This window comes from Coloeus monedula (assembly GCF_965178545.1).
Source record: "Coloeus monedula genome assembly, chromosome: 23".
NCBI lineage: Eukaryota > Metazoa > Chordata > Aves > Passeriformes > Corvidae > Coloeus > Coloeus monedula.
The window spans coordinates 560321-1110920 of record NC_138803.1 but is presented as its reverse complement, the minus strand read 5'-3'; the positions used below and the strand labels follow the sequence as shown (position 1 = coordinate 1110920).

The window sequence follows — 550600 nt, the reverse complement described above, 5'->3', positions numbered from 1 at the left end:
ATCAGACATATGAGAGACTCCACTGGAAACCCACCAAACACTGCGTCCAAGCTGACCTGAGCACATCAGATTCCAATTCTAATTTCATCCCAAATTAGCAGGTGGTTATTGGTTGTCTCAAAATGGCATTTGTCAGGAATGAAAATTCTTTGCCAAAATAAGCCATTCAGTGTTATTTATGACATAGACAAATTCTGTTACTCTCCCATGGGGTATTATCCTCAAACACTGTTGACTCAGCCAGCCCTGGCCCTCTCCCCTTTTATATCTGAACACAGCCATTAAATTGTCTTCTAGAAGTTGCACTGAGGGCACAAAACCCCCTCACTTCTCCAACAAATGAGGACAAAACACAGAAATGACCCGTTTGTGCGTGAAGTCTGAGAACTCTGAGCCTTTGCTGTGACAGACTGACCACAAATCCCCTCTGTGCTCTTCTCAAGCTTCATGCTCAGTGTGGAGTCCCAAAGAAGCGGCCATGGACACCAGAGGCAGCTGCACACATTGTCACAATTGTCACATCCCAGCCAGCCTTCTGAGCCCCAGCATACTGTGTTGACAGGAGTGTCCTACACTGAGACACCACAGCACTGTTTGAGATCCAAGCACAAACTCCACACCAACCCAGGATGCAGCTGGTGGCAGAGCACCTCTCTGAGGTGACAAAGATCTATTTTTGATGACATTTGCCACTCCTCAAGCAGCCATCCAGTGTGACACATCACAGTCCCTTCGGACACCTGAGCCTGTACAATTCACTGTCGCCTTTAAAGGCCACACTCCTGCTGGGAGTACTGGAAGTCTTGGCTGTGGAGAGGCTGATCCTGTGGAGAACCAGCCCATCAGCTGAGTGACCTGTCCATGGCCAGGAGCTCAGCACACACCTGGACATGAAGTGAAAGACACTGAAATACAGAAACTTTACCAGGGAAAGTGCAGGGGATCCATCTCCTTCATTACCCACTCCCAGGGAAGAAAGCTGAACTCCCCTCCCAGCTGTCCTACAGCCTTGGACCAAAGGGCTGGGAGCACCTGAGGGGCAGAGAAGTTACTGCAGCATCCCAAAGCACTGGGAGCCTTCCACAGGGTTCAGCTGCAAACAGGGTCATTGTCACCAGAGCTTCTTTATCAACTATTGTCCCTTTCCCCCACCCTTAGCCATCCACTCCCAGCAGATCAATAATCACACCTTCTGAATAGCAGCAGGGGCACATGGGAATGCTCCAAAAATTCAGTCACTTAAAGATGAACCAATACTTAAGCAGCAGGGATAGCCAAACTGGGATAGCCAAATCGGGACAGCCAAACTGGGATAGCCAAACTGGGACAACCAAACTGGGTTTCTGATTTCCCTCTTCCAGGCTCCTTCAGGTGGAAAGGAGATGTCCTAAGCACACCTGAGCCAGTCCCAGAGCCAGAGAGGAGCCTGCCCTTGTGAGCCCTGACTGCTCTTGGGGCAACCTGACCTCCCACCCCAGCACGAACCAGCCCAGACAACGCCCAGCAGTGCCCAGCCTACAAGTGCTGCCTTGGGCCCTGGCCCAGGGCAGGTCTGGCATCACCCTGTCACTCTGGCTTAGCTGGCACTTGCAGGGTCCCTGATGGTCTTGTGAGGGCTTTGACCATGTCATGAAGGCAGCTGAGCATTTTGTCCCCACACAGCCCACGGCAGCCAGGTGTGACCTGTTCTGCCATGTGACAGGGACCCAGTGTGAGCAGTTACTGCTTGCTCCAGGCCAGGAACCTCAGCGTCCCTGTAAGAGCTGGGTGTTGGGGAGCCGTTCCCTGGTGGAAGGGGCAGCCCCAGCAGAGGCAGGACAGGGACCTTACTGATCTGATAAGCTCAACCCAGCACCTGAAGTGGGTGAGCAGAGAGGGGATGGTGACAGGCTCCTTCAAGTGTCCCCATCAACAGTCCTGTGATCATCAAAGGCCAGGGAAGAAGTCAGGTCCAAGGTCAACCTGGGAAGGCCAAACAACAATTCAGGAAAACCTGAAAACTGATGCAACTGCAGCAAAGCACAGGAAGGGGGTGAAGGCTCAGGCCTGAGTTTAAGTAGAGCCCCTTGGCCATGGGCAGAGGTGTAGGAAGGGATTCCCAAGTGCGGTTGCTCAGGGCAGTTAGGCCCTAATTAGTGCCCTCACAGCCCTATCCTTGGATTCCAAGAGAACATTTCTGTGACACATCAGCTCACCCAAGTTCTTGCACAACTGGGGCTTTTAGCACCACACTTCAAACTCAGCTCCCTCCCTTCCCGCTCTGCCTTCTGTAAACCCTCCTGCCCCTGCGGTGGTTCTGCTCTCCTGCTGGTTTCCAGACCTGGATGGTCTCTCTATCCCCTCTGCCAGTCTGTGCCCTCAGGAACACCTGTGTGCCCATGTGCCCCTCCTGTTCCTGGCTGGAGGGAAGGGCAGGAGCAGAGCCCTGGGAAGAGGCAGGGAGCAGGCAGGCAGGGCACCCAGCAATGGACAGTCAAGCAAAGAGGGATTTACCTCCCTCTTCTCTCACTCCCCAGCATGTGACAGGAAAAGTTGTACCATTTAAGGAATGTGCCATTCCCTACTTTGGAACCGAAGAGGAAAGTCCATTTTTGTTGGGAGTTTCTGTTGTTCTGAGATATCCAAACCGAGATGTTTCTCCCTTCCATGCTCTCTCAGTCTCTAAAAAGAATCTATGAGATCCCACTGTCTTAACTTTCAAAACCATTGCAAGACTTCTCCCAAGGAATTTCATTTGATTCCTGTGCACATGCAGTGGATTGATCAATGCTCTCCAGCACAAAAGTACTCATCCAGGTTCATCCCTGCAGGTGCAGCTACTGCCCTGCTTTCACACTAATGCTGACTTCATAAAGTGGCACAGGCAGCAATCCTTCTGTTTAGGATCAAAGCTGCAGCAAGGAAGATCTCAGAAGTCTCTGCCAAAGTGGTTCCTTGCTAGGGCTGTGCTGTGAAGGTGAACCAGCTGTGAACCCAACCATGGGAGTCTCATTTTTCCAGTTATTTCTCTGCCCCAGGGATGAGCCAAGCCCAGAACTGGAGATGCCCAGGAAGACCATGGTCAGATGGCCACGCGGGCTGGACCAGGCAGTGGGAGAAGATGAAGCCACTTCAAGGCTCCTGAAGATGCAAAACTTCATTTTTCAAGTCACCTCAGTTTGAAGCATCCAGACCTAAGACGTACCGAGTACCTGGAGCCTTTCCTGACATCACTGGGATCACCTGGATGCACAATTCTTGGTGCCTGCATGCTGGGAAAACCACTGGGATACATCTTGGTGCTAAGGGGTACCTGTATTTGATCCTGAGTGAATGAAAACATTCTGTGTTCAAATAAATCACCTTCCCCTCCTTTGACGTCTCCCACCGACTTTTGTCACCTCGTTGCAACTTAATTCCCTTCAACACAGCTGAGTTTGCAACTGCCTGGGAAAAGCAGAGCCTCTGAATAGGAACAGGCTGATGATCCCGTGTCCGCAGCCCAGTTCACAAACTGTCTCTGGCAGTTTCCAGGAGTTGGTTTTCCTGGATTGCTTTGGTGACCCACAGCACGCTCTGTGTTTTCCACCTCCAGGCACGTCCTGCTGTTCCTGGCCAGACGGACAGGCAGGCTCTGGGCTGGGGAGGGACACAGTGAGCAGGTCACTTTTCAGGGAGATGGATGGATGGGGGATGGATGGGTGGATGGATGGATCACTGGAAGGAGCAGGATAATGTCAGGGGTGCTCATCCATCCTGGTCAGACTGGGAGAAGGGAGGAAAGGAGGGGTGGGTGTCAGAGAGGGATCCTGTGTCAGAACTGTGATGGATGAGGGAGATCCATGTTCTGGGAAGGGTGGCTGGGGCAGACAATGCCAGTGCCAGGAGCTGAGCAGGAGGAAACCAGACCCACGCAAAGGGTCTGATTAACCCTGCATTGAGACAGACCTGGGCTGCTGCTCTGGGGCAAACTGAAGGGCAAGCAAATTGCTCATAGTTTGGGCATTTCCAAATCCAGCATGTCCTTGTCAATGTCTTGTCTCTCAAACTGACAGACTGAACATCCCAGGTGGTTCAGAGCTGTGTGTGACCATGACAGTGGATGGGTCATGCTCTCATTCATGTGCTCTTCAGCTTCATTCAGCTTATTTTTCAGGCATCTCTCATTTTACACTCACCACTCACTCCTCTCTTTGCACCCAGTGAGTTCCAGTTTGAAGGGGTAACCACAGCAAAGTTTCTTTCCCCACAGTGACCCCAGAGGAGCTGAGCTGTCTGGGCAGCCCTCAGTGGAGAGGAGAAGGGGAGAAGCTTCACATGTTTATCACCCAAACCAGCTGACCTGTACTCCTCAGTTCCACGACCAGTCTGGACTCCCTCTGGCTCCTCAGGCCAGCTGGGTCATGCTGACAGTTTCCCAATCCTTGCTGGGAGCAGGGGTGCACTGGTGAGATGCTCTCCTGGCCATCCTTCCCACCTTTTCATGGCAGTATTGGGGGACTAGGATCACATTCAAACTGGCAGCAGAGCAGAGAGGGAGCTGCTGCTGCAGGAGGGTCAATCCAGCACAGAGAACAAGATTCTCAGCAACCCAGAGGAAAGCTCTAAAGAGCTCTAAAAAGTAGGGAGCAATCCAATAAACCATTAACTGCTGCTGCTCACCTTCTGCAAGTATATGAAAACAAAATTTCTGGGCTTTGTGCATGTCTTCCAAAAAACAATTTTAGTTCTCTGTCCCACACATTTACACTAAAAATCCAGCTTTCTCTTCCTGGTGTAGTATTTTCCAATCTATCCATCATCTTCTAAGTGGCTGTCTGATACTCCAGGTGCCTTTCTTGTCCCTGTTCTCCCTCTTTATTTATTCTGCTGGACAATTTGTACCTTATGAACATACACCTCATTGATAAGGGCATTGAGATCTGCAGTTTGTCTTCTCTGGAAGGGTTCTGGCCTCCTTCCTGACTCTCTAGGTATGCCTGCAAAAATAGCACAAGTGCATCACTCACTGCTGACCACAGCCTTGAGAAATAAACTTCCTTAAACAACAAGCCACAGCCGTCTGCGGCAGAAGCCAAGACTCACTGGCCTTGCCACATGCCACAAAGGTCACCAGCCCCAAACAGCCCCAGCAGACAGGACAGAATGCCAGAAGCAAAGGACATATAAATCTAATGACTGTCAGCTTAACTATGTCAGCTGATTGCTGAGCTCAACCAGAGGAGGAAAGGAGAAGATTGGCCCCAGTTTAACTTTATAAGTCTCAATGAACTGGGACCCCTTTCAACACAAGTGGTTTTAGCAATTCCTTAAACATTTCACCCAGGAAATGTTCTTTAACCCTCAGCTCTGTGGTGTAGCAGGCAAACCATCCACAGGTCCCAGAGCTGGTCAGAAGGTGGCAGGAAAGCCAGGAGTCTCCACAGAGCAGCTGAGGCCTGTAGGATTTATTTATCTGCTGTAATTCTTGAAAAGGGTTTATTATTTGCCACTTTACATTGCCCTAAGCATTGTTTCCAGAAATGCAAGGGTAGAGCACTCCTACAAGGCTCAGGGTCAAGCAAAGTCACACAGTCACAGAATTATGGAGTCATTGAGGTTGGAAAAGCCCTCAAAGGTCATTGAGTCCAACATTCCCCCAGCACTGCCATGTTCACCACTAGACCCTGCCCCCAAGTGCCCACATGTTTCTTAAACACTTCCAGGGATGGTGACTCCACCACTGCCCTGGGCAGGCTGTTCAGGCCTGGTGAACCTGAAAGACACCTGGCCTGGCCAGTGACAGAGAGATGCAGCTGGGTCACCGACAGTCACTGAACCACAGAGGTGGCAGTGAAGGGGGGCTCTGGAGGTCCCCAGTCCATCCTCCCACTCAGGGCAGGACTGTCTGGAACAAACACCAGATTGGAGCAGCCAAGGCTTTTCCACTGAGTCCCAGCAAACACCCCGAACTCTCACAAGGATGGAGATTCCCCCACGCTGATGACCTGTCCCAGACCTGCACCAGCTTCCTGGAGAGGCCCTTTCCTAGTGCCCAACCTTAACCTCCTGAGATGGAACTTGTGGCCACTGCCTGTCGTAATTTGGAAGCACAAAGAAGAGTTTGTCCCTCTGACACCTCTGTGACCACCCTTGCTCTGCCGGCCACATCTCTGGATTTAACCCAGGGTGCAGAGCTTTATGATGGGCACACAGAGATGTGTTCATCTTCAAGCTGGCACCCACCCAAGAACATCTCCTTTCCAGGTGGAATGGTTGTACTAACTTTGAGCAGGGAACGTGAGATGATAGTGAAGTTTCTGTGTACATGTACCAGGGCAGAACTGCAGAAACTTGCTTCGTTAAATGTGTGGAAATGGATAAAGGGTTAAAAGGAGGCAACAAAAATTAATACAAGAGAGCTCAAGGTGAAGGTGGAGTGACAGTGCCTGTCAGCAAAGGCATGACATGAAGAAGGGCAAACACTGCAGAAAGGAGAACTCCTGAGCTGAAAACCATCCTGACAAATCATCTCCCATAAGGCAGTTTGGAGGTGGAAGCTTCCAAACCTCAGCATGCCAGAGTCAGGGATTTAGGATTCCTGGCAACATTTCTCTTCTAATGATTTTGCTTACCAGAAAGTCTGTCATTACAGCTCTGTGAGGAATTGCTGCCATGCTGCAGTCTGATATCATCTATTATTAATAACTGAGGAATCCTGGCTTATGAAAGGAGTACATTTGGGTGTACTCAGAGAAGATCCACGTTGTTTCATCTGCCTTCAGTGAGGAGGAAACTGTGAGTGATCAGGTTCTTTTGACCTTGTACAGGTGCTATGAAGATGCCATTCCTGACAGGGAATTGGATCTATTGCTACACTCAGGGGCCTGACTCTGATCCTCAAGTTTTTGTCACAGTACGGAGTCAATTTTAAGACCACAGTTCAGCTGTTTCATCCCTGCACTGGGGCAGATTTTCATCTATCTGGTCCTTGAAATCTGCTGATTTCCTTCATTTCTATGTTACATAGCTTCCTGAGGCGTCAGTCTGAGACTGACTTAAGTGGAGCCACTCACAAATGAGAGACCCAAGTGTAGGGACCTCCACACCAAACACAGATGGGAAAAAAATAGGGTTTTTTTCCTACTATGACCTTGATTCCCCAAGGTACTCCCTTCACATCCTCCTCCCACCTACAGATTCTGTCAGGTTTCTTGTCCTGATGAGTCTGAGAAGGGGTGTTTTGCCAGTTTTTATGTCTTTTCCAACCAGGTCTGATTGCAAAGCCCGGTTAAGTGATTAAGTAAGAATTGACAAATATCAACCTAGGTAGGACAGTACAAATTCCTTAAGACAAGCAGTGAAAAAGTCTAGACCAAAAAAAGAAGATGAAATGGGTTGACTCTGCAGTGCTGAGAGGGTGAGAATATGTGAAGCCTTTGTTTTAAATCATAATGATGGCAAAATGGGTGATGACAAAGCTGACTGGAGAACAGAGGACACAGGAATGGAAATCACCATGAGAGTGTGGATGGAAAACTCCAGGTGCAATTCCAGCACAAGCTCGTAAGTATTGCTATTAGGGAAATATCAGTGCCAGCTTTTGATCCAAATTGTTGAGGCCTCCACCACAATCCAGGGAACATGGCTGCTTGTCCATGTTGAAAACCAATTTTCTCAAGCAGGAGGATGTGTGGAGGTGGTACCATGGGCTGTTCAGGTAGTGGAGGGCAAGTTGTATTAAAATAGAGTGAGTAAGGTGACTTTGTTCAGCCCAACAAAAGAGAGATGGGTGATAAAAATATTAAATATCTTACAAAGGTAAATACCAAAAAGGGGAGACAAGGACAAAGAAAATAGCTGTCCATAAAGAGGAATATCAGGAGACTTTTAACCAGCAGATGTGGTTAGCCCAGCCTCCTGGCTGGAATAACAAGGTGGAGTGTCTGACAGAGTTAACATAGATTTATTTTCTAATGAGAACTCAGTGTCACAGCTTTCTGCCACTCAAATTCAGAGGCCTTTTCTAAGGTCAGGAGATCTGGGAGGACAAATGGCCAGGAGACACTGAGCTCAGAAACTCTTGGCTGCAGTAAATGCCAGTTGGGAGTGACTTGCCATACAGATATTTTGGCAATTTATTGTCCTGACCCTTGAACATTCTCTTTCAATTGCCAGCCTACAGTGAACTGTGTGCACAGCACGATGGCCCCTGTGGCCCAGCCCAGCAGCAGGGCCAGGGGGAGAGCTCTGGGTACTCCAGGTCACTCATTTGGCTGAACAAGGCAGTGTCACAGCAGCTTTACAGGCTGCCAACACCCTGCCAGAGAAGCCCCTGGAACAGGAGGTCCCAATTCTTACCCACTGCAAGACCTCCACATCCTTTAGACAGAAATCCCAGATGGGTGTTTCATCCAAACAGAAATACCCCTTTTGTGTGTGTCTGTTCTCTGCTGTGATGGTTCTTCCATCGCTCGTGTGCGGGTGCCTCTGACAGCATTTCATGGGACCTGCTGGGGCCTCAGAATCACCACAGTTTCCTGGGGTTCATGGCTCTGCTGACTTGTGATGGAGAATGTGGGAAGCTGTGACCAAAGTGTGTCCCCTCCTCCCCCTGTACACCCAGCTGACAGCAGAGCTGACAGCAGAGCTCCTGCCCCAGCACCCTGCACCCAGGGGCTGTGTCCCTGCTGCAGACCATAAATTACCCACAGCCAGCTTTAACACCTCTGCAGAGTTATGCCCCAAAGCTTTCAGTCCCAGTGGCTCTGGAAGGGGTCAGTGCCTCTGCCTGTCCAAGCAGGTGTTGATAATAAGGAAATGCCCCCCCGTGGTGAGAGGAATTTTAGAAGCTGTGAGGAGAGGTTGCAGGCACAGGGCCTGCACCCACTGACTGCCCTGGGTACGTGGCCTCAAGGACAGAGCTCTCCCTGCAGACAGATCCCTGGCAGAGCCTGTGCCAAACACAACTGCTACAACAGCCCTCAGGCCATGCCTTATGGTTAGGAACATTCTGCTGCAGCAGGAATCCCTGGACTTTCCTGAGGAGGTGGGAAACGCAGTGCTCTTGCATGGTTTAACTTGAGAAATGAGCATTCCTGAAGCAACAGCTAGAAAAATCTTTCTCCAGATTTCAGAACAAAACACACAAGACACAACCATTCTACAGTCCACAGTCCCTTTTGGAGCTGCAGAGAGCATGCAGAAGCTCTCAGTCATTTCCCCATGTTTGGTGAGATGCACTGAGTAATTTGGTTGTGAATCAAAGAAATTTCAGTGCCACCATTCAGAAAGGAAATTCAGCATGGAAACAGCAGGAAGCAAAGTCAAATAAAAGTCTCTTCATACATATAAATGATGTTTTCTCACACTCCATCATTCTCCAGAGGTGAGGAATTGCCTTGCTTTGATTACTCTGGATGAAGTGGGTGAAGGGGACCCAGGGTGAGGTGCTGAGACCACAGCTGTGCTAACGCAGCTCTGGCACAGCCCCATCACCACCTGCAGTGCTTGGCTGTTTGTGCTGACTCCCTGTGAGTACTTGAGGTAACCCCTGAGCTCCCAGCACACACATTCCAAATGAAATGAACCAGCAGAGCCTCTACTCCAGCCGGTGCCAGAACCTGCCTCCCCTTCATGCCCCATTCCCCTCACAGGGCTGAAGGAAGGGAGCTGGCTAGGGCCCGCTCAAATTGAATACTAGGAAAAATTTCTTCACTGAGAGGCTGATCAAGCCCTGGCACAGCTGCCCAGGGCAGTGGTGGAGCCACCATCCCTGGAAGTATCCAGGAAACACGTGGATGTGGAGCTTAGGGACGTGGGTTGGTGGTGGCTTGTGCAGTGCTGGGTTCATGGTTGGACTGGATGATCTTGGGGGTCTTTTTGGCATAAATGGTTCTGCGATTCTGTGGCTCATGGTCAGGGCTGCTGGGGGTCACAGGACCTCCAGCCTGAGCCGTGCTGGTCCTGAGAAGATGCCACTCCTGCTCCTGGCTTTTTGTTTGCGCTGACATGGCCATACTGTGCTCTCCAGGTGTCCCATTTCCAACGGTGTAGGAGAGTGGAACTCCGTATTAAAGCTAAATATTGACACCATAGAGGAAGCCCTGGAACTGGGAAGGTGTGGTTCCATCCCAGTCTCCCAGAACATCCATTGAAACAGATCTCTGTTCCTCTGCCCTACAGTCTGTGTGAGGAGGGCGTCCCCTGAACCATCAGTTACAGCACACAATTAGTTCCACTGAGCCAGAGTCTCCCAGCACAGTCCTGGCAAACTGCCCTTCCTCCCACTTCTCCCTCATTAGGCTGCTCCTCCCTTGCTTGGTCTTTAATTATCTTGTCATCAGCAACTTGGCCTGGACTGAATACCCTGCATTGTCCCAAATGAAACTCTGTAAGACAGATGGGACACCAAAGCAGCAAGACAGGAGGGCAAGAAGACTTGCAAAGCCATCAATACATTTCTGACTGCAGGAACAGGCCTGCCAGGGGCAGCAGTAAGATTTCATCTGGCTTGGGCAAGCTGGGGTTGTTCAAACTGTAGATTGGCTGAGACCCAGCAACTTCATTTCAGGAAACCCAACATAAGTCCAGCACAGGGAGAGACAAACCCCAGCAAAACCAGTGGCCTTGAGGAGTGAAGCTGTTTATTGTGGCATTGAAACCTACCCACGGCTCCAGCCATGCTCAACCTACCCACTCGGCCTGGAGCAGCTTCACAAGGAAACGTTGTCACACCCCTGACTCCCTTTTCTCCCCGGTTCAGAAGCCAACCAGTGGCCTCAGATCCCCTTTTTCCTGCATCCTGCAGCAGGTTTATTCCCTGTGTGCCCCCACGGAGCTCACAGACACTCCTGGCGCCGCTTCAGAGCCTGGAGCCAGCACACAGGAGGGGATAGGGCAGCAGCAATGCTGGAGGGGAGGGCAGCCCAGCAAACTGGCACCTGTTGTCAGGCAGAAGCCAAGGCTTGTGTCAGCCTGCTGAAAATGTTTCCCCTTCGACCTTGGCGACCTTTCCCATCACACTTTTTGAGGCAGACTGCTCACATTAAGTGCCACTTGATCCTCTGCTAATGCAGCAGTTATGAAAGGCCCATAGCACTTGTCACTGGGATAAACACCTTCGGAGTGGGAGAAGCTGCGGGGAAGGGGCACACACACCCTCCCCTCTGCTCCCTCACGTCCCTTCCCTGTCTGTCCATCACCACTGTCACAGGCTCTGGGTTGGAGCAGGAAAGCTGAGTCTGGCTGCAGCACTGCCCTGCCTCTGCTGCCAGGGTCTGAACGAGCACACAGAGAGGGGCTGCTTGGGTCAGTCAAACATTGCCCTGCAAGAGAGGGATTCAGGACACAACACTGGGTGTGCACTGTCCCTTCAACCCTGCAGATCACACAAGCTCAACCAGCTGCAATGGGGATAGGTCCTGCTGCAGCCAGCCCTGTCCAGTCAGAGCTCAGAACCCTCTGCAGCTTTAGCGTACTCAGGAAAATGGGCTCAAGGTGTGCCAGGGAAGGTTGGACATTAGGAGGAATTTCTTCACAGAAAGGGTGACTAAAGGGGCTGCCAAGGGAGCTCTGGAGTCCCCAGCCCTGGAGGTATCCAAGTGATATGCGGGTAAGACTCTACAGCTCAAAAGTTGTAAAGTAGGTACGTTTATTGCAGCGCCGGACACATGGGGAGTAACCCCCAAAAACCACGCGTGCCAACTGTGATACTCAGCCTGAAATAAATCTGGTTACAAATTGCACATGCACCAGGTTACACAATAGGCCTGTACGTATTCATAATCTGTCTCTGCTCTGTATTACAATTAACTTGGCATCCTATTACGCCTATTGGTCATGGGCCGGGGTCTCTGGGATGAAGTAAAGTCATCCTCTGATGAAGTAAACACTCTACCTCAGACCTGAACTTTTCACCTTGCTTCCTTGCGCATGCTCTCTGAGGTCCTGGTCCAAGCCCAAACCCCAAAGCTGGTTCAGGCCGGTTCCAAGGTCCAAAAGCAGGAATTCTGGTCATGGTTTCTTCTTCTTATCAATGGTTTGGCATCCTATCCTTATTCTCCCATACGTGCTTCCCCTTTGCCTGGCTGGTATAGCAAATGTTCAGCAAACAGTACATTGTTTAGCAAGCACCTGGAAAGTTTTGCAGTACTAGCAGTACCCACAGCACTTAACCCCTAAAATCTAAGCCCCTTGTATCACAAGGAACAAGTGGATGCGGCACTCAGTGCTCTGGGCTGGGTGACAAGGTGGGGGTCAGGCATAGCTTGGACTCAATGACCTCAAAGGTCTTTTCCAACCTAAATGATTTCATGATTCAGTCTCAGGGGAAGCATAAACCCACCTTCCCTGCTGGAATGCTCCTTGGCACTGCCCTCAGCCTTCACAGGTGTGGCTCGGCTGTTTGGGTGGCACACGGAGGGTGACCTGAGCAGGATCTCCAAGGGGCTGGCACTAATGGGAGGTAGGTGGGCACTACTGCCCTGCAGGACTTGCCCAAAGGAAAAGAAGAGCTTGAGGGCCAGGACAGCTTGCTCAGAGTACAAACAAGCTGCCATTAATGTCCTGCCAGCTGGCCCCTTCCAGCTCCTTGTCATGCTCATGAGTGACCAGCACCAAGGTATTTTGTCAGCCCTTTGAGGAGGGTGCCAAAATTAATTCTTCTACCCCAGAACAGGACTGGACACACAGAGAATGTGGCTCATCAGCCCTGTGGAGAGACCCCCAAAAAAGGGACTGACTTTGGAAGAAATAGCATACATGGGCAAATTTTAGTGAATTGAAAGGTTTTCAGCATCTGCACTAAAATATTTGCCAAAGGAGAAGAAAAAGCAATCAAACAAAGTCCCTTTCTTTTCCAGCAGCTCTGGTGCTCCAGCCCTGGCTCTCTGAACTGTACCAGAGTCCTCCTGGGTCTTGGGGAGCAAGAGAACCTTCAGCCAGCAGAAGTATCTGAGGCGTTTTCAGCAGCTATGATGGATGGTAACGGTAGCAGCACTGTTTGGGCTGTGGGTTACCTGGGTGGGGAGTGCTTGAGGTGTGCACATCTGCCTTGTCCATGTCTGTCTGCATGGGCTGAGATTGTTTTGGGGCAAACAGGAGGTGAGTCTGCAGAGACACTTAAGTATTATCTGCCCTGGGTTTGAAATAAATCCCTTCTGGACCAGACATCTACAGAGTGGGGGTCTGCTTGTCACTAATCCCTGTGCAATGCCTTGAATCGTGACTGTGTCATAAAACAGAATCACAGAAGGGAAGGAACTTTAGAAGTCTCTAATCCAAGCCCAAACTGTTCAAGAGCTCTACCTGCTCAGGTATTTCTGGCTCTTGTGGGAGCAAACATTAAAAATGGCAGTGGTTTGTAGGATCACAGCTCTCTGCACCAGTTAGAGCTGAATATTGTGAACACAATGATGATCCCTGCTCCTGGGATACCCTGCAGGACTGGGATCACTCCTAGGGACTATCTGGTCATCCCTGTATTACCCATCATGAGCATTCCCCGAGAAGGAAAGCCTAGGAAGAGGCTTTGAAATCTGCCTGTTGCAGCAAAATCAATTTTCAGGAGAATTTCCCCAATTATCTAGCAGGAATGGGGGCACTAAAACAGACACTCTCCATTGTCTTTAAATCTTTCCACTGGAGACATTTCTGACCTGTGGCTGAGTGGCTCCCACCCCGCCCCTCCCTCCCCCCAGCTTGCCCTGTGTGCATGGGAAAGATAAATTACACAGCTCTGGGACATCAGACTGGTGAAGTAAAAAGGGAGTGAAGTCATCTTAGCCCTCAGGAGAAATGTTCTGACGTGTGACTGCCCTCCATGTGGTGATAACGGGGTATAATTTATTTGGTAGAAATCCCTCCTCCCACTCTAACAACATTTTGTTTGCTTTGTCCTGAGTAATGAGCCCACTCGTGCCCTGGAAATGATGGTTCAGAACACATGTGCAGAGTTCCTAACCCTGGGCAATGACAAGAAGTTTCATCAGCTCAAATAAATATCGCTGCCTCGCCAGGTCAGGCCCTCGTGCTTCAAATGTCTCACTTCTCCTACCTGCCAACATTGGAACTCCATAAATAGGGCCAGCTGGGAGGGTAGCTGGGATGTGCACTGCCACCCACGAGATACCTGTGAGGCCAGGACAGACACTGGAAAGCACAGCACCAAGCAGGAGAGGTCTGTCCCCAAGGCTGGGGCAGCCTGGTGGATCACTGAGCAATCCAGAGCTCCCTCTGGAGCAGGCATTTCTCTGCTCTCACAGCACCTCTGCACTGCTCCAACCCCTGCAGCGAGGCTCCAGTGGAGACTCCACATCCCTGCAGCAGACTACGGTTCAGGACATGCTCAGAGCAACCAGTGCGGTGCTTGCTGACCTTGGTGTCAGGCTTTCCATCCCTGCCAGGACATTCCGAAGCAGGACACGACCAACTCCTGCTACCACCTTCCCATAACCTACCAGTGTCTTCCAGTGCTGCACCGACACCTGCTGGCACAGCAGCTCCCACCCCCTCTCCCGGCACAAAGGCTGCTCTCAGAGGTTTGTGATTCCCAGCACTGTAGGTCCCCTGTGTTTCCACAGAAAGGGCAAGCACAGTCCTCCAGAGATGTTCTTCACTCCTACAGCCATGGGCTGAATCTTGCTCTGCATTACACACCCCTGCCAGCCCTCTGTCACTGAGCCCAGAACAGCAATGGAGGGAAACAGGACTTCTGGCTCACTCCCACTGCTCCTGAGCCTGTCTGTTCCACAAGCCAGAAGTCCAGAACCATCCAGCACCGTGTCAGTGATGTGGAAGCACTCACTGGTGATGTGTCACATTCATACAGGTCATTCCTGACAAAAAAAACACCACTTGGAACCTAATAATCCTGCCCAGAGAGAAAGCCAGCACAGCAGAAATGCAGAGCAGGTTCCGTGTCCAGGCCCTCCTTTGTCTTCCCTTCCAAGGAGAAGGTTCTTTGACAAGTAGGGAATAACCTGTACCCAATCAGGGCCTACAAGCTGGAGAAGCTGTTAATTGCCTCTTGTAGTCTTCTGTCAGCAACATTATCTCCTCCTGCCCTGCCCAGACTGGCTAGGGATTGTCCTGGTCAGTGGCTGAAGCGGGACATAGAGAAGGGGAAGGTGAAATATGAGATGAGAAATAAAACCTATGGCAGCAAGCAATGCTAATCAAAAAATCGTGAGGGAAGCAACATTCCAAGGAGGGGGGAATGCTGGGGGAGGAAAAGCATGGACCTCTTTTGACAAAGGTCCAGGTCATTTTAAAAGGGCCCAAGAAATTCTGTTTTAATGTCTATTTTTAATACAACCTACACGGGTGCTGAGAGCACTGCCTGCCACACCGCTATCTTGTTACTTCCCAAATTAGCAGCAAAAAGATTAATTTAGACAGGAGGGAATAATTTTTAACAGAAGTGTCAGTGCCCTCTGGGGAGGACATCTGACCTAAAAAGATCATGTCCAGGGAAACCCCACACCAAAGACAATTGCTCAGTGCTAGGAGTCCCACAGCTGGAAACACAACAGTTTGGGGTACTTCAGCACAGCTGGGTGACTGAGGATGATGTCAGATGAGTGTAACACATCACTTCAACTGAACATAAATATATGTTTGTCAGTACAGCTGACAATAAAAGGTGTGGACATAAAAATGTCCAGTGTATTACTGGGAGCCTTTGGCAGCTTCCCACCTGCATAAAGTGTTTGCTTTTCTGGTTTACATTTTAATTCCTCCAAGCAATACAGAAATAGAAGGCCTGTGCTCACTCCCTGTCTGTTTTCCAAGGGCTGCAAAAGCCCCTGACAAACCCCGAGCCGTCTCTGAGCTGAACCCTACAGGAGACAACCAGTTACTGTAGCTGGAGCTTCCCTGGCTCTCCTCCTCCTCGAGGTCAGCCCTGCAGGGAGAGGCAAAACCCCCACCCATACTGCTGGATCCACAGGGATGGCCCATCCGGGGCCCCCAAAATAAAGGCTGATGGCAGAGCTGAGAAAGCACAACACTTGGTTGTACTGAGGGAACCTGCCCACCTATTAACATTTCGTGTTCTCTTCTGTGCCAGAGGAAATGAGCACATACTTTATTTGCACTGAAATCACCTCCTCCAAACACAACTGAGTCACTTCTCCAAGTCTCTGTTAAGGTTTCTGGAGAGCATTCTGCTCCAAGGAGGGCAAATACAGGTGGGATTCTATAACCACAGTGCCCTCCCAGTCCCACCAGAGAAATTCATCTTGCCCAGGGGCCTCCCCAGAAATTCTTTCATCCTTTCCAAAACAGAGCAGCTGTTTAGCAGCAACTCAGCATGGCAGGTCAGAAGATGATGAATTCTGTATCCACTTGGGAACTTTTAGGGAAACAAAAACCTGACTGTGTAAATGGGAAGAAGGCTGAGACATGTGATCCAATACTGCACTGAGCAACCCTTCCAAACCATGGGGTCTTGGCTATAAAATGCCCCCAAGGCAGTGACCTCTATTAGCAAAGTCTTCCTTGGTCTCACGGAGAGAATTTCCCCCGTTCCTGCTGTTGGGACATGTGAATGAATCCCTTGTTTTTACTTTGTTTGGGTGCATGGCTTTTGCTTTACTTATTAAACGGATTTATCTCAACCCACAAGATGTCTCGCTTTCACTCCTCTGACTCTGCGCCCATCACGCTGTGGAGGAGTGAGTGAGTGTGGGGCTGACTTGGCAGCTGGGTTAAACCAGGACACCCACTGGGAGGCAGGAGGGGTCCCTGACCATCAGCCCAGCCCACCAGCTGGCCAGGTTTAAGGAGCAGTCACAGCATGAGGTGTGTTGGGGTGACTGCAGCCCTCCTGCACAACCTTAGAAGGCAAAACCCAGGCCTTAGAAGGCCTGATGCCAAAAATACACTTAAGCATAATTGTTCATGAAATTCCATCAAAAGTCTTGGAGAAACTTATTTTTGGCTGAATCAGGTGTTACAGAAAAGGGTGCCAATGGCAGTGATTCTGTGCCAAGTAAGGAGGAGCCAGACTTCCCGGGACACCCACGCGGAACAGGAATGGGTGCAGAGCAGAGGAGTCTCCAGAGGCTGCAGCCACTCAGCCTCACAAACAGGATCCATCCCAGCCATCCTGATTCTGTTCCTTCCTCTCTTCCCTCACATCACACATGTGGCAGGGGGAAGACAGCAGGAAGGGTGGCACTGGAGCTTCACAGACATCTCTACACCCAAGGAGCTGGAAGTGCCCCCGCTGTGGGCAGTGCTCTATGCCCCTGGCTTGGAAGATGAAAATATTTTGGGTCTGGCTTTGCCAAGTCTCCACCTGCCTCAGTTCCATCAGAGCATGGTTCCCTGCCCCTTCCCATGCCAGCTCCCTCCCAGGAGGCTCAAGCTCTTGTTTGGTTCACAGCAAGGCTGCACCACCTCACAGGATCCCAGGCTCCAGAACAGCGCATCAGTTGTTGAAAAATATCTCTGGCCACAGAGAATTCCCTTCTCCCTCTGTTCTTCCACAGAGGCTTCCTCTGTGGGCCAGAGCACTGCTCTGGGGTGCAGCCACTCTCTCCTTTAGTCTCAGCACTGCAGGAGGCTTGGCTGAACCTGGAGGAGGCCCTGCTCCTCAGCCATCCTGTTCCACAGAATCACAGAACCACACAATCACCAAGGCTGGAAAAGACCTCTGAGATCATTGAGTCTAACCTGTGACTGACCTCCACCTTGTCAGCCAGACCATGGCACTGAGTGTTACTCCAGGCTTTCCTGAAACACCTCCAGGCACGGTGACTCCACCACCTCCCTGGGCACCCCATTCCAGTATCTAATCACCCTTTCTGTGAAGAAATTCTTTCTAATGTCCAGCCTGAGCCTTCCCTGGCACATGGTTTGTGACTGGCAGTGGTCTCCTGTGTAGGGGCAGAAATGATTAAACACAGCATAGGTGGAGAAGCAGGAGTCCCCCCTTTGGGAATCAGCCATGTGTGGGTTGGTTCCCCCTCACTGCCCCAGAGCCATCCTATCACCAACACTGTGAGTGTCCTCCCCATCACACCTTCATGGCTGCACAGCTGTGACCCATGAGAACCAGCCCCAAATTCCACAGTCCACAGTTATCCTTCATGGCTGGACATTAATGGCTGCTCTCTCCCTGTCCATGCCATGGGAGGTCATGCCGGACAGAGGGCCCTGCACAACCCCAGCCTATGTGTGCATGGCCCAAGGGCACACAGTGACACTCTATCTCCTGGGTTATCAGAGCCCAGCCTGCTGGGCAGCCACATTTTCTGTCAGCTCCCACGCACACAGCAGCTGCTCCTGCCTGGGACTGACACTGTTTGTTCATTAACGTGTGCTCACAAATCTCCACGAGGCTTTTTAAGACCATCAGGTCTTTCAGGGTGAGAGAAGCCCTCAAGAACTGACCCTCACACGCAGCTCTCATGACCCTCATGAGCTCTTCAGCCACCCTCACAGAACCTCTCCCAGTGCTATGGTACCATTTGACTGAGGAAACTGAGGCACGGCACCACAAACCACTTCCTGGGAGTTGGAAGGGAGCCGAAAGCATAAAGAGAAGGGGAATTGCCATCATTTGGTCTAACCACCCATCCTGCACGAGGAAGAGAGCCCCGGAGGCTGGCCCAATGCCCAGGCACGCTTGGAGTCTTCTTTTGTCAGCTTACAATTCCCAAAGCATTTCATCTCATAGGCAACAGAAAGACCAGATCGTCTTGTTGCAGGTGAAGAATGAAATGTCTTCCCCCTGATTTATAGGATGCTTTTTATAATGGCAGGATGTATTTCTAAAATATTTACAAGTCAATGTGTCTGTTCACAATTTAAAATAAAATGTCCTCTAAATATGTGCCAGCTGCTGTGACCCCGGCGCTGGGCCGGAAGGAGGTTTGCAGTGTTGTTACCAACACCTATGTCCAGAGAGAACAAGGACAAGCTGTGTGTCTCAGTCCCTGCTCTTGTTAACAAAAATGCCACCTGTCCTTCAGATTGACACCACGAGTGCCAGCAAGGCCCAATTACGTGGGTAAGGGGAGAGGAACAGGGCAGGTCATTAACACCTGATGCATTTCCCCTCTTTTACACGCCTGTGTTTCTCTGTTTCCCATCTCCCATTCCCCTCTCCCTCTGTGCCAGCAAAGTGGGAGGCAGAAATCAGGAATGAACAGCCCCATGGTGTCACTGCTAATCCCGAGCTCTCCAAAGCCTCTTCCCACACCTCTGTGCGAGTCACAGATGCCTGCAGGGTGGTGTCAGTGGCTAAAATCAACCCAAATTACTGGGAATTCAGGGCAAGATCTCTAAGGGTTCAGTACCCACTACTGGAGAGATTTTTGAAGGGACCTGCATTCAGCACACACAGAAATTCAGGAAACATGACCACATCTGTTGGGTGTGTCCAGTGGTGCACTTAGGAATGAGGACAAGGCTGAGCAACAGGTAGGAAGAAACAAAGCAGCAAATCCTGCTCCCTCCAGGCAAACTCTCACTTTTCCCGCTGCTGCTGGGCTTTAAACACAGCAACAGGGATGGCATCCAGGAGGTAACTGAGCCTGCTGCATCCCAGTTATCTGGGACAGACAAAAAGGCAGCTTTGCCAGGGGGAAAGTCAACAAGGAAGGGAACAGGAAACAGTCTCCTGGAGGTATGTGTAAGATCTCCCATTCATCACTGCAGGAACTGTACACACAACTCACTCTCCCATCCAAGGATTCTGAAACGAGCCACTCAGAAAAGGGACTTGAACTGAAATGCAACTTTCAAACTCATCCTGTATTGGGTAAGTCTGTTTTTGAGGCACTCACCTAAAAAACCTCATCCCTGGATGTGGTCTCTCAACCTCCTGGGCCATTCCTTTACTTCCTCCAAGGGCATTTCCAGTGTCTTGTCACCAGTCCAGGCTGCTTCCTCCAAGTGCCAATGCAGCCTTCTGCAGCCCCACAAGAAGCAGTGGTATGGACCTTTGGGCTGCAAAAAACACAGAAGAACAGACTGCTGTGACAACAGGCATGTCAGAGATAAAAACACCTCCTCACCATCCTGATGAAAGTCAGTCACAGAAAATCCCTGTGGCCATGAGCTTTTAAACCTGAACAAACTCAGCCATGCCACAGCACTGAGTGTCCCGTGGGCAGGGCCAGGGTTCTGCTCTGAAGGGAGAGCTCTAATTTAGCACCAAAGAGCTTCTTCCGCTCAGCAACACTAGAGTAGGAGGAAGGAATTAGAAGATCTTTCTGCATCTAATACCCAGGATTATTCTCATGGAATATTTCCTCGGATCAGTCCAGCTGACTTAGACCATTATCCTGAACAGACTCCAGTGAGTGAGGGGGAAAACGCAGCCGTGTCAGGGCCAGGATTTTAAACATTACAGCAATGGGGTGAGAAAACGCTTTAGAATATTATTTACAAGACTATGTACAATAATATGCAATGACAGGACAAGGGGAATGGCTTCAAACTGAAAGAGAGTACGTTTAGATTAAGTATTAGGAAAAAATTCTTCCCTGTGAGGGTGGGGAGGCCCTGGCACAGGTTGCCCAGAGAAGCTGTGGCTGCCCCATCCCTGAAAGTGTCCAAGGTCAGGCTGGATGGGGCTTGGAGCACCCTGGGATAGTGGAAGGTGTTCCTGCCCATGGCAAAGGGTAGAATGGGATGAGCTTTGAGGTCCCTCCTGATCAAAACCACCACATGACTTTATGACTCTATGAAAACACTTTTACATCAGTAATTCCAATGCCAGGGGCACGGAGCAGTGTGGGACATTTTAAAACCTGGCAGTCTCCACAACCTATACATTCTACAAGCCCTAAAACAAGCAGTCTCAATTATTTACTCATTTCTAAAAAGTTAAAACTATCAGAGTGAATCGCCCCAAACCGGGCCAAGAGACACTTCAGAGACAGAGTCAGAGAAGTGGGTATTTGCTTTATTCAGAGCCAGGTGTGTGGGGGATCTCTCCTCCAAACACACACACAGCACTTCTACAACACAATATAATGGATAAAATTCATGAATAGTCATCACATTCCTTGGGATAGGAGTGGTTATACAAATTAGTTCTCAGAAGTCATTAATACCATTAGCATACGTGTCACATGTGTGGTGTGTCCTGGTGGTCTCACTGAGGAAGGCTCCTCTTCTTCCTTGGGGGTCTCTCTGATGAAGATCAGTAGTCTTCGTCACAATGCACTTTTCACCTTTCTTTCTGAGCAGTCCTTTGTAGAGTGATTCAGCGGTTTCTGTGTTAGTCGCAAGTAAATTGTTGTTCCTCTTATCTTGACAAGATTAAGGTGAATCCTGCTTCTTAGGTTTTGTGATCAACATTTGCTGTCTCCCAATAGTTAATTATTGATCAGTCTTATCGAGAGACAGAACTATCTGCCAAACAGACGTTTCCCCTCTGATCTATACCTATTTCTGTCTGTATCTCACCTTACGCTTTTCATTTTTATTTTCATAGGAAAGGCAAACTCTATCAGAACTGGAAACACCCTCCCACGAGGTGTCCATGGCAGGTGAGTTTAGGAAGGACACTGAGGGGCTGGAGAGAGTCCAGAGTTGGGAACGGAGCTGGGAATGGAGCTGGGGAAGGTGCTGGAGCCCCAGGAGCAGCTGAGGGAGCTGGAAAGGGGCTCAGCCTGGAGCAAAGGAGGCTCAGGGGGGACCTTGTGGCTCTGCACAAGTCCCTGACAGGAGGGGGCAGCCGGGGGGGTCGGGCTCTGCTGCCAGGGGACAGGGACAGGAGGAGAGGGAACGGCCTCAGGCTGGGCCAGGGGAGGTTCAGGTTGGACATCAGGAGGAATTTCTCCATGGAAAGGGTGGTCAGGCTTTGGAAGGGGCTGCCCAGGGAGGTGGTGGAGTCTCCATTCCTGGAGGTGTCCAAGGAATGCCCAGACATGGCCCTGAGTGCTCTGGACTGGATGACAAGGTGAGGGTCAGGCACAGGTTGGACTCGATGATCTCAGAGGTCTTTTCCAACCTATTTGATTCTGTGGTTCTATTTCTAGAAGTTAAACCAGGGATTTAGGTCTCTTTCCCATCAAGGGTTTTTTTACCTGAAAAAAATTAGGTCCTGACTTTACCCAGCAGCACAGACCAGGTAAATCTGCACCAGGTAAAGCAGCAAAGTGCCAGAGAAGCAGATAAGCCCCTTGAGAGGAAAGCTAATGTCTTTACAAAGAATTTGACGGGTGAAGGTATGGGAGTTAACGTCTTTGAAATGGGTCTTAATGTCTCTACTAACTTTAGGCAGCAGGTTTGTTGCAGAGCCCAGACAGTTTGATTCCTGAAACAGACGAGTGAGTCTGCAGAAGCCTGAGTTTCTGAACTTCGGGGTAAAATAACAAGAGGGGTTATGGGGTAGGCGGTTCGGGAAGGCTGTACCTTCCTAGTACCTCCGCCGATGGCGAAAGGAAGAGGGCAATGTGTGCCCGGGAGCTTGGGATAAAAGGAGGTTACGTCCTCCGAAACCTCGAGATAAAATCCCGCGGGCGTGTGGACAGTGGACAGTGAATAAAGTTGCAGGACTCCTCTATCTCCTTTTTGGACATAAACCTCTGACATTTGCAGAATTTTCCTGACACCCTCAATCCCTCCAGCTGTGAATGGAGCCTCCTGGGAGCTGCCACCGGAGCAAAGCCAAGGCTGGGGGTATTTGCACACCTGAAGGGTGCAGACACAGAAAGCGGGGCAAACCCGAGGTACTACAAGAACCCCATCTCAGGAATGTTCTCTGGGCAAACACGAGACTCTGTGGCCTTGGAAAGGCACAATGTTCCTCTTGGCACAAGGACGAGGCCTTTAAAATGAGTCAAAAGTTTTAAATACAAGAGGTTCATGGCAAGACCAAAGCCTTTGAACCTGAAGGATCACTTATATCACCTACAACCATAAATCAACCAAAAACAGAAGCAAGGGCACCACTGCGGCCCGGGCTTTCCCCTCTGACAAGACACAGCAGCACCGCCCTCGTGAGGGGAGAGCAGGGCCATGAGAGGAGAGCGGGGTGTGAGGGAAGAAGGGAGACTGTGAGGGGGGAACGGAGACAGTGAGAGAAGAGAGGGACTATGACGGGAGAGCGGGGTGTGAGGGGCGAACGTGGTCTGTGAGGGAACAGAGGAGCCACGAAGGGGGCGTGGGACCGTGAGGGGAGAACGGAGGTGTGAGGGGAGAAGGGGCTGAGAAGGAGCGGGACTATCACGCGGCTCAGCCCCAGGACGGAGCAGCACTGCCCCGCGCCGGGAGCCAGGCGGGAGCTGCCCGGGACATGTCCGCCGAAGGCCGCCGGCTACGGCGACGCCGCCCGAGCGCTCCCGCGGCGGATGAGAGCACCCGCGCCGCCGCCACCGCGTCCCCTCAGCCCGGCCAGGCTGCCTGCGTTCCGATTGGCCAGCGGTGCTGTCTGTCACCGAGCGTCACGCCCCGTAGCCAATGGGCGTGCGGGGAGGGCCGGGGCGGGGCCTGCAGGGCGGGGCCGCGCTCGGGCCGGAGCGAGGGGCAGGTAAGGGGCAGATACCGGGTAGGTACGGCCGGGGGGCCTGAGGGGGCCGGGCCCTGCTCCTGCTCCTGCTCCTGCTCCTGCTCCTGCTCCTGCTCCGCTCCCCGCACCCGGGGCGGGGCTGTGCGGGAGCCGGGGCTCGGGGGGCGGCGGCGGCCTGCACTGCCGGAGGCATCCCGGGAGGCCGGGCGGGAGCGGGAGGTGGAAGCCCCTGGAGGGACGAGGGAGCATCCAGACCTCCGGCGGGAATCGAGGGGTCCGGCCCTGCCCTGGGCCCGGGTCGGTGTCGGGGGTGGTTCGAGCACAGATCCGCGATGGGAAACGGGCCGAAGTCTTAGAAGGGCTCCAGGTGATGTTCACAGAATCATCCTAGAATGGTTTGGGTGGGAAGGGACCATAAAGCTCATCCAGTCCCAAACCCTGCCACGGGCAGGGACACCTTCCACGAGACCAGGCTGCTCCAAGCCCCGTGCAGCCTGGCCTTGGACACTTCCAGGGATGGGGAGGTTAAAGATGTGATTATTGGGCGCTCTCAGGGAGAAGGAGCACGGTGGGTGCAGCTGTGCTCTGGGCAGCCTTTTTTGTGGGGCTTCATCCTGAGAGCTGCCACACTCACTCACAGCACCCGAGAACTTCACCTTAACCACATACCCTCCACTGTGCTTACTGCGCTGACAGATTTTGGTCCAGATGCTGCTGCTGTTGGCCACATGGCTGGTGCGGGCTGGGTCTGGAAAAAATAGCTCTAAGGCATGTGTGCACATGTCCCTTTGCTGTCAAACTTGGAGATAAATATGCCGTAATTATCCTTTGTGTGGCTGAGGGTGTTCTGCAGTTCATGGTGCGTGAACTCTGCCCAGGTTCCAAGTTTTTGTTTATGGAATAATAGATCACGTGCTTTCCCCTACTATTATTAAAAGTGACATTCACGAGTTGTTCAGATATTTTGAACTTGGCTGAGAGGCTAAAACTGAATTCCAGGTACATACCCTATTGTTGTGATAAAAATTCAAACGAAAGTCCAGACCCACTTAATATGGGGAACGTGCATTGGGCAGCTCAGATCAGTCCTGTTCCCCAAATCTGTGATGAAGATCTGAGCCCCTGATGTCCAGGGGAATCTTCCTGGAAAGGACCATTGTTTGCGGAGATTTTTGAAACTGTGGTGCAAAACCTTACTAAGTCCTGGTACAAGGTGATGGGACTGGGACGCATTTTGAAAGTCTGGCAGTTTGTTAGAAGTCGCTGGTGTTTTGTTTAGATAAAGAAGAAAGGAACTTGGTGTTTGTAATCCATTATGTGAACTTAAGGTGCTGACATAAGATAAAGCAAAGGGTGACGGAATATTGCAGTGATTTAAATCCCAATGGAATCAGGTCAGGTGATGGAGTACAAGTACCTGGAGTGAGCTGTGGGATTACCTGGGAGCTGATTAATGATGGTGTAAATTCCCTTCCCCTTCCTCTGCTGAAGCAGCTCTTCTGTGCTGTCCCAAGGTCCCCAACACCTGCTCCACCTTTTTTCTCCGAGGGTGAACACCAGCCTGGCCAAGGCCAACTTGCCTTTTGTGGCACAGGGAATAAATTCATATCCTAACGGATTTGTGGAAGCACACGTCTCTGGAACAACTTTATCCACACACATGGGGGTTGGAAGGAGATGAGCTTTAGGGTCCCTTCCAGCCCAAACCATTCTTTGATATGTAGCAAAAGGTATTAATGAATTCACCAAGCTACCAGCTTGCAGTAATTTTAAAATCAGGATTTACTGAACAGGTATCTTGGGATAAAGGAGGTTTAGGAATTGGTTTGAAATACTTAGAAATATTCCATGCCTTTCCCATAGCTCGTGACAGGAAAATACATCATTCCCTTCAGCAGCAAGACTTCAAGTGTCACAAGATGAATGATTTACCATTCATGACCCTGCAGCAGGAAGGCCCCAGTGTACTGCTTTAGGTCACTCTTGCTCCATGCTTTTCCTGGTTCTGTGTCTTTTACTGAGCAAAACTGTCAGCACCAAAATATCTGTATCTGGGCTCTGGGGTAGTAAGAGAGGAACAGGAGGTTTTGTGCAAGTCCAGTTGTAGGGAAATCAGCAATATTTTTGCAGGATTGGGGTAGTTTGCACGTGTGGTTATACATGGTGGAAGCTCTTCTGACAGGAGTGTTCTTGGGATCTGTGTTAAATGTTTCCAAGAGTTTCTGGCTGTCATCAGCCATGATTCAGGAACAAATTTCTTCTTCCTGGGCAAAACAGAGGCAAGTGGGCCAAAATAAATCTCTTGACTACCTCGTTGTGGCTGCTTTCAGCTGAGATGCTCTATCCTGGATGTGAGTTTTGTTCTCTCAGGCTCCCAGGATGTTTGCCCAGAGCTCCCGGAACTCTGCGAGCCCCGTGCTGCTGCTGGTGCTGCTGGGCTGTGTCCTGTGTCCCCCAGCACAGGCCAGCAAGGTGGGTGACACCGAGCCGTGCGTGGAGCACAGCAGAGGTGGGGTGTGAGGGGACAGAGCTGTGTCCCCTCCTTCACATAGCTCCTGTGCCCTGCAGAGCTCCGAGGACATTCGCTGCAAGTGCATCTGCCCCCCGTACCGCAACATCAGCGGGCACATCTACAACAAGAATGTGTCCCAGAAGGACTGGTGAGTGAGTGGGAGCAGCCTCGGGGGTTGGTCCATGACAGCCAAGCTCTGGAGTTCCCAGCTAGTGCCGAGGAAGGGATTCCCTGCTTGTATGTTTGCAGAGGGAGCTGCTTTGGTGCGTGATGTTCAGCCCAGGCCAGGGGCATGTGTTAAACAGAAATTGAGGAATCTGGGATGATATGTTGACCCACTGCTCTTGGCAGATGTAGGGTGTGCCCTCCAATCCCCTCTACCTGGACTGGATCCCTGCAAAAGGTGCTGGGACAGTCTACCCCAGGGACTTTGGGCCAGCTAGGCTGTGAGGGGAGCTCTTAACACCAGATCAGTGTTATCAGCCTGACAGGAAAGCTGGGACACAGACAAAGTCACCCCAGTGTTCTTGCACAGAGTGCTGGTTTCACCTCGTGCTGCTGCTGATTGTGGTTTGTTTGTGCTGCAGCAACTGCCTGCACGTGGTGGAGCCCATGCCAGTGCCTGGGAATGATGTGGAGGCCTATTGCCTGCTCTGCGAGTGCAAGTACGAGGAGCGCAGCACCACCACCATCAAGGTACCTGAGCTCAGTCCCCTGCTGTGCCACACCAGCCATGGGGAACTGCAGTCACTGCCTGTGCCCTGCTCCCTGCCATGCCACAGCAGCCTAGGCACTGCCACACTGGTAGGTTCCGGGAGAAGAGCCCAGAAAGAGAAAACTGTCACAGCGAGTACATGGTGGCAGTGCCAGGGGCTCACTCTACAACTCTCTGAAAGGAGGCTGTAGCCAGGTGGGGGTTGGCCTCTTCTCCCAGGCAGCCAGTGATAGGACAAGAGGACATGGTCTTAAGCTGCACCAGGGGAGGTTTAGGTTGGACATTAGGAAGAATTTCTTCACAAAAAGGGTGTTGGATGCTGGAAGGGGCTGCCCAGGGAGGTGGTGGAGTCCCTGGAGGTGTTTAAGGAACAACTGGATGTGGCACTGAGTGCTCTGAGTGGGGTGTCAAGGTGGGGATTGGTCACACTTCTCCAACCTCAGTGATTCAGGGATTCTGTGACTTCTATGATTTCTGTGTCTGAACCAGGGGCACTCCTGGCAGTGAGGAGCTGTGTGGGAGCCCACTCCTCTTGCTGGGGACATGTGACAGTGCCAAGCATCTCTGACCAGGGCCCCATATGTGCAGAACACACCCTCAGTTGGCACAGTGAGAGCATCAGCACAGTTTGTGCAGTGATGGCACAACCTCGGCCTCCTGGCAAGAGCAAGAGACTCTTGTGAGCAAAATGAGAACCAGAGATCACACATCAGAGGCAGCTGAAAAGGACCTTCGTGACCTCTGTGGTGCTTATGTACGCTGCTGATCCTTTCCCCCTGTGCTGTCCTGAACTGCAGGTGATCATCATCATCTACCTGTCAGTGGTGGGGGCCCTGCTGCTGTACATGGCGTTCCTGGTGCTCGTGGACCCCCTGATCCGCAAGCCAGACCCCTACACCCAGCCCCTGCACAATGAGGAGGACAGCGAGGTGAGGGGGCAGGGGGTGCAGACAGGGGGGCAGGAGAATGGGGGACAGGAAAAGAGTGACCTCCTGCTTGTGTCCTCTGATCCAGTGAGGGACCAGCACTACTGCTTTGGGGGCACTTATACAGGTGAACATTTAGACTCAGATCTCTGCAGGTCATGCAGAAGCACAAGGAATATTTGAAGTTCTGTGTAACGAGCCCAAGGCAAGCCCTGCCCTCAGAGGCTGAGGGGGCTTTGTACCAACTGGCCTGAATTTGGTTTGTTCATCTAGAGGGAACCAAAAGTCAAACAGATCCTGTTTGTGCAGTGTTCCAGGTGGAGTTTTGTGGTTCTGAGCTTCCAAGGAAGGATGAGCTTCAGTGTTGGCCAAAACATCTTCTAGACACTTAAAACACCAGTCTCTGAGGTGCTCTTTGATCCTGCTCTGGGGCTGGGCCCTGAGTTGTATCCAGGCTGTTGTTCCTTGTGCTTCTCCCAGACTGCAATTCCATTCAGACCCCATCTTTTTGTGGGACACTGGCAAACAAATCATGGGCAAATGATTGGGACCCAGCAGCAAAGAGCGAGCCCCTCTCTCCCTCTTTCTCTCTTTGTCACACACCAATTTTTGGGGAGGACATATTTCTTGCTGCATAAAATTCATGCACTTGCAGCACTGGGTTGGACTGTCCTGTTTGCAGTTTGTTGTGAGTATAAACTATTTGGCTCAATTCTTTCATACTCTGATGTAAGTGAGGAGCAGCTGCTCCAGTGTTCACAGTCCAATCCATTGCCTCCCTCTGCTGAAAAAGGAGGTCCTGCCAGAGGAGATGAATTGTATCCCTAAGTCGTGGGTTTGCACCCTGCTCTGCAGCAATAATGCAGATCCAGATCCAGGTGCACATGGTAAATGCCTGGTGTTAGGTGAGGTTTATCTCACTCCAGGATGCTGGACTGTAAATCCTCTGGGATAGGCCTTGCTCCTGTGCCATGATGGATCTCCACCCCTCGTCAGCCTGGTTTTGGCAGGGGGATGTGGTTCACTTCAGCACTGTGGCTCCTTGCAGACTCCAGGAGTGGATTTCCAGCAGAGCTCTACACTTAGTGCAGTTCCTCTCCTGGGGACTTTTATATGGAGTCATGGGTGATCCCCAAGAGCAAGGACTTGGGGGCTGGTGTTGAGGAGCTCTGAAAAGGAGGTTCTTCATCAGAACAACTCAAACCTTGAATTGCTCTTTCAGGTGCAGTTTCTCCCCAAGTCAGCTGCCTCCCTCTGTGCGGGGCTGGGCACTGCCTGGTCTCCAGCCCCATTCCTTTCCTTGCAGGACACTCGCTCCCTGGCCGCAGTGCCCACCCCGGCTGGCGCCAGGGCCAACACGGTGCTGGAGCGGGTGGAGGGGGCGCAGCAGCGCTGGAAGCGGCAGGTGCAGGAGCAGAGGAAGACGGTGTTCGACCGGCACAAGATGCTGAGCTAGGCCCTGCTGGGCTCTGCCGCATCGGGACACCCTGGTGTTGGAACGGAACCTCCAGCCCTCCCTGATTCACCATCTCCACAGGGAGCCCCGAAGGCTTCTCTGGTCCCGTCCCCTGCCCTTCCCCTGCCCGGCCGTGCTGGCCCCTGGGCTACTGGCTGCCGTGTGGAGCTCGGCTGGACACGGGGCTCCATCAGCCCACCCCCAGCAGGGACAGAGGCTGGGAACAGAGGGCTGGGAGCTGGCTGAGTCTTCCTGGGATAAAAATAGTGGGAGAATTTTGATGTGGGATAAATTATGTGATGTTTCTTCAGGATGCAGCAGCCACCCACTCCTCCAGTATGCACTGATGCTCCCTGGGCATTGTGGTGCTGAGCCACATGTGCAGCACAGGAACAAAGGGGAGGGAGTTTCTGCCAGTGGGCACTGCTGCTTCCACTTATTCTGATGTAAATGGAGAGATTTCCATACCTCTGGAGTCTGTCCAGATTTACACCAGTGTAACTGAGACTCCAGCTTGTTTCTGGGCAGGTGACTATCACAAAACCTGTTAGCACCTACACCAGTAAGAGTCCAACAGGTAAAAGGCTGATTTACGTTTCTATCTTTTTGTGCTTTACCGTGGATAAAAACCTGCTGGCGTGAAACCTTTCCATTTGTACCCACACTGGTGACCCTTGGTGCTCTCCCAGGGTGGGCAGCAGCATTTGTGTCCAAGAGAACTGGGGCAAAGGCTCTCCTGGAGCACTGGAAACACCTGTCAGGGCCCTGGGAAGGGGACAGTTGTGCCACTCAGAACACTCCAAGAGCTCTGACCGGATTTGGGCTGTGTGGTGGAAGCTGGAGTGGTTCTGCCATGTGTACATTGATCCCACTGAGAACATTTGGAATGTTGGGGAGGTACCTCCATATAAAATGCAAACAAATATCTACTACCTGGATGGCTTTTTTTCAGGGGAAAAATCCCATCATGCCAGGTCTGGGGCTCTCCATCTGCCTGCCAGTGCCCAGCAGGTGAGCTGACGCCACCTCAAGCCAGAGCTGTGGTTATGGCACTGCAGGAGTGTCCCTGGCACTGCTCCCTGCTGACAGCAACTGTCCTGCTCCAGGAGAGCCAGGCTGGGAACATGGGCAGACCAGAGTCCTGCTTGGCACAGGTTAGTGACTTAACTTCTCCGGGCTATCCCATCGGAAAGCCGAGCAGATTGGAATTCTTCTTTTGCAGGAAGCTGAGAAGTGGTTGCTAAAAGCCTAACTGGGAGACATGCCAGTCACTGCCCTGTGTGCTGGGGCCAGCAGCTGCTAGTGGAGCACCCAGACCTCGAAGCTGACCCTGCCACACAAACCCAAACAGCAGCCTTTGGAATGTGTGTACCCCAGTTACCCTTCAGCACCTCACTGGGCTAAAAAGGACCCAGAGCTTTACATTATACCAGTCACATTTTCCTTGGCCCATCTTTGGTCCCTGGCGCTCAATTCTGGGTCTTTCTCCCCTTTGTAGAAGAAGCCCCATCTTGCCTGTCCTTCCCTCTCTCTGTGAATCCCGCATGGACACGAGCTGTGGTCCCTGGGAACTGATTTTTTCCGTTCGAGGGCGGGAACAAGCAGCGCTGGTGGGAGGTGCTGCCGGGGCCGGGCCGATGGGTCCAGCTGGTGGCCGTCGCCCCTCATCGGCACCGGGACATGGGCGGGCACCAGCGGGGGCTTCCTGCTGCCATGAAGCTGCTGAGCCTGCAGGGTGAGGGGTTTGGTGAGCAGCACACCCAGACCTGCCCCTGACCCCTCCAGGAACAGCTAGGAAATGGGATCAGAGAGGGGGAAAAAAATACAGTTAGAAATCCAAGAGTTTTGGAAAAAGTTAGAAAACTTACAGAAGGTAAGGTGTGGATAGACTGCAAAAAATGCCACTGCCTGATTAATTACTTGGTTTGTTAATTAGCTGATCAGCTTTCTCCTGTACATCATCCTCCCCGGAGGAAAGGTTTTCTACTGCCCAGCCTGGAATTCCCAAGCCCCTTCCCTTCCTGTGCCCCCTCCCTGGCTCACTGGGGCATCCTCCAGCAGGCACATTCTGATGGGCCCTCCTCCCAGACCCATCCACAGCTCACAGTAGTGGTTCCCCATCCCTCCAGACATGGGGCAGTGGGAGTCAATAATTTAATTTCTTATCCAAAAAGGGAATGAGAAAAATAAAGGACCTCTTAGAAACAAATGCAGCTGCTTTGACATCCTGCCACACCCATGCTCAAGTGCCTGCTGTGGTCCAGATGTCGATGCTCTGGATGATGAGCCACTCGCTCTGGTCCTGGGTCACCCGGATCCTCACACACTCCACGGGCCCGGGCAGGACCCTCTCCAGGCCCCGCTGCTCCAGCATCCCCTTCTCAAAGGAGCCCACGGGGATGTAGAAGGAGCAGTGCTGGCTGCGGTCCCGGCGCTGGCCCAGCTCCAGCAGCCCTGCACGCAGGAAATCGCCCGGGCGCTCCTTGGAGCCCGTGCGCACCCGGACACGGCTCACTCGGGCCGGCTGCTGGAACACGATGGAAAAGGTACTGCCAGCTGCTGGGTCTTTGCCCCAAAAGTACCCCTGTGCCGAGCTGTAGGCCTTGAGGGGCTCATAGTTCTCAAAGACAGACATGCTGGTATACAGGGATGCTGGCGGGTTGTCCGGGAGGTCCAAGGCATCGGCCTGGAAATCCTCGTCCTCCAGCCGGTTGACGGTGCCCTGGAAGGAGGAGTAGAGGCCCATGTGCTGGAAGAGGGATGGCTTGAAGCGAATCACGTCCTTCTGGGCGAGCAGTTGGCGAAAGTGAACCAGCAGCCAGTCACAGGGCATTTCCTGGTAGAAGAGGAGGAGGAAGTGAGCCAGGCGAGGAAGGTCACTGGAGCGGTAGAGCTTTCCGATGTAGCCCAGCTTGGAGAACTCGAGGGTGGCCCAGTTCGAGCTCTCCTGGGAAGCCAGTGCCCTGCGGATGGCCGTCAGGAAGGACCTGGCACTCCACACGTCGTCCTCGATCATCAAGTAGTAGGAGGAGAGGTTGGCAGCAAAGGCGAGCAGGAAGGCGTAGTCCACGTTCTGCTTGGAGCGGAACCTCACCCGCTCCTCCGCGTCGTTGAAGTTCCTCTTGAGGCCTTCCAGGGTGGGGTAGAACTCAAGGGGAGCGTGAATGAGCAGGAGCCGGCCCAGGAGGATGTGGCGAGTGAACTTCTGGGCAATGGTGGCGGCAACGCGCACGTTCCAGCTGGGATCAGTGTCAGCCAGGTGCACCACCACCACCATCTCCTGCAGCTCCTCCTCCGTGGACTGGCTGAAGAGGGACTGGAGCGTGGCCAGGAGGTAGAAACCACGCGGCCTCTGCACGGATGCCAGTCCCACTGCCAGGAATCCTGCAAGGCAAGGGAAAGCCATGAACAGGTAGAGGGGTGACCTGGGATCACCATGGTGATGTTCTTCTCTGCAAGATGTAATGAGAGGGCTCCAAAAACCTCTTCCCATGGCCAGCCCACAGGGTCAGTGCTGTTTGTAACCCCATGTCTAAGGCTGGTGGGTCCTTCCTGAAGCTGAAGCCTCCAGCATCCCAGAAGGGGCCCAAAATTAGCCCAAATGGCAGCAAGAGGCAGGCTGAGGAAGCAGAGGCTCCTCTGAAGAAATATTCCAGAAAAACACCTTAAAAAAGCCAAATGCAGGCAAGTAACAGTGCAGAGAGGGTCTATAGGGCAGGAATAGCTTATTGGTATGGCTGCACATCCTGGAAGCGTTCCCCACTCCACACCCACACGGGGATCAGGCACCTTCTGCCCTCCCCATGGCCCAGCAGTGGCTCCTTGGTTCAGCTTCTCTTGCTGCTCGTCTGGACAGCGCCATCCATGTGCTGGTTTCAGCCTCACGTGCCTCACAGGGTTGCCCTGAGCTCCTTCCCATGGGGTTTGCATGGGAATTGCTTCTTGTGCACCTGTCCAAGAGCTTGGCCCACTTCTCCCACATGGTGGGGTTGTCCCAGTGGTCCAGCTCACCATCTCCACTGGAACCTCAACCCCAGGGAGATGGTATCCCAGCAACCCTCCCCACAGAGGTCTGCGAAGCCCAAAACACCTGTGGTCACCCCAGTCCCAAGGTGCAGAAATTTGGACCCTGCTTGGAGCACGTGGAGCTTCTCCAACTCCTCCATCCCAGAGCAAGCAGTGAAGGCTGTGGAGGTTTTGGAGGAGGTTGTGGGCAAGTCCCCGTGCAAAAAGGCTGGACACAGCCCCTCCCTGCCCCAGCAGCAGTGAGAGGGCATGTCCATGCTGGGATGTGCAGCTGTGCACACCCAGATGTGCACACCCAGAGGGTCCAGGACCACTCACTTTTTCGGGGAGCTGGGGAGCCAGCGAGGAGCTGGTAGGAGACGTTGTGGAGTGCAGAGAGCTTGGCTGTGTCCCTGAGGATGCGCTGGGCTCCCTCCGGCTGCAGCAGCTGCAGGATCATGTTGGGGGCCAGGCCCCGGAGCTCCACCTGCATGGGAGCCACAGGAAGCCAGGTCACACCCCAGAGCACCATGCAGCAAGGGGTGATGACAACAGGGGCACCCAGAAGCAAATAGGAGTCCCTGTCCTGCCCTCCCAACTCCTGGGTTCAGGGGGGTCCAGCTGCCCAGGGTACCCCCAGGGAGAGGAGAAGGCAGAGCTGGGGGTTGGGGGTGACATGGGGCAGGGAAGAGACCAGAGCTGAGGTCAGGGTCCATGTGGGGCAGGAAGGGATAGAGGATGCTCCAGTGGCCTCTCCAGTGGGACATCACTGGCTGGGGACTCACCTCCAGGGGATCCTGTTCCTGCCAGCTGCCCCCATGGAGGAGGAGGAGGAGGAGGAGGAGGAGGAAGGAGGCAGCGAGCAGAGCCATGAGGGAGCGTTTCAGGGAGCATCGCATGGCCCCCGCTGGCTGAAGCCTGGGGAGAGGGGACATGTCAGGGCACTGCCTGGATGGGACAGTGGGACAGCACCTGGATACACCCCTGGGACTGCCCCCCTGCCCCAAGCACCCACGGGTGCACACCCAGGGGCAGCCATGGGGCATCAGGGGACACTTGTGCACTGTCCCGTTTGGGCAGGCAGGGGCAGGGAGACCCCAGTCTGACCAGGACAAAATCAGCCAGGTACAAAATCCCCCCAAACCAGCCCCAGGACACCTTGGCTGCCCTGGAACACCCCAAGCAGCACCCCAGAGCCGGGGGCAAAAGAAATGCAGGTGACAGTGCCTCAGGAAAGGCTTTTGGGTTGCGGGAACATCCCAGGACCAGTTACCAACACCCCAGGACTTGGCACCAAGCCCTGGGAAACACTCAAGTCTCAAATGGGCTCAGGCTGCTCTTCCAGCACTGTGAGGTGCTCCCCACCTTCCTCCAGGCAGGCACCAGCTTGCCCTGTCCCAGCCCCATCCTCTGCTTGATAGGCAAGAAAGGAGTCCCTGAGGGGACAGTGTCATTTTCAAGGAAGTTGCAGTGCTCTTGAGATATTTTACCTTTACTAGCAGAGGTGTGGCAGGAGGCTAAAAGGCTCCTATGTTTGCCTGGGGTTTTTTCCATTATAAATATGACAGTGCTGCCCTGGAATAGGAGCAGCTGAGTCCAGGCGAGTGCCCAGCCCGACAGGGCAAACACCCTGGGCCCCATCCAAACTGCTCACAGTGCCTTGGGCTTGGCTTGGTCAAAGCAGCTTTGAATGCAAACGTGGAGGAAAAACCCTCCTAAGCCTTCCCAAACGAAGGCTGGGCCTCCCAGGACTGCCCCATCCACCGCCGTGAAGGGGATGCTCTGAGCCCACCCACGGGCCCCAGACACAGACGGGAGCACAGCACCTCTGGGGCCGCTGCCGTGGAGCGTGTGCTGGGCTTATTTTAAGGAGAACCCTCCAGTTTTTGTGCCCAGGAGTCCTTTGGAGGGGTTGTCAGCTCCTCAAGAGGCTGGCGCCGAGCAGGTGCCCCCGATCCGCAGCCACTCCGTCCTTGGAGCGCTGACCCCGCCCAGGGACACGGCTCGTTCCTTGGAGGTAAACACTTGGAGCCAGAGAGCCGCGCTCCCAGGCGGGGTAGGACTGACCCCCGGCAGGGACAACAAGCTCCTGCAGCTGCTCAAAATCTCTGTCCAGGTCCCAGCAGAGAGTGGGGCCTCCCCACCCCTTACAGCTCTGGAGACATGGGGACCTCACCACCTCAGGGGGGAGCAGCATTAGGGATCCGTCCGAGCCACGGGGACATCACACCCTGACGCCACCCTGGAGTTGGATTTCCAAGCCTGGACCTCCAGGATCTGTAGCCAGGGCCACAGGGTGAGCTGGGAAGGGCGAGGCTTGGCCACATACCAGGCTGGGCATTTGGCCACTCTGGGTGGCCAAAGGTTTTTCTGGCTGCTGGGGAATGTCTGGCTGCCAGCGGCCCACCCTGCATGGAAAACAAGATGCTGCTCAGCACCCGCAGCTCTCACAAGGCAGCAGCTTCACCCAAGGAGCAGGGAGCCCATGGGGAACAGGGATCACAGGCACAGAACAGAAGGAAGCGCAGCCCCATAATAAGCCCCCTAACTGGCCTCTGGATTTCTGTCTCTGTGGAGGAACAAAGCAACCCCAGGTAAGTGGGCACAACCAGGGGTGCAGCGAGCTCCTGCTCCAGCTGAAGGTGCCTCTGCAGAGTATCCCTGTCCCTACACTCTGCTCCAGCACCTCATGCACCTTCCCCACAGCTCAGCACCCCACTGCAGATGTCCCCAAAAACCACCCCACTGTGGGGACATTGGCCAGGAGGAGCTGAGAGCCACTTGCTTGGAGCCAGACTCCTCCCCAGCCTCAGTCCAGGACAGAAGGAAGGAACAATCCATTCCCAGCCTCAGTCCCACGAGGCTCCGAGGAAGCTCCCAGCGTGCAGGCAGCTCCAGCTGCTTCCGCCGGCACTGGGGAGAGCAGGGCTGGTTGCACAAGGAGGGGGGAACAGCCAGGGCTCCTTCCCACTGCCAGGAGTGCTCTTCCACGCTGGGGGAAACTGAGGCACGGACAAAGGCTGTGTCACCCAGCGGGGTAAACATCAGCTCTCCTGCGGCACAGCTCAGGGCCCCGCCCTGGGGGTCCCCGGGATGGAAAGCGATGGGGTGGAACCCAGCACCAGAAATGGGTGGGGAACACTGGAAATTGTGGCAGCACAACGTCCCCCATGGGCAAATTGTGGCCATTCGGGGCTGTGTGGGATGGGGGATCCTGGGCCCCCTGGGAGCCAGCCCAGGGTCTGGCCCCACCGTCCATGGGTGTCTCTGCTCTAGGGGCTGTCCCACGGGGACGAAGGAGGGGAAATGCCCTGTTCCAGTAGCGCAGGGCTCCGGGAGCCAAAGCTTTCGGTCAGCCCAGGTGTCCCACAGCACAGGGGGGTCCCTGCAAGGAGCTTGGCAAGGGGACACTTACACCGATCCTGTCCCCACCCCTGACAGCCGGGGGACCCCCAGCCCAGCCCCCTGCCCTCACCCCCGGCTCCCCAGGCACCCCTCCCCGCGGCAGCAGGAGATGGCTCCTGGCCAGCCCCGCTCTGGACGCGCCCGCCGAGGGCAGAGACTCACGGGTGGGCGGCAGCCTCGCCTCTCCGGGGTGCTCGGCCCTGGCAACTTCCCCGGGCTGGCCGGATTCTGGATTCTCGCTCGGCAAAGCCCCACCCCGAGTCCTTGCCTGCCTCCCGCAGAGGAGGAGCGTCCACCGGCGACCTTCTACCCCAGGAGCCTGGGGGAACCGGCCAGGCCGGCGGGAACCCCCGTGGGACCGGCCACGGGCCCCCAGCCCACCGCGGGAACTGCGGCAGCCTCACGGACGGGCATCCCAGGACGGCACCGGCTGTGTGCCACCCAGCCCATCCCTGCTGGCAGCTCCAGTCCCCCGGGCAGCACCAACCCCCACTGGGGGCTCTTGCCAAGCCCCAGCATCCCAAACTCTGGCACGAACCTGCCCCTTCACCGAGCCAGGAGCTGGTGACATGGAGCTGGCACAGCTTTTTTCCCCATTTATTTTCCAGCTCTTGTGCTGAGGTGGCAAAAGCCTCTGAGGCTGCAGAGCCAGAATGGCACCCCTGGCAGCCCAGGCCAGGGCAGAACCTGGATCCCACCCAGGATGTACCCCCAGGACACCACGGCTTCCCCACACACTCCAGCTCCTCACTGGAGCATTGGACATCGCAGCTGGGCTGGGAATGAAGCCCCTTCTAATCCCAGTGAACCAATGTGGGCCACATGGGTCCCTTCCATGGCCCGGTTTGTTCCCAGCTCCTCCACCCTCCAAGCCTTTTCTCCCACTGCTTCCCTCCTTCAGACCCAGAGTAGGAACATGGCTCTGGACCACCTGCGAGCCACCAATGGCATCGCTTGTCCCCAGCTCCCAACCAGACCAGCTCCTTCCCACATGGCAACTCACCCACAGCATCCCAATGGAGAGGAAGCCCCTTCCCTTCCCCTCCATTCCACCCAATTTATTCACACAGAAGCGTGGATCCCACTTCCCTTCTCTCCTTGCTGGCCTGGACCTCTCCTACCTCCAGCAAGGCCTCACGTCTCTTGCCAGGCTCCGTGTTCTACAAATCCCCTGTGACGACCTCCAGCCCCGGCTGCTTCCCTTGGGAGCACATGGAGCCTGGGACACCTCTGTGAGAGAGATAAGACAGGGCAGGAAGCAGGTGATGGTGCTGGGCAGGAGGAAGAGACGCCCCCAGGCTCCTGGATCTGCTGGCTTTCATTTTTCCTACACTGTTTGGTTTCAAATCCTTACATTCCTATGGTGGGATGGCAGTGGCTCTGTCCCACTGGGGTCCCAGGGGCTCAGTGGGGACACCCCACCTGCACTGGAGCAGAGACAGTCTGGGATTCCCACCTGGGCAGGGGCTGGAGGACACCAGGAGGGCCAAGGGAGCCGGGTGCAAGCCCAGCAGAGCTTTGCAGCTCAGTGGCCATGGGGCTCAGCGGCAGCAGCACGAGGGGGAGGGCTTTTCTCACCACAGCTGCCCCTGACCTGCACAGGAAGGAAACCTGGTCCTTCCTGCCCCCACAGAAAGGAAGAGGGGGAGGGCTGCAACACCCAGCACAGCCCTGGGATCCCCAGCACAGCACTGGGTCCCCAACGCTCAGGGTGCAACAGCCCTGCCATAGGAACAGCCAGCACTGCCCAGGGGAGCAGCAGAGCCACCAAATCCCCCATTGGTCCCCACAGGCTGCTTCAGGGTGCAGTGCTAGGGCAGGATTTGATCCTCTCCAGGCACATCCATGAGCCTGCCTGGAGCAGGAAAGGAATCCACAGCCAGGACACAGCTCCTGGTGCCCAGGCAAACATCCTGGGTTCTCTTGCTCTCAAAGCAGGTGCCACAAGCCCAGCCTGACCCAGTTCATCCAGCCATCCCCTCGTGCTATGGAGCAAGTCCCAAATGGTGTTTGGGGTGCTGGAAAAAGGTCCTTCCACCTGCCCCCCTGTGAGGGCCACGGCAGAGTCACAGTGCCCAGGAACCAACCAGGGCCTGGCAGCCGTAGCTGCTCTCACACCTCCCTCTGGCTCCAAACCCAAACACACTCTGCTCACCGAAATATTTGACCATGGGAAACAGGGAAATGAGGCTGAAATGAGGCTAAAAGGCACATTTTTGCTTGCTTTTGGAATAAGCTGAAGTAGAAAGAGAAGCCCCAAGTGCAAAGGCTGCTCTGAGAGGGGCCCGTGGCTGCACAGGCACACCCAGTTCAGGGGGCCGGGGAGGACCAGTTCCCCCAGTTGAGGCCAGAGCAGAGGACTGGAGTGAGACAGGCACAAGGGCCACAGCAGGGCCCAGCCCCCTTCCCCAAGCCTCACCTTACCCAGGTCAGCTCCTGTTGGACACCAGATCCCTGACAAGGACAGGCGGAGGGTGAGGGTGGTGGCCAAGCCTTCCTGTCTCCCCTAGGAAACCAGAGAGCCAGGCAGGATCTGTTTACAGTCCTTCCATTATTCAGGAGCAGGACAAAGCAGAGGTAGAATGGGGCCTCACACAGCAGGGAGAGCACAGGGAGAGCCACCGTGATGCTGACCTGGGGCTCCATTCCCACCCTCTGAGCCGTGTCCTACAGAAACGGGTGACACCAAACCACGGCCACTCCTGCTGGTGCACTCACTGCATCCCACCCTGGAGGACACCAAAGAGGACTTTTTTAGCAATCAGGCTTCAAGAGAGGCTGGGCTTGGGGGCCAAGGTGGAAATCCCCTGCTCGGGGCTGAGCTCTGGTGTCACCCTCCCTCAGCAAACCTCAGCACAGGGTTCAGGGTCTGGTGCTCTGGGTAAGGACCAAGGGGAACACCTGCAGCTGCAGCTCTACACAGAGGCAGAGTCCCCCCTCCACAGCATCTCTGCCACTCCCCAGCCTCCCCACATGTATCAAAACAGGTCCCCAATCCCTGCCAGCACTGCTGATCCCAGCTCTAGCACTGAGATCACCAGGAGCTTTGTAAAGGAAAAGACTGAGAATTGTACATTTTATACATTTCAGCCTAGAAAAGGCCTGGCCTGGGAGGGGCACCTCTGGCTTAGGGGCATCTGTCTGTATCTAAATATCCATATTTGAATCCAGCAAGTCTGTTGGTAGCAGGAAACATCCCGTCCATGTGCTTCCTGCTGCCACACCCTGTGCCGCCCCTCCGCCCGCTCCAGCTGCACCACCCGGGATCAGTCAGGGAATTCTGGGACCTGCCAAGCACCTCTGCCCCCTGGAATTGCCATATGCCTGATCAGAAGGTATTCCTGCTTTGCCAGATAGCAGGAACACACAACGCTAGGAGCTGTCCTGTAGCTCTGCGCAGGAGCCAGAGCAGGGCCCAGGCTGCCGTTCCCAGCCAGAGCAGCTCCCCGCAGGTAAGGGCACAGCCTCACACAGACACCAGCCTGCTCCATGCTCCTGCCATCAGCCTGCACCAGGAACCAAAGCCCTCTGCTCCCACCCTCCAGACCCTGCATAAGCAGCAATCACCAGGCACATAGCCCTGGCATCATCCTGCAAGAGGGAGCTTTCAGGGAGTGTAGCAGGAGACAGCCCGAAGTTCAGCTGGAACCAGGCTCTGAGAAAGCAGCCACCTCTCCCCGAGAAAACAGGAAACTGCAGCCTGACCATGCTTCACTGCCTGACCTTCACCACCTGTCCCCGAGCTCAGTGGTGTTTAACCCCACAGCAGAAGGAAGATTGTTGTCCCCCACTGCCCTGGAGCAGCTTCCTTTGGGATGGAGCCCCTGCAGCCCTCGCACACAGCTCCAGGCCCAACCCTGCCTCTCCTGCACCACAACCACAACACAGCCCAGGCTCTGCTGTCATGGCACTCCCAGGATCACAGGGACAGAACATTTTTCTTGCCCTGTATCTCTACTAAACCAATTTAACTTCAAAACTTACCTGCTGGAATCAACAGAAGCTCAGCAGTGGTGGAAGAGCTTCACTGAACATTCCACACGGACAAGTGCTGTTCCTCCTGCTTGGGACCAGATGTGATGTGCAGTAGGACTGAGGAGCTGGTATCTGATAGGCAACAAAGCTCAGTCCAGGGTCTGTATCTGCACAGCTGCTGCCCTGCCATGCAGCACCTCCTCTGCACCTCCCCAGGGAGCCACGTGTTCCATTAAACCTCCAGCCAGGTTCATTCCGGTCAGACCACACTCCTGACAGGCCCAGCCCCTGCACCCCTCACTTCTCAGTCAGCCGAGAGCCAGAGGAAGTTTCAGGGTAGCTTCTTCCTCACAGAAATCAATTTGTTTAGTCAAAAGTGAGATCTGTGGTTGCTTGGGGGGTTTCAACAGGAAAGATTTCCACACCGCTCTTAGAAAAGACACAGAGTTGAGTCCTTCATCGCTGCTTCAGTTATTTTAGTTTATCCCCTCCAGCTCCTCTCCCTCCCTATGTTCTCTGAAAAGCACCTTCTGGTTTTAGAAGTTTAGATCTCCTTTTCAAAGACAAACACCAGCGTGAGAACTTGAGTACCTTTACATTCAAGTGAGACTTTTGCCTTACAACTCTTTGAAGTAATTCCTTTGCTTGATCATTTATGCCTTTTTCTTTCCTTAAACTCGGATCTGCTGGGCTGGGAATTAAGCTTATTGTTGATCGCTGCTGTCTTGCTCACTGCTTCTCAGACACTGAAATATCACACCGTGCATGAACACAATCCTGCTGCAGTAAAACAAACATGGATTTTGTTTGTAAATTGTTCCTGGAAAGCAAAAAGGAAAGTTCTTGGAAAGCAAAACCTCCTGCTTCTTACCCAACAAGAGAACACAGGACCACTTTGATTAGCACCAAAAGGATTTTAAATGAACAATTCCAGGGAGCTCCTTTCAAATCATAAAATGTCAATTTTACATAAAAGTGTGTTTACAAATAGTTTTTGCTTTACACTCAGCTCTGCTCATTACTGACCAGAAGTTATATACATACAAACTAGCTCAGCAGCTTCAACCACTTGCAAGGAGACTGCAGAATTTATTTCAGAAATAAAAATAGGATTTCCTGGTTCCTAGAAATTCTCTTCAGCCTGCCAGATTCAGTCCCCTGGCTCCCCCTGCGGCCTCAGGAGAGCACTAAGCCTTTGGGGAGAAGGGGTACTGTGGGTGCCACCAATCCAAGAGCCTGACACTGTGCACGGGATCCAGCACCACCTGCACCCCCTGCTCCACGCGCGGCTTCTTCCCGTTGCGCACAGGCGTGTCCTGGAACACCAGGCGCACACGGTGGTGCCGCATGTCTGTGCTCACCGAGATGGAGAACTGCAAGAGAGGAGACCAGAGCTGCTTCAGAAAGTCGCAGTGACCGAGAGAACTCTCAACACAACACTTCTAGACTTTAAAAATCCCTCTGAATTGTACAAGTCTAAGGTGTTCCACACAGTGGCACTCTCAAGTCTACAGCACAGGATCCAAACAGTCTCTCTCTGGCTGCCAGTCCCAAATAATCATGCTGGAAGCTAAAAGGGTTGTAAAAGGGTTGTAAAAGGGTTGTAAAAGGGTTGTAAAAGGGTTGTAAAAGGGTTGTAAAACACTGGAACTGCCTGGGGCAGGGGTGGAGTCACGAGTCACCATCCCTTGCAGGGTTCAAAAGGCCTGCAGATGTGGCACTTGGGATATGGGTTAGGGGGGAACTTAGTGCTGGGACTTGATCTTTAAAGGTCCCTTTCAACCTAAGTAATTTTATGAGTCTGATGCTAAGTGAACCTGCAAGCAAGTGGCTGTCAGAAGTCTGGAGTTCACTGCCCAACTCCTCAGTGAGGCCAGACTGAACTCCTGAGCACTGGCCACTTCGGAAACCCTGACTCCCAACCAGGGACCAAACGCACATTCGGAGAGTTTGCTCATGTGGGATTTTCCTCTCAGAATTCATTGCCATAAAGAGATATTTTCCTGTGAGAGGCAGACCTCCACTTGTGCTGCTCCCTGTCTCTTGCACCTGCTGCAGTTCTGGTAACTGACCTGCCCCCAAACACTGCACAACCACAGCTCCTGGCAGATTCTCTACATCCTCTCTATTTACTGCATCAAACAGGGAGGAACCAACGGAAATGGGGAAATTAAACTGAGATCCTGAGCATTTCCTCTCTTCATTAACCATACGATTCCCAGAACTGGTTTGCTGATAGAGCAGGAGGATTTACACAGCCCAGAAGAGGCACTGGGTGGAATTCTTGGGCCTGTCCTGTGCAGGGCCAGGAGTTGGGCTCAATGATCCCTGTGGGTCCCTTCCAACCCCAGAGATGCCAGGTGCCCTCTTCATGTCCTTACAGAAACCTCATCTGCAAAGCCTGGCAGCTCTCCCCCACTCACCAAGGTGAAGGTCATGCCCATGACAATTGGCACAAAGATGAAGTTGAAGGTGGTGATCTGCAGCAGGCAGCAATCCTGATCTGGGTTTGTGTGCACTTCCTCATACTGGATTGGGGGCTGGAGACCTTTGCAACACTTGCTTTTAAATCTGGGAGACTTGAAAGAAAGAGAGGCTGATTTAGCAAAGCAGGAACCTCTGCTGGGTTTGGCTGCTCCGCCCCAGCGTGGCCTGGCAGGGTCTCTCCTCCTCCCCAGGTGTTAGAGCAAAATGTCACATTAACAACAAAATGCCATCACTCAGGATGGGCAATTTTCAGGACCATTTCTTTAGAGGGGAAGGCTGCACAATTCCCAAGGTTGCCAGAAATGACTGGCTTCTCCCAAGACCCACTACTGGAGGCTTTCCCTGGCAGTGCTGGCTGTTTTCACTTCTCTGAGAAATCCTGGCAATGGCAAAACAGTAAGTTTCAGATTTGGGTCAACATTTTGACCACTGCAGTCAGACAGTCTGGGTTTTGGTAACAATCAGTAGTAATGACCCAAAGGTGAGATTAATGGTGTAAAAAATGATCCACATCTTAGGGCAGGGAAAGGATACCAAAGGAGGAAATAACAATGTGGGATTCTAAATGTCTTGGTAACACAGACTGAAAACTGAGTGTAGTTCCACAATGTGCTTTAGTTTACCATGGGAATCAGTTTGCATTTATTGTCTGCACAAAAAGTTTCCAACTTCCCTTCTATCCCCCAGAAAAATAATTTCTGCTTCAAACAAAAGTCACAGCTGATCTGGTTCTTCTTTCATACCTGCTTTTTGAACTTGAAGTTGAATTCCCACATTGCTTCTTGTCTGTTCCCTACAATCTTTTTGCACCAGAAAAGCAGACACTGAGGTGGAAAAAAGAAACACAGAATTATGAAACCTTTAGAAGCACCACTTTAAATAAGTTTTAACAGATCATAAAGGCTTCCAATTGCAAACACAACACAGGAACAATTAGGAGCCATTTATTCAAATTAATTATGTTCAAAGAACCCTCTCAGCAGTGTAGATCTCCCAGTTTCAAGCTGGACAACTCCTCATGCAACACATAGCCACTGATGTGCCAAACAGCAAAATCCTGTTGTTCCATCTGTGCCTTTCCTAGAGCAGGGATGAGTGGTGCAGATTCACCCATGCCCTCCACCCACCAGCAACTCCCATTAAACTGGGTTCCAAACAAGGTTAAAGTGAGGAGCAACGGAGAACAGAATAAGGATTGAGAAGGAAAGGATCCAGAGGGAAATGCAAAGACCAGTACATGAGCTATGAGATGATGGATGAAGAAGTTCCTAAGGCACTGTGGTTTCAAATGGAGACCTTGACCTTGCCATCCCCAGCACTGTCATCATTTGGAGTTCAAAACCACTGCCAGGACAGCACAGTCTGACCAACCTCCTGTCTCTTTTCAAAAGAAAATGGGAAACCAACCTCAAACAGCCTCAGAGGTCACCAGCACTGCCCTCCCATGCAGACACATACCAGGACTGTTCCAGCTTCACCTGGTTATCAGTGTGTGGCCACAGGCTCCAGCCCAGGCACTTGTCCTAGAGCAGGAGGCTCAGGAGAACTCCTGCAGAAGGGAAATCCCTGCCTACCAGTCAGTACAAGCAACCAGCCTTCAACAGCCAAGGAAAGAACCTGGCAAGTCAGTCCAGCTATCTCTCAAAGCTTTTCCACACCACAGATGCCAGCCCACCACAGCTGGTCTTATCTTTCATCAGTCAGCAGGAAAAGGAGGGATCATGTGGGTAAAGAGAACTCCCTGTGATCCATACACAGTCTCTCCTGAAGAGAGAAGGCCTGACTGGGTTGCAGGGCAAAGCACACATTTAACTTCACTCCAGGATGGAGTGATCCTAATAAAACAAAGCCAGAGCCAGCCTCCACGACAGGGGCTCTGAAGAGACCAAAGGGGATGTAAGACCCTCTACTTCAACTCTGAGTCATACCCATAAACAAGACTCCTTAAAGGACCTTTATCTCCACAATCTTCATGAGGTGAACAACAAAGCTCTGTGGAGTAAAGCTCAGAAACATGCATGGAATAATCTCCACCTGGGAGGAAGCAGCCCTCAGGTTTTTTTCCAATAAAAACATTCTCGAGATCTTTTTCAACTCGGATGAGCAGCAGATGCTGCTGAGTTTAACTCCACCATTGGTGGTATTTGTAGTTCACCTGCAAAGACAGCCTGGTCTAGCAACCTGTTTGGTCATGGCAAGTAGTGAAGCACAAAAGGTCAGTACCTCCTAAGGGGCAGAGGATGTCGTCCTCGGGTCAGCCGTCCTGCCCTTCAGACGCGCCGTGCGGCTGCCGCTCCGCCCAAAATAATGGGGTGTCTTTAAAGGGCAAACACCTCTGCTGACACCATAACGGCTCCAGTGTCCCACACAAGCTAGGCTAGGGAAAGAAAAAAGGAAATTAAAGAGGAAAAGCTAGGTTGGATCACACCCAGGGCTCGGCTCTCCTCTAGCCACATGCAGTTTAGGTAGGCGTTGCCGTTAGTGTCAGCAACCCACAAAGGTACAACCAAAGCCCAGGAAAGCCAGAACATGGGGAGGCAGTGCCAGGTTCTCCTCCAAACCCTCTGTACTGAGGAGTTTCTGTGCATAGTCACACAAGTGGAGCTCAGAGTCCTGCAGTGCAGTAGTACAGCAAGACCAGACTCAGGGTGGCTCTTTCATGCTGCAAGGGGTTAGGTCAAACCTCTACTGCTCTGACAAAGTTTAATTTCCATTTCATTTCCATTTAATTTCCTTTTTTAAAAGCTGAACAATGAAAGACTGCACTTAAAGGATCCTCCTCCAACCGTTAGTACAGGAGAAGCACTAGCAGTGGGCACCAAAGCCGTTATGATGTCACCAGGAATCCTCCCAAAATGCTGACCCTGCCAGCATTGCCTTGGGGTTCCGGCTCCTACAGCCATGAGCAGTGGGAGCTTGGGCTCAGGACTACAGTTAAGCTGCAATTTCCTCAAAATGTCTTGCTTTTTCAGTTGGTAAGAATGAAGATCCCCAGCCTGGAGACTCAGGAAGAGACCAAGGAGCTCTGGATGCAGAGATAAGACCGCACACAGAGCTATGTGCTTATCCCTGTGCTGCAGCACCACCTCCTGTGTGCTGCTGGATGCTCCCTGAGCCTATGACAGCCTGTGACAGAGAGAGGAAGGAAGAAGGGGGGGATGTCGCATATGGATAGATGAGGTTCCTCTATTTTGAGTAGAAAAGAAAGAACAACTCCTCAATGAAACCCACTTCAGTTTGGCTCCAAAAACCTCATTTGACAGGTTTTTGACCTTGGATTTGGAGGGTGGAGAATTCACATTGTTGCTTAAGCTGCTCACAGAGTACTGGCCAGTTGCGAGTTAAAACCAAACAAGAGACACAAAAGCATTTCAGAGTTAATGGTCAATAGCAATTAAAGAGGAATGATACGCAGGTGGTCCAAGCTGGGACAGCACAGGGAATCACCTGCCCACACCAAAGACAAACCCTTCACAGTCCAACACAAGTGCAGCCCAGTCCCAAAGCAGACACTGGCTCTGCACATTTGCCATGCTCACCCCAGCGTCACCACCCCGCCTCACCCAGACACCAGACCATGGACGACCTGCAGGAAAGCAGGGTGACACATCTCCTGGCATCAGTGTCACTCCTGAGCTCTCCAGAGGCCTGTTACAGAGAGAAGTTGTGCTCTGGCAGACAGCGTCAGAATAAAGCAAAACATATAAAAGCTGATCCTATGGAGCCTCGTTCAGAGTAGGGGAGAGCTGCAAACATCCCTGGCAGTTCTGACACCCAGTGAAACCAGGGCTCTTTTGCTGCTTACAAGGGTGTTGTGTAGGACTTAGGCAGAAGTTACTCCACAGAGTAACTACAGATATAAGTAACCAGTACGCTTTTACAAATTCCACTGAGAATACCCAGTTAGTGACCATTCTACACTTCAGCCTCACTGCTGACCATCTCCACATCATCTGTTTTTCTTCTAGAAAGAATAAAACAAACCAAACAGTAACAGCAACAACTCAGACAAATCCCAGTTCCTGAGTGATGCCACTTACTCTGGAATTTTTTAAAGTGCTGGGAGTACTGTCTGGGATGGCGGGGTTCCTGGAGAGGCGGGCGGCGAAGGGCTCGTACATGTGGAACAGGGAGCGGATGACGCAGGCGCGCAGGCAGTGCAGCTTCTCCATGGACTCCGGGCGCAGGCGCAGGGGCAGGTACGCGTCCAGGCTGTAGTGCCTGCACAACCAGGAACCGTGTCAGCTCCAGGGCACAGCCAGATGGGGCAGGGACCCCCCAGGGACACATCCATGTCAGGGGAAAACTCCACATCTGACTGACCACAGGACTCTGGTCAACCCGGAGGGCTGTGAGGGGGTTGTGCTGCTGACAGACACCACATGGCAGCCCCAAAGGCCTGACCTGCACCAGGCAGGCTTCCAGCCCACACATCCTGCTACAATTCCCAATAATTCCTAGTTTGCCCAGAGACCAGCCGGGGATGTGGCTGCAGGCTGCACAAAGGGCTGCAGGTTGTTGCAGGTTCCCAGGGACTCCTAGCTGAGCTGACTGCAGCTCTCAGCATTGCCTGAGCAGCCTGAACGCCTGCACTCAAGGGCCATTCCTTGGTCACATACCAAAAGAGCCTTTGCTAGGGAATGTCACACTTAAAACCAGGGCTGAGGATGACCACAGCTGCTCTCTACTCTGTGCCCCTGCTGCTTGTGCCTCCTGGGCAGCAGGTAGAGCTGTGTAAAGAAAATGTTCTGTCCTGAAGGAATATCCCAGTGGCATGCACTGGGACAGAAGGATTTGTATCAAGTGTTGACCGCCCCTCTGCCCTCCTTGCTTTCACTTACTCCTGCCACTTTACACCTCCAAAATGCCCCAATTACAGGGAGGTGGCCGTGATCAGAGCTTGAGGCAGGGCAAGCTGTCCATCAGTAATGTTTGTCTTTCAGCACTGACCGTGCCATACGCACTTGGAGAGGTTGACATCCACAAGTGTTGGGCCATGGCAAGCAGAAAAGGACACAACACTCTGAGATTTTATAGGGAACATACAGAAATACACCACAAAGATCCATTTCCAGATGTGATATTCAAATCCTAGAATGGTTTGGGTTAGAAGGGACCTTAAAGCTCAGCTCATTCCACTCCCTGCCATGGGCAGGGACACCTTCCACTATCCCAGGCTGTTCCAACCTGGCCTTGGACACTTGAAGGGATGGGGCAGCCACAGCTGCTCTGGGCAATGTGCGTCAGGACCTCACTGCCTTCACAGCCAAGAATTTCTTCCTAACATCCAATCTAACCCTGCCCTCAGTTTAAAACCACTGCCCCTTGTCCTGTCACCACCCATCCATTTAAGAAGTCTCTCTGCCTCCCTTTTATAAGCCTCCCTTAAGCTACTGGAAGGCCACAGGGAGGTCTTCCCCAAGCCTTCTCTCCTCCAGGCTGAATAACCCCAGCTGTCCCAGCCTGTCTTTGTGGGAGAAGAATATTCCACAACCCACTGCCAAATGAGGCCCACAGCACTTCACCAAAGTGAAAACACAGGGCCCAGGCCCCACGGGAATTATTCCCTTATTTCCTGCTCTGCAGAGAACTGCTCGCTACTGAAACCTCCCACAACCAGTTTAAAAACCCTCTAGAGCCTCACCTTCTGTAGAGCCTGGTCCAAAAGGCAGCAGTGCAAGTGACAGTCCAGGCTTTCTTGCAGATCAGAGAGAACCGGACGATGTCCTCAGGGCGGATGTAGGAAGCCAGGAGCAGCCAGATGTCGATGGGATATTCCTCTCCTCCTCCCGCTTCGGTGTCTTCTAAAGGCAACGAGGGTGTGTTAGTGCAGAACATCACATCTGCACCGATTCCCACCTAGAGACACGTGCTGCACACCTGGCAGCACAGGTGGGCAGCTGAATTATACACACAGAGTCAGCCTGAGCCCCAGTCTGCACAACCTCAGTGGCCCTGCTCCCCGTTCCCATCAGTGTCCACGCAGCCATGACACCTCCCCTGTGCTGGACACCTGCCACTGCTATCCCTGCTGCACAAGTGGGCAAAGTGGCAGATTCGTAAAGGAATTCAGGCTGAAAGGGTTCTCTGGAGGTTTCTAACCCAGCAGCCCAGCTCAAAGCACACAGAGTTAGGTCATTTTGTTCAGCATCTTGTCCAAGTCAGTTCTGTGTGCAAGGACGGAAACTACAAAGCCTTTCTGGACCCTGTTTCAATGCCTGACCCTTTCACAGCTGAAATACCACATTGAAGTTGAGAAATAAAAATTGGATGGCAAATAAAGAGGCAACTTTATGTAAAGGAGGGCCAAACCCCTGCATTTTTAATCAAAAGTGCACATTTAACAGGTCAGCAAAACTGCTTCATAATTGAAGACTCTGAGCATTGATACTGCCAGGCTTGTCAATTCTTTGTTCCAGTGGTCACAATATTTTTGCAGGAGCTCTGTCAAGGACGGGAATTCTGTTCTGCAAGTGGCAATCAGCTGTTTTTCTTAAATCTCTTAATTTCATTAAAGCTTCTTGGATGGGAACTTCTAATGCAATTCAGATGGAGAGAATGGCCTGTTCTTCCTCTCAGAGGTGTCAGAACTGCTCAGCCAGAACTGAGGGCTCACACTCCTTTCATTCCTGCAGTGTTTTGTAGTTTACACCACACGTAATATAAGTAGGTGAACAATACTGAGCACTAGGAAGGTTAAGAACAGAGAAGGAAAATACAATGTGTGCACAGTGCTAATAGGAAATGCTGCTGCGAGGTCTGTGGCCTAGGAGGGGTGTTTGGGAACTTGAGGGTGCCAGATCTGACCCTGAGACAGCAGGTTAACACAAACAGCAGTTCTTTATCCTGATGTGATAATTGCCAAAGAAAGCTCTGGATGGGATCACTTCCCCACAGCACTTCAGATTTATGGTAGGCACACCCACAACAGGCTGCTACACCCACTCTGCTGGGTCAGCTCTGGCTCAAGAAGCCATCAGACTCCACACTGCTGAACTCAGAGGGCAGCCAGAAGCATCACTGTTCTACCACCAATTTTTCCTCCCTAAACATGTAGCAGAAACAAGAGAAGGCTGTGGTAGAAAAGAATATTGTCTTCCCAGACTCATAGCTCCAGCCACTCAGACATTATTTTGCCAGGATTCTGAAGACACCTCTTTTAACTCCCTTCCTAGAGCAAGTGCTGTCCACCTTCAGTCTGTGGTGGACATGCTACATAAATCAGTATCAAGCTCAAGAAAACTGGTTAAAATTTGCTTCTCAACCTGAAAGCAACCTGTTACCAGAAACTTCTGCAGGGTTCCCCAGTGCAGGAGAGCTGTTTGCTGCTTACACTGCGTTGCTGATGGATTTCTATGGAGTTGCACAAAGTGTAAAGGCTGAAGGATACATCTCCCTTGAATTAATGTATTATGATACCACTAGGATCAAATGCATTTCCTTGCTGGGAAAAGAGCCCTTTAAACCCTTTTGTAACAAACCAGTCTTGGAAACACGCTGAAAACAGAGCTTGTATTTTGCCAACAACTGCATCATGGACAGCAGCACTTCAACCCCAAAGGAAACCTGCTGCCACCACCCCATATTCAGTGAAGCAACACAGCCAGTGGCAAAGTTTCACAACTCTGGAATAGCAGTGTTTGTTTTCCAAGGTTGAGGGATATTTGCTAAAAGCAAGGAGCTCTCAGGCTTTGATTTCATGCCCCAGGCTCTGCCTTTGTGCAAATACAGCTCCTGTGACCAAGTGCCAGCAGATTTACAAGTGACTAAACCCTTGGCATTTCTTCATGCACACACAAATTCCAGAATACCCCAAGAGCCCCGTGACCATCCTGTAAATCCCCAGCATGAGCATCCCCCATGCAGGACCAGCCCGCAGAGCCCCAGGAGGGCAGGTGACCACACCTTTGTGCCTTTTGCTCTTCTTTTTCCTCGAGGCAGCCCTCCCGTTGATGCTCTCCTTGGTATCCATCTCATCACTGCTGTCACAGGACTCTCCCGACACGGAGAGAACTTCCTCAGTAGGGACACAGGAAGCTTCCAAACCACACAGGGATTTTACTGGAATGACAAACGACAGTAAGTACAACAGCAGAGAGGAAAAGGCTATCCAAGTTCAGGAGATGCTTCAGTGGAACCACTGCCTTAAAGCTTTCTGGTGAGTGACACAAGCAAATCCTGAGCTCAAGGATTACCTTGTCAGGGAAAGATTAGCAGGGGTGAGTGAATTGGAAACTAATTACTCAGCTGCTTGTTTTAAAGAATGAACAACAAGGATGATTACCAGCACAGTATGCAGATACCAATGGTTTAGCTGAAGCTATTTACAACTCCAAATAAAACAACAGGCCAGGGGTAATGGGTTTCCCTGAACAGCAGAGCTGCCCTGCATGGCCACGTTCAGCCTGGAGCCAGCACCTGCTCTGCAACTGTTTTATGAGCACAGAGAAGACTCACTCCCTTCGAAGCAGGACAAACATCCTGCAGCCGATGACACAATCCAACAGGGATGGAACTCAGTGTCAAGCACACAGGAGCTCCACTCACCCTGGAATTTAGTGAATGGAAAGACTCTGGCCTAGCAAGGAAAACAGCAAGCTGAGTCAGCTGGAGTTTGGGGTTGGTTTTTTTCTGCGTCTGGGGACATGTTTAGACATATCCATGTTTGAAAATATTATTTTAAAAACTTGATCTGTAAACTGAGGACTCATTAGGGCAGAAAAATCCACATGTGAGTCAGTAATGACAGTCTTGGAAAAAGAAAGGTGTGGTCCTACATTACAGCTGTGTGAGGCACTGCCACACAGACCAGCACTGCCACAGCAGCACAAAAGCTTTGCATTCAAGAGCTGAATTTCAACCCAACAGGCTGGGTGAAGAATAGAACATGACCATGAGGTCAGAGAAGGCTTATAGTGTTCAAGCCTTTCTACCCAACACAAACTGAATCCCAGGAAGGTTTTATACATCCCAGTTCCAGTCACTGCAGTCACCAGAGCTACTGAAGAGCAAAATGTGCTGCTTGAATCACAGGGACAGAGCATCAGAAAAACAAACAACAACAACAAAAAAATAAGAAACTGAACATAAATAAACTCAGGTGAAAAATATTCTCATTTCTAATCACCAAACAAGGTTTTAAGATGAAAAGACAGCAGATGGAAAGACAGAGCTTGACTGTACCCACTGACCAGACACACCTCAGTGCTTTGCTAAACCAGTTCTACCTCACTTTGCAGTTTGTTCTGTGAACTGCATGCTTTCCTGGAACGTGGATGCATTCAAGGCACCTGGATGCATTCACAGCAGCTGTTTCCCCCACCGCCAAATCGTACTGCCCTCTCTACATGACCTTTTATAGGCAAAAAGAGAATGAAATATGTGGCAACACAAATGACAGTGAGTTATGACATCAAATACAGCCAACCAAGAGAGGACAAAACTGACAGGGATTCAGAAGGAGGTTTAGAAGAAGAGCCCACCCCACTCTGCAAAGGAAAAATCAACCTCTGAGTCAACAGCACAAGTCCGCTGAACAGTGAATGGCTGCACTGCAATCCTGCTGAGGCACCCTCTCTTCACCTCACTGTTGTAAATCCTCCCATCCTAGGCATTAGAATGGGGAGGAAAAAAGCCCAGGAAAATTCCTCCTGCCTCTGGCTCCCGGGCCGGTGAAGCTCCCATGGGATGCTCCCTGTGGGAAGCTCCCCACCCGCTGCAGTCACACCCAGCACGGGGTTTACTCTGAGCCCAGCTCCAGGAGGGCAGCAAGGCCAAAGACTGGAGCTGGGGCAGAGGCTCCTGTCCCCGTGGCACCGCACACTGCTCAGATAAGGCTGGGCCAGATAAGGCTGCAGCACGGTCATGGCTGCACCAGATAAGGCTGGAGCACAGCCCTGGGGCTCGGGAGGAGATCCCGAGGATGCCCAAATCCAGAGGGGAAACCCCCTGAGACTGCACTGCAAAGGGGTGGGCAGGGAACTGCTGTGACCTGGAGTCCCCAGGATGAGGTGGGAGTGAACCAGAAACACAGAAGGAAAGGAGATAAACTGGATAAAGCAGGTGATGCTGGGGGCAGGGAGCACGGAACACCAGCAGTTTGCCAGCACGATGCTGAAGTGCAGGACTTTGCCTGAAGGAGACAGAACACAAATGGGTGAGCAGGAGCAGGAACGGAGGAGGGAAGCCCCAAACAAAGGAGGCCACGTAAGAGGGAGGTGCCCTGATGTTAAAAGCTTGAGAAGCAGCAGCTGAAGAGAATATTCATGAGCACCACTGCCCCAACAGGCACTCATGCCAAGAGCATACTGTGTCCAAAAATGCAAGATTTCAGTAGCAAACCAAGTTTCCCTTTATGAAAAGTTCAGTCATCACTGTCAGCACAACATCCACCTCCAACATGTGTGACCAGCTACATTTATAAGGCCTAAACATCATCCCTTCTCAAGCAAGTGGGGTGTGTTAGTCCAGAAAGCTCCCAGACAAGGAGGAAGTAAATACCAAAATACTGCACTCCCCTTCCAGGAAAACTCCTTGTTTACAAGAGTTCACCAAAGAAACAGCAACACCCTCCCAAGACTTCCTTGTAACGTGTTTGACAGAACTATCACAACCTTATTCCCCCTGCAAAGAACTTTACCTGCTAATAAACTTATCTACAGTTTTGTATGTGGTAATAAAGTAATAAAGACTTTCATCACGCTATGTTTTGCTTCAAGCAGGAGATGACATGCAAGCCTTTCCATTTCAGGCACTAACAAAGACTCAGCAATTTTTACTGGGCTTGCAGCAGGCTTTCTGCAAAACCTCCTGTCTAAGTCCTTAACATCTGATTCTACAGTGCAGCATGGGCTTATTTTCAGCACTAAAGGACACACATTTTCTCAGTTTAACGAAGATGAGTTTCACACGTCATGCAGAGGCCAGCAAAACGTGGAGGCAGCATGGGGAAGGCAGGGGCCCCAGGGCAGACTCACCTTCCTGCTGCACTGCATTGGCCACAGCTTTCTTCACCCGTCCAGACTTCACGACAGCTGGGTCTGAGTTAGCATAATCTGCCACCGTCACTGCAGAGGGGGAAACAGGGGTCAGAGGGATTAGGGATTATGGGGAGGGGACAGAAGGGCTAAGAGTCACGATGCCTAAAGGGAACAGTTCCCAGAGGAGCAGAGGCTCGAGGAGGAGATGCACAAGCAGGAAAATGAGCCTCAGCAGAGAGATGGAGACCAGGAGTCCCCAGCAAGTCTCTGCTCCAGACCACCGGTCTAACAGGCTCAGGGGACCCACCCCCTGCCCAACCCAGTGCAATTCTCATTCTCCCACCACCTCAGCCAACGATAATCCCATTCCCCCTCACACAGCCCAACTCGAGCCTGGCTGATCCTCTGATCCCAGGCTCCTCCTCCACAGGCAAATAGGTCTCATTCCCACACATCCGTCCAGATCCCTGCTGAGGCATCCCTCCTGGACGTAGCTCTCTGCCTGCACAAACCCGAGAGGGCCCAGCTCACTCCTAGGTGAGACTGGACCATCCTCCTTCCTCTCACCCAGGCCAAGGCCAGACCCTTCAACTACCTCCTCCCTCAGGCGCTAACGCAGGCCCAGGCCTCCTCTCCGGCCGGCACCAGCAGGGCCGAGCTCGGCCCAGCTCCCCTCAGGCCCCGCTCCCCTCATCAGGCGCCGTTCCCCTCACCAGCCCCGGCCCTCCTCAGCCGCGGCCCAGGCCCGGCCCCGCTGCCCCGGCCCGGCTCTGCTCTCACCCCGCTCGGAGCACACATCGTCGGCGCGAAACTTGAGGCGTTTGCGGGCGCCCCTGCGGGGCATGGTGGCGGCGGCGGCGGGGCGGCCGCGCGGGGCCATGTCCGGCCGGGCCCCGCGGGGACAGCGGGGACAGCGCCACAGCGCCCGCCCCGCGCCGCGTCAGCCCCGCGACACCGCGCGGCGCTCTGGCGTCACCGGGGCGGCGGGAGGGAGGGGCGGCTGTGACAGAACCTCCCAGTGCTGAGGGGATTTCCTCCGCAGCGCTCCCAGTAACGGGGAGCCGTGAGGTGATCCCCCCTCCCAGTTCTCCCAGTGCTGAGGGGATTTCCTCCGCAGCGTTCCAGTAACGGGGAGCCGTGAGGTGATCCTCCTCCCAGTTCTCCCAGTAATGAGAGGGTTCTCCCCCGCAGTGCTCCCAGTAACGGGGAGCCGTGAGGTGATCCTCCTCCCAGTGCTCCTAGTAATGAGAGGGTTCTCCCCCGCAGTGCTCCCAGTAACGGGGAGCCGTGAGGTGATCCCCCCTCCCAGTTCTCCCAGTAATGAGAGGGTTCTCCCCCGCAGTGCTCCCAGTAACGAAGGTCCCTGAGGTGATCCCCCCTCCCAGTTCTCCCAGTAACGAGGGGATCCCCCCCGCAGTGCTCCCAGTAACGGGGAGCCGTGAGGTGATCCCCCCTCCCAGTTCTCCCAGTAATGAGAGGGTTCTCCCCCGCAGTGCTCCCAGTAACGAAGGTCCCTGAGGTGATCCCCCCTCCCAGTTCTCCCAGTGCTGAGGGGATCCCCGCCGCAGTGCTCCCAGTAACGGGAACCCCTGAGGTGGTCCCCCCTCCCAGTTCTCCCAGTAATGAGAGGATCCCCCCGCAGTGCTCCCAATAACGGGGACCCCTGAGGTGATTCCCCCGCCCAGTTCTCCCAGTACTGAGGGTCCCTGAGGTGTTTCTCCCTCCCCCCACAGTCTTCTCAGTAGCAAGAGCACTTCAGGAGATTCCCCCCGCTCAAGTCCTCCCAGTAAGGAGGATCTCTGAGGAGATCCCTCCTAGTAATGAAGATCTCTGAAGTAATTGCCCCCTCCCAGTAATGGGGATGTTTGAGGGACTGCTCTCTCCCGGTTCTCCCATGCACAGAGGCCCTGAGGGGGCTTCCCCCCTGCCCCAGTCCTCCCAGTAATGGGGGATCCTAAGGGGATCCCCTCCAGTACTGAGGGTCTGTGAGGTAACTGCCCCCTCCCAGTCACCAGGGCGCTTGAGGGGATACCCCGCACACACCAGTCCTCCCAGTACTGAGGGTCCCTGAGGTAAACAGCACCCCTGTCCTCCCAGTCACAAGGGCCTTTAAGGATGCTGACTCCCCAGTGCTTCCAGTAACGAGGGCCCCTGAGAGGACCCCCAATACTGAGGGTCCCTGAGGTAAGTGTTCCCCCAGGTCCTTCCAGTCCCAAAGGCCTCTAGGGATGCTGGCTCCCTGGTGCTCCCAGTAGCGAGGGCCTCTGAGTAAGTGGGTCCCCAGTTCTCCCAGGAACATGGATCTCTGAGGGAATTGCCCCCCCGTCCTCCCTGGAACGAGGGCCCCTGAGGTAACTGTGCCCCCCTTCACCCTCTGGTCCTGCCAGTAATGAGGGGTTCTGAGACAACTGCCCTTCCCAGTCATCCCAGTAAGGAGGGGCTCTGAGGGGATTTCCCCCATCGTCCCAGTAGGGAGGGTCTCTGAGGCAACTGGCCCCCCAGTAAAATGGGTTCTGGGGTGATTGCAGGCCCCCCCAGTGCTCCCAGTAGGGAGAAACTCTGAGGTAATTGTCCTGATTGCACCCCCCTGTTGGAAACAATAGAACTTTTGAATGATAATTTTAGTTAATGGTTTTAATTAGCTTTTAAATTAATTGCTTTAATTAATTATCACCTATATATAAAAATTATAAATAGTGTGTTATTCCTAAATTACTCTTCACCAGCATTTAGCAAAGTTGTCATGAGCCACTTCCATAGGAACACAGATTGGGAAAAGTACTGAGACTTGAAGTTTTGATAAACTAAGTCTGATACACTTCAGTGAACAAAGCCTGAGAGAGAAGGATGTATTGGTGTGTTTGGACACCTGGAATGTAGAATTTATGAATCACAAGGACATTTTGCAGAAACCTGAAGATAAAGAAGAGGCGAACAAAAACTCCATCTATGTGTTGGAAGTTCCTACTTTGCAAAGATACTAAAAAGACTAAAAAGATGGACTAATTAACATACAAAGTGAGAAATCAATAACCAATAGAGGATAGAACAGTAATAAATGAAAGAGAATTATGTAATTTAGAACAAATGAACTTGTTTTTATTTGCTAAAAATGTCTAAACAGGTGAAAAAGTTTTGTATTTGTGTTTCTGTGGAGGCTGGAACTCTGTTGGCCACAGAGACCCTGGCCAAGGATAAAGTAATGCCACTGACACTAAAAAGACAGTGTTGGAGGGGGTTTATCCTGATGATTTCAGACGGTTTGGAACACTCCCAGGAGACACCCCCTGAGCAATGCCCAGGCACAGCCGACACCAGGGATTCCCAGTGCTACCCACACCTCTGTGGTGGGAGCAGCAATGGGTGGCCACCAGCTGTAAACTGTATTTGCTAATTTTTGTGCTGAAATGGGTGCTTGGAGCTTGCTGAAGGAGTGGTGCCACCCCATGGGGGAGGAGTTGGTTCCAGGGTATCTGCAAAGGGAAATCGTGACTGGCAGCCCAAGGTCTGATGGTGATTTTGGGGTATGTGTCCCCCCAAGCGCTTGTGCCCTGCTCACATGGGGATCTGGGCACTGCCAGGAGCTGGCTGGGAGTCCTGCCCAGTCCTGGATGGCTAAACTGGGAGGCTGGTGGAATCCTGCTCCCCTCCTTTGGGATTTACACAGTGACCGAAGAGCCCAGCCCTGTCCGATTCTCCCTCAACGGCTCCGAACACCCCAGAGCGCTGCATTCCCAGTTGTGCCCCTTTCCTACGAAACCTCAAGAGAGGATTGGAATGACAGTGAGATGCTTTCACAGCTGTGGTGTCAGATCTTGGGCCTCTCCAGAGCAGGATAAAGCACAAAATGTGGAGAAATCCAAGAAATCCACATTCCTTCTGCTTCCCTGGCATGGCCAGGAGCTGATATGTCCATAGCCTCCCTTCCTGACCCTATTTCTCTCAGTGTTTCTTAAATACACAAAGAGCATTTTATCAGCAAGGAAAGCATTTGATTGAGAAAACTTCTGATCATCCCAGGCAGGAAAGGCCACTCCTCGACAGAAACACTATTCCTAATGCATCTGTTCTTAAGGCAATGGATACGAATTAATGTGAATGGCAGTCAATAAACCAGATCCTGGTGCTTGCTGGCTGCACCCACCTCTTTACTTGGAAACGTTTTCCTTGGACTATCCTATTCATCACTGGTATTTGAGAACTGTATCACAGTATTATTTTTAAAAAGTAAAGCTTATCTTGGCTTAGAAAACTCTGGCATGTGGAAAACAGATGAAATGTTCTTGGGATTGAAGGGAGTTGTTCCTGAGTCTGGCTGGCGGGTGGATCCAGCAGGCTCCCTCCTCCCGTGGGTTGGAGGCATTTATGTGAGACCTCCCCAAGGTCCTCCAGCAAAAATCCTGAGGATGAGCTCGATGTCCTTCCTGGAGAGAGGAAGATGCTGCTCTGTGATGATGCTACAGAAACCAGTTGTTCCCAGTGGGGTCACAGAAAGGAGCTCCTTGTTGGTAGGTTAGGTGAGGGCTGCTGAGGGATCCCAACAGCTGTGCCAGGGGCTGTGCTTCCAAGGCCCCCAAATTAATTGTTTGTTAAGGATGCCCCTGGGCAGGGCAGGGTGATGGAGCAGGTTGGACTTTTGGCTGCTCCCGCTGCAGTTCATGTCCCAAATCCCATTTATGATGCTGAAGACTCCTTGAGGGGAGCCTGGGGTGATGGTCCAGCCTCACACATCCTGAAATTAGGAGGGCTGACATATCTTGTCCCCCCGGCATTCAGAACTGAGCCTTGCAGGGTGAGGAGGGGGCTGTGGCAGTCTGGGGGTCACTGCCTGGCCCCATCGCTGCTCCTCCCCACATGGTGAGGGGGGGATGGGGCACCCAGGGCTTGGGACACCCCACAGCCCAGATCTCCTGCCTCCCTCCCTCCGGGGCTGGACAAGACCCCTGGGGAGTCCTGCCCCTAAGGAGGCTTTCAAACCCCGAAGAGGTTCCTGTTCCCCAGGAGAGTCCTCTGCCCATTCCAGGGGAGTTCTTGTGCCCTCAAGAGAGTTTCCTGCTTCCACAGGGGCATTTCTGCCCCACCTCAGAGTTTTCTGTCCTCCCGGGGGGATTCCTGCCTCCCTAGGAGATTTCTGCCCTCAAGGAGAGCTCCCTGGGGGGATTCCTGTCTTTCGGGAGAGTCTTTCAGTCCCCAAAGGGGAGCTCCTCTCCTTCCCAGGGGCATCCTACCCCAGGGAGGCTCCTGTCCCCGGGAGGACCCCCGGCCCCGGGTCCCGCCCTGACCCCCGGCCCCCCGCCCGCCCCCTCCCCTGGGGGCGTGGCCGCTCGGGGGCGTGGCCAGGCGGGGACGGTGACGCAGTGGGCGGGGCAGGGCGGGGCGGCAGCGGCGGCAGCGGCGGCTTCCAGCGACTTCGGCGGGCGGTGAGTGCGGGCGGGGCCGCGCTGCCCACGGGGGATGCTCGGCGCCGCGCGGGGCCGCCCGGGGGAGCTCTGCCCCCATGACCCCCGTGGGGCTGCCCGGGGGGTGCTCAGCCCGCCCCCCCCCGGGGCCGGACCCGGAGGGCTCTACCCGTACTGCCTCCCCCGGGGATGCTCTGCTGCCCCCCGAGAGGATGCTCGGCCCCCCCGTGGGGATGCTCAGTACCTCCGGTGGGGCTGGCCTCGGGGGGCTCTGCCGTTTTTGCCTCCCCCCAGGGATGCTCTCCTCCCCCCCCCCCCCCCGGGGATGCTCCCCTTTGCCCCCGGGCGGGGCTGCACTGGGGATGCTCGGCCCTGCCGTTCCCCGGGGGATGCTCTGCTCCCCCCGGAAGGGTCTGACTCACTCCGGGGGGGCTTCATCTTCCACCCCGTTCCCCCTTGGAGGGGGTGTCTGAGCTCCCCCATTTCCCTTGGGTTGAGTCTGAGCTGGGGGGTGTCATCCTCACCCCGAGGTGGGTTGGAGGGGGGGGACTTGCTGTGCCCCGGCCTTACCCCCAGACCGAGGGTTTGAGCCAGGGTTGCTCCCTCCCGTCCGCTGGCCCCAGACCGGGGGCAGAGCCGGGGAGATGTGCTGCCCCATCCCCGCTGGGTGTGCACACAGCCGGGTGAAGGGTGGGCACATCCCCCCGAGGCTGCATGGTAAGGGGGGCAGGGAGGGGGCAGTGATTTCTCAACCCAGGAGAGGAGAGAGGAGGCCTTGATTTTCAGCTGCTCTCTGCCCCTGGCAGCCCCCCAAATGCTCCCAAGCTGTCCCTTTGCATCCCCTCCCGCCAGGTTCCACCTTACGCTGAGGGGAAGGCAGGAGTGCTGGTGAGCCTGGTCCTACTGTGGCCTTCTCCTGCTCCTCATTCTGATTTCCCAGTGCTGTCTCCTCCTGCCTTCCTCAGTGCTGCCTCCAGCCCTGGAGCATCCACCCAGTGCTGAGCTCTGTGTCAGCCCCACTGAGCATCTGCCTGGCTCCGAGCGCTGGGCTGGACCGGCTCGTGGGGTTGCTACCACACAGATGCTGCTGGAGCTCAATACCAGGTAAATGCCTGCCAAGCTGGGCCAGCTTGGAACTGGGAAGATGCTCACGGAGCTGGTCCAGCCTGAACATGGGTCCATGTGCTTGGGGCTGAACCAGCAGAGCATCTGGCCAGCCTGGCTAGCTCCAGCTGTGCCCACATTGGTTCCCAGCCTCTGTTAGCTGGTGTCATCACAGCTGCTGCAAGCTGCCTTCAGACAGCACGATTTGCTCCTGAATAACCAGCCTTGAAGGGCTTGTTTATCCCCTAAATTGCATCATTAGAGCAGCAATTGGCTTAGGGAGCTGGGTTTTGTTAAAGCTGTGCAAACCCTTCTGGGGATGCCCTGGTTTTGGCCAAGTCAGGGTTGGCAAAGTGTTCATTTTAGCTTGTTTGCCACCATCTACTGGATGCTGGAATGAGGTTCTCCTGGTGGGTTTGATACCACCAAGCCACTGTGTGAGCAGGAGCTGGTCCAGAGGCAAGTGTGAACTAGAGTTTGGGATGTGGATGAATGTGCCTGTGTCGTTTGGGACTTTCTTGGCTGTGGTGCTGCCCAGGCAGCAGGGGATGGAAAGTTGGTGTCTTTGTGTCTCTGATGGTCTGGGAGTCTCAGGTACGTGTGCTCTTGGGGACATCCCAGTGTGCTGCTCCCTGCGTGTGCTGGTTGGGGAACAGGACTGATCTCTAGGGACTTCCCTGGAGATTTGTCACGGAGCCATCAGCATAGGTCCCTGCTGCTGTCTCCCTGGCACCCCGTGGTGCACAGGTGCCTTCCCAGCTTCACTGCTTGCTCCTCCTGCAGCTCTTTCCCAGAGTCAGACCAGAGGTTGTCTGGGACCAGTGTCACCAGTGGCAGGGCAGGGGAGCCTCTGAACTGGCAGGTTCCTGAGACAGCAGTGGTGGGACTGATGGGCAGATCCAGCTTTCTCGAGTGGCCAGCTCAGCTGTGGCTTGGCAGATGTGGGATTAAACATCTCATCCCTGTGCAGCCTTGTGGCTTCATGGTGAGCGGGTCTTGCTCCACACCAGTGGCTTGGTCCAGCTGCGCTTGCCAGCAGCTCCAGTGCAGATGCTGAGGGACTGGACCTGCTGGAGATTTGGGTTCCTGCCTGTCTCAGCTGTCTCAGAAGACACCAGGGGTAAAGCCCCTGCTGAAACCCTTCTCATCTGCATCTTTGGAGGGACGTTTTTGCAAGCCTTGTCCTTTGGGGCATCTCGCACTGGGGGCTGGAAGTGAGGACAGGGATGAGGAGGAGGCTGAGTGAGTGTGAGTTGGTAGGTTGTGCTGTGCTGGGTGAGGCTGTGGAGGCCCTGAGTACTGGGAAAGAGCCTGACACTGGGATGGAGCTGGAAGTTCACACTGGAGCTGGGAGAGGCATCCTTGAAGCCTCAGAGGGAGCTTAACCCAAACTGGGGCCCAACTGCAAATGCCTCTGGAGGGCTCCACTCTGTGCAGATGGAGAGATGTTGACATGAGTGTCCATCCTCTGCCTGGGGAGTGCCATTTCAGGGTTTCCAGCAAAGCAGAAAGACACTGTATTCTTTATCTAACCTTGAAACCTTAATTCACAAATAATTTCCTCCTGAAGAATGCTTTGGTGAGCCAGAGGTTTCCCAGATGGCTCCCAAAAGTGAGCTGTGAGGTCTCTGGAGTATTAACTGGAAGAGAAGGCTGTTGAATCTGGTGCCCAGCTTCCCTCCCAGAGAGGTGTGAATGACAACCCCCTTCTTACAGATGATTTCTGGGATGTGCCAAGCACCAGGTGTGGGGTGACAGACCAGGCTGAGGGCTCTGCTGTGGGCTCTGTAGGTGGGTCCAAGCCTTGGCCAGGCTCCTGAGGGATGTGGTTGGGAGTTTTCAGTGCTTAAAGGCCTCCTGTGTGAGCAGATGAAAGGCTTGGAGGTGGGTGCCCGAGTGGGTGTGCTCACACGGGCTGGCATTTGGGAGGGAGGAGGGAAAATATCACATGAAACAACTGCAGTGTTGGGGGACAGGTCTGCGCTTGGGCCCATCTGGAGCAGAAGTTGTGGAAAATGATTCAAGGCTCTTTGCTAAAAAAAGTTGTGCTGGTATAATTGGATTTTATTTCTGTTTGTGCTGTGGTCAAGCAGGTTAAAACCCTTGTGGGGACAGGGTAAAAGCCTTGAGTTCATTTGTAGGGTGAGGATGTCCTGAGGAATCAGGCTGAGAAAGCTGGGGCAGTTCAGCCTGGGGAAGAGGAGGTTGTGTGGAGACCACACAGCATCTTGCAGGGTGTGAAGGGGCTACAAGGAAGCTGGGGAGGGACTCTGCGTAACTGGAGTGACAGGACAAGAGGGTACACACTGAAAGAGAAGAGATTTAGATTAGATATTGGGAATGAATTCTTCCCTGTGAGGGTGGGGAGGCCCTGGCACAGGGTGTCCAGAGAAGCTGGGTCTGCCCCGTCCCTGGCAGTGTCCAGGGCCAGGTTGGATGGGGCTTGGAGCAGCCGGGGATCTTGCAAGGTGTCCCCCATGGCAGGGGGTGGAATGAGCTGAGCTTTAAGGTCCCTTCCAGTCCAAACCATGCTGTGATTCTGTGGTTTTATGAATGAAGCGGGTGCTCATCTCTCTCTCATTTTTGTGCAAAGCTGTGCCTGGAGCAGCCCTGCTGCCCCTCAGCCCTGGGCAGCACTGGCAGGGCAGTGATTCCCATCCCACAGGAGCATCTGGGAGCTGGGTATCAGACCTTCTCCAAAAGCCACTGGCCAGGAGGAGACTGACCCTGTGTCCTCCACGTTGCCCTTCCCTTTGCTGAATCTTCACCCTGGTGTTTTAAGCAGCTCGTGAGTCGCTCAGCTCTGTAATCCTGCAGGACTGACAAGGCTGGAATTTATCTGAAATGCAGATTATTTTTTTTCTGCTCCTGGTTTTCAGTTCCTGCCACGCTTCTCTTAGCAAGCGCGAGGAGGTGCCGGCTGGGTGGCTGCCTTTAATTGCATCCAAAAATTAAAAAAAGAAGAAAACAAGTGGCAGATGAGAGCTCGTTTCCCCATCCTCCTGTCCGTGGCGAGCAGCTTCCAGGAGAGGGCAGTTCCCAGGGATTTTTGCTGCATGGTGCCTCTTCCCTGCAGCCCCAGCCGTGCCGAGCCCCTCGTGGCGGTGGTCTTGGAGGCAGAGCCGTGCCGGGACCGCGGGGACCCGGGGCCAGCTCCGCCGTGGGCAGGTGAGGCATTGTCAGCGCGGCCGAGTGCTTTCAAATAGCGGCCGCGGGGATGTGCAGCAGGGAGGGAAGGAAGGATGGAGCCTCTTCCTGCCTGGACTCCACGTCCCTCCTTCCAGAGAGGGCAGCATCCCTCGCCAGGGCAGGGTGGCACGGCAGGGAAGGGGCCCCCTCCCGGAATTGCTGCCCATGCGGCAGGTGCATGCATTTAAACTTCTCATTTCCACCCTTTCCTGGTGGAAATGAATTTTCTCCGCAGTTCCAGATTTCCTCCTGGCCACATCGTGTTGTGATGTGAGGGGACAGGACAAACACTCTGCAGCCGTGGGGTGCCCAGGGGGTCCATAGCCCAGAGGAAGGAGCTGGGCTGAACAAGGGATGGCTGGAGCCTGGGAGAAGGGGATGTCTGGCCCCCAACTCCCACCTTTCCAGAGTCTCATTAGTGCAGAGCATCCTCACATGGATTTTCTCCTGCCAAAGCCTGGCCTTTCTGGTTGCAGAATTGGGAAGGTGCTCATACCCTCGCTGTGGCATTAACACAGGTGTCATAAACCTGATCTCAGGCCCTTGATCATGAGTTAAATAGGCTTGATGGTGGTGCCTAGAACTGCTCCCCATGCAGACATTCCCAGTGCCAGGGGCTGTGGGCACAGAGGGGAAAGATGGGCTTGTACAAAATCCATAATCCACTTAATCTGCCCTGTAATTCAGTGTCTGGCAGCTGTAACTAAGTAGATCTGGGCTTCTTTCAAGCATCTCCCCCAAACTGTTTTGCAGGAAGGAGTCAAAAAATGTCCAGAGGTTATTTTTGGCTGTGGCTGATTTACTCACACACCAATCAGCCAGGAGAGGAGTTATTCTGGTCCCACACTGCCCCACATAACACCAAGTGCCGTGTGCGGGTGTGATTTCCCTGGGAGACATTCGGAGATGATGCTCCTGTTTGCGGATGGGGCTCTCAGGAGCCACCTTGGAGGCTCCATGTCCTGTGAGCCCACTCAGGTCCTCAAATGAGACCAGAGCCAGGGGACATGGGCTCTGTGCCCTCCTGTCCTCTGTCCCTGGGGATAGACCTGAGCCCTGTGTCCTGGGGTGGTGGAAAGCTCTGAGCCCTGCAATTCCTGCTCCATCCCTGGGTGAGCCTGAATTTGGAGAGTGCAGGGAGCTGTTTCAGGGCTTGTTTGGGCATGGCATCGTTTTGAGGCTCGGGCAGGGCCGTGGTGTCTGGGATGGTTTCTCTGCAGGATGTAGTGGCTCTGGTACTCCTGGATTTTTCCTCCCTGTGTTTGCTTTCCCTGGCATGCTGTGAAGCTGAGCTCCTACTCTTGGGAAGGGGTGGTGGGAACGAAGTGTGAGGGTGGCACAGCCAAATCGTGCTTTTCTCCTGTATCTGCACAAGGGAGTGTTTCCCTGGGGCATTCCAGTGTGGCCACAGCTGTTTTCTGGCTGTGGATTGGGATCTGCCGGGTGGGAATCACTGGGAGGTGGCACTGCCGGTGCCTTTGCCATCCCACTGTGCTGGTGACGTGTTTCCCATCCGGCTGAGGATGGAATCACTGTCGGCTGTGTCCCTGTGCAGAGATGCCGGCAGCAGCAGAGATCCCGTCCTTCCTGGTTGCTGTGGGACTGGAGCATCAGTGTCCAGCCTGGATGCAAAGGGGATGGGCAAAGGGGACCCCATCCTCACATCTCCTGCAGCCAGGGCTGTATCTGCCAGCAATTTGGGCTAAGACAGGCTGGGGAGGGTTGAGGAGGCCGTGTAGGGGTAGAGGAGCAGCAAACCGAAGCCTCTGAACGATGCATGGGGATGTTGACCAACCCAAATTTTCAAGCTTTGCTGCTTGGAAAACCTGGCTGTGCTAGAAAGTGGATGAGTGGAAGTTCTGTGGAGAGCTGCTGTCCATGCTCCTCCCCAGCATTGCAGCACCTGGAAGCAGATGTGCCTTTACTGGACATGGGATGGAGTCTCGGGTCACTGCCAGCATCCCTTGGAGAGCCTCCTCCCAGAACCTTTCCGGTGGCTTGGGCTCTTCATGCACCACGTGCTCAATAACGTGGCTTTACTCATTTTAACCCATCAGGTTTTAGTTAGAGCCAGAAGGCTCGTCTCTCCTGACCTGAGCTGTCTTTCCTTTGATGCCAGATCCAGAAAGGATTTGCTTTGCTGCTGTTACCTGTCTGACATCCAGATGTGCCACCCAGAGAGCAGCTTGCGTTTGATGGAGAGAGAAGATTCTCTCTCCTTCTCTGCAGCATCAAAACCTGGATGGTAATAACTCAATTACAGCCAACACTTTGGGCTGCAATATTAAAAAAAGAGCATTTTTTCCTGCTTTTGATCATCTGCTTCTAGTTAGTTTAGTTAGCAGACTTTCACAGTGGCCATTTTTGGAGTTGGCAGCCAGAGCATCCCTGCAAGCAGAAATGGCTTTTGTTACGTGTGTCCTTCGTGTTTTCAGGTTTATGGAGAAATTTTGTCTCCTAAACTGAGGGTGCCATGAGCCCCAGCACTGCTGATCAGTGCCTGGCTCTCCGGGAGCGCCAGTGTCGCTTTCAAATCACACGTTGACGATAAATCTCATTCCGAGTGCCCTGCAGCAAATGGCATCAGCCTGCACGGGGAGAGCTCTCCCACACGTCCTCCTGCTGCCTAAAAATACCAGTGCTTGAATTCTCCAGTGACTTGGCTATTGCCCAGCCTCCATTCCTTCCTGAGATACTGCTCATGGCTCGGTGCAGGACATCTGCTGCACTCCCGAGGGTCACACTCTGTCCTCCAGATTTGGCCTTTAGGTAATGCAGCAGCTGCGTCAATTTGGGGGTAAATGAACATTTATTACCTTTACTCTCTGTGCTGTGAGGTGTGTTCATAGTCAGGGGTGTGGGGTGCAGGAGGGAAACAATGGCCTCTGGTGGCCACTGAGGGCCCATCTCATTGAGGAAAGGATGAGATTTGGGGACTTCATGTAGCATCAAGCAAAATACCCTCAAAACCCTTTGTTAACTCTGTGTGTGTGTCCTGGAAGTCTGTTCCATCCTTTGTAAATGCACAATTTGCCTTTCCACATCTGGCTTTGAGACACGGGATACAGAAAAGGTAGCCAACTGCTTTGCTTTGAGAGCCAAGTCTCTGTTCAGTGGGTGAATGCAGAGGGCTTGCTGGTGTTTCCAGTTCACACAGGGCACTGGGCAGGCTGGTGCGCAAGCAGCAGGCTCTTGTCTCCGGCAGCCTCCAGCCTCTTGACCCCGCTGGCTTGTGGTAGAGCAGGGAGAGCTCATCACTTGAACTATGAATGAAGCCAAGGGCTGATGTCACGTGCTGTGATCTTGGGGGGGAGTGACAAACTGGCTTTGTGGCACCGACAGGGATTCGGGAGTAGAGCTGGGTGTGATGGATGTGCAAACTGAAGTTCAGCACAGCTGGGAGGCGCTGAGCTGTAAAACAGGGGTGATGCTCTAAAGGGATGTGTTTCTTTAGGAGAACTTGGATTGAAGGTATTTGGATTTTCCTGTCTCCATCTCCATGTGGTTGCCCCGTATGCTGCTGGGAAGTTCATTAGGGGGCTGGAATGCAGCAGTGGAGGAGCAGGAGCTTGAGAGCATTCACAGGGCTGGCTGATCTCTGGGAGCCCTATACCCTGCTGCAGCGTGGTCAGGCCATGGACACAAGCACTGATATTTTCCCCAGTCTTGCCAAGAAAACAATGTTTATTTTCGAGGCTGGAGAACAGTCACCAGCCCCACCAGCTGGCAGACACTGGTTGCCTGATTTCCTCCCTTCTCCACTGCAGCTCGAAGGAAATCCAACCACTGGATGCCAGGGAGGGGCTGTCACTGCCCCGGGCTGGGGACAAATGGAGTCACCCATCAGGAAGAGCCACCCTGGTCTGTCAGACCAAGGCGTGTCAGGTCCTCCACCACTCCGTGCCTGGGCTTTCTCCTTCCAAGGACTCTTGGCTCCTCATGGGCTGCCCTGGGTTGCCTCAAATTGCCAAAGCCCTGGTGTGGGGAAGGAAGCAGAAGGATCTTCCCATGCTGCTGCCTGAACCTGGAGCTCTCTCCATTTTCTCTCGGTGCAGATGGGGAGTGCACACCAGGAGAGCGACATTGGTCAGCTCCTGTGTGGTCACTTGTGGGCTGGACATTTGTCTGAGTGTGTTCTCCCAAAAGTGTGAGAATTTGCAGGATTTATCCCCAAATCATAGAATCAAAGACTCATAGAATCATTTAGGTTGGAAAAGACTTCCAAGATCATCATGTCGAACTTTTAACTTAATACTACCATGGCCACTAAACCGTGATCAGAAGCTGCTTGTGAGCACCCAGTTTAACCAGTCCCTGGGGCAGCTGGGGCCTTCATGGTTTCCTTTTGCCCCTGTCCATCCTGCCTGGCTTGAATTCAGGCTGATCACGCTGAGGCAGCTGCTGAGTGCACTTGGCGGTACCCAAAACTTCTGTAAATATGAGAGGACTCCTGGGCCCAGAACAGGTGCCGATGACACCAGTAACCAGAGCTGGCTGGCAGGGGAGAGCTGGTCCAGACTGGTGGTGGGAGGAGGACGCTGAAGGTGATGGTGGCCACTGGGATGGCTTTACTGCCTCTGTTTTTTCCTCTGAAGGTGACGGTCTGGGTTTGGAAAGGTCCAACCTCTGTGCAGGCACAGCTCCCAGCTCCCTGCTGCCCTCGACCTTACTTCGGCAGGAAATGTGTGAGGTTTGACTCTCACTTCTTCTTGCTTCCCAAAAAGTGAATCTTATCAAATTCGAAGGGCTGTGGCCACACCGTGGGTGTGAATGTGGGGCAGAGCAAGGCTGGGCTGGAGAAGCCGGGGCCGTGCCCGGGGTTCTGCCGGGCGGGAGGTGGAGCCGTGTGTCCCCAAACGCAGCTCCTGGGAGGCGCTGGAGGGAGATGCCAAGAGAGGAGGATGCTGCCGGGAATGCGAGCGGCTCCTGCTGCAGAATTGCTGTCGCGGCAGCTGGGGCGATGCCGGAGGGATCAGCGGCAATGGAGCAGGGACGGGCTTTGTGTCGGCGCTGGGAGAGCGGGGCCAGCGCGGCTCCGGCCCGGCCTCCCGGCGGGGATGGAGCTGCCTGGGCTGGGAGCGGGCGGTCCCGCAGTGCTGCGTGACAGCGGCAGCGACACAGCCCCGACACTCCCCTCGCTCCTGTGCTCAGCCCCTCTGCGGGCGGCTGGTCCCTGGCGGCTCCCGGGGCTGGGTGTTCCCTCCTGGTGATGCCGGCTGCTTTCCCACTCGCCGTTCTGGCGGCTGCGGTCCCGGCTGTGCTGCTGGCGCTGCAGGTGCCCAGGGGAAGCGGGAGCGTCCCTGTCCCTGTCCTCGAGCGGGCACAGCAGGGGTGGCGTGGAAGGGGTGACTGGAGAGGAGGATCAGCGTCTCTGGAAGGATGGTTCAAGATCCAGAGGGATTTAACTGCATCTCTTCGGGACTCGTCTGGGGTGGGGGATATCCCGGGGCTGCTGTCACCTGCAGTGCTGTCACCCTCCTGACAGTCACAGCCTCTCAGGACCCCAAATTCCTCACAGGTCACCCCAGGCACAGCTCCGGAGGTCAGCCTGCTCCTGTGGTCACCAGGGTGGCTTTCAGAGCCATTCTCGGGTGGTTGCTCCCCCACTTGTTCTCTGTCTGTTCAGCTTTCCCCGTCATACCCCTGTTCTCATCACTCATTATTTCTCTTCAGGTGAAGGCATTTTAATAACAGCTGACATTTCAGCCATTTTTCAGTAATTTCCTTTCTTCTACTTCAATTTTCTTCATCTTCTTCATAACTAGGAAGCCTTTCTTTGTCCTTGGCCAGAGGGGAGGTGTCTGTTATTGCCTCTGTTATCATATTCCAGGAGGTTTGATCGGGTTAATGAAAATCCTTCTGCTTTTCTTGTGGTGCTTCCACTCCCATCTTCTTTAGCCTGGTTTCTTAAGGAAATTAAACCGAAGGCCTTGTTGCATTGTGGCCTTTTCTCTCCCCCTGCTTGCTCTTGAGTGTGTTGGTCTCTGATGGGGGGGAGAGCTCGGAATGCTCAAAGGTTTGTGATGGCTGTTGGAGAGGACAGAGCCAGGGGAGACCCCAGAGGGACGTGGGGCACGGAGCCAGTGGTGCAGGGTGAGGCTCACTGCTCAGAGAACAGGGCTGTGAATTCCACCAGGAATGTGAGGGACAGCAGGGCTGTATCCCCCAGCCCATGAGCTGGGATAACAGGCCACATCACCGGGCTATTTGTGCTGTGCAGCTGCTTTTCCTGAGCCCAGGAAGGGATCCAGAGGAGGATCCAGGCTCACAAATGCGGGGTTGGCCTGGGATTTGGGAGCCCTGGGCTGTGTTTGCAGGTGCAGACTCGTGTGTGGCTGTGCTCGAGGGCTTTTCCTGCAGCAGCAGGAGCTGCAGCTGCTTTAAGCTGATCTCCTGGAGTGTGAACTGCAGTGACAGGGGAGCCAGAGGAGATTTTCTGCTCCTGCCCATGCTACAGCAGGGAGAAGCAGTAGAGCTTTCCCAGTGGCTGCTGCAAAATCTGGTTTCTCTGGTAGTAATGTGGGGATTGTAGCAGTGCTGGTGAGGGAAATCTTGGGGATCCCAGGAGAAGCACGATGTGGAGTCAGGAACTCAAGTGTGTCGGTGGAAAAGGACCAAGGTGCTTCATGGGGTGTCCTTGGAGCTTGTTGCCCTTTGTAGCAAGGGATGGGGCACCTCTTGGGTGTGTCCCCTCCTGTCCCAGCCCAGCCTGGGGACAGGGATTGCCCCTTCCAGCTCAGAATGTTCTGTGGGTCTGTGCCAGTTGGGGAGGAGGGTTTGCTGGGAATTCGTGCAGCCTGGAGATGCTCTGCCCACACCTCGCAGTGAGGGAGCAACGTGTCTGCCTGGCAGTTCAGCTGGGGACTTCTCTCCTGTGCAGGTGAGTTCCTGCTCCTTGGCACCAAATCTGCTGTAGAGCTGCACTCTGAAGGTTTCCCCTTTCCTTCACTTTGCATTTACCTCTGGTGTTTATTTTAGCAGCCTGTTCTGCTGATTTCTCTTCAACCAGCATCCCTCAGGCCCAAGGCCTGGCTGAGCCCCAGGCCCCTGCCCAGTCCCACTGCTGGAGGAGATTGCACTTGCCATTCCCATCTCCTGGTCCCTGTTCCCTGCCTGATCCCACCTCCCTTGTGGTCCCTCCCAAGGTTAGGGGCTTCGTGGGTGACACCCAGCGCAAGGGCGCTTGCAGTGGGTCCTCACCAGGTCCTCCCAGGGTCCCTTCTGCTGGGAGATCCCCAAACTTGTGATCCCATTAGAGGGGGATGCACAGAGGTGGCTCCATGTCCCAGCTCATCCCACATCCTTTTCACCTTGCTTGTGCTCTGCTGAGTACGAAGGCCTGGTGGGAAGGCAGGGCCCTGGTCACACATGATGCAGCTCTTTGGGTGTGCTTTGGAGCGAGGTTTCCTGTCCAGCTGTGAGAGAGACCTGCCTGGATCAACGGAGGAGAAGGGCTTGGCAGGGGCCCCTGCTTGTATGGGTGCTTGCGTGGTTCCTATTTCCAGGAAGGATTTCGGGCTCCCTTTGTTCTCTCCAGCCTCTCTTGTGATGGTGGTGAGTTGGGCTCTGTAATTCAGGAGATCTGAATAATCCACAGAGGAAGCTGCTAATTCGAAGACATGTCTGTAATAATTAAATCATTATCTGGAGGGAAGAGAGAGCAGATACCAAAACGGGGCTAATTAAAATCCAAACCCAGGATGACTTGGGCTCTGGGCCAGAGCAGAGCAGAGTCTGTTGGGGATGTCTTCATGTGTAATTGCTTTTCAGAACATCAGTCCCCACCAGAAAACCCATCTGTTTCCCCTCAGGAGACTAGGATTGACCCAGAAACCCTCTTGCTTTGCCCTGTCCCGTGTTCCCCAGACCAGACACAGCTGGAGGAGGCCACATACTTTGCAAAGGGCAGAGGAGATGGTGAGAGCCAGTTTGAGAGGGTGTTTGGTTCTTGAGCCTCAGGAACAAGATTCCACCTTATCTCTGGAACATTTAAGCCATTATCTCATTTCAGCCCTCAGTATTGGCTGATGCTCTTCAGAAATCCCTGACAGCGAGGAGCAAGGTGGGCTCGGATCCATCCCTGCTCCAGGCATGGAAGGATTTGGACATGCCGAAGTGCCAAAGGGACCCAGTGCCTGGGAGGAAGGTGGCTTTGGCTGTAGGGAGAGATGAATCCTGTTCAGGTTCCCTCCCCATCCGGGGTGGGAGCACCCTGGGAGAGGCAGAGCACTGCTGGATGTGAGGCCAGCCCTGGAGCTCCCTGTCAGTTCTGAGCAAGTCCAGGCAGGTGGAGGTGGCTCTGCTGAGCTGAAATGTGGTGACCAACAGCTGTGGTTGTGGTGTTAGAGGGGAGAAAGGGCCTTTGGACAGCTCCTCATGCCGTGCCGTGAGGGTGGGAGATCTGCAGGGTGGGTGTTACTGTGCATTCCCAGAGCTTCTGGGAATGCTTTGCCTGTCAAGCCCAGAGTCCATGACGTTTTCAGAGTCCACCATGTTCTTCAGCAGGGCCAAGCACTTTGCAAAGGGCAAGGCAAAAAAATCCCACCTCCAGTTACATCCCAGTTGGATGCAGGGTAAATTCCATCCTTCTGAGTGCCTCACTGGGTGCATCCCTGCACCAGGGAGGTGTTGCTGCTGTATCTGGAAGGGCTGAAGGTCCTCTCGTGGTGGTGACAAGGTGGAACCCAGCAGCAATCATCACTCGGGTGAGCTGGCCTGGAATTGCTGTATTTCGGCAGGGAAGGGATTGTAGCTGTCCAAACCAGGTTCCTTCCAGAGCTGCTGAAGATAAATTGGTGCATTTACCCGGAGGAGACAAGGTCAGGGAGCTCTGTCTATCAGGTGTTCACATGTGAGCATCACTCAGCGAATGTCCCCATATCGGCACAACAGGTGAAGGTCATCTCAGGTGGGCTGGTGCCTGCAGGCAGCTCTGAACGTGGGGAGGTGGGAGGAGGGCACAGGAGGCTGGGCAGGGAGCCACTTCTGCTCGGGTGAGCATCCCGCCAGTGCTGACACATGCTGGGTTTTCTGCCTGGGCTGCCCAGGAGGGGCTGCAGCTCTGCAGCAGCACAGCCTGGCACTGCTGAGTGCTGGGGCTCAGGGATGGCCTGAACCCCCCCAGCCAGTGCTGCTGGAGCTGGGCTCTGCCTGCTCAGCATCAGCAGGAAGAGGCACTGGGGGGTGCCCAGGGTCCAGCACTGTGTTGTAAAAGAGCCAGAAATGTAAAGCTGTCTGCAGAAATGGTCACTAAACACTCTGGAAAGTGTTGGCTCAGCTGCTGTGCTTGAGTTGTGTGTGGAGAGAGACTCCCAGCCCCACGTGTGTCCTTTTGCCTTGTGAGCTCTGATGTGCTCTTGGCTTTTAACAGAGAGCACACAATATCTTCAGCTCAGGCAGCAGATGTTTTCCAAGGCATTGAGACATCCCCTTTCCTTCATTCCCCACCCCAAGGGAGTTTAAGGTGTCCTGGCCAGCACGTTTTTGAGTGCCCACAGGAGCAAACAGTGGGACCAGGTTGGAAACGACCCCACCTGCAGCTCTTCCCACCAGTGGTGCACCAGTGTAATTACCCACACTTCATTCCTTTAAAAGCCTGCTGAGCTGAAAAGGTGTTCCTCCTCTCCTGGTGATGTCTCATGGATTGGCCAAATCCTGCTCTCACCTCCTGGAGTGGGTCAGGGGATTGTTCCTGGTGCTGGGTTGGACGGGGCTTGGAGCAACCTGGGGTAGTGGAAGGTGTCCCTTGGCAGGGGGTGGAACAGGATGGGCTTAAAGGTGTCTTCCAACCCAAACCAGTCTCGGATCCTGTGAACTCAGCATGTGCAGGAGCCCCCAAAGTACTGGGGGTGGCAAAGTGCTGTGCCCAGGGGCTTGGGGTGAAAGGGTTCAGTGCTTTTTGGGGGTGGTGGATGGAAGCAGGGGTCAGGCTCGGTGATGCCATGGTTGGGCTCCCCCTTGGGTGAGCTGGGATGGCTGTGTGAGCCCGTGGGAAGCACAGTGAGGACAAGGGCAGAGCTCCTGGGGCTCCCGTGCCAGGCAGGGCGGTGCCTGGGGACACGAGGACCCTGCATTAGCTGGGCTCCACGGAGCTGACGTTTTGAGAGAGAACAAGTTAGAAATTGAGTTGAACTAATGCCCAGTGCTGGATTTTGAGATGATACGTGCCCAGATGAGAGCTCTGCTGCCATGGGGGAGAGCTGCCACCCCTCTGCAAACCACCACACTCCCCACACTTTCCGGAGCAATTTGGTGTTGGTTCCCTCAATCTGAAGCTTTCTCTGTTTTCTCCAATGCCCAAACAACGGGAGCAGTGGTGGGACATGGTGTTTCCTTTGGTCCCTCTCTCTGCTCATCCCATGCTGGGTGAAGCCCTCAGGGGCTCTGTTTAGAGCTCCCTGCTGGATCCAACCCAGCTTGTCACATTCATGCAAACCTTGATTTATTCTTCCTGATCTTTTCCAGTACTTGGGATTTCTGGAGGGAACTGGACTTTTATATTCCTTGTATCTTTCTTGTGGCCTATATCTGGGAGGAATGAGCTCCAGATGGAGTTTTTCCATGGCAGGCTATTTTTGAGGTGCTTTCTGTGATTCTTCTGATGCTTACTAAGGGCTGAGCTAATCCCACCACTCTCCTAAAGAGGAACAACTTGGATTTTCCTTCTAAAGCACAGCGTCTCCAGGCCCTCCGCCTCGCTGGTGCGGTGAGTGGGCACATCCTCCCCTGCGTCAGGAGTTGGGATGTGCAGGGCAGAGACTCCACCAGAAGGTCCCTCTTGCATGAAACAAGGCTTAAAATGCCAGACAGGAGTAGGATGAATCCTTCCTGCAGCACTGTGGCTTTGGCTATGCCGGGTGTGCCGGGTGTGCCAGGCGGGCTTCGGCTGGGGCTCATTTCGGGGGCTCACTTTGCACCTACAGGGTGTGGGTTGAAGATGTGACCCTGCTTGATGTGGATTTAGACAGAGCAGACAGAGCTCCAGTGCCTGAGCCTTGTCCCCTGTAATGTCACTGTCACTGTCCTCAGATGTCCCCGCTCGGCTGCTCCTGCCGCGTCCTGTCGCTGTCAGGGGTGAGGTGTCGGGGGCTGACCCCGCCCTGGGCCCTCACCGGCACGGGCACCGTGGGGACGGCAGCGGGGTCATTCCAGCCTGGCCTGGGGGTGGACGGGGCTGTTTGTCTCAATCTCTGCCTGCTCCTTGCTGGGATTCATCCACCCCTTCCAAACCAGCCAAGGTGCTGAAGGAGCCCGGCTTGGCAAGGGAGGGCTGTAGTTATCCCTGGTGTGAGGGTCCTTGGGAGGAAGAGCAGGTTTCAGTCAGGCAGGGGTTTAACCCCACGGTCCTGCCTTGTCCTGCGTGGAGCTGAGCAACCCCAGCTCTGAGATCCCATCCGCCCACGTGTCCCAGTACGGGTGGAGATGCTTGTGGCGAATCCTGCGAGGTTTCCCTGCCAGACGTTGCAGAGCTGTCCTGGTGCTGGATCTGCTCCTCCTCAAAGCCTGAGTGTCCAGAACTGAGAATCCCACTGATATCCCACTGCCCACCACTGCAGCTGGGCAAAAGCTCTTTAGGAATTAGCTGTGCCATCAGCAAAGGGATTAAGTAATTGTTAAAGTCCCTTAGCACAGGGAAGGGACAACAGAAGGGATGAAAACAAGGGGGAATCTTCCCCACCCCCCATCACCTGAGTTACTGAAACCATCCCAGTCACCTCTGGTTGGGGTCCCCCAGTGCCCAAGCCATGATGTCACCACTCTTCTGGAACAGGAAGGACTGAAACCTGCCGTGCTTTGGGAGGATGGAGGAAAGGGGAGCCCTACCTGGATTGTCTGCAGGTGGGATGGGGAGCACAAGGGGGGCTTGGGGCACAGTCTCTCCGCTGTTGTCTCTGTGTGCTGGGGTGATTGGCAGTGAATTGCTCTGGAGCTCTGGAGGCCTCCCCAGAACACTGCTGGTGTTCCCTTGCAGGTTGTGGTGCCTGCAGAACTCCAAAGTGTGATGCAGGGATGTGTTCCTGAGCCTGCTGTGGTCCAGCCTGGAGCCAGCAGCACTGGACACATCCCTGCTCTGTCCACTGTGGCTCTGAACACCCTCTAACACTTCCCAAATTTCACTGAAAGCCCCACTGCCTCTTCTCTGACTCCAGACTTCCTCCCTGGGCTCTTCCTCAACCTCACTCATAATTTGGAGTCTAGTGAAGGATGGTTGGCCAGGCTGGATGGGGCTTGGAGCATCCTGGTCTCATGGAAGGTGTCCCTGCCCATGGCAGGGGTGGAACTGGTTGAGCTTTCGAGGTCCCTTCCAAAGCAAACCATTCCATGATTCTGTGTGGCAAAATTCTGGAGACCTGCCCGAGCAGGGCAGGGATTTCACTCTGGGCCCCGGGGAGGTCACTGAGCCACTTTCCCTTTCCACCAGTCATGGAGTTGGGGGCTGGATTTTACACTGGGAGCTGGACAGATGTGCAGCTGATGTGTGGGAGTGGTTATCACTGCTGAGGCTCATGGCAGGCAGGGCCTGCTGAGGGTGTTGGAAGAGATTCCAACAGGATGGGTGGTGCGGGGGAAACCCTGGATCTTGGGCATGGAAGCTCCTGAGGGTGCAGGTTGGGTTTGCCCCGGGGTTTGTCTCCAAGCAGCAGCCTCCCCTGTGCCCTGGGCTGGGTGTGGGTGCCAGGGCAGGGTGAGGAGCAAAGAGGCACCTCTGCAGCATTGCATCTGTGTACCCGTGGCACAGATTTCCTCAGCCCCCCTCGGAGCTGGTGACTCTTCCCCCATCACTGAATAAATTAGCACCTCAAGTGCTCACGGGGTGTGACTAAAACAGGGCAGGGGCTGGTTTGGCAGCGAGGGGGAGGCCCCCGGCTCCAGCCCGGCAGGCTCCCTGATGAGATAACTCCTCAGCAGAAGTGTCATGGGGGCGGGAGGGACGTACCCGTGGCAAAACCTCTGGTGAAATCATGGAAAATCACCAGCCATCCCTCTGTGTCTTAGCAAGGATGGAAGCTGTGCCCTGCTCGTGGGGAAACTGAGGCACAAAGCCTCACTTTCCCAAAGGTAAGGGGGCTTTGCAATGATGCCGCCTCTGTGACAAGCACAGGATTTTCTTCCCGTGGTTGTGGATCACTTCCCTGTGCCTTGTTCCCTGTCAAAGGAGTTGGGCTGGAAACCACCCTGACTGCTGGGATGGATCCCAGTGCTGCCTTCCCTGGCAGTCACCAGGGCCTGGATCACCTCGATGTGCTGCTTCTAGAAGCGCTGCAGGGATTGCATTTCCTTCTGCTGCCGTTCAAAGTAACCTTCAGTGAGGGAGAAATCAGACTCTCAGCAGCTCATCATGAGGAAGAACGTCTTTCCGTGGAGGGGGGCAGAGCCCTGAACAGCTGCCTGGGGAGGGTGTGGAGTGTCCCTCCTTGGAGACATTCCAAACCCACCTGGATGTGTCCCTGTGTCACCTGCTTGGGGTTTGACCCTGCCTTGAGAGGGCGTTGGACTAGATGATCTTCAGGGGTCCCTTCCAACCCCAGCTATTCTGAGCTTCTGGGATTCTGTGACTTTGGCCTAAGAGAGCAAAGGACAGGGGGTTTGGTTGCAAAGTTATGGAAGAAAAGGATGGATGAGCCATGTGTACACACAGCAGAGCAACAGCTGGAAAAGGAAATGGTTTTAACCGGAATTGTGGCTTTTTTGTGTCGGGTTGGTGGCTGCTGAAACCCCTCCTTGTCCCTGTGGATGGATCTGAGTGCAGACCACATCCTGGAAGAGGGATGTGAGTTTGGTCTCATGGATCAGGTGCATCCTTCTCCTCCCTTCCAGGGCACATGGTGGTTTCCCAACCTCTCGCCCACCAAAGGAACCAGGGTTTCTCCAGGATTTCCACAGTCCTGTCTTTCAGCGATGCTGCTGGGTGCAGGTGACTGGAGTGGGGTGTGTTTACAGGATTTGGGGGATTTGGTTTGTGTTTCTGCCTGGTTTGGGGGAACCCCTCATGCCAGCTAGGGCAGCTGTGCCACAGGGTGAAATCCAGCTCGTGTTCCAGCAACCACATTCCCGTGCTCCTCCAGAACACTCCCTGTGCTTCCACACAGGCTCCTGGGATCCTTAAGGCTTCAGCAGCATCCTCAGACCTGTGGTCCTCTCTCCTTCAGCCGTGTCTTTGGCTGCTGCAAAGCCAGGGGTGAAGTCTCAAGGTGAGCCTGGGCTTGCTGAGTCTCTTGGCCAGGCTTGGAGATCCCACTTGTCAGAGGGATCATCCAGGCCCATTTCCGTCTGTCACATCATCCCAAAGTGCAGGGGTGGGAGGTTGGTGTGGCTTTACCCCGGCAGTTCTGCCCTGCCAGATTCCTCCTGGGAATACACCGAGATCCCGCCTTTCTCCGGGGTCAGGGCAGGACACGCGGCCCACTTTGGAAACAGGGAAACTGAGTCAGGACCCCCTACAGGGCCCCACAGCACCTCCCCGGGTGACAGAGCCCTGTAGATGTGTGTGTGACCGCATTTGGGTGCCAGCCCCGGGGGCTTCAGCCCCCTCCTCCCCCCCAGGGCCCGGCGCAGATTGCGGCTCTCGTCTGACGAGGTTTTGCTGGGGAACAATTGTGTCTCTGCACAATGAGGAGCAGGTGGCTGTCTGAAAATACCCTCTGGAAGTGGTGTGTAATGCCTCCCCTCCCACTGGGAAGTATAAATACCAGTGCAGTGCTAACATTTACTGCTCCCTGCAAAGAAACTGTCAGAGCTGGACATTTTTCCTCACAGTTTCTCCTCTGGTTTAGCAACTTGGAGTGAGCAAGGGTTGAGGTGGGAGCTGCTTTATGGGTTTGGAGCAAGTCTGGGGCAGAAGTGTGTCCTTTAAGGTAAGATATTGGGAGTAGCTGCCTTTTATTGCTTGCAGTGTCCCCTGCTCCCACCCTTTAGGGGCACCCGGGGCTTCCCAACACAGCTCCAAATCCTGGAGACGCTGCCCAAATGTCCTGTTCTGCCACTGCTGCCTCTCCAGCAAGGGACAAGTTGGAGATTGTCTCCTTGGGGGCAAAGGACACACTGCTGCAGGTGTGGGGACCCCAGGAGACCTCCCAGACCTGGATGGGAGAGGAGGCACCGCTGCGTCTTTTCTCAGGTCTCCACCACACTCCCAGCCCTGATCTTGGCAAATCCATCTCACCCTTTGGAACAGGAATCCAATCCTCTGCTGCTAAAAACTGGCACCTTATTTCCAGCCAGAATGCCTCATTTCCCTTGTTATCCCTGGGTGTCCTGGCCACAGGCTGCCCCTGGCACCAGCCAGGGACCATCTGTTCGGCTCCCTGCTGGCCGCGGGGCTGCGGGAGGGAATGTGGGAGCACCGGCACCATACGGGCCCCACGGAAAACTGGACCTTCCTTGTCCTTCTCAGGGGACTGGAGGTCCTGAGAGGCCACAGTGTATCCCAGGAGTAAATGAGGGGACTTGGGAAAAACGCTGGGATGAAGCTGTATCTGCTGGTTGGTTTTCCTTGTGAAAAGCAGCTTTTTCCCCAGGGATCACCCAGGATGGAGAAGTCAGGATGCTTCATCTCACAGCAGGACTGCTCCAGTCCAGGCTTGTAAAACTCTAAGAGACCTGTGGAGTGTGTGGGAAGGGATGTGTGCCTGGGCACAGCGATAGAGGGAGGGAAGGAAGGATGGAGAGGGGCCCTTGGGGGCTGTGGGGCTGTCCAGAGGGATCTGAGTAGCTCCTGACACACGTGGAACTCAGCTGGTGTCTCCTTTGGACACTGTGGCATGAACAGCATGTCTCCTGAGGGCACCTGGGAAGGGAACTCCAAGCCCGTGACCCACAGGAGCATGTGGCAAAGGCTGCTCCAAGCCTGGCTGCAGGGGAACATTTCCAGGTCCTACTCTTGAATTGGTGATTTCTACTGTCAAGCCAGGGCTCTTCAGCATTGCCTTTGTCTTGTGTGCAGAATCAACTCCCTTTTCCCAACCTCTAATTACCACATCTCTCACTGAGGGTAGATGGGAAATGGGCTCTGTGGCTTGGTAGAGGTGGGGAGGATGTTCCCACTCTGCCATCCCAGTGCTCAGCGGGTCACTACTGACCTTCCCTGGGGTAGGCAAGGGGGCACTGGTGGCTCAGCATGTCCTGGCTGCTCCCAAGTGGGGTCTGAGTTCAGTGAGGGTGGGCAGGACTTGTGCTGGGACGTGGCTCTGTCTGCAGCGCCAGTGTTTGGGGTGAGCTTGCTGGGAATGGCAGGATATGACACTCACAGCCTGTCCTGGGATCACGTTTAATGCAGTGTCACAAGGAAGGGGTGAAAAAAGAGGTCCTGAAAGGTAAAACTAACAGCATCAGACTCTTATCCCTCCTGGACCTGGCAGGGAGGGGTCAGTGTGGGAGGTCCGTGTGGGTGCTGGACCCCGAGTTTGGCCGGTTGTGTGGAGGGGAGGCTGTTCCTGTGCCAGGCAGCTGCGAGTGAGGGCCGCTGCTGTGGGCTCTGCCACCCCAGCTCTGCACTGCCGAGGCCAGGCCGGGCAGCTGAGAAGGATTTTCCAGGAGCAGAAAAGATCAGAGTGACGTTTTTATGGGATGATCAATCTCTGTGAGCTTGTTGCCTCCAAGGAGTGCGTTAAAGCCTCTCTGCCAGCTGCCTGCTGGGTGATGGTCCTGCTGACAGAGCCACCGAGGCTTTTCTCTTCCTCTTGTCAGGGCTGGGATGGGAGGGGAGCTGTTCAGAGAGGAAACACGAGGCTGTCTCTATCCTCCGTGTGTGGGTAAAGCTGTGGGTGCTTCTCGCCCTCGTTGGGAAGGGAAAGCCAGGGTGCTCCCTGGGACCCAGCATCCCACGGGCAGCCTGACTCACAGCTGAGCTGTGCTGAGCAAATCATCAGCTCCAGGGCAAAAACCCCTTCTGCTCCCCATCAGCTGCTCCGCCCTGGGCACCACCGTGGTGAAATGGCCCCTCCAAGCAGGCAGCACGTGACTGTGCTGTTTTCCATCCCAAAAAGAGGGGAAAGCATCGTTTTGGGATGCAGGGGGGAGGGATAGTAAAGCAAGCATGTTTTCCCTGGCAAGAAACCTGCTCCCAGCAAGCCTGTGCCTGGCAGCCCCGTGGGACTAAAAATACCCAGCAAGGGCTGGAGCTGTGCAGTGTCTGTTTGCTCAGCTCCCAGCTGTCTCCTCGCAGCCTCACGGCTCTACCCGATGATTATCCCAGCACTTAAGGCCCTCTAAAGCCAGGCAGGAGCATTTAGGGAGTTCTCCCAGAGACCGATGAAAGGTCTCTGGGAGAACAGGCACTAATTGGGATTTACAGGCACTAATTGGGAGCGAGCTCAGGCCCCTCTGACCTCCAGCAGCAAAGAGCTGTTCTGGGTGTGCCTTCGCTGCTGCTGCAGTCACAGCAGAGTGTGGGGGTGTCTGGGTTGTCACCCACACTGATGTCCCCAAGGTCCTTCAAAGTGACCGCTGGCACGTGTGGGTTTGCCTGGGAACTGCTGAGCTTTGCTGGGGGGGGACAGACCCTGCGTGTGCCCCCTCCAGCTGTGCCTGGGAACGGGGGAGATTCTCTTGCTTTTGGAGAATGGAGAAAACCCCAAGGTTTGAAGTGGGACAGAAAGGAGGGGAGCTGACCCTGGGAAGGAACTTCCTGCACGTTCCTGCTCGTGTGCACATCCCTGGCTGCACAGACGTTGCTGTATCCCTGTCCCTGTATGCACATCCCTGCACGTTCACCTGTGCCTGTTGCTTACTGAACTTACTTCCAGCTCCACAGGCCTAGAAGGCAGCAGGGATCAAACCCAGCCTGGTCCTGCCTCCCTCTCGTGCCATCCCAAATAAACCCTTTGCAGCTGCCCTGACTCCGGCTGTTGGCCCTTCCCAGTCCTGGGCTGCTCCTGGGGCTCGTGGTGTTGCAGTGAAAGCTGCAGTGGTTGAATCCAGAAATGATCACTCACAAGTCAGTGGGGTGGGAGAGTTCCCGTGGTTGTTGGAGGAAGGGATCCATGATGGGGATGCTGGAGGCAGCCCAGTGTCTGTCAATGGATGTGAACGGTCCCACTGCAGTGCAGGGAATTTTCCACTCTTGGGCTCTGCCAGGATGGGCACACAGGGCTGGGTTGTGTCCAGAGCCATGCTCGGAGGTGGCAGAGAATCCCCCTGGATGTCCCTGCCAGGGATTCTCAGGGTGCAGCGGTGCCCTGTCCCCTCTGCACAGAGCCCCGAGAGCCCTGGGCTGGCTGTCCCCACCTGCCTGGGGCTTTGGCTGCTCTCTGTGGTGGTGGGAGGTCTCGCTCTGCTCATAGGGCTGCTCCAGCTGCAGGGGTTGTAGCAGCTCCTGCCTTATACCTCAGCGTGTGTCCTTGGTGGCCCGGGATGAGGGGGGAATGTGACCTCCCTCAGTGGAGACACCCCCAAACCCTGGGCACGGGGGAGCTTTGAGTCACCGATGTTGCCCTGTCCAGGACAGTTTTGTGCTTCACTGAGCATCCTCAGGGACAGGGCACAGAGGCTTTTGGGGACCAGTGGAATGGGATGAGTCCATCCTGGACCAGCATCGGTGCTGTGTAAGATCACTGTGCTTCTGTGATCACCCTCGCCAGGCTGAGGGGCCGGCTGTGCTCATCTCCCCATCTCCCTGCACGAGCACACAGGAATAACAGGATGTGACTGTGGGAAGGAGCAGGTTTGCTGTGAAGCAGCCCCCCACCAGAGCCACCCGTGCATGAGCTCAACCATGGGGGAAGCAGGAAGAAAATCTGTGGCTGTAAATCTGTGCCTCCTCCTGCACCGTGTGGGTCCAGCCCCTTGGATGAGCTCCATGGGGTGCGGGAAGCCACCACGGCCCTGCTGGAGCTGGCATCTGCAGAGTCTCCTCATGGTAAGGAGGTCTCTCCTTTGCAGCTGGGATAAATTTCCATCCCGTCATCTCTCTGGTCAGATTTATGTCTTGGTCATTCCCTGCAGCATTTCCCTTCCCTGAGGGCTTGCAGGGCTCTTCCCTCCGTGCCTTGATTAATATCTCTTAATTCATCTGCTAATTTCTTCCAATTCCCCCGCAGCAGCTGGGCGGGGCCGTGCCCCTGTGGCTCATTTTGCCATTCAAGTCGTGCTCGGGAGCTGCCAGACTTTCCCCAGCCTGGATGTTCCTTCTCCATGCTCATCCCTCAAGCAGAGGCACAGCACAGGAGAGGGCATGAAAGTCACCTCATTAGGGTTTGCACCCAAATTAACAGCGCTTAGCCCTGGCGTAGGACTGGTTTCTGCTCTTCTTGGCCCTCGATCTCCCTGGAGTCTGGGACATCTTACCCCCAGGAAAGCCGGCAGGGAGCCACGTGTGGGAACCCCTGGGGCTGCCCACCAGGGGCAGAACTGGAAAGCATTTTCCCTGCTTAATTACAGGAATGGGGCTCGTGTCCAACTCAACCCGAGGAGAGCCAGGGCTGGAACAGTCCCTCACTCCGTGCCTTTTCCTCCAGCAGCCTCGTTTTTGTGGATGCTGCAGGGATGGGGTGCCCTCAGTGCAGTTATCCCATGAATCTGCAGTTAATCCCAGACATCCACGTCCCAACAGCCAGGATGGAGTGTGAACAACCCTCAAGGCTTCAGGACAGTGTTACATGTCCACAACAGGTTTTATCCCACTTGAGGATCCAATCTGTGAAAGGAGGGGAGGTCACCACCTGTGGGACAGCCCTGTCCTATGTCCCTGTGTGCTGGAGCCGGCTCTCAGCATCACACACAGGATGCACAGTGAGGGGCTGCTGCTTTTGCCAGAGCTTCTCTATTTTTAGAGAGTTTTTTGTGTCAAACTTCCCCTCAGCTGATGAGCCAATGTCATCGCAAGAGCAGAGTTCTGATTCCCCCACCCTGGCAGTGTCTGGGTGTGACAAAGGCACCTCCTCACAAGGGTCACCTTTGATCCGGGCCTCTGTGGTCCCCACTGTGCCATAGAGCTGTTGGACACACAAGTTTTCATCCCAGCCCAAAGTACCAGAACAGGCTGCCCTGGCCCAGGTCTGTGTGCAGGTCCTTTTTATCCATCTGTGGGGGGGGGGGGGGGGGAGGTTTGAAAGGGAAGTGACACAGAATCACAGCTGGCTTGGGCTGGAAGGGACCTTAAAGCTCATCCAGTCCCACCCCCTACCCCCCTACCATGGGCAGGGACACCTTCCACTATCCCAAGTTGCTCCAAGCCCTGTCCAACCTGGCCTTGGACACTGCCAGGGATCCAGGGGCAGCCACAGCCTCAGATGCATCCTCAGACTCAGCGTATTCAGACCTGTCCTTGTGCGTTTCACCTGGAAAGTTTAAAACTGAAGGGGGGCCTGCCCTGGAAGCAGCACTCGACCAGCTCTCCTCACCCTGGGCCTGCCACGTTGTGTCTTGCTGCTCAGCTGCCCATGGTTTGTCCCCTGGCACAGATGGTGGCCGGGGTGGGCAAGTCCCCAGGGTGGCTGGGGTGGCAGTGTCACACTCACCCTCGCTGCTGGGTACCCTCACCCAGCTGCCGAGGGCTGAAGTTCCCCCACAGGACTGTGACAGTGGAAATCCCCACCTGGCACCTTGTCTGAGATGGTTTGGGGCTGCAAAAGGGGAGGTGGGGCTGTGGGTTCCAGCATCACCCCAGGGCTGGGTCCTCAGGTCCAGCCATGCTTTAATCCAGCCTAAACACTGTCCGAATGTCAGCTCTGCCTCTCCCCTCCAGCCCCTCATCCCTGGTGCCTGTGCTTGTGCAGGAATTCAGAGATGCTGCTGCCTCCATCCCCTGGGACAGGTTTGACCAAGGGAGGAGGTGCTGGAGTTCATTTGTCACTGAACAGCTGGGCCCAGCACATCTGTCTAGAGGAGGGGGGGAACATGAATCCAGTCATTCAACTCATTTACTCCTGTGACTTCCCACCAGGTTTGGGCCAAACTCAGGTTAGAGCCTGATTTTCTGCAAATTCCCTGAGGCTGGAGAACGCTGGGGCTGCAGAGGCCCTGGGCAGCCAGGAGTTCCACAGGGGGGATGGGATCCTGGCCCAGGACATGTGAATGCCAGACAGTTGCAGGGTTTTGGGTGCCAGGGTTGCTGTTTCCTGCAGCTTGATACCATCCTGGATTTGGTGTAGTGGGAGCAGGAGGTACAAGCTGGCACAGCCCATTCCTGTGGGTGCTGAGCCCACCTGGTGCAGCTCTCAGGGGTTTGATGGGGGGCAGAGGGGGCTGGGCAGGTTCCTGGACATTTTGGGGGCAGCAGAAGGGATCTGATCTCTGTCCCCTCTCCCGTAGGTCACTGCTGGGTGTTTGAAGAACTGTGATGCCCAACGGAGACATGTTTCCACATTGGCAGTGACGCCTCATCCAGCTTTAGGGACAACAGCCCATCCTCACCAGAGCCTCCCTCAGTATGCCCAGGCAGCCCAAACATTCCCTGGACTCTCCCTGTGCTGCTCTTGGCCTGGGCTCTCTGTTGGGACAAATCCTCAAGGGTCATTTTGCCCCCCTCTGAACACCCCGTGGGTCACGGATGCTGCAGCCCCTCCGAAAGGCATCAGGGAGGTGACACACGGGACCCCGGAGAGGTGACACACGGGAGCCTGGAGAGGTGACACACGGGAGCCTGGAGAGGTGACACACAGGACCCCGGAGAGGTGACACACAGGACTCCGGAGAGGTGACACACAGAACCCTGGAGAGGTGACACACAGGACCCCGGAGAGGTGACACACAGGAGCCAGCAGCGAGCGGGGCACTGGTGACTGCGAGGACCTTGTTGGTGCTCAGGACGTCCCTGCACCCTGCTGGAGTGATGCCAGCTGCTGCTTAGCACCCAGGAGGAAGGGATGGGGAGTCCCCCTCCTTGAGCACCCCACTGTCCCCTCCCATGCTGGCTCCCCTGGCCCCCGGGAGCCCGCAGTGATGTGACCTGTGCTCAGCACAGCCTCAGCCCCTTCGGGAGCCTCCCCCCGCCAGCCCAGCCATGATGTGCGAGGTGATGCCCACCATCAGCGAGGGGGACCCGCTGGGGCCCCCTCAGGGCTCGGAGGCGGACGCTGACTTCGAGCAGCTGATGGTGAACATGCTGGACGAGAGGGACAAGCTGCTGGACACGCTGCGGGAGACACGCGAGACGCTCGCTGTCACCCAGAGCCGCCTGCAGGAGACGCTCCGGGAGCGGGACCAGCTCCAGAGGCAGCTGAACTCGGCACTCCCGCAGGTGAGGACCTGCCCCTGGCATGAGCAGAGCCTGCCCTGAGGCACACGAGGGGCATTGGACGTGGGGTTTAGCTCACGGCTCTGCGAGGGTTGGCTCGGTGTGACAGAGGTGATGCTGCCACGTGGGTTGCTCCTCATGTCAACAGTAAATCCTGTCGGTTCTCTCAGGCCAAGCCACAACCAGACAGCTTCCTTCTCCTCTGTACTGTGGGGAGGGCTGGGAGTGCAATCCCCCTGTGCACAGGGGAACGGATTTGGAGAAGGGGCAAAACGTCCCCAAGGACACCCCAGGGTGACAGCAAGGCAGATGCAGAGCCTCTGCTTCCCATGGGGACAGTCAGTCCATTGGGGGACAGCACCTGGGGAGCAGATAGCACATTTCGGGCAGCGGGTCTGGCTTGCTGCCTCCAGGCAGCTTCTTGGGATGTCAGGAAGTGCTGAGCCCACACTGGCACTTCAGATGGGGGCAGTAACCATTAACAATTAACCACTCACCGTTCACCATTGACCATCCATCACTCTCCTCCCCGCTGTGCAGAGCAGCCCCACTGCTGCCCCTTCCCTCACCAGGAGGGCTCCTTTCCATCAGCCCCATTCCCCAGTGGGGCAATGGGACTTCTGTGTCTCCATCTTGGTCCTGAGAGGGGACACTGGAGGTGGAGCTGGTGCAGGGTGGAGACTGGGACACTCAGGGAGCAGAGCGGCAGAGGACAGCGAGGCTGCCAGAGGTCTGTGCTCAGTGAGCAGCCCAGGGCTTGGGGAATCAGGGCTTGCCTTGGGGCTTCTGCTGGTGCTCTGCTCCTGGTTCCTCCACCTGCAGGACCACCTCCAGGTACTCCAGAGGCCTGGACTTGATCTCCACAAAGATGTTCATGTCAGAAGAGGATGAGGTGGATGAGCCCAGTGTCACAGGGCTGTGCAGGATGAGTCTGAGCTGCCCACCATCCCTGTGGGTTCTTGTGGGACAGCACAGTGCCCCAGGGCTCAGACTTGGGGGAACAGGGATTTTGGGGAACTGCTGCTCTGCTCCACGGTGGGTGTGGTGTGGGAGGAGCCCAACACCGAAGGGAAGCAGGAGGCTTCAAATGTTTGTATCTGTTCTGCAGTGCTGAGACCTGAGATCCTCCTTGCCTGGGTGTTGGGGTTTGGAGCACCTTGGAGAGACGGGGAATGGGTCAAAACTGGTGGCACAAGCTAGGACAGAGCTTGGGCTGTTGGCTGGCCAGCTCTCTGCATCCCTGCATTCTCTGGATGGAGGAAAGCAGCTTGGGAAGAGCTGCTCCGTACACAGAGCAGGGCTGGTCCTGCCTCTGCCCAAGCGGCTGAGAGCAGAACACCCAACAGTGCTTGCCAGGAGTTCCTGGGGTCCCTATGGATGAGTTTCTCCCTTCCTGAGAGAGGTGCTGAGATGTACCCGGGTGTTGGGTGCATCCAGTGCCACCACCACCCCCTGTGCTGGGGGCTCGGTCCCTCTGCTCCCCGCTCCGGAGAGAGCAAGCCAGGTCACCCTGACGCTCTGCCCGCCCCGCCGCAGCCTCCCGGATTAAGGGATGCGCGGATTTAGCCTCCGCTCCCGCTCCGGGGACGGACCCTTGGAGCCTCGGGGTGTGCTCGGAGCAATCTGGGTCAGCACACAGGGACCCGCTGGGTGCCTGGCCGGGGCCGCCTCCGGCCCTGGGATGTGACTGGGGGCATCCCATGGGGAATTTCCCGGAGCTCCCGCTGCCTCCTGTGGTCCCTGTGCGGGCAGGGGGCTCTGCGCCCGGGCACGGTGGCCCCCGGTGCCCCCCGTGCTCGCCTCCGGACATGAGGGCTCGGCATGAACACGGGAAGCAAATCCAAAGGTGCTCACCTGCCCAATGGGATTAATCCCAGCATGTGCATGTACCAGGTAAGTGGGACTGGGACGTGTGGGCCCCTCCCCAGGGCACTGTGTGGGGGCATCCCATGGGTCTGTCCCATCCTCTTCCTCCTTCTCCGTGAGCTCTTTTGCCCAGGAGCTTCCTGCAATCTCAGACCCCATTGGGATGGGACGCAAGCTGGATTTCTGGGAGAACCCCTTCTTTGAGGGCAGGATTGGGCACCCAGGCTCATCAGTAGTGTCCCCTGGGTGCAGCCAGGCGGGGGGATGCACTGCCTGGTGAGGCTGGGATGGGTGGCAGCTGGGGAGGTGGCACTCTGCACCCTCTCAGGACACAATGGCAGCTGGATGCTGCTGTGTCGGCACGGGATCCAAAGGGACAGGCTGGGAATGTGCGTCTGGTGCAGATCCAGGCGTGGGGCAGGCAGGGGATGTGCCTGCCCAGGGCAAACCCCTTGGCAGGGATGCTCCAGGGATGCTCCTGCCTGTAGCTCCCATTCCCCCTTGCCCGTGCTGCAGGCTGAGCCATCCCACCCCCAGCCCATGGGGGCATCCCTCAGCCCCCAAAAGGCAGAACTCCAGGGCGATTTTCTGGGGAGACTAAGCTGCCTTAATGCTTCTTACATGATTTATTTATTCATGTGGGAGTGCTGAATGCGAATTAATCGGGCTGAAAGCTCCAGCTCCAGCCCCCCTGCCCTCCCTGTTCTGCAGGGGATTCCTGGCCGAGGACCAAGCCCTGAGCATGCTCTGGGTGCTCTCAGCAGCCCCCCGAGGCCCTGGCTTTGCTCCCTCCTGCCCAGCCCCCCAGCTCAGTTTCTCCTGGGTGCAGGTGGCACCAGGGGATGCGGCACTCAGGGCTCCGGGTGTATCCAGATGTGTTCCCAGTGCAGGGTCCTGTGTGGGATGGCTTGGGGGTTTGGCAGGAGTCCCTGTCCCAGCTGTGTCAGGGGGAGAACAGGCTCCCAGATTTCACAGGGCTGAGGGTGAGGGCTGCAGGCTGCCACTGGCCACAGGAACCTCCTGCAGTTTCTCCTTCTGTGAAGCTCTGCTGCGCCTTCGCTGCCTCTTGGGGCTGCCTGGAGAGCTGAGATCGGGCCTTTTTGGGGTGAGCAGACCCCCTAAGATTCCCCAAACTCCCTGGAAGTCACCCAGGAGCTGGAGAAGGTCCTGACATCAAACAGTCAAAGTATATCTTGAGTTAACTTGCAAAGACCAGCAGCTAAATGGGAACCTCAGCAGCCCCAGCTGGGGGAAAACACCCACTGGAATGGGGAAGGATGGAGGGATCTGGCAGCTGTGTGGAAAACTGTTGGAGCTGGTTGTGCTCCCACAAGACTGGGATGCTGAGGTGTTTGATTCCTGCTCTCCTGGCTGCACAGTGCTCCTCCCTGAGCAATCCCAGGTGGAAATACACATCCTGTGAAGGGAGGACACCGATTCCCCATGGATGGTCTCGCAGAGCCCCAGTGTTGTACCCAGGAGGCCTGGGAGGTGCTGGTGCCCAGCACTGGGGGTGGGTGATGGTCGAAGCCCTGGGTTTACCCAGCAGGATTTAATCTGTGTAATCCCATGCTACAACTGCCAGGGTTGTGTTTATCCCCTCGTCTCTGATTTGGGGCTTTCTCCTCGTTCTGCTCCACTCCTGGGACACAAGGAGAAGTGGGGTGACGGGGCTGCCAGCACGAGCAGACGATGGATGGGGCTCTGTCCCTCGCGTGCCGAGTCAGCAGCGCTGATTTCCCGGCACGGGCATCCTTCCCACACATCCCCCGCCGCTCCCGTCAGGAGCAATCACTCCAATTAGGGGCTTTAAAATGCCATTAATCCTACAGCTGGAGCCGGTTTGTCCCCAGGCTCGGGTGCGTTGGAGCAGCAGCCACGCTCCTGCCACAAACAGGGAATTTTGCTGGCTGTGGTGTGATCCTGCTGCATCCCTGTCTGTGCTGCGGACAGCACCGGGGAACACCAGGGGGCCCTGGGCCGAGGGCTTCGGCATTTCAGCTTTGCCGTGCTGCAGGCCTTGGAGCCTTCCTAAACCTCTCCTTGCTCTTCCAGCCATCTCCATGCTGCTGGTTCATGGCCTCCCTCCAGCTCTTCCCTGTGCCTTCCCCACTGATGCAGGCAAGGAGGAAAACCCCAAACCCCCAACATGCCTGGTTCTGACTGAAGATCCAAGTCCCAGTCCACAACATCCCACTTCAATACCTTGTGTGGTGCTCCAGATCTCCCTCCCTGCTCTGACAGTGTAAACAGAATCGCTCCATCCTGCTCCATCCCTCCATCCTTCCCTCCATCCTGCTCCATCCCTCCATCCTTCCCTCCATCCTGCTCCATCCCTCCATCCTTCTCCATCCCTCCATCCTTCCCTCCATCCTGCTCCTTCCCTCCATCCTTCTCCTTCCCTCCATCCTTCTCCATCCCTCCATCCTGCTCCTTCCCTCCATCCTTCTCCTTCCTTCCATCCTTCTCCATCCCTCCATCCTTCTCCATCCCTCCAGCCTGCTCCATCCCTCCAGCCTGCTCCCTCTCATCCCAGGTCTCAGGGCCGAGCCCAGTCAGTCGCACCGTGGAGGTTTGGTTTTAATCCAGACTGGCCCCTTCCTGGACTGCTGGGCTTCCTGCACGGCTCCTGGGGACTCCCAGGCTGTGTCTCACTGTCCACCCTTTGATTGGAGATCAGGCACCTCTCCTTCACTTTCTAATCTGTTTATAGGTGTCCCTGCTTAGTCCCACAGCTTATCAGAGCTGGGCAGGCGCCTCTGCCTTGCCTGGGAGACTCCCAGCCATGGCCAGGGCAGAGGAAAATCGTCTGGATCCTCTTTATCTCCACTTTGCTGGGATGGAGGGCCATGGCACATGTGTGGATGGGGGTGGAGGCTGCACTCCACAGTGTGCCACTGCAGCCAGGAGCTGGGGACAGCTTGTCATGGTCCCCAACTCGCCTGGTGCCCACCAGTGACCCAGAGCAAGGTGGCAGCACTGGCATCTGGCTGAGGGAGGTGGCTGCAGGCGGGTGCTGGAGTGTTTTATTCCTATTTTTTATTCTGAAGGCATCACACTCAGGCCGTGTACTCGGCTGACCTCGCTGCTGGCCTGGCTCGCTGCAGGGCTGTTGCTATTTTTGATGTAAATGTTCATTTTTGCAGCCTTTCCCTGAGGGGGGACAGTTTCTGAGGGCTCTTAGATTTGCCATGGGATGCTGCAGGCCTGGCACGGGATGTGGGGCACAGAGCACAGGATGCAGCCAGCATTCCTGTCGGGATGGACGGCTCGGAGAGGAGCTGCCCTGGGGGAGGGCTGGCGGGAGCTCTGTGCTGTGCCCACCCCTGGCTGTGACCTGCTGACCGCGTGTGCGCCGGGCTGGCCACAGCCAGGGCTGCCTCTCTCTGCAGAGGATTTGCTCCCTTTTAATCCCCTCTTTCAGCATGAAATCCTGATTGCAGGGGCGTCTGTACGGCCTGGCCAGCACAGCGAGGGGATGCGGGGAGAGGAGGCTGAGTGCTGGCGATCTCTGTCCCCAGCACTGGCGATCTCTGTCCCCAGCACTGGCGATCTCTGTCCCCAGCACTGGTGGTCACTGTCCCCAGCACTGGCGATCTCTGTCCCCAGCGCTGGCCATCGCTGTCCTCTCGCTGCCTCCAATGCCTCGTCCCACCCATCCCACGCTGCCCTGCGCTGTTCACTCCAGTGGGAAGAACATCCATGTCCACATCCATGCTCCCTGCCAGCCACGGGGCAGAGCCAGAGGTTTCCACCTGTGCAGATCCAGAGGCTTTGGATCCGCAGGGTCCTGCCCTGGTGCTGGAAGAGCCCAGAGCCGATGCGTCCCCCACATTTACAGCTCGAGCTGCTGGAAGACGTTCCCGGGGCCATCCCGGCTGCCAGGATGCTTTTCCCGAGCTCCTGGAGCCCTGCCGCCTGTCTGTTGGCGTATTGAGGGATTGGGGGAGTGACAGATCCCTGAATCTGAGGCGATGCACAGGCACCTCTCTGGCACATCTCCCTGCCGCTCTCTGCCCGCCGGTATTCCCAGCCCGGCTCTAATCCGCAGGGATGCTCGGGAGCTGCTGGCAGCGCTTGCATAACCCGCGGAGCGCGCACGTGTGTGCGGCCGGGCTGTGCCGAGCCCCAGCCCGATCCCGATCCCGATCCCGATCCCAATCCCGATCCCGTCGGGATCCCACCCCGATCCCGGCTCCGGGAAGGGCTGCTCTGGCACGGCGGGGCCCCGGTGCGGCTGGACCTGCCGAGGGTTCCCTGTGCTCTGGGGGCTGTGGGATGTGGCATGGCAGAGATTGGTGACGAGGCTTGGGGTGTTGTGACAGATTTGGGGGAAAACTGGTGGGGAGAAGGGTGATCCCAGGGTTGGAGGGATCCCTGAGGAATGGATGGGGACAGGAGTGGTCCCTAAGAAGGGGTGGGAAGAGGGATAGCTGCAGGGCTGGAGTGGTCTCTGGGGAATGGATGGGGCAGGAGTGGGTCTGGGAAGGAATTGGGGACCTCAGGCCCTGGGGCAATGCCAGAGCAGGGATTTTGGAGCAGGGATGTGGAGCAGGGGTGTGGGGTGGCAGCGGCCTGAGGCAGGTGAGAGGCAGGAAAGCAGCTGCTTATGGGGACAGCGGCTCTTTCCCTTCCCCCTCACTGCGACCTGCACGGCTCCTGTCCCACTGTGGGGTCTCAACTGCACCAGTGCCACCACAGTCCCCACCAATCCCAGGCTACAAACCCCACCAGTGAGACAGGTTTGATGTGGGAAGGGAGAGGGAAAACCTGGCTGGGGCAGACGGATGCAAAAGCTCCGGATTTCTCGGAGCTTCAGCTGTTGCAGGAGGTTTCACTCAGAGCTGAGCAGAGCATTTGGTTCTGCCTAAGCCTCAATGCTTTGCTTCGGTTTGAAGGGGTTTTATTTGCTAAACCTGAAAATTAAAGTGAAAAAGAATTTCATGCTGTAAAACAGCTCTCAGCCCCCTCTTGAAATTTGGTTTGTTAATGCTCCATCAAATCCTTCTCAGCTTCTTCTGAAATCCTTTGGCTTTTAAAATTCTTCCCAACAACACTGAACCTGGTGTGAATTCATGGCGCGTTCCCACATTTGCATTTCACACCCTAAGAAAACCTCGCTTGGGCCTGGCACCACTGAAGAGCAACTGGGAGCAACGGGAGGTGCTCCTGGGCTCACCCAGGTGCCTGGGTTTAATTTTCTAAGGGAAAGTGAACCATCCTTCATCTGAGGGACTTCAAAGCAAGTTTCCCTTCCCCTCCAACACAGCCACAAGTGTGATTGTGGTTTTCATCCTGTCCTGAGGGATGTGCTGGGTGTGCAGCATTCCTTTGGCATTGCTCTGGGCATGGCTCTTCCTTGCTGGCTGTCACATCCCTGGAGGGAGCGGTGGCAGCAGCAAGAGCTGGTGGCACCTGGCACATCTCCTGCTGTGCCCCATCCCTCTCAGCTGGGATTTGGGACCTGGGGGTGCCCCGTAGGCAGCTCACTGGGGCTCCACATGCTGGATTAGGGCAGCAACCTCTTTCTTTTGGAAGGAAGTTTTGGATTATTCCAGGTCCTGAGGTCATGGCAGAGGCTGTCTGAGGGCCAGGGGACTCATCCTAGCTGGCTGTGGCTTTGTGGTGAGTTTTAGCCTGATAGGAGGCTCCAAGGTGGGAGCTGCATCCAGGGGACAGTGGGAATGGGAACGTGCTGGTGGCCTTGACTGGGATGCTTTAAATGCCATCGAGCACCTCTGCAGCTGTAGAGCAGTTCCTTGTGTCCTTGGACATCAAACCAAGTGGGATCAATCTTGAGATGCTGTGTTCTCCTTGTCCAAAGCATGAGGGAAGCCAGGAATAAATCCCCTCCTGACCTGGCTGTGCCTCTCCACCAGTTTCTCCACGTTCCCCTCGGCGTTACCGTGTCTCCCTGGTTGGGTTTGGATGGGAAATGCTGTGCTGGAGGTCCGGCAGTGGGGCTGGGATGCTGGCTCCATCCCAGCCCTGTCCCCGCTCACGGCCCGCCCTGCTCTCTGCAGGAGTTTGCGACGCTGACGCGGGAGCTCAGCGCCTGCCGGGAGCAGCTCCTGGAGAGGGAGGAGGAGATCTCGGAGCTCAAAGCCGAGCGCAACAACACCCGGGTAAGCCTGCAGACCCTGCTGGCAGGCCCTCGCTCCTGGGACTGTGGGACACCAGGGGCTGCTGGCCCGTCCTGCCAGTGACAGCCCCTGTCTCGCCCCCCTGCAGCTCCTGCTGGAGCACCTGGAGTGCCTGGTGTCACGGCATGAGCGCTCCCTCAGGATGACGGTGGTCAAGCGCCAGGCCCAGTCGCCATCCGGGGTGTCCAGTGAGGTCGAGGTGCTCAAGGCACTCAAGTCACTCTTTGAGCATCACAAGGCGCTGGATGAAAAGGTGGGAAAGCTGCTGGGACCTCTCCTTCTCCCAACCCTCCTCTCCCTGCCTGCCACTTTATGTTGTTAAGGTGACATGGGGGCCCTCAGCAGGAGTGTCTTGGATATCCCAAAGCTGCATTGAGGAGCTGCTGGGGCTGCCCAGTGCATGCTCTGGGTTTGAGACTGTCAGGAGAGGGAACTCCCCCAGGTCACTCTCGGCGTGGTGGCATTTGGCACCCTGGCTCAGTCTTTGCTGTGCCTCCTCATTCATTCGCCTCAAGCATCTCCTTCCCCTGCTAGGAGACCTCCCCAGGCTATCCTGGCAATAGATCTCCAAGAATTGGCCCAGGCTGTTGTCTCCAACACAGTTTCACTCTCGGCTGTGATGGGCTAGATGATCCTGGACCTGTGAATCCACCTGAGCCTGGCTGTCAGCCCAACAAACAGGCCTGGGAGCGTGCCTAAATCCTGGACACCCTCATCCCAGATAAATAACAGCCTTTCCCGTTGTTTCACCCACCCACAGGTGAGGGAACGCCTTCGAGCAGCCCTGGAGCGAGTGGCCACCTTGGAGGAGCAGCTGGTGGATGCCCATCGGCAGGTAAGGGAACCTGCTGGGCTGGGAATGCTCCCCACTACCTTTGGGAATTCATGTGGTATTTGCATCTGGTCGGGTTTGATGTAAGGCTTTTGTTCTAAAATTGCTGTTTACTTGAAGGTTTGTCTGTATTTAAGGAAACCTTGTAAAGATTCTGAAAACCTTTTGTCTCGCAGGTGACATTTCCCTGCTGTTTGCTGTTTGAAATTCGTGTCACTGACAAAAACAATCTGAATCTGAATCATCCCAGGGGGATGAGGGTGACTTGGGACTTGCCCTGATTTGGCAGAGACCCAAACCACACTGCTTCAAGCACCTCATCCTGCATCCCCCATCTCCTTCCCTGCTGGAGTCCTGGGGTTGGAATTTCGCTGTCTTCAACCTCCAGCCATGGTCATCTCAGAATCCCAGAATCCCAGAATCCCAGACTCATTTGGGTTTAAAGGGACCTTAAAGCTCATCCATTCCCACCCCCTGCCATGGGCAGGGACACCTTCCAGTATCCAAGGGTGCCCCAAGCTCTGTCCAACCTGGCCTTGGACACTTCCAGGGATAAGTGTTCTTGAACAGACATGAACTCTGTTTTCCTTCCTGGAGTTTGTGCCCAGCCACTACTCCCAAAAGGAAAGAGCCATTCCTACAGCCTCTGCCAGCCAACTTTTGCTCCTCTTTCCAGTTCCCAGGATAAGTCTCATGGTATTTCCCAGGCTCCCAGGCCCCTCTCCTTGCGGGGACCATTCCCCATCCTCCCCTATCAGAGCAGGACACGGTGCCAGGGTTTATGCCCTGCTCCTGCTGCACTGGGTTTGGGATCTGTCTGGCTGTAAACCAGTGAAATGAACTGGGAGGGAGCCCTGGGGTCCAGGGCTCACCAGGAAAACCTCCCTCAGTGCTGATCCTTCCCAGCATCTCTGACTTGCTTTCTCTTAGAATCATGGAATCATTAAGGCTGGAAATGCCCCCTTTGACCAAACACCCTCAGGCCCACTGAACAATATCGTGAAGTTCCACGTCTGCTTGTTTTTTGAACACTTCCATGGATGGTGACTCCACCACTGCCCTGGGAAGCTGTGCCAGGGCCTGACCACCCTTTCAGGGAAAAATTTTTTCCTGATTTCCAACCTGAACCTCCCTTGGCCCAGCCTGAGGCCATTTCCTCTCCTCCTGTCCCTGTTCCCTGGGAGCAGAGCTCGACCCCCCCCGGCTGCCCCCTCCTGTCAGGGACTTGTGCAGAGCCACAAGGTCCCCCCTGAGCCTCCTTTGCTCCAGCCTGAGCCCCTTTCCAGCTCCCTCAGCCACTCCTGGTGCTCCAGCCCCTTCCCCAGCTCCGTTCCCTGCCCTGGACACGCTCCAGCCCCTCAATGTCCTTCCTGAACTGAGGTGCCCAGAGCTGTCCCCAGGATTCCAGGTGTGACCCCAGCAGTGCCAGCTCTGGGCTGTTCCTCCCCTGCTCCCTGCGGTGCCCCTGACCACAAGCAGGGCTCTGGCAGGAGCCGCTGCAGCCCTGGGTGCAGCAGGACTGGCCTCAGCTGTGGCTGGCCCGGGTGTCTCCTGCTGTGTCCCACTGCTGTGTCCCTGTGCCCGTGCAGGTGGCAGCTCTGCAGCAAGGCTCTGCCCGCGAGCCCGCCGTGGGCGAGCGCGATGAGAGGGAGCCCAAGGAGCCGGCACCGAAGCTTCCCTGGAAGGTGAGAGCCCTGCAAAGCCCTGCTCTGACCCTGCTCAGTGAGGCTGTCATTTCTCCCACCTCCTTATTGCTGGCTCCGGGGTGCTGAAAACCTTTTTCCCTCTCCCCTGGGTCCGGCCCCGTGGGAAATGCCCCTCCTGGTGGATACAGGCCATTTCTGAGCGGGGGGAATTCGTGCTCGGGTGCTCCAAGGAGTTCTGCTTCCCAGAGACCACAGAATGGTTTGTATGGGAAGAGAGGCTATTTTAAAGGCTATTTTCTTCCAAGCCCCACCAGGGGCAGGGACACCTTCCACCAGATGCTCTGGGAAGCCCTCAGCCATCCCTATTCCATCATTCCTGTAAGAAGCCCCATCCCTGGCTTGTGGAGGCTGTTGATGGAGGTCCCAGAGCACCCCGTCTCCACTTCCACCCCCTCACTGAGTCCCTGCAGGGCCACATTCTCACTTTGAGTGGCTGCAGGCAATGCCACAACCCAGGAGCTTTGGAGCATCCTGACATCCACCTCCCTCTCTGGTGCCTTGCAGCGTCTCTCCAATGGCTCCGTGCACCCGGATGATGAGGCCGGGCGGGTGGTGGAGCTGCAGGAGCTCCTGGAGAAGCAGAATTTTGAAGTGGTTCAGGCCAAGGAGCGAATCTCTGCCTTGGCTGCCAGCGTGGCTGAGCTGGAGGAGGATCTGGGCACCGCCAGGAAGGATCTGATCAAATCTGAAGAGATGAGCAGCAAGTACCAGAGGGACCTCCGAGAGGTGAGTCCCTGTCCCCCTGCACTGCCCAGCCTGGGGCAGGACCTCACAGCAGCTTGCACCGGGCTGGGAAGGGATTGGAACTCCTGTTGTGTGCAGGGTGTTCCCTAAAAGAGGCCACTGCCTTTGGGAAACTGTCCCCAAGTCCACCAGCAGGGCTTCCCTGAGGTTACAGACAGGCTCTCAGGTGTGCTGACACCTGGGGCAGTGACCTGTGTCCTCTCTGGGTTTTCCTGTAATAGTTTGACTCTCCCTTTATCACTGCACCATTCTGCTGTCCCTCATCCCCGTGTCGGGGGGGTTTCACACTCCATGGCCTCGGGGTGTCCCAGGCTTGAAGGAGCTGGGTGGCCCTGCTGTTCCCAAAATGCTGTCACAGAGCAGGGTGTGACAGCCCCATGGCTCCCCCAGGCCCTGGCACAGAAGGAGGACATGGAGGAGAGGATCACCACGCTGGAGAAACGGTACCTGGCAGCCCAGCGAGAGGCCACCTCCATCCATGACCTCAACGACAAACTGGAGAATGAGTTGGCCAACAAGGAGTCCCTGCACCGCCAGGTACCGAAGCTGGGCCCAAAGTGTCCCCCTGCCTCAGGAGCTGGGGGCAGAAGGGGGTGCTGGGGGTGGGAGGTGCCGAGCACCCACCCTGCTGTCCCGCAGTGCGAGGAGAAGGCCCGGCACCTGCAGGAGCTGCTGGAGCTGGCGGAGCAGAAGCTGCAGCAGACAATGAGAAAGGCAGAGACACTGCCTGAGGTGGAAGCAGAGCTGGCCCAGCGCATTGCTGCGCTCACCAAGGCAAGTGGCAGGGGTGGGAGCTGGAGGGGACATCAGAGACCAGAGGGGAGGGGAGGGAAGGGACTGGAGAAGGAGGGCAGGGATGGGAGCCGGAGGAGGATCTGGGTCTTGCCACCCCCTGCAGTGATGGAGGCCCTGGCAGCACAAGGCATCCCACTGTCCTTCCCAGCTGCTGCCTCTGTCCCTGCCATCCCCACTGCTGCAGGGACAAGGCACCACCTTTAAAGCTCTCGCTGTGTCCTGCACGTGTGGGGTTTGCTCCCTTCCCTTGGCCCCTTTCTCCAAGGCAGGGATGGCCCTGTCGGTGTGGGTGCCCTTTGGCTTGTGTGAGCCCACTCCAGGATGAGGAGAGAAGGAAGCACCAGGCTGGATGTAGGAGGGTGCAGGCCTGGAGGGAGGGATGGATGCGGCCATCCCTGCCCTTCCTGGGTTCTGGAATGGTGTTTAGTCCCTTACAGAGCACCTCCAGCTCCTGTCACTGTGCCAGCCAGGGCTAGTTTGGGCTCACAGAGAGCCCTGGCAGGGATGCAGGCAGTGGGAGAGAGCCCTGCATCCCAGGAAGGACTGAGATGCAGAGATGGACACAGGGATGGAGCAGGGCCCTCATGGTTTTGGGAGCATCATCCAAGAAGGCTGCTCTGCTTTTCCCAGGCAGAAGAGAGGCACGGGAGCATCGAGGAGCACCTCCGGCAGCTGGAGACTCAGCTGGAGGAGAAGAACCAGGAGCTGGCCAGGGTGAGTCCTGATCCTTGCCTTGGTGCCTGGGTACCTGGGCACACCTGGGCTGCTGTTCAGGAGCAGGATGGGAGAACAGCCTGGTTAATCCTTTCCCATCCAGGATCACTTAAACTTGAGCCACGCAGGAGCTCATGGCACCCTGCTGTGGTTTCTCCTTTCCCAGGCATCCAAGACTTGCTGTTAATGTTCCACACCCACTCCTCTCCCAGCATCACCCCCTGGGGCAAGCTGGGACCCCAAATGCAGGGTGGAAGGAGAGGCTCCAGCAGCTCTTCCCCCGAGCCTGGATCAGCAGGATGAAAAGGGCAAGGAAGCTGAGCCGCTGTGGCCTGGGCTGTACAGTCCCTTCTGTGCTTCTCAGCCAGGGGCTGGGCTGTCCCTGCAGGAGCCCATTTCTCGGGTCACCCAGGTGACATTATGGATGTGCCCCTGGGGAAGCCCCCAGAGGTTTTTCCCTAGGACAGATATTTGAAAATCCAGAGGTTCCGTATCCATTGGGGTCTGGAAGGTGCCCCCGGTGTGGATATTCCTGGCAGATACACAGGAGGATCTGTGTTGAGGGGCAGGCATGCATGATCTCCCTAAATCCTGTCCCCTCCTGTTCATCCCTGGCTGGGAGGTGGCAGAGATCAGCAGAGCCACCACAGAGGGTCCAACCAGTGCTGCAAGAGGTGGATTTGTCCCCAAAAGCTGGGCCTGGTGGGCCAGCTCTGACAGCACAGCAGGCACAGGATGGCAGGAGGGCACTGAGCCCCTGTGGATGTGACACGGATGTCACTGTGTCTGTCCCAGGCCCGCCAGCGGGAGAAGATGAACGAGGAGCACAACAAGCGGCTCTCGGACACCGTGGATCGGCTGCTGAGCGAATCCAATGAGCGGCTGCAGCTGCACCTCAAGGAGAGGATGGCAGCCTTGGAGGAGAAGGTAGTGCCTGGGGAGGGGTCCTCTGGGGGTTGAGGGGTCTGCAGCCCCTCCGTGCCTCCTCCAGCCACGGCCCAGGGCTGGAAGTGCCTGTGCAGGGCTGGAGAAATGGTAACATGCAGGACATGGCTGTGCTGGGGCTGGTGGAGCACAGGGACCTGCTCCGGTCGCCTGGACCAGAGAGTCCCCCTCCCCACCACCTCCCACAGCAGCAGGATTTGTCCTGCTCCGTTCCCTCACCTCCCTGTGTCTCTGCCAGTGCAGCCCCGATGCCACCTGTGCCCAGCATCCCGACTGCATTTTGCAGGAAAAAATGCAGTGTTCATCCTGTCCCAGTGCCCATCCCTCCACGTGCTGCCTTAAAACCTTCCTGCCCCCAGGTCCAGACTGATTTCCCTTCTCCGAGCCAGGGCAGTGTCCATGAGCAGCTCCCACCTGACTCCTGGGGAGCTGGGTTTCCCTGGAGGAGCCGCCTGGAGCTGTGGCTGCCTCGGTGTGAATGGAATTAACTGGGAGCAGCTGGTTCCCAGCGAGGATCCACCCGCAGTGCCCGTGGGAGGTCAGGCCTTGGTGATTCAGCTCTCTCGGGGTTCCTGCCCTCAGCTGCTGCCTCCAGGGCTGGCTCTGGCCCCCACTGCTCTGCTCCTCCTGTCCCCAGCCAAATGTGGCTGTGCCAGCGTGTCCAGTCATTCAGCACATCAGTCTGGATAAAGAGCAGGACCCAACCTGCCAGGATGAGTCCAAATCCCACCCCAGCAAGCAGCAGTGATCACAGTGGTGATGCCTTGTGAAGGGCATTGCCTGCTCCCCAGTTTTGTGCTGGCACTGGCCCACCCTGAGAGTTTCTCCAGGTCTTTCACGCAAAAATGATCCTGTTTGGCTGCCAGCACTTCCCAAAAATGAGTACTAGTTCAGGCAGTTACAAACTCTCCAGGGGAGGTTTATATTAGGTATTAGGAAAAAAAATTCAAGGAAAGAATTATAGCATTAGAATAGTCTGCCCAGGACAGTGGTGGAGTCACCATCCCTGGAAGTGTTCCAAAAACATGGATGTGACACTTGGGGTCATGGTTTAGCTGTGAACACAGCAGTGCTGGGGGGAATGTTTGGGCTCAGTCTTAGAGGGCTTTTCCAATCTTAACAATCCCGTGATTCTGTGATTCTATCAGCACATCTCCTTTCCCTCCTGCCTGCTCCCTAGCTTAGATATAAGGGACCTTTTTCCCCTTGATCCAGCTCCTCGAGGAGGTTTCTCCTCTCAGACATATTTCCTAACCTTCAAGCCCTGTCCATGAAATCCCTCATTGCCCTCCACGGCCATGCCCGGCCCTGGAGTCGGCAGGGGTTGAGCTGTGACCACCCTGCTCGAGAAGCAGGAGCTTTGCAGAGGAGACCTGTGCACAGGCAGGTGAGGAATAGCCCAGGGAGCCTCTTCCAGGTGTTCACCACACGGGAATTCCACACTGGCCATTCCTGGGAGGCCGCACAGCTGTTTCCTAAACGGTCTCTCTTTTTCTTTCCCGTTTTTGTTCCCTTTTATTTTCTTTGGTTTTTCTTAAAGAATACGTTGTTACAAGAGCTGGAAAATACCCAAAAGCAGATAGAGGAACACCAGCATGACAAGGTAAATGTGGCTGCAGGGACCTGCCCCAGTGACAGCGCTGCCTCACTCCCAGCCCCCAGCCAGGGGCACTCGCTTCTCCTAAAATGCCCCAGTTTGGGAGGAGCTGGGATCCCAGAGCACCTGGCAGCAGGAGGCCACACACTCACCCACGCAGTAGCTGGATGGAAGCTGCCACGCCCCTCCCCAGAGAGCCCCAGCTCAGTTCCCCACCAGGCATGTTGGGTCCCAGCTCCCTGTTCCTGTCACACTCAGCCATCCCTGAGCCCACCGGGGACAGCGGCGAGGCCGGGGTGGCTTCTCCCGTGCCTAGAGAAGGGCTCAGGCAGCCACGTTCCCTTGGCCCCTGAGGCTTCCTCAGAGGGGGGGAGATCTGCCCCATGCCCAGCTTGCAGAGGCTCCATAGGCCTTCACAGCCTGCTCTCAGATAAAGCATCTCAGGAGGGTCTGCATGAACCCCTGGTGGCCTTGCTGAAAGCTGGAGGGACACGGCTTTGTGGAGCAACGGGAGCTTTTGGGATGTGCCCCTTTTGGGATGTGCCCCGTGTCTCACGCATGGTTTGGGGGATCAGGGGCTGCTTTCCCATTTGCCTGTGGGGAGGATGTGTGCTTATTCCTTGTGCTTCCCAGCCTGGCTGCTCAGGCCTGGGCAGGGCAGAGCTCAGGGACTCGCATGACACTGCTGGCGCTTTGCCCAGCCTGGCTCAGCCTATTTGTCCCCCAGACTGGACCCTGCTGTGCCCAGGAGATCCCTTCTCCCCTCCCTCCCTCCCTGTCCATCCGCAGCCTCCCCCTGGCATCTCCCAGCACTGGGTGCAGGCACAGCTTCCCCGTGGGGATGGGGCTGGGAGCAGGAGGGACAGGGCCAGCAGCAAGTTTGGCTGGGGGGTCCCTCACAGCCGGTCCCTTGCCAAGGGAACACACACGTGCAGTCTGGAGCAGAACCAGAGCACCCACGTGGCACCTGTTTTCCTTTGTCTCCCAAAGCAGCTTTCCTTGAGCACCTGTGTCTGTCTGTCCTGACCCCCCCTCCCCAGCACCCTCACTCCCTGTGCCTGCATGAGCTGTTTCTTTACTGATGTGGCCAAGATGCTTTAACCTGGGCTGGGGATCTGAAAAGGGAATGTAAACGTGGGAATAGCCAAGGATGTGGATTGCCCCAAACCTGGCAGCTCTCCAGAGCAAACCCAAGCCCTGCCTGTCTCATCCCCCAAACAGCGGCGTTTGTCCGACGAGATCGACAAGCTGAGGCTGGAGGTGGATCAGCTCAAGACCAGGAGTGGGACGTTTGTGGAGAGTGTGCACAGCAGGTAAGAGCTGGGGCACCCCTGCCTTTGGGGGCAGTTTGCTTTGCAGACCCCAGAGTGCTGTTGGCATTGGGTGTTTCTGGTGCCCCCAAGCTTCAGTGCTGGGCTGCAGTGTCCTCACAGCACGGTCAGTTCCTGGACCTGTCCTGGGGTGGGACACAGACTCTGAGAATAGCCCAGCCCAACTGAATGGCCCCAGATTTCTTAGGGTGAGAAACCACTGGGCATTGTTTCTTTTTCTGCACAAGGAGCTTAGGACTTACTTTGCTTTGAAAGCTGGATGTTCACCAAAGGACTTTTCCCCTGTGGAGTGCAGGGGATGGGCTGGTGCAGAAGGAGGAATTGCTTTGGAGCTGTTGCAGGCAAAGGAGAATGAAGCCCCTCTTTCCCCAATGCAATGGTCCTCCCACACCCTTTCATTTAAAGTCAGCTGGGACATGGGGACATCCCAGCCCAGGGCACCAGGAGCAGAGATGAGTCCATTGGGATACCAGAGCTGCTCCAGGAAAATGGGGGTGGAAAAGGAGGGTGACAGCACAACAACCCCACTGTGCAGCTGCAGCCACCTGGGACACCAACCCTGCCCTGAGCACTTCCAGTGTGGGTTCAAGGCAGCAAGGGGTCAATGGGAGCAACCAGTGAAGAAAATTCCCCCCTCAGCAAGGCTGGAAAAGGCAGGGAGGAGCTGGTGTAACCAACTTTGGATCTGTCAGCAGAGAGGAGAAGGCCTGGAGACCTCGTGTCTGTCATGGAGAGAAGAAATGGGGAGGGTGAGGATGAAGGTGTGAGGATGAAGGAAAGCTGAGTGCTGGAGCAGAGTCTGGAGCATGTGTGGGCCCTCTTTGCATGGGTCCATAAGAGCAGGAGGGACAATTTTGTGATTTTTTGTATTTCTCAGAGGAAAAATCAGCAGAAATCTTGAGTTGCAGAATGATCCCCCAGCTGAAATGTCAGCTTTTGTCTAAGGTGTTTTTATCTGGTTGTAGCTGGGGAGCAGCATGTCAGCAGCTCTGCAATCCCTGGAACTTGGCTGTGCCTTTGTCTGGCACACCAGGCTGGCCCAGCCATGCTGCTCATGGTGCTGGTTTTATCTCCAGACCCGTATCTGCACTGCAAACCAGGCCCACGATGGTGGAAAACCATGATCTGCCTTGGGCTGCTGCTTTTGTCATCTTAAATTCAGCTTAAACTAAACAAACCTCGTGTCTCCAATGGCACTGTGTGTGGGGAGTAACCACCCTGTGCCCTGGGAAGGTGCCTTGCTCAGCCCTGTGGTTGGGTCTTCAGGGCCAAGAGGATCAACCAGGCAAAGTGGAGAGATGGAATGAGCACCATGGGTGGCTCGAAGTGTCCTCGTGTGCAGCTGCTGCCTTGCTCTGCCTGGTCTGAGACTCACCAGGTCCTGGTCCCAAGCACCAGCCCTGGCAAGGAAGAGGAGGGTGAAGAAGTTCCAGCTGGTTCCTGCTGGGAGATCCCAACAATGCTCATGTCCTCACACCTGGAAGATGTTTCAAGTGGAATTTTATTTGCTGGAATCACAGAATCATTAAGGTTGGAAAAGTCCTCCAAGGTCATCAAGTCCTTCACCCAAATACCAATATTCCCACTAAATCGCATCCCAAAGTGCCACCTCTGCCATTTTTGGAACACTTCCAGGGATGGGAACTCCACCACCACCCTGGGCAGCTGTGCCAGGGCCTGACCACCCTTTCTGATAAGAAATTTTTCCGAACATCCAGCCTGACCCTCCCCTTGAGGCCATTTCCCCTCATCCTGTCTCTCATTGCCTGGGAGAAGAGCCCGACTCCCATCAGGGTATTTTCTCATGAAAATGTTAGAATAAACATGAAAAGGAGAAGAGCTCCCTGGCTGGCTCCTGCTGGGTACGTGGGGATGGAGAAGACACAAGTTGTGTTGAGATCTCTGGAGAGGGAAGGGCAGGGGGGGCCTGTTCAGCCCGGGCTCCACAGCAGCCCCCAGTGCAGGGGTTTTGGGCAGAGCTGGCTGGATGCCCTGGTCAGTGCACAGAAAAGGGGGAGGGAGCAGCAGGGGAGGGCCCAGGGCTGAACTTCCAACAGTCCAGGAAAGTCAAGAGTCTCCTGAGGTCAGAGCTCACCAGAGGCTGCAGATTCCTCAGACAGGACAGCTCCAATCTCTGCTCTCTGTGAGCAGGGACAGGAGCCAGGGAAGGGCTGGAGCTGTGTCGGGAGAGGGTCAGGCTGGAGGGCAGGGAAAGGTTCTTCCCCCAGAGGGTGCTGGGCACTGCCCAGGCTCCCCAGGGAATGAATGGGCACAGCCCCGAGGCTGCCAGAGCTCCAGGAGCGTTTGGCCAAGGCTCTCTGGGATGCCCAGGGTGGGATTGTTGGGGTGTCTGTGCAGGGCCAGGGGCTGGATGTGATCCTTGTGGGTCAGTTCCAGCTCAGGATATTCTGTGATTCAATGACTCTGTGAGTGATCCTGTGAGTGCATTTCCAGGTCCAGTGTGGGGGGGAATGGGGCACCTTTTCCCAGAGCCTGGTTTTGCATCCTTTCATGCAGGCAGACATCGCTGGGATGGGCATCCTGCAGTGGTCTCCTCCTCCTGCTCCTCCTCCTCTGTCCCAAGCAGCCTGGGCTGCAAGGGGAGCAGCCTGAGGGTGAGGGTGTCCTGCACAGAGCAATGTTCCCCACAGGGCTCTTTCTTCCCAGGTCCCACATGGGCAGTGCCACCGACCTGCGCTTCCCGCTGGGAGCTGTGGTCCACGCCCCGGCCGAGCCCTTCGGAGCGGCCCCGGGGCTGCCCCGGGCACAGAAGGGACGATTCGGTGCCCGGAGGGAGGAGCCAGCCAAGGTAACCCCGGTGCACCCCAGCGCTGGGGTCTGCTCCTGCCCTGCATCCTGGCATTAGGGTCAGATCTGGAGACACGGGGCAGTTTCCTTCTGCTGGTGCATTGATGGGAGAACATCAGAAGGGTTTCCCCTTGGGGTCACACTGAGATGGAATTCCTGCATGGGGGTCACCAGTTTGGCTTTTGGAGACATGGGAATGCTGTGTAGGACAGTGGCCCTTGTTCCCCCAGGACTGGGAGCAGGCCCAGGCAGGTGGGGTCCTGGCCACGGGGTCTCACGCCTTCGACAGCGACCCCGACATCTCCGACGTGGACGAGGATGACCGCGAGACGCTGTTCAGCTCCATGGATGTGCTCTCTCCTGGTGGGCACTCAGATGCACAGACGTTGGCCATGATGCTTCAGGAGCAGCTGGATGCCATCAACGAGGAGATCAGGTATGACCATGGCCAAAACCCACCACTGCCTTCTGCTGAAATGGCTCCAGGGGGACAACAAACGACCAGGAGGCTTTGCTGGCCTAAAATTGGGGCCTTGGTGTGTCTTCAGCCAGGGAAATGGCTCGAGGACATCCAGCCACAGGGCTTGGTCCTTCCTGCCATGCCTCCCTGTCCCTCAGCTGCAGCAGTGCTGGCTCACAGGGTCGTTATTTCAAATGATCATTATTTTATAAAAAGTCCTCCATGAACATTAAAAGGAATCGGGGTGTGTCTCAGCTCTGGTTTTTATGGATCCTGATGGATCTTGCTGCCGTTCCTGGAGATCGGGGGTTGAGGCACAGCACCAAGGGGCATTTCCCCGGGATAGAGGTCCTGTGTCCCTGGGAAGGTGGGAAGCCAGGAGCCCTGAGCCCCGCTGCTCCCCCAGGATGATCCAGGAGGAGAAGGAGTCCACAGAGCTCCGTGCAGAGGAGCTGGAGACGCGGGTCACAAGCGGCAGCATGGAGGGCCTGAACCTCACCCAGCTGTGCAAGAGGGCCTCCATCCCCACCTCGCTGACGGCGCTGTCCCTGGCCAGCTCGTCCCCCCCGCTCAGCGGCCGCTCCACGCCCAAGCTCAGCTCCCGCAGCGCCGCGCAGGACCTGGACCGCATGGGGATCATGACGTTGGTGAGGAGCCGGGAGGGGCCAGGGCTGGCGGGGTCCGGCTGTGAGGTGGGAGTGATGCCCGATGTCCACACGGGCCTGTGGGGGGTGTGGGACAACGGGGTGCCCGTGTTTGCTGTCTCTGGCCTGGCAGCCTGGCCCCGGGACTGCTCTGGGGGGGTGCTCCATTAACTGCCCCCCTTTCTGTGTCTCTCTCGCTTTCCCCCTTGCAATCAGCCCAGCGACTTGAGGAAGCACCGGAGGAAACTGCTAGTGAGTGGCTCCCATCCCGTTGGTTTTTGTCCAAGCCCTTTTTCCAGCCTGCTCCTGGCTTTGTCCATACCAGGTCAGGGTGCAGCAGGCGCGGGATGGAGCTGGGGACCCCAGGGATTCAGCAGGAGGATCATGGGGATCCCGAAAGGTGCTTGGACATGTTCCCGCCGGCAGCCTGGGGGGTCTGGCAGGACATGGGGAGGTTCAGAAAGCCACTGGGTCCTCAAACATTGTGTCCCCTCTGGCGACAGGGTGTCCTTGGGACATTCCCATCTGTGCTCCTCAGAGCCCTCTGATGAGGGCCAGCAGCTTCTGTCCCCACACCCTGACCTGGACCATGGGGCTGCATCCTCTCACCTCCCCATTCCCAGGATCTCAGCCATACGGCCACATCCTCCCCATCCGCTTGGGCATCTGGAACCATTGCCAGAGCTCTCATTCAGGCCATTCCTGGAGCGTGGCAAAGCCCCAGGGCTCTGGTGGCTCTTTTGGCCATGTCTCCATGGAGCAAGAGAGAGGCAGGCAGCAGGGCAAGGATGGAGCTGGGCTCTGGCCTCCCGCCCTCACGGCCTCTCTGCTTGTTCAGTCGCCCGCAGCTCGGGATGAGAGCCGGGAGGACAAAACCACCATCAAGTGTGAGACGTCCCCACCGTCCTCACCCAGGACACTGCGGCTGGAGAAGCTGGGCCACCCTGCCCTGAGCCAGGAGGATGGCAAGAGGTATGTGGAGATCCTTGGGGTCTCTGTTGGTTTGAGGATATACCTGGGGCACTCGTGGGATGTGGGGTGGGCTGGGCTTTGCCATGGCTTGTGCCCTGCTCGGGAATAACCTAAAGGCTTTGCTCTTCCTCTTCCTCCCCATCCCCAGCTCACTGGAGGACCAGGCCAGCAATCCCAGCAGCAGCCAGGACTCCTTGCACAAGGGCTCCAAGAGGAAGGGGATCAAATCCTCCATTGGGCGCCTGTTTGGGAAGAAGGAGAAGGGTCGCTTGATCCAGCTGAGCAGAGAAGGGGCCACGGGGCAGGGTCCGTGAGCAGCCCTGTCCCTGCCTGTGCCAGGCTCTCCACACCCTCTGGCTCTGTCTGCTCTTGGGGTGCTCTTGGGGTGACAGGGAGGGCAGGGACACTCCTGCTGGCTTGGGCATGTTGGGGCCATGGCAGCTTCAGGGAAGTTGGAGCTTGGTGTTTTCTCCCCTTGGCCTCTCTGTCCTGAGCATGGTGCCACCTTAATGCTCTGTCAGGGATGTGGGTAGTGACCCCCTGTCACTGTATCTCATCTTTAATGTCCCCAAATCGACTTCCCTCCCCATGGGACCTTCTGGATTTTGCAGAGCCCTTTGGTAGGAGCTGTTTTTCCACTCCTAAATCCTTTACTGCTTCTATGTTGAGCATTGTTGGACTCAATGATCTTTCTGGGTCCCTTCCAGAAGGGACTGTTCTGTGACTTTGGAATTTGGAAATAGGAGGGATGGCAGGAGGGGATCCGCTTGGGCTTCCCAGGGATGCAGGGGGGCCATGGGGGTGGGTTGCAAAGGGACACTGTCACCTCCCGTGCTGTCACTGTGTGTCCCCCTGGCATGGGGATGGTCACAATGCCCACACGGGCCCTGGGGGAGGCCACACTGACTCGGGGACATCACGCTGACCTGAGGGTGTCTTGCTTGCCCAACAGTGCTGCTGACTGACATGGAGGGGGGCATCCAGGACCCCCTGGGACTGGGCAAGCTGGGGGCTCAGGCCGAGAAGGATCGGCGCCTGCGGAAGAAGTGAGTGAACTTCCTTCCCTACCCCAGCAAGAAGCTGATCTGCTGGGGGGCCATGGCACGGGACTAGGAATTGCTGGGAAATCTTCTCATCTTCACCCTCCCTTGGGCCTTGTTACCTCCTTCACTGCTTTGTCTCCAGCTGCTTCCTGCTGCCCGGGGTCTGTTCCCTTCCAAGAACTCTCCCTTCCCCACAAGCCCCCCATAAATCACTCTTCTGCTTCTGTTCCTGCCAGGCACGAACTCCTGGAAGAGGCTCGGAGGAAAGGATTGCCCTTTGCCCACTGGGACGGCCCCACTGTTGTGTCCTGGCTGGAGGTGAGGCGGAGCATGCCCGGGGATTGTCCCTGTGCTGTCCCCACAGGTCTGTGTGTGCCACCATGTCCCACCATGCCTGCTCCATGCACATGACTCAGGGGTCTGCAAATCCTGGGAGAGCACAGGAGATCCCTGGATCCCTCACAGAGCCTGTGGAGTTGTGGTTTGAGTAGAGCTTTGGGTTTGAGCACAAGTCTGATGAGGAGTGGCTGAGGGAGCTGGGAAAGGGGCTCAGCCTGGAGCAAAGGAGGCTCAGGGGGGACCTTGTGGCTCTGCACAAGTCCCTGACAGGAGGGGGCAGCCGGGGGGGTCGGGCTCTGCTGCCAGGGAACAGGGACAGGAGGAGAGGGAACAGCTTCAAGTTGTTCCAGGGGAGGTTCAGGTTGGATATGGGGAAAAATTTCTTTATGGAAAGGGTGGTCAGGCCCTGGCACAGCCACCCAGGGCAGTGGTGGAGTCACCATCCCTGGAAGTGTTCAAAAGATGTGTGGATGTGGCACGTGGGGGCATGGCTTAGTGGTGAACATGGCAGTGCTGGGGGAATGGTTGGAGCTGATCACAGAGGGCTTTTCCAACCTTCATGATTCTGTGAAAAGCTCCGTGGGTGCTCCTCCCATGTGCTGTGCCCATCAGGCACAGGGATGCTGGGCCGCCCACAGGCCACAAGGTACAATCAAACCCAGAATCCCATGTGGACATCCAGCTTTGTTATTGGGCTCTAGAGAGGGTGGCCTTGCCCCTGGCAGGGGAGCCAGGGTGGCAGTGCCAGGCAGTCACTGCTGTCCCTGTCCCCAGCTCTGGGTGGGGATGCCAGCCTGGTACGTGGCCGCGTGCCGGGCCAACGTCAAGAGCGGGGCCATCATGTCGGCCCTGTCGGACACCGAGATCCAGCGGGAGATCGGCATCAGCAACGCCCTGCACCGCCTCAAGCTGCGCCTGGCCATCCAGGAGATGGTGTCCCTCACCAGCCCCTCGGCACCGCCCACGTCCCGCACGGTGAGTGCTCCCTGCCCCCCCCGAAGCCTCCACAGGCTCCTCGCCCTCCTTTCCCTTGCGACCACTGTGGCCAGCGTGGCCATGGATGAGGTGATGTCAAACCACCGGCCACTCATCCTCCAGCACAAAGGTCATTCCCAGCTGGAAGCATGGAGCTCTTCCAGTTTCAAGGCTCCTGCCCCTCACCTGGGGTTGTCAGCAGGAGGCCAGCCCTGCAAAGAGCAGAGCTCAGGGCCTGGCTGCCCTGGAGAGGATAAAGCTCCATCCGAAGAGCAGAATCCAGACGTTCCTGATGTACAGGGCCAGCTCGGCTCCACACAGCCTCCCTCCCAATCATTTCAGCACAAGCCTTTCCATCTGAAATTCCTGGGGCAGCTCAGATCAACTGCAGGTCTCTGCCCTTGCTAGGATGGAGGGATTGTGTCTTTTGCTGGTCCCCAAAGGCCTGGAGGGGTTAGTGGTGGCCCAGTAATGCCAAGACAGATCCGTAGATGTGCAGCTGGCAGAAGGGAAGCTGCTATGTCCCCCTCAGATGGCTGTGTGTGGGATCACAGCTGATGGGGACAGGCCTGCAGGCTCCTTGAGCATCACACTGAAGTGGAAAGGGAGATAAATGCTCTGCTCTCCTTACTCTGCTCTCTGTGGCTGCATGGACAGCCCAGGGTCACCTCGGGCAGTGGGGTGTCACCAGGTTGAGCTGCAAGGATGTGGGGTGTCCCCAGGACAGCTCCAAGCACAGGGTGGTCTGATCCTCCACCAGCCCAAGCCGGGCTTGGTTCCAGCGTGGTTGGTGCTGACAGAGGCTGGACATGAGCCCAGGTGAGCCCAGATGAGCCCAGGTGTGCTCAGGTGGGCAGAAAGGCCAAGGGCACCTGGCCTGTCCCAGCACTGTGGTGGCAGCAGGCCCAGGGCAGTCCCCATCCCCTGTGCTGGCACTGCTGGGGTCACACCTGGAATCCTGGGGACAGCTCTGGGCACCTCATGACAAAGAGACATTGAGGGGCTGGAGCATGTCCAGGGCAGGGAACAGGGCTGGGGAAGGGGCTGGAGCCCCAGGAGCGGCTGAGGGAGCTGGGAAAGGGGCTCAGCCTGGAGCAAAGGAGGCCCAGGGGGGACCTTGTGGCTCTGCACAAGTCCCTGACAGGAGGGGGCAGCCGGGGGGGTCGGGCTCTGCTGCCAGGGAACGGGGACAGGAGGAGAGGAAACAGCTTCAAGTTGTTCCAGGGGAGGTTCAGGTTGGATATGGGGAAAAATTTCTTTATGGAAAGGGTGGTCAGGCCCTGGCACAGCCACCCAGGGCAGTGATGGAGTCACCATCCATGGAAGTGTTCAGAAAATGAGTGGATGTTGCACTTGAGGATGTGGTTTAGTGCTGAACACAGTGGTGCTGGGTTGAGGGTTGGACTTGATGATATTAAAGGTCTTTTCCAACCTTCACAATTCTGTGATTCCATGACTCCGTGGTGGTTGTGAACCAAGGCCATGTTTCTGTGGTGGTTTGCTCTGACCCCTCTGCTCTTTTCCTGCAGTCCTCTGGAAACGTCTGGGTCACCCATGAGGAGATGGAGACCATGGCAACTTCCACCAAGACGGTGAGGCTGGGCAGGCCCCGGGGTGCTGGAGGCAGCCCCTGGGTGTCGGGGTCCGAGCAGCTGCAGGCGTGTTAACCCAGAGGGAAGGGGATCCCTCACATGTCAGCTCTTGGCCAGCACCCTGCAGCTCTTTAGAAACCCTCTTTCAACCTTTAATGTCCAGCAATTTCTGAAAGTAGCTTAAACCCCATCAGATTTATTTTCCCTTGTGGATTTCACTGGGTTTCCAGAGCAGCCTGGCTGTTGTTTGGGAGTTAAAGACAAAACCCAGGAGTGATCTCCAGACACGTGAGATCCCCGAGTCATTCTGCACCCAAGTCATGGTCTAATCCCCCACTGACCTCAGCACACCCAAACATTGTCCCCATCGTCTGTCCCTGCTGCTGGCTGACAGCTTGGGGTCCCTTGCAGGGATGTGTCCATGCTCCCAAAAGCTCTGGCCCCTTTGGAGAGAGGGAGCCACTCCTTTCTCTGCAACCTGATCACCCCATCTGTGTCTCAGAGCAGGGCAGCATTTTGGATTTGTGTGGGAATTGTGTGTCCAAGGCCAAGTTAGAGCACCCTGGGCTAGCAGAAGGTGTCCCTGCCCATGGCAGGGGTGGAATGGGATGAGCTCTAAGGTCCCTTCCAATCCAAACAAGTTTGGGGTTCTCTGAAATAGGCATTTTATTGAGTTGAGTGGCAGGGATGTGCCACTGTCCCTTGGCAGGTTCTGTGAGACTGAGGAAAACCAGCACAGGTTGGCAAAGGAGGAAATAGCCACAAAATCAGCAAATTGGCTTGGGCAGCCCCCTGGGGGTTGTGACACGTGAACTGAAGCTTAATTCTCTTTCATCCATCTGACCTGGGGGCACCCGAGAACTCTTTCTGTGTTTCCCAGGGAAGATGAACAATCCCCAGGGTCGGTGCCATCTCCAGCCCAAGCCTCATTCTCTATCCTCCTCCCCTTCTCCTTCTCCTTCTTTCTCCTTCTCCTTCTCCTTCTCCTTCTCCTTCTCCTTCTCCTTCTCCTTCTCCTTCTCCTTCTCCTTCTCCTTCTCCTTCTCCTTCTCCTTCTCCTTCTCCTTCTCCTTCTCCTTCTCCTTCCTGTATTCTTGGTCAGAGATGGGGTGGGAGCCAGGCCCAGCAGGGTCAGGGTGTCCCCAGCACCCTGGGGACAAGGCTGAGGTCCCCAAGCCATAAGAGAGAGCTGTGTCCCCTCTGTGTCCCTCCGTGCTGAGGGGTCCCATGCTCAGGGCCAGCAGGTACTGACTTCACTGTCCTTTCTGTTGACATGCTGCGTGTCACACTTAGGACACAGAGGAAGGCAGCTGGGCACAGGTGAGGTCCCCGGGCCACCCTTGTGGCATGGGGTGGGCGGTGCATGGGGTGGGCAGTGCGGGGCTGGGCATCCCAGGGGATTTTTGGGGCTTTGATGTTCACTGACGCCTTGGAGGCTTTACCTGCACCCCGTGGCTGCTCCTCTGGGCCATGTCTCACATACAGGGTGTCCTCCTGGGCCCCTCTCTGCTCCAGGCAGTGGCTTTTCCTGGGACCTGCTCTGTGGGATCCAGAGCCTGTGTTGAGAACCCCCCAGTGGTGTGACCACCCTGCATGGGAGCAGGATTCCAGCTGCATAGACATTTACTGATCATTTTTATGAACCAAAAAGGTGGGAGGAAAGAGTCCTGCTTGGATCCATCTCTTCTGGTTTTATCCCTCTCAAATGCTTTACTTTCCTTCTGGTGGATTTTAATTCATTTTCGGACCCAAAATCAGTTTGCAGTGGAAGTGAAGGGGTGGTTTTTTTTCTCAAAACTGACCTCTTTTTTTTTGTTTTGAAGTCATAAAATAGAGATTCTTAAAATAGAGATTCTTAAAAATCAGTTGGGGATGCACTGGAACCTATTTCTCAGTTGTTTCATCTTTCAATGAATGTGCTTTTTCCAGAGGCAGCTGCTCATAAAGTCCAGTTATCCCTTGGCCTTATTTTTGGCTACTGCTTTGTCTCCTGCGGGGACACGAGTAGGACACAGACCATGGCCAGCAGGACTGTTCCCTCCAGCTCCTTCAGTACCACCCAGGGCTCACTCCTCTGGCCTGGGCTTGGCCTCAGGACAGTGACCCTCCCAGGCTGTCACCGATCTCCTGGGATCCTGCAGCTCCACCAAGCCCTGGGTTCTCCCCAGCTTCTCCATGTGCTTCTCTGCAGACATTGGCCTATGGGGACATGAACCATGAGTGGATTGGGAACGAGTGGCTTCCCAGCCTGGGTCTGCCCCAGTACCGCAGCTACTTCATGGAGTGCCTGGTGGACGCGCGCATGCTGGACCACCTCACCAAGAAGGACCTGCGGGTGCACCTGAAGATGGTGGACAGCTTCCACCGGTGAGTCCAGCCCCCAGAGCTCCCCAGTGTGCACGTGGAGCAGAGGAGGGGGGGATTTGATGGATTCTCCAGTCTTGGGCAGCCCTGGGTGGCTCTTCCAGGCTGGACTCACAGCCCTGGGCTGGGGCAGCTCTTCTGGGCAGAAGTTCTCCTTCACCTCACTCCCTGCTGCAGAACTGCAGAGGAGCAGGCCTTTGCCTGGCTGTGAAGCAAACCACGGGCAAAACTTCAGGCTCATCCTGCCTGGTGCTCCACTGGTGTCTGCCAGCAGCCCAGTGGGAGAAGGCTTGTGCCATCCCAGCCGTGGCTCCAGCACCGGGATCCAACCCTGCCATGGGCTTCCACTGCCCACCCTGACCCATGGGCCTGCCAGGGTCACCTCCAGGGGTGAGCCCTTCAGCCTGGAGCAGCCCCCATGGGCTGGTCCCCCCTTCCCTCTCCGGCCACCAAGTGTGAGGATCGTTGGGATCCGTGCGCTCGCAGGCAGCTGGAACAGGCTCAAACTGCTGGAGCGGGGAATTGCCGTGGAAGGGAGGGACATTCCCCATTTTCCAGCTTTGGGTTGTGCCTGTCCCAACCCACCCCTGGCCTGAAGCACCCTTTGGGTGTGTGGGGAACATGCAGAGAGGGGTGTTCCTACCCAGGTCCCTCCCAGCCACGTGTCCTGGAGGGCTGGGTGACCCCTCCTGTCCCCTCGTGTCCTTGCAGCACCAGCCTCCAGTACGGCATCATGTGCCTCAAGAGGCTCAACTACGACCGCAAAGAGCTCGAGAGGAGGCGAGAGGAGACCCAACACGAAATCAAAGGTCAGCACGCCCCGTCCAGCTCCAGAACAGGAGAAGAGAAACCTGCCAGGAGATACCCAGGGCTGGTCTCTCTCCTATCCCTTATTTTTAACCCATTATTTGAGCCCACAGGGCTGTTCTCCAGAGGCACCTCCGTGCTGCTCCAAGTGCCTTTATCAGCTGACCCCAGGCAGGCATGAGGAGGGAGGAGGGGAAAGCAAAGATGCAGCCTCAGCATCCCATGATCTTCTCTGCCCATTTCACTGCTCAGGACACCCCCAGCTTGCTCAGCCTCCCCTTCCTCGTTGCTGTCCTGAGATTCTCTGCACATCTGGCTGCTGCTTGGATTACATCTCATTATTGATAATGCCCCTAATTACACCAGCAGCCGTGGCTTCTTAGGATTAATTTTCACAGTTGTTTTCTGCCTGTTATTTCAGCTTTGAGCTTGGTAAATTGAATGGAGCTGTTCCTGGCACTTGAGCTCCTGGTTTTGCTGCTGGCTTGGGAAGGAGAGTCCCAGGATCAGCCTGTGGCAAAGGGAAAGGGCCTCAGGACATGCCCATATCTCCTCAGAGCCGTGAGTGGGGTGTGGGGTGGCCCTGAGCTGTGCCCTTGCTGTCGTGCAGATGTGTTGGTGTGGACCAATGACCAGGTCATTCACTGGATCCAGTCCATCGGGCTGCGCGAGTACGGGAACAACCTGGTGGAGAGCGGCGTGCACGGGGCCCTGCTGGCCCTCGACGAGAACTTTGACCACAACAGCCTGGCCCTTGTGCTGCAGATCCCCACCCAGAACACCCAGGTAGGAGCCAGCATCCTTGGGGGATTTTGGAGGAGAGTGGCCATTGTGGGACATGGCTGTGGTGTGACGCCACCAGTGTCACGAACCCAGCTCTGCCTTTCAAAGCAGAGCTCTCCTATGGCCTGGGGGCTCTTTCTGTCGCACTCAGGCTTTCCTAGCATGGGAGTTTGGGCTGGAAGCACATTCCCCATTGATGGGGGATCATAATTTTTTGGTTAATTGCAGGCTCGACAAGTGCTGGAGAGGGAGTTCAACAACCTGCTCGCCTTGGGCACGGACCGGAGGCTGGATGATGTGAGTGCCAAACCTCTCCATGTCCTATGTGCCTGGGGAAGGACGTGGGGGTGCTGGTGGCTGAGAAGCTCAGCGTGCCCCGGCCACGTGCTCTGGCAGCCCAGAACCCCCCCGTGTGCTGGGCTGAGCCCCCAGCGTGGGCAGCAGGGCAGGGGGGGATTCTGCCCCTGTGCCCCCTCAGCTGAGCCCCCACCTGCAGAGCTGCCTCCAGCCCTGGGTTCCAGCACGGGAAGGACCTGGAGCTGCTGCAGCGAGTCCAGGGGAGCTGCTCTGAGGGCTGGAGCTCCTCTGCCATGAGCCCGGCATCCCTTGGAGTCTTTAGTGGGACTTTTGTGTTGATGTCTCCAAGGCATCTTTGCAGGCAGGCTGTGGAGGAGAGGGAGATGAGCTGGAAAGGATAAAGCCAATGCCATGGGATCCCAGCGAGATGTCCTATGTCCTTGGGCCAGTTTGATCCTACACTTTGCTAGAGCTGATCACCAAGGACAGGCCCGCCCTCATTAGCTGGTGTCTCCCAGGGCCAGAAGGTGCTGCTGGCACTGAGCCCGTGCCCGTGCTGTCCCTGCAGGGTGATGACAAGACCTTCCGTCGGACGCCGTCCTGGCGCAAGCGCTTCCGCCCGCGGGACGTGCACAGCATCAACCTCCTGAGCGGCTCTGCTGAGACCCTGCCCGCCGGCTTCCGTGTCACCAGCCTCGTGCCACTGCCCCCTCCAGCTGCTCCAGCCAAGAAAATGCCCCCGGAAGGTGGGTCAGCCCTTCTCCAGAGGGTCCTCTCCCACCCCTGCTCAGTCTTAGGGAATGTGGGGAAGGATGTGCCACCAGGAGAGGAGAGGGATAGAAGGGGAGAGGGAGGAGAAGGAGAAGAAGGAAGAGAGGGAGAGAGGGAGAGAGGGAGAGGGAGATGAGAGAGGCTTGCTGGTCACCCAAGATGCTCAATCCATGTGATCCTGGAGCTGTGGCCTGCTGGAAATGGTTTTTTTGGGAGGGTTTTTTCAGACCTGTGTGTGATTTCTTGGTTATGAACTACGAGGACAAGGGAGGGGCCAGGATTGGGGTGTGGGGTGGGATATGTCACCCAGGGACTGCCCAGTCTGGGCCAGTTTCATCCATTCTGCCTTCTGGAAACCCCAAAGGGATGTATTAACCAGCTCCATTTGCCTGAGCTCTCCCAGGGCTGGCAGGACCTGCTGGGACACACTGGCTGCCTGTGCTGCTGGCTGTCCTGTTTTATGTCCCAGGATCTGCCCCCACCACACAACTCCTTTCTTCAAGGTGTCTTGGTCACTTCCAAAGCTGTAGGGAGGCAGAAGCTCCAGCCAGGTCACCCCAGTTTGTCCCCTGGACCCGGCACCGTGATCCCACTGTCCCAAGGCAGCTGCCGCATCCCCACTGGAGCAAAGCTGGCTTCAGCAGGCTCAGAATGAGAATTAGAAAGCTGTGCGTTCACCTTCCAACTCCAAACCTCAGGCCCAGCTCTTCTCCTGCCTCAAGTTTTGCTCAAATGTCCCAGCTTTCCATCCAGCAGTTTGGATCAAGCTTCTGTTTGACCTTTTCCACCCTGTCCCCAGAAGGTGCAGTTCCCACCTGGCTGAGGACAGTGAAACCTGGGGCAGAATCGCACCCAGACAGGGAGCAGGGTGCTCACTGCCCAGGAGCAGGGATGGCAAGTGGCAATTTCCCAAATACCTTGAAGCCTCAGGAGCATCCGAGCTGGCCAAACATGACTTTTCCTCTGACCTTCATCTTCACGTGGCTGCAGTGCACAGATGCTGCTCAATAAACACAGGATTTGGGGAAGCTGGGGGCTAATTGGAGCAGTCACTAATTGCTTTGCTCTTTGGTTCCCTTCCAGTCGGTGCCTCCGGGTCCCCAAGGCTGGAGACCTCCACGGTTCGGACGTACTCGTGCTGAGGGTCAGCGAGACCGGAGCCAGGCCCTGGGTGAGCGCAAGGGGAACCGAGGCCTTGGAGCTGCCTGGGGACTGGGGCAGAGCAGGAGCCCCAGCAGCACCCGGGCAGGGGGCTGCCCTTGCCAAGGTTTGCCTGGCCATGGAGGGCCAGGGAGACCTCAGTGGTGGGGGAGCTGCTGCTGCCCGGGGCTCGCAGAGACGATGCAGGAGGGGTGCTCAGCATCCCACCACGCATGGTTTGTCCAGGCTTGGACAGACAGCTCCACTGGGGACCCCAGGGTGCCATCCCATGAGGGTCCCACTTGTGTGAGGGAAGGATAGTAAAGCACTCCTGGGATCCTGCTGTGCCCCTGGTTGCCCTGTGCCAGGAGGATCCAGTGCTGATTCCATCTGGGTTTGTTGGCCGATGGGTGCACTGGTGGAGCTGAGCCAGCATCCTCACGGGGCCTTTCCCACTTTGCTCCTCAGCAAATCCCCATGTCCGTGTGCCACGTGCTGGCTGCCTTCCAGGACGAGAGCCCAGCCTGTGCCTGTTCCTCGGCCCAGACCCACAGACTGTCACTGCTGTGGACCGACAGGATCTGTCCCTCCTGCTCGTGCACCCCCCGCTTCCCCCGGCTCCCGTGGCTCCTGCCGTGGCCTGTCCCCCACTTCTCCCCGTGCTGGCCGGGCCATGGATGTGCTCCGGATGCTGTCCTGGCGTGGTGCAATCTGGGGAGCAACACAGACACCTGCAAAGTGTCTGCGATGTTTGGAAGCCTCTCTCCTGCCTGGTTCGTGTTGCCAATCTGCCACGGGGCTGCACTGACTCGCCCGAGCCCTGGGCATCAGGGATGCTGCTGCCCACAGGACTTGAAGCCAAGGAAGATTCAGGCTCGTGAAAATCCTCCCTCCAGGGTGGCCGGGCAAGGAGCTGCCCCCGGGGGGGCCGGGGCAGTGCCAGGGCTGGTGCTGGGTGGGATGAAGGGGGCCCAGCACGGGGTGAGGAGGGCGGTGTCTGCCCAGGGCCGGGCGGGCGAGGTGCTGATTTTGGTGCTGTCAGGTGCCCTGTTTGAGGGGGCTGCGCCTGGGGCCGCCCCACACGGCTCACGGGGACGGTGTCCAGCGCCCAGGGGAGAGGGGACCCTCCTTGGGTGCCCGGGGAGACAACGGGAGCCCCCCCGCCCCCGGGACGTGCCCACCCTTCCCCTCCGGGTGCAGAGGAGATGCTCTCCCCTCCTGCCTCCTGCAGGGGTCAATCCAGGAGGCTCTTAACTCTTCCCATTTCTTCCCCGTAGGGTAGGATCTCTTCGTCTCCTCATGCCACGTTTGCCTTGTGTGGCCCCTATTTCTGATGTGATATTTATTGATGGCTGGAATGACCTTATACTTATCATGTGCTGTCTGGAAGTGCAATATCTGAGAGGCTCTACAGTCACGACGTCTTTTCGGTGTATTATTTGCCTAATACAGTATTAAATATTTTTTTAATTTGAAGAGTCAGTGAGCCCTTTATATCAATGCCCTATTTCTTTCGTCATATTATTGGTACTGCATGGACTCCAAACCCTGGATTGGGTCAGGAAAGGATGTATGTGTGTTCCAATAAACAGGATTTTAAAACAGTGATGACTTTGAGCCTTCTTTTTAGAGCCCAAATTTAAAATATCATTAATCTCTGGCTCCCTCAAGATCTTTGGGGCACAGGGCTGAACCCCAGTTAAACACCAGTGAAATCACTGGTCTGTATAGGGCTGACTGAAGTGTGGCACATCCAGTTACCAGCTGAGAGACTGTTCCAAGGTCCAGCTGGATTTACTGATACGAAAATCTTCAACCTGGATTTGGGGATTTTGGAACTGGGGAGACCTACACAGGCCAGGACAACAGTAAAAGAAACCCAAGCTGTCCAAACAAGAATGCCTTTATTTAAAAAAGAATCCAAATAAGTTAGCAAAAATAATAATTAAAAAAACCCTAAATGGCAACTGCACACAGCGTTCAGTAGAAAAGACAGGCGGGCTCCGGGCCGGCAGCACCGGCCACCGGCCAGAGAGAGACCTTGGTCAAGGAGCATCTGGAAAACTCAGCAAAGCGAACCCAGCACACACACTGGCCCCAAACCTGCCCGTCCCCGGCCGGGCAGCGGAGCAGGGCCTGGCCCCGGGAAGCCCCTCCAGGAGCCGCAGCCCCATCCCACCTCTGCCTGTTCTTCCAGCCCAGCGGGAGCGTTCCGCAGGGAGCGGGGAGGGAGCCGAGTGGTGTCACCGTGCAGCCCACGACACCGGAGGGGTGGATGTGATTTCCAGTGGCTGGACCCTTCTGGCATCTCATTCCCACCCCATTACCAGCTCGAGGAGCCTCCAGGGTTTGTGGCAGCTCAGTTTTGACCCCGCTCCTCCGGGAACGTCACGGCCACATCCTCCACGGCAATGCTCTCCACGATGGAAGACAGCGAGTGCAGGTTGCGCTCCTCGGCTGCCTCATCGGCCAGGAGGTGATCTGGGGAGACAAAGGGGTGAGGACGCTGCTGGGAATGGGGACTGTGTGCTGGAGAGAGCTCCTCATTCTGTTCAGGGAGATGTAGGTTAGTGCTGAACATGGCTGAGGGTTGGACTTGATGATCTTTTCCACCTGTAACAATTTGTTGATTGTACTATTCTGTGACCCCATGATCCCTCCCATGGCCAGCGTGACCTAGGGACCTGCTGCCAGCCCCCCCCCCGGGGAAGGATGAGAGACCAACAGGGAGGGGAACTTTTGGGCCCTTTATATGTTTTAATCTCCACTGAAAAATGAGATTTAAGTTTCTGCCTTCTGGGGAAAATAACAGGTGGATTTGGCAGGGGTGGGGATAATGGCGAGCATGGGAAAAAAGATCAGCAGTTGCCGAGGGCTTGTGGGGAGGGAAGGGGGGCTGGGGCAGCCATACCCAGTGATGCCCAGTGATGCCCAGCCATGCCCAGCAACACAGCAGCAAAGGCAAGCCAAGGGATGGCAACAGATGAAACCCTTGCTGGGGATGAAGCCACCAGGGCCCCAGGCTACTGCAGCCCAATTTCTCAGCTCCCACGGGTTGGTGTTTTGGTGAAATCAGGGCTGGGAGAACCCTGAATTGCTGAGCATTGACCAAGGAGGTGCTGGAGGATCTCTGAGCTCATCACTCTGCAGCAGCAGAACGGGCAGAGAAGGACAATTTTCCTTCTGTCCTTTGCTCCGAGCATCTCCTGCCCGGGGGAGGGCTGGCTCAGTGATACTCTGCTCCAGGGCTGCGGTGCCCCTGCTGTTCCCCCTCCCTGCAAGCCCAGCGAGGCCGTGGGATGCCCAGGGTGGCGAGGAGGGCGTTACCTGCAGGGTTGGTGCCGAACTCCAGCTGGCTGCTCCACTCCGGGCTGCAGGAGGAGCTGCCGGACCCGCACTCGCTGGCTGCCTGCAGGAGCCCAGAGCAACCGTGTGTCACCTCCTCTGGCACGGCCGAACCCCACCAGCCACCCCAAAACCACCCCGGGGGGCCCATCCCACAGCAGGACACCCCTGTGGAGGGGGGCACGTCCCTCCCCACCTGGAGGAGCCAATAGCACACGGGGTCCCCAGGACCCATCAGGGCCAGGTGCTTCCTTAACCATAAAGGCTGAAAAACCTCCCTTTTTTTGGGACACTGGCCACAGAGAAATGGGGCTCCCGCTCACTGCAGATAAAAAGGTGTCTCTTTCCCCACTGATTATGAGGAAGGGCTGGAGACAAACAAATGTTCTTGGACAAAACAGCTTTTTGCTGAGAATCACCTAATCAGGCTCATAAAAAATGACACGAGGGCTGGATGGCCTCAGGTTGTCCCCAGGGGGGAGGGGCTTTGGGAAAAGCTTTTGGCAGTTTGATTTGTGGATTTGGGGCTGAGTGGTTATTTTGGAGAAAAGAGCTGACAGCATGAAAAATGAGACCATTACTCAGCAAATCCCAGAATTCACTTTTTTGGCATGTGTCTTTATCTGGGAGTGGGTGTCAGCCCAAATGTGATTTATATGAGCAACCCCACGGACCCAACTCTTTGTAGGGGACTAGAAATGGCACTTTGGGTCTTCAAGCTCATGGCAGCACAGGATAATTAATTAGCACTTGGACTTATTTCCCATTAAAACAGGAAATTCTTACAGATATGATCTTCTTTTCCCCAGAATACTGGCTTTTGCATCAATATGTGAACCCCTGGCTACACCTGGGACAAGGGGCAGCTCAGAACAGAAGTGACAAAGGCACAGCTCAGCACAGTTTTGGGCACATTTGCAAATCCAAGTGGATTCTGGGAAGTGGAAATTGGATTCTGGTATCCAAGTGGATTCTGGCATTAAAGTGGATACTGGGAAGTCCTGCAAATATGTAGGATGGAGCCTAAATACTTTTTCATTCCTTTATTCAGCATTAAATTGGACTACCTGGGTACCTGCTGGTTTGGCCCTGAAATCCCTTAGTATGGGAGGAGATCTGGGATTCCCTCATCTGGGCCTCTGAAAAAGTCCCTCTGTATCTACATCTCTATCTCTATACCTATACCTATATCTATACCTATACCTGTATCTATATCTATATCTACATCTATATCTGTATCCGTATCTGTATCTATATCTATCTATATCTATATCTCTATCTATATCTACATCTATATCTGTATCTGTGTCATCTATATCTGTATCTATATCTGTATCTGTATCTATATCTATATCATCTATATCTATATCTACATCTATATCTACATCTGTATCGATATCTGTATCTATATATCTATATCTGTACCTATATATCTGTATCTATACCTATATCTATATCTATATCTGTATCTATATCTACATCTATATCTGTATCTGTATCTATATATCTATATCTATATCTATATCTATATCTGTGTCATCTATATCTGTATCTATATCTGTATCTGTATCTATATATCATCTATATCTATATCTACATCTATATCTACATCTGTATCGATATCTGTATCTATATATCTATATCTGTACCTATATATCTGTATCTATACCTATATCTATATCTATATCTGTATCTATATCTACATCTATATCTGTATCCGTATCTGTATCTGTATCTGTATCTATCTATATCTGTATCTATACCTATATCTATATCTATATCTGTATCTATATCTGTATCTGTATCTATATCTATATAATCTATATCTATATCTCTATCTGTATCTATATATCTATATCTATATCTGTATCTGTATCTGTATCTCCATGCATCTACATGTCATATTTATATCCATACCTACATTACTTATTTCTGTATCTACCTCATCCATACCTACATGATCTATATCTCCATGACCTGTATCTATAGATATACCTGTATGTCATTTATATATTATGTATCTATAGACAGTCTGTATAATCTTTATCACTATCTAGATTATCTCTATACATTTATATAATCTCTGTAATTTCTATCTCTCTCCATAGCTATCATATCCATATCAGTTTCCTCTCCAGTTTATCTGTATGATCTCTGTATCTATAGAACCCGTGTCAGCAATGCCTGTACAGACACACAGACCTACATCTATCTCTCCCATCTGTATCGACCACCTCCCTGCACCTGTAGCTGTAGTTTCAGCTCTCTGTGCATTCCCAGATCCAAACCTCAGAGCAGCAGGGAAGCACACGCCCAGCCATCCACAGGAACCAGGGGCAGATGAAAATACCTCTCAAAAACTTGGTTAAATAACTAAAACATTGTGGTGTGACAGGTCCTGGCTCTCTGGGGGCTGCGACAGGACACGACTACTGCGTGTCCTCATCCACTTCAGTCCTAGAAACCAGAGGTGTCCCTGTGCCACCCCTCTCGTCCCTTCCTCTGCCTGAGTGTGAGCAGGGAGTGTTCATTTCATTTTATATTTTATGCTTTATATTTTATTTTTATATCTCATATTTTCATTTCCATTTTTGTGTTTAGTATTTAATTTTATTCGTTAAATTATTATATTATATTACATTATATTATATATATTATATTATATTATATTATATTATATTATATTATATTATATTATATTATATTTATTATATTATATTTTCATTTAGTTTAGTTCTATGTTATTTACTCCATTTTCACCTTTCCTACCTCTCCCCAGCCCAGGGCCATAGTCCCAATACAGCTATTCACAGGGACACAGCTCACAGGGATGTGAGCTCTCAGCAGGGTTGGACCATTGTCTCCGTGCCCCCCTGCAGGCCACACTCACACAGCCACCAGTGTCCCGAGACGGCAGCTGGGACAGAGCTGGGGTCCTGTTCCCCCCAGCAGGACCCAGTGCCCCAGAGCTCCTGCAGTGCCTCTGCTCGGGGTTACCCGCACAGGGCATCACCCCTGTAGAGCGGTGTCCCCATAGAGAATCACTCCCCTATGGCATCACTCCCAAAGGGCTTCACCCTGAAATGGCATCAACCCCTTAAAGCATCGTCCCATAGAGCATCACCCACATAGAATGGCACCCCAAAATGACATCACCCCCACAGAACATCACTCCCATATGGCATCAACTCCACAGACTGTCACCCCCATAGGGCATAAACTCCACAGGGCATTGTCCCCATAGAGCATCACTGCCATAGAACGGCACCCCGAAATGACCCCGCCCACATCAGGCATCACCCCTAAATGGCATCCCCCTGTGGAGCATCGTCCCATAGAAAGTCACCCCCACAGGGCATTGCCCCACAGAGCATCACTCCCATACAGCCTTGCTCCCACGGAGCGTGACCCCGAAACGGCATCACCCCGTGGAGCGTCACCCCCATCCGCATCACCCCATGGGGCACCACCCCCGCACGCCGCTCCCAGCCCAGGCTGGGCACCGGGGGACAGCCAGGGACACTCACGGCGGGCGGGGCCGCGGCGGGCCGGAATCGCAGGTCCCGCTGGTCCCGCTCCTGCTGGTTGAGGGAGCTGAGCAGGCTCTGCAGCCGCTCGATGTACTGGATGGCGCTGCGCAGGATCTCCACCTTGGGCAGCCGCTGGTTGGGGTTCAGGAGGGTGCTGCGCTTCAGAGCCTCGAACGCCTCGTTCACCTTCTTGAGGCGCCGCTTCTCCCGCAGCGTGGCCGCGCGCCGCCGGTCCATGGACACCGATTTCCTCTTGCACACCTTGCAGGCCCAGGGCAGGCACTGGCCGGGGCAGTGCTCGGCCAGCGCCTCCTTGTCCTCCAGAGCCACCCTGCCCTCGGCGCACAGGGCCGCCTCGGCCCGCTCGGGGAACGCCGCGGGCTCGTAGGCCTGCAAGCGGGAGCCCAGAAAGTTTTCCCCATCGTAAAACCTCTGCTCCGGGAAGAAGTACGGGTTGGTCTCGAAGAGCTCCATGGGCGGCTCGGGGACGTGCGCGCGGCTCGGGGACGGCTGCTCCCTCTCCCCGCGCCAACTGCTTGGTGCCATTTAAACCCCGGCGCTGGCATTAAATCACGGAGATAAATATAGAAAACCCAAAGGAAACCTGAGCCCACCCTAAGCTGCTGCCTCACATCAAAACTTGTCCGTCTGATTCCATGTGCTCTCCCCACGGGGATTACAGTGCCCGGCCCGGCGGGGCTGGGGGGGCTGGCACGGCGGGGGGGGCAGCTCGGCTGAACCCGAACAAGGGCTTTGTGTGAGCCCCGAGGTGCCACTGGGGACGGCGGGCGGCTGCCAGCTCCCCCCGGCATTCCTGCGTCATCTGGTCCCTTCAGTTACGGCTGGGGTGGGGGAGCCATGGTGGCCTCGTGGCCAATCTGCCTGACCAGGGCATCCCCCCATCCCTTCACGCTGGCCCCGCCTGGATCCCACGGCACCCCAAATCTGTGCCTTCCCTGCGGTGGGACCCAACACCAGCACAGTATCGTCCCCTTCCCAGCCCTTCCCACCTCCCTCCCGATCCCGCTCTGCCCCATATTCCCCACAGCCCATCCTGCCGGTCCGTGTCACACTGACCCCACTTCTGCTGAAGCCCAGGGGAAGCCTCGGAATCCAGCCCTGGGAGGGATGTCCCAATGCAGGGAGCACCCCAGGCTCCAGTCCCATCCCTGTGGACACCCCTCTCATTGCTCACCCATCCCAGTTCCAGCGGCTGTGCCTGCTGCCTGTCCCGCTGGAACAGAGCAGGCAGGAGCAGGCAAGACAGAGCAAAGCCCAACCTTTCCTCCACCAAGGGCTTCTTGAAGGTGCCCAGCCAAGTCCCTTATCACATTTTTGTCACAAAATCCATGTTTGTGGCTTCTCCCATGCACCAAACCCAAAGGACACCTTCTCCCATGTGTCTCCAGGTTCCAGCAGAACCAGGCTGAGCTCAACCCTCTCCCAGCTAACACAGCCTCCTCCTGCCTGCTGTCCTGTGCTGGCCTCTGTACCTGTGGATAACCAAAGCCCCAATGCCATCCTGATGCACCCCTCTCCCAGAAAAGACACATTGCTCACACATTCCCGATAGGGAAACTGAGGCACACCCAGCAGCAGCAGAACGAGGGGGATTTTAACTCATCCCCAGCCCTTCCCTGCTGACTCCAATGGCTTGGCCACATCTCTCCAGCTTTGTCTTTAATTCAGAGGGGATTTTTTTTTCCATCTGGAACATCAGAAACCATCTCCCATCTCCTCCTATTCCTGCTCCAGGCCAGATTCCAGCTGAGGGATCGGTCAGTGGAAAGAATGTCAGCAAAGTGCAGGGCCAACCCTGCCGGGATTTTCCTTCCCCAAATTCCCCCTCCTCGGAGAGGCTGTGCTGTGGCACATTCCCTGTGCCCACTATCAGCACCCTTGCTCACTTGGGGTGGATTTCTGGCCTTTTTGGAACCTGCCATGATGCTCTTCTCTCCTTGTTGTGATTTCTTTGGGGCCAGGAGCTTTCCAACACCTCCTCACTCCGATTCCTGCTCTTTTGGGGTTCCAGCCCTGGGGATTTGCTGTCCCAATGGTGTTAACATCTACGAAAGTTTTCGCTAAGGAAAGCAGGACCTGCAGCCTTGATGTTCATCCTCAGCACAGCCCCCTGTGCTCCCCACAGTCAGTCAAACTCAAAAATATTCAAGAAGGAAAGAAATCAGAGCATCAGCTTGGCCCTTGCCTAAGGAAAAAGCACTGAAAGGGTTGGGAAGAGGCAGGATTCATCCCTCAGATGTGCAGAGGTGCCCATGGCAGGAGTGAAGGCTTTGGGAGTGAGCCTGAGGGCTTCACATCAGCTCCACCCCACCACATCAAGCAGCTCGAGTCACTCATGGGCACTTTTAGCAGTGGCGCTTGGTGGACATGACCCCTGTGAGCCCCTTGAGCTGCAGCCGCATCCCTGGGTGAGAGGTGTCAGGAGCACCCTGGCTCACTGTATGAATGGGCTTTTTGGAATTGCAGGAGCATGTTTGGAGGGTGAGAGACACAGTGGTGACATAACGGCCTCCATGGGCACGTGGCTGACCCGCACAGGGGAGAGGTCAAGCATTTGGCAGGTCATAAACAGGGGCAGCAGCACCCGTGGGGCAGCGCCGGCCGTGTGTCCCCAGCCGGAGAAGTGGCACAAGCCAGCCCCGACAGGCCACCAAGGGCACCGTGTCCCCTGTGTCCTGTGGCTGAGCAGGCAGGGGAGGCAGAAGGCAGCTCACGGACATGGGGAAGAAAGGGCACTCAGTGGCAGCGTGGGGTGGGCACTGGGAAGAGGCACCCCACTGGGGTGGCAGCCCCAGCACCTGCACTCGCTCCAGCTCCATTTGGGGGTCTCATCCAGTGATGTGGGAGCAGGGATAACGCTGTGCTCACCCAACTGCAGCTCTGCAGCTCCTTCAGCCCCTCCACGCCGTGGATGAGCCTAACCCTGAACACGGCGGAGAGACACGCCGGGGTCCGGGGTCTGTGGGCTCATCCCGGTGGATATCAAATCAAGGATGATTCATCCCATTGGGCAAGTAGCCATCATCAAGGAACCCCGTGTCCGGGCTACGGAGAGGCTCCCATCATGGCCCACCCCACCCCACAAAGGCACCTGCTGGGGGATGGGCGAGCGTGGCGGCTTTTCCCGGTCGCCTGGGTGCCCACGGCGGCCGAGGCTGTGCCCCGCGTAATTCGGAGCCGAGGGGGGATTAGGGCTCTGCTGCCGGCTGTCAGGTTATCCCGTGATGGATGGTGGCGGCTGGGAGGCAACACAAAGCGACGCTGTGTGAGCCCCGGGCAGAACGTGCTGCGATCCGTCACAGGGTGACCTTCGGGGGCCTCGCGGGGACGGCTCACCCCGACACAGCTGGCGGGGAGGGCAGCCACGAGCCCAGAGCTAAAAATACCCCTCCATTGAGAAAATCCCAGCGAGGAGGGTTTGTCCCTGCTCCTCCGGGGCAGCTTCCCAAGCCGGTGGCCAGGTCCAGGGAGCGGGGTCACGGAGAGACACACAGGGGCTGCCTCGGCTGATTTTCCCACCACGTCTGATGATCTGGATTTGCTGAGTTTTGGGGATGGATACACGTGAGCGTGTTGCAGCCTGGGGAGTGTCCCTCCCAGTGCACAGAGCCTTAACTCGTGCATGTCCCTGCTCCCTGCTCGGAGCTGCACGCACGGGTTGCATATCCCTGCCCGGGGCATGGAGCTGTGCTGCGCCCACGCTGGACAGGCGATGGTGGCCAGCCTGCTCCCACTGGGAAGGGCAGAAAAACCTGGGTTTAGGGGCTGGTGAAGAGATTTAGGTACCCAAAGCAGCATCTACACCCCGGGGTGCCAGGAGCTTCCCACTGATGGGGAGAAGGTGGGGAAAGCCAGGGCCCAGCAGAGATCATCCCGCTGGGGTTTCAGCACAGGAGAGGCGTCTCACCAAAATCCCAGTCGGACTCACCCTCCCACCCCCACCGGGCACCCCACAGTCCCACATCCCCTCTCACTTTCCAGGCTCACCGACATCCCTTCCTGCCGCCGTGACAAGTCATAACATATTTGGGAGCAGCTGCAGGCTGCGGGGAGATGCCTGGCCCTGTCCCTGCTCTCGGCCAAGGAATGCGGAGCAGACCTCTCCTCCGACACCCGGGATTTCCGACGTGCCTGCTCGCCGGAGATTTGGGACGGCGACAGCTGCTCGGCCGGGATGGGGCTCAGCAGAGCCTCCCCGTTCAGCCCCAGCCCGAGGCTTTGCACATCCACGTCTTGTCCTGCTGAGGGTTCGGGGTTAGTTTGGGGTGCAGCCCGCGGGGAGTGATGGGGGATGATGTCCTGCTGTCTGTGCCGGCAGGGATGGGAGCAGCAGTGACAGCAGCAGCAGACAACCCCTCGCTCACCCATAAATGCCAACTCATCCAGTTTGGGTTCCCTGGTGAGCTGGGAGGGAGGTGGGACAGGGCTGCTCCTGCAGCTCTTGTGTCCCCATGGGCCTCGACACCTTCGGTGCCCCCTCACTCCCATCCAGGTGCCCCAGTTTCCCCATCAGAAAATCAGGGATCATGATGGAGGTCTAAAATCTGTCTGGAGAACAGTTTTATTTTTGTTATTAACTGTCATTGCAAGTTTGACCCGGGAGGGAGGTGAGGGATCGATCAACAGAGAGGTGCAGGTGGCTGAACAGCCCTCAGACCAATTGGACCCCAGTTTGGGGACAATACTGGGTGCCTGAACATACCAATCCACTGGGCCCCACCTGGGAATTCTCGTGGGTGCCCTGCTGCAATCACCCTGTGTGCTCTGACCCACCAGGATCCCCATTTGGGGACCAAACTGGGTACCCTGACCCACGAGTCTGCTGGCTCCCAGCCCAGGGACACACTGGGTGCCCCGACCTCCCTCCTTGCCCAGCTGATGAGGGGATGCTTTTCCCCACTGCAGCACTAAACCCCCTGTGTTTCTGCCCCTCCATGGCCTCCCTTGCTCCATAACCCCATGGCCTGGATGTGACCCTTCCCCTGCCACTCCCTAGCCCCAAATTACAGCTGGAGGAGGGATTCACCCAGCAGGACCCCCACTAATGAACCCCACAGTGGGGCTTCCCGTCTGGACCCCCCCACCCCCCCATGCCAGGGGCATCCCCAGCTGCTCCATCCCCTGCGTGGTGGCTCCGGCCGGGCTGTCCCCACATGTGTCACCCAGGGAGCGGGGGGGACTCGGGTTGTCAACCAGGGGTTGTTTTCCCCGGAGTGGGACAGCGTGGTGGGAGCGAGCTGTAGGACAGGTGGGTGTTTGGAGGAAGACATGAATGTGAGGGATTCAGTAGTGACATGTGGCTGCTGTTTGACCCCGAGAGGGGACAGCTGTCCAGGCAGGAGAGGGCGTGATGCCCGGAGATGGGACCTGGGGACAGCAGTGTCCCTCAGCAGGGCCAGCAGAGTCCCTCGGCAGGGACAGCCCTGACACGGGATGCCTGGAACCAGCAGGGAGGGCTGGGAGGGACCTGGCTTGCTGCCAGCCAGGTGTCCTGGGTGGGTGACCATCAGCTTGTCCCTATGGTGGACATGTTCCACTCCCTCCATGGCCTGACTGGGGCTGATACTGCAGGACCAGGGTCTGGTGAATAGAAGAAAAGGGAGCTTGTGATGTTCGTGTCGAGCTTTCAGGACATGAACCAGTGACTCCTGTATTTTTCTGCTCCCACCCCAGGTGACAGCGAATTTTGGCACCAGGAGTTATGACACCCACCCTCCTCTCCCCCCATGGAGGGCACCCCGTGTTAACTCAGAGAGACAGGGAGGGAGGGTTGTGACGATTTTGTGGCTTCAGCGTGGGATTCCCGGGGGGACAAGGGACAGCGGACTCCCCCCCTGGACATGCCAGCAGTGATGCCGGACGCGCCGGTCCCAAGGGAGGGGCCCCCAGCCCTTCCGGAGAGGCCCCACCCTGCAAATTCCCCTGGCAGGGGCAGAGCCTTTGGGTCCCTTCCCTCCACCCCGGTTCCCCCCTGTCCGGGGGGCCGAGCCTCAGCAAACCCCGACCCCCACTCGCATTCCCAGCTGTCGCCGCTCCGGCACCGCTCCAGGGGCTGGAGGAGAATCCCGGCCCGGGGCAGGGCAGAGCTGCACCCCATGGGGGTCCCCGGGCCAGCCCTGCCCGGGGATGTCCTGCTGCCAAAGAGCCGGTGGAGCTGGAGCACAGGCAGGGGAGAGGAGAGCCAGGAGGATGAGGAGGGGCTGGGAAGGGTGAGAAGGCCTCGGGGGTTTTGGTGTAGGGAACGGAAAGGGGATAGGTGTTTCTGGGGTGCTCCCGTGCCGCATTTCAGGGGGTCAAGCTCCTCCCAGCCCATCTCAGCCACTGAGGAAATGCAACCCTTGGCTGCCCGAGAGGAAAAATGCCTTGAAAGGCAAATTTGTGGAGCCATGAGTTTGTGACCAAGGATAAACCCTCCATTCCCTGGTCAGGTCGCCCGAGGGTCCCATGGGACCAGGGAGGGTCAAGGTCTCCGGCTCCGCGCAGGAGGAAGAGCAGAGGGAGGCAGGAGGGATGCGGGAGGGATGCAGGAGGGATGCAGGAGGGATGCGGGAGGGATGCAGGAGGGATGCGGGAGGGATGCGGGAGGGATGCGGGAGGGATGCGGGAGGGATGCAGGAGGGATGCGGGAGGGATGCGGGAGGGATGCGGGAGGGATGCGGGAGGGATGCGGGAGGGATGCAGGAGCCATCAGCCACCGCAGCTGGACGGGAGAGGGCACCAGCAGCCCGGTTATCCACAGCCGAGTCCGGATTCAGGGGCCGCGAGTCAGAGCCCGAAGGCAGCTCAGACCCCTTTGAAGTCCCCTTTTTTAGGGGGAATCCGCCCTTCTCCCCGCAGGATCCAGGGTGGGGCCCCAGCCCTTTGCCTGGGGGCTGAGAGTGGGGATCAGGATCTGGAAACCCGTTTCGTTTGTGTCCAGCTTCAGCTCTCCAGCAGGGATGATCCCCGCTGTTTGTTTCTGACCCCCATATGGGAGAAAACCTCGAGGTTTGTTTTTTCCCCGGCGTAATGACCCCAACAGGTGTTTTTCCTGCCCGATGGCCGAAAATAGCTCCCAGGGTTTGGCTTTCCTGCGGTTCCTGCCCCAGTCCCAGTTCCCTCGTTCATCTTTTAGGCCAAAACATCCTAATCCAGGGAGGGGAGACTCCAGGGAACTGGGGAGATTTCCCGGAAACACTTTCCGTTGCGTTTTCCTGCTCATCTGGAGATGAAATTGTCCTGGAGAAGGAATTTTTGGCCTCAGCTGTAGGAGAAACATTTGTCCCGAAATCTGTTTTGGGGAGCAGCCAGCTTTCATCCCATAGGGAGGGACAGGAATGTGATTTGAGATGTTCCCCTCTCTGTTTCTTCTGCAGCAGAAATATAAAATAATATTAATAATATTAATAATGAACCATCAGTTACTAATTAATAATCACTCAATATAATATATAATATTAATATAATATTATAATATATTAATGGTACAATACCATTTAATGTTATTATTATTATTATTATTATTATTATTATTATTATTATTATTTCTTCTATTTATTCTCTTTCTCCTCTGTCCCTCACGGGATTCTCTTTCCCAGTGTCCATGTCCCATCTGGTCCCTTTGGCCCCATGGATTTAATTGCTTTCGGGAAGTGCAATGGCTGGGGGAGGGGGGAAACCCCTCAGCCACTGGAGTTCAGGTTGGTCTCTGCCCTTCCAAGAGCATTTATTTAGGCACGTGAAACTGGGAGTCCCAGTTGCCCCAGGGGCTGGGCAGGTCCCTTGTCCCCAGGAGGGGACCCTGGGCTTCTTTCCCAGATTCCCAGTTTCCAGTGCCTGGGTACCTTTTAATCCCAGGGGATCCCTAGAGGTGCAACATCCGAGCTCCTGCCCCCCTACAGTATTTTGGGAAGAGTGAGCAGGTGTGAGTGTCGTGGGGACACACCGGGGAGGCTCCTTCCCTGCTCCATCCCCGCGTGTCCTGGGTGGAGGAGACGGACATGGATGGCAAACACTGCTCCAGCCAAGGCTTTTCGTGGAAAGGGCTGCTCTGGGGTGAGGAGAGGAAATTTGGGGCTACTGCCTTCACAGCCCCTGTCTGGGTCTCTGCCCTTCAGCCCGGTGCTTTTCCCAGCATTTCCCAGCAAGCGAACGCGGTGCCTGCATTCCCCATCGGCCCACCCCCACCCCCGCTCCCCCAGAGCTCGGAGACAATCTGGGGGGTGTCAGCCCCCCAAAACTGCAGCCGCCCAGCCGACACCCCCTGGCCTGTGCAGCACTGAGGGATCCCCCTTTTCCCTCCTCTCCAACCCCTGGAGCCGTGCGGCGCCGCTGTGGCAGCAGGTCCGGGGCATCACCGAGTCACACCCCGGGCACAGATTCCTCCGGAGCTCCGCGGTGGGAGGCTGGATGACCCCACGCCAGGCCCTGCCCCCCAGATCCCCCAATCCATGGGAGGGGGGTGCAAAGGAAGCAGGAGCCTCCGCGTCCAACGGAGCTGATGCGCCCCGAGCTCGTGGCGGGGACTTCTGGCCCCGCGTCCCCGAGGAAGGCGCCCAGCTGTGGGAGCGTCTCCCCGATCGTCCCGGGGCTGCCGTGAGCCCTGCGGAATGTCACATGTCCCGCTGCAGCGTCACCGTCCTGGACAAGCCATTCCCCGGGGATCGGCAGGGACGCTGCTTTCACCGGCGCTCGGACGGCTCCAGCGGTGTTTGTGCGGCTCATGGGCCGCGGGGGAAACGATTCCAGATGGAAGAGGAGACGTGGAACAGGGCAGGAGGCGGATCCCCTCTGCTGATAAGGAATTTTCCACGTCTTCCATAGGAATCTGCAGGTTTAGGCATATGGGAAGGGTTTGAACAGCTTTTCCTACAACAGAGAACCTGCCCAATGAATTGCTGTCCTGAATTAATTTCTGGATATAAAAGAATTCGCCTTAAATTGGTTGGAAGGCAATAATGAGGGCAGCAGCCAAGTGCGGGGCTCAGAGGCTGCAGGAGCTGGGTGGAAGAAGAGCTTTTGGAGGGTGGTGAGCTGGTTACAGTCTGTGAGAGTCTGAGTGGGGGGAACAGCTCTGTTACCGAAAGCGAGAGCTGTAAGTGACAGCTGGAAGCTAAAAGCAGGGAATTTAAATATAGAAATATGGGACATAACACTAAAGTGAGAGATACGGGCTTGGGGAGCAGCAGTCATGGTTTCCTGGTTTCCTTTTTGCCACCTCTCCATCCTCACCCAGAGGCACCGATCCAGCCCAGCCCAGTCCTCCTTGGACATTTCCCTCTGTTCCTGTCACTCCTTCATCCCGGTTTTCTCCTTCACCCCAAATCCTCGTTTTCCACTGCCCCTATAGTGTCCCCAGGTGTCCCCAGGCCATCACAGCGCTAGGGCTGGGGCTGGCCCTGGGCTCTTCCAGCCACAACACCCACTCAGCTCTTCATCCCCTCCCCAGTATTTCCCCAAAGATCAATTAGAAAATTACTTTAGCATCTCCGAGATCCATCAAGGGAAGCAGCTCCCCTCATTCATCCCTCGTAGCAAACCTGAACTCACATTTTTCCTTTTACATTTTCCTCTCACACAGCCATTTTTTTCCCCCGTTCCTGAGCAGTCACAGTTTCACGCCAGTCTTTGCCCCAGAAGGATCTGTCATCCCTGCCGGGTGTTCCAGAGCCCTCACAGCGCCGGGCTCCCTCCTCCCTCCCCACGGCACAGCGGGGCTGGAGGAGCAGGCACCGTCCTGCCCTTCCACGGGCCACTGCAGCTGAAACCGGAGGCCAAACAGCGCTGGGTTTGTTCAAGGGGTGGCCCTGGATGGGGGACAAAGGGTTTGAACCATCCTCTAAACTGCTTGGCGGGGTTGGAAAGGTTTAACCCCCTCCTGCTCCACAGAGCCGGCTGGAAGCGGCGGCAGGAATAGCTCCTGGCCCTCAGCCCGGCTCGATAACACTCCCGGGGCTCCCTGGGGAATAAAGTAATCCCGGTGTGGTGAGGTGGAGGCAGCGGCGCGGAGGCAAAGGGCCCGGAGCGGGATGTGGGGGCGGACCTCGGGACAGACCTCTGCCCTACCCCGCTGCCCTGCCAGGGACGGCGCTGCCAGAGCTCCCGCGGCTCGGGAGAGTTTTCTCTTGCACCCAGTGATGTCTCAGCAGATCCTCCCTGACAGGGAAGCACAAAAACCTGGCAATATCCTGCTGTGCCAAGGCACCCGGCACAGTGACCCAGCTGCCTGTGGGCAGCATCTGGCTGGCATCTGGCAGGGATCCGAGTGGGGCCTGACCCATTTGGCTACTGTGGGAATCTGTAGCATCGTGGATGTGGCATCTACCCAGGCTACCCAGGGAGCTGGGGCACATCCTTGTGCCTGCACAGGGCTGAGGGATCACAGGCACCTCCCGTGACTCAGTTTCTCCCTCGGCGCACAGGCAGCACTGCCAGCCCCCTTCCCAACCTGCTCTGAGTAACAGCAGTGGGATGTGCTCAGGGGGAACAGGCAGTCCACAGGGAAACAGCCTTTCCTTCATCCACTCTCTGGGATTTGCTGGTTTAAATTATCTCCTGAGATGTTTTCTGCACTGTGTCATTGCTGCTGGGCATCTGCTGCCAAGCCCAGATGGGGATGCACCACCCTACAGAAGTCTGGTGCTCCTTGCTCCCCAGATGGCTTCCCAGGGCCGTGTATCCCATTAAATGGAAGAGAAACTGAGCACAAGTCACAGACCAGCCGTGTCCTGAGCGAGGTCCGTCCCCAGGGCTCCGTGTCACTGGCACACACAGAGCAGTGGCCCCACCACTATGGGGTGAGCATCATTCCCAGACATCTCAGCACAGCAGAGGCCTCCTTGGAAAAGCTCCGGGGTTTCCCTTTGTTTGCTGCTTCTTTCTTTGCCTTGTGCCATCCTCTGTGGACCCACCAGACTGTGGCACTCAGGGGGTCACTCGTCCTAATTAATATCTCTCAGAGCCATCAGCCCTCCAAGCACACATCTCTGTGCTGCTGGCACCAGCCACACTCCTAATTAACTTTCCTAATTAAGAGGCCCCTTTCCATGACCAGAAGTGCTGTGGGATGGTTGCCATGATGGAAGAGGTGGAGAAATCCTCCACTTCTCCTGCCCTGAGCACCCGGAATGGCACCATGGAGCTACTCTTTGTGCAGGTAAACTGAGGCAGGAGGGGGAAACTCACACCCCAGAGAAAAGCTGAAGAAGGATGGGCAGAAATGAACTCCCCACGCCCTGACTTGTCTCCCTGGAAAAGCATTTCTTGGCTGCTGCCGAGCCCTGAGGTTCAGTCAGGGTTTGGTCTCGTCAGCCGGCCCAGACACGCCACAGCCTCGGGTACATCCTGCTGGCATCGAGCCAGGCACCAACCGTCCCCTCCTGCCATGGCCACAGGCTGCTCCTGTCCCCAGCTCATGGGAGCTGGTGCAGGAAGCCACAGCATGTCCCCTGTTTGTCCCACTTCATCCCTTCTCTCCCTGTGTGCCAAGGGTGGCACCAGGTATTCATCCACAGCAGCGTCATCCAACCCTTTGGGATCTTCACAACCCATTGCAGCTCTCAGGACATTTTCTCCTTACAAACCCCAGAAAGAGCCTGGAAGACCTGAATAACTTTCTCAGTGTTTGATGCTCACCAGAAACTTCCTTTTCATGGGTTTTTAAGGAATCCCTGACACTCTTCCGACACATCCCAGCTTGGTGTCAGGAGAATGAACAGATGATCCCTGTCTACCAGGAATGGGCTCTGTGCAACCACAGTATGTGTATGTGTATCAGTTTGGTCCTCCAGCTTCTGCAGACTTTGCCTGAGCCCTGGGACACTTTGCTTGGGCTGGTGAGAGAGCTCGGACCTCCTCTGGCAGGTTCGCAGCCAGCAGCTCCTTTTTGGCATAACGTGGGGGGTTTTAGGGGTGCTGCTAAAATTGAGCATTCAGGGGCACAAATCCAGGGAGGGAGAACAAACTGCAAATCCACAAAGGAAAAGGAGTGGTTTTAATCTCTGTTTGGGAGATTTGCATACAATTAGGCCAGGCCCTGCCTGCGTTTGCTTCCGCATTGCACTCCCGTGAGGAACCTGCCGGTTTTCCTGCCCTGCTCCCAGCCAGAGGTTGATTGCAAGGACACTCACCCTGGGAACGTGGTGGGCGAGGGGTTTTGGGGTCTCTGGGAATGCCCTTTCCACTCTCAGTAGCCCATCCTGAGCACCCCCATCCCACACCCTGCCTCTGGATTTAGGGGCTCAGCCACAGGGGGCATCACTTTTCCCTGCAGTGGAGGAGGTGTGAGGAGATGCTGCGGGATGCGAACACTCCATAAATAGCGCTGTGTTTACAGGAGCCCGCGAGCCTCGGTTTATTTTTCTCTCTGCAGAGCAAACTAAGCTCACCTCGCCCTGCTGCTGGCACAGCCCAGTGCCCAGAGGTGGCACAATGCCACAGTCCCCAGACAGCCCTCGGAGGCTGGGACCCCCAGCTCTCTGCTGGCCACTTGCCCAAGGGGGAGAGCAGGGACCCCATGGGACATCAGCTGATGGAAAATCAGCCCTGGGTTGGGATGGTCCCACAGCTGATCCCACTCCTGCTGTGGGGTGTGCGGGGTCTGATGAGGAGAGGGATGAGGGGCAGCCCCAAGGGGCAGCCCCAAGGGCTGGGACATCTCTCACGAGGCAGAGCAGAGCAGAGGACAACTCCAGTCCCGAGTCTCAGCAGAGGAGGGAGAAAGGATGGGGAGAGGTGCAGATGCAGATTGGGAGAGTCCGCTTGCCCCACATCTGAGGTGCTGTTCCTGCAGCACTTGGATAAACCAGCCCCAGTCCTGGGAAGTGATTTATGTAAGGTGAGTTTTGAGGTGCCTGGTCCACATCCGGAGGTCCCTGGAGGGACTGGTTGGTTCAACTCCGTCACTGAGATCGAGCCCCCAGACCCATTTTCTCTGTGCTGCCCGGCCCGGGGAGGGGAACTGGGGGGTGACCATATTCTCCCAAACTTCTCCTAGAACCTTAAAGAGCGTCTGGTCCAGTCTCAGCAGCAATTCGGGGCCACCATTTCTCCACACGCCTTGTGTGGACAGACCCTTCCCCTGCCCCAGGGACACAGCCCCTCCCCAGCCCGGGGACTGCGGTTCAGAGGACGGAGAGTGCTTTGGGGGTCTCACCCCCGCCCACCCCAGCAGTGATTTTGGGTGAGGCACGGCCAGCCAGAGCCCGGGTGAGCACCGAGAGCTCCTTGGGGCCGTTCGGGTCTGACTTGGGGTCCCGACGCCGTCCTGGGGCACAGCCCCGAGCAGCGCTGCCCGTGCCGGGGATGGGCCAGGTCCTCGCCCACCCCAGCTCAGGCTCTGCCTCCGCCCTCCCCTCCCCGCCCCGATCCTCTGCTCACACCCGACCTCGAAAACAGGTTTTAGCGTTAAAACCGGAGCCCGACTCGTGTCGGCAGCGTTTGGGCTGGGACCGGCTCCGCTGCTCCCCCCGCTGCCGCCTCTCCCCGCTCCCCCCGGTCCTGCCGCCTCCGCCGGCCCCCCCCGCACCCCGGTTCTTCCCGGTGCCGGCGAGCCCCGAACCGGGTCAGTCGCTCTTTAAAGGCTGGAAGGCGGCACCATGTGATGCTCCGGCTCCGGCGGGGAGCGGGCAGCGCCTGCGGGAGCCGAGCGGTGCCGGGCACCGGGGTCCGAGCGCAGCCCCGGCGGCCGCGGCCGGCCCGGTCCCCGGCGGCCGCAGCGTCCCCCCGGCCGCCCCCAGCATGAGCCCCGCCTTGCCCTGCGGGGGGACAGCGCTGGCTCTCCGGGGGTGAGGGCACCCCAAAACAAGCCCCGGGTTTGCAGGACAAGGTGAGAGGGGTCGGGGCCGGGAGCGGGAGCGGGCGGCGGCTGCCGGGGCTCGGGGATCGGGCGGCTGCAGGAAGCAGCGCAGAGCAGGGAGGGGATCCAGCGGGGGGACAGCGGGGGTCCCGCTGCAGCTCCGTCGGCCCCGAAGGGCTCCGACAGAGGGCCCTGGGGCGGCCCGAGGAGCGGGGGGCTCCGCCGCTCTCCAAGGACTGGCCGGCGGCTCCCGCTCCCTCCGCAGAGCCGGGAGCGGTCGCGCTGCGGGATGGAGGTGGGTGCGGGATGAGTTCTGGGGGGCGTGTGTGGGGGCCGGAGCCCCGGGGGACGGCACAGACGGGAGAGGGGTTTTTCCCACCCCCGCACAGGCTCCATCCCGTTCGCAGCTCAGTCAACGATGCCACTCTCTCACCGCCTCCCTGCTCGTTTGCAGGTGACCGAGGGATCCCACGGCAGCAGGGCGGACCGGAGCATCATGGCACACCCCATCTCAGCCTTCCAGGCTGCCTACATCTCCATCGAAGTGCTCATCGCTTTGGTGTCCGTGCCGGGCAATATCCTGGTCATCTGGGCCGTGAAGATGAACCAGGCACTGCGGGATGCCACCTTCTGCTTCATCGTCTCGCTGGCGGTGGCCGACGTGGCCGTGGGGGCTCTGGTCATTCCCCTGGCCATCATCATCAACATCGGACCCCAGACGGAGTTTTACACCTGCCTCATGGTGGCCTGTCCCGTCCTCATCCTCACCGAGAGCTCCATCCTGGCGCTCCTGGCCATCGCCGTGGATCGATACCTGCGGGTGAAGATCCCGGTCAGGTAGGAAAATGCATCGGAACCAGCTCTGCTGTGGCTGCTGTGGAGGTTAAAAGGGAGTGAGGAAACCCCAAACTCTTGGAGAAGCACTGGGAGAAAGGACTTTCCTCCACGCTGCCGTCCCAGACACATCTGGCTGCAGCAGCACCCGGGGCAGGCTGGGCTGGGGGTGGGGGGAGGTCCTGGAGTCCCTAGCAGCTTCTTTTGGGGGCTCAGGGGGTGCTTGGTGCGCAGGCAGAGATCACATTGTGGCAGCCGGCTGGCAGTGAGGGACAGTCCCTCACGGGATCCCCACGGCCAGGACAAAGTGTGTCCCCACACAGGGGAGAGCCCCGGCCGGGTGCTCCAGGAGGAAAGAGAATGACAGGTTTGGCTTTCGGGCCAGGTTTTCCCTTGCCATGGGGAGCCCAGGGGTGGCTTGCTGGGGGACACAGCTTTGGGGGTCTGAGGGACCAGAGGTGACAGCCTGGCACGTTTCATAGGGCAGCCTCACCCAGCAGAGACCCCTGCTATGGGATGCCCCACAAATAACTCCTTTCCCTGCTTTTCCCCTTCTGTATCTGTGGCCATTCGAAGCCCAGAGCAAGTGCCTCGGGGCGTAAAGGAGTGGGACACTTTATCTGAGCACTTTATTCGAACTCTGCCGCTCCAGGAAGAGATATTTAACCCTTTATGCCCCGCTCCCTCCCCGCCGGGGCCGTGCTGGGCTGGGGAAGCCGTTCTGGAGTGCCACGGTGGGGCCGGGGGCTGTGAACAGGGCTGGAGGGGGACGTGACACCCCGCCTCGGTGCCCGCGGGCACAGCCAGGCTCAGCCCCTCGCCCTGCGGGGACGCCTTTGCTGGGCTCGGCCGTGGGAGCGTTGCTGTGACACAGCCGAGCCCAGCCGAGCACTCGTGTCACCCCAGGGACCCCTTTGCAGTTCAGGCAGTTGGCTGGAGGGGTCCCCGACCCTTCATCAGCACAAGCCCCCCCAAAAAGCACCAGTCTATTTTTAACCCTTGTGTTGGTGCTGCCCAGACCCCAGCGGGTGTAGGAGCTTTCCTGGGGCAGGAATTGCCTTCCCATACAGGGAGACGGGGACAGGAGGCACCTGTGTTGGGATCACCTGACTGCTCTAGAGTGCTCAGTGTTCCCAGATCCATGGGACCAGGCCAGAGATGTGTTCCTTTGGGATTTTCCCGCAGCCACCACCAGCAGACGCTGCTGGGAGAGGGAGTGTAAGACAGAGGAGGGGCGCAGGATAAACCCGCAGTTCCTGCCCACCCCGTCCCTGCCACACACGATTTCACAGACTGTTCCTGACTTCCTCCCTAGGTGTGATTTTCCCAATCCCTGTCTCCCAGCCCGCTGGTGTCACCAGAGTGATTCCCACCCTGTCACTGCTCTTGGAGCTTTTTTGGGCTTCGCGCATCCCCTGCACTCGGGGAAGGCTCCGGTGTGGGAGTTCTGCGGCTCCACAGGAGCAGCACAGCCTGTCAGGCATTTTCCTAACAAACCAGTCCATTTTTAACTCCTTGGCTGCCTCTGAGCATCAGCTGGGCCTTTTGGGGGAGATTGCTGCCCTGATCCCAGGAGCTTTCCTGGAAGCAATATTAATATTAATATTATGCTGTGCACAGTTTGGGTGGGTTTTTCTCATGCAATTTCCACCCTGAATTTTGTGATCCCGTTGTGTGCCCAAGCACTCAGCAGCAGATTTTCCTCTGTCTTTTCAGAGCCTACTTTAATATTGAAAGCTTTGTAACCTCATCTACTTAATGGTTGCACTCAAGTATCTCAGAGGTCTTTCCCAACCTTAAAAATCCTACAACTCCATGAATTCCTGGCAGTTGGTACTTGTGGTGATTTTAGGGGATGTAGTGCCCTATATATAGCACACAGGACAGGAAACACCACTAAGGAATGTTCCCTGAATCTGAAATGCCTTGAGTTTCTCCCAGCCTGTTGCAGAATGCTGAGGATGACAGTGACAGCATTTTTACAGTGCTGATGGCTCTTGTGGTGTCATTCCCGACTATGACACCGACCAGCAATGGCAAACTGAGAGCCTGGGCCACCTGGCAGGACTCAGGGCCCTGTGGGGACACTGTGCCTGGGAGAGCTCTGGGAGAGCTCCGAGCATCCCTGGAGGGCCACAGGCAGTGACAGCAGCCAGACCTGAGCAGAGATTTGCAGGCAGGTGGGGAGGGATGTGGGGAATATCTGCCTCAGGCTCATCCCTAGGGCAGCCAGGACTCGGGCCAGGGACATGCCCCCTGGCACAGGAGTGAGCACTGTGCTCCCTGCAGCCCGTTCCTGTGCCAGCAGGATTCCTCACACAAGCCTGGCACGGGGTGGGTCCTCACCAGTGTGAGCCACACATGACTGAGGGGGTCTTGTGGGGATCCCCCACATTCCAGCCCTGCTCCCCACCCACAGGCAGCCCTGGTGCTGCCAAGGCTCAGGGAGAGGGAAATGCATTTCATAGAATCCCAAAATCCCAGAGTGGTTTGGGTGGGAAGGGCCCTTGCTCTGCCCTGGGCAGGGACACCTTCCACTGTCCCAGGGTGCTCCAAGCCCTGCCCTGCCTGGCCTTGGACACTTCCAGGGATCCAGGGGCAGCCCCAGCTGCTCTGGGCACCCTGTGGCTTCCTCACAGGGAATGGGGAACACGGTGCATGGCAGCCTGGTTCCAGCCCTGGGCTCCCCATGGACACTCTGGCCCTTGGGCTGAGAGTTTGGGGGACAACCTGCAGGTCTTACCTCCCTTCCAGGAAACACATGGACCCACTGCTGGAGACCTGAGCCCTGGGGGACACTGGGAGCTTGGTGGCCCCAGGGGTGGGTGTCTCCTGGAGGAAATGGTGCCCTGAGACATTTGGGGTGTCTCTTCATGGCAGTGGGAGATGCCAAAGCAGCATCCAATGCCCCATCGCTCCCGTGGCCACTTCCCATGGACACAGAAGCCCAGAGGGATGTGGGCCACTCCTGCAAGGTGGAGGCAGATTTTATCAGATGGAGAGGGGTCTTGTTTGACTTTGAGTTGGCACCTCCTGCTCTTCCTCCTCCACCTAGCACACACCCAGCATGGTCGAGGGGCTGGGATGTCCCACCAAACCCTCTCCCTCTGCTCCAGCCCCTGGGTATGATCCCTTCTGCCTGCTGGGGTCTGAGTGATGCTGCCTCCCCCCCCCCCCCCCCCGAGGGGCTTTTCCTTGACTGTGGAGGGATGCAGGAGCATCTCTTGGGCTGAGCAGGCTGGAGCAAAGGGTCCCCCACTTCCCAGCCCCCACAGGAACAGCTGGAAACCACCTAAAATAGATCTTCTGGTGGAAAACACCCACTCCCCTCTCACATCCTTCCTCCCCACCCGGCAGCCAGGCAGGACCCCTGGCCTGTGAGCCCCCCCATCCGGGCACAGCGGGGTCCCCCAGCCCAGCCCAAACTTCCCTCTCACAGCCGTGCTTGGGGAAGATGAAACAAGTTCAAAGGGAGGGGAAGCAGCCGGCTGGGGGTGTCTGCCAGGAACCGGCCCCTCAGCATCCCGGTGGAGGCAGGATGCTGGAGGAGACAGGCCCGGAGGGATGTTTGGGGGGGGATGGTGTTGGAGGGATGTCTGGGGGGATGCAGCTCCTTCAGTGCCAGCCCCTGCTGCCTCGGGGGCCCTGTCTCTGCTCTGAGACGTGCATTGGGTCCTTTGGAAAGGGCCGTAGAAAAGGAGCTGCTGTCCTTGGGATGTGCCAAACCCCCCCTTGGCTGGGGATGCCAAATGCATGGATGCAGCCCAAGCCTATCTTGGAGTGTCCCTGGGGGTCCTCACCTTGTGACCTCACTTAAACACTTTGAAACGTGCCAGGAAGGGAAAACCTGCAGGAATCTGCTGTTTGCAGGAGCCCTCGTACTGGGGTCTCTCCGTCCACAGCTGGGACCTCCACCCTCTGTGTCAGGGCCTCAGCATTGGGGTATCCTCCCGGCCCTGCCCTTCTCACCCTACAGCATCCCAAGGAGCATCCCGCCAGGGAGAGCCGCACTTGGTGTTGCTGAAGATTTGGAATGCACACCTGTGAGGCTGCAGAGCCATGGAAGTTAGATCAGAATGGTTGGAACTCTCTAGGAAATGGGGGTCAGGAGGCTGAGCACAGCAGGGGGAGACCCCAGGGTGAGGCAGGGTTAGGGGTGGCTCTGTGGACAGCGCTGGCTTTGTCCGGTGGTTCAGGAGTGCCCTGTCTGCAATGCCAGGAGGTAAAAGAGCTCAGGGATGGTGGGAATATCCCTCAGTCCTGGACTGCAGTGCCCAGAAGGCAGAAAGTGAGGGGGATGTGCAGGTGACCTCTGAGCTCCTCGATGGACAGGGAGGGGAAAGGGGGAAGCTTCCCCCCGGACTCCTTGTTTTCCAGGCTCCTGCCTGAGCTCAGGCTCTTGCTGGGATTGCAGCGCTCTTTCCCCTTCTCTCCAGCCCTGCCAAGGGCCACAGGCATGGGGCCAGCTAGGGCTGGGTCATGGGAAGCCTGGGAGGTCTTGTTGCCCTCAGCCAGCTAGGTCATGGAGCAGGACACATGTCTGAGGTGGCTTTTCCCCATTCCAGGTGTCCCTGGGAAGCCGTGGCTGCCCCATCCCTGGAAGTGTCCAAGGCCAGGTTGGACAGGGCTTGGAGCAACCTGGGATAGTGGACACGGGCATGTCCCTGCCCATGAGTGGAATGAGATGAGCTTTAAGGTCTCGTCCGACCTGAACCATTCCATGATTCTGTGATTCCTCCACCAAGAGTTCATGGAGGGTCTTGGCAGGAGAGCGATGGGCACCTGCTGCCACGAGATGGGCGAGGACGAGGACATTGGGATGGTTTGGCCCAAATTCCAGCTCCCAAAACACCTAAGGGCTCATGAGACATCTTTCCAGTGCTCCCAACACTTAGTGCCAGGAAACCTTCCTGTCCAGCCAGGCCAGTGAGCAAACCAAGCCGTGGCTCTTCCAAGGCCTGTTTTAAATTCAGAGGAATTTCAAAAGCATTCAGATGACTCAGAGCTCTCACCTGGGAGCTCATCTATCTTCTTTCGACCTCCATTAGTCAGTGAAAAGATGCCATCCATCCGTACAGGCCCCGGCCCTGTGAAGGCACATTTCCTTTCCAAGGAGAGCACTCCCATTTTCCCTAACCCGGAGGAATTTTGGGGACTGGCAGGTCTTTGCAGCCGCCTCTTTTGTTTCTTCCCTTGCTGCCCTCCTCCAGGTATATTTTTAGCAAGTGAGAGTGATCTGTGGAGACCTTCATTCCATGGAACAGGCAGTTCTGAACCAAGGATGGAGATTAAAAGGCAGGAATTACAGTCCAGGGAGGTTTCTGCAGACTTGAGGCTGTTTCCAAGCCGCAGTTTCCAGCACACTGCACCAGCTCAGCGTGTGGGTGCTACATCAGAGCCAGCATTTCCCACCGAGCTCTGCTCCAACCAGATCCGGCTGCACGGACGAGCTGTGCCAGTCCAGCACCAGGAGCTCAGTTCCAGTATCACCAAAATCCCAGAACCCTTGAGACGGGCAGGGATTTACCAGCAGGTTATGTTGGTGTGAGATCCTGGTAAAGACCTGGAAATACCCAGGTGAGCCGGTTTTCAGCCCTACTCTCTGCTCCACAGAATAATTTTCAGCCAAGAATAGGCTAAGTCAGGGATCAAAGCCATGAGGGCTCTTCCCTGGGCGAGGGGGTGCCTGGATTAGGCTCGCTGGGAGCTCACACAGCTGCTGCAGCGGCGCCACGAGACCTTCGCCGGCAGATGCAAAATCAGGTCACTCCCAAAAGCTCCAGACGCTGCCATGTGGCTGCAGGGAGGTGAGTGGGGCTGTCAGCAGCATTCCCAGCTCCTGGAATGGCAGGGAAAACGCTGGGACTTGGGGGTGTCCCCTCGGGATGCAGTGAGGGGCTGAGTGTGGGAAGCTCCATCCCCAGGAGTGTGGAGGGAAGGGGAGGAGAGCCCTGAATCCTGTGCGGGGATGCTCCAGACTTGCTGATATTTGGAGTTATTCCCAAATTCTCTGAATTAAAAGGGCAAGAGGAGCTGAATGGCCTCAAGACACCCTGTAGGGGCTTCCTGAGCAGCAGGACCCTGTCCCCTCCTGGTCCTGGTGTATCCCAGTAGGGCAAGGCGTGGTCCCCGTGCTGGGTAATCACCCTGACCCCAAAAGCAGTGTCACATCTGTCCCTCAGCAGAGCTCACGTCTGCCAGGGCTGTGCTGCAGGGCCAGGAATGAAAACCTGCTCCTTCCTGCTGCTGCACCCCAAACCCCTGCTCTGGGAACCTTTTCATTTGGCTTTTTACCCATTTCTACTGATTTTCAGAGTAAGGCATAGACCCTTGGCAGTGCCTCACCAGTAAATCTGAGCACATGCTCCCAGCAAGGGCACATCTGCAGGCAGGGAAACTGAGGCACAGAGCTGCCATGACTGGCTCAGGGTGACCCCATGGGTGAGGGATGGAGGCTGGGGCCAGGGAAGGGGTGGGAGCTGAGATTTGCTGGGGCAGCGTGGCCTCTCTGTTCCTGCACTGGAGCCCTGCCTCGAGTGTGCCCAGGGCTCTGGAGCCGGGCTCCTCCAGGATCCAGTTCTACCCCTGGTGATCCCTGCAGGAGTAATTCCATGCAATTAAATTTCTCTTTCACAGCCCGGGGTGCATCACAGCGTGGGTTTGCAGCCATTTGTGGTGTTAAAATAGACTGAATGTGTCTTAAAAGGGCCACGTTGGCTCGTCTGCAGGACAGGACAAGGAGCAGTGGGTTCAAACTGAAAAAAAGGAAATTTAAGTTCGATACTGGGACAGAATTCTTTCCTGTGAGGGTGGGGAGGTCCTGGCACAGGGTGCCCAGAGCAGCTGGGGCTGCCCCTGGACCCCTGGGGCTGCCCCTGGATCCAAGGCCAGGCTGGACAGGGCTTGGAGTAGCCTGGGACAGTGGGAGGTGTCCCTGCCATGGCAGGGGATGGAATGGGATGAGCTTTGAGGTCCCTTCCCACCCAAACCATCCTGGGATTTTGGGATTCTGTGGCTCGCCATGAACTCATCCTGCAGGAAGCAGACACCAGACCAGGTGGGGATGTAACTATCCACATGGATGGAACCCAGCAAGGCTCTGCCACCTCCATGGCCATGGCTCAGGTGTGGTACCATCAGTCCAAGAGAATCTACTCTGCCAAGCAGGTGGGACACAGCCAGCCTGTGTTCCCTCATCCCAGGGCAGCATAGAGGGCCCACGAAGCCCCCACTGAGCAGAAAGCGAGGAGCACCCACAGCCGTGGCTGCCCAGGCACGGTGGGACAGACAGCAGGTCCCTCACCGGGGCTGAGAGCTGCTCCTGTGCTCAGGGCACAGACCTAGGGCTGAGCTGCAGGGCCCCAGAGCCGCATGGGAGCACCCAGACAGACTGACACACTTCCAGGACGTGGTTTTCCCTTTCCTGGAGTGACCAGGTTGTGTCCTAGGGCACTGGGTTGCTGGAGGTGACAGTGATGCCCCTCTGGGCTGGGTGTCCAAGGGCCCTGTGCAGCTGCTGGCACAGAGATGAGGGAAACACCCCAGGAAGGAGGCTCTGACAAAGCAAAAGCTGCTGATTCAGCTATGCCGGCCCCTGCCAGCCCAGCCTGGCCCTGTGGGCTGGGTGTTGGGGTGAGTCAGGCCCAGGTCACCACCACGGTCTGTGCTGAGCTGGCTCAGGGCATGCAGGAGCCCTTTGATGGGGTCCCAGGTCTTCCCCCACCCCCAAGAGGTGGGAATGTGACTCCGTCCCGGGGAGGTGCCTTTACCGAGACAGTCCCACCTCTGGTCTCAGCTGCGCTCCACATCAGCCAGAGCAGGTGACAGAGCAGGAGTGACTCACAGGGGGTGCAGAGGGGCTCAGACACTGCTCTGGGGTCTGGGCTGGGGTGCAGAGGGGCTCAGATGCTCCTCTTGACACGGAGCCCTTTCCAGTGAGTGGCTCTGGGGTCTGGGCTGGTCTCTGTGTCACTGCCCAGCCCTTGGCACAGGCATGTGGCCTCTTGTTGATGCGTGCCATGTGGCCACCAACAGCCAAACCACCCTCAGCTCCTCTTACTCTCCCAGATCAATCACAGCAGGGTTTTTTAGTCCATTTAGTCCACAGTGGTGTCAGAATAAGCTTAACTGTCTCTTAAAAGGACCAGATTGGCTCTATTGACCAGGAAGGGGATTTTGGCCATGAGATTGGGGAGGAGACAGCTGAGACAAAGCCCACCAGCCTCCACTTCCAAAGTCAGACCTGGAGGGACCCCTGTGAGGCCAGACCAAATGAAATCTGCCTGGGACGCCTTGAAGCAGCTTGTACCAAGCAGAAGGGACTGTTGGCCCTGGGGATCTGCTCTGTGGGGACCTGGCTGGCTGGCCTGGGACATGCAGGTCCGTGGGTCTCCAAGGCAGAACAGGCAGGGCTGGACAAAGGGTCAGGGGTGGGGACAATGGAGCTCCTGCATCCAAATGACTGCACTTGAAATCAGCCTGGCAGTGGGGAATGGCTCATCCAAGGGGCCACAGAGGTGCATTGGCAGGTCTGTGTCCTGGGGTGGAGGCAGAGGGGAGAGAAAGGTCATGGCAACACAAAGAAGGATGGAAAAAAAGAGGAAAATGTGTGGGAGGTGCCACGGTGAAAGAACCTGGGAGATGAGTTTCATTGTGACACACACCGGAGTCATTTCAGACTGGAGAGGAAATGATGGGCTGGAAGAAAACCTCTGTCTGGAAGGACAGGGAAAAGCCCTGAAGGATCTTGCCCACAGGGGTGTGAGGGAAGCCCAGACACAGCTCGGGAGGGTTGTGGTCTCTGCAGACAGCAGGACATGGAGCTTGGAGGGGACCACAGGAGCGAGAGACTCCTGGGAGGGATGGGGACAGCTCAAGAGGCTCATCCCCTCGGGGACAACAGCACCGTCTCAGCCTGGGGAAATGACAGCCAGCACAGCTGAGCTAACAGGAACAGCACTGGATTATCCTGGAGACAAATGAATGACTTTTCACAGTGATCTTGCCAAAGCAGCAGGGATGGACACAGGAGCGGCAGAGCCCAGCGCTGGGGCTGCCAGTAGGTTGGGAGGAGCATCCCGAGGAGCTGGTCCTTCTGGGACACATCTCACCCAAGGTGACCTGAACTTTCAAGGCCATGGAATGGGAAAGGTGCTGTCCCAGAGGCTGCCTGGGCTCCTGGCAGGGAGCTCCTGCTCTGGCAGCGCAGCTGCCCAGCTGCTCTTGCACAGGGTGCCCAGTGGCAAGAAAGAACAATCGATGCTCTCTAAGGCGGCCACAAAAGCCCCGGAGCCTGCGGGTTGTCCTGCAGAATAGCAATGAGCTGAGCACCCGGGCCACCCCCAGGGCACCTCTGGCCCTGCAGAGACGCCGTTCCCAAGGGCGGCTGGACGGGCAGGGCAGGGGGAAGGGAAGACATCACTGGTGATGCCAGCAGTGAGAGGGGATGAAATAACCCTGGAAGACTGAGATGGTCTCTTACAGAGTCCTGTGGGCTGAGGGCTGGTGGGCGATGGGGGCAAATAGGGGAGGAAGGGCCGTGTTTGGTGATGTAGGGAAGAGCAGAGCAGGATCAGCCGCTGGAAGGATTTGGGGCATCTGGGTTTACCCCTCTCTGCACTGTGGACATTGCTGCCGTGGCTGTTTATCCACCTTCTCCAGGCCATTTCTCTCCCTGCAACCAGAGACGGGGATGATTTTTTTTGGCCTCCTTCAAACAAGCGGAGTGCCAGCTCCTGGCACCAGGGATGTTTTCTCATTCAGCTTGGTCCATCTTGGCAGATTACAGCTCCCCTCTGCGACTCAGTCTCCCCATCTGTTCACACAGGGAGTGATGCTCTCTCTGTGACAGCAGCGAGGGGCTGATGCTGAGAAACGCTGTCTCAGACACCGCCAGAATTAGCACAGTCCTACAGATTAAATGATTCCTTTCTTTTCTGCTCTGGTAACATCGCTCAGTGCCTTTACCCGTGAACACACAAACAAAACACTCATTTCTCTCGGCGCGAGGGCTCCGTTCTCCACTAAGTGGTCCCAATTGGGAGAGCCAAGGGCTCAGCTCGGTCCAGATGGGCCTGGCAAAGCCTGAGCAGAGCCAGCGCAGCCCTGCATGGGTGCAGCTCAGACGGTTCTGTTTTCAGGGAGCTCGTTCCCCACATTCAGTACTGCTGGGACACAGGTTCCTTTTGTGCTCAGGGAGGTTTGTTTGCTCCAAAGGAGCTCAAAGTGGTCCAGTAGTAGAAGACCTGGAATCCCAGAATCCAGGAGATGCTGCAGTCGAAGTTTCTTGGGTTGAGGATGGAGCAGTCACTGAGGCCCCTTTTCTCCAGAGGATCATGGAATCCTGGAATGGTTTGGAAGGGACCTTAAAGATCATCTGATTCCATCCCATGTGAGCCACACATGACTGAGGGGGTCTTGTGGGGATCCCCCACATTCCAGCCCTGCTCCCCACCCACAGGCAGCCCTGGCTGTGCTGAGGCTCAGGGAGAGGGAAATGCATTTCATAGAATCCCAAAATCCCAGAGTGGTTTGGGTAGGAGGGACCTCAAAGTTCATCCAGTTCCACCCCCTGCCATGGGCAGGGACACCTTCCACTAGCCCAGGTTGCTCCAAGCCCCATCCAGCCTGGCCTTGGACACTTCCAGGGATCCAGGGGCAGCCACAGCTTCCCTGGGCACCCTGTGCCAGGGCCTGCCCACCCTCACAGGGAGAATTTCTCCCCAATATCCCATCTAACTCTGCCCTCTGGCACTGGGAAGCCATTCCCCTTGTTCTGTCCTACCATCCCTTGTCCTCAATCCCTCTCCAGCTCTCCTGGAGACCCTTTAGGCCCTGGAAGGGGCTCTGAGCTCTCCCTGGAGCCTCCTCTTCTCCAGGTGAACATTCCCAGCTCTCCCAGCCTGGCTCCAGAGCAGAGGGGCTCCAGCCCTTGGAGCATCTCCATGACCTCCATCCTGCCTGCTCTGTGTGTCCCTCATCTCCATGGCCTGAGCCAGCCAGGCTGCCTGGGCAGCCTCAGGCTGTGTCTGCCCATTGTTCCTTGCCTGGAGTAAGACCAGAGCAATTAGGAGCATGCACAGGCTGTAATTTAGGCCCAGCTGAGGCATTTCACTGCAGTTCCTGGTCTTGGGTCTTCACCATCCTGATGGAAATACCGAGCTGCTTTCTCCCAGGGAACAAGGCCCCTCAGTTTTCTTCCAAGGGAAATAAATAATCTTTTAATCTAAATGAGAAAACAGAGTGCAAATAAACTCCAGGTTTGCTTTGCATTTGCACTTTTTATTTGCTTTCCTTGTGACAGATTCTCAGAGGTGAGGGAACATTTAATTGTGGTGTTAACTGGAGCCTTCACTTCCAATTTGGCATTTCATTTGATTGACTGAGATATGGATTCACAGTTCAGACTCATCCCACCATAAACAACTCAATGGCCTTACACACACGTGCTCTGATGGTTACTTCTTCCATCTTTCTGGTGTGTGGAGGGGGGAAGCACCCAGGTTTTACTCAAGCTCTGTGGGGAGTTGCATTTGGACAGAAGTTGGAAGCCAACTGCAGCCCAAATTGTTACCTCCAAAATTCGTTTCACCAGTTGAAACTACATATAGCCAACTCATTAACAAAAAATCTTAAATGAATCCAGCTGCTTTTGCGTTTGAAATTGATCTTTTAATCAGGGGAAATATGCATTGGACAGAAGGTGCCGGGCTGGTTGTTTTGGGTTACTGTGTCCTCTGAGGTTTAGAAACAGTAGATCTCATCAGCACTGCTAATTCTCCTCTCGGCATTGGGTGGAGAAAACAACCTCCCTCGCTTTGGGAACCTCCAGCCAATTTTTCAGTCTTGAATGTCCTAATCTTTGAACTGGGTTAAGTGTAAGAAGGGAAATGTTCCCTTTGCAGTGACAAATTGTGCTGTGAGGATCCTGATCTAATAAAAGTTGTAGCCTAAGAAACTGAGGAGTTTAGTTGTTGACTGCAAAATCAGGAGTCAGGTTAGCAAGAGAAGTGTAAAACCCAAGAAATTAAAAGGCAGCCAATGCCAATCTCTTGTTCCAGCTGTAATTTAGGATATCTCTTTTTTTCTGATGAGTCCTTCTGCATTGGAGAGATAAAGACCCACCTCAGCCCTGCTCTGAGGCTTGGTTGGTGCCTCTTAATGGAGATTCTATCTCCAGTTTCCTGCCTCCCATGTATCTGGGGAACAGATCTCGCTGTCCTGTTGAATGCAGATATAAAAACAACAGCAGCTCTCAAGACCCCCCTCATTTCCCTTCTCCTTGGGGTCCCTGATCCGCTCCTACCTCTTTAATGGTTCTTGATGCTTTCCAGACTGCCCTGGCCAGAGGCCTCCCCTGGAGACCAAGCTGGCCCTTGCTGTAGGAGTGTGGTGGTTGGTGACCAGCAGGGAGGGGTTGTGACACTGGGCACTTCCTCAGCTGGCACCTCCCTCCCAGCACAGCCGCTTTCCCCCCCGCAGCTCAGCATTTTGTGGGATGGACTCTGAGTCACAGAGGCTCTGGGAGCCCAGTCACATCAGGTCTGTCTGTCCCATTTCCATTTCTCAGAGCCACATTTGTCACATTTGGCATTTTAAGTGGCTTTTACAGCTACTTTCTTCCTTCATCCTCCCCTCTTCCCCCTCCCTTCTAAATTTTGAGGGCTGACTGTCAGAGTCCTCATTTCAAAGAGGTTCTTTTGCATAAATAGCCAAAATATGCAACACACAGAAAAATCAAGTGTGATACGAGCAGTAATTGAAAAACCACCGCTTTTATCCAGCCAAGCCCTGGATTTGCACTGAAGATTGGCAAAAGCTGCCTTTTATCCCTCTCCTTTGTACCCAGGGAATACCTCGCCCTCACTTATCCAATCACACATATTTGCTTCTGAGTTGGGTCTAGACAATCACCTCCTGGCTAATTGCCGTGGCAGGGAAGGGCTGGCGTGTGACACCCCTGGAGGTGGCCAAGTGCACAGGGTGATGGCCCAGCATGGCCAGGGAAGATGACCTGGCCAAGCAGGCTGATACCCCACCACGGCAGTGTGTGAGAAACACCTCCAGCACTGCCACAGAATCGTGAAATGGTTTGGGGGGGAAGGGGCCTAAAAGCTCACTCTGTTCCCTCCCCTGCCATGGGCAGGGACACCTTCCCTAGACCAGGTAGCTCCAAGCCCCGTCCAGCCTGGCCAGAGAGAGATGCACGTGGGGTTTGAGGGGCTCCTCCTGAAATTCTCTTCTGCTGGAGGTGGGGTTGCTCCCTCAGCACGGTGATGCGGTTGTGTGGGAGCCACCCTCAGATTCAGACCCCTCACCTCACACAGCAAATTCCTGGTTTTGACAACAAAACTGTTTAGACACTAAAAATGTCCAGGGGATATGTTGTACAGGGGCAGCACTGGAGACAAGTCCATGGTGCTCATTGTGCTGTCCTGCAGCTTTCACAACCTCACCCCCATCTCTTGGGGACCAAGCTGTGCTTCTCCGTGTGTCCTAATTCCCAAAGTCCTGGGGCTACAAAAGAATCTCAGCTTCTGCTTCTTTTCTCTTTTAAAGCAGCATTTGTCATGCTTTGCTTTGCTCAAAATGTTGTTGCCTGAAAGCAGCAGCCAAAAGACGAGAGCATCACATTTTTTCAGAGAACATCACTGGTTTTGAGATTCTGCAGCTCGTTTCATGATTTAGCAGCCTTTGCCAATGGTGTTAAATCACCTCCCTCCTACCTACCTCCAGTCCTGCAGGAAGAAGCCAAAGGTCCCAGAAAATCCAGGGGTCCTGGAGGGCCCTGACCACACATGGTGGAGGTGGGAGGGAGCCCTGGAGCTGCCTGGGTGCAAAATTATGGCTCAGTGGGACTTGTGCCCCATTGACCAGGGCCATTGGGTGCACCCTCACACTGTCCCATGGCAGCAAGAGGCTGGTACATCCAGAGCAGGGTCACTCACTCAGCACCCTTGGATGGACTCGGTGCTGCCCGTGGCATCAGGGGTCTCACAGCTCCCTTTGGGGCATGAAGGGTGTGTCTGGGGTTGAAGGGCAGTGCTCACTGATAGACACAAGTTAAATTGTAATTTCCCTCAGGCTTTGGATGGCCTGGCCATCCCCAGCTCCCTGCTTAACCTCCACACACACATTTGGGATGAGGGGCTGAGCACAGGGTGCTTGCTGAGAACCTGCTTGTGCAGTGACAGAGTCCACATCAGGGTGCAGCAGTTTGCAAACAGGATCAGTTTTCTGAGCAGAAGGGATTGATGCTGGCTGTGGGGTGAAGGATGCTGCTGGAGGATGTGAGCAAAATCCTCTCTGAGCAGAGTGGGTGACTCGCACTCCTTCACCTTCCTTGGACAGCAGCCGCATCTCCTGCAGACCAGGGCAGAGCCTGAAGGAAGGATCCTTCAGTGGGAGGTCTCTGTGCTTTCCATCCTCCCTCCCTGAGATTTCCAGCCCTCCCGTGCTCCCCCTTCCCCCGCAGCCCCTGGTCACCGGGGGAGCCCCGGGATACCCGGGGGGAGCTGTCGGTACCGGTCCGTGATGGAGCCGCCGTGGTCACTCAGCCCCCACCTCGCAGCTGAGGCCAGCTGGGCAAGCGATCCGAAAGAAGCTCTGCAGTTACTGGAAGGCTGTGGTTTGTTCCCAAAGGCTGTGATTCACTGCCAGGGCCGGGGCAGTCCAGCAGCGCAGACACCTGGAGCGAGGCAGGGATCCAGCTCTGGCGGGGCCGGGAGCAGCCCCAGGAGGGGCGTGGGGAGCTCAGCCAGCCTGGTGGGATGTTGTGGCTGCTCCCAGGGACCAAGGGGTGATAGGACAAGACTCCTTGGCTCTACAGGAAAAGACGTAATCCTGTCACGGGAGCCTGAAATATGGCAGGTTTCGCTCAGAGCCAGGTGGGCCTGTGGGGGTGTGCGGGATATGGGGGAGCAGGGAAACCTCCTGAGGTTCTGGGTGGTGCCCACATGGGAGATGCCAAGCTCAGGGCACTCTCACACGCTCTGGGGTGTGCTGTGCTTTGAGGTTTGGTCCCACCGGGACTGGTGGCGTCAGGAGAGTGGCAGAGTTGGGGGGATGTGGCCAGGCTCTGGGTTGGTCCCGGCACTGCTGGAGCTGGGGGGTCACCTTTTCCCACACCTGTAACCACCATCTGGATGGACATCCCGGATGGACCCTCATTTTGGTACTGCCAGTCTGGGCTGAAGATAACCTGGCATGGCCAGGCTGCCCCATGAAGGCATCATTCCCACTTCCAGCCATTTTAGCACATAAAGCTCTTTTCTACCTTATTTCCTTCTTGTGGGGATGTTTGTGTGCCTGGGGCTGCTTTTGGATGTGCCCACATCCCTCTGCAGTCCTCAGGAATTTCAGGGTGCCTCCAAGGTCCTGAGAGATGTGTCAGGGCAGGCTGAACCCACACCAAGGCAGCAGCATTTCCCCAGGCCCTGTTTGGAGCCCAGGACATCTGCAAATGCATCAGGTCCCTCCACAACCTTCTCTGACAAAGCCCAAAGCACAAAACCTCCTTTTTGTGTTATTCTCTTGTCATTTGCTGGAGCTGTGTCCATCTTCTCCCACCACAGAATGAAGCCCTCACCAAAGCCCTGGGGAGGCTGTGTTTCAGTGTGTGGGGATCAGTCAATTTTGGCAGCAGGAATTTGTTCTCCTCAGCCTCATAATCACCCTTGCCCACATCCATTAGAGGATTAGTGGCTATTAGAGGAGATTGCAAACATCCAGAGGTCTTGCCAGATGCTTCTCCTGGCCAGAGTTGTTTGTGCTTTGCAGGCACTCGTTGCAGAGTGATTCCTACAAAGAGTCACCATTTCGGGAGGGTAAAACCAAACCCTGGACGCAGATGGACCAGGGTGGATGGCAGTGGGATGCACACATCCACCCTCCCCCGTGCTTTTGGGGTCTCTCCTGCTGGCTTTGGGGGACGTTTGCATCAAGAAGCCTCCTGGTGTGGAACCATCTTCTCATGCTGCAGGGGAGGAGACCCAAAGGGGTTTGGGAGCAGAGATCCTCAAAGAAGAGGCTGCTCATGCCCAGGTCCTCTCTGGGGAGCCGGGAGTGGCTGCAGCTCTGGGTCACCACGTGTGGGCAGAGCTGCCAGGTTAGAAAGGTGCCAGCTGCTCTCAGAGCTGGGCCAAGCTCTGAGAGCTTTTCTCCCCATATGGTGAGAAAATCCTTCCCTGTCTCTCAGTGGGGTGGTCCTAGCCCTGCTTGGATGGTCTGCAGGGCACAGTGACAGCCAAGAATGCTCCAGTGACAGCTGTGACCCCTGGAACCACAGCTCAGAGCACACAGGGACACTCACAGGTGGGGGTGGGAGGACCCAGCAACCGTGGAGAACATCCCTCCCTGGACCCCTTCTCAGCTTTGGACCTCCTGTGCCCTCCACTCCTCGTAGCACATGGCCCAGGGAGCCCCAGACACCCTCGGCCCCCTGGGCTGACCCAGTGCCAGCTCCGGACTGGGGCAGCTGTTGGTGATGGGAGCAGGGCAGCCCTGACCTGGGCTCAGTGGCTGCCAGAGAGGTTCCAGGTGGAGATTTGGGATGCAGCTCCACCCATGTGAGGGTAAAAGGTGCCTGTTCCCATTGGTGCCTTTCCTGCCCTGGGAACCCTCCAAAAGTGGGACCTGTAGAAAAGCCACCATTGTCCTCACCCAACTGTCCCTCACCCCGAACAGACAGACGTGGCTGACGTACCAGGACGAGATTTTCCTCCTCAGCTCCTTTTAAATCAGGTCCTCAGGGCAGAGCCTGAGGCCAGGATTCTGTGTCATGACCATCCAGCCTGTCCCCACTCCCTCTTGTCCCAGGGATCTGCTGGAACTTCTCAGGTTTCTCCCACAGCTCAAATCTCTTGCAGACCAACCAGCCAGAGCTGCTGGGAGGGGACACACACAGGGTCCTCCAGGTCCCCTTGGAGCACCGGGAAGTGGCTCTGTGGTAGGATGCAGGTGTCAGGCTGGAAAGGCTGTGCTGATGGACACTGCTGGGCTACTTCAGTGCAGTGCAGGGGCTCCAGCACCAACCAACACCAATGTCCTTGCTGGATGTGGCTCTTCTGGCTCACCTGAAAGACCAGACCAGTTTTTATGCCTTTACTTGCCAGCTGGCTTTTGACAAGCAACCAGTCTGGGGTTTGGGGATCAGGACAATCCCCCATGCATCCCAAGGGGGTGCTGATAGGATCAGTCCCTCCATTCCAAGCATTTGTAGGAACAAGCTGTCATGTCCATCCAAACACCAGCTTTGACTGATGCTGGTTGACCTCTGTCCCTCCCAAGGCCACCACTCACATGGTGACACACCTACCAGTGGCCACAAACCCACATTTGCTCCCATTCTGTGATTCTGTGAAGAAGGAACCGACCTTTCACTTCCAGGATCAGAGGTGACAAAGGCTCTGGGATCAGGGTTCCTTCTGCAGCACTTCCCACCTTGTGTGAGTGCCCAGGGACCTCCTTGTCCCAGCCCTGAGCCGTAGCTGACCTCGCCCTCGCAGAACCCAGACACCACTTTGCATTTCTCAGGTTCTCATTTCTGAGCAGCTTTGAACACCAACAATCTGTGTTTTCCCACCCAGCAGCCTCCAGGACACTGAAAGATCTGAAGGGAAGATACAGCCAGGGGAAAGGAGCAGGAATCCAAACCCTCTGTGATCAAAGCACTTTTGTCTAGAGACTTTCAATTAGATCAGGACATGGTCTGGCTTCTTTTTCTTGCTGTGTTCATCGTGCAGATGAGCTTCATGTCAGCTTGGCCTCCTTTCCTCCTGCCACGTTGGCTCCAGCTTCTTTTCATTAGTAATGGTCTGTCTTCATTAGTGAATTAATTCCCCAGGAATTGCACTGCAATAAACTCTCCAGAGCAAAGACCAGCAAAGCCACATCTTGGCACTGGCTGGACAACAGCAAGTGTTTTGTGGACAGAAAAGCTAATCACAGAACTGCTAAAAACCTCCACATTTTATTCAAACCAGGCCTGGAGTCTTTGAAGCTTTTTCAAACAAAACAAGAGATGTTTGGTGAGTGTTGGGTTTGGATTGACCTCTGGGCCGGGATCTTGGAAATGAGCCCTCATCTCTCTCGGGGAACAGACCCCAAGGCAAAGGTGAAATCCATGGAAGCAACGGATGCTCCGTTCTCCAGGTGCTTTCAGACATGCCCGAATATCTGAAATGGTCACAGGGGCTTTGCCCACCCGGGGCCAGACGCCTTCAGAGCAGGGCCTGGGCTGAGCTGGGCTCCCTGGGCTGCAACAGAGAGGGTTGGGGAGGTCTGGACACATCAAGATGTGCAGAAGAAGCAGAATTTAGCCTGGGAATGAGGACCAAAGGGAAAGGAGGGTGGGTAGTGTCTTCAGAGTGATGGCCAGGGGGCCACTACAAAGGTCTGGAATGACAGGACAAGGCGGAATGGCTTCCCACTGCCAGAGGGCAGGGATGGATGGGATATTGGGAAGGAATTCCTCCCTGTGAGGGTGGGCAGGCCCTGGCACAGGGTGCCCAGAGCAGCTGTGGCTGCCCCTGGATCCCTGGAAGTGTCCAAGGCCAGGTTGGACAGGGCTTGGAGCAACCTGGGACAGTGGAAGGTGTCCCTGCCATGGCAGGGGGTGGAAAGAGATGGGATTTAAGTCCCTACCCACCCAAACCATTCTAGGATCCTATGATCTCCTTGAGAAACGGGGCCTCAGTGTCTGCTCCATCTTCAGCCTCTCCTGCAGACAGCATCTTTCCCTGGAGAGCTGCTCCCTCTCAGCTCTGTGCAGCCCCTGGGGACAATTTGTTGGCCTCTGCCTCCACCCATCACCTCCTCCTATCCCTGATAGAGCAAACAGCTCTATCAATAATTGCCATTTTGCCTCTTGGCATTATCTTCCAAACCCTCAAAGGCAATTTTGTTCCACACCACAGCTCCTGCCCATCCCATCTCATGATGAGGCTGGATGGTTGTTGGTCCTTTCTCCTGGACTTGGCACCCAGGAGGGCTTGGGTCGATGCCCATCTCTGTGGGGAAGGGATGGTGCAAAAACCACCACTCAGGGAGGGCAGGGGGAACATCCACCAATTATGGTCAGGCTCAAACCCCCACAGGCAGAGGAAACAAACCTGAAGTGGGTGAGGATGGGGGTGACCTTTACCATGGATGTTTTAGTCACAGCTGTTAATAAAAATAATAGCAGTAATAAAATTGCAATGATGCTGGTAATTGCTCTGGTTCTGATGAGAATAATAAGATTATTTATTAACTGTGAGCCATTATCAGCATTTTCTAGTGCTTCCGCCTCCCAGGCCACCCCAAACTCCAGCCCTATCATATTAATGCAAAATGAGACAAACGAGAGAAGATTTTCTTTTATGGCATAACCAAGGGTAACATTGGGAACAGCAAAGTCTGTCCCTGTCCCTCTGCTAACTGTCCTCCCACCGTGTGGCAGGGGCTGAGAATTAGGTGGGATCTTGTGTTTCCACCCTTTACAGAATCGCAGAATCAATTAGGTTGGAAAAGCCCTCTGAGACCATCAGTTCCAGCCTGTGCCCGATGCCCACCTTGTCACCCAGCCCAGAGCACTGAGTGCCATGTCCAGGCATTCTTTGGACACCTCCAAGGAAAATAAAGGGTAGCAGGAATTGAAGTTGGACTTGCGGCCTTCAGAGCAGCTGAGCCCTGTGAGAGCTCCGTGGTCAGACCCAGTGGATGGATGGACCTGGTGGGCTGGAGGGAGGAGGAGCTTGGAGCAATTTTACACCTTTTGTCATTGTCTGTGGGGGCTGCTGGGGACAGTGTGCACAGGCCCCCCAGAGCACATTTCCTGCAGCTGCCTCTGCCCGTGGCTTGTTGCTTGAAGGAGCAATGAGCTGCAAATGTTGCTGTTTTCTATGGGCCTTTTGGTTCTCCCACTTTTCCCATGACCATGTCGCACACAGGCTGGAGGATGATGCTTCTGCAGGTCCACCCTCAAACCTTGTGGGGAAAAGTGAAGGCAGGAGCAGGGAGAGCCAGGTCCTGCTCCCAAACAGTGTCAGGCCAGGCACTGCAGCAAGGGGTAAAGATGGATACGGAGCATGGAGAGGGATGGGTGTGCAGTGAGGAAGGATGGACCCTGTGCCTGGGTGGTGCCTGCAAGCCCTGGGATTGTGTTTGGGGACCACGGTGACACCGGTGCTGCTCAGCATCTTTGTCTGCTGGGCAATGGCTCCCACACAGCTCTGCAGGTCAGGGAGCACCCGGGGTGGGAGCATGTCCAGCAAAGTCAGTAGAAGACCCTGGAAGCCCCCAGGAGTAGAGACACGGGACACAGCTTGCAGGGGTTGCAAAGAGGGGAGGAGCTGGGGCAGGGGGATGGTGCTGCTGCTGTTTCTGGTGTGACCCCCAAGCTGCTCGAGCCTGGGGAGGTGGCAGTGGGGGGCCACAGCTGGAGGGCACATCAGCCCTCCCCAAGGACCTGATGTCAGACATGGGGTGCAGGGGTCAGCACACGGCCCCACAGGAGCCGCTGGCATCCCTCTGCCACCCGCTGCTCCCATGGACCCTCCTCGCCATTCCCTTCACTTGACCCCTGGTGCCGGTTCTCTCCCACCACCCCTTGCCCTCCCCGTGCCCCAGCTCTCCCTGCCCTGAGCCTTTCTCAGGGTCTCCTGCCCTCTCTCCTCCCCATGAGGAATAAATCACTCTCCAAATCCAGCCTTAGCTCTCAGCGGAAACAGCTGCCCACGTTGTCACCTCCTTCCCAGGGGACCTGGCTGCCACCGGGAGGTTGTGAAGCTTTTCCCAGAGCACAGGAGGTTTGTTCAGGAAAGCAGTCAGGGACCAGCGGCTCTGGACCCTCCGGACTCAGACTGATGTCCCCTCCTCCAGCCTGTACCCATCCAAGCTCTGACCTTGGTGCCTTGCCCATGAGGGGTCTTGAGAAGGGAGAGTGAGTGTGGGTCCTCAGCTCTATAAAAAAGGCCCAAAATGTTCAATTTTCATCACACGTGAAGGCTGCAGACCTGCAGCAGGGAGCTCTGAGAAGCAGGATTGCGAATCCAGGTTTGCCAGCCGCCTCCCCACGGCCCCCATGGCTGGGTTAACAACACCAGCAGCACTGAGAGACCCAGCAAACAGCCAGGAAAACGTTCTTTGTTTAATTGCCTTCAGTGGAAAGCAATAACTCTTGGGTTACGAATCATCTCGGCCTCCAAGGAAAAGCTTTCTGGAGGGCCAGGGGGAAAAATCAATCCAGCAGACTGCACTTCCCGCTTGGAGAACTCTGGAGAGATGAGCCCAGCCCCAGTGGCTCCCCAGGGGCATCAGGGAGGGAGCAGAGCCTGGCCAGAACACGGCTCTCCTCCCCCTGCCCCTGGCATCAGCCCATCAAGAAAGGGTTTTGTCAATCTGAGCGCATTAGGAGATGAAACAGGCTGTGCCCAGGAGCTTCCCCAGGGGTCCATTAGCACCCGCAGATCCTTCCACCATCCCAGCACAGCAGCCCAGGGGATGCTTTTGCTGGCCATTTCCTCACACACAGGGCAATTGTCTGGGGCAGTGGGCTGGCACGGTTGGTGCATGGCAGGAGGAGAGGGTGACCTGCTGCTCTGGGTGCAGGTGCTTGGGTGGGAGCTGGGCCCCAGAGCACATGAACCCCCTCCAAGACATGAGGGTTGGGCACTCAAGCACATTCCGAGTGCTAATGCATTCCCTGGCTTGGCATCATCCCCCAGAGCCCACGGATCGTGTCTGGGGTCCCTGCCATCCCAGGACACAGGGAAACCAGACTGTTAACACAGTTATCAGAACAGGCTGTTCCCCACTTCCAGGGGAGGGAGGGAGGGAGGGAGGGAGGAGCATCCTCCTATCTCAGCACGGGCACTGCCACCCCAGCACTGCCACTCCACCTGGGGCTACACAACCCCCAAGCAGAGCATCCCACCCGTGTCTAACTCCTTCCTGTGGCTGTTGTCTCTCCCACAGGTATAAGAGTGTCGTGACACCACGGCGAGCAGCCGTGGCCATCGCCTGCTGTTGGATAGTCTCTTTTCTGGTGGGACTCACCCCCATGTTTGGCTGGAACAACCTCAACAAGATGCGGAGGACTCAGGAGCTGAACGGCAGCCACACGGAGTTTGTCATCACGTGCCAGTTTGAGACAGTCATCAGCATGGAGTACATGGTCTACTTCAACTTCTTCGTCTGGGTCCTGCCTCCCCTGCTGCTGATGCTGCTCATCTACCTGGAGGTCTTCAACCTCATCCGCAAGCAGCTCAACAAGAAGGTGTCCTCCAGCTCCAACGACCCCCAGAAGTACTACGGGAAGGAGCTGAAGATCGCCAAGTCCTTGGCGCTGGTCCTCTTTCTGTTCGCGCTCAGCTGGCTGCCTCTGCACGTCCTCAACTGCATCACCCTGTTCTGCCCGTCCTGCCAGACCCCGCACATCCTCACCTACATCGCCATCTTCCTCACCCACGGCAACTCGGCCATGAACCCCATCGTCTACGCCTTCCGCATCAAGAAGTTCCGGACAGCCTTCCTGCAGATCTGGAACCAGTACTTCTGCTGCAAAACCAACAAAAACGCCACCAGCACCACCACGGCTGAGACGGGGAACTAGGAACTGGGAGAGGGCAGAGAGGGGCACCTGTGCCCACCTGGTCCCCAGCCGGACGCTGTTCCTGCTGCCCCAGGAAGGGGTAGCCAGGACCCGAGGGCTTCTGGGCTCAGCAGCCCCTGCAGTCCCCACAGCCACCCCAGGGGTTATTTATTCACAAGCATTGTACTGTTTGGATATTGTAGCCTGCACTGTTCCTTTCTGGTTTAGGTTTTTTTCTCCCGTTTGTTTTTGTTTTTCATTTTTTTAAGGGTTGCCAAGTATTTAAGGAGAAATTGTACAGACAAACAAGCAGTTTATCTTCATGCAAATAAAGTCCAGTGATCCAAACCAGCCAGGAGGTGCCATTGATGGAGACCCTTGGCTCCACGGTGTTGGTGGTGCTGGGGGCACCTCACGCTCTGGCCCCATGTCCATAGAGCCACAGGGGTACCTGGGCACTGGGACAAAGGGATGTCCTGTGGGAGTGAAGATGCTGAGAACCAGGAGGATCCAGGGCAGTGAGATTTCTGCAGAAATTAAGTTTGAAAGCCCTTTCTTTCCTCTCTGTAACGAGGGAGAGGTGAGCTCGGCTGAGAAATGGGAAGAGACAGGAAAAGGCTTCCCATGGCATTGGCAGCACCCACAGGGTGGTGAACCCACCACCCCGCAGAGCAGAGGGTCAGTCCCCAGCTCTCAGCACCACCAGAGAGGTGGGCAGAGGTGGGTATTGGTAGGGAGGGTGGGTGCTGGTAGATAGAGGTGGGCAGAGGTAGGCAGAGGTGGGTAGAGGTGCAACCCTTAATCACAACCCCAGAGAACTCTGCAGAAACACCCTTTGCTATCCTGATGGCTCCCCATGGGTCCCAGCAGCACCCACCACCCCTGCGAGCTGCACCCAGAGTCTGCCTTCTCCGATTGTCTTCTCTCTCCCTTTACTCTGGTTTTGAGTCATTTTCCCTCTTTTCTCCTGGCTGTTTTCTGTGAAGAGCAAATCTCTCCCAGGCTGTTCATCTCCCACCCTCCCTGCAGCCAAACTCTTTTGACCCAAACATTGTGGGTTAATGCAGCCACCTCCACAGCCCAGGGCCAGAGGGGTACCCATGCCTCTCTGGGGGCAATGGGGGACAGCTACAGGCCACCATGTGGGTCCTTTGCCACCCCTGAAGTTCAGCTGTGGGTAGATTTGAGGAGGGGGCGGCTGGAGATGGAGCATCCCTCACCCATCCCTCACTCCAGATGGAGCATCCCTCACCCAGCTCTGGTCCCTCTGGATGCTGGAAGTGCCAGTCCCTGCTCTGCAGCAAGATCTCCTCCAGGGCTGAAGCGGTGGTGGGAAGGGTTAATCTGAGCTGACTGGGATTTTTTCTTCTCAGCATCCCTTGTTTACCAGGCTCCCATTGGAAACACAGGTCCTGTGCCCCTGCCCCTGCCCCAGCAGGGCCGTGCCCCTCAGAGGGGACGTCAGCAATGGGCAAAGTGACTGCAGCAAGTTCCCACAGAGACTGGGGGTGCAGAGAGGAAAAGGACCTTGAATGGGTGAGATTTATGGGTGATTTTTAGCAATGTTGGGAGTGTGTAGCACAGGCATTGGGGCGGCTGGGTGTCCCTTCTCCCACCGCTGCATCCAGCTCTGTTTAGCTCAGGCTGATGAGGAGGGCAGCAAGGAAATGAAAGGCTCAGCCTCCCACATTTTGCAGCGGCCTTGATGTATTTCCAGGCTCCTGGCTCAGACCACACTGGGAAATACGGGAGCAGAGCAGAAAAACGATGGCAAGGAGAGGAGAAAATCCTTCCTTTAGTCCTCATCAGAGTGGAGGGGTCCCGAACACTCTCCCAACCTTCCCCTGGTGTGGATGGTGCTGTGCTGGTGCTGAGCCCCTGGGAACAGCAATTCCCCATGGACTTCAGCCCACACCCCCCTCCCAGGCATCACTGGGTGCCCTGGGGCCAGCACTGAACCTCTCACATGAGGGTGAGGCTTTGGCTCATCCCAGATCTGCCCGATGGCTCCTCTGCCCAGTGCAGTGACTCCCATGCCCCCACCTTGCCATGTCCTGTGCCAGCTCTGGCCAGGGCTGGCATCTCCTGGAAAGGGCAGAGGGAAGTGCCTCAGGTCTCCTGGAGCACCAGCATCAGTGGTGTCTGAGGATGCTGCAACCCCAGGTGAGTACAGAGAGGACGCCCCAGGCCAAGGCCGTGGTCCCTTGGCACAGCAGCACCTTGCCCTCAGGTTAGTGCTGCTCTTTGCCCGGCTCTGACTCCCACTTGCATCTTATTTCTGCTGCTTTCCTGGAACTGACGCTTTGGTCTGATCCTTGCTAAGGTGCCCAGGAACCTGGTGACTGGGATGCTCATAAATTAAAAGCATGGGGAATGGTTGCTCCATTAAAAATAACATTCAGTGGATTTTTCCACTCTGTGCTCTACAGACCTTTCCCGGGGAGTCCTCACTAAAAGTGGATGTTGTCGCCCACCTCAATCCCCTGTGGGGTTACAAACAGTCTGTGCCCTGCAGGACTGAGATAAGGGCCTGGAAAGGGCACAGTGTGCAGCATGACAGACTCCTGGAGATCAGCTCACAGCCTGCTTCCAGACCCTGGCCCTGAAAGAATCCCACTGGCCAAAGCCACGTGCCCAGGTGCCAGGAACACCAAGGGGGACAGGACACCCACAGCAGTGTCCAGGGCCAGGTGTGAGCATGCCAGGGAAAACAAGCTCGCCACGTGCCAGCTGGGACTGCAGCCTCCAGCCTGTGGCAACACCACCACCCCCAACCACCTCAAGAATCCATCCCGACCAGCAGTGGGATAAAATTAATACGACAATGCCCTCTGATGGTGGAAACAACCCTGGGGGGATGGTGCTGTGCCAGTGCTGAGCCCCTGGGCTTCAGCTTGGGCTGAAGGTGCCTGGGAGCAGATGGGGACAAAGCAGAGGGGCTGCAGGAGAGATGGTGCAGAGAGGGGTCTGCTTAATCACTGCCACTGCCCAGCTTTGCTCTCCGTGGCACCAAGGGTGGGATGGGCTCCAATCTGCAGATGCCAGGCTGGATTTGCATCTACACTGGCAGTGCCAGGGCCAGCCAGGACATGGGCAGGATGTGGGTCTGGCCCCATGACGGAGCTGGCACGCAGCTGGGAGAGCTCCTGCCCTCGTGCCTGCAGACCGAGGGGGAGGCGGTGCTGGTGGAGAGGTCACCCTGCACCGCCGAGCCCGGGTATCCACGAGCTCCATGGGTCCCTCTGGGCTCTGGTAACACCCAGTGTCTGCTCAAGGGATGACTCATCCTGCACATGAGCCACCAGCTCACAGGGACAAATCCCCTCCTCTAGACAGCGCATCAACATGTCCTGCAGCCACCGTGGGGAGGTGACAGCTCCTGGCTGGATCACTGCCTCACCGGTGTGGATAAAATCTGTGCTTCAGTAAAGAAGCATTAAGATGCCACAGCACTGATGTGGCATTTCTTTTTCCCCAGCCAGAATAATTCCCCTGCTCCAGAAGGAAATCTATCCGCATTCTCCTTCTCCTTGTTGGGCTCCTTCTGGTTCAGTAATCTCTATGTGTGTTTCATAAAGCTGGTCCTTCCTTTCCAAGCTCAAGACCCATCTCCTCCACCCTCAGTTGGGTGGGATCCTACATGGCCCCACAGCAGCCCTGGCAGCTCTCCACCTCCCCCCACCCAAGCCAACCCCACAAAAAGCAGGACAGAGGGGTTTGGTGGCTTTTATTGGGACCAAAGCCCCTCAGGTGGGTTTGTTTTATTGTCACAGCTAATGACAGGTTCAGAGAGGGCCATGCCATGGCAGGCTGAGGTGCAGCCCCCAAAGCACTGCCAGGGAGGGGCAGCCCAGCAGGCAGCAGAGACCATGGCCAGGGGCATCAGCACCTGCCCCACCACTGCCCAGCAGCTGCAGGATCCACCTGGGAAAAGGAACGAGATCCGAGTCCTGCGAGGGCACCAAGAGAGCCCTGGTCAGGGATGAGGGGGAAACATGTCCCAGCCACGGCTCTAATGCAGGACAAACCCAGCCACATCTACAGCCTTCCCTCCACCTCACCAAGGGACAGGTTTCCCTCAGGTTCACCATCCCACCCCATCCATGCATCTCCAGCCATGGGACAAGGAAGACCCGAGCTGGGACTCCATCAGCAGGTGACAAAGGCTAATCCAGGACACTCAGCCCACTCCAGCCCCCTGAAGTGATCCACCCTCCCTCCATCCTGGTGCCCCAGCCCAGACCTACCTTGCTCTTTGTCTTGTCCTCTGATCTGTCCTCACTTGGGCACTGCAGGAGAGCACAGAAGACAAAAGCCCCCTGAACTCCCCTTGTCTTACTCCCCTTTTGACTCCCAAAAGTGCCTGTGTGCTCACCCCAACGTGCACCTGCACGCCCCATCCCTGCACACACCTGCTCCAAGCAATCCCACACACCACCATCACTGCCTGCTCCAGCCAGGTCTGGGAGACTCCCAGGTGCTCTGTGTCCCCAGCACAATGCCCAGCACATCCTCCTTGGGCAACTGCGCTGAGCCCCCAGCGTGGGCAGTAGGGAAGGGGAATTCTGCACCTCTGCCCTGCTCAGGTAAGACCCCCCCTGCAGAGCTGCCTCCAGCCCTGGGTTCCAGCACGGGAAGGACCTGGAGCTGCTGCAGCGAGTCCAGGGGAGGCCACGGAGCTGCTCTGAGGCCTAGAGCCCCTCTGCTCTGGAGCCAGGCTGGGAGAGCTGGGGGTGTTCACCTGGAGAAGAGGAGGCTCCAGGGAGAGCTCAGAGCCCCTTCCAGGGCCTAAAGGGTCTCCAGGAGAGATGGAGAGGGACTGGGGACAAGGGATGGGGTGACGGGACAAGGGGTAATGGCTTCCCTCTGCCAGGGGGCCGGGATGGATGGGATATTGGGAAGGAGGGTGGGGAGGCCCTGGCACAGGGTGCCCAGAGCAGCTGTGGCTGCCCCATCCCTGGCAGTGTCCAAGGCCAGGCTGGATGGGGCTTGGAGCAATGTGGTCTAGTGGAAGGTGTCCCTGCCCATGGCAGGGGGTGGGAATGGGATGAGCTTTGAGGTCCCTTCCCACCCAGACCATTCCATTGTTCTGTGACTCTACCGAGCCCCTGCATGGCTGCACTGGGGATGGGCCTATGGGGCTGCAGGAGCTGGGCTGGCTGGGTCAGCGCTCCTGGAGGGTCCAGCAGCAGCTCCCACAGAGCTGAGCACTCACCCCATGCCACATACCCTGTGCCACATACCCTGTGCCACACCAACAGCCCTGGAGCTTCCACAGGGACTGAGGTGCTGGGGCTGCCAGATTGGAACCCTGCCTGCATGGGAAGTGGGGCAGAGGGTGTCTGGGGGCAAGAGTGTGCTCAGAAGCCACGGGAGGGGAAATAGAAGTGTTTAAGGACACGCGGCCGGCACAGGAACACGCAGAGGGTGTGCGGGCAGTGATCCTCCCATGGGCTGAGGAGGGGCCATGCGGAGCAAGGCGGGGCAGGTCTGTGCAAGGGCTGCTCCAGATGCTCTGCTGAGGCAGGGAAATGTGAGCTGGGAAGTGCAGGCAGGATCCCGAGACATAAATCAGAGCAGCCCAGGTGCAGGGGAGGAGATTGACACACACCCCCCACGCCTGGGACAGGAGCGGGGGCAGCCAGCGCTGGGCCAGGCCTCCAGCAGCTCCTCTGGCTCTGCCATTTCTGATTTCCTCTCCCTTTTTTTCCCCATGAATAAGGAAAGGTGATTTCAAGATGCTTCAAGACCATAAACCCAAGAAGCCCAAAGCTGCAGCTCCACAAGGCTGCCCAGTGTCCTCAGACTCCCTCACAACCAAGATCAACACAAAACAGGGACAAAACAGAGCACCGGGAAAAGTGGGACAAGGAAAAGAGAGGGCAGGGCAAGGGCTCCTGCTCCTCCTTCCCCTCAGCCAATCTCACCTTTCACATCCAGTTTGCAGTCTACTGAGGCCTCCCCCAGGGGGTTCACAGCCTTGCAGGTGTAGACACCCCCATCGAAAGGGCCGGGTTTGCGGATTTCCAGCGAGCACACGCCCTGATCAATCAGCGCTATGTATTTGGGGTCTTCCCGGATCTCCATCTGGTTTTTCAACCAGATGATTTTGGGCTGGAAGTTTAAAGCAGGGAGAGAAATGAGGAGTCTAACTGGCCCCAAAATGCAGCCACCTCTCTCTGTCTTTGCCTTGCCCTGCCTGAAGCTTGTGGCCATGGTGGGATTCACAGCCAGAAGTATTCTGAAGATCCAAATCTCCCACTTGTGAGCCCTAACCACTGCTCCACCCTTCCTCCCCCAGCACAGAGGAAACAAGACATGGCTTGATTTAAGACCAGTCTCCCATCTCCATGCAGAAACAGCCTGAATGTGCCCCAGTTTGACTCAGAGGGCAGCTCTTAACCTCAATCCAACCCTAATCCAACAGCACCAACCATCTCCCAGACACCTCCAGCTTCCTTGCAAAAGACCCCACTGATGTCGCCGGGCCAGGGTGGTGCTGCCCATGGAGGAAGCACTGACCTGGGGGAAGCCCCGGACGGAGCAGAAGAGGTGAGTGCTGTAGCCCCGCGTAGTCGTTCGGTCTGTCAGGGGCTGCGTGAACTTTGGAGGCTCCATCATGTCCCGCTGGGGGATCTTCTCTGGCTGGTAAGTGGTTTCTGAGGAAATAATGAATTCTAGCTGAGGCAGAGCTCAGGCTCCTGGGCTGACCAACACAGGGATTCAGCACAAAGTACCCAAAACCACTTCTGTTCCCTCACGTAAGAGGCCAGATGTCACCTGGCCTGACCCAAGGACATGGCCCTGAGCTCAGACAGCCCTGTTTCCTCATGCACTCATGCCATGGTAGTGCCCTGGTCCTGCAAGGAGCAGGGGGGATGCCAATCCCCAAACCCACTGTGACACATCCTGTGTGCAGCAGGTCAGACCCAGGCCAGGCACAGTCCATCCTCAAATCTCAGTGCACAGAAATAAGAGCTGGAGGGAATATCTGCATGTGGCAGAGACCTCAGGTCACTGTGTGCTACCAGGGGGAAGGATGGAATTAGATGCAAGGAGAGCAGGGCTGGCTGGAGATTTGGCCCTGAGCTGCAGGGCCAAAGCCAGGGCTGTTCTGACCCTTCCCAGCTCCTGCTTCCATCTCCCCCCAGGGATGTCCATGCCTTGGGTCCTCCCAGGGGGCTGAGCACGGCACAAGCTTTCCCCAAAGGAGAAATTAGGTGCAGAAGGGGGGCAGGGGACCTCTGGACCTTGGGGGTGCTCAGCCTCACCCCTGTTGGTCTTGTCCTGGGGACTGGCCCAACAGCATCAGCACAACTCCGAGGAAGCCCCACTGGCCCACTGGTCAGGACCCCTCTTGGCCACCACCCTCCCCAGCCCCTCAGCCAGGGACGTGTCCCCACTTGTCTTCTCGATGCAGGCCACCCCAGAGGCGACGGCAGCGCTGTCGCTGAGCCCGCAGATGTTCTCGGAGAACACTCGGAAGGAGTAGGTGTTGCCGATGATGAGGTCGGAGATGGTGCAGCTGGTGCGGGTGCAGCGCTCCAGCACCGTGAACCATTTCTGGGAGGGAAAAAGGAGGAAAAAAGAGAAAAGACAGGCTGTGACAAGGATGGAGAAGGTGTGGGGGGAGGCAGGGAGTGCAGCTGCCCCTCTCCCATCAGGGCATCCCCAGCAGCAGGAGTACCCAGGCTCACCCCACTCTTCTTGTCTGACTTCTGCACCCTGTAGCCCTTGATCTCAGAATTCCCGTTGTCCACAGGGGGAGACCACTCCAGGGCCACATTAAAGCCCCACACATCCACCAGCTTCAGGTTCTGGGGAGGGCCGGGTGGCTCTGCAAACACAAACACCCTCAGGGTGACATCCCGGTTTGCTCCACCCACATTCTGTACCTTGACCACCCCTTCACCTCGTTTTTCATCTCTTCTCACCCTGGTGCAGCACACAAGGGATGAGAAGCTGCATGGGGCAAGGGCTGGCAGAAACTGCATCCCCAACCAGAGGGGTTCACCTGCATGATCCTGTTGAGGATCCCACTGGAACAGAGACTCCAGGGTCCCTTGCCTTGTTGCTGTCCCATCACATCCCGCCCAGAACAAGACCTACCCAGCTAAGGAGGAGAAATGAGCCCCAGAGTGACCATGCAGGGTCCCATCCTCAGCTCACCAACCACCTGGATGTCCAGGGTAGCCTTGTCCTCGGCTCCGTTGATCTGCACGGTGAGCTCGTACTTGCCCGAGTCCCCGCGCTGGGCCTGGCGGATGTAGAAGATGGTGTCCCGAGCCGTGTTGCGGATGTTGATGCGGTTGGTGTCCAGGGGCTGCCCTTCCTTGGTCCAGCTCACCTCGGGCTGAGGCTTTCCCTGGAGCAAGAGGCAGGTCAGGAGCCACTCGGGCACATGGTCCCAGCAGGTCCTGCTGGGAAGGATGGGTGGCAGAGCTCTGGGCAGCAGCAGCCCGGGTGCCACCTCTCACATCCAGCAGTCCCTGGGAAAGAAGCTGCAGCTGATTCCTGTCAGACTCACTGATGGAAGGCCCTCAGGCTCCAGGGGTGAGGCTGGAACATGCTGGTTCCCCAAGGTCCTCACGGAGCAAGCCCAGCTTTACTTGCCAGGGCAGAGCTGTGCTCTCATGGCCCAGGTGCTGAGCCCAAGATCCAGCTTAGCAGCAGGGCTTGAACTCAGCACACAGGGAAAGTTCATGCCTGGAGCACAGCCAGCACAGAGTCCCAACTGTCTGTGAGACATGGCATGGACAAGTCCCTCAGCTCAGGGGCCTCTCATGCCCCCTGCTTGGCCAACACATTTCAGAGCCAGCTGCCACAGTGGAGATGCTCTGGTGATGTCCCAGACAGGATGAGAGAGATCAGCTGAGGAGATGACCTCCAGCCTAACCCACCAGTGTCAGCACTTCTCCCCCATCACAGCCCTGAGGCTGCCCTGCTCCAAAGGCAGCTGGTCCCCTCAAGGAACCCCAGTGCTGTGCTGTGGGGTCCCAAGGGATGTGGCCAGATCCTGGCCAGGAGCATGAGCTGAACTGGACTTACTGGCTGAGACAGCAGCAACAGCCAGCCCATGCCCTGATGTGTTTGGGGTTGTCCCATTGCAGCATCATCAATAAAGATGTAGCAGGGGAAAAATGGGGTCTGGGCAGGAAAAGGAGAGACATTCCCACCCCATCACCTACCCTTGGCCCGCAAGACACAGGGACCAGGCCAAGTCAGAGCACAGTTGGACCCATGAGCTAACCTGCAGGAGCAACCTGGAGGGAAATGCCCAAGGGATTAAAGCCCAAATCACCCACCTACCTGGAAGGGGATCATGATGTTCACAGCATCCCCCACGTGCCTGATGTAAGTCTCCCGCAGGTGCCGAGGCATGCGGATCCTCGGGAGCTCTGGGGACCAGGAATTCACATTGTGAGACAAGGAACTCCCATTCCCCAGCTGGCTGACCCCCCTCAATACACACCCCTGCTTGGCCACCAAGAAAACCCACCCAAACACGGCCACCTTCTCCCTCTCATCTCCTGGACGGTGCTGCTCCCCTGCAGGGCTGTGCTAGCCTATCCCATCGCCTGTACCCCACAGTGATGCCCATGCCCAAGATCCCAGGTCACCAACCCAAAGGCAGCATTCTGATGGATCATTCACCCCCTGGAGCCCATAGAGACAACATGGGCTTAACCAGAAGAGCCACAGCACAACCTGTATGGTAGCAAGGCTGGGAACAGCATCTCCCAGCTGGGAAATATCTCTGCCCCCAACTTTCCAGAGGCCCAGCTTCCAGCAAGGACAAGGCTGGACCTCCACCTTCCCTGTGCACTCCGGCCCACTGAGACACGAAGGAGGTGCCTGGTCACACCACAGCTGTGGAAACCCCAGGCTCATGACAAAGGCAAACGTCCCCAAGGGAGCATAACAAAGACAAGCAAAAACCCTGCTGGAGAGTGCTCATGGAGCGTGTCCCCTTCCCTGGGCGAATGGAAGCCGTGTAGCTCTGCTGGCTCAGTGCCAGCCAGGGATCCCTCTGGAGCCCCTCATAAAGGAGCTGGGAGTCTGTGCCCGGGTTAAATGTGCACGAGCTTAACCCTGGGGAGGGGCCCGGCCAGAATAAACCGGGCCTGAGCCAAACAGCTGTGAGGGCTGGGGAGCACAGGGCCAGGCCCCTCTGACAGCTGAGACGGTCCCTGCTCTGCTCGTGCTGCGATTTCTGCAGGGATCCATCCCCCAGTGCTGCCACTTGGGCTCATCAGTCTCAGCAGGGCCGGGAAACCTGACCGCAGGGGAGGAATGGTAATTCAGGGGTGTTCTCCCCAGCTCCTCAGAGCTGAGGTCGGTGGCCCAGGTGACACGGTGCCATGGTGGGAAGGCTTTTTCCTGCCCTTGCTCCCTGCAAAGTGTGACTCCCATACTGATCCTTCATCTGGTTTCTCCTTGTCCCTCTCCACCTCCCAAGCCCACTCATCCCACCTGTTGTTAAGCTCTGTGCTGTCCAATTGCTGCTATTTAAAATCCCCTGGGGTGCTATAAATGAACTGGTGAGATGTACAAAATGCAGGCCTGGAGAAAATGTGAAGGCCCGGAGGCAACAGATGGGGAAGGGGAAGGGGGAAGGGGAAGGGGGAAGGGGAAGGGGGAAGGGGAAGGGGAAGGGGGAAGGGAAGGGAAGGGAAGGGAAGGGAAGGGAAGGGAAGGGAAGGGAAGGGAAGGGAAGGGAAGGGAAGGGAAGGGAAGGGAAGGGAAGGGAAGGGAAGGGAAGGGAAGGGAAGGGAAGGGAAGGGAAGGGAAGGGAAGGGAAGGGAAGGGAAGGGAAGGGAAGGGAAGGGAAGGGAAGGGAAGGGAAGGGAAGGGAAGGGAAGGGAAGGGAAGGGAAGGGAAGGGAAGGGAAGGGAAGGGAAGGGAAGGGAAGGGAAGGGAAGGGAAGGGAAGGGAAGGGAAGGGAAGGGAAGGGAAGGGAAGGGAAGGGAAGGGAAGAGGAAGGGAAGGGAAGAGGAAGGGAAGGGAAGGGAAGGGAAGGGAAGGGAAGGGAAGGGAAGGGAAGAGGAAGGGAAGGGAAGAGGAAGGGAAGGGAAGAGGAAGGGAAGGGGAAGAGGAAGGGAAGGGGAAGAGGAAGGGAAGGGGAAGAGGAAGGGAAGGGGAAGAGGAAGGGAAGGGGAAGAGGAAGGGGAAGGGGAAGAGGAAGGGGAAGGGGAAGAGGAAGGGGAAGGGGAAGGGGAAGGGGAAGGGGAAGGGGAAGGGGAAGAGGAAGGGGAAGGGGAAGGGGAAGGAAGGAAAACCCAGTAGATCAAGTTGTGTGTGGGTCTCTCAGCTCTTTGGGTTTTACACCTGTACGTGTGGCTGGGACAAAGCTCAGGCAGAAGGGATGGGGTGTGGGAAGCACGAGCTGTGCATTTGTCATCTCATGTCAGTCCCTCACACCCCAGTTTTCCCAGTTCTATGAGGTTTGGTGGGATGGTTTTGAGGTCAGAGGTGAACAGGCCCAGCCACTCCCCCTAAGCCACATCCACCTCCTCCAAGCACGCTGAGAAGACCCTGCAAGACCCTTTCCACAGGCTGATATTCTCCAAGCCTTTTCCTATGAAAAGCTGGTGGTTCATGGAATAACTTTTGTTAATATTACTATTTTTAAGCAGCTGAAAAATCTGATGTGTTGAATAACAGGAAAACTTGAGCATTAATAATTCCTTCTAAAGGCAAAATGAGTCTGTATTTGCTGTTTGCTGAGTGCAAGCTGGCCCTGCCCTCCTGCATCAGCCTCGGCAAATTGGCAGCACCCCGGGAGGAATGTGAGTCCTGCTAAGCATGGGAGCAACTCATTCATTAGCGAGTTCAGCATGATTAAAGTTCCCATGCTCCAGACAACCAGCTCTTGACTTCCCTGAGCTAAATAAACAAAGCTGTCCAATGTGTGCCGTGGCATATTTGGGATGTGAGACGGCCAAGGGGAGGAGACAAGCTCAGGGGGAGGCAGATTCTGGATTCCTGCCATGAAACGGGGAAATGTGGCTCTGCCCTTTGGGTCCTTCACCCCCAAAGCTTCACCATCAACCAGATTGGTGAGGTCAGGAAGCTTGTCCCGAGGGAATTTGACCCAGTCATTGAGAATAACATCTGTCAAAGGCTGGACTGGACGGTGAGAGTCTGTTCAGGCTGCAGGGATGGCCGGGGATTCCAGCCAGGTATTCTGCCCTCAGGGGCAGTACTCACGGAGGATCTCCCTGATGAGCACTGGCTGCTCCAGAGCGGCCGGGACGCTGGCTCCGCTGGCACTGACGGCCACCACCCTCACATGGATCTTGTCCCCAGAGCTGAGGTTTGGGATTGTGTAGCGGGTGGAAAGAAAAGGCTCCTGGTTCACAGCTTTCCAGTCTGAACCTGCAACAGACACAGCACAGCATTTTGGATGTGCCATGGACAGACTGACACACCCCGAGCAGCAGGACCACAGCCCGGGGGGGGGGAGAGCCAGAGGCAAAGAACCTCTTCCTCAGAAAGGTGGAATGATTTTTGGGGCATCAGTAGAAAAAGGGACCTTGGAGGGGAGGTTGGCCCCCCTGCCAAGGAGTGTGGGGTATGAAGTGCTGGCAGAAGCTCAGCTCTGGAGCGTGAGGACATTTGCAAGCAAGAAAAGGCATGGGGCCAGCGAACACGTCCCTGCTGACCAGGTGCATTTCTGAAAGGAAAGATCCTTGGAGCTCCCTGCCAGCCCCTCTGCTCCTCTCACTGCCCCAGGACAACACCGGGACTCACCATGGCCCCCACAAACTCCTCCACACTGGGCAAGGTCTGCTCAGGACCTGCCCCCAGCTGGATGGACCTCTCCAAATGTTCTTCCTGCTTGGAAGGGTCGTCTCAAACTCAACCCAGAGCCCAGCCCTCCCCCAGCCCCAGCTAACATGGCCTTGCAATTTGCCAAACCTCTCAAGGTGTTTCTCACTCAGAAAATAAACTGCCCTGGTCCCCCAAGGACTGGGTGTCCCATGTGGGCAGTGAGAGTGACCCACATGTGCCAGGGTGTGCCAAGCCCCCATGTGCACCTTCAGAACAAGATTTTCCTGTCAATGCCATTGGAGCAGCCAAATCCCACCAGATCCTCTTTCCCTTCACCACTGGCATTGCTCAAATCAGCCCTCACTCAAATCTCACCATATTTTAGCCAACCAGAGTCTTGTACCAGCCCAAATACAGCACTCCCATGGCCCCTAGATGATGACTGAGGGACCGGAGTTCTCCCATACTCAAGCAGACCCAAAACAAGCAAGGAGAGCATCCAGACTGAGCCCTTTGGGTGGCTGTCAGACAGATCCCTCCAGGAATGGACGCATCCTTCCTTGTCCCATGCAAGGCCCTCCTCACGCATCCCACCCACTTGTGGTAACCTCTCCACCCCAGCGCAGCGATGGAAGCCCCCCACAGCCAGGAATGTGTCCATCCTGTGTGCCACAAGCTAAACAGCCGAGGGTCAAGTTCCCTGAGGCCACCTGCGTCTCCCAAACCACTCCAGCCCAGCTTCCTCTTGCGGATCCCCCCAGCCACACACACCCTGCACTCTCACCCCAAAGCCCGGCAGGGCTTCAAGAGAGTGCCCAAAACATGAATCTTATCCACCCACTCCATTCCACCACCCAACAATGCAACTGGAGAGCCATGGACAATTGCTGGACAATTGCTGCCACCTCCCAGCCCACCTCCATCCACCACAGCCACCCTCTTTCCAAACATCATCAAGTTCCTGACACATGCCCAGGACCCTTTCCTTCCTCATCCTCCTTATCCGCCTTCCTTCTATGCTTCATTTTGGGCAAACATGGGAGAATTGAGTTTTTCCTCCTGTTTTCTTGGATTACCATCCCAGTCCCAGGTCTCTGCAGATCTGGAGTTCATCAGAGACCATGCCCAGAAGGTGTGTTGGTCTCTGCTCCACACTCGAGCTGGACACAGCAGTGACACTAAGCCTGCTCCAAGCCCCTGCTAAAGACACCACTGCTGTCTGAAGCCAATGGGATGCCCTGTTTCTCCATGGATAAGAAATAACCATTCTAAATGGATCCATTTGGGCAAAGAAAGGGAATTGTTGCTGGAGGAAATGCTCTGCTGCGTTCCACCCAGCTCCATCCCACCCCACAGCCGCACACCATCTCTCCATGCTTGCCAGACAGGAAAGACCAAACCTACTTCCATCTTTGCAGATCTCCACCACGTATCCATCCAGGCCTGCCCGGCCTGTCTGCTCTGGGGCTTTCCAGGTCAGCGTGAATGAGTTTTCACTCACTTCTTCCACGGCCAAAGACAAGGGGCAGCTGGGCGGCTCTGTAACAAACCCGCAGTGGTGAGGGCAGGGCTCAAGTACCAGGGCTCTTGGAGGGCAATTGCTCAACCTCCAGGTCTGTCTTCAGTCCACCCATCCTCCTAATCCCCAGCCCTATCCCACTGCAAAAATATCCTTGATGACTTCATCCCTCTGCCCCTTCTCCCCTGCACATGCCCCCTCCAAGCCTTGCTTATCTCCCCTCCCCACTCCAGAGCTCCCCACTCACCTTCCTTTGGTTTCTCTGGTTTAGGCTCGGGGGCTGGGGCTGGGGGCTCAGCTGGGGGAGCTGGGGAACCTTCTGCAGGTGCTGGAGTCGCTTCTGCTCCAGCTTCTGTGGGGAGGGGAGCGGCTTCGTCTGTGGGGGCTGGGGGCTGCTCAGGGGCTGGGGGCCCTTCAGCAGCTGGGGCTGCTTCTTCCTTTGGGGCTGCTGCTTCCTTTGGGGCTGCTGCTTCCTTTGGGGCTGCTTCTTCCTTCGGGGCTGCTTCTCCCTTCGGGGCTGCTTCTCCCTTCGGGGCTGGCGCTGCCTTTTTCTTGGCCGCTGCCGGAGCCGGTTTTTTGGCTGGAGGTGCAGTTTTGCCGGTCATCGCTGCAAAGCCTGGGGGCTGGGGAAGGGGATGTTCTGAGGTCTCTGCTCCGGGGTCTCTGCTCTGTTTTGGGGTTCCTGCTCCAGACAAAAGATCTCTCCTCTGGATTTGGGGTCTGGACTCCGAGGTTGGGCTCCCTGCTCAGGACCAGGTGTCTCCACCCTGGACCGATGGTCTCTGCTCCGGGACGGCTGTGCTGGGAGGGGGGAACCAGGTCACTGAGCCAGAACAGGAGCTGGGTGACTTTTATAGGCTTTGGCTGGCACTTGTCACCTCCCTGCAAACCAATCTGCCTGTGCAGGCGGGACTGCCAGGAATAGCCACCCGGGACCTGCACATTCAGCAGCCCCCGCTGCCCCCTCCTATGGGATGGCAGCACATGGGCCCGGCCCCCCAGCGGCCCCCCTGGCCTCACCCAGGACTGGGCAGGCCAGGGCCAGGTCACCTTTCTTTGGGGACATGGCTCCTGTCCCCAGCACCCCTCTAGCTAAGGGCTTCCCCACCCCCACCGCCACCTCCTCAGCCACCCGCTGCCTCCCAGCCCCAACAGACTCTCCCTGGACCCCTCATCCCCCTTGCCTTCCTTAGCCCCTGCACTGACACCAGACCCCCTCGCCCCAGCCCTCCCTGTCACTCCTGCATGGACCCCCCAACCCACCCACTCCCCCCCATGTCCTCCCACAGTCTCTGTGACCCCAGACCCCTCTGCTCCCTCTGTCCTTCCCCAGCTCATCCTCAATCCCACAATTGCTGAGATTGGACAACAACCTCTGGGCTCATCTGGACCAACCCAGCTGCCCATAGCCCTGAGCCACATTTCTGGAGAAGACAAATCACTCACCAGCCCCATGCCGTGTTCTCCAGCCTCTGCTCTGCCCAATCAACCATCCTTGTCCATAGAGACTGGTCACCCCAGAACTCATGACCAGCCACCCTACTGCAACCCCCAAACTCAGATTCACCCCAAATCCCCCCAGTAACCCAGGAAAGCCCCATTAATCCTATGGGTCATAAACCACTCACCCCCTGCTTGCTCCTGTTCCCTTACTTGCCCTCATGCTGTGCATGAGACACCACTAAAAGTGTCTCTGTATCCTTAACCTTCCTGCAATTTGGGTTGAGAGAGAGTTTTCTCCATTCCCCAGCTAATTCCCAGTCTCCAGGGGTGCTGCTATGGAGCAGCCAAGCAAGCCTGGCTCTCCTGGCAGCTGGTCCACAGGCTCACAGTTCTGTGGTCCGCAGGAAACCCCTCCAGACGTGGATATCAGGGTCAAGAGGCGTCTCTGAGACAGCCAGAACATGAGGCACGTTCTCTGCCGGGGCCAGATGATCCCAGCTTTGCTAACAGGGGGGTGGTTTTCCAGGTGGGGGGAGCTGTGGTCACCCAGGAATGGGAGGGAGACAAGAAAGAGCAAAGCCCCATTGGCCAGGCTGGCCCTTAAAGGGATGGTGACATCCCAAAAAAGAGCCTGAGGGGTGCACTCCAGCTGGAGCAGCACGACCCTCCTGCTCCAGGAGGGATATTTGTTCTCTCCTGGTTATTTGGCAGCAGGACAAAGCCAGGGTACCCCGAGATGATGTTGGTGCCTCAGGGAGGGTCTGTTTGCCCCAAACTATGTGATAACCTGGATGTTCCTTGATTATTTCCCCAGTGAAGACAAATATGACTAATAAAAGTTCCACCTTCCCCAAAATGCCCTTGGAATGCCTGAGGGATGAGGTCCTTAAGGCAGGGGAGGGTGATGTGGGGCACCCAGGCATTTCTGCTGCCTGCATGGACGGGTACTGGCAGTTCCTTTCCTGCCCAGAGCATCTTGGAGTGGCTCAGACTTGTCATGAACCAGAAAATTCCCTGCCGGTGCTCTGGTCAGAGAGAGGACAAGTGCTGCTGCCCAGCACGGCGAGGAAGGGCTGCAGAGGATCATCCGTCTGTCCTGCTCCAGCTCTCTTTGGCTCCAGGGGGCAGAACTGGAGAAGCTCTGGTTTCTCCATCCCTTGGCCCACTGGGATTTCATCCTGCCTCAAATGACCTTGACCCCTCCTTGACTCGTCCACTTGACCCCTCCACATGGCCTGTGCCTTGATGACTCTTTCCATCAGCTCACAGGTGGCCAGTTCCAGACTCCCACAAACATCTGCTCAGGCATCTTCCCTGTGTCTTAATCACGTTGTCTAATCTGAACCAAAAACCACTTCATTGCAAAAAAGTGGGCTTGTTTTGATTACATGTTAAGAGAAGCAATTTAAAGAGCTCAGAAAGAAAAATAAATCAATACCAAAACTCCTGTTCATAGGGAAATGAGCCATCAGATTTCTCTCTGATTTCAATTTGGGGGAGTGCAGCTGAAAATTAAACACTTTCCGCAGGAAAATAAAGAACATCAATGCAATCATTTCACCTGAAGTTCTCAATTTGAAAGAAACTTGGGTCTGTCAACCTGCTCCGTGACGTTTGGACGCTTTTGCTCTGTTGAGTCAGGGGGTGACTAATAGTTTATGAGCAAATGAATCAACATGGTTTATCACCCACTCTTATCTGGGCCACGTTACTAGAGCTTATTGGCATCTTGTTTATTCACACGTTGGGCAAACACTGCGTGTTGAGCAAAGCCCAGCAGGGAAACACTGAGGAGCTGCTGCTGTCGATGGCAAAGGCACCACGGGAGGTTGTCCCAGTTCCACGTCAAAGGGCTTTCCACGGGCTCCAGACACCGGAGTCGACATTTCCTTACCCACCACGAAGGCTTCACTTGTGGATTCACAACGGGGCCGGGAAACTGCTGCCAGGAGCTGATTTCAGTACCCAGGACAGGAGTGGGCTGTCCCAGCCCCCAGTTTTGGGTGAGGGAGCTCAAATCAGTCTGGTGATGGAAATGAAGATCACACGGAGGGGGCTGTTCCTGCAGGCAGCTGCGAGGGTTGAATATTAAAAATTTAGTGATAATTTAAATATCAGCACATTTTTGCCTGAAACTACGAGTATTTCAGGATTCAGCTGAAATACAGGTTATCCAAGTTTTCCAGTGAGAAAAGATCTCTTCCTACAAAAAGCTGGTACTTTTATAAATTGGTTTTGACCCACATTTCCAGCCCACTGAGTCACTGATACATTTCCTTACTTATTTTCCAGGTGAGTACAGGTCTAAATAAGGGAAGCATGATTTATTCCCGAAAGGAATCCTCCTCATGCCACTGTTATTCCAACTCCCCCTGATGACCCAGCACAGTGCTGGATCATTTTCCAGCTGTATTTATTTGACAGGATCTCATTGCAAAGAGGTAAATTCCTTCCCCCAAAACATCAGATCGGCCCATGCACCCAGACTCGCAGCTCAGGAGAGCAGAGATGTGCCAGGTGGGATGGGGGAAGCCTCGGCAACGCCTTCCCCACCACAACAGCTGATGTGTCGGTGCGGCGAGATGGAAAATGCTTCTGACAGCTGGGCCAAATCCTGTAGGCTTCCAGAGATTAGGACCATCCCCTAAACAGCGCTCCAGGATTAGACAGGAGGTGGTGAGACCTTCCCACTTGTGCATCATAAAGCAAAGTGGAGATGCCAAAGGCCTGGAACAAACAAGGAACTTGTGTCATCCAGGTGGGAAGGGCTCCCTGAAGCTGCCACATCCTTTGTGTCCATCTCCTCTTATCCCTATCCCTGTGAACATCTCTGGAGGTCGTGGTGGGCTCTTTGCACCCCAGCAAGACTGTGAAAGCAGCAGGTGGATATCACACCAGGGCCACCGCACGCTCTGGGCATGGCATCATCTGGTCCTTGGCACAGCCATGGGCTTGGTCAGGGCAGAGGACAGAGCTCCAGGGGACCACCATGGGTGTCAACAAGGAGAGCCACCCACAGCCTGTATCAGGGAGAGGAAGGGAACACCCAGGACTGACAGGGTCCCCATTGCCGTCCCCAGCGGGATAAATTCAAAGTCACCCAATAGGACAGAGAAGGAAACATCCCCACCTCCCTTCGGCCACATCCAGCCCTGCAGACATCGTGTGGACTGTGAGTCCATGGGAGACGTCACAGAAGGCCAGAAAAATGCCCAAACCCCCTGAATTTCAGCAGAAAGGAGGTGCCCAAGCTCCTTCAGGGGGGCTGTTGCTGGTGGTTACTGGAGCTGATTCCTGTGTGGGTCTGTGCCCTCCCTTTAGCTGCTGCTCCTGCCCTTGCCTGTCCCCTTTCCAGGGTCAACTCAGATCTCCAGAAAACCAGGGAGCTCATCTGGGAAGCACACCGTGGTTAACCACAAACGCCAGCAGGGCTGCAGCCTGGGGGGCTCAGTGCCCTGCCTCCCACCTGCCACCTGCCACCTCCCTGCTCCTGGCTCCGGCTCCGGCTCCCAGCAGCATTTCCAGCCTCGCCGTCACCGCGATATTCGCAGAGTACTGAGTCAAGCAGCCGGGGCAGGCGGCAGGTGGGCTGGGACCAGGCGAGGTTTCCACTCGTCTGTCACACGCAAGTGGACTCTTACTTCATCCCAAAGCAATGACTGCAGGCAGGGGCTCTAGGGCTGAGCTGGGACACGGCTCCAGTTCTCCTCCCAGAGCCCCCAGGAAAGGGCCTGTCCAGGTGTCACCCTGGGACAGGAATTTTAAGCAAGTATTGCTTTAAAGTATCCTTGTCTGGTCTAGAAAACACAACCAGATAATAAAAAGACATCAACAGGAGCATCTCTGAGGTGCTGAGAGGTATCTCTTGCCTGATGGGCATCCCTTGGTGGGCACTGCTACAGGGCTTTAACAGCCACAGGCTCCAGAGTTGTCCGTGTCGCTGGGTGCACCCCAGCTCACCCCAGCAGCACTCAGCAGCACCAGTTTGATTTACTGACTCTCCAGTAACCCCTTCTTCATGGAAAGAGTTGTCCAGCCCTGGCACAAGCTGCCCAGGGCAGGGGTGAAGTCCCCAGCACTGGAAGGATTTGGCAGCTGGGGACATGGGTTAGTGGTGGCCTTGGCAGTGTTGGGTTAAGGGTTGGACTCAATGATCTTAAGGGTCTTTTCCAACCTAATTGATTGTCTAATTCCATGATAAGTAGGGGTTCACCCACCTCCAGGTCCCCCAACATCAGCTTATGGAGCAGCAGGGTGGGCACCCAGACCTGCACCCTCCCTGCTGGGATCAGGAGCTGCCAGATGCAGGCAGGGGATGCAAACACCCAGAACCAACTTTCGGGCTGTTACTTTGGGACCATAATGGAATCATTCTCCTGCAAGATGGATGGATTGAAAATTAGGAAAACCCATGCAAAGATGTCCTGATTTTGCCTCGTGACTGGCTGGGAGCTGAGCCAGGGTGCTCCGTGTTCCCTCCAGCCTGCGACAGCACTGCAGTTAAAAAACCACCACAGAGAGGCATCAGCTGCTGCCCACAGCCAAAATGGTTTCCCCAAGGCCATCTGTGAGGCCACCACAATCACAGTCACAGCACGAGAGGACAGCTCAGCCTGAGCAGGAGCTGCAGGGCAGGAGCTGCAGGGCAGTGCCTGCAGCAGCTGCAGCCAGGGCCAGCTCAGCCTGAGCGTGCCCGGCCAGCAGGAACCCTCACACGCCTTGGCATCACAGCTGCCGTGTGCCCAGCAGCAATGCCAGTCCTGGGGCACTGCTCTGCCCCGGGTGGGTTTTTTCCAGCCCTGCCCTACTTCTGCAGCTGCCAGCAGGAGCTCACCTAGGACGGAGAGCCCGCAGGGACAGGGCTGTGCCAGCCCTGCTCTCCTCAGCCTGCCCCGAGTCACCTCTACCGAGGCATGGGGACGGCAGCTGGAGACGCCAATAAGGCTCTGTCACCACCTGCCCTGGCTGGCCCTGCTCTGTAGCAGGGAGAGGCTGCAATTAGCAGCTCAGGTTTTCTTCTTCATTAAAACCAGGAGCTCAGGAAGGCCCAAATTGTTTAAAAGCCCCTTTGCTGGTTTATTCTGAACATTTGCACCCAGGGGCCACAGCCAAACCAGCTGCTTCTGTCTCCTGAGCAAGGAGCTGGGAGGCTCTGCAGGAGAAGGGGGAGGGAACAGCTCAGCCCCAGGCTCCACCAGCTCCAAGGGTGAATTTTGCTATGGGTTAGGACCAGCAGGGAACTCAGGGTTTGCTCTGCACAAGGACAGGCAGCACTTCCCAGAGCCTGCTTTGCTCATGTCCTCACCTGCAGTCCCCGGCAGGACCAGGCACTGCGAGACCCCAGGAGGGTGTCCAGCCCTGCCCTAAGGACTTTGAGGGACTGAAACCCCTGCCAGGGCGCACCACGACATCGCCCAGTAACAGCCCAGGGTTAGACACTCCCGCTCTCATTTGACCTTCAGCATGCCCTTCATCAGGTCCCCAGACCTCCATCAAGGACTTAAGGCCACCTCGAGTGTCTTCAAGGCCATTGCTCCTACCCAGTCCCTCCTGTAGGACCAGCACTGGTGTTTCCACTTCCCCTCCCAGCTCTTCCCATATTTTCTCAAGTCCAACACCTCCTTTCCTTGCCTTAAATGCTTTCACTGGCACCCTCACCTGCCTCCATTCCCTGTGCTCTCCCCATCCCCTCATCCCCCCTGCTCCCAGTCCCTGCAGGACTCTGCCAAGCTCCATCCCGGAGCAGCCCTGTTCAGCTGAGAGCAGGCAGGACCAGCAGGATGTCCTGCAGCCAGATCCACCCCAGCCCCGGGGACACTGGTGGCACTGGGACCAGCCGTGTTTCAGATGGGGCAGTGATATCCCAAGGAAGTCCTTGAGGCCAGCGTGCTGGTGGCCACAAGGGCTGTCTGCACCTTGCCGTGTCCAGGGGGTTTGGGAAGGGCTGTCCCTTCCCAGGATTCTCGGAAGCAAATGGGATCTGCTCCCTTGATGGGAGCATGTCCTGGGCCCATCCCACAACCCTCTCTAACCCAAACACCTTTATTTGAGAACTTCCCTACTCTGTCCCCCTCTCTGGAGAGTTTGCTGGGTCGGAGGGGCTATGAGAGGGGTTGGAACATCCCCAAAACCCAGTGACTTCCTCCAAGTCCCAGTAAACTGGGAATACAGACCAGTTTGGGTTGTCCAACAGGGCCCAGCTGCATCCTTTCCCTGCTGCCACCAGGGAGCATCATGGGGACATTCAATCTGGCTGTCCCCATGCCGGGGCTGGCCAAAACCCTCCAGACAGTGAAATCCTCCCAGCCAAGCTTTGGGAATGCCTGGTCCTTGGAGCTCCTGGTGTCCCCAGAGGCAGCTGGGCCCAGCCCTGTTCGAGGTGCAGGGACTTGAGTGCCGTGGTCAGGGCACCCAGGAGCCGCTCCCTGCCCTGTCCCCGTTCAGCACAGTGTGACAGCCCCGTGCCATCCCTGGGGGAAGCATTTCCCCAAAACTCCTCCAGAGCAGCTGGGCCAAGACGTGGTGCTCAGAGAACAAACCGGGGCTGATCTGTTGATCCAATAAAAGCAGCCGTGGAAGATGCTCCAATCTCATCCTCCTTGTCCATGTGCAAGTCAATGCCAAAGGGACACTTGGATAATTGGAGGGAAAGGCCAAAACCTTCAGCTGGACATGGCCAAGGAAAATGAGAGCCAGGGGTGAGGCTGGAGGTGGCTTTGGCTCTTACCCATCTCCTGGGGTTAGGAGGTGGGGGAGACCCCAAGGGGTCCAGAGACAAGAGGAAGAGATGGGGGGGTCTTCTGCCTCCCGAGTGCTGACTCCTCAGGAGGAGAAATTCTCAGTCACACAAAATCTGAGCGCAGCCCTGGGAGAAGGGCTTGGGGTGTTGGTGCTCAATGTGCCCCAGCTGTGTGCGCTGGGCCTCAGAAACCCCCCGAGCCCTCAGCTGAGCCCCCAGCGTGGGCAGCAGGGCAGGGGGGGATTCTGCCCCTGTGCCCCCTCAGCTGAGCCCCCACCTGCAGAGCTGCCTCCAGCCCTGGGTTCCAGCACGGGAAGGACCTGGAGCTGCTGCAGCGAGTCCAGGGGAGGCCACGGAGCTGCTCCGAGGGCGGGACCCCCTCTGCTCTGGAGCCAGGCTGGGAGAGCTGGGGGTGTTCACCTGGAGAAGAGGAGGCTCCAGGGAGAACCTCAGAGCCCCTTCCAGGGCCTAAAGAGGCTCCAAGAGAGCTGGAGAGGGACTGGGGACAAGGGATGGAGAGACAGGACACAGGCAATGGCTTCCCACTGCCAGGGGGCAGGGATGGATGGGATATTGGGAAGAAATTCCTCCCTGTGAGGGTGGGCAGGCCCTGGCACAGGGTGCCCAGAGAAGCTGTGGCTGCCCCTGGATCCCTGGAAGTGTCCAAGGCCAGGTTGGATGGGGCTTGGAGCAACCTGGGACAGTGGAAGGTGTCCCTGTCCATGGCAGGGGGTGGAACAGGGTGAGCTTTGAGGTCCCTTCCAACCCAAACCAGTCTGGGATTCCATGGCACAGCGAGCTGGGTGCAGGGACCCGCCCTTTGCTCTGTGACACGGCCAACTCGCCGAGGGAACCCATCCCTTCTGCAGGCTGGAAATGCCCCGGGATCCCACGGGGCAGTGGTGGCCAGGGGCGTCATTCCTGCCCAGCACCTGTAAAGCCCTCAGGATCCCTTGGGGTGCTCAAACGTTGCAGGAATGCCAAGCGACATGCAGGGCTGTTGCCTGCCCTGGCTGGCACTAAAGGTGAGAAGCTGATTTATTTTCAGGACCTGCAAAGCCCTGGGGAGGTGGACACGGCCAGGCTGGGCACCAGGGATGGCTCTTTTCTGTCCCTGGCACTGTGACTTCACAGTAAAGCGTTGGGACTCTCCAAAAGTTCACATCTTCCCGCAAGCCAGGCCGTGACCCAGTCCCACCCCAGTGCCTGCACAAGGGAAAACACCCTTTAGGCTGTTTGTGACCCTGGCTAGGTCTTCTTGTGGGGTGGTTCTTTTACACCCCAGCACGGCAACCAGGAGAGACGGGGGGACAAGGAGGGAGCTGCCAGGGCCAGTTATCTGATCCCAGCAGCCCTGGTGTAAACTTAGAATGGCCTTTTGGAAAGAACTTGCTGTGGCAAAACACGCAGTAAATCAGTGCTCTGAGTGCCAACAATATTTTGAGATTAGCAAATCTTAAACCTCACTTTGGGGTCGTGGGTTGGAGCCCTGCCAGTGTAACTGGGGGGGGTCTTCCTCACCTCGCACCCTCCAGCTCCCAGGGATTGCACCAAACTGCAAATCCTTGCTTTTCGAAGGAGATGGGACAAGGTGCAGGGTCAGCAGTGGGTGTGGGGTCCTGCAGCCCACTCCTGTGGAGTCTCACCCCGTGCTCCTGAGGAGCAGAACTGACCCTCTGATTTCTGTGCCTTTTCCTTTCTGGACTACCTTGGAAAATCCCAGTTTCCTCCCATTTTTTATCAAATAACAAACCCAGCTCCCACCAGTTGCCCTGGCCCTTTCTAGCATCATCCTGTGATCCCCGGGACAAGTCACCGTGACCTCCAGCACCATCACCCCACCCCTCCCTCCCCAGTGTCCCCAGTGTCCCCAGCACCCCAGCACTGGCCTTTCCACTGGGCTTCAGGGTGAGAATGCCCAGGACTTAAAAGCCACCCAGGAGGTGGGACCCCGGTGCTTCCAGACATGTCGCAAGTTTTCCTTGCTCAGCTGAGGGCTCATTCAACCTGTGAGACAAAGAGAAGGGAGAAGCCCTTGGAAGTGAGCTGGAAAAGGGGCATCAAATACCTGGGAGCCCCAGCCAGGTGCATCCCAATGGAAAATCACCACAGGCTCTGCATCCTGCAGGAGACTGACCCCTGAAACACCTTCCCAAGGGCAAAACATCCTGGAAATGGCATTTTAACCCAGGATAAATCCCTGGGTCATCACAGGAGGCCTTAGGGAAGATCCCAGGCTACACCTGAGAGCTCTGTGGCTTGACCCTTTCCAGGCCATTTGTAGTTTGGATGCAGCTGTGTTGAGAATGGAGGAAACCACTTCATCCAGAGCAGTATTCCATCAAGGATCTGAATGAATGTGGGACTGAAACCCCGATTGCTGCTGCTCTTACATCTGTGCTGTTTGAGTGAACACCCTGATTTATTCCAGGCTTAGACCTCCTGTCACTGAGTTCTCAAAAAGGTTTGTGTTGGCCACAGAAGGTCACTCCTGTCTGTGTCAGGGAGAGCAGGAAAAGTTGCTTGTCAGAAGGACACTGTCAGTGTAGCTGAGCTCCTGCTCCTTGTGGAACTACTACAACATAAAAAGCTGCCAAGGTCAGGTGCAGCAGCAGCACAGGCTGATATTCCAAATAATGCTCCTGCTTATTGGCATTGTGGGATGGCTCTCACCTGTGGTGCTGCATGGACCTGACCTCAGAGTGCAGGGAAAAGAATTCAGCAAAACCAGCACGGAGCTGTGTCAGGGGAGGGTCAGGCTGGAGATCAGGGAAAGGTTCTTCCCCCCGAGGGTGCTGGGCACTGCCCAGGCTCCCCAGGGAATGAATGGGCACAGCCCCGAGGCTGCCAGAGTTCCAGGAGTGTTTGGACAACACTGTCAGGGACGCCCAGGGTGCGGTTGTTGGGGTGCAGGGCCAGGAGTTGGACTGGATGATCCCTGAGAGTGTCTCCCAGCTCAGGGGTTCCTGTGATTCTGTGATCTGTGGTTGCCCAAATGCCAACAGCAATGCCAGCCCAGCTGGGAGCCTGTAAGCTGAGATGTCCCCTGGCCAGAAAACAGCCTCGTAGCACTTGCCCTGCACTGTACTTGCAAAGGGGCTGCAGCCCAGCGTGGACCCTCCCTGTCCACCCAGCACTGCCCAGGCCCCTCTCCCCAACACCACGTTCGTGAAATCCCAAATGTGGATTGAAATACTTGGGGTTAAAACCATGAGGTGCAAGGAAAAGTGGCTAGATTGTCTTTGTTTTCCAGTCCCTGGGAGCTTTGTAGCCTCCTCTACAACCACCATGCAAAAATTGGGCCCTAAATCTTTTTCCGTGTAAAAATGGGAAAATTTTGGGTGTGTGACTTTGACATGGGGGTCTCTGCACCCCAGCAATGGAACAAGGAGGCCTTTGGGGGGATAAGGGATGTGCTTGGTGTACCATGAGGGATGACATCTTTTTTCCTTGCCCGATCTGAGTCTGCTTTGCTCCTGGTCATGGCTCAGGGTGTCCCAGCTGAGGCCCCAGCAGGTCACTCTGCACCCACAGGGAAAGAGGAGCCGGCAGAGGATGTTCCATGGCACCCGTTCCACAGTGCTGGGAGGGATCACGGAGCACGGAAGAGGGCAGAGAGCCAAGCATCAACGGCAGGAACGGTGCAAACACCGTGTGCTGAACCCACACATCCTCGGCCCGAGCACGAATCTCCTGAGAGCCAGAAAACCGAAGGGAAAAGTCCCTCCAGTGGAGGTCCCCTCTCCCGGAGAGATTTCTTTGCTCTAATGCCGCCATCCAGTGGGAGAAACTCCCCGATTTGGGAAAGGCTGGGAAAGAGGGCGTTGGGGTCCCCACCATCCTCGGGCTGCCCTCGGTGGCCTCCCTGCCGGGGCTGCTGCCACTGCACTCCATCCTCCGCTTCCAAGCCCCGATCCCAGCCTGGAGGCGACGGGCAAAGCAGAAACGGCTCACGCGGCCCCCGAGCTCCTCCGGCACCCGGAGAGGGGATGGCGAAGGAGGGAAGAAGCGCCGGGGTCAGGCGAGGGCTGCAAGCCCAGAGGAGGAGGAGGAGGAGGAAGCTGAGATGCGAGCAGGGTCCGAGCCGTGAGGACAGCCCGGTCCCAGGGGATGCGGCCCCGCGGACGCTCCCAGCGCTCCCCTCCCGCTCCCCGCGGTGGGAGCGCACCGAGCCTGCAGAAACCGAGCTCCAGCGCGTATTCAGCAGCACCGCGGCTTCGAGGAGGGAAAACCAGCCAAACACAAAACTCCCTGCTGTTGGTCAGGGAAGCGAAACGACTTTGGCAGCGGCCGCGGAGCAGCGCGACGGCGAGCGGGGGACGCGCGGTGGCCAGCGGCCCCCAGGATCCCACAATGCGCCTGTTTGTTGTCCCGGTGGGCGGCCGGATTCCCGCAGAAAGGAGCTTTCAGTGGGAATATTCAGAAGTTCAACCTCTCGCAGCAACGCAAGGTTTGCTGGATTGTGCCATGGCACAAAGGGACAGTGTTTCCTCGGGAGCGGGAGGTTTTGTGGCTGGAACACGGCGCTTTTCTTCCCGCACAGAAGCCGCCTGAGCGGAATCACGGCGTTATCGAGGCGGGATCGCACTCAGAGACTTGCCTTAAAGGGAGAAAGCAGAAAAAACCCCAGTGTTTATGGGTATGAAATCAAAGAATTTGGGGGGTTTTCTTCTATCTGAAAGCAGCAGCTGTTTTCCTAAGGTGGCGCCAGTTTCCACGGAAGCGTGCGTATTCCTGCAAATCGAGGGGAAAACCCCTAACTTTTCCTTTCCCTTTGTGCCTAGAGGAAATTTGTTCTGGGAACAAGCCCTGTACGCAAACAAACAAGCTGTCCTCTCCTCCGGGAAGCACAAATTCTTTCCCACCCACTCAAAATCAGCCAGAAAAATGACTCCTGGACCAGCAATTCCCCGATAACCCCAATGAGGAGGCAGCATCCTGGCTGAATCAGAGGCACGTGTCCCGGTGGGGACGGACTTTGGAAGCATCCACCACCTCTGCAAGCTGGTGAAGGCCACTTCTAGCGTCTGCAAACCCATCCTCGAGCTCCAGCCCACACTCGGGAAAGGGAGAGGGATGGGAGGTGTTGCAAAATAAAAAAGATGAGGACATTTGGTGTAGGGAATCTGCTCTACAGCTGCAAACGGCCCCATGCTGGCACTGAGGCAGAGAACTGTGCACAGCTCATCACACCTGGAGTCCAATAACCGATAGCTGTGCCCAAGGTCCCTCTGTGTGTTTAATTAGGATCATAGAAGGTATTCATGACTTCAATTTTCGGATCAAGGAATGGTTTGGAACAGATCTTAATTACTGCAGAAGCACTGCCCAAAAACAGCAGAGCAAATATTGGGGGACAGGCTGAGAACGGGAAAGGGGGATTGTGCTTTTAAAGATATCATTGCTTTTAAAGAGACTTTCCCTGTGGTGCGTGTGGAGCAGTGAAACCACCCGGCAAAGCCGAGCAGCTCCGCAGTGCCCGGGCGTGCCCGAGGCAGGGAAACCCCCGGATCGCAGCACAAGACACTGCTCTTCCTTCCTGCAACGAAGGAGGATGGCAACCGGCCTCCAGCCCAAGAGCTGGACGAAACACCTCTCAATATCTCTAGGAGGGAGGATACACCTCTGACCGGTGGAGAAACGCCAGCCCGAGGTACAGCTCAACCCGGCCAGACGAGTTCTCAGCCCACGGCACTGGGAATGAAGCACGGTGGAGCCACCGGAGCAGGTGATGGGCTGAGTGCCCATCTCACTGCAGAGCGAGAGACCCCAACACCTCTGTACCCTGCAGGGGACGGGTCAGTGTCGTCTCCAACTCCGCAGAGGCTGCGCTGGTCTTGGCACTGGTGGGGCCCAGGGAGAAAAGGGCTTGGACGAGGCCGGGGGGCTGGAGCAGGGTTTGGGCAATGACTGTTTTGTCCCCTGTGGTGTAGGGCAAACCCTTGTTCCCACGGTCCATGCCCCGATTCCCACCCTGTGCCCAGTCGTGCCCTGTGCCGGCTGCCCACTAGCGCGCCCAGCCCCGTTTGAGGGGATGCTCAGGTCCCTCTGTGTCCGGTGCTCCGGGTGTCCTCATGCCCGATTCTCCTGGATGCCCCATGCCCGGCTCCTCCTGGCATCCTTATAACTCGGGGTGTTCCCAGCTCCCCCATTCCCGCTTGTCCCCGCGACCATCGTGCCCTCGTGCTCTCAGATCCCGGCGCTCCCAGTACCCCCGTGGCCCTGCTCTTCTGCAACCAGGTCTCCCCTCCTCCCCCATTCCCGATGCTCCCAGAACTCCCGTGTCCAGGTTTCTCCCAGGACCTCCTTGCCTGGTGCGCCCGACTCCTCCCCAGTGCTCCCAGGACTCCCATTCCCAATTCTTCCCTTACCCCCATGTCCTGTGTACTCCCGGATCCCCCATCCCCAGTTCCTCCTGGCATCCTCGGCTCCCTGCTCCCCTCATTCCCGATGCTCCCGGGCCCCCCACGCCCGTTTCTCCCGTTTCTCCCGGGCCACCCCGTGCCCCAGTGCCCCCACTCCCCGGACGAGTCCCCCGTGCCCGGCCGGTGCCAGGTGTTGCCCCGTTCCCCGCTCCTCCTCCTCCTCTCCGCCCCGTGCCGTCCCTCCTCCCCCGGGAAAGCGAAAGCACGGCGGGCGGAAGCCGAGCGCTCCCCGCCGGGCCGGGCCGGGCCGGGGCCGCACCGGGACCGCACCGGGACCGCACCGGGACCGCACCGGGGCCACTCCGCGCCGCGGCCACCATGGCTTCCATCGGCAACTTCTTCCGACGGAGCCTGCGGCGCGCCGGCCGCAGAGGTGAGGGGCGGGAGGTGCCGGTGTCAGGGTCGGTGTCGGTGTCAGGGTCGGTGTCGGGACAGGTCCATCCCCAGTGCCGCGGCTGCGGGAGCCGACGGCTGCCGGCGGAGCGGGGACGTTCCCGAACAGACGGCAGCGGCTCGGTCCCTCCAGCCCTGCTCCTTCGCACCCCCCCCGCGGAGCCCAGCTCGGGCCGGCTGCTCCGGGACTCGCCGCATCTCTTGCTCCATTCTCGGGGGCTCAGCCCGTCCCGAAGGTTCAGCCCATCCCGAGAGCTGCACCCCATCCATCCCCCGGGAGCCCACCCCTTCCCAGCTGAGCCCACCCCAGCCCCAGGGGCGACCCCACAGATCCCCTACCTCCCCACATCCCCACTGAATAAGGCATCGCAGGTCATGCCGGCGCATGGCATCTGGGACATCCCTGGGGGCTTCCATGGGGGGACCCACGAGGGAAATGGTGCCCCTCAAGACAGTTGGGTGTTGCAGAGCCTTCAGAAGGCAGTGCAGAAATCGGTCCTTTGGGATTTATGGGCTTTTCCGAGATACCGAATGCATCATCGGAGTTTTCTGGCTGCCAGAACAAAGCAGTTGGAGCAGCCTGTGGATCTGGGGGGCTTACTACGCTCCCCTCCCCGTCTGGCTCTGGCTCCGTGTGCGCTCGATGTTCCCAGCTCAGCAGAAGAGGTTTGATAAAGCGAAAGCCATTTCCTCTCCGCTGGGGCAGGTGGGCAGCTGGGCGGCACGAGAAGCTGAGCTCCCCCGCCAACCAGGTCGGGAAACTTTGGCACACCAGAGCCCGGGAGTTTTCCGGGAAAAGCAAACCGGTTGTGCCACAAGCAGAGTGGGGCTGAGCACAGCCCTCGGCGATAAGAAAAGCCCACGGCAGCCTTTGCCCTCTCCGTGCCCGGTGGATGGAAGGGTGAAGATCCACGTCACCGGCAGCCACTTTCCATCCGGGAGCCGCGAGAGCCCTCCTGGCCACCCTCCTCCTTCCCCTCCTCGCAGGGGCTGCTCCCACTGCTGGGGGTCTGGGGGTTGTCCCCGAATCTTCCTGGCACGGGCTATGGGAGAGTCATTGGCTCTTGTGACCCTGGCTCATGTTCCCGGGAGATGAGGCACTGCATCCTGCCGGTTTGGGGCTGCGCTGGGCTCTCTGATGTTCAGCCTGCCTGACAGTTCACTCCATACATCCCTGGAGCTCATCTTCCAGCCCAGGGATGGGGAGCTGTGGTCTTGGAGGGGTTTAGGCTCTGCCAGTGAGGGCTTTGCAGGCAGACCTAGCACTGCTGGGGGATCCACACTTCCATGTGCGAGGCAGAGCCATGGCCTGGCATGGCCAGGCTCTCCAGAGCAGCGGGTTTGACTTGTTTGCTTGTAAACCCCACAGACAAAGATGCAAATCCAGTCCTTGCTCGAAAGCACATCTGGTGTTCTCTGAAATGCAGGATGGGACTGGATAGGCAGGATTTAACTGGGCTTTCATCTTGCCCTGGTGAGGGGAAAACAACCAATGCCAGCGTCCAGCGCAGATGGGGGACACCAGCAGCCCTCCCATGGCACAGCCTTGTTCCCTGGGGTGCCCCCAACAGCAGCCTCCTGCCTGGGTCAGACATGGGACTACAGCAAAGCCAGTGCTGGAGCATCCAAGGAAGAGCAGGAGAAGCAATGCACATCTTGTCAACCTTTTCCCTGGCCTGGAGCACCTCGCTGGGCAGGTCCAGGATGATCCCCAGTGAGGAGAAACCAGAGGTGTCCTCAGCCAGGTCTCATCCTCAGGACGCTCCCAGGCTTCCCCTGCTGCAAAGGAACCTCTTTGGGATGAATTTCACCTTGTGAAAGAGGAAGGACTTTGCATGTGGGTGGAGCAGCCCCAGGGTGCACGCAGAGGTGGCTTTGAGCATTTCCTGACCCCGAGCTGGGAAAGGCATTTCTGGTCCCTGGGAAGGGACATCCTATGATGGGACTGTGAGTGTCACCTCCTCCTATGAGCTCCTAGTGACCTGGAGCAAAGGCTGGAACGGTGTTTCCAGGCTAAAGGAGGCAGCTCTGGACCTGGAGGGACATGTGGGCAGGGTGTCCAGCAGCACTGCTTTTGGAGGAGGATGCCATACATGGAGAAGGATAATGGGAGTAGCTGATCACGGCCATGCCTTGCCCTAGCCAGCTGTGGCACAACCAGAAGAGCCCAGGGATGAACTCTGCAATCTGGGGACAAACTGCAAGAACCAGTTATTTCATCCAGCCACTTATTTCTTTTCCCTGCTATTCCTAAAAGAGCAGCTCAATTTTTCTGCTCCAGCTCCCCACCATAATCAGAGATGGGACAGTTTCTGTGCCAAGAACAAGGGATAAAGGGAGGCACAAGTGGCCTCTGGCAGAGGGAAGAGCTGTGGCATGGCCTGGCTGCAGTCTCTGTCCGGCATTTAGCTCCTTTCCAGCCCTCGGGTCTCACTGTCCCACTGTGGTCATCCCAGGGCCCTTGGAGATGCTGGATGGGGCTCTTCCCCCTCCTATTCCTGGCTGTTCAGGGTGTGACAGCTGACGCTTCCCAGCTGCCTTCCCCAACCGGCCCGACAAGAGCTGGGGTGGAATCTCAGGCAACTGCTTTGCTTTGGGAGCTGTGGTTTAGGGAAAACCCTCGAGTAGCTCATTTGCAATCAGCAGTTCCCAGGACATCTGGCAGGGAGAGGTTGGGATTCATCTGACTGGAGCTTTTGGAGGTGCTCGAACAAGATCTGGGCTGTTTGTTTGCTGTTTACTTCCCCTAAGGGAATAAAATTAACTGTTACAAACATTCCCACACCTCCCTGCAGATGTTTAATGCAGAGCCCATCTGCTCTCCCTCATTCCACATGCCCACTTCGCTCTGGGCATCCCTCTGCCCTCGCTGGGCTGGGGCAAAGGAGGGCTCAGGGTTTCTTAGGATTTTCCCTAAAAGACTCATAAAAGCCTTTCTCTTTCCTTTTCATGTCCCCGGCTGCTCATATTTCAAAAGTCCTGGGCACCAGGACTTGGTTCCTTCCAGCCCCTTTAGCCAGTTCATGTGTAACTCTGCAACTCCTCCCTTGCCCTCAGGACACCTCACACCTTTCATTGCACTCTGATCTGATTTTTTGGGGTTTTTTTTTTGGCTTCAGAAGGAAAAGATGGGGCCTCTGCTGCAGAAAACACCCCCCCACGGGTGCCACAGGGGAAGCCGGGGGAGCGGAGCTCGGTCTTCTACTCGGCTGGGCAGTTCTTCTTCGAGTACCTGGTGGTGGTGTCACTGAAGAAGATGCCAGATGGACATTATGAACCCAAAATAACCTACCAGTTCCCAAAGGTATTTAGTGCCGTGTTTCTGATAAGATCCGTGTTCCACATTTAGGGGAGAAGGGGATGTTGTTCCTTCCCCATCACTAAAGCCATGGAAGGAGAAAAGTGCCCCATGCCCTTGAGTCACAGTCCCAGACCCCAGGGCTTTGCCTGCCCCGGGTTGGGGTTGCTGGGACCATCTGTCCCTCCCCATGATCCCAGCCCAGGGCCACAAAACCCAGGAGGAAACTCCCAGGGGTTGTCTTTGGCCTCCTGTTCCAAAAGGGGAGACCACAGCAGGGAAATCACACCTCAGGGAGGCGGCACAGGAGGAGATCCCAGTTTGCCAAGGGTGCCTCTGCTTTGCCTCACTGTCCATGGGTGAAAGTCAAAATTTGGATTTTTGGGAGATGCTTGTCCAGACATGTGCACACCCCTTCTGCATCATTCTGAGCTGGGGGTCGCTTTGGGACAGACCCCATTCCACCCCACCCCACCCCGTCCCTGGGGATGATGGGGGCTCTCCATCTCCCTGACTCTTGGCATCGCTTCCTTCCAGCGTGAGAACTTGCTGAAGGGCCAGAAGGAGGAGGAGGAGCGTCTCCTGCAAGCCATCCCCCTCTTCTGCTTCCCCGACGGCAACAACTGGGCCCCTGTCACGGAGTTCACCAGGTACCTGCCCCACTGCAGGGTCTGGGCTGGGGTCCCCACCCCTGTTGGACTCCTGAGGGCTGGAAGGACCAGCCCAGCCCAGCCCAGCCCAGCCCAGCCCAGCCCGTGTTTTCTCTCCTTGCAGTGAAACCTTCTCTTTTGTCCTGACCAACGTGGACGGCAGCAGGAAGATCGGCTACTGCAGGCGGCTGCTGGTGAGCCCTCCCCACCCCACCCCCATCGGGGGTGTCACCCCCTCCCCACGGTGGGACACAGCACCTCCTGACCTGCCCACAGTGCAGCTCTTGGGGACGTGCCTCAGAAGCCCCCTCTGGCCTTGACCAAAGTGATGACAAGCAGCAAGAGGGTACCCAAAGGGGGTTTTGGAGCTCTCTGCTGAGGCATCAGTTGGATGCTGGATGGAGGAAACAATGAGTGTTCACAAAACATGTGGATGTGGCACTTGGGGACACAGTTTAGGGGTGAATGTGATGGTGCTGAGCTGACTTTTGGACTTGGAGATCTTGGAGGGCTTTTCCAAACTTAACGGTTCTGTGATTCCCCCCTGGTTTCCACAGCTTCCCTGGCTCCTTTCCCTTGTCTGAGGTGGTCAGGGTGGCTGAAAATCCCACTTGGGATCAGGATGGGGATGGAAATGCAGCCATCCAGGCACCAAGGAGCTGGGAGCCCTCAGCCCCATCCCCACAAAAACTGCATCTGAGCAGTGGCTGTTTGGCAGCTCATGGGTTTGACCAGCTCAGGGTCTCTGAGGTGCGATGGTCTCCCCTGGCTGCTGCTTTAAACAGGGACATAAATCCAGGAGGGCATCCCTGTGCCACAGCCTGGGGTCTTGCTGGATCCCACCATCCCTTCACCCTGGTGAACCTTCCCATTTCGGCATCCAGGGCTGAGCTCAGGCTGTTGGAGGGCTGACAGTGCAGAGAGCAAACAGACTCAGGGTAGTCCAGTTGGAAAGGGGAAAAAAAGCCAGAGAACTCATCCTGATGGCCCCTGTTGTAGCAGGAGACAGGATTAACCCCAAGGATGGTGGGGCAGGATGTCTTGGAGAATGTGTCAGGGTGGGAGGAGAGTTTGGGAATATGCCAAAGGACTTTGTACCAGAATTATGAACAGCTTAGGCACCCAAATCACCTTCTCTGGGCACCCTCTGCTTTTCCAGCATCAGCTGCATCCTTAGCCTTGGTCCCGGCCCCTGATCTGAAAATCCCCCAGTGAGTGACTGGGAATTTGAGGGGAGCAAGTGTGGATCCCTTTGGAGAGCATGGAGCTGGTGCAGGGGGCTGGGAGATGCTCAGATCCTTTTCTCACACTCTTCCAGCCATCCGGGCGTGGTGTCCGGCTCCCTGAGGTTTTCTGCATCATCAGCTGCCTGGGCTGCTTTGGGCTCTTCTCCAAGGTAGGGACGTGGTGGCTCTGGCCCCGTGGTGGCCCTCTCTGGCCCAGTAGTGGCCCTGGCGACTGCTCCTTTGTCTGCTGGGCATTCCTGGCTCACCTCTTTCTCCCCCAGATCCTGGACGAGGTGGAGAAGAGGCGCCAGATCTCCATGGCAGTGATCTACCCCTTCATGCAGGGCCTTCGGGAATCGCCCTTCCCAGCTCCAGGGAAGACTGTCACCATCAAAAGCTTCATCCCCGAGTCGGGCACAGAGGTTGGTGGGGAACCCGGGGGCACCTCCTGGACTGCTGCAACGTGAGGAGCCCGGGCTGTGTCCGGGAGCATCCTCCACACCTGCAGCACCCAGGGGAGCTCACTGGAGCAGGGCAGGGTGGGTCAGGCTGCCAGCGGCCTCATCCCTTGGGAATATGGCTGTTACCTCCCTCCTGATCTGGGAGGAGAGCAGTGAGGGTGAGGATGGAGCCCATCCCCAGGGGATGCTGCCCCATCTTTGCATCCTCTGCAGCCCCCCCAGCCTGGAGCTGGAACTGCCACACAGAAACCTCTCTGGACACCGTGCCGGGACTTGCACCGCCCTGATGCCAGAGTGGGATCTCGTGCCAGGGGCTGGGAGGGGGGTGTTGTGCCAGTGGCTGGGAGCTGCTCCTGCTCCTGAGCCAGTGCTGGGGACCACAGTGGTGCCAGGGCTGTCGGGGGCTGCAAATTTCTTCCCAAAAGAGGTGGTCGGGCACTGGCACAGCCTGTCCAGGGCAGTGGTGGAATCACCATCCCTAGAAGTGTTCAAACACCACACGGATGTGGCACCTGGGGATGGGGGTTACTGGTGAATGTGGAGTTGATGATTTTAGAGGGCTTTTCCACCCCTGATGATTCCATGATTCTACTCTTCTCCATACCACTGTGCTCAGCTCCCAGCCTTGATTCCTGCCTGGTTTAGCCCCCGGGCAGGTGCAGGTGTGTGGCAAGCCCAGCTCTTCCCTGTGGAGAAAAGATCTGATCCAGGCAGGGATGAGAAGATCTCATCGTGCCCACGCACGGCCCAGACTCGCACGGGCACAGCCTTTTCATTTGCTTTTTCTTTCTCTTGTGGCAAAGCCAAGCTGGAAAAATGGGAAAGATCCACTCTGGCACTGGGCAAAATATCCTTAATGCTGAGCATCCCATGTATGTGCCCTGCCAGGGAGGCCCTCAGAGCAGGATCCCTCCTCTAGAGCAGTTTAGCAGCTGGTGATCCAAGCAATTTCTTCATCCAGGGAGCTTGTGCAAGGCTTTGCAGGTTGCTCAATGCTCTGGCCCAGGGCCATGGTTGGGAGCACGGCCTGGGCTGCCAGAGAGAGGAAGAATGAGGATGTTCTTTGAAAGAGCTGCGCTGTGGGGCTCTGGGCAGGGGCTGGAGCAAGGCAAGGAGATCACTGAGACCAGGAAAGGAGGGGAAATAAATCCTGGGTGCTGCATGGGCTGAGAGCTGGGGATGAGGCAGGATTTGTGCTGGAAAGGGGCTGTGGGGCCCAGCCAAGCCTGATGCTGCTGGCTTGGAAGATGCTGCTTTGGTGGAAAGGCACAGGGAGAAGGGGCTTCACCCCTGAAGGATGGGGAGAGGGGCCAGGACTGTGTCATGAGCTGCACGGTTCAGGTACTCACCGTGCCCGGCTGCCACAGGGCGATCGATGGGATCAGGAGAATTGTCATGGGCAAAGGCAGCTGAGTAGCCATCCTGCCTGCAAATATCTATTAGAGCCCTCAGTTGTGGGACATCCTAGCCAGGAATCGCCAGGCTGACCCTGCCAGAGAGGCTTTAGAGGAAGGGTTTGTCATGCCCTCCCCACTCCTCCGTTTCCTGGCCGGTCACAGGTGACCTGTCAGACACTGAGATGGGACACGTCCCTGCCACCCCCTGCCAGGGACTTGGGAGCACTGGAGAAATGAGGCATTTGGGTTAAAAATCCAGTGCCCAAATAAAGAGCCCCCCAGTGCACATCACCGACGGCTTCCCTGAGTCCTCAGCGCTGCACAGGCTGGATCTCCTGGCAGGATGAGCTGGGGTTTGTCCCTTGCACATGGACACGGTGGGTCCTGCAAACACTGGGTCATTAATTGCTTCCAAATCACCTTCTCAGGGAGCCAGGGCAGGACGGGGGGAGCGTTGTTCCCCCTAAGCTGGGGTTCCATGGCTCTTCCTTGGCAGCTCATCGAGCTCACACGGCCTGTGGATGCCCACCTGGAGCATGTGGAGTTCCAGGCTCTGCTCCAGCGGCTCAGCCCTCAACTCATCCTGCACATCTTCGCCTCCGCCATGCTGGAGCGACGGCTCATTTTCCTGGCTGAGGAGCTGAGGTGAGTCCCAATCTCTTGCCCATAAAAATGCCCATAAAAATGCCCTTGAAGTGGCACAGGACACAGCAGAGCTCGAGGTGGGACGTTCCCTCGTCCCCACCATGGTATCACCACCTGTCCCGCAGTGTCCTGTCTCAGTGCATCCATGCCGTGGCTGCTCTCCTGTACCCCTTCACCTGGGCTCACACCTACATCCCCGTGGTCCCCGAGTGCCTGCTGGACACCGTGTGCTGCCCCACACCCTTCATGGTCGGCATCCAGATGCGGCACCTGGAGCGGGTCCTGGAGCAGCCAATGGAGGAGGTATTTCATGCCGAGGGGAGGGCAGCTGGATGGAGCCATCGGTTAATCCGTGTCCCCAGCTCTGGCTCGGCCCCAGGGCTGCAGGCTCTGCTTGTGCCCTTTTCCCATTCAGGGAGGCTGGAAATGAGGGCATCTTCCATGTCCCGTCCTGTTGGTGCCTGGGGCGGTACCTCCACCCTCCCCGGGGCGCTGCCCTTCCCCTGCGGCTCCAGGAGCTGCTGCTGGGGTCACCCCAGCCTTGAAGCAGAGGAAAGCTGTGTGGGGACAAGCTGCCAAACCTGCAGCAAAAACTGGCCTTGTGGGGAATGTGCTGGTCCCCCTGCCCAGGTTCCTCCAGCAGAGAGGGGCTGATCCCTCTCCTGCCACCCTCACGGGCTGGTGCCACACCAGTCCCATCCCAAAATGGGTGGGAGGAAGGCCAGATGCCTTGGCAGGGCTAAACCTGGTCACTCCCTGCTCTCTTTCAGGCTCTGATAGTTGATCTCTGTGAAGGGAAGATCATCCGGGCGGTAGGTGCTCCCTGTGTGGGGGTGGGGCTGGGGGTGGCCTAGGTAACCCCAGGAAGGGCCTTTTCTCCTTTGCTGTCAGCTACCTGGCAGCTTCCACATTTTTAAATGGCTTCAAACTGCCAGAGGGCAGGGTTAGATGGGATTTTGGGAAGGAATTCTTCCCTGTGAGGGTGGGGAGGCCACAGGTGTGAGGGCACAGGGTGCCCAGAGAAGCTGTGGCTGCCCCTGGATCCCTGGAAGTGTCCAAGGCCAGGCTGGATGGGGCTTGGAGCAACCTGGGACAGTGGAAGGTGTCCCTGCCATGGCAGGGGGTGGAATCCCTTCCAACCCAAACCCATCTGGGATTTTGTGGTTCTATGATTTTGGGGGCAGAGCCATCTCAGTGCCACCCACCCAGGGGAAATGCCCCATGTGGGAATGTCTGCAGCCACTGCACCTGGCTTTTGAGCCAGAACAGCAGGATCCATGCACGGGATACCCCACACCCACATCTCTGCAGCACATTATGATGATAATTAATTAATGAGCTTTGAAAGCCCCCCTGATGGGCTGCACCAACCCATGGCCCCCTGAGCTGGGTTCCCTCTGGTGCTTCATGGCCCCATTGCCTTCCAGGTGGGTGATGAGGAGGAGATCCTGCCCGGGAAGCTGCAGAACGAGATGCTGGTATCTCTGAACAGGCACAACAACAACAACAACGTGCACAGTAAGGATGTCTGTCATGGTAAAACAGCCCTGATCTGCCCTCTCCATGGCTACAGACCTCAGCCAAGGGGTTTTCCTAAAGGCACCTGGTCTGGGATGTTTCTCTCCCTATTTGCAGGGGTAATCCCTTGGCTTTTTCTCTGTTCTTTGAAACATAAGAGCAGGAACAGATCATTCTGCTAGAAAAATGGATTTTTGCTAATATTTAGAATGCTAAGATGCTGCCACCCTGGAAAGCAACACAGCCAGGGTTCCCTCAGCAAAATTAGTCTGATCTTTGATTAGTGGCAGAGGGAGGCCCTAAGCAAATCATTCCTTGGGATGAAACCCAGACCAGGTTAAAAGAAGGCCATGCTGTCTGTGTTCAGAGGTGCCATCCCCACCTCTTGTGCTCCGTGTCCCCTTCCAGCCTCGGAGCAGGTGAATGCCCTGGTGTCCGAAGCCTTTGTGCACTTCTTCGTGCGGCTGGTGGGGCACTACGCCTCCTACATCAAGTGGGGCAGGAGCGGCTCCGGCAGCTTCCAGGAACGAGCCTTCTGCAAGGCCATCGCCTCCAAGAGCTGCCGCAGGCTCGTGAAAAAGTTTGTGAAGACCAACATGTTTTCCCTATTTATTGAGGAAGCGGAGAAGAGCAGGATCCCACAGGAAGGTAAGGTCCTGTTTCTCCTCCCCCCGCGGTGGGGTGAGCTCTGTGGAACCCTGGGCTGGTAGGTTTAGGGGCAGAGACACCTCGTGCCTGGTGAAGGATGGGATGCAGCCCAAGCTGAGGGTGTTCCGGGCACTGAGCAGATCCTGTGTGCTCTCAATGGCCTCATTTCTCCATCCCTGTCAAGCAATACAAAATCCTCATTGTGACTCCCCATCCCTGGCAGTGTCCAAGGCCACACTGGACAGGGCTTGGAGTGACCAGGTCTAGTGGAAAGTGTCCCTGTCCAGGGCAGAGTTTGGAACTGGATGAGCTTTAAGGTTCTTTCCAACCCAAACCAGTGTGGAATTCTGGATTCTGTGATTCATTTTAGATTGTGTCACTCGTCTGGAGCTGGGGCCGGCTCACTGGGGGCTCTGTGTTGAGGCCAACAAGCAGCAGCAGCAGCACAAACATTTGGCTTGGGCACAGCAGCAGCTGCCAGGAGCCTGACTCAGCTCAGCCCCCAGCTCCGTGGCAGCAGGGCTGGTCCTTCCCCCTTCCCGGGGATTTACAGGGCACAGGGCAGAGCTGAGCCTCCTTCCAGCCTGGGACAAGGACAAATGGGCAGTGGAGGTGGAGGAAGCCACCCAAAAACTGTACTGGTAGATGGAGACATCCTGGGCTGGGATCTGCCACCACGCCCAGGGGGCTCCTGGCTGGCACTGCCTCAGGTGCTGCTTCTCTGCCCTTATGTGAGACCTTACAGGGCAAACCTGGACCTGGGCAGGGAGAGAGGGATGGCACAATCCCTGTTTTCTCATTGTATTCCCAGTCTACGTCACCATTCTGGCTTTCTGCTGGGTCTGCTGCTTTCTCCCTTCCTTGCTGGTGGGAAACACAAAACTGAACAGGAGTGAACACATGGGTTAAAAGCTCTGGCTAACCCAGCATAATAAAGCCTATTTTGGGTGAGAGGGATGGGTAGCATTGCAACCACCCCCATTTCACAGCCTTAACAGAATTCCAGAATTCCAACAAATTGGGTTGGAGGGACCTTTAAAGGGCATCTCGTTCCACCCCCTGCCATGGCAGGGACACCTTCCACTGTCCCAGGCTGCTCCAAGCCCCATCCAGCCTGCCTTGGACACTTCATTTCCACATTTACCCCACATCCTCTCTGGGCACAGCTGTCCATCACCCAGCACAGTTTGGGGCACAAACACTTCCCAGGATTCGGGCTGCACAGCCCTGTATCCCCCATTCCAAACACCAGCACCCCACCCCATGACCTTTTCTCCTCCACAGCTTATTTCCAGCAGAAAATAACCGAGTACCACGAACAGAAGAAGCACCGAAGGGACTCCTGAAGTCCAGCCCAGGAGCAGAGGAGCAGGACTGGGATTGACACACCCCTGCCAGCAGCACCACACTGGACTCTGCTCCTGCCCACCTGGGACTCCTGAGCTGCCTGGGCACCAGTCCTGCCCGTTCTTCCTCAGGGCATCATTGCACTGCAGAACTCTTTGCACGGAGCTGGTGCTGGGCTGGGGTTTCCCTCCCAGCCGTGGTTGCTCCAGGGACACTGTGACTCCCAGTGCTCGGCCCTGCACAGTCCTTGTCCCCCCAGCACCTCACGCAGAGGGAGGGCAGCCAGGGCTGGCTGCAGGACAACAGGGGTTTAGAGTCATTATTAGAAGGGGGAAAAAAGGGATGAGTAGGAAATAGTGTTACTTCTCATGGAAACAAACCAGGGGTTTGCAAATAAGGAACATCCCATTGAACAGTTCCTGAGGTTTTGTTATTAACAACTGTTTGATATTGTTTTATTGAGCCATTGTTAAACACCAGCAGGAGCAGGTGGGGGGGGTTTAGTGGTTTCCTCTCTCGCAGCTGCCGCATTACTGGTGCCACGTAGAGCCAAGTTTGGCTTTCTAAGGAAACAAAAATACTCATTTCCAGCAGGTTATTTATTTGTGCTGGAGCAAACTGTGAAGGCCACGTGGCTGTGGGGTGTCAAGGGGGAAACCAGTTGATCAACAGCTTTGGGGAGGGAGGAAGGATTTGTTCCATCCCAGAGTAAAAGGTGTCACCATCCTCCTTGGGTCTGGTCTTCGTGCCAACTTCTCTTAAAACCTTGCAGTTCCTCTCTGAAATGTGATGCCAGCAGCAGATTAAAGCTAAATTATTGTTCTCCTCCTTTCCAAATGCACTCACCCAGGAAATAAATATAGCAGCAGGGAAGCTGGGCTGGGGCTGCAGATCTGACTGGTCCCAACCCAGAGAAACCTGAGTCAGGTACTTCTCCCAGCAAAGGCTGGGGATGACGGCAGAGCTGCTTTCTCCTCTCTTGGATCATACAGCCAGGCTGTCACATCACTTGGTACCCAGCAGGCATCAAAATATCAAAAATATCCTGGAATCATGGAATCTCAGACTGGTTTGGGATGGATGTACATGATCACCCAGTTCCACCCCTGCCATGGGCAGGGACACCTTCCACTAGCCCAGGCTGCTCCAAGCCCCATCCAACCTGGCCTTGGACACTTCCAGGCATGGGACAGCCACAGCTGCTCTGGTGTTCCAGGGCCTCTCCACCCCCACAGGGAAGAATTTCTTCCCAATATCCCATCTATCCCTGTCCTCTGGCAGTGAGAAGCCATTTCCCCTTGTCCTGTGACTCCAGGCCCTTGTCCCCAGTCTCTCTCCATCCTTCTCGTGGTTCCTTCAGGTACTGACAGGACACAATTAGGTCACCTCAAAGCTTCTCTTCTCCAGAGTGAACACCACCAATTCTCAGCCTTTCCCCACAGCAGAGCTGCTCCATCCCTCTGACCACCTCGTGCCTCCTCCCCTGGCTCCAAATCCAGTTTAACACAACTCTTGCAGTGGTACTGGAAGGCCCAGCAGGGGATTTTACACAAGCACTGAAAGGCAGCAGGCTGCCACGTGGCTCTTCCTCTCAGAGCTGGGCAACATCCACCCAAACAAGAGATAAAGGACATTTATTTTCAAACCCTTCATGCAGTCAGGCACAAATGTGACAGAAGCATGGCTGGGCACAGGGCACAAACAGCAGTGAAAGTCTCCAGCCCTGCTGAAGGAAAATTGTTGATTTGTTGTTCAGCCCCCACATGTGTTTGGAGGGGGAACAGGAATTATTTGTTAGGAAAAAAGGGCATTTTTGGCACTGGGGGTGTCTTCTCTGGCTCCACAAGTTCCCCCTTATGGGTACAGAGAGTGGTACAGAGTTAACTACAGGAAATTAAAGATTAGTGGTATTTTCTTGTTTTGTTTTTTTTTTTAATTATTATATTTATTTTTCAAAGTTCAGTCAACAGCAGAAAATGGTGTGGAAAATCAAGGGCACCTATCAGGAATAATCCCTTTGGAAATGATCACTTGCCTCACCCTTCTCCTGCTTGGTCATTACATCGTGAGGAGATTCCAAACCTTTCGGTTGTGAAGCCAAACACCATCTCATTGAGAAATTGGGAAGTGGTTGTCATTTTGGAAACAATTATAAATCACCCAAGGGACTGAACTGTGTGATTGCTTAATTCCTGCTGCAGAAAAAACTGACAGAAAGTTATTCCTCAGCTGCTGAAAACAGATACACAAAAATGCATCCTTAAATTTAAAAATATATAAATTTTCAAATGCAGTCAGTGCTTCAACTGCCAGGCTAGGGTAAACTCCAGCAGCAGAAGGGCTGGAGCTGCCTTAGAATCATCAAATCCCAGAATGGTTTGGGTTGGAAGGATGTTAATGATCACCCAGTCCCACCCCCCCTGCCATGGGCAAGGACACCTTCCACTATCCCAGGGTGCTCCAAGTCCTGTCCAACCTGGCCTTGGGCACTGCCAGGGATCCAGGGGCAGCCACAGCTGTTCTGGGCACCCTGTGCCAGGGCCTCCCCACCCTCCCAGGGAAGAGTTTCTTCCCAATATCCCATCTAAAAATCTCCTATTTTAGTTTAAATTCATTCCTCCTTGTCCTATCACTGTCTCCTTGTGTAAAAAGACACCCTCCTGGCTTTTACAGGCATTTGTTAAGTTCTGGCTTTAACATCTTCCCTTTAATGCCCAAAGGGTGGACAGGCTGTTTGCTGGGGACACACTGGGAAGGCTCAGCTGGGGCTGCTGGGAGCAGGGACACCGGGGCTGGGTCACACTGCAGCACATCAGCACAACCCACAGCGTGTTTTTAAATCTTTCTTCCTGCTCGAGATTTGCCCAACTCTTGATCCAAGCCTACAACAGTAAATAAAACAGTGCCAAGAAATGTTTTCCTGAACTGGAAAGAGCTCATTTATTCTGCTAAATTGTTAACATAGTTCCCAGCAGAGCACTGGCCAGCTCACACCACCCAGACAACAGCAGGCAGCTCAGCCCCGCTGCTGATTTGGGACTCAATCCCCGCTATGCAGCTGCCCTGGGGAAGAGAAGTTTCATGCTCTGGCATGTGTCACCCTCTGCCAGCAGCCTCAGTGCCAGCAAGCAGTCCTGGGAGGGTTCACCCTGCTGGAGGTGAACGGCTCCAGGGCAGGAACAGCCCCTGCTCCCACCCCACTCCCGGCCCACCAGGCCGTAACCTTGGAACTGCTGCAATCCTCACACCCTGGAAATGATTCAACTCCTCTGCAGCTCCATTCCACACTCACAGCTGGGCTACAGCAGCACTGGAGGTACCTGGGGCAAGCTGGGTAGGATGGGAAGAGGAGGAAAATACTGCTTTGAAACAAAGCTGACACTTGGATGACACAGAAAGAGGCCCTGAGGTGTCCTGACCTGCCCCTTTCCTGTGTTAAACCCCTTATCAGAGCAAGGAAACTCCTTCAGCAGCGCTTAAAGAGCCAACACAACACCCAGGGGAAACTTCCAGCTTCTCTTTACAAATGGAGAAGAAAACCTGCAGAGCAGAACTGTATTTTTTTAGCAGGGCATGTTCTCAGTCCCAGGTGCTGCTGCTGCAGAAGTTCCTCCTGAGTGTCTTCTGGACACAACCAAAAGTGAAAGAGCACATCACGAGATGGGGCTGAGCCCACAAATCCCCTGCTCCCCTTCTCGGCCCCACAAGCACATCTGATGTGAGCCATGGCCACAAACAAGGCAGGTGGAAAGGTCATTTATTCCATTATCTGTCACCATACCCAGAGCCACAGCAGCACTTTAGAGGGCTTGGATTGCCAGCAGGGACTGTTCCCTGATAACACTGAAACTGCATCAGCAGAGAAATGGAGTTGTTTCTTGGCTGGGGTCATCCAGACTTCCAGGGAGTGAAAAGCTCGGGAAAAGGTGTCCTATTGCATTTCCTGAACAGCAGCAGGCTTCAGTTTTGCACATGGAAGTCTGGTCCTACACAGCTTTTTAAAGGCTTTGGTTCTTCTCCAGTCTCACGTATCAAATTATTTGGAGCAGCCTAATCTTGAAGCCCTGAGCACTGAGAGCAGGAATCTCGTTGTTTACATGGGTAAGTGGGCACAGAGGTGTTTGGTCAAAGGTTGGACTGGATGAAGCACCGGGCTGATTCTGAGGAAACCACTCACACTCCAGGGAGGGACTTTCCAGCAACAACTCTGCACCCACTCAGTGCTGATGAAAGGAAACACATGGTTTGTAAAGGGCACTTTCAAACCCTTCCAGGCTCTTCCCTTGCAGACTTTTACCTGCTCCGAAGAGCAGTAGCAGAGGCTGCATTGTCCAAACCAACCCTTTCCCCAGCTCACTGCAGTTAAAACTCAATTAATGAGTTCCCTGAATGCCACTTATATCTAACAATGTCATTCTAGAGCTGTCACCTCACACACAGAGATGCTCCCGGCACCAAGGCACTTGGAGCAGAGCTCCAGGACACTTGGGAGCTGCCCCAGGAGTGTCAGGATGCAGGAACCAAATGCCCTCTCTGCCTCCAGCCCAGCAGGGACCCTGAGGAGACCCTCAACACAGGGCCAGGTGCCCAGAGAACCCTCAGCTGTGCTTGCCATAAAGCTGCTGCTCACAAGATTCCAAGTGGCAGTGCAAGGGTGGAGTGGGGAAGCCCTGCAAGAGTCTCCTCCTCATCCTGAGCACGTTCCCAACTCCCCCTGTGCCCCCAGGCTGACACAGGACCTCCATCTCACTTGCTGACACGGTGCCACCCTGCAGGAAGGAACCAAGAGTCTTCCAAGCACAGAAGGCACACGACTGGGCACATCCCTGTGCCAAGGCTGAGCAGAAGGACCTGGCACCTCGGCTCCACTTCCCAGCACAGCCCAGCAGGACCAGCCTGCTCTGCCCCCACAAACACTTCAACCACTAAACCAGAGCCACCTTCCTCCATGTCCTCTCCAGTCCTGTCCCTGCCAGGACACAAGGAAGCCCAATCTCTCAGTCCACAGCAGTGGGACACGGAGCACTGCCCAGGGAGGGGGAACAAGGGTTTCAAACCTCTTCAGGCACTGCAGAAACTGAGTTTTCTCTCCACTTCCTGAGCACATTTTCTAATCACTGGAGTATAACAGGAAATCCGCATCAGCGCTTCCAGGAGCTGAGGGAGGTTTTGACTTTGTTACTGAGGTGTGGGGTTTTTTGGTTTGGCTTTTTTTCTGAACATGAGCTGTGTTTGGTTCCTTCAGAGCCATGTCGTTGTCCACAGGCACTGCCTTGGCCTGGGCTCCCAGCACAGAGGAGAAGTTTCCTTCCCATCTTCAGAGAGATGCTCCATGGTCAGAGGGCTAGGATTTCAGACATGGGATCCCAGCATTCCAGCTCTGTCCCCAGCAGCTCCCCCACAGCCAAGGCAGATCCTGCTCAGAGACACTCCCTGCTCTGCACATCAGCCCCTTTGCTCGGGGGCTGAAGTTTCCCTCAGTGCCAGGGCCCATGGCACCAGGTGAATTTCATTAACAGGCAATTAAACCCTCCATTAATCTAACTTGGTGTCCCTTGTGCAGTTCACCACAATTAAAACAGTATTAAAACAACAACAGAAGAAAGAAACCCAAACTTACTGCACTATATAGCAGGCAAAGTTCTCTGAGATCCTGGAATGACAACATGATCTACATAAAAGCACTCTCTAAAGTGCAGGCAGGTTTGTCCTTCACAAGTCTAAGCAGGACAGAGCAACACACACATCTCAGGACAACTGTTGCTCTCAGAATTCTTATTTATTAAGAGCAGAAAGGAAATTTTGCTTAAGTTTTATACATAAAAAAGTAAACAGTAAATTTTTTTTCTTATAGTCTTTTCCACTGAAGAAAATTGAGAAATAAGTTGTCTTTTTAGATAATGTTTATTTAAAAAAATAAAATTAATTGACAAAGATACCACACTATTTTGCATGCCGGGCACCCCTTGGCTCGCAGGACCCTGTTCAGCACGAAACCGCTTTGTCAGCAATGCACGAGCAAAATCCACCCCAGCCTGGCTCCCACCTGGCAGCTGCTGCAGCCACACAACTTAGTGAGATATCTCTGGGTTTTACCAGCTCAGGTCTTTAGTAAATAAATTCCAAGTGGACACTAAACAAGTATATCACTAAGAGATGATGAAATATTAAAATTAAAAGCAAATCAGATTGCAGCTGTAATTATACTACATTAGAAACTTCAGTTGGTGGGGATCCATTCACCATATAGAGATTAATTTGTAATCAAGGTAATTACAAAGACAGAGCATTACTCCCTGCATGCTTTCCCGGGCTTGGAACCAACAGAGTTGACTACGTGGAGAGTTGACTAGGGTGTACTTGAAATTCACTCTCTCAGGCAGGAGACTAGTTAGGAGTGTTACTGATAACAAAGAAGAAAAGTTATACAACATTGATTATTATAAATTACTTTGTTCTTATCTGCTTTTTGCCTTAGTCTCCTACAAGTCTTCATCCATTCCGTGGAAACCCAACTCGTCCTCCCTTCCCCTGCGGCAGCGGCCGTCCCTAGTGGTGGTTTGAGTGCGAGGGGCAGCCCTTGATGCGGAACACGTGGATGTGCAGGTGGGCAGCGATCTGGTTGCACACACTGACACAGTATCGGAGCAGGTCGAACAGGGACAGGATCTGCACAGGGGAAAATCATCCACAGTTACACCCACATGTTCCTCGAGGGCCACACACGGGTGTAAGAGCCCACACTCCACAGCACTGTGGTCCACTGAGCTAAATCTCCAACCCCAGGAATAACCGTGGCTTGGGATGGAAGAGACTTTAGAGCCCATCCAGCTCCACCCCCGCCATGGGCAGAGACACCTTCCACTAGCCCAGGTTGCTCCAAGCCCTGTCCAGCCCGGCCTTGGACACTGCCAGGGATGGGGCATCCCCCCTAAAGAGTTTCGGGGAATGCTGGGCTTCTTTCCAGCCCAAGACAAGACAGACTCTTAATTCTACAATCAGAGAGTGGAGAAGAGTTACAGCAGCCACACAGATACCGTGAAATGCCCCATTAACTCTGAACCGGTGATAGCCACACACACAACGACTTCTCACATCACATCACATCACATCAACAAAATTTTACTAAAAGGTTAACACTGGTTTTGTACATTAAACTCGAGCATTTGATCAGCCCAGATGAGCTGAATTTAAGATCTTTTTCCCGATGGGTGCTGGAGTCAGGATGGACATTCCAGAGCTTAAGGCACAGCCAGAGCACCCCTGCACTGCCCATCACAGACCCCTGCTAACGAGGCAGCAACACTCATCTGCAAAATATTCTAATCTAAGCTTTGAATATGTGCTACAGTGCTTTAAAATTTTAAACTATCACAGAGTCATCAAGGTTGGAAGAGACCATAAAGATCATCAAGTCCCACCATCACCCCAGAGCCACCATAATCACCCTTAACCCATGTCCCCGGGTGCCACATCCAGACACCTCTTGAATACTTCCAGGGATGGTGACTCCATCACTGCCCAGGGCAACTTATTCCCATGCCTGATTAACTCCTTCAGCAAATTTTTTTTCAAATATCCACCCTGCCCCTCCCCTGGCCCAGCCTGAGGCCGTTCCCTCTCCTCCTGTCCCTGTTCCCTGGCAGCAGAGCCCAACCCCCCCGGCTGCCCCCTCCTGTCAGGGACTTGTGCAGAGCCACAAGGTCCCCCCTGAGCCTCCTTTGCTCCAGCCTGAGCCCCTTTCCAGCTCCCTCAGCTGCTCCTGGGGCTCCAGACCCTTCCCCAGCTCCGTTCCCTGCCCTGGACACGCTCCAGCCCCTCAATGTCTCTTGTCAGGAGGGGCCCAGAACTGATCCCAGGACTGGAGGTGCCCCAGCAGTGCCAGCACAGGGCACCACACTGGGCCTCTGGACACACCATGCCTCTGACAGCCCAGGGGCCATTGGCCTCTTGCCCACCTGGGCACACCTGGGCACATGTCCAGCCACTGTCACCAGCACTCCCAGATCCCTTCCCAGCTTTCCAGCCACTCCTGCCCCACCTTGGAGCATTCCATGGGGCTGCTGTGACCCAAGGACAGGACCTGGCACTTGGCCTGGTTGACCCTCCCACTGCTGGCCTTGGCTACAGATCCAGCCTGTCCAGACCCCTCCAGCAGATGCACATCCCACCCAGCCTGGTGTCCTCTGCAAACTGACCGGGAGGGCCTCGATCCCCTCACCCAGAACCCCCCTAAAGACGGTGCCCAGGACTGTCCCAACCCCAAGCCAGGGACACTGTGACCCTGCTCAGCTCTGCACCAGCTTCAAATCCACCCTGTGATGTTCCTTCTCAGTCCCATCCCCGCCAGGGGACTCAGCTGGGCACAGCCAACACAATGAATTAGTGGCAGAGCTAATGAATAAAATGAGCCTGGACTCACCAGGGCAATCCAGAGGACAATATATTCATCAATAAAGCTGTTAAAATACTGGTCAAGGAACAGCAGTGCTGGGCCTATGAATGCTGTGTCATACAGATACATCTCACTCTTGGTCATATGGGCAACCTGCAGTAAAAAAAAGAGAAGTTTAAGAAATAAACATGTGCCAGCCAAGGCAGAGTGATTTCAGAATATACAAAGCCAAAACCATACAGTTAAAGCCACTTTACTGCAAAATATCAAATACTCAAGTGGCAGCAGCAATATTGTTTGAACCACAGAGCTCCACAGCTACAGAGATGCAGGGTTTGCAGAGAATGTAGCACAGGAAAAAAAACTAACATGTTTTCCAGCCCACCTGCTCCTCCTGCCACAAACCAAACAGTGAAATTGAAGCAGACTGGTAAATTTTAAAGCTGAGCCTGGAAACAAAATCTCACAGCTGCTGGAGCTTCAAAAGTCAGGGACACTTGGTGTTCCTCTCACTCCACCTCTTTTTCTCCCATTCCACAAGGATCACCACCTCTGTCTGGTTACAATTTCATGAACATTTCTGGTGTTCAAGTGTGACCTTCCCACCTCCCTACAGGCACAGAACCCACCCCACACTCCCCATCCTCACTGCCCAGCACGGCTGGGATGGGACTGAGCACCAAAGTAGGTCTGGTAAGAAAGAAACTTTTCTTCCACTGTGAGCTTAAACTCTTCCTCCACTGTGAATTTGAACTCTTCCATTGTGAGATAAGTCCAGCACTGACCCAGCTCACAGCAGCCCAACAGAGCCCTGCAGAACTGGGATGGTATTTCAGGCAGGAGCTGTTTAACCCTCATTCATTGACACCTCTGCCCTTGTACAAACCTGTTAATGATTTTAACCCCTATTTCCCTCCAATTCTTTAAGTTAAACCCTCAGCAAGTGTTCCAAACCTCAGCAGCTCCATCACCTCCTCTCCTTCTGACAAACCCTCCTCCTCTTTGCATCTGAAGGGGATTCCAGCCACCTCTGTTCCAGCCCAGCTCTTCACACATGTGCACAATACACTGCAAAAGTGTGAATTAACAGCTGGGGAAGGCAGAGAAACAGCTCTGAGCTGTCCTGGTGCTGCCTGTGCAAGCACAGCATCAACTCCAGGTTCCCACTGCCCTTTCAAACAGAAAAAGGCTCTGCTGCACCTCCAGGCTACTTAAAGCAAAGCACGAGTATCTCTTCAGCACACAAACAAGTGCAAGTTACTCAGTGGAACACACAGAGAGCTCCATCATCTACAAAAAGTTCTCCTGCAACAAGACTCAGGAAGGCTCTGGCACACTCACCACCAGTTTATTTGTGATCTTAGCAGACACGAAGCCAAAAGTCAGAATGTAGAGGCAGGGGTGCCTCTCAAAGAGCTGCACAGCAGATTTCTTGTAGATCATTGCAGCCAAGGCGATCACTGAGCCAATATGGAGAAAAGGTGAGAGGACACTCGTTCCCTACGGCGAGATGAAAGCACGAGGTTAATAAAATGTGCACATTGCAAAGAAACCTCCAAGGGCCCTGCACGTGGTGTGCAATGAGGAGGTAAAAATAAAGTCACATTAGAAACTTCTTTCTGAATGCTGGTAAAAGGAACAAAAAGTGGTGAAACTTGAGCAAGCAGCAGCTGAGAATGTGGTGGAAAATTTCTGGTGCTGGGGAAAAAAATCAGATTTGCAACAGAAGGTGCTTGTGCAGACACCTCCACTTGTTCTTTTACACTGGTTATATGAATAATAGATCTTTTATAAGGATCAAACCCAGAATCTTCTTGAAAATTTTCCTTCTGAATGGATTTTTGCACAGGATTTTTCTATGAACTCTTCAGAGAGGAGTGTATTTGTATAACCTGGGTCTCATTAATTCAAAAACAAATATCAAAGTACAATGAGTACTTTTATTCAAAAATTTTAAAACTCTGACTCCTAAATCTACTATTCTTACACACACAATATTAACTTGTTTTTCCCATGCCAGCAAGGAGTTGAAGGGAAAATATTTCCCAAGGAGGAGGGTTTATGTTAAATACAAACTGTGGCTGAAGAGCCTCCGTGCTGGGGAGGAACTGGCAGCCCAAGGTACTCACTGCTATAGTGGATCCATTTTTGCCAACTCCACCCGTGAAGATCACACCAAAGTAGTTTGTACAGGAGAATATGGTTCCTGCCACAGTACAGAGAGCTGGGAATATTTTCACCTGAATATTCAGTATTGGAATCTTAATGGAAGAGAGACAAGAAGTTAAAATATGCACAAACTCAAATTTGGGTTAATATTTCAGGTGCACTCAAACACTCCACTTTCCAACACAACTTTTGCTCTTCTTTCTCTGCTATACAGAGATTGACATTCCTACAGAGAAAAATGCATTTTCCAAAAATCCTTCCATGAAGCTTCCCAGAAAGCCAGATTTATGTTCAGTTACCAGAGAAGAGACACCAAAAGCAGAGAAATGGACAGAAACCAAGAACTTGCCCTAAATCATCCCAGGGAAGAGAATCATCACCTTTCCTGAAGCTGCAGTCAAGATCAAACCGGGCAGAGCAAGAGCCACTTGGGATGGTCAGATAAACCCCTTCAGGGACTGGATCTGATCTTCTGGGCAAGGTAAGGCAAGCAAAGAGATCAGACAAGCCAGATCCGAGTCAGTGACCCAGGAAGGATGAGGTTGCTAAAGAGGGGGAGAACGAGCACAGGCAGTTTCAAAAGTTTCCTTTGTCTTTTAACGGTCATGTTTCAAGCAGAACAGGAAAAACTAGAAATGAAGAAGAAAATAGTCCAAACTAAACCACAGGAAATATGTTATGGATGCAAGGGTTTAGAGATAACTACCCAAAACTTCCCAACTGTATCTATTCAACTGCTAAAAGCTCTTCATTTGGGAGCTGAAGTCATGGCACTCAACTGAATAAACACTCAGCTCCCCAGTGAGTCCAGCCAGGAACAGAACTTCAAAGAAGGTCAAGCTGCTTCTATTTTTCTTTAATTACACTCTCAGAGTAGCATTCAGAAGATAAATCATGGGATACTATGAGTGGAAGGGACCCATCAGGAGCATCCAGTCCAACCCCTGTTCCTACACAGACACCCCAACAATCCCACCCTGTGCCTGAGAGCGTTGTCCAAATGCTCCCAGAGCTTGAAGATCATTCTTGAAGATCCTAAGTTTTCCATTCCACTCAACAAGTGAATCTCTTGATCTTTCCAGGGCAGAGGAGCTTTAATCCTCCATGCCTTGTTCAGCCCACTCCCCAAACCCTGCCCAGTTTCATGACACTCAAATATATTTCACCCTTGCTAAGGCAAAAAAAAAAAAAAAAAAAAAAAAAAAAAAAAAAAAAAAAAGGCCTTTTCTGCAAGACTGTAGAGAAAGAATAAAGATAAGTAAAGAGAAGGCTTGAATTGCCAGCCTGGAGCAGTACTTGCAATCATTCATTAATGTCAGGAGGCTCAGCACTCATGTACCTGTGCTGGCCTCTGCCCCAGAACTGATACTTTGGTATTTAAAGAAGGGGGTGAACTGGCTTTTACAAGCAAAAGGAAACAGTAGCAAACTGCATACAGGAGTCCAAAGACATTAAGGCTGACATTTCCCCAAGACAAGAGGAGTTGGCTGTGAAAAACACCCCGTGAACTCCCAACTACCACTAGAACACTGGAGAAGGATGCTCAGGGAAGGAGAGGAGAAGGCCACACTGCTTTAACACCCAGTTTGGCCTCCTTTTGGCCTACACAAGCAGCTGCATCAGTGCAAAACATGTCTGCAGAAAATACTAATGAGAAACAGCCACATACAGAAATTTGGCAGAGGAAAGCCAGAGGGGTGGATTAAAAAGTCAGCACCTGCTGAATTTCTCCGTGTACAAAATGGGAGCAGCAAGGCCAAAAGTGGGAAGCAGCAAAATCAAGGAAATAGCAGATTATTTTTATTTTTTCCCTCTGACTAGAGGGAGAGAGGGAAACATTCCTACAAAGTGGCATTGCAGCCCCTGAATTTTAACTCAGAGGACACTGGAAGACAGCCACAAGGCTTCCTTGTCTGGTATTCCATTTATCACTACAGTCCCTGCAATTATTCTGCCCTTCCTGGTGATTCCAGGGGCTTCATCCGAAGCCACGTGCAGGCAGAACTGCCCAAAACCATGTCAGCAATGCAGGGAAGTATCACCAGTCACAGCTTTTGCAGGCAAATCATGTTCTCTGTTAAACCCTCTGAGATTGATTACAAAGGGAAGTGCCCAGAGAGCTGCTGAATCCAGGTAAATCCTGGGAAAGCAGCATTACAGGCTGGACAGGGCTTGGAGCAACCTGGGCTAGTGGAAGGTGTCTCTGCCCATGGCAGGGGGTGGAACTGAATGAGCTTTAAGGTCCACTCCAAACCAAACCATTCCATGATTCCAGATTCTGTTTGGGAAGAGCCCAGGCATGGCAAGAACCAAGGGCAGCAGGAACAGACGGAGTCGGCAGCGGTGGCCAGAGCCGGCATCAAAGCAAGTCTGGAATATTTTGCCAGAAAATTACTGCCAGGATTCCAGAGTACATTCCATCAGAGTTTTGTGCAGCACGAATTGGGATTTAAAAAGCAAAATTATGAGGAAATAGGCCAGAGCAGGGCCCAGCTAAGGGCTCGTGGAAGCAGCGGGGAGGAGCATGTAAGGAGACACGGAGCCGCTTCCTCCGGAAACTGCTCCTGCCACCAACCCCACAGTCCCAGCTGGGCAACTCAGCCCCTGGAGTCCTTCTCACAGGGCTGGATCCCAGCTGGAGTTTGGAGCTGTCCAGATATCCTGCAGTCACATCTGCCCAAGGAACAACTTCCAGAGGGCCAAACTCCAGCTTCACGTTCCCAAAGCGTTTGTGCCTTTTCATATTCCAGACCCTGTGGGAGAAAACTTCAGCAATCGCAGCACTTTTCTGCCTTCAAGCAGGAAAATCAACTCCAAATAATCAATGTATTAAACGAGTTACCCTAAGCTTCCTTGCTTTACTTGCATGTCCCAAGTGATTCCAGCTGGGATACTCAGCATCCCACAGGCATCACCCAGCTCCAGGAGCCCGGGGAGCAGCATTTAACAGGCTTTGAAGAGAATTTACACTGCCAGAAAGGAGGGAGCCAGGACAGGCACACATAGTTTCATGGAATAAAGGAAAGGTAATGAAAGCAACAATTGCCAAAATCCACAACTCTGCATTTTGCCTGTTCAGAGTGTTTTGCTTTTCCCATGAAAAGTGGAATGTTTGAGTACACAACCACATTTACTCCGTATTTCCCCTAGACAGAAGCAAATAAAAAATACCAAGCCACCAATTTTGCAGTTACATCAAGTATTAAAGGATTAGAGAGGGCTGGGTGAGATGGGGTTGTGTGATTTATTTTGCTCTGCAAGCAGTAAATAACATTTATCTCTAAGTGAACACAAAAATCTCACTCATTGAATTAAACAGGATTGTCATGGGAGACCTGATTAAGATTGTTCTCTGGAGAAATGCTCCATTAAACCAACCAAAATAGTTTAGTATTTTTGGGAGCTGCCTTAGGCAAATGCTGCTGCAAGCCAGAACTTCTAATAGATGTCAAGATTCTGCTGAAAAGCATTATTGAAAAGGCTGTTATGGAGTTATTTAAGCTATTTAATAACAAGAGACCAATTTCTAAGCTCACATAAACACCACTGAATTGTGCCAGAGGTTGCTGTGGCAGCATTTTTCCCCCTTTACTATTTATTTTTAAAGGAAACTGAGAACATGAATTGAGAAATTCTTTTTGTAACACCGAATATTAAATTATAGCTGCATGGGAATGTTTGCCACACCGGTATTTTTTGAAAACTTAGCACCAATAAAGTGATGTGCAGCCTCATTTTTATTTTCTAATCAGTCCTACCCACCCTCATTCCCTTTAGATGGTATTTACTTTGCAGTTTATATAATTAATTAAGGTCTTTGGGTTTTTAAGCCTGAAAGCACAAGCAGCAAAATCAGGATGGCCACAATTAGCTCATTTGGGATCCTCTCCACATACTGTGGGTTCATTGCTCCCATTACATAGAGCAGATTAAAAATTCATCCATTTGGGGTGAAGCTTTTCAGGGACTTTTGACCATCTCCTGGTGTTATTGAAATCAAAATTTCTTTCTCCTTAAGAACTGCATTTATCAAATACAGAGAGAAGATCAATAGCCAGGAAGAAAAAATCAATGCTTTGGATTTTATTTCCAGTAAATTTATATATTTTGAATTTATGTATGCACATACATGCTTTTCTGTGCACAATGGCATTTTGATAGCTCAATGTGGCTTCAGTAATACTCACTATTGTATTATTATTATTATTATCATCATTACCAAACTGTTAGCTGCCATGGCCTGGTGAGCCTATATTATCTATAGGTATACACACAGATACATATAAAACATCTGCAGCCAGGCTGTGCCAGTAGCTCATTTAATCAGGATCACCTTAGTTTCAAAGGAAAAACCTGACAATCGAGGGTTTTCCCCTTACACAAATCAAGAGTTATCAGCCACATTCAGGCCAAATTGTTTACTGATGGTTCCCAACTGCTCTCTAAGAGCTTCCCCCCAAATCCTCATCCCAGTTTAATATTCCTCCACTGTTTGTTGCATGGAATTCATTCAGGTGTTGGCCAGGATTTCACCAAGGTTTAAGTTCATACAATGTTTGATAGCTTTCCACCTGCGTGCAAAAGGTATAAAATAACCTTGTTTTAATGACTTTGGTACAGCCAGAATCCACAGTTCACTCTGTGTAATCTGGACTCAAAAATCTGTTTCCATTTATGAGGAAAAGTGAAACCTTCCTGCAGAAGTGAAACTGTTCCCAGATGTGCAAGAGTCCTTCAGTGACCACAGGATTATTACAAAGCATAAAGTAAGAACATGAGCAAAATTACCAGAGATTGCCAAAAAGGTGGTCCTCCAATCACTGCCAGTAAATGCAGGATTATTATGAAGATTTGTACTTCAGTCACATCAATTCTGATTAGGTACAAAAAGCCAAAAAAAAAGCAAAATTATTCAAAGCAATTTCAAGTCAGTTATTCGCAAGCTCAGTGGCGCAGCTCTGTCATGCACAACCCCAAAAGGCTGAGGAAAAACTCACAAATAATTTAAAAGGCAAAAATGTATTTAGCTTTATTGTTGAAATTCAGAGTGATGTTGTGCTATACTTCTGTTTTACTTCACTGCAATAACAGAAATCCATTTTATCAACAGGAAACATTGGAACTCTTCACTGCCCAGTGGCAGCTGCAGAAATAAATATTCAGTTTTAACCTTGTCCACCAAAAAAAAAAAGAATTTAGTACAGAGCATAAAATTCTAAAAAGATATTTTAAATCCCTATTATAGTCCCTACCCCATTTTAATATGAATATTCTCTGAACAGCATCAAGCTTTGAAAAGAAACAAATCCCTAAAGGGTTGATGGAAATGGTGCAGTGGCAGCAAGAAGAGAAACCACTTCTGGTTCCAGCAGAGCCAGGGTGAGCTGCAGGAAAGAATGGGAGAAAACAGGGAATTTATGGCTTTGTTTTAAAGAGCATGTAAAAGTCTTGGAGGTAGAAAGAGGGAAAAACTGTGTAAAATGAATGCCAGAAATAGGAGTGTATAAAAATACAAGTGAAATGAAGAGGATGGACTTGCTGGTGTGATAGATATATGGGGTATATATACACTATATATGTTATAAATAGACATACACATTTTATATCTCTCTATCTATGCATATAGATGTATGTTATATATAACATATATATTATAGCCATATAATAGTATCTTGCCCTGAAGTGCTGCATCAAAAATAATCCTTCAAGTCAGTTTGAAACATTTCTGGCTTATGGTTATTTCCAATCAGACACTTCTTCCTGGAAGACTCCGAATCACTTCCTGCACACACAGTGCTGTGCTGTGACAAAACCCTGCTGATATCACCTGCACTGGGAAGGAGCATTATGGGGTGGGCTTTCTTCTGTCTGCCTTCAATGAGCTACAGGACCATGGAATTGATTTTAGTATCAGCTCAGTGTTTCTCCATAGTCTTTGTTCCAGTTTGGGAGTGGATCCTCTCATTTGAGGATCTCCAGTCTGGCCAAAATATCTTTGTTTCAGCAGCAGAGCCATATGCACAAGGGTTAATTCCAAGGCTGCACCTAAATCCCATGGAGGGCATCCCCCCTGGCAGGGGGTGGACGGAGATGAGTTTTAATCCCAACTCAACCCATTCCACAATTCTTTGCTTTGTCATTTTTCTTTTCACTACACAAACCTGCAGATGGGACACCCAGGAAATAACCTTCGGGCTCCTCCTCTATTCAATTTGCTCCATAACAATCCTGCAAGGCAATCACAACTGGCTGGGGGAAAAACTAACTTCCACTGAGGGAAGAATGTTCTGAAAGATCTCTGTTTTCAGTCCTGATACAAAGAAATGCAGTCATTGAGGTACCTTGCTAGAAAAAAAATCAAAATGCTCAGCAGAGATGCACAAACCAACTGATTTAATGCAAATTGCTTCCTCCCAGCCCTTGGAGTCAGGATGGAAATGTGTTCTCAGTGTGTCCAGCCAAGGAAGGGCTGGAGCAGCCCCATTCCAGGAGCACAGGAACATGTTTTAGCCCATTTCACTACTTCTGTCAATCACCTAAAGAACAGAAAGAAACTGAGAAAGTTCACAGAAACAGTGACTAATAACTCATGGAGGTGAGTCCCATTTACAGCTTCCCTTGGGCAGGAAACCAGGTTTCTTTTGGCAGCAGGAATCTTATGCACAATAAAGTAATGTCATGTATGGAAACCCAAGTGATTCTGCCAGAGAAACCTTTGCACAAGGCTGAGAGCCCAACAAATACATGGGGAGCAGTGCCTGGACTGAGGTTAGGGAGACAGTTTTATCTTTACACAGCCATGGCACAACCTTTACTCCCCTGCCCAGGGCTCTGCCCTTCCAACTCAAACAGAAACAGCATCAGGCAGCCAATGATATTTGTCAAAAACTCCTCCCTGACTCACAGTATGAATCTCCTGTTGCAGAACAAATATGAGTCTTAATATTCTGTATTTTTAATACCAAATGGCTCCTTAAAACAGAAGACAAAAGCATTAAGACCTACTGAGGAGAAACTAAGCACCAAACTATCACCTAAGGAAAGCATAAATTCTTAATCTCATGGAGGAAAAAGGCCTGGGAACATCCCATGCCCATTAAAACCGCGGTCAGATGACTCAAAATGATAGGCCTGATATCACAAAAGCACATGCCTGATGTTGGAATTATTCAATGAATTTTTTTACTAGATGTCAAGTGGCCTCTAGACAGAAATCTAAGAATCCAGGAATCCACAGACCAAAGGTGGACCACAGAAGGGAACAACATCTGGAAGCAGAAGCTAGAGAAGGGAACACACTGCTCCTCTCTGGGTTTAACTCGAATTCAAGGGAACTGCAACCACAGCATGAACCAGACACATCTATGGTGCTGCTACATGCAGCAGTCATCCCAGCTTTCTTAAAATCCGACCACTTTCTTCCCCCAAAACCACCCTCGCAGCCCCACTTTCTCTCCTTGGCCAGCACCATCTCCTGGTCAGGACCATCAGTGGGCTCAGGAGAGTGGCTTGGCTAAAACAATCTGACCAAAAAAAGAACTTCCTGTCCCAATTCCCAGCACATCAGCTTCCCTGGTGGCTTTTTTTGTGACCTCAGCAATGCTGTGAGGCCTGAGGAGAGGCCAGGGAAGGTCTGCCCAGCCCCTGGAAGCCACAGAACCCAACACTGAGCCAGTGGGACTGGGCAGCTCCAGAGTGGGGAGGAATAAACGGGAATGACAGTCAAGTGGATTGCTACCAGCCTTCATAAAAGTCCTAAACAGCCCCTGGAATGAAAAACAGGTGGAAGAATGCCATTATAAACCAAAGCAACAATGGTTTTGTCAAGAGAGACATGAGCAAAGGAATATCTGCCCTGCCTGGAAAGCGTTAACACGTCAGGTGATGCAGAAGACATTCTTACACCTTAATGATTAACTTGGATTTATGCACTGTGCCAGGTAAAATGAGCTAGCCATCAAAAAAATCCATAAAGTGCCTGGGCCACCACATTGTTTTTAAACTCTGGTAGAGCTGGGAAGTACCTAATAAAATGGGAAGGCAAAAGCAGGGCTGCAGGAAAGCCCTTGCTCAGGTTGAATGGAGACTGACCAATGCCTTTCTTTTTGAGGGGAAATACATCCAGCCTGCTTTAGTGGATGGGGAATTTATTTGCAAAGCAGAGTGATAATGCTCCTGCTTCAATATGACATCATTACTACTGTACTTTATTCTACACCAAGTTCCATTGCATATTCAAGTGACTCTTCCATGGTAAAGATTAGAGAAAACACAATTTTGGAGTAATGGATCATTTATCAAATTATAGTAGAAAAATAAGGGGAAAAAAAGTAGAAAATAGGGAAAGGCCTTTGTTCCTGCAGACTGCCTCATTTAATTACTATAATTACATTTAATTACACACAAGCAGGTACAACACACAGAGCTGTAAGAAAGGAAAACCATTTCAAAGCAAGAAGGGAATCAGCCAGTTCAAAGATTCTATTTTCAACTTGTGTTTGTATTTATTTACTCATTTAAATACTACAGTGGAAATCCTAAGAAAAAACAAATGGGAAGAGCAAGCAGCATGAATTCTGCAAGCAGCTCTTAAAGCCTCTGAACTGGGATATTTTTATTAAGTGGGTTATTTTCAGGCATCACTGGAGCCACACTTCCCCCAACCTGACAGCTTTGCTGCCTGATGTTTCCTGACAACTGAGTCATGTCAGCACTGCCCAGACACTGACATTGTGCACATTGTGTGGAGGATCACTAAGCCCCATGAAGTGAAGAAAATGAAACAAACCCTTTCCCCAAGACATTCCCACACTACAATAGATGGACGGAAAGTTATTGTACGAGTTCAGTGGACACAAAGAATCAAGTTCCAAAAATCTCTTCCTCAAATAAACCAGGGCCTTTTTCATCTTCTACAAAATAAACAGAAGACCCTGAACTGAGGTTTAAGATCACCAGGAACATCCAGGCGAAGAACAAGAACAAAGAGCTGATGCTGACAACAGAGCAAAGAACCCAGACTCATTATTTAACAAACTAAAAGGCCCAGACACAACATCCAATGGCAAGGCTGGGGAGAACGCTGAAAATAATGCTGAGAAATACTGATTCTGCAGCAAAGTGATGTTAGGGAAGAATAATAACCAGCAGTGCTGTAGAAGGCAGGGATAGGGCCAGGCAATGTCAGCACTGCACTGGGGGTGAACCACAGGCTGAAAACCAGAATATCTGAGGATTTAATTCAAATAAAGTCAGGGAAGCATAAAAAGTGTGAATTTTTAAATGCACATTTCAACCTCTCACTGTCTGCCTAAATTCACAAGACAGGAGAACTCCTGCAGAGCTTCCAGGGGCAGCTGCAATTCCTGTGGTGACACTGCCATGGATTCTCCTGCACACACTGGAGTGCTTTCCTCTATTGACCCTCCTTTCCCTGCTGTGACAAACTGAAATGCAGATTATTTGCCAGTCTACAAACCTGTACAGTCTTCCCACATAAGAGAAGATCCAGAGAACCCCAGCCTGGTTTGAGTTAGAAAGCTCATCCTGCTCCACCCCCTGCCGTGGGCAGGGACACCTTCCACTGGCCCAGGGACACCTTCCACTGGCCCAGGTTGCTCCAGCCTGGTGCTTGGAGCACCCTCGAATGGTGGAAGATGTCCCTACCATGTAACAGGATGAGCTTTAAGGTTCCTCTAAACCAAAGCATCCTGGGATTCTATGAAAATGCCCTGCCTGGCCCATCACCTCATCCCCCCCTCCCCACCTGGCTATAAAACCAGTGTCACCAGTATCTCCTAGGATGGCCAAGGCCTCCTGTCCCAGGGGGTACTGCAGATGGACATCTCCAGCAGCCCCAGGTCCTCTGCACCTGCCCTTCCTCCCTCCCCTCCCATGGCAAATTGTCCTCATCCAGTTCAAACAACTTCCTTTTATCATCCATCTGAGTTATTTCCACCCCCCAGGGAATGATTTCAGAGCTCCGAGTGTTTCAGAACGACGTGATTTGATAATTCTTTCCGCCCGAAGCGACTCCTCGGTCAGTTGAGATGTTGATATCACAGGCTAAAATCTTGATTTATGGTCTTCCTTCCTTTGGATTACTGCTTGCTAAATTACCATTTCCTGACTCTATTTCCAGCCTTTCACAGATTATGAACAAAGTATTTTAAAAATTATGTCACTGATGCCACCTGACTCCCTTCAGAGCCACCCAGCTGCCAGGGTCAGCTGGAGACACATCGGGATTTACCAGATTGCTGTGGTGCTGCATCTAAAGCAGAGCTGGTAATTCATCTTCCTAAGTAACCTCCTGAAAGCAGAGATTTTGCTGAACTACTACGTGAAAAAACAGAAGAACTATTAGAAAATAATTAGCATCAACACGAGTTTAACAATGGGTATGTAAACCAACCACCAAAAAAAATAACCTCACTTTTATTTAACATCTGATGCAGCTCTAAGAAAGAGATCAAAAAGCTATTCTTATATCCTCAAATATTTCAGGAAAAAGTCCAGGCTAAAAATTCATCAATAATAATCATAATCTATGAGATATTTCAAGGAATCTAACTCATTCACTTTTAATGCTAACACTTTAATGGGAGGGGACCTCAGCCACATATGTGTTAGGAAAAAAAAAAAAAAAAAAAAACAAAAAGAGGCAAAATAAGGAAGAGAACTCCTTTTTAAGGCCAGCAAACTAGAGAGGAGAAGGATTTATTTAGCACAGACATAAGGAAAAGCATTTTGAAAATAAAGACAAGCAGGAAAGGAAGTTACTCCTTCATGAAGCTACAAGCGGCAGAGCTTAAACCAGACATTTTTAACCACTAACTGGTGACTTTTGAAGTTATTACACAAAACACAGCTCCCTGAAAGAGCCAAGAAATTCTCTTTTTTTGGTGGAAAGGTACTGAAATCGCAGCAACAAAAGAAGCTTCTTCAAAAAGTAGTTCCAACAACATTATCCTACACCCACACTTAGAGCTGCTTCTACAGCCCTGCTTGGCTTTTTGGTGAAGCCAAAGCTGTGATAAAAAAAAAAGTTTAAAATCAAACTTTTGTTGAACAGGCAGGCTTTGCTTTGGTTTCAAGCAAACTGTGATGCTTTCAAAAAAATTTGTTTCCAGTTCAATCAAATTTTTCCGACTTGCTCAAATATTTTTCCTCCTTGTGTTAAACACGAAAGCAGCGGTGCAATCCCCTGGAGAAGGTGCTTTTCACAGAGCAGTGCATGACAAAGGTGCTGCCCTGCTCAGTCCATGCTGCTGCCAGGTTAAGGCTTTACCGTGTAGTTCCAGAGCCAGGGCCCCAGCGTTCCCGTGAGGAGCTGGATTATTACAGTGCAGAGCACGGACTCTGTCACATCAAATCTACGTGCGAGGGAGAGAAACGGTTCAGAACATTGTCCTGAGCACTCCTCGGAAGGGGAGCCATTAAAACATCTTCAGTCAGCGTCGGGATGATTCAAAGGGCAGGTCAGGGAAGGGATTAACAACCACAAAACCCAGGAGTATTAATGAATTAACAAAACCATTCCAGCCCACATAGTATTTTACACATTTAAATCTTCATTTAGAACTTCTGCAATTTACAGTTTTACCGTATCAGTCCAACACGGGAGGAAAAACTGTCATTTGGTGTGTGCATGAGGGAATAAATAAAATTCCTTGCTCTGAGTCACGGTGAATAAAATCCATAACCAAGCACAATCCAGGATTCTCATCTCCTGACCTCACGTTCATGTCTCCAAATGACACTGAATATATGAATTCTTTAGCTGAAGATGCTCCTGCATGTTTCAGTGGAGCACAAGTGCAGATTGTATTTCAGTTTGACACCTCTGAGGGAAAGGAAGAAGTTCTAACTTCCTTCCTTTGCAGCTCCATGGCAAATAATGCTCCAAGAAGTGAGCTCTGGACCCCTGCTCAGGGGTAATCACACTCCATTCTGTATATATTTATTTTTCACCCCTGACAGAAAGGGATGAAAAAATATGCTGGAGTCAACAGAGCCATAGAAACCACCCTTTCTCCCAATACACAGCCATAAATCTGCACTTTACCCTAACAAAAGGATTTTAAAATGGGATGAAATTAAAAAAAAAAAAAAAATCAAACCATCTAGATTAAAAAGAAAATAATTCAGCAGCAGCAGGTTCAGCCAGAACACAGCTCCTGTTTACTGCTGTGCTTATCAGAGTATGCTGGAACAGACACCACCATGCCAAGGGATATAAAACGGGCACCACAGAAAGATCGTTGTGGCCCCACTGCCAGGGCTCAGGTGCAGTGATGATGTGCAGACCCCAGGCCTGAGGAGAGGGGCCACAGAAGTTCAGCCTGATAAGCATTTCCAGTTTAATTACCACAGCACATAGCACAGTAAATAGCTGGGAGAGGCAATAGTTGGGATTTTACGGAATACAGGAAGAGAAAGCCCCATGGCCGAACCCCACAGCTACTTTGGTGCTTTACGACAGCTGCAGTTTCTATTCCTTTTTTCCTATGTTATTTTAGGTGATATTTGTAATTCAGACATGGATCCATTTTCTAATCATCATCTGGGAAGTTTAAGAAGGGGCATCGACCTCAACATGTGCTTCACTCCCCAGAGATGCTGGCACTGACAATCCCTGTGCCTGCTCTGCTGGGAGCCCTGTCAGGCTGCTGAGTCTGGAGCCAATTAGCACACAGGGGATTAGTGCTGCATCCAGAACGTTCCCTTGTCAGTGCTAACTTATTGAGTGTATTCCATGGGAAATCCTTAAAAGGCCCTGTTTGACTGAACAAGTCATTAGACAATTCAAGAGCCACCAGTGGCTCAGGGCTCAGAGACAGCTGCAGTCAGTCCCTTCCTTGTGCTAACAGGGAACCCAAACTGAATTCAAATTGAGAGACTTCCTGAGAAAATGATCCAACGACAACAGGAAACAGACACTTACACTGGAGATGGCCCTGAAATCAAGTCAATCACTAGCAATACAGCTGATCTAATACAGCTTTTTAAGGCTGTGTGAAACTACGGGGGAGGTTCGTGCCCCATCCTGCCCCTCCTCTCCAGCACACAGAACTTCATGAAAAAGTCCCAAATCGCAGCAGACAAGAAAAACACTCCTGCCTCAACAGAAGTTACAGGGCTGGAAAACTCACAGGGATCCATCTACCAGTTAATGCTCTGGTCTGGAAAATGATGATTCTTCCATCTGTCTTGTCCATATCTACTGAGCGTGCAAGTGGGATTACTAAGGTTGGGCAATGAACTGGGAATCTGAGCAGGAGATAAAGGGCTGTTTTCTTAATGGAACCATAGCAGCAAGAAAGAATGTTCAACATCAGAACACGAGAGAAAGAAAGGCTGAGAGTCCCATGCTAGAAGTGCAAATGTTTAGTTATAAAGTTATTAGAGCTTTATCCTAACTCATTCCAAACCAGCAGTTTCACTTGGATGCAATGAAATACAACAGCATGAATAAAGCAAACTGTACAGAAAAAATGAGAACATGAATTAGAATTATTTCCAGCACCAGGAAATTCATGTTGAGGGAAAAATAATATTAAAAATGAGCCCCTTTCCTTGTTATAACACCTCCAATATGTAAATTTTTCCTTCTGCAGCTCACAGAGGTAAATAGAAGTTGCACAGGTCAGGCAATAGCCATGTGCTTGTTATGCTGTAGTTCATTATGTCACAGAGCAGTGAGGACTCCAAGGATTTATCAGAACAATCAGGAGCAGCATCTCCACACGTGACCAATGGAATCGTGGCTGAAAACGCTGTTAAGGGACTTGTGGGAGGAAGAGGAGGAGGAAGTGGAAACCGCCCCACACCTCTTCCAGGAGCCCTCGGCAGCTGCACAGGTTTCTGTGATGCTGCCAGTGTGACTGAGAGAGCAGGAGCTGCAGGTCAGCAGCACCAAACTTCACACCCACCACAAAGACACTTCAACACGTGCTGCTTGCAAGCACAGAGAACCCAACACCCCCTGACATCAACAGAGGCTCTCCTTAGCCTCAGACTCTCCTCTGCAAATAACCTGGGTGTAAAAGTTCTCCAAGAAAACTTTTGGAAAAACTCCTAAGATGGAAAGCTTTAAGCTCTGCAATCATGGGGATTATTGTCTTATCTCAGAGTGGAGATCCTGAGGCTGTTCCCAGGAGCAAGAACTCAATGTGCTAAACTCTGACTTGGAAGGTTTCCATCCCTGTATTTCAGAATTTGGTGTGCGTTGTCTATCCAAGACAAAACACCAACTCCTCCTCTGCCAAGGCTGAAGAGGAAGGTTGGCTTAGCTGCTTTCTGAAATCCAGCCTCATTTCCTCACCTCTCCTTTGGACCTTCATGGCAGGAGTGGTGACAGGGCTCAGGTGAACCAACCCAACCTTCCCCCTTCCTGAACCAACTCATGATCCCCCAGGCTCTGGGGCCTGTACAGCTGCTCCAGAGTCACTGAACAGGAATGTTCCCCCAAATTCTCCAACTCTCCTCAAGAAAGGCTGTTTTGTTCAGCAGTCTGAATTCTTTTGCTTTCTCTGGGGATTATTATTCAAACAGCAAAGTAACCATTTTTAACTTTTCAGTTACATGAAAGCTGGTAAAAACTGATTCTTCCTCTCATATTTATGATATGCCTTTGTGAAGCCTCCTTGGAAACTAATTTCCATCTCACTGTGTCTACATTTACACATATATACACAGCTATAATTCCTACCATTACCAACTTTTAGTATTTCCATCTAAAAAGGTTGGAATAAACAAGATAATGCAGTAACTTGAAGGAGAAATGCTGGAGACCATGGTACAGCAGCACACTCATGTCTCTGGATGGACCCTTGAGTGTTCAGTGCCCACGGGGTTTTTGCAATACCATTCAGTCCCTCCAGCACTTCCATCACAAACAAGTGCACCAGGACTTTACCTGAGCAGTTTGTGTCTCATGTCTCTCAAGAAAACACCCAGGTTGGACAAGGGGGAATGGCTTCCCACTGCCAGAGGGCAGGGTTAGATGGGATATCGGGGAGAAATTCTTCCCTGTGAGGGTGGGGAGGCCCTGGCACAGGGTGCCCAGAGCAGCTGGAGCTGCCCCATCCCTGAAGTGTCCACAGCCAGGCTGGATGGGGCTTGGAGCAGCCTGGGACAGTGGAAGGTGTCCCTGCCATGGCAGGGGTGGAACTGGATGAGTTTAAGGTCCCTTCCATCCCAACCAATTCCATGATTCTGTGGTTCTGAGCTGTGCTGCAGAATCCAGCTCTGACAGGGACGGATGGCTCTGATCCCCTGGATGTGGGACAGCCCCTGCAGTCAGGCTGTGCTCTGACCTTGTGCAGCTGGAAACACCTTGAGCCTGCACACACCTGCTTGTCCTCCTGCACTTCCTGCAGGGACCAGGACCACTACTGAATCCAAGTGGGATAACCCTGCATTGGGGAAGAACCAGGTGATCACACCTGGGCTCCAGATAACATCAGGAAAATCCTTTCAGGATTTGTGCTCTGTATTCCCTAATGATCTGTTTTCTGCAGCATGTTCCTGAAGTATCAGACCTGCTTCCACAAGGACACAAGAAGGTCCACCGGGTCTTACCATTTTGATTTTTGGGATATGCAGGATAAAAGTCTCTGTTTCCAAAGCAGAGGTGTCCCAGTGATGGCACAGCTGCCCCAATACAGGACTCAGCTCATGCTGTGCTGCAGCACAGCAAATCCACAACCCAGACAAACCAGTTCCTGTGCTGGAAACCAGGTCAGGAGAACCAAGTCATTATTTGGGCTGTTTCAACATCAAGTGTCTCTGCCATTAAAAATCACATTTTTCTTTCTCAAATGTGCCGAGTATTCCTGTTCTTCCGTAAGATCATTCTCAGATCAAGTGTTTAAGTAAAACTTCTGCATTTACCTCTACCCCTGCTGTTTCCTGCTGCCTTTGCACTGCTGGTATCATTACAGTGACTCTCCTGGAGCCTGCTCCACTTGCCTTGAGACACTTCCTGCTTCCTCCGGGGGAATTTTTAAGCAATACTGACCTCTAGCTATTTATCTGAGCTGTTCAACCAACACCAGTTGCTTTTTGAAGAAAGCAGTGTTTGCCAGGACCTAATGGAATTATGTGATCATTTGAAGATGGAGACAGATCACAGGACCTCATTGACTCAACTGATTATTCTACATCCTGGAGTAGCACAGGGATCACCCCTCAGCTGTCAGGGAGAAGACAAAGAAGCGACACAGCTGATGGATTCAGTAACTGGGCCCAACTGAAGTTTTCCTCCTCCACCTGCAGAATTCTGTAGGAATCTTGCAGAATGGATCCCATTTCCTCCTCCCTCGGGGGAACTGATCTTGCCCTGCAGTCTGACATGCTCTGCTCAGCTTCAGACTTGCCAAGGCTGGTGCAGTGACACCAGACAGAATCATGGAATTGTGAATGTTGGAAAAGCCCTCCAGGATCATCAAGTCCAGCCTGACCAATCCCCACCCTGCCATCAGCCCTGAGCACTGAGTGCCACATACAGTTGTTCCTTGTGCACCGCCAGGGATGGGGACTCCACACCTCCCTGGGCAGCCCCTTCCAAAGCCTGACCACCCTTTCCATGAAGAAATTCCTCCTGATGTCCAACCTGAACCTCCCTGGCACAACCTGAGGCCGTTCCCTCTCCTCCTGTCCCTGTTCCCTGGCAGCAGAGCCCGACCCCCCCGGCTGCCCCCTCCTGTCAGGGACTTGTGCAGAGCCACAAGGTCCCCCCTGAGCCTCCTTTGCTCCAGCCTGAGCCCCTTTCCCAGCTCCCTCAGCCGCTCCTGGGGCTCCAGCCCCTTCCCCATACATGAACCACACACTGTTCCACAAGCACACGCTTTGTTTGACACACTGATTGTCCTGGTTGTTTTAAGACAGACTTTTCCAGCAAGCCAGGCTGATTCTGTAACTGAACATTTCAGGCCTGTGTGGAAAGAGTGAAGTACAGTCTCTCCCTTTAGTACCCGCTGCTCTTCCCCAAGCCATTTGATTATTGAGTTCTCTCTGCACTGAAATACAATTTCTTGGACACATCACAAATAGAGTAAGTGATAACTGTCTGCTCCTTCCTGCTGCTTCGGAATTAAGGCAAATCAAAACCACCATCACATTCCCCAAAACATCCCTACTACACCATCTCTGAGGATTTTTGAGAGTCACTACATGGGATACACAGACAGGAAAAACCTCCTGTGCACAAGAATCTTTCTGGGTCCTCTCAACAGCTGTCTCTGATCCCCCTTATTCAGGATTAAGGATACCTAAGTCTGTGCACTCCTGTGAATCTGAAAGGGTTGATAAAATACCTTTTTTTCAGTCTTAGATTAGTGAAACGAAAGCTTCATAAAAAAAGTGCCAAACAGTCAATCTGTTAACTGGATAAATAGCCTCATGGGTTTTGCATTAAAATGAACATCAGCTTGTAACAGTCTATTAACCTTGTGACACAGGGCAAAAGAAGGAACAAATGTGTTTACTACACAGTGCTGTGATATCTAAATTAATGATACACACATTTAGGTGCTTATTGCCTGCTCTGAATTAGCTACATATTAACGGTCATCACATTCTTATAAGGCCAGGCAGAAACATCTAATTTGCTGAAAAATGCCTCCAAAATACAGACTCCTAACAAAGGAATGTTCCAGTGAACACCAGCATTGACCCAAACACTCCTCTGCAGCACAACAGCTGCAATTTGGGGGGGTTGATACTTCCATCTGTAAAGTCAAGCACATGTCAAGGTCGGGCTCTTTTGTTCTTTGATCAATAACCAGAAATCTTTGATTATCAGGGCCTTGTAAAGTTCAAAGGGAGCTAAAAGCATTCAGACCTTTGATACAGCATGAAAGTGAGACTCCTAAAACAGGAAAATATTTGAGCCACACGTCTTATTATAAAGGTTTAAGTACCAGCATGGGATAGTTGGATAGTTTTAGTCAATCTGCTTCAGTGTAGTCAGAGTGGGAAGAGAAATCTAGATTTTCTTCTTTTTTTCCTCCAATAGACATTTAAAACTGATCCAGCATCTTAAATTTTTGATCAGAAACACAGAAGTTTCTCAAGAGAATCTACATTATCAAAACAGTATCCTGCCAATAAAAGCTGTCATATACAAGAGGCCCATAGTTGTACTGTTTTAGCAGTATCTGGGTACCTATAGACCAGCAATTATAGACCATAAATAAGTCTATTAGACATTTGCAGGTACTTGCTGTAGAATTGTTTCAAAATCCCACAAACTAAGGGCAAATTTCACTTTCCAGATGCAAAAAAAAAAAACAACCAAAAACTACTGCAGTGCATTTATTTGAAATATATTTGTTAACTCTATGAATGCAAACACAGAATCAATTCTCAACATAGAATGCATTTATTTCCCCATTAAGGTTAAAGAATCCCACAGCTCACCAAGTCCTCGTGTTGCACCTCCCACCCACCCTCATCCAGCAGGAAGCAGGATTTCAGCTCCTGACCTTCTTGGCATTGCAGTTTTGGTTCCATTATTGACAGAATCACAATGTGCACTAACCAAAAGGGATTCAGAACTTTAAATGGGAGGCACAATGGCAATTAATAAAGTGTATTTTAAGAGTTACGGTTAATATTAGCAATTAACTGCACATCACAATCAAGATGTATCAAGACAGAGTTCAATGAATGCTAAAGCCAGACTGCCACCATCTGACCAAAGCATTCCAGTCTTGGGATAAAACCCCAGGTACTTTCCATGACTTACTTAGCTTTACATCACATCAAAAGCTCTAATTAACTAACAGGCCAAAAGGATATTTTACTACTCCTAACACAAACTATGGGACATTCAGTAATAATTACAGCTCCAACAGCTGCCACAAGCTCTAAGTGCATCTCTATGGATAGAAACAATTTGCTACTGCTCTGAGGAGCTGCACTATGCCCACACAAGGTGCAATCAGGAGGACAGGGTGCCTTTCCCCTTCTCTCAGGCAGGTACTTACATGCCGAAGCGCAGCGTCCCCGAGACGTACGTCTGCCAGTGCGCGCAGTAAAACATGAACGTCCCAGCAAAACAACAAAAGAACATCCAGTCAGGGTTGGTGCCCAGCTGCACAGCAATACAAGTTCCCAAAACCACAAAGACTGCAGAAGAAAATCAGTCACAGAGTGAAAAGGGTGGATGTGCGTAAGGATCCTCACCAGAGCAAAGCTAACAACAGGGCCCAGAGGAGGGACAGTGGGAAGCTTATCCTGGCATGGTTATTTCACAGACATGAGAGATTAACACTTCCACTTGAAAAAATACAGGCTGTACAATGCAATTCAATCCATATCAGTGATTAGAAGCCACCAATATTAAGGGTTTCTAAGTCTCCTACATTTTTATGCCCAATCTCATTAAGGGACTTCAGTGATTTCTGCAGCAAGTTTTGGGGTTTTCTCCTGCATTTGCTGGACATTTTTCCCTGTTTTCTGAATTTTTCTGATGCCATTAAGAAAATCAAAGGTCTGGATCCATTTGGGACGTGCAACATATCTACGCTTTCCCCTCCACCCTCTCCATACACAACTTTGATAAAGAATTCATAACATTTAAAGCATAAGACCTTTAGCATTTAAGGAACCCAAAACACCCAATCAGGAGTTGGACTCGATGATCTTGTGGCACCCTTGCAACGCAGGATATTCTATGATTTTACAGTTTTTTTCCAATGGGGTTAAACTTCAGGCTGGCTCAATGAACTCCACCTACCCAGGAACTGACTTGGACAACTCTAATCTTAATCTCTGACTTGTGAAGTCCCACTGCTTAGGCTTAGACTTGTCTTGATATCACTCTGTATCAAGTCAATATGAAATAATACAGCAGAGTATTCTGACAACTTCTTACAGAAAACACTTTAGAACCAAGACTCTGCTAAAGCATCAAAGAGAAGCGCTGGCTCAAGTTAAATGAGTCACATGCTTAGTTTTGTTTTCAGTGTAACACAAGAGAAGACATTCAGCTGATCCAGAGCACTGTCTATGGAAAGAAAGGTGACTTTCTTGGTTGAAAGTGATACATTCAGCACTATCAGTTGTCCTTTCTTCAGTAAAGAAGCTTTTTTATTGTATTGTAGATTTGATCCCTGAAACAGTCATTTAATCCTCCTACTTCAATTAAAAATGACAACAATACCTGTGGACAGTGAATCACAGCCATGATCAAAAAGCTCTCCTAACGGAGTGCTGCTATTTGTCCTTCTTGCTTGTTTTCCATCTATAGCATCCAGGGACTGGTAGATGAAAAGGCCACAAGCACAAGCAATATATGCCCATGGAGGTGCCTAAGAGAGAAAGGCAATCACAATAAGGTTTAAAAAAATCTTTAGAAAGAAGCCTGCAGCTGAGCTGCCCCACAGCCTGACACTACAGCTTTCCCTTTGCACATACATCCTCCTCACCCAGGGACCTCTGAGCAGCTGGTCCTTGCAAGGACAGACAGAATGGGTTGTGACATGTGGAATGTAAATAAACCAGTAACAGATTAATAGCTACAGCCTCTGCTCTAAAGCAGGAAGCTGCACTGTACAGCTGGAAAAATTCTAATACTGCATTTGCAAAGTGTTGCAGAACCAAATCCTTGTTAAATACATGCAAGTTGTCCCAGTGATTTCAGAAACTTGGGAACTTTTAGCCCCCACCTTTGTCACAAACAGAGCTCATCTACACCAGCCCTCCACCACTCACCAGTTGAGAACTGTGTCACTGCCAGTGACTTTGAGTCCAAGAACATTTCCAGAGCTCTGCAGCACAGCCCCTCCACCACCAACTGTTCCCTCCAGTACGAGGCACCAGCAGCTTTGCCAAATCTACGTCAAGAACCCTGAATAGTCACGTCCATGACAGCAACTTTTACTCTGACAGAAACACAAACAATGCCAAAGCCCTGCTAGAGCAAAGATTACAATCCAAGCTTTTTTATGCTTTTTGAAGCATAAACCCTTAAGAACATAAAAGCCACAGAGTTGCCATTACTCTGTCTCAGTTTACACATCCATAAATCAGATATTATTGGCTATTTTGCAATCTTCACATTTGACACACTTTACAGAAGTGAGCATTTATGAGCAGCTTTATTTTACAGACCACACCAACGAAATCCAAATACAGCTTACTCAAGCTGACCTGCCTCTCATAAAGCCCTGGAGTCCAGCTGATTCTGGCCAACACAACCATGACTAATTTGTAGCAGGTCAACCTAAATATATTTCCTTCTACAGCTTGCATTGCTCCTGTATTTACCAAAAGAGTTCATTCTGCCCCAAAAGCTGCCATTGTGCTCTGCTTTCAGCAATGTCTGTACAAACAGCACAAGGAGAGAAAGGGGAAATGTGTCACCCAAGAGCAGAGCACCATATTTAGCCAAGGTTCTGATGCTGCAGAATTCCACCCCATTTTTATCCCTCATGTACAGATTTTATCTGCCACAGCTAAGTTATATTGCATCACCCTGAAGGTTTCTCTATAAACTTAAAAATCAGTCTGCTGGCTCTCCTTTCTTAAAAGCTCCTTTCATTAGCAGTGTAGGTGTTTCCACTTAGACCTATTTATATCCCAGTAAGATTTCACAGCTCCCTCTCTATCCAGATAATTTTCCTTTTTTTTTTTTTTTTCTTTTTTTTTTTTTTTTTAACTCAGGTACCATTCCATCAGTCAGCACTTTTCCTCCTCCCAGCTAAGCAGGAAGTATTTGCATCTCCTTTTCTCTCTGGCTGCACGAGGCCCTGAGCAATAGCTCTGCCCTGGCTACACCTTTGAGCAACAGGAAGGGAGGAGTCACTCTTGAAAAAAAGCAGAACGAAGGCTGGGGTACAAGGAGGAGAAAATTTACATCAGAAATCAGTAGTGCTTTGGGGGGGAGGAGGAGGAGAAAGTCTGTTCCTGGAGTTTCAGAGCCCCATTTTCTTCCCCAGACAGCTCCTTGACACTTAAAAAGCACCTCCCTGGTCATGCTGTGCCATGTGGCAAATCAGATCAGGCTGGAAGCTGCCTCAGCACTAAGTTATTTTTCAGTTCAAGTGAGGATAAAATCTCGTTCACCTTGCACAAAGTACTTCTCAAATTGTTAAACACCAAAGAGTGCCTTAACACAGCAGCCTGCAGCTAACTCTGACTTTCTGATGCTCTGAGTACAGCTACCCGGGAACTTCAGAAATTTAATTACCAACCAAAATACAACTGTTCTCCAAATTCTAAATTCTGCTCTGGTTCAGTGACCCAAACCAGCTCTGGGTTCCTGAGAGTCTCTCTGTCAAACCGAATTTCAGAGCCTGCGTCCCCACATAACCCTGCCCAGAAGTAAACACAAGTTAAACCAACCCACACCGTAATGCCACGGCCTGGAAAAGGAAGGAGCTGCTCCAAATATTCCTCGCTCAAACTGAATAGTCACTGTTTATCTTACACCTGCCAAATTCCAGAGGCTATTGTGAAACAACCTATTTCAACAGATTTCTAGGAGAGGCAAACATCCCTTCCCCATGTCATAGATGGAGCAGGGATGCAGTGCTGACTGTGCCAACCTACGTGGGGTTTTGGAGCCTGGTGGGGAACAAACTGCATCCTGCTGGACTCCCAATCCAGCTGGGAGACTTGGTTAGGAAGGAGTTCAGGTATTTTAAAAGCTGGAACTCTTTGAGACATTCCCAGCTATTTGGTGTGTAACACATTTCTAATACCAAATAATTCCCTTTCTCAGTATACACACATAAAAGCAGCTTTTAAGATTGAACATTCAAGTGAAAGCTTTTCCAGTGCACAAAAATGAAAGTCTTCAAGTGCCTTATGAGGTAACTGGTGACAGAGAGAAGTTGAAATGCCTCAAAAGGACTTTTGTACCCCTGAAATCAGGTTAAAACAGCTCTGCTTAAGGCAGGTCAGGAGCTTTTAGTGCATTCAGAACAAAGAATAAAACCACCAACTTTTATCTGGCCTCCTCACAGCATGGCCACAGGTCAGGAACACAACTCCATGTTCCCACAGCTGCACCACACTGTGCCAGGACACAGAACCTGCTGGGGCCCAGGAAGGTGTCCCTGTGGCTCCCTGAGCTCAGTTTGGGGACACCACCTTTGATATCTCAAGTGGCACCACTCTGGAGCTCAGTGCCTTGGCTCTGGTGCAGCCCCAGCATGTCCAACCCACCCAGCTCATGTGGCAACTCAGATCTCAGAGCCGAGGGGGGGTCACCCTGTCACAGGCACAGAAGGTAAACAGGCACCAACTCCTGCCACACAGGCCAGGCAGCTGCAGAGCCACTGCTCCAACTCCTGGTGGGGCTGAGCTTTGTGCAGCAGATCTCCCACGGCTGTTTTGGTGTCAGACCCTGCTCCACACGGGTGTGTTTGCCCCAGGAACTGCTGTCGCACTCCAGCATCCACACGTGCTCTCTCCGCAAGCCAGCACCACAGAGAGGCACAAACATTTACAGAGAACGGGTTACAAGGATGAGGACTGCAGGCTGAACAGCAAGAACCAGCTCTCCCCAAAGCAACAACCCACCCAAAACCAGTGACAGCCACCAAAACGAAGACTGTCAGGAGTCCATAACTCACCTGTTCTGTAGCTGTTGGGCAGTAACATACTAGTAGCAGAGTTGTAAATATATTTATTAACAGTCCGATGATGGTGATCAGGTTGGGGGCAATCCAGGCTGGAACTCTCCCAACTAACCATTCCCAGTAGCCCTGCATGAGGGGCTCGAGCAGGGACCGTCCGGCACTCTGGTATTTGTGCTCCTCTAACCGTTTGAGCTGGTGCTTAGACAGGGGCGGCGTGGGCAGCTGCACCAGCTTGCTGAGCACGCAGGCGGCAGCAGGGCCGTGCCCACAGCCCGCGGGGCCCTCCAGGTGCGACTCCCCACATCGCCTCTTGATGCTCCGGTGCCCACTCATGGATTGGGTGGCCTAGGAATTGTCTTGGGCAGGCAGCAGCTGGGCTGGAGAACCATAAGATCCTGCGACACAAAGGGGTGAGACACACCTGAGCGCACAACCGAGATTTTAGCATATCAAAAGTTTCCACGTGCTGCCCTAAAGAGCATTTCATTTGCCAGCAGCAAAGCAAGACAATTTTATAGGACTACCCCCCTGAAAGAGAAAGTTATTTGGAGAATTGCTGAAGGAACAACAAGAAATGAGCGTTCCCAATGCAGTTGTAAAACCCTGCATCCACCAGCCAAAACTCCAGCAGCAGCAGAAACTGCCAGCACAGCAGTGAGCTGTGTTACAGACTGGGGCACAGCCAGTCCCCTCACACCTCTCCCAGGACAGCACATGACAGCACTCAGGTCATCAACTGACAGCACTAAAAGCTGTACCAACACTGAGAAGTCTTAAGTTAAATTAGTTCGGAGCAGCTTTGTCTCCGTGGTGATGCTGAACAACCACCTAAAATCAGTTATGCACAGGTTTTTTTCAGATTTATGTTTGTTATTTCAGTTTTGCTGGAGCTTTTTTCTGCTCCAAATTTAACCCAGCTCATTGTCTGTTCAATTTTCAAGATATACAAGAAACATGCAGGAGCTGGACAGCTTTAGCTGGCCAGAGACAGCATGAGGCAGTTGGGAAAAGAAAATACAGGGTCAGGAACAGCTCTTCCAGCACAAACAAAGACCCTCACAATGTTCCATCATAAGAGTTTGCTATTTATCTGTAGGAGACAACCAGAAAAAAAAAAAAAAAAAAAAAAAAAAAAAAAAAAAAAAGAAGAAGAAGAAGAAAACCTCTGCTTTATTTGCTGGTTGAAGTCCAGCAAATAAAGCAGAGAAAGGAAGAAGACAGAGAGCTCCAAAGCCCTCCATACCGCACAAGTAGAGAAAACAAGCTGTGCAAATCAAAGGTCACCACTGGCCCAAGAACAGGCGCTCTCAGCTCCACTCTCCACACCTTTAGCAAGGCAAATTCCAGCAGTGAAAAGCCACCTTCAGGCGGCCCCGTCAGAGGGAGGAGAAGAGAAAGTGGCAGGGCCTTGGCAGTGCTCGATAAGCTCGGGGAGGAAACAGAGCTGCACCTCTCCAATCACCAGGAGACCAGACTTAGTCACCGCGGAGGTCCCTGTGGGTGTTGCCCTGGATGACCAGAAAAATTAGCCCCAGTGCATTAAACTGGGCTCTTCCCTCATCCTGAGGGGATGAGCCGGGGGAAAACAGCCCAGGAGCGCCTGGAGCTCCAAAACAAACGCCCGGCCCGGCTGCCGCGGGACTCCCACAGGGCCTGGCAAACACCCGACCGGGGAGGGGCCCAGGGCACCCCTGGCCCCGCCGACGCTTCGCCCCCGCCCACGGCGCAGGCCGGGTCCCCCCGGACACCGGCCCAGGCCGGGCAGGGGCCCAGCCGCACCTCGAGGCCCTCCCCGCTCCCCCAGGAGCCCCGTCCGGCCGGGGGGAGCCGCGCGGACCGCGGGGCACCCCCGGCATTACCTCCGCTCCCCGCACCGGGCGGCGCTTTTTTTTACGCCCCTTTTGCGACGGCCGGAAAGGAGGCGGTGGCAGCGCGCGCCGGGGGCGGGGCCGGGGCGGCGCGAGGACGGCGCGGGAGCGGCTGAGGTGAAGGGGGAGGGGGGGGCGGGGGGAGCCGGGCCCGCGTCGCTGCCAGCCCTGACACCTCCCCAGAGACGCCCCTCAGCGTCCCCTTCACCCCCACAGCCACCCCTGTCACCCCCCAGCGACCGTCCCCCGGCCTGCCTGTCACCCCTCTTAGCGGCCGCCCGGTGTTCCTGTCACCCCTTGTTACCCCCTCAGGGATCCCGCTTCATTCCCCTCAGCGACCTTCCGGTGTCCCTGTCACCCCGTCAGAGACACCCCTCGGAAACCCCTTGTCATCCCCTCAGAGACCCCCCCATCCTCAGTGACGCCATGGCCTCTCTGTCAGCCCTCATCACACTCCCAGTGACCCCCCCAGTGTCCCCTGACCCCCTGGATGTCACCCCCACCCTACTCCATGCCATGCCCTGCAGTCCCCACTGCACTTCGAGACCCCCAGGAACCTCAGGTGTCCTCCCTCCCTCTCCTGAAAACTCCCCCTCACCCCCTTTGTGCCCTCCTGTCAGCCCCAGTGACCCCCATCGCCGTCCCTGCCGCCCAGTGACCCCCCCACCACATCCCCAGTGACCCCCCATCCCTTGCACTAATCCCTCCGCCCCGAGGACCCCACTGAGCCCCTCTGCCCCTTCATCTCTCTGCCCTCAGCCTCCCCTTTTTCCCTGCCATTCCCTTTCCCTCCTCTCCTAAGCCTCCGTCTATCCTGGTTCCTTTTCCCTTTCCTCTCTGATCGCCCCCAGCCCCCCCCCCCCCCCCCGTGACCTTGCAGGGACTCCGGTCCCAGCTGTGCCCTGGGAATCTCTGGTGGTTTTAGATGCCCTCTGTGGGTGGGACTGGCAGGTGCCGTGGGTTCATCCCTGGCACGGAACTCCTGGATCAGCCGGAGTGTGCCAGTGTCCCGAGCAGGCTTGGGGACATCCTGTGTCACGGTGTCCTGGGCCTGGCACTGTTTGGGTTGGCTCCAGGCCATGCTGTGCCTTCCCAGCCACGGAACAGGAGCAGGGCCAGAACAGAGACCCCCTGGAAGCTGCCCCCCTAAAGATTCCATGGCAACTTTTTTTGTGTCTGTACTGAGAAAACATTCGAAATTAGTCACCTGTCATTACCCTGCAGCAGGGACAGCAGAGGTGACACATTTCCTACTTCCTTACGTCAGTGCTTTGAGGATCAGTGACCTTTACCCGTGGCTTATCAATGGGACCTGACAGGCAGGTGTGCAGGCTGTTTGGGCTTAGCCCCCTCCAGCCTCTGTTTGCTTAGGAAGGCACAGACAAATTCCTCCATCCTTCCCTCAGCACTGGACAATTTGTTGGAGACAAAAGGAGTGTCCCTTGGTAGGGCTTTATCTCTGCCTGTCTGCCTGACAGAGCAGGGAAGAGGCAGGCCAACAATCCAGGAATCAGCAGTAAATCAGGAATTTCCCTTTTCCCCACATACTTCGACCGTCTTTGCAGCTTTATCATTCCAGGTAGCATGAACTTTCTGCCCTTGATGGTCTTGCCCACCTTTCATTTTCCTTTGGAGTTTCTATTCCACATGTTCCAGCCTGGGCAGGATGTGGCTGCATTCCTGCACTGGGAGAAACACTTCTGAGAGGGTTAAAATCTCCTTTGCTTTTGAAACACTTCCTTCACTTACTCTTGATATTGGAAACAATCTGTGATACTCAAACTGGAGCTTAAAAAAAAACCCTTAGAACTTCAAAGTGCCTGAAGATCAGGATAAATGTTTAAGAAAATCATAGTTATATGGAAAATCAAGGCGGGCCATTGCTGCTTTGTAACCTGCTTGCAAAGGAGCTTATACAAAAAGGAGTTTGAGTGTGTTTTCCTTCTCCCTGTTGAAAACAATGGGACAGGACAAGGTGTTAATAATAATTTGTCTCAGGACCTTGCAGCTGGCACATGGCAGTTCCCTTCTGCCTCCTGCTGTTTGGAGGTGCCTTGTTCTGTGCCCAGACAGAGCCTGGGAGTTGGCAGGGACACAGGGCAGCTGCACAGCTGGGGACAGCCCGGAGTACACCATGGCCTGACTGTGCACAGGGATTTGCACAGAGTGAAGCCTGTGTTGGGGATGTACAGTCTGCCCCCAGAACAGTGGGAAAACTGTCTTGATTCCACTGTAAAATATTTAATGGGGAGAGAGATGAAGGGAGGTGGGAACTCAGGGTAGATCTTGACTGACAAGATGGTTTTTAGTGTAAGGAGAGTTAGTGAAGGGTTTCTGCTGGGGAAGGCAAGAGGGGCAGAGCCCAACTGGTGTCATCAGGATGAACCTCCTGGGGGGCTACAGATTCCTCCTGAGGGACAGCTCTGATCTCTGCTCTCTGTGAGCAGGGACAGGAGCCATGGAAGGGGCTGGAGCTGTGTCGGGGAGGGTCAGGCTGGAGATCAGGGAAAGGTTCTTCCCCCCGAGGGTGCTGGGCACTGCCCAGGCTCCCCAGGGAATGAATGGGCACAGCCCCGAGGCTGCCAGAGCTCCAGGAGCGTTTGGCCAAGGCTCTCCGGGTGCACAGGGTGGGATTGTTGGGGTGTCAGTGCAGGGCCAGGGGTTGGACTGGATGATCCTGTGGGCCCCTTCCAGCTCAGGAGATTCTGTGATTCTGCCAGCCTGCAGCCACACTCAGTAAGAAGCTGTGCCTCAGCCGAGCTGTGGGGTATGACTGAAGCTGTTCTTTGTGCCAGACTGCATGAAAACTGTGAGAAGTCATGTGCAGGGCTCAGCCCTGGGCCCCGTGACAGCTCAGGGTGCAGAGATGGCCAGTCCTAACAGTGAGGGCTCCTCTGCAGCCCAGCTTGCTTTGAAGCAGACAGTGTTGATGAGCTGCCTGTGTGGACACATTTATTTTGTAGTAAGGGCAGTATCCAGGGAGAAGTTGGGAATAGCTGTTCTGCTTTACTAAGCTCTTCCTAGCCCAAGTAAATCAGTCTGCCCAGGCACGTAAATACCCTCAGCAGGTGGAGGATCTGCACTGTCTGTGAACTTCGTCCCTACAGAGCTTCACCCCCTCTGCATCCCCAAGGCAATGCCCCAAACCTGTGGGAGGAGAAGTCAGGAGTTAGGGAATGTCTGATTGAACAGACAGGCTGGATCCATGGCCAAGGCCAGCAGTGGGAGGGTCAACAAGACCAATGCCAGGTTCTGCCCTTGGGTCACAGCAGCCCCATGGAATGCTCCAAGGTGGGGCAGGAGTGGCTGGAAAGCTGGGAAGGGATCTGGGAGTGCTGGTGACAGTGGCTGGACATGTGCCCAGGTGTGCCCAGGTGGGCAAGAGGCCAATGGCCCCTGGGCTGTCAGAGGCATGGTGTGTCCAGAGGCCCAGTGTGGTGCCCTGTGCTGGCACTGCTGGGGCACCTCCAGTCCTGGGATCAGTTCTGGGCCCCTCCTGACAAGAGACATTGAGGGGCTGGAGCGTGTCCAGGGCAGGGAACGGAGCTGGGGAAGGGTCTGGAGCCCCAGGAGCGGCTGAGGGAGCTGGAAAGGGGCTCAGGCTGGAGCAAAGGAGGCTCAGGGGGGACCTTGTGGCTCTGCACAAGTCCCTGACAGGAGGGGGCAGCCGGGGGGGTCGGGCTCTGCTGCCAGGGAACAGGGACAGGAGGAGAGGGAACGGCCTCAGGCTGGGCCAGGGCAGGCTCAGGTTGGATACTGGGAACAATTTCTTCACTGAAAGAGTTGTCCAGCACTGGCAGGGGCTGTCCAAGGCAGAGGTGGAGTCACCATCCCTGGAGGGATTTAGAAGCCGTGGATGTTGCACCTGGGGACATGGTTTAGTGGTGGCCTTGGCAGTGCCAGAGGAATAGTTGGACTCGATCTTAGAGGGCTTTTCCAACTTAAATGATCCTATGAAACTCAGGTTGCTCCAGCCCCTCCTGCCATGTATTTAGCATTGCACCAGCAGGACATTGGGATGTGTGTCCACAATGAAATGGGAAGTCTTCGTGTTCTGTTCCCTTCCTGAGGTGAAAGCCCTGGTCTTAGGCACTGGTTTTAGTTGCATACACTTCATCTCTTTAAAGCTCCTCAGTTCAAGTTAAATTGTTGTGTAGACAACTCCTAAAATCAAACAGCCTTAAACACCAGTTTTTCTTCATTTCTGCCACCCCAGCACACACAAGCTTCACTCCTTAAACCACTTGGAGCACAGGAAAAACATCCTGGGGCAAGCCAACGGTCTAATCCTGTGTCCAGTCAGCAGCAGTGACTAATAGAAGGTGCTAAGAAGAATAAACAAGGCAAGAGGTACAGAAGTACTTCACATCTTGCTGATTTTCCTTTATATCTCAGAGAGTCAGAAAAATGAAGCGGACGTGGAGCTTCAGCAGAAAAATGACCTTGGATTCCCCTTAGTGATGTCCTCTGATGCCCTTTTTCTCAGGTATGTGCAATGTGGTTGGTTGGTTGGTTGGTTGGTTTGTTTGCAGGGGAAAATCTGTTAGCTCAGAAATAAATTTAAGGCACTATGAATATTTAAATGTGAAAGGAAAAGTATATTCAGACTGACTGCTTGGAGCTGGGAATTACATACCCAGGCACATAACATTTATAACAGAGAATGTCATGCAAAATCTGCATTTCTCTTTCAAATTCCCAATTTACTCATACTAGAGATGGGATTGTGAAGTTACAGTCATTACTGCATTGCAGTCTTAAAATCATCATCAGATGGCAAACTTTATATTTAGCTTAAAAACGGGCACGAAATGGGGCAACTTGAATTCTGTCAATCTGTTCTTATTCACTACATCTCCTGTTAAACACCTTTACCTGCCACCAACCAGTTCCTCACAAGCAGCTGACCCTTCACCTCTGCAAGGCTGCAGTTGTCCATTCTGTGCAAGGGTGACCAGCTCTGATCTCTTGCAAGATTCACCCACTTTGTTTCAACTTTTTTTCCTGCCATGAGACTTTCTAGTCTTGGTGCTTCCTCTTTCTTCCTTTTCTCTTCCTCCTTTCTTTCAGCCTCTCACACTCCAGGCCGTGCCTTTCTAAAACCTCTCTGTGCTGTACTTCCTTCTAATTTGTTTCAACATTATCCTGCTTTTCTCACATACAGATCTTTGCCTGGATGCCCTTGGATGTGTGCTCTTCATTATTTGCTCTTTACCTTTGTCCTCTTTCATACTGCATTTACGGTCTCCAATTTTAACTATGTTGAAACACTTTTTCTCCTCTTTTCTCCAGTGACCATCAGGAAACACTTTTTCCCAGTGAGGTTGACTGGCGCTAGTCATCCCAGGCTGCCCAGAAAGGTTGTGGTAGCTCCATCCTTGGGGTGTCATCCTGCACTGCTGGCTCTGGTGGCCCTGCTTGAGCAGGGGGATGGCCCAAGTGACTTCCAGAGCTCCTTCCCCCCTCAGCAATTCTGGGATGCTGAAATATCTCTGGTTGTGTTTGAGGCTAGTAGCAAATTACTTCCCTTTTGCAGCAAAAGTAGGGAGGAGTCGCAGTTCTCTCTGTGTGGGCTCACCAGGGTGGCACAGCTGCACCTTCTTGCTCTTAGAGAACTGGGGTGAGACACAGATTTGCTGTCAGGCTGGGATTTAGGGAACTGGACAGTGAGTACAGAGTCATCATTTCACTGCACTGCACGTAGATCTTTTCCTCCCACCTGTAAAACAGCAGCTGCTGGGAGTAACCCTTGCGTTTGAGGGTTGTGATTGGTAGCAGTGAGCTCAGATAGTTGAGAGCTCGTGAAGCCAGGCTGGATGGAGCTCAGCAGCCTGCTCTAGTGAAAGGTGCCCCTGCCCTGCTAATATTGGTATTGTTATTATTGGTATTACAATCCATGGGGAAGTTCTGATTAATTCTCCACAAAAGAAGTGGATTTATGTTCTCAAACCTCCATAGGTGATGTCTTCCAAAAGTTAACTTTACAGCATAGAATAAATAGATCTGAACATTACTTCAGTTTTTATTTCATCCAAAATACGGGGTTTTTTTAATATTTTCACTGACATTTCATCCTAAATATTAATACATTTAAAAAACAAACTCATTTTAAAAAGTTGTTGCAGAATGGCAAAGTCATTTTCTGTCCTACCCTGTGAGGTACCTCAGCACGGGCTTCTCCTTGGCAATACCCAAATCTAGAGAGGATGGGAGGAAGAGCTGTGGGGAAATGGAGCTGTTTGCTCAATGTGAACACATTGAGCTCAGGAAACCCTCTGTGCTTTGAGAGAGCCCATCAGCACCTTGTGGAGACACAAGGAAATGAGTCTCTGAAACAGAGAAGACTCAGAGTGGAAAATAAAACCCATGTGTGTGCAATTAAAGGCTGGCAGGGTTAGATGGGATATTGGATATTCCTCCCTGTGAGGGTGGGCAGGCCCTGGCACAGGGTGCCCAGAGCAGCTGGGGCTGCCCCTGGATCCCTGGCAGTGCCCAAGGCCAGGCTGGACGGAGCTTGGAGCATCCTGGGACAGTGGAAGGTGTCCCTGCCCATGGCAGGGGGTGGAAGGAGATGGGGTTTAAAGTTCCTTTCAGCCCTGGGACTCTATAACAGATGTCGAGTCACACAGCCTGACAGGGAGTAATTGAGGGCAGGTATTAAAGTAATTTGGGGTCATTTCCTCCATGTCTGCCCCGCTAATTGTTAATGGAAGCTGGAGGCTCCACCACAGCCACCATCAGTTGCAGTGTCAGTGCAGGGACATGTTCTATGTCAGCTCACTCTGCTGACATGGTGTTGTGACACAAGGCTGAGAAGAAAATGGATTCACTTACTCATAGTGACCCACTTGACCTTCTTCTGGCAGCAACAAATCCAAGCCATGTAGTAAAATGTCAGTGCTGGTTTCTAATGATCCTCTAAGAATTTCAGAATTAACATTTCCAGATTTAATTCTTTTTATTTATGATTTCTTCTGTGAAGTCAGTGTTCACTTTGGGTTTGCAGGAGAGGACTGAAAGCAATATCAAACTGCTCTATGGGAAGCAGCCTGCCTCAAGGAAAGCAAAACTTTTAGAGACCTCGTAGTAAAATCCTAGTAAACCTTTGAGAACTCTCAGTAAACCTTTGAGATCTCTCAGTAAACATTTGAGAACTCTTAGTAAACCTTTGCATTTGGTTCTTCACAGTGTTGGGAGGCAGAAGTCAGCCCTGAAATGTGGTGGTTCCAGCAAGGCCTCTCATTCCTGCCCGTGGCTCTGGTTGTGTGGTCAGCAGCATCATTTGTGTTCTCCTACATTACTGCAATTGTCCTGCACCATGTGGACCCTTTGGTGCCCTACATCAGGTCAGTGATGTCCACCCTGTGTCAGAGCACTGAACTGACACCACTCCTGTGAATTCTTCCCAACTCCAGACTTAAATAGCAGTTCCTACCCAACAGCTCCAATTCTGAAGTTACTGTTTATAGCCATTATATAGTTATAGGTGATAGTAAACTGACAGAGGGGGAAATTCCTTCCCTGTGAGGGTGCTGAGGCTCTGGCACAGGTTGCCCAGAGAAGCTGGGGCTGCTCCATGCCTGGAAGTGTTCAAAGCCAGGTTGGACAGCGCTTGGAGCACCCTGGGATGGTGAAAGGTGTCCCTAGTTGGAAAGAGATGAGCTTTAAGGTCCCTCTCAACCCAACCCATTCTGGGATTTCTGTGTTACTCTATTTAAAGGTGTCTGGTTTTGTGCAAAACTCTAAGCTTTGGCTCTGTGAACATACCTTTAAAATGATGATGAACAAGGGAACTGGGGTGCCTCACCACACCCCTGCTCCGAGTGAAGCCTCTCGCTGTCACTAGGTTTGTTGCACCAGTAAATCCATACTAAAATCTACATTGCCAACTTTATTCCATCAAAGCTGATATATATAACTCAAGCTTTGCTCTTTCAATTTTCCATGTTCTTCATTTTTCTAATTTTAATCCTTTTTATTCACCTTTTATGGAATCCAGATCGGTATGAAAGGAACAGTTCTCTGAGCATGATCATCCCGTGCTCCAAGGCTGCCTTGTCTTTATCATGGTGATTTCTACAGCTCTAAAACCAGCACAGCATAGTTTGAGTAATGAACAATTCAGTGAAAAACATCTGTGAGGGGTTTTTTTACCTTTCCTTTGTAGACTGAAATAAGTAAATTTGTGTTTGAAGTATTTTTAATATAGATATAGATAATATAGGATATGTGTCACTCCATTTATCTTTTCCAGTGATACAGGGACAATACCACCTGAAAGATGCTTATTTGGGATCATGTTAAATGTTTCAACCTTCTTGGGTGAGTACATAAAGCTGTTCCTTGGTGAGCTGCAGGCAGTTCTGGAATGCAACAACTTTAGGCAAGTTAATTTCCTTCTCCAGATCATTAAACAGCCCAGAATTCTCACTCAGAAATGAAATACTGAGTAATAAATCTCAATTCTCTTAAGCAATTCAAAGTGTGTGTCAGGGATGTTATCCATGAATTGCCAGTATGGCAATTGCAGATTCTGGAAGGGCAAGAAATGCATTAAAAAAGCTACCAGAAAAGTAAAAGCAATAAAAATGCAAATTCAAGGCAGTCACCTTACCTGTGCTGCAACAATGGAGGAGGGAAACAACTTAATATGGTTTTTAAATGAAATAGATCAGAAAAATCTATTAATTTGATTTGTTTGCCATTATATTATTTCAAGTTTCACTTCCAGCCTTTCAGCTTTCCTATTTCAGTGCGCCCTAAAAAAATTCTTGTATTTTAAGAGTTGCCTCTGTCACTCAGCATCTTCCCAGGTACAGCAGGACACTGCTCCCCAGCAGGAATCTCACTGCCTGGGGCTCTCTTTGGCAGGGATGGCCACCATGTACGTCCGGTACAAACAAGTGTCTGCCCTGAGCCCGGAAAAACCCAGGATCCTCAGGCTGAATAAGCTGGGCCTCACGCTGGGATGGCTGAGCTGCTTTGGACTCTGCATTATTGCCAATTTCCAGGTTTGTGCTCTGCCTGCTCTGCTCAGCTCCTGCCAGAGCTGTGTCTGTTCTGATACCTGATAATCTGGGGATTTACAGAAAGCAACTTTCCATGGCAAACTGCTTTTTTGTCAGATTCTCTACAGAGAACGGTTGGAAAATACAAGGTTTGGCTTATAATTTGTTAGTTATTCCTATTTGCTGTGGGACTTGGGAGCAGCTGTTCATGACATTTCCAAACATTCATGACCCCCAAGCTTTGCAGAAGCCACACTTGAATCTCCTTCCAGGCTGGTTGGAAGCCTGAGATCCAGATTGAAAGCCCACAGCTGTGGCTCAGGAGAATCAGGTATCAAATAGTAAACACTTGTTACAACTAGAAGTAAAGCCAGCAAAACCACCCAACCCCACAAGCCCAGCTCTGGAAAACCTGCCCTCTCGGGTGCATTTTCCTTCAAACCTTCTCAAATTCTTGAAAATTCTGCAATGTTAATTCTTCTAATTTTCTCCATCCCAGAGTCACTTTTTATTTTTTTCCTCCCCAATACTTTCCACTCCAAAAAACCCAAATCTGATATTCTCACTCATCACACCATGAGCAGGTCCCCATCATTGGCTTTACTTGCCAGGTGGTTGTATAATTGCCAGCCTTGTTAGTTAATTACCTGATGGATTTTGGGGCTCTGTTGTGGTGCCTGTAGCCTCCACAGGCTGTGGTGTCGCCTTGTGCTCCTGCTGGATTAGGGACAGGGAAAACCAAAGAGGAAAAGCTCGTGGAAAGCTCCACCTTTTCCCCAGTACAGCTCCCCAAGTGCTTCAGCAGCCCCTGTCTGGGAGACCTCAGCACTTCTCATTCTGGGCATTTTTTCTTTTGGAGACCTCAATCTATTTACTATTTTCTAGACCCCTCAGAGGTCCCAGGCTCCCATTCCACACCCACCAAGGAGAATCCTCCAGGCTCTGCTCAACTCCACGATTTCCCTCCACTGCCCTCTAGAGAGGATTTTTCTACTTTCAGTGGATTTCACAACAATCAGAACCCAGGAGGTGCATGTTAATTTGGTAACAGTTTGTGTAACGTGTAATCTTGAGCAAAACAGAAGTTGGAAGTGATGCACCTGCATATCCCAGGGATGCTAAGGACTGGTTTAAAGGCAAAAGGAGCTGAATCCCCCTGAAATCCACTGGTGACTGAAGACCCCAAAGTGTAAAACCAGAGAATTTCTCCCTGCTGACACGTCCCTGCACTGCACATGATTTTGGAGCACACACCTTTGCAACCTGCTTATTTCATAAACAGAAATTCTCACTGTGGATGCAGCACTTAAAATTCATTTGTGCACAGAAAGTGCACAAGGAAAAGCTTGATCTTAAGAGGTACTCAGTCAGATACACGGCCAGCCTCACGTTTTAGGGCAGAAACATCTGCATGATTGGGGTGCCAGGCCTTGCCTTGTGCAACAGGTCAGACAACACATTTTGTTCCCTGTGTCTGGGTCCTGTGCTGAGCTGGAGATGAGAAGAAAGGACTGAACACACATGGGTTTTCAAGGCATATATTTTAAGAATTAATTTTTAGTTGGGTTGGTTTTTTTGGAATATCTTCTTGTTTTAGTTATTTTTGCTATTTGACAGTTGGTTCTCCTGGTGGTGGTTTTAAGTATTGAATTGATTGAACCTTGTTCCCTCAGAGTATTCCAAGATACTAATTTGACAAACAATCTTTATTCAAACCAGAGTTCATTCAGAGAAATGCAAAACCTCATTATTTTTAATCCAAAATGGGGTACTAGAATTGGGTTGTCTGTCCTGTATTCCAAAATCTTTCATAGATGCACAGGTTCCTGGCGTAGAAACTCCCATTCCCTGCCCAACTGCAGGGATTCTCTCACCTGATTCTTGTGATATTGTCCATTTATGAAAAGAGCTCTCACAAATTCCTGTAGTGAAGGTACAGCTGTGACCTGTAACTTCACCACAAGAACTTAACAAAAGCAGAAATGTCAGAGGCTGGCAGGTTCTGGCCTCCAGACATCTCCCAATGGGGTTTCCAAGAAAAGTCTCCTGAGGACTGGCACAGTGCAGAGCTGCTTGGCTCGGGATGGGAGAAGGGCACTGAGGGGGTGGGTGCCAGCTTTTCACGGGCAGCGCCCTCTTTCCCTAGAAATGCATCCTGTACTACATCCACGTGCTGGGAGCCTGCCTGACCTTCGGGGTGGGGTCCATTTACATGCTGCTTCAGACCATCCTGTCCTACCTGATGCAGCCAGAACTTCACAGCAAAGACATCTTCTGGGCCCGCCTGGCCGTGTTCCTGTGGAGCTCTTCCAGCATCCTGAGCAGTATCCTTTGCCTGGGCAGTGGCACCAAACCCCAGCAGCCTCCCCAGGATTTACACCTGACCTGAACCACCACCATGTGCCACAAAAGGCCTGTCATTCTTGATTGTGTGCCCTGGTCTGTATTCCAACCTGGGAACTTCAGGGAAAATGATTAATTCCTTTAATACTTTTAATATCCCCCCTGGATATTTAAAAAAACCATAAGAGGGATGGTTACCACCCTTTCTCCTCCCCTTTCCTACTGCACACCGGAGGCTGAAAACAGAAAAAATAAGAGTTTATTCCCAACAGGTCTGACTAAATAAGGAAAGATGGGGCCAAAGGGAAGTGTGCTTAAGGGATGGGTGGTTTCAATGGGGGAAAAAAACAGGTAAGAAATAAAAGTGTGTTCCTGAGGACAAGAACAATGTAGCATGTTAGAGTTGGATACAACTAAAAGAGAAACCCAGAAAGTAGCACAAGAGGAAATACTCTAACAGACCATGTGGAGCAGGGCTGCTGTGCCCACTGGCTCTGGAGCAGGGATGAGGTACTGGCACTTTCCAGAGAGACAATTCTGGAGCACATTTCAAGGGTGTGTCAGGGGGGACTTTGACCTCTGATCTCCTCCCTGCTCATCCTGCAGTTCAAAATACAAGGCATTTCTGACTGGCATTCCCTACCACCTTCCCTTGGCATCAGAACCCATCCTCCCCCTTTAGTTTTGAAGCTGGAAGTGGCTGTGAGGTTCAGAGAAAGAAAGAAGCACAGAATGGTTTGGGTTGAAGGGACCTTCTAGTCCTGCCCTCTCACAGTGGGAATCCATTCCTGTTTATCTGTGTCTTTACATACCAAATGTGGGCCAACCCACCCAGAAATAGAGGCCTTTTTCCTCTCCAGACTCATTGAAAGAGTCAGGAAACTGCACCAGAACAGTTCCCATGCTCACCACAACAGACCTGAACATTGGATTTAAAAATCAAACTCAGTTTTTGTGTCAAACAGGACAACACCACCAAAGCTTCTGAATTCCAGCGATGCAAGTTGCAAAACCCATCGCTTAAACCCTGTCCCATCTGCAGCTGTATCCAGGCCACTGATTTAATCCCCACCAATCCCACTTATTTCCAGGCTGGCAGCCAATACCAACACTAAACCATAAGTCCCATTTCCCAAGGTTGGAGCATCTCGCTGGGCTCCCATCCCTGCTGCTACAGGATTATGGAATCTGCAGGAGTCAGAGGTGCAGGGACAGTGGGGCACAGGCTTGTTATCCATCATGAAGGACCCTCACCTGCTGAGGGGCTTGGCAAACAGCAAGGAAATCATCCAAGAAACTTGGAGAATTGTTGTCCCTAACAGAAATTTTTGGTATTAGCAAGCAAGATTTTCAGCTTTGAATAGTGAGGAACCAAACTTGGGGGAAACTAAAATGGAATGATATGATCTGCTGCAAGTTAAGCTCCTCTTGCAGATGCCAGAAGCCCACAAACCTCAAATCTGTAGAGGTTTTTGTACCAATGTGGTCTAACCAAAATTATAGGGAAGTTGTAGAAATAATGATGTGTACATACATAACAATGAAAGGGGAAGGGAAATTATTGTTCTAAATGAACAGCTCATAATGTAATAAGGGAAAGATGGGGACAGGGAGAAGTCTGTGGCCTTGGGTGAAATGGTTGTAACAGGTACTGGAAGACAGAAGGAAATGTATTTTGTGTCAGCTGTGGGGTCACAGCAGGGCCAGGGCAGTGCCCATCCCCATCCCCTGTGCTGGCACTGCTGGGGCACCTCCAGTCCTGGGATCAGCTCTGGGCCTCTCCTGACGAGAGACATTGAGGGGCTGGAGCGTGTCCAGGGCAGGGAACGGAGCTGGGAAGGGGCTGGAGCCCCAGGAGCGGCTGAGGGAGCTGGAAAGGGGCTCAGCCTGGAGCAAAGGAGGCTCAGGGGGGACCTTGTGGCTCTGCACAAGTCCCTGACAGGAGGGGGCAGCCGGGGGGGTCGGGCTCTGCTGCCAGGGAACAGGGACAGGAGGAGAGGGAACGGCCTCGGGCTGGGCCAGGGGAGGGGCAGGGTGGATATGGGGGAAAATTTCTTCATGGAAAGGGTGGTCAGGCCCTGGCACAGCTGCCCACTCAAGGCCATGTTTGTGCCAGAAGTCCAGGCTTGTTCACCACCAGAATTAATCTTTCATATCAGGAGGCTCTTGATGTTTAATCTCATTACCCAATGAAGAAGTTAATACCTTAATCCTATGAACATCAGGTTATCTGTAAATTAATGATCCGAGTTTCATTTGTTGTGTTGCAGGAGCACTTTCTTGGGTACCTTCCCTCTGCAAGATGTTGAAAAAGTGACATCAAACACTCCAGAAAGATCCACGTCTTGGATTAAATGGGGGATCATTGTCACGTGGGGTGAAATCCAAAGCAGTTCTCAAACCTTGACTAAGAGGGAAACAGAAAAGCCAAAAACCCTCTTTGCTGCAGGTGATACAGAATTCCAACCTGTGGCTTACAGCAAGAATTCAGGGTGGTTGAGACATTGAAAAGCCATCAGAGAAAGAGATCTAGACTTTTATTAGGGTGGGAAATGTCAGTAAAATTGAATTTAAATGCTCTGTAAGTGCTCACATATGATCATAGCTTAAACACTTACATGAGAGTGCTGTACTTGATCAGAGGAATAACAAGAGGCAGCACAAAGAGAACAGAAATAATGGATTTAGGTTCAGATTAACCTTTTCACATGACAATAACCAGGGATTGGGACAAGCTACAGGTTGATGGGCACGATGTGAACAATCCATGGCACCATTACTGCTCCTCAGGCTGAGACCTCACAGCCTCAGCTCAACACAGTCTGCAAGTTCCATGTCCTTCATTCTTGGCCTTGAATCTTCCTTAACCTCTTCCCTCAGTGTTTGTGTCCTCAGTTGTGTTGTACAGTGGCCTGTATGGCCAGAACCTGGTGCAGAAGCTGCACTGGGACCCCCAGGAAAGAGTAAGTGACTGGGGGGGAAATGGACACCAAATCCATCTGGGTTTGGAGGGACAGATGGGAACTTCTGCAACTCACCACATGGACTGGGGTGGGAGAGGAGAGAGCTGTGCCAGCCAAACCAGCCAGCAGCTCCTTGGAATCACGGGATCCCAGGCTGGGGTGGGTTGGGAGGGAAGTTAAAGCCCATCCAGTTCCACCCCCTGCCCTGGCCAGGGACACCTTCCACCAGCCCAAGTTGCTCCAAGCCCCGTCCAACCTGACCTTGGACATTTCCAGGGATAGGGCAGCCACAGCTTCTCTGGGCAACCTGGACCAGCACTTGCTGAAGTTCTGATCTCACAAAACTTTGGATCTTCAAGTGTAGCTCTAAATTAATCCCTCCTGCATCTTGAGGAGGGCCTTGAAGCTCCCTGCTCTTTGTTAGTTGAGCTCTGGATTGAACCTTCAGGTTTTGCAGGTGGGTATTAAATTCCCAGTGGACATCATCCCAGTTGGAGCAGGTGCTTTCCTGGTCATTCTCATTCTTCAACACTTCCTTCTTGGAGACTCCAGACACAAGAAGGGATTTTGGTCTCCAGTGGGAATAGGTGTGGATGCAGGATCTCACATAGTGTGCCACGAGTCACGAGCCATCCGTGCACCACTGCGGGTTCCAGAGCAGTTTCCACACAGATTTTCTCCCCTTTTTAACACAGGGCTACACCCCCCACATCATCAGCACTGTCTCCGAGTGGTCGCTGGCATTCTCCTTCCTCAGCTTCTTCCTCACCTACATCCGTGACTTCCAGGTAAAATGAAGTTCATGTTCTCTTTTTCTGAATGGCCCGGGGTGGTGCAGCTGGGCAGCCTTAGATTTTGTGGAATCATGGAATCGTTTTGGTTGGAGAAGACCTTTAAGGTGGTGGAACCCAGCATGGATCAGGAGTCACCAGGGCTGGAGAGCCATGAGCAGCTCTAAGTGACCCCCATAGAATCTGTCCCTGCTGTGTCAGCACAGCTCCAGCACCAGGCTGGCCTTAACTGGCCAGACCTGTCACAGCCACAGGACAAGGCAAATGATGGAGCCAGTCCAGAGCACAGCAAGGAGCCAGGCACATGGTTCTGAGCTGATCTGTTGGCGTTTCCAAAAATCTTTAGGATTTCCTCTGGCCACTGAAGTTCCCAGTGCTGAGGCAGTGAGGAGCTGCTCACGGGGACTCCCTTTGCTTTCCCTCCACAGAAAATCTCCCTGCGAGCCGTGGTCAGCCTGCAGGGCCAAACCCTGCACGAGAGCCCACCGAGCTTCGGGGCAGAGGAGCAGGCGTTGCTTGTGGCAGGGAGCATCTGACGGATGGAGAGAACTCAGCAGAACTCAGGAATTCAATAGCAATAACAGCTGAAATTTCTAAACATCTATTTTATATTTTTAAAAAGTATGAAGTGATTGTCTTGTACTTGACATCAAGGGTTTTGCTATTAACCCACAGCATTGCAAATGTTACCAGTACTGTGAATGAGTCTGTGACATTTCTACATTTTCCAATGTCATGAAGGATTAAATGAAGATTATTAATGAGTTGTTGTCTCCTCATCTCTTCCTCCACATCCAGTTTGACCTCCCTCACCCTCCTCTCTCCAGTGCTCCTGGCCAAGTCCTTTTGGATGGCAGAGCCTCCAGCCTCACCTCTGCTCCCCTTGGGCCCAGGGGGCTGATCCATGCCCTGCACTTTGGGCCAGATGGGATGGACCCCAAAGCCACCCCATGCTTTGAGCAGCCCATAGGGAAAAACCTCTTCACACCACAGCCTGCTCTGGAGGTCAAGAGGCAGCTGAGCAGCTCCCTCCTGCTGGCTCTGGAGAGGAGTGACAGGGAGCAGCAGGAACCACACAGCCATGGAATCCCAGAAGGGTTTGGCTTGGAAGGGACCTTAAAGCCCATCCCATTCCACCCCCTGCCATGGGCAAGGACACCTTCCACTAGACCAGCTGGTTCCAGGCCCTGTCCAACCTGGCCTTCTCTCCATCCCTCTCGTGGCAGTTGCTGGAGCTGACGGGCAGGTTGGCCCAGGAATTCTCATGCCAAGTGTCCCTGTTGCACAGGTGGACGAGTTGGCCAAGGCAGCCCATGTCCTGCTCCCTCCAGAGCCAAGAGCTGTTCCTAAACACCCCAGAGGGCAACCCTTGTTCTCGTGTCCTTGACATCCCTGGTGCTCCCTGACAGCCTCCAACCCAAGCCAGCTGCTCCTTCCTCCAGCTGCTTCCAGCAGCTCCCAGAGTGCTGGCAGCCCTTATTCCAGCCCTAAGGAGTGTCTGTGTGCTGCAGGGGCTGAGCTCCATGAGCCTCTCAGTGCCAGACACACCAGCTGGTTCCAGGGTCAGTCCATAGGGACAGCCTGCCACACTCCAGAGTCATGCCCAGACCAAGCCAGAAGCCTTAAAAACAAACATCTCGAATTCTACCAGAGTACAGCAGATTAAGGAGATATTTGATTGCACACAGACCTACCAAGTACATCCACAGCTGCCTCTGAGCCCTGCTTGGCAGGAATAGCTCAGCTCCCTTCCCAAGTTATTGCTCAAGGCTTGTACGTGAGCTCCAGCACATTTCCTCCCACACCAGAATCCCTTACATTGGCATCTTCCCTTCCTGGAGGGGCAGGCAAAGCACCAGGAGAGGAATTAATCTAAACTGGAGGCCTCCTGGAAATCCTAGCAGTTCCCTGGGCAGCTTCTTTCTCCCAGATTTAAATGGGATGTCTCCATCCCTGTTACTCCATTTCCAGCCTGGTTCAGCCAGAGTTCAGACAATCCACAGGGTGTAAACAAACTTTGGGGGCAAAAGCTGCCAAACTACTGAGGGCAGTGGGGTGAGAGGACAGGTGGGTGAGATTAACACGGAGTCACAGAGAACCCTGGACTCTACAGCCTGGGAAGGTCTCCCACAGCTGTATTTTAGCTGCTGATGAATCCTTAGGGATCCCAGCTGCCCTGGAGAGCTGCACACTTGGCCACACGCTTCCTAAGCAGGGAATAGGTAAACCCCAGTTCCTGATTAACTGCTCCAGTGTAGAAAATGGGATGTTTCAGCCGAGAGAATCCTTTGCCTCCCTCAAGGCTCATTAGACAAATGGTTTAAGCAGGAAATGGTCCCAACAGCGATGGGATCCCTGTGGAGAGGGAGGGAGAGAACTCTTTGCCTGGTACGATGGGAGGAGAAGGAAAAACCCCAACTGATTAATTCATGTAGCTCTCAAGGAGGCTCTAGAAGACATCTGCCTGCTCACAGGGCTTTCCTCAGCTGCCCTTCACTGCTTTCTCCCTGGATCCCTGTGAAACATGGAGACATCATTCCTGACAACAGCCATCTGATGTGCTGCTCCCAGAAGCGATTCCTGCCCCAGGGAGCAGGAGTTTCTCTGTCATTTAATGTCCCTGTGATGAGCCAGCCAGGGCAGACTGAGGTTTAGGTTGGACATTAGGAAAAATTTCTTCCCCAAAAAGGTTGTCCAGCCCTGGCACAGCTGCTCAGGGCAGTGTGGAGTCGCCATTCCTGGAGGGATTCAAAAAAACCATGTGGATGTGGCACTTGGGGGACATGGTTAATGGTGGCCCTGGCAGTGCTGGGGAACAGTTGGACTCCATGATCTCAGAGGGCTTTTCCACCTCAAAGATTCTGATTTTACTGCCCAAACCAGTACATTCCTGGGTTTACAGTTAACACCCCAAAGCCCCCTCACTGCTTCCCCACCAGCCCAGCACCACATGCTGGGATTCCTGCTCATCTGCAGATCCATGGAAGTTCAGCCTCAGAGCATCCAACTCTTCTCTGTTTAACAACCTCCTCAATGCCCAGAAAACCCTTTTCTTGCTCTCTCACCCTGTGCCAGGAGACAGGGATGAGCAGCACCAAGGAGCAGCTCCCTGCTCCCAGCTGCTCCAGAGTTACACACCCCCATGAATCCCTGCCTTTTCCCCCTTCTCTGCAGCCCTACCCACAGTCATGATCCAGGGGCTGGGTTGGGTCCCACCTCCCATAGAATCATCATGTCTGGAAAAGACCTTCAAGATCATCCATCCAAGTCCACCCCACACTGCCACTGTAGCCCCATAACCCCTAAATCTCATCACCCAGCAAGATCCAGACACCCTCTGAACAACTCCAGGGATGGTGCCTCCACCAGCTCCGTGGGCAGCCCCTTCCAGCCTGACCAGCCCAGCACCGAACAGACTGACAGGGTCCATTAACACACCTGAATTGCCCTGACCAGCCCCCGGGGACCTCCTCACACACTCATGGCCCATGAGCTCCATCTGAGCCCAAGCTTGAGCACCCAGCCCTGGCCTGGGCTGTTGTGGGTGGCCCTGGCTCAGCTCTGCCCCGGGATTTATTCTGTGGACAGTCCTCAGATCTCAATTCACAGAATCCCAGAATGATTTGGGTGTGAAGGGACATTAAAGACCATCTCATTCGACCCCTGTGTCATGGGCAGGGACACCTTCCACTGTCCCAGGCTGCTCCAAGCCCTGCCCAACCTGGCCTTGGGCACTGCCAGGGATCCAGGGGCAGCCCCAGCTGCTCTGGGCACCCTGTGCCAGGGCCTGCCCACCCTCACAGGGAACAATTCCTTCCCAAGATCCCATCCATCCCTGCCCTCTGGCAGTGGGAAGCCATTCCCTGTGTCCTGTCACTCAATTGCCCCAATTCCTTCACCAGCTCTCCTGGAGCCCCTTTAGGCCCTGGAAGGGGCTCTGAGGTGTCCCCAGAGCATTTTCTCCTCCAGATGAACACCCCCAGCTCTCCCAGCCTGGCTCCAGAGCAGAGGGGCTCCAGGCCTCAGAGCAGCTCCGTGGCCTCCTCTGAACTTTCTCCAGCACCTCAACATCCTTCTGCTGCTGTTGGGCCCCAGGGCTGGAGGCAGCTCTGCACTCAGGGGTCTCACCTGAGTGGAGCAGAGGGGCAGAACCTCCCCTCCCCTGCTGCCCATACTGGGGGATCAGCCGAGGGCCTGGGGGCATTCTGGACTGGGGCATGTCCAGCACTCACCACAAACACCCCCAAGTCGTTCTCCCAGGGCTGCTCCATCTGTTCATCCCCAGCCTGGATTCATCCTGGGGTCACCCCAACCCAGGTGCAGCACTCAGAACTTGGCCTTGTTAAGCCTCCTGAGATTCCCATGAGCCACTTTTGAGCTTGTCCGGGTCCCTTTGGGTGACTCTGTCCCTCAGGAGTGTCCCTGCCCCCTCAGCTCAGTGTCACCTGCTCAGGGTGCCCTCGATCCCTTCATTTGTCATTAATAAAGATATTAAACAATGCTGGTCCCAGTACAGACCCCTGAGGGACACTACTGATCCCACTATGGACCCGTGAGGGACACTACTGGTCACTGATGTCTGTCAGGACTCTGAGCCATTGACCACGAGCTCCTGGATGTGCCCATCCCACCCATTCCTTATGCACCTGACAGTCCACCCGTTAAATCCATCTCTCCAATGGAGAGAAGGATACTGGGGGGGAACCGTGGCAAATGGTTACAGAAGTCTAGAAAAATGACATCTGCAGGCCTTCCCTCATCACTGATGGAGTCCCTCCTGTGGAGCTTCTCATCCACCAATGCCCCCAGGTCCTTCTCTTCAGGGCTGCTCTGTTCATCCCCAGCCTGGAGCTGTGCTCGGGGTTGCCCCGACCCAGGGGCAGGATCTCATCCTTGGCCTTGTTGAACTTCATGAGGTTCACACGATCCCATCTCTCCAGCCCATCCAGGTCCCTCTGGATGCCCCATCCCTTCCCTCCAGCATCTCACTGTCAGCATCGTGCTGAGGGTGCCTCAACCCCACTGTCACCAACAAAGACAGCGCTGGTCCCAACACTGACCCCTGGGGACACCACTTGTCACTGGGCTCCCCTTGGACATACTTGTCTACAGCTGCAGCCCACAACCCTTTGAGTGCCACCATCCAGCCAATTCCTTATCCACTGAGTGTCCCACCCATCAGATCCACGTCTGTCCAGGTTTGAGACAAGGCTGTCCTGCAGGACAGCGTCAAATGCTTTGCACAGTCCAGGTAGATGATGTCAGTCGCTCTGCCCTCACCCACCAGCACTGTAACCTCATCATACAGGGCCACCAAATTTGTCAGGCATGATTTGCCTTCAGAGAAGCCATGTTGGCTGTCACCCATCACCTCCTTCTTTTCCATGTGCCTTAGCCTAGTTTCCAGAAGGATCTGCTCCATGATCTTGCCAGACACCAGTGTGACTGACTGGCCTGTAGTGCACTGCATCCGCCTTATTTCTCTTTTGAAAAATGGAGTCAAATTTCCCATTTTCCAGTCAGTGGGAACTTCACCAAACAGCCACAACTTCTCGGATATGATGGAGAGTGGCTTAGGAACTTCCTCTGCCAGTTCCCCCAGGATCCAGAGATGCATCTCATCAGGTTCCACGGACCTGTGCACCTTCATATTCCTTAAATACTCCTGAATCTGACCTTCTCAAGTCCAGAGAAGGGAGTAGAGCTGGGGGGAGGGTGTGGAGCACAAGTCCTATTAGGAGTGGATGAGGGAGCTGGGAAAGGAGCTCAGGCTGGAGCAAAGGAGGCTCAGGGGGGACCTTGTGGCTCTGCACAAGTCCCTGACAGGAGGGGGCAGCCGGGGAGGTCAGGCTCTGCTGCCAGGGAACAGGGACAGGAGGAGAGGAAATGGCCCCAAGCTGTGCCAGGAGGAATTTCTCCATGGAAAGGGTGGTCAGGCATTGGAAGGGGCTGCCAGGAAGGTGAGGCAGTAACAATCCCTCAAGGTGTCCAAGGAATGTCTGGACACGGCACTCAGTCACAAGGTGGGGATTGGTCACAGGTTGGGCTCGATGACACAGGTTTGACTTGATGACCTTGGACGGCTTTTCCAACCTTAAAGGTTCTGGGACTCTCTGATTCTCCCACTGTGGACAGTTCCTCCTTCTCCCAGTCCCCACCTTTGCCCCTGCGACTCCAGAAGTGTGACTGGGTCACTTCCCAGTGAAGATGAGGCACAAACGTCGCTGAGAAGCTCGGCCTTCTCCATGGCCTGGGTAAGCAGGTGTCCTGTTTCCTTCTGGAGAGGGCCCACATTTTCCCCCGTCTTCCTTTTCTCATCAATGTACCTATAGAAGCTTTTCTGTTGCTCTTGATGTCCCTGGCCAGATTTAACTCTAGTAGGGCTCCAGGTTTCCTAACCTGATCCCTGGCTGCTCGGACAATCCCTCTGTATTCCTCCCAGGCTGCCTGTCCTTGCTTCCACACCCTGAAGGCTTCCTCTTTGAGTTTGTTCAGGAGCTCCTTGTTCACCCTCACAGGCCTCCTGGAGTTTCTGTCCTTGGGATGCGTTGCTCCTGAGCTTGGAGGTGATCCTTAAATATCAACCAGCCATCCTGGGCCCCTCCTCCCTCTAGGGCTTTATCCCATGGGACTCAACCAAGCAGATCCCTGAAGAGGCAAACAGCTTTCCTGAGTCCCAGGGCTCACTGTGTGCCCTCCTGGCTGCCCTGAGGATCCTGAATCCACCATTCCATGTTCCCTCAGCCCAGGCTGCCCTTGAGCTTCTCATTCCCCACCAGGTCGTCCCTGTTGGTGAGCACAAGGTCCAGCACAGCTCCTCCCTTTGCTCTCTCACTTGGAGCAGGAGTTTATCCTCAAGGCATTCCAGAACCTCCTGGATCAATTATGCTCCATGTGTTGTCCCTCCAAGAGATACTGGTGTGCTTGAAGCCCCTCATGAGGAGCAGCGTTGTGAACACGACACCGCTATTGTCTGTCCAGAGCTTCATCCGACGGCTGTTCCTGGTACAGACCCCCTGAAAGCCACCCCCACGTGGCTTCCTGGGCTGCACTCGGCAATGCCCAGGTCTGGGTCAGTGCTGGGCTCGACTACCTCAGGTTTAGGTCGGACTTGATGATCTTGAGGGTTTTTCCAACCTAAATGATCCAACAATTCTACATCTGGGACAGAGCTCTGTGAAGATTTGTGCCTCACACAGAAGTGCTGGGGCTGTGGGGAGTCTGCAGTACAGGAGACAGGCACGGGGCAGTCCTGGCCAGAGACTCCAAGGCGCCAGGTTTGGCTGATGTTGGCAATTTGCCCAGCACCATCTCTGCTTCCTGATCTGTTCTGCCCAGCACTCACTGCTGCCTCTGCTCTTTGTACTCTGAAATTCCTAAAAGGTTCTTCCCACGTATTTGCTTGGAGTAACAGTTTTAATGCATATCCTAAATCCATGGACTTCGTATGTACTTAGCACAGCAATAATCCCAGTGTGTGACACCTTCCTGCCAGCCAGGCTGCACTCAGGGATGGCCACCAGTCACCTTCAGTCCTGGGGTGGCAGCCAGCATTCCCAGACTCCAGTTCTTCATAGACTCTTCATAGATCATGGGAGTTCAAGGATGAACAGGGCAGCAAAATCCAATCCATGCTGCAGATGATGAGTCTGGACGAGGGGCAGCTCCAACAGCCTCAAGGTCCTTGGCTGTCAGAGACCCCTCTGCTCCTCCTGGCACAACCTTCCCCCATCAGCACATCAAGAGGCTTCTCTTGGCTCTCAGTGATCCCTCCAACTTTGCACTGATGTTGTTCCAAGGAAGATCTCTCTCTTCCATACTTGGTTTCACTCTGTTTTTCTGAGCTGCACCAGGTGTTTTCCATCACCATATCGGACATAGCCCATTCACCTTCTTCCACCAAATCCTGGTCACATTTCTTCAAAATTTTGCAGTGAGGATGCTTCTCCCAATTTTGAGTATTTTATCATCTCTACAAAGAACCAGGCAAATGGACCACTTTGTTAGGGTAAAAGAGGTTCTGAGAGAAAGAAGATGGTGCATTGTAGAATGTCAGTGCTGGAATCCTCCAGTGCAGCAAGAGGATAAGAGAACTTGGCTTATTTTTTTGAAGATTATTGGAAAATAGAGGAAAGACATTTGTTAGAGGACAGTAAGTGAGCAAAGCCTGTTGGAAGAGTATCCACCAGGTGACTGCAGCACCAGACACAAGGTTGCCTCCATCTACTTCCTGATTCCCACCTCATCCTTTGAGGTGGGATGGAGTCTATGTCCTTCAAGCAGCCCCACGTCATGCTGTGTTTGGGATTGTGAGGAGACTGCAGATCACACCCCCATGGTTTGAGGAGAGTTCCCTCAACATCCAGGTTTTCTCCTTCTCTCACTGTGCACCCCCCAGCAGGCTTGGGATGGACAGGACGTCGGGAATGGACACAGCCTGGACAGTCCTCCCAGACTGACCAAAGGGATATTCCATGGCACAGGAGGCCATGCTCAGCAAAGAAAAGCTTTATGGCAGCAGGAGGATGGAGGGGCGTTTCTGGTCACAGCGTTTGTCTTCAAGCGAACGCTGCACACAGAGACCCCAGGAAGGGCCAATCTTCTGCACTGCCAGGACGTGGTGACCAAATCCTGATTCTGCTTTTTGTGCAAGCAGCTTTTGCTTGACCTGTTAAACTGCCTTGTTCTCCACCCACGATGCCATCCTTCCATTTTCCCCCATCCTGCTGGAGGGCGGTGATTGGGTGGGTGGGTGTCTGGGACCTGGCCAAGGTCAATTCTGTCACAAAACACCCATTCCATACACGGTGAGCCCATGGATACCTACAGTACCACCCCGACCTGCTTGTTCCACCACACTTCCCTCCTACCGAGCAATCTCAGTCACTGCAGAGTTTATTTCCATGATTCACCTTCTCTCCTCACCCACCTGCAGCTGGTCCATCACCTTGGTCTAGGCCAAGCTCTCCCCATCCCTGGCAGTGTCCAAGGCCAGTTTGGACGAGGCTTGGAGAAACCTGGGATAGTGGAAGGTGGCCCTGCCCATGGCAGGGAGTGGAATGGGATGAGCTTTAAGGTCCCTTTACACCCCAAACCCTTCTCTGATTCTGTGATTTTTCAGAGCAGGAATTTCCTTTTTCTTACCTTATAAAAACCCCTCCTGCCTCTTCAATCCCCTGGAATTTTTCACACTGTCAAAACTTACATAATTAAGGAATATGGGACTGAGACAGTCGAAGCTCCCAAAGAAACATTCATCCTCCACCAAAACCCTACAGATAAACTGGGCATCCATGGGATAATAAATGAAAACTCTGCAGATGAAAATTTGATTAAAATGAAACAAAATAAGAATAAAACCAGAAATAAGGACAGTAACAAACAACCTCCCATGAACACAAATCCCCAGCGGAGCTCTGCTGGGGCTGGTGATGTTTAACATAAACATCAACAAACAAGAACAAAACAATGTCAAACTCTGCTGGCAAAAAAAGTTATTAATTGGTGGAAGGGAAACTGAAAAACTGCAGAAGGAACCTGCAAGGATCAGAGACATGAACAACAGAGGGCAAGGAAAGGTGTCCCTACAGATACAACAGAGCACGGTGGGAAAACACACAAAAAGTTCTACAAAAATTAGGATGTAAAGACAGTCTGAGGGCACATCCCCTCCTACAAGACAAACTAAGGTACCATCAACTGATGGTGGCAAGAGACATGTTCAAACAACAACAAATTAAAAGACACTCATTAAGGATTGTTAAAGATACCACCCAGGGATAAAAAGTCTTTTAGCTTCAAGAAATTATTATTAACAGAATTCTGTTTAAAAAAATACATCCCACCCTTCCAAAAGAACCCCACAACCACATTTCCACATTGCACAGCTGACCATGGCCTTATAAAAGCTCACAATAATGACAGGGAGAGCCATGAATCCAAACTGTCACAGGGCTCCTCCTGCCTCTGTCCTCACATCTGCAAGAGGTTTCGTATAAATATCTGCATTGTTACTGCCTAAAGTCTAATTCCCAGATCCTTTAAATAGCATTTATTAACCACTGACTGTTGACCTTTTCTGAAAATTGACAGTTTTCAGGAATTCATCAAAATTCTCATGCACATGAGAAAAACAAACAAAAAAGTATCCACAGCTGGGGTTTGCAATTTGCATTCGGGTTCTAAGAGCCAGGCCATGGAATTCCAAAGGGGAAAGTTTATTTGCTAAGACTAATACAGAACCCCTCTATTCATCATATGGGGAATGTGCTGGTAAAAATGCCCTTGGTCTGTGCTCTTGGATTGTGTCCCAGTAGTAGAATTTGATGGTCCAAGTTTCTTATTTCTGGCATTTAGCAGAAACCTAGAGTTCTCTAAATACACACATACTTAAACTCCACCTAGTTCTTCCATCTACCAGAAATATTCATTTAAGCAAGGGATTTCCTCTTGAAGCCACTGAAGAGGTGATGCACAAGGTTGGGATCCCCGGGGGAGGTTCAGCTCTGCTGCATTTCCCGACGCATTTCCTCCAGCGCCGCCTCCCGCTCCCGCAGGAGCTGCTTCAGCCGCTTGATCTTTTCATCCCGTATTGTCTCATCCAGGTCCGGGAGAGCCACAGGGAAGGCATCATCTCGGAAAGAACCTTCCAGAACCGAAGTATCCTCTTCAGAAGTCACTAAAACTGAAATCCCTGGCTGGGTAGTGTTACTGTACCTGGGGAACGTGTCCTGCTCTGAGTCCCTCCCTCGGGACGCTGCAGCGGAGCCGGTGGGAACGCTTGGCTCTGGTGAGGCTGGGGGAGGTGAAACACTCCTGCTAAGTGCACTGGAACCTGAGCTGGTGATCTCTAAACTGAGACTTGTGGCTGATTTGATCGAGGTTCTCCTTCTCTTGCCACTGTCCAACAACGGTGAGGATTTCCTTTTCCTAGTCAAATCCTCTTCCAGATCCACAATTATCTGCACAGTCAGAAACAGACAAAATTCACTTCTGTTAAACTGGGCATCAGCTACTTTATAACACCAAGTTCTCTAAGCACAAATTACGAGTTATTTGTTGCAAGCTTTTTAGAATTACTGCCCAGAAGAAGTTTCCTTCAGCAAAAGAACAAAGATATTTCTGCATTTGATATTTTTATAGTAAAGATTCCCAGTTAACAATTCCAGAACACTGAATTCCCTCCTTAGTCAACACTGCATGTCTGCCTTTCCTGGGCACGTCCATCATCGCCTGTGGCTGTTTAAGTTAACACTACTGCAAGACAAAACCTTTCTAATTTGACGGGAAAATTCAGTGTAGAAGAATTCTTCATGTCTGCATTTCCAAAACATCAATCTGAGAAGTAATGTCCACTATCAGATTCAATTCCTCCCAGATGTTTTATTATTTGAATCATGGAATCACATTCTGGTTTGAGCTGGAAGGGACCTTAAATCCCATTCCATTCCACCCCCTGCCATGGGCAAGGACACCTCCCACAAGACCAGGTTGCTCCAAGCTCCATCCAACCTGGCCTTGGACACTTGGGATGGATGGGTTAAAGCTAATGTGAATGTCAACAGCAGCCATGGATCTGCCCAATTATTAGCACTGAATTAGTAAAACCTGAGAAAATCTTTGACTGAGTAGAATCCCATAGAAGAAAATGTGGCTGAACAGAAATACTTGGATGGATAAAATCCTTTCCATGCATTAACATGGAAGTTCTTCCTTCCAGAAGTACCCAACCAATGACAAAGTTCAAACCAACATTTGTAATTTTAAAGATTGGACAGATCTACAAGTAAATTTCTTTTAACAAACCTATTCCTCTGCCTGTAGCCACTGCACTGCTAGACAAACACAACCATCTCCAGAGGGTTAAATATAAATCAGGATACCAAGGTCTGGTCCCTATTCCAACTAGGACCATCACCACCAGCAGGGACAGTTTTCTCCAAAGAATTTGTTGTTCAAGTTTCCTCCAGAACCCAAAACTGAGGATAAAAATTCCTAGATGGTGCTCGAATCATACAGAAATCTCAAACAAGTTCTCACAGAGATCCCAACAACTCCTGACTCTCCTGGAGAATCCAGAGGTGGGAGGCTCCAAACACCCCCAGCTCTGCACTGACTGACCATACACTGCTTTCTGAGTGTGTTTAGCACTGAAAAATCCCAGATACCTTTTCCTCTTTAACACATTCCTGATGATGATTCGATAGTTCCACATCCAATGAGGATGAACTGCAAGAACCATTTTTCCTTTCCAAGCTCTCACTGGAACAAACCCTTTCTTCTGGATTCTCACAGACGGCCCTTAATGGTATTCTTGTAAGGTAAACTCTCTCCTCCTTAAAGAGACCAAATTTTTTCCTTAATTCCAAGTATTGTTTCCAGTGTGGGTGCTCTTGGTGTTTGATTTGAATAACCTTTCCCGGTGAATCCATCTTTTGACATTGGATCTGAAATACAGAAGCAGTGAGAGAGCCATCAATCACTCTCTCACTCTCTCGCTCTACACATAAATAGATAAAATATATTAATATATAAAAAATAGGTACTAGAAAGACAGGTGAACATTTATTTTGTCTGCCATTCTCCAAGAGCTACATTTAACACAGGCAACATTTAACACAGAAAGCCAATTGTGATAAATTATACACAAATTATCATAGGTCTAACACTCGTTATTTAACACTCCAAGTACATTGTGGAACATCCAGAAAATGTCCAGGCCAACCAGCAACCACAAAAATAAAAGAAGCAACAAGAGAATCATCTGTTCTACCCCTTCAAATAGCAAAGAAAGAGGAGGGAAGAGCAGGTAGTGTCCTTACTCTGCAATCCAGGGGTTTGCAAATTTAGGGACAAGAGCACCAAATTTGTTATTTCTCACCAAGGTTAAAGCAAATGCAAACGCTGACACTTGGCATCACACAGCACTGAGGAAAATAAATGGTATTTCAACCATTTTTCAGGTGAGGAACAATAAAAAAGCTGTCTTACAGTCTGTTGCAATAATTAAATGTCTAAAATTTGCAAAAATACACTTAGCTGTGTCTTTTCTGTTCTGCCTGGACAACACAAACAAGTTTCAGAATTATTTTTTTTCTCTGGAGACAAATTCATCCTGGCCTCTGGAGCTACTAAAAACATGACCACCAATCCTGCATGGGGAGTTTGTAGGATTGGAGGCTTACAACTTCTAACAGATTTTCAACATTATGATCTTAAAAGAATATGTCAATGCAGCCACTAAGGATCTCAAGAGTTCCCTCTGCCTGATGTGGAGCCAGGAGTGAAGGAGGTGGATCCCTCCCCACCAGGGCAGGGGAGGAAGGAAACACAGCTCCTGCCTGTGGCTGTCAGAGCAGGTGGAGGCTGGAGCCGACAGTGCTACACCCGAGTTGTCTCTGGAGGACAAACTCTGCCCTTCCAACTTACTCTCCTCTTGTGAGATGCAAACTTGACTTTCTCTACCCTACATCACCCCTACAGCCCTAAGGTTGTGCTGTAAGCATGTGGCATCAACATCCAAGAGCCCAAACCATGAACAGCCTCCCTGGAGTTCAGTTATTGCTCATCATTTATCTCAGGAGGAAATCAAAAGCTACCTTACCTCTGCCCCTTTCTTTTCTATGCATTTCTCACTTGCACAGTGCAAAATTATTAGGAAATAGGCCATTTATTGACTAGAACCAACCTTAGAGCTGCATTTCCAGGATACCTGGTTACGAAAATGTGTGAACTCATCAAGAGCCATTTTATCCACCTAAAACCAGGACCACAGAACCACTGACCAGACACTGGGGTGGCATGTTTATGATTTATTACCTTTGGCCAGTCTTCACTGACAGCACATTCCTGCTTAGCCTGAGGTAACACAGGCCCTGCTGCCCTCGGGGAATGACTCAGGTCTTTGCCACTTTGCCACACACCTTCCTGCACCCCTACTGCTGCAACTGGGGTCGCTCCACTGCAAGAAACGCTCTTGGTGAAGGGCAAACTCTGTCTCTGCATTACACTGGAATCCTGCTGACTAGCACTTGGTGTCAGCAGAGCTGCAGGTGTGGATTTTAAGTCATTTCTTAAGCCAACTGGTGATGAATTTTTGGAGACTGTACACGGTTTTGGGTCTTTCTGAGACAGCACCACTCCTTTGCTTTTTGACAACACCAGATTGACCACTTTACTGGTTATTTTATTGACTTCAGCAGAACCAATTTGCTTGGGTGTCTCCTTTTTAAGTGAAGCATCAGAAGAGGAAGATGTTTGTTTGTCAGCCTGGGCTGACAGAACATCAGAGCCTCTTTTGGTCAATAAATAGACTTTCCCATTGTACATGACCAGAGCATTATCTTTTAAAGGTGTGATTTTGGTTTGGCTTCCACCAGGACCGTTAGAACAGAGTGGCAAAATATTTGCAGGATTAACTTCTACATTCTTTGTGTCTGACAAAGTTTTCAGGATCTTGGAAGCCACATTATTTGAAGACTTTACAGGGATGAGACAAGCTGCTGAGAGCGAGGCAGTTTCTTGCACGATCCATTTCATGGGAGTTTGCTGGCACTGCTGCCCCTCGGATGGGACTGGCTCGGGAGAAGAACCAGATCCCTTTTGGGCAGCTGTCACTATCAGTGTCTTTGAAACTTCCGTGGCAGGTTTGGGGCAAAAGCTCTGCAAGTGCGTGGGCAGGACTTGGGAGGTTTTCACTGTGTTCACGGGTGACACGTAAATCACCGTCGGCATTTTTGTACTGTCAGCCCCTCCAGACATGTTGGTGGCTGCAGCTGCCAGGATTTTTTGCTGTATTGAAGGTGGCAAAAGAGAGGCTGGGACAGATTTCACTTCTGCATCAGCTGGAATCTGGAGGTGGTGTCCGGAGGGCAGTGCTGGAGACCTGACAGTCACTGGGACGGGTTTGGTGTTCACCACCATGTAGGTTGTGCTGCTCTGGTGAGAGGAGCTCGTGATGGCCACGTTCTGCAAGGACACTCCATCCACAGACACACAGCTGCTCTGGCCATTGGCAGCTGCACTTGGAATCGAGCTTTCCTTTTCAGAATCTGTCCTAACACTCTCCTGCTTGTCTAATGTCCTCGTAAGAATAATCTTTCCAGGATTAGGAGGCTGGAAAATAGGTATCTTAACAGATGAAGGCGCAGCAGTATTGCCAAGCTGTGTCTTAAAAGTAAGATGGACTGGGCTAGAAACATTTGCGTTAGAATTATTTGGCATGGCTGGAGACTGAACTACTGGCACAAAGCTTCCAGAAGTCTTAGAAATGGGAAGCAATTTCAGAAGGTTTTTTCCATCTGGTCCCGTTGTCTGAACGACTCGGTACATACAGCCTGCAATGCTTAACAAAGAAAAGGGAAAAGAGAGAAAAATGAAAGGCAGTGTAAGTGAACAAGCACAGGTACTTTAATTCATGAGCATCAGTGAACTCTACACCCAGGGCTGAAGCAGATTAACTCCTGGAAAATGCCTGAGTTAATTTTCAGGAGCTTCCTACTGACCTACCCAGGTTTCCATTTCAGACCATCTCAGACTGTCTGAAAATAGTGTCCAGCTTCTACACCCCAGAGTAGCAAGAAATGACATCTTTTTCAGATTAAAAGTAAGTTAAAAGACCCCAGAAAACACCTCACATTACCCTCCTCTTCCCCTCACAGGGCCTTTCATTCTGAAAATGAAACCACTACCTCCCAATTTCCTAGAGAAGCCTTATTTTCCCCTTTCCCATCTCCCTGTTACTATTTCTAACCCTCCTGAGTGCTATGAACTATGAATTTCAGGAAGGCTTCAGAAGAATACAGGCAGAGTAGCTGCATGGCAAGAGAGAAGCAGAAACTACTTCAGACACAACAAAGGAATTTGGAAACAGGATGTGTTTATTTTGTGGAAGAGGTGGCTCCTGTGCCTCCCTGGCACCTGCCTGGCCATTCTTGAGGCAGATACAGACCACAGAGGTGGTTCATCCTCAAAGAGATGGAAAACTCTCAAATGATACTCGGTTATAAACATTTTTGAGAACAGAAGTCTAAGTCTAGGAAGGAAAAGGCTTCAAAACCAAGGAGGAACACATGGAAACAGCACCAGGGACATCTGGAGAGAAAACAGAGATTTCTTGCAGGTGAAGGTAAGAACTCACCAAGAGACAGACAGATCTTGTCAAAACACAAGTTAGTTGTGACTGCTCCAAATGCCAAGATTTTTCGAGTCCATGGCAGGACAAAGAACCTCTCCCACTCCAGGGGAGTCTGCCCAATGCAGGCTCTTCTGCAAAGAACTCCTGGACTCCGAGCAGAGCAATCTACTGCCCAAAGCACTGCAGAGACACGTGTGGGCAAACAAAGCTGCCCTCACTGAGAAAGAAGAGACCAAATCACTGGAAGTTGTGAGAGCAGATCCAGAGCGATTAAAAAGCAGAGCTGCCAACTCCAGCTGGAGTCACCAAGAGCACCACGGCCATCCCATCGACTTCCTGTGTCAGTAAATGCTGTGACACCACGGACATGGCAGCAGTTCCCAGTCCCACCCCGATGACATCAGGGCTGTGTTCTGCTTTCTGCCAGGTAGCTTTGAAATGGGCAATTTTCTGTCTTTTTGGGGCTTCTGACTCAGCTTGGAGCAGGGCCCGAGGGCTCAGTCCTGCGGCCCAGCCCTGTGGCTGCTCAGGAGTCAGCCGGCCTTCGCTTCTCCCACCTGCTGGGAAGTCACAGGAATGCTCTTCACTCCCAAAGCTGGGCGGTTCCTGCTGGGAGCCACATCCCCTGGGGGCTGACACAAACACCCCACTACTGTCTGCCCAACACACAAAGCCATCAGATACACAGAGCCTTCCTTGCTGTGACCTTGGAATTAACTCCCACCCCCAGTGTTTTGGTACAATGCCTCATTTCTGGGCACAAGGTATGAAAATGGAGATTTTTACATGAGGTATCAGTGCAGTGGGCAGGAAATTCTGCAGTACTTCTGGTTTTAAGGTACTGAAAATTAAAATATGGGCATTATACCACATGGTTCCTAATGGAAGCTGTCACAGGAGGGCTTATGAGCAAAATGGAGTTGGATGTTTTGGAATCAGAAACGAGAGTTGAGATGGACTAGCACTGACAGGCAACAGTCTGACAGAAAACAGTTTTGCTTAAATGAAGAGGAAGTAGAAATATTTGTGTGTTTGAACATAACTAAAGCAGGGAAAAAAGACTTTTGGAGCACTTTAAACCTCCCAGCACTATTGACAATACAAATGAGGAACAGCAGCAGCTCCTGGACTGTGCTTTGAATCTCTCAACACTTCTTTAATAACTCCATGGTCTACAGCCTCAACTTTGCTTCTATATATAAGAAGTAAAAGCAAATCCAGAAGGAATTTTTCAGCAAGTCCCACAAATGTGGAGCTGCTGAACAGAGAAACAGGCACTTACCTGCACCCCAACTAACTACGGCTGCAAATTGGCACCAAGGGGCAGAAGAAACCTCCAAAGAGGCTCGTTCCTCCACCTGTCAAAGCAAGGGAACACTTCTAACTTTTGGGCAAGAGGAGGGGGAGTAGATCACAGGGAAAGGAAGCAAGAAAAACAGGGAGAGATGAGCTGAAGATATATTTGCATCAATATTTTCCTCTGCCAGTTTCCAGCGCTCACGTCCTCGTTCCCACCTGGAACCACCATTCACCTCCATCTTGACAGACTTAAAAACTGGTTTTGACTGTGCTACAAACAGGAATTTTAAAGTAGATTGGGGGGAAAAAAGCACCAGTAAAAAATCTCATTTGCCTGAACTTCAGATCATTCTGCTTTCCATGATTACAGAAGGCAACTGCAGCTTTTTATCTCCATGAAAAAGTGCAAGACACCCCAAAATCATCATTTTCTGGGAAATAACATTCTTTAACTTGAAACTAATATCAGGTATTTACACGTTGGGAGAATGACAAAAAGCTAAAGGATAGGCAAGAGAGAAGGAAAAGTCCAATGAGATACCAAGAAGTGGAATTCACCCAGATTGACTCAAACATCTTCGACTGAGGAGAGAAAGGAGCACTGCACGTTTCCAGCACTGGGAGTTAAAAAGGCTTCATTGCAGCAATTCCACATAAAGCTTTTCTGGGGTGATACAAAGAAATAACCATGAGGAAGTTTCATGTTACCAGAATAAAATAAAGCACTGTCTCCATACGTTTTTGAGGGATGAAGAGGAGAGGTAGAAGTTGTTTTACTTCAGTCTTCAGGTCACTGCTCTTTGAATTAATGAATCTTTAAGAATCTCTTAATCAGAATGAAAAAAACTCCCTCAGTATTCCCTTTTTTAGGGTGTGAGATTAATTTGGTTAAAGAACAGGTTAATTTCTTTTCCTAAAAAAAAATGACAACAGGAAATCTGTATCCTGCCAGGTTGTTCTTGGGAATTTCTCCCATCGTTACTGAAGTAGAGTTTTCTTTCTCCTCTTCACCTTCCTTCACTTCCCAACTCCATAAGAACAAACCTCCTCAAATCTCATATATGAGTGCTCAGAAATAATTGTGTTGTTACAATACTTTAGAAAGGCCTAAGGCAGATCCATGAACAAAACTTGAGACAAATAAGTTAATGGAAGAATTAAAAAATGGTGGACTGGTAGAAACCTTATTTAACATCACCAGAGAAATGGCCAAATTCAATAAAAACAACCCAATAAAATTCTGTGACATTCATAGAGGGATCTGTCAACCAGATGACATTTTTTTGACCCAAAAAGGAGATTTCTTTCAGTGAACAGTCTGTGTGCAGCAACACCAACACCTCCCTATGGATGTGGCATTAAGGAAGGTAGGAAAGCAGAGAGAACAGAAAGAAACTGGGAGATTTATTTCTTTACTTACTTATTTCAAGACAGAAAAATACTAAGAATAATCTACATTTCCTTCAGTTCACCAGAATTTCTGTTTTCTTGACCAGACACAGCAGTTTTACTGTCTAAACTTCTCTCACTGTTCATTACTCTCAGTGAGCAGCACAAACCACAAAATATTGAGTATTTAAACATTCACCCTCTGTCCTTTATGCTTCCATTAACAAAAACACCCTTGGAATATTTTCAGAAGATAGGAATACTTTTTTCTGCCAAATAAATTCATTCACCAAATGCAGTGCAACCACCAGCACGATTCCCACAGAAATCCTGACTGTGCCATTAAAAACGCATCAGCAGAGATCAAAGAGACAGACTGCTCAATTTCCCTGCAAAGTCGTCAGAAGGAACAATCCCCCTCGGAAGAAATGAGCTACTTTTCCATCTGCCTTCACTCCCAACCGTTCCTTTAGGCACAACTTTCACCTACAAATGTGAGGAAATCACCAGGGACTATGGGCCACACCAGAGAAGCAAAAGAATTTATCTTAATGGGTTCAGCTGGATCCAGGGAGTGGCAAAGTAACAACTTCTTGTCAATTGGAAATGTGCACCCAGGGACAAAGTAAAACTAATTGAATGCAGTTGATATATATTTATTTTATATAGCTGCATTCATTCCATGGATTACCTGAAAATTGTAATAAAATAATAATAGTAATGACAATACTAAATATATAGTAACATATAATAATATACAATGACCATTGTTATTATCATTACCATCGTCTAAAGGAAATCAAGAAATTGATGTTGAATTTGGAGGAATCCTGACCAGTATTTCAGTTCAAGCCATCTCTAATGACCTGAGGTTTTACCCTAAACCAGAAGCTTTCAATAATGGCAGAAAAACCACTTTCTGTTTGACAGTAATTGTTTCTGGGAACTCTTTCATCCACTGTGGAATATTCCCTGCAGTACAGATAGCTGTGGATGTGCAAACTGCCAGGAAACGCTCGCTGTGCTCTGTTCTGAACCACAGCTCTCCTGATCCGTGACAGGATCCTCCTCCAGCCACAAAACCTCTGGTGGAATCTGCGACCATCAAAACCACCCAACGGGGTCAAAACCACCCAACGGGGATCAGAACCACCCAACGGGGATCAGGAATCACCCAACGGGGATCAGGAATCACCCAACGGGGATCCCACAGCAGCCCCGGGAATCAGAAATCACTCAAAACTCATCCCTGAGCACGCAGAGCACCCTGAGAACTCCAGAGAGCCAAGGAAAGGCATCGGGAGCCAAACCACGGCTGGAGCCGCGGGGCCCGCTGAGCTCCCGGCGCAAACCGGGCCTGGAGGCACGGAGAGGCAGCAGCCGCAGAATTCCCGGTACCGCTCCAGAGGGAGATCCCAGCACAGCCACGCCCGCGCGGTGCGATCCTAACGAGGGACCTGATGGGTAAAGCTGCCCCAGAGAGCCCGGGGAAGGGAACGGAGCTGGGAAGGGGCTGGAGCCCCAGGAGCGGCTGAGGGAGCTGGAAAGGGGCTCAGCCTGGAGCAAAGGAGGCTCAGGGGGGACCTTGTGGCTCTGCACAAGTCCCTGACAGGAGGGGGCAGCCGGGGGGGTCGGGCTCTGCTCCCAGGGAACAGGGACAGGAGGAGAGGGAACGGCCTCAGGCTGGGCCAGGGGAGGCTCAGGGTGGATATTGGGGAAAATTTCTTCATGGGAAGGGTGGCCAAGCACCGGCAAAGGCTTCCCAGGACAGAGGTGGAGTCACCATCTGTGGAAGTGTTCAAAAAATGAGTGGATGCGGCACGGGTTAGTGGCGAACACGTCAGTGCTGGGGCAATGGTTGCACTCAGTGATCTTTAAGGGTTTTCCCAAGGGAAATAATTCCATGACTGTGAAAGGTTCAATTCCTCTGATATCCCCACTCCCCGTTTCCCGGCTGCCTCCAGCACACTCCACCCTCACCGCGATGTGGCCGCAGCGACAACGAACACCAAGAGCCCCTGTCACCAAAACACAACCAAAATACAGCCAAAATACAACCAAAACACAGCCAAAACACAGCCAAAACACAGCCAAAACACAACTGGCATCGAGCCGGAGACGGCACCGCACGTGGAGCGGGGCTGGAACCGCCCCCAGCCTGTTCAGCACCGCCTGGGATGGGAAAGGGAACAGGAGAGGAAAGGAGGGAGGGAGGGAGGGAAGGAAGGGAAGGAAGGGAAGGAAAAGGTGAAAGGAAAGGTGAGGCGTGGAAGGGGAAGGGGCAGGGAAGGGAATGGAAAGGAAGGGAAGGAGCAAGGAAAGAAAGGGCTAGAAAGGGATGAGTAAGAAAGGGATGGGAAAGGAAGGGATAAGAAAGAAACGGAAAGGAAGGGAAGGAACAGGACGACGGCCTCCCCACCGCCCCCCCGCCCGTCCCGCCGGGGCCGCCGCCGCCGCCCCCGCCCTCCCGTTTCCGCGCACGGGTGCCGGCAGGACGGGGAGCGGCGGGACCGTACCTGGCGGGGCGTCCCTGCGCGGCCGAACCCCCGGGCCCGCCCGTACTCACAACTGCGGCCGCTGCTCAGCGCTCCGGGACATGGCGGGGCGGCCCCGCCGCGGCCCCGCGCGTCACTTCCGCCCGCCCCGCCCCCGCCACCGCCGCTTCCGGGACGCCGCTTCCGGGAAGTGGCGCCGCCCGGCGGCCGCGAGCGGCACAGCGGGGGCAGCGCTTCCGGTGCGGGCGGAAACGGGCGGGAAGGGGCGGGGGGGGCACGGGGGCACCGGGGGGCACCGGGGGGCAGCGGGGGCACCGGTATCGCCCACAGGCACCCGCACCGCCCTGCTCCTGTGTGTGTGAACCGCGGGCTGGCCGCGGGACAGCACCGCTGAGGGCGGGCGGATATTTAAATAGGCAATTTGCATATGCAAATAAGTGTTATAATATGGGCAAGGACTGGTGTGTGTCAGAGAGAGTGGGGTGAACACACGCAGTGAGCTTTATATATTATATATAATATATGTAAAATAAATAACAAAATGTAATATCTAATATTACAATGATTTAATTGTATAATTATAATCGTGATAAAATAATACATTGAAATGAAAGTGATCAATAATGACATTTATAATAAAAAATAATAACATTTTATAATTACTATGCTCTTATATATTATATAATTTGTATTATAGATTACACAAAGCATATCTATATATAAAATATAATTTTGTGTTCTATTCCATAGAGGCTCTGAGAAGAGGTGTGTGAGCCTGCACAGACTACAGATCTACACGTGTACATAGAAGGAGGCTGTGTGAGGCTGCAGTTTTTATACACATATATATAAAATGATAGATCACATTCCAGTGTAGCAGCATGTACCCCACAGGAGGCAACAGCATGACCCTGTGGGGTGTAATACTAAAAATAAATACAAATAATACTCTGCATAACACACAGAACGGGGCAGATATAAGCTGTCCTGGGGTTTTGTTGTATGTTCTGTGTTATTATAGCTGCAGGGAGAAATGAAGGAGTGCCTGGCAGTGTGTGCGTTTGTGGAGCATAAATAACACAAATCACATTCTCTACTGTTAAGTACTCTGTGGTGTAACATTAGGATAAAGAGTCTGTACAAACACATGGACCTACAGGCGTGAATGTGTGTGTACACAAGTGTATAAATACATATATCAAAGGTGCTTATATATTATGGAAATATATAAAATATATATTATATATATGATAATTTTATATCTTTTGTATTATGTATTATATATTATATTCTATGGAAAACGTATCAGGTTGACGAGGTGAAGGTTGGCCACAGGTTGGACTCGATGATCCTGGAGGGCTTTTCCAACCTCAACAATTCCATGATTTGCACTGTTGGACTCCTTATTCCATGGAAGGGAAGAGTTTCAAAATCACCTGTTAAAATTTTGCTTTCACCAGCCATAAATTGCCAAAGTGGCACAAAATGCTGGGGACACGTTTGGCTGCTCCCCACGTGGGGAGGAGCACCTTTGGAAGCTGTGTCTCTGCGTCTGTGTCGCCAGGCTCGTTCTCCCTCTGCCTGGTGAACCAGGACCATGTCAGCCCAAATCCCAACTTCCCAGAGCTGCAGAGCTTCCCCAGCCCAGAGCCAACACTCTGACAGTCACCAGTGTGGCCAAACACGGTGCTCAGTGTCGTGTTATCCATGAAGATTGGCCAGCTTGGATGGGCTTGGGGCAACTTGGGCTAGTGGAAGGTGTCCCTGCCCGTGGCAGGGGGTGGGACAGGATGAGCTTTAAAGTCCCTCCCAACCCAAACCAGGCTGGGATTCTGGGATTCTGAGATGTTACAAAACTGCCTGAGAGACTCTTGTCACTGATTTTCCTGTTGTTCCTTGGGAACAGACTGGAAGACCCTTTCATGCTCTGTCCTCTCTCTCTCTTGCTCCATGACCAGGATCACAGAATCCCAGGATCACTTAGGCTGATAAAGACTTCAAGACCATCCAGTCCAACCTGTGACCAGTCACCAGCTGGATCAGAGCTCTGAGTGCCACAGACAGTCATCCCTTGAGCATGTCCAAGGACTCCACCATCAATGCATCCCCCATTACCCTCCTCCACCCCAATCAAGAGAATGAGTCATAACTCTCCAGATTTGCATATTACCGAAGGCCTGGGCCCTAGGGTACATCACCGTGTCCTGCAGCCATAGGGAGGAGGAGGAGAGAAGATCCAGTAGGCAGGAATTGTGCAGCAAGATTGATTTATTTAATTATTTTACAAACTCTTTTATCGACTTTTTCTTCATAGTCTAATTGGACAAAGGACCAGCCACCCCTTGGGGTGATTGGCTAAAATCCTAAAACATCCATTGTCAAAATATTTTTCTACTGTACTATAAACAAGACTTTTCAAGGTTGCAGGTGGCTTGGTTGTTTACATAACTCTGCTACCTCTTCTGTGAGAGAGAAAAGTCTCTCACGGACTCAGAAAATAGCAAGAAAATCCTCGCTAGCAGCATTTTTGTACCTACATTTGTGAATGTCCAGATTGTGGTGACGAAGGCGTGTCAGAGCAATACAGGAGAAGGTGGCTGTGTCCTGAAGAAACCACATCCATCTCACGGAGCACCCACACTGGAGCAGGAGAAATGCAAGGAAAAAGGAGCAGCAGAGAGGATTTTTTTATGGACTGACCACATCCCCTATTCCCCATTCCCCATCCCCGCTGCACTGCCCAGGCTGGAGGGAAAGAGAGATTAGGGGATGTGAAACTGAGCCTGGGGAAAAAGTGGTTTAAATCTTGTCTTTATTTCTCACCATCCAAATATATTTTAATTTGCAATAAACTAAATGAATGTTTCCAACACCAAGTGTTTGCCCATGACAATTATTGGTGTCACATGGAGATTATAGGAATTTGGCAGAAAATAATCCCCCTGTGTCCCAACTGGTCCTCAGAGGGACTGGGAGCAGCTGGGTTGAATTTCTGATCATGACCATTTGGGCACCACAAGTCTGGTCCTGCTCAATGAGGACTTTCATAATCACAAATTTACGAACAGGAGGAATTTTTGAAACAACAGAAATACAGGTTTGGACTTGCTGTAGATAAATGCACCAGCACCAATAGAGTGATGATGATGATGATCAACAACAACAACCATAATAATAATGATGGTGTGCTAACATGGGTAATAATAATTGTATGCAAAATGTCACCAAGAAGGCATTCCCGGCTGGGAGGGGGGCGAGCAGAGTCACCCACCCACTCTCCCCAAGGTCCTCCTCTTCACTAGGGTAATTTACACCCAAACCAATCATCCTTCTCCTGTTTTATGCACAGCATCATCCAGGCAAAGAGCTCAGTTGTGAAGTCATCCACAGAATCCTGGAATCATTCAGGTTGGAAAAGTCCCCCAAGACCATTGACTCCAACCTGTGAATGGTCTCCACCTTATCAGCCAGGAGGGAGCACTGAGTGCCACATCCAGGCATTCCTTGGACACCGCCAGGGATGGGCACTCCAAACCTCCCTGGGCAGCCCCTTCCAGTGCCTGATCACCCTTCCCATGGAGAAATTCCTCCTGATGTCCAACCCGATCCTCCACTGGCACAGCTTGAGGCTCAAGACACAAAGGTTTAGACCATCTTCTGATCTTTATGGCTCCTGATACACCTGAAACATTATCTTCAGAATTACTGTTTCTTTATAAACGAAGACTGAGTTTGGAACCTGCCATGAAACCAGTGGTGGGCTTACACAGACAGAGGTGTCACGGGGACACTCAAGGACAGTGTCTGGCACGTGACACCAGGCAAAGGCACCATGACTGGTCCCAGTCTGTCCATGCCATTGCCTGAGATGATTCTGCACTAATTCAACCCTTAGGCTACATCAGGAGGTTATCTGGAGGAACACCCCATCGTTTCAGCCAAGGAGGGAGCCTTCACAAGCTCTCGTGGGTACTTCTTGGCCAGCAACTCATCAATGGGGTTGCTCATGCCCAAATTTGTGCTTGTGAATCTCTTTCCATTTTTCTACACTACCTGTATCCTAGTCACAGCCCAGAATCACCGAGTCATCGAATCATTTTGGTTGGAGAAGCCCTCTAAGATCATTAAGACCAATTGTTAACCCAACACTGACAAAGCCACCACTAAACCGCATCCCCTGAGCACTTCCAGGGATGGTGACTCCACCTGTGCCCTGGGCAGCTGTGCCAGGGCCTGACCACCCTTTCCAGGAAGAAAATTTTTCCCGATATCCAAACTAAACCTCCCCTGGCCCAGCCTGAGGCCATTTCCTCTTGTCCTGTCCCTGTTCCCTGGCAGCAGAGCCTGACCCCCCCGGCTGCCCCCTCCTGTCAGGGACTTGTGCAGAGCCACAAGGTCCCCCCTGAGCCTCCTTTGCTCCAGGTCCTCCCCTGCGGAGGACCAGGCACAGGCATGATTTGTCTCAGACATTGTGACTGTCACAACAGGAGAAGTGTGATCAGAGGAGAAGGTCCCGTGGAGCTGAGCCAACTCACTCCCTGCTGGTGGAGAGACTCGTGCTCAGTCCCCCCTCTCGAGGAGGACTCAAAGGATTGGCTGCACATTCATGAACAAAACAGCACGAAAAATCTAATTTACATAAGAGGCTGCCCAGGTTTAACGACGAAAGGAAGTGGATTGGGCCCCCTGGTTCTCTTTTCCTCTCTTTCACTTTCACTTTCTTTGTCTCACAAGCCGAGCTCCAGGAACAAGGTGGGATCTAAGGACTGGTGATACTCTTTGCTCTTCTTCTCTCCTTCCCCCTTTTCTGTCTTTATTTCACAGAACCACAGAATGTCCTGAGTTGGAAGGGACCCACAGGGAGAGTCCAACTCCTGGCCCTTCACAGACACCCCAACAATCCCATCCTGTCCCTGAGAGTGTTGTCCAAACACTTCTGGATCTCTGGCAGCCTTGGGGCCGTGACCTGGGGAGCCTGGGCAGTGCCCAGCACCCTCTGGGGAAGAACCTTTCCCTGATAGCCAATCTAAACCTCCCCTGACACAGCTTCAGACCATTCCCTCGGGTCCTGTCCCTGCTCACAGAGAAGAGATCAGTGTCTGCCCCTCCTTTTCCCCTCACATTGAAATTGTAACTGTGATAAGACTCCCCTCAGCCTCCTTCAGACCAAGTGCCCTCAGCTGCTCCTCACACAGCTTCCCCTCAAGGCTCTTTACCATCTTTGTTGCCCTCCTTTGGATGCTCTCCAATGGCTTAGTGTCTTTTTTATCTTGTGGTGCCCAAAACTGCCCGCAGCCCTTGAGGTCAGGCTGCCCCAGAGCAGAACGGGGCAATCCGCTCCCTGCCCATCCCTGGCAGGGACATCCCTCCTGGCTGCCAGGGCACTGCTGGCTCAGGTCCAACTGGCCACTGACCAGGACCCCTGGGTCCCTTTCCAGGCACTGCTTTCCAGCCTCTCGTTCCCCAGTCTGTCCGGACAGCCAGGTTTGCCCCATCCCAGGTGCAGAATCCAGCACCTTCCCCTGTTGAACTCCATAGGCTGGTGATTGCCCTGTCCTCTAACTTGTTGAGGTCTCTCTGCAGGGCCTCCCTGCCTTCAAGGGGGTCAACAGCTCCTCCCAGATTTGTATCATCTGTGAACTTGCTCAGTATCCCTTCCAGTCCTGGATCCAAGTCATTTATGAGGATGTTGAAGAGCACAGAGCTGCGGATGGAGCCCTGTGGAACCCCACTAGTGACAGGTCCCCAGTCTGATGTCTCCTCAGCCATTGTCACCCTTTGTACCTGACCCGTGAGCCAGCTGCTCACCCTCCCATGATGTGTTCATCCAGCTGTGAGCTGGACATTTTGTCCAGAAGGATCCTGGGAGAGACAGCATTGAAAGGTTTACTGAAACCCACAAAGATTCCATCAGCTGGCTTTCCTGGATCAAGCAGGGTGGTGGGTCACCTTGTCATGACAGGAAATCAGGTTTGATGAAGCAGGACCTTCCTCTCATGAGGCTGTTCTGGTTGACCAGTGACTGCACTGTCCTTCAGGTGGTTTTCCATCGTTCCCACAGTAACCTCCTCCACAGTTTTACCGGGCACTGAAGTGACACCGACAGGTCTGTAGTTCTCAGGGTCCTCTGGAGTTTAAATCTCCCTCAGCTGCTCCCTTGCTTTGCCTGGGCAAAACATGGTTTTCATATTCCATCCTGTGCTCTGCATGGAAGTTGGTTGTGGGAGTGGGGAGATGGAGTAGTGGCCCCGTGGCTTGTGAGCCAGCTCCTCTGAGGAGTTTGTTGTGGGAGCTGAGGACCCATTGAAGTGAACTGCACAAAATTCAGGGCTTGTAGCCACCACTCCTGTGGAAGTGCACTGTAAAAATTCAAGAGCTTGTTGGCCAACACCTTTGGAGTCTATACTCTATACTCAGCTGGCTGGTTGCTGGAGTTGCTGGAGTACCACCAAAGCACAAGTGCTCCCTGACCTTTGCTCAGCCTGATGAGGATTTACAATGAACCACCCATGGGTCCTGAGACCCCCCAGCTCCCTCAGCTGCTGCTGGTGCTCCACATCCTTCCCCAGCTCCGTTCCCTCTCCTGGACATGCTCCAGCCCCTCGATGTTTCTCTTTTCAGGGGGAGCCCAGAACTGCACACAGCTCTCCAGGTACCTCACCAGAGCACCTCATTCTACCCAGTCAAAAGCTTTTTCTCCTATTTCCCTCTTTTCCCACCTGGATCCTAATCCTAAAAAATGAGCAAGGTTTGGTGTCTGACTGAACTGGGAATACAGCATCTGGCATGTTCTGGGTGTCACCTGGCCAGGACAGACAGGTAAAGGCTTCGGGCATAAGTTTTTGCTATTTCCCAGGATCACTGTCTGCCAGCAGTATTTACTGCTGGTCCTTTTAGCAAGAGGATGCTGGCTGGGCTCCTGGAAAATTCAAATTCCTTCAGATTTGGGTAATTTTTGCCAAGACTTTCAAGCTCCCTTTGAATTGACAAAGTCCCCCAGCTTCTGGAGGTCGATCTTTACCTTCCTCATTTATGAGATGCCAGGCTAAAAATTTCTCTCAGGTTTTTTTTTCATGCTCAGGACTTTTTCCTCATGTTGAATCCAAGCACATTGAACAAGGTCTAACTCAGCTTCCTCTAAATTGCCAACCACAGCCACAGGCTTCAAACAAACATTTTGGGGAGAACACATTTCAGCTGTCTTCTCTCCTGCCTGCTCATTTGGCATCATTTGGGTTTGACTTTGAGGTCTGGTGTCAGCAGAGACTTGTGTGCAGAGATGATCATCTATTTATGTGTCAGATGTTGGTCCAGTCTGCTCTTCAAGAGCGTGGTTTGGCTCCTTGGTGTGACACTTCAGCTGGAAAGCAGCCAGACAGAGGCATCCACTGCCTGTCAAAAGGGATGTTGTGAGCACTTGCTCTTGTCAAATTTGCCACTGAGATATCATGAGATGTGACACTTTATTGTGCCATAAATCAAGTCTCTCCTGATGGGAGAGAATTTGCTGAAAGTCCTTGCAAGGCGTTTAAAAGATAAAGCGAGACGTCTTCTGTAGTTTCAAAGCTTCCAGATAGATTGTTTATTATTATTAACATTCTGGATAGATTGTTTATTAAGTCTTATCAGAGGAACTGAGCCACCAGTGTGACCCAGGTACAGCATGGAAGGAGGAAAAGTAGGAGTGAGAGCGAGAAAGACTAATTATCAAGATTTACACAGCTTTTTAAAGACATTTTAACCAATAGTTACTAAAAACTTACATTATTTTCACTTTCCTACCAATTATTCAGTAACACGGGCAGGAACTGTGGAATTCTCCATCCAATCATTCCAAACTACTTTTACTGCAGAATATGGAGTGGTAGAAGAAGAAGAAGGTTTAGAGAACAACAACAATCCTCCATTTTGATATTTTTTACTCTTATCTATTTACTATAAGGAGAAGCCTAAAACCACTAAATTTTTCACCCTGTGACTATCTTACATCATAGTCTATCACCTAATTCACACCACTGTATTTTCTAGTTGTTGTCTGACTGTTGGTAATTTTTTCCAAGGTTTAAAGCTAAAACAGTGTTGTCCAGGGGGGTAAGAACCCTTAAAAACAGGCAGAGAAATATTCTTGGCACTCTGGGTTCCTACAGAGATGGAAAATTGGTGCCAAAATTCATCTGGAGTCTTGAAAGCACCAAATGATGCTGAGTTAGACTTTACCATGGGCTCCTAATTCAATCCCTGCTACATCTGTTATAAACTGGTTTGCACTTCTCAGTGCAGTATTTAGGATTGAGTCAGCAAAGCCACACGTGTCCTACAAGGGCAGGGCTCCACCTCTTTGGGGACACATCTGAATTGGTGTTTTCCACCACGTAAAGCTAATTTGTGTATATAAAGTAGTAAGACTGGCTAAATTCACTGCCAGTTTTGCAGCTTGGAAAGGTAGAGTTGGCACTGGACATAGAAAAACCTCATTTAAGGTCTTTAAACCATAAAAACTGGCAGAGGGAAGGTTAGATGGGATATTGGGAAGGAATTCCTGGCTCTTAGGGTGCTGTGGCCCTGGACAGGGTGCCCAGAGCAGCTGTGGCTGCCCCATGCCTGGCAGTGCCCAAGGCCAGGTTGGACGGGGCTTGGAGCAGCCTGGGACAGTGGAAGGTGCCCCTGCCCATGGCAGGGGGTGGAACTGGATGGGCTGAGATTCCATGATTCCATTATTTTAATTAAAATTGGACTTCATGAGAGTTCACAAGAATTTTACCTTCCACTTCTGATTTCTAGACATTAAGCAAACGAATGTTTGAAATTCTATTCAAGGCCCACCAAATCCTGGCTCATAGTGCTTATTTTGTTCAGGATATTTCTTTGTCCAATTCCACTCAACCACAAAGAATTAAAATTCAAAACTCATCCCAAGTCTGAAATGCCAATGGGCTGTTTGAGGATCCATCACCTTTGTGCTTGAAGTTTCAGGATTAAGAAAAACCAGTTGAGTAAGAAAGTTGCAATTTTGACAGGACAATTTGGACCAGGAAAAAAATAAATCATAGGCAAAAGTCCTGTGCCTTGGCTCCACTGCCTCCCACCAGTGTTTACTGCACAGAGGAGGGTGATTATTGTTCCTGTTAATGAACCCAATAAAATAAGGAGTAAATGACCTGGAATTCAAAATCTCATTTGTTAAAGTGGCATCTCACTTAACAGTGTAATATTATGAAAAACATTAGGATACAGATTTCTGTGGTCTCAGAGTCTAGATCTGGGAAAGGAATTAGATTTAGCTCAGACAGCACATTTTTTTTAGATATAAAAACTCAGAAGATTTTATAAAAAAACCACCTTAAACTTATATCAAAGAGTAATACCCAGAACTTCTCCCATCAGCAGAAGCCTGAGAAAACACAGTTTAGTTATCCAGAAAAACCCAATCAGCCTAGAACTCAGCTATTTGTCCCATAAGCATCCATCCCAAACAAGACAGTGTTGAGTGGAGGACAGGCAGGTTGCCCTCCCCTCGCTGCAGCTGCTGATGGTTCAAGCACAGCACCAGGGGCACAGCACCAGGGGCACAGCACCAGGGGCACAGCACCAGGGGCACAGCCCTGCTCAGCTGGAGCTGTGGCTCAGCACATCCCAGTGATCAGGTGGATTCCCAAAAGGATCGCCAAGAGGTGGTTCCAGTTCAAGGGGCAGCTACAGCCTGGTGTCAGGCATCTCCCTGGCAGCCCTTTGCTGCATCCCCCCAGCCAGGGAGGGCTGTTTGCCACCCTGCTCTGCGGAAGGGAAGGTGGTGGGACACAAGTGCCCCAGCACTGGAGGTACAGCACCACCAGGGTCGGTCAGGGCACAGCAGCCCCCGTGCCTTGGAGGGACCGTACTGAGGTTGATGCCATGAAGATTTTTGCCTTTTCTTTTATACCCCTGTTATACCCCTGTTATACCTTTTTACAGCTTCTGTATTCCTAGTGCTTTTTGCCTACATTCTTGGACTTGTTTGTTAAGCTAAGAGGCTAAACATTTTAGAAGCTTCGTAGCCAGGGATCAGTGTGCCCCAGAGCCCAAGGTCCTCTCCAGAACACATTCTGTAAACCAAGATAGAACCATCCAGAGGAAGGTTCCTTGGGGAGGGGGGGCTCACTTGAGCCTCTCATTGGGGAATATTTGATAGATCTGCTAATTAGAAAAGCCTATAATGTTATACCCAATGTTGGGGGGGATGAACACACACACACACGGGAACACGCGGAAGAAGAGAGACACAGAGACACAGGGAAAGACTCGGCGGGGTGCATCTCGATGCATATGACCTGGACATGTACACCTAAGGATCCTTAAGAATAAATACCAAGGTAAAATCCCTTTTCCCCTTCTAACCGTGTCTGACTCTTGATTTTAAGACCAGGAAAAGGCATCAAGGTGAGGGGGGATTTCCCTCTGCTGTCACTGCTGGCAAAGATCCGGCTGTCACTATCCAGGAGTGAGCCCTCTGGGATAAGGTTACATAGCTGTTCTTATTTTCAGCCCGTCCTTCAACACAACCAGTGGAATTGGCTGAACTGGTGAATGTTATTAATCACAGAATATCATCGTTGGAAGGGACCTGTCGAGTCCAATTCCCGAGTCTGCACGGGACAACCCAAAGAATCCCAGCATGTGCCTGAGAGCAAAGGGACTTCCAGCAAGGGGAGAGCAGTGGGGTGGAGATGCAGCTGTGGCAGAGGGAGCAGGGCCAGCATGGCATGTCCTGTGCTCAGGGACCCCGAGGTGCTGCAGAGCCAGGGCCATTCCAAAAGCTCTGCTGTCACCATCACGTGTGACACAGCAGGATGCAGGGAGAGCCTGGCTGAGGCTGTCCTGGGAGCAGCTGCTTTGATCACCTTCCTCTGCCAAAGGAATTGGAGGAATAGAATCACAGAATCTCAAGGATCACAGATCCTTGTTGGACCAACAAGGATCACATCCAGCCCCTGGCCCTGCACTGACACCCCAACAATCCCACCCTGGGCATCCCGGAGAGCCTTGGCCAAACGCTCCTGGAGCTCTGGCAGCCTTGGGGCTGTGCCCATTCATTCCCTGGGGAGCCTGGGCAGTGCCCAGCACCCTCGGGGGGAAGAACCTTTCCCTGATCTCCAGCCTGACCCTGCCCTGGTACAGCTCCAGCCCTTCCCTGGCTCCTGTCCCTGCTCACAGAGAGCAGAGATTGGAGCTGTCCCTCAGGAGGAGCTGCAGTCCCCCAGGAGCTCTGCCCTGTTATGAGCAGTGAAACTTTCCTCAACATCCACAAGGGCAGATGGCTTATCAACTCCACTGCAAAACACTGTTGGCAAAACACTAAAGCAGCTCTGAAAATGCTGAGTTGGACAGGGCTTAGAGCAACCTGGTGCAGTGGGAGGGGGTGGAACGGGGTGAGCTTTAAAGTTCCTTCCAACCCAAACCAGCCTGGGATTCCATGAAAGGCTCCCTGGAGCACAAGTGACCCACAACAGGTGACTTAATTTATGACCCACTCTCATTTCTGCCAACGATGACTCAAACCAAAGGAAACAAGATCAGAAAAGACACTTAAAGCCCTAATTCACAACCCCCAAATGAAAACTTTACAAGATAAGCCCCATAAAGAAGCAAAGATGAGAAAGAATATCACCTGGGCATGGAGAGAAGCTTTGGGCATGTTGGAGGGGGTGAGGAAGTCAAGGGAGGGGCAGGAGTGGTGAAAAAAACCAAAAATCAAAAAAAATCAACACCATCTGACACCTTTCCCCCCTATAGTTAATGCACCTAAGGGAACCCAAATCCAGCCAGAGGGGCTTTGGATCATGCCAGGAATGCCCAGCAAAGATGCCATCACTTGTCTCCACACCCCAGGACTCAGAGACCTGCATCAGGTGCATTTGATGGGTCAATATCTGAACAATTCCACATCAAATCCTGCTGCCTCCAAGGTCAGATCCCCTCAGCAGAGAAAAAGATGCAGAGACAGATGCACTCTGCCAGTAATTCATTTTTACAGAGCGAGTGTCTTGGCCATGATGTCACAAACCAGCTCAGTCCTTCCACATGGCTCCAAAAGGACCTGGGGTGTTTGTTCTGGCCATGGTGTGTCCAGCAGGACCAACCAGTGACCGTCCCCCTGCACTGGGCACTGGTGAGGCCTCACCTCCCATCCTGGAGTCAGTTTGGAGCCCCTCACCCCAAGAAAGGCCTGGAGGGGCTGGAGCGTGTCCAGGGCATGGAACAGGGCTGGGGAAGGGTCTGGAGCCCCAGAAGTGGCTGAGGGAGCTGGAAAGGGGCTCAGGCTGGAGCAAAGGAGGCTCAGGGGGGACCTTGTGGCTCTGCACAAGTCCCTGACAGGAGGGGGCAGCCGGGGGGGGCTCTGGTGCCAGGGAACAGGGACAGGAGGAGAGAGTTCAGCACTGAAAATACAAGACTTTGCAAGTTGCTCCAGGGGAGGTTTAGGTTGGATATTATGAAAATTTTCTTCCTGGAAAGGGTGGTCGGCACGTGGCAAGGAGTCACCACCCATTAAAGTGTTCAAAAATTGTGTGGATGTGGCATCTGGGAACATGGGTTATTGGTGTGGATGGCAGTGCTGGGGAAATATTTGGATTTGGTGATCTTAGAGGGCTTTTCCAACCTCAAGGATTCTCTGATTCCATGATTTTGCTTCTTTCAGTAACTTCTCCAATGCTACTTTGTCAGCCCAGAAGCAGAGGTCAGACTCCAACTGCACTTGCTGTTTCTTGCTCAAAACCAGCTCCTTTGCAGGCCAAATCCCGCTCCTTCCAACCACAGACCAGACCATGAGACTGCTTTGCAGTAACAGGAGTCCCAAAGAGGCCTTGAAAGGGTGGGGAGGCCCTGGCACAGGGTGCCCAGGGAAGCTGGGGCTGCCCCGTGCCTGGAAGTGTCCAAGGCCAGGTTGGATGGGGCTTGGAGCAGTCTGGGACAGTGGAAGGTGTCCCTGCCCATGGCAGGGGGTGGGAATGGGTGGTCCTTGAGGTCCCTTCCACCCAAACCAGTCTGGGATTCCACAGTTCTGGTGTACTACACAGGCCCAGGACTCACTCAAGCTCAGGGAACACAAAACATTTCAAGGCAGAGACATTTCAGGAAACAAGACCAGCCCCTTTAGGACCTGAAGGCAAAGACTGTGCCTCAAAACACGAGGCAGGAGCCAGCTCTGCATTCCTGGAGCCCCTGCACTGGAGTTAGGCCACAGACACAGAATCACAGAATAAACTAGGCTGGAAAAGACCTTTGAGTCCAGCCTGTGACCTAACATTACCTTCTCAGCTAAACCATGGCACTGAGTGCCTCATCAAGTCTTTGTTTAAACACCTCCAGGGACGGTGAATCCACACCTGCCTGGGCAGACGATTCCAATGCTGAACCACTCTTTCTGTGAAGATTTTTTTTCTAATATCCAGGTTAAACTTCCCCTGGCACAGCTTGAGGCTGCAGCTTCTCATCCTATCACTGGTCACCTGGGAGAAGAGACTGACCCCCCCTTGGCTGCAGCCACCTTTCAGGGAGTTGTAGAGAGTGATAAGGTCACCCCTGAGTCTCCTTTTCTCCAGGCTAAACAACCCCAGCTCCCTCAGTCGTTCCTCACAGGGCTTGTGCTCCAAGCCCCTCACCAGCCCTGTCTCCCTCCTCTGGACACGCTGGAGCATCTCCACGTCCTTCCTGAACTGGGGGCCCAGAACTGGGCACAGCACTGGAGGTGCGGCCTCACCAGTGCCCAGTACAGGGGAAGAATGACCTCCCTGCTCCTGCTGGCCACTCCATTCCTGATCCAGGCCAGGAGCCACCTGGGCACAGCTGGCTCATGTCCAGTCAGCTGTTAACCAGCACCCCCAGGTCCCTTTCTGCCTGGCCACTGTCCAGCCACTCTGGCCCCAGCCTGTAGCTCTGAAGGGGTTTTATGGCCGAAGTGCAGGACTCTACACTGGGACTTGTTAAACCTCACATTGGTGGACTCCACCCATCTATCCAGCCTGCCCAGGTCCCTCTGCAGAGCCCTCCTACCTCCAGCAGACCCACACTCGCTCCCAGTTCGGTGTCACCTGCAGATTTACTGATGGTGGACTCAATCCCCTCATCCATGTCATCAATAAAAGTATTGAACAGAACTGGCCCAGCACAGACCTCTGAGGGACACCACTGGTCACTGGCCACCAATTGGATGTGGCACCATTCACCAGCACTCTGGGCCTGCCCATCCAGCCAGTCCCTGACCCAGCAAAGAGTGCTCCTGTCCAAGCTGTGGGCTGCCAGCTTTCCAGGAGTTTGCTGTGGGAGACAGTGGCAAAGGCCTTGCTGAAGTCCAAACAAACATCCACAGCCTTCCCCTCACCCATCAGGCAGGTCACCTGGTCACAGGAGGAGATCAGGTTGGTCAGGCAGGACCTGCCCCTCCTAAACCCACGCTGGCTGGGTCTGATCCCCCGGGCATCCTGTAGGTGCTGTGTGATGGCACCCAAGAGGATCTCACCAGGCACTGAGGTCAGGCTGACAGGCCTGGAGCTTCCCAGATCCTCCTTCCAGTCCGTCCTGTGGATGGGAGTAATCCCTTCAGGGATGCCATAAATCCCTTCAGGCACAGCAAGGAGCCCAGTGACAGAGGGGAGGGATGCTAAAAGGCTTCAGAGCAGCAGATCTCCCAAAAAAAACCAAGCACCACCTTGAAATTCTACCTTCCCTAAAGGGGGAGCAGGAGGCCTTTCATTCTGGCCATCCCTACAAGTCATTAGGTTTGCTGGAGGGCTGGAGTGTCAGGGAACATGGGCATCTCCAGGCTTGGAGCAGCAGGAGGGTCCTTGCAGCTTTGTACCTCACTGCCCTGCTGCCAGCGTGCTCTGCCCTGACAGGTCCTGCAGGCCTCCAGCAGCACTGAAAGGTCCTGCAGTTTATGGCCTCCTCCTGGTGCTCGTGGTTCCCACGCTGCTCCTGCACTGGATCCCGGGATGCTTCCAAGGAGTTTGGATTGCTGCTGGGGCTGCTGTGCTGCCAGGTTTCCCAAGAGGACCAATGGATATCAATCGTGGTAACAGATTGCTCCAGAGCCCTTGCATTGTTCATGTCAGAAATGAGTTTTATTTCTCTCCAAAGCCAAAATACTGCCTGCACTCCCCCACCCCCAAACCCCCAACCATAACTGACTAATCCAGCCTTGTCAAACTTCACAACAACACATTGCAGTGGGAGGGGAAATTTTTCCATGTGGTACATGATAGAATTAACCTCTGCCCTGCACGTGTAGAGGAATTAGCCAAAGAGGAGAATTATGGTGATAGAGCTGTATATTAGTGAGATATTTAGTAATTTAGTGAGATATTTTTAACATCGCTCTTAAAATGCATAGTAATTCCTACTTATGACTTAAAAACTACACACAAAGTACAAGGGGCAGCACTCTGCTGTCTCCCCAAACTGGGGATTACAATCACAAACTGGGAATTTAAAATAAATAATCTGAACGTCCCTAAGTCTCTGTCTCTACAAGGCAAGCAAAACAAGGTCCTAATACCAATGGGCAACCACATTAATGTGCATGTGGTCTTCTGACGTTGAGATGAGTATTTATCACAAAATCCATTTAAACAGGTGCATGAAACACGTGGATTTGAAGGATGCTGCAGCAGCAGGCCCTGCCACAACCAGGCACCTCTTGCATTCACCCAACAGCTTCAACCAATGGCCCAGAAGCCACTCAAAGATAAACAATTCCATCCAAAATAACTGCACTAACACTACTCTAGATCCAACACTTCTCCTGAGGTCAGGTCACAAGCAAGAAGAACCATTAGCAGGGCAAAGAACAGAGGACAGTGCTTTGGCCAGCTCAGCTGGCCCCTGGCTCTCCCTTCTTGCCTTTTTCTGGTTCCCAGCAGGTGACACCTGAGGGAATTTCGGTTTATTCTGTCATCCTGGCCACTTTTCCTTTCGAAATGCTTTCTTCAGAGTAGTCACATTTTACCTTTATTTCCATGGGGTCATCTGCATCATCTACAGAGAGAAGGGAAGAAGGATTAAAGTTTGGAAATTCTTCTCTGACTTCAGCCAGATGAAGACACAAAGTATCAGAAAATGCTTCTGTTCATAGGCAACAAGAACCATGGAGTCCCAGGATGGATTGGGTTGGAATGGACCCTAAAGCTCGGGCAGAGACACCTTGCAGACAGCTCCAAGCCCAGTGCAACTCCTCGACCCTTACTCTATTCCAGTATCTGCTCACCTGTATGAGCTGGTTTTCATACGGAGTTGGGTGCTGGAGTCAGGGACTCTCAAGATTTTGGCTCTACCTATTCCCAGCAGCATGCTGGGAACACCACTGAGTCCCTGGTACCACAGAACTGCTGGAAGAACTGCCAGCATGCAGTGGTTATAGCTGAACTATTCCAGTGTGCAACCTCCTGGACACATTCAGAGGTTTCCATTCCAGGGTTTGGAACAATTAATGCCCTCAGACCAGAGCAGTGAAGGAAGGGATAGTTAAGGTTCCCCTCAGCTGCTGCATGTTGAGTTTCTAAAAAATAAAGAGAGGCTGCTGTGGCCCACTGTTAAATAAAAAGGTATTTTGTCACTTAAATTCCATTATGGAGCCAGGTTGGGCGAGCTGGGAATGTTCAGCCTGGAGAAGAGAAGGCGCCAGGGAGACCTTAGAGACCCTTCCAAAAGGAGCTCCAAGAGAGCTGCAGAGGGACTGGGGACAAGGGATGGAGGGACAGGACACAGGGAATGGCTTCCCAGTGCCAGAGGGCAGGGATAGATGGGATATTGGGAAGGAATTCCTCCCTGTGTGGGTGGGCAGGCCCTGGCACAGGGTGCCCAGAGAAGCTGGGGCTGCCCCTGGATCCCTGGCAGTGCCCAAGGCCAGGTTGGACATTGGGGCTTGGAGCAGCCTGGGACAGTGGAAGGTGTCCCTGCCCATGGCAGGGGTGGCACTGGATGGGCTTTAATGTCCCTTCCCACCCAAACCAGGCTGAGATTCCATGTTTTACTGTGAAGGATTCCTCTGAGCTCAGCACAGGCCCTGGGATTTCAATTTTAAGAGCACAGGTGCCAAAAGTGACACATCTGTGTGACTGGAAATACCTAATTAATTAATTACTTCAAGCTCAACACAGTTTGAGTGTTCTAGCTTTGCCTGATAACTACCTGTTTGTTATCCATAGGGTTAAACAATACAGAAAACCAGGCCAAGAGGTGAATTTCTTGGAACAACTCACCTCTCCAGAGCTTTGTGCTCAGTGGGAATCTCAATCTCTGCTATGGCTCAGGGCAGAGCATGGTACCAAGGACAAACAAGGATGTTCTGGCTCACAAAAGGCATGGGCAGAGCTGCACAGATCTCTGCACCTTGGAGACACACCCAGCCAGCCTGGGGCTGGGGAGTGGTGGCAGCTGGAGAAGATCTGGCTTTGGGAAGGCATTTCTGCAGCAGGCACAAGGATGCTCCAAGGGGAGAGGGAAGGTAGAAAAGGCTCAAACTCTTGTTCTCCCACTTGGGACAGTGTTTTAACAGTAACTACAAGAGCTGTGCATGATGTTGGTATCCAAAGAGGAAAAGCACCCTGGAAAAGCACCCAAAGCCAAGCCCCAGAGCCCTGGGTTCCTGGGGACAGCCTGTGTGCCACAGCACAGGGAACATGGGTGCTGCAGCACCTCTCACCTCTTGTGAGCTGGGCTGTTCTGTGCTGCTCCTCTCTGACCTGTTTCATCAGCTGCAGGTTATGGTCACTGGCTTCCTTGTGGTTCACCATGGGGAAGGGGTAATCCTGACCTGGACAACATAGAGGCAGAGCCTTTACTGGACTCAGCAAGGACATTTCCCCAAATTTAAAACACTTCCAGCTTTTCTTAAATGGAAGTGCCTAATCCTCTCCATCAAAGAGACGAGCTCCCACTTTGACATAAGAGCCTTCAAGGATGTGTTAGAGCAGGAGTAAAAGCACAAGATGTTCTGATACTATGTAAAGCAGCCAAGCATCCAAGATGGATAAATTCAAAGGCAAAAGCCTGGAGCGATCCAAGAGTTTTAGGACATAAAGTTGAGGCAAGAATATGTACTCTGAAATGAGACTCCAATAAAAAAATGTTAATGGAGAATGAACAGAAGGGAGGCTGTTAGATTCGTCCATTTTCAGAACAGAAATGGTTTACATTGGAAGTGTGATGCTGCCATCTCAGACACATTTAATTTGGACAGTTAGCAGCAAGAAAATCCTTAGCAAGGAATGTGAATGAATTACCAATGATACACCCTGCTTGCTTCTGCTCTTCTTCAGATGCTGTCCAGGGCTCGTAGATGTACTTGGAGGGAAAGTTCTTTAGTATAGGCAAGTATTTCCTACAAAACAGGGATAATAGGGGTGTTTATAATCCTGCAGGCAAATATTCATATATTCAGAGAAGTGTAAACCAACCTGTGCCATGTTAATATTGGTATTACAATCCATGGGAAAGTTCTGATTCATTCTCCACAAAAGAAGTGGATTTATGTTCTCAAACCTCCATAGGTGATGTCTTCCAAAAGTTAACTTTACAGCATAGAATAAATGGGGTGATTTAAACAGTACTTCAGCTTTGATTTCATCCAAAATGTATTTTTATCCAAAACCATTTCACTAACATTTCATCCTAAACATTAATAAATTTAAAAAACAAAAGTCATTTTCTGTCCTACCCTGTGAGGTACCTCAGCACGGGCTTCTCCTTGGCAATACCCAAATCTAGAGAGGATGGGAGGAAGAGCTGTGGGGAAATGGAGCTGTTTGCTCAATGTGAACACACTGAGCTCAGGAAACCCTCTGTGCTTTGAGAGAGCCCATCAGCACCTTGTGGAGACACAAGGAAATGAGTCTCTGAAACAGAGAAGACTCAGAGTGGAAAATAAAACCCATGTGTGTGCAATTAAAGGCTGGCAGGGTTAGATGGGATATTGGATATTCCTCCCTGTGAGGGTGGGCAGGCCCTGGCACAGGGTGCCCAGAGCAGCTGGGGCTGCCCCTGGATCCCTGGCAGTGCCCAAGGCCAGGCTTGGAGCAACCTGGGACAGTGGAAGGTGTCCCTGGCCATGGCAGGGGGTGGAACTCTATGAGGTTTAAGGTCCCTTCCAAGCCAAACCATCCCAGAATTCTATGAAAAGCAAGAAACAAAGTGCTGACTGGAACCAGGGAAGCTGTGGGAAGTTCTACTCAAATCCTTTTTAGAAAGACGAGCCAGCCTGGTGATCAAACACAGCACTGGAGGCAACAAATGCTCACAAATGAACACAAACCCTGCTCAGCCATCACTTGGAACCACAGGTACCTCTTTGCTTCCCACACTTCAGTTTCCTCATGAGTTCAACAAGACCATTGCTATGAGTGCTGTTTAACAGGTGTGTGTGTGTGTGTGTTTCAAACTGATCCAGTTCATCAGCTCCTGCTGTCAGAGGAGCTTGAGAAGCTCTCAGGGAGATGGTGGGGTGGGGTGGGGTGTCCCCTGACCTGATGTAGTTGCCCTGGGGGTCCGTGCGCTTCCCAAAGCGGACAGGGCAGAAGATCCGCGTGTACTGGTGGAAGAAGGCGCTGGCTGACAGCCACATCCAGTTCCCAGCGTTGATGCTGTAGTCAGCATCTAAAAGCAGCTCTTCAAACACCTGCACATCAGGGAAGAGAGAGAAAAACACCCCTGAAATGGCTGCATTGCAAAAACTAGACAAAAACAGGCTGGGAGGTGAAGGGGGGGTTGCTGCTGGAAGCACAGCACTGTGGGGCCTGGGCTGCCTGGGAATGCTCTCCACAAAGACAGAAGGAAGCCAGAGCAACCCAAAAACTCTGGGTTTGGGACCTGCTACAGACTGAGCACGTCTCCACCAGTATCCTCATTATCCAAAAATCATGAGGATTTGGGGAAGGGACCACCACTGCACCGAGTGACAAACCAAGAGATTCCATAAACCCTGAGATCCACAGGAAGGCTCAGAACAAAGCCCTGCCCTGCAGAACCCTCCCGCTGCCAGACTCAGGCTGTGCAGGGTTTCTCAGGGCCAGGCAGAACAGAGGAAAATAAAAGCCAGCAGTGAACCTTCATTCCCTCTTCCCAGCTGATCCAGAGGTCCCCCCGTGTCAGGAAGCAGGCGACAGCATGCCGAGCCAGGTGATGGATCCAGCCTTCCTGGCGCAGCTGGGTCATAATGGCATCGATCCATGGGAACCCTGTCTGTGCCTGCAGCAGAACAGGAACATCAGCCCTCCCCTCATACACTGCTTTCACAGAATCACGGCCTGGTTTGGGTGGGAAGGGACATTAAAGCTCATTCCACCCCCTGCCATGGGCAGGGACACCTTCCACTATCCCAGGCTGCTCCAAGCCCCATCCAACTTGGCCCAGGGATCCAGGGGCAGCCCCAGCTGCTCTGGGCACCCTGTGCCAGGGCCTGCCCACCCACACAGGGAGGAATTCCTTCCCAATATCCCATCTATCCCTGCCCTCTGGCACTGGGAAGCCATTGCCTGTGTCCTGTCCCTCCATCCCTTGTCCCCAGTCCCTCTGCAGCTCTCTTGGAGCTCCTTTTGGAAGGGTCTCTAAGGTCTCCCTGGAGCCTTCTCTTCTCCAGGCTGAACATTCCCAGCTCTCCCAGCTGGTCCCTCAAACTGCCAGCAGTGAAGGGAAGAGGAAAGCCCCGAGCTCCAATGCAGCTGCTGTGGCCGTGTGCCTCAGTTACCGTTTTCCATTTGTGGAGCCTCTCTGCATCCTTGTACCAGGAGATCTGGAGGCAGATGGGGTTCCCAGCCATTTGGGTGAAGTTGGGGGTTGCTGATGCTACTGTATAGAAGAATTCCCTCCACAACAGCTGCCCTTGGAGTGACAATGGGGGCAGAGAGTGGTGCTTTGCCTGCAAAAGACACAAGGTGACAGCTTCAGTTCATACATATCATTGCAGCCTCACTCATTTTGTGACTGTCAGGCCCATAAAATAAAGATTAATCTGACTACAATACTGGTTTCAAGGCACTTCAACATTCAAGTCAAGGCAGTCAAAGATCTGAGGCAACACTGTCTGGCCCAAAGCAAAGCCAAACTGCCAGACCTCAGTGTTACCTCAAACATTCTCCATCTACCTTCCAAACCAGTGTCACACTGGGATTTCTTACACCAAACATGTGTTTATTAATGTGTTAACTGAATTCAGGTGGCTCAGCCACATCTCAAGAGATAATCTTAAGATGGAGGTTCAGGAGGACCTTGGCTTTCTTGGGTTGGTTTCAAGCTCACTTTTTCCTAAGAATCAAACAAGTTTTCTGAACGTGGTTTTGGTTTATGCTACAATTTAAACTTGTCTAAGACAAAACCAATTGATTTCCAGAAACAAAACTGCATAAACTGATCAAAACTTGCCCTTAACCACAGAATCACTAGCTTGGAAGAGACCTTCAAGATCACCGAGTCCAACCCATGCCTTAACACCACCTCAACTAAACCATGGCACTGAGTGCCACATCCAATCTTTTCTTAAGCACATCCAGGGATGGTGACTCCACCACCTCCCTGGGCAGATGATTCCAGAACTTTATCACTCTTTCAGTAAAAAATTTTTTCCTAATATCCAACCTAGATTTTCCTTGGTGCAGCTTGAGACTGTGTCCTTGGTTGCTGTCTGGAAAAAGAGACTGACCCCACCTGGCTGCAGCCACCTTTCAGGGAGTTGTAGAGAGTGATAAGGTCACCCCTGAGTCTCCTTTTCTCCAGGCTAAACAACCCCAGCTCCCTCAGTCGTTCCTCACAGGGCTTGTGCTCCAAGCCTCTCACCAGCCCTGTCTCCCTCCTCTGGACACGCTGGAGCATCTCCACGTCCTTCCTGAACTGGGGGCCCAGAACTGGGCACAGCACTGGAGGTGCGGCCTCACCAGTGCCCAGTACAGGGGAAGAATGACCTCCCTGCTCCTGCTGGCCACTCCATTCCTGATCCAGGCCAGGAGCCACCTGGGCACAGCTGGCTCATGTCCAGTCAGCTGTTAACCAGCACCCCCAGGTCCCTTTCTGCCTGGCCACTGTCCAGCCACTCTGGCCCCAGCCTGTAGGGTTGCAGGGGGTTATTGTGGCCAAAGTGCAGGACTCCGCACCTGGACTTGTACCATCAGACAAACAAACTAAAATCCTTGAATTTTAGGAAGGTTTTCCCGGGCTTCCATGCTGATCCCATGTCCGCTTGCTCCCTATTCATAGAACCATGGAATGGTTTGGGTTGGAAGGGACCTTAAAGCCCATTCTGCTCCACCCTCTGCCATGGCAGGGACACCTTCCACTAGCCCAGGTTGCTCCAAGCTCTGTCCAGCCTGGCCTTGGAAACTGCCAGGGATCCAGGGGCAGCCACAGCTCCTCTGGGCACCCTGTGCCAGGGCCTCCCCACCCTCAGAGGGAAGGAATTTCTTCCCAATATCCCATCTAACCCTACTCTTTCAGTTTGAAGCTTCCCCTTGTCCTGTCACTACAGCCCCTGATGAAAATATGAATTTAGAATATGAATATCCTGTTTCTAAAACTTAATTGGGAAGAGCCACAAACACTCACAGGTGTTTCACATAACATGAAGCCACTCCACAGATTTCATGAGACACTGTGAGAAGACATTAACAAAGCAGCATTTTTGATACACCAAGTCTCTACCAAGATGATCTGAGTGTTAAATCCTGCCTGCCATGCCAGACATGTCACAGTTTTGGATTTACTTACCTTGGAGCAGTTATTTGCTTACCTGAGCATAAATGTTTGACAACCTATAAAAAAAGGTCCGAACTGACAGACAGCCCATACTGAAATATGGGCTCAGGCCTGTGGTGCTTGGAAGAAGCGAGTTTGGGATTGTCCTTGGTTTAGTAAAACTTGTCACCCAGCCCTGAAATGAAAACAGCAATCTGGGTTCAGGCAGCACAAGATTACAAATGTCCAGTAATAAACAGAGGAAAGCTCTTGGAGCTGGCTTCACTATCACAGGAGCTTGTTTGATGTAATGCCTGGAAAACACTCCCACTTCCCAGAAATCAAGAACAAAACCTGAGCCCAAGCTGCCACCCTCCTCCAAGCCAAGCTGGGCACTGACCTCAGCCCACCTGGAACCACCACCATCCCCCCTGTGTTCCACCAGGGCTGACCTGGTCAGTCAAGTGTTGCTCCAGGCGCTGCAGCCCTTCAGTCTCCCCTCCTCTCCAAGGGGAAAGGCTCTCTGAGGAAATCTTCAAATCCACAGGGAGAGGCACCCTGTAACACTCAGCCAGGCCCGGCTCAGGGGCCCTACATCTCCTGAGGTGAGAGAGAAAACTTTGAAAGGGGCAACAGGAGCCAGGAGAAGGAGGCAGCCCCTGTCCATGGCACACGCCAAGTCTCCTCTGTCACGGTCCAACCAGAGCACAGGGAATGAAAGCACAGCCAGAAATGCCAGGCTGTACTCTCCTGGAAAAGAGCAGCTCATCCTGCAATTGCTCCAGGGAATTCTAGCCTGAACTGGGGAAAAAGGAACAGTCCCACCAAGTTACAGTACTCAGGGCAGCTGCAGACCCACAGCTCAGACCCCTTTTAGTTCCCATCCCCTACACAAGGCTCGGAGACAGCTCCTCTCCAGTTGCTCCCAGCTGTCACATCCATCCCTAGGAGGGAACTAAGAGCCTCCTCAGACCCTAAACACAATTCTGGTGCTGCCTCCAAAGGCCACTCCAGATCTTGTGCCTCTGAGGTCACTCTGGAGAGGTTTCACAGAATCCCAGACTGGTTTGGGTGGATGGGACCTTAAAGCTCACCCATTCCCACCCCTGCCCTGGGCAGGGACACCTTCCACTGTCCCAGGTTGCTCCAAGCCCCATCCAGCCTGGCCTTGGACACTTCCAGGGATCCAGGGGCAGCCACAGCTGCTCTGGGCACCCTGTGCCAGGGCCTGCCCACCCTCACAGGGAGAATTTTTCCCAATATCTAATCCAAACCTGCTCTCTTTCAGTTTCATAGGGAAGGAGGCAGATCAGCTCCCTGGGCCACCCTGGCTGCTCGTTGCTAACCAACGTGGGGGCTCCCCAAGCCCACACCCCTGAGCAGCCCCCCGACATCTCCTCAGCCTCAGCTGCTGAGGCTTCCCAAGGCCTCTGCCCCCTGTAAGGCTGGAAGAGCATCAGTTTGGTTTTTCTTCCCCACCTTATAAACCAGATGAAGATGCCCAAGGAGGTGTTGGTGGTACAGAGATTTCTCACAACCCAGGAATGAGCTCAGACATCAACAGATCTTTGTACTTACCGGGACAAACCTGAGCTCAGCGCTGCTGCAGACACCTACAGAGCTGGGGCCAGTGCAGCTCTCAGAGCACTGACATAGCTCAGGCCTGCTGGGAAGTTTGTGAACCACTTCTCTCTCATCAGCATTAATTTTAAAAGTCCAAACAAACAAATTAGGCAAGAAAGGGGAAAAAAAAGCGCTAGAAAAAAATATAGGAATTTATATATCCCAGTACTTCCATGAGTCCTGTCATCAGACTGTCTGAGGACAATACTCAGGAGTTAACAGGACTCCCCCAAGATGGGAAGACCCAAGCCTGGGTTGGTGGCACTGAGCTGAGGCCATGAAGGAGGAATCTGATACTGAATCCCAAGGACCTGCAGTCCCATCCCAGCTCTCTCCTGCCCCAGTCTTACCTCCCTTTGGATCACTGACCTCTCCTCATGCAGAGCTAAACACAAGACATCCTTGACTCTGAGCTTCTTCTCAAGTCCTGGGAGACACGAGCTCAGTCCCTCTTTCCCATACAGCAGAGGGGAGGAGAGATTTAAAGCCAGGAGGGAACAGTAGGATTATTCCACCGAACTTCCTGCATAAAACAAACTATAGTGGTTCACCCAATTCCTGTCCAAAATCTTGAGCGGAATGTAGAGTATGTTGAGTAAATTCCCCAGGCATTCCTCTGTAGGAGTTTGCCATCTCTTAAAAGCTTTTCTCAAGGTGCCTTGCAAAAGCTTAAGACTTTTATGGAATCACAAAATCATTAAGGTTGGAAAAGACCTTTAAATCATTGAATCCAACCATTATTTCCTGAGGTGTCCCACATGGTGGGAAATCTGCTGCACAAATACCAAAAGAGCTGAGTATCAGACCATTCCACCATCTGCTCTCCCCTCCTAACAACAGTCACATCCCCTGTATATAGAATCTATAACCCTCCACACACAGAAATAAAACAAGAAAATGTCTAAAATGCATTGTTATCATTTGGCCCTGGCTCTTCTTTTGGGCAGAGAAAGAGGCCCAGCAATTCCCACTCACTGGCTGATACTTACTGGAAGTCTTCAGCTGTGAGGTTTCGGACAGGCACCTCAGGGTCACCAAGCAGAGACAGAATGTGAAGGAACCTCTTGTAAGTTAATGGGGGACTCCCACCATTTAGGTCCAAAATGCTAAAAAAAAAAACCAAGATCACTTTTCACACAACAGAAACCAAGGAAGAAGCTGGAGCTGCCAGTGGACAGGAAGGTGACATCACAGGCTGTAACAACTCCATCAGTGCAACTGAACGTGGAAATTACAGATTTTACAAGTAAAACTCCCCTGAGTGAATGCACATCCATCTCAAGAGCAGTTTCTCAAGACCTGAGACAACAAAACTGGGATCAGGATTCCAGCCATGGCTTCACCTGTACAGCCACACACAGGCAGGACACACAGGACAGGGTGTGGGATGCCTCTGGTGTCACAAAAACCAGGTTCAGGGCAGTAAATAACTGTTGTTTGTGAGCAATCACCTGTGCAAACAGCTTGAATTCAAGACTGCAAGTTACACACATCCATTCATTTCCGTAATTTTGGGGTTGTGCACAACTGCAGTGTTAGGGCTGCTTTAGTTATTCCTATTTTCCTTCTCAGTAATTTCAATACTTTCAGTCATTCAGCACTGAGTAACAGTTTGGATCCAAGTGTGTCCAGACACCAGTGAAAGTTGATTCGAAAGATTTTGAAAAAATCTGACACCAAAAATTCTTTACCACATTTAACAGAACTTTTACGAGTCCTATTAAATGAGTTAGAGAATTTCTTCCACTCTGTTTAAAAGAGTAAGTTTTTAGGTGAATTAAACTGCCCAAAAGGAAAAAGTTAACCAGCTCTTTAGGCTGAAATCCTGAAACCTGTCACAATCTCTTCTGTTCCTTCCAACAGAGGAGCACACAAAGTTTCTCCAGCAAACAGCACCATGTTCACCTCAGCCAGTCCAACTTTCTCCAAATGAAAATCCAAGACACTTGGATTTTTCTCTTCTAAAATTACCCCCCTGGAGACATGTGTGGGTTTGGGGCAGCCACGTACCGCTGGGTGTTGTACAGGCTGTGGCCCACCAGGGAGAGCACCTCAAAGCCCAGCTCTGCCCCCAGGCGCCGGATGTTGGCCTCCATGTCCTTGTAGAACGGCTCCATCTCTGCATCCAGCGTCACTTGGGTGATGTTCCACTGCTGGACGTGATCCCTAAGAACGGTCTCATACTCCCCTTGAATAACCAGCAAGCAGGAGCCCAGCTGGCCCAGGTTTTTGTGAAGATCCTCAAGGGACTGGAGCAGGAAGTGCCAGCGCAGGGCCCCGATGTGCATGGAGGAGGTGAGGAATGCTCTGTCCAGGATGTACACGGGGTACAGGGCCTCTGAGGACTCCAGGGCAGCCAGCAGCACCGGGTTGTCGTGGAGCCGGAGCTCCTTCCGGAAAAGGTGAATGGTTCGATGCAGCATCCTGGCTACAGGAGGAAGGGAACTCCTGGAATTCAGGATACCCAATCCCTTGAGAGAACAAGGTCAATTAACCATTGGAAATAGAGCTCAAAAAAACTCCTCTGCAGTTTTTACCACAAACCTCTTGCTTTGATAAGTTTTCATGAGAGAGAAAAGCAGGAACAACACCAAACCTCTCCTCTGGCCCCACCATTCAGCAGCAGGATCACCACCCAGCTCCACAGAGAGTGGTCTCTGCCCCAAATGAGTCACTCAAATCCTTAAATTAAATCCCTCAATGAAATTACATCCCAATAACACTCACCAGAAGGAAGGAATCAAAACAGATGGAGCTGCCAGAGCTCCATTTAGTGCACAAACACTTTTTAACCCCACAGAAGTGGCTGTCAGCAAACCCTCTGGAAGTCATCAGTTGATTTCAAGGAAGTCCACAGGAGCAATCAGCTCATCAGAGACCTGGTACAATACTCCCTCTGCCAGGGGATTTTAGTAGGAGACATCTGAATTTATGGACTTCACAGAATCCCAGACTGGTTTGGGATGGAAGGGACCTTAAAGCCCATCCAGTTCCACCCCCTGCCATGGACAGGGACACTTTCCATGAGCCCAGGTTGCTCCAAGCTCCATCCAACCTGGTCCTGGACACTGCCAGGGATCCAGGGGCAGCCCCAGCTTCTCTGGGCACCCTGTGCCAGGGCCTCCCCACCCTCACAGGGAAGAATTTCTTCCAATCTCCCATCTATCCCTGCCCTCCAGCAGTGGGAAGCCATTCCCCCTTGTCTTGTTCCTCTAGACCCTTATCAGAAGTCTCTCTCTAGCCCTCTCAGAGCCCCTTTAGGCAGTGGAAGGGGCTCTAAGGTCTCCCCTTTTCTTCTCTAGGCTGGACACCCCCAGCTCTCCCAGCCTGGCTCCAGAGCAGAGCTGGGTGTGATAATGACACAAAACTACTCTTGACTCATACATTTATTCCCCTTTGAACCCCTTCAGCTGAGTTCAGAGGGTTGGCAGGAGCGCTGACCTTGGGTCTCAGGAAGAAGTGGCTCAGGGTAGAGTGTGGGAAGCAGCTCCCAAACTCTGGCTGCCCTGTTCAGGACAATGGACTAAGCAGGTGCCAGGAAGCAAAGGAGGAGCCCAGCTGCCACCTTGTGTCTGCACTGAGCCCAGCAGCACCTCCCAATCTCGCTCTCCCGTGGAAAACCGGGAAAGTTCAATGCCCACCTCCCAGGTGCATCCCCACCTGCTGCTAATTTCAAGTGTTACCCCCAGAGGAGAATTAAGAGATTAGGCATTAGCAAAGAACCAAACAGCAATCCCTAATCCAGCTCTGCTCTTTCAGCCAAACAGCTCCACTCACCAATGGCTGGCCCAGGTGACTCAGCCCTTGTCCCGGCTCAACCCACAGCCAGCAGCTTTTGCAGAAATCTGATTTGCTCTATTCCCAAGCACATGTACTGGCAGCACCCAGACAAACCCACTGTGGTACAACCCCCAAGTAAGGCCCCAAACTCACGAGCACAGGGTGCAGCCCAGTGAGGGCTGGGACGTGTGGGGTGCCCAGCTCGGCAAGGCCCTGTACCCACTTCCTGGGAGAACCGGAAAAACAAGGTGACTCCCGCTGCTCAGGGGAGCACCCAGCTGGCATTTTTGGGTACTAAACCATGCAAAGCATGCTGAAAGAGTCCCCTGCACCCTATGCACCAGCTAGCCTCACTGAAGGACTGCCCCAGTCAGGGGTTCCAAGGCCCCCACAGCCTTTGGGGCTGTCCCAAGCCCTGTGGCTCCATATGGTCTGCAGGGTCACCTCAAATCCAGGGCCCCGCAGCCCCATGAAGCCTGTGGGGTCACACTCACCCAGTGCCCCTTGGTCCCACACAGCTGGGACTGCTCTGAGCCCAGTGCCCCACACAGGCCATGGATGGCCCCAAGATGTGTCCCTGGGTTGGGGCCCATTCCATCCCTTCCAGGGGTGGCATCCCTGCAGGAGCAGTGGGGAGCAGGATTACACCATAACAGGGACTGGGCACAGAGCAGGTGGGCCCCAGGCCAGGGCCTGGGTGGGCTGCAGGGTCTGGGTCAAGGGTAGCTCTGGGGATTCCACTAAAGGGGACTGGGGGAATCAGAGCTGGGGTGACTGGGATTTCATTAAAAGGAGCTGGGAGGAGCAGGGGCTCCATTAAAAGGGGCTGGAACTCACTGGGGAGGGAGGGAGCCTAGAGACAAAGAGCTGTCAAGGCTGGGTGAGGAGCTGGGATCCCCTATTGGGTGGGAAGGAATGGGGAGGGGGATCACTGGTGCAGGCCATGGGTGGGGTCAGAAAGGAACTGCGCCCTTGGACACTCCTGTCCTGTCAGGAAGAAGGGAAAGATCCTCTGGGATGCTAGAGAAGGCAGAGCAGGTGCTGTCTGTCATTGACCTCATGTTGGGATTTATCCACTGCTACTCTTCCACTTCTCCATGAACCAGTGACTCGAGTCCATTCACCCAGCAAGGCTGGGCAGACTCCCTGCCGCATCTGGATCACATCTGTTCCCCAAAAATCAACCAGGCAGGCAGAAGATACACCTCTCACTGGATTCATCCCTACACTTTGGGACAGGCACATCAAGACAGAAAGCAGGAAAAACTAAGCCTTACCTTGAGGGTTGCTCAGCTGACACGCCAGGGTCTTCACAACGCGTCACCCCAAAGAGACGAGGTCACACAGTCACTGATCCTGGCTCTCTCGCTGCTGAGCGTTTCTCTCCCAGGCAGGGATGTGCTGAAGGGATGCAGGGGCTGTCAGTGGCACTATCCAAATCCCACTGTGGTGCTCCTGTTCCTACAGGCATCAAGAAATTAGTTGCCCAGGTTTAAAAACCCCTAAATACCATAAATATCTGCACTGAGGTGGATTCTGCATCAAAGATGGTCCAAGGCACTCAGGGTTTTCTATAATTCCCAAGAGAGAAGGAGGAGGGTTGCAGGCAGCTCCTCTCTGGTCCCACTGGTCCTTGGAGCCAGCAGAGCCAGACGGGGCAGGGACAGACCAAGGCCTAGGAACTGGGAAGAGAAACTTTACGGTTTAATTTCCTCTGTGGGACACTCTCCATTGTCAAATCCAAATACAGATGCTCCTTGACTATATTCTGGCTGCTTCAGAAGCAATAGTAAAACACTTAAACACAGGTGCCGGACACCTGGACAGAGCAGCCCCACACCTGCTCACTGAAACCACAGTCTGGGCTTGGAAAGTGGAATAATTATCACCGTTGTTTAATGTTATTCTGATTTGACAGGCTTGAGAACAATTCTTCAATTATTAGTAATTCTGGGATCTAAGAAGGCATTTTTTGCACAAATCTGGTTCTATAATCCCACTGTCCACACTGAGCCAGACCTGAGGCTACTGTCGATTCCAACCCCTAGGTTCTTTTCCCTGCTTGAATACTCTCGATGGTAAATACGGTACTGGATACAGCTTTGATGCAAGCAAATGGCATTTTGAGTCAAAGTAGGAAATAAGTCCCAAGCCCACCCAAGTGTAGGGGCTTGACTGGGGCTTCTACTGCAGCGAGTTGAGAACCACCCCCGAGAGTCTCTATCCATGGGGAGGGAAGTGGGGTGCGGGTCTGGGGCCGGGGCTTCAGCATCCCCTGCCCGGGCCCCTCAGACGGGCGGGCAAGTGGCGAGGAGGGAAAGAGGGAGGGCGGCCCCTGCGCCAGTCCCGCAGCAGCTGGGGGCGAACGGCCCGGCCTGGTCCCCCACCTCCTCCCTGGGGTGGCTCCCAGAGCCGCCTTTACCTCCTTCCTGCGGGGCCGGCGGGCGCGGCGCCGGTGCCTCGCCCCACGGGGCCGGTTACACAACGCCAGGACGGGCGGGTTATGTAAGAACCGTTCCCAGCGGGGCCCTACCCCCTGTCCGCGGAGGTTTAACGCGGTTCAGGGTGGGACGGTCCCAGGCCCGGAGTGTCCCAAAGCCGGGGCTCCGGAGGGTCGCGGAACAGCCCCAGCCCCGCTCCCGCCTCCCCACCGCAACTCCGGGCGGAACCCCCCGAGCGGGTCCCAGCGAGGGGCGGGGCGAGGGTTCCCGCCCGCAGCGCTCACCCAATGGCAGAGCTTCGATTCGGATGAGGGGGCGGGGCTGGGCCCTGGCACAGCCCAATCAGCTCCCGAGCTGCGGGCCGGGGGCGGGGCTGGGCGCCGGCACCGCCCAATCAGCTCCCGAGCTGCGGGCCGGGGGGCGGGGCTGTCCGCCAGGCGTCCGCCGTTGCCAGGGGATAGCGGAAGTCCCGCCCCCGCCGCGCGCCGCCTCACGGGCCTGGGGGGCGGGAGCGCGGGGCTCGGTCGTTGTGGGTCGTTAGTTAATTAGAGTGAGGGGGTAATTAGTAAGTAGAGAGGGTGGAGGTCGTTCCGAAGGGATTGTGTAAGGGCTCTGGCAGGGATGAGGCTCTGGGAGGTTGTTCCTATCTGTGGGAAGAGGGGTGCAGCTCTTGTCCGGGTGCGGGGGTAGTTAGGCTGAGGGGTTAATTAATTAGGCTGATGAAGGGGGGTGAAGCGCTTTTTCAGTGGGGATAGTCAGGCTAAGGGTGCAGTGAAACTGAGGGGTGCTCGGGCGGGGGAGTCCGTGCTAGTGGTGCCTGAGGGAAACGATAATCCCTGGTGGGGGAAGTTAGGCCTAGGGGGGTCCCCCATCCTCAGCGTGGGTGGTAGGGCTGTAGTGTGTTATCGGGACAGGTTCCTCTCAGGGCGGGCTGGCGGGTGTCCCCATGGCCCTGGCCATGGGGGCTGGGGAGGCAGAGCAGACCCCTGCTTTGGGGGTTTGCTGTGGCCAGGAGTGGCCCATCCCTGGGCAGCTTTCGGATTCCCCCTGCACAGGAAGGGGGAGATGGGGCCTTGGGGTGGGAAGGGGCACTGATGGGTGGCTCCAGCAGGGCAGCGCGTACCCTAACCATGAAGGGACATGGCTGGTCCTGGGGCAGATGCTACAGTTCCATGAGGGGTTTAAAGCCTGGTCATGGCCTCCTAGTTCCTTAGGGTTTGTTAAATCCCAGGGTTTATTAGACTCAGCTGGGGACTGAGGAGATGGCATGGATTATAAAGAGTCTCATTCTGCTCCTCCAGCAGGTGCGAGAGCAGCTCCAGGAACAGGTTCAGCTTCTTTGTGACTGGTATCACATCAGGATAACAGCTCAAAACCCACATCTGTGGCCAAAAAAAATTCTCAATATAAAGTGGTATTTTTAAAATCCGGGTTTGTCAGGAGTAGAATCCGGTGTCAGAGCTCCAGCACCATGCAGAGAGCCTCGCGGCTGAAGAGGGAGCTCTCGCTCCTGGCTACGGAGCCACCTCCGGGCATCACCTGCTGGCAGAACGGGCAGCTCGATGACCTGCGGGCACGTACGTACCTTGGGGCTTCCCAAAGGCAGGGCTGGGCTGCAATTTGCTGTTAGGTCTGTGCTTGCTGTGTGCTCTGGCCTTTATAGGCTATGTGGAAGTGTGGGATTTTATTTTCCTTTAAACACAGCTTGGCCTGTGCCTTGGCTGGTCTGCCCTCAGTTTAGATGCTGTGGAGGGGAGCTGGTCTCACATAAGATGACATTTTTTATTCCGGGATTCTCCCCTGTGAGGGTGGTGATGCCCTGGCACAGGTTGCTCACAGAAGCTGTGGCCGTCCCATCCCTGGGAGTGTCCAGGTTGGGTGAGGCTTGGAGCAACATGGGATGATGGAAGGTGTTCCTGGAACTGGGTGGTCTTTAAGGTCCCTCCCAACCCTTAACATTCTATGATTCTGTCACCTGAGCAGCTCTGTAACTGTGGGAGGTATGTGGGGACTGCTGTCAACAAGATGATCTTGAAGGTCCTTTCCAACCCAAACCATTCTGTAATTCTGATTTTGGTGTAATTCTTGTATTTTCATCTTGCTCCTAAAGAAATTTTAGGAGGTGTGGACACACCATATGAGAAAGGAGTATTCAACCTGGAAATCATAGTTCCTGAAAGGTAAGTGGGTACCCGTGTGAGGGTGGGGAGGCCCTGGCACAGGGTGCCCAGAGCAGCTGTGGCTGCCCCATGCCTGGAAGTGTCCAAGGCCAGGTTGGACGGGGCTTGGAGCAGTCTGGGACAGTGGAAGGTGTCCCTGCCCAGGGCAGGGGTGGGACTGGATGGGCTTTGAGGTCCCTTCCAACCCAAAGCAGGCTGTTTGGTTAAGTAGTTGGTGTAGTCCTGCTTTCAAATGTGAGTAAACTGCTGTAATGTATTTGCTGTAAATGCTAACATGTGGGTTTTTCCTTTATCCTCCCAACAAGGAATGGGGTTGAGACCCTTTTTTTTTAAGGAATGCAATTTTCCCAGTGGCTGATACACTTATTTTGCATTGAACATCAAAGATGTGTGATTAAAAACCTAAAAGTGCAATGATAAGACTTTTGCCTCATACTGTCTCAAAGCTTTCTGGAAAGAGCTTGTTCATCAGTACAAAGTTTCTTACGTTGTTCCCTTGTGGAAGTCTATCCCGGGAAGTGCTGGTCAGACACAGCTGGAAGCAGCAAAGGCAGAGCACTGCCTCCAAAGATTTATGGGGAAGGGTGTCATGTAGGGTGAGAAGAGGAAGCTATGGCGTTGCTTGGGTGGCAAAACAACTGGCCTGCAGATATAACAATAACTTCTGTTTCTTAATGCTTGTGCCTTCAGGTACCCATTTGAGCCACCAAAGATACGCTTCCTGACCCCCATCTACCATCCCAACATCGATTCTGCTGGGAGGATTTGCCTGGATGTTCTTAAGTTACCTCCGAAGGTAAGACAGTGCTTGGGTGTGGGTAAGTGAGCCTGGGCAGGATAATGACCTCCTTATCTGCTCCTTGTAAAAGCCTGATTGAATGTCTGTTTACTCCTGACTTATTTACAGGGAGCAGGGAGTGAAGTTTTTGAGTGGCATCTCATTTGTTTAGAGCCAGAACTTTATGTTCTTTGTTCCATATAAGTTTCCAAGGTTTTAAGGATTGGAGTCAAAAGGCATTAGGTCTGAAAATGAGTTGCCCCAACACAGCAGAGATCCAGCCCACAGAATCATGGAATCTCCTGAGTTAGAAGGGACATGCAGGGATCATCGGGGCCATGAGCTGGATTTGCACAGGACAAGCCCAGAGTCCCACCGTGTGCCTGGGAGCTTTTTCCAAATGCCCTTTGAGCTCTGGCTGCCTTGGAGCCATGACCACTGCCCTGGCTGTCAGCTGGGCTTCCTTGGAGCCTTGTGTTGAGAGTGGGCCTGGTGTGTTCCATGGGGCATTAGGTGCTGGAAGTCCAAGGCAGCTGTGGGCAGGTTGGGTTGAAGTGCTGCGGGTTCTGAGGTGTCTCTGGGCTGCCATGTGCTGGTTTCTCTCTCTGAGCTGCTGCTCTCATCCCATTTCCTTACAGGGTGCATGGAGGCCTTCCCTGAACATCTCCACCCTGCTGACCTCCATCCAGCTGCTGATGGCAGAGCCCAACCCTGATGACCCTCTCATGGCTGACATCGTATGTGAGCTCCTCTCCCTCTCTCCTGGCCATGGACACAGGTGGGGAGGGAGTGGGGGGCTGGATTTAGGCTCAGCTTCTGCTTCACTTGCTCTGGATTGACACACTAGGAGTGTGGCCTGACCTGGATCAGCTGGGGTGTCCCTGGGCTTCCCTGAGGCAGCTGAGGCCAGAAGAGATGGTCAAGATTTTGTCTTCAAGCCATTCTCTTCAGTGCAAATGGCAGCATGAGTTCTTCAAGCAAACTAAATGGATTTTGCACTTTCTGCTTGTTGTGGTTTTAGTGTGGTTTAGGAGTCCTAAAGCCAGACTTGGTGCCAGCTTCTTGATGACAGGTATTCAATCAAATCTCTGTCTTTGTCTTGCTCTTCCCATTTAGTCGTCGGAGTACAAGTACAACAAGCAGCTGTTCCTGCTCAACGCCAGGGAGTGGACTGAGAAATATGCAGGGCAGCTGAGAGTAAGGACCACGCTTTGCTCACTGGGTGTAGCTCCCTCTTGGTCTACAGTCCTTTTGTCTCAATTTCCTTTTCACAGTTGCTTTGTTCTGTCTTTCCTCCCCTTCTGCTCTGTGTTTTGGATCTGTATTTAATTTCATCATATTTTTTTAAGCTCATTACATTCTCTCCTTCCAATTAAATGCTCATTCACTAATAACTGCTGTGCTGCTCAAGGAGGAGGGGCAGATGGATAAACCTTTCCCAGGGATCCTGCAGCCCTGTTCTCCCTCATCTCTGTTCCCTGGTCTCCCTATTCCCTGGTGGAGTGCAGCCTTCCTCCCATCACCCTTCCTCTCTTCCTGCCTCCTTTCCTCTCCCTCACCTCATGAATGAGTTTCCTAAAAATAAATCACACTTAAGCAGATCAAAAACTCTGCCCAAAAATCAGTTACCTTTGGGCCTTCTGCCTTCCCTAGGTGCCTTCCCTCCCTGCACCTTGTTTGGATAACACCCTTGCTGGGATGAGGCTATCTTCCCTGCAGGAGCCCTGGCAGTTGTGCTCACTGCTCCAGCTCTGAACCCGTTTCCAAGTTCACTGTGGTTGTCAGGAGGGCACAGAGTGAAGCCATCCCTGCACCAACACACAGAGCCCTGGAGCAACCCAGCTCCTCTGTGTGTGTGCCACTGCTCTGCTCAGTCATCCTGCTCTCCTGTCATCCCCCTTCCTAAAAACCCCAGCAGCGGGAGCAGAACAGCAAAGGCTCACTGCATGAGAGCCAGAGTACAGCCAGCTCTTACCTTGGTGGAGCACAGGGCATTCCAATGGCTGTAAAATTAAATTATTCACAGCTCTTTTATTTCTTGGGTCATCACAGGCTTCCAAGCCTTTGGAAGAGAAAATCATCCCAAGTGAAACAAGTGCCAGCAGTGAATTGACCGCACAGAAAAGAAAAGGGGTTAACATCTGCAGGAAGGAGAAGAAATCCTGCCCAGATTCCTGAGGGGGTTTGTTCTCTTGGGGCTGTCACTGTCCCCTTCCCCTCACACAGGTACAAGGAAAGAGTCTGCCTTTAAAGGGCTGCACCAGCTTTGGGTTTCTGTTTCCTTGCATGGGGTTGTGGTTTTTTGGTTTTTTTTTTTGGTGAAAAGTTCCATTATATTAATAAAATATGAAGCTTTTATATCTATTTTTCCATTTTGTTGAGTGGAGGTTTTGGAATATTTGAAAGAAAAGGAAAACTGGAAGCACCACTTCAGCTTCCAATTCCCAACTTTCAGAGACATGGGAATAGCACCAAGTAGTTCAGTTTCTATTTTCACAATGGGCTGAGAGCAGGAGCTGAGCAGCAGACAGGTCAGAACCAGCTGCTGGGAGTCCTTTCCTGGGAAAAGCTTCGTTTTCCATGTAACCTCAAGGGTGAAGTCATTAAACTCAACTCTTACAACCCTGGCTCTCCAGAGCAGTCTGTTAGGTTCCAGTTGGACCATTTAGGATAACCTGGATGGTGTCTCGGCTCTGTTGTGACTCCAGGAGGTGGCCAGTGACAAGAACCAGCTCAGGGCAGGGGAGGAAGAGCCCAAAAGATTCCCGGCGATCTGGGAGTGGATGGATGTGGAAGAGAGCGGGATGTCAGCGCTGTGATGTGCAGGGTGAGGAGCACGAGAGGACTGGGCCAAGGAGGACAGTTCTCAGTACTTCCAGGGATGCAAAAATGAGGGCTGACTGCAGCTCGCAGGGGGAGCAAGTGCGGTGCTCAGCCTCTTGCTCTGCAGGTTCCCTGCTGGGAATTTAACCCATGGCCTGTCCCTGCTCCCAGAAGGGTGAGCCAGGCCCACCTCTGGAGCAGAGACAGGACTCGGCAAGGTTCCCAATGCCTGGGAAGTGATGGAGCTCAGTGATGAGCTGAGTCTGATGGGTGAGGAAAGGCTGTGTCCTCGGCTGCTCCCAGAGCCCCGAGCCTGTCCCTGTCCCACTCAGTCGAAGTTGTAGTAGAGGCAGAAGGCGAAGAACATTGCGAAGATCTGGAATGGCAGAGGCAGGAGAGGGTCAGCCCCATGGCAGGGCTGGGCCAGGCCAGGCCTGGCTGTGGTTGGAAGCAGAGAGGGGCTGGAGCGTCCCTGGCCTGGGACCATTGCTGTGCCCCTCAAGGGGCCTGGGCCAGCTGTCCTGGTGCTGCACAGGGACACCAGGGCAAGGAGACCCAGGGGGAGCAAAACAAAGCCTCCCCTGTCCCTTCACCTGCCCCATCTGCAGTGGAGAGTGGGCTCTGTACCCTGAGACAGACCTGAGCCCCTTTGTGCTCTCCTTGCCTGCTGAGCAACCCCCCTGCCACAAAGAGGGGACCCTCTGCCTGCCCTGTCCCCAGCCCCCCTCATTACCTCAATGCCCAGCACGACCAAGCTGCAGGTCCCAGGGAGGGAGATGTACCTCTGCAGGGTCCTGCCGAAGGTGGAGAAGCAGCCCTGGGGCAGGGAGAGGAGGGAGGGGCTCTCTCATGTTCCCTGTGGCCACGGGGAGCCCAGAGGGGGACTGGGGGGGGGGGGGGGGTCTTCTCTGTGGCAGGACGAGCTGAGGACTTTGGGAGCCCCTGGACTATGGAACCACAGCCAGGCACTGTCCCAGGCTCCTGTCCCTCATGCTCTGCTCTGCGAGCCTGGGAAGGGCTGAGGCTGAGACAGGGACACGGACACAGCAGAGCTGTGCTGTACCTGCTCGTGGATGTAGCCAGGGCTTCTGTCCTGGCACTGCTCCCAGCCCAGGAGCTCTCCTGCCTGCAGAAGCCCATTCCGGGCACAGCATGCCCGTGGCCATGGCGTCCCTGGGTGCAGCTCCTGGAAGCGGGAGCCGTTCCCAAAGTCTTCAGGTCCTAAAACGCCACAACACGAGAACTGGAACAGAAGGGAAACACCATCACCGTGCTCACCCTTGGTGGATCCTGTGTGTGCTCCACACACCCCCAGGAGCCTTCCAGGTGCTCACCGTGACCATGAGGGTGTTCCAGGCTGTGGAGAAGAGCTCAGCACCCTCATCCCCACCATAGTTCCTCCTCAGCTCAGACAGGAAGCGCTCGGGTTGGACCTGTGGGATTGGTGCCAGGGCTGGGACTGTTCCACTCTGCTCAGCACCAGCTCCTTTGGAGGGGAGTTGGGCACCCAGTGGACTCCCCCCTCCCCCCGCCTGCTTTGAGGTTTGTGTTGTGGTGCTGGTGATGGAGGTGAGGGGAAGGGTGTCCCCACGCCAGCCCCAGTTGCCTGGTGGGCTCTGAGCCATGGCCATGGTGTGACAGAGGGAGGCTGGCGACCCTGGGGACGGTGCCAGTACCTGTTTCCAGTGCACCAGGAAGAGAATGGCCCCAGCAAGCTGCATGAGGAAGACGAGGCTGACGAGGATGAAGAACTGGAAGGCAGCAGGTGAAGGAGTCAGAGACCAGCCTGATCCCACAAGCAGCTTGCTCACATTATCCCTGCCCTCCTCTGCACCAGCCCTGCCTGTGCCCTGCATCCTCGAGACGAGGGATGTGTGTGCAGCTCCTGGGAACAGATTCCACATCTCTGACCACTGTGGCTGCAAGGCAGGGGTCAAAAACAAGCACCATCTGCAAGGGACTGGGGATGCTGAAGAAATGGGGGTGTTGGTGCTCAAACAGGCATTTCTGCCCCTCACCAGCAGTGGGGATATCTTGGAAATGCCATGTGGGGCAAGCCAGTGGCTTCAGAGAGAATTGACCCCACTTGGTGGCTTTATAAATCCTCTGGGCTCTAAATCGAGACTCACAAGATGGGGAGTGGATGGCAGGATGTATTGAGGATGAGGAACACCTGCATCCCCCACCACCCTCCCGCCCATGACTCCTGCCCCCAGTGCCTCTGCCCACATCCTGCAGCCCCTTCCCACCCATCTCCCTCCCTCACCAGCAGCAGGAGTGGGCGGCTCCTGCGCAGGGCCCCGCAGCAGCCCAGGAAGCCCAGCAGGGACAGGGCGATGCCCAGGGCCAGCAGCAGCCACGCGCCTGCACTCAGCACAGCCCTGGCGGCCACGATGTCCTGGAAACCAGCCGGGTCCACGGCCACCCAGACTCCCACGGCCACCAGGCATGTCCCCCCAGCCTGCAGGGGGAGGTCCGGAGATGATCATGGGGTTAGGGGATGTCCAAGGCTTGGTCCTCTCCCTGGGCTGGGTGTCACCCACCCGAGTCAGATGGAAATGGCAGCCCATGTGGATGGGGGATGTTTGAACCCTTGGTCCCCTCCCTGGGACCGGTGTCACCCACCCCTGAGCCAGCTGGAGATGTCGCTCCCCAGGCACAGGTTCTCTCCACCCCTGCACCCCACGGGGCCCAGGTGGACTCACAAACACCAGCACGTTGAAGATGAACATCAGGTACTTCATGCAGCTCAAGACACTCATGGGGACACCAGGAGGGGGGACACGGCGGTGTTCGTCCCTATGGAGGGGAGAGCAGAGCCCTGGCCACAGCCAGCCCTGACTTGTCCTGGACCCCATGGCTCCAGCAGAATGTGGGGGGATGCAGCCTCCCAAAATTCCCAGATCATTTTGTATCCCTACCATCTCCCATGACACCCCAAAAAACCTGTTTCCTCTCCAAATTTGTGTCCCCTCCCAACCCCATGTCCCCTTCAAACCCCATGTCCCCAGTCCTATGTCCCCAGTCCTATGTCCCCTCCAAACCCTCTGTCCCCACCAAATCCCATGTTCCCTATAAATCCCGTGTCCCCTCTAAATCTTGTGTTCCCTTCAGCCCCCACACCACTCACCCTGTGGGGACAGCGGGTGACCCAGGTACCTCCAACCTTCCCTGGTGCTGCCAGCACCTAGATAATATCACGAAGGTCAGAAAATCCCTCCCCCATTTCCACTCCAGCAGCCCCCAAGAAACCCCTTCCAGCGGCGAGGACATGAATGATTGATGGGGAACAGGATCCACCATTGTGCCAGCGGCAGCCGGGAGTCTCCGGCTCTTCTCAGCCAAGGAAATGAAACCTGTGGGCAGGGAAAGACGAGCCGCCCCACCAGGCCGGGGTGACCTCGGCCATCAATTATTGCTGTGGCCATTCGGGGAAGCCCTCAACAGCCACACACGGGACCCGTGGGCGGGCAGGTGGGGCTGTTGGGACACAGGGACATCCCAGATGGATCACTGGGTCTGTTCCCTCTCGTTGCTGACTTTAGGAGCTCTCTAAACACAGAGTCATGTTAGAAAGGAGACCTTATTTATTCTGCATCAGGTGCAACGAGGAGGTTTCCACAAATCAAGCACACCAAGGGGCAAAAAAGTTAAATCTTTTCTACAGTAAAATTTACATGAACCCGCCTATCTAAAGCATATTCTTCGCCTGCCTAATGCATATTTATTTTGGTGATGTGACTTTACCCAATGCTTGAAACACAAAGTTCCGGGGCAGATAATTCAACTCGAAGGCATCACGCCGGGGACGGTTCCGGTGTCACCGCAGCCCCCGAGGGGCGGTCCCGCCGCTGTCCCGCCGCGCCAGCAGGGGGCAGCCGAGCGCGCGGCCACAAAGCTGCGCCGGGCGGCCAGAGCGCCTCCCGCCGGCCCTTCAGCCGGGCGGCTCGGCCAATCGCAGCGGGCGGCGGCGGGCGGGGCGGGAGAAGAGAGAGACAGACAGCGGCCTGGACCAATCACAGAGCGCCATTCCCAGGGCGGGGCCCTGCGGGAGCGTGGCCCCGAGGCCGGAAGCGGCGCTGCGCGTTCCCGTTCCCTCAGCGTTGCTTCCGGTGCCGCCGCCGCCGCCCGCGGGATGTAGCGGCCGGTGAGGGACGGGCGGGGGAGCGGGGGGTCCGGGCGCTGCCCGGGGCGGGCGGGGCCGCTGCTTCCACACCACCGGGGAGAGCCCTGCCGCCCGTTCCCCCGGTTCCAGTAACTCTGTGCTTCTTCCCCCCACCCAGCGCGGCGGCAGAAGGACGCGGAGGGACCTTCACCGGCTGCCTCGGAGCCGCACGGAGCCGCCGCCCCGATGGCGTCCCGCAAGGCCCCCGCCGGGGCGGGCAGCGGGCTGGCGGCCGCCGGCCGGGACCGGGACCGGGAGCGGGAGCGGGAGCGGGAACGGGAACGGGCGCATCTGGAGCTCGCCGAGCTGGGGCCGCTCCTAGAGGAGAAGGGGGACCAAGGAGGCACCGGCGCGGCCAGCGTGAGCCCCTCCGAGACCCCCGCGCGGCCGGGGATCCAGAGCCCGGCTCAGGCTCCTCGCTCCGCCCCCGCGGCTTATCCCGGGAACCTGCCCGTTATCCCATTAATAGCTGGGGGAGTACGGCTCCGTGTCGTTCCTCGGGCCGGTCCCTGCTCCGAGCCGCCCCAAACTCTGCTCCTGCCGAGCAGGCGTGGAGCTGGGATAGTCCGGGGGTCACCGGGATCGCGGTGTCTGTGCCGGGTGGTCCCAGGGTGTGTCCAGTGCCCCAGCATTTCCACAGGGCTGGGAATCACCTTCCCGCACCCTTTTCCGTCTGGGCAGAGCTCGAGCTGTGCCGCGACCCCGAGCGTTCCCAGCTCGGAGCCGCTTCTGCTCGGCTGGGCCGGCTCGGGTTTCCCGTTCCAGCCTTGGTTGTAGGGATGAAAATCCCTGGCGGTAATCCCGCCTTTCGACAGGATAAATCTGGGATTAGCCCGCCCCGGGTGGGTCAAGCAGCAGCGTGTTGCATAAACGAGGGTGACCGGCGGGTCCTGCCCGTCCCCTCGGAGGGATGAAGCCCCAGGTGCTTTCAGAAGAGCAGGGATGATTCCTCTCCTGGGGGCTGGAACGGCTCCTTCCCGGCTCTTCTCCCCGCAGGCCGAGGACCCGCCGTGCCCGGCGGCCCGCGAGGAGGAGGAGGAGGTGGTGCGGGTGCTGACCCTGCCCCTGCAGGCTCACCATGCCATGGAGAAGATGGAAGAGTTCGTGTACAAGGTACTGGAGCCTGCGGCGATGCCCCGGTCCTGATTTTGGAGCAGATTCCCCAGTCCCAGGGCTCGGGGTGATGGGATGTGTCCAGATAAAGCTCCACGCGGCCGCAGTTGGCTCCAGCTCTGCTCCCAGCAGCGTTTCCCGGGAACGGTGTAGGATGGGGCTGGCCGGGATGGGGGCTGGCCCAGCCATGGTGGGTGAGGATCTGGGAGCAATCCCGCTGTTCCTGCGGGCCTGGGTGGGGCCCGGGAGCACCGCAGGGGTGTCACCCGGTGCCTGCAGTCACTGTGGCTGCTGTGCTTCTTCCCTGATCAAACGGGAATTACCGCAGGGAACAGACTGTGGGTGTGGAAGGGTTAAAGCTGAGGGTATGAATCGCCCCTGACTCCCTGGAATCACTCCCTGGGGCGACCAGGAATCACCCCCTGGCTGGGCTGGGAATCACTCCCTGGGGGTGGGGAATCAGTCCCTGGGAGGACCTGGAATCACTCCTTGGGGGGCTGTGGGGAGCAAAGCGCAGGATGGGGGTGGCTCACAGGGGGTCCCACAGGGCACCTCATGTCAGAGAAGCCAAACTTCCTCTCCCCAGGGAGCATCCCAGGGCTGGGCTGTTCCCCGTGCATTTGGGGCTCTGGGCTGCCCTGATCCCCTGGTGTGTTGCAGGTGTGGGAGGGGCGCTGGCGCGTGATCCCCTACGATGTCCTGCCCGACTGGCTCAAGGACAACGATTACCTTCTGCACGGGCACCGGCCCCCCATGCCCTCCTTCCGCGCCTGCTTCCGCAGCATCTTCCGGATACACACCGAGACGGGCAACATCTGGACACACCTGCTGGGTGACTGGGGCAAGGGGCAGCTCTGGGGCTGGAGGGGCTCGGACCCTGCATTAGGGTCAGGACGGGCTCGCTGCTGGGTCCTCTCCGTGCCCGGGGCTCCCTGTGTGGATCCTGTGCATGCAGTAGGATCGGACATGGAGTGCCTGGAGCTCCTGGAGCCCCTTGGGAGAGAGGGACCAGGGCTGGGCTCAGCCACTGCAGGAATGGGATGAGGAAATGTGTCCTGGACAAAACAGGGAAGCCTCAGAGGATGTTCCTCTGAAATGAGTCTGGAGGAGGCCACAGAGATCCTCTGGGGGCTGGAGCTCTTCTGCTCTGGAGCCAGGCTGGGAATGCTGGGAATACTTAGCCTGGAGACGAGAAGACTTCAGGGAGAACTTAGAGACCCTTCCAGTGCCTAAAGGGGCTCCAAGAGAGCTGAAGAGAAGCTTTGGACAAGGGCAGGGAATCACAGGACAAGGGGGAATGGCTTCCCAGTGCCAGAGGGCAGGGATAGATGGGATATTGGGAAGGAATTGTTCCCTGGGAGGGTGGGGAGGCCCTGGCACAGGGTGCCCAGAGAAGCTGTGGCTGCCCCTGGATCCCTGGAAGTGTTCAAGGCCAGGTTGGACGGGGCTTGGAGCAGCCTGGGACAGTGGAAGGTGTCCCTGCCCATGGCAGGGGGTGGGAATGAGATGAGCTTTAAGGTCCATTCCCACCCAAACCCGTCTGGGATTCCATGACCCTGTGAAACACAGGGATGCTCAGTAGCTCTTTGCCCTGTGCCTGCCCCTTCCCCTGACCCCAGCCCTGCTCGTTTGCACTAACAAAGGCCTCAGCCAAGGACCCACTGTGGGCCACTGAGCACCCCTGGGATACATCCAGGACCTCCCAGAGCATGGCCAGGGCTGTTCTCATTGTGGCTCTGCTGAACTCTCCCACAGTCCCCCTGACTTCCCGCTCCGTGTGTTCCTGCAGGCTTTGTTCTGTTCCTCTGCCTCGGGATCCTGACCATGCTGCGGCCCAACATGTACTTCATGGCTCCTCTCCAAGAGAAGGTGGTGTTTGGGATGTTCTTCCTGGGAGCAGTGCTGTGCCTCAGCTTCTCCTGGCTTTTCCACACTGTCTACTGTCACTCGGAGAAGGTCTCACGGACTTTTTCGAAGTGAGTCAGCATGAGTGTGGTTGTGTGGTCTCCTGGGAGGTTTTTGGGTTCTTGCAGCACTTCCTCTTGGAAAGCACTGCATTCCCAAATGTTTTATCCTTGGGGGAAGGGAGCATCCACCCAATCCAGCGTGGAACTGAGGGGGAACCACAACAGGGTTCTGGAGGGCTCTGCCTGAGCACCTTAAATCTGCCAGGTCAGGGGTCTCAGGTGCATGATAAAGATCCTGGGGCCCTGCAGCTCCCAAGGGAACAGGACCCTGGCTCCCAAGGGAACAGGACCCTGACTTCCAAGGGAACAGGCTCTGTGCTCCCAAGGGAACAGGCTCTGTGCCCCTCGTAGGAGTGAAGTGAGGAGGAGTCTCGCTCTCACTGGGCAGCTGGGGGCCATGGCCAGTTTGGTAGGTCCCAGTTTACTGGATGCTTTTAAAAACCTCTATTTTGGATCCAGTTTGGACTGAAACCAAATGGAAAGAAGGAACACAAACAGGATTCCCAGCAGAGTGGGAAGGCTGGTCAGTGGTTTGTGCCTCTTCCTGGGCTGCTCCAAGAGTCAAGCTCCCGTCAGCCTTCGCAGTGAGGCTCTCAAGTGACATTCTGCTCCCACATGGCTATTAAAGGCATTCATTTGGGTGCTGCTTGCTGGGAATCTTGCCCATCCCCTTTGCACAACCCCCAGAGACCCCATGGGATCCTGTCTCCAGAACAAACCCAGCAGGAATGCCTTCGTGTTCCTGGGAAGGCAGTGGGGGAAGTGCAAGTGCTGTGTTTTGGTGGTGAGATGAGTGGAGGATCACAGATCCATGTGCTCAGGGATTTGTTCCTGGTGGTTTGAGCTCCAGCCCCCTCTTGCCCCTCCCCAGCATTCCTACATGCCCAGGCCCTTCCTCCTGTCGCACCTGGCCCTGATGGGACCCCAGCACGCCCCTCCTGCCTGTGACTGCACTCAGGTGCAGGCTGGGGAGTTCCCACACATGGAGAGGGTGGATTTTGGGGCTCACCTGTGGCTCTCTGTCGTTGCATCCTGGCTGCAGGTTGGATTATTCAGGAATTGCACTGCTGATCATGGGGAGCTTCGTCCCATGGCTCTACTACTCATTCTACTGCTCCCCACAGCCAAGACTCATCTACCTCTCCATCGTCTGTGTCTTGGGTATCTCTGCCATCATCGTGGCACAGTGGGACCGATTTGCCACGCCCAAGCACAGGCAGACCAGAGCAGGTAGGAGCTCCCTCCTCCCCCGAGTCCTGGGAGGCACTTTGGGCAGATTCCATTTGGGAAAGACTCTGGGCATCTGGTGGGTTCATTCCCCCTGAGCAGCACAGAACTGCAGGGAGCAGCCTCCTGCCTTCTCTTGCTGTGCTGGGGATTCATCTCCTGAGCAGAGCCTGGGGTTTGGAGTTTAAGGATAGCCCTGGGCAGGCTGGGGCTGTGCCTTTTCCACCTTCCCTGGGAAGCAGTGGCAGCAGGAACCTGCAGCTAGGGCACAGGAGGAAGGCATCCCTGAGCTCTTCCCTGCCAGGGACACGCTGGCTGGTCCCTGCCTTCCTGGGGGTGGAGTGGGGGGCTGCCTCCAGCCCCACACCCCAATTTACCCCCACAGCAGGTCCCATCAGCCTCTCTGAACACCAGAAGACACGTCCCTCCCCAGCTCCCAGGGGTCCTGAAGCAAATGTCTGTTGGAGCACTGTCTTGGCTACATGAGTGAGGAGAGACCACGCTGAGCCAGAGGCCACCTGAGAGCCCTCAGATGAGGGCACGGGACAGGCAGGACTCACATCCCCATGGCTCCTCCCCACTGCATCCTGTGCCCCCAGGACGAGCAAGATCCAGCTGGGTGCCACCCAGAGCCTCTCCAGGCCAGTGTCACTGTTGTGCCACTTGTTCTCTGCCAACTCAGCAGAGGCCAGAGTTGAACATTTCAGCTGCTGCTGAGCTCCTTCCTCAGGAGCTCCAAGAAATTAATTTCCTGGAAGCGGTGGCTGTGTTCCTGGTGCAATCCAAAGGGCTGGCACCTTCCAAAATGTCCATTCCCATAGCCAGGAGTGGGAGCTGCTGCAGCCCTGCATAAGAAATACTGGGTGGATTCACCCAGCGAGCACAGGGGTGCTTTGCCTGGGATGTGGAGCTGTGGATCCCTCGTTTTGTGAAGGATAAGGGCCACGAGGATTGGGGAAGTTTAAGGAGTGTTTGGACAAAGCTTTCAGGCACAGGGTGAGATTGTTTGCGGGTCTCCTGTGCAGGGCCAGGAGTTGGACACAATGATCCTTATGGGTCCTTTCCAGCTCGGGGTATTCTATGAATCCAATGAAGAAAAGCTGCTTCCTTAACACAGGATGAGGGATCAAGGGGAGTTGGTGGGAGGAGGAGCAGCTCCCCCTCCACACTGAGCTCCTTTCCCTGACCTCCTCTCTGGGCCACAGGCGTGTTCCTGGGGCTGGGGCTGAGCGGGGTCGTGCCCACCATGCACTTCACCATCGCCGAGGGCTTTGTGAAGGCCACCACGGTGGGGCAGATGGGCTGGTTCTTCCTCATGGCCGTGATGTACATCACAGGCGCTGGGCTCTACGCCGCCCGCATCCCTGAGCGCTTCTTCCCGGGCAAGTTCGACATCTGGGTGAGTGTGGGGGTGAACGGGGTGTCTGGGGGCAGCTCTGGGGTCAGGAGAGGGGGCATTGAGTGGCTGGAGGTGGGGGGTGTCCTGCTGTGCCTCAGCACATGCTGGCAGGCAGACCTTGAACAGGTGTTGGCATGGGCAGGGCAAAGTACAGGGTGGGAATCACTGCTGGGAGCGACAGAGCGGGGGGCAGAGGGCAGAGGACAGTCCTGGAGCAGCGAGGAGGAACAGGAGGAGGTGTTGACAGTGTTCCTGTCCCCTTTGGTCTTGTCTAAAGGCTTTTTTGCTTCCCTGCAGTTCCAGTCTCATCAGATCTTCCACGTGCTGGTGGTGGCTGCAGCCTTTGTCCACTTCTACGGGGTGTCCAACCTGCAGGAATTCCGCTACGGCCTGGAAGGGGGGTGCACAGACGACTCTCTCCTCTGAGAGCACCTGGTTTTAGTACAAGCTTCCTAAGTGCTTTTTAAACTCTTGTCTTTGCTAAAATCAAAGGAAGACTCAAAACCATTTGGGGTTCTTGGTTTTTTTTTTTTTAAAGAAACAAAAAAATAAGAAACTGATAAATCCTTCAGCAAAGTTGTTGACCAAATCCTCACCCCTTTCCCCACGCACTGCGCTGGGGCTGCAGGGGGACTCCCGCCTCCTCCAGACAGTGTTTTAGCTGCACCGGGATCACCTGCTGCTCTGGCAGCACAGGGAACAGCTCCCTGCTCCTGCACAGCCGAGCACATCCTGCTCCTCACGCACCAGGAGTTCTGCATATCCCCCATGGCAGTGCCTGGCTGGGGCAGCCCCAGGCATGGGCACACACTCATGTAATTTAAAGTTTTAATTGTCCTGTTTTGTTTTGTTTTCCTTGACAAAGTAATGTAAACATAAATGAAAGAATATTTAATATTTAATACTAAGCTTTAAAATGATGCGCTGCCGCTGCAGTCCTCAGCTCCCTCACTGTCAGGAGGAGAGAGGAAGGACAGTGGTGTAGGGAATGTAGAGCTGCTGTAGCTGATTGAAATAAAAAGGTCAATAGTTCAGTGTCACCGCTGTGTCCGTGTCTGGTTTTGGGGAAGGGGGAGAGAGGGCTCTGGCACCCCCAGGAGCAGGGCAGGAGCGCCCTGGGGCAGTGGGATCCCTCCAGCTGCGGTGGAGTCTGGACTGGGCTGGAATAAACGGGAAATTGGGGTGGTGTGGTGATGACAGGGCAGGAAGCCCAGCCCTGGCTGGTGACAGCTCTGGGCTGTGACTTCCCTTGGGGCTCAGCAGGGCAGGAGAGGTGTCACAGCCTGGCAGGACCATGCCAGAGGCTTCTCCTGGTGCACAGGGGACAGTGACTGTCAGGGTTTTAGAGGGGCAGAGGCCAGCACAGCAAAGCCCAGCTCAGGCAGCTGAAGGCCACTGCCTGACCTAGGGGTGAAGGAGCAGTGTGGGCAGAGCCACCACAGCCCCTGTGCCACCTGTTCCTGCCCTCCCCCACAGGTGGGGGCATCCTTTTGCTGAGCTGTTTGGATGTGGCCCAGCTTTGGAAACCCCCGAGGCTGGGGCTGGCGGGAGCCCCCAGCACAGGCAGCAGCAGGTCCTGCATCCCCCATCCCACCTGGGCAGAGCCTGACCAATCCTGTATCCCACCCCTCACCCAGGCTGAGCCTGCTCCCAGACACAGCACTGCTGGCAGAGGTCACCCCGTGCTCCAGGAGGTGACAGGGATGAGTGTCCACCCCGTTCCAGCAAAGCTCCATGATGCACAGCCAGGCCTGGGAGTGGCACCCTGGAGCTCCACATGGATCTGAACAACACCCGACTGCTCCTCCTCTGGAGGTTGGGAAAACACCAGGGATCTGAACACCCAGGTTTGGATACTCAGGGAATCCGCAAGTGTAATTGTCTCTCAGAGCACAGACACTCACCTGAAAACAGAAGAGACACCACCCGAGTGACACAAATAGAGAAAACTGCCTTCAAAATCTGCCCGAGGAACCAGGGAAGTGGCAAAGCAAGAAGAGCCTTTACACACACACAACACAAACACACAAAAGGCACTTTTGTGTGTAAGGGTTTGAAAATTACAAACCAGTGGTAACTCTGAGGGATGAGACACAAGCCCTGGTAGTCCGGGGGTGATTCTGGGAGGCAGGGGGGTGGAAGATGTCCCTTCTAAGGACACAGGAGATGATCAGGCTCTCACACGTGCGTGCACACCTCACACAACCCTAATCTACCCACGTGTCAACATTACTGTGAGCACTTCTGCTCCTTCCATCCTCTGCTTCCACTACATGGCTGACTTGGTTTCCTCCTCCCTGGGCAGAGGAAAAGCCAGGACTGGCTCAGATAACATTACTCAAGTCTTTCTGGATACTGTATCAGAAACTGCCAGCGCACAATAGCATCGAGTTAATTAATGAGTTGCAACAGAAGACGCTGCTGGATGTTATTTTGTAACTGCTGGCAAGAAGGAAGGGGCCTCCACGGCTGCAGTTTAAGGACAAAACCACAGAGCAGATGTGGTAACTCTGCTCAGGCCAGGATCCGAGATGAAAAGCAGGAGGCTGTGCTGGCAGCAGGTGCAATGCTTCCCCCTCCAGCCCCATAACCTAAATCCGACAGGGAAGAGGCTACCTTCCAGCTGTGTTCACTGCAGGTGCGACATCCCAGAGGAGACTCCAAGACTTTCACTCCAGTCTGCGTCCAAAGGATGACAAGACTCTCTTTGGTCCTTGTCTCAAACCTCCTTGTATTCTACCAGACACGTGTAACATTACAGCAACGGAATATATCAGGAATAAATAGATTTTCTTTTCTAAAAGTTCTCCTGAGCAGTTTGACATTAAGAAATGCTGCAGGTCCTCCTGGCATGGTGTGTAAGGGACAACCACTGGTGTTAAGTACAAACCCCCTCCGCATCCTCCAGGTGGGACCGCTCAGGAGCAGGGAAGGAAGTGGAAGAGGAGGAGGAAGAGGAGGAGGAAGAGGAGGAGGCGGTGGCCAGGGACCATCACTGGTACTGTCGGTAGTCGCTGAACGGGGGTGGCTGGAGCTGGGATGGATCCTCTGACAACTGTGGGCCTGGAGCAGGGACAGGGGAAAAGGCAAATGAATACCAAAAGACAAGAGATTCTGCCTATTAACAGGATTCACAACTGGTTTGTTTATATAAATCCCTCTTAAAATTAATCATAAATCCCGGAATGGTTTCGGTTTCATAAAAAGTTTCAAAAATTGCATAGAATCCCAGCCTGGCTTGGGCTGGAAGAGACCTTAAAGCTCATCCCATTCCCACCCCCTGCCATGGGCAGGGACACCTTCCACTATCCCAGGCTGCTCCAAGCCCCATCCAGCCTGGCCTTGGACACTGCCAGGGATCCAGGGGCAGCCACAGCTTCTCTGGGCACCCTGCGCCAGGGCCTCCCCACCCTCACAGGGAAGAATTTTTTTCCCAGCCTCCCATCTAACCCTGCCCTCTGGCAGTGGGAAGCCATTCCCCCTTGTTCTGTGACTCCTGGCCCTTGCCCAAAGACCCTATTCAGCTCTCTTTTAGGAAAAGTACACTGTGCAAGCTGCTCCGAAGACAAACCACTTCTCTCCAAGTTTCACAGAGTCATGGAATTGTGGAATGATTTGGGTTGGAAGGGACCTTAAAATTCGTCTTGTTCCATCCCTTGCCATGGACAGGGACACCTTGCACTAGACAAGGTTTTCTAGCACGGAAATGAGCTAGAGCAGGGAGAGGGAAATCTTTCCAGTCACATAAAGCAGCTGGAAACTTGCACGTTAGTGCCCTTGAGGTGACCTTGGCCCCTCTAGAAAGGTTTAACCACGCCCAACAATAAAGCAACCAGTGAAACGGAACAAGTGTGGAGTCAGCTTCCTGATCCACTGCCTGCTGCTGGAGGGAGCAACACAGCTGTGGTGGGACAATCCCGAGAGAATTCATCATCATGGACAGATGATACACTTTCTCCAAGGCAGATTAATTTCACAGCATCTTTAAAGAACAGAAATTGTCATAGTTTAGGTTGGATGAAGAATACTGGTGAACAAACCCAGAAGAGGATTCACTTGGGAAACAGTGACCTACTATTCATCCAACACTAGTGGGTTGTGTTCTTCCCAAAATAAGGTGGAGCATTTATCCTACAACGAAATGCTGGGAGAAGCTACCAGTGTTAAGCCTGAAGAGCAGAAGGCTCCAGGGAGATCTTAGAAACCGTTCCAGTGCCTAAAGGGGCTCCAGGAGAGCTGGAGAGGGACTTGGGACAAGAGCCTGGAATCACAGGACAAGGGGAATGGCTTCCCCCTGCCAGAGGGCAGGGATAGATGGGATATTGGGAAGAAATTCTTCCCTGTGAGGGTGGGGAGGACCTGGCCCAGTTTGCCCAAAGAAGCTGTGGCTGCCCCATGCCTGGAAGTTTCCAAGGTCAGGTTGGATGGGGCTTGGAGCAACCTGGGCTAGTGGAAACTGTTCCTGGCTATGGCAGGAGGTACAATGAGATGGGCTTTGAGGTCCCTGCCACCCCAAACCAGTCTGGGATTCTGTGACAGAGATATTTAGGATTTTCCACGGGAAGCATTCACACAACAGCTTCTGACTCAGTGAGAGCCCTGCTTGCATTTTACTTGGGAAAGAAGTCAGGGATGCAGATACTGAAGCAGTTTAGAAGAGAATCACCACCACCTTTTTTGGAAATCGTGTATCTGTATCTCCCAGGTCTTTATCATCTCTTTTAGCCCAGAGTTCCCCACACAGACCATGGCCTGCCAGAACCACCCATCTTTTCCACAACTTGCTGCCTGCCATTCCCTCAAACCATTGTGCCCCACCCCTGAGTAAAACCCTTCTGCCACCATGTGCCAGGTGTGTGGCAGAAGCCAGGGACAGCAGGGACATCCCTGCTCTCAGCCATGCCACCTCCAGTCTCCCAGCAGGAAGCAGCTGGTGATAACCTCGTGTCATCAGCACCTGCAGCTCCTCCTTGGCTTTCCACAGCCTCAGAAGCTGGCAGGGCAGTGCAGATTCACTCTAGGGTAAGAAGATGACTGCCAGGGGCACATCAGCAAAGCAAACCCTTGTGACACATCCTCTGGCTCCTTACCATTTGGGAACTGTGTGGAGGCAAATCTTGTCAGCAGAATTCCTGCTCCTTCAATCAAGGCCAGGAGAATTCCTCCCATCGCAGCAGATCCGACCATGGCAACAGGGCCATCTGGGAATGAAAAGCACAAACCAATGCTTTTCATTTCTTTGCTACATGTCAGAATCTACTGAATCCTAGGATGGTTTGGGCTGGAAGAGACCTTAAAGATCATTTTGTTCCCCCCCCTGCCATGGGCAGGGGCACCTTCCACTGTCCCAGGCTGCTCCAAGCCCCATCCAACCTGGCCTTGGACACTGCCAGGGATCCAGGGGCAGCCCCAGCTGCTCTGGGCACCCTGTGCCAGGGCCTGCCCACCCTCTTTGTGCAGTCTTGATCTCTCCTAAAGCAGACTCAGAGCAGTAATTTTGCATCCATTAAGCTGCATTAAAGGATAATTACTGGGCAGCTCCCTCTGCCCTCCCTTCAAGGAACACCAGGAACATTTGAGAGCCTGATTATTACTTTCCTAAGCAGAGGAGAAAAGCTTCAGATTATTTTTCAGCATCTGAGACAGCAAATTCCAATTTGGGTGCCACAGACTGTTGCTTTGCTATAACAATGAAAACTGTACATTTAGAGAGCACGAGGTTTTCAACTGGTATCCCTAGTTTCTTACTTCTTGCAGCTAAAATGGCTCCAGTCAGGGCTCCGCTCGTGATGGAATTCCAGGGATCTTCCTTCCCTCTCATCCTGACCATACTGCAGTCAATCATGGAGAAGAGACCTCCCCAGACAGCAAAGCTCCCTGTTCCAAATCAAACCAAAGCCACTTTGGAGAGAGCAGAGAAGCCAGTTGTGCTGCACAAGAGGTGCTGTGGCATTACTGTGCTCCCTTTCAGACATGAAGTAAATTCTAACTCATGAAGAACCAAATACAGGTTAAAATAAATACAGGAAAATTTCCAACTTGTCATTATCCCCCTCTCCCCCCATTTTATATATCATCTCACTAATCTACAATTAACTACAGAAAGTTTATCAAACTGTGATTATAATGGAACTTTCATCCTAACAAAGTCAGATTAGCTAAGGGAACTTCCAGATGTATCCCTTTTTAACGTATTTCCTCACAGACAACGATGCAGAGTCATGTCACACCTCACACCACACCCAACCCTGCTCCTGGGGCCTCAGGAGCTCAGCATCCTACAGCACATGCAGGGACACCCCCAAGTTCTATTTTTGATCCAAGCTGGATCACTTCTTGTAATGAGTTAGTTTTATCTTAACCCCCTGCACACCACGAAGAGGCTCCAGGGAGCTCTGCTGTTCATGGCCAGTTATTACTGCTGGCTTATCACTCCAGGAACACAGACTGTTTCCTTCCCAACCAAACTCATTTTGGATCTATCAGAACTCTATTTAGTCATTGCTTGGGCCAACAAACCTGCTGAGACCCAGCTCAGGTGTCAGTGCACCTCCACCATGTAACATTTCCAAACTCTTGTTATCTGCCAACAGTCAATTCTGTGCAACAAAACCCCAAAATTCATTACCTCCCAGTTGTGGAGCTCTGGTTTTAATGGCTGTCAAACTGCCACGCAGCCGGTGGTTGACACCCTAAAATAAGAGAATTTAGGTAAAATAAAACAGTAAAATCTTACAGCCAAGCTGAGTCTGTATTGCAAAAACCTGCCAAAGGTCCAACACCCTTCTGAGCCCCCTCAGCAGCTTGCGAGGAGCTGAGACAAAGTGTGCTTTACACCTATTTCACTATTTATCACTCCCTTACAATATTCCTGTCAGGTACATATGGGAATTACAGTTACCAGGCAGGAAACAATTTGGGTTCACAGTCTGAGGGGCCCAGTGTGACTGAAGGAGGCATTACAGTAACATTTTAGCAGGATAAGCAGCGATTTTTCACATGTATCATTTTTTCTTCCTATCTGATGGGCAATCCCACTGGCTGTGCCACTTCAGTCATTCCTGCAGGTGGAATATACAGTCTTTGTAGCCAAGAGAAGTGAAGTCATGCTGAGCCTTCCAGAGTCCAATACTCAACATGTCACCCAGGACCTCACAGAACAATTACACATTTTCCCACACTTTAACACAGTTTAAAGAATATCCACCAAGTTTTATTTTTGTTACAATCACACAGAAGTGAGGATAGGTATATTTAGCAAGTCCTAAGCAATATTAAGAATCTAATTAAGCACACAGTCCTTTTCAAGTGAAGTGTCTGCAGGATCTGACTAGTTCGGAAAGTTAATTATTAAACCCACCTCAAACCAACAGCTAATTGTCAGAGTAACATCAAAAACACCTTTTATATGAAGTCAGAGAAATTTTAAAACAAATGTTCAAGTAGCAATTAGATCTTAATTTATCATATGTCTCTGCAATGGGTTTATAGCCAAAATTTTGCAGCAGAAGTCCTGAAAGTGAAAACCAACTTGCATCAGCAAACCTTCACTGCCGTGTTTACTCACTCCTGCATTGAAACCAAACCTGAGCACCGAAAAACTGAGTTAATAAAAAGGGCAATGATTAAATAAGAGATTAATTAAAGAAAATTATACCTTTTAATATAAATCTGAAGGAGAAAAAGACTCTTTCATTGAGTCATTCCACGTTTCAAAAGAAAGGAAGAGGCCAGGAAAGGAAGGAGAGCCCAGGCTTCATGTCCCTCCATGCAGACAGAACCACAAGCAGGAGAGCAGCCAAGGTGGATGTTTCCTGCTGCACTTCCCCATCCCAAGGGAAATGTTCATCACTTAGGGAGGAACAAGCTACCAGTATCCCATTGTGGCCACCAGAGCAAACGGGGAAGCAGCAATTTTATCCCAAAAACTGAAGGACCCCACAGATCTTGAGCCAGGACAGATTCTCATGGTCTGGATTAACGATGTACAGGTCTTTAATCAGCCCTGCTCCCTGCACAGGGATTTCCTCTCCTTGCCCTTCACTGCCACGCTCCCTGGGGAAGGACAGTGGAGGCAAGAGTGCAGTCCATGCACCTTCAGAGCATTTTACTCACCACTGGGGAATTTCGGAAGCCTTTGATAGCCTGGAAAATGCCCCCTCCTATGGCCCCCATGGTGAAGGCCCCTCCACAGTCATCCACTATCCTCCAGGGACTGGAAAGAAAAATAGAGATGAAAATATTAAATCCCATCATGTTAAACCGTGTAAGGGACTGGGATGGATCCAGCACTTCAGCACTGGTGTAACTGGGGTGAAGATAGAGCCTGGTGGCTTTTCTGTTTCACATCCAGCTCACTGAGCAGGCAGCAACAAAGAAAACAAGAATATTACAGGAAAACAAACTCAACCTTTGCCAGAGTCTCCTGGCCCACTTCCCTGGAGTGGGAAGTAGCAATTATACAGAAATGCCTGAACTCCTCACACAAGGCAGAGACATACTTCCATCATGGAAAACTCCTGCAGAATTCCAGCTCTGCCCTACTTACATACTGTAAATAGCTTTAAATTCCCTGATCTCATTCTTCTCTTGACCTACAGAGAACTGAGGTAGCAAATTCCATGAGACTCTGCTCCCAGTTGGCACAAAACACATTTTCTTGAATCACTCGCTCTTTTCATTAGTTCTGCTTATTTAAGTGAGACTTCAAAGTTACCTTTGCTGAGCTGGAAAGGTTTTTCCTCATGCACTCTGGATCTTTGAAGTCCACCCAAACAAAACAGAGATCCCTTCAGAGGTGTAGCAGCCACAATTCCTGCTCCAACATCACAGAGCAGCCAGGAAAACCCTGCACAGAAGCATCTTCCTGCAGCACAGGCTGTCAGCACCTGCCAGGGGAGCCTTCATTTGGGGTTCAGAACCTCTGCCAAGAACTGGAGCCTTGCAACCCTAAACCAAACTCCTAGACTAGGTGAGCTTTAAGATGCCATTAACTTCTGTTGTTCACTGTGGGTAATTTCAGAGCATAAAATAACAAAGCTGTTTGGTTTCTTTCATCTTGTATTGAGATCTTCCAGCCAAGCACTCAGGTAATTTAACTCCTGCACTGCCAACAACCAGAAAATGCAAAAATCAGCCTAAAATAGCATGAAGGTCACAAATCTGAGCACCATGGCAAGCTCGGTGTTTATGTCAGGTAGGAACATCAATAAGTATTTCCAATTTCACTTGGAATGTCATGTTTCTGTTCCTGAGGACCCCCTACAGCTTCCAGCTCCTGCACATGAGGACACCAGCCCTGACCTGCCACCTCCCCACCTTACAGACCTCCTCTAGCGAGGGGTGACAAACCTGCCTCACTGTGCTGCAGGCTTTGCCACAAAGTGTTTTGTTCCTGAACAAAGTATCTCTAATTTGCAGTCCCTTCTCCTGCATGTCCTCCCTGGCTCCTCACGTTCACGACCTACTTCCAAATCTCCTCCTGCACAGCCAGCCCTGCCCCCTTCCCAAGGGAACTCCTGTGTACACAGGTCACACTCAGTGCTGCCTTCGCTTTTGTACCTTGGATCCATGGGTTGTTCCCAAGGCACCAGGAGCCCACCCAAGCGTCACCACTGAGTGTCCCCAGTGACAGCCACATCCAGCTCCCAAACCCACATGGCCTCAGGAAGCAAGGCAGTCTATTTTATCCTTCATCACCTCCTGTTTGTCTGCCCTGCCTGCACATGGTCTCGTCCTACCTCATTACAACCCCCTCAGCCCTGACTGCATTCAATAATTCAACAGTTTATTTTCCTTCTGCTCTTTCCTGCACCAGGAAAAGGTTCCAGGCACACTCTTGTCTGAGATGCCAAGATGAAAAGCAACTCAAAGTCTTTCTTCTCAGGGATTTTTTGTTGTTTTGCTCTCACATCTCCTGTGCAGTTTTTGATCTCCCCTGTTATGAATAACACATCTCATCCCAATTCTCTCCCTTTGTTAACTCTCAAAGAGTGATCTTGTTAAAAGGCTTTTTGGAAACCTAAATGGATTATGTAAAGCTGGCGTCCCTTATGCACAAAGTCAAGGAATTCCAATCTACAAATCATGGCTGCTTTTTCCTGAAGCCTCTTAATGAGACCCCAATCACGGAATGCTTCCCTCTTTAACCTCATTAGCTGTTACCTTTGGGCTTCCTAATTTTCCTTTTAAACTACTCTCCAAGATTTTCTGAGCTTTTAAATGAGAGAACCTCTTTGATCCCAGCACAGCCAGCCTGTGTGTCAGCTCCTCCAAACTCTCTCAAAGCTGACACAAAATACCCCCAGCCCTGGCACTGCTTGACCTCATAGAGAATTGGAGGAGAAGAGATTATTCCACTGTTAATCTGGCACTTATCTACAAGCACAGTATTACTGTTAATTGTTTCCCTGACTGAGGGAAGCCCCAGCTGCAGGGAAATGACATGTGGGTAAGGTCGGGTCCCTGATGGCACCAGAGATTTCTCAGAGATGAAGAGAGCAGAGGGCAAGACTTCACTTTTCCCAGGGCTCCGGGGCAGCCACAAACCAGCTCTGGATGCCTGAGAGAGGGGTGAGTCCTCCCTCCAAGCCCCACGGCATCCTGCAGTTCTCCTGACAGCTGGAAAACTACTGGAATCAGAGGCCACCACACTTTAAATGAACAAAGGGGCCTTTTCTCTCTGCGCCAGTGGCTCATAGGGAACCCGCCTGGCCCCAGGATAGCAGCTCCTGGGGGCTGGGTAACTGGGTGACCAGCAGCAAAGGGGTCAGAACAATGGAGGACACCAGCAGCTCCCCATGGCTTGGCAGTGAAACATCTCTATTGCACAGCATTAAGGACACAGGTTCAAGCTGTGCCTGGGAAGGGTCAGGTTGGATATCAGGAGGAATTTCTCCACAGAAAGGACTGTCAGGCATTGGAAGGGGCTGCCCAGGGAGGCAGTGGAATCTCTGTCCCAGGAGGTGTTCAAGGAATGACTGGATGTGGCACACAGTGCTCTGGTCTGTTTGACAAGGTGGGGATAGGGCACAGGTTGGACTTGATGGTCTGAGAGGTCTTTTCCAGTCTCAGTAATTCTGGGATTTCCTGGAGCCCACAGCAATCTTTTAATAAATACAATTTACTCTGCTCATGACCAGACTTTATGCTGCAAAAAGGCAGGGGTGGCATTTATGGAGAAACTTAATACATGTCAGCAGAGCAACCTGCAAAGTTTGGGAAAAGCCTCATGCACAGTCACAGATCTCTGTCTGCAAAGGCAAGCAGAATCTCAGGACGATTGGGGCTGGAAGGGACCTTAAAGCTCAGACCATTTCACCCCCTGCCATGGGCAGGGACACCTTCCACTAGCCCAGGCTGCTCCAAGCCCCATCCAGCCTGGCCTTGGACACTTCCAGGCACAGGGCAGCCACAGCTGCTCTGGGCACCTTGTGCCAGGGCCTCCCCACCCTCATAGGGAAGAATTGTTTTCCCAGCCTCCCATCTAACCCTGCCCTCTGGCAGTGGGAAGCCATTCCCCCTTGTTCTGTGATTCCAGGCCCTTGTCCCAAGTCCCTCTCCATGCTGAGAGAGAACTCTGCCCAGGATTCAGTAACCCTGCACCTGAGCTTGCATTTAATCCTTTTATTACTACAAATACAACCTTTGACTTGCAACCAATGTGTTTGTGCAGGTCTACAAAGACAGTGCTGAACCATGACAGGATTCAGACACTGCCAGTTTGCCATGGAGAGGGCCAGGGGGCTGGGCTAGGCTTATGGAAATAGGCAAGGAGAGGGGCAGGGCAACTGGGGGGTGAGGGGAGCCTGGGGAGGCCAAGGATGAGGGGGAACTTGGGGGCTGAGGGGAGTTTGAGGATGAATTAAGGGTGAGAGAAGGCTGAGGAGGGGGTGGGGGAGGCTGAGGATGGAGGAAACTGAGGATGAGGGAGAGAACTGAGAAAGAATTAGGGGTGAGAGAAGGCTGAGTGGGGCGTGGGGGAGGCTGAGAGTGAAGGGGGCTGTAGATGAAGGAAGGCTGAGATGAAGTGCTGAAAATGGTGGCTCTGAGGATCGGGGGGCTGCGGATAAGAGGAAAGACTGAGGACGGGGGACTGAGATGGTGGCTGAGGGGGGACTGAGAACTGGAGGGGCTGTAGGTCGGGGGGAGACATGAGGCGAGCTGAGAACGAGGGGGGATTGAGGATGGATAGTCTGAGAATGACGAAAGGACTGAGGATGAGGAGGGGAGCTGAGAATGAGGAGCCTGTGAATGAGGGAGAGACTGAGAATGTGAGCAGCTGAGGATGAGGGGGGATTGAGGATAGGGAGGCCGATGACGGGGGGCTGAGGCCGAAGGGGGTTGAGGATGAGGAGGCACTAAGGATAAGGGAAGGCTGGAAGGGAAGCTGAGCATAAGGGACAAGAGATGGGGCTGCGAATAAAGGGGTGCTGAAGGACCGAAGCGCTGCCCGACATGGGACCGTCACTGCAGCGCCCTCCGCCCCCGGAGCCGCATGAGCGGCGCAGGCCGCAGGGCCCCGTCGGCTCCTGGCCGCTCCGGGAGGCCGCGCGGGGCTCGGCAGCGGCGGGGTTCGGCTGCCCCGGCCCCGAGCGGGCCCCGCGGAGCGGCCTCCGCCGCTTCCCTCAGGGGGCCCCACCAAGGTCAACCCCGCCCCTCCGACGGGAGCGGCCCCGGGCGCGCCCGCAGCGCTCCCCCGCCCTTTCCCGGCGCTCGCGGATCCCGATCCCGATCCCGATCCCGATCCCGATCCCGATCCCGATCCCGGCCCAGGCACGCTTCGCTCCCCTCACCAGGGCTCGCGCGCGTACTCCTCCATCTTGCCGGGCCCCACCACCTCCCCGCGCGCGATTGGCTGCGGCGGCCGCACGCCGGCCAATGGCAGGGGAGGGCGGGACGAAGCGCGAGGCAGGGAGGTGTCTGCGCGTGCGCCATGCCCGGCCCCGCCCCCTGCGCTGATTGACAGGCGCCGTGATGGTGGGCGTGTCGCCGGGCCGTGAGGGGACAAATCCCGGAGCGGGGAATGCAGTGGGTGGGACGGGCCTTAAATCTCATCCAGCGCCACGCTCCGCCCCGGGCAAGGATACTTCCGCTATCCCAGGCTGCTCCAAGCCCCGTCCAGCCTGGTCTTGGACACTACCAGGGATGGGGCAGCCACAGCTTCCCTGGGCAACCTGGGCCAGGGCGTCCCCGCCCTCACAGGGAGAGGAATTCCTTCCCGATATCCCATCTAAGCCTTTGTCCTGCCACTCTAGGCCCTTGTCCAAAGTTCCTCTCCTAAAAGTTCTCTTTTAGGAGCAGTACCTGTGCAAGCTGCTCCAAGGACAAACCACTCTGCTCCAAGTTTCATGAAATCATGGAGTTGTTTGGCTTCGAAGGGACCTTAAAGCTCATCCTGTTCCATCCCCTGCCGTGGGCAGGGACATCTTCCACTGTCCCAGGTTGCTCCGAGCCCTGTCAGTCTGGAATGTCAGGGCCCAAGCCCACGCCATTCCCGATGCTGCTGCAGGAGCTGGGCTGACCTCGCATGTCCCAGGGGATGCTCCTGTGGCTCTGTGTACAGCTGGAAGCGGGGACTTGACATCCCTTCCACCAGGTCAGTTCCCTGGGCAGGCAGAGCTGGAATGCAGAGAACAGTGTCCGTGATGGCAGGAGATTCCCGGGCAGCTTGCAAAGCTCTCGGCACAAGATGAGGCTGTTCCCTCTTGTCCCATCGCTTCAACCCTCCTGTCAGGGAGTTGTGGAGCACAAGAAGTTCCCCTCCCAGCCTCATTTTCTGCCCTGGAGCCTTGCCCCGTCCAGTGCTTTGCAGCCACTCGAGGTTCTAAATTGCTTATTCTTTTCTACTCCTAATTTAACATTACACGCTCTGCTGTCCTGTAAGGGCAGCAAATCATTCGGTAGCAAAAACTGAGTGCAAAACAAGTTGTTCTCCAACAACTTAATTGTTTTAATATGGCTGAAGCACCAGGAAGGAGCTAGAATGCTCCACCTGCTGTGCTGGGTTTTGATGCTTTAAAAGACTCCTAGGGTTTCACGAACAGGTGTGTTTGACCTCATTTAAGGTGGGGGGTGGGAGTCATGCAATTTTGGAGATTCCTGGGAGGTGCTATTGTGGCTTCTGCTTTGGCCAAAAAGGGGAGATGGGAAAAGTAGAAAATCGTGGCCTCTCTCAGCCACCAGGGCAGCTCTCCCCACTCCTGTGTCCTCTGGTACTGCTGTGGTTTCGTCCCCCTGTGTGGGGCAGTGGTGAGGCAACACCTCCAATCCTGGGGTCAGTTCTAGGCACCTCAATTCCAGAAGGACACTGAGGGGCTGGAGCACGTCCAAAGAAGGGAACGGAGCTGGGGAAGGGTCTGGAGCACCAGGAGTGGCTGAGGGGCTCAGCCTGGAGAAGAGGAGGCTCAGGGAGGACCTGCTCACTCTCCAAAGTTCCCTGACAGGAGGGTGCAGCCAGGGCAGGGGGGGAGGGGGTGTGTAGTGGTTTGGTCCAAAATACTCATTACTGTTTATCTGCTGTGAGATAAGAATTAGGAGAAATGCAAAGCAGGCACCAAACTTGAAAGAATATAAAGTTTATTAACAGACCTAAAAGAGGGAAAAAAAAAATTATACCACCTTCAGAACTCTCCTCCTCCCCCCACCTTCCTCCCTTCTCCCACTGACAATGTGAAAAAACAACCCTTAAGATGTTCAGTCTGTTTACCACTTTCATAATAACCTTGTTTAGTCCATTTAGAAAGAGAAGTCTCTTCTTGCTCATGCTATGAAAACATTATCACAACGAGACAGCCGCCCACTTCCAAATATTGTTCAGTCCATTTAGGAAGAGGAGTCTCTCTGCCTGCGTGTGAGTCCTTTCCCCCGACTTGCAGCTTTTCCCGCAACTGCTTTCGAGGGTCCACTCTTGAAGTTTCTTGGGGTACAATTTTAAGGTTGAGCCGTTCAGAAACAAAAACAGAGGCCCTTCTCCTTCCCTGGGAGCAAAGGGTCTTCATCATCTTCATCGTTAAGACTATCTCTGGGAGCATCTCTAGGTACTGAGGTTTTCTCCTTTCCCATTTGGAGCAAAAGTCCTCATCTGGTTCATCTCTAGGGACTGAGGTTTTCTCCTTTCCCGTTTAGAGCAAAAGTCCTCATCTGGTCCATCTCTCCCTGTCCAAACTTCTCATGAAATTACAGCTGCGTCAGCATCTGCCTATCTCAGCGCAGGTGCTTTTGCTTACGAGTTGAACACTCCACCCCCCATATCTTCATGGAATTACAACGGGATACTCTGATATATCATAGCTTCACAACAGAATTTCAGCTTTAAGCATCTCCTCTCTCTCTTCCCTCAGGTTTTCAGCTCTTCACAGCAGTAAAAGGGTTAATCTCACCTCGGCCTTGCAGCCTTGCAGCTGGAGTGTTGAATTTTTCTTATCGAAGTGGAGAGGGGGGAGAGCGTGGAGAGGGGGGAGAGCCGAGCCGCTCCGGCTGCCCACGGCAAGGCAGTGGGGGGGGTTCCACGGCTGGAACAGGTCCATGGCTCCAGGATGGCCGTGGCCCGGCCCGGCCTGGCCCAAGCAGGGCCTGGCCGGGCCCGCTGGCCCCCACACGGGGCCCGCAGCCACCTGTGCCAGCGCCGGAAACGAGAGAGAGCTTGGAGGGGGAGTTTGCCTATTCTTAAATGTGGATCACAGAGGTGTTCACAACTTTAAGTGGCTTAGAGAATTGTCCATATTCAAACTGGCCAGCTGATAGATTCTATCAGTTCCCAGAGGAAACTGTAAGCACCCCTTAGCAAGGACGTCCCTTCCGGGACTATGCTTGCTAACCTATGACAGGGTGTCAGGCTCTACTCCCAGGGAACAGGGACAGGACAAGAGGAAATGGCCTCAAGCTGTGCCAGGGGAGGTTCAGTTTGGATACTGGGGAAAATTTCTTCCCGGAAAGGTTGATCAGGCCCTGGCACAGCTGCCCAGGGCAGTGGTGTAATCACCATCCCTGAAGGGATTTACAAAACATGTGGATGTGGCACCTGGGGACATGGGTCAGTGGTGGCCTTGGCAGTGCTGGGGGAACTTAGAGGGCTTTTCCAAACTCAACAATTCCATTATTTTGTGACTCCTCCCATACTGGTCTGACCCTGTTGCCTAATGAGTGGTATGTTCATTAAATCAGGCTGAATGGTCACTCTGGTCCTGCCTTTCACAAGCTGTGGGAGAGCTGGTGAAACACGGTGACTCCATGAGGTGCAGGAGCTTCAGAATCACCTGAAGGACTGGGTGGCACCCGTGGGACAGGCTCAGGGAAGATGTTCAAGGGCTTTCTGGGATTTCTGAGTTTCCCCACAGCCAGGATTTGGTTCATTTCCCAAAATATATAGTCTTCTCCACTCTTGCTGTCGTGTGAGCATGTGTCTGAAGAGGAGGTTTTGGATAAAGATGCATTTGGTTTGGGAGAGATGTGACTTCTCTCACTGGCCACAAGACACCCACTGCCTGTTGTGGCCAGGCAGGGAAATGTCACTCTTCAGCAAACAGCTTAAGAAATTATAAAAAGATCAGTTTTCAACCTCTCCTCCTGTGGGCTCTGAAGGAAAGGGAAAGAAAACAGACTAGAGGAATCCATTTAAAGTTCAGCTGTCCTTTATCAGCTAATAGGGAAAAATAAAGGCAGATGGATGGTCCCAGGTGGCAATGAGAGAGGTGGGGGCACGGAAGGCTTTCTCAACTCTGCCAGAGTTTGTAAATATGCCTGGAAAAGCTGCTTAATCTGCCTCTGTCTCTGTCCCTCCTCTCTAATGGCTTGTTGTGGTGCTTCAAAGCGAGTGGTTTGGAAATATTCATTAGTGCCCTCGAGGTGTTGGTTGCCATGGAGATGGGAACCCTATAAATCCAAGACTGACAGATTCAGAGCTGCCAGGAGCCTCCTGTGTGCCAAACTACACCGTATCCCACTGCTCTGAGCCACACAGGGCCTGGACCATTTCTCTGATGAGGAGAGACTGCAGGAGCTGAGCCTGGTTAGTCCTGAAAACACTGAGAGGGGATCCCATCAATCCAGACAAATATCTCCAAGGGGTGTCAGAGGATAGTGCCAGACTCTTTTCAGTGGTGCTCAGTGACATGATGAGAAGCAATGGCCATAAACTAAACCACAAGAAGTTTCACCTCAACATGAGGAAGAGCTTCTTTCCATGAAGGAGGGCAGAGCACTGGAACAGCTGCCCAGGGGCAGTGGGGAGTCTCCTTCTCTGGAGATACTCCAAGCCCACCTGGAAGTGTTCCTGTGTCACCAGGTAACCCTTCCTGGGCAAGGGGGTCAGACTGGGTGATCTCCAGAGGTCCCTTCCAACCCCAGCAATTCTGGGGTTCTGGGATTCTGTACTTCACTAGTCCCCACTGTGGTGGCTGAAACCAGCTCCGGGGCGTGGCCCAAGGGTCCCCAAACACATCCCCAGTCCCAGCTGTTGGTAGCCCATGAAGAACCAGTCAGTGCAGACATATCCAGAACTCCTCTTATTCTGGGGTGAAAATACAAAATTTCTTTCTGGTGTTTTCTTTCTACAGCCTCAAGAACCCTGTGGAATATGGTCTAACAGAACTGTGCCCATATCCCAGTTAAAAACAGCTGTGTGATGGTAAAGATAAATCACACTGAGACCATCCACTCTAAACCGTGACAAGTTTAGGATGTCCCCTGCTTCTCTCCCAGATCTTCTGCTAATGTAGGAATATTCCCCCACAAAAGGATGCTCTGTTCTACCTCTGCCCAGCTCTGTGGTGCAGGGGAGGAGTGCACAGCAGATGTGGACTCCTGGATCAGGAAAGGATGGGTGATACTTCAGGAGAAACTTGGAGTCTCCCAGGCCACATTCACAGCTTCTTAGGGAATTTGGCACGTGGTACTTCTCATCACAAGAATCGAGGTTCAGGAATGACAAAATAGAGATTTTATCAAGGTGTTGATAGTGATTTTATTCTGTTGAAAACCAATTTACAATATGGGATAGTTTGCAGTGATTTACTATGAAGGAAAGGCAGACAGAGAAAATTCCAGATTTCCCTTTTAAGTAGAAGGATTCTTTCTCTTACTTAGCATTGCAGATTGTCCCTGGGGCTGTCTGCATGTCCTGTCCCTGGAGCCAGGGTTGGCACACCTGGGAATGCTTGGATTGTTCCAAGAAGAGGCAGACACAAAGACGTGATTCCTCACTGCCTTTTTGTTGTGCGCTTTCCAGTTGGGAAATGAGCTTCCAGTTTGTTGCTCATCTCTTATAAACACTTGATGACTGAGCACAACAAGGCCCTAGAAATACTGGAGGGTTGGACATCTATGGAATAGCATAATGGACTTGTTTAGGTTGGAAAAGATCATCAAGTCCAGCTATTCCCCCAGAACTACCACTAACCCAGTAAATTCCTCCAGGGATGTGGATTCCACCACTGCTCTGGGCAGCTGTGCTAGGACTGGGCAATCCTTTCAGAGAAGAAATTTTCCCAATATCCAACCTAAACTTCCCCTGATGCAACTTGAGGCCATTTCCTTTTGTCCTGTCTCTTGCTCCCTGGGAGCAGAGCCTGACACCCACCTAGGTTCACCCTCCTGTCAGTTAATTTCTTCCATCCCCAGACTCTGTAACTCAAATGTCTCATCCAAAACACACAGTGTTAAAACATTTCCAGCCTTGTATCCTGAAAAGTGACCAGACAGGATCTTAGAGAGGTCCAGGGCTGTATTAAGGTGGAACAAACAAGACACTCATTTGGCTTCTTCAGGCAAAGACAGCACCAAATGGGCACCAAACACTAAATTCACTGTGGTTTCTGTTGCCCTCAGCACTGTCACAGCTGTGGCAGTGTTGGGGAAGGAGAGTCAAAGAGGAAAGAGAGGGACTTCTCATCAGGAGCTGGAGTGACAGGACAAAGGGGAATGGCTTCCTAGTGCCAGAGGGCAGGGTTAGATGGGATATTGGGAAGAGATTCCTCTCTGTGAGGGTGGGGAGGCCCTGGCACAGGGTGCCCAGAGCAGCTGTGGCTGCCCCTGGATCCCTGGCAGGCCAGGCTGGATGGGGCTTGGAGCAGCCTGGGCTAGTGGAAGGTGTCCCTGCCTACAGTAGGGGGTAGAACGTGGTGAGCTTTAAGGTCGTTTCCAACCCAGACCATCCCATGATTCTCTCTCTGAGGCCAGCTGGGAAAGAGAATGGCTGTGTCCTCCCAGTGCAAGTGAGCACCAAGACCAGGGTTGCAGAGTCAGGGAAACAGAAGTGATGGGGATGGAATCCACTGCAGCAATGTTTAAGTTTGTCCACTTGGAAACTAAACCAAACAGTTTCTACTACAATCTGGAAAAAATCTCAGCCGTGCTGGTGAATCATAGGAAGGATATGAGCAGGACCTGGGCACTGCAGCACTGGAGATAAGGGAAATCCTGGAATGCACCAAGAATGTACATTTCCTGTCAGGATGGGGAATGTCTCGTTTGTTACACGCGGCACTTGGAGACTCACCTGAAGCACCCAGTGCCTGTGGATGGGATCTGGCCAGGACGGGATCTGATCAGGAAGACAGACAGAGGAGGTGATTTGGCTGAGGAAAATCCTAGGGGAGCTTGTTTTGTCAAAAAAGACCAAAGGGCTCCTTGCTTGGATAAGCAGACAGAGGCCTGAGAGCAGGCAGTAAATATTAGGAGGATGATAAAGGATGAAGAAAACCAGGATGGAGCTGGCAGGATAACGAATGGGTACAAAATGCTGGACATGGGGTAAAGCTGCCTGGAAACTTGGAGAGAAGAGCCTGTCTCCTGTCCCTGTGAGAGAACTCCCAGGTGCCAGTAGAGCTTCTATATGGATTAGGGAGATGGAAAGTTGGTGCCGCCAGCCAAAGCCCAGGCTTAGGGCACTGCCTGGACCAGGAGCAGGGGAGACTCAGGAATTCCACCTGTGCAGAAGGAGGGATGTCTTTGGCGCTTGGCAAGGGGAAGTGGGAGTGTGTGAGGAAGAGCAGCTGCAGGAACAGCCCCTCAGGGTCTGTGGGTCGGTGGGAGCTCTGACAATCCTCGGGGGGTCAGATCTGCAGAGCCGGGAGCGCTCACTACCTGCTGCCTCCATCCCCCGATGGAACCGGTCTGCATCGGCACCACCACCCCCACCCCTTTGCGAGGGGCTGAGCGCTTCGGCTGACGGCACCAGTCCAGACTGCAGCGGCATAAAGAGGGAAACTTCCTCTGGAGTGGGTGCTTCCTTACCGATTTCAGCCAAGAGCTGTCACTGTCACAGCAGAGCCTCCCCCCATCCCTTCGTAGCTACGCTGCCCACTTTAGTAGCCCCTCAGCCCCCATGGCCCAGGCTGGGGCTGCCTCCTCCACCCACCATCCCCGGCCTGCCGGCTGGTGCATTTTTCCCTGTTTTCTCACTGGGTTGGCCCATTGCCTTTAAAAGGCGAAATGCTTCGGACTAAATTTGGTCATGTAGCTCTGCATGGTTCCCTGGAATGTCCTCGGGTTTCAGACTCCTCTGATAGCACCATTCCCCGCCTCCCGCCGGGCTCCATTGGCTTCCCAGCACCCGAACCGCCGCTGGATCCTGTTATTGGCCAACTCTTGGACCGAGGGGTGTCCCCTCTGGATAACCACCGTATCCCGGGCTGCAGAGCTGCTGAGATTTAACACTTCAGCACCTGCTGCTGCTCGGGAAGCAGCCTTGGAGCTTCGGCTTCTGTTTTTTTCTCCTGCTTTGGGTACCACACAACCGCCACCGTGTCTCGCCAGCGAGCCAAGATGTCCAAAGTGGCCAAATACCGGCGACAAGTTAGTGAAGATCCAGATATAGACAATTTATTGTCTACTTTGTCTCCAGAGGAGATGGAGGAGCTGGAAAAGGAGCTGGATGTGGTGGATGCGGACGGGAGCATCCCTGTGGAGCGCAGTCAGAAAAACCAATCGGAAAACTCCTCACCTGGCCCACAAAACTGTGACACGGCTCTCAACCACCACGACAAGGACACCAGGAGGGTCCTGCAGCGGGAGCACTCGATAGACGTAAGTCACATCCCCCACTGCTGCTGCGGGAAAGGTGGGAACACACCTCAGCCCTCCCCCCGGCCCGGGCTGAGTGAGGGACGAGATGGAAAACACAAAACCCGAGAAAGGCGTGCCCTTGCTGAGGAGGAAGAGCTGTCCCGGAGAGATCAGGGAGCTGGTGCAGGCACTCCGCGAGGGAACAGGGTGTCCCGTAAAATCCCGGTGATACTAGTAAAGCCCAAACCTGTGCTGGTGCCAGGGATCTTCTCCCTACCCCTGCTCTAACATCCCTGGGCAGGGCTGGGAGCGGAGCTGGCATTCCCAGGAGGCTGCTGGAGGGGCCGGTGCAGTGACAGCGATCCCACAGGCTGCATTTCCTCCTTTTTTTTTTTAACCCTCCTTTGGAGATCTCTGGGCTCTTGGTCCTTTCAGTTCTTCTTGTGCAAAAGCTTAAACAGTCTCTGGTTCTCGTGGAATAAAAAAGTTTGCTGCTTTGTGGAAATCATGTCGAGAAGCAGGTTTTACCCCATGCCGTTTGTTTTGCATTTATTATTCACTTCAAATTCCGTCTTTTGCTTTGTTTTGGGTATATTTATCTCCCTCTCTGCACCTGGCAAATCCTTTAAGAGTTTGCTTGGAGCTCGAGAGTTTCATGTCAGTCCCTCTCCTCTTTTTATGCCTTGCCTTAGTGGAAGCCAGTCCAGCTTTTCTGTAACATTTATTAACCTCAGCACTAAGAATATTTGGGATTCATGCATGGAAGCCTGGGAAGCATCTGGTTTCCCTAGTTTTTCATGACGGGCTGAGCCAGAAAGTGAAAGACAGCGACTCTTCAGCGACTGATCCGTGTGGTCACGGGCTGGTTTCATGTCCCAGGCGGGATTCGCATCTGCTGTGCCGGGGCAGGGCTGGGGAGTGTTGGCAGCACAAGCAGAGCCAAGGATTATGTGGATTCCCCTCTGCCCTGGCTCTGATTCCAGATCTATTCCAGGTCACCCAGCTGTACCCTGGGTCTTCCAGCTGGGTAATCAATCTGTAACTACACCAGAGCACTTGGAAATTTCTCTTTTGGGATATTTATGGAGTTTATATAGGAGTCTCTTGACTGTGGCCTGGGCACCCTTATTACCTTCTAAATATTGGAATGAAAATTGCACCTATAGGAGAAATGACTGAAGGTTGATTTTGAAGAGCTGAATAAGGGGTTAAATTGTTCCCCCCCACACCCCTGTCCTGGGCAGCCTGGGAGCTCCCTCTGGGTCTGAGGACAAGGCACAGCTTTCACCTTCTATATGTGGTGCTTGGCATGGGCTGGGGGACAGTGAGTGCCGTGCCCCTCACCACAAGGGCTCTGCCTGATTTCCTCACCAGCGGAAAATTTCGCTGTGGTGGGGAAGTGCAGGTGCTGCAGGACAAACCTGCATGGAGAGGGAAATGCTCTTATGTGGGACCAGTCATCCCAGTGACCGCTGGTTTGCAGGTGATCCTAAGATCACTGGAAAATCTGCTTTTTCAGGTGGGGGCACCCTTGGGTTTGACATCACTTGTGTTGCTATTTCAGTTTTAACTGTTGGAACATGAGGGGCTGACTGGAAATTGGCATAGGGAAGTGTCCATGATCAGGAGGAAGGGAGAAAATTTGTGGGTTTTGTTAAAAAGAGACCTGGTTAAACGTAATGTTGTTTGGAAATGCCTGACAGTGTGTGTGCAGTGGGAGAGGACTTGGGATATGGAAAGGCCTGGGGAGGAGAGACACCTGGGAGAGAGTGTAGGGCTCTGGCTGGAGGGGAGGGCAGCACGGAGGTCCTGGAAAAGCTCCTGCTCCTCTCTGAGGAGCTTCAGGCTGTAAAGACAAAGCACACTGGCCACCAGTCAAGTTTGTCAGTGCAAGCGGCCCAGTTCGATTGCAGTGCAGTAACTGGATAGCGCAGAACTGACTTTCTTCTATTTCAATCCCTGGAGGCCAAGAAAAAAATATATCCTCCACCCCTTCCTCCCTGGCATTGTTAGGATCTGGGATTAGCACCTAGAAAATGCCAGCTTGCATTGCTGGCACATCAGATCATGCTGGTGGTGGAGCAGGGCTGTGCTCTGCCATGGGGCCTGAGGACGGCGTGGGATGGGATCATCAGACCACAGGAACAGTCACAAAAACCAGTGCAGGAAGCCAATGGTCCCTTCTGTCTGAGGAAGCCCCAGGGCTGTGTTTTGTTTCAGGATGGAATGAGAACATGGAGCCATCCAGAGCACTCCAGGCAGGTGCCGAGCTCTCCCCCAGCTGCTCAGTGCTCTGAGGCCTCCAATGACAAATCCCTCTCATGTGTCAGCAGATTTCATGTTGTGCCAGCCAGCGCAGGCATGGTGGCCACACTCCCACGGGGTTGGCATTTCCCCAGGGTGTGCAGGCATTGCCCTGTACATGTCTATCCCAGCCCCTCTCCATCAACAGCTCCCAGGATTCTGAAGCAAGTCCAGAGGAGGCCACAGAGATGCTCTGAGGCCTGGAGCCCCTCTGCTCTGGAGCCAGACTGGGAGAGCTGGGGGTGTCCAGCCTGGAGAAGAGAAGGCTCCAAAGAGACCTCAGAGCCCCTTCCAGGGCCTAAAGAGGCTCCAAGAGAGCTGGAGAGGGACTGGAGACAAGGGCCTGGAGTGACAGAACAAGGGGGAATGGCTTCCCACTGCCAGAGGGCAGGGTTAGATGGGATATTGGGAAGGAATTGTTCCCTGTGAGGGTGGGCAGGCCCTGGCACAGGGTGCCCAGAGAAGCTGTGGCTGGAAGTGTCCAAGGCCAGGTTGGACTGGGCTTGGAGCAACTTGGGCTAGTGGAAGGTGTCCCTGCCTGTGGAGGGAGTGGAACGAGATGATCTTTAAGGTCCCTTCCCACCCAAACCATTCCATGATTCCAAGAAGTCCAGACAGACAAACTCTCTGTAGTTCAAGGACAAGAATCTGCCCTCCTGTCCCTCCCTATTGAAGAGACATTGCAGACACAGGATAACATCTTCCAGATGTTCACAGGGCCAGTTCCATTGGAATTCCCTCCCATTCCTTCCCTGCCCTTGTTCCTGTGCTTTTCTCCCCCCCACCCCCGCCCCACTCACACATCTACTTCTGGCTTGCAAAGCTTTCTCTCGATGCCTTAAATCAGGAATGCCAGGCACCGTGTCTGCAATGTCTCTTCAATAGGGAGGGACAGGAGGGCAGATTCTTGTCCTTGAACTACAGAGAGTTTGTCTGTCTGGACTTCTTGGAATCATGGAATGGTTTGGGTGGGAAGGGACCTTAAAGATCATCTCATTCCACCCCCTCCACAGGCAGGGACACCTTCCACTAGCCCAAGTTGCTCCAAGCCCAGTCCAACCTGGCCTTGGACACTTCCAGCCACAGCTTCTCTGGGCACCCTGTGCCAGGGCCTGCCCACCCTCACAGGGAACAATTCCTTCCCAATATCCCATCTAACCCTGCCCTCTGGCAGTGGGAAGCCATTCCCCCTTGTTCTGTCACTCCAGGCCCTTGTCTCCAGTCCCTCTCCAGCTCTCCTGGAGACCCTTTAGGCCCTGGAAGGGACTCTGAGGTCTCTTTGGAGCCTCCTCTTCTCCAGGTGAACACCCCCAGCTCTCCCAGCCTGGCTCCAGAGCAGAGGGACTCCAGGCCTCAGAGCATCTCTGTGGCCTCCTCTGGACTTGCTTCAGAAGCTCCATGTCCTTATGTCCTCCCTGCTGCTCTTCCATGCCTCGTAATGAGAATCTGTGTATGGGACTGTCTGTTAGCTGGGATGTGCAGGAATTCCTCCAAAGTGCAAAATAAGGTATTTTGTAGGGAAAGGTTGAGTTTCTGCCCATCTCACTGTTCTTGCACTCATTGCCCTGTTCTTGGACCGGCTCCAGGCACCTCCATTTCCACCTAAATATTGGGAGAAGTGGGTATATTTAGAAATATTGTAACTACATAATAACACATCTTCTTAGTGATGAAAAGGGCAAACTTGGGTAACTAGGAAGCAGATTATAAACATCCCAAAATAGACATGAGCTTTGCCCCAACCTTTCCACACTGGGCAGCCAAATTCCCATCTTGGTGATGCAGTAATAAATTAATCTTAATTTTGTGTTGCTAAGGAGTGGAAGTACCCAGCTCAAGGGTGGGGCTTGGGCCAGTGCCCCTCTCTGGATGTACTCAACAAGGTCCATGTGTCACAGTAGCTGGAATTAAATGAATATTCATGAGTAGATAAATGAAGAGATGATTTCTATTAGCTCATGGCTCTTTACTGTCACAGGCAAAGACGTAATGAGAGAAATTCCAGTTACAAACATGCTGTGAAGTTGATGCTGTGGTGCTAAACAGCCAGAGGGCAGGGATAGATGGGATATTGGGAATGAATTGTTCCCTGTGAGGGTGGGGAGGCCCTGGCACAGGGTGCCCAGAGCAGCTGTGGCTGCCCCTGGATCCCTGGCAGTGCCCAAGGTCAGGCTGGACGGGGCTTGGAGCAGCCTGGGACAGTGGAAGGTGTCCCTGCCCATGGCAGGGGTGGGACTGGATGGGACTTAAGGTCCCTTCCAATCCAAACCACTCTGGGATTCCATGAGTTACCAGGAGCACAACTGACTTGCTGTCACTTGAAATCCTCTTATCATGCCTGGGATTTCTGTCCAGAAGAGGAAAAGCTGCATGTGCCAGGGCACAGGTGCTCTGTGCAGCTGTCCCTGTGGGATGGGTTTCTTTGAGAGCTGAGCTGTGTGAGGAGATGGGGTCTGTGGGAGCTGGTCCAGTTCCTCTTTTGTTGGTGACATCTACAAAACCCACGTGTCTATGCAGACAGCACAGTCATACCCACCCTGGGAACACCCCATCCATGGGGTCTCTTCCATGGTGATCTTTAAGGGAATGATCTTTAAGGTCCCTTCCAAGCACAACCATTCTGTAATTCCATTATCTTTTCCACTGGCATTTGGTCAGCCCTAAACACTCTCAGGAAACCTTTGCCAGATGGGACCTGGATGCGAAGAGCCCGTGGGAAGGATCTCCATGTGTACCACACATGCCATGGTCTGGTGCTTTGCTGGACAGGTCCTCCTTAGCAGTTGCCAAATCCACAGCAGGAGGTTTTACTTTTCAAAGCATTCCACAAAATCCACCTGCAGCTGTTCTTGGGTCTCCTTGGATTCCCACCTGGCCTCACCACAGTGCCCTGGTGGCTCCCAAAACACCGAGCACCTGGTGACAGAGGCAGCCCCTCCTTGTGCTTTCCCTTCTCCAGCATCACTATCTTCCCTGGGAATGCATGGAGCCTCCTTCCCTCAGCTCACAGAGTCATGGAACATCCTGAGTTGGAAGGGGACCCACAAGGACCACTGAGTGCAGCTCCTAGACCTGCACAGGACAACCCCAAAATCCCACCGTGTGCTTCAGAGAGTTGTCCAAATGCTCTTTGAAGCTCACCTGTAAGGGGAGGATACCTGGATGTCCCAATCCCATCAGAGTTCCCGGCCCTGCCTCCCAACAGGTCCGGTTTTGATTTGATTTCATGCAGCTTCAAGCAGGGATGGCTGGGAAGTGCAGGGAAGTTGCATGAGGGAGCATTATCCTGCTTATGGAGGGGAGTCATTTCAGGGCCACAAACCCACTTCTTTTAGGAAGACACTCATGTTGTGGGTGTCTCTTTCCATGGAAGCCCAGGAACCAGTTTCCTGGAGGAGAAGACTCTGAACAGGAGATGCTGGATGCCAGGGCAATTGTGCACAGCCAGAGCCAGATGTGCACAGCCAGGGCCAGATGTGCAGAGTACAGATGGTCCCTGTATTTTTGTCTCATGAAGGCTGAACTCCCTTCCCAAAGGAGAAGCTGAGGTGGTTCAGTTATCGCCCAGCATCTTTTCCCTTCCTCTCAGATATCTCACTCCCCAAGCGCACTCCTCTGCAGGCAAGACCCCCTCCTGTTCCAGGTCCATGCATCCTTATCCCTGCAGGCTCCTGGGAATGTCTCCATGTCCCCAAGCTCTTCTCGTGGAGGCTGGAACGGCTCTTCATGGCCCAGTTTGGATGCAGAAGGAAAAACAGTGACCTCAGAGGGTTTATTTAATCCAAATTCTGCATATCTGAAGGATGCCGGTGCCAGAGGACAGCAGGTCCTATTGCCATGGAGAAGGTTTTCTTTTTACAAGACCTGGGGAAGGTCTTGTAAAAAGTCCTGCCTTCCTTTCTAACTCTCTCAGGCTTGGAACTTGCTGCTGGGTGGTTTTTAATCCAGTGGCTTGATTTCCCGCCATGGAAAGTAGGGATCCTCAGCAGTGAGCCCTTCTTCAACACCACAGGCAAACAAGCCGGGATTTAAATTTCTTATTAATGCTCAAAGCTTGTCATCTTTTCTTGAAAATATCTGGAGGGAAAACAAGCTCCACATTTAACTCACTGGTTCAGACTCGAGGGAATTTGCAAACAAGGGTATAGCAGGGATTTTATCATTCCTTGAACATCTTCCCAGTTTGTCCCTAACATATGTGTACTGAAACTCTGCTCTTCTGTTTATCAGCTGGTTCTGTCAACTGCCAAGACCGTTCCTCCTCCCTTCCAAGAGTCTTCACTAGTTCCCAGCCCTTGCCTCTCTTTTAGCCATGTCCTGACCTGGTCTCTTTTCCCTCATCAGAGAATCTTTATGATTGGAAAAGACCGCTAAGGTCATCAAGTCCAAAGAATCCCAGAATCCCAGACTGGTTTGGGTGGGAAGGGACATTGAAGCCCATCCCATTCCCACCCCCTGCCATGGGCAGGGACACCTTCTACTGTCCCAGGGTGATCCAGCCTGGCCTTGGACACTTCCAGGGATGGGGCAGCCACAGCTGCTCTGGGCACCCTGTGCCAGGGCCTCACCACCCTCACAGGAGAGAACGGACCAGAATGTGTTGTTCTGAACAGCTTCTGGCCTCCAGAAGAGGTGAAAGGGGGTGGGTGACACCGGGACATCCACCCAGAGGCTGCTCCAGTGGCTTCTGGCTCATGGAATGGGCAGTGGGCAAAGATGTGGATCCTTCCACCAGCACACAGAGGGGACTAGAGCTGGCAGCTTCCTGGACTTTGCGTTCCTCCATGGATGAAAGCCAGGGATATCCAAACTAGTCACACATTTGGAAAGAAACCAAAGGTATTGAGCCATTCCTATTTGGTCCTTAAAGGAGGTCACAGATGGTGCCTCCAGCTGCACAAGTCACTCTCCAACTCCCTGACAGGAGGGAGCAGCCAGGTGGGGGTCGGGCTCTGCTCCCAGGGAACAGGGACAGGACAAGAGGAAAACGGCCTCAAGCTGCACCAGGGGAGGTTCAGGTTGGACATCAGGAGGAATTTCTCCATTGAAAGGGTGGTCAGGCTTTGGAAGGGGCTGCCCAGGGAGGTGGTGGAGTCTCCATTCCTGGAGGTGTCCAAGGAATGCCCGGACATGGCCCTGAGTGCTCTGGACTGGATGACAAGGTGGGGGTCAGGCACAGGTTGGACTCGATGATCTCAGAGGTCTTTTCTGACCAAATTGATTCTGTAATTCTGTGGAGTCCAGGAGATCCCTTTTATTTGTCACCTTTCATTGCTCAGAAATGAAAACTGTTTTCTGTGCTCTGGTGTTTTGTTCTGAGTTTCTGAAAAAGTCCCAACCCTGTCACAAGAGGGACAAGCAGCACAAGCAGGAGCTGTTCCCTGCAGCAGATGATAAAACAACCCTCCAAGGTAAACACAGAAGCAAGAACAATCCCATGACAGCTCCCAGAAGGATCTGCAGTGTGGAGAACAACTGAGAAAACTGAAGTGAGAGCACAGGCATCTTTGAGCTGCATTCCTGAAAAAATGGTGTGAGAAAGACCTTCACGGCTGAATTGGTGTTTTTGTAATGCCCTTGGGGTCAGAAGCCTTGCTCTCCTTGTTTTTCCTCTTGTGACCAGGGCAAGTGGCAGCACAAAGCGTTCCCAGTGACACGGAGGTCACGCCAAAGGCACACACAAGTCTGGGAGATCCACAGTCCATCTAAGGGCACAAGCAGGGAAAAAATGTGGATTTCTAGTCAACTGGAAAAAAAAAGAGTAAAAATCTGAGTTCTATATTTACATAAAGCACAACTGGGATGCAGATAAATCCATGGAAATGTTTGGAGTGTTTAGCTTACATGGGCTGAGCTGCCCGGGAAGTTTAGGACATGTTTATGTTGAGCTGATAAATAGACATGGAGGAGGAGAAGAGCGGGGTCCCTTATGTGTCCCTCTCTTTCGCAGCACTGTGACATCACTTGTGTGCTAAAACCATCTCAGTGACTCAGCTCCCAGCAGGATGCTGGGATTAACCGGTCATATTGCTCCATCCCACCCTTTGCTGTGTGGGAATCGTGGCAGGATGGAGCAAAAGGATCTCAGTGTCAGGGCACATGTTTTGAAGTCAAGATGTGGCTGACAGGATGGCAGGGGACAGACACACCGTGGAGGGTCAAGAGATCTGCTCTGTCCTTTCCTCTGCCCAGAATGTGGAGTAAACAGGGATGAAAACAGAAAGGAAATAAAACCAAACAGCTGTGGAAACAACAAGAGCCTGTGCCAGCCATGGTGTGGCAGCAGGACCAGGGCAGTGCCCATCCCCTGTGCTGGGCACTGGTGGGGGTCACACCTTCAATCCTTCGAACAGTTTTGGGCTGCTCAGCGCAAGAAAGTCATTGAGAGGCTGGAGCATGCCCAGAGAAGGGAACGGAGCTGGGGAAGGGTCTGGAGCCCCAGGAGCGGCTGAGGGAGCTGGGAAAGGGGCTCAGCCTGGAGCAAAGGAGGCTCAGGGGGGACCTTGTGGCTCTGCACAAGTCCCTGACAGGAGGGGGCAGCCGGGGGGGTTGGGCTCTGCTGCCAGGGAACAGGGACAGGAGGAGAGGGAACGGCCTCAGGCTGGGCCAGGGGAGGGGCAGGGTGGATATTGGGGAAAATTCCTGCATGGAAAGGATTGCGAAGCCCTGGCATAGGCTGTCCAGGGCAGAGGTGGAGTCACCTTCCCTGAAGGGATTTAAGAGCTGTGTGGATGTGGCTCTTGTGGATTTGGGTGGTGAACATGGCAGTGCTGGGGGAATGGTTGGACTTGATGACCTTAGAGGGCTTTTCCAACCACAGTGATTCCATGATTCAGTAATTTGCTGAAACACAGCTGGAGAGGCACCAGCCCAGGTCACAGAGGTGTCCTGTGGAGCTCTTTTGCCATGTGCTGAGCTTACACACGGTATTTGGGTCAGGATTTATGCTGCATGCTGCTGAGGGCTCCAAGGGGTCCCTCCTGCTGACAGGGGCACCATGGCATATGTTGGACATGCCTGGCACAGGAACGAGCACCTGCACAGCCATGGGAGCTTCTGCTGAGGAGAGTGAGCTGCTGTTTGCTTCCTTACAGGGAATTCCCCAGTTCCCAAGAACCAGAGATGGTGACCCCTGGCATGCCCGGCTCTCTCCCACTGAGTGCTCTGTCCTGGGACGCAGCTCCCATGTAGTGCCAGAGCCTGAGGAGCCGGTGCTCCTGTTTCCCACAAGCTATTTAAGGGAATCACCAGCAAGCCAATGACCAGCAAAACTGGTTTGATTTTCCAGGGAGGCACCTGGAGCTTGGCTCTTCTCACCTGCTTCAAGGACCCGAAATCATCTTCCAACACCAGATGCCCACGGGCAGGGAGGGGTCTGTGACAATCCCATGGGCTGATGGATGGGATCCATTGGACACCTGCACCAGCAAGGGGCCTGGAGATGTGTCCATGTGTTCCCATGAGGCTGGGAACAGTGTCCTGCTCCTTGAGCATCCAGCCTTTACGACACAGAGGATGGAGATAGGATTGCTAGGGCTGAATTGCAGTTCTCCTGTTCCTAAAAATCCGAGGAATGCTTTTTGTGGGCTTCCCACAAAATGCACTGGGCAGAAATCCAGCCCAGAGGTGTTTGTGGTGTGAATCGCTGGCATTCTCTGCCCTTTTTAACCCCTGATGAAGAGACAACCAGGGAAAAGGTCTCATTTTGGGAATATCCAGTTCAGCCATGGCAGTGCCAGGAGAAGGGCTGGGAATACAGCAAATAGAAGAGAAAAACCTAGACTTCTAAAGACAGATTTTGTTAGAGGAGCAAAAGTTTCCATTTGCAGAGTATACAGTGGCTTTACAGCTTTCTGGAAAATGGCTGTGTCTCCACGGAAGGGCTGGAGCTCTTCTGTTAAGGGAAACCAAGTTGAAATATTTATCGGCCTTAATTCAGGAAAAAAATGCAAAATCAGGGCCAGAAGCTGCCCAGTCTCTGGAGAACAGTTCTGCATCTCAGAAAGGGGACTTCTTAAAAACACTGGCCTGAGACATGCAAAGACACAGTGATATTTGGGGTCAGAGAGGTCTGGCCAGAAGGGAAGGGGAAAAGCTGAGCTCCTCATTAAAATGACAGGATAATATGTGAGGCAGGACAGGGCAGGGAGTTGCTTACATCTCTCTGGGCTTTGGCACACAGAGCATGGCCAGGGGTCATGTGTGTCCCAGTGCTGGAAGCTGAGGTCCTTTTACCCTTCCTTCATGCCAAGAGTCCAAACATACCAAGAGAGAAGCTCTTTGCAGCCTGATCCTCTCAAGGAGCCCTGAGGATGTGAGCAGGGTCTCCCACAAAGCTCTCCATGGTATTTGCTCTCAGCTGAGGAGCAGAAGGGTTGTCCGGGGTGTCCCAGGGTCAGCAGAAGTCTTGTGGTCCTGCTTCCTCTGCGGGTCTCTGGCAATCCAGGCTCAGCAGCTCCCAGGACTCAGCCAAGGACACAGCATTCTTTCTGGGAATGTCCTTGGCTCTGAGTTGTCCCTAGGTTACTCAAAACTGGCTGAAGAATGGAGGGAAAGAGCTTGGGCAGCTTGTTGTGGTTTGGCTTGACTCTAGCAGCCCTCTCCAGGAGCAAGTACCCAAATACCAGGAACCTCAAACAACCTGCAACCCCCCTGCCTTTGCACCAGCCACCTTGACGGCCTCTCCATGCAGTGGGACAGTCTTGGAGGACATCCCCGTCCCTGAGGAGCTCTCACAGGGCTCATGCTCAGCCTCCTCAGCCTGCAGGGTCACACTGAGAGGTGGAGGGGTGCTGGTGCCTCATTCATGGGCTCTGGCTGGGGTTTGGGATAGCTGGGTGGGACACAGGGAACATGGGGGTCCTCAGAGTCTGGCAGGTAGGGAGGTGTCTCCAGAGGGTGATCCCCAAAGTTAGAGCTGTGGATTCAATCCCAGAGTCCTGTGGTGGCTCTGGAGACTTTATAGGGCTTGGCAGCATGTGTAGGACAGACTGAAACCCCCCAGGCAGTGAAAGCAGATTGGCTTGTTGGTCTTGGATCCATAATTATCCCTAAACCTGCTCCTTCAAGTAACCCAACCCAGCTTCCTTCCCTCACCAGTCTGGTCTGGGACCCCCACAGCTGACCAAGAGATTTTGGTGAATTGTCTCTCTGTGTCTCAGAGGTCTGCCCTCATCCCTGGGCTTCCCCATTTTTCCACCTCCAAAAGCCAGTCAGGATTTGTGTGGGACCAACGGAGTTGTGCTGGTGTTGTCTAAGCCATGCCCTGCCAAGAGATGAACTGGAAAAAGTCCCATAGGCTGCAGGAGGAATTTCTCATCCCAGCAGAGGCTGGGAGAGAGGAACAACCCCTTGGCCTGGGCATTATTCCCAAGTCTGCAGCTCTGGAGGGATTCTGGTTGCTTTGCAAGGAACACAGTTCTGGGGGGACAGTCTTTGTTGGTGGCCAAATCCACGTGCCAGATAGCCAGCATGGCCCTGCCAGGGGAGCTGCCAGACAAGAGGGAGGCAGTGGGTCCCCAGAGAAGGGCTGTGGTGGGCTCCAGTGCAGACGCAGAAACCACCATCAGCCACCCTGGAGCTGACCCTGGATTTCCCAGCAGTATGGGTTATTGGGATGGGCCTGATCCTGGCTCATGTTTCCCCTGTTGTGCTCCTGAGGTTCTCATATCATCACGGGGTGATGTCTCACACTCAGCTTCCAGAGGCCCCCAGAGCTGCAGGTGATATTAGAGACAGAGCCAGTGTCATGGCTGAGTTCACTGTTCCTGGAGCCACTTCCACAGGAGCTGCACGTGCAGGTTTGGCCTGAGATCTTTTGCCCAGCATGACCCGTGTCCCCAGCAGTCACCCGCACAGAGGAGCGTCCTGAATCATGGAATGGTTTGGGTGGGAAGGGACCTTAAAGATCATCTCATTCCACCCCCTGCCATGGCAGGGACACCTTCCACTATCCCAGGCTGCTCCAAGCCCAGTCCAACCTGGCCTTGGACACTTCCAGCCACAGCTTCTCTGGGCACCCTGTGCCAGGGCCTCCCCACCCTCACAGGGAGGAATTCCTTCCCAATATCCCATCTAACCCTGCCCTCTGGCAGTGGGAAGCCATTCCCCCTTGTTCTGTCTCTCCATCCCTTGTCCCCAGTCCCTCTCCAACTCTCTTGGAGCCTCTTTGGGCCCTGGAAGGGGCTCTGAGGTCTCCTTGGAGCCTCCTCTTCTCCAGGTGAACACGCCCAGCTCTCCCAGCCTGGCTCCAGAGCAGAGGGGCTCCAGGCCTCAGAGCATCTCTGTGGCCTCCTCTGGACTTGCTTCAGAAGCTCCACGCCCTTCTGATGTTGGAGGCCTTCTGGCTTCCCCCTTTCAGCCAAGCCCTCCTTGAACCCCAGTGGGGTACTCCTCCCTGGAGCCAGCACAGAGCTGCTCATGCCCCTGAGATTCCATCCTCACATCTTTCTTCTTTGGCTGAGCCAAACACATCCTGCCCTGGTGGGACCATGAGGGACATACCCAGGACATACCTCTGAAAATAACTGCAGGCTGGGGAAAGTTGGCCCCTTCCAAAGAAAAAACTTCTGCAAACGTATTTCCATATGTCCCCTCTGCCAGAGACTGATCCAGCAGCTGCCAGGTCACCAAGTGCCCCTTCCCTCATCTTGGCTACAGGATTTGTGAATCCCTGGGTAACACCTCCTCTCCTCTCCTCTCCTCTCCTCTCCTCTCCTCTCCTCTCCTCTCCTCTCCTCTCCTCTCCTCTCCTCTCCTCTCCTCTCCTCTCCTCTCCTCTCCTCTCCTCTCCTCTCCTCTCCTCTCCTCTCCTCTCCTCTCCTCTCCTCTCCTCTCCTCTCCTCTCCTCTCCTCTCCTCTCCTCTCCTCTCCTCTCCTCTCCTCTCCTCTCCTCTCCTCTCCTCTCCTCTCCTCTCCTCTCCTCTCCTCTCCTCTCCTCTCCTCTCCTTTCCCGTCTCCTCTCTTCCCCTTTCCCTTGGAAATCTGCTCTGGGCACAGCAGGGTGACTGTGCCCACATTCTGCCTGCTGAACAAACAGCCAGCTCAATAACTACCATTAAACCAGCAGTTTTCTACCCCAAAATGAGCTGTGGGGTTTTCGGGGCAGGAAGTGAGACCCTCACTCCGCCTCCAGATTCACTCTCCCCATCCCCAGCTCTATCCCCAGCCCCATCCCTTGTTCAGTGCTGGAGCGAGTGCTTGGATTCCAGGCGAGAAGTTCCCAGTCTCCTTTGCCTTTTAAGGCAACATCTGAGTGGGTTTGAGGGTTACAAATGCTAACAAGCCATGGCAATGCTCATTTTAGTCTATTTAGAGGAAACGGGAAGGCATTTCAGTTCATCAAAACACTGGTGATTAATCAACCGAGTACCAGGCTGTTTTCATTAGGCTTATTTTTAAAGGTCTGACACGCTGTGTAAAAATATTCCCCTAATAACTGTGCTTGTGGCAGAGGGAATGGCACAGAGGGGGTGCAGCTGCACTGGTTCCCAGGTACCCAAGGTAAATATGCCAGTGGGCAGAGAGGAGTGAGCAGGCAGGACTTGGGATGGCCATGAGGAGGGGAGAGCTGGCCCTGGGCTGCAGGAGAAGCTGTGCTGGTGGCCACAGGGACAGCCAGGGTTTCCAGAGCAGGGGAAAGTTGCTTTTCTCTCTCCTCTTCCCCATCCCCTGCCATGCAGCTCTGCCACCAAGCTCCACTTCCAGCTGCACTTCCAGCCTGGAGGTGAGGACTTTGGCATGGTCACCAGCCAAAGTGACACCTGAGGCTGGCACCTGCAGCAGGGCTGGGCCAGTGGGCCACACTGAGAGCCCAGGGATGGGTGGAAAGTCAGGAGGGGACAAGGACACGTTCCCTCCTGGGCACACATGTGGCCTCAGGCAGGGCCCAGAGCAGACCTGCTTTGGAGATGTCCCCAGGCTCCAGCAGGGGATGGAGATGGGCTGCAGTGACCCTTGGCTTTAGAAACACACATCTGGTTTCTTGCCTGAACTTTTTTCCTCCTGATTCCTCCCCCTCTGCTGCCACTGGAGCTGGGCGCCTGCCAAGGACTCTCCCAAGGCAGCTCTGCAGGAGATAGAGCAGCTTGAACTCTCATCCCCTGTGACCATCCAGCACTTCTCCCAGTAACCTGCAGTTCTTTGATGGGATCCTTCTGATGCATCCCAACTTTGCTGGATGCAAATGATGCCACAAGTGCTACCAACAGCGGCAGAAACACCCATGACGGTCACTGCATATCTGCTGCATTCCCTTTTTCCCATTCTTGGGGCCACACCTGGCTCCTTTTCCCCTGGCTTATTTTCCCTGACTTCTCTCAACTCCTTTTCTCCGGATTCATTTCCCCCCCCATTTTCCCACATCCCATTCTCTGGCTCCAGGTCTCTCCTCCCCCAGACCTGCCCCACAGCACAGCACGTGGACATGTGGACCCACATCCATGGATGGAAGCTTTAATGAGATACCAGGACATTCCCAGCATGTGCTGCAGCAGCCTTCCCAAGCAGGGAGCTTGGAGTAAACCATCACCTTCTCCGAGTATGGGAGATGTTGCTGGTCATTCTCACCAGGGTTTTTATCCCTTTCTCCAAGATCTGCTCATTCCTGGCCAAAGCCTTTGCTCTGCTTGGTCTTGCATGTGCCCAGAGTGCTCAGGGGAGACTCAGGGGTCCCCAGTGTCAGGCTGGGTGAGCTTGGGCTGGGAGGGAGAAGATTTTTGGAGCAGTTGGCGTGGAGATGAGGCTGCTGGCTCTGACTCAAGGGGTGCTCAGCCTGTGGTCACCAAAGGGTCGCAGAGCCCTGAGGAGGATGGATGTCCTTTCTCACAGGAACCTGCAACCTGGGCACTGGAGAGGCCCTGTTGGGCACCAGCAGTGGAACAAGTGTCCTCATCCCACAGTCCTCCTGCCAGGGCTCTTGCTCCACCGAGGTGCTTCAGGATGTCACTGAGCATCCGGGCACCATCCTGGGAACAGGCCACAGCTTGGTGAGAAGAACCTCCAGCTCAGCATCAGAGGAGGTGGCATCACCTGCTCCCTGCAATCCCCAGGATACCTCTGGGAGCCCTGTGCCTGGTCCCTGGGGTGGCAGCAGTGGGGACTGTGTGGACACCAGGCCAGGCTCTGTAGGGGTCTGGCACGAGCCCTCCTGTCCCTGTTCAGCCTTGTGCCAGGGAGCCAAGAAACCTCTTAACTAAATAAACAGCTCTCTCGTCCCCAATGGCATCTGTTTATACACCAGGTACAAACAGTCCCCGGGGCTGCCCATGCACAGCCAGTTCTTTCCACAAAACATCTGTCCCTGAGGGCTGGCAGTGCTGTGCGTGGGGAAAGCTCAGCCACATGCTGCCCCAGCATGGACACCATGGAGTCCCAGGATGGACAAGAGGAGGAGGCCAGCCTGACTGCAGACTGGGGTGTCTGGATTCAGATTTGGGGGTTCCAGGCACCGGGTGAAGCCACAGTGCTGTCCTAATTGTGAGAGGGTCCAGGGAGACTGTAAAGGCGTCACAGCTGCATCTCCCAGAGGCATCTTCCTTCCTGCTTTCCCTGGAGTCCTAAAATCCCCCCAGCAAAGATGATGAGCCAGGCCAGTGGTGAGGACCTGTGTGTTCCCTAGCTGTGGAGGAGGGAGAAGGAGGTTTAAATCGCCAACCTTGATGTGAAATTTATGGTAGGATCCTCCACTGTGCAGCAAACTTGGTCCCAGTGTCAAGTTCATCTGCCTTCAGCCACCTGAAGCATTGGCTCCTCTCCCTTGGGAAGGGATGTGTTTCATGTCATGGAGTCCCACATTTGTTTAGGTTGGAAGGAACCCTAAAGTTCATCCAGTTCCACCCCCTGCCATGGCAGGGACACCTTCCATTAGCCCAGGTTGCTCCAAGCTCCGTCCAGCCTGGCCTCGGACACTTCCAGGGATCCAGGGGCAGCCACAGCTTCTCTGGGCACCCTGTGCCAGGGCCTCCCCACCCTCACAGGGAGGAATTCCTTTCCAATATCGCATCTATCCCTGCCCTCTGGCAGTTTAGAGAGAAGGATGGGAACCATATCAAAGGTCATACCAGTGCTGATGGAGACCCCTCCTACCCCCTCAGCCTTGGGTGAAGGCTGCAACAAAGCATTGGCTGTGTCCCCAAGCTGCTGGAGCTGGTTGTGACCAGCAGCAGTGCCCAGGACAGGCTGTGCCAAGGGCAAGGGTTGGGTGCTTGTAAAAATGACCAAAACTTCCTTCTGACCTTCCCCCAGACTCTCCAAGTTAAGCTCTTCCCTCTTATGATGTCTTTGGACACTGGAGCAGATGTGCTGGGAGAACCTCATGCATGAGAAAGCAATAAATGCCATGCTTCCATTTCCTCGCTTTTCTGCTCAAAAGTGCAAGCTGCTGTTGAAAGGAGAATGGTTTCGGAGAGCCCAGGGTTGGAGTGACTGCTGGGTCAGCAGTGCCACTTGGGACACTGCTGTGGGTGCTCCCCTCCTTGCACACACATCCAGGACAGCATGGGAAGTGTTGGGCTGCAGACTGTGAAAAGCCACTAAGCATCCAGCTGGAAACCATTTAGGAAAGGAGGGAAAGCACCTGGGGCTCACAGGGAGACAGGTGCTACCTCCATCCCCAGTTAGAACAACGATTAAAAAATGATAACTTGTAATGGGTATGAGAGGAGGTGCCTCCCGCAGCTTGTTAGTTCATGGCCTGTTAGGGAGGGTTTCCTGCAGACCTCCGAGCTCTTTGGGAAGGGGTTGGAGGCAGAAGAAGAGCAGGGCTGCCTTGGAGAGCTGCAGCAGGATCTCATCACACCTGGGTCCTGCAGGCTCTGCCTACATTCAAGGCACTCAGATGCTGAACCCTTTCCTGGAGCTGGGACCTCAGCTGGGCCAAACATTCCTCTTCCAAAGGCCAGCAACAGGCTGCAGGATGTTCCCATGTGACAGAGGTCGGTGACAGTGAGACTGGGGTGGCGAGTCTGTAGGTCAGAGGCACCTGTCTCTGTAATTCCCAGGTGTTTTTCTCTCACTAGGAAAGCAGGTTGAGCAAGAATAAGGGAGACAAAAATGAAGAAGGAAAAGGAAAGGAATCTCCTTCCAAAGACCTGGCCCAGAAACGAGATACTAAAGTGGGGAAAGACTCTAAAAAGGAAGAAAGTGCTCAGAAAACAGACCTGAAAGGTAAAGCTGAGACTGAGACCAAGAGCAAAGAGAACAAAGCCATGAACGATAAAGTCAAGGCCATGGAGAAAAAGCTGATGGGGAAGGACAAGAAGGAGGAAGAGAAGGGTTCAGTGTTGAAGAAGGGAACAGGGAAGGACAAAAAGGAGGAAGAGAAGAGCTCAGAGTTGCAGAAGGATGCAGGGAAGGATAAAAAGGAGGAAGAGAAGGGCTCAGATTCAAAAAAGAAGGATGCAGGAAAAGATAAAAAGGAAGAAGAGAAGGTCTCAGCAGCAAAGAAGGAGACAGAGAAGGAAAAAAAGCAAGAAGAAAAGGATTCAGCATCAAAGGACACAGGGAAGGACAAAAAGGAGAAGAAGAGTTCAGAATCAAAGAAACAGGCAGAAGAAGACATAAGAGGGGAAGGTAAGAAAGAAAAAGATAAAAAAAAAGAGGAAAAGGGTTCAGCTGTGAAAAAATCTGAGGCAGATGAAAAGGATAAATCCCAGACAGAGCCAGAAAAGGCAGAAAAGGTGGAGGAGAAACAGGAGGCCAAGGCAGGAGCTGGGAGCAGCCCTTCCAAGCCTTCCTCCAGCAGCTCTGCAGATCAAGCCAAGGATGATGAAGCCTCCAGCATCTTTGACGAGCTCATCGAGAAGGTGAAGAACAACGACGCTGAGGTGACCGAGGTCAACGTGAACAACTCCGACTGCATCAACAACGAGACCCTGGTGCGCTTCACCGAGGCCCTGGAGTTCAACACTGTGGTCAAGGTGTTCGCCCTGGCTAACACCCGCGCTGACGACCACGTGGCCTTCGCCATTGCCATAATGCTCAAGTCCAACAAGGTGCTGACAAGCATCAATTTGGACTCCAACCACATCACGGGCAAGGGTATCTTGGCCATCTTCCGGGCACTGCTGCAGAACAACACGCTGACAGAGCTACGTTTCCACAACCAGCGGCACATCTGCGGGGGAAAGACCGAGATGGAGATCGCCAAGCTCCTGAAGGAGAACACCACACTCCTGAAGCTGGGCTACCACTTCGAGCTGGCTGGGCCACGCATGACCGTCACCAACCTGCTGAGCCGAAACATGGACAGGCAGAGACAGAAACGACTCCAGGAGCAGAAACTGGCACAGGAACGGGGCGAGAAGAAAGACCTTCTGGAGGTGCCCAAGCCTGGAGCGCTGCCGAAGGGGTCCCCCAAGGCATCCCCGCAGCCATCCCCCAAGGCTTCTCCCAAAAGCTCTCCCAAGAAAGGGGGGGCACCCACCACACCACCCCCACCTCCTCCCCCGCTCGCTCCACCGCTGATGATTAACGAGAACCTGAAGAACTCACTCTCACCGGCCACGCAGAGGAAGTTGGGGGACCGGGCGCTGCCAGTCCAGGAGAAGAACTCTCGGGACCAGCTCCTGGCAGCCATTCGTTCCAGCAACCTCAAACAGCTCAAGAAGGCAAGTGCAAGGCCAGGTGGGGCCCACCCACGGGGTGGGGCTGGGGGCTGGGGGCCGAGGTCCTTGCCACTGTCACTCTGGCAGTGTCCTCTGGAGCGGGGTGTCCATGCTCCCAAACCCTGCACAGATCCAGCCCTTTGCCAAGCACATGGGGAAGGAAGATCCATCCTTTAACACCATCCCTGCAGAGCAGATGGGGTCAGCAGATCCATCCCTTGGCAGAGCTCCTGTGTTTGGCAGATCTGCCAGGATCCAGGGGTTGGGACACGAGGAAGAAGCCATCCATAACTTATTACTCACTGCGCCCTTGATACCTCGTTGTTGTGGCTGAGCCCACGCCCCTGGGGTGGGAGGTGACCCCAGGATGGCTGGAGGGGCTGCATCTCCAATGCTGGTCCCAGCATGGAGCCTTGAAACCTCTCACACACTCTGGGTGGTTTGTGTCCCTGCTGGGCTGTCCATGGGCTGGAGTGTGGGGACAGCCAGAGGTCATTGAAAGATTTGGACTGGAAGAGACCTTAGAGACCATCCCTTTCCTGCCATGGGCAGGGACACCTTCCACTAGCCCAGGTTGCTCCAAGCCCAGTCCAACCTGGCCTTGGACACTTCCAGGGATCCAGGGGCAGCCCCAGCTTCTCTGGGCACCCTGTGCCAGGGCCTCCCCACCCTCCCAGGGAACAATTCCTTCCCAATATCCCATCTAACCCTGCCCTAGATGTCTCTGGACCACATCAGGGACATTCCTGCAGCCCCTCCCATTGTTCTCCCAGTAATGGGGTGTCCTTCCCTGCAGGTGGAGTTGCCAAAGCTGCTGCAGTAGGGAGCGGGAGGATTTTTCCCCTGCAGCCCATGGCAGAGCCCCAGACACTCACCTTTCTCGTGACTGTTTCCATGACAAGCCCTTTGGAACCTGCAGTGACCGATGCCAAGGAGCAGGGATCTCTCTGGGACACGGAGGACGGGCCGGGCCCAGCAGGACATGATGGAGGACATTGTATTTATTTTTTGATGGTTGTGAAGCCTTCAAGCTCACTCTTCTGCCAGCACCGTGCCCCGCCGGAGATGCCAAGAACAGAGCAGGGGTCTGCAGAGCTGATCCTTATGGAAATCCCCCCCTCAGAGAGCAATGAAGGGGTTTGGCACCCTCTATCCAGGGTCCAGCCTGGGGTGAGCGGGAGTACCCCCAACCTTGGGGGGGCAGCAGGGGACACCCAGATCATCATCACATCACCACAAGGTCTCTGGGTGGCCAGCAGAGTTTTGGGATTCAGGCACAGCAGTGGCTGCAGAGTCGAGGGTTCAGACTAGATGTCAGGAGGAATGGGAGGGTCGGAGAAGGGAGCAGCCAGGGAGAGAGGAGGCATGGAAGTGGTGGGACATGGGGAGCCAGGCTGAGGCCAGGAGCTCCGGGCATCTTTTACACACCCACAGCACTGCTGGGGGAGCCCCAGAACCCTCAGAGCATGGAAGCCAAATCCATCCCAGGGAAAGGAGGGAAAGCACCGGCTCGAGGGTAGTGGGTTTTGGGGTTATGGGATGCCCATCCTTCCTGTCGTGATGCCTTGATCACGATTTGTACGACTGCGGCCACTGCATCAGCAATAAAGCTCACCCGACGCTTCCCGTGCCTCCGGACAGCTCCACTCCCCCAGACCCCAGACTGGGAATGGGCTCAGCAACCTCGGCCAGGGGCAGCTCTTCCCTCTTCCACACCCACAGCCCACCCTGAACTAGGCACCCTGGGACCACGTGGACACCCCAACCTGGGTGTCCCTGGTCACCCACCCACCCAGAACCCCCCCCCGGATGGGGCATTCGGGACCCCCCAAATGAGACAACCAAACCCTCCCAAATGAGGCACCCTGCTGCTGCTGGACACAACCAGGCACCCAGAGCCATGCAGACACCCCAAAAGCCTGGAGTCACCCAGACCTGGGCACCCCAGGACCACCCCACAGTCACTCCCAACCCTTTGAGGCCACCCAGAACTGGGCACCCTGGGGCTGCCTCAGGGTCACTCCAAAACCCCGGCGTGACCCCAAAACGGGGCACCCCACCCCCCGGGCTCACCCATAACTGCTCTCCCCCCTGGCACCACGGGGCCGGGGCCGGTTTGGGGGTGCAGCAGCTCCCGGGCGTCCCCTGGGAGGCTCCCCCTGTCCCGGGTCACCCACGTGCGTGGTTGAGAGGCGGCTCCCGGTACCAGCGAAACGCCGTTTTTGGGGGCATTTCCGCAGCCGCGCAGCGCCGTGGGCCCAGCGGGAGGAGTGGTATCGGTACCGGGGGGTCCCCACGCCCCTTGCCCCCACTCTCCTGCCCCTTGGGTCGGCCCTCGCTAAGGCGGGACCTCAACCGGGCACCGCGGGGCCATTGGGACTTCCCACACCGAGCATCCGGCCGGCCGCGGGGTGGGAGCACCGGGGCATCACCCAAACATCGGCGGTGTCCCCTAAACCCACGGGGGCGGGGCGGAGCGGGGCAGCGCAGCTCCCGGGGGGGGGGGCCGGGGGCCGGCAGGGGGCGCCCTTAGCGCACCGGGGCCGCCGGTAACGAACCGGGGGCGGAGCGGCGCGCGGCGGGGCCGGTAGGGGGCGCGCTGCAGCCCCGGCCCGTCCGCTCCGTCCCGGCCCCGGCCCCGGCCCCGGCAGCGGCAGCGCCCGACGGGGGCTATCGGGGGCGTCTGGCCCCGCTCCCCCCGCTCCGCACCGGGGAACCGGCGCAGGGCACGGGGCCGCGGCGATGGACGGCGGGGCGGCGGCATGAGGCGGCGGCGGCGGCGGGGAGCATGGCGGCGGCGGGCGGCGGCGGCGGGGCGCGGCGGGGGCTGCTGAAGCGGAAGCCGAACTTCACGCTGCAGGAGCTGGAGGTGCTGATGAGCGAAGTGCTCCGGTACGAGCCGCTGCTGTTCGGCGCCGCCGCCGGTACCGTGAACGCGTACGAGAAGCAGAAGATCTGGTGGCGGATCACGCACAAGGTGAACGCCGCCGGCCGCCACCAGCGCGACATCGGCGAGGTGAAGAACCGCTGGCGGGGGCTGCGCCGCCGCGCCGGGGACAAGATCAGCCGGCACCGGCTGGAGCGGCAGGGCCCGGCCGGCAGGGCCGCCGCCAGGAACGGGAGCACCGGGAATAACGGCAGCAGCGGGAACGGCGCGGCCGAGCCCGGCCCAGGGCCCGCCCCCGCGCCCGGCTGGGGACCTCGCGGCGCCGCCGGAACCGACCCTCCGGTGCGCAGCGCCGAGGGGTCTGCACAGCACGGTGAGTGCGCGGGGACGGGGCACGGACACGGAGAGGCTGGGGCCGGGACGGAGGAGTGGAGAGACGGACATGGAGGACCGGGACTGGGACTGGGACAGGGGAGAACGGGGCAGGGTCACGGGAATGCTGGGAGCGGGATGCGGGAGGACCGGCACACAGACACAGGCACTGGGACTGGGACAGGTGTATGGTGGGACAGGGACATGGAGGACCAGGACACAGACATGGGAGACCAGGGCAGGGACTTGCTGGGGGGACCGGGATGGGACATGGGGGACCGAAAAGGGGCCACGGATGAGCTGGAATGGGACAAGGAGAAATGGGATCAGGAAGTGGGGGCAAGCGACAGGTACATGAGGACACTGGGACCGGGACAGATGCATGGAGGGACAGGGTCACGAGGGACAAGGACCAGGACATGTGGGACCAGGACATGGACATGGGAAACCAGGACACAGACACAGGGCCACTGAGATTAGGAGAGGATTGGGAGGAACGGGGACACAGGGGACCAGGACTAGGATGTGAGGGGATCAGGATACAGGAGACCAGGACAGTGACATGGGGATACTGCGACCAGGATGTGGGGGTCCAGGACACAGACATGGGGGACTGGGTCTGGGATGCAAGAGAACTGAGACTGAAACAGGTCGCTGGGACCAGGACAGGTGCATGCAGGGACACAGGAGACCAGGACCAGGGTGGGGGGGATCAGGAAAGGGACACAGCCAGACCCGGACACAGGGGCAGGTGCATGGAGAGATGGGGATGGGGACTAGGGGGACCTGGACCAGCACCTGGGGAACCAGGACACAGGGCATCAGGACAGGAACATGGGGAACTGGAACAGGGACACAGAGGCACTGGGACCAGTACAGGGACATGGTGTAACCAGGACACGGACCTGGACTGAGAGCAGGGGACCAGGACCAAGAAACTGGTCAGGTTTCAGGAAAAGGACAGGTGTGTAGAGGGACCAGGACAGAGACATGGGAGATTAAGGCCAGAACAGGGACACTGGGATCATGCCGTGGGGGACTGGGACACGGATACAGGGGACAATGGCAGGGACATGGAGGATGGGGACAGGGACATGAGGGATTATGGGGGCACTAGGCCTGGGAGAGGTACATGGAAGGATTGGGACACAGATCCAGGGAAACAGGGCAGGGATGTGAGAGGACTAGAACAGACACAGACATGAGGGGACTGGGACCAAGATGTGGGAAATACCAGGACTAGGACACTGGGACCGGTACAGGTGCATGGAGGGACTGGGGCAGGAACAGTGGGGCAGGGTCACAGGTGACAGGGATGTGGGAGGACCAGGACAGGGACATAGAAGACACAGAGAATAACAGGGGCACCTGGACCAGGACAGAAGGGTACCAGGATCAGGACAAGGATATGGGTGACTGGGATTAGGACAGGGTCAAAAGGCAGGCAGTACTGGGACTGGACAGGGATAAGAAGGGGCTGGGAACAGGGCAAAGACATGGTGGGTTTGGGACAGTGACATGGGGCAGGACCAGGACAGAGACAAGGAACATGTGGATACTGGGACAAGAACAGGGATGTGGGGGTACCAGGACCATGCAGGCACATGGGGACACCACATTCAGGACAGGGATATGGGAGTACTGGGACCAGGAGAGGGACAAGGGACACGGGATAGAGTTGAACCACCATGAGGGACACAGGACTAGGGAGATATGTATAGATGGAACCAGGACTGGGGGAAGGAGAGGGCATGTGGGAGCACAGGGATGGAGACAAGAGGGTCTGTCACTTGGTCCGTGGGGCACTGGAGACACTGGAGATCCCTGCAGCTGCCCTGTGCTCCCCGTCCTTCCCACAGGTGTCAAGGAGGAGCCGGTGAAGGAGGAGCCGGTGGAGGTGAAGACTGAGCCCTTCCACGGCCCCGACGGCATTCCCGGCCGCGGCTCAGAGCGCCGGCTGCCCCGCACTGGCATCTGCCCGCCCAGGGAGCTGTGCGAGGGCTGGAGCCGGAGCCCCCCGCGCCCCGCAGCCCCCGAACTCTCCCTCGGCGACCTAGGCGGGCAGCAGGAGCCGCTGGGCTCCGACTTCCCGAGCCTGCTATTGGAGCAGGAGGCCGAGCAGCTCAGTCACTGCGGCGCGGGAGAGGCGGGGCCCCCTGGGGCAGCGGGGCTGGACGGGACCCCCGAGTGCCCCCAGCTCAGCCTCGTGCAGTCCAGTGAGCGGCTGGTGCAGGAGATGCGGGCGTTCCGCCGGGAATACGCCGAGAGCCGTCGGGAGACCACGGCGGTGCTGCGCAGCATCGCCCAGGCCCTGGGCACGCTCAGCCGCAGCCTGGCCGAAATCCGTGACCTCTACCTCCGGGAGCGGGGGGTCCCCAGATCCTGAGCCCCCCACGCAGCTGGCTGTGTACACACACCCCCACCCCTCCCCCCAGCACCCACCTCGCTGTTTTTATTATTATTTTTATTATTATTTCTTTTCCTCTCCATCCCACTTCAATAAAACTTGGAGCTGCACCCCCTCAGCTCCCCCCACCCCGGGCTCCTCAGAGGGGTTTGGGGGGTGATAGGACGCAAGGGCCTGGGAGATGGGACAGGAGTTTGTCCCTCCAGGCAGGTCTGCCTGGCTGTGCTCCTGGACTGATGGACTCTGGTCCCAAATTTAGCCACTGACGGTGGGGGGGATGAATCCCACCAGGAACAACCATCGGGGTGACACCACCCACCCACCCTCCCCCATTTATTCCTGTCCAGGGGAGGGAGCGTGGATAGAAGAATCGTCCCTGCACCCACAGTCCCCATCCCAGCGCTGAATTTGCTGTTTTCTCACCCAGAAGATGTCCAAGGGTGGTTTCACGCCCCCATTTTGAGTGAGAGGGGCTGGGTAGGCTGCAGCACTCCGGGCTGGCTCATCCAAGCGGCTGATTTGGTAGGAACGACCCATCCCAACACAATTTTGGGATGGAGAACTCTCGGGAGCAGAAGGAGCAGGGCGGAATTCATGTTCCCCCATCTTAAAGCTGGCGGGAAGGGGTTGGAGGTGTTGCCCTCCCCTTCTTTCCCCATTACAGAGTCACCGAGACGACACCAGGGTGTGGGCACAAGACGTGGTTTAATGCCTACCCCGGGGGTGAATCCTGAAGTGTGCGTGCAGGGTGACAGCGGTGCACGGCCCTCGGGGGACCCCCCTGGGGACCCTGCCGCGGGTGCTCGGGGCTGCTGGCACCCAGAGCCGCAGGGGTAGGCACCCACAAAGGGCCCAGTGTGCGGCACAAGGGACGCCCTGTTCTGCTGGCACCGGATCACCCCAGGATGGCCGAGAAGAGCCCGATCCAGCCCCGGCTGGGGCACCCCTCCAGCGGCAGGGGGGGTCCCGGGGGTCCCCAGCCCGGCCCCGCTGGCCGGCAGTGGGTGCGGGGGTCCCGGCGGGGGCCTATGCTCCGGGGTAGCTGGGCTGTGCCGGGGTGTAGGGCGGTGGTGCTGCGGGGGGAGCAGAGGGGGTGTCACCGGGCCACCGGGCCCCCCCCGGGAATAGGGAGGGACCCCGTTCCCCCCGCGGTGCTCACCTGTGGGGTTGTAGGCAGGGGGGCCGGAGGGGTACATGGGGTACTGGACGGCAGGGCTGGGCGAGGGGTACATGGCCATGGGGGCGAAGCCAGGCTGGGGAGGCATAGGGCCGGCTTTGGGGTCCATGGGGAAGGGAGCTGGAGGAGCTGCGGGGGGGTAGCTGCACAAGGGGATTTCCGGGCCTGCGGGAGAGATTGGGGAGGTCTGCGGCACCCCGGCACTGGGACAGGGATGGTGCCTCGGGGTGGTGGGCACCAGGGTAGTATCAGCAGCCCCCAATCCAGTGCCCAATTTTCCCCCCACATCCCTTCAGGTCCCACCACCTCACCACCCCACAACCTCTCCACCCTGTACCTCAGGACCCCTCCTGTTCTCCCCATCCGTGTACCCCATGCCGCCTCCTACACCTCCATCCCTGAAGTCCACCCCCCCACCCTCCCGCCCCCCCCGCATTCCAACAGCCCCCCTTCTCCTTGCCTCCCCCACCCCCCCCCCACGCACTTACAGGACTCTTCTGCTCCCCCTCATCCCTCCAGCTTCCACCCTGCACCACAACCCCGCCGCACCTCTCCAGCCCCCCGCCGACCCCTTCAGCCCGTACCTACAGGATCCTGCACACCCCCATCCCTGCAGCTCCCCCCTTCCACCCCCAGGCCTCTCTGCATTCCTCGAGGCCCCCTCAATATCCCACCACCCTGTACCTCAGGAACCCTCCTGCACTCCCCCCCATCCCTGCTGCCCAACCCCCACACTCGGATCCCCCCCTGCATCCCTCCGGATCCCCCCTCCTTGCCTCTTCCCGAAGCCCTCCACTCTACCTACAGGACCCTCCTGCACCTCCCATCCCTGTAGCCCACAGTTCCCACAGGCATCCATCCAGGCTCCCCCAGTCACTCATCCTGTACCTACAGCACCCCCCATCTGTGCATCCCCCATCCCTGCACCCTCCCATTCCCCCAGGTCCCCTCAACCCCCGCACCCCCTTTACCTACAGGACCCTCCTGCACCCCCTTCTCCTGCACCCCTGTCCCTGCCCCCAGCCCCGCACCTTGCAGGGGGGTGGGGGGGTGCCGCCGGCGCTGGTACAAGTAGCAGCAGGAGCACATGAAGCAGCAGACGATGGTGGTGACGATGGCGATGAAAAGCACCACGGCTGAGGCGATGCCCGCGATGGTCTTGGGGCTGTGGGACCCCCGGGCGTGGGGAGCAGGGCCTGGGGGGCATCCGGGGCACACACCCCCGGCCAGCACCCACTGATACTGTCCACTGCCCAGTGCCCAGCACCCAGTGGCACTGTCCAGTACCACTGCCCAGCACCCAGTGTGACGCTGCCCAGTGCCCAGTACCAATGCCCAGTGACACTGTCCAGAACCGCTACCAGCACCCAGTACCAGTGACCACTGCCCAGCACCCAGTAGCATTGCCCACCCAGTAGCAGTGCCCAGTACCCAGTTCCAGTGCCCTGTACGAGTGCCCACTGCCCAGTGACCAGCATCCAGTAGCAGTAACCAGTGCCCAACACCAGCACCGCTGCCCAGCACCCAGTGCAAATTCTCAGTACCAGCGTCCAGCACCCAGTGCCAACCCCCAGTACCAGTGACCAGTCCACGGCATCCATCCCCCTCAATGTGCAGTGCCCAGTACCAGTGTCCAGCACCCAGAACCCAATACCAGCCCCCAGTACCAGTACCCAGTGCACAGCACCCAGTAGCAGTGCTCAGCACTCACTGCAAAGCACCAATGCCCAGTACCAGTGCCCAGGGCCCAACAACCCAGTACCAGTATCCAAAACCCAGCACCACTGCCCAGTGCCCAGTACCCAGTGTCAGTATCCAGCACCCAGAGCCAATAGCCCGGCAACCCAGCAGCACTGCCAGCACCCAGTACCACTCCCAGTGCCCAGAACCAGTGCACAGCACCCACATTCAGCGTCCAATAACAGAGCCCAGTGCCCAACACCCGGTGCCCCTGCCAAGTACCAGTGCAGAGCACCCAGCATCCAGCACCCGGTGCCACTGCTCAGTACCAGTGTCCAACACCCAGTACCACTGGCCAGCATCCAGAACCAGTGCCTAGTACCCAATACCAGTGCACAGCCCCCAGAATCCAGCACCCAATGCCCAATACCCAGTACAAGGGCCCAGATAACACTGCCCAGCACCCAATACCAGTGCCCAGCACCCAGCACCTCTGCCCAATGCACAGCACACAATGACCAGCACCCAGTACTAATGCCCAGCACTCAGTCCCAGCACCCAGCCCGCCCAGGGGAGCCCCCAGCCCCATCAGCCCTGGCTGTGGCACCTGAAGGCAAGGCAGTGGCGCTGCTGGCGCTCGGTGAGCAGGCGCAGAGGGTCTCGGCAGCAGTACCGCTGGTGGCACGTGCCACAGCAGAAGGTGAAGAACTCGCAGTCGAAGCCAGGGTGCCATGACCCGTTTCTGTCCACGTACCACAGGCAGTCCTCGCCCCCGGCCACTGTGGACAGCCACCCATCACCAGGGCCTTGGGGCACCTGGCCATCACCACCCTTGGGAGCATCGGCAGCACCCCATGCCCTCCATCCCCCACATGAGCACAGCCTGTACCCCACTGTGTCCTATTCCCTCGTCCTGGTCCATCCTGCCCCATGGACTCCCCAAACCCCCGCTCTGCCCCATCCTGCCCCATATCCCTTAAAACCCTGCTCGATCCTGCACCTATGGACCCCCACACCCTACTCCATCCAACCCTACACCCTTGCAGACCCCCCTGCAGCTTCTGCTGGAGCCCTCCAGGATGTGCCCCCCACACCCTTGCAGACCCAGCTCCCCGACCCCTCCAGATTCCCCCAGATCCGCCCAGCTTCCCCCCTTCCGCGTGTTCCAGTGGCACTTCCCGCTCTATTTCTGGCCGGTGCCACCTGTCTTCCCAGAAATAGCCGCGGGCCGAGGCCCGGGGGCGGCCGGAGGCGCGGGGGCAGCGTGCCGGGAGCCACGGAGATGGGCTTTGCGGGGGTCTCACACGGCATTCACACCCCCCAAAATGGGACCACGGCAGCTCGGGGGCAAGTGGGGAAACTGAGGCACGGGGTTCGTGCGTGGGAAGCCCCCAGATTCCCCGGGGCTGGACATCCCGGCTCGGTCAGCCACCGTCTCCCTGCCTGCTGTTCCCGGGGGTCAGCGGCTGCCGGGGACACCCCGAAACCAGCAAATGGGAGGTGGGTTTGGGGGGGGGCGGGGGGCGGACAGAGTGCCCAGGGGGACACTTCGGTGCAAGCAACCCCCGGTCAAAGGGGCACTGTGTGGCACGACTCACAGTGACGGCTGGCGGCACCGAGTCCCACCCAGCGGGACCCCCGTGTCACGGGCGGTGGCACCGTGTTCAGGCGCAGGGTGGCACCGGATCCCCCGGCCCTCCCCGCTCCCCGTATGTCTCTTACCCATCGAGGCGGCCACGGCCACCAGCAGGGTCCCGGCCAGGGGCCAGCCGCTCCCGGGGCCGCCGGGCCCCATCCCGGGGCCGGGCCCGGTGTCCCCGCTCAGCGCTGCCCGGGACAGGGGCGGCGGCTGCGCGGCGGCGCCGGGACCGGAGCCGCTTCCGGGACCTGTGCCGCCCGGTGCCGGTGCCGCGGTGCCGCTCCCTCTGCCGGCGTCTCCCGGTGCCGGAGCGGGGCCGCCGCAGGCCCGCAGTGACGCCGCAGCCCGGCGGCGCTCGGTTGCTGCCCGGTGTCCCCCCCTGTCCCGCCCCCCCCGACGCCGCCTCCCGCCGCAGCCACCGGCCCCCGCCCGCCCCCACCGGGAGGAGCGGCACTGGCAGGGCCGGCCGGGGATGCGGGGACTGGAGTGGCCTCGCTGGCACTGCCCCCCCGGCACCCGTTATTTCCCCTCTTCCTGCACCCCATCCTTTTGCTCGTCCTTGCACTGCTCCCCCGCACCCCATCCCCTACATCAAATCCCTTCCCTACCCCCTGCTCCCCAGCATTTCCCCTCTCAGCACCCCTTCTCCCACCTCATCCCGCCCCTGCACTCCTTATTTCCCTCCCCTGTACCCCATCCCTCCCCTGCACCCCATCACTTTGGTTCACAACACCCTTTCTCCAACCCCATCCTTTCCCTGAACACCTTATTTGCCCTCCCCCCCGCACCCCATCCCTTCACCCATCCTTGCACCCCTCCCCTGCACCCTTCCTTTCCACCCTCCTGCACCCCAGCCCTGCACCACTCACCTCCATTCCATCCTTCCCTTCTACTCCTTGCCCCTTTCCCAGCCCGGGTCACTGGGATCCATAGCTGGATCTGGGGCACCCTCTTGGCACTGGGGTCACCCCATTACTGCCCCAAGCACAGCCAGACCCCAAATCCACAGAGTCTCATCCTGGCAATGCCAGCTGGACCCAGGGATGGGGGACCTCAGAGGGGGCACGGAGGTGACACATCCTGAGGGTGACGTATCCCAAAAAGCACCTTTATTAGAGACCAGAACCTCAAATTCAGGATCGTGGTGACACCAAGGTCACCGCAAGCATCGGGGTCACAGTGTCCCTATCAGCATCGCAGTGCCAGTGAGGGAACACAGGGTGGGGGCCAGCCCCTGCCACCCTGCCGTGGCTCCCGCCCGTGCCCCCACGCCGGGGTGGGGAGGCGTGAGACATCCCCGCCGTGCCTGGGCCAGCCAGGATGTGCCCCCTGCCCCAGGGTGGGGGTGTGGGCACTCACACTTGTGTGACGATCTCACCGTTCTCGGGCACGTAGACCTGCACAGGCACGCCGGCTGCTGAGCGTCGCAGCACCTGCACCGGGGGGCCCTGGCGGGACAAAGACCCTGTGGGTGTTGGCCCCCACCCTGTTTGGGCGCACCCCCGGGGGCACATCCCGGTACCGGCGTTGAGCTGGGGCAGTTGAGGGGGCATGGCTGCAGGTCCCCACTTGCCCAGCATTTGTCCCGGCAAGACCCCCAGGAGGAGAGAGGAAGCTGGCCCCTTCAGTGTCTGCAGGGACCCTTCCCTGCTCAAGGCCACCCCAGTGCTGCCCCAGGGACCCACATGAATCCTGCTTGTGGCAAACTGGGTGTGACAGGAGGGACTCACATGGGTCCTGCCCTAGGGACCCCCTTGAAGTCCTGATCCTTCCCATGGGACTCTTGTGAGACCCCAATCTTGCTCTAGTAACCCCCTTAAGGTCCTGGTCTTTCCCATGGGACCCCAGTTCTGCCACAGGAACCCCCACAGGGTCCTGGCCTTGCCCTTGGGACCTTCAACAGAAAGTAGGGACCTACCCCAGCCCTGCTCCAGAGAGCCCCGTAAGGTCCTGACAGACTCACATGGGACCCCAGTCCTGCCCCAGGGGTCCTGGTTCTGCCCCTGGGACCCAGATGGGACTCCAAACCTGCCCATGGGACCCTTAGCAGGTCCTCATACTGCCCTGAAGGACCTTAAAGGACCTTATTTCTGTTTCCAAGACCCTCACAAGACCCTGGTCCTGGCCACTGAACCTCCTCAGGAACCCAGTTCTGCCCCAGAGACTTCTCTGGGACCTGAATTCTTCCCCTGCGATTCCCTCAGGACCCTAATCTTCCCATGAGGACCCACTCAGGATCGTGGTCCTGCCCCAGGGACCATCAGGGACCCTCCAGACTCAACCTATGGGACCTTGGACCTGCTCAGAGGACCCTTAGAGGGTCCCAATCTTGCCCCAAAGGATCTTAAAGGACCTTGATCGTCTCCTTGGGATCCTCCTGAGACCATGGTCCTGCCCCAGGGTCCCTTCTGGGATCCCAGTCCTGCCCCAACAACCCTCACAGGACCCCATGGACCCCCTCAGGGCTTCACTCCTGCTCCAGAAATCCTCATGGAACCCCACCAGAGCCACATGTCCCTACACTACTCACTCAGGGTGACAACTCATGTCACCTGCAGGACAGCACCAAGGGGGTCTCCCTTCTCCCACATGACCACTCCCATCCAAACCCCAGCCAGACACCGTGTCCTACCTGAACCAGTGACAGGACTCCACGAGCAATGGGCCCCTCCCTAGTGGTCCCACCATGGGGTCTCCGGAAAGCTCCTTGCCGGTCAAGGGAGTGGGGCCGGGCACCCCTCAGCTGGGCACGTTGGTGCCACGACTTGAGCTCCTCAGTGACGGCAGCCTTGGAGAGCCCCCGGGCCCCAGCGGGCGCGTAGTCCTTGAGCGAGGGCGTGCGCACAATGCGGCTGCGGGAGGGCACCAGGCGCTGGTACCGCAGCGGGGCCAGATCCTGCTCGTACAGGAAAGTCGGGGGGCCAGCGGGCGGCAGGAACTGGAGGGCAGCTCGCGGGTGGTAACCAGGCTCAGTAAGGGGCAGCGGAACTGCAAAGGACACGTCAGGGCTACTGCTGCCCGGGGAGGTGGCGTGGGAGATGCTGGAGAGGTCGGAGATGCTGTCATCGGAGCCAGAGCGGCACGCGGGGCCGGGGCTCAGGATGCAGGAGGTGGGCACGGTGACCGTGTAGTAGGTGGGGCGCCGGCGGGGTGCGACGCTGCGGCCCCGCGGCTCGGCTGGCTGCCAGCACGGGTCCACCCTGCAGGCAAGACACTGTGGCTGTGGGAGGACCCTTCCCCTTGCCCCAAAGCCAGGGCGAGCCCTGGGAAAGGTGCGCCCATGGGTGTGGGGTGCAGCCACCTAGTGGGGAGACATCCAGCCTCCTCCCATGGGATTAGCTCCAGTTTCCCGGGGGGGCAGTCTCCAGCCTCCTCCCAAGGGATTAGTTCATCCTCCCCATGGGGCTGACCTCCATCATCTCCATAGGGTTACTTCCATCCTCTCCATGGAATTATCTCCAACCTCCTCCCAATGGATTTCTGTCCATCCTCCCCACAGGGTTTTCTCCCACATCCCCCCCACAGGATTATCTTCATCCTGGCTCTGGGATTATCTCCATCCTCCCCGATAATATTGTCTCCATCCTCCCCATGACTCAGCTCCACCATCTCCATGGGGTTAGATCCATCCCCTCCCTATGGGATTATATCTGTCCTCCCCATAAGATTTTCTCCATCCTCCCCATACAGTTAGGTCCACCCTTCCCTTGGTGTTCTCTCCATTATCCTCTCCATGGGATTATCTCCATCCTCCTCCCCATGGCTTTAGCACCATCATCTCCACGAGGTTCTCTTCATCCTCTTCCACAGGATTACTTCCATCCTCCTTCCCACAGGGTTAGCTCCAGGGTTACTCCCATCCTCTTTCCCACAGGGTTAGCTCCATCTTACCCCCAGTGGGACTGTCTCCATCCTTCCTATGGGATTATTTCCAACATCCTCCCCATGAGGTGAGCTCCATCATTTTCACAGGATTATTTCCATCCTCCTTCCCATGGATTGAGCTCCATCGTCCACATGGGATTATCTCCATCCTCCCTTGCAGGAACCCTTGCCTATCCTCCCCCTGCTCAGGACATACCTCAGGGACTGGGTCTGTGCCCGCCGTCCTGATGGCTCTGGGGTGCTGGGAGCGCTGGAACCCGCCTGCCGGCACAGCACCAGGGTCCGGATGGGGATGAACCGGTAGGGAGGGTCCCCTGTCCTGGATGCTGGGGAGCCTGTGGGGTCAGGGCTGCCGGGGGCCAAGGAGCTGGCGGGGGCAGCCATCAGGGACCCAAGATAGCACTGGGAGCTCTGGGTTTCCCCACCCTCAGGGTCCACACTGGGATTTTTGGCCCTCTCATAGGGTCTGTCCAGGCTGGTCTCCTGCCAGGGAGTGGGGGGGGCCGTCAGAAGCCCTGACTCCTCCTTGGCGGGGTCCTTTGGAGATGGGGACCTCTGTGGGGTGGCAGGTCCTGGTGGCCGTGTGTCCTCTGTAGGAGAGATGGAGGGTTGGGATGGAGGGGACACAAAGAGAGGGTTGGGATGGAGGGAACAGGTGGATGGTTGGCATGGAGGGGACATGTGGAGGGTTGGGATGGAAGGGACACACAGGAGAATGGCACAGAGGGGACATGTGGGGGGTTGGAAGGGGCACACAGGAATGGCATAGAGGGAACACATGGCAGTGGAGTGGGATGGAGGGGAGCTGTGTGGGTTGGGATGGAGAGGACACAGGGAGAGTTGGAATAGAGGGGACACAGGAAGGGTTGGAATGGAGGGAACATACAAGGGGTACCCTGGTGTCCCCCCTGCTCCCAACAGCCCCCTCACCCTCCTCCAGCAGGCCGGCGTCAGACATGGAGCTCTCGTCGGAGGCACTGAGCTCTGTGGGGCAGGGCCCTGTCAGAACAGAGCCGGGGCCGCCTCCGGGTGCCAAAGCGCTCCCACGGCCCCGCCACCACCCAGCGCATCCCCGCGGGCCTCCGCTCCCCTCTCCCACGCTGCCTGTCCCAACATGCCCCAGGATGGCGGCGGTACCGGCCAGGCCGGCTCTACCAAGCCACGTGCAGTTCCCAGCCTGCCTGGGATGGGCAGGCTGGGGGTACCAGCAGGGAAAGAGCTGCCACTGCTGCTGTGGCCCTGGTCCTTGGAGGGGACGGGGACGGAGAGAATGGGGACAGCCTTGGATGGCCGCCACTGGGATGGGGACATGGCAGCTGGGCCACATCCTGCCCCACTTTGGGTGCACGTGCTGAGGATGGGTGATCAGGGAGAGTTATGGGGTGCAAGCGGCAAGGGTGAAGTATTGGGGTGCATTCAGGGGAGTGCAATGAATGGAGGTGAAGTACTGGGGTGGATTCACTGGGTACCGCTGGGGATGGTTTATCGGGGTGCATGCACTAGGGATGGAGTTCTGGGGTGCATGAAGGGGGTACATACGCAAGGGCTGGTGTGTTGGGGTGCATGCACTGGGGACAAAGTTTTGGGGCGCACTCACGAGGGTACAACCACCAGAGATGAAGTATTGGGGTACCTTCAACAGGGTGCATTGACAGTGAGAGCGTACTGAGGTGCATGTACCAGGGACGGCCTTCCAGAGGGCATCCAAGGGGTGCATTCAGCAGGGATAGGGAACTGGGGTGCATTCACCAGGGATGGTATGTTGGGGGCATTTGGGGGGGTGCATTCATTGGGGGTGTAGAACTGGGTTGTATTCACACGGGATGGAAGGTTGGGGTGCATCCAGGGAGGTGCATTCACCAGGCATTGTGGATGGCATATTGGGGCGCATCCAGAGGGGTGCATGCACTTGGGATGAAGGACTGGGCTGCATCCAGTGGGGTGCACAGGGAATGTGGAATTCAGGTGCATTCCCCAGGGACACCCAACCAAGCAGCACCCCATTCTGCCTCCCTGCCCTCCAGCATCCCCCCACCAGCTGGGGGGCTCGGGGGGCTCACCCTCGGCAGTGCTTGTGTCCCGCTGCCCTGCCAGGAGCCGCCGCTGGATCAGGACCTGCTCCAGGTCCCGCAGCTTCTGCTCCTCCCGGAGCGCCGCCGTCTGCCGCCTCTTCCGCACCCGCCGGCCGATGTTCTCCTCATGGCAGAGCCGGCGGGAGGCCTCAGCAATCTGCAGCTGCAGTGCCCGCTCCCGTTCCAGAGGGTCCTGGGGGCGGGGGACATGCTCAGAACCACACCTCGACACCCCAAGCCACCCATTGTGCTTAACACTCCAACGCCACCCACAGCACTTGGGATCCCAACCCCTCCCAGCATCTCATCTGGAATCCCAACACCCAGCACCACTCTTGGATCCCAACACCACCCGTCATGCTCAAACCCCACCACTACCCATAACAGTTGGAACCCACCTCCTCCCATAATTCTGGCACCCTGATACCACTCATCACACCTGGTACCCCCCCTCCACCCATCACCTTGGCACCCCAACTCCACACATTATGTTTAGGACCCCATGACAACCCATCAACTCAACACCCCAACACCACCCATCATGCTTGGAACCCCACTTTGTCCCATCCCCTGGGGACCACAACACCAAACATCGCATTCAGAACCCAAACACCTCCCTTCACTGGGGCATCTCAGTCACCCAACACCATCCATCACGCTTGGAAGCACCCCCCTGTCCCTCCCACTTACAGCACTTGGCACCCAACCACCACCCATGGGATGGGGATGGTGACATTTCCAGGTGTCCCTCAGGCACCCAGGAGAGGGGAGGGGAGGGGATGGGGTCCCCACCATCTTTTCACCCCAGGGACCCCCTCACCACCCCACGCAGAACGACAATCTCATCCAGCTTGAAGGCAGCCCCAATCCTGCGCCGGACTTTGGGGGGCTTCTCGCCGGCTTTCAGGGGGTACTCGCGGGGCAGGGTCCCCGTCAGCTCCTGAGGACGGCACAGGGACACTGAGCACAGCCATGGCAGCATGTGAGGGCAGGCAAGGGGTCCTCGTGCCCTGCTCACCGCCTCCCGCAGGCACAGCCGCCGCAGCTCCTGGACGCAGCCGTCGAGCCGCGCCTCCAGCGCCTGCTGCTGCCGCCGCCCCGCCTGCACCCGCTCCTTCGGCGGGGACACCGGGCTGTCGGGGCCTGGAACGGACACACGGATGTCTGGCGGGATGGGAGCACCCACGTACCATCCCCTGCCACCCCACAGCCTCCCTGCCTTCGTTTCCCTCCACCGCAAGGGGAGGAAAAAGCAGCCGTGACCCTCCTAGCAGCACCCATGGGTGCTCCAGCTGCCCCAAAGCAGCTGTGCCTCCCTTCCCCCCCGGCAGCACCCCTGGGTGTTCTGACTCCCCTGGGACACCGGTTTCCCCCACCCAGCAGCACCCATTGGTGTTCCAACCCCCCCAGGGTATCCAGAACCGCCCCCCGCACCCCCCAGCAGCACCCATGGGGGTCCTCCAATCCGCCAGGGTATGCATGAATTGCCCCAGCAGCACCATGGGCGCTCCAGCCCCCCCGGGACACGCGTGACGTCCCTGCTGGGGAAGGGGGGGGCACAGGTGGAAGGTTTCAGTCTGACTCAGCCATCCCAAGCCAAACCCGTCTGAGTCAAATCCTGTCCAGAGCACCCCCACCACACTGGGAGTGCCTCCCCAAACCCAGGGGAAGCCCCCATTCCTCTACCCCTTCATTTCCCCAAAGCTTTCCCCAAGCAGCTCTTGTGTGTCCCCAGAGTGTCCCCATGCACCCAAGTCCTCGGTTCTCTGCCTGGGAAGGAGGGGCACGTCTATCAGAGCACCCATGGGCGACAGGGGCACCCCAAACCTCCCTCACCCCCAACCCCCCTTCTCACCCGAGTGCAGCATGATCCCGCTGTCCGTGTCACTTGCCTCCCCCATGCCGCGCCGGGACCCTGCGGGCAACAGGGGGGACACAGCTCGTCCCCACGCCCCTAGCCGGGCTGCACCCATGGGTGCCCCCCACCCCGCACCCCCAAAACGCCTCATGTCACACCGGGTGTGCCGCGATGGCGCCAGCGGGGAGGCGAGGCTGTGTTTGCTTTGCCTTCTTGTAGGTCCTACCATAAATAAAGGGTGCGGACAACGCGGGGCGGGGGAAGGGTGACACTCTTGAAGGGCTCAAAGGTGGTCGGGGTGCGGCGGGGGGGCGCGGGGGCCCCTCCCTCCCGCCCCAGCTGGTTTCACTGCGCACCTCTGCCAGTTTTCCTTTCTTTTCCGTCTGGGCTGGCGGCAGATCCTGGGGTGGGAGCGACCGCCAGCCTGGGAAAAGGGGGTCCCCAGCACCCCAAGACCCCCAAACTCTTGGGGAGGGAGTGAAAGGGGGGCAGTGGGGCGGGGGGCAGGGGGTTCACACCCCTTTTCCAGCGCCGTCACCTCGCTGTGCCTCAGTTTCCCCAACCCGCTCCACGTCGCACTGGGCGGCCAGAGGCAGAGCAAACGTCCCGGGGGTCCCGACGGGGTGGGAGAATCCCTTACCTGGGCCCGCCGCCGCTGCCGGCTCTGCTGCGCCGGGGCACGGACGGGTCTGGGCTTGAGCGGAGGGAGGAGCGGGGGAAGCAACACCTGCCCCAGTCCCCGCCCCGCTCCGCTGCACCGCACGGCACGGAATGGAATGACACGGCACGGCACGGCACTGTGTGGCACGGAATGACACTGCATGGCACTGTATGGTATGGGGTGGGTGGCACGGGAACGTACAGTGTGGCGTGGCTCTTGGTGGCACGGCATGACATGGCATGGTGTGAGATGTTTTACCATGGTTTGGTTCATGTTGATATGATATGGCATGGTATGGTGTGGTTCAGCCTGGTACAGTGTGGCACAGCATGGCATAGAACTGTGTGGTGTGGGATGGAATTGTGGCCTGGCATGGAATGTCATGGCACGGTATAGATGTGTCACAGCATGGCCTGGCACAGTGCAGCATGGGGTGCTGCAATTTGATGTGGTGTGGCACTGCAGCCTGGCACAGCCTCGTGTGGTGCTTATTGGAGGCTCCATCCTTAGTGCCATGTAGGCATGGGCCAAGCACAGGGACCACTGTCCCCATCCTTGCCCTGGCCATGCACAGCAGGACAGTGCCAGGATGGTGCCAAGGCTCTCCCAGGCCGTGACAAGATAATGCCACAGCCACTGTGGCCCCTCTGAGCTGGATTGAGGTGAGTTGGGCACATCCTGCATTGCTGCACCTGGCAGGGTGGGGAAGAGGCTCATCCTCGTGGGATGGGCTGGACAGGATGGGGTGAAAAGGCAGGGAACAGGCAGGGTGCAGGCAGGGGGATGCAGGGAGCAGTGTGGAGGGGGCTGCAGGCTCCCCAGAACAATGGCCTGTTCCCCTCCTTGGTGCCCAGGGCGGTGCTGCCAGCCTGGGGCTGCTGATGTGAGATCAGTGCCTCCTCTTCCCTCCCAGCGGGCTCCAGCTGCAGGTGGAAGGGGCAGGGGTGAAACACGTTTAACTGTGGAAATGGAAAGAAACACCAGGAGAAGACAGAGGAGAAAGGAGAGGGAGACTGAATGAGTGAGGAAGGCTCTGTGCCACCAGGGGATGGCTGAAGGCCTTGGATGGACACCAGCTGCAGCTGGGCTGGTGGCACCACCAGCAAAATGAGCCAGTGGCCACCATGGCCGCCCTTCATCCCCACCATGCACCATCAGCCCATGGCAATGCCGCCCCATTCCTGTCTCTGTCCCATTTCAATCAAGAAAAACAAATAAAAGACTTTATTTGATGTTTTCTGGTTCATGGAGCCAGGGCAGGTGCAGGTCAGGGGGAGAGTGTTGCCTGCATCCTCCACATCACCCGTGGCACTGCCCTGGCTTTATCAGCTCCTTCCAGCCCTGGCACCCTGGTTGTCACTGGCATGGGGACATCAAGGCTCCAGTACTCATCCCTGACCACAAGCTCACCCAGAATGGCAGCGCTGGGTGCTGTTCCCAGTGCCAGGATGTGCTGGGGACGGGGGCAGCCCAGTGTGTGCCGGGGCCTCAGGGAGCTCTGCTGGGCTGGCTTCTGCTCACGTCTGCCGGGCACCTGCCTCCTCCAGCTTCATCTTCCGCAGGCTGTCCCTCACCAGCAGGAACTCGGGGCGAGGGTCCGGCTCTGGCCCAGCCGCCTCCCGCTCGTGCTGCAGGAGGGGCAGCCATGGGGCCTGGTTGGGATCCCCCCAGCCCTCCCCATGACCCGGCTGTCTCCTGAGCCAGGTATTTCCTCAGCTGTCACCATGACCTGGTCACTGTTGGCCATCCCTTAACCCGTGTCCACTCCGTCCAACTTCCCTCAGCCACCCACCAAGTTGCCTGGATATTACTCAGCCCAACTGCCCCAACAGCCTGATCAGCACCTGGCTGTGCCCAGGGAAGGACATGGATAGGTAGCTGGATGGGCATGGGGAGGATGGATGGAGGGATGGAGGGATGGATGGACGGATGGAGGGATGGACGGATGGAGGGATGGACGGATGGAGGGATGGAGGGATGGACGGATGGACGGATGGAGGGATGGATGGATGGATGGACGGATGGATGGATGGATGGACGGATGGAGGGATGGATGGATGGATGGATGGATGGATGGATGGATGGATGGATGGATGGAGGGATGGATGGATACATGGATGCATGGAGGTTGGATGGGAGGATGGATTCATGGGTACATGGATGGATGGTGGATGGATACATGGGTGGATGGATGGATGGATGATGGTGAGGTGAAGGCAGGAGGGTTGGCCTGGATGCAGGGATGGAGGCTGGGACAGAAGGACAAGGACAAAGAGACATCACAGACCTCCTCAAGTCTCTGGTGGCGCTTCCTCAGCTGCTGCTCCAGGTCGGATGGGGGCCCCCGCAGCTCCTCCCGCAGCTGCCTCAGCCGGAGGCTCTCCAGCACCCGCGGGAGCTCGGCCCTGTGCCGGGGCAAGATCCCCCTGTGGGGATGCCAGACTTCAACCGGCCACCCCACCCGGCCACCCAGCTGGAGGCAGGCCCATCCCTATGCCCACCTGCTGTGGCTGAAGAGCAGCTCCCGGTGCAGGTCCCGGTGGCTCCGGGACTCCCGTATCGGGTTTGGCACCTTCTTAGGCTGAATGAGGCCCCTGTGGCCATCAGGGGCCAGGTCCAGGGAGAGAACATCGCTCCTGTCACCTTCTGGAGGGGTAGGGGGATCAGTGGGGGATGGGAGAACCAGGGGGTGGGTCACCAGAAAAATGAAGTCACCAGTGGGAAAGGGTCACCGGGGAGGGGGTCATGGCGGGATGGGGTCACCACAAGGGGTGGGACAACCTGGGATAGGGTCACCGGCGGGTGGGGAGGAGCCACATGCCAGCACAGGGTGAGATCCTAGACACCAGCCCTGTGTCCCCCAGCCCCTGGAGTCTTGTGGTGACATAGCCTGGAGTCCTCACATGCTGCCCCCAGCACCCCAAGGGTCCCTGTGTACAAGTGTCCCTGTCCCAGGCCACCCTGTGGTCCTCATATCCTCCCATCACCCCTTAGGGTCCTCATTATCCCTGGTGTACCCACCACCCATCAGGTGCCCATCGCCTCTCAGGTTCCTGTTGTCCCTTGGGGTCCTCATTGTCCCTGGGGTCCCCATCACCCCTGGGGTGTTAGTCATCCCTCAGGGTCTTCATTAGTCCTTGGGGTCTCTATCGCCTTCATTGTCCCCATTGTCCCTGGAAGTCTGTTCCCCATTGCTCCTGAGGACCCCAGGTTCCCATCACCCTTTGGATTCCCACCACTCCCTGGTCCCCATAACATCCAGGTTCCCATTGCCCCTGTGTCTCCATCACCCCTGGCATCCCCATTGGCCTTGGGGTATCCGTCACCCCCAATCCCCATTCCCCTGGGTCCCACAGCCCCATGCCCTAGTCCCAGCACCCACCCAGCACCGCGCTGCTCCTCGAGGCTTTGTCATCATCCTGAGAAAGGCAAAGACAAAGTTGTCACTAGTGGGGACCAAATCAACCCCTGATGTCCCTCCCGCTGCGAGCTGCAGCTGGCCTTGGTGGGAGCAGGAGAATGGAAATTCTCCATGTTAGATCTGAACAGAACACATTAGGACCTAAGGAGGGTGAGGGGTCCCCAGGCTAAACACCAGAGGACAGGCAGACGTTGGCCCTGGGGATGCGTCTTGGCATGGCCCCTGTTGTCCCCTGCCACCCCCAGCACGGGTGTCCTTGTCCCCCTGGCATCCTACTCACCCTCTCGCTCTGTGAAAGGCTCCATGTCCTCAGTGCCAGCTCTCCTTGTCCCTGCACCCTGGGGGCTGGGGGTGCAGGAGCACAGCCGGGGCCAGCCCCACAGAACCAGCGGATCATCGCTGTGCCCTGCCAGTGCCAGTGACGGTGCCAGTGACGGTGCCAGTGACGGTGGCCCTTCTCCTATCAGCAAGAGGCACTAAGCCCTGGGATTAGCCCTGACTGGGTTAAGGGGATGGTGACAGATATCCTGCGCTGGGCTGCTGGCACTGTGCCCGTGGCTGCTCCTGGGGGCACTGGGGTCACCAGTCCCACTCTGGACACTGGAGTCTGCTGGGGGCACTGGAAGCACCGGGGGGAACTGGGACCACTATGAGTGCACTGGATGTGCTGGGGGCACCAGACTCAGTGGTGGCACTGGGAACACTGATGCTGGGTACATTGGGAACACTGGGAGTACTGGGAACACTGGGTCTGTAGGGGTACTGGGACCACTGGGGGCACCGGAGTCTGCCGGGGGCACTGGGAGCACCAGACCCTCTGGGGGAGCACTAGGTTCACTGAGGGCACTGGGAGCACTAGGGACATTAGGAACACGGGTGTACTAGGAGCACTGGGCTTGCTGGGGGCACAGGGAGTACTGGGAGCACTGGGACTGCTGGGGGCACTGGGGGCCCTGGGAACACTGGGAGCCTTAGGTTTGCTGGGGGCCCTGGGAACACTGGGAGCACTGGGGACTGCTGGGAGCACCAGGACCACTGTGGGAACTTTTGGGCCACTGGAGGCACTGGGAACCCTGTGGGTACTGGGGTCACTGGGAAAACTGGGACAACTTGGGGCACTGAGGTTTGCTGGGGGCACTGGGACTGCTGGGGGCACTGGAAACACAGGGACCATGGGGGCCACTGGTGGGCACTGAGAACCCTGGGGGCACTGGGGATTTCTGTGAGCACTGGCAGCACTGGGAACGCTGCTGCTGGGTGCGCTGGGACTGCTGGATTGTGTGGGTTACTGTGGGAGCTGAGGGTTACTGGAGGAACTGAGCTGGGGACTGGGTGCGCTGGGAATTATGGGGGGTGCAGGGAGTTACTGGGTGCACTGGGGGTCAACTGGGAGGCTTACAGGGGATACTGGGATGGTGATTGGGTGACATATGATGTTACTGGGAGACAGGGGTTACTGGAAGTACTGGGATACTGGAGGCACTGGGGTTTATCGGGGGACCTGGGATTACTGGGGGGCCTGGCAGTTACTGGAAGGGCTGGGATGGGGACTGGTGCTTGGAGAGGGGCCTTAGGTTTAGATTGGGAATTACAGGGGAACCTGGGGGTCAGATTGCACTGGGGGGTTACTGGGAGGACTGGAACTCACTGAGGGCTGGAATGGAGACCAATTGCACTTGGGTAGTACCGGGATACTGGGAGGATGGAGGGTTACTGGGAGGACTGGGGCTTACTGTGGGCTGGGATGAGCACTGGATGCTGGGGGGTTATGGGGAGATTGAGTTACTGGGGAATCCGGGTTTCACTGGGGTCTGGTTGCATTGGCGGGGGGTTACTGGAAGGACTGGGGATTACTCGGAGTACTTGTGGGTTACTGGGAGGACTGGAATGGGGTCTGGGTGCACTGTGGGGTTACTGGGAATACCGAGGCGTCTCTGGAGCACTGAAATGGGGACTGGTCACACACGGCTGAGCGCACCAGCAGCTCCGGCGCGGATGAGGCGCCGGCAGCGCTGGGGCTCATCGCTGCTGCTGGGCGGGCACTGGGCCGGCACTGGGCCATACTGGGCCATACTGGGCCATACTGGGGCTGCACACGCACCTCCCCCAATAGGCGCTCGATTGAGGCCGCCTGCTCCTCAGGGTCCGCGTCGGGCGGGTCGGCGCTCGGCTGGCCGTGCCTGTCGGCCGCTTCCGCTGTCGCGTTGGCGCCGCGGGGGCCCGGGGGGGTCCGGGGCCGCCATGACCAACGGTGGGAACGGGGCCCGGGACAACCGAGGGGCAACCGAGGGGGCCTTGGGGAGAGCCGGGGGCCGGCATAGCCCATGCTGGGAACGCGGGAGCGAGGGGCTGTGGGGCGACGGGAGGGCCGGGGGGCCGCCATGACTGGTGGTGGGAACTGGGGAACGGAGGGGCCCGGGGAGTCCGGGCGGATCCGAGTGGGTCCGGGGCCTCAAAGACTAACGGGGGAGGGAGGGGGGGGAACGGGGCTTTGGGGGTTCCGAAGGCGGGGGGGCTGAGGGGGCGCCGTGGGGAGAGCGCTGAGGTGCCGGGGGGGGGAGGGGGGGGCTGGATGGGGCTGAGGTGGGGGAGGACTGGGAGGAGCTTTTGGGAGGCGATTGGAGACCGTGTCCCTTTGGGGGCGGGGTACGGGGCGGCCTGAGTGTCTTCGGGAGGGACACTGGGAAGTCTGTGTCCCTTTCCGGGGGCATCCTGGGAAGTCTGCATCCCCCCATAGGGGCAGAGCTGGGAGGTTGTTCCCATGGTGTGTGGGGGTCCCCTTGGGGGGGGCTGAGCAGGGACCTGCAGTGCCCCCTGACCCCCCCCCGACCTCCCTCCCCGCAGTTTACTCCCTGGACGGGCTCCTGGTGTTCGGGCTGCTACTGGTTTGCACTTGTGCGTACCTGCGGAAGGTGCCCCGACTGCGCACCTGGCTCCTGTCCGAGCGCAGGGGGGTCTGGGGAGTCTGCCACAAGGGTGAGGGACACTGGGGACACTGGGGTTTGGCGCAGGGATGCTGGGAAGACTGGGATGGGGGCACTTGGAACACTGTGAGCTCTGAGAACGCTGGGGCACAGGGTGGGAGCGCTGAGAACGCTGGGGCACAGGGTGGGGGCACTGGGAACACTGGGATCTGGGATGAAGACCTTGGGAATACTGGGAGTTGGGATGGGATCCTGGGGTCTGGGATGGGGTACTGGGAACACTGGGGTACAGGATGAGGATGCTGTGATCGCTGAGTTCGGGTCTGGGACAGAGGCATTGGGTCCAGGATGGGAGCCCTGGCTTCTGGGATGGGGACACAGGGATTGGGAATAGGAACAGTGGGTCTGGGATGGGCTCACAGGGAATCTGGGATGGGAACACGGAGTCTGGGATGGGCTCACAGGGATTCAGGATGGATCTGGGATGGGGACACGGGGTCTCACCCCACTCCGTCCTACCTGCAGCTGCTGTGATTGGGACCCGCTTGCACGTGGCTGTGTCTGTGTCCTGTCTTCTCATGGCCTTCTACGTCCTTGTGGGGAAGTGACCACTTGGAGGCCTGCTGGTGACCTGAGAGAGACCCTGGGACTGACAAGAGATCCTGTGACTGATTCCAGAGACCCCAGTACGGATCAGAGACCCCGGTACTGACCCCAGTGTCCCAGTACCAACCAGAGACCCCACTGCTGACCCTGGAGACCCTGATACCGACCCTGGAGACCCCAGTACTGACCCTGAACCACCCCAGGTCCTGCCCCTGGCAGCAGCCTGTATCCTGCGTGTGGCAGCCTGGGGACCATCATGGCCCATCACCCTCCTCGAACCCACCGTGGGCAACTGTGGGGGCCACCAGGGCACCTTTAGACTGTTGGAAAAGGATTTCCTGTTAATCCTGTGGAGAAGTGGGTGAAGGGACCCCTGTGGCTGGGGGACCCAGCTCTGCCCCGTGAGCCCCTTCTCTTGATGCCGAGCAGGGTCCTGGTGGTGGGACCATGGCAGACTGTGGGGCCCACACAGGGCCCCCCGCATCAGTGGGATCTTCCCACGCCCCTGCAGCATGAGGGCCCTTAGGGGGGTCTCCCTCTGCAGTGGGGGGCGGTAACCCCCTCCGGGTTGTAAATACTGGACCGCCACGTGCAAATAAAGTGGGGGTTCCTCTGTGGCAGCACTGGCTTGGGGGCCCTGTGGGGCGGGGCAGGCCTCTGGGGGGTTTTGGAGGGGTCCTGTGGGGCTGGTGCCATGCCAGGGAGGTACTGTGGGGATGTTTCCTGCAGGGTGGGGGTTCCTCTGGGAAAGGGGGGTTCTGTGAGGCTGCTGCCCTGTCCGAGGGTGCTGTGGTGTGGGTCCCATTGTGTGCGTGTGTGTGGGGAGGTCCTTGGAGGCTGGCTGCTCTGGGTTGGAGGGCTCCCATGGTTATGGGGGTCCTGGGGTGGGGAGGATTTGTGCAAATAAAGCGTGGACTCCCCTGTGGGTGCCCTGGCAGGGCTGTGGGGTGCGAAATTGCTGAGTGGAGCCTCCTGGCCCGGCGGTGCCGTTCCCGCTGGAGGTGCCCAGTGGGGGTGCCCGGTGGGGGTTCCCGGCGGTGCCCGTGGGGCGCGGGGAGGGTGCAGGGCGCTCCTCCGGCCGGCGGGGGCGCCACGGCGCCGCCTCGCCTTCCCGTCGTGCTCCGCGGGCGCGCTGTACAAAGGGCAGGACCGGAAGTGGCGGCGGTGGCGCGGGTGTGCGCGCGCGTGTGTGTGTGTCGGGTGCGTGTCTGTGCGCGCGCTTGTGCGTGTGTTTGCGTGTTTCCGTGCGTGTGTGTGTGTGTGTGTGTGTGTGTGTGTGTGCGCGTGTGTGTGTGTGTGCGTGTGTGGTGTGCGTGGCTGAGGCGCCCGCTCCCCTCCCCCTACACGTTGATCTTATTCGATCGGCCGGGCCCCGCCGGGCCGAGGTGAGAAGAAGACGCCGCGAAGCCCCCGGGCGCTGTGCGGCAGGGCCGGGCGGGATGAGTCGATCAGATAGGCGAGGCCGCGGCCGCTGAGCGCCCTGCGATTCTGACCCGCGCCCTCGTCCGCAGCCCCGGGGCCGCCACAGTCCCGGCCCGGGCCGTGTGGGGAGGCGGCAAGTGCGCCCGGTACCAGGCTCCGTGCGGGCTTTGCAGGGGCTGCTGCAGCCCGGCGGGCCTTGCGCGCTCCGTGCCACGCTGGGAGTCGTTCGCCGGGCTTTGCAGTTGTGTGCGGCACAAAGGCTCTGCACGGGGCTCTGCTGGCACCTTGCCAAGTGTGTGAGTTGGGCAAGGGCCCTGCTAGCCCCGCAGGGCACTGGGGACTCTGACGAGACCTGTGAGTCCCGTGCAACACGTTGTGTGTGACACCACAGGCGTGGCCTCTCTGTTTTATTGGGTGTGTGGTGATGGGCACAGCCGTGGTGGTGACAAGACGATGGCCACAAGGAGACAACCACGGTGATGACTGGGGGATGGCCGTGGTAACAAGAAGGACAGCCATGGTGCTGACAAAGCTGTGATGGTAACCAGGGGACAGCCACGGTGGAGACGAGGACCATGCTGGTAATAAGAGGACAGCCGTGGTGATAACAGGAGGACAACTGTGGTAGTAGCAAGAGGATGTCCATGGTGGTGACAAGGGGACAGTGGGGTGGTGACCAAGGGGTGACACAGTGGTGACAAGAGGATAGCCACAGAGGTGAAAAGGGGACAGCTGGGGTGGTGGCAAGGCCATGGTGGTGATGAGGGGACAGCAGTAATTCTGGCACTACTGGGAGAAGCAGCTGTGGTGGCTGCTGATGGTGGCCCTGCTGTGAGGACACTCAGAGAGGGGGCTCACCAGCCTGGCAGGGTTCATCTGCCAAGGTGACACTGCAGATGCTGTGGGGCACGGCCACCCCATGCCACTGTCTCCAGCTGTGGCCCAGTACACCTGGGGTTGTGCCCATGCTGCCATGGGGACAGGCATGACCCCTCCCTGTGGCTGTGTCCCCCATGCCCATGGTACCTGCTGGCATCCCTGTGCCAGCACAGATGGACAGGTGTCACTTGTGTTCCCCAACCCACAGGGTGTGCCACCAGAGTTGGGACCTCTGTGTCACCTTAGCAACTCTGTTCCCCATGTCCTCCTGTATTCCCCTATGTCCCCTTGTGACTGTGACCCCCATGTGCCCGCCTTCCCCATCTCTATCAGCTATGTCCTTCATGTTCCCATATTGCCTGTTTCCTTCATGTCCCCATATGTCCCCCATCTTCCTGTGTTCCCATATCAGCTGTGTACCCAGTGTCCCTCTGTAGCCCCATATCAGTTGTGTTCCTCTGTGTCCCCCACATCCCTCATGTTCCAATATCCCCTCTATCCCCTGTGTCCCCCATGTTCCCATGTCTCCTATATTCCCCTTGTCCTGTGTCCCTGTATCAGCTCTGTACCCAGTGTCCCTGTGCCCCCGATGTTCTTGTGTCCCTCGTGTTCCTATATCCCCTGTACCCGCTATGTCCCTCGTGTCCCCCAAGTCCAGCCCACGCAGCTGCGTGTGTCCCTGTCCTGTACCCAGTGCACTGGGGCTGGCCCAGCTCTGGGAGGACGTGCCCTGCGGGGCACACGGGTGGGACACAGTCCCCCAGGGGTGGAGGCAGCTCCGGGGTGCGACCCCCCCCTGCCACGTCCCGGTCCTTCCCCAGAGCCGGGGGAGCGGGAAGCGGGGCTGTTCCCGGGGGCGAGATGCCCCGAGACGGTCCCAGTGCTGTTCCTGGAATAGCATTCCCAATTCTGTTCCCAGGGATAAATTCCCGATGCCGTTCCCGGGAGCGCGTTCCGGGATTACATTCCCAGTCCTGTTTCCGGGGATACACTCCCAAGGATGATGGGGTTCCCGGTGCCGTTCTCATGGATAACGCTCCCAGTGCCGATGCCCGACGCCATTCTCGGGATACCATTCCCGGGATCCTGTTCCCGGTTCCATTCCCGGGTATAACCCTGCCGGTGCAGTTCCCGTTCCCGTGTGTCTATTTCCAACACCGATCCGCGGTGCCATTCCCGTGAATAACATTCCCGGTGCCGATTCCCAGTGCCGTTCTCATGGCAAGCGTTCCCGGAGGCGATGCCGGCTGCCATTCCAAGGGGTTCTATTCGCGATCCACTGCCCGTTCCCGTTCCCTGGGGCGATGCCCCGTGCCGTTCGCGGGGGTTCCGTTCGCGGGGGTTCCGTTCCCGGTGCTGTTCCCGGGGGCGGGGGCAGGTGGCGGCAGGTGCGCGGGGGCCGGGCCGTTGGCGGGGGCGGGGCCGCGGCTCCGGTGCTCGCACCGGCCGTTGCCGCCGCCGTTGCCGCCGCCGTTGCCGCAGTCGTTGCCGCCGCCATGGCCGGTACCGGAGCCCGGTGGATGCCGCTGGTGCTGTGTCTGGCTGTCACCGTGTCACCGGCACGCACCGGGGAGCAGCTACACGTCTGCAAGGAGGTACAGGCACCGGGAATGGCGGGGGGGAGGGCAACCGGTAACACACCATCACCCCCAAATTCCCCCCACACACCCCGGGGATGAAACGGCGTCCCGGAGCACGGGGAGGCCGGTCCCTATGGGATGGGTGGGACAAGGAGGGGACAGGTAGGGGTCGGGGATCCCGGTGGCACCGGGGGTGGGGTGTCTCCTGTAGCGGAGAGGGACTGGCCGACCCGCTGGGGGCCCGGGGAGGGGTCTTCGCTCCCAGGGGCTCGGCCAGTCCCCGAGCGTCTCCTTGGGGACCCCAACTGGCGTCGTCCCATCATTGTCTCCAAGTCCCTCCCCCTCAGACCCATTGGGGTCTCCCCAAACCCTCCCTGAGTGCTGCTGGGGCGGGCGACAAGGAGCGGGGGGACAATCCCACGTGCCCAGCACACGGTGGCCAAAGTATCCTGTGAAGAAAAACTAGGGGGGATATGTCACTCACCAGGATCTGTTTGCCTTGGGGACAGTGGGTGAACCCCCAAATGCCCTCCCTGAGTCGTCCCCCCCACCCCCCCATTTTCCTCCCCCCTCCTCAGAGCCGCGGCTGCTTTTAATCTGGGCCAGGAATTTTTTTTTTTTTGCCGTGATCCAATTATTTTTTTATCTTGTTCCATGATCCGGAGCTGGAAACAATAGACTGGGGCTGGCACCTGCCCCAGGAGGGATCAGTCCCCCAGAGGGGGTGTCCCCTGTCCTTCACTAGGGACAGCCTTTTTCCCTCCCCTGGCCAGAGCAGAGTGACAGTGGCAGTTTGGGGTGCCCTCTGCCTCCAGAGCCGCCCTGGGGCTGAATTAGGTCAATTTATCTAGATTAAATAAAAACCTGGAAAAGTTCGGGAAGAGAGAAAAAATACCCTCTCCCCAAGGGAACCCCTAGGGACTGAGAGCAGTGTGGTAGTTCGGGGCTGCTGAAAGTTGGGGTCACCCTTTAGGTACCCCCAGGGTGGTGGGGACCTTCCTCTGTGTCCCCATCCCAGGGCCGGGGGGCTCCGTGCTGCCTGTACATGGGCAGGGAGTGCTGCAGGCACACCCTGTCCCCCCTTTTCCTTCTCCACCCCCCTTTTCCCTCTCCAATCCCTCTTTCCCCTCCACACCCCCCCACCCCCTCTTTCCCCCCCATTGCTGCATTTCCAGCTGATGGGAACATCAAAGCAGTTGTTTTCTCATCAACCTGCCACGCTCCAGCAGCCGCTGGGAGCATGAAGCCACAGCACCGGCTCTGACACCCCAGAGCTGCTGTGAGAGGTGGAGAGCTCCCACTGTACCCCAAACCCCAGCACCACCGCCAGATGTGGCCTTCACCCTGCCCACGCTGTCTGTCCCTGGCATCACCTCGCCAGCCTTCAGCCAGCCCCAGCCTGGTGCAGCTGGCAGGATGGAGGGGGTCACGGTGCCCCTGCTGTCCCCAGCACTTCCCAGTTCCCCCTACAGCCCCCTGTGCTGGCCCCCCATGCCTGGGGTGCTCCCACACCGTATCTGGGTTGCACCGCAGCTGTTTGACGGGCGAAGGGTGTCACAGCCATGCCAAGGCACACCGAGGGGTGTGACAGTGCCATGTGCTGCCAGGAACATGGGGGGCCCCGGGGGTTCACCCCGGGAGGGGGTGCGGGGCTGTCGCTGCTCTGAGGCTCTCTTGTGCTGTGGGCTGTTGGGGGAGATCCTGGGTGACCCCACAGCGCTCTCTGAGGGAACGCGTCCTGGGGTGGGGGGTCGTTACGTGAAGTGCTGCCTGCAGCAGTCCCCCAGACCCCCCCCAGCCAGGCAGCCCCCCACCTCCAGCATCCCTATGGCCCAGGGTCCCCCACCCTGGGCGACCCCACCCTAAGCAACCCCTGCCACAGCACGCCTGCACCCAAATCATCCCCCCACCCACAGCACCCACATTTCCCAGCATGCCCCCATACTGACCCCCTCGCCACAATACTCCCCCACTCGGAGCACCCTCCCAAGCCCCTTTTACCAGGCCCTGGGCACTGCGGGATGTTGCCACACCTTAACTCAAAACCATCCCTTCAAGGCACAGCTGGGCCCAGGTGCCAGGCCCAGCCCCTCTCGGGGGGCACAGGGTGTGGGGGCAGCCCGGGGCTCTCGGGGTGCAGCTCCCCACCACGTTCCCTCTCTGTCTCCTGCAGTCCGAGTACCACTACGAGTACACAGCGTGTGACAGCTCAGGCTCACGCTGGAGGGTGGCTGTGCCACACACGCCTGGACTCTGCACCGGCCTGCCCGACCCCGTCAGGGGCACTGCGTGCTGTGAGATTTCCACCAGGAATGGGACGGGGTCAGGTTTGGGGGGTGGGAATGACAGGGGTGGGAAATAAGGGCAAGGGGAAGGAGAGAGCAGGGAGACAAGCACAGCCATTGTCAGCTCCAGTGCAGGCAGCAACAGGAGGGATGGAATGGGATCAGTGGGATGGGAATCCCCCTGGGATGGATGGCAGAGGAACTACAAACACTGAGATGGCATGGAGTAGGAATCACACACACGGAGTCCCTGGGATGGGATGAGAGGGATGGAAATCACATGCAGGCATTGGGATGGGATGAGCCAGATGGGAATCACATGCACACATGGATAGGATGGGGTGGGAATCACACATACAGTCATGGAATGGGATGAGAGGGATGGGAATCACACAGACCCTGGGATGGAAATCCCCTCACCCCACACGCGCACCAGGACAGGACGAGTGAGATGAGAATCCCCCTCACACAAACTCACTCACCAGAATGGGATGAGAGAGATGGAAATCCTGCTCTCATAATGGGATAGGATGGGATGGGAATCCCACACATACAAGTACTAGGATGGGATAAGAGGGATGGTCACACACACACTTGCACAAGGATGGGATGGGAATCATACACACAGTCACCAAATGGAATGAGAGCCATGGGAATCCCACACACAGTCACCAAATGGAATGAGAGCCATGGGAATCCCACACACAGTCACCAAATGGAATGGGAGCCATGGGAATCCCACACACAGTCACCAAATGGAATGAAAGCCATGGGAATCCCACCACATACACTGGGATGGAAATCTCCACTGGGATAGGTTGAGTGAGATGAGAATTCCCCTCACACATACTCACTCAGCAGGATGGGGTGAGCAGGATGAGAATCCCAAACACACCCCCCCAAACCTTGGGGATGCCCCAGCTCCATGGCAGAGGGTTACATCCTGCCTGGATTGGGCAGAGCTGGGCGTCAGGTGCCAAAACTCATGGATGGGGGGGGTTGCCTTTGTGGAGTGGTCAGAATGGAGTATCCCAACACCTCCACCAGCTGGGAGCTCTTGGAAATGTGGAGCTGAGGGTGATGAGGCTGTAGCAGCACCAGGGGGGCCGGGGGGTGACCCTCCAGGCCCCATGCCCCCCTGTCTCCATTGGCAGCATTCTCCTGCAAGGCGGGTGAGTTCCTGGAGATGCAGGCACAGATGTGCCGGCCCTGCGCTGCGGGCACCTACTCACTGGGCACTGGCGTCCGCTTCGATGAGTGGGACGAGGTGCCCCATGGCTTCGCCAACGTGGCCACCAACCTGGAGGTGGATGACGGCTTTGGCGATGCGGCAGAGAACTGCACAGCGTGAGTCATTGTGTCACTGGCTGTGACACCAGCATGTGGGCACCCAGCATGTTAGGACTGGGTGCAGGGCACAGCGAGCAGGATGGGTGCTGTGACGCCCCTGTGCAGCCATAGCACCCTGTTGCCCCAACGCCCCATCCCCTTCTGTCATCCTGCCTGGGAGGTGACACTAGCAGGGCACCCTGATCACAGCAAGGGAACACCCAGCAGCGTCACCCCCACAGCAGTGGCAGGATCCCAACCCCATGGGACCCCCATATCAACACTCCTCAGAGAGAGAGCACCTGTGGAGGTCCCCACAGCACCCAGGGGGGTCTCCACACCCCTGTGCCACCAGCCAGTGCCTTTATTTACCACCACAGCCCTTTGATCCTCACTGGCAACCTCTGAGCTCTTTCAGTTGTGCTGGCAGTCACCAGACCCTCCCAGTTGTTCCACAGCCATTAAACCTCCTACCAGCTGGTTGTACCAGCAGCCTCTAAACCTTCCTGGTTTTACCACAGCCTCTGAACCCTCCCAGTTGTACCAGCAATCCTCTGATGAAACCCTCCCAGATGTCCCGATAGCCACCAAACCCTCCCAGTTGTACCACACCAGTGAGCCCTCCCAGTTGTACCAACAGCCACCAAACCCCCCTGGTTATACCAACGACCACCAAACTATCCCATTTGTACTGGAAGCCCCTGAACCCTCCTCATGGTACCAACAACCTTGAAACCCTCCCAGTTGTACCAACAACCACCAAAACCCTTGGTTTTACTGGCACCACTGCACTGCCCCATCGATGCCCCTCTCAGCCATTCCCTACTCCCAGCAGCATGTTCCTCATCCAGCCACATTCCCAGAACGGGGCAACCCCACTCTGCTCTCCTTGCAGTCCCCATAGCTCTCAGCAGGGCAGGGGATTCTCCCCAGGGATACGTGTCTAGCCACCACGCCTTGCCATGTCCCCAAGCTGTCCCCAAGCCCCTGTGCCCCCCATTTCCCTCCTGCTTCCTGGGGACCCTCCCAGCTGTCCCTACAATCCCTGTCCTGCCTCCCATGGGGTTGAGAGTGGTGACAGAGTCCCCGGGGCCATGTCACTCGCCCCAGGTCAACATGGGTGCCACTGGGGGACTACGTGGCCTCCAACACGGATGAGTGCACAGCCACCCTCATGTATGCTGTGAGCCTCAAGCAGTCGGGGACTGTCACCTTCGAGTACATCTACCCTGACAGCAGCATCGTCTTCGAGTTCTTCGTGGGTGACAGGGGGCAGGGGTGGAGGGTGTGGGTCCTCAGGGACATGGGAGGGTCCTTGGGGACATGGAAGGGGTCTCTTGGGACATGGAGGGGTCCATGGGGATATGGGAGGGGGTCCTTGATGGCATGAAGGGGTCTCTAGGGACATGGGAAAAGTCCCTTGTGACCTGAGTGGGCCCCTGGGCACTCCTTAGGGGTCCCTGGGGACATGATGTTTATCCCTAGGGACATGGGAGGAGTCCCTCAGAGCATGATGTGCCTCCCTGGGGACATGGCAGGGGACCCTGGACACATGGGAGGAGTCCCTGAGAGGATCTCTGGTGACGTGACAGGGGTCTCTGGGAACATGGGGAAAGGGACCCTGGGTACATGGGAGGGGTCCCTGGGGATATGCTGGGGGTCCTTGCAGACATGGAGGGGTCCCTGGGAACATGAGAGTGGACCCTGGTGACATGAGGGGAGCCCCTGGGGACATGGCAGTGGTTCATGGAGACATGAGGGGGGGTCCCTAGGAGCATGAGGGGTGTCCCTGGGGACATGCGGGGTCCCTGTGAACATGGGGTCCCTGGCACTCTCCCTGCAGGTGCAGAATGACCAGTGCCAGCCCACGGTGGAGGAGTCCCGCTGGATGCGGACGACAGAGAAAGGCTGGGAATTCCACAGCGTGAGTGTCCGTCGGGAGGTGACGGGGGGGGGGAAGTGACACGGGGGGGGAGGTGACACGGGGGGGACGTCCCTCGGTGTTCCCCCGGCGTCTCTTGCCCCGCCCCTGGGAAGTAGATGCTCCACGAGGCTGCGGAGGGGGCGGTGGGTGGTGGCAGACGGGGGTGCCACACACCCCCCTCCACTGGTTCCAGCCCCCTCCTCGGCAGCGGGACCCCCACCCATGGTGCCAAACCCATCCCTGGCAGTGGGATTACCCAGCCCCGTGGGATCCCTCTCCCAGGTGGAGCTGAGTCGCGGGAACAACGTGCTGTACTGGCGGACCACCGCCTTCTCCGTCTGGTCCAAGGTGCCTAAACCGGTGCTGGTGAGGAACATCGGCATTACAGGTGGGTGGGGGCAGGAAGGGGAGTCTCAGGGGTCGCGCACCCCCCTCTACGCTACCTGAACCCCCTCCCGCTCCCAGGAGTGGCCTTCACCTCCGAGTGCTTCCCCTGCAAACCCGGCACCTTCGCCCCCACCGCCGGCTCAACCGCCTGCCAGCCCTGTCCCGCCGACACCTTCTCTGGCAAAGGAGCCACCGCCTGCCAGCCCTGTGACCCTGATACCTACGCCGGTGAGAAGGGACACCCGGGGGTACCCCGTCCCAGAGCTGTCCCTCTAGTATCTGCCCCTGAGAAAGGGAGGGATGATGGGGGGAGTAGGGGTGACCTGACATCCTCTGGTGGGGACAGTGCTGGGGCCCCTCACAAACCTGACACCTATGCTGGTGAGAGGGGACGCCCTTAGGGGTCCCTTTGTTCCCGCACTCTGTGCTGCAGAGGTGGCCCTGGGGGAGGGAGAGGTGATGTGGGGAGCAGGGAGGACCTGTTTTCCCATAGTGAGTCAGGGACATGGATACCCCACAAAGTGGGGACAGTGTTGGAGTCCGTTCACGAATCTGACACCTCCACCGGTGAGAGAAGACACCCAAGTGTCCCTCACCCAGAGCTGCTACCCTTAGGGGTCCTCCTGTTCCCCCAGTGCGGGCGTGCCCCTGGGGAAGGTGGTGCGGGAGACAGGGATGACCTGCTATCCCTTGGTTGGGAGTGGGGACATGGACACTCCATGTGGCAGCACTGGGGTCCCCTTGTGAGCCTGATGCCTACTCCAGTGAGAGAAGATCAGGACGTCCCTACCCACGAGCCTTGGGCTTCCTCTTGTTCCCCCACTTTGCACTGCAGGGGTTGCCCTGCGGGAGGGAGAGGTGATGGTAGGGACAGGGAGGACAAGGACACTCCGCAAGGTGGGGACAGTGTTAGAATACCCTTGCGAGCCTTATGCCTCCACTGGGGGTCCTCCCACCCAGGGCTGACACCCTTAGGGGTCCCTATGTCCCTCCACTCTTCCCTGTCTGGGTGTCCTTGGAGCAGGTAGGGGTGATGTGGGGAGTAGGGAGCACCCACTACCCCTTGGCTGGGAGGGAAGACGAGGATGCCCCGCGTGGTGGGGGCAGCGCTGGGGTCCCCGGGCCGTTCTGGCTCACCCGCCGTGTCCCCCCTCGGCAGAGCCCGGCTCGGGGTCCTGCAAGCCCCGCCCCCCCTGCACGGACAAGGATTTCTTCTACACCCACACGGCCTGTGACGCCGGCGGGGAGGTAATGCGGGGGCACCCCGGGGTGGTCCCCCTGTCCTCCGGTGTCCCCCCCGGCTCACCCGCTCCCGCGGCAGACCCAGCTGATGTACAAGTGGGCAGAGCCCAAGATCTGCAGTGAGGAGCTGCCGCAGGCGGCCCGGCTGCCACCCTCGGGGGTCAAGACCCGGTGCCCACCCTGCAACCCTGGCTTCGCCAAAGGCAATGGCAGCACCTGCCAGCCCTGTCCCTATGGCTCCTACTCCAACGGCTCCGGTAAGGCGGCCCTGTCATTGTCCCCAAAGTGTGACTGGGGCACCCCGAGCTGCCGGGGGAAGGTGGGTGCCACTCTGGTGCAGGGTTGTCCCCTCTCGTCCCCATGGCTCCAATACGGACACCTCCATCATTGTCCCCAAGGACTAACTGGGGTCCCCAGGGCTGCCAGGGGGAGGTGAGTGCCACCTCAGTGCAGGGTTGTCTCATCCTGTCCCCATCATTGCTCCTAAGGGGTGACCATGGCACCCCAAGCTGACAGAGAGGAAGGTGGTACCACCCTAGTGCAAGCACTGTCCCTATGTATCCACTGAGAACATCCCAGTTATTGGCCCCAAGAAGTACCTGGGGTCCCTGGAGCTGCCAAGGGAAGCTGGGTGCTACCTCAGTACAAAGCTGTCCTCTCCTGTCTCCATCATTGTCCCCAGGGGGTGGTGACCAGGACACCCCAAGCTGCAGGGAGGGGAATGTGGTAACACCCTAGTGCCGGGCTGCCCCCTCTTGTCCCCATCACTGGCCTCAAGGGGCAAGCAGGGCACCTCAAGCTGACAGAGGGGGAGGTGGCTGCCACCCTTGTGCAGGGCTGTTGCCTCCTGTCCCCAGCCTGCCTCAGCTGCCCAGCGGGCACTGAGCCGGCGCTGGGCTTGGAGTACAAGTGGTGGAACGTGCTGCCCCCCAACATGGAGACCACTGTGCTCAGCGGCATCAACTTCGAGTACAAGGGCATCGCAGGTAGTGGCAGAGGGTTGTCCCTTCCCTGTCCCCTGCCAGGGGACTGCCAGAGACCCCTCTGAGCATCACTCCGTCCCTGCAGGCTGGGAGGTAGCCGGGGACTACATTTACACGGCAGCTGGAGCGTCTGACAGCGACTTCATGATCCTCACGCTGGTGGTCCCTGGCTTCAGGTGAGGTGGGGACCACCACCAGGGTGTCCCCAGGGAACAGGGGGGACACAGCCATAGGGCAGAGCTAGCAGTGTCCCCACGCTGTCCCCAGCCCTCCGAGCCCAGTGCTGGAGGACACAGAGAGCAGGGAGGTGGCCAGGATCACCTTCGTCTTTGAGACGCTGTGCAGCGTTGGCTGTGAACTCTACTTTATGGTGGTGAGTGGGGGGACACAGCAGTTTGGGGGGGACACAGTGAATTTGGGTGCCACCATCCCCCTGTCGCTGCAGGGTGTCAACTCCCGCACCAACACTCCGGTGGAGACGTGGACAGGCTCCACAGGGAAACAATCCTACACCTACGTGGTGGAGAAGAACGCGACCATGAGCTTCACCTGGGCCTTCCAGCGCACCCCCTACCATGAAGCGGTGAGGGGTGGGGGGCCCTGCTTTGGGAGGGCTGGAGGGCCCCCGGTTTGGGGGGCCAGTGGGGGTCGGGAGGTTGATGGTGATGGTGCTCTCGGTGCCAGGGCCGGCGGTTCACCAGCGATGTGGCCAAGCTGTACAGTGTCAACGTCACCAACGTGCAGGGGGGGGTGGCCTCCTTCTGCCGCCGCTGTGCCCCCCAGCCCGCTGGGTCCTGCACCCCGTGTTCCCCTGGCAGTGCTGTGGACCCCGGCTCGGGCACCTGCCAGCCCTGCCCGCCTGGCACCTACCTGCGGGGTCACCCCTCCGACGGGACACCCACCTGCCAGCCCTGCGGCCCTGGCACACACAGCAATCAGGTGACTGGGAGTGGCAGGCGGTCCAAGTGTCCCTAAGTGTCCCCATGGGTGATGCCAATGGGCCCCAGAGGAGTGACACCAGCCTCCCCACACCCAGGATGTCCCAGATGGTAGCACTGGGCAGCACCAGGAGGGTGATACCATTATGGGTGGGTGACACCAGCCCCCCCAGTCATCCTGGGTGCATGACACTGTGTCCCCAGGGAGGTGACACCAGGCCCTTACAGCCATTCTGGATGGGTGACAAGATGGGTGGCAGTATGGATGACAGTGTCTGACCCTGGCTGGGTGATGCCTGCCCTTGGCCATCTCCAGGGAGGTGACACCAGCCCTGTGGCCATCCTGGGTGGGTGACAGGGTGGGTGACAGTGTCTAATACTGGGTGGGTAATGCCAGCCCCCCAGCTGTCCCCAGTGAGATGACACCAGCCCCTCCCAGCCACCCCAGATGGGTGACACTATCTGACACTGGTGGGTGGCAGTGAGTGACCCTGGTGACCATGGCCTTGCTGTCTCTGAGGGGTGGTGCCAGCTCTCCACAGTCCCCACAAGGGTGTCCCCAGTGGCCACAGCGTGGCCATCCCTGAGCCCCCGTCCCTGTCCCTGTTCCCAGCTGCGGTCGCTATGCTACAACAACTGCAGCCTGGCACTGGCGCTGCCAGGCCGGATGCTGCACTTTGAGTTCCCGGCTCTGGGCATGGGTGCCGGGGTGGGCACCGGGCCCAACTTCACCCCCAAGGGGCTGCGCTACAGCCACCACTTCCGCCTCAGCCCCTGCGGGCATCAGGTGAGACCCGCGCGGGCAAACACGTGTGCACACATGGGAACGTGCCCGGACATGCAGGACGTGGGCATGGGCACACAAGTGCAACCGTGGGCACATGGGTGGGCACTCAGGAGAGTGGGCACACGTGGGCAGGAGGCCATGGAAACATACATGCAGACGTGGGAACACACCTGGGAAGGCAGGTCCCACCTGGGCACGGGCACACAGGTACAAACACAGGCACAGGAACGCAGGTGCACACATGGGCACACACAGACAGGAGGGCACAGGAACACGCATGCATGTATGGGAACACACCTGGGCACATGGGTGGGTGGTCACGGGTGCACAAGTGCGAACGTGAGCACACATGGGGGTGCGTGTGCACACACGGGCACGTGAGTACAAATATGGGCACATGGGTGGGCACTCAGGAGGGTGGGCACAGAAGCACAGGTGGGCACACTTGGGCACGCATGGGCAGGAGGACTCGGGAACACACATGTACACATGGGCGTGTGGATGGGTGAACACGGGCACACACCTGTGCACGTGGATGGGACAGGGGCATGCAGGTGGGCAGACATGGGTACACATGCGTATGTGCTCATAGGCATGCAAGCACAAGGACATGTATGCAAACACACACACACACACGCAGGTGTGCAAACACAGGTGTACATGCAGCCATACCTGCACACACACACGCTCTTGTGCAGTCACATGTGCACAGTCACACACACGCCTGCACAGTTGTGCAGACACACGTGAACACTCGTGCAGACACGTGTGGACACTTGTGCAGCCACACCTGCACACACAAACACCTGTCCCTTGCACACACATTGCCACCCCACACACGTGTGTCATGTGTGTCCCCACAGGGCAGGAAGATGGCCTCGTGTGCTGACAATGTGATGGCAGGTCGGGGGAACGCCGCCCGTGTGGTCACCTCTTACGTGTGCCAGAGCATTCTGGTGCCCCCTGACATCACCGGTGCCCGCACAGCTGTGTCTTCTCAGCCTGTCAGCCTGGGCGACCGCCTGCTGGGTGAGGGGGCCACTCAGGGTCACTGAGACACATGGGCAAGACAGACAATGGAACACCTTGGTGGCACTGGGACACTACCACTGGGACACTCCGTTGGGACTGGGACACGTGTGGGACAGGGACTGGGACACCCTGGTGGCACTGAGAGTGGGACACCTGGTTGAGGTGCGACACCCTGGCAGGACAGGGGCCAGGACATCTCAGTGGCACTGGGATATATGGGTGGGACAGGGAGTAGCCTACTCCAGTAGCACTGGGATGCCCTGGTGGGACTCAGACACATGGGTGGGACAGGGAGCAGCACACCCTGGTGGGACTGGGACACCCCAGTGGCACTGGGAGTGGGGTACCCTGGTGGGATTGGGACGCTCTGCTGGGACTGGGACACTGGCACTAGGATATTTCAGCAGCACTGGGATACCCTGGTGGCACAGGGACACCCCAATGGGACTGAAATACACCCTGGTGGAACTGGGACACTACAGGGGCACCTTGTTTGGGATTGGGACATTGTCACCGGTATACCTCAGTGGGATTGGGATACACTGCAGAGGGAATGGGACACACTGGTGGGACTGGGACACCCCGGTGGGACTGGGACTCCTCAGTGGGACTGGAACACCCTGGTGTGACTTGAGGCACCCTAGTAGGACTGGGACTCTCTGGTGGGACTGGGACACCCTTGTAGGACAGGGACACTCTGGTGGCACTAGGACACTGGGACGCACCCCAGTGGGACTGGAGACATCCCTCTCTCCCCGCAGGTGTCACCACCAGCTCCGTGCTGGACGGCATTGTGTCTCCCCCAGAGCTCTTCCCCCCCAGCCACCCTGACCTGCCTGACATCATCTTCTTCTTCAGGTGCAGGCAGGTGACAGGGAGGTGACACCCACACAGTGCCCCCACTGTTCTGACCCACCATGTTCCCTGGCAGGTCCAACGACATGACACAGCCCTGCAGTGGTGGCCGGGCCACCACCATCCGCCTGCGCTGTGACCCCCTGCGCCTTGGCACTGGCACCCTGGCTGTCCCCAGGTGGGGAGGGAACACTGGGCACCCCAAGGAGTGATTTGGGTGACCCAAACATCTCCTGCTGTCATGGGTGGGCATGTCCCTGAGGTGCTTCGCTTTGGGGACGCCACTGACACAGTGTCAGAGTCCCTCACCCTGAGGCGTCATCCTGGCTGTGTCATTGGCATCCTGCGTGTACTCAGGTTGGCAGTGGAACAAAGGAGACCCCGGGGGAAGTTATGGGACCCCCAAGGTCTCCTGCTGTCATGGGTAGGCACTTCCTTGGGGTGCTTCACTTTGGGGATACTGCTGTCATGGTGTCCCCACCCTGGGTTGTCACCTTGGCTGTATTCCCCACTTTGGGGTGTCACCGCCACCTGAGCCCCCCCTTTTTGCCCCACCCCAGCAAATGCCCTGAGGGCACTTGCGACGGCTGCACCTTCCATTTCCTGTGGGTGACGGCAGAGGGATGCCCCCGCTGCTCCAGCTTCCACCACCGCCCCATCGTCGGCGCCTGTATCGGCGGCGTCCAGGTACCGCCCCGTGCCCTGGGCTGGGCTGCGGCTCTCGCGGCCCCTGACCCCCCTTTCCCCCCACCAGAAAACCACCTACGTGTGGCGGGAGCCCCGGCTGTGCCACGGCGGAGACGCGCTGCCGCCACAGGTGATCCAGGCGTGCCGGAGCGTGGATTTTTGGCTAAAACTGGGAATTTCCACTGGGACATGCATGGCTGTCTTGCTGGCCGCGCTCGCCGCTTATTTCTGGAAAAAGACTCAAAAGTGAGCAATTGGCGGCGGGCTTTGGGGACACGGGGGCTAGCACTGTCACGGGGGAGTGATGGCACCGCCTGCATTCCCAGGTTGGAATACAAATATTCCAAGCTGGTGATGGACGCGGCGGCCCGGGAGAGCGAGGCGACGTCTCCCGACAGCTGCGCCATCATGGAGGGGGAGGACGCGGAGGACGAGCTGCTCTTTGCCACCGAAATGTCACTTTTTGGAAAACTTAAAGCCCTGACGGCCAAGGTGAGCGGGGCGGGCCGGGGGGGGGGGGGGGGGGGGGCACAATTCTGGAGTGGCCACCAGAGAAGCCATGGGGGTGGGATTTGAGGATGGTCAGTGCCTCAGTTCCCCCAGCCCGGGGGGCTCTGTGCCTCAGTTTCGCCACCCTGAGGGGGCTCCAGCCCTCAGTTTCCCCACCCCGGGGGGCTCCGGGCCTCAGTTTCCCCACCACAGGAGGGCTCCGGGCCTCAGTTTCCCCACCCCACAGCGGATGCCGGATGGATTCGACTCGGTCCCGCTCAAGACCTCATCCAGCAGCACCGATCGGGAGCTGTAAGAGGACGGGGGACACACTCGCATCCCCCAGCCCTCCCGGGAGCTGTGACGGGGCAGGGGGCACCCACAGACGCCCTGCCCCCAGGCAGCTGTGAAGGGAAGGCGGGGTACCCACGACCCACCCCCCGTCCCCCTCAAAGTGGCCTTAGGGACCCGCTTCGGACCGGAGCTTCGTTACGGCTTTTGTACGTGTGGCCCCACCCGTGCCCCCCCCCCCCCGTGTCCTCCCCATACCGAGCACCCAAAAATACCAAATACAGGAGTGGGGTTTGTACAAGGGCTTCGTGTGTGTGGGCACACGGGGCTGGAGGGGGGCACGCGTAGGGGGTGCGGGGAGCGGAGCGTGGGCACCCAAAATGGGTGGAGGGAGGGTGTGGGGGTGTGCGCGGGGTGTCACACACGTGGGAGTGGGTACCTCGGGCTGGGGTAGGGGTGCAGACGTGGCGGGGCCAGCGGAACTTTGACTTCCACCTCCATGCCCCCTCGGGGGGCGAAGGGGGATAGGGTCCCCCACATGGGTGGAGGCACCAAGACCCCGCCGGGACCCCCAGGGAGGGGACGGTGAGGTGACATGGGGTGACATGCGGTACCATGGACAGCTACAGTCGTGCCATGGGGTTCTGTAGAGGGGCGTAGAGCAGCCTTTGGGACTCCCGTGCGCAACTGGGGTGCGGGGCGTCCTCGGCTAGGAGGTCCCCAGTGCCCACCAGTATCCCCGGGATGTGGCTGAGGAACCCCGGAGGTGCTCGGGGTACGCGGGCAGACCCGCGGAGATCCCTCGCGGGGGGGGTGAGGGGGGGGGCTCAAGGACTGCTCAGGCCCCTCCAGACCCCCTACATCCTCCCCAAACCCTCTCATACCCTCCCCATACCCCAGTTCTCCCGCCCTGCCAGGGCCTCCAGACCCACTGGAACGCCCTCTTGGCGGGGGTCAGGGATGCTCGGACCGCTCGGGCCCCCCCAGCGCCCCTATATCACCCCCGTACTTCCCCTGCCCCCCATTCCCCCGCCCCCCATTCCCCGGCCCCCCCATTCCCCGGCCCCCCCCATTCCCCGGCCCCCCATTCCCCGGCCCCCCATTCCCCTCCCATTCCCCTGCCCCCCCCATTCCCCGGCCCCCCATTCCCCGCCCCCCATTCCCCCGCCCCCCATTCCCCCGCCCCCCATTCCCCTCCCATTCCCCGGCCCCCCCCATTCCCCGGCCCCCCATTCCCCCGCCCCCTATTCCCCTCCCATTCCCCTGCCCCCCCCATTCCCCGGTCCCCCATTCCCCGCCCCCCCATTCCCCGGCCCCCCATTCCCCGCCCCCCCATTCCCCTGCCCCCCATTCCCCTCCCATTCCCCGCCCCCCCATTCCCCGGCCCCCCATTCCCCCGCCCCCCACTCCCCTCCCATTCCCCTGCCCCCCCATTCCCCGGTCCCCCATTCCCCCGCCCCCCCATTCCCCCGCCCCCCATTCCCCGCCCCCCCATTCCCCTGCCCCCCCATTCCCCCGCCCCCCCATTCCCCGGCCCCCATTCCCCCGCCCCCCCATTCCCCGCCCCCCCATTCCCCCGCCCCCCATCCCCCGGTCCCCCATTCCCCGCCCCCCATTCCCCGCTCCCCGATTCCCCGGTCCCCCATTCCCCGCCCCCCACTCCCCGCTCCCCCATTCCCCGGCCCCCCCATTCCCCCCCATTCCCCGCTCCCCGATTCCCCGCTCCCCGATTCCCCGGTCCCCCATTCCCCGCCCCCCACTCCCCGCTCCCCCATTCCCCGGCCCCCCCATTCCCCCCCATTCCCCCCCATTCCCCGGTCCCCCATTCCCCGCCCCCCATTCCCCGCCCCCCATTCCCCCCTCATTTCCCCGCCCCCCCGTCCTGCTGCGCCACCTCCAGCCCACCAGGGGGCGCTGCTGTCCCCGCCCGCACCGCCCCGGCCGCGCCCCTTGTGCGCACGCGCGCGGAGCCGCTGCCCCGCCGCCGTCCCCGCCGCAGTTCCCGGTGCCGCCGCCGCCATCGCCGGTCATGGTGCTGGACCTGGACCTGTTCCGCGCCGACAAGGGCGGAGACCCCGCCATGGTGCGGGACATGCAGCGCAAGCGCTTCAAGGACCCCGCGCTGGTGGATGCGCTGGTGCGAGCGGACGGCGCCTGGCGGAGGTGTACGTGGGGAGGGGGGGGAACCTCCGGGCTGGGGGCTGGGGGACCCCGGAGGGCTCGTGACGCCCTTGTCACACGCGAGCATGTCCCCCCTCCCTGTGCCTTTCCCCGTCAGCCTGGTGACCGGGCCGCAGGTGATGGGACCCCCCCACACCGCCCCTCCTCGGGGGATCCCCTCCCCCTCTCCCGCTCTCCCTGCTCCCTGAGGACCTGGAGCCGGCCCGCACACTGATCCCCGAGCCGCCTCCTGAGATGGGGTCACCTTTAGGGGGCTCTTTCCCACCCCCCCCAGCTGTTTGGTGGTTCCTCCCCAGCCCTTGGGGATCACCTCGGTGGATCATCGCTCTCTGGGACTGGACCCTGTGGGTAGATCGCAGCGGAGACCGAGGGTTTGTCCCTGGGTGGATCCCCCTCGTCCCTAATCCCTGGGATTGAGGTGGGAGTTCTCCCACTAGACGCGCCTTCCCTCCTCCCAGGCTGGGGGGCAGATCCCAGGTTCCCCTTAAACGGCACATGGATCCCGTCCCATTGCGATCCCCAGGGATCCGCTCCCTGCACTGCCGCAGGATCCATCCTAAGAAGTGCTACGCACAGATTTGGGGTACACCTACACCTGGGCGGCTCGGGGGAGGCAGGAGCCGCCTCCCCGTGGCTCCCGGCGGGATATGAGGCAGTGGGATCCGCATCCAGCTCCGTCCGTCGGTGCCGGATGTGGAGAGGGGTGTGGAGGGCGGCGGGAGGGGTGGGTACCCCCAAACCCCGCCGTTCCCAGGGCACCCAGCATTCCACTGCTGCGGGATGAAAGCGGCGCTCGGAGCTGCCCTTTAATGCGTGCGCCTTGATGTCCTTGTGGGATCTTGCCTGGGCGTCCCTGGCTCCAGCCGTGCCCTCGTTTTACCCCTGAGCGCTTCATCCCACGGGATCGCCCGCTTCCTAGCCCCGTTCCCGCGGGCTCTGTGTCCTCGGGACGGCGGTGCTGGAGGATGGCGGGGGCTGCAGGAGGTGACAGGGTGACGCGGGCTGCCGGGACGCGCTGGCTGATGCAATCCCGCGGCGCCGGTGCCGTGGAGCCCGTGCTGTGCTGTATCCTGTTGCGTGTTCCCTGGCTCTGGATCATCCCCTGCGGACTGACCCCTCCCGCTGATGGGGTGGCACGTTCTCGGCGTTGGGTGTCCCCAGTTTGAACTGCCCCAGGTCCTGGGCTCTGCCCCTCCCGGCCCTGGGGTCACAAAGGGGATACATCCATGCTCCCCTCATCCAGCAGCCCCTGAATCTCGTCACCGTGGCCCCAGATCCCAGGATCTGCTCTCTCCTTAGCAGTGCCATCCCGCTGAAGGAGGGGTTTCATCACAATGTGGGATCCCAGCGCAATGTGAGGGTCCCATCCTGGCAGGGGGGTCCCAACCTGATGTAGGGGTCCCAGCACAGGGGGGCTCCGAGCCCGTGGAGGGGGGTGGCCCCATCCTGGCATGGGGGTCCCAGTGCAGCATGGGAGTCCCATGCTTTTGGGGGGTTCCATCCTGGTGTGAGTGTCCTAGCCCAGCACTGGGAGGGCTCCCAGTGCAGTATGGGGGTCCTACACTGATGTGGGGGGGTCCCATATTGGTATGGGGGTCCCAGCCCAATGTGGGGGGTCATAGCGTGGGGTGGGGATCCCATTCCAGTTTATGGTTCCCAGCCTGGCATGGGACATTGAGCCCAGTGTGGGGGATCCCATCTTGGTGTTGGGGGTCCCATCCCCTCATGGGGGTCCCAATGTGGAGGTCCTATCCCAGTGTGGGGGTCCCAGCCCAGCATGGGGAATGCCAGTGTGGGGTTCTCAGAGTTGGGGTGTCCCATCCCAGCGTCGGGAGGTCCCATCACTTCATGAGGGTTTCCAGCCTGGCATGGGGGGTCCCAGTGCAATGTCACTCCAGGGGTTTTCCAATGCCATCCCTACTCCCTGCGGCTCTCCTTGCAAAAACCCCAGGGCTGGTGCCTGTGGGTATTCCTGGAGCTGCCACCCCCACTCCTGCTGCCATGGGTGCTCCATGTCACCTCTCTGCACCAGATGGGCACCCCAGCCCCTCTCCCACTCCAGCTGACAGCCCCTGCCTTCCTTTCCAGGCAGGTTTCGTGCCGACAACCTGAACAAGCTGAAGAACCTGTGCAGCAAAACCATCGGGGACAAGATGAAGGTGGGGCACAAGGGCCCTGGGTCACCTCATGGTGGGACATCACCAACTGGTGACATCTGCCCTTCTCCCAGCCCTCCAGCCTCTCCCTTGTGTCACTGAGGGATGTTTTCCCCCTGGAATTCTACTCTTCAATTCTCCCAGGGTTACTTTTTCCTCCCTCTGCAGAAAAAGGAGCCAGTAGGGACAGATGAATCAGTACCAGAGAGTGCACAGAACCTGGATGAACTCACAGCTGATGTCCTGGGGGTGAGTGAGACCCCAACTTTCCCCACTGTGCCTACAGTTTGGCCAGAGCTTTGCCTGGAATTGCCCAAACTGGTGGCCTGAAGTGCCCACCAAATGAGGGGGGACTGCCTGAAGCCCCAGCTGGGAGGATCCTTTATCTCCCAGTCCCACACCAGCAATGGCCAACTCTTCCTCAGTGTCCTTGATCTCCCCAGCATCGCTCTGTGTCAGTCAAGGGCTCATCCCTGGGAATTGGAGCGGCCTCAGTCCTTCTGTGTCCTCAGTGTGTCCCTCCCTGCCTGCTTCCACCCCAGTTTGGTAGTCACCCTGGTTAATGAGTGCAGTGCTGGCTGCCATGTGAGCAGCTCAGGCCTTTCAGAGCCCAGCTTGTCACCCCTTTGTCCCCTCAGGCTGTTGTTGAGTGTGTCCAGCCCAGGGGCTCACTCCAAAATCTGTGGGGGTCTGGAATTCACCATGCTGGGTCTAGGATTCCCTTTGCTGGGCGAGCAGGCTCCCATTCCCGGTGGTCTTCTCCCTCCCCCACCTCATCTGGAGGTCTTTCTGCAGTGTCTCCAGGTATCCCAGATAAAAAAAATCCGGCTGCTCATTGATGAGGCCATCCTGGAGTGCGACTCTGAGCGTCTGCGGCTGGAGGCTGAACGCTTTGAGAGCCTCCGGGAGATTGGGAACCTTCTCCACCCCTCGGTGCCCATTAGCAATGATGAGGTGGGACACGGGGTCAGCAGAGCTGGGAAGCTCACAGTGGGAAGCAGGGGGCTCCCAGCAGGGTATCCCCCAAGCCTGGCTGGGTGGGCGGGTGAGGGAAATCTGCATGACAAGCTGGCATTTCCCACCGGGATCAGACAAAGAGCAGCTCAGACGACGCTGGGCACACCATTGTTGGGGGAATTCATGGGAAAGGCGCTTCCTGTGGTGGGGATGGGGTCTCCCTCTGCTGCCTCCATTCATCCACGGGAATATTTTGCCGTGGGAGCACAACTGGGCCAGGCTCGCTGCCAAGTGGCTGCACAATAAGCTATGGGCTGGAGTTTGAGCTCCCAAAGTGGGCCCAGTGTGGTTCAGGGACTGGTGTCACAGAGTTCCAGGGCACTGAGGAGGTGATGGGCTCCCGCTCCTCTTTTCTCTGGGTTCCTGCAGGATGTGGACAACAAGGTGGAGCGGGTGTGGGGCGACTGCAGCTGCAGGAAGAAGTATTCCCACGTGGATCTGGTGGTGATGGTGGATGGCTATGAGGGAGAAAAGGGCGCCGTGGTGGCTGGCAGCCGCGGCTACTTCCTTAAGGTGAGAGCTGTGACCCCAGGATGATCGGGATCAGAGGGGAACAAGGAGGGACAGGGGCCTTTGGTTTGCCTCTCCTGGGATGGATGATGGGAGCTTCCATGGTGGGGGTGTGGGATGGACTCTGACCACAGTGGTGCATCGGGATCTGTTCCTGCCAAGGTCTGGGGTGACGCTGAGCCTGGCAGCCATTGCAGCTCCGTGGACTCCGTGTCTCCTGGGCCCACTGAGCAAGGAGGAGTAGTCCAGCGGGGTGTGTGGTGACAGGCAGTGTGTCCCTTGTTCCCAGGGCCCGCTGGTGTTCCTGGAGCAGGCACTGATCCAGTACGCGCTGCAGAGCCTCCGTGCCCGGGGGTACACCCCGGTGTACACCCCCTTCTTCATGCGCAAGGAGGTGATGCAGGAGGTGGCCCAGCTCAGCCAGTTTGATGAGGAGCTTTACAAGGTGAGGGATTGCTCCAGATTTGGGACTGAACTTGGGAGCAAGCCACCCCCATGGGGTTGTGGGGAGGGAGGCAGCAAGGTCCCCTCTGCCCTGGCAAGGCTGTGGTGGTGGCAGTGCTGATGGCAGCAGTGGTTCCTTCCCCTCTCCTTGGGATCTGTTTCCACATTGTGATGGTGCGGATGTGGCAGGGAGGTGGCTTGTCTTTGGGGTCCATCCCCATGGGAAACACTTCATGGTGACACTGCAGTGACAAGGAGGTGGCTCATCTCGGGTCCATCTCCATGGGTGACACACTGTGATGGCCATGAGGTGACAAGGAGCTGGCTGGTCTCCGGAGTCCATCTCCATTGGTGACATGTGGTGACAAGGAGGTGGCTTATCTCTGAGGTCCAGGTTTATCAGTGCCACAAGACGGTGATGAGGTGACAAGGAGGTGGCTCATCTTCGGTGTCCATTTGCACGGGTGAGACACGATGGCAGTGCAGTGACAAGGAGGTGACTTGCTCTGGGGTCCATCTCCACGGGTGACATGGGTGACAAGGAGGTGGCTTTGTGATGGTGATGAGGTGACAAGGGGTCCATCTCCACGGGTGATACAGGTGACTTGTCCCTGCCATCAGCCCCTTTGAAGGACCAACAAACTCCTCCTGTGATGAACTCCCAAACCATCCAGCCCTGGAAAAACTCCCTGCTGCTCCCTGGAGGTGCGGGAGCAGCTAGAAGAGAGCCAGTGGCTCGTGTCCCCTGCAGGTGATCGGGAAGGGCAGTGAGCGGGCAGAGGACAGCTCCATCGATGAGAAGTACCTGATTGCCACGTCAGAGCAGCCCATCGCCGCCCTGCACCGCGACGAGTGGCTGCGGCCCGAGGACCTGCCCCTCAAGTATGCGGGGCTCAGCACCTGCTTCCGCCAGGAGGTGGGATCCCACGGCCGGGACACGCGCGGCATCTTCCGCGTCCACCAGTTCGAGAAGGTGAAGGAGCAGGGAGTGTCCCGGTAGGAATTCGGGTTGTACTGAGGGCTGCTGTGAGGTTCCAGCGGGAATTCAGGGTGTACCCAGCATCGGTGTGGGGTTCCAGTAGGAATTCAGCGTGTTCTGGTGGGAATTCATGGTGTATCTGGCGTCACTGCAGCGTACCCAGGAGGAATTCAGAGTGTTCCTATTGTCACTGGGGTGTTCCAGCAGGAATTCAGGGTGGGCAGGGGGTTACCATGGGGTGAACCTGCTGGGAATTTGGGGTGAACTTGGTGTCAACTGCAGCATTCCCAGTGGGAATTCAGGGTGTACCCAATGTCACTGCGATGTTCCAGTGGCGATTCAGGGTGTACCAGATGTCACTGTGGTATTCTGATGGGAATTAGGGTGTACCTGGTGTCACCACAGGTTTTCAGTGGGAATTTAGGGTGTACTGGGTGTCACTGTGGGGTTCCAGTTGGAATTTGGGGCTGTATCCAGTGTCACCGTGGGGTTCCAGTGGGAAGGGGGGCTGTACCAGATGTCACTGTGGAATTCCTTCTCCCACAGATTGAGCAGTTTGTCTACTCCTCCCCCCATGACAACAAATCCTGGGAGATGTTTGAGGAGATGATGGCCACAGCTGAGGAATTCTACCAGTCCCTCGGGATTCCCTACCACATCGTCAACATCGTCTCGGGTAGGGGCTCCTGTGCCACAGGGGGTCGAGGGGGACCCTGACCTGCTTCCCAGCATGGCAGTTCCTTGTCCCTGGCTCATTGCTGTCCCCAGCCTGAGGAGGAGGAAGGGAAGGGGACAGTTTGTTTTCTGTGGAATCCTCAGCCTTGCTCTGGGCCCGTGGGAGCGGGTGTGGGCACTCCTGTGATGGATTGTCCCTGCTGTCCCTTCCAGAAGGACAGTTGGAGTGTCCCAGCTCCTCCTGGAAATGCTCACCGGAAAATGATCTGGTTTAAAAGCTCCTGTGGCTGACTGAGACCCCTTTATCCCCTTGGCAGAGCAAGAACCCCACATCCCCACAGTTGAGCAGGAATCCCTCATCCCTGTGGCTGATCCCAGATCCCCATGGCACAGTCCCATCTCCCCGTAGTCAAGTGGGAAGCCCATGTCCGTGTGGCTGAGAAAGAGCCTCATGTCCCCATAGCTGAGTGGGAATCTCACATCCACATAGCTGAGAGGATGTTCATTCCTGTGACCAAGCAGGACCCCATATCCCCATGACACAGCAGGGACCCCATGTCCCTGTGGTTAGGCAGGAACCTGATGTCCTGTGGTTGAGCAGGAGTCCTGCATCCCCATGTCCAGGCAGGACTCCCACACCCCCACGTCCCCATGACCAAGCAGCAGCCGTGTGGCCGAGCGGGGACCCTACATTTCCATGGCTGAGAGGTAACCCCACATCACTATGGCAGAGCAGGAATCCATGTCGGATTGGCACCAAGTTGTGGGAGTCACTTTGGAGGCTTCACCCTGCATTCTACCCTGGGATAGGCAAATTCAGGATGGCAGTGGGACCCCCCGCTCAGCACTGTCCCCCCTCCAGGCTCCCTGAACCACGCAGCCAGCAAAAAGCTGGATCTGGAGGCCTGGTTCCCCGGCTCTGGCGCCTTCCGCGAGCTCGTCTCCTGTTCCAACTGCACGGACTACCAGGCCCGGCGCCTGCGCATCCGCTATGGCCAGACCAAGAAGATGATGGACAAGGTGAGGCTGGTGGGCATGGGGTGGTTCTTCCTGTGCTCCCTTTGCTTTCCCCGTGTCACATATGTCTCCCGTGTCCCCCTGCCACAGGTAGAGTTTGTGCACATGCTGAATGCCACCATGTGTGCTACCACCCGCACCATCTGCGCCATCCTGGAGAACCACCAGACCGCTGAGGGCATCCGCATCCCTGAGAAGCTCCAGAACTTCATGCCCCCAGGTAACATCCCCCTGTGCCCCCCTGTTCCCTGCTCCTTGGCAGGGGGCGTGACAGGGGTTCCTTGTTCCCCCAGACCTGCGGGAGCTCATACCATTTGTCAAGCCAGCACCCATCGAGCAGGAGCTCTCCAAGAAGCAGAAGAAGCAGCAGGAAGGAGGGGGCAAGAAGAAGGCAGGGGGAGGACGTGACCAGGTGCTGGAGGAGCAGATGAAGAACATGGGGGTCTGAGGGTGTCCCCCCGCACCCCAAGGACTTTGGGGGCCTCCCGAGTCATCTCACCTGCATCGCCAGGCTGTGCCCTTCACCATCATCTTCGCTTCGGAGGGGAGTCACCGTCCGTCCCCCCCGTGGTACAAAGAACTGACACTGTCAGGGCACTGCCCCTCTCCCTGTGTGTCCCCCCCTACCCCGCTGAGTGGAGCCGGGATCCGCCATGTGTCCGTCCCCCTCACGCTGAGTGGTGCCGGGGACACCCGTGCCCGTGGAACATGTCCCTCCTCCATCCAAAATAAAGCCAAGACCTGCTGAGCGGTGTGTTCTTGGGTTCCGAGGAGGGAAGGTGGGGGGGGGGGGGCGGGCAGCTCGGGGTGGGAGGAATCCAGCCCGGGGAGGTGTCTCCGTTGTACACCACCCTTCCCTCCCCGCCCTCCCTCCCTCCCGTCCCCTTCTCTCTCCCCCCTGCCAGCCCCAGACAAAGCCCCTTTGTGATGCAAAGTGGGGCCGAGGGCCCCCAGCCTCAGCCCCAGCTGCCGCCCGCCCCCCACCTCCGGGGTGGGGTGACACACGGGAGGGTTGCCCCCTTCCATGCCCATGCGGGGGGGCTTGGCTGCGCCCCGCTGCGTGTGCGTGGGAAACCCCCGGCTGCGCCGCGGGTGTCGGGTGGAACCGGCGGGGAGCGGCCCCGTGAGTCACCGGAGCCCCCGGCGGAGGCGGGGGGGTCTCGGCGCTCCAAGTGCCGCCCCGGCGCGGGGGGGCCCCTCCCCGGTACCCGTCCGACCCGTTCTGCCGGGGGGGGGCTCGACTCCGCGCCGCCTGCCCGCACCCACGCCCCGGGAACGGCGCCGGCTTGGGGGATGGCAGCACCCACGGACCGCGGGGATCCGCCCCCGTCTAGCTTCCCCAGTCCCTCCCAGTCTGGCCCAGCGCCCGCCAACATCCCCTGTCCCCCCCCAGTTTGCCCCAGTGTCCCCCAGCATCCCCAGTTCCTCCCAGCCTGGTCCAGTCGCTCCCAGTCTGTTCTATTGCCTCCGGATCGGGAGGGGGGTGCCACGGCGTGAGGGGACACGGACTCCCGTGTGTTGAGTCACGGCTGGCGGTGGGGACACGGGGGCTTGGGGGGGGCGTGGGTGTGTCACAAGGGCTGTGTGTGTCACACATGTGCTGTGTGTTTACACACATGATCTCTGTGCCGTGTCACACACGTGCTCTGTCTCACGTGTGTGCTCCGTGTATGTCACACATGTGCCGTGTGTCTCACATGTGCTCTGTGTGTCACATGCGTGGTTCCCGTGTCATATGTGCTCGCTGACGCCTGTGTGTCCTGCGTGTGCGACGCGCCTGTTCCCTGCAATGCACAGGTGTGTGCAAGGCCCTTCGCGTGTGCGTGTACATGTGTTACATGTGTGGCGCAGGGCGCACACGTGCTCCTCACATGTGTGTACGCAACCTGCGCGCGGGTGCGCGCTCGCTGCCCCCGCGCTGCCGCTGCCGGTGCGGGTGCCCGTGCGGGTGCCGGTGCCCGTGCGGGTGCCGGGGGCGGCGGCGGCGGCTCCTTTAAGCGCGGCCGGGCCGGTGAAGTGGCGGCTCCGCCCCAGCGGGCGCGCGCGGGCGAGGGCGGGGCGCAGGCGGCGGCGCGGGTCGCTGCGGGCACCGGCACCGGCACCGGGGGCACCGGGGGGCAGCGGCTATGGGCCCTCCGCCCGCCCGCCGGGCCGCGCTCCCGCTGCTGCCGCTGCTGCTGCTGCTGCCGCTGCCCGCACCGGGAGCCGCCACCGCCATCGGCTCCGGCACCCCCACCGGCATCAGCACCGGCATCGGCACCGGCACCGGCACCCGCACCCGTCCGTCCAGCACGCTCCCGGCGCCACTCCAGCTCCGCGGCGGCAGCGGGGACAGCGGCGGCTCCGGCGGCACCGGGGACAGCGGCGGCGCGCGGCCCCCGCCGAGCACCGGGGACAGCGGCGACAGCGCTGGGCCCGCACTGGCCGCGGGCGGCAGCGATGGGACCGCACCGGGCACCGGCTCTGCCGGTGGGGACAGCGGCGGCGGCGTTACGGGGTCCCGAGGTATCAGCGGCACCGGGGTTACCAGGGACACTGGAGGCACCGTGAATGCTGGAAGCACCTGGAAGCCTGGAGGCACTGGGGGCGCTGGAAGCACCAGGGACGCTGGAGGCGCCCGGGATACTGGAGGCACCGGGGTTACTGGAGGAACTGGAGACACTGGGAGCACCCATATCCTCAGGGGCACCAGAAGCACCAGGAATACTGGACACACCGGGGACACCAACATCCCCACGGACACCAGGAGCACTGGGAACATGCTGAGCACTGGGGATGTTGGAAGCACTGGGAGCACTCCAGTCCCCAGGGGCATCAGGAATTCTGAACTTACTGGGGAGACTGGGAGAGTCTCCAGAGACGCTGGAAGCACTAGGAAAGTTCCCAGGGATACTGGGAGCACCAGGGATACTGAACATAATGGGGAGACTGAGAAAGTCCCCAGCAACCCCAGGAACACTGTGGACACTGCACATGCTGGGAACACCAACATCCCCAGGGAGACCAGAGGCAGTGGGGATGCTATGAACACTGAGGATGCTGGGGAGTCCCAGACCACAGTGGTCCCCAGGCCCCCCATACCTCATCACCGCCCCCGCCGCAGCCCCAACACAGCACCTCAGTTCCAGCCCTCCAGCTACCAGGCCACGGTGGAGGAGAACCAGCCAGCAGGCACACCGGTGACACAGGTGACAGCACAGGACCCTGATGAGGGGGAAGCAGGCCGGCTGCGCTACGCCATGGCTGCACTCTTCGACAGCCGCTCCGATGCCCTCTTCACCGTGGACGCTGTCACTGGTGCCATCAGCACTGCTGCACCGCTGGACCGTGAGAGCAAGAGCACCCACGTGTTCCGCGTGACAGCAGTGGACCATGGGACACCCCGGCGCAGTGCCATGGCCACACTGACGGTGACGGTGAGCGACGCCAATGACCACGACCCAGCTTTTGAGCAGCCAGAATACCGGGAGAGTGTGCGAGAGAATCTGGAGGTGGGCTATGAGGTGCTGACAGTGCGGGCCACTGATGGCGACAGTGGTCCCAATGCCAACATCCTCTACCGCCTTCTCAATGCCGGTGATGCCAATGAAGTCTTTGAGATCGACTCCCGCTCAGGCGTCATCCGCACCCGCGGCCCCGTGGACCGGGAAGCGGTGGATGCCTTCGAGCTGTTGGTGGAGGCCACAGACCAGGGCCAAGATCCAGGTCCCCGGAGCGCCACGGCCACTGTCCGCATCACTGTGGAGGACGACAATGACAACGCGCCGCAGTTCAGTGAGCGGCGTTACGTGGCGCAGGTCCCAGAGGACGTGGTGCCCAATGCAGCAGTTCTGCGGGTGACGGCCACTGACCGTGACAAAGGCAGCAATGCACTGGTGCACTACAGCATTGTCAGCGGCAACACCCGTGGGCACTTCTACATTGATGCACAGACAGGCACTCTGGATGTTGTTACCCCCCTGGACTACGAGGTCACCAAGGAGTTCACCCTGCGGATCCGGGCGCAGGATGGTGGCCGCCCACCTCTCTCCAACATCAGCGGTTTGGTTACCATCCAAGTGTTGGATGTCAATGACAACGCACCCATCTTTGTCAGCACGCCCTTCCAGGCCACCGTGCTGGAGAATGTCCCCGTGGGCTACTCCGTCATCCATGTACAAGCCATTGATGCCGATTCGGGTGACAACAGCCGGTTGGTTTACACCCTGCTAGAGACCGGCACCGGCTTCCCCTTCACCATCAACAACAGCACCGGGTGGATCGTGGTGGCCTCTGAGCTGGATCGGGAGGTGGTTGATTTCTACAGTTTCGGGGTGGAGGCGCAGGACCAGGGCACCCCCCCAATGGCCTCCACAGCCAGCGTCAGTGTCACCGTCCTGGATGTCAATGACAACAGCCCTGAGTTCACCCAGCGGGAGTATGGCGCCCGCCTGAATGAGGACGCAGCAGTGGGCACCAGTGTCCTGACCGTCTCTGCCGTCGACCGCGATGCCAACAGCGTCATCACATACCAGATCTCCAGCGGCAACACCCGCAACCGGTTCTCCATCACCAGCCAGAGCGGTGGTGGGCTCCTCTCCCTTGCCCTGCCCCTGGACTACAAGCTGGAGCGGCAGTACCTGCTCACCATTGCTGCCTCAGATGGCACCCGGCAGGACACTGCCCAGGTGATTGTCAATGTCACCGATGCCAACACCCACCGCCCCGTTTTCCAGAGCTCCCACTACACCGTCAACATCAACGAGGACCGGCCAGTGGGCACAACAGTGGTGGTCATCAGCGCCACAGATGAGGACACGGGGGAGAATGCCCGCATCACCTATGTGATGGAGGACAGCATTCCCCAGTTCCGCATTGCTGCTGAGACTGGTGCCGTCACCACCCAGATGGAGCTGGACTATGAAGACCAGGTGTCCTACACCTTGGCCATCACGGCACGGGACAATGGTATCCCGCAGAAATCTGACACAACTTACCTGGAGATCCTGGTGAGTGATGTCAATGACAATGCACCCCAGTTCCTCCGCCATTCCTACCAGGGATCCATCTACGAGGACGTCCCCCCCTTCACCAGCGTCCTCCAGGTCTCTGCAACTGACCGTGACTCAGGGCTCAACGGCAGGGTCTTCTACACCTTCCAAGGGGGTGATGATGGTGATGGTGACTTCATCATTGAGTCCACCTCGGGCATTGTCCGCACCTTGCGCCGTCTGGACCGGGAGAACGTGCCGCTGTACTCCCTGCGGGCATTTGCCATGGATAAGGGGGTCCCGGCCCGGCGGACGCCAGTGGAGATCCAGGTGACAGTGTTGGATGTCAATGACAACCCACCTGTGTTTGAGCAGGATGAGTTTGACATCTTTGTGGAGGAGAACAGCCCCATTGGGCTGGTGGTGGCCCGAATCACTGCCACCGACCCCGACGAGGGCACCAATGCCCAGATCATGTACCAGATTGTGGAAGGCAACATCCCCGAGGTCTTCCAGCTGGATATCTTCTCTGGAGAGCTCACCGCCCTTGCTGACCTGGACTATGAGGCCAAGGCCGAATACATCATGGTGGTCCAGGCAACCTCGGCACCACTGGTCAGTCGGGCCACTGTCCACGTGCGGCTGCGTGACGCCAATGACAACAGCCCCCAGCTCAAGAACTTCGAGATCCTCTTCAATAACTACATCACCAACCGCTCTGGCAGCTTCCCCGGGGGCGTCATCGGTCGCATCCCTGCCCATGACCCCGACATCTCCGACCACCTCACTTACGCGTTTGAGCAGGGCAATGAGCTCAACCTCGTGCTGCTGGACCCACACAGTGGGGACCTGCGCCTCAGCCCGGCCCTGGACAACAACCGCCCACTTGAGGCTGTCATGAGGGTGTCTGTCTCTGGTAAGATCCCCACCCGTGAACGGGGCTTTGTGGAGGGAGGTGCATGAGGTTTGTGTCCACCCCTATTTCTGCATGGGGGCGAGGTATTATGGGGGTCTCAGTACCCTGTTTTGGCTGCCCCCACCCTCCAGTTCAGAAGGATCTGGACGATGTATTGTGGGGTCCCATCATCCCACTGTGGTGTTTTGGAGTTGCACCACGTGGTTGCCTCCACCCTCCAGATCTAGGGGAAGGGGGGATAATGGGATGCTCTGCCCTCCTCACAGCCCAGACATCCAATCTGGAGGCAGTTGGGGTGCCTAGCACCCCCTTTGCTTTCCCCAGCTCCTGGGCTGTCCAGAGGTGGTCCTGGCACTTCTCTGTGTGTCACTGAGCAGGGTGGGGCAGGACCCACTGCATGTACTGGGGGAGCAGAGGCTGGTGTGTGCCAGCGGGGTCCTGATACCCTTGGGGGCTTGCTATGGGGGTCTGATGGGTGAATCTGGGAAGGCTCAGGGTGCAGTACAGGATTGGGGGAGGCCTAGCATCATAATGTTTGTGTTTCCAGGAGACTCCACTGCTTGAATTCAGGGCAGGAGACACAGGGCCTGGTCTGTGTATTTGGGGGGGGGGGGGGGGGGGGGGAGGCACCTCAACCTCCACTGAGAGGCCCCCAAACCCAGTGGGGGTGGTCGCAAGATAAGGGGGGCTGTGCTATCAGTTGTCACCACTGTTTGGGCTGGGGGGTGTCCAGGAGGTGCTTCTGGGGGATGGGGGTCACCCCAAGGTGGGGGAACATCTCCTTGGCCACCCCCAGGTCAGGGGGGGAAACTGGGTCACAGGCCATGCCTGATGTCCATTGTCCCCAGCCACATGGCCCCCATCAACCCCCAGCTTCCCCTAGCTGGGGTCCCTGCTCTGGCCACACAAAGCAGGGGGCCCAGGGCACAAAGGGTGGGGGCAGGGAGCCCCCCGTGCCCCCCCCCCCCAAGCGCAGGGGCAGCCGGGAGGGGAACAAAAGGTCCAGCCATAGCTGGGCCCCCGCAGCTGCAGCCATGGCAACCTTCCCCCCGCTGGCCACTGGCCACCAGTCACTGGCCACAGGCCACTGGACAGCCCTGGCCTCTGCCACCCCTGTGGCACCCCCTTCTGCCTGCTTGGCCCTCCAGCTGTCCCCATGCTCCCTTCATCCATCTGTCTGCCCACTCCCCATCTGTCCTGCGTCTCGCTGCCCTTGGCCAGGGGGAGGACAAAGAGAAGGAGGAGGAGAAAGGTGGGTGCCCCAGTGCTGAGCAGAGATTTTGCTCCCCCAGCCCCACAACCAGCACCAGCCCTGCAACCAGCACCAACCCCATAACCAGCACCAACCCCATAACCAGCACCAGCCCCACAACCAGCACCAACCCCATAACCAGCACCAACCCCTTAACCAGTGCTGGCTCCCTAACCAGCCTCAGCCTCACAGACAAAACCAGCCCCGTAATCAGCCCCAGCCCCATAACCAACCACCATCCCCATTCAGATGCCCCCACCCCACAGTGTCCAAGCAGGATGGGCACCCCATGACCCACACTGTCCCCATTCCACAGTGGCCAAGCAGGTCAGGTCCCCCACAGCCAACACCATCCCCATCCCACTGTCCCCATCCTGTGGTGGCCAAGCAGGATGGGTATCCCATCCTGCCAGTGTTGTCCCCATTCCACAGGTGGGACAGGAGCCCCATGACCAGTGCCAGCTCCATTGCTAACACCAGCCCCATCCCGCTGATCCCACCCTGCACTGGCCAAGTGGGATGGGTACCCCAAAACCAGCACCAGCCCCATAATGAGCACCAGCCCCATTCCACTGTCTCCACCCCAGTGGAGTGGGATGGGTACCCCAAAAGCAGGGCTGTCCCCATTACATAGGGGTCAAGCACATCAGGTCCCCGATAGCCACTGTTGTCCCCATCCTGCTGTCCCCATTCCATGGCGACAAATCAGGATGGGTGCCCCATAACCAGCATCAGCCCCGTAGCTGGCATAGTCCCCATTCCAGAGTGGTTGACTGGGACAGTGGCCCCATAACCAGTGCCATCCCCATGACCACCTACAGTGCTGTTGCCAACACTGTCCCCATCCCATGGTGACCAAATGGAATGGGCACCAACAGCCAGCACCAGCCCCATAACCAGCACCGTCCCCATTCAACAGTGGCCAGGTGGGACAGGAGCCTTGTAACCAGTTCCAGCCCCATTGCCAACACCATCCCCATCCCGCTGTCCCTACCCTGTGATGGCCAGGTGGGATGGGCACCCCAAAAACAGCACCAGCCCCATAACCAGCACCAACCATATAACCATCACTGTCTCCATTCCTTGGTGGCTGAGTAGGAAAGGTCCCCCATAGCCTGCACTGTCCCCACCTGACAGTCCCCTTCCTTGGTGGCCAAGTGGGATGGGCACCTCCTAGCCAGTATTGTCACCATTCCACAGTGGCTACATGGGCCGGGTGTTTCATGGTCAGTGCTGTCCTCATTCTATGGGGACCAAGCAGGTCAAGCCCCCATAGCACCATCCCCATCCAACAGCAGCTGATTGGGTTGGTTGTCCCATATCTAGCACAATTCCCATCCCAGAGTTGTCCATTGCTGTCACTGACCCCCTCCTGTGTCCCCCTTTGTCCCAGATGGTGTTCACAGTGCGACAGCGCAGTGCACGCTGCGGGTGACAGTGATCACAGATGAGATGCTCAGCAACAGCATCACCCTGCGCTTGGCCGACATGTCCCAGGAACGCTTCCTGTCCCCCCTGCTCAGCCGCTTCCTGGAGGGGGTGGCCGCTGTCCTGGCCACCCCCCGCCACCGCGTTGTCCTCTTCAACATCCAGACGGACACAGACGTGGGGCCGGCGCGGATCCTCAATGTCAGCCTCTCCGCGCTGCTGCCAGCCGTGGTGCCGGGCGCGTCGCGGTTCTTCTCATCGGAGGAGCTGCAGGAGCGGCTGTACCTGAACCGCTCGCTGCTGGCGGTCACCACGGCCCAGCACGTCCTGCCCTTTGATGACAACGTGTGTCTGCGCGAGCCCTGCGAGAATTACATGCGCTGTGTCTCCGTCCTGCAGTTCGACAGCTCCGCGCCCTTCCTCGCTTCCGACACCATCCTTTTCCGCCCCATCCACCCCGTCACGGGCCTGCGCTGCCGCTGCCCGCCGGGCTTCACCGGTGACTACTGCGAGACCGAGATCGACCTCTGCTACTCCAGCCCCTGCGGCAGCAACGGGCGGTGCCGGAGCCGCGAGGGCGGATACACCTGCGAGTGCCACGAGGACTTCACTGGTTAGGGCCACTGGCCAGCCCTTCCTCATAGTGTCCATCCTCATCTTTCCTCATCCGCCTGCTCTTCAGCCCTCCCTCCCTCCCTCCCTCCTCTCGTAGACTGGTGCCACTGGGGCCATACCCCCTACCCCCACCCTGGGACTCCAGCCCCCACGGGACCCCCTGGTGGGGGGTGCCAGTTAGGTGGGGGAGGGGATGTGAGGGGAGGAGGTGTCTCTGGGTTTCCATGGCAATGGGAGGTGGTTGCCATGGTGATAGAGCTGGGGATAAAGATGCTGGGGGGGGAGGGAGAGGGGATCCCCACTCTCCCACCCCCCAATTTAGGGTGCTTGGTGTCACATTGGGGAGCCCTGTAAATGCCTGGGGGAGAACTTGGGGGTTATTGGGGGGTGGGGAGGGGAGAGGACCCCCACTCCCAATTTTTGGGGTGCTGATGCCATTGGGGTGTCACACAGGGGAGCCCTGCAAGCTGAGCACCTGGGGGGGGGCACTCTGGGGTTAATGGGGAGGTGTGGGGGGGAGATGGAACTCCTCACCCTAGTTTTGGGGTTCTGGATGTCACACAGGAGAGCACTGTGAACTGAGTGCCCGGGGGGGCCGCTGCACCCCGGGGGTCTGCCGAAATGGGGGCACCTGCCTGAACCTGCTGGTGGGGGGATTCCGGTGCCAGTGCCCCCCTGGGCACTACGAGAAGCCCTTCTGCACCATGAGCACCCGCAGCTTCCCCCCACGCTCCTTCCTCACCTTTCGTGGCCTCCGCCAGCGCTTCCACTTCACCCTCGGCCTCACGTGAGCCTGGGGGAATCTGGGGAGGTGGGAGGTGATGTGTGCCCTCGTGAGTGTCACATGGGGTGTGGGGTAGATGGTGATGGGTGCCCTGTTGGCATGAGATGAGGTGATGGGGTGTGAGGTGATGGGTATCTTGTGGGCACTGTGTGGGTGGGGGTGATAGGTGCCCCCATTGGCATCATTTGGGGTGTGGGGTGGTGGGTGTCTCAAGGGTGTCAGATGGGGTGGGGGTGCCCCATTGGCATCATCTGGGATGGGTAGTGATTGGTGCCCCACTGGCGTCATACGGGCTGTGGGGTGATTGGGTGTGGGGTGATGGGCACCCTGAGGGCACAGGGTGGGAGCAAAGGGTGTGGGTGACCCCTTGGCATGGGGGACAGTGGGGTGGGGGGCACCTTGTGGGGCAGGGGCTGATGGGTACCAGCATCTCACAGTGGGTACAAGGTCACGGGGCAGGGGGTGAGAGGTGTGCCTCAGGGGCACAGCAGGGTCAGGGGGTGCTGGGGAGTGCCTGAGAGGCATAGTGGGTTTGGGGAGTATTGGGGCACCCCTGGCACTTGTGCCCCCCAGGTTTGCCACACGGGAGCGGGACGGGCTTCTGCTGTACAATGGGCGCTTCAACGAGCGGCACGACTTCGTGGCACTGGAGATTGTGGATGAGCAGCTGCAGCTCACCTTCTCAGCAGGTACGTGCTGCTCCTGCCACGCCCTGGCACCGCGCCCTGGCACCGCACCCTGGCACCCTTGTGGGCACTGTATCCTTCACTGCATTCCTCACTTCATCCCAGACATCCCATCCTGGCACTGCCTGGCACTGCATCCTGGGCATCCCATTCCTGGCACTGCATCTCTCACTGCATTCCTTACTGCATTCCTCACTGCACTCCTGGCATGCCATTCTTGGCACTGCCTGACACTGCATCCCGGGCATCCCATCCCTGACACTGCATCCCTGGCACTGAATCCTGGACATCCCATTGCTAGCACTGCATCCCCTGCATCATGTCCCCAACACTGCATCCTTGGCACTGCAACCTGGGCATGCCATCCCTGGCACTGCCACCCCTCCTTCCCGCTGGCTGTGTCCCCCTGACGCTGTGCCTGCAGGTGAGACCACCACCACGGTGTCACCCTTCGTGCCTGGAGGTGTCAGCGATGGGCAGTGGCACCGGGTGCAGCTGCACTACTACAACAAGGTGGGGGAGCAGGGGGCATGGGGGGCACAGTGGTGGGGAGTGTTTGGGGACAGAAAGAGGAAGGGGAGATGGAGGGGAAGGGTGGGGGACTGGAGAGATGGGGGGGAGCAGGTAGGGGGTTTGGGGGACCTAAAGGACCCCTAAGGGATGTGCCCACCCATGGGCGTCCCGAGGGATGGGGATGGGAGATAGAGGAAGAGGAGAGGGGGGTGTGGGGGGGACAGGGGTGTTGGAGGGGTGAAGAGACTAGAGAGGAGATTTAGGGGACTCCAAGGGACCCTCAAAAGATGCCCTCATCCATGGGGACCCCACCCACTTCCCCACCCATTGGACCCCCGAGAAACCCCACCTATCTCCCTCACCTGTGGGGACCGCCAAGGAATTGGGATGGGGGGATGGAGGAAGAGGAGGTCAAAAGGATGGGGGCTTGGGGGGATGAAGGGGACCATTGAAGGGTTTAGGGGGGGCTGAAGGGTGGGTGGCAGGTGGGCTGGAGGGACGTGGGAGCTCAGTGAGGGTTGAGGGGCCAGAGGGCAGGAGGAGGATGAGGAGTGGGAGGAAGGCTGCGGGATGGGGGTCCTGGGCCCCCCGCCTGATGTGGGGCCCCCCAGCCGGTGGTGGGGCGCTCGGGGGTCCCGCAGGGCCCCTCAGAGCAGAAGGTGGCTGTGGTGACTGTGGATGACTGTGACACGGCCATGGCCCTGCGCTTCGGCCCCCGCCTCGGCAACTACTCCTGCGCTGCCCAGGGCACCCAGACTGGCAGCAAGAAGTGAGGGGGGGCCTGGGGATCCCATGGGTGGGGGTCCCTTGAGGTACCCATAGAGGGGTCCCTTGGAGATGAATGGTCCCTGTGGGTGAGGTACCTTTGGAATCCTCACTGGTGAGAGGTCCCTGGGGGGTCACGGGTCCCTATGGATGGGGGGTCACTGGAGGTCCCCATGGGTTGAGGTGGGTTCTCTTGGGGTCCCCATGCGTTGGTGGGGGCAGGGAGTCCCTTGAGGGCCTGTTGAGTTCCCCATGAGGGAACATCCTTTGGGCGGTCCCTCAGGTCCCCATGGGTTTTGGGGTGAGTTGGTGTTCTTCGGGGTTCCCTTGTGACTCCCTTGGGACGGGGGGTGGCTGGGTGTCCCTTGGGGTTCCCTCAGGGTCCCTGTAGGTTGTGGGGTCCCTCGGGGGTCTCTTGAGCCCCTGAGGTGATTGTGGGTTCTGCAGGTCATTGGACCTGACGGGGCCACTGCTGCTGGGGGGGGTCCCAACGCTGCCCGAGAGTTTCCCGATCCGCAGCCGGCACTTCGTGGGGTGCATGCGGCACCTCCACATTGACCAGCGGCCCGTGGACATGGCAGCCTTCATTGCCAACAACGGCACCCTGCCCGGTGGGCACCGCCGCTGGGAGACTGGGCAGAGGCTGGGGGGGCTGTGCTCCTCCAAGCAGAGCGAGATGGGGTGTAGGGTTAAGGGGTACCTGAGCAGTGGGGCCATGTCCCCTGAATGTGGGGAGGGGGTGCCAGGCTCATGGGGCTGGATGGGGGTCCAGGGACACGGTGGTAGGGCATTCTGTCCCCTGGTTGTGGGGTGAGGGATGAGGGACTGCCACAGCTGTTGAGCTGGAGTGGGTGGCACGGACAAGGCTATGTCCCTGGGGGTGGATACCAGGACGGGGGGGCTGGATGGGGCTGTACCCCCTTCGGGGTAGGGTTGGGATACAGGGTGGGGGGTCAGGGGGTACCAGGACTGTGGGGTTGGATAGGGGTTTAAGGATGGGGGGCTGTCTGTGCCCCATGGGGCCAGGGGTCCTGGGTCATGTGTGGCATGTGACCGCTGTACCCCCTCCCAGGTTGTCCCCCCAAGAAGACCCTATGTGACACCAACACATGCCACAACGGTGGCACCTGCGTGCATGAGTGGGGGGGATTCAGCTGCCGCTGCCCACTGGGCTTTGGGGGCAAAACCTGCCAGGAGGGTACTGGGGGGCCCAGGGGGACAGTGTGGTGGGGCTATGTGGAGTCCATAGGCTTGTTGGGAGGGGGCATAGGGAGGGGCTCTGGGTGCCTGTGAGGGGTGTGGGAAGGGGGTGAGGGGCCTTCCTGCATGTGTTTGGGGGTCCATGGAGTTGTGGGTTCGTGAGGGGGTATGGGGGCCCATGGGTGGGTGCAGGAGATCTGTGGGAGGGTGTGTTGGCATCTGTGGGATGTGCATGGGGTCCCCGGGTGGGTGCTGGGAGCCCAAGGGTGGGTATGTGAGAGGCCGTGTGGGGTTGTGGGGGGCCCAGGTGGGGTGCAGGGAGTTCGTGGGTGGGTGTGGGTGGTCTGTAAGGGGGGGCACGCCACCACCTCACAGCACAGGGGCCCCTGGGGTGGGCTTGGGGGGGTCTGTGGGGGTTGCCCCCATCCCACATGCATGCCCCGTAGAGATGGCGGGCCCGCAGCGGTTCGTGGGCAGCAGCCGCGTGGCGTGGAACGGGCTGGCACTGCCCCTCTCCCTGCCCTGGCCTCTCCGCATCATGTTCCGCACCCGCCACCCCCGTGGGGTCCTGCTGAGGGCGGGGGCCGGAGGCCGCCTGACCCTCACCCTGCAGGTGGGCATGGGGGGGACATGGAGAGGGCACGGGGAAGGCAGACAGGGGAGTTTTCCTGAGGAAAGTGCCAGGGGGGTGTCGTTGCCCTGGGGGGATTTGAGTGGGCATCATTGGCACAGGAGGTATTGTTTCTGGGGGCATTGGCATACAGGTATTGCTTTGGGGGGAGGTCATTGGCATAGGGGGCATTGCCCTGGGAGGGTATTGACTTGAGCAAGAGTACAGGGGGGGTTGGCACTGGGGCAGTGCCAGGGGTTATTGCTCTGAGGGTAGGGGGGTTATTGGCACTATTGGCATTGGGGGGTTGTTGGCACAGGGTTTATTACCCTGGGGGGGTCATTGCCCTGAGGCGGTCATTGGCACAGGAGGTATTGCCTAGGGGGGATATTTGGCTATGGGGAGGTAGTGGTATGGGGGGTGTATTGCTGGGGGGGGCAGTGCAAGGGGGGGCATTGCCCGGGGGATGTGTTATTGTCCCGGGGGAAATTGTATTTCCCGGTGGGCAGTCCCCAGTGCCCACCAGGTTTATGGGGTCCTTGGCGTGTCTACCCCTCACAGCTGAGCGAGGGGCAGGTGGAGGCTGGTGCCTGGCAAGGCGGGGCCCGTTTGGCCACCCTGCGTCTGGCCCAGGCCAAAGTCAATGACGGTGCCTGGCACCACGTGGAGCTGGAGCTGCGGGGGGGCCCTGGCCGTGACCCCTCTGCCACCCTCCTCCTCCTCACCCTCGACTATGGCCGCCACCAGGTACAGGGAAACTGGGGCACGGGGGGGGCATCCGCTCTGATGATCCCCAGGTGCCACCGTGGCACCCCCTGTGGCACCCCAAGGCACCCACGGGGGTCCCTGTGCCCCTCCAGGTGGTGGGTGATGTCCCCGGAGAGCTGCAGGGACTGCGGCTGCGCACGCTGAGCCTCGGGGGGCTGCTGGGGGACAGTGGCACCGTGGAGGAGGGGTTCCAGGGGTGCCTGCAGGTACGGAGGCGCAGGCACGGAGGGTGTGGGGAGCATGGGGCGGTGGGTGTAGGGCTGGGGGGTGGGCGTGGGGATGTGGAAGAGGACATGTAAGGGTAAGGACATGGGCACAATGGGAGGGGGGCACAGGGATATGGACAAAGGGACATGGCACGGGGTTTGGGGAAATGGACACAGGGATGTGGGCACAGAGCTTGGGGATGTGGCACAGGGTGAGGGCAGGGCACAATGAAGCAGGGCCTTGGCTTGGGGATGGGGACATGGGCACGGTGAAGGGGGCACAGGGACATGGGTACAGTGCTTGGGGACCTGGCACAGGGCTTGGGGACATGGGCCCAGGGCTTGGGCTGGGGACAGGGAACAGTGAAGCCAGGCACAGGGCTTGGGGACATGGGTATGATGAAGGGGGGCACAGCGACATGGGCACAGTGGGTGGGGGGCACAGGGATATGGCACAGGGCTTGGGGACACGGCATGGGGAGTGGGGATGTGGGCACAGTGAAGGGCGGCACAGGGACTTTGGGACATGGGCACAGGGATGGGGGCAGGGGGCTTGGGGACGTGGCACAGAGAAGTGGGGACATGGGCAGGATGGTGGGGGCACAGGGACATGCACAAGGACATGGGGACATGGGCAGAATGGGTGTGAGGCACAGGGACATGTCACAGGGCTTGGGGACACGAAGTGGGGACATGGCACAGGACATGGGGACATGGGCAGGATGGAGAGGGGCACAGGAATGTGGGCACAGGGACATGGCACAGGACAAGGAGACATGGGCTGTGTGGGCAGGGGGACATCGGGGATGCACTGGGTACTCATGGGCACAGTGGCACGGGGTGCAGGGCCGTCATCCCAGGGCCTGGGCAGGATGGGGACATGGCCATGGGGAAACAAATGTGACTGGGGGGGGGTCCTGGGTGGTACAGGGGGTACCAGCTGGTGTTGGGGCCACTGAAGCACAGAGAGGTGACATGGCTGGGGAGGGGGGCTGGGGTGACATCGTGGGTCCTGGTGTGAGGTTCGGGGTGTCACATGTTGTGGGGAGGGGCTGAACAGGGTGACACAAAAGGTCCTGGGTGGTAGCAAGGGACATTGAGGCTGGACTTGGCACTGGGGCAGGAGGGGTCATAGGGGCTGGGGCATCACTGGGGTCACTGACAGGTGACCCCACACAGGGAAGTTGGGATGGGGTGGGGGGGTGTCCCAGATCAATGAGGGGACACTGCGGGTGACACGGGGGTGTCACCAGGTGGTGCTGAGTTTGGTGCTGAGGTACAATGACAGGTGACACGATGCAGGGGGTTCAGGGTGGCACAGTGGGCCCAGCGTCATGGTGGGGGGCACTGAGGAGGTGGTGACACCGCAGGGTGGTCCAGGTTGTCCTGGGGTGTCCTGTGTTGTGGCAGGGGACACTGAGGTGGGGGTGACAGTTGGGCAGGGGCTTTCAGGGTGACATAGTGGGTCCCGTGTGGTGGTGAGATCACACAGATGGTGGCACCGGGCAGGGGGCTCTTGGGGGATTTTGGGAATGGTGAGGGAAACTGAGGCATGGAGTGGAGCGTGGCGGGGGGTCCAGGGTGGCTTGGGGGGCTCTCAGTGAGGACATTGATGGGTGACCCTGCAGGGCCTGCGTGTTGGGGACCCTGTGGTGACTGCAGGCGCCCTGAGCCTGGCACAGGCGGTACAGGTGAACGTGGAGGGGGGCTGTGCCCTGCCTGATCCCTGCGACTCGGGGCCCTGCCCCTCCCACAGCTACTGCAGTGACGACTGGGACAGTTTCTCATGCCGCTGCCACCCCGGTGAGCAGGGACCCCCCAGACCCCTGACCCCTCAACACACCCCAGACATGCCCCGATAGCCCCATGGACACTGACACCCCTGTGACACCCCCCTCTGCCAAACCAGTGAGCAGGGACACCCTGAGACCCCTGAGACCCCCTGAGACCCCCTGACATCCCCCAACACTTCCTGACACTGCCCCCGACACAGCCTGATACCCCCCAGGATGCTGACATCCCTGTGACACACCTGTGACACTTCTCAGTGCTACGCCTTTGAATGGGGACTCCCTGACAACCCCTGACATCCCCTACACCCCCTGGGACACTGCCACCACTGACAACCCCTGTGACACTCCCCACTGCTACCCTGGTGAGCAGAGACCCCCTGAAGCCCCCAGCAAGCCCCAACACCCCCTGAGACGCTGCCACCCCTGTGACAACCCCACTGCCACCCCCATGAGTGGGGACTCACCAGCACCTCCTGACAGCCCTGAGATGCTGCCATCCCCTGCACTGCCACCCCTGTGACATCTTCCCCCAACAACCCTGGCACTGCTACCCTTTCTGGGCACCAGCGCTCCATCCCTGTCACCAGGGCAGTGCCACCCCCCTGTCACTGTCACCTGGACACTGCCACTCCTGTCAGTGTTCCTAAGGCACTGCCAGCCTCCCTGGGCACTGCCAGCCTTGTCACTGTCCCCAGGTACTGCCTCCCCTCATCCCTGACCCCTGAGCACTGCCACCCCCTCTCACTGTCCCCAGGGCACTTGCACCCCCGTCACTGTCCCCAAGGCACTGCCATCCTCCCTGGGCACTGCCACCCCGTTGTCACACACCCCAGGGCATTCCCACCCTCCCTTATCACTGTCACCCCTGGGCACTGCCCCTCACCCCCATCCCTGTCCCCCATCACTGTCCCCTGTTGTTGTCCCCAATCCTGTCCGATGCCCAGGGTACTTCGGTGACAGCTGTGTCAGTGCCTGTGCCCTGGACCCCTGCGAGCCTCCAGGCACCTGCACCCGCCGCCCGGGCACGGCCTCCGGCTATGCCTGTCACTGTCCCCCGGGCACCTTCGGGGCCCTCTGCCAGCACCGGTTGGTGACACTTGCAGGGCACACGCGTGTACCAGGGGGGCACAGAGCACTCGGGGGGAAAGGGGGTGGTGCTGCGAGGGACATCAGGGGTGGGGGTGGGGTGAGAGGAGGGTGGGCGTATGGGCAAGGTGAGTGTGCAAGGGGCATGGTGTGCTTGCAAGAGCTGGGGTGAGTGTGCAGGGGTCACTGTGGATAGAAAGTGGCACAGTGGGGGTGCAAGGGGCACTGTGTGGGTACAGGTGGCACTGTGAGGGTACAAGTGGCCATGTGGGTGTGCAAGGGGCAGTGTGGGTGTACAAGGGGCGATGTGAGTGTACAAGTGGCACTGTGCGGGTACCCTGGCATGGTGCCCGAGTGCCAGCCCCCGTGTCCCAGGGAGGCGCAGCCGTGCCCGCGGGGGTGGTGGGGACACCCCACGTGCGGCCCCTGCAGCTGCGACGTCACCCACGGCTTCGACCCAGACTGCAACAAGACCACGGGCGAGTGTCGCTGCAAGGTGGGACCTGCCAGCCCTTGTCACCTCCCCTGCCAACCCCGCCATCCTCCTGTCACCCCTCTGTTGCCCCCATCACACCGTCACCTCCCTGGCACCCCCCATCATGCCCCTGGCACCCCCCCAGTCACCTCCCTGTGACCCCCTGTCACCCCACCCCCGTGCCTTCAGTGACCCTGTGTCCCCCCAGGACAACCACTACCGCCCTCCTGGAGGGGACACGTGCCACCCCTGTGAGTGTTACCCCACTGGGTCACTGTCACGCCGCTGCGACGCCACCACCGGACAGTGTCCCTGCAAAGCTGGTGTCATCGGCCGCCACTGTGACCGCTGTGACAACCCCTTCGCTGAGGTGACAGCCAGCGGCTGCGAAGGTGGGGGACTGTCAACTTGTGTCACCCTGTGCTACCCTGAGTGCCCACCGTCACCCTGCTGTCACCCTCCATTACTCTCTGTCACCTTGTGTCACCTTGCGTCACCCTGTGTCACCATCAGTGCCAGTGACCAGGTACTGCTGTCATCTGCCGTCACCTTGTCGCCCTGCATCACACCATTGTCACATTGCATCCCCTTGTGTCAACCCACTGTCACCCTGTGTCACGCTGCTGTCACCCTACTTTCACCCTGTGTGATCCTTTTGTCACCCTGCTCTGCCACTGCTGTCACCCTGCTGTTACCCTGTGTCACCCTTTTTCACCCGGGGTTCCAGTGACCAGGTGCCACTGCCACCCTACTGTCACACTGTGTCACCCTGCATCCCCCATTTTGATGCCCCATTGTGCCCTGCAGTGAACTACGACAGCTGTCCCCGGGCCATCGAGGCCAGCATCTGGTGGCCCCGCACGCGGTTTGGGCTGCCAGCCACAGCCCCCTGCCCCAAGGGCTCTGTGGGTATGTGGGGACATGGGGACAGGGTGGGAGTGGCACTGGGCACACTGCCAGAATGGGGCTGTGTGACACAGCGATGACATCACTGGGATGGGGCTGAGAGGGGGTGACACCACCGTGGCATCGCTGGGCTGGTACAGGGAGGTGACACCATGGTGGCACTGCTGGGATGGGATGGTGACACCAGTGTGTCATGGTGGTGGCACCAGTTGGATGGAGCTGGGGTGGGGTGGCACCATGGGGCATCACTGGGACAGGGCAGGGAGGTGATACTGTAGTGGCATTATTGGGTTGGTACAGGGAGGTGACACTGTGGTGGCACTGCTAGGATGCGTTAGGGGTGGTGACACCTTGGTGGCACCACCGAGATGGAGTGGGGGTGACACAAGTGTGGACTTGTGGAGATGAGGCTGGGGCTGCCGCTCTGGTGTCACTGCAGAGACTGTGACACTGGCGGCATCACTGGGACAGGACTTGGGGCTGCCATGGTGGTGTCACGGGGGGGTGGCACAGGAGTGTGACACTGTGATGGCACAGCTGGGAGAGGGCTGGGGGCACCCCTCTGGTGTCACTGTGGGGTGGAGTAGGAGTGTGTCACTGGTGGCACTGCTGGCATGCTGTGAGTCGAGGCTGCCCCACTGTCCCCGTGGTGCCACTCAATGTCCCCATCCTGCAGGCACAGCACTGCGCCACTGTGATGAGCACAAGGGCTGGCTGCCCCCCAACCTCTTCAACTGTAGCGCACTGGCCTTTGCCGCCCTGCGCCCCTGGGTGAGCTGGAGGGACACCAGGGACAGCCACAGGACGGTGCCACTGGGGCCCTCCTGACTCTGTGCGTGTCCCCCCCAAGGCAGAGCAGCTGGTGGGCAACGAGTCCCGGTGGGACGCAGGGCAGTCCCGGCGCGTGGCGCTGGCACTGCGCGAGGCGATGCGTGGGGCCCGCGGGTACTTCGGCAGCGACGTGCACCTGGCGTACCGGCTGGCAGGGGCCCTGCTGCGCCATGAGAGCCGCCAGCGTGGCTTCCGCCTCGCTGCCACCCAGGATGTGCACTTCACCGAGGTGGGCACGAGGCCCAGGGATGGGGACATGCCCGGAGGGGGAATGGGAGAAGCGGAAAAGAAGTTGGGATGATGAGCACCCTCATGGGGAGGGGTGTGGGTGCGTGAGCCCAGACACTGGGGTGATGGGCATCCTTGTGGGGAGGGGGATGGGGGTGGGAGGTCAGATACCAGAGTGATGGACCCCCACCTAAGGGGGCAGAAGAGCAGATGCCAGGGTGATGGGCAGTGATGTGTGTCGGAGGTGTTGGTGCAGGAACCTGGATGCTAGGGTGATGGGCACCTGCCTGGGGAGGGGAACTGGGGAAGGAGGCCAGACGGTGGGGTGGTGGGCACCCTTGTGGTCAGGGATGTGGGTGCAAGAGCCCACATGCCAGAGTGATGGGCACCCTCATGGGGAGGGATATTGGGGCAGGAGAGCAGATGCCAGGGTGACGGGCATGGGAAGGGAGGTTGAGGGAGAAGCAAAAGTGGTTGGTGACCCTTGTCAGGAGGGGCATGTTGGGGCAGATGGTCAGACATGGGGGTGGATGGGCGCCTGCATGGGGAGGGGGGAGGTGCTGGTGCAGGAACCTGGCTGCCAGGGTGGATGGCACCCACCTGGGAAGGGTATTGGTGAGGGAGCCCATGCATCAGGGTGGTGGGCACCCACCTAGAGAGGAATGTTGGTGTAGGAGGTCTGATGCCAGGGTGGTGGGCACCCGTGAGCAGTGGGTGTTGGTGTGGCTCGGGGTGCACCCTCAACTTTGTGGGGGTACAGCACCCCCGTTCCCCACTGTCAGTGCCAGAGTGCCCCAGCTACAGAGCCCTGCAGAGGAGGTTGGGGACCCCCTGCCCCAGAGTGCCAGCTCCCAGTGCCACTACCACTACTGTGCCCCCAGAACCTGCTGCGGGTGGGCAGCGCTCTGCTGGACGCGGGGAACAAGCGGCACTGGGAGCTGATCCAGCAAACAGAGGGTGGCACGGCCCAGCTGCTGCGGCACTTTGAGGAGTACGCACGAGCCCTGGCACGGAACATGCCCCAGACCTACCTCAGCCCCTTCACCATTGTCACCCCTAACATCGGTCAGTGGGGACATGCGTGGCCGGAGGGCTGTGAGAGGGGTATCTGCCTGGGGACATGGGCACGCTGGGGACATGTGTGTGCCTGGGGACACGCGTGTGCCCTTGGTGTGGTGCTGGGGACATGGGCATGGGTGTGCCTGGGGACATGTGTGTGCTCAGGGGATGTGTGTGTGCTGGGGACACGGACACGTGTCTGGGAACACAGACACGTACATACCTGGAGTATGTGTGTGCCTGGGGACGTGTGTGCAAAAGGACATACATGTGCTGGGAGCATGGATGCATGTGTGTACCTGGGAACACGTGCTGGGGACATGGACATTTGTGTGTCTGGGAAATGTGTCCTGTGGAACATGGGTGTGTCTAGAGGCACATGAGTGCCCCTGGGGACATGAGCTGTGTTCTGTGTGTCCCAGGGTTGATGGGTGCTGGGGTCAGTGGGTGCTGGGGTCTGGGGGTGTCAGGATCCATGGCCCCCAGGGTCAGTGCATGCTGGGCTCAGTAGGTGCTGGGGTCCATGTGCCCGAGGGTTGGTGACTGCTGGTGTCTGTGGGTGTATGGATTCATTGCTCTGGGGTTGTTGGATGCCAGGGACAGTGGGTGCTGGAGTCTGTGTGCCCCGGGATCCATGGCTCTGGGGTTGGTGTGCCCCAGGGTCGGTGGGTGCTGGAGTTGGTTTGTGCCAGGCTTAGCGTGTCCTGGGATTAGTGAATGCAAAGGTTGGTGTGCCCTGGGGTTGGTGGGTGCCGGGGTCTCTGTGCCCCAGGCTTGCAGGGTGCCATGCCATGCCCTGCCATGCCGTGGGTGCCATGGTGCCACAGTGGTGTCGGTGGTGCGGCTGGACAAGAGCAGCTTTGCGGGTGCCCGCTTGCCGCGGTATGAGGCGCTGCGGGGGGAGAAGCCCCCGGACCTGGAGACAACCGTCATCCTGCCCGACAGCATCTTCTGGCCCCCCGAGGACAGGCGTGAGTCCGGGGCGTAGCACGGACAGGGGGCGGGGTTAGGGACCCACTTGGGTCTGGCAGAGCTCGGGGAGCCCCCCATTTGGCCATGGGGACGTGGCACAGCTGGGGACCCTGGCTTGGGCTGGCAGGGATGGGAGAACCCCAGAATGCCCATGGGCTGACAGGGTTGGGAATCCCAGTTCCACCATGGGGACCCCAGTGTGGCCATGGGACTGGTGGTTTGGGACCCCAGGATGGGACTGGCATGGCTGGGGACCCTGGTAAGGAGGCAAGGACCAGGGACCCCAGGATGGCATCAGAGATCCTGGTGTGGCCATGGCAGTGGGCAGGGTTGGTGACACAAGTGTGACCATGGGGACCTCACTGTGGCCATGGGGACCCTGGTGTGGACATGGGGACCCCTGGAGCTGGAAGGGTTGGGGGAACCTTGTTGTGGTCATGGTACTGGCGGAGTTGGGGACTCCAGGGTGGCCATGGGGACCCCAGTGGGGTCTCAGAGCACCATGCTACCCACTGCCCATGGCCCCCAGGCCCCTCAACCGGGCATGGGCAGGCACCGCAGGGCACAGGTGGGCAGGAGGAGAAGGAGGAGGATGAAGCAGGCGAAGAGGAGGAGGACGAGGACGAGGAGGAGGCAGGGATGACTGTGGTGACCCGGCACAAGCGCCACCCATCCCTGGGTGAGGGCCAGGCCATCGCCAGCGTCATCATCTACCGCACCCTGGCCAGTCTCCTGCCCCAGCACTTCGACACCGACAAGCGCAGCCTCCGGTGCCACTGGGGATGGGGGCATGGGGGGAACAGGAGGGGAACAGGGAGGGCATGTGGGGCTGGGGGTGGCACATGGGGTGCCAGGACAAAGCCAAGCATCTGGGCGGTACAGGGAGATGGGGACAGGGGTGTCCCGAGGGATCCCAGGGGAGGGATGGAAAAGGGAGCACATGGGGTGCCCAAGGATGGGGGGCACAGGGTTGGAGGGGGGGCTCAAGAGATGCCCAAGGATGGTGCCCATGGGGTGCCCAAAAGTGGGGGCACAGGGGAGAAAGGGGTGTCCTCATGGCGTCTGTGTGGTGCCAGGGCACTCTGTGGCACCAAGGTGGGTTTTGGGGTGCCCTGAGTGGGCTCCCTGACCCCAGTGCCCCCCAGGGTGCCCAAGCGCCCCGTCATCAACACACCGGTGGTGAGCATCAGTGTGCACGCGGGGGGCACGGGTGGCGTGGGGGGCACGGGGACCCCCCGGGCGCTGGCCAAGCCTGTCACCCTCCAGTTCCGGCTGCTGGAGACCCAGGAGCGCTCCAAGCCCATCTGCGTCTTCTGGAACCACTCCCTGCGGTGAGGGCGGGTCAGGGGACACCCCAGGGGTGACAGGGACATCCTGGGGCACAGGGACATCCCAGAGGAAAGGGACATGGGATTGAGGATGGGAACACCTTGGGGAACTCCAGGGGAACAGGGGATATCCCAGGGAACACCCTGGGGGGATGGGGATACCTTGGGGAGTCAGGGACAACTTGGGTGGACACAGACACGCTGAGATAACAGGGGACATGGGACACACCAGGGGAACAGGGAGCACCCTGGGGGGACAGGGACCATGGGAATGGGGACACCCCAGGGAGATGGGGACACCTCAGAGGGGACAGGGGAGATGGACTGGGGACACCCCAAGGAGATGAGGACATTCTGGGGGGATAGGGATCATGGCGACTGGAACATCCCATGGAGACAGGGGACATAGTAACAGGGATAGGGACACCTTGAGGGGACAGCGGACATGGGAATAGGGACACCTCAAGGGGACAGAGGACATCCAGAGGGGACAGGGCAGGATGGATGCCCCAGTGTCCCCGAGGGTCATGGGTGAGTAACACGGGAACAGGACGTGAGGGGGCAGCTCTGACCCTGGTGGGTGTCAGGGATGGGGGGGTGTCCCCAAATGGAGGGGTGTTCCCGGGTGAGGGTCCCTGGTGGGTGAGTGTCCCCAGGTGGCAGCGGGTGTCTCTGCTGGGTGGAAAGATGTCCCAGTGGGTGGGTGGGTGTGTGTTATCTGTGGATGTACCTGGTGAGTGCGTGTCCCTGTGGGAGGGTGACCCCAAGTGGGTGTCCCCGGTGCGTGGGTGTCCCTGGTGGGTGTTCAGGTGCGTGACCCCTTGGATGGGTGTCCTGGGTCGGGTGCGTGTCCCTGGGTGAGGGTGGATGTCCCCGGTGGGTGTCCTGGCGGGTGTCCCGGCCTGTGTCACCCTGTGGTGCTGTGCAGGGCGGGCGGTGCAGGGGGCTGGTCAGCACGAGGCTGCGAAGTCACCTTCCGCAACCGGAGCCACGTCAGCTGCCAGTGCCACCATCTGACCAGCTTTGCTGTCCTCATGGACATCTCCCGCCGAGAGGTGGGGACATAGGGGGACACGGAGGGGTGCATGGGGACACAGGGAGACAGATGGGACACAGGGGACGTGGAGGGACACACAGCGACCCTGGGGCACGGAATGACTCAGGGTCAGGGCCCTGGTGAGGACATGGCGCTGGATGGAGACACACACAGACAAGGGGCACAGGGGGTGAGGCGGTGCCAGGCACGGGGGCGTGGCGTTTAACAAAAGAGGAGGGACAGGGATAGGAGGGGCTTGGCAGAATGGGAGGGGGCTGGTGGGGCAGGGTCAGGGTGGAGGTGTGAGTGCTCATAGAGGTGGGACTGAGAAAAGTGGGTGGGACTTAAGTGGGGTGGGGCTAAATCCAAGGGACATGCCTAAATCCAGTGGGTGGGGCTCCCTTGGGACTGAGCTAAGTGGGATGGGCGGGGCTCATCCCAGTCAGGATGAGTGGGATTCCAGTGGGTGGAGCTGAGCAGGCTGGGCCTGTCGGTCTCCAAGGGGCAGAGCTGATGTGGGTGGGGTTACAGGAGGTGGTGCAGGCGTGTTTTCACGGGGTGTGGCTGAGTGATGTGGGCAGGGTTTCCTGGGGCGGGGTTGAATTTTGTGGGTGGGGTCACAAGAGGTGTGGTCAGCGCTGTGGGTGTGGCTTCAGGGCGAGTGCAGTAGGTGGGGTTGAAAGGGGCTGAGGGATGTGGGTGGGGCTTTGAGGGCTGGAGCTGGGTGATATCGGAGAGGTTTAAAGGGTAGAGCTACACAACACGGGTGGGGTTTTGAGGGTCATGGTTGAAGTGCTGTGACTTTCAAAGGGTGGCGGGGCTGAATAATGTGGGCAGCACTTCCCATTGGGCTGTGCATTGGGGCCGGGACTTCCCAGGGACTGACTGCTTTGTAAGGGGGGCCATGTCTCTGTTGATGGGAGGTTCTGGGGGGACGTGCCCACTGAGCACATGCCTGACACATGCCGATCCTGGTGCTGCAGAACGGGGAGGTGCTGCCGCTGGCAGCGCTCACCTACGGCTCACTGGGCGTGGGGCTGGCGGGGCTGGCGCTGGTGGTCCTGGCCCTGGGGACCCTGAGGCAGCTGCGCTCCAATCGCCACAGCATTCGCCGGCACGGTGCAGCTGCGCTGCTCCTTGCACAGCTCGTCTTCCTGCTTGGCATCAACCAGGCCGATGTCCCGGTGTGTGGGGAAAGGGGGCGGGGAAAGGAGGGAAGGAGTGGTGATCACTGGGAAGGGCTGGTTAGGGGATCTGCTGCCTTTGAATGGTCTGGGTTGGTGGGGCTGAAATGGGTGGGGTAAGGAGTGGGCAGGGCCATGGTGGGCTGGGCCTAAGGGGCGGGATCGAAGAGACGGGGGGGGGACTATAATGGGGTGGGGTCTGTCAAAGGGGTGGTGATCCCAAGGGGTGGAGTCTGTATAAAGGGGTGGGGCTGATAAAAGGGGTGAGGCTCCCAAAGGGGTGGATCTTATCAAAGTGGTTGGCTCTCGAGGGGGTGGGGCACTCAAGGGGTGAGGCCTATAAAAGGAGTGGGACCTTTTAGAGGGGTGTGACTTCAACAGGGGAATAATCTCTCAGAGGGGGTGGAACTCAGGGGGTTGCGCATGTGGTTGGATGGGCGGGGCTGTGAGCATGGCCAGGGCATGGGGCCGTGGGCTGGCAGTGACGGGGCGGGTGCAGCTGGCGTGCACGGTGGTGGCCATCCTGCTGCAGTTCCTGTACCTGAGCGCGGTGGGCTGGGCGCTGCTGGAGGCGCTGCACCTGTACCGGCGCCGCAGCGAACCCCGTCATGTCGACCGAGGGCCCATGCGCTTCTACCACGTGCTGGGCTGGGGACTGCCTGCCTTCATCACTGGTGAGCCCTGTGTGGAACCCTGCCCTCATTCTGCCCCCGCCCCCTGGACCACCAGCTGGGTGGAGCACACCTCCACCTGGGTCAACACATTCTGGTGGCTACACAGCCCTGAATCCCTCTCCCCCGTCAATTTGATGCATGGTGGGGTCTTATTTCCATGTGTAACTCCACCCCCAGAATACAGGCCCCCCCCCCATGCATCTTTACCAACATAGCCACACCCCTGGATATAACCCTGCCTCCAACAGGATAGCCATGCCCAGTCCAAAACAGCCCCACCCCAAGAGTTTAGCTCCACCCTGATGGTTTTAGACACACCCAGAGTCACAGCCCTGTCCTCATCATCAGACCCTGTTCCCAAGATTTTATACAGGCCTCTGGATCAATAATCCTACCCTCATCCATCATAGCTCTGCCCCCAAATTTTCAGACACACCCCCAAGGTCATAGCCCTATCCCAAAGAGTATAACCCTGGCCCAACATTTTATCCCCACCCCAGGAGTTTAGGGTTCCCCACCCTCATCCATCATATCTCCACCCCAAGAGCATCTTTCCCAGCCTCTTCAACATGCCCCCAGGGCCATAGCTCTTCTCCATCAATCATAGTCAGACACTCCCCAGGATCTCAGCCCTGCCCTCATCAGCATAGCCCCACCCCAAGAGCATAGACCTGTAATAACCCCTTAGACAAGCCCCCCGTGCCCTATCCCTGCTCTCACCAACATTGCCGCATGCCCAAGGGCTTAGACCCACCTTATTTGCACAGCGCCGTCTCTACCCAGCGTAGCCACACTCCCAAGAGCAGCACCTTCTCGCCAGCCCTGTGCCATCCATATGCCGTTCCGTGCCCCGTCCTGCCATAGCCCCAGCCCTCCCACCATAGCCCCCTGCCTCCTCTTATAGCCCCGCCCCTGACCTCTCCTTTGCAGGGCTGGCGGTGGGGCTGGACCCCGAGGGCTACGGGAACCCCGACTTCTGCTGGCTGGCCCTGCACGACAGCCTGGTGTGGAGCCTGGCTGGGCCCTGCGCTGCCGCCCTCGCTGTGCGTATGGGGCTGGGCGCCGGGGAGAGCGGGAGACCCCCACTCACCCTGCTCACTCCCGGCACCCCCTGCACCCCCAGGTCGGCATCTTCTTCCTGGTGCTGGCGGCCAGGGCCACCTGTGCCACCCCCCAGGGCTTCCAGAAAAAGGGCTCAGCGTGAGTCACCCAGGCAGGGTCACCCACGGGGGGCAGGGGACACTGAGGGGATGGGGTTGCCCAAGGGGGCGTGGGAGGTTGGGGCACCCATGACGGGCACAGAGGGTTGGAGCACCCATAGAGGCTAGGAGGGCACCCATGGGGGCCTGGCCTTTTGGGGAATCTGCAGAGAGCAGGGAGGTACAGGAGGGACTGGGGCACCCATGGGGGGCAGGAGGGGACTGGGGCCCCTGTGAGGGGTAGGAGGGGACAGTGGGGGCTGGGGCATCTATAGGGGCAGACGGGCACAGGGCAGCCATGGGGAGGTAGAGGGGCATGGACAACGGGGGTACAGGGGGCTGGAGTGCCAATGGGGGGCATGGGAGAATGGGAAGTTGGGGTAGCTGTGGAGGGCAGGGGGGCACAGGAGGGACCAGGACACCCATGGTGGGTAGGGGGATATAGAGGTCTGGGGCATCTATGGAGGGCAGGGGGACATCAAGGGCAGAGGCATCCATGGGGGCTGGGGCCTGAGGGGGTCAGGGGAGATTGGGGCATCTGGGGGGGGCAGGGGGACACAGAGCACCCATGGGGAGGCAGAAGGACATTGGGGGCAAGGGGCACGGGGGGCTGGGGTTAGGCTGGGCCCACAGGGAATCAGGGGGGCACAGGGGGCTGGAGCACCCATGGATAGCAGAGTGGGTCAGGTGAGGGTTGGGGCATATGGGCAGGAGGGGGCTGTGAGGGGCTGGGGCAACCCTGGGGGGCAGAAGTACAGAGGGCTGTGACATGAGATGTCATTGGGGTGACACTGGGCTGCTGTTGGGTTGCCCAGGTCTGGGGTGCGCACGGCTGCGGTCCTGCTGGCCATGCCCAGCCTGGCCTGGCTTCTGGCCCTGCTCTCAGTCAACAGTGACACATTGCTCTGTCACTACCTGTTCGCCGCCTCCAACTGCCTCCAGGTCAGTAGGGACCCCCTGAAACCCCACCCCGGGACCCCCAAAACACACACCCCTGGGACCTCCGGAGCTACCACTCCTGGGACCACCAAAGACTCCAGAACCCCAAAGCCTCCACCCCTGGGATTTCCGGAGACCCCAGAGCCCCCTGAACCTCCCACCCTTGGAACCTCCAGGCTCCCACACCTATTTGTGGGGCAACCAATGGGCACAAAGGGGTCCTTTGCCATATGCAGGGCACTAAGGGGAGGCACCCAGTGTGTATGGGGCACCTCAACCACTCCGTGGTGCCCATGGGGGGCACCCAGTGCATATGGGGGTCCCTCATCCTGTCTGAGACATCAATGGGGGGCACCTAGTGGGTATGGGGGGACCCTCATTCTCTTTGCAGTGCCAGTGGGATGCACCCAGTCTGGATGGTGACCCCTTGACATGTCTGGGGTGCTGCTGGGGTTCTCCCAGGCTGTACACACCCCTACTTGTCCCACATGCCCCCCTCTCTGCCCAGGGGCCCCTCATCTTCCTGTCCTGCGTGGTGCTGAGCAAGGAGGTGCGGAGGAGCCTCCGCTTGAGCTGTGCCCGCTGCCACCACCCACCGCTGGCCACCAAGGCCACCCTGACCCCCGTGAGTGCTGGGGGGACACGGGGGGTGCTGGGTAGCAAAGGGCAGCTCCTGCCATGGCTATGACATCCCTGTGCCCTTGGCAGGCCTATGGCGGGGACAGCACATACGTGGCAGGGCGGCTGTATGCCCCCCCAGGTGGAGGCTCCTCGGGGTCCCTGCACAGCACTGCACGCTCGGGCAAGAGCCACCACAGCTACATCCCCTTCGTGCGGCGGTACTGGGCACAGCAGGGGCTGGGGCATGGGTTTTGTAGGGGTCCTGGGCTAGGGTGGCACTGGGATGAGAGGATGGAATGGTGGGGTGGCAGGGTGCTGGGGTGGTTGAGTGGTGGGTTGGTGGGGTGGCAGGGTGGCATGGCATGGGGGTACTGGGATGGCAGGATGGTGGGTGGTGGGGTGACATGGTGTGGGGGTGTTGGGATGGCTGGGTGGTGGGGCAGTGGCATGGTTGCAGGGCAGTACAGTGGCAGGGTGGCATGCAGATGGAGTGGTGAGGTGGCAGAGTGGGGGGCTGAGGGGGTGGTAGGGTGAGGAGGTGGCAGGGGTAGGTGGCAGGGCGATGGACATCAGGGTGGCAGGTGTCAGTGGATATTGGTGGGTGTTGGGGTGTCAGTGGATATTGTGTCAGTGGGTTGGTGACAGTGGATGAGGGGTGTTCACAGGGGGGGGGGGTCAGGTGCTGATGAGTAATGTGTCCCTGCAGGGAGGACTCAGGGCTGGTGGGCAGCCCTGGGCCAGTGCCACTGCCCGAGCCTGGGGGGCTCTTTCTTGACGCCCAGGACCAGCCCGAGGGTATGGCCCCACCTATAGGGCAAGTGTGCCCAGCCTCGGCCCAGGGGGCAGGAGGTGTCCCTGGGCATCCCCTGACCCGTGACCCCCCAGAGCATGACACGGACTCGGACAGTGACCTGTCCCTGGATGACCCAAGTGGCTCCTACGGCTCCACACACTCCTCTGACAGCGAGGATGAGGCCCCCCGCGGCTGGGAACCCCTGCCCGGAGCCCCCCCGGGCCCCCCCAGCCCTGGTAACACCCCCAGGGGGCAGCCAGTGGAGATGGGGCATCTTCAACCTGGCGGGGTGCTGATGGGGGGGCACCCAATGGGTTGGGGGAGGTCCCTTGCCTTATCCAGGATGCTGATGGGGGGCACCTGCTGTGGATAGGGGTCCCTTGTCCAGCATGGGCTGGTGATGGGGACACTGAATGGATTTGGTGGGGGGTCCCTCATCTTGGCTGGGTCCTGATGCAGGGGGCACCCAGTGAACACAGCATCCCCTGTCCAGCCTGGGGTGCTGATAGGGACACACAGTGGGTGTAGTGGGTATGGGGGAGAGGGTCCCTTGTCCAGTCTGGGGTGGTGATGGGGGACACCTAAAAGGTTTGGGTTAGGGCTAGGGTGATGGGCACCCAGGGAAGAAGGGTAGCCCCTTGTCCACTCTAGGGTGTGGATGGGACTGACACAATGGGTTTGGGTGCATCTCTCACCCTGACTATGCGCTGATGGGGGCACCCAGTCAGGACGGGGTGGGGTCCCTGGCTCTGCCTGTCCCAGCTTCCTTCCTTCTCCACAGGTGACCCCCTGGTGCCCCCGGGGTGCCCATACTGGCCAGGGGAGTTTGTGACGACAGCAAGCGAGAGTGAGGGACCAGGAGGCAGCGAGGGGCTTCGAGTGCAGCCGGCAGGGGGCCAGGGACACCCCTGGGGCGACCCCCCCCGGCCCAACGGCGAGGCACTCCCCAGGGACCCCCTGCTGCTGCCCCTACCCCACCCCCACAAAGGTACGGGCTGCCATGGCAGGAGGGGGCACTCCAAATCTGCCCCCCCACCCATGGGTGATGCCGCTCCTGCAGGCATCCTGAAGAAGAAGTGCCTGCCCCCCATCAGTGAGCGGGGCAGTGCCCAGCGCCCTGGGCCGCCCCCGCCGCCTCCCGCTGGCACGGCCGCCTCCTCGGGCAGCGACGGAGGGGCCCCCCCGGCCCCCCGGCCTCGGCAGAGCCTCCAGGAGCAGCTCAGCGGCCTCACCCCCATTGCCATGAGCATCCGGACGGGCACCGCTGACGAGGACTCCTCTGGCTCTGAGTGAGTGCCCACCACATCCGAGGGGTGTTCACTGGGGGTTCTTGGGGTGCCAGGGTTCCCTCTGGGCACCCACTGGGTGTGAGGGTGCCCTTGGGGTGCCAGGGTTCCTGTTGGGTAGACAAGCAGTCTAACACCACTTGTTTGGTTCCCCTTGGGTGCCCATCAGGTGCAAGGATGGCTGGGTGCCAGGGTGCCAAGGTTCCTGTTGCACTCTGATTTGGTGCCAGGGTTTCTCTCGGGTGCCCACTGGGTCCAACACTGCTTGTTGGCTGCCCATCAGGTGCCACAGTACTGATTGGACACTTACTGGGTGCAACATTACCTGTCAGGTATTCATCAGGTTTCAGGGTTCCCTTTGGGTGTTCACTGGGTGCCAGGGTGCCCAAAAGGTGCCTTTTGGATGCCCATCAGGTGCAAAGGTTCCTACTTGTTGGGTACTTATCAGGTCCCAGCAGTCCCTTTGGGCAGTCATTGGGTGCCAGGATGCCCATCAGGTGCCCACTGGGGGCCCATCAGGTGCCCACCGGGGGCCCATCAGGTGTAAGGGTGGTTTTCAGGTGTCCATAGGGTGCAAGAGTAACCGACAGGTGACCATTGGGTGCCAGGATTCCTCTTAGATGCTCATGGGGTACAAGGGTGGCTGTTGGGTGCCTACTGGCCACTAGATGCCCACTGGGTGCTGAGTGTTGAGGTACCCATTGAATACCCATTGGATACCCACTGAACACTCCCTGGGTGCCCATCAGGTCTAACTGCACCCATTGGATGCCCATTGACTGTCCATGGGTGCCCACTGACCACTGGATGCCCATTGTGCATCCATTGACCATTATGTGTCCGTTTGGTGCCCATTAACTGTCCACTGGGTGCCTAACGACCTTTGGGTGCGTGCTAGGTGCCCACCAGGTCTAACAGCACCTGTTGGGTGCATGTGAATTGTCCATGAGTGTCCATTGACCACTGGGTGCCCCTTGGGTGTTGGAGTGCCTGTTGGGTGCCCATTGACTATCCAAAGGTGCCTGTTGACCATTGGGTGCCCATTGGGTGTTGGGGTGCCCGTTGGGGCGCCCAGTGGGTGTTGGGGTGCTCACTGGGTGCTGGGGTGCCCACTGGGTACCCCCTGACCACCTGTGGGTGCCCAGGGCAGAGCTAGCATGGCAGCACTAACCCTACTCTTCTCTCCCCCCCACCCCCCAGATTTCTGTTTTTTAATTTTCTCCATTAACCCCACGGGGCTGGGGGGCTCCTGCCCCCCAACCCCCCCCCCCTCCATCTCTCCCCACAGGCGGGTGCTGGGTGCTGGGGGGCACAGAGGGCAGCCTGGCACCCACCTCCCCCATCACACATCTGTCTGTCTTGTTTTTTATTCCCCCCCACCCCCCACTTTGTATCCACCCTCCCCCGTCTGTCCATCCCCCCCCCCCCAACCAGGAGCGACGAGACGTCGATCTAATGGGGACCCACCCAGCGGGCACCCCCTGCACTGTGCCAGGGACACCAGGACAGGGAGGGCACTGGGATAGCGGGGGGCGGTGGGGGCACCAGGATTGGGGAAACAGGAGGGGGCAGGGAGCCACAACCCCCCCCCCCCCCAGTGCACTTTGTATCCTTGCAGGGATTGGCACCTTGCGGGGGTGGCACAGGGTGCCCCTGTTCCCTCCACATGATCACTCCCAGTCCCTTTGCCCAGCAGAGGGTTTTATTTAGAAAATACATGAAAATACAAAAAAATGAATTTATAACCCACTTCCCCCATTGTGCCAACCCCCCTTCCCCCCCCGGTGCCAACCCCCCCCCACGCAGGTGCCACCCGCCCCATTGTGCCAACCCCTGCATTATGGGGCCAACTCCCCCAGGTGGGGGACACGTGGAGGGGGGATCAGTTAGGGGTTGCAGGGATGTCTGGGACCGCCCCCCAGGGGTGAGGCTCAGGTGGGGGAACCCAGAGATGGGTGTTGGGGGAGTGAAGGTCCCCTGGGTGCTGGGGGGCATGGGAGGTTTCCTACTGCTGACAGGACCTTTTGTAATTAAATCAAAACCCAATGAAAATGCCTCGGCTCATCCCTGGGGAGGCCCCTGGCTCTGCCACCCCAACCTCAGCTGGTCTCTGAGGGTTCCAGGTCTGACCCCCACCCTGAAAACCCAACGGGTGCCTTGGCTGGTCCCTGGGGGCCCCTGGCACCACCTGCCCCCTTCCAAAACCCAGTGGATGCCTCAGCTCATCCCTGGGGTGGCCTTGGCTCTGCCCCTGCCCCCAACCCTGGCTGGTCCCCAGGGGGAGCCCGGCTCTCCCCTGCACCCCCCCCCCCCACCCCCATGTTGTGTGAGATCTCCCAGGAAGGGGGGGTCCGGGTGGCCCCAGAGCCTCTGGGTGGGTGTGGGGTGGTTTGGGGTGTCACCTCGGGGTGCTGCTCACCGCCGTCTTGCGGGGAGGCCGCAGGCGGGCGGGGGCTGGTCCTGGTTTGTACCCCGTGGCAGCAGTTGGGGGGGATGCCCGTGCCACCCCCGCGCCTGCAAAGGGGAGAGAAGCCGTAGGGAAACTGAGGCACGGGGGAAGGGGCATCCCCTGTGCCCCCCCAACCCCACTTCATCCTTACCTCTGGGGGTGGGGGTCCTCCCACCCACTGCTGGAGTCCGGGAAGACACCTTGGGCAGGGCAGTGGGCGCCGGGGAACAGCCGGAGGGGACAGGGGTGGTGGTGGTTCTGGCGTGGGGCTGGCGGGTGGGCGGGGGGCAGGGGACTGTGCCCCCCCTCGCCCTAGGCTGCCCTGGGGAGAGAGGGGGGGTTGGGGCACGGTCTAGGAGCCCCCTTGGCCATGGTGTCCCCGTCCCCTGGCCATCACTACCTGCTGTACCGCCCCGGGGGGGCTCCGACCTGCCCCGGGCACCAGCCCCCTGCCCCTGGGGAGGGCACGGCCGGGGGGGGCCCACACGGCTGGGAGGGAGCCCCCTGCCCCCGGAGGGTCCCTTCGGCGCTGCTGTGGAGTGACGGCTGGGGGGTACCTGGAAATAGAGGGTGGGGACATGGGGGCATCACTCAGTGAGTGCTCCCCATCCACAGGGCTGGGGGGGTCGCGATGCCCCTTGGAGACAGGGGAGGCACGCACTGCCCCCCATCCAGGATGGGTTTGTGGGGGAATCTGGGTGTTCAGCTCGGGTGGGACACGGCCAGACTGGGACCCCTACCCCCGGGGGTCTCACCTACCTTGGGGACACTGGTGGCAGCAGAGGCACCCCGGGGCTTGGCGGGGGGGCAGGGGCTGGGGGCAGGTCCCCGCGACTCCACGGTGGGCAGGAGCGCCCGCACCGGGCTGTCCTTCACCACGAAGGTCTGGCGGCGGGGGCTGCGGGGGGTGCTGGGGGGCGTGGTGCCGGGTCCCGGGGGGTCTCCGGGGGCGGGAGGGGGCAGGTGGCACCCCTCCAGCTGTGCTGCCAGGCGTGTGGCCTCCCGCACCATCTCTTCCAGACGGGCCCCGCGCAGGGGACTCCAGCGCCCGTTGCCGCCCCCGTGCCGGCACCCCCCGCTCGGGCTCTCCTCATCCTCCTCTTCCTCCTGGCTGCGGATGGGGCGGGGGGAGGGGGAAAGGTGGTGTCAGCCCTGTTTCCTCTGCTGTGTCAGCCCCCAACGCCACTGCCAGGAAGTCATCCAGGATCCCATCCCTGGGGTGACACGTCCCCAGGGACCCCCAGAACCGCATCTATGAGGGGGGCATGTCCACCGGACCCCCCAAGACCCTGTTCATGGGGTGACATGTCCCCAAGGACCTCATCTTTGGGGTCCCATGTCCCTCGTGACCCCCAGGACCCCAACTATGAGTTGCCACATCCCCCACAACCCCATCCATCGAGTAACACGTCCCCTAGGACATTGACAATGAGGTGCCATCTCTCCCTGTCCTCCATGTCCCATCCTATTCCCCCAACTATACGGTGCCCTGTCCCCACTAACCCCCCCATACCTGTCAGATGGGGACAGCACCCCGAAGTCGAAGCTCTCCTCGGTGACAAATCGAACATCTGGGGGGACACTGAGGGTGAGCCCCGGCCGCCCCCCCACCCCGGGGGGGAAACACGGGGGACATGCAGCGCTGGTGCTGCCGTACCTCGGTCCTCGGCCATCTCCTCGGGGCACCGGGGCCACCTGCGGGAGCTGGGGGGTCACCACCGACCCCATCGGGGTCCCCCACCCCTGATCCTACCCGCCCCCCGTATCCCCAACCCCCCGCGAGGGCCCGGTGCCACCGGGCAGCGCGCGGGTGACGCGGCCGGTGCCAGGCGCCGCCGGGCTCGGTGCCACCGGCACGGGGACAGGGACGGCTCCGCCGGCGCCAGTAGGCGGGGATAACATCGGCGACCCCCGCCCGGGAAACCCACAGCCCAGCACCCCCAGCCTGCGTCCTCAGGGCCACAATGGGGAGTCCCAGCCCTGCACCCTGATCCCTGTGAGTCCCCAGTGCCACAATGGTGGTTCCCAGCCCCTATCGGGGGGGCCCCAGCCCAACACTGAGAGCTCCCAACATTGGGAGGTCGCAGCCCCACACCCGATCCCGGGGGGTCCCCAGCGCCACATTTTGATCCTCAGGGGGTCACAGCCCCACACCCTGGGGCTCCAGCCCCACACCCCGATCCCGGCGGGTCTCCAGCCCCACATTTTGATCCTCAGGGGGTTCCAGCCCCACACTAGGGGGCCCCATTCCCGTACCTAGGAGTCCCAGCCCTTCACCCCAATCCCTTGGGGACCCCAGCCCCACACTGAGGGGCCCCAGTCCTGCATCCCGATCCTGGGGGATCCCATCCCCATCCCTAGGCCTCCCAGCCCCTACGCGGGGGGTGTCAGCCCCATAACGGGGGGATCCCTTCCCCACACCCGGGGAACCCCCCAGCCACACACCTCCAGCCGGGAGTCCCAGTCCCACACTGGGGGGGTCCCAGCTCCAGACTAAGTGGGTTCCAGCCCCACCGACGAGTCCCAGTCCCACACCCCAACCCCTTGGTGACCCCAACCCCACACTGAGAAGGTCCCAGCCCTCACGGGGGATCCAGGCCTCACAGCCCCATCCTTGAGGGTCCTCAGCCCCCACCAGGGGGTCCCAGCCCCTCACCCCGACCCCACGTCACGCCATCCCCGCATGGGGCGGTTCATCCCCGCGCTCTGTACCCCCTCTCCCCCCGATCTCCCCGCAGCCTCCCCCCTTCCCGGGGGTCCCGCTGTCGCCGCTGCCCCCCGCTCCCCTCCCCACCTCACCGCCCCCGGCTCCCGCTCGTCGCGCGCGCCGAGGAGGCGTGGCCCAGCGTGGGGGGCGTGGCCTCGTTCGAATTCCCCCTCCCCTTGCGGCTCAATCGCGGCGCGCCCGCCCCGGGTTCCGATTGGTCCGCGCCCTTTAAACCGCCTCTCTGACTGGCCCGTCCCCTCGCCCTCGGCCTCGCTGATTGGCTCTCCCCTCTCCCGCGCCCCGCCTCCCATTGGTGCCCGCCGGGCTAGGGGCGTGGCCCGGAAGCGCGGGGTCCTTCCGCCGCCGGTGCCGCCGCAGCATGGCCGCCGTGCCGCCCGACTCCTGGCAGCCGCCCACCGTTTCCATGGAGACCACGTAAGGGCGGGGCCTTGCCCCGGTACCGGCACTGTCGCGGGAGGCCCCGCACACCCCTGGTCCCGCCCCCTTCCGCGGCACCGGGAGTACATCGGTGTCTGCCCCCTCCCCCCCCGGTTCCGGGCAGCCCCCGGTGTTCCTGAGTCCGCGGTCCTCCCGGTACGGGGCAGTCCCCGGTGTCCGTGAGCTCCCGGTGCCGGGCAGACCCTGAACTCCACAGGTGCTAAGAAGCTTCCAGTGTATCCCGGAACGGGACAGCTCCGTTATCCCCCAGTATCAACCAATCCCGGTGTCCGCCCCGGCACTAGAGAGCCCTTGGTCCCCCTCCGGTGTCCCCCATGGTGTCCGTAACCCCCAGCCCCCCTCAGTACGAGGCAGGTCCCAGTGACCCCGTGGTGTCCCGTTAGCCCCGGTGTCTCCCGGTACCGCACAGAAGCAGCCGGTCCGGGCTGTTTCCCCTGGTACCAAGCGCCATCCGTGTCCTCCGGGGCTCCCATTATCCCCCTGCAGCCCCCATTGCCCACCCCCTCTCACCCCTGTGCTCCCTGTCCCTGACTGACCCTGCCGGGGGGGAGGGGGGGTCACGTTGAGGTGTTTCCTGGTACCCTTCCCGTTCCTGTTGCCATTCCCCGTGTTCCCATTTCCCATTCCCAGCGGGGCCTCCTGACTTGGGTCTGAAACTGGGGCTGGGGGTCGCAGTGGGCCTGTCAGTCGCTGCAAAAACTGACCCCACAGGTGGAAGGCTTCACAGCAGGGTGACCCCATCTCCTGTTTCCATTCCCAGTTGTGTTCCTCATTCCCAGTGCCGTTCCTGTTCCCGATTTTCCCATTCCCAGGATGGGCCCACCTGTGCTGGAGCTGTACTGGCAGACAAAGCCCCTAGCTTTGGTCTGAAACTGGTTGTGGGAGTCACAGTGTGATGACCCTGTCTCCAGTTCCCATTCCCGGTGCTGTTCCCATTCCCAGGATGGGCCTGCCGGTGCTGGAGCTGTACTGGCAACACAGCCCCTGGCTTTGGTCTGAAGCTGGGGATGTGGGTATCACTTTGAGATGACCCCGTTTCCTTTTCCCATTCCCATTCTGGGTGCCCTTCCCGTTCCTATTCCCTGTGTTCCCATTCCCAGGATGGGCCCACTCGTGCTGGAACTGTACTGGCAACATGCTCCCCGTACCTGCAAGAACTTTGCTGAGCTGAGCCGCCGCGGGTACTACAACGGCACCAAGTTCCATCGCATCATCAAGGACTTCATGGTGCAGGGAGGCGATCCCACGGGTACCGGTAAGCACAGGCCCCTGAAATCTCCCCGGGACTCTCCCCGGTGCCAGCGGATCCTGCTGACCCCTGAATCCCCCTGCAGGCCGTGGTGGTGCCTCCATCTATGGGAAACAGTTCGAGGACGAGCTGCACCCTGACCTGAAGTTCACTGGTGAGCAGGGCCAGCACTGGGAGAACACTGGAGGGGCACCCCTGGGACCCCCAGGACCCCACCTATAGGGGGGCAGGACCCCTGGGAACACACCCATGGGATGGGATGTCCCCTGAGTCCTCATCCATGGGGTGACATGAGTCCCAGGACTCCAGTCATGGGGTGACATGTCCCGAGGAGGCTGGTCATGGGATATGTCCTCCAGGACCCTGGCCATGAGGTGGCATGTCTCCCCTGTCCCCCAAGACCTCGTCTATATGGTGACCAGTCCTCTGTGTCCCCCAGAACCCCATCCATGGAGTGACATGACCCCCAGGAGCTTGGCCATGGGATGCCCTGTCCTCTGTTTCCCCACTCCTGGGGTGACATGTCCCTGTGTCCTACAGACACCAGGATCCTGGCGATGGCCGGTGTGGGGCTGGACACCAACAGGAGCCAATTCTTCCTCACTTCCCCTAAGACCTCTCCACTGGGTGACATTTTTCCCATGATGCCAGGGCCTCAGCCATGGGATGACATGTCCATGAGACCCCATCCAGGGGGTGGCATGTCCTCCATGTCCCCCAGGACCCCATCCCTGGAGTGGCATGTCCCCCAAGAGCCTGACCATAGTGTGGCATGTCCCTCAGGGTGCCAGGACCCTTGGCCCATGTCCCACAGGCACTGGGATCCTGGTGATGGCCAGTGTGGGGCTGGACACCAATGGGAGCAAGTCGTTACTGATGTCCACTGTGACCCCTTGATCGGGTGACAGGTCCCCCAGGAGCCTGGCCATGGAGTGAAATGTCCCAAGGATCGCAGCCGTAGGATGATGTCCTCCAGGATCCCAGTCTTGGGGTGATATGTTTCCCATGATTCCGGGATCTTGGCCATGAGATGACATCCCCCACGGGATGACATGTCCCCCATCATGCTGTGGGGTGGCATGTCCCCTATATCCCCACCCATGAGATGACATGTCCCCGTGTCCCCCAGGTGCCGGGATCCTGGCAATGGCCAATGCAGGGCCAGACACCAATGGAAGCCAGTTTTTCCTGACCCTGGGCCCAGCACAGTGGCTGGATGGGAAGCACAGCATTTTCGGGAGGGTATGCCAAGGAATGGGGGTGCTGGGGCGCCTAGCCATGGTGGAGACCAACTCCCAGGACCGACCCCTCGACGATGTCAAGGTCATCAAGGCGTATCCCTCGGGGTAGGGGGGGGGGTACCCTCTCCAAATTGTACTGCTCGTTTGTAATAAAAAAGGTTGGATGTGGTGGGGCCCCCCCCAGAGTGGTGGTTTTTGGGGGAGGCTGTGGGAAAGGTGTCTTTGGCATGGTGGGGGTCAGGGGGGTTGTGAGCCTCCCCGAAAGGGGTTTGTGGGTGCCCTTGCAGGGGTGGGTGTCTCTCCCTTGGGACATGGAGCAGCAGCCAGACTGGAGTGGCCCCAGTTCCTGGGGGCATAGACCCAAATTTACCCCTACTGTGTTGTGTCTGTGTGTCCCCAAAGTTTCCTGGGACCCCTGCAGAGTGTTCCCCCACCATGGACCTGTTGGATCAGTGAGCTTTGGGTGGAAAGGGGGGGATGGTGCTGTCCCCCCAGAGTGGGCTCCCCACACAGCACTGGGGACCCCCAAACTGGCAGTGGGGTCCTCATGCCAGCACACAGTGGGTTCCCCCAGTGGGTTCCCCCCCTGGCGCTGGGTGACCCCCCAGCACTGGGTGTCCCCTCTGGCTCTTGATGTCACCTAGTGCAGGACCTGGGACAGTACTGGGAGCTGCGGGGTGTTACTGGGAATGGTGCGGGGGTGATACTGGGAGCTACTGGGGGAATAGCAGGGGACTGGGGGACTCTGCGTCTGCAGTTGATGGGGCTGTGGGGATACTGGGGGGGTTCTGACTAAGGGGAACTAGGGCAATTGGGGGCTCATCCTGGGGAGTGGGTGGTACCGAGAGTGTCACTACAGCACAGGGGGGCGCCCTGGGAGTACCGGAGGAGTGCTGGGGTACCAGGGAGGGGGCACCGGGGGTTCGGTCTGGGGGTGATCCCGGGGCAGTACCAATGGTCCCTGGTGTACCGGGGTCTGGAGGCAGCCTCGGGGGCAATCCCAGGGCAGTAGCGGTGGTCTAGGGGCGAGCCCGAGGCTGATCCTTGGTACCGGCATCCGGGGGGTACTGGGGATGGGGAGGCGGCACCGGGGGCGCCTGAGGGTGATGCCGGGGATCTGAGGGCTATCCCGGGGACAGTACCGGGGGTCCGGGGCGGTACCGGGAATGAGGAGGCGGCCCCGCGGGAGATGCGGGGGAGATGCCGGTGGTCAGGGGAGGTACCAGGGATTTGGGGTTGATCCCGGGGCGATACCGGGAATCTGGGAGGGATCCCGGCGACAGTACCGGGCTTCCAGTGGGAAACCGGGCTATGGGAGCGGCTCTGGAGATGGTGCGGGGGGGGCCATCCCGGGGATCTGGGGGCGATTCCGAGGCGGAACCGGGGCGGTCCCGGGGATTTGGAAGTAGGCCCGGAGGCGGTGCGAGGGTAGATCCCCGGAATCTGGGGGTGATCCCGAAAATTTCGGGGCGGTCCCGGGGGCAGCATCAGGGGTTCGTGGCGGTACCGGGGAAGGGGAGGCGGCCCCGAGGGCGATCCCGGAGGCGGTGCCGGGGTTCTGGAGGCGATCCCAGGGGCGGTCCCGAGCCGGTCTCGGTCTCCCCGCTAGCGGTCCCAAAGAAGACCGGGGCAGTCCCTCGGTGCGGGGCCGGGGCCGGGACCGGGAGCGGGCGGTGACCGGGTCCCGGGCGGTGACAAAGGCGGTCCCGGTCTCCCGGCGGGCGGTCCCGAATAAGACCCCGGGCAGTCCCTCGGTGCGGGGCCGGGGCCGGTGCCGGTGCCAGGAGCCCCGGGCGGTGCCAAGGGCGGTCCCGGGGCGGAGCCGATCGCGATCGCGGTGCCGGTGCCGGTGCCGGTGTCGGGGCAGCGGCGGAGCCCGGGGTATGGCGGGCCTGGGTGTCCCGGAATCGGGCGCCGGCCCCGGCCCCGTCCCGGCCACCCGCGTGGAGCTCACGGTGTCCTGCAGGTAGCGGAGCCGTGGCGGGAGCCGGCATCGGGCGGCGGGGGCGCGGGGAGGCGCTGGGAGGCACTGGGGAGCAGCGGCAGCTGGCGTTGGAAGATGCTGGGAGGCACGGGGTTGCACTGTGGTGTAGGGGTAGCTGGCGTTGGAGGGTGCTGAGATGCAGAGAGGCGCTGGGAAGCACTGGGGAGCGGCGGCAGCCGGCGTTGGAGGGTACTGGGATGCATTGGGAGGCACTGAGATCCCTTGGGATGCACTGGGAGGCATTGGAGAGTTGGGAGCAGCTGGCGCTGTAGGGCACTGGGTTGCACTGGAACGCAATGAGATGCACTGGGAGGCATTGGGAGGCACTGGAGTGCCGCAGCTGTTGGCGTCGAAGGGTGCTGGGGTGCACTGTGGTGCACTGTGATGCACTGAGATCCCCTGGGATGCACTGGGAGGCACTGGAATGCACCGGAGAGTGGGAGCAGGTGGTGGTGTGAATTGCTGGGGTGTACTGGAAAGCTCTGAGATGCTCTGGAAGGCAGCGGGAGACACGAGGGAACGGGGAGCAGTCGGCGTTTTAGAGTACTGGGAGGCACGGGGAGGCACTGGAGAGCAAGGCCGCTGGCGTTGGAGGCACTGAAATGCACTAGGAGGCACTGGGATTCACTGGGAAACGCTGGAATGTGCTGGGAGGCATTGTGGAGCATGGGGAGCACAGGCGGTGTCGGGTATGGGGACAGAGGGGCACTGGGTGACCCAAAGGTGTTGTGGGTGCGGGGCCCTGAAGGGAATGGGGGTCACGGGGGGGGCATTTGGGGGTCTCTGGGGCCGGGGTTGCAGGGGGGTCAGGTTGGACCCTGTGTCCCCTGCACCCGCTGTTACTCCTTGCCCGCCCTGAAACCCCTGAATACCCGGCCCCCACTGCACGCCCTGTACCCCCTGCCCACCCTGCACCCCCTGTACCCTCTCTCTGCAACCTGGGGTCCCGCTTTGGTGTCCTGACACATGGCACTCTAGCATGTGTCATGCTGTGCACCCTGTGCAGATGTGTCCGTGCACCCCAACATGTGTTGTGGGGCACATCTGGCAGTGCACCCCAACACCCAGCCATGCTCACCAACGCCCTGCTGTGCACCCCGATACACGGGCCCCCAGCGCATGGCCCCCCAAAATGTGTCAGTCATGCTTTGCACCCCAGTCCGTGTCCTGGGGCACAGCTGGCTGTGCACACCCTGCCACGCGCCCTGTCACACAACTGGGCACAACCCGACACGTGGCTGTGCACCCCAACGTGTTCTGGGGTACACCTGGCCGCATAAGGGCTACACACAGTCGCAGGCACAGCCAGGTGCTCACACTCACACTCACACTCACACTCACACTCACACTCACACTCACACACTTCCCGCTGCCCCCCCAGGCAGCTCCTGGACAGGGACACCTTCTCCAAGTCGGACCCGCGTGAGTGGGGCAGGGGGGATGGGGTGTGTTTTAGGGTCTCTGGGGGTGTTTTGGGGGGACTCAGGGGGGGCTGGGGTTTCTGGGGGTTTTGGGGTCTCTGGAGGGTGTTGTGGGCTTGGGGGATGTTTGGGTCTCTGGGGGGTTTGGGGGGTCTCTGGGGGGTTTGGGGGGTCTCTGAAGTATTTTGTGGGGTATCTGGGGGTTTTGGGGGGTCTCTGGGAGCATCAGTGTCTCTGGGGAGTGTTGTCTGGGGGTTTTAGGGCTCTCTGAGGTGTTTTGGGAGGTCTCTGGGAGTGGTGTGGTTCTATGAGGTTTTGGGGGTCTCAAGGATGTTTTGGAGGGTTCTGGGCATGTTGGAGCTCTGGGGAGTGTGGGGGTCTCTGGGGGTTTTGGGTGGTCTTTGGGGGTTTTGGAGGTCTGGGGGATTTGGAGAGCCTCTGAGCTGTATGGGGGGTGTCTGGGGGGATCTTAGGGGCTCTCTGGGGGGTTTGGGGAGTCTCTGGGGATGCTGGTGTCTCTAAGGGTTTTGGGGGTCTCTGGAGTGTTTTGGGGGGGTCTCTGGGGGTGCCCTTCCCCCTGACCCCTCTCCCCGCAGTCTGTGTGCTGTACACGCAGCGCCCTGGCAGCCACCAATGGCGGGAGGTGAGTGACCCGATCGGTGGGGGGCAGCCAATCAGCATGTTGGGCTGTGCTCAGCTGGCCAATCGGCATGTTGGGGTGCACTCAGCCGGCCAATCAGGATGTTGGGGTGCTGGCTGGCCAACCAATCATCAGCATGTTGGGGCAGTGGCCAATCAGCATGTGTGTATGCCAACCAGGTGGCCAATCAGCATGTGTGTGTGCCAACCCGATGGCCAATCAGCAGTCAGGGGCCATGGCCGCCCCCCAGCCAAGCAGCATGAAGGATTCTGGGCTATCGGCGCGTTGGGGTGCTGGCCAAGTGGCCAGTCAGGGTATTGGGGTGGCGGGCACTTGGCCAGTCACCAGTGAGCAATCAGCGTCTGGGGGTGCAGCACCTGGACCATGAGCACGCAGCCAGTGCCCCGGGGCACAGCAATCAGCCAGCCGGCGCCCGGGGGATCTGGGGAGCATGTCGAGGTGCTAGGCAGCCAGCCAATCAGCTGTCGGCACGCAGCCAGGCCCCGTCCCCCTGTAATTAACAGGGTGTTAATTGCGGGGTAACGAACAGGGGGTGGGACCGGGGGAGGGGCGGCCCCGCGGCACAAAGCGGCACCTGGGCCCACCCCGCCCCTGTCCGCCCCGTGTGCCCCGGCCCGAACCCGCTGTCCGCCCTTGCCCCGCCTCATCCGCCCACACGTGTCCCCATGTCCCCAATCCCATGTCCACATGTTCTCGTGTCGCTGTGTCCCCATATCTGTAAGTCCCCATGTCCACATTCCCATGTCCCACTGCCCCCATGTCCCCACCCTCATTCCCATGCCCCTGTTTTTCCTGTCCTGTGTTCACACGCCCCTGTGTTCCCATGTCCTCATGTCCCCATCCCTATGCCCCCATGTCTCTGCATCTTCATGTCTCCATGCCCATGTGCCCACATCACCACATCCCCATGTTCCCATGTCCCCGTGTCTGTGTCCCCATATCCCTGGATCCCCATCCCCTATGGCCATGTCCTGTGTTCCCATGTTCCCATCCCTATGCCCCTGTGTCTCTGCATCTCCATGTCCCTGTGTCCACATCACCACATCCCCATGTCCCTGTGTCTCCATGTCCCTGTCCCCACCCCGTGTTGTCCTGTCACCCCATTATCCCTGCTGTCCCTGCATCCCCCAGTTTGGCCGGACCGAGGTCATCGACAACTCCCTGAATCCTGACTTCCTGCGCAAGTTTGTCCTTGATTATTGCTTTGAGGAGCGGCAGAACCTGCGCTTTGACCTGTGAGTGACCCCTGCAGCCCCAGTGTCACCCCCATGTCCCCCAGGGTCACCCCCTCACCACCCCAGCACAGGCCACCAGAGTGTCCTTGTCCCCATCCCTGTTCTGTCCCCACTCCTGAACCATCACCACCCTTGTTCATAACCCTGTCCCCATCCTTGTCCCATCCCATCGTCATCCCTATCCTATCCAGTCCGCATTCTGTCCCTGACCCATCCTGTCCCTATCCACATCCCATCCCTGTCCATTCCATTGTGTCCCTATTCTACCCCATCCTGTCCCTGTACCCATCCTTGTCCCATCCTACCCCTATTCTTTTACCCATCCCATCCCATCCTGTCCCCACACCTAATCCATCCCTATTTGTGTCCCATCCCTGTCTCATCCCATCCCTGCCCCTCCCTGTCTGCCTCCCATCCCATCCCATCCCAGTCTCCATCCCATCCCATCCCTGTCTCCATCCCCATCCCTGTCCCATCCAAGGCCCCCCATGTCCCGTTCCATGCCAACATGTCTCCTCTGTCCCCAGGTATGATGTGGACTCCAAGAGCCCTGACCTCTCCAAGCATGTACGTGCAGGATCAGCTCTGCTCCCCTGGCCTCCCTGGGATGGGCATCCCCCTGGTAACACCCAGTGTTCCTGATCCTGCAGGATTTCCTGGGCCAGGCATTCTGCACCCTGGGGGAGATTGTGGGCTCAGCCGGCAGCCGCCTGGAGAAGCCCCTGACGTGAGCCCCCCCTTTGCCCCAGTGTCCCTGTGTCCCCAGTGTCCCTATGCCCCCATGTCCCACCCCAGTGAAGCCCCTGATGTGAGCCCCTCTTGTGCCCCCAGTGTGCCCAGTGCCCCCAGTGTGCCCATCTTCCTCCTAGAGAAGCCCCTGACATGAACCCCCTCATCCCCAGTGTCCCCATGTCCCACCCCCAGAGAAACCCCTAGTGTGAGCCTCCACTGTGGTCCAGGGTCCCCAAGGTTCCCAGGGTCCCCAAGGTTCCCAGGGTCCCCATGTCCCCCCACTGGAGAAACCCCTGATGGTCGCCCCCCTCAGCCCCAGTGTCCCAGGGTGCCCATGTCTCTGCCCCAGGGAAGCCCCCAATGTGAGCCACCTCCCCCACTGATCCCAATGTCCCCATGTCCCCCCCCGGAGAAGCCCCTGACATGAGCCCTCCCTGGTGCCAGTGTCCCCAGTGGTCCCCAAGTCCCTGACATGAGCCCTGCCTGGCTCCCATGTCCCCCAAGGTCCCTTTTGGTGTGCCCAGGATGGACCCAGACCCCAGAGCTGACAGTGGCATTTTGGAGGGCTGGCTGTTTGTTTGGGGGGGGGGGGTGGCTTTTGGCAAGAAAGACATTTTTGGGGGTCTGGCTTTTTGGTGGGGATTGAAGGGTCTGGCTTTTTCTTGGGGTGGTGGATTTTGGAGGGAATGTGGTTTGGAGGGGTCTGGCTTTTAGAGGGGTCTGACGATTTTGGGTGTTGGCTTTTTTGGGGGCAGTTTGTTTTGTGGGAACTGACTTTTTGGGGGGCTGAATGTCTTTTGGGGACAGGCTTTTTTGAGGGGAGGAACAGCTTCTTTTTAGGATGCTGGAATTTGGCAGGGGGCGGGGCTGGTTTGTTTTTTTTTTTTTTTTTTTGGACACTTCCTTTTTTTGGGAGGGGGGCTTTTTCTTGGGTGGGGATCCTCCCCATGACCCTTCAGCATGCATCCCTGCAGGATGGGGACAGCCAGCATGCAGCCCCGGGGCAGGAGACCCGCCCCGGCCGCCTCCAATGGGTAAGTTTTGGGGTGCCCAGTGCGTGGGGGACACCCCCAGGACACCATGTGTGCCCCTGCCACACTCACATCCCATCCCGGCAGTGGCATTCCGGGGAAGAAGTGCGGCACCATCATCCTCCTCGCTGAAGAGCTGGGAAACTGCCGGGTGAGCCGCGGCAGGGCAGGGGAGGGAGCGTAGCTTGGGGACCCCCCAATATCGGGGGTGGCTGAGACACACCAGCCCACGCCCCAAGATGCGGGTGATGGCTGACCATCCCCACCCTGTGTCCCTCCTGTCCTGGATCCCTCCTTCCCTCATGGAGCAGCCGCCCCCGCGGGATCCCACCCCTCAGGGGGGTGCATGGTGGATGACGCCTCCCGATTCCACCCCCCAGGACGTGGCCACACTCCAGTTCTGTGCCAACAAGCTGGATAAGAAGGATTTCTTCGGAAAATCTGACCCCTTTATGGTCTTCTACCGCAGCAATGAAGATGGGACGTGAGCGACCCCCTTTCAGAAACACAGTGACCCTGCCACACCCCACGGGAGGGCTCAGCCCCAGCACAGGACACCCCGATGTCCCCATGGGCTGGCATTGAAGGGGGTGTCCAAAAATCCTCACTGCGCTGTGGGGGTGACAGATTGGGGGGTTGTTGGGATGGGAGAGTGACCCCCTTGTCCCCCTCTTGTCCTCCCCCCAGTTTCACCATCTGCCACAAGACGGAGGTGGTGCGGAACACGCTGAACCCCGTCTGGGCAGCCTTTGCCATTCCCGTGCGTGCCCTCTGCAATGGGGACCATGACCGGTGAGCGCCAGGGGACTGGGACCCCCTGCATCCCCACTTTGGCCTCAAAGACCTCCTTCCCCTTCTTCCCCCCATCTCTAGGGTCCACTAGGACCCCTGAACCCCCTTCCCCCATCTCTGTCATACCCAGGGACCCCCTGCACTCCCATCTCTGTGGTCCTCTGAGACCCCCTGAGCCCCCTTCCCCCCCATCCATGGTGCCCTAGGACCCCCTGCAGCCCAGTCCTGTCTCTATGGTCTTCCAGGACCCCCTTCCACCTGTCCCATCTCTATGGGCTCCCAGAACCCCCTTTTTCTTCTTTCCCTCATCTCTCAGGTCCTCTGGGAACCCCTGCACCTCGTGTCCCCATCTCTGTGGTCCCCAAAGACCCCCTTCACCCCTTATTCCATCTCCATGGTGCTCCAGGATGCCCTGAAACCCCTTCCCCCCCTCTCTGTGGTACCTCTGGACGCCCAGAACCCCCCTCACTCCATGTCTGTGGTACCCCAGGACCCCTGTCCTTTCTTTCTCTTGTCCCTCAGAATCCCTTCCCCTGTGTCTCTGGTACCCCAGGACCCCCTTTATTCCCTTCCCCCCATCTCTGTGGTCCCAAAGACCCCTGCACACCTCCTTCTCCATCTCTGTTGTACCTCAGGACCCCCTGCAGCTCCTCCACCCTCTCTGTGGCCCCTTGAGACCCCCTTCCTCCACCTCTGTGGCCACCCGAGACCCCCAGAACCCCTTCCCCCGGCTCTGTGGTACCAGCAGCACCCACCCTCCCGGTGTTACCCGCTTCTGCCTCAGTTTACCCATCTGGGCAATGGGCATCACTGCTGTCACCGAGCCATCCCCGCCCCCCCGCCCCAAACCAGTGTCACGAGCTGTTGTCCTCGCAAACAGCTCCTCACGCCGCTTTGGCCCCGTGTTGGACGTTGCTGTGGCAACGATGGATAAAAATATCCCAACGAGGAGGAGGAGGAAGCAGGAAAAAGCCCACAGAGGCGTCAAAACAAATCCCACAGGGAGTGGGGGGTTGTGTGTGACTGGTCCCCGGGGGAGAGGGGGGGGGGGATGGGATTTGGGGGTGTCGGGGGGTGTTGGTGACCCTCCCCCCGCCTTGCAGAGCCATCAAGGTGGAGGTGTACGACTGGGACCGTGATGGCAGGTGAGCTGTGTGTGCTCCTGGGGACCCCCCACACCCTGGACCTGCACCCCCCGGGTGATGGGGACCCCCCGAATGGTGGGGAGCCCCCCATCCCTGCATCCACGGGGAGATGGATCCCCCCCGGGTGATGGGAACCCCCCCTGGCTACTTGGGACTCCCTGGCTGATGGGAAACTTCCTGGGCAATGGGAAACCCCCCATTCCCACCCCCCCCGAGTGATGGGGATCCCCCGGCTGATGGAGAATCACCGGCCTCACAGCCACGACTTCATCGGGGAGTTCACCACCAGCTACCGGGAGCTGGCACGGGGCCAGAGCCACTTCAACGTCTACGAGGTGAGGGGGGATGGGCACATGGCTGGGGGGTGCTGCACTCCCCGTGGGGGTCACGGTCCCCAGGGTTCCTGTGCTGCATGCCTGTGTGTTGGGGTCCTAACACTGCACCCCTTGGTGGGTACGGTCCCCAGGGTCCCTCTCTCTGCTGCACCTCTGGGCGTCAGGGTCCTTGTGTGGGTGCTACATACCCCAGGGTCCCCATGATGCAATCCTAGGGTGTTGTGGTCCCCAGGGTCCCTCCCAACGCTACACCCTGGCGTGTCATACACCCAAAGGTCGCCCTTCTCCACTCTGAGGTGTCATGGTGCCCAGGCTGCTCATGCTGCAGCCATGGAGATTTACAATCCCCAGGATCCCTGTGCTGCACCCCGGGGTGTTGGGGTCCCCACACTGCACCCTTGGGGTGTTATGGTCCCCAGGGTGCAGCACCCACAGCTGCTCCCTTGAGGGTCCCGGGTCCCCAGCCCCCACCATGGATCTGCAGCTGCACTACAATCCCCAGGGTCCCCTGGGTGTCTCAGCCCACCATGTGCTCCTCAAGGTCCCTCTCTGCACCTCAGCACAGTGCTCCCACCGCTGCCCCCAGGGCATTCTGTGCCCCCCTGTCCCCCAGGATGTGACAATCCCCCATGCTGCTCCCTGGGGCCTCCCGTCCCTGTGAGGAGCAGCCCCCTTCCCTTCCCTTCCCTCCCATCCCCGCAGGTGGTGAATCCCCGGAAGAAGATGAAGAAGAAGAAGTACCTGAACTCGGGCACAGTGAGGATGGGATGTGCGGAGGGGGGGGACACAGGGGGTGTGGGCACTTTCCCCCCTGAACCCCATGTCCCCACAGGTGACCCTGCTGTCCTTCGCTGTGGAGGCCGAGCATACCTTCCTGGACTACATCAGGGGCGGGTGAGCAGGGGGCCCCCAGCACCCCCAGCTGCACCTTTGAGGGTCCCCAACACCCCCAGCTCCTTCCTTGGGGGTACCTAGCACCCTGAGCTGCTCCCTCAAGGGCAGGGAATCCCCAGCATCCCTAGCTGATCCTGTGGGAGTCCCCAGCATCCCCAGCCCCTCCCTCACTGGCAGGGAGGTCCCTAGGACCCACTGTTGCTCCCTTGAGGATGGGGGGGGGGGGGGGGGGAGAGGGGGGGGAGGTTCCTTCTATCCCCAGCTCCTCCCTGTGGGGTCCCCAACACCCCCAGTTGCTCCACTTGGGGTCCCCAGCACACCTAGCTCCTCCATTGGGGGTCTCAGCACCCCCATCCAGATGCCTCCTTGAGGGCAGGGGGTCCCCATCACCCACAGCTGCTTATTGGTAGTCCCCAGAACCTGCAGTTGCTCCTTTTGGAAGTCTCCAGCACTCCCAACAGCTCCCTTTGGGGTCCCCAACACCCACAGCTACTCCTTTGTGGAAAGAGGGTCCCCACCATCCCCATCTTCTCTATTTGGGGTCCTCAGCACCCCCACCCAGATGCTCCCTCGTGGGCAGGGGCTCTCCAGCCCCCCAAATTGGTCCTTTGGGGGTCCCCAGCACCCCTAGCCACTCTCTTGGGTGCAGCATGGTGACACCTCAGTGCAGGGACGCTTGGGGGTGCTCTGAGTTGGGGGATGGGTGCACCAAGTCCAGCCTGTGGCCCCAGGGGTGTCCCCACCCCAAACCCCTGGGTCACCCCATGTCACCCCAAGGCCACTTTGCCCCCCCAGGACCCAACTCAACTTCACAGTGGCCATCGACTTCACGGCATCCAATGGTGAGTGGGGGCTGTGTCCCCCCAGGGGGATTTATTTGGGGCAGTTGTAACCAGTTTGGCGTCATGGTGGTGTTGTCCTTGTAACTGTGTTGGGGACATGGTCGTGTCTCCCTTGTCACTGGGTTGGGGTCATGATGGCATTGTCCTTGTCATGGGTTTGGGGCCATGGCAGTGTTATTTTTGTCACTGTGTTGGTACTATGGTGGTTTCATACTTGTCACCAGCTGTCACCGGGTTGGGGATTTGGTGGCACCATCATTGTCATTGAATTTGGGACAGAGTGGTGCCATTCTTGTCACTGGGTGGGGGTCATAGCAGTGTCATCTTTGTCACTTTGTTGGGGACAGAGTGTCATCCTTGTCTCTGTGTTGATTTCATGGTGGTGTCATCCTTGTCACCAGCTGTCACCAGGGTGGGGATGTGGTAGCATTTGGGGACATGGTGGGATTATCCTTGTCCTTGTCACTGTGTTGGAGAGATGGTGTCATCCTTGTCACTGGCTTGGGGCCATAGTGGTGCTGTCCTTGTCACTGTGTTGGGGACAAGATGACCTCATCCTTGCCACTGGGTTGGGGCCATAGTAGTGCCATGGTTTTGGGGATGCTTGGGATGTTTTGGGGGTGCTGGGGGGATTTTGAGGGTTCTGGGGGGGCTCTGGGGGTGCTGGGGGGTGCTGAGCCCCATGCCCCTGCAGGGAACCCCTCGCAGCCCACGTCCCTGCACTACCTGAGCCCCTTCCAGCTGAATGCCTACAGCCTGGCACTGCGGGCTGTGGGGGACATCATCCAGGACTACGACAGTGACAAGATGTTCCCAGCCCTTGGCTTTGGTGCCAAGGTCCCCCCGGATGGGCACGTGTCCCACGAGTTCCCACTGGTGAGGGGCCAAGGAGGGACAGGACTGCAGATGAAGGGTGGTGTCCTTGTCACCCAGTTGGGGACATGGTGGGCTAATCTTGTCACATTGTTTGGGACATGGAGGTATCATCCTCTTCCTTGGGTTGGGGCCATGGTGGTGTCGTCCTCGTCACTAGTTTGGGGCCATGGTGGTGTTGTCCTTGTCACCAGATTAGGAAGGGGCATAGTGGTTGTCCTTGTCAGCAGTTTGGGGTCACAGTGGTCTCATCCTTGATCACCAAGTTGGGTAAATGGTGTGTTTGGCTTGGATTTGGATTGGGGATATGGTGGTGTCATCCTTGTCCTTGGATTGGGAACATAGTGGCATCATCAGTTTGTCACTGTTTTGGGGTCATGGCAATGCCATCCTTGTCACATTATTTGGGACATGGTGGTATCATTCTTGTCACTGGGTTGGGGACACAGTGGCATTATCCTTGTCACCGTATTGGGGATATGGTGGTGTCATCCTTGTCACTGGGTTGGGGCCGTGGCAGTGTCATCCTTGTCAGCAGATTAGGGACATGGTATTGTCTTTGTCACCGGGCTGGGGACGTGGTAGCATCATCGTCGTCACCAGGTTGAGAATGTGGTGGTGTGGTCTTTGTCACTGTGCTGGGCATGTGATGGTGGTGTCCTTGTCACCAGTTCTCGCTGTATTGGGGACATGGTGGCATTATTCTTGTCCCTGGGTTGGGGATGTGGTGGCATTTTCCTTGTCACTGGGTTGGGGCCATGGCAGTGTCGTCCTTGACCCTGATATGGGAACATGGTGGTGGTCTCCCTTGCCACCACATTGTGGACACGGTGGGATCATCCTTGTTAGCATTTGGGGGCCATGGCAGTGCCATCCTTGTCTGTGCGTGGGGTCTGTGGTGTCACCCTGTCCATGGCTGGGGGCTGTGGTGTCACCGTGGTCCTGGTGACCCTGCGGCAGAATGGGGATGCATCAAACCCAGCGTGCCGCGGCATTGCGGGGGTGCTGGAGGCATATCAGCGCAGTCTGCGCCGCGTCCAGCTCTACGGCCCCACCAACTTCGCCCCTGTCGTCAACCACGTTGCCCGGTAAGAGGGGCCCCGTGCCCTGGGGTGGGGTCCCTGTGCCCTCTGGCGTCACACAGGGTCCCCCCAGCTCGGCGGCCACGGTGCTGGACGGGTCCCAGTATTTTGTCCTCCTCATCATCACTGATGGTGTCATCTCTGACATGGCCCAGACCAAGGAGGCTATCGTCAATGTGAGACCCCTGTGGTGGTGCTGGGGCAGGTGGTGGCACCCCTGGTGCTGGTGGGGGGAGCTGTAAGCCTTGGGTGACGGGGGCAGTGGGGAGGGATTGGGACCCTTGGTGGGGTAGGAAAGGTTGGGGACCTCGGGGTGCTGGGGGGTTGAGGAGGGGCTGGAACCCTTAGCGGGTGGGAAGGGGCTTGGACCCCTGCGTTCTGAGGGGTTGGGGGTGGCTGGGACCCTTTGGGTGATGGGGTGGGTGAGGAGGAGCTGGGACCCTGAAGCTGGGTGAGGGGGGGTGGGTTGGGACCCTTGCTTGTTGGAGGGATGGAGAAGGGGCTGGGAGCCCTGGGTGCTGGGGGAGGGTGTGGACCCCTGGGTGTTGGAGGCAGTGAGGAGGGACTGGGAGGTGGGAAAGGACTCCTGGGGTCAAGAAGGGGCTGGGACCACAGGGTTTGGCGTGTAGGGGTGTCTAGGACCCCTGGGTGCTGCAAGGAAGCTGGGGAGTTCCTGGGACCCCCCCCAGTGCCGGTGGGGAGGGGTCTGAGACCCTTGAGTGATGGGGGGTGCTGAGGGACTGGAATCCTTGGGGGAGGGGGTGTTGGCACCCCTGGGTGCTGTGGTGGGGGAGCGGCTCATTTGGTGGTAGCATCATTAAATTTTGTGAGACTCCCTTCACCCCCCGGCTCCCTCAGGCTGCCAAATTGCCCATGTCCATCATCATCGTGGGGGTCGGCCAGGCCGAGTTCGATGGTAAGATTTGGGGGCTGGGGGAACTAGGGGAAGGCTGGGGGGATGGGGGGGGTCCCTTGGCCACTGGAGCTATGAGTTGAATGTGTCAGCATATGAATGGGCTCAGCACACCCCAGCGAGGGGACTTGGGGGTTCTGGGTGTGGGGTTGGGAGGGACATAATAAGATCCCACCCTGAAGTGGGGAGCACTGGGGTGCTGCTGACCTCCCCCCTGCATCTCCCCCAGCCATGGTGGAGCTGGATGGGGATGACATCCGCATCTCTTCCCGTGGCAAAGTGGCCGAGCGTGACATCGTCCAGGTACCGACCGACCTCACCAATGAGAGATTTGGGGACCTAGCAGGGTGGTGGTGGGGGGTGCCCTGGGGACCTCAAATCAGCCCCGTCACTCCTGGGGTGCACTGGGTGGGACTGGTGTGGAGGGATGACAAGGTGGACTGGGATTTGGGCAGCACTGGGATTTGGGGGGCACTGGGACATGAGTGGGATGCTCTGGGACAATGGGATGCAATGGGTTTGGGATGCACTTGGATGGGGGAATGCACTGGGATTTGGGGGTGCACAGGGACATGATGGGGGCGCTTCACTGGAAAAAGAGGGTGCACTGAGATTTGGGATGTACCTTGGAATGGGGGTGCAGTGAGACATGGTGGTGTATTAGGATATGGGGGGGCACTTCAGCATGAAGGGGGTTGGTACTGGGAAATGGGGGGCCGCTGGGATGTGGGGGCCACTGGGACATGGAGGGGCAAGTACTGGGATATGGGGTTGCACTGGGACATGAAGAGGGGGTGTACTAAGACTTTGGGGGGGGCTGTGCTGCAAAAAAAGGGTGCAGTGAGACTTAGCATGTTCCTGGGTGTGGGGAGGAGCCTGGGACCTTAGGAGGCACTGGGACATGGGGGAACATTGGGATATGGTGGGGGGGCCACTGAGATATGGGATGTACCTGGATGGGGGGGGCACTGGGACATGAAGGAGGAGTGTATTGGGGAAGGGGGGATGCACTGGGGAATGAGGGGGGCACTGGGATGCGGAGGGCACTGGGACATGAGGAGGGTGTGCTGGTAAATGAAGGGGGCACTGGGGTATTGGGATGGACCTGGCTGTGGGGGGCAGTGGGACATGGGGGTGTACTGGGAAATGGGGGGGGCACTGGGATGTGGGGGCTATGGAAAAGGGGAGGCACAGGGATATGGAGGGGCATTGGGGCTTAGGATGCACCTGGATGTGAGAGGCACTGGGACATCAGGAACGGGGAGGGGACACTGGAGCTGCCGTGTGTGAGACACAAGGTTCCGGGGGCTTCCCGGCCCTGGACCCCCTCAACTGCTCTGCCCCCTTGTGCCCCCCCAGTTTGTTCCATTTCGTGACTACATGTCGGGGGGCCCCGGCGCGGGGCTGAGCATGGCAGGGTTGGCACGGGAGGTCCTAGCCGAGATTCCTGACCAACTCCTCTCTTACATGAAGGCACGGGGCATCAAACCCCCCCCCGTCCCTCCCATACCCCCTGAAACCCCCCCACCCTGACTGCCCACCCCTGACACACCATGTCCCCTCACCCTACCCCAGGACCCTCTATCCAGGGATCAAAGGCAGCCACACTCTGCCAGGGACTTGGGACTGTAGGTCCCTCTCCTCCCCTCCACAACCTCGGGGTCCCCCCTGATCTGGGGTCCCCTCCCCAATCCGGGTTCCCACCACCACCCCCATAAAACAGCTTTTGGGTTTCCCAAGGGGATTGGGATGGTGTTGCCTGAGCATCCTTGGCCATGGGACCCCCCCCCAATATCCATCCAAGACTGTCCTGCCCGCCCCCCAAAAAGGGGCAGGGGGTCTTCACCCCACTGACCAGAAAGCCGGGGTGCGCAGGAGCCTCCCCCAAATGTGGAGTGCCCCCCCCAGGGTGATGCATGACCCCTTCTCACCCCCCCAGCTCCCCCCAATCCATAGACCCCCCTCCATTTTCTGGGCTGATCCCAGTGGGGTCCCCGGTGTTTTTTGTGTTCCCCCTTGCCGTGTCGCGTGTCCATGTGGGTTTGTATTGAGTTGCCTTAAATCGCAATAAATGATTGTGGCTTTAATTACAGCCCCCTTCCCCGGGACTCCCCAGCATCTCCCCTAAAAGGGCAGCCCCCCCGTGTGTGACCCTCCCCAGCTGTGTGATAACACCTCCTGGGACTGTGACAACTCCCCCGCTCACCTGTGTGCCTGCCCCCTCCAGGTCTGACTCCCCCAGCTCTCACCCCTCCCCATCTGTGTCTGCCCCACCACGCTGTGACCCCCCCACCCACTGTGTCACCCCCACAACCTGTGCTCCCCCCAGCTGTGTGTGACACCCCAGCTCTGACCCCTCCCCAGCTGTGTGACCCCACACACACTGTGTGAAGCCCCCCAAAGGTATGACCTCCCTGGCTGTGTGTGACCCTCCCCCCAGCTGTGACACCCCCCAACTGTGTGATGGCCCCCATGTCTGATATCCCCTGGCTGTGTGTGATGCCCCCACACGGCGGGACCCCCCGGGCTTTAGCATCCCCCCCCAGCTCTGATCCCCCACCAGCTGTATGACCCCCCTCCCCCCACTGTATGACTGTGTGTGACCCCTCCAACTGTGTGACACCTCCCCCCACTGTGTGACCCCCAAAATTGCAAATACACAGAAACCACCTGGGATCGGGAGGGTTGGGTTATTTACAGGACTCTGCCCCCCTGCACCCCAAAACTGCTTGAACGGGGCCCTGAGAGGCCGGGGGCTCACAGAGACCCCACACCCCAACTGAGGGGGGCATAAAGCCCCTGAAACCCAAGTGGGGGGGGGGGTTACAGAGACCCCACATCCCACTGGGGGATTCACAAAGTATCCACACCCCAGTTAGGGGGGTCACAAAGCCCTCACACTCCACTTTCAAGGGGTAACAAAGCACCCCCCAACTGTGTCTGGGGGGGTCTCACAAAGCCCCCAACTGTGGATATACTCACAGCACTCTCAGGCAGCCAGGCTCATAGTTCAGTGCCTTAGAAAGCCCAGAGCTGCCTAGAGAGACTGCACGGGCGATCTGGCACTTCCGTAGCTCCAAAAGGGGCAAGTGGTAGCTGCAGAGCTAATACCAAGAGCAGAAACAAAGAGGTAGAAATGTAGCCCTCGCTCTGTGCTTTAATCCTGCCAGGAGATTGCGCTCGGTCCGAGACAGAGACACACGAGCTGGCAGCAGAACGGGCAGCAGAGCCAGGCCCACTCCGTGCTCTTTCTTTTATTCAGGGAAGGGGAAGGGGAGAACTGGGGGCGGACCGGGGGTAACCGGCCTATCAAACTCTGCTCCGGAGAGTCTGAGTTACTTTCGTTTTTACCCGCGCTTAGAACAAAGGGCATTCAGAGCACATGGCAGGGGCAGGTCCCGGGAGGGGCAAGGGCGGCTCCCTCGGGCAGGCAGCAACACCCAACCCCAACTGCGGGGGGTCACAAAGTGCCTACGCTCCAAGTTGAGGGGGTTATAAAACCCCTGCACCCAAACTGAGGGGATCACAGACACCCCACATCCCAGCTGGGTGAGGTCGCAAAATGCTCACCCCCCAGTTTGGGGCTCACAAAACCGCTGCACTCCGATGGGAGGGTGAAAAAGCTTCCTCCCCCCTGGCTGCAAGGTGGGGGTTGTTTTAGGTCCCCTCTCCCAGCAAAGAAGTGGCTTTCCAGTATAAGGAGACCAAACCTATCTGGGGGTACTGGGAGGGAAACCCCATGATGGGATGGCTGCTCTTAACCCCCCTTCCTGCACCCCTTCAGACCCCCAAATGGCTTCAAGATTCCATTCTTTATTGCTGCATTTCCTTCGGCCAAGGTCAGCCCCGGGGAAAAGGGGAACAGATACCGAGGGGGCACAGACCAGAACTGGCACACCAAACATGCGGGACCTCCCCTAAATTGGGCAGTGGAGTGGCATCATGTTGCTGTGGAGAAGGAAAAGACGGGGAAAGCTCCTGAGCCCCTGAGCCCTCCCCACAGCAGGGCTGACACCACGGGGGTCATCTTTCCCCTGGAGGCTGTCAGGGGTTGTCCCCTGAAATAAAACACTCCAAGTAAAGTGAGAGGAGGGGCAGATGAAACCCTGCATGTATGCCCCCCTACAGAAGAGTAGGGAGAGGGTCCTTGACTGTTTGGGGGGCCCCTGCCAGTTTGGAGGGGTCCCTGACTGTTTGTGGGGATTCCTGACTGTTTGGGAAGGTCCTTGCCTGTTTGGGAGGACCCACTGGGGTGAGGGGAGGTCGGGAGGGGGTCCAGAAAGGCATCTCCAGAGGCTGCTACTCAGGAGCTCGTGAGGAGAGATGGAATTGTCACACACCGGGGTCCCTCCACATTATCCATTGGGCCTGCCCCAAACACTCACCTCTTAAGAATCACTGTGGAATAAACCCTTGGGTTAGGGTTAGGGTTGGGGGTTAGAGTTGGGGGTATGGGTTAGTATAAGGTTTATGGTTGGGGGTCAGGATTAGGACTGGGGGTGAGGGTTGGAGGTTAGGATTAGGGTAAAGGTTAGGGTTAGTTTTTCACTCAGATTTCTGTCTAGAGCATACCCAGAAATGTCCCATTGGGGGGGGAGGTCCTTCTTTCCTACAGTCACTGCCATACCGGGACCAGACTCGGATCGGGGGTGGGATGTGTGCTGGAGCAAGCTCCGCAGTCAGCCCCTTCCCCCTGAAAAACAGGGCAGAATCTGGAAATCTCTCCTCAAAGTCATCTCTGCTCTTGCACTGCTGAAAGCCGAACCTGTGTTCGTCTCAGCCAAGAATCTAAGAGCCCCGGCACAGTGGCGCCATAAAGCCCTGCCCCACTCCATCACCCACCGGTAGCCCCAGGCCCCCTCACGCCCGGCCCGGCCCTTGGCGCGCTGCCTCCCCCGACCGGGCCGCACCTGTGGCCGGGGCTGTGCCCGTGTGCGGCCCTGCAAGCGCTGCAATTCCCGGCGCTGAGCGGGGCCAGCACGCTGCTCGCACTGACAGTCGAAAGGGACTTTGCATGGCCGCCCCCCTTTGTCCCTCCGACCCTGCTTTCGGCCCCAAGCAAAGCCCACCCTGCTCCCGGGCCCCGCGGCACCGCCACCCCCGCCAGCCCCTCTTCTCCTCGCCATCTTTGGATTTGCTGCTGACCTGCCATAATTGGCATTTGTTCTGGCAGCAGCACTGGCCAGTGGTGCCTCTGGAGCCTCAGGAACCCCCTCATGCTGGGCTGGCACAGGGTCCCCTCTTCTCCACGGCCTTGTGTCATTTGGTGGCTGCCAGCCTGTGGGGACAGGTCAGGATCAAGTGTCAGGGTCAGGGGTCAGGGTTAGGAGTCTGCATTAGGGTTAGGGTTAGGGGTCATTGTTAGGCTGAGGGTGAGATTTAGGGTTGGGGTTAGGGGTTAGGGGATTCAGCCAGATGAGCAACAATCAGTAGTTTTATTATGTGCCAGTGTAGTCTTTCACTCTCGCAGATCCCAAAAAGCTTAAAACATCCAGCAGCTGCTTCCTTGCAACAAACCCTGTAGCAGGGGGGGGGTCCCGGGAGCAGGAGAATCCAGCCAGAGTCACGATATGAACACCGACACGATTTGAGCATCGTGCTCCAGTTTTATTGTTCGGTTACACCAAGTTATACTTTTGCCGAAGTTCATGCCCCTTTCCCATGAGAAAGCCTCTAAGCAGCGGGGGAGCTGACCAGTGTGTACCTTTTCCCAAGGCTGTTCAAGGCTGCCAGCTAGCAGGTGCCTTGCAAGCCTATCTTCAGCCTGAGGCCCCGTCAGGGGTACTTCTGCAACAGCCCTGGGATGCCCAAGCCCTCCTGGGGTATCCTATATTCCCCAAGGAATCCCTCTACACATCCCCCGTTTTCTTTTTGGGCAACCCAGGTCTGATCGATGATTTTTTGCAGCCCCCCTTTAAGGCAAAAAAATACACCCAAGCATTATTAAACCTAATCTAACTACAAATAGCAATCAGCAGCCTTCTACTACCAAGGTATGCAACCATCTGGTGATACCCAGACCCTTAAGCCAATCTCCAATAGGTTCATCTGTCTCCTGCAGGTTGTGCAGGTCCCTCTGGAGGTCAGAGAGGTGCTTGTGAATTGGGACAGAGTGGTCAGAAATATTCATACAGCACATACTCTGGAACTCTTCACAGCTGTGGCTATGAGCTAGTTGTAGAAAATCAATGGCTGCTCAATTTTGTAATATTGTATGTCTAACACTAGTAACATCAAAGCTTAACTCATCAAGCATCTGCGAAGTTATGTTTAACTTACCCCTCTCCCAGCAAGCAAGTTTATGCAAAATAGCATGAGCCCTGGCTGCTGAAGCACCAGGTACAAACACAGATGCTAGCCAAACTGACTGCCTTCACTCGATCTAAATGGGCGGACAGCTGATTGAAAATGTCCACTAATGCTCCTATCTCAAGACAGTCAAAAACAATTTCTCTACCTCTGTGTTTGGTGTTATACCCAAAAATTTATGCAACTCTCCTTCTTAGTTTTGCCTTTGGAGAGGGTTCCCTGACACCCACCACAAGTCACTAGCAACCACCCAGGGCAGCTGTTACATTCGCCCAGGGTCTCGCTACTTCTCCTGCTACGGAGAGTGGTGGATCTGGCAAGTCCTCAGCTCCTTCACTCAGCCGTGGCTGCAGCCTCTCCCAAGGCTTCTCAGGACAGAGGTCCCAGAGTTCCAGCTGTTGAAGTAGTGGAGTCACTTTCCTCAGGAGCTGATGCTGACTGCGCCTTCTCACTTTGGGGTCCTGTAGCACGGCACCACTTGCTGGGCACCCCTCTGGTCAGTGCTGCGGCAATGACTTGTCCCTGTTGTTGCAGGACATTCTGCAGTGTTGCAGTAAAAGCAGCTGTTTGAGATGACTGTTCTTCACGGGTAGCACGTATGAGCATCTCGTCTACACCTGCTCCTTGGGGCAAGAATTGTCTTAGTTTGCCTATTAGCATTTTCAAAGGCAAGTGTTCGGAACATTTGCTCTTGGAGCTCTTCAGAGAGCTCAGTTGCATCCTTTAAGGCTGCTGACAAATGGTCAATGAACTGACCATATGGCTCTGACAGCCCCTGTCGGACTGCTGCACACGGGGGAGACTTCTTCTTTTCAGGTACTGACAACAAGGCTTGGTGGGCAAGAGTCTGTGACAGCTGATGAATGACTACGGGCATGGTCAGCTGTGTTACTGTCGCCCGTAAGCTCTGCCCCCAGTTAGCGTGTCAGCTTGGAGTGCATAACATCCTGCCTTGCCGAGTCCAGCAGCTCCCGCAGTAAGCGGACGGGTGCTGCTGTGCCTTTAATCAGTCTTCTCGCGGCCAGCCAGAAGAACTGTGCTACCCTGGACTCTGCTCTGGTCTCTGGCCGCCGCTCCATAAGACCCCCATCTGTTTCTTTCCCGGAGCTGCTACTCTCTAAAGCCTCTATGGCTGCCGTGGCCACTGTCCTCTCTGTTTTCATCTCTGCGAGAGTGCCAGTTACTGCCCTCCAGGTTAAGCTGAGAGCTTCAGCTTCTTTAGCTTCCTTTCCTCCCTCAATCGTGGACAGCCACAATTTATATCCAACTTCCCCCCATGCTTTGTTTGAAAATAAAAGCGAAGTGTAACTTAATAATGCATGTTCCTGGGCCCACGTAACGAGGGCTTTCAGATCTTGATCTTTCACAATCTCGCCTCTCATAGAGAGAATATTAGCTAGGAGTCAAGGTCCTGCCCCGTAGTCCATAGCTTCTTGGCTGCGGGTACCCGCTCGGCCGCATGAAAATACGGTCTCCAGCCACTCAGCTTTGAGGTTTAGCCCCCGGCTTTACTCGGCTTGGGGACTTATCCTCCGGCTTTCTATTCTGCTTTGAGACCGGGCCCCTGGCTTTACTCGGCTTTGGGGCGACCCGCTCTGGTTCCCCAGGCTCCACCGCACCGATACAATGAAATTCGGAGTCTTACTGCGTTTAAGCGAACCTGCCTGAAGCAAAACTCACTCAGGCCCCAGATTGGGCACCACGTGTAGCAGGGAGGGCTCCCGGGAGCAGGGGAATCCAGCCAGAGTCATGATATGAACACCGATATGATTTGAGCATCGTGCTCCAGTTTTATTGTTCGGTTACACCAAGTCATACTTTTTCCAAAGTTCACGCCCCTTTCCCATGAGAAAGCCTCTAAGCAGCGGGGGAGCTGACCAGTGTATACCTTTTCCCAAGGCTGTTCAAGGCTGCCAGCTAGCAGGTGCCTGAGGTTTTCAGCCTGAGGCCCCGTCAGGGGTACTTCTGCAACAGCTCTGGGATGCCCAAGCCCTCCTGGGGTATCCTATATTCCACAAGGAATCCCTCTACAAAGCCCCACAGCCAAAAGCGAGGCCTGGCCTTCACTTTCCCCTTACAGCCTACAAACTCTGCCAGACATACGGGTGACTCTCACTTTCCTTCTCAGCTACATATAAAAGCACATGCTCTCAGTGTCACAGAGTCCTCAGCAAAACCAAACAGCGGGTCCACTTCAAACCGCTAAATGTGCCAGGACAGAAAGCTTTCACTGACCTTACCTTGCCTTTTCCTTGCAGCCTTTCCTCTTCAGAGCACGCACTGAAGCTATGCACTTTGCTTCTCAGCTGAGTGTATTGTCACATTGCCAGAGTCCCATACGTCCATCTCCTTCTCGCCCAGACAAACTGCTTCTGTCGAAACATGCCGATGCTACGTGCTTTCCTTCGCATTGTCACGTTCTGTGTCCCGCTTGCAGTCTGAATCTAAACCCAGAAGTTTGTGGCACATCTCACATGCACAGATGTGTGAGGAGGAAAAAGTTGCTCTGACCTTGCCGCTTATGCTCGAAAATGTCCATTGACTCTGCAATGAAATGACAGCTTTCTTTGCTTTACATCCTGCAAACTTCGCACTCACACAAACACACATGTGCATGCACACACACACACTGGAGCTGTGCGCTTCCTTTCCTTCTCAGCTGAACTCACCCATCCCCCACCTTGGCTTTCTCTACTGCTTTGCTCTTGGCCTTGCCACGCATGGACTGTTCCTTTTAGGACACCCACTGTGTTGCCTATCCCTCCCTTACATCTCCTCTTCTTTCCTGTCCAACTTTGCATTTCCTTGCCTGTTCTGATCATTCTTTTCCTTTGCCTACCCGACCCATCCATGTCCTTCCCTTGCCCTTCCTGCCAATCCAGTTCCTTTCATTGACTTGCTCACCCATCCCTCACCTTGACTTCCCTGTCACTATTATCCTGGCCTTGTTATGCATGGAATATTTTTCCTAGGACATCCATTGCCTTGTCTACCCCACCCTTGCATTTCTTTGCCTTACCTTTAATATGCAGACTTACATTTCCTTGCCTTTCTTGTCCCTTCCTTTACTTTGCCTTGCTTCCCCACACCTTGCATTGCCTTCCTGTACCCTCTGTAGCCTTCCCTTGGCCTTCCTTCCCTCCACTGCCTTGCATTGACTTGCTTACACATCCCCCACTTAACTTGCCTTCCCATTTGTCCAGTTCCAGCCTTTCATTTCCTTCTCCTTCTAGGACTCTCATTGCCTTGCCTGTCTCTCCCCTGTCTTGCCTTGCAAAGCCACCGCTTGCCTTGCTTTGCCCTTGAAGGCATTCCTTGCCTTGCATTACATTGCTCGCCTCTCCTCCACCTGGAATTCAAGACTCCTCTTTTTGTGGAATTTCTTCAGCTTGCCTTGCCCTGCCTGCTCCTCCTAGGACTCTCAAGGCCTTCACATACCTCCAGTGTTTCAGGAGCATGTGAGGGGAAGCCCAGAGGAGGTGACATACAAGCACACCTGTCTGTCCTGGCAGCTTTTTTTTGGGAGCAATCCTTGCATGTCTGGAATTTTGGAAAAGCAATCCATAGTTTGCACTTGGGCTCCAGGACCAGAATGAGAGTTCTTTTGCATACAAAGGAAAGCAGGGAGCATGAGTCTTTTAGGTGCAGAAGAGAGATGACCCATGTGAGATCAAGGCCACACAGAGCAGTCGGTCCTGGCTGCTTTTTTGTACCAGCAGTTCTTGAATGTCCTCACCTGCCTTGCCTGGCCTTGCCTTGGCAACACAACAGTTTCCTTGCCTTGCCCTGCTAGCCCTCTGGAGCTCTCGGTAGCCTTGCATTCCTTTGCACGGCCATGCCCCGCCCTTGACCTGCCTACCGCTTTCCTCCAGGGCCTTGGCTTGCCAAGCACTTCCTGTTTCTGCCTGGCCTTCCCATCAGTGGACTTTCCTTCCTACGGCCAGCCTTGCCTCTAACGTCTGGGCCTTCTCTTGCCTACCACTCCATTTGCTTGCCCCTCACTGCTCTGGCCTTGCTTACCTCTCCCTTGACTTGCCCACAATTGCCTGCACTTGCTTTGCAGCGCCTTGCCTGCATGGAAGGCAAGGGCAAGAGTGGTAGGCAGGGCAAAGCAAAGCCAGCAAGTTGTAGGTAGTGCAAGGCAAGGCAGACGTAGGCAAAGGAAGCAGAGCAAGGGTAGCTTAGGAAGAACTAGACAAGGTACTGAAGGCAAGGCAAGGCCAAGAGACTCGGAGTGCCTTTCCTTGCGAAGGCAAGGACATAGTGCCAGTGTTGCTGGAGCAGATGTTAAGGTACCATGGGGAGGAATAGTCCAGCAAGATATTTCTCTCCTGGCCCCTGGGCGTGTAGGGGCAATTGTTGGATCTATTCAATACTGGAGGTGGATCAGTGGATGGATGTGTTGTATTTTGGAGGAGGGGATGCCGTTTCTTTGGAGATGGGCCTGTAGCTGCTCTCTTTGGCAAGGAAAGCAGGTTTGGATGTGCACATCAGGTGCTCTTAGGGATTTTAAAGGCTTTTCCCAAGAGGCAGAGCTCTCTCTGGCTTAGAGCTGTTGAGCTGTCCGTGGGAATGCAAAGGCCAAGCTTGTGAGCCTTTTGTCCTGGTGCCTTTAGTGTGAGAGCAGTCCCTGGTGCCGTTGTCTTTGGATCCTGACTCTGGCACAGGGAAGGCTTAGGATGGTGCCTAGAGCTGAGAAGGAAAGTGCTGAGAACAGCGTGTGTGCTGCTGGTTTGAGGGCTGCAGTTGAAGTTGTAGGCAGCAAGAGCTTTCTCAGCTGGCCCTTCTGTGAGCTCTGTTTTTGCCAGATGGTTTCAAGTTGGTGGGCAGAATCTGCGAGAGGGAAAAGATTTGTTAGGGCCAAAGAGGTTTGTCCTGCTCTTGTAGTGTGGTGCAAAGAAGAGTCTGCACTTGGAAGGGGAAGATGAGGGAAATCTTTTTGTCCTGACACCGTTGATTTGAGAGCAGGGACGTTTCCAAGTTGCCTCTGCCCTTGGGGTGCTTTCGAGCAGCGCCAGGTGCTTGGCCTTCTTCTGCAAGTCGTCAGCGCCATCGTGTGCTTGTTTCGAGGAGCGCTGACAGGGCCGGGGAAAAAGCCAAGCGCTTCGCTGGCGCCAGCTTACCTGTGCTGGACAGAACCGAAGCCCAGCGATGGCTTTGAGCCTTGCCGCTCTTCAGCGTGTGTACTGCATGCATCCACTGTATGCTGTGCATGGATTTTCCTGAGCGCAACGTGCATGCAGAGTCTTTCTGATTGGAAGAGTCCAAACTCTCTGTCTAGGTCTTGCTCAGAGAAATGTGCCAGGAGAGAAGCCCTTGCTGGATTAGCCTTTCAATGTCCAAGACTTTCAACACAGCACCATAGTCCGGGCGATGAGAAGGTGTAATGAACAACATGCTTTTGTCCTGGCACTGTTCCCTGTGTGAGACGTAGCCGAGAATCTTTCCCTTTACATTTGGATGACAAGAGAGGCAGAATGTGCTGCTGTATGTCGCTGAGAGGGAAAGTGCATAGCCCAGGCGTGTGTCGGCAGAAGCAGTCGGCTGGAGCATTTGGCTGCCGGCACCGTGCTCTTTGTGCCACAAGTAGACGACGCTTCGACTCCGGCAGAATGAAAGCGCCACATGGCTACTAAAGAGGCCGAACGAAGGCGCCGAGCACCGGGCTCGTGTCCGCAGCGTACAAACTGAGAAAGGAGCGTGGCTGGCGCTTGCCTGCCTGCCGACTTCACGTTAGCAGTCAGAAACAGAAAGTTCAACTGCAGCTACTTGTGCTGCTGCCTATTTCTCTTCCAGCCCTCCCTGATAAAAATGGCGCTTACCTTTCGGCTCCGAGATGCAGAAAACACAGTGGTCGATGCTGAGGAGAAGGGAAGTACAGAGTGCAGGGGGAGTTTAGGTGGCTTTACGTGAGGCAAAGGAAGGTGCAGCCCAGCACTGGCTTTTTCTTCTAGTTCTTTTCTTCATGAGAGCAGCTAGCAACTGACCTGTGAGAGCCAAGAATGGGATGGCACGTCTGTCGGAGAAGGAAGCTACAGAGCTGCAGACTGCTGAGCACAATTTTAATGCTGCTAGAAGAATTGGGAACCTTTGGAATGTCTTTTATCCTGACACTCCCATCTCTGTGAGCTCTAGCTGCTTGAACTCAGCGGCACTGAAGGTGTTTGAAAGTGATTGCACTGCGGGTATCAAGTTTTACAGAGAAGAGGGAAAGTCAACAAATGCTTTCTCACCTGGCCCATCTCTCAGTCTGAGCTGCAGCTGGAGAAGCTGCACTGTAAGGGTGGACTTAGCGACTCTGAGAGAATGTGATGACGCTCTATAGATAGTTACGAAGGAAAGTGCTGGTCACTGCAATGTTTCGCCTAGTTTACAGACTTTAAAAGGACTATGAAGGCCAACACCTTCTTCTAGCAATTGTTCTCTGTGTGCAGCTGCTGGATGTTTGGAAGGGCTTTGGGATCCGTGAGAGGTGGAGGGTAGGATGGTACCTAGAGCTTGAAGGAAAGTGCGTCTCTCCAGGACCTTTGATGCAGTTCAGTGGGTGCGAGTTCCATGTTGAGCATGTTCATGATGGCACAGAAAAGGTTCTGAAAGAAAGAGGCCGTGCTGGAACTGCCTTGACTTTTGCCGCTTAGAAACTGCACAGCCAACAATGAAAAGATTCCTCTTGCTTCCCCGCTACGCGCAGGATCACATTCCTTTCTGTCTCCAAGAGGCAGGATGCACAGCGGAGCTCTTCCACCAACTGCTCGCACACGACTGGGGCTGCGCCGGCGAAGCGCTTGGCTTTTTCCCCGGCACTGTCAGCGCTCCTCGAAACAAGCACACGATGGCGCTGACGACTTGCAGAAGAAGGCCAAGCACCTGGCGCTGCTCGAAAGCACCCCAAGGGCAGAGGCAACTTGGAAACGTCCCTGCTCTCAAATCAACGGTGTCAGGACAAAAAGATTTCCCTCATCTTCCCCTTCCAAGTGCAGACTCTTCTTTGCACCACACTACAAGAGCAGGACAAACCTCTTTGGCCCTAACAAATCTTTTCCCTCTCGCAGATTCTGCCCACCAACTTGAAACCATCTGGCAAAAACAGAGCTCACAGAAGGGCCAGCTGAGAAAGCTCTTGCTGCCTACAACTTCAACTGCAGCCCTCAAACCAGCAGCACACACGCTGTTCTCAGCACTTTCCTTCTCAGCTCTAGGCACCATCCTAAGCCTTCCCTGTGCCAGAGTCAGGATCCAAAGACAACGGCACCAGGGACTGCTCTCACACTAAAGGCACCAGGACAAAAGGCTCACAAGCTTGGCCTTTGCATTCCCACGGACAGCTCAACAGCTCTAAGCCAGAGAGAGCTCTGCCTCTTGGGAAAAGCCTTTAAAATCCCTAAGAGCACCTGATGTGCACATCCAAACCTGCTTTCCTTGCCAAAGAGAGCAGCTACAGGCCCATCTCCAAAGAAACGGCATCCCCTCCTCCAAAATACAACACATCCATCCACTGATCCACCTCCAGTATTGAATAGATCCAACAATTGCCCCTACACGCCCAGGGGCCAGGAGAGAAATATCTTGCTGGACTATTCCTCCCCATGGTACCTTAACATCTGCTCCAGCAACACTGGCACTATGTCCTTGCCTTCGCAAGGAAAGGCACTCTGAGTCTCTTGGCCTTGCCTTGCCTTCAGTACCTTGTCTAGTTCTTCTTAAGCTACCCTTGCTCTGCTTCCTTTGCCTACGTCTGCCTTGCCTTGCACTACCTACAACTTGCTGGCTTTGCTTTGCCCTGCCTACCACTCTTGCCCTCGCCTTCCATGCAGGCAAGGCGCTGCAAAGCAAGTGCAGGCAATTGTGGGCAAGTCAAGGGAGAGGTAAGCAAGGCCAGAGCAGTGAGGGGCAAGCAAATGGAGTGGTAGGCAAGAGAAGGCCCAGAAGTTAGAGGCAAGGCTGGCCGTAGGAAGGAAAGTCCACTGATGGGAAGGCCAGGCAGAAACAGGAAGTGCTTGGCAAGCCAAGGCCCTGGAGGAAAGCGGTAGGCAGGTCAAGGGCGGGGCATGGCCGTGCAAAGGAATGCAAGGCTACCGAGAGCTCCAGAGGGCTAGCAGGGCAAGGCAAGGAAACTGTTGTGTTGCCAAGGCAAGGCAAGGCAAGGCCAGGCCAGGCAAGGCAGGTGAGAAGTACATTCAAAGACTGCTGGTACACAAAAGTGGCCAGGACCGACTGCTCTGTGTGGCCTCGATCCCGCGTGGGTCATCTCTCTTCTGCACCTCAAAGACTTGAGCTACCTGCTTTCCTTTGTAGGCAAAAGAACTCTTATTCTGGTCCCCGAGCTCAAGGGCAAAATGTGAATTGCCCTTCCAAGATTCCCAGACAAAGGCTGCCCATAGAGATGAGTGTGGCAACATGCATCCTCCCCTGGTCTTCCTCTCCTGTGATCCTGAAACACGGGAGATGCTTGAGAGCTTTGAGATTCCTAGGAGGAGCAGAAAGGGCAGGGCAAGGCCATGAAATGTCATTGAAAAGGGGTCTTGAATTCCAGGTGGGGGAGGGGTGAGCAAGGTCATGCAAGGCAAGGGAGGGGTTCAAGGGCAGGGCAAGGCAAGTGGTGGCTTTGCGAGGCGAGGCGAGGCAAGGCAATGAGGGTCCTAGAAGGAAAAGGAAAGGTGAGGCCAGACCTAGACGAATGTGAAAGGAAGTCAGGTGGGGGATGGGTGAGCAAGTCAATGCAAGGCAGGGGAGAAAAGGCAGGTTGAGGGAAGGCTACAGAGGGGGCAGCAAGGAAACGCAAGGCATGGGGAAGCATGTGAGGAGTGGGCACTGCCAGCCGACCACTGAGGCTGGGGCGGGGTGTCTGCGAGCAGCGCGGCGGTGGGTCGGAGGGGGGTGTTAGTGTGCGGGAGGTGTGTGTGTGTGTGTGCAGCGGAGTGCAGGGTAAGTGCAGGTGTGCGTGTGCGCATAGGGGGGTTTTGTGCCAGGTGCTGTGCCGGGGGGAGCCGTCCCACCGCCAAGAAGGTGTGGGAGTGAAAGGAATAACATAGATGTGTCTTTACAAAGAGACCGTGTGAATCTGCCCTTAGACAAGGCTAGGAATTTACGGGGAGGGAAGTAACAGAAGAAAATATTAGTTCTAGAAACTGTTACTAATCAATAGAGACTGTTGCTCAACCAAGGCCGTGTTAAATTCCTGAACCTAGAGCAAGGCAGCAAAGACTTAATAGAATTATAAATACTTTATTTTCTTCCTTTTCCATTCCAAAAGAGGGGTGCATATTAGAGGGGGGCATAGAGTAGGCAGTTCGAGAAGTCTGTACATCCGAGTACCCCAGCCAGTGGGGAAAAGGAAGAGGGTGCTGTGGCCGGGAACTTGGCATCAAAAGGGGGCTGTGTCCCACAACCGTTTGAGAGACCCCATGGGAAAAGCCCCATGGCCTCTCCCTGTAGTTGAAGAATGTTACAGGACTCCTCTGTCTCCTTTTCGGACATAAACCTCAGGCATCGTGGATTTCCCTGAGGGCAGCGACCTGCCGCGTGGTCCCAGCCCCCCGGGAGGTGTAAAATAGTTGCCGGCGGCTCCCACCGCGCGTTACAGACGGCTGCGCGGCGCCGGGGCTGCTCGCAGTGCTCCCCTGCCCCGCCAGGGCTGGCCGCGGGCTGCGGAGCCACCTCGCCACCGGCGCGGCCAGGGCCGGGGCCCTTCTCGACAGCAGCCGAGGGGCTGCGGAGCGGGCGGCTGCGGGACGATCAGCTCTTTTATGCCGCGTCGTGCTGCCGCCTCCATCTAGCTCCCCATCGCGCCGCCGGCCGACCCTCCTGGCGCCTTCACGCTCGGCCGCGCTCGCCGCCCGCCCAGCCTCGCCGGAAGCTCTCCCGCCCGGGCCGTGCCCCGGCTCCGCCTGCGGCTCGGCAGGGCCCGGCCGCACGCGTGCTGCGTGGCTCGGAGCACCCGCGTTGCGCCGCAGGCGACGGGGAAGGCGGGGCGGGCCGGCGCCATCGTGGTAGCGCGAGGAGAGGAGCGCCCGGGCGGGGCGGCGAGTGGCGCGGCGGTGAGCGCTTCTGCTTGCTGTCGCTCGGCTGCCGCCCACGGCAGGTGCCGTGTGACCCCGCGGAGCGGCGGGGCCGGCCGGGCGGTGCGCGGCGAGGCTTTCGGCCAGCGGCGGCCGCAGCGACAGTCTGCTGGCACTGCCCGTGCCGGTGGAGAGAGCGGGGATCCGAGGCCGGCCTTCCTAGGCTAACGAGGGGCGACCGCCTTTGCCGCGCTGCCCTCCGTGCAGCACGTGGCCGATTCCGGCGAAGCCGGGGTCTCCGCAGCGGCGCGGGCGGGAGGGAGTGGGGAGCGCGCTCGGTGCTCTGCCGGCCGCTCCCGCCCAGCGCTGCGCTCCGCCGAGGCGTTTTCCCGCCCGTCCTGGGAAGGACATAAGGGACCCCGGAGTTGGAGCTTAGCTGTCAGGGGCAACAACTTCCGTCCATTGGCGACCGCCTTTTCCCTCTGATTCAGCTACCTTGTGGTAGGTGCGGTGGTGCTGAAGAAGGGTGGCGGCTGGGCACAGTTGCTGGCATAGGTGGTGCGAGAGCTCCACGCAAGCAGCTTGGAGTGGCATGTGTGAGGGTAGGAAGGTACGGCACCCACAGCTGAACGCAAAAAAGGTCAGGGCATGTCATCAGCCGCAGTCGTGCTAAGTTGTTCATCTTTGCAAACTGCTTGCCAAGTTCTTTCTTTCTTAGGTAATGGGGGTTTGTATCAACCAGAACTGCATATGGTCAGTATTTGCAGAGAAGGTTACGTGGACTGTTGTTGAGGTGAGTGTAGCAGTTTCTATGGCATTCTGCAAAAAAAGTGACAGGTCTCTCTGTGTTCCCCAATTCTTAAGACAATTAAGTTACCAAGACCCTGAAAAGAGGTTTTGCAAAAATTCTGGTTTCTTTCCTACTAGTACTGTAGAGACAGCCATAGTCACCTTGTCTTTCCAAAAGTGAAGGTTACATATTTTTGTCCAAGAGCATCAAGTGCTTTTGATCAGCGTTTGTGTGCATGCATTAGCCTTGTTCTTGTTCTTCCTTGGAGAACTTTTACAATACTCAGATGATCTGTGTAGGCTGCAGACTGCAGTGGTGAACTTCAAGGCTTCCAGCAGAAGGGAGATGCTGTCCACGTTTTGGATTTTCCTTAGTCTGAACCTTCAATGTCCAAGGCTTCACTTTTCAAGCAGTTGGAAGAGCTCCAAATTAAGACATGAACAGGTCTTAATTGACCTTTTCACCACCTCAGTTAAGCAAGTTATCCTGTGCATTGGATTTGACTAGTGAAGCATTTATTAAAAATATGTAGAGTATCTCCTCAATTACCTTCCCAGAAGGGTTTGAATGGAGAACAAGGAGTTCTGAAGACAGCTATTTTAGTGTACGAGAAGTAGAATTTAGGAGTTGATTGCAGGGCACTGCATGCACAAATGTCTAAGGAGGATCCATCTTTTTATGCCCCATCTATGCTTGTTCTCATTTGAAATCCTGAACATTCTGGAGGTTGGTTTTGTTAGGGTTGTGGCTGGGGAAGGGGCGGTGGTGGGGGAGGGATGGGTGTTGTTTCTGATTTTTTAAATTTCCAGAATAGTGTACAAAGAACTTGTGCCCAAAACCAGCAGTATGAAGCAATGCAGGTATAAAAGAAGGTCACCAAAATGTCGGATAATATGAATCTGAAAGCGCTTCAGTATTTTACCCAGGAGTTTCACTCCAACAAGGTGATTGTCCTTCACAGAAATGTAGTGGCAGGCTTATGCCATGCTAGAAGTGATGACCTTTCTCTGCCCCAAATTGACCAGCAAGATCTTTTGGCTCTTGATTGAAACCCCTGAGCCAGCTGTGTTTCAGGCTGCAGAAGCTGCAGGTGTTGTGGCAGACGCGGGGTGCAGCCCTGCCTGCCGGTCCCGACCTGGCGCACGCTGGTGGCAGCCGTCAGCGCCCGGGGTCCCCTGTGCCACCCACGGCAGGGCTCTGCCTGCCTGCTTCGCACCCCTGGTATCCTCAGGGAAACAGCGGACTACTCCATCTGCTTTAAAAACAAACAAGCAAACAAAAAGCCCACTGTAAAAATATGTAAAAGTCTTGAAACTAATTCTCAGCGCTTGCTCGGCATTTGTTAATGGAGCAAATGGATTTTGGATAACCTGGTATTGCTTGTACTACTTTTAAATTAGGTTCCTAAACTTCAGAAAGGAGAAGATGGTGGTCACATACCCCTGAGGAATGTTTGAAACAGTAAGACAGCTCAGTCTTAAACTTAAAGGTGGCCAGAAAATGGGTGTGGCAGTGGAGTGGACACTCTGCGAGCAGGTAGCCTTAAGTCAAGTAATGACTGGCACTCAGTGGGAATTTCGCATCAACGCCAGGAGATCGTGTCATGATGTGTTGCATGACAGCAAACTGGGCCAAAATTCTGCTGACTTTGACCAAGGTGGACGGGCCACCTTCACTTAACCTGGCAAAGGGACATAAGTCAATGATGTTTGAAAAGCAGCCATAAAACACAGCCCCTTTAGTTTGTTGGACTGTTGCAAGTCTGCAAAGCTCTGTTGACAGGTCATTGTGATGCCTTATCCAGCCTCCTAGAAACAGAGACTAGACAGGAGTAAGGGAATAAGGTAAGTATTTATTTGAAAGGCATTCAAAGGTACCCCCTGTGGAACCAGAGGCTATTGCCAAGATGGACCCCAAGATGGACGACAGGTTACGAGTTCTTCACACTTTTATATGTTTTGTTCATTTGCATATTAGGGTTAATTCTCCAATTAAAGCTTCAGTTTAATGATGTAAGTTCCCCTCCGCTTGCCCCCCTTAGAGGCTCTTTGGTTTATACTTTTTGGGTCTAGGATGGTCTCAGCATCCTTGGAGAGCAGGCCCGGAGAGGCTTTGTTTTGTCTACCTAGCACAAGAGAGCAGAAATTAACAGACTACAAGAAACTTCAGAGTTACACACTAAGCACTACAGGATTTGAAAAATATAAAAGTTAAAACCTAAGGCATCAATTGGAAGTAGCTGTTGGAATCTTACTGCAGTTGGACGCTTTGTCAGTCAGCATCACCAGGAGGCTTAACAGTTTAGGTTGAGAGGTGGTGCATGTTTTTTTCAGAGGAATGGCCCAGTGAAGAGCAGTGTTCACTGCCATGACTGCTGTTGTAACCTTCAAGAGAAATGGGCTAGGCTTAGCACTGTTCATTCTATCAGAACTTCCTTGGTTCTGCTGGTTTGTTTTCACAGCTGGAGCAAAGGTACAGCACTGGAAGCAATTCCTAGGGCAGAAGGGGAAGATATCCAAAGCTGGAGTTGTCCTTCAGCACAGTGTGAGTGTAGTCTAATTGGAGGAGTGGTGAGCATCAGTGATATCAGAATTTTTAAAAGTTCTTAATTCTGTCAAAACAAGAAAGAAGGAAAGTGATGAAAATGAAATCCTTTCCTCTTTAATCTGTCTACGCAACAACTTCAGGGATAGTTGTAATGTATATTCACCTTTTTTGAATTGCCCCAAACCAGGCCAAGAGACACTTCAGGGACAGTTGGAGAAGCAGGTAATACTGTCCCTTCCCAGCTCCGTGGGGTCCCACATACACTCACAGAAGCAAGGGTGGGTTCAGTATTATAGTCCGTAGCAAAGAGTCGAGAAGGGCACTGGCGTGCGTTCTGGCAGGAGCATTTATTGCTCCTACACTGTCGGAGTTTGCAGAGGCAAATACGCACGCGCTCCCAAAGCTCACAGGTTTGTCCAGGGGTGGGGAAAAGGCAGGACCAGGGAATGGGGACCAATGGGGAACTCTGGGGGAGTGACGAGGGATAGAGGCCAACAGCCAGCCGGGGAATCCAAGCCGGGACAGATCTACACAACAGAACAAGCATCCTGGGAGAAGCCCTTCCGGCCACCCTAACATGAAGTGGTTCTTGTGGTACTAGGGACTTGTCTTACTGAAAACTCTCTGTCCCTTGTAATGTATGTTCACCAGCCACCACAAGCAGGTATTTGCTTTATTTGGTGCCGGCTGCGTGGGGGATCGCTCCTCCTAACACACACACACACACACACGCAGAGCACTCCATACAGTCCAGCATTATGTGTAAAATTTATGAATATTCATCACAATTCTTGGGATAGGAGTGGTTATACAAATTACTTCTCAGAAGTCATTAATATCATTAGCATATGTGCCATGCATGCGCTGTGTACCCAGGTGGTTGCACTGAGGAAGGCTCCTCTTCTTCCTCGGGGGTCTTTCTGATGAAAATCAGTAGTCTTCGTCACAATGCACTTTTTACCTTTCTTTCTGGAGCATGCGCAGTTCTTCGCTGGATGATTCAGCGATCTCTGTGCTGGTTTTCAAAAGATCCTGTTCCTCTTATCTTGACAAGATTCAGGCGAATCCTGTTGCTTAGGTTTTGTGATTAACATTTGCTGTCTCTTAGTAGTTCACTCGTGTTTACATGAGTTAACTATGGATCAACCCCCTTCTCAATTTTAGCACTGAAAGGATATCAGAGTCATTTAAAGAGATGTCTCCTATGGAGTACTATAAAACTGCCATAACAGTAACACGTTTTCATACAGAAGCACAGAAGTAATATATGTACAATCTTGGATGTTTCAACCTGCTGGCTCAAGAGCCAGTGTTGAGCTTTTCTCTTTTAAATCCAGTCTTAGAGCTCTGCAGGGATCACTGCAGCATGACGTCGTGACAAGGGGTTGCTGATTCATGCATAAACCTCTGATGCTTTCCTTATATCTTCAACCAGCTTTGAAAACCAATGATTATCTGGCATGTTGTGACTTGAGAGTCATGGTAAAGGTTTCACCAAACACTTTATAATATCATTGTAGATACAAAAATGCTGCTAGCAAGGATTTTCTTGCTATTTTCTAAGTCCGTGAGAGACTTTTCTCTCTCACAGAAGAGGTAGCAGAGTTATGTAAACAACCAAGCCACCTGCAACCTTGAAAAGTCTTGTTTATGGTATAGTAGAAAAATATTTTGACAATGGATGTTTTAGGATTTTAGCCAATCACCCCCAAGGGGTGGCTGATCCTTGTCCAATTAGACTATTGTATTGGGTTGACCCTGAGTTGATGGACAGTCTTTAAAACCAATTACGCTTCTCACAATTTACATATTTAAACCGCACAGAAAGGCGGGACTGCCCCTTTTGGTCGGAGCTCGCTTGCTGGGAGGTGGGGGCTCCGAGCCTCCCGGCCCCGCTGGGCCGGGCCGGGGCCACTGCCCCTTCCCCCCTTTCCCAACACTGCAGCACGGACCCTGGGTGGCTGGGGGGGACTGTCCCAGAGCCGCAGGCAGCTAAAACCAGCCATGGACTGCTCACAGCTGGACCCACCCAGCGCGGCTTCTGGGGACCGGCGGGTCCCTCTCCTCTCCATGCGGAGCCGGCGGAGTCAACGGGAGCCGGCAGAGCCTCCTGTCTGCAGCCAGCACACTTCGTGCTGAACTGAAGAAGACACCACGCAGCCAGCAGCACAAAGGGAGCGAGGCTTTCCCCACCGTAAAGCCTGAACAAGAACACTCTTCAGCATGGCGGCGTCAGAGTCAGAGAGAAAGAGAAGTGAGTCACATGGGACGGAGCTGAGCATGGCGATGGGAGAAAAGAGGGCGGTGCCGCGATTCTGGCGGGCAGCTTAAAAGAAACCTTCTTGCATGCCGTGGTAAGAAACTGTAATACCACAAACTGTTTGTCTCTTTAATCCATTTGAAGAACATGGGGGGATGGAGTATCTTCGTGTGCCTGTGAAGATTGTGAAGAATGCCGATGCCAGGCTTTATAGTAGTAAGAGGCTGTTAGAGACTTGTGGCAAAGAAGAGCCTTTGTGTGCAGGCCAAAAGAACTTATCCTTAAAAAGATGAATAACCCCATGTGATGGCCCATGTTTTGCAGTGTGAAGGAACTGTGAGATTTTTCATGGGAGAGATGTTCTACACACAGCAGATTGTTTGTTTCCGGGCGGATCTGCTGTTAGTGGCAGTTTGGGAACCACGTGCAACTGAAGGAAAAACCCTTTTTTCCCTTAAGCATAAGAGAGAGACTTTTCAAGAACTGGAACACTGACTAACAACCCATGTTCTGTTATCCCTTGTGTGAGCTAGGTAAAAGGAGAGAAGTGCTGGCTGGAGGGGGGGGGGGGGGATTTGTTTTTGTTTTGTTATTGTCTCTTTACTTTTAATTCTATTAGTAATAAAACTCTTTCATTGTACTGCAACTGTTTAAGGTTTGTGCCTGCTTTGTTTTTCTCCTAATTCTTATCTCACAGAAGGAAAATAAGTAAGTAATGAATATTTTGAACCAAAACCACTACATTTAATTGGTGTTTTCTGCCCGGTTTCGAACTCAACCCGCTACAACTATGAAGAAAAAAGTCTATAAAAAAGAGTTTGTAAAATAATTAAATGAATAAATCTTGCTGCACAATTCCTGCCTGCTGGATCTTCTCTCCTCCTCCTCCCTACGGCTGCGGGACACGGTGATGTACCCTAGGGCCTAGGCCTGAGGTAATATATCATGCTACAGCTTTCATTCCTAAGGAAATAGCATCGATCATATTGCTGGCAAAATGCTGAAAGAATGAGCCAAACCCAATATCTTTTAATGGGAAAGATGGAAAAAATTTAGACGTGTTTATTTGAACTAAAATTACTGTGGACCAAGCCTAAATGTACTTCACACTAAATTCTTAGAACTGATTTTAAGGAAAGGAGTGAGAAAAATGAAATCACAAGCGGAATTTTCAGCAGTATAATATTGAACATTTATTAGTAGAACAAAGGCAAATCACAGCGCTGGGGCACTTCGCAATATTGCTAGAGGCGTGGCTCCATTCATTTTACTGTGCACTTAAGTACTTCTTTAAACATAGTCCTTAAGCCCAGAAAGTAATTTACACTTCACTCAACTTTTCCCCCCCCTCCTGTCTCTGCCCCCTTGTGCCAGCGCACACCAGCACACCGCCGCCGCCGGTCCTCTGGATAGCTTCAGAATTGAAGGCAGGCACCCCCCTCCGGTGCCTCCTCAGTCTCCAACCTAATTTGTAGCTGACAGTTCCCTTGGGAGGTGTGAGTTTTGATACCAGACTTCCTGGGATGCATGCGGTTCATCTTCTTTGTTTCTTTAATCATCTTCTTTGTTTCTTTAATATGTTTCTGCCTCTGTAATTTCTCAACTTAATGGACATTTATTACCATGTGTTTATTACTACGTTTCCCAACATATGACAACTATTTTGAAGTTACAATTTACTCTAATCTTGTTTTTACTTAACTACATTTTACCTTAACACTATTTCTACATAGTACATTATCACTTCTAAATGTTAAAATCATATATGTGAAAGACAATATTTATCGTTCACTCATTTATCACAGGAGGAATGTGTTAGCTGCTCGTGTTGCAGTTCACTTGTAATCCTGATCCTTCTCATTTCCTTTTCACTAGAAAACATTTCTCAGGTTCAGTGAGCAGATGTGCGTGCAAGTGGTTTGGTGTGTCCTTGGAATTCAAATAGTCAGGATCAGATGGGTTTCTGCAGTGAAAGGATACAATGAAACGGGGATATAGCCTACAGTGGGAACTCCTGTGATTTTGCTCCTCTCCAAACATTTCTCCTCTCACAATGGATCTCTGTAGGAAACTTGACACATTCTTCTACTCCTGAGAGTCATTAATAAAGAAACCTGGGGTGTTTATTAGGTGACAGTGCTGTTCCTGCTGTGCACCTTTGCACCTGGCTCACAGACCATTTTCACACAGCCGTGGTCCAGAATGCGGGCAGACAAAAACCCAGCAGTTTCCTCTTGCCTACTTGACTTTTCAAATTCTTATTACGTGATTATCACATTACTTTTGTCCATAATAGCTGAAATAATTTGCCATGTAGTTTTGAATACAGTGGAAATACGTATTTTACTCTTAGAAATTTGGAAGTGAGTTACATTTAATAGTAGTTTGTGAGTAGTATGGCAATCAGGCCTTAAATACGCCAATCAGGCTTGTAAATAAACCCATATTATCAGTCAATCTCTTCAATCTATTCATGTGTTTATATGGGATTTTATTCCTATAGAATAGAAAACTCGGAGCAGTGGCAAAGAAGGGGGGGGGGGGGGGCAGCAGCGGCCCGGCTCTGAGCGGGGCAGGGAAAGGCAGGCTCGGGATCCCGGGGTTTCTCACCTGAGGCACCCGAGCAGATGCTGAAGAGTCCCTCTTTTAGTGAAGGTAGACTGTTAATAAGGTTCCAATGCAATGGCCGCTCTTACAAACAGAGCTGCACTCACGGTAGAAGAAAGGCAGCAGGAGACGGAATCCTGCAGTGGTGACCAATTCTCCCCACAGCCACCGCAGCCTCTCTCCCCTCCGAATGCTTGAGAGAACAAGAGCTGGGGGCTGCATGCAACCCCGTTTTCCCAGTCCAAAGTTCGCTGTATCTCTGCCCTCACGAGACACCTCAGCTAAAGAGAGTAGCCAGCTGCATCCCTCCCCTGAGCGGTGACAACTTCTTTTGTCTCTCTTAAGTGTCCAGTCGTTATTGTCTCCTAGCGTATGGGGGAAAGCTCCTTAAGAGAAAAAAAACCCGAGAAGATACTCTTACTTTCCGTCTCAGCTACGTATAAAAGCACATGCTCTCAGTGTCACAGTCCTCAGCAAAACCAAACAGCGGGTCCACTTCAAACCGCTAAATGTGCCAGGACAGAAAGCTTTCACTGACCTTACCTTGCCTTTTCCTTGCAGCCTTTCCTCTTCAGAGCACGCACTGAAGCTATGCACTTTGCTTCTCAGCTGAGTGTATTGTCACATTGCCAGAGTCCCATACGTCCATCTCCTTCTCGCCCAGACAAACTGCTTCTGTCGAAACATGCCGATGCTACGTGCTTTCCTTCTCAGCTATTAGCACTGTCACATTCTGTGTCCCGCTTGCAGTCTGAATCTAAACCCAGAAGTTTGTGGCACATCTCACATGCACAGATGCAAGGAGGAAAAAATTGCTCTGACCTTGCCTCTTACGCTCGAAAATGTCCATTGACTCTGCAATGAAATGACAGCTTTCTTTGCTTTACATCCTGCAAACTTCGCACTCACACAAACACACATGCGCATGCACACACACACACTGGAGCTGTGCGCTTCCTTTCCTTCTCAGCTGAACTCACCCATCCCCCACCTTGGCTTTCTCTACTGCTTTGCTCTTGGCCTTGCCACACATGGACAACAGATGTCTTTCCTCTTAAGACACCCACGGTGTTGCTTCCCTTACATTGCCTTGCCTTTTCTACCCAACTTTGCATTTCCTTGTCATTCCTGACCATTCCTTTCCTTTGCCTTCCTGACCTATCCATGTCCTTCCCTTGCCCTTCCTACTAATCCAGTTCCTTTCATTGACTTGCTCACTCATTCTGCACCTGACTTCCCTTCCCATTTGTCCAGGTCCAACCTTTCATTTCCTTCTCCTTCTAGGACTCTTATCACAGTGGAAAGCATCGATGGATCGATGCTGCGTTTTTTCCACAGGGTCCCTCATGGAGATGCTTAGGTGGCACTCTGCTAGCACCCACGTATGCACTTCATCTCACCCTCGCAGGTAGTTGTGAACAGCCACTCCCACATGCACTCTTAAGTACAAACCGGAGACAAAAAGGCGAGAGGGGTTCTCTGCATGCAGTTCTGAGGCGTTCAATGGAACCAACACAGTCAATGGGAAACAGAGGCAAGAGAACCAAGAACAAAGCGCGTGCATGGTTTTATCCCAAAGGGTCCCAGTGGCAGGCAGAGCATCAGAAGCCAGTAGTCTGAGGCAAGGTTGAGTGACATAACAGGGGCCAGTGGGAGAAGGGATGGGAGGGGGAGAGAGCCAGTGACCAGTGGAATCTCGGTAAAGGGAGAACTTTCTAGCACAGTGGTGTGGGGAGAGACCACTTCGAAGTAACATGGGGGGTATAAAGTGGACTTAGCCACCACAGTATCTCCCCATAATTTACTTTAAAAGAAGGCTTCCCCCACTTACTTGGCACTAACCAAGGTGAGAACCTGTTGCTGTGACCCAGCCCACTGCGGGGCTCGGGCTGCGTGATGCCAATCACTCCCAGCCCATCCCCTGGATCGAGTTCCCCAAGAGGCAGACTCAGAGGGTGGGTCCAGGGGCGGCTCAGAAGCCGAAGCTGCACCCCCTGGGCGGTGCCCGGGTACAAGCCGCCTCCCCCGGTTCGGGAAAATTCTCGGTTACTTGGTTGTTCACTGGTTCTCTGCTGTAACTCCCGCCTCTCGGTCTCCCCCAGTGGTTCTTGTTATATTGTGTCCTCCCCCCGGCTTGTAACTCATTGGTTGTTTTCCCCTTTCACCACGATTTTCAAACTCTCTGTAAAACTGAGGACAAGCCTCGGGGAGGGATCCCATCGCACTGCATCCCTTCCGAGCTTGTTTGGGTTGCGAAACTTCTAACAATAAACCTGTTGGGAGCCAGACCCGAACAGCGTCTCTCTTCCTTTGTCTCCGAGCTAACGTGACCCGATCCTGTCGGCTCCTGCCGTGCTCCCTCTGCCGAGAAGCCACCTAGCCAGCCCAGCAAGCAGCTCTTTTCCTGATGCCAAAGTCACTTCAGCGACACACAGAATTAACGCAGCTGGACTCTCTCTGACCTGGGGCACGCCAGAGCTCGTGCAGCGAGCACAAGTACTGTTAGTTCCCCTTTCTACAAGTGGGGTGTCATATATGAAATGGAGTGTTGGCCTTTGCATCTTAAGTGTTTTCAACTTTTAATTGTTAATTGTTTAATTATTGTTTATTCAAATTACCCATCAACCCAGTTAAGCGTTAAGTTCCAAAGTTACTCCCCTGATTAGTTGATTAAAGTGTTTTACATAATTCCTCGTTAAAAATCCCTTGTTAATAAAGGTCCACAAGTTTGTTCCTCTCTTTAGTCCCTAAAAAGTGTAAAAATGTCTTAATTAATGTCTTAATTCCTGTATGTGCCCAAGTTCATTACCCTGTTTTTAAGAGTTCTCTGAAATACTTAAAAGCCCAGTTTTAAACCTTTTACCAAGTGTTCTTAACCTTTGTAAGTTTTGAGTGAGTTTTAAGCTTTGCCAAAGAGGAGACCTTCTAACTGGCAGGGAGCTATTTTTAGAACCTGGCCGTTGGCCTGCAACTCAGCACCGTGGCAACCTGGAATATTAATGAGGATGTCTCCCGCCTTTGGAGACGATGACATCTTTCCCTTAGACAGCAGCGAGCCATTGGCAGACTGAGATGACCTCACCTCAAGATACCACCAATCATCCAGGACCAGGGAGGCTGGACAGCGGGCGGTCATGGGTGGGACCCAGACTTTATAAAACTGCTGGACACCAGATTGGAGGTGGCATTCAGCTCAGATGAGCTGCTGGTAAAGGCTGATGCTGGGAGTACAGGCCTCTACTTCTTTCAAAAGGCAATTTAACCTTTCTGACTTTGGGCTAGCTGAAGTCACCCCAGTGTTGTAAGGTCTCTGCTTTGGGACTTTTGAGTCGGTTCGGCCAACAAGGTCTCTAATCACTGCAGACCTGGTTTTTTTTTTTTGGTTTCCTAATTCTTTTGTACTTGCAATTTTTTTTGCTGATTGTTCTTTTAATAAATTGTTCTTAATTATTTTAATTAAGAACCAAGAGTTATCTTATTCCTCGCACGGGGAAAGGGTATTTTGATTTTAACAGTGAGGGTCCATGGTTGTGGCAATATTTCAAACAATGAACAGATGGCAGAACAACCAGAAACACCCGCAAAGCCCCCAAAAGGAGGCAACCCCTCCCCCGAGTTCCCAATCTCCCAACAAGTCCCGAGTTCCTTGGATGGTGCTGGATGCGGTGGACCTTTCTGGGCTAATGAGGCTTCTATTTCCATGCTCTTATCAGCCACAGCACCTGTAGCCACAGCAGCATCTCTGGGCAGTTGCTCAGATTAGGGACATCTAGAAGATGGCAGGGTGACAGGTGCCAGGTTCCATGGGGGAGTTGGGGCAGGTTTCTCTATAAGGGTCTCAAACAAAGTTGTTAAGGATCATGGCAAGATTATTGAAAGATCGAATCACTCGAGGAAAATACCTGAAAATGGAAATGGTTGTTCTTCCTTTATCAATTTCCCTTTTCCATCCCCCCTTTTCAAAAAAAGAAGGTAGGTATGGGGTATGGGAAGGGTAAAGGATTATTTGGGCGGGGAAGCCATGAGGGAAGGTCAGAGGGGTTCAGGGAGATTTTAAACTGAAACTGTCTGGAGGGGGCGCAAATTAGATGCTCACGTGACCTGTCACTTTGTGTTGATGTCACCTCCAGGCGGCACTAGTCTCATCTTTGTCTGGCTCAGCATCAGGGTTATTTGCTTTTTTTCTTGTGTCCTCAGGAGCTGTTGTCGGTGGTCCAAGGTAGGGCTTGATATTCTTTCCCAGCATCCATTTCAAACCTGCTGGTGTGGAAACACAAGCATATTCCCTCCCACAGGTGGGGAAAGGGTCCCTGAATTTGACAGTCCTCTGGATCCTTGACCAACACCGGTGGCTGTTCATTTAATTTGGCTTGTGTTGAATTGGTAAAGTGTCGGAATACGGGGGGGGGGAGGGGTGCGTTCTGAGAAGTTGTTTAAGAAATTGATAGTAAAGAGAGCTTTGCAGCGTCTCACAACAGGAGAATTAACTTCTGCACCTCCATGTTGTTAGTCAAGGACCCTCTTGAGAGTTTGGTGGGTCCTTTCAACAATAGACTGTTCTGTGCCTAAAGATGGTACCTGGTAACGTTGACAGGGCACATCGCTACAATTGCCCTTGCTTGATCTCTGTGGATGTTAAAAATCGTCATGAGGGCAGGAACATTCTGGTGGAAAAACTGATGGCTTAACTTGGCTTGTGCAAAGGTGTCAGGTAAGTTGGGACTGCACAGCCATGGTCAGGGCATCAGCTCTCCGGTTTCCCTCTGCAATGGGTCCTTGCAGATCTGTGTGTGACCTTACATGCATCATATGATAAGGCTGCTCTCAGTGAGAGAGAAGGTAGACCAGTTCTGAGAGTAGTTGATATAATTGGGAATTTGTCACTTCTTTTACCAGGGCATGTTCTGCTCTGATGGTCACACCAGCTCCACAGGCCGAATCTGCGACTAAATTGAATGGTTCTTGAAATCTTTCAAATGCTCTAACCACGGCCGCTAATTCAGCAATTTGTGGGGATCCCTCCACCACCGGGATATCAGATTCCCAAATCTGTGTCCTGGGGTCCTTCCAAGTCATCACAGATTTGTGAGAGCCTGAGCCATCTGTAAAGACCGTTAGCTTTGAGAGGGGTTTGGCTTAGCATTGATTTTGGAACCAGATTGAATGCTGTGTTAAACAGCTTATGCTTGGGTTTGTGGACTGAAATTTGGCCTGTGTAGCTGTCCAAAGCGTACTGGAGATGTTTGTTTGTCTGGAGCAAATGCTCCAAGTTAACAACTATTAATGGCAGGTGTACATATACAAAATCGCACCCAGTGAGGGTTTGGAGGCGAGCCCTGGCCCTCATGATTAATTGGGCCATTTGTTCCTGTGGTGTTGTGATGCTTTTGGGCAGCTGATGCAACAGAAAGATCCACTCTATGAAGATTAAAGGGCCCTTCTGCGCTGCGTCCCACTGAAAGATCACGCCATGAAATCTAGGTATGTTACCTAGAACAATGAAACTGAAAGGCAGGTGTGGAAGGGTCCAGTGGGCTTGTTGAGAAGACAGGGGGAGCTGCACCTTACTGATGGCTTCCGGGGCTTCCGCAGTGACGGCACGTGGCGAGTCCAGGTCCTCACAACCCTTGAGAAAGTCAAACAGGGGTGAGAGGTCTTCCGTCATAACACCCAGCAGAGGATGTACCCAGTTGATGGACCCACAATGCTGATGCAAGTCCCAGAGGGTCCTAGGGTCGTCTTGGACGGTGAGCTGCTGGGGCACGATGGCCTGTTCACCAATGTGGAGTCCAAGGTAGGTCCACGGGCAGGTACACTGGATCTTCTCAGTTTAAATCTCAGACTCTGCTTTCTCAATGGCTTGGACAGTCTCTTGGAGGGGCAAGTCCAGGTAATTGTTGTCAGGCGCGCAGATCAAGACGTCATCCATACAGTGGAGTAGGATAGCCTTGGGGAACTCCTTCCTGATCAGGGACAGGACATGTCCGACGTAGAACTGGCAGATTGTCGGGGAACTTTTCATGCTCTGGGGTGGAGCTTGCCAATGGTACCTGCACATGGGGGCCTGCCAGTTCAGGGATGGCACAGAGAAAGCAAACCGAAGGGCGTCACGTGGGTGTAAGCAGATGGCAAAGAAGCAGTCTTTAATGTCTATGACAGTAAGCTTCCACTGTTGGGGGAGCATTGAGAGTGAGTAATGCAGTGCTTGGTGCTTGAGGCACCACATCTGGTGTGCCCCAGGTCAGAGTCAGTCCAGCTGCGCTAATTCTGCAGGTTGCTGAAGCGACTTTGGCATCAGGAAAAGAGCTGCTTACTGGGCTGGCTAGGTGGCTTCTCGGCAGAGGAAATACGGCAGGAGCCAATGGTATCGGCTCACGTTAGCTTGGAGACAAAGGAAGAGAGACGCTGTTCGGGTCTGGCTCCCAACAGGTTTATTGTTAGAAGTTTCACAACCCGAACAAGCTCAGAAGGGATGGAATGCGAGGGGGAGGTGATGGGATGGTGATGGGATCGTCCCCTGAGGCTTGTCCTCAGTTTTATAGGGAATTTGAAAATCGCGGTGAAAGGGGAAAACAACCAATGAGTTACAGGCCAGGGTTTGGATACAATTCAACAAGAACCACTGGGGTAAACCGAGAGGCGGGAGTTATAGCAGAGAACCAGTGAACAACCAAGTAACCGAGAATTTTCCCGAACTGGGGGAGGCGGCTTGTACCCGGGCACCGCCCAGGGGGTGCAGCTTCGGCTTCTGAGCCGCCCCTGGACCCACCCTCTGAGTCTGCCTCTTTGGGGAACTCGATCCAGGGGATGGGCTGGGAGTGATTGGCATCACGCAGCCCAAGCCCCGCAGTGGGCTGGGTCACACCAACATCTCCCCCTTATTTATTACTTAGAAATGAGGGGGAGACTTAAGGGATTTCAAAACCAACCACTTAAAAATGGGAAGGGCTAATAAAATTAACAACTCCATAAAGAAACCCCATACAATGTCCTTGATAATGGAAGGAATCCGCCTGCTGGAGCTCCCAGTGCAGAGGAGGAGCTGCAGCAGCAGGTGGGACAGCAGCAGGTAGGATGTCATCACGCTGTCAAGGGAGGTAACTTTAGGAACAGTGTAACACAACTAAAATTAATACAAATACAATTAACTTAAATAACAATGGCTCCCTTGGACTCCCCCTCTTTCAAAACAAAACTGAGGGGACATTTTGGGAAGGAAGACACATTTTAAGGAGACTGGGAGGTGGAGGGTTTGTTTTCCAGGCCTGGAAGAGGAGTTTTTTTCCAGGTGGCTTGTTTTTTCTTCTTTTCCAGGCTGTGGCAGCTTCTTTCCTTTGCTTGGCATCCGCAGGAGGTCTCAAAAACGGTTTGATCCACTTCCCAGGGATCTATCTTGGACCCTCTGGGGTGGAAACACACCCGTAGCCTCTACCCTGGGTGACTAGGGGGTACGGGCCACGTATCTGTAAAGTGTCAGGGTCTTTTATTAGGACCTCAGGTCTCTCAGTCAGTTTATGTTTGGCAGAGTTTGTGAAGTGTCTCATATGAGAGGATCAGGTTCCTCATAGGAACAGTTTAAAAAGTTCAAAGTGAACAAATCTTTGGACAGTCTTATGATGGGGGCAGCGATCCCATTGCCACCTTTTTGTTGTTCAAGCAGTCTTTTTAGTGTTTGATGCTTTCTTTCTACGATGGCTTGGCCTGTGGGTGAGTGAGGGATGTCAGTGATGTGATCCACAACCCACTCACTCATGAATGTTTTTAACTCTGCAGAGGTATATGCAGGGCCATTGTCAGTTTTTATTTTATTTGGTGTCCCCAACACAGCGAAGGCCTGTACCAGGTGGTTGATGACATCTTTGGCCCTCTCCCCACGGTGGGCTGAGGCAAAGGTTGCACCAGAAAAGGTATCCACAGAAACATGAGTATATTTCTGGCAGCTAAATTGGGGGAAATGGGTGACATCTGTTTGCCATACCTCCCAACTGCCCAGGCCTCAGGGGTTAACCCCTTGACCTAATGATGGAAGCTGATGTTTTTGGCAGTTGGGGCACGTCGCCACAATGGCTTTCACCTGGTCTCTAGTGAGGTGGAACATTCAAATGAGAGCTGGAGCATTTTGATGGAACATTGCATGGCTCAGCTGGGCTTGCTGGAATCTGTTAGGCAGATTTGCTAACTCGATGGGCATAGCTAGGGCATCTGCCCTCCTGTTCTGTTCAGCAATAAATCCTGGCAGGTCAGTGTGTGATTTCACATGCATGACATAGAATGGGTGCTTTCGGTGGGAGATCAGTTGAATCAATTGCAAAAGCAGGTTATGAATTTTTGGGTTTACAACCTCCTTTAGTAAGGCTCTCTCTGCCCTGGAAACTCCACCTGCTACATAGGCTGATCAGTTATCAAATTAAATGGTTCACTGAACCACTCAAATGCCCTGACAACGGCTGCAAGTTTTGCCACTTGTGGGGATCCTTCAACTACCTGCACATCAGACTCCCACTTCTGAGTGTGAGAATCATTCCATGTGATGACTGATTTGCAAGAACAACTGGAGGCATCTCAAAAGATAGTCAAGGCATTTAATGGTTTTCTGCTTTGAATTTGTTTTGGAATCAGTTTGAAGACTGAAGTAAACAGTCTGTGTTTTGTGTATAGAAATTTGGCCTGTGTAGCTGTCTAGGGGGAATTGGAGGTGCTCATTGTTTTGAAGGAGGTTATCAAGTGAATCGGTTGCCAATGGTAGGTAGATGCATGTAAAGTCACACCCTGCAAGAGTGAGGAGGTGGGATCTAGCCTTCATCACCAGCTGAGCCATGAGCTCCTGTGGCGTTGTGATACTTTGGACGGCTGGTGAGAGAGGAAAACCCACTTCATGATTAACAGGGGATCACTGCGCCTTATCCCACTGAAATATCAGCCCATGGAGGTATGGCATTTCCCCTAATACAATAAATTGAAAAGGCACACCAGCGGTGTACCTGCTGGGACAACAGCGCTTCCTGTACCTTACAGATGGACTGTCCTGCCTCCTGTTAGATGCCTGGGTGATGTGAGGTCATCTTTCCCTTGCAGGAGGTTGAACAGAGGAGCGAGATCTTCTGTTTTCAACTCTAGGAGTGGCCTCACCCAATTTATGGACCCGCAGAGCTGGTGGAGTTCCTGCAAGGTCTTAGGGTTATCATTAATTTTGACTTGTTTAAGAACCACAGTCTGTTCATGGATTTTCAGTCCAAGGTATTTAAATGGAGAAATTTTCTGGACCTTTTCGGCCTGGATCTCTAATCCATTTGCCTCTAAGGCCTCGATTACCTTCCCCAATGTCCAGTCTAAATAGGATTGGTTAGGAGCACACACTAAAACATCGTCCATATAGTAGAGCACTATTGCCTTGCTGCTAACTTTCTGATGGGGGACAGAATGTGAGCTACATACCACTGGCAGATGGTGGCTGAGTTCTTCATGCCTTGCGGCAAAAATTGCCACTGGTAGCGCTGCATGGGAGCCTCTCTTGATGGAAGGTACCAAGAAGGCAAACCGAGGAGCATTGTCTGGGTGTAGCGGGATCTGGAAGAAACAGTCTTTAATATCAATGACTGCTACCTTCCACTGCCTGGGGAGCATGGAGGGTGAAAGCATTCCGGGCTGCAGGGATCCCATGTCCTCAATGACTGCATTTATTTTCTGCAAGTCCTGTAGGAGGTGCCACTGGTCTTTCCCTGGCTTTTTGATTACAAATACCGGGGAGTTCCAAGGACTATTATTACATGGTTCAATATTTCCCTTTTTCAATTGCTCCTCCATGAGTGCAGTGAGTGCCTTTAATTTATCATTTTTCAAAGGCCACTGATCAATCTAGATATGCTTGTCAGACATTTCTGGAAGGGGTGCTCCGCAATGGCCTTTACTAAAAATTTTGGGGTTGAGATGGACTTTCAACTCGAGGCCCCCACTGGGACATGAGATCCCTGCCCCACAATGTAAATCCAGAGTTAATTACAAAAGGATGGACTGATGCCATCTGTCCCTCTGGACCCTCAATTTGGACAACTGCCCTGCTTCTCTGGGCAGATATAGATCCCCCCACACCCGTCACGATACCTTCTGCCAGCTGCAGCTCCCAGTGTGACGGCCACTTGTGGGAAGAAATGACTTTCACGTCTGCTCCCGTGTCCATCATTCCTGCCAGGCTGATGTCTGAGCCTTGGCAAGACAGTTTGCTGTTAAGCATGGGTTTGTCGTTCCCAACTACCTCAGCTCAGAAGACAGAGGTGTTGCAGTCCTGTGGCGGTCTACTGGGCATAAGAATAGCTTAGGCCACAACCTGGTTAGCAGCAAGAGAATAGGGAGGGTTAACACACTGGGTATTGACAGTAAAGAACCCTTGTGGACCCACTTGAACAATTTCTGGTGTAACACAAATGTCAGCTGGTGAATGTACAACATCTTTTAACACAAACAATATACAGTCTCTCAGATTCTCGCAACTCACGACGATTCTCTGGGGTGTCACCGAGTCCATTTGAGTTGCAGTGGTCGTGGTGACCATTTTCCTAGTGGCAGTTTCTTAATTCATTACCCCACATGGCCCTGCCACTCCACGCAGTCCTGTCAGTTTTTTGGCTGCATCCCATCGGGGGCAGGTGATGACATTTGCCCTGGGGAGACAGCTCAGGAACCCTGATTAATTGGAGCTGAAGCTCCACAGTTTTGGGCCAAGTGCCCTGGTTTGCCACACCTTTGACAGACCCAATTAGCATTTCTTTTGTCCTGAGATCTGTTGCATCTGCAGTGGCTGCAGTTCCTTTTAAGTTTTCCCCCATTTTTAAATTTGGCTGGTTAATTGGCACCAATATCGTGCAAGCATGATTCATTTGACTTAAGGTCAGTGGAGGTTTGAATGGAAGACCCAAAATGACTCTTTTACAAGCATCATTGGCATTGGTCTTTGCAATTTGCATTATAATATGCTCTCTTGTTTTTGGATCTTCCACTTGTCTTTCCACTACGACTCTCAGTTTATCCACAAAATCAATAAATGGCTCATTTTGCAGTTGCCGAATCTCAGTATAATTCAATTGAGGTGCTAATTTAGGGGGCATCATTAAGAACGCTTGCTCAGCTGCTTGCTTTACAGCATTCAGGACCGGCTCTGGTGTATTTTGAGCCTGGTTCTGTGGCTTGGCTAATAACCCCTCACCGGTAAAGTGATCCATAAAAACCCCTGCGTTGTTCAGATCCTGAAGTAAAACAGGGAGGGCCTCTCCCAATTGCTTTCTCCAACCTTCTTCCCACATTTGAAACTCGGATGGGGAAAGGAAGCAGGAGAAAATGCTTTTGAGGTCATGTGGCACAATCACTGTACTGGTGGGAGTCATCTTAAGAAGGTTCTTAAAATACTGATTCTCCCTCCCAAATTCTTTCTGGGCTTTGCAAAGCTCTTTGAGCCCTGCAGCATCAGAAGGCTTCCATGTGGGATTATTGCCTGCTCTGTCACAGGTAACAGGAGCGGCGAAGGGATAGGACGGGGCTGAGGGGACTCCCAGGCCCGATTTCAAGATGGCGTCGGTTCTGGTGTTTTCCCCGTGGGAACCAGGAAGTTCTCCACAGGGGGCGGGGCCGGAGGACCAGGAGGAGCGGCCACGGGATGGGCGGGGATTCCTGACAGCGGGCGGGACCCAAAGTGTGGGAGGAGCCCGGCGACGTCACATCTGGGGATAGGAAAGGGTTGGGGTGGGCGGGAAAAAGGGATTGTGGGAAGAAGAAGGGGGGGAGGGGTGAACTGTGCCATGCGGTCGGCGCCATTGTTCGGACACGTGGAGTGGGGGGGCAATGGCAAACAGCATTTAGAACAGTTTTCTGGGCTTACAACTGGGGAAGAGGGCGCGGGATACGGGGTTTGGAAGGGGTTGAGGCAGCCTGGCCAGGGCTATCCCGACAGGGTGGCTGAAAAGACCGAGAAGGGTCAGGGAGAAGGTAGCAACTCTGTGTCTGTGGGCGTATCACCCCATTCTGTCTCTCCAAGGAAAGGGGAAGTGGGATGAGGAGCAGGAGGGGAGCAAGGAGGGATACGGGAAGAATTGCGAGGGGATTTTTGCTTTTCTTTTATTTTCTGATCCATTTTATGCAAGTCCCGAAGGACTAGAACTAGAGGAAAGAATTTGTCTCTTGAGGAGTCTCCCTTTCGCTTTAAATCAGTAATCTTATCCCCCACAGCCTGCCAGAAGGCAGGAGATTTTAAATTTGCGGGAGACACTTGAGGAAGGTAAAAGAAAAGCCAGTGAACAAACTGTTTTAACAGACCCTTTGAAAATTTAAAGCCACTAACTTGAAGGGATTTTGCAACTTGGAGAAAAACCTATCTTTGGGGCTGAGAGAGTTTTGATCCCGTCCCTCTCTCAACACTTCTTCCACCTGCCAACTGCAAAATGAAAAAAAAACCAAAATATCAGGGACTGGGGATACTCACACAAGTTTCTGAAATCAATTAAAAGGCGTCCGGTCCCAAACTAAAAAGCACAGGTGGGGTTCTCCAAGGCACGGCTGCTCTCCAAAGTCAGTTCAGTGCAGAATCAGTGGGAGTTAGCAGCCTTCTCTCAGGGCACCGCTCCTAAAACAGAGCAGACTGCACTGAGAGGCGTCAGCAGGTCCAAAGTTGCTTCTTCTGACTGTCCACCGACAGCCATGACGTTGCAGGGATCCACTCGCATGAGCCCCACGCTTGGTGCGCCAACCTAACGCAGTTCTTGGTGCTCAAAGCACGAACTCTGGCATGCCCCAGGTCAGAGAGAGTCCAGCTGCGTTACTTCTGTGCATCGCTGAAGCGACTTTGGCATCAGGAAAAGAGCTGCTTACTGGGCTGGCTAGGTGGCTTCTCGGCAGAGGAAACACGGCAGGAGCCAATGGTATCGGCTCACGTTAGCTCGGAAACAAAGGAAGAGAGAGGCTGTTCGGGTCTGGCTCCCAACAGGTTTATTGTTAGAAGTTTCACAACCCGAACAAGCTCAGAAGGAATGGAATGCAATGGGGGAGGTGATGGGATGGTGATGGGATCGTCCCCTGAGGCTTGTCCTCAGTTTTATAGGGAATTTGAAAATCGCAGTGAAAGGGGAAAACAACCAATGAGTTACAGGCCAGGGTTTGGATACAATTCAACAAGAACCACTGGGGTAAACCGAGAGGCGGGAGTTATAGCAGAGAACCAGTGAACAACCGAGTAACCGAGAATTTTCCCGAACTGGGGGAGGCGGCTTGTACCCGGGCACCGCCCAGGGGGTGCAGCTTCGGCTTCTGAGCCGCCCCTGGACCCACCCTCTGAGTCTGCCTCTTTGGGGAACTCGATCCAGGGGATGGGCTGGGAGTGATTGGCATCACGCAGCCCGAGCCCCGCAGTGGGCTGGGTCACACCAACATCCCAGAATCCTTCCAGGAATCCTTCCTTCAATCCTACCTTCCATCATGGAATGCATCCTGGAATCCTTCCTGGAATCTATCCATCTGTCCTTCCTTCCTTCCTTCCTTCCTTCCTTCCTTCCTTCCTTCCTTCCTTCCTTCCTTCCTTCCTTCCTTCCTTCCTTCCTTCCTTCCTTCCGAATTCCTTCCGAATTCCTTCCTTCCTTCCTTCCTTCCTTCCTTCCTTCCTTCCTTCCTTCCTTCCTTCCTTCCTTCCTTCCTTCCTTCCTTCCTTCCTTCCTTCCTTCCTTCCTTCCGAATTCCTTCCGAATTCCTTCCGAATTCCTTCCTTCCTTCCCTCACAAGCCACTTCTCACCCCACTGAAGGGGTGCAAAGCAGCTCCTGGTTTCCCTCCCTGGAGTGCCCCACTCCAAGTGGCCAAAGCACCCCATCCCTCCCAAACTTCATCCCACCCCCATGATGCCACCCCCATCCCATCCCATCCCATCCCATCCCATCCCATCCCATCCCATCCCATCCCATCCCATCCCACCCCTCCTGGACACCAATTCCCCTTCTGTGCTTCCTGACTCCCCACAGCCGGGCCTTGGGGCTGACAGATCGAGCCATTTGGGGCTGCCATCGACACATTGGGGCTGGCATTGAGTTTATTGGAGGCTCCTGCTCAATCCCTCCATCCCAAATGGGAGCTTGGAACCTCTCCTGAGCCCTTGCTGTGCCCATGGGCTCACCTCAAGTGCCAAAATGAGAGCCAGGGCCCCACAGCCCATTCAGAACCTCTCAACACTGCCAGAAACAGCAGCATCCTTCCCAAAATGGGCTCCCCAGCTCCCTGCCAATAGCTCCCCCTTCCAAGTACCAGAGCCCCCCTCTCAGAACCCCTCCCGAAGCATTGGGGGGACCCCAAAACTGCCTCAGGAATGGGTCATACCCTGAAATCCCTTCAGGAACCCACTGAGGAACGGGGTCCCCCCAGCCTCATCATGCGCAGCCTTCAGCTGTCTCAGGCAGAGCCCATCCCGCCCTCAGCAGCCCCAGCCCAGCCCAGCCCAGCCCTCCTGGGCAGGAAGCCCCAATGGCCGAGCCGGCCTGGGACACTTGCAGGGATGTGGGGGCAGCCGCAGCTTCTGGGGCCAGCCTGTGCCAGGCCCTGAGCGCCCTGCCAGGGAACCATTGCTGCCCCACATCCCATCTCAGCCTGCCCTCGGGCAGCGGGAAGCCGTTCCCTGGGGCCCGGCCCCGCAGGCCCTTGGCAAGAGTCTCTCTCCCCCAGCAATTGCTGCTCCTCCCTGCTGCGGGGCCCAAGCTGCAAGTTGATTTTCTGCCGCTGGCCCCGGCCCAGCCCCGAGCCAGGGCCAGGACCTTGCCCTGGAGCTCTGCGGGCGCTGCCTTTGCGCGGCCGCAGCGCAGCGGCCGCAGCTCGGAGCTGCCCTTTGTGTCCCCGCCGGCAGCTGCCAGAGCTGGCGGGGCCGGGCCAGGGCCGGGCCAGCCCCGGCCTTCCCGGCTCTGGGACACAGCGGCGGCAGCCCCAGCCTTCCAGCCCTGCACACGCTCCCACACAAGCCTCCAGAGCCGCGGCCACGCAACGCAACTGACCGGCCGCTGACCCCCCAGCCTGGCCTGATGGCCATTCCTCTGCCCACACCTCGGCCAAGCTCCCCTTGGCCACCTCCTGAGCCACAGTGCCACACACAAGTGGCACATACAGCTACAGAGCTCTGCCCACAGCTGGCAGGGAACGTTCATTCAACAGAAAAACCACCAAGAAAAAGAGAACTCCCCCCAGCAGAGCTCTTCCCTCCTGCAGTACTTACACCTGCACACCTACAGCGCCTGAGACTGCCAGCAATGAGCATTCCCTGGGCACATGTGCAGCCCAAGCAGCTCGAGGACAGCCTTGCAGCAGGACTGCTCTCAGCTGAGCCAAAAAGGCCCCTCTGGCAGCTGCAGGGCCATTGCAAAGGGCAAGGGCCAGAGCCTGGGCCCATGGCGGAGGAAAGGGCTCTGAATTCCCCTGCCCTGGCACTTAAACCCTGTTCCCAGGGTGCTTCCCACACAGGATTCCTCTGGAGGACTGTGGAAAGCTGAGAGGCAGCTCTGGCTTCTCCGCTTTTCATGTGCTAAAGGTGCCTGGCAGAAGAAATTGAGGGACAGCTCTGGTGGCACAATCTCTCCTGGGATTTATCTACAATAAAATAGCATAAAATAACTATGAGGAAACGAAAATAACAACAGAGCTGTTTCTGTTGGGACTTTGGTTCTCTTCTCCAAGCTCCGAGCTGGGTCTGAGCCAGGAGCCGGTGGGCTGGGAGAGACATCGCTGCTGAGGGGCTGAATATTTCCGAAACGAAAGTATCAAGGGACACCTTGAGGTTCCAGCAGTCCCCGCGCACACGTTCGATTCCCTCCTTTCAAGCTGAAAGCTCAGCTCCACTTGTGACTCTGCTTTGTAGCGAGGAATGGAAACATTCCCCGCAATTCCCGTAGAAAGAGCCCGGGAAGGTTCGTGTCGGGAGAGCTCCCTCGGGGCAGCCCCGGCTCCTGCCCTGCTTGAGTCCCTCTCGAGCCCGCTGTGCTTTCCAGCTGCTTCGCTCCAGCTGCCCCAAATGCCCATGAATTGCACGGAACTGGAACAGATCCGAGTCCTCGTGGCTCGGGCTAAGGGCAGGGAGAGGTCACTCAGGGATCGCCATCGCGGCCACAAGAGCCCCGACGTGGGGAGATGAACTGGATTTGGGACGGAGCGGATCGGAACAGGAGAGCGAGGAGTAAAATAAACCCTGGAAAAGAACCTTCCCCTGACCTCTTTCTCCTTGCCGGACTTCACTTTATCCCCGGCTGTTCCCTGCTGTGCCCAGCGGGGCAGGGAGAAGGGATGGGAGTCGCGGTCAGTTCGTGCCGCTGCTTCGCCCTCGGGGACAGGAATCCTTCCGTGCTCCGGCGCGGGGTCCCTCCCATGGGGTCAGTCCCTGTCCTGGCCAGCGGGGGGTCCCTCCCATGGGGTCAGTCCCTGCCCTGGCCAGCGGGGGGTCCCTCCCCACCCGTGCGGTCACCCCCCGGCCCGGCCCTGAGGCTTCGAGCCGGGCAGGAGCGGCAGAAGGAGCCGGGCGGCGGCGGGGGCTGAATCCCGGCAGCAGCGAGGAGGAAGAAGAGGAAGAAGAGGAAGGGGCCGGGGCCGCCTGCGGTGTCCGATCGCCGGCAGCAGCGGGGAGGCCTCGGGCAGCGGCGGCGGGCGGGGCCCTTTGGAGCCGCCCCGAGGGCTCGGTGCCGCCCCGGGCCCCTGAAGGAGCTGCTCCGCGAGACGGGCGGGCTGGGAACGAGAGCAAACCCCGAGAAAAGAAGAAAATCCGATCAAAGAGCCGCACCGAGGGGCGTCTTCGGCGGCCCGTGGCACTGAAGGAGCTGCACCGAGACACCGGCGAGGAGCCCGGCGCTGAAAGAGCCGCAGCGGAGGGCGTGGGATGGGAGGTGCGAATGGAATAAAAGAAGGAGAATGGAATAATAAATTCTAGAAGAAGTGCACGGGGAGTGGCGGCTGCGCAGCGACTGAAAGAGCTGCAGCGAGGGAGCGTCGGGGCAGCAGCGCGGGGTCTCGGCCGCTCCGTGTCACCGCAAGAGCCGCAGCGAGGGACGGGCGGGGCGCGGCTCGGATCGAGCCCTCCAGCGGCGCGAAGAGCGGCGACCCCGCGGGACCGCGCCGGGGCCGGGCGGCGGCGGCAGCCGGAGCCGGGAAAGCGGCTTGGAGCGGCGGAGACGAGCGGGGTGTTCCCATCAGCTCCGCTCAGCCCTCGGGCACCGGGGGGTTCCGGGGCTTGTTCCCGTCAGCTCCGCTCAGCCCTCGGGCACCGCGCTGGGGCCCCGCGCACTTTTCCAGCCCGGCCGCCCCCACGGGCCTGGCCCCGCGGCTCCCGCTGCCGCCGCCTCGGCCCCGCCGAGCCCAGAAACCCCGGAAAATCGCTCCCATGCACTAAAGAACCTTTCCGTGCGCAGTCAGGGGCGCAGGGGGGGGATCCTTATGAAGTCCCCTCCCCTCAGTCCCTCCTGGCCACGGCCGGGCATTAGCGCAGCTGCCGGGGCTGTGTCCCGGCACCGGCTGCTGCCACAGGGCACGGGACTGCCGCGCTTGGGCATTAAACGCGACAGATTTGGGGAGCAGGGACAGCCACAGAAACCCTCGGGGAGCCCTCGGGAGCCTGGAGCTGCCCGAGGGGCACAAAGGATGCCCTGGACACAGCGCTGGCCCCAGCAGCGGCTCTGCCCCCCCAGCACGGGGCTGTGTCCCAGACCCCACGGTCCAGCCCGAGGTTTGGGGGCGGCAGCGGAGCTGCTGGACGGAGCTTCCAGCCCCGCCAGCCACAGCTCCGATCCCTTGGGCCGTGACGCCGGGGACGGGTGTCCGTCGGCGCTCGGGGTCTGTCAGCTTTTGCAATGCAGAGGGAGAAACTGAGTCCCAAGGGGTGTCGGTTTCCATCAATCGCTGTTTCTCCTTTCTTTTCCATGACGGATTTCACAGTGCTTCCGTTCGCCCCAGAGATTTGGAAAACAAAATTCCCGGCTGCCCCTGCATCCCTGCAGCTCTCCACAGCCCCAGCCTCGTTCCTCCTCTCCCGTTTCCTTCTCTCCAGTCTCTCCCGCCTGGCCCTGCCGGCTCGGAGGAAGGAGATTCCCCCGGCACCCCCTGCCTCCTCCTCCTGTCCCGTGGGGCGCAGTTGGTGCTTCTGGAGCCGCCTGCCCGCGCAGCCGGACCCGCCCTGCGGCCGCTCAGCGCTGCAGCCGAGGCAATGAATTGCAGGCACCGCTGCGCTGGGCTGGCCCTGGCCGGGTGCCCGGGGCCACCAAAGCCGCTCTGGCACTCTGCTCACAGCTGCAGCACACAGAGCACTGAAGGAAAGGCTCGTGGGCTGGGATCGGGGCAGGGAGAGCTCACTCACTGCTCACTACCAGGGCCACAACAGACCCAAGCTGGGGAAATTAATGGAATTTATTTCCAAACCAATCACACCAGGACAAGGAGAACTAAAACAAATCCTAAAAAACACCTCCCCCACCCCTCCCTCCTTCCCGAGCTCCCAGTGTCCGCCCGCAGTCCATCCTCTGCCCTCCCTGCACGGCAATCTTGTCCCCAGCCATGACCTTGGCTTTTGCCTCATCCTGGGATCTCTTCCTGGACAGGAAGAATTTTCCCCAGCACAGATTCAGGCCGTGGCGACCTTTGAGGCTCAGGGTGTTTCTCCTGCAGCTCCTTGCAGGTCTCCTCTCGCCGTGCCGGCTCTCCTGCGCCACAGAACTCTGCCGGCTGCAGCTTTGCAAACGTCAGGTCCAGGTCTGGATGTTCCTGCACGATTTGCTCGAGGTCCTTGGGGGCTGCAGCCGATCCATTGTTGTTGTGTTCCCCCTCGGCACGGAGCCCATGGATCTGATGGCCCCTGGCCAGGGCCTGGCACAGGAGGTGGAACCTGGGTGCTGCTGCAGCGGCGCCGGGGGAGCCCCAGGACTCGCTGTGGCCGCTGTGGCAGCCGCAGCACAGCCCGTTCCCAGCGAGGAGCCCAGGGCTCCGTGGGGCTCTGCAGGACCTCGGCCCTGGGGCTCGTTTGCATCAGCCCGGGCAGCTGGGCTGGACTTGGCTTCGTTTGTGCCTCTGGCTGCCCTGGCACAGCAGCTGCCCAGCGCCCAGGGGACAGCAATGGGAGCGGGGCAGGTCGGGGTGAGCTTCAGTGTCTGTGCCCGGCAGAAATGCCAAAGCCTTCCCTAAGGAGCAGCGAGTGCTGCCAGAGCACAGGATGCTGCTGCTGCTGCTGCTGCTGCTGCTGCTGCTGCTGCTGCTGCTGCTGCTGCTGAGCACGGGACGGCCCCAGGGCTGATGCCAGACAAAGCCGGGATAGGAGCCACAAACAACGGGAGGAGGAAGAGGAGGGGGGACAGAGGAGGAGGAAGAGCGAGGGGGGAGGACGGATGGAGGAGCAGGAGCGGGAGGAAGAGGAGGGATAAAGGGGGAGGATCGGGAGGAAGAGGCGGGACAGAGGAGGCAGGAAGAGGATCCTCCACGTGCATTCATCGCTCTCTGTGTCCGCAGCTCTTGGATCTGGGAGCAGCGCTCCCCCCATCCCGCAGGTGACCGGGGAGGCGCAGCTCGCCCCAAATATCTTTGTTGGTGCCTGGGGTTGTTTTTGGGAGAGGGGAGTTTTGGAGCTTGGAGGACTCCAGCACCGAGCCCCAAATATCTTTGTTGGTTCCTGGGGGAAGGGGGGTTTGGTGGCGGGTGGGGAGAGGTGGATGTTTGGACCTTGCAGGGCTCCAGATGTGAGTCGCAAATGCCCCTTGGGGGATATTGGGGAGCCCCCGGCACGCGGGTTTTTTGGGGTCCCGGTGGCGGCTGCCGGGAGAAATGGGATGGGGCGGGATGAGGCCCGGGAAGGGTGGGATGTGGACTGGGGTGTGGGATGAAGTGTGGCGGAGGGGGATGGGCGGGATGGGGCCTGGGATGAGGCAGCCGAAGGTTGGGGATGATGAGGCCGGGGGGACCCCACTCCTGAGGGGCCTGCGGGGTATCCGGCAGCTCGGAGGGAGTTTTGGGGCACCCCTAATCCTGAGGGGGTGGTGCCGGCAGCGGGGGACACGTGGCTCCGGCAGCTCTGGCCCCAGCTGAGCCCCCCCCCGCCGCCAGCGCCCCCCGGAGCGGAATTTGGGGAGGGGGAGGTGGGAGCGGCCAGGCCGGGCCCCCCCGCGCTGTCCCGGCGGGGGCCGAGTGCGGGCGGGAGCCCCGCGGGGCCCGGCCCTGCCCGGGCACGGCTGATGCCGCCCGCCCGCGCTCCGCACTGGTCCGGACTGGTGCTCCCAGTGCCGTGCGGGGCGGGGCCGCTCTGGGGACCCCCCAGGGCACAGCGCGGCTGCTTTGGGGCTGTGGGCACCGCCCGGCGCTGGGCATGGGGTGTGTGGGGGCAGCTGGGGCCGCACTGGTGGCACTGGTGGTGCTGGGAGCCCCCCGGCCGCGGGCGCGGAGCTCTGGGGTGAGGGGAGGGGGGGAAAAGGGGGGACCCATTGGAAGGAGGGGGAGGGCAGTGGAAAGGGGATCGGACTCCCCAAACTGAGTGGGAGAGGGGACTGAGAGCCCCAAACCAAGCGCGTGGGACACGGAGGCTTTGGGGGAAAATGAGAAAGGTGAGGGGGATGGCGGAGAGAGGGAGGAAAAAGGGAGTTGGACCCTTCCCCTTAGTGGGGTTGGTTGGTGGAAAAGGATTGGGGGATGATGGGAAAAGGGTGGAGGAGGGGAAAGAATGGGGGGGTGGGACCTCCAGATGAGTGGGAGCCCTGTGGCGAGCCCCAAAGTTGCTGTCATGGCAGGGGACTGATCTCCTGTGGGAAGAGCTTTGGCCAGAGCACGGAGCTGATCTCCCAGCACAGGATCCAAGTGGAGGAGAAGTCCTGTGTCTGCCCAAGCTTTGCCCAGAGGTCCCATCTCAGAGGAGAGAGACCCTACAGGGGCCAGGAGGGCAGGAAAAGCTTTGGTAGGAGCCCCAACCTCATCAGACACCAGGGGATCCACACTGGGGAGCCCCTATGGATGCCCAGACTCTGGGAAGGGCTTCACCGTGAGCCCCAAGCCCCTGGAACACCTGGAGGAGGGTCCCTACAAGTTCTCGGCTGCAGGAAGAGCCCCAAGGAGCCCAGGTCCCCCCAGAATCACCACCTGAAGCAGAAGGTGGTGACAACTCTCCATCCCAGGGCCCCGGGAACACTCTGGAGTCTCCAGGCTGACCTCCCCCAACAAGGGGTTCACACCGGCCCTCACCCTGCCCCTAAAATCCCTTGGATCTCCCATCAATCTCTGCATCCCCCGCTCCCCTCTCCATCCTGACATGAGACCAAAGGGGTGGAAGTCCCCACCCAGGGCGATGACAACACCAAGTTTTTATCTCCACCCACCAATTTTGCATCTTTTCCCTTGGCCAGGTTCCCCCTCAGTGGGTGGGAGCAGCCCAGAGCCCTGCACTGCCCATCCTGACCTGTCCTGGCTCCATTCCCATTCCTCCCGTGGGATGTGAGGGGCTTGGGAGAACAGGGCAGGAGGAGGAGGGATGGAAGAGAAGAAGGAGGGAAGAAGGAGCGGGAGAAAATGTGGAGAGAGGAGGAGCAGGAGGTGGGATTAGGGAGGAGAAGGAGGGGGACAGATGGAGGAAGACGAGAAGAAGGTGGAGGAAGAGGAGGGAGCTCATGGGTCCAGCGGTCCCAGAATTTGCAGGCCCCTCACCCCAAGGAGCATCAACCCCCCCATCCCACAAGTGATGGGGAGGGAGAGTTTGGCCCAAATATCCTGGGGACACCCTGGGCCGGTGTTTGTGGGGGGGGATGTTTGGATCTTGCAGGACTTCAAAGCCGAGCTGTAGGTGCCCCTTGGGGGGACACTGGGGGGTCCCCAGGAGGTGTTTTTGGGGGTCCCTGTTGCAGCTGCTGGCAGAGCCCCAGTGCGAGGTGGTGGGATGTGGGGTCCTCCCCATGGAGGTGGGTCAGGCAGGGCCACCTCCAGCCCGGAGCCAGGGGCTGCGGGATCCCTTGGGAGAGCCGGAGGGGGAACCTCGGGAGCCCCAGAGTGGGACGAGCAGAGAGGGGCAGTACCGGGAGCAGGGGAGCCCCGGCAGTCTGGAGGAGCGAACCCCTGTGACCCCCAGGACCCCAAAGTGGGGAGCCCAGAGAGGGGGGAGCGCCGCCATTCGCAGGACCCTCAACAGCCTGGAGAGGGGGAGGGGGGACTCCTTGGACCCCCTGCACCCCGAAGCAGAGAATAAGGGGAGAAGGGACCTGGGGACCCCATAACCCCCAGCATCCCTAAGTGGGGAGAGGGAAGAGGGGGAACTTTTCAGATTCCTGGACTCCCAGCAGCCTGGGGAGAGCGGGGACCAAGTAGACGGGGACCCCCAATACAAGCGTGACCCCCAGCAGCTGGGACAGGGGGGAACCCCCGAACACCAAAGGGCAGAGACCAGAGACAGGGAACTCCTGGGTGGCTTTTTCAGGGCTGAATCTTGGTGTTTGGGAGGTTTTTATGGACCCCAGATGCCCAGGGACTTCTAGACATGGACTCTGGCAGAGGGACCTTCAAACTCAACATGCTCATCCCTTGTTTCTCCCCAAACCAGGACTTCCCATTCCCAACCCTTGGCCAGATGGAGGAGGAGGCTGTGAGGAAGAGGAAGATGCCCCGGGAGCCCCAGGCAGGTGAGGAGGAAGTCAGTGCCCCTTTCCCCTCTCTCCTGCTCCATCTCCCAGCCCAGCATCGCCCCCGGCTGCAGGACAACCCCGCTGCCGACGCCGTCCTGCTGGGGACGGACTGGGGGGATCTCCTTGCCCTTCCCTGTGGCACGGAGGCAAATCCCATCCTCTCCTTGTCCTTCCTCCCCAGACAAGGAGCTGAGCACGGAGCCCAGGGAGGACAAATCCCCGCGGCAGAACCTGGTGGGAGAGGCCGTTTTGAGTGGCTCCACGGCGCAGGAATCCAGCAGGGAGGAAAAGCCCCGGAGATCCCGCAGGAGGAGGGGCTGCAAACACAGCCCAGGGTGCTCTGAGGAGGAAAGACCCACCCTGTGCCGGGAAGGCGACCGGAGATCCAGCCAGAGGTCAGAGCCGGTGGTCCATGAGCAGCTTCACGATGGGGAGAAGCCCCACAAGTGTGGGGAATGTGGGAAGAGCTTCAGCCACAGCTCTGACCTGATCTGTCACCAGGTGATCCACTCTGGGGAACGGCCTTACGAGTGTCCCGAGTGTGGGAAGAGGTTTCAGAGCAGCTCCAATCTCCTCCTGCACCAGCGGATTCACACAGAGGAGAGGCCCTTCCGCTGCCCCAACTGCAGGAAGGGATTCTGGTACAACTCTGACCTCGTCAGGCACCGGCGCATCCACACCGGGGAGAGGCCCTATGAGTGTCCCCAGTGTGGGAAGAGCTTCTCCAGGAGCTCAGCCTTGACCAGACACCAACGGAGGCACCACTAAGGGAAGCCCTGCGAGTGCCCCGACTGTGGGAAGAGCTTTGTCCTCTGCTCCAACTTCATCCGCCATCAGAGGACCCACATTGGGAAGAGCCCTGGTGACCCACATTCCCTGTGATCCATGTTGGGAAGAGCCCTGGCTGGTGCTCTCCACGTTCTCCTGGATCCCTGTAGGCACCTGGGTGAACACAGGGGCAGGAACATCCATCGGGACTCAGATCAACATTGGAAATTCATTGGAAAGAGCTGATTTTTTAACTTTACACCCTAAAAAGTTTCATCTGCTCTGTCCAATTGTTTCTTCTGGTGGTATCAAGCAACCCTGGATGATCTTGGAGGTCATTTTCAATCTAAGTAATTTCTATGTTTATCCCATCGAAAAACCAAAATTGGGGTAAAAATAAAGAAATTAAACAAAGAGATCTAAAGCTGCACCATTTTCCTGGAATTTGGGGTTCAGAGGAATATCGGGAGGATTTCAGTGTTGTGGAGCCATGAAGCCAAGCAGACTGGGGCCACAATCTCACAGTTGTGGTGGCAGAACGTGTCCACCTGAGCCCGTCTGTTCTCCAGGAATTCCGGTTGTCTGTCCCAGTCCCTGGCCTTGGTCTGCCCATCATGGGTGTCTCCCACAAAGTGCCCAAATCGCTGCTGAAGTGCCCGTTCTGCTCTGGGCTGTGGATGTTCCTGTCCACCAGCCTGTCCTGGTCGGTGCCATGGGGGCTGGGAGGGGGTTTGGGGCCTCCTGGGGGGACTGGGAGGGGGTTTTGTGGCTCTTGGGGCCATTTCTGGTGCTGGGAGGAGTTTTGGAGGGCTTTTGGGGCAGTCTGTGAGGGAGTTTTGGGGTGCTGGCAGGGCTGTGTGGCTTGGGAGAGAATTTGGGTGGGTGTTGGGGGAGATGGGAAGGGGTTTTGGTGGCTCTTGGGGCAATTTCAATTGCAGGGAGTGGTTGGGGGAGTCCTGGCTGTGAGCTGTGGGGTGGTTTGAGGAGTCTGGGAGTGGCTGTGGGGCTGGGAGGGGGTTTTAAGGTGGATGTGACCTCTCCCCCAGACCCCAAAGCTGCCACCAGACCCCACCCCCAAGATGCTGCTGGGGGTCGGAGGCTCCATGTTGGGGTTCCTCCTCCTGGCACTGTCAGAGAAGGTGAGGGAGGGTCCCCAGGGGGCCGTGTGTGTCCCCCCAGAGCGTGTGTGACCCCCCCCATCCCGGTGTCACCCTTTTTTCCCTGCCCACAGTGCTCCTGAGCCAGCCCCTGCTGCCCCGGGAGGGAATTTGGGGAGGGGGCAGAGGGGGTGCGCAGCCCCCGCCGGGGGATGACCCCGGCCCAGCGCCCTTCGTTCAGCACCGAGCTGGGCTTGGGGCCGCAGGAGGAAGAGGCCGATGGGAAGCAGATCCTGCAGGGGGACAGGGCTTGGGCTCAGGGCAAGGTCCTGCCCTGTACACCTGGCTCAGGTGTGAGCCTGCCCTGGGAAGGGAGCGGGACATTCCCATCCCCACGGATCAGAGCTGGGAGCAGCACTGGGAGCACGGACATGGAAATCCTGGGAGCCACTGGGACTGCCCTGGGGGGTGAATGATCCCCCCCAGCACCTTTCCAGGCCGCCCTGCGAGCTGAGAAATGCTCGCTGGGCCTCAGCCTTGGCCAAGAGCCCCGGGGCTCAGCTGCTCTGAGCTCAGGCGCTGCCGGCTCCTGCAGCCCGCCCAGGGCCGCCCTGCCTGTGCCGGGGCTGTGCTGGAATTCTCTGCTGCTGCTGGGCCACTCGGGGGGTCTGGCCCAGCAGGAAAGGTGACCCTGAGCCAGGAGCTTTCCTTGGCTGCAGCAAAGCCTCGGCACGGAAAGACCTTCCCAGCACTGGGCCCTGGGCCGGGAGGGATTGTGCCACCAGAGCTGCCCGTCCATTTCTTCTGCCAGGCAGCTTTAGCACATGAAAAGTGGAGAAGCCAGAGCTGCCTCTCAGCTTTCCGCAGTCCTGCAGAGGAATCCTGTATGGGAAGCAGCCTGGGAACAGGGTTTTTAGGTGCCAGGGCAGGGGAATTCAGAGCCCTTTCCTCCGCCGTGGGCCCAGGCTCTGGCCCTTGCCCTTTGCAATGGCCCTGCAGCTGCCAGAGGGGCCTTTTTGGCTCAGCTGAGAGCAGTCCTGCTGCAAGGCTGTCCTCGAGCTGCTTGGGCTGCACATGTGCCCAGGGAATGCTCATTGCTGGCAGTCTCAGGCGCTGTAGGTGTGCAGGTGTAAGTACTGCAGGAGGGAAGAGCTCTGCTGGGGGCAGTTCTCTTTTTCTTGGTGGTTTTTCTGTTGAATGAACGTTCCCTGCCAGCTGTGGGCAGAGCTCTGTAGCTGTATGTGCCACTTGTGTGTGGCACTGTGGCTCAGGAGGTGGCCAAGGGGAGCTTGGCCGAGGTGTGGGCAGAGGAATGGCCATCAGGCCAGGCTGGGGGGTCAGCGGCCGGTCAGTTGCGTTGCGTGGCCGCGGCTCTGGAGGCTTGTGTGGGAGCGTGTGCAGGGCTGGAAGGCTGGGGCTGCCGCCGCTGTGTCCCAGAGCCGGGAAGGCCGGGGCTGGCCCGGCCCTGGCCCGGCCCCGCCAGCTCTGGCAGCTGCCGGCGGGGACACAAAGGGCAGCTCCGAGCTGCGGCCGCTGCGCTGCGGCCGCACAAAGGCAGCGCCCGCAGAGCTCCAGGGCAAGGTCCTGGCCCTGGCTCGGGGCTGGGCCGGGGCCAGCGGCAGAAAATCAACTTGCAGCTTGGGCCCCGCAGCAGGGAGGAGCAGCAATTGCTGGGGGAGAGAGACTCTTGCCAAGGGCCTGCGGGGCCGGGCCCCAGGGAACGGCTTCCCGCTGCCCGAGGGCAGGCTGAGATGGGATGTGGGGCAGCAATGGTTTCCTGGCAGGGCGCTCAGGGCCTGGCACAGGCTGGCCCCAGAAGCTGCGGCTGCCCCCGCATCCCTGCAAGTGTCCCAGGCCGGCTCAGCCATTGGGGCTTCCTGCCCAGGAGGGCTGGGCTGGGCTGGGCTGGGGCTGCTGAGGGCGGGATGGGCTCTGCCTGAGACAGCTGAAGGCTGCGCATGATGAGGCCGGGGGGACCCCGTTCCTCAGTGGGTTCCTGAAGGGATGTCAAGGTATGTCCCATTCCTGAGGCAGTTTTGGGGTCCCCCCAATGCTTTGGGAGGGGTTCTGAGAGGGGGGCTCTGGTACTTGGAAGGGGGAGCTATTGGCAGGGAGCCGGGGAGCCCATTTTGGGAAGGATGCTGCTGTTTCTGGCAGTGTTGAGAGGTTCTGAATGGGCTGTGGGGCCCTGGCTCTCATTTTGGCACTTGAGGTGAGCCCATGGGCACAGCAAGGGCTCAGGAGAGGTTCCAAGCTCCCATTTGGGATGGAGGGATTGAGCAGGAGCCTCCAATAAACTCAATGCCAGCCCCAATGTGTCGATGGCAGCCCCAAATGGCTCGATCCGTCAGCCCCAAGGCCCGGCTGTGGGGAGTCAGGAAGCACAGAAGGGGAATTGGTGTCCAGGAGGGGTGGGATGGGATGGGATGGGATGGGATGGGATGGGATGGGATGGGATGGGATGGGATGGGATGGGATGGGGGTGGCATTGTGGGGGTGGGATGAAGTTTGGGAGGGATGGGGTGCTTTGGCCACTTGGAGTGGAGCACTCCCGGGATGAAAACCAGGAGCCACTGTTGGGGAGGCTCCTGCTGCTTTTTGACGATTTTGAGGCTTCTAAGTGGTTTCTGGGAAGTTTCAGTGAATTTGGGGAAGGTGCCATAAACCCCCCACAATTTGGGGGGCTGAGGTGCAGTCCCCAATTTTGGGACGGTGTGGGGACCCCAAATGGGAAGGGATCCTCCTGCTTTGCACCCCTTCAATGGGGTGAGAAGTGGCTTGTGAGGGAAGGAAGGAATTCGGAAGGAATTTGGAAGGAAGGAAGGAATTTGGAAGGAATTCGGAATTCGGAATTCGGAATTCGGAAGGAAGGAAGGAAGGAAGGAAGGAAGTAAAATAGAAGAAAGAAAGAAAGAAAGAAAGAAAGAAAGAAAGAAAGAAAGAAAGAAAGAAAGAAAGAAAGAGCAACAAGAAATAATAAAAAAGAAAGAAAAAGAAAAGACATTAAAAATGAAGAAAGAAAGCAAGAAAAATATAATAAAAATGAAAGAAAAGAATGGAAGAAAATCAAAAGACAGATATAAAAAAGAAAATGAAAGTGATGAAAAAAGAAAAGAAAAAGAAAGAAAGCAAGAATAAATAACATGAAACCAACAAGAAAAAATTATTAGAAAAGAAAGATCATTAAAAAATGAAGCAAGCAAGCAAAAAGATAATAAAAATGAAAGACAAGAAGAAAAGAGGAAAGAAAGAAAGAAAGAAAGAGAAAGAAAAGAAAAATTAACAAGAAAATGAAAAAAGTGAAGAAAAAAGAAAAGAAGAAAGAAACAAAGAAATAAACAAAGAAAGCAGGAGTACATAACATGAAACCAATAGGAAAATAAAAGAAAAAGAAGAAGAAAGAAAGAAGCATGGAAGAAAGAAAAAAAGAACAGAAAGACACAAGAAAAAAACAAAAGAAGAAAAGAAAGAAAGCCAAAAGAGAAAGAAGGAAGACACAAAGCAACAAAAAAAAATTTTAAAGAAAGAAAAAAATATAAAAGAATGAAGAAAGAAGAAAGCAAGCTAAAAGAAATCAACACGAAAATTTAAAAAGCAAAGGAAAGTAGAAGATAAAGGAAAGAATCAATAATGTGAGACCAAGAAGAAAAATGAAAAAAAAAGAGAAATTAAGAAGAAAGCAGCAAGAAACAATGAAAAAACCAAGAAAACTATTCAAAAATGAAGAAAGAAAGAAAAAAGCAAAAAGGTAATAAAATGAAAGAAGGGAAGGAAGAAAAAAAGAAAGAGTGAAAACATAAACATACAAGAAAATAAATGTTAAGAAAAGTCAAAAAAAGAAGAAAGAACAAAACAAGGAAGAAAGAAAATGACAGAAAGAAAGACACGAGAAAAAAAAAGTACAAGAGAACCAAAGGAAAGCAAAAAAAGAAAGAAAGATGAAAAACAGAAAGCAACAAAAAAAAGAAAAAGAAAAAAGGTAAAAGAATGAAGGAAAGAAAAAAGAAGGAAAGAAAACAAAAAGAAATCAACCAGAAAATTTAAAAAGTGAAGAAAAAGAAAAGAAGAAAGAAAGACTAAGTAATGTGAAACAAAAAAACTTTTTAAAAAAAGAGGAAAGAACCAAAAAAGAAAAAGAAAAGAAAAAAAAAGAAAGACACAAGAAAAAATAAAAGAAAGAAAAAAGAAAGAAGAAAGCAACAAAAAAAATAGGAAAAAGAAAAAAAAAAGATGAAAGAATGAAGAAAGAAAGAAAGCTAAAAGAAATCAAGGAGAAAATGAAACCCTTGTGCCACTGCGGGACCTTGTGCAGCCAAGGAGAGCATTGTGAGAGTGCGGGGCCATGGAACCAAGGGACCATTGGGACCTTGTGGGGCCTCCTGGACTCAAGGGACCATTGCCACACTGTGGGGCCTCATGGAATGAAGGGTCCATGGTGCCACTGCAGAGCCAAGGACACCATGGTTACACTGCGGGGCCCATGGAACCAAGGCACCATTGGGACACCCCGTGGCCTCATCCTCTGGAATTCCAACAGATCTGAGGGATGGCAGCACCTGCAGGCAGCACGGAAGGATTCTGGGGAGAGCCTTTGATCCCTGCTCCAAAGGAAATCAGAGGAAGAGCCCTGCTCAGATCAAGGCACCTTTTCCTTTTCCTTTTCCTTTTCCTTTTCCTTTTCCTTTTCCTTTTCCTTTTCCTTTTCCTTTTCCTTTTCCCTTTTCCTTTTCCTTTTCCCTTTTCCTTTTCCCTTTTCCTTTTCCTTCCTGGTGTAAACTGTTGACCTGCCTGTAAAGTGCAGCAAAAGCTTTGCAGGGTTTGGTTCAAGGTCCCCAAGGTTGGAACAGGGAAGTGTTCAAGTCCCTTCTAAGAGAAGGGTTGCAGTCTTTGTGCCATGACTGCCTGGCATCCATGGAACAAGTGTGTTCTGGCAGACTCTGGGACCTCGAGAGCAATCCCACGCAGGAGCCAGCACTGGCCCTGCACCCTGGTGGGAGCAGCGTGGTGTGGATGGGAAACGGGCAGCTGGGTGTGCAGTGGCAACCTCAGCCCAGGTCATAGAAGGCCAGGCTTTAGCTTTGAACACAGCAGCACAAAAAGGAGAATGAATGACCTTGCCTAGAAATCACTGAAGGAAAAAGGGTGAACATATGGACTGATTTGAACTCTGGGTTTGGAATAATACACGCCCAGGGAGCCACATGGAAGGAAAGGGCACAGAGGTCTCCAGTGAGTACAAAAAGAAATCAGTCACCTACTGCAGAGTGTGCCAGAGCCAAAAGAAGTGGCCCTGGTGCCCTTGTAAAGCCCACGGGTTTGGAGACTCCCCAGGTAATCCAGGGAATCCATTGGCTGACCAAACAGCTCAAGAGGGTGCTGAAAAAGCTCTCCTTGCTCTAATACCTGGCAAAAACTGGAATGTTCTGCAACACAAACCAGATTCCAGTAATCAGGACAGGCAGTCAGCCCCATCATCAGCAGCTACGGAAAATCCCAGCAGGTGATTGGTAACCCGGTGTGGGCAGGTAATTGTAGCTCCACAATTAATGTAGAACGGAACTAAAACATCAGCAAACCCATGAGGAAATGGAGAATATGGTGGCCAGTTTACAAAGGCATGTAGTAAGCACAAAAATGGCAAAAAATAATAGATCAGTTGTTGAGAAAGATGGGATTGGTTTTGAAGGAAGAAGGCTGCCTCCAGGGCTCGTTAAATGGGAATCACCAGGTGATTTTGGCCAACTGATTTTTCAGAAGTGCCCAGGCAGAAGGAGGACTGGCACATTTTGGTATTGGTGGATACTTTTTCCTGGATGGCCAGAAGCTTTCCCATGTGGCACCAACAAGCCAAGGGAAGGCTCAGAAGTTTTGCTGAAATGAATATTTCATAGCACTGGGACTAACTCTTGTAAGCCTTAAAAGGTGCATGGTTCTCCACAGATCATTGGGGCTGGACTCGCCTGTACATCCTTTCCAACCAGGAGATGCGGTGTGCATCAGAACCTGGAATTTTGGAACAATCCAGCCAAAGTGGAAGGGATCATCTCAAGTCCTCCTGGTAACCTACCCTGCACTCAAGGTAGAAGGAATCCAACTCGGGGTTCATCACATGTGGGTAAAACCAGCGAGCACACATTAAACACAGCAGAAACAAGACTGACTGACACCGTGGAGTTTGGGGTTTTTACATAAATCCTGTTGGTTTAGGTAGTGAATATGATTTTCTATGGGGATACTATTTATTGGATATAGATGAAGATGATCAATAATTGTGTATCTATAATAATAACAGAAACGATGTTCCTGACTTCTGGGAAGGGAAATGCAGTTTTCAAAGTCAGTGCAAGATGTTGGCAGATGACAGAATGTAACCCCTGTAACAGCTTGTTTGCCAACACCAACCTCTGCAGAAAATCCAGTTCCGTGGGGAGCTTCAGTCAGCAATTTGACAAAAATCTGGGAATGTGTGTGGGAAGGAAATAGCACCCAGGGCACCTGGACAGGGATGGAAGGAGAATATTCCTTACCATGGACACATCCAAACAATAGTGCTGAGAATTGTAACATTTCCAAAGCGGATCTGGAAATTACCTCAGGAAATATTGATCAGCTGACGGATTGCACTGATACCCCCTGGGGCTGTCAAATTCCAGCAGTATGGAATCACCCCCAGACAGGACAATGGGAATGTTTCCAGCCAGTTCAGGGGTGTCTGGGCTGGGAAGGGAGCCCAGGCCTCCCACAGGACCCCTTAGAGGTGGGTATAAAATATCCAGATTTAACAAGGTCAAGGCCAAAGGATCCCAGGACCAAGGAAAAGTGGGATTGCCCTGGGACAGACACTTGAGCTGTTTGGAATGCTGAGGTCCAGCGGCTCCTGGCTGTGGCCCAGGCTCTGAGGCTGGGCTGTGTTTGTAGAAATGATTCTGCCTTTCTCAGGGACACCTGGGCTCAGCCAACAAACAAGGAGCCTTGGAGAGGCACAGAGTGTCAGCAGGACACGGTCAGATCCTTAGGAGCCCCAGGATGGGTGGGAAGTGATGGAATTTGGAGCACACGTTTGCCCCTGGGAGAATCAGGAGCACCATGGACACTGGGGGTATGAACGTTCCGTCCCTCGTGCAAGGAGTCACCACCGGGAACCCGACTGTGGGGAAAGGTTAAAGGGGATGGAACTGGGAAACATCCCAGTGTGGGAACTCCAGCGGGATGGATTTTAGAATCCATCTCTGCTCCGCAAAGATCTGCCTTTAGGAACAGACCAGCCCCACACCACTGGGCTCTGCAAATGGAATCTTTAGTGAATGCAGCTCCTTTGGGGTTTGCTGAAATAAAGGAACAATTGCCAGCCCCAGCTAAAATGACCTTCCAGAGCAGATTGGCTTTAGCCCTATTGCTGTTACATGGACAGGGAGTGTGTGGATTCTTGAACTGGAACAGCAACACTTGTTGTGTGCACATTCCAAATGTGATGCTGGATTGGATGATCGGATAGAGAGGATAAAATCAGTTACTGCATCCAGCAGGGAATTAAGGGGAGGGTTAGACAGTAACTGGATAAAATATTTAGAGGACTTGGATTTTCCCTGACTGATGTTTGGCCTGACTTTTGCAAAGTCTAACTGGGATCACAGCAATACTTGTGCTTATGACACTTGCTTTGAGCTGTGTAAAGAACATGGTTGTGAAAGCAGCTGAGGAACTCATGGGATGTGAGTAAAGGAGCAGAGTGAGGCTTAGGAAGGCTTGAAGGCAAGAGAAGCTTCACAGCCCTCCAAGGGGGGGAAATCTGCCAGATGAAAAACCGTTTGCACCTGGTGGGTTCATACAATGCTTCTTCTCCAAAAGCCACTGGCCATGGAACCGCCCAAGGCTGATTCTGTAGGCAGCAACCAGCCCAGGTGTGCCAACTTTCACCAGTTCACCGGGCAGCCAGGGCTGGCTTTGGGGTCAGCGACCACCAGGGACCCCCAAAGAGACCCCCAGGGCAGAAGAACGAATGTGCAAAGGGGTGGGGGAAATCTGCAATGATTTTGGGGCAATGATGATCGTGTGTGTGTTTCTGGTGGGACAATCTGGGAATGTGTCTGTGAAGCACAGTCTGCAAACAGGAACATTCCTGAACTCGGCACCCACGGCTTTGGGAGGGGCTCTCCCCTCGTGCATCCGGCCCAATAAAGAATGCTGCTGCTTCGTGCTGCGCTGGTGCTGAGGAGGTTTTGTTTCACTGAAGTTTTGGTAACACCTCTGTGCCTGTGTCACAGACCCACAGAGCAGCTGTGATGTCAGAAAGGGGCTGCGTGACATCACAGAGTGGGTTGTGACATCACAGGGTTTTGGTGTGATGTCACAGAGAGGGCTGGGCCATCCCAGAAGAGGCTGTGACATCACAGAGTGGGTTGTGACATCACAGGGTGGCTGTATGACATCATAGAGTCTGCTGTGACATAATGGAGCAGCTCTGTGACATCACAGAGTGGTGCTGTGACATAATAGCCTTGGCTGTGACATCACAGAGCAATTGTGACATCACAGAGCAGGCTGTGACATCACAGGGTGCTGGTGTGACCTCACAGTGCAGAGTCATGACATCACATATTGGGCTGTGACATCACAGGACGCTTGTGTAACATCACAGAGTGGTCATGTGACATCCCAGAAAAGGCTTTGACACAGGGTGGCTATGTGACATCACAGAATGGGTTGTGACATCCCAGGGTGGCTGTGTGACATCCCAGGGGGTTGGATGCCATGGTGTTGGGGTGGCCAACCCTCAGCAGTTCCAGTTCCCTTGGAAACCCCCCCAGGCCCCATTGCTGCAGTCAGGCTCCGTGGCCACTTGCCCGCAGAGCTGTGGCTGCCCTCGGCTGCCATGGCAGCCCTCAGGACAGAGCGGTGCCGGGCTGGTGCCAGCTACAATTGCAGTGACACTCGCTGATGCCCTCAGGTGCCACGGCAGCGGCCACAGGGACCCGTTCCTCACTCTGGTGCCACGGACACCAAGGCTTGGCCCCGCTGCCATGGGCATTGGCACAGTCACCTGCACTCAGGGCCCGTGGCTGGGCACTGCTGCCATGGACACGGGCACGGAGCCCTGGGCCACAGGCGGCTGCCGTGGCCACCAGCCCAAGGTCCCGTGGCCAGGGAAAGGAACCCGTGGAACCGTGGTGATGGTGGGTGGCCATGGGGTGCTGCTGTGGGCTGGGCCAGAGGGAATTTCCTTGCCAGGCCTTTCTCTGGGGCTGTGTTTGGCTCTGTGCTGAGCACAGCGTTGCTCACACTGAGATGGTTTTGTTCTTGCTGAGCTTGCACAGAGCCAAGGCCTTTCCTGCCCCTCGTCCAGCCACGCTGGGGAGGGGCTGGGGGTGCGGGGCAGCTTGGCAGGGGTCACAGCCAGGACAGCTGACCCCAACTGACCCCAGGCATATCCCAGACCACAGGACATCATGGCCAGTGTATAAAGTGGGGGGAACAAGGAGGAAGGGGGGACATTTGGAGTGAGGGTTTTTGTCTTCCCAGGTAACACTCAGGCAGGACGGGGCCCTGTTTTGCCAGTGGGCAGGGTCAGCACCAAAGACACAGACACCAACTGAAGGAACTGTGTCATTTATAGAATGCAGATCTGCAAAAAGTCACAAAAGCATAAGCTCAGCAAAGCACATAAGAATGCAGATCTGCAAAAAGTCACAAAAGCATAAGCTCAGCAAAGCACATAATCATTAGCAAAGAATCACAGCAGGAGCAGCTCAGCAATGCCCCCAATCATCCCTGCCAAAGATTGCCTGCAGTGATTAACCAAGATGCAGCCCCAGTTCCCCTCAGACTTTACCATCACCCAGAGCCACCCATCAGCTGGGGGAAGCTGTCCCAGCCAAAGACTGGAGAGCCACTCCCGGACACTGGGAATTCCTGCAGCTGCCTCCAGCCACAGCTGAGGCTCCAACCCCGCTAGGAGAGGGCCCAGCTTTGACAGTGCTGGAGAAACAAACTGACAGCACTTCTAGTGCGGGAACATCTGCTTTCATCCTCCTCTTGGCTTCCTCCTAAGCCTGGCCAGGGCTCAAGGAGGAGCCAAGGCAGCTGACTTTGACCATACAGCCCCAAACAAGGCCAGATGTTGGATTTCATGGCCTTGTCCAGCTTCTAAACACAGAAAGGTCAATACATGTTTCACTAATGAGTGGATACATCAATCACAGCGCTAAAGATCATGCAAATTTTGGTAATGAGCAGATACAAAGATAACCTCTGGTTGGGAGGTTCATCCAGAGGTCACCTTTGGCTCAGGGCCTGTTGTTCAGGCCTCAGTCAGGCCTCTTGTCCAGGCCTTGGCACTTCAGGGATGTGGTTTAGTGCTGGCCTTGACTGTACTGGGTTAATGGTTGGACTTGATGAGCTCAGAGGTCTTTTCCAACAGGAAGGATTCTGTAATTCCAGGATTCTGTCTGCTGCATTCAGCCAGGTCCATGGTAGCAGCATTACTTTGGTCAAAAGTCTCCTCTTGCTCAGCTCTTGTGGCCTAAGGCTTCAGCTCCTTCAGCTCCTGGGGCTGAGCTGCTCATGCTGAACGAGATGACTCAGAGAGAAGAACACAGTTCATCCAATTCCTGGCACACGGAGAGGGGAGGCTGTGAAAACAGGAGCATTGTTTGCTGTGGCCTCCTCTGTGCCCTTCACACCTTTTCAGCGCTTTGAAATAGCCAAGAGCTTTCTCCAAGAGTGCAATGGAGCAGCTGTTCCTGCTCCCAGCTCTCGCCCTTCCCAGTCTCTGCCCTTGACTGCTTTTGTCCCTCTTGCTGTGCCCTCTGTGCCCCCGGGGCTCGGTGGCTGCTGCCCAGGGCTGTGGCACTGGCACAGATCCAGTGCTCAAGACCCTCCTTTCTCTGCCCTCGGAGCTGCCTGCTCACAGCAGCCTTTTCCACCTGGAAGCTCCACATGGACAGGGAGTGCCCACCTCTGCTCCTTGCACACCCTCCAGGAGCCCAGGGCTGCCATCTGCAGTCCCTGCTGGCACTGAGGGCTCCCAGGTGCCCCAGGCTGCTGTGACACCGCTGCCAACGGGAGGGAAGAGCGGCAGGGGCTGTGCTGAAAGTCAGCTCCATTTGCTGCTGCTGCTGCTGTGGGGGTCATTTGTCCAGCCCTGCCCCAGAGCCAGGGATCAGATCCAGGCCCTGCTGCTGCTCCCTCGGGATCAGGCACAGTTTGGGTGTTGCTGTCAGTGCCAGCAGGAGCGGGCGCTGGAGCAGCGGGTGCTGACAGTGCCCCAAGCCCCAGGGCCCGAGGGGTGCCTGGGCTGCGGGGCTGGCAGGGAGCTGCCCCTTGTTCTCCCGGTGCCTCACGCAGAGCTGGGCCGCTCACAAGTGGGGCAGCACAGCAAACAGGGAGCCTGCGAGTCTCTGCCAGCCCTGTCTGCTCAGAGATTGGGCCTTGGAGCTGCAGGGGGACAAAGGCAGCTGCTTCTGCTCCCTCTGCATGTCCCCATGTTCAGCAGTGCTGCTCCATCATTTAGGACGTGTTTTCTGTTTAAATTAATAGAAAAACAAAAAAGAAAAAACACAGAAAATATTATGAAACATAAAACCAAAACCCAAATGTGGAGTGAAAAGTCCTTTGTAACTCTGGATTAAGAGGTAACTGCTCTTTTCAAAAAGACAACTCAGGTATTTGTAAATATGCTGGTGGCATTGATCCATCTTACTGACCTCAGCTGCCCTTTTTTAAAGATTTGGGGCTTTGTTTCCAACATTGTTATTTTAAATTGTGGTTGAAGCAATAGGAAATTGATTGTGCCCTGCCAGCTCCGAGCAGCACTGGCAATCTAAACTCTCTCCCACCCCAACTCATGGAGAAGATGCCCTTCCTTCCTTCTCACCCTGCCAATGAGCTGCACATTCCCTTGGAAATTGTCAGGGGGTTCTTAAAGACACCAAGTCCCACTCAGGGCTTTTTGCTCTGCTTTGGCACTGGAGAAGGACAATTCTTCATCCATCAGCTCCAGGCTGCACTGCCTCAGGAACACGGCCCACTCGCCAGGTTGGGCCCGCTCGTGGCACTTCCAGAGGAGGAAGAAAGTGCAATGGCACAATTCCAGCCCAAAAGGAAGGAAGAGTGGGACAGACAGAACACCCTGTGCAGATCCAGGTGTTCCGCTGGCACTGTGCAGAGTTTGGGTTCTTGCCAGTGGGATGTGTGTCCCTGAGTGCAATCTCTTGGCCTGCACGAGAGTCTCACTCACCTGCAAAAGCAGAAAGCTCCGTCGCTGTGCTCACAAGGGGCTCGTCTGATGCAAAGCTGTCAGAGCCCTGTGAGGGGAGAGCGGGCCCAGCCGTGCCCGGGGCTGAGCCCCAGCAGAGCCCTGGCAGAGCCCAGAGCAGCCTCAGCACCGGCAGAGCCCGGCTGTGAGGAGAGAAACCAGAACCCACCCGTCAGCTGAAGCCTCCTGTCCCCTTGTCCCAGCCGCCCGCAGTGCCCAGGCCGTGCTGGCCGCGCTCAGAGCTGGGCCCAAAGCTGCCCAGCATTGCTGCCTTTGGGAGCAGAGCAGGAGGGCAGGACATGTGCCCAGCCTGCAGCCAGCCATGGCACAGCCACCTCCTCAGCAGCTGCCCAGAGCCCAAAAGCAGCTTGGCAGCCACTGAAGAATTCCCTGCAGCCGCCCCAGCAAAGGGGGAACCTTTGGTGCCCGGCCAGGCCGTGCCATGCCCAGCTCTGGCAGCATCCCCCTGGCTCTGGACTCACCTGCACACTGGGCGTGGAGCGTGTCTTTGGAGAAGGTAGCCAGGCTGAGGAAGAGGTTGTCATCCTTGAGGTGACCCTCCTATCCCACTTTTCCCTTTTTGCTTTTCTTTCTTTCTTCCTTTCTTCCTTCTTCCTTTCTTTCTCACTTTCCCTCTTTCTCTCTTTCTTTCTTTCTCTTCCTTTCTCACTTTCTCCTTGTTTCTTTGTTTCATATTTCTATCTTTTTGATGTCTTTTTTTTTCTTCTTTCATTTTGCTTTTCTTTTTCCTTTCCTTTTTTCTGTTCTATTTCCGTTACTTGCTGCTTGCTTGCTTGCTTTTTCTTTCTTGCTTGCTTTCATTCCCTCTTTCTTTTTCTCTTTCTTTCTTCTGCTTTTTAATTTTTTTGTCTTTTGCTTTCCTTCTTTTTTGTTTCCTTTTTGTTCCTTGTTGCTTGCTTGCTTTCTTTCTTTCTTTTTCATTTCTACTTTTCTGCTTCAAATCTTTGTTTCTTTCATTTCTTGTTTTTTGTCTTCTTTTCTTCTTTCGTCCTTTATTTCCTTCTTTTTTTATTTTCGATTTTCTCGTTGGTTACACATTATTTAGGATTATTTCCTTCCTTCCTTCCTTCCTTCCTTCCTTCCTTCCTTCCTTCCTTCCTTCCTTCCTTCCTTCCTTCCTTCCTTCCTTCCTTCCTTCCTTCCTTCCTTCCTTCCTTCCTTCCTTCCTTCCTTCCTTCCTTCCTTCCTTCCTTCCTTCCTTCCTTCCTTCCTTCCTTCCTTCCTTCCTTCCTTCCTTCCTTCCTTCCTTCCTTCCTTCCTTCCTTCCTTCCTTCCTTCCTTCCTTCCTTCCTTCCTTCCTTCCTTCCTTCCTTCCTTCCTTCCTTCCTTCCTTCCTTCCTTCCTTCCTTCCTTCCTTCCTTCCTTCCTTCCTTCCTTCCTTCCTTCCTTCCTTCCTTCCTTCCTTCCTTCCTTCCTTCCTTCCTTCCTTCCTTCCTTCCTTCCTTCCTTCCTTCCTTCCTTCCTTCCTTCCTTCCTTCCTTCCTTCCTTCCTTCCTTCCTTCCTTCCTTCCTTCCTTCCTTCCTTCCTTCCTTCCTTCCTTCCTTCCTTCCTTCCTTCCTTCCTTCCTTCCTTCCTTCCTTCCTTCCTTCCTTCCTTCCTTCCTTCCTTCCTTCCTTCCTTCCTTCCTTCCTTCCTTCCTTCCTTCCTTCCTTCCTTCCTTCCTTCCTTCCTTCCTTCCTTCCTTCCTTCCTTCCTTCCTTCCTTCCTTCCTTCCTTCCTTCCTTCCTTCCTTCCTTCCTTCCTTCCTTCCTTCCTTCCTTCCTTCCTTCCTTCCTTCCTTCCTTCCTTCCTTCCTTCCTTCCTTCCTTCCTTCCTTCCTTCCTTCCTTCCTTCCTTCCTTCCTTCCTTCCTTCCTTCCTTCCTTCCTTCCTTCCTTCCTTCCTTCCTTCCTTCCTTCCTTCCTTCCTTCCTTCCTTCCTTCCTTCCTTCCTTCCTTCCTTCCTTCCTTCCTTCCTTCCTTCCTTCCTTCCTTCCTTCCTTCCTTCCTTCCTTCCTTCCTTCCTTCCTTCCTTCCTTCCTTCCTTCCTTCCTTCCTTCCTTCTGAATTCCTTCCTTCCTTCCTTCCTTCTGAATTCCTTCCTTCCTTCCTTCCTTCCTTCTGAATTCCTTCCTTCCTTCCTTCCTTCCGAATTCCCCTTCCTTCCTTCCTTCCTTCTGAATTCCTTCCTTCCTTCTGAATTCCTTCCTTCCTTCCTTCCTTCCTTCCTTCCTTCCTTCCTTCCTTCCTTCCTTCCTTCCTTCCTTCCTTCCTTCCTTCCTTCCTTCCTTCCTTCCTTCCTTCCTTCCTTCCTTCCTTCCTTCCTTCCTTCCTTCCGAATTCCTTCCGAATTCCTTCCTTCCGAATTCCTTCCGAATTCCTTCCTTCCTTCCTTCCTTCCTTCCTTCCTTCCTTCCTTCCTTCCTTCCTTCCTTCCTTCCTTCCTTCCTTCCTTCCTTCCTTCCTTCCTTCCTTCCTTCCTTCCTTCCTTCCTTCCTTCCTTCCTTCCTTCCTTCCTTCCTTCCAAATTCCTTCCTTCCTTCCTTCCTTCCTTCCTTCCTTCCTTCCTTCCTTCCTTCCTTCCTTCCTTCCTTCCTTCCTTCCTTCCTTCCTTCCTTCCTTCCTTCCTTCCTTCCTTCCTTCCTTCCTTCCTTCCTTCCTTCCTTCCTTCCTTCCTTCCTTCCTTCCTTCCTTCCTTCCTTCCTTCCTTCCTTCCGAATTCCCCTTCCTTCCTTCATTCCTTCTGAATTCCTTCCTTCCTTCCTTCCTTCCTTCCTTCCTTCCTTCCTTCCTTCCTTCCTTCCTTCCTTCCTTCCTTCCTTCCTTCCTTCCTTCCTTCCTTCCTTCCGAATTCCTTCCGAATTCCTTCCTTCCTTCCTTCCGAATTCCTTCCTTCCTTCCTTCCGAATTCCTTCCGAATTCCTTCCTTCCTTCCGAATTCCTTCCTTCCTTCCTTCCTTCCTTCCGAATTCCTTCCTTCCTCCCTCCCTCCCTTCCGAATTCCTTCCTTCCTTCCGAATTCCTTCCGAATTCCTTCCTTCCTTCCTTTGCTGCTTCTCACCCCATTGAAGGGGTGCAAAGAAGCAGGATCCCCTCCCAGTTGGGGTCCTCTCACTCTCCTAAAATGTGGGAACTTCACCACAGCTGCCCAAATTGTGGAGGGTTTATGGCACCTTCCCCAAATTCACTGAAACTTCCCAGAAACCACTTAGAAGCCTCAAAATTGACAAAAAACAGCAGGAGCCTCCCCAAAAGCAGCTCCTGGTTTCCCTCCCTGGAGTGCCCCAATCCAAGTGGCCAAAGCACCCCATCCCTCCCAAACTTCTTCCCACCCCAACAATGCCACCCCCACCCCACCCCATCCCATCCCATCCCATCCCATCCCATCCCATCCCATCCCATCCCATCCCATCCCATCCCATCCCACCCCTCCTGGACACCAATTCCCCTTCTGTGCTTCCTGACTCCCCACAGCCAGGCCTTGGGGCTGACAGATCGAGCCATTTGGGGCTGCCATCGACACATTGGGGCTGGCATTGAGTTTATTGGAGGCTCCTGCTCAATCCCTCCATCCCAAATGGGAGCTTGGAACCTCTCCTGAGCCCTTGCTGTGCCCATGGGCTCACCTCAAGTGCCAAAATGAGAGCCAGGCCCCACAGCCCATTCAGAACCTCTCAACACTGCCAGAAACAGCAGCATCCTTCCCAAAATGGGCTCCCCAGCTCCCTGCCAATAGCTCCCCCTTCCAAGTACCAGAGCCCCCCTCTCAGAACCCCTCCCGAAGCATTGGGGGGACCCCAAAACTGCCTCAGGAATGGGTCATACCCTGAAATCCCTTCAGGAACCCACTGAGGAACGGGGTCCCCCCAGCCTCATCATGCGCAGCCTTCAGCTGTCTCAGGCAGAGCCCATCCCGCCCTCAGCAGCCCCAGCCCAGCCCAGCCCAGCCCTCCTGGGCAGGAAGCCCCAATGGCCGAGCCGGCCTGGGACACTTGCAGGGATGCGGGGGCAGCCGCAGCTTCTGGGGCCAGCCTGGGCCAGGCCCTGAGCGTCCTGCCAGGGAACCATTGCTGCCCCACATCCCATCTCAGCCTGCCCTCGGGCAGCGGGAAGCCGTTCCCTGGGGCCCGGCCCCGCAGGCCCTTGGCAAGAGTCTCTCTCCCCCAGCAATTGCTGCTCGTCCCTGCTGCGGGGCCCAAGCTGCAAGTTGATTTTCTGCCGCTGGCCCCGGCCCAGCCCTGAGCCAGGGCCAGGACCTTGCCCTGGAGCTCTGCGGGCGCTGCCTTTGTGCGGCCGCAGCGCAGCGGCCGCAGCTCGGAGCTGCCCTTTGTGTCCCCGCCGGCAGCTGCCAGAGCTGGCGGGGCCGGGCCAGGGCCGGGCCAGCCCCGGCCTTCCCGGCTCTGGGACACAGCGGCGGCAGCCCCAGCCTTCCAGCCCTGCACACGCTCCCACACAAGCCTCCAGAGCCGCGGCCACGCAACGCAACTGACCGGCCGCTGACCCCCCAGCCTGGCCTGATGGCCATTCCTCTGCCCACACCTCGGCCAAGCTCCCCTTGGCCACCTCCTGAGCCACAGTGCCACACACAAGTGGCACATACAGCTACAGAGCTCTGCCCACAGCTGGCAGGGAACGTTCATTCAACAGAAAAACCACCAAGAAAAAGAGAACTGCCCCCAGCAGAGCTCTTCCCTCCTGCAGTACTTACACCTGCACACCCACAGCGCCTGAGACTGCAAGCAATGAGCATTCCCTGGGCACATGTGCAGCCCAAGCAGCTCGAGGACAGCCTTGCAGCAGGACTGCTCTCAGCTGAGCCAAAAAGGCCCCTCTGGCAGCTGCAGGGCCATTGCAAAGGGCAAGGGCCAGAGCCTGGGCCCACGGGGGAGGAAAGGGCTCTGAATTCCCCTGCCCTGGCACTTAAACCCTGTTCCCAGGGTGCTTCCCACACAGGATTCCTCTGCAGGACTGCGGAAAGCTGAGAGGCAGCTCTGGCTTCTCCGCTTTTCATGTGCTAAAGCTGCCTGGCAGAAGAAATGGATGGGCAGCTCTGGTGGCACAATCCCTCCCGGCCCAGGGCCCAGTGCTGGGAAGGTCTTTCCGTGCCGAGGCTTTGCTGCGGCCAAGGAAAGCTCCTGGCTCAGGGTCACCTTTCCTGCTGGGCCAGACACCCCGAGTGGCCCAGCAGCAGCAGAGAATTCCAGCACAGCCCCGGCACGGGCAGGGCGGCCCTGGGCGGGCTGCGGGAGCCGGCAGCGCCTGAGCTCAGAGCAGCTGAGCCCGGGGGCTCTTGGCCAAGGCCGAGGCCCAGCGAGCATTTCTCAGCTCGCAGGGCGGCCTGGAAAGGTGCTGGGGGGGATCATTCACCCCCCAGTGCGGTCCCAGTTGCCCCCAGTATTTCCATGTCCGTGCTCCCAGCGCTGCTCCCAGCCCTGATCCTTGGGGATGGGAATGTCCCGCTCCCTTCCCGGGGCAGGGCTGTAATAAATGGTTATAAGTTTTTTTTTGGTTAAAAGGAAGTTAATAGATACTTGTTATATACAGTTAATAAGTTGATTATCATTGCGACTGCACGGGTGTAATGCTGCTATATGATCGCTAGATGGTGACACCAATGGGGGAAGAGTGGTGGGTCTATAGAAAAAGGGGAACGTTCTGGAATGTTCTTAAGATGACTTAATAGTTTATGATGTAAACATTTTGAGGAATTATTGGTTAGAGGGCAAACCAATCACTCGACGTCCCAGAGATTGATGGAGCTGAACACCAATGAGGACCCTGGCAACGAGCCACCAGAGGGAGGATCGGAGCTCCACCAATCATAACATCAGAGAGACTATAAAAACTGCCCGGGGGCTCAGCCCCTTGTGGGGTTTTCTGAGGAACCTGAGTCCGAGGGAACGTCTTGTGCCTCGCACGGTTGGTTTTTTCTGGGTTGCCGAGTGGGACTCGGGCTTATCTCGAGTCTCTGCTCCTGGTTTTTCTTTTTAAATAAACGAGCAGACTTTTACCCCACCCAAAAAAAGTCCAGGCTCTGTTTATAACAGGGTCACACCTGAGCCAGGTGTACAGGGCAGGACCTTGCCCTGAGCCCAAGCCCTGTCCCCCCTGCAGGATCTGCTTCCCATCAGCCTCTTCCTCCTGCGGCCCCAAGCCCAGCTCGGTGCTGAACGAAGGGCGCTGGGCCGGGGTCATCCCCCGGCGGGGGCTGCGCACCCCCTCTGCCCCCTCCCCAAATTCCCTCCCGGGGCAGCAGGGGCTGGCTCAGGAGCCCTGTGGGCAGGGAAAAGGGGGTGACTCCGGGATGGGAGGGTCACACACGCTCTGGGGGGACACACACGGCCCCTGGGGACCCCCCGTCACCTTCTCCCGCAGTACCAGGAGGATGAACCCCAACATGGAGCCCCTGACCCCCAGCAGCATCTTGGTGGTGGGGTCTGGTGGCAGCTTTGGGGTCTGGGGGAGAGGCCCTGAAACCGCCTCCCAGCCCCACAGCCACTCCCAGACCCCTCAAACCACCCCACAGCTCCTGGCCAGGAACCCCCCCAACCACTCCCTGCATCATAAATGACCCCAAGAACCACCCAAATTCTCTCTGAGCCACACAGCCCAGCCAAGATCACCAAAACTCTCTCAGAGACCACACCAAAAGGCCCCTCCAAGCATCACAAATGGCCCCAAGAGCCGCAAAAGCCCCTCCCAGTCCCCCAAGGAGCTCCCAGACCCTCTCCACCCCCCATGGCACTGACAAGGACAGGCTGGGGGACAGGAATATCCACAGCCCAGAGCAGCTCGGGTGCTTCAGCAGCGATTTGGGCACTTTGGAGGTCACACCCTGGAGAGACCCAGGGCAGAGACTGGGACAGACAACCGGAATTCCTGGAGAACAGACGGGCTCAGGTGGACTCGTTCTGCCCCCACAACTATGAGATCGTGGCCCCAATCTGCCTGCCTTTGTGGCCCCATAACACTCAGATCCTCCCAAATATTCCCCTGAACCCCAAGTTCACCCCCAAATTCCAGGAAAATGGTGGAACTTTAGACCTCTTTGTTTAATTTCTTTATTTTTACCCCAATTTTGGTTTTTCGATGGGATAAACATAGAAATTACTGTGAAGCAGAAGATCTCCAAGATCATCCAGGGTTGCTTGATGCCACCAGAAGAAACAATTGGACAGAGCAGATGAAAATTTTAGGGTGTAAAGGTAAAAAATCAGCTCTTTCCAATGAATTTCCAGTGTCGATCTGAGTCCCGATGGATGTTCCTGCCCCTGCGTTCACCCAGGTGACTATGGGAATCCAGGAGAACGTGGAGAGCACCAGCCAGGGCTCTTCCCAACACGGATCACAGGGAATGTGGGTCACCAGGGCTCTTCCCAATGTGGGTCCTCTGATGGGGGATGGAGTTGGAGCAGAGGATGAAGCTCTTCCCGCAGTCGGGGCACTCGCAGGGCTTCCCTTAGCAGTGCCTCCGTTGGTGTCTGGTCAAGGCTGAGCTCCTGGAGAAGCTCTTCCCACACTGGGGACACTCATAGGGCCTCTCCCCGGTGTGGATGCGCCGGTGCCTGACGAGGTGGGAGTTGTACCTGAAGCCCCTCCGGCACACAGAGCAGCGGAAGGGCCTCTCCTCTGTGTGAATCCGCTGGTGCAGGAGGAGATAGGAGCTGGTCTGAAACCTCTTCCCACACTCAGAACACTCGTAGGGCCTCTCTCCTGTGTGGATGCGCTGGTGGACGATGAAGGCGGAGCTCTGTGAGAAGCTCTTCCCACACTCGGGACACTCGTAGGGCCTCTCCCCAGTGTGGATGCGCCGGTGGCGGATCAGGTGGGAGCTGTCTGTGAAGTTCTTCCCACATTCCCCGCACTCGTAGGGCCTCTCCCCGGTGTGGATGTGCTGGTGGCGGATCAGGTGGGAGCTCCATCTGAAGCTCTTCCCACATTCCCCACACTTATAGGGCTTCTCCCCATTGTGAAGCTGCTCATGAACCATCGGGTCCGAGCTCTGGCTGGATCTCCGGCCGCCTTCCCAGCACAGGGTGGGTCTTTCCTCCTCAGAGCATCCTGGGCTGCATTTCCAGCCCCTCCTCCTGTGGCATCTCCAGGGCTTTTCCTCCCCGCTGGATTCCTGTGCCGTGGAGCCACTCAAAACGGCCTCTTCCACCAGGTTCTGCCACGGGGATTTGTCCTCCCTGGGCTCCGTGCTCAGCTCCTTGTCTGGGGAGGAAGGACAAGGAGAGGATGGGATTTGCCTCCGTGCCACAGGGAAGGGCAAGGAGATCCCCCCAGTCCGTCCCCGGCAGGACGGCGTCGGCAGCGGGGTTGTCCTGCAGCCGGGGGCGATGCTGGGCTGGGAGATGGAGCAGGAGAGAGGGGAAAGGGGCACTGACTTCCTCCTCACCTGCCTGGGGCTCCCGGGGCATCTTCCTCTTCCTCACAGCTTCCTCCTCCATCTGGCCAAGGGTTGGGAATGGGAAATCCTGGTTTGGGGAGAAACAAGGGATGAGTGTGTTGGGTTGGGGGTTCCTCCTGCCCAAGTCCAGCTCTAGAAGTCACCGGTGTCCAGAAAACCAACAAAAAATTGACAGTGAATCAAAAAAAAAGCCTCCAGGAGTTCCCCCTTTCCAGTCTCCTCACTTTGGGGTTCTGGGGGTCCCCCTTGTCAGGGCTGGTGGGGGTCCCGTGGGTCCTGGGGATCCCCCTCTCCGGGGTCCTGCTTAGGGATGCTGGGGGGTTTCAGGGGTCCCACAGGTCTCTTTTTTCCTGATTCTGCGTTGGATCCCAAAGGTCCCAGGGTCCCCCTCTTCAGCCTCCCTCCACTCCAGGCACTCAGGGCTCCCCCCTCTCCTCATCCCCCCTTTCAGGGCCAAGGGTCCCAGCCCTGCCTCATCTCCAGGCCCCCTTACCCATCCAGGCTCTTGGGGGTCCCCCAGCTCTGGAATCGTCCCTCTCTGCTCTCCCCACTCCAGGGGTCCCATGTTCCAGCCCCCGGCTCTCCTGGGGATCCCCAAAGCCAATGTCCAACCCCGCCAGGACCGGGCAATCCTCACATGGACCCCCCAAGACCCCCAAGGGGCAATTATGGCTCAGCTTTGGAGTCCTGCAAGATCCACATATCTCCTCTGGCCCAAAAAATCCTTCCCAGGGACATGCAAGGACATCTGGGGCTCGCTTCCAGAATCTGCAAGCTCCAAACGCCCCTCAAAAAAAACCCCTCCTGCTGACCCCCCAATAGATTTGGGGTGAGCTCCCCCTTCCTGCTCACCTGCAGGATGGGGGGGAAGATGCTACCGGGGCTGGGGGTGCTGCAGACACAGTGGGCGGGCGGTGGAACCTCGTGGTTCTCCAGCTCCTCCTCCTCCTCTCTCCCTCCTCTTCCTCCCGCTCCTCCTCCACTCCCACCCTGCCCCCCCTTTCCCACCCCCTCTGCCCCACGGCTGCCACAGCACCGGCTGCTGTGTGGGGGGAGACCCCGATCAGCCCCAGGGATGGACAGGGGGGTTGGGGACCCCCCCAGTGCGGATCCCTCCCTTCCCCAGAGCCCCAGGGAATCGCTCCAGGGCTCAGGTGCTGGGGGACAGGGCTGGACCCCCATGGAACTGCTCTTCTTCTGTCCCAACCCCACCTTTCCCTCCCCTCTCCTCCCTTTTCTCAGCGTTCCCCCAATCCACAGCCCCATTCCAGCTCAGTTTGGGTGTCCCAGCCCCATCCCGCTTTGTTTGGGGGTCCCAGCCCTCTCTTTTCCACCCCTTCTGCACCTTCCCCATCCCCAATCCCCGCCTCCCCTCCCCCGGCCTTGATTTTGGGGGTTCCAGGCCCCTCCTGCTCACTTTGGGGGTTCCATTCCCCATTTCGCTCAATTTGGGGTCCCAGACCCCCCCCCCTTCTCACCGCTCACCCCGCGGCCGGGGGGGCTCCCAGCACCACCAGTGCCACCAGTGCGGCCCCAGCTGCCCCCACACGCCCCATGCCCAGCGCCGGGCGGTGCCCACAGTCCCAAAGCAGCCGCGCTGTGCCCTGGGGGGTCCCCAGAGCGGCCCCGCCCCGCACGGCACTGGGAGCACCAGTCCGGACCAGTGCGGAGCGCGGGCGGGCGGCATCAGCCGTGTCCGGGCAGGGCCGGGCCCCGCGGGGCTCCCGCCCGCACTCGGCCCCCGCCGGGACAGCGCGGGGGGACCCGGCCTGGCCGCCCCCACCTCCCCCTCCCCAAATTCCGCTCCGGGGGGCGCTGGCGGCGGGGGGGGCTCAGCTGGGGCCAGAGCTGCCGGAGCCACGTGTCCCCCGCTGCCGGCACCGCCCCCTCAGGATTAGGGGTGCCCCAAAACTCCCTCCGAGCTGCCGGATACCCCGCAGGCCCCTCAGGAGTGGGGTCCCCCCGGCCTCATCATCCCCAGCCTTCGGCTGCCTCATCCCAGGCCCCATCCCGCCCATCCCCCTCCGCCACACTTCATCCCACACCCCAGTCCACATCCCACCCTTCCCGGGCCTCATCCCGCCCCATCCCATTTCTCCCGGCAGCCGCCACCGGGACCCCAAAAAACCCGCGTGCCGGGGGCTCCCCAATATCCCCCAAGGGGCATTTGCGACTCACATCTGGAGTCCTGCATGGTCCAAACATCCGCCTTCCCCCCCCGCCCCATCAAACCCCCCTTCCCCAGGAACCAACAAAGATATTTGGGGCTCGGTGCTGGAGTCCTCCAAGCTCCAAAACTCCCCTCTCCCAAAAACAACCCCAGGCACCAACAAAGATATTTGGGGCGAGCTGCGCCTCCCCGGTCACCTGCGGGATGGGGGGAGCGCTGCTCCCAGATCCAAGAGCTGCGGACACAGAGAGCGATGAATGCACGTGGAGGATCCTCTTCCTGCCTCCTCTGTCCCACCTCTTCCTCCCGATCCTCCCCCTTTATCCCTCCTCTTCCTCCCGCTCCTGCTCCTCCATCCGTCCTCCCCCCTCGCTCTTCCTCCTCCTCTGTCCCCCCTCCTCTTCCTCCTCCCGTTGTTTGTGGCTCCTATCCCGGCTTTGTCTGGCATCAGCCCTGGGGCCGTCCCGTGCTCAGCAGCAGCAGCAGCAGCAGCAGCATCCTGTGCTCTGGCAGCACTCGCTGCTCCTTAGGGAAGGCTTTGGCATTTCTGCCGGGCACAGACACTGAAGCTCACCCCGACCTGCCCCGCTCCCATTGCTGTCCCCTGGGCGCTGGGCAGCTGCTGTGCCAGGGCAGCCAGAGACACAAACGAAGCCAAGTCCAGCCCAGCTGCCCGGGCTGATGCAAACGAGCCCCAGGGCCGAGGTCCTGCAGAGCCCCACGGAGCCCTGGGCTCCTCGCTGGGAACGGGCTGTGCTGCGGCTGCCACAGCGGCCACAGCGAGTCCTGGGGCTCCCCCGGCGCCGCTGCAGCAGCACCCAGGTTCCACCTCCTGTGCCAGGCCCTGGCCAGGGGCCATCAGATCCATGGGCTCCGTGCCGAGGGGGAACACAACAACAATGGATCGGCTGCAGCCCCCAAGGACCTCGAGCAAATCGTGCAGGAACATCCAGACCTGGACCTGACGTTTGCAAAGCTGCAGCCGGCAGAGTTCTGTGGCGCAGGAGAGCCGGCACGGCGAGAGGAGACCTGCAAGGAGCTGCAGGAGAAACACCCTGAGCCTCAAAGGTCGCCACGGCCTGAATCTGTGCTGGGGAAAATTCTTCCTGTCCAGGAAGAGATCCCAGGATGAGGCAAAAGCCAAGGTCATGGCAAAGTATTCTGAATACACATACAGTACAATATACTATAGTCCAAAATTTAAAAACTTGCAGTCATGGAAATATGGGGTAAGGGATATGTTTATTTGGAAAAATCAGTTCAGCAGAGATCTCTTTGCTACAAATATCTTGAATTTAATTCTTCTGCCTTGATACAACCTCCTGAGAAAATAAAAAATAAAATAAAAATCCTACAGGAAAGCCTTGTGTTGGATGCAATCTACTCCCTCAGACCTGATACAAAAGTCTAATTTATTCTCTTGACTTATTGTCTTAAGGAGAATGAATTAATTATTTTTCCTCTCAGAGGTCTATGGCATTAATCCTTGAGTTGAATCAGAGAAAATTCAATCTCTCATGAGTTCCCACTCCATTTACTTTTCTTGTAGTATTCTGTTTCAGGGACATGTAATGAGAAAATTACATACAAGCTCCTCCACTGTTTTTAGTTTGGCATAAAACCATGTATTTCACCAAGAGAAAATTCCACTTCCACCTGTATGAATTTAATACTCTTTCTTCACTGCACTGAAATCAAAGCCAGTGATTCTAACCACGGTTAATTGTGCTGGAACAGAGTCCGAGAGACTTGTGAAGTATTCGCATAAAATGTCCAGTGATTTACTCCAAACGCTACAATCCCTTTAGAAAAAGTCCTGAAGAAGCCCAGATCCTGAGGTTTATTTATTTAAACAGTAGGCTGAATCACCTTTTAACTTGTATTAAAATTGTCTGTAGTGTTTTAGAATACAATACATAAGAAAGACTTGGTTTTGATGTAAAGTGCAAAAGAAAGACAATCGAGACAGAGGCACTTGGGGCTGAAGCTGCTTCTCACGTGCTTTAGAACCAGACAGGAATTCCTACCTTTCTGTCTTAGCAGATGACTCTTTTCCTGATTGTGATCAGAAGGAATTACCCTCAGAGGCACAGCAGTGAAAATGAGTGCCTGCACACTGCAGCTGTCAAGGGTCCCTCTCAAGGTCAGAGACCATCCACGTTTCACCTGCACAAGCAGAGGTCCTTCGGCAATCCTTATCCATCTGAGCTGTGAAAGTCTCTGTACTCACTCCATGAGCAAAATCCTCACACACATCCCACTCCGTGCTTCTTAAACACAGGAAGATGGAAGATGAAAAAGCCAATTTTACTGGTTTAAAGGAAAACTCTCTGTCTCTGTTGCCTCATATCAATACAAAGGAGATTTTTTCCTCCTTCAATGAGCATTCAGTATCACATAACATAAAAAGCTTTTGCACAGGATGAGCTAGATTTGAAAATGCATGGTTCTGAGAGCTTACCAATATATTTTGGGAGAAAAAATAATTTTCAGTGGTGAGCATTGCTATGGATGAACCAGCAATTTACAGAAAGAACACTTAAAACTGAGGATAAGCATCTCTGTGCAAAACTGCTTTGCCTCATGCACCCTTTCTGAAAAGCAGTAGAGATCTACACATGGGGAAAAATCTGCATTGTTTGTAAAAAGATTGTTTGAAAGTATCCTGTTCCCATCTGCCAGGGACTGCAGAACTGATGCACAGAAAGTGCTCCTACAGGGATCTTTTGCAGAAGTAGCACTCTGGAGAACATCTGGGGAAGACATACAGGGATGATAGGAAAGTATGTTTCATTTACTTTATTTTTTCCAGATGAGCCAGTAGCAGAGCCTCAGCATGTACAGTCTGAGAATTTTGGAACAGTTTGGATGGTAACAGATGGGTGAATATTGCTGCCAGTGACTGTCGATGGGGTGCAGTGCCTTTGGTGCTATGTCTGAAAGAGGGAGGGCTTCATGCTGCAATAAAAGAAGAACGGGAAACAAATCATTAAAGGTACAGAAGAAGCTGAGTGAGCTGTGTGTTTTGTGGCAGCCCATTTCTGAACTGTTTGAACAGGCAGATCTAAGGCTGTTTTACTGCCATTCTTGAGAGCTTATTATGGTGCTCAAACAGCTGCTATCTCTTAGCACAACTCTATTAACCTTAGTTCCACGACAATGAGTTCAATGTTAGGGTTATGTCAGTGAAACAGGCTTGGGAGTTCCTCTGGCTTTCCCATACAATTATCTTGGTTTGTTGTTTTGTCTCCAAGCTTCACGTTGCACATTCCTCAATCCTAATCTGTGTCCACTTTATCCACATGGAACCATTTACTCATGGCAGAGTCAGGAGTGTCAACCCAGCCCTACACTGTGTTACACAATTGTGCAACCATCAAGGCTGTGAAGCAATTTACCCAGTTATTCCTAATTTACACAAATAAAAGTGAAAATAGGATTGTACCAAAGAGGACTGGAAACTCTTATATTGAACAGTAACCTGAAAAGTTAAATAAAACCATCAAATTAAAAAGTTGCCTCACTTAAATTTTTATGGACACAAACACATCTAGACAAATGGGAAAAGCATCTACCTTTACTACATCTAGATTAATCCCAGAATGCTTACAAACAAACTGCTGAGCAGTAGTCCAGTAGCCCAATATCTGTTCTATTCTTGCTCCTCCTTGCAGAGAAATCAAAATAACCTCAATTTAAGAATAAACACTTTTGCTAAAAATGTTAACATTATGCTTTCCAGTTGGCAAGTTCCAAAAAGGAGGATTAAGTACATAAATGAAAATTTAGCACTGCACTTTCAAACTTGAGTGCTTGAGGGAAGGCATTTAATAAGGTATCTAATAGTTAGAATTGTTATATCTGAGTTACTTTAACTGAAGAATTTGGGTCCCAGTTTTTCACACTAAGATACTGAAAATTTTGTACATTATACTTGTTTCACTGACAACAAATATAAAAGGAATTTGGAAGTATAGTGGAGCTAGGGCAAGGAATATCTGCAGAAGCTCAGAACTTCCTGAAGTCAAGATCATTCATTCTCCCAGAATTGCCCTCAGTGGCAATGACCTCCTACTAATCTAAGAAGAAGGATTCCCACAGACATGCTTCCTGCATGCCAGCAGCCCGTGGGTACAGATGGGTCCTGCAGAAAGAAAGACTGGGGCACCTCTTCATTCCTTTCCCACCTGAACGTGTTTTCTTAGGAGGGTTAACAAAAGCCATGCATTAAACAGTACCTGAAAATAAGGCTCCTGGAGATGGGAAGCACCTCATTCATACAAAGAAAATACATTGCTCTAAACTAGAGCCATAAAACCCCAAATGCTTCTTTTGCCCTTACATCAGCTTTGCTTCAATTTGGTCCAGGCTTTAGCTCAGTCACACCAAGGACATGGTGAACGAATGTGTGATGAAGGCCTGAGCTTTATAAACTCTTTACCTCCAGCTCCACATTAGCACCCTCAGCTGCACACACTGTCAGCCTCCTCCCTGGGATGGGAATGCACCCTCTGAGTTTCGCTGAAAAGTGAGACAGAGCATCTTAAACGACAGGTGATTAACCTGATAAATGAACACATTTTATTCTGCACTGAACAAATGAGGAACGTTTACACACAAAATTCCAACATCTCAAGTGAGAAGCCTGCAAGCCCCAGATGAGGAGCAAGAACAAACAGCTGGATAGCATTTTAAAGTTAGATTATCTTCATTCCCCATCTTTGTGGTATTCACAGAAAAGTTTACATTTGCTAAACTAATTAAACATTAAGCTTCAATATATGTTACCGCAGTGGGTTTAAGATTTGGGGTGGGGTTTTTTCCCTTACATAACCTATATTAAGTATAATGGCTGAATGTGATAGTGATCTTGTCTTGTGTGGAAGAAAGAGCAATAAAAAAAGGTTTGGTTTTTTAAAAAAAATATTTGAGCAGATTTTTTCACAAGGATAGCCTCCTGAAAGTCTTTCTTTTCTGGTACTTTCTAATTTCTAACACAAATTTTGAAATCCAGAAATAAAAAGAGTAGTTCATCCAAAACTTAATGACAAGGTACCTTCTGCAGAAAGAACAAACTAATTCCCTACAGAGAAATTACTCACTTCAAAGGCAAAAAATGATCCCAAATGTTCTGTGCAACTAGGAGGAAAGAGGCTTTCAGGAGTCCCCTGCAGCACACCATGGAAAAATAGTGGTGGGAGCCACTGGCTCTAAGACATCCGAGAGCAGAAATCAGTCATCTGCAGAGCACACGCTTAGGTGTTCTCTGGGTTTGTTACTCTGACTTTGGCTGGAAGGTTGAGAAAGACTCTGGAAAGTGCCGACACCCATCTATTTTTTATTAAAAGTTTTGGCAGCAGGACGGGTGCGTGCTTTACAATAAGCGAAGGGTGGGGGAACAGAGCGCTGAAAAACCTCCAGTCACAGCACAGGGCTCCAGCACATCTGCTGGAGCAGCGAGGGCTGCGGTTTCTGAGAGGCTTGTGGTGAACCTCAGGGCACGGAATGAATGATCCCTCCAGCCCGGCCTTCGTTAAACCGCCCATCCTCGGAAGCGTGGGACGAAGCCGACACGTGGCCAGCCACCCACCGGCAAGGGGACGGTCCGTCCCCAGGATGCTTTCTTTCTGGCCAGGAGGGAACAGAGCTGTTCATCCCACAGAATTCTGAGCTGTTTCCACTGTGTGCTGCCCAGAGGTGTGAACAACTGCCGTGCCTTAATTCAGACAGCCCAAACACACACATCCTACGGGATGTCGTGCAACGCCTTGCGAGGGCGAGCTCTGCTCAGAGCCTGCAACTGCAGCCGCAAACAAAATCAGATACAAGGACTAAAGGTGTGCTCTTGGAAACGGCCGAAATGTCAGAGGGTAAGGGCAGCTTACAGTTAAATTCGCAAAACAAAACAGCCTTAACACACCATCTGGGCACCTCTGCATACATTTCTGCAAGAGAGTCTTAGGACAGAAGTGACTGGAAGACTGAAATATTTCGATATAAAAGCTTTTATGCCTCCTGCGTGGTTTATCTCTCTTGCGAGGGTCACTCATGGCATGAGTGATCATTAAGTGATTGCTACTGTATGACACTTTAAATGGTAGAAAAACAGAGAAAGAAAGAGAGAAAATAAACATAATTGGAATTTTGACATACATTTGACATATATTTGACAAATAAAAATGGCATGTGATGTTGGGCTACCATTTAAATTAAGGTTTTCCCAGATAGGATTATTTAAAAGTGTTCCTATGGTGAGGTCTGATTTGCTGGAGCACTTAGTTATTATTTGCAACAGGGATGAAGAGGACCTGGGATGAGGGGCTATAAAACACTAAGTTCTGGGAGAAATCAGTGTACAGGCAACTCCTCAGGCTCCTTCAGCCAGACACTTTGAGCACCAGAACCATCACATCTCCTTCCTCCAGAAGAGATCACATAATCATATTTTCTCCCAGGGAGAATAGAACAGGAATAGAAACCCCATGCCAATGAAGGAGCTGGAAAACCTCACAAGGAAACTGCTGATGCTGTTCTCAGAGCAGCACCTGAATGGTATGGAATAAATAAGGCACGTGAGCTACAAGAAATAAAGCACAAGCTTAGTTAGCAGCACACTCAGTGAGCACAGACTCTCCTCGCAGTCTACTTGGAAACTGTGACAACACTTGAAAATCAGATCAGATAACCCTATCACCAAGAGGCTGGCTGGAGAATCCAGGTAATCACCAGATCCAGAACTATCTCCATTATGAAGTCTCAGAGCTCTCTCTTTTCTCATACAGCATAATTTTACTCTTGATTCTGAAGAAGCCATGCTGTGTTGCTGCTGACTTAAGGAAAATAATTATGATTGTCTGAATGTTGGGGAACCTTCTTTGAGGGTTGCAGAAATTGGCAGCGGAGGAGAAATTTTAAAAGAAAAAGGAGGAAAGATAAAATAATTGGTAGAAATCCAACAAGGATCTACAATTTCAGCAAAGAGTGGAATATTCTGCAAAACGCATTAAGTGTTTGGTCAATACCTTTGTACAAGAGGTTGTTTCTCTCATGCTGGTGGCAGGGGAGAACTGAACACATTTGCAGAACTTGAAGATTTATGGTTTGCACAATGAGGGGGGGAGATGGAATACAAAAGGTATAATTGTGCCTAATTCACATTTTTTTTAAACAGAGCAATAGAAGTTTCAGGCATTTCAGAAGCCAACTACAAAGTATCTTAATTGCTGGCAAGACCAATAAGCTGTTACTCGCTCAGTTTGGAGTGGGGGGTGGTGGTGGTTTTTTTAAGCAGTAGTCACATTTTTTCCCTTTGCTCTTCCCACTTCCTTAAACATAACACCCAAAGGCTAAGAGAAAAGCCCTTCAATGTTGTATGCACTAGAAGGAGCTACTGTGAGCTGACAAAATTTCAATCTGAAATCAATTTATTAGAAAAGGAAGTTCCAAGCAACTTTAAATTCCATATATGCGGCAGTCAGGTTATCTCTCACAACGAGGAGGTGCAGTCCTAGAGTGCAGCTTGGCTGAGCTCTCATTTAAGCTTTCCTCCAGCCTTCTCCTTTATGTCCCCTACCCAGGTTTTTACAAACATGAGCTTGAATTACTGTAATATAAATAATGGGCTCAGTTTCTTGACTTTTTTCAGTGTTAAACCTAATGCATTATAGATGGCTGAAAAGGTGTTTCAAAGGGACTGAACACCATTCTGAAGCTCAGGCCTGCTCATCTTTTTTTAATTTTGGACAGAAAAAAACCCAAAACACGAACATGCATACATGTATAGGGGGGTGTGTGTATATGTATGTATGTATTTATTTCTATATTTATATGTAACAGCTCACATTTAAAATAATGCCCTGCATCCCCAATATCACCATTGTCTGTTTGTCATGGCTTCAAATGCCCCGTGGTATGACTCCTCCTCTAAGTCAATAAAGGCAACCTATTGCAGTCCTGCATTGCCTCCCAGCTCTGTCTCAAATCTCAGGTTGCCAGAAAGAAGCTGTTTCTTCCTCCAGGTTCACAGATGCTAATCCTCACTAATCACATCTCCTCTTCCCATTTGTTACACAAGTCACTGGGCTGAAGGAGAGGCTGGTCAGGAAAAAATGGGGCGGTGTTATATTTAAATAGAGCAGTAATGAACTCAGGAAGTGCACCCAGACGAACCTGAACATCATTATTATTGTAACCCTGACCCTTCCTCTCCCTGCTCTTTCCTGCCCCACACATGCACACAGGCTTCTCCTCTCATGCACTGACTTCTGTCTCCAGTAAGATCTTTGCTCCTGAGGACGGGGCTGTTGCTTTCACACAGACTGTAAAATCCTCAGCTCAAGTGCCCTCCACGTAAAGAACAGTCTGACGTCCAGGCAGATACCTGGATAAAATTAGTCTCATTCCCAGTAGGAAGGGATGCTCCTTAAGCAGTGCTTCAGTGAACGTGGCCAAAATGTTCTCTTACTTATTTTGAGGTGATCTTTCAAACAGAGACAGAGGTAGAGGAAACAGACTGATGAAGTGTGAATAAAACTGTCATATTGCTTCTGCTCATTAAATATCCTTTATGATGCATAGATCATGCATTATAAATTAAAATTCATAATCTACAACGTGCTAAAGCTCTCAGCTTTCCTAAGCACTATATATCACATGAACAAAAACTCTTTATTTGACTTCTCTAAGACATGTCAAAATCATCCACTCATTAAAAATAATAAATAAACAATATGAATAAACAGATATGTTATTGTTGGCAGTCATTTCACAAAAAATATAAGCAAGTTGGTTCTTCCAATCCAACTGGTTCAAGGTAGTTATAAACTCAGTGGATTAACAAGTCAAATAAATTTAAAAAATCAAACCCAAAAGTCACAAATTAAAATTTGTTTTGTATGCTATGAAATACGTCATCCTTATGCTCAGGTTGTTTCTCAGAACACAACTCAGGACCATGCAGGGATGACTTTGCTACCAATAAATAAGCCAATGAACTAAGACACTAAGCCTTAGCTCCCCTAGAAAAAACAGACATATTTTTACACAGTTTGTCAGTGGGGATTATTTCATTTGAGCAGAGCTCTGTGCTGATATACCTGGATCTGGTCCTCTGGGAACTGAACTCTCTGAAACCACTGCCCTGCACGCAGTAAACCAGCTTTCCTTCCATTTCCTTTAGCATTAATTTTTCCACTTTTTTTCCCCCTAAGCTACATCAAAATGAGGACTTCAGCTTCCAAGAGTTTCTTTGTTTCCAAACATTTTCAAAACGGAAGTATTTGTACACATTTTGCTTTATAGCAGATTCAGCAGCTGAAGCTTTTCTGTGTTCAGGTGCTATCACTGAGTTTCCCTCAGCAGGTTCAAACTGAGTGGGCTGAGAGGGTGAAAGACTGAGACACGAAACAGCGGCCACAAAAGGATGATCTGGAATTGTCAGATTTGTATTTTTGCATTGCATTCAGCAACTGTAAGAGAGGCCCCACTCACCAGAAACAGTGCTAGGAGGGACAGAGAAAGTGTGGAGAGGAATAGATCACAGACGACTCTCCACTGCACACAGAAATAAATGCTTTGGGCATAAATTATAAAACATCTTTCTGCTGGGGTGAGAGTTTCTTCAGGGAGGTCTCACACCAGTTCATTATTATTTGGCATTACTTTTCCTGCTTGCTAAACAGATGCATCAGGGGAAAAGATTACCTGTGACAGGCTGGAACTCCTTCAGAGGCAGGGGAGCACCTTCAGAAGAAAGAGACAGCAGCCTACAGCAGATGGGTGGTGACTAGGGCACTTCTGCAAGGAGCAGGGAAAAACATCCAGGCCCTGGGGAAGAGAGAAATTCAAGCTTTTTCTTTAATATCTTAGAGTTGATTAGAGTTTATTATCATTCAGATAGCCATGAAAAACTGGTGGACAGAGAGCAAGGAGTGAACAGTGCTCCTGCAAGGACAAGCGGGCAGAGAGGATATCTGTTCTCAGCCTTTTTTACCTTTATTTTGCCCTACCACGTAGACCCAAAGTTTTCAATTCCTGAAGCTTGTTATTCTAGCCATCTAGAACTGAGAGATTCCAAGTCCAGCTGGTAGATATATCTCTGGGAAAAGGCACAAGAACCTTCACATACCCCACTTCTACATGGCAACCTGCAGGAGCCAGGACAGTGGTTGGAGATTCCATCCAACCCATCAGACATTGTAAAGCAAAGAGCGTTGAGTGGGTGCCACTGTCAGTAAATTCAGTAACCAGAAATGATCCCAAATAGTCACCATTTTCTGGTCTCTAAACTACAAAAAAATCAATCAATCCCTAATGACTGACTCATATTATGACCCTTAACAGGCATCCAGACAAATAATTGCATGGTATTGCTTTGAAGAAAAAAAATATAGGCCTTACAAAAAGGACAGCAATACAGGGGAGGACTGTTTGTTGATTTAAAAATCAAACTAGAGATTACCTTCACCCTGAGTTCTCAATTCTGACTTTCAGATATGTCTTTTACCATAAGGATCCATAAACTTTCCCAAATAATTAGACAAATTTTCAAACAACTAACAGTATTTTATGAGACCTCATAAATAGAAGTGGACTAAGCTGTCTGACCAATGCACATATTGTCCATTTCATAAGAAAACGATATTTAGCACTTACACGTGCATTAAAATGTTCAAAACGTGTGTATTTTCAGGTGATAAATAGCTTCTTTTCAGCACTGACATGAACTGCTCTCATTGGGGGAAGGCCAGGACGTACATCAGGAGGAGAGCTGTGCTGCAGCAGCACAATGAATGTTACGTGCAAATACAGGTGGCTACAGCCAATGTGCATTTGTGGCCTGTAGCTCACTCGTGCAGCAACACGGGCGGTGTCAGCACTGACAGCCCATCAGAACACAGAGTCAGATACGGCCACCCTTCCAACACGAGACTTCAGGAATCCAGGATCCTGGCCCAGACCCTTAGAGTAGACAGGGGCTGGAGAAACTGCAGTCTGAGAGGAACTCTTTCAACTACTTTTCTATTTAAAGCACAGTGTGCTAAGAAGCTTTACTAAACCCTAGAAATGAAGAGTGTCCAAATATCCTGCATTTCCAATTACTTATATTCCATCAGTCCAAACACATGCCACAGCGTTAAACTCCACCCAAGAGTCTGGCTCATCATACCTCATTCCCTGGAATACCAGCTTTAGAAGAGGATAATTCTAGGTAAAATGTTAGAAGTCAAAGCCCTTAAAACAAAAACAAAAACAAACGAACCAAAAAAAAAGTGAGGTGGAAAGCAATAATAATTTTCTCAAGTAAACACTTTTGCGTGTGTCTTTAATCCATAAATCTGGCAATGCATCCTTCCAACTAACAGCCTCTTCTGCTATGAAATAAAATACTGACAGGTAATAGATATACCACCAATAGATGTGAATTTGTTCACTGAGATGTAATGATCCAGGATTGGATTCTAAAAGTCTTGTCCATCTTTCTACAGCTGCAGATTAAGCAGATGAAGAAAAACAGGAAAGTGGAAGAAAGCGTTCACTTAGAGCAGCAGTTTCCAAACGTGGTAGGGGTACCACGGGTTTGCCTTTTCTGCCTTAGTGACTCTTGGGTGTTTTGCATTTAAAGACGGCAAGTAGGACAGAGCAAAGCAGTCTGCAGGCACCTGATAAAGGCCCTGAGCATGCTGCTAGAGCAGCTCTGCACTGCCATGTCCAAGGTGGTAACTAATCAGTGCCAGAGCACAGCTCTGTCTCCAGGTCAGATGAGGACTAGTATCCCATTCAAGTGTTCCCAGCCCAGCCATACACCCAGCTCTTTCTCGTTACAAAATCCTCTCTTCCTCCTCCAGACATTGTGGGGTTTTTGCCCCTCTAGCTGTAGTAGAAGAACAAGTGTCAGTGAGATTGCTGGAACTGTATCAAAGTACAAGGAAAATAAAACAGTTCCAGGAGTATTTTTACATGGGAGCAGTTCTTTCATCCAGATCACAAAAGAGTTCCACAGTTTTGCTTCCACAGCTGAGGAAACGGTGCTGCAAAGCAAAGGTAGAGTAAAAATGCACTGAGCTAATAATGTCACTGAATTTTGCACACAAATCCACGGCCAATTGCAAAGATCAGTGAAACAGGAACACCAACAGGCAGCTAGTAAACTATGGAATTCACCACGCAGGGTGGGGAGCAGACAGTGACTTTGGAACTACAGTGCCTTTCATAAGATATTGTTTTCCTAATGATTTTTGACATCTCCCTGTTAAGTGCTACCAGACATTTCAACAATGAGCAAAGAATTAAATTTTATCACCCCCAACATATCCATGGGTGGGCTAATTTTCAACTGATAGCAATAAATAATTTTCATTGTACAGAGACTTTGTGGGTTCCTTTTCACTGCTGGAGTAGTCATTTGACAAATTAGGAAGTGGAATTGCACACTGATAGGATAAAGAGTCTTGTGGCAGCAGCAGGGAGTCAGAAGAAATTTAGAAGATGGGTGTCAAAACAAATTACTTAAATTAAGCAGTTCTTCCCTAGCTTGCCCATGTGTGTGATGAATTCGAGACTCAATGTGCTAATTACAATTTTATTTATTAACAGCAAGCAAGCAAGGCAAAAGCAAATACAGCGCTGGGCGGCAGGGGAGTCTCCGCTCCACCAACTGCCGCGCTTTTCGCCAGTTCCAGTTCCTTCTTATACAGTCTCTTTTCCTGTTAACGTGTCTTTTTCATGGTATTCTGCGCATGTGTGACTTGTTGCTAGGGGGTCTTTTTTTTCCTCTTGGTGGTCGCAGAATGAAGGTTAGTAGTCATCCTCCGGTGTCTTTTGGTTGCCCCTTCCTTGTATGGTCATTATGCTCAAGGTTCTGGAACTAAAAGCTGATTAAGCAAGTACAGATAGGGATTAGGCAAGCACATATTTGTCTCTGACTCTTATCTGGGTATAGGCAGCTGGTTTCCTGCTACTTGATATTTAGTGGACAAAACATCCTGCATCCTTCACAATCCCCCATTTCTCTTCTTTATTCATTTTTGTTCACTAAATCTTTGTAATTCTTGTTTAGCCAGTTCTAATGTTTCTAAGTTTTCTTCTTCAAGTATTCGTTTATACTTAGCTCTAACAAGCATAATGTGTGCCGCTTCTAAGCGGCTTCTTATTATAGAAATTAGTTTATTAAATATACATGGTCCAAAGGTGAGTCCAAGCACTAACAAAATTAATGGTCCTGCAATGGTTGAAAGCAATGTAGTCAGCCAGGGGGAATGATTAAACCAGTTTTCATACCAGCTTTGGTGTGTTTCCCTGTCTCGTTTCCTTTGTTCTAGCTGTTTTCTTAATTCGTTCATGGTGTTTATTACCACCCCGGTGTGATCGGCATAGGAGCAGCACTCT

The 550600-nt window shown here is 55.4% G+C and overlaps 28 protein-coding genes across 50 annotated transcripts; 15 read left to right on the top strand and 13 right to left on the bottom strand.

The window, feature by feature from the left end:
- The first annotated feature begins 23416 nt into the window (after positions 1 to 23416).
- On the top strand, positions 23417 to 29952 carry TMEM9 (transmembrane protein 9). The gene is made up of 6 exons (XM_082295992.1): positions 23417 to 23452; positions 25802 to 25903; positions 26000 to 26091; positions 26531 to 26639; positions 27456 to 27587; positions 28891 to 29952. The coding sequence occupies exons 2-6, from the start codon at positions 25811 to 25813 to the stop codon at positions 29038 to 29040; spliced, it is 576 nt and encodes a 191-aa protein (XP_082152118.1). The 5' UTR covers positions 23417 to 23452; positions 25802 to 25810; the 3' UTR covers positions 29041 to 29952.
- Positions 29953 to 31097: 1145 nt separating this feature from the next.
- On the bottom strand, positions 31098 to 41139 carry LOC309581597 (alpha-1,6-mannosyl-glycoprotein 4-beta-N-acetylglucosaminyltransferase-like). Of its 4 annotated transcripts, XM_082296286.1 has the most exons (5): positions 40435 to 40516; positions 37572 to 37680; positions 33831 to 33963; positions 33385 to 33532; positions 31098 to 32424 (listed from the first exon to the last, which is right to left on the bottom strand). In XM_082296286.1, the coding sequence occupies exons 3-5, from the start codon at positions 33942 to 33944 to the stop codon at positions 31283 to 31285; spliced, it is 1404 nt and encodes a 467-aa protein (XP_082152412.1). In that variant the 5' UTR covers positions 33945 to 33963; positions 37572 to 37680; positions 40435 to 40516; the 3' UTR covers positions 31098 to 31282. The 4 variants fall into 4 exon arrangements, with proteins under 4 accessions (XP_082152412.1, XP_082152413.1, XP_082152415.1 ...); XM_082296287.1 differs by lacking the exon at positions 37572 to 37680 and having other exon boundaries at positions 40435 to 41139; XM_082296289.1 differs by lacking the exons at positions 33831 to 33963; positions 37572 to 37680 and having other exon boundaries at positions 40435 to 41139.
- Positions 41140 to 41331: 192 nt separating this feature from the next.
- Positions 41332 to 54817, bottom strand: TMEM183A (transmembrane protein 183A). 2 transcript variants are annotated; one of them, XM_082296292.1, is made up of 8 exons: positions 54672 to 54817; positions 53889 to 53978; positions 50818 to 50973; positions 48557 to 48713; positions 46953 to 47133; positions 43656 to 43736; positions 42849 to 43004; positions 41332 to 41798 (listed from the first exon to the last, which is right to left on the bottom strand). In XM_082296292.1, exons 1-8 carry the CDS (start codon positions 54769 to 54771, stop codon positions 41613 to 41615), a joined length of 1107 nt encoding a protein of 368 aa, XP_082152418.1. In that variant the 5' UTR covers positions 54772 to 54817; the 3' UTR covers positions 41332 to 41612. The 2 variants fall into 2 exon arrangements, with proteins under 2 accessions (XP_082152418.1, XP_082152417.1); XM_082296291.1 differs by having other exon boundaries at positions 41342 to 41798; positions 48557 to 48716.
- Positions 54818 to 85523: 30706 nt separating this feature from the next.
- PPFIA4 (PTPRF interacting protein alpha 4) lies at positions 85524 to 117941 on the top strand (the record flags this gene model as incomplete). The annotated part of the gene is made up of 30 exons (XM_082296060.1): positions 85524 to 85760; positions 93647 to 93748; positions 93855 to 94019; positions 94527 to 94601; positions 96188 to 96283; positions 96809 to 97030; positions 97439 to 97585; positions 97688 to 97826; positions 98478 to 98557; positions 99353 to 99484; positions 101043 to 101105; positions 102321 to 102412; positions 105098 to 105239; positions 105469 to 105674; positions 106105 to 106345; positions 106559 to 106594; positions 107181 to 107314; positions 107463 to 107620; positions 108267 to 108360; positions 108594 to 108675; positions 109471 to 109671; positions 111201 to 111263; positions 112557 to 112583; positions 113455 to 113630; positions 114339 to 114436; positions 115045 to 115220; positions 115446 to 115514; positions 116083 to 116260; positions 117369 to 117456; positions 117894 to 117941. The coding sequence occupies 29 exons, from the start codon at positions 85524 to 85526 to the stop codon at positions 117425 to 117427; spliced, it is 3690 nt and encodes a 1229-aa protein (XP_082152186.1). The 3' UTR covers positions 117428 to 117456; positions 117894 to 117941.
- Positions 117942 to 119784: 1843 nt separating this feature from the next.
- MYOG (myogenin) lies at positions 119785 to 124803 on the bottom strand (the record flags this gene model as incomplete). The annotated part of the gene is made up of 3 exons (XM_082295972.1): positions 124298 to 124803; positions 120753 to 120834; positions 119785 to 119906 (listed from the first exon to the last, which is right to left on the bottom strand). The coding sequence occupies exons 1-3, from the start codon at positions 124772 to 124774 to the stop codon at positions 119785 to 119787; spliced, it is 681 nt and encodes a 226-aa protein (XP_082152098.1). The 5' UTR covers positions 124775 to 124803.
- Positions 124804 to 137770: 12967 nt separating this feature from the next.
- Positions 137771 to 161819, top strand: LOC309581432 (adenosine receptor A1). The gene is made up of 3 exons (XM_082296037.1): positions 137771 to 138125; positions 138550 to 138932; positions 160884 to 161819. The coding sequence occupies exons 2-3, from the start codon at positions 138592 to 138594 to the stop codon at positions 161518 to 161520; spliced, it is 978 nt and encodes a 325-aa protein (XP_082152163.1). The 5' UTR covers positions 137771 to 138125; positions 138550 to 138591; the 3' UTR covers positions 161521 to 161819.
- Positions 161820 to 165215: 3396 nt separating this feature from the next.
- Positions 165216 to 176602, bottom strand: MYBPH (myosin binding protein H). Of its 2 annotated transcripts, none has more exons than XM_082296034.1 (11): positions 176040 to 176602; positions 175678 to 175812; positions 173710 to 173877; positions 170809 to 170897; positions 169669 to 169864; positions 169197 to 169336; positions 168903 to 169062; positions 168022 to 168158; positions 167427 to 167613; positions 165747 to 165788; positions 165216 to 165449 (listed from the first exon to the last, which is right to left on the bottom strand). In XM_082296034.1, exons 1-10 carry the CDS (start codon positions 176395 to 176397, stop codon positions 165778 to 165780), a joined length of 1581 nt encoding a protein of 526 aa, XP_082152160.1. In that variant the 5' UTR covers positions 176398 to 176602; the 3' UTR covers positions 165216 to 165449; positions 165747 to 165777. The 2 variants fall into 2 exon arrangements, with proteins under 2 accessions (XP_082152160.1, XP_082152161.1); XM_082296035.1 differs by having other exon boundaries at positions 165216 to 165423.
- A 14115-nt stretch (positions 176603 to 190717) lies between these two features.
- On the top strand, positions 190718 to 202186 carry DENND2D (DENN domain containing 2D; the record flags this gene model as incomplete). The annotated part of the gene is made up of 12 exons (XM_082296009.1): positions 190718 to 190772; positions 193912 to 194096; positions 194628 to 194740; positions 194865 to 194934; positions 196059 to 196136; positions 196248 to 196388; positions 198321 to 198469; positions 198595 to 198772; positions 199240 to 199281; positions 199897 to 199987; positions 200396 to 200635; positions 201920 to 202186. The coding sequence occupies 12 exons, from the start codon at positions 190718 to 190720 to the stop codon at positions 201979 to 201981; spliced, it is 1404 nt and encodes a 467-aa protein (XP_082152135.1). The 3' UTR covers positions 201982 to 202186.
- A 5556-nt stretch (positions 202187 to 207742) lies between these two features.
- Positions 207743 to 239273, bottom strand: CEPT1 (choline/ethanolamine phosphotransferase 1). Of its 6 annotated transcripts, none has more exons than XM_082296184.1 (9): positions 238885 to 239273; positions 236138 to 236538; positions 232720 to 232867; positions 231542 to 231683; positions 223837 to 223993; positions 212507 to 212638; positions 211719 to 211877; positions 210405 to 210530; positions 207743 to 208651 (listed from the first exon to the last, which is right to left on the bottom strand). In XM_082296184.1, the coding sequence occupies exons 2-9, from the start codon at positions 236474 to 236476 to the stop codon at positions 208532 to 208534; spliced, it is 1323 nt and encodes a 440-aa protein (XP_082152310.1). In that variant the 5' UTR covers positions 236477 to 236538; positions 238885 to 239273; the 3' UTR covers positions 207743 to 208531. The 6 variants fall into 6 exon arrangements, with proteins under 6 accessions (XP_082152310.1, XP_082152311.1, XP_082152312.1 ...); XM_082296185.1 differs by lacking the exon at positions 238885 to 239273 and adding an exon at positions 238003 to 238118; XM_082296186.1 differs by lacking the exon at positions 238885 to 239273 and adding an exon at positions 237470 to 237975.
- DRAM2 (DNA damage regulated autophagy modulator 2) lies at positions 238025 to 253880 on the top strand. 4 transcript variants are annotated; one of them, XM_082296192.1, is made up of 10 exons: positions 238095 to 238128; positions 242228 to 242333; positions 242407 to 242497; positions 245200 to 245357; positions 246266 to 246333; positions 246814 to 247022; positions 249166 to 249343; positions 252243 to 252325; positions 253021 to 253113; positions 253545 to 253880. In XM_082296192.1, the coding sequence occupies exons 4-10, from the start codon at positions 245227 to 245229 to the stop codon at positions 253650 to 253652; spliced, it is 870 nt and encodes a 289-aa protein (XP_082152318.1). In that variant the 5' UTR covers positions 238095 to 238128; positions 242228 to 242333; positions 242407 to 242497; positions 245200 to 245226; the 3' UTR covers positions 253653 to 253880. The 4 variants fall into 4 exon arrangements, with proteins under 4 accessions (XP_082152319.1, XP_082152316.1, XP_082152317.1 ...); XM_082296193.1 differs by lacking the exon at positions 242228 to 242333 and having other exon boundaries at positions 238025 to 238128; positions 246883 to 247022; XM_082296190.1 differs by lacking the exon at positions 242228 to 242333 and having other exon boundaries at positions 238025 to 238128.
- A 9432-nt stretch (positions 253881 to 263312) lies between these two features.
- Positions 263313 to 274551, bottom strand: LRIF1 (ligand dependent nuclear receptor interacting factor 1). Of its 5 annotated transcripts, XM_082296307.1 has the most exons (5): positions 274506 to 274528; positions 270534 to 270609; positions 266935 to 268459; positions 265284 to 265562; positions 263313 to 264077 (listed from the first exon to the last, which is right to left on the bottom strand). In XM_082296307.1, exons 3-5 carry the CDS (start codon positions 268444 to 268446, stop codon positions 263616 to 263618), a joined length of 2253 nt encoding a protein of 750 aa, XP_082152433.1. In that variant the 5' UTR covers positions 268447 to 268459; positions 270534 to 270609; positions 274506 to 274528; the 3' UTR covers positions 263313 to 263615. The 5 variants fall into 5 exon arrangements, with proteins under 5 accessions (XP_082152433.1, XP_082152435.1, XP_082152432.1 ...); XM_082296309.1 differs by lacking the exon at positions 270534 to 270609 and having other exon boundaries at positions 266935 to 268451; positions 274506 to 274551; XM_082296306.1 differs by lacking the exon at positions 270534 to 270609 and having other exon boundaries at positions 274506 to 274549.
- A 15094-nt stretch (positions 274552 to 289645) lies between these two features.
- Positions 289646 to 303931, bottom strand: LOC309581455 (cryptochrome-1-like). 2 transcript variants are annotated; one of them, XM_082296071.1, is made up of 11 exons: positions 303804 to 303931; positions 300757 to 301217; positions 299736 to 299852; positions 297576 to 297723; positions 297179 to 297319; positions 295148 to 295318; positions 294508 to 294648; positions 293928 to 294079; positions 292689 to 292786; positions 292109 to 292219; positions 289646 to 290442 (listed from the first exon to the last, which is right to left on the bottom strand). In XM_082296071.1, the coding sequence occupies exons 2-11, from the start codon at positions 301167 to 301169 to the stop codon at positions 290351 to 290353; spliced, it is 1584 nt and encodes a 527-aa protein (XP_082152197.1). In that variant the 5' UTR covers positions 301170 to 301217; positions 303804 to 303931; the 3' UTR covers positions 289646 to 290350. The 2 variants fall into 2 exon arrangements, with proteins under 2 accessions (XP_082152197.1, XP_082152198.1); XM_082296072.1 differs by lacking the exon at positions 294508 to 294648.
- Positions 303932 to 305449: 1518 nt separating this feature from the next.
- Positions 305450 to 310290, top strand: UBE2T (ubiquitin conjugating enzyme E2 T). 2 transcript variants are annotated; one of them, XM_082296056.1, is made up of 7 exons: positions 305450 to 305532; positions 306269 to 306544; positions 307078 to 307147; positions 307838 to 307943; positions 308564 to 308662; positions 309042 to 309122; positions 309978 to 310290. In XM_082296056.1, the coding sequence occupies exons 2-7, from the start codon at positions 306439 to 306441 to the stop codon at positions 310101 to 310103; spliced, it is 588 nt and encodes a 195-aa protein (XP_082152182.1). In that variant the 5' UTR covers positions 305450 to 305532; positions 306269 to 306438; the 3' UTR covers positions 310104 to 310290. The 2 variants fall into 2 exon arrangements, with proteins under 2 accessions (XP_082152182.1, XP_082152183.1); XM_082296057.1 differs by having other exon boundaries at positions 308564 to 308703; positions 309978 to 310104.
- A 786-nt stretch (positions 310291 to 311076) lies between these two features.
- On the bottom strand, positions 311077 to 313510 carry LOC309581473 (tetraspanin-18-like; the record flags this gene model as incomplete). The annotated part of the gene is made up of 7 exons (XM_082296094.1): positions 311077 to 311124; positions 311482 to 311565; positions 311812 to 311991; positions 312083 to 312181; positions 312425 to 312499; positions 313015 to 313209; positions 313454 to 313510. The coding sequence occupies 7 exons, from the start codon at positions 313508 to 313510 to the stop codon at positions 311077 to 311079; spliced, it is 738 nt and encodes a 245-aa protein (XP_082152220.1).
- Positions 313511 to 314821: 1311 nt separating this feature from the next.
- On the top strand, positions 314822 to 321659 carry ADIPOR1 (adiponectin receptor 1). 2 transcript variants are annotated; one of them, XM_082296201.1, is made up of 8 exons: positions 314822 to 314895; positions 315032 to 315273; positions 315910 to 316026; positions 316687 to 316858; positions 317816 to 318002; positions 319036 to 319223; positions 320426 to 320619; positions 320917 to 321659. In XM_082296201.1, the coding sequence occupies exons 2-8, from the start codon at positions 315100 to 315102 to the stop codon at positions 321043 to 321045; spliced, it is 1161 nt and encodes a 386-aa protein (XP_082152327.1). In that variant the 5' UTR covers positions 314822 to 314895; positions 315032 to 315099; the 3' UTR covers positions 321046 to 321659. The 2 variants fall into 2 exon arrangements, with proteins under 2 accessions (XP_082152327.1, XP_082152328.1); XM_082296202.1 differs by lacking the exons at positions 320426 to 320619; positions 320917 to 321659 and adding an exon at positions 319606 to 319830.
- Positions 321660 to 323325: 1666 nt separating this feature from the next.
- TIMM17A (translocase of inner mitochondrial membrane 17A) lies at positions 323326 to 333491 on the bottom strand. Its single transcript, XM_082296203.1, has 6 exons — positions 333414 to 333491; positions 328735 to 328834; positions 327248 to 327311; positions 326368 to 326496; positions 325710 to 325820; positions 323326 to 323682 (listed from the first exon to the last, which is right to left on the bottom strand). The coding sequence occupies exons 1-6, from the start codon at positions 333437 to 333439 to the stop codon at positions 323612 to 323614; spliced, it is 501 nt and encodes a 166-aa protein (XP_082152329.1). The 5' UTR covers positions 333440 to 333491; the 3' UTR covers positions 323326 to 323611.
- A 7842-nt stretch (positions 333492 to 341333) lies between these two features.
- Positions 341334 to 362154, top strand: LMOD1 (leiomodin 1). The gene is made up of 3 exons (XM_082295995.1): positions 341334 to 341643; positions 358944 to 360533; positions 361327 to 362154. The coding sequence occupies exons 1-3, from the start codon at positions 341383 to 341385 to the stop codon at positions 361351 to 361353; spliced, it is 1878 nt and encodes a 625-aa protein (XP_082152121.1). The 5' UTR covers positions 341334 to 341382; the 3' UTR covers positions 361354 to 362154.
- Positions 362155 to 363162: 1008 nt separating this feature from the next.
- LOC309581608 (uncharacterized protein) lies at positions 363163 to 366300 on the top strand. Its single transcript, XM_082296304.1, has 2 exons — positions 363163 to 363790; positions 365649 to 366300. The coding sequence occupies exons 1-2, from the start codon at positions 363319 to 363321 to the stop codon at positions 366173 to 366175; spliced, it is 999 nt and encodes a 332-aa protein (XP_082152430.1). The 5' UTR covers positions 363163 to 363318; the 3' UTR covers positions 366176 to 366300.
- Positions 366301 to 366880: 580 nt separating this feature from the next.
- SHISA4 (shisa family member 4) lies at positions 366881 to 371064 on the bottom strand. Of its 2 annotated transcripts, none has more exons than XM_082295993.1 (5): positions 370776 to 371064; positions 369661 to 369832; positions 368345 to 368538; positions 367356 to 367538; positions 366881 to 367269 (listed from the first exon to the last, which is right to left on the bottom strand). In XM_082295993.1, the coding sequence occupies exons 1-5, from the start codon at positions 370846 to 370848 to the stop codon at positions 367223 to 367225; spliced, it is 669 nt and encodes a 222-aa protein (XP_082152119.1). In that variant the 5' UTR covers positions 370849 to 371064; the 3' UTR covers positions 366881 to 367222. The 2 variants fall into 2 exon arrangements, with proteins under 2 accessions (XP_082152119.1, XP_082152120.1); XM_082295994.1 differs by having other exon boundaries at positions 368405 to 368538.
- Positions 371065 to 372047: 983 nt separating this feature from the next.
- On the bottom strand, positions 372048 to 378550 carry INAVA (innate immunity activator; the record flags this gene model as incomplete). The annotated part of the gene is made up of 8 exons (XM_082296207.1): positions 372048 to 372140; positions 373325 to 373892; positions 374774 to 375167; positions 375508 to 375561; positions 376638 to 376842; positions 377470 to 377589; positions 377668 to 377792; positions 378505 to 378550. The coding sequence occupies 8 exons, from the start codon at positions 378548 to 378550 to the stop codon at positions 372048 to 372050; spliced, it is 1605 nt and encodes a 534-aa protein (XP_082152333.1).
- Positions 378551 to 380685: 2135 nt separating this feature from the next.
- Positions 380686 to 384661, bottom strand: LOC309581472 (protein FAM107B-like; the record flags this gene model as incomplete). The annotated part of the gene is made up of 4 exons (XM_082296093.1): positions 380686 to 380796; positions 381456 to 381573; positions 381670 to 381814; positions 384568 to 384661. 4 exons carry the CDS (start codon positions 384659 to 384661, stop codon positions 380686 to 380688), a joined length of 468 nt encoding a protein of 155 aa, XP_082152219.1.
- Positions 384662 to 384774: 113 nt separating this feature from the next.
- TMEM167B (transmembrane protein 167B) lies at positions 384775 to 386731 on the top strand. Its single transcript, XM_082296181.1, has 3 exons — positions 384775 to 384840; positions 385434 to 385565; positions 386039 to 386731. Exons 1-3 carry the CDS (start codon positions 384831 to 384833, stop codon positions 386119 to 386121), a joined length of 225 nt encoding a protein of 74 aa, XP_082152307.1. The 5' UTR covers positions 384775 to 384830; the 3' UTR covers positions 386122 to 386731.
- A 3058-nt stretch (positions 386732 to 389789) lies between these two features.
- On the top strand, positions 389790 to 403254 carry ELAPOR1 (endosome-lysosome associated apoptosis and autophagy regulator 1; the record flags this gene model as incomplete). Its single annotated transcript, XM_082296032.1, has 22 exons — positions 389790 to 390015; positions 392174 to 392294; positions 393440 to 393632; positions 394725 to 394872; positions 395458 to 395538; positions 395821 to 395926; positions 396004 to 396153; positions 397085 to 397173; positions 397247 to 397424; positions 398025 to 398153; positions 398236 to 398326; positions 398418 to 398523; positions 398596 to 398733; positions 398835 to 399089; positions 399702 to 399875; positions 400739 to 400904; positions 401669 to 401765; positions 401839 to 401940; positions 402323 to 402449; positions 402517 to 402695; positions 402776 to 402941; positions 403186 to 403254. Exons 1-22 carry the CDS (start codon positions 389917 to 389919, stop codon positions 403252 to 403254), a joined length of 2964 nt encoding a protein of 987 aa, XP_082152158.1. The 5' UTR covers positions 389790 to 389916.
- Positions 403255 to 405203: 1949 nt separating this feature from the next.
- On the top strand, positions 405204 to 412947 carry SARS1 (seryl-tRNA synthetase 1). 2 transcript variants are annotated; one of them, XM_082296339.1, is made up of 11 exons: positions 405204 to 405394; positions 407499 to 407569; positions 407735 to 407815; positions 408362 to 408520; positions 408953 to 409096; positions 409383 to 409538; positions 410289 to 410510; positions 411063 to 411192; positions 412054 to 412211; positions 412299 to 412428; positions 412502 to 412947. In XM_082296339.1, the coding sequence occupies exons 1-11, from the start codon at positions 405259 to 405261 to the stop codon at positions 412654 to 412656; spliced, it is 1542 nt and encodes a 513-aa protein (XP_082152465.1). In that variant the 5' UTR covers positions 405204 to 405258; the 3' UTR covers positions 412657 to 412947. The 2 variants fall into 2 exon arrangements, with proteins under 2 accessions (XP_082152465.1, XP_082152464.1); XM_082296338.1 differs by having other exon boundaries at positions 412054 to 412428.
- A 1387-nt stretch (positions 412948 to 414334) lies between these two features.
- Positions 414335 to 444827, top strand: CELSR2 (cadherin EGF LAG seven-pass G-type receptor 2; the record flags this gene model as incomplete). The annotated part of the gene is made up of 35 exons (XM_082296092.1): positions 414335 to 418094; positions 420740 to 421387; positions 421954 to 422176; positions 422747 to 422862; positions 423284 to 423372; positions 423984 to 424141; positions 424585 to 424748; positions 425210 to 425335; positions 425784 to 425950; positions 426509 to 426694; positions 426808 to 426921; positions 428550 to 428724; positions 429659 to 429800; positions 430176 to 430296; positions 430484 to 430667; positions 431083 to 431184; positions 431858 to 431952; positions 432032 to 432241; positions 433122 to 433305; positions 434127 to 434270; positions 434801 to 435041; positions 435417 to 435602; positions 436528 to 436654; positions 437619 to 437819; positions 438319 to 438493; positions 439424 to 439536; positions 439617 to 439693; positions 440508 to 440634; positions 441140 to 441256; positions 441340 to 441470; positions 441959 to 442047; positions 442138 to 442281; positions 442827 to 443033; positions 443106 to 443334; positions 444766 to 444827. 35 exons carry the CDS (start codon positions 414335 to 414337, stop codon positions 444785 to 444787), a joined length of 9294 nt encoding a protein of 3097 aa, XP_082152218.1. The 3' UTR covers positions 444788 to 444827.
- A 902-nt stretch (positions 444828 to 445729) lies between these two features.
- Positions 445730 to 447508, bottom strand: PSRC1 (proline and serine rich coiled-coil 1; the record flags this gene model as incomplete). The annotated part of the gene is given in 6 exon segments (XM_082296059.1): positions 445730 to 445845; positions 445932 to 446337; positions 446540 to 446891; positions 447294 to 447351; positions 447438 to 447487; positions 447489 to 447508. Coding segments are annotated over 6 exon segments (1002 nt in total).
- Positions 447509 to 448833: 1325 nt separating this feature from the next.
- PPIL1 (peptidylprolyl isomerase like 1) lies at positions 448834 to 451573 on the top strand. Its single transcript, XM_082296044.1, has 4 exons — positions 448834 to 448922; positions 450047 to 450201; positions 450281 to 450349; positions 451325 to 451573. The coding sequence occupies exons 1-4, from the start codon at positions 448867 to 448869 to the stop codon at positions 451543 to 451545; spliced, it is 501 nt and encodes a 166-aa protein (XP_082152170.1). The 5' UTR covers positions 448834 to 448866; the 3' UTR covers positions 451546 to 451573.
- Positions 451574 to 453319: 1746 nt separating this feature from the next.
- On the top strand, positions 453320 to 466909 carry LOC309581423 (copine-5-like; the record flags this gene model as incomplete). Its single annotated transcript, XM_082296026.1, has 21 exons — positions 453320 to 453402; positions 454802 to 454842; positions 455438 to 455484; positions 456634 to 456737; positions 457265 to 457304; positions 457388 to 457464; positions 458444 to 458503; positions 458588 to 458651; positions 458881 to 458984; positions 459188 to 459292; positions 460396 to 460437; positions 460697 to 460772; positions 461475 to 461528; positions 461605 to 461666; positions 462462 to 462508; positions 463203 to 463384; positions 464342 to 464469; positions 464537 to 464639; positions 465322 to 465379; positions 465606 to 465679; positions 466736 to 466909. 21 exons carry the CDS (start codon positions 453320 to 453322, stop codon positions 466907 to 466909), a joined length of 1725 nt encoding a protein of 574 aa, XP_082152152.1.
- Between the last annotated feature and the right edge of the window lie 83691 nt (positions 466910 to 550600).

Bases quoted from the DNA above. Each gene is read 5' to 3' on its own strand.
- TMEM9 (XM_082295992.1), top strand. From the start codon at position 25,811: ATGTTTGCCCAGAGCTCCCGGAACTCTGCGAGCCCCGTGCTGCTGCTG. The intron at 26,092-26,530 runs GTGAGTGAGTGG...TTTGTGCTGCAG, and splicing joins AATGTGTCCCAGAAGGACTG to CAACTGCCTGCACGTGGTGG. The intron at 26,640-27,455 runs GTACCTGAGCTC...CCTGAACTGCAG, and splicing joins GCAGCACCACCACCATCAAG to GTGATCATCATCATCTACCT.
- LOC309581597 (XM_082296287.1), bottom strand. From the start codon at position 33,944: ATGCGATGCTCCCTGAAACGCTCCCTCATGGCTCTGCTCGCTGCCTCC. The intron at 33,533-33,830 runs GTGAGTCCCCAG...GCTCCCATGCAG, and splicing joins AGGAACAGGATCCCCTGGAG to GTGGAGCTCCGGGGCCTGGC. The intron at 32,425-33,384 runs GTGAGTGGTCCT...CTTGCCTTGCAG, and splicing joins CTCCCCAGCTCCCCGAAAAA to GATTCCTGGCAGTGGGACTG.
- TMEM183A (XM_082296291.1), bottom strand. From the start codon at position 54,771: ATGGCCCCGCGCGGCCGCCCCGCCGCCGCCGCCACCATGCCCCGCAGG. The intron at 53,979-54,671 runs GTGAGAGCAGAG...CCCCCTCTGCAG, and splicing joins CGATGTGTGCTCCGAGCGGG to TGACGGTGGCAGATTATGCT. The intron at 47,134-48,556 runs GTGAGGCTCTAG...CTGGTTGTGCAG, and splicing joins TGGACCAGGCTCTACAGAAG to GCACTACAGCCTGGACGCGT.
- LOC309581432 (XM_082296037.1), top strand. From the start codon at position 138,592: ATGGCACACCCCATCTCAGCCTTCCAGGCTGCCTACATCTCCATCGAA. The intron at 138,933-160,883 runs GTAGGAAAATGC...TCTCTCCCACAG, and splicing joins CGGGTGAAGATCCCGGTCAG to GTATAAGAGTGTCGTGACAC.
- MYBPH (XM_082296034.1), bottom strand. From the start codon at position 176,397: ATGACCGGCAAAACTGCACCTCCAGCCAAAAAACCGGCTCCGGCAGCG. The intron at 169,337-169,668 runs GTGAGCTGAGGA...TTGTGTTTGCAG, and splicing joins CCTGGACATCCAGGTGGTTG to AGCCACCCGGCCCTCCCCAG. The intron at 168,159-168,902 runs GTGGGGACACGT...TTATTTCCTCAG, and splicing joins GGCCTGCATCGAGAAGACAA to AAACCACTTACCAGCCAGAG.
- CEPT1 (XM_082296184.1), bottom strand. From the start codon at position 236,476: ATGAGTGGGCACCGGAGCATCAAGAGGCGATGTGGGGAGTCGCACCTG. The intron at 223,994-231,541 runs GTAAGTACCTGC...CGCTGACTGAAG, and splicing joins GGGACGCTGCGCTTCGGCAT to ATGTTTTAATGGCTCCCCTT. The intron at 208,652-210,404 runs GTGAGTCCAGGC...TCCCCTGTGCAG, and splicing joins TTGTCCTCTGGATTGCCCTG to ATCCTGTCCCTGTTCGACCT.
- DRAM2 (XM_082296190.1), top strand. From the start codon at position 245,227: ATGTGGTGGTTCCAGCAAGGCCTCTCATTCCTGCCCGTGGCTCTGGTT. The intron at 252,326-253,020 runs GTAAGTGACTGG...TTTTTAACACAG, and splicing joins ACTGGGACCCCCAGGAAAGA to GGCTACACCCCCCACATCAT. The intron at 253,114-253,544 runs GTAAAATGAAGT...TTCCCTCCACAG, and splicing joins CCTACATCCGTGACTTCCAG to AAAATCTCCCTGCGAGCCGT.
- LRIF1 (XM_082296306.1), bottom strand. From the start codon at position 274,537: ATGTCCCGGAGCGCTGAGCAGCGGCCGCAGTT. The intron at 265,563-266,934 runs GTAATAAATCAT...TCTGTATTTCAG, and splicing joins TCAGTGAAGACTGGCCAAAG to ATCCAATGTCAAAAGATGGA. The intron at 264,078-265,283 runs GTATCTGGGATT...CTGACTGTGCAG, and splicing joins AATGTGTTAAAGAGGAAAAG to ATAATTGTGGATCTGGAAGA.
- LOC309581455 (XM_082296071.1), bottom strand. From the start codon at position 301,169: ATGCTGCATCGAACCATTCACCTTTTCCGGAAGGAGCTCCGGCTCCAC. The intron at 299,853-300,756 runs GTACGTGGCTGC...TTTTTTTTTTAG, and splicing joins AGCCTGTACAACACCCAGCG to CATTTTGGACCTAAATGGTG. The intron at 297,320-297,575 runs GTCAGCCCTGGT...TTTTCATTTCAG, and splicing joins AGCAACACTTGACTGACCAG to GGCTGGGTGACAAGTTTTAC.
- UBE2T (XM_082296056.1), top strand. From the start codon at position 306,439: ATGCAGAGAGCCTCGCGGCTGAAGAGGGAGCTCTCGCTCCTGGCTACG. The intron at 307,944-308,563 runs GTAAGACAGTGC...ATTTCCTTACAG, and splicing joins TTCTTAAGTTACCTCCGAAG to GGTGCATGGAGGCCTTCCCT. The intron at 309,123-309,977 runs GTAAGGACCACG...GGGTCATCACAG, and splicing joins AATATGCAGGGCAGCTGAGA to GCTTCCAAGCCTTTGGAAGA.
- ADIPOR1 (XM_082296201.1), top strand. From the start codon at position 315,100: ATGGCGTCCCGCAAGGCCCCCGCCGGGGCGGGCAGCGGGCTGGCGGCC. The intron at 318,003-319,035 runs GTGAGTCAGCAT...TCCTGGCTGCAG, and splicing joins GTCTCACGGACTTTTTCGAA to GTTGGATTATTCAGGAATTG. The intron at 320,620-320,916 runs GTGAGTGTGGGG...GCTTCCCTGCAG, and splicing joins CGGGCAAGTTCGACATCTGG to TTCCAGTCTCATCAGATCTT.
- TIMM17A (XM_082296203.1), bottom strand. From the start codon at position 333,439: ATGGAGGAGTACGCGCGCGAGCCCTG. The intron at 326,497-327,247 runs GTAATGAATTTT...GATTTGGAACAG, and splicing joins CAGAGCTCCACAACTGGGAG to GGAGCTTTGCTGTCTGGGGA. The intron at 323,683-325,709 runs GTAAGGAGCCAG...TCCCTGCTCCAG, and splicing joins CTCCACACAGTTCCCAAATG to GCCCACAGTTGTCAGAGGAT.
- LMOD1 (XM_082295995.1), top strand. From the start codon at position 341,383: ATGTCCAAAGTGGCCAAATACCGGCGACAAGTTAGTGAAGATCCAGAT. The intron at 341,644-358,943 runs GTAAGTCACATC...TTCTCTCACTAG, and splicing joins AGCGGGAGCACTCGATAGAC to GAAAGCAGGTTGAGCAAGAA. The intron at 360,534-361,326 runs GCAAGTGCAAGG...CCTTCCCTGCAG, and splicing joins ACCTCAAACAGCTCAAGAAG to GTGGAGTTGCCAAAGCTGCT.
- LOC309581608 (XM_082296304.1), top strand. From the start codon at position 363,319: ATGGCGGCGGCGGGCGGCGGCGGCGGGGCGCGGCGGGGGCTGCTGAAG. The intron at 363,791-365,648 runs GTGAGTGCGCGG...TCCTTCCCACAG, and splicing joins CGAGGGGTCTGCACAGCACG to GTGTCAAGGAGGAGCCGGTG.
- SHISA4 (XM_082295993.1), bottom strand. From the start codon at position 370,848: ATGGGGCCCGGCGGCCCCGGGAGCGGCTGGCCCCTGGCCGGGACCCTG. The intron at 368,539-369,660 runs GTGCCACAGCCA...GGGGTCCCACAG, and splicing joins CGCCACTGCCTTGCCTTCAG to CCCCAAGACCATCGCGGGCA. The intron at 367,539-368,344 runs GTAAAGGGGGTG...TCTCTCCCGCAG, and splicing joins GGTGCAGGAGGGTCCTGTAG to GCCCGGAAATCCCCTTGTGC.
- TMEM167B (XM_082296181.1), top strand. The intron at 385,566-386,038 runs GTGAGGGACACT...TCCTACCTGCAG, and splicing joins CTGGGGAGTCTGCCACAAGG to CTGCTGTGATTGGGACCCGC.
- SARS1 (XM_082296338.1), top strand. From the start codon at position 405,259: ATGGTGCTGGACCTGGACCTGTTCCGCGCCGACAAGGGCGGAGACCCC. The intron at 409,097-409,382 runs GTGAGAGCTGTG...CCTTGTTCCCAG, and splicing joins GCCGCGGCTACTTCCTTAAG to GGCCCGCTGGTGTTCCTGGA. The intron at 410,511-411,062 runs GTGAAGGAGCAG...CTTCTCCCACAG, and splicing joins GCGTCCACCAGTTCGAGAAG to ATTGAGCAGTTTGTCTACTC.
- PPIL1 (XM_082296044.1), top strand. From the start codon at position 448,867: ATGGCCGCCGTGCCGCCCGACTCCTGGCAGCCGCCCACCGTTTCCATG. The intron at 448,923-450,046 runs GTAAGGGCGGGG...TCCCATTCCCAG, and splicing joins ACCGTTTCCATGGAGACCAC to GATGGGCCCACTCGTGCTGG. The intron at 450,350-451,324 runs GTGAGCAGGGCC...CGTGTCCCCCAG, and splicing joins CCCTGACCTGAAGTTCACTG to GTGCCGGGATCCTGGCAATG.